This window comes from Trachurus trachurus (genome assembly GCF_905171665.1).
Source record: "Trachurus trachurus genome assembly, chromosome: 12".
NCBI lineage: Eukaryota > Metazoa > Chordata > Actinopteri > Carangiformes > Carangidae > Trachurus > Trachurus trachurus.
The window spans coordinates 13,511,386-14,037,124 of NC_139908.1; the positions used below are offsets into that span (position 1 = coordinate 13,511,386).

The following is a 525,739-nucleotide window of genomic DNA, read 5'->3' on the forward strand; positions in this document are numbered from 1 at the left end:
CACCCCCCACCCCTCACTGTAACATCCAAATAAAGGCAAAATTGCCCGAAAAACAATTTCTGGTCTGATTGATATGAGGTATCCTTTTAATATCCCACATGGTCCGTGTGTGTGCACTTAAAATGACATCATAATAGCGTCATGTGTCATTGTCATAGCAACCTCACTGCATGGAGGGGGTAATACCTGCAGCTGAAAAAGAAGTACAAGGTACCAAAAACAGGCCTATAGTCATATACTGCAGTCATAACATCTCATAATAAAGCTTTTCTTGTGAATGGGTTATGTCACAGTTCCATGATGTTAAATCCAATATACAGTACCAGTGAAATTATGTGCTATTTATTTACTCATATTCTGTTAATAATCACAAGTGAACCTTTGAAATAGATTGCATGGATAATGATATCAATGTGACTGCACTACACAGATAGACACTGTGTCAAAATACTCACTTCACTGCTATAAATATCTGCAAAATAGTAAGAAGTGATTAATTAACAGGATTGGTCATTCACTGGCCTCGAGTCAAAGGAAAAAATGATTAATTTCATCTCATCTGTGTCATCGATACCTCTTTAGCACTTCTTCTTTTATCACCTCACCTCAGCAGAGAGGAACCACTGTGTTTATTTCTGTACTTTCTGTCCAGAGTTGGTAAATCTAGGTCCTACAGCCAAAACTTGGCAGTACACGCCGATATTACCCGTTGTGGTATTAGGTAACACATCTGTGGGCGAGGGGAGGACATGTGTTCCTGTTGGGTCCAGAATGATTAACTGAATCCGTCTTTCCTTGACATTTTAAATGAGCGAGAAAGGGAGAGGGTGTGTGTTACAGAGCTGCTTTTGTGGAACTGCCATTTACGTAGCTTGCGCTCAGTGTATCAGATGAAATACAACTGCTTTAAAACACAGAGAAACAACAAGATAATTATGTCACAAATGGCCTCGTGAGCTCACATGCACAAATATTAATAGGTAGGCTATATGACGTAAACAAACAAGATAGCAAACATTGCTATCGCTGAAAGCCGTGAAAATGTTCTGACATCCCAGCCTCTTTATGAATTGAAGGAGCCCACGGAAGCATGTGTTTGTACAGGCTACACACAGGTTCATGAGGAGGCATTTCAGCAAACAAGCAAGTACTGTGTCATTTGCAAAAAAGCTTCACTGTGCAGCTACAAGAGAGCTCAACTGAAATAAAGTCTCATTCACACGGGGTCACAGACCTTTAACCTATGTAAAACATGCTCATGTTGACACAGACTTTGGAAGCAAATTATGTATCATTTAGCATATGAACTAATATGTCATTAATGCAAATCAATGTTAATAATTTTCCTCATTTTGTGAGGATGCTTTTGTCAAATATAGCAAAAGAGCAAAATAAATGCTGGCGCTGTTGTTGTGAAGAGGCTGAAAGAAGAAGCTGTAGGAGGCCTGGGGGCTGCTGCGAATCCTTGTGTACCTGCAATTTTTCAAACCACCACTTAAGTATGTGGGACAAACCGTCTGAGACAGGAATAGATCCAAAGGAAGTAAAAGCAGTCGCACAGTGGAAAAAGCTCATTTGTCATCACCACAGTTTTTTTTTACGAGATTTTTGTGGCTACGATTGTAAATTCATTGTGCCATTGTCCAACTACCGACCAAATAAACATTTTTAAGGCCTTTTTTTAACAAGGAAGAGATGCTTTTAAAGACAAGAACCACCTCAAAGCAGCAGAGCTGTTTGGAGACCAAAACTGCATCCTGCATCACTGTATTTTCCTAAATCATCTCACCCGTCCCACATATGTTTGCTCTTGGTGATGTAATGCAGTGACTGTAGATTTCAGCCTGCAGGAACATTAATCAACAAAAGATACACAAGGAAGGAGAAAAATAAACAAATCTGAGGAGCACTACGCCGTAATCAGCTGGAATTTCTGACTTTCGTTGTGAATAAATTCCAGGATTACTATAAAATAGATTAGACATTCCTCCCATATGTGTGATAATGACTACCAAACTGAATGCCACTGGCCACAGGTGGCTGGCAGGCTTCACAGCGCATGATTTTGTTATTTACTGTCAGCTCGAACACAGTGAAACACGTTTGCTCTCCTGGAACCAAGATGTGGGAAAAAAGAATAAAAAAAACTTCTCTCAGAAAAATACCAAGGATACAAAATAGTGGATTGGCAGGTTTTTTCCAGATTAGTGTTGTAAAAGTGTGTCCAAGCTGGAGAAGAGTGCTGCTGCAGCATCACATGTGCACAAGAAACTGGCTTCATCTTTTCTACACTTCTGTTTCTAAGGCTGATAGTGAACTTACTTTCTTAGTTTGGTTCTGACATCTTCATTCATCCAAATCATTGTAACAAGGAACTGCAGGGCCGGGACAAACCCGTCGCTCAGCTGGACATTGATAAACAGTCAGAACGTCTCTGGTCTGATCTCTGTGTGCTCATTTACTCATATCCAAAGTGCTGCATTTTCCATCAGGTGACGATAAAGAAGTCATGGGTCAACAACAGCTTCACCTCCCACAGTGTAGTGTGAAACAGCACCAAAGACGCTGAGGCTTGATATGATCAGAAAGTAGCCTACTCATTTGACTCAGCTTGTTATCATACCGCACAGCCAACCAAATGCTCCATTGTGATAGTCTTTTAGAATTACAAGATATCAGTTTTTAAATTCACATATTTGTTCATGTTTTACAGTGTGATCCAGGCGACCAAGCGGTTTTTTGTTTTTGTTGTTTGTTTTTTGTTTGTTTTACCTGCTATACCCCTGGCAGACATACAGTAGCCTACAACCACAGAGCCTCTACAGCACTAATTATGAAAGTTTACATCAAATTAAACAGCAGAAGCTGGTCTACAACTTGTAAAAACCATGTTTATGACCCAAACACAGCCCAAACACTAGTCAAATAAACAACTAAACATCAAACTTCATGAAGCACCTCTGTGTGGACCCAGTCGCCACATTTCTGTCTCCTATGCAAAACACATCAGCTACCGAGCCGATTGGAACGATACCTAGCACCGGAGGCTAACCTTACACAGAAGCACGGCAGAGAGAGAAGCCAAAAAAAACGAACAAAGTCGAGCAAAGTAGCAAACACAGACACTGCTTGGCCAAAACATGGTTGTAAATTTCCTCTTACCTTTGCTGTTTTGCCGTGAAAAGTTTGTTTTATGGGTAAATCCAGTAGTAGACTGGCTCTGGTAAATCCACTACATCTCCAGTTTGAACTTTGACCGGTGTTACATCTAAATCGGTCCGGACTGGCTTTAGGAGCGGTGGAACCTTTGTGAGCACCGCACACAACAGCCTGCGGGTCACACATTTCAGGATTTGGCTGATTCTGATTGGCTGCCAGTACTGCTAATCACTCGAATCAACCAACTGCAACAGAGGGACACAGGGGGCCTAGAAAGTTGTTATTTAGTCCCGGTTGATTCTTTTTCAGTTAGTTTATGCAAATTGTGTAAAAAATAAAGATTAAACAATGGTTTATAGTGGCAGGTGGTTCCAAGCTGTCCCAAAAATGGACATTTTGGAACGCTCGCCTGAATATTTTGTAGTAAAATCTGTAATCAGTAGTTTTGTACTGCTTCACTTTATCAGAATCAACCACTGCATACATTGTACAATGATTTTATAGAGGTTTTGAGCTTTAGTAGCATCTTTATTTATTTATTTATTTATTTTACCTTTATTTTACCAGGCAAATTGCTTGAGATAAAAAAAATCTCTTTTACAAGCATGGCCTGAAGGACACTCATCTAAAATATGATTGGGGCAGATATTCATTTTATTAATTTTTTTCTGTGTACCATCTTCATTTAGTCTTCACTAGTAACAGAAATTTACACATCTCAGCAATTTCTAATTTTTTTCCCCCTTTACCGTGACACCAAAAGTATTCTTAGACTTTGTGGTTGCAGAGATATACTCATTTTATTATGGATATGCAATTTCAGGCTTGGTTTTTGGGGGGCTTTTCAGGCTTATAAAGGACAGGACAGTAGAGGGACAGAAAATGGGGCGACAGAGAGAAGGGGAATGACATACAGCAAAGAGCCACTGGTGGAATCGAACTGGGGCTGCTGCGGTGGGGATCATAGCCTCTGGGGCACCTGCTCTACCCACTGGCGATCTAGTGTTGTTCATCATTGGTGGACTGTGTTGCCGCGACGTAACACTTTACCATCAGAGTGACTCTCATTGGTGGTTATGTGGTAATAATGTTTGTTCCCTTTCATTACATTAACTCTCATTGTGTTGTGAAGTTTTGGAAGAATACAGTATCATGACAAAATCAAAGCTCTTGTAACACATGCCAAGAGGTCAACGCACCGTGATGACAAATTCAGCCACAGAAATGAGGTTTGACGACACAGTCATTCGCACTGTCCCCTTTTTTGACCTGCTCCATCTCGACCTTGGGTTCTGTTGTTCTGCTTTACAGTTTCTGCCACTCTTCCTCTTTTTTACCCCCAGCCCCTCCTTCTCTGCTTTATTTTTACATCAAGCATACAATCCATTTTTATCTGGCAGCTAATAAACGCACCGTTAAAGGATTAACAGTCTGCAATCACAGGATGTGGCCTAAAGCCAGCCGTGAACAGCTGTTGACGTGTCAGTCTCTGATCGGCGCCACTCCTCAGCCAAAACTCCTACCCATCACCCTGAGTGATTAGACAAAGAGGAAGAGGAAGCAAGTCATTCATATGTCAGACAACTAACCTGCCTCAACAGATCCATAAATGCTCCCACTGGGTGTCACCACCCTTTGTCTGCCAGACTGCAGACATGTAGGTGTCTGGTGGAAATACTTAAGACATCAACCATAAAAAAAAAACCCAAACAGTGATGAAGTATTTTAAGGATTGCTGCTGTGAGATTGTTTTAGCGCCTACTTTCAACACTGAAAAGACATGATGTATCTCTCAGCTGTGGTCAGGCTCCCACTGTATGTTTTTTCCATTTTCTTGTGTCATGCCCACATACGCCAAAAATGGTCTTCCTTCGAGGAATGATTCTTCAATGCCCTAAATTATGGAGGAAGAGCACTCAAAAACTTTTTTTAAGCATGACTGAACTTAACAAACACCCAAATGCATGTTTAAATGTGGTGGGAGTAGAAAATACTGGTAGAGAAAAATGTTTACCAGTCAGAGTGGTTACATTATTCAAGCTCCCTGTCCTCATACATCCACGTGCCTTGCCTAATCCTGTCCCCATCCCACCCCAAGTTGTAACTTTTAACAGATTTTCTTTTGTATCTATTTTATATTTGGTTTGTAATAATCTATGTGTGTTTAATCCATTAATGCCATTGGTTTTAAATGCAGCGCCTGCATCCGCATAAATATTTCATACACTTCTGGGCCCAAGGTTGTTTAACATGGTCATGAACATCATTTTTGACTCTTTCAGCTCATTGTTTTGGTTTTGCATTCGACAACACTGTTTTAGATCACTCTCAGCTTTGGTTTTGATCCAGCAAACTGTATACTGTCTCTGCTCAGCATCAAACAGCAGACAGACAGACATAACAACTAGCTTGTGAACAACAGTTTCCCTGTGATGTCGGTAGAGGACAAAAACAAAGCTAAAAGAAGAGTTCACAATACACAGTATACGGTTAAAATATTTCAAGTATATCAGTTTCAAATATTGGCATTATCATTGTGAAAACCCAAATTGGCAACCACATCTATCATATTTTTAATGATACTTATTTTAATCACATTGCCATATAAATACTCAGTGTACACTTGAGCTGCTGCTCTCTCTTTTCTGCCTTTTGCATTCACTTGCGCAGGCTTGGCTGATACATTAATCCTCGGGGAGATCTAGTTTGCAGATGTATGACTCACCGCCAAGATGGAAACCGCTGAAAACCCCTTCAGCTGATCCAATTCCATCAGTCACCACATTCTTAGTGATGGAAGATAAACTTTCTACAAGCAGTTTTCAGCCTGGTGTTTGCTGCCCAAATATTTCTCTCTCGGCAAGGGAGGGTTTTTGTATAAGTGGATGAGATCTTTGCAAATTGTACCTCAGATGCATCTTATGTAATAGTTGTTTGTATCCCAATTTACTGCATGCAGAAGTAATAATTATTTTTGTTTTCTTCTCCGCATGAATTTCAAAGATGGTGCTATTTTTGAAATCTTTTTTTTTTTTTTGCAAGCTGGAACAAAACTACTTCTTGGGTACAGCTCAGATTTTTGCAGAACATGTGATTGCAAACACACTTTGCCACTCAACCAATTCGTTGTTTTCCACTTGATGCTGTTTTTGCTGTATCCTGTTTTCTAAGCCACGGTGAATACAACTATGCATTTTCTAAAATATGAAATGAACCACATTATGCAAAATTACAATTCAAAGATGTTTTTTCTGGTTGCAAACTGACCCACACAAACACGTGTTTTCTTCTCACACAGTGCTGCACATCATGTAGGCCTACTTACAGCAGACAAAAGGACAGACAAAACGGCGAGTCGAGAAACGGAAAGCAAGGAAAGCTGAAAGACGGTCTGGTGAGTGTTAAATTGTTGCATAACCAAACGACTGTGACAGAGAAACGGAAAATGGATAAATCATTCAGCTGTGGCAAACACCTGCAGATGCAGCTCAGTACAGCTAATCCATGTGTAAACCTTGTATTGATTATTCCATGTAAGCTATGTTTGTACACGGACTGTTGTCAGCACGTGTGTCTGTGTGTGTGTACGCCTCAGGAAATGCAGTTTTGTTGATGTTTGTGTGTTTTTGTGGTTGTGGCCACATTGATTTCTGAAGCACTAATGCCTTCCATCTCCTGCCGCTGCCTCTGAATAATGAATTGCAAAGACAGAAATAGCTGAAATTGCACTTTTTAGAGCATAGAGGGATTTTAGATGCAACCACGCCTTAAGAATACCTCTTTTAAATGCAATTTTGTGTTTTAGTAATATACTGAAAATTATGGAAATTACAGTTTGTAGGGTCGAATTCTTCCTCTCAGTTGCAACATGGAGAGGCAATGAGATGGCTTTGCTTCTTTCACTGTAAAAATAGCACATCGAGTCCTGCTCTTAATGGACTTGAGCGTGTTTTTCCTTTTATTTTCCCTTTTAAGATGATTTTTTGATGTAATGGCTCTGATCAAAGCATTAACTGATCAAAAAGCTTCTTCTAATGGACGGAAACTGGTGGAGGAAATGTGAACGAAGGCGAACACATGGCTGTTCAGTGTTACCTGTGCTGTTGATGATACAGAAGAGGGATTGGAGCTGCTTGAGATTAAATTACTATATGCCTTCATTGAATTATTATCACTCTCTACTAAGAAATTTCCTTCTGTGTTTCAGTGTCTTTCTGACTCATTGTTTTCGTTTTTTAGCAGCATCACTGTCTCTGCTCAGTCGCACCACTGTTATCTGTTTTGTTCACAGCAGCCTGCAGCTGTTGTCAGAGAAATAGCCCCATTACCCTACATGGCCTATCTCCAACAGAGTGGAGCATTTAGCAGCTAAAGAGACATATTTTATTTCTCAGTATCGGTGCAGACCAAAAACAGAGATAAAAGAAGACTGAGAATTCAATTTTGCGTGCATCAGGTAGTTGTGAGCATAGCTTCACACGAATCCTAATGTTGCCATGAGTCTGGATGTGTTAATAGGAAATATGAGCTGACAGTATACAGTATCAGTGTTGTTTCACAGCTTGCTTTGACTTATCATAGCAATAACACACAGCATCTACTACACATGATGTTGTTCATTTTCTGCATAAATAACCAAATGCACATATGCTGTATATAACCTCACATCATTACTCTCTAGTCGCTAATTCTATCAAGTTCTCAGTGAATAAATTTAAAATATTAACATTGATCCGTATAATTGTAATAATAAATGTAATAATAATAATGTTTATAACTCTCCATTGTCTGTCACTGTACATCTTACTACATGTATATATATCTATTTGCCCTCCTGGTTAGACACTAACTTCTGCACAATGACATTGAATGTAATATGAGCACAGATGTTACTAACATTAACAATGGCACTGATATACGTATATACAGTACAGTATGTAACCCACCATCAAGCAGGAAAACTGTGTGCATGTAATGGTAAGCATGCTTAGTCAATAATAAACCAATGTCAGTTCAAATGACTTCCTCCTGAATTCACACTGACCTCCATATAAAGGTAACTATTTTATTTATAGACTTTTATAGGCCACAATTAACACAGACAGATTCCGAATTCCAGTTTCCATCTCAACACTTCCCTCTCCCATTTGACCATAAATTAATTTCAGCAGCTAAATCTACTCCGAGAGTTGAAAAATTACTGAAAACCACCTCCGGTAATTCCCTGTCTTACAGCCTCTGTCCAGATCTACTCAAATCCTTCGGATTCGAGCTTCCCCTGGTTCAGCCTCTGTGTATGTCCCAATGCCAAGGCCTTAAGATAATCCAGAGGCGCATGGCAGCAGAGGAGAGATGAGTAGTTTGACCTTATCTGGCAAGGTTAAGAAGTGTCCCCGCACGGGCTGTGGTTCGCAGTGGTAAACAAAGCTGGGTCAAAGTAGAAAGAGGAAGAGAACAGGATCAGAGGCCACTGATGTTTCTTCACATCACAGCTGGATGATGAACATCACCCAAACAAACATATCTGTCACGTGCCTCGTCTTCCCGGTTTAGCCGTTTGGCACCGCAGTGGAAAGAGAGATAGATGGAGTGTTTTCATTCTGACAGCCACTCCAGGCGTCCATGCATAAAATCTAGTTTCCATATCCTGTGATTACAGATTTGGAGCAGCGAGACGCCAGAGCCACATCAGCTCCACCACACAAGCCATCATCTGTTTTCTGGCACAAGCCTCGACCTTTATTTTACTCTCCACGACACATTTGGGAAATAATTTATAATCCCGCATTGCCAGTAGGGTTTTCTGATATTATCAAAAGCATGTGTTCAAATGGTTTAACCCTTTACAGGGCAAGTGACTGTTTTTGGACACTTCCGCACATGTTATATTTCCGCCCCGTGCTCCCCGTCAGTAAGAGCAAGAAACATGTGGTCTTCACCAAGCCAATCAGCAAAGACCAGGCTACATTACGGTATACGTCATCATAGCCTTTGACCAATCAGCAGAGACCAGGAATGCCGCTAACTTTCTCTTTTTTTCGACCGCGGAAAAAGACGCTCAGTCGGCTCGGCTCGCGGTAGTAATTAAATCGATACATCACAACTAATCAAGCTAAGTTGATGATACTCACACATTTTACAGTTGATTAGTTGTGCTAAGTCATGACATAAGTATTGTTTGTGGAGATGTTAGTGAAATGAGTGAAAATACACCATGAAAAATGCAGTGACCATAATTGATCATACGCCCGTTTATGGTAAACACTGAAGTGTCCGTTTTTGGACATTATGCCCTATTCAGGTAACAAACCATATAAGTGCATTTCTCTCACAAATAAGGCAATACAATTTAGGAAAGTGTGTTTTAATATTGCCTAATGTTTTTATATAACTTAACAGTGATTTAGAGAGAATCTTAGACATTTTGAAGCTGTAAATAGTGAATATGAGTGATTTTTCTCAGTTTATGACTTATAAACAGCTGTGTAAATTCTTTAGATAAATTTGTGTTGTCTAAGGTTTTTATATAACCATTCAGTAATTCAGAGAGAATTTTAACTAATTTCAAGACATTTTGAAGCTATACATAGTGAATATGAGTGACTTTATAATCGTATAAAATACAGTATATATATTATATATACAAATGCCTATATACATATATATTATTATTATTACAATAATATTATAATAATTCCAATTTATAAGCCATACATGTTCTAAAACTTAATAATTTTTGCACTTTATGTGTTTTTCTTATATTTTCTATACATACACTTATTGGAATTTTTCTTTACCACAAACGGGCAAGGAACCAAAAATGGTCACTTCGTTGACCTTCAATTTCTACATGAAAATGAAAAATTTTGAAAAATGTCAAAATTGTAATTAAGTTTTGTTATGTCCTAGAATAACAATCTAAGGTTGGAATTTTGAATTTCAAAGTATTTCAATGAGTGCCCTATAAAGGGTTAAATGTAAAAAAAAAAAAAAAAAAAAAGAGAAGAAAAAGAAAAAAAAACAACTGGCTGACTCAGGTGATGAGGTGCTGACATCGCTGAGGATCTTGTTTCTATTTTAACTAACACATGAAATCGGCTAACCGAGGAGAAAATTACACATTTGTTGTTTTCTGTGCTTCAGCGCTCAGAGATATGCGAGGAAGGCGACAGTCGGCTCCAAACAAGTTCACGGTCACATGAACTGATGTGTGAGCGTCATCTCTTCACAGTCACGGATCATCATTGCTGTGATGACGCCTCTCATTTTTTTTCCAGTTTTCCATCCCCACGGACAATTTTTCCATATAAAAAAGGCCCAACTGTGTCTGTAAAAATGCCTAAGTCAAGTTTATTTTAATTGAAAATTTTCACACATCCCCAGAATAGAATAAGCTTTAGAGTCAAAAACAAACCGAGTCAGCGAAGAATATTTTCTGTGGAACTGTGCTTGAAGCAGAAAGAGGTGTGAGTGAAACAACTGTGAGAAAACTAGTGGTGACCTTCATTCTTTTGTACTGGATACTTCATAATATCTGCAGTGTAACACATGAAGCAGTCTGTGAGTCAAGACGGATTGTGGAACAATGTATTAGGTAGGACATGATGTGGTGACATCATGAGCTTGATTCATTTCCGTTGTTTCACTTCCCCCACTTTGAATGACACAAACGTTCACTAATGCCAGTTCACCATGGAGTCACAGAGCTTATTAATGTGAATCAAGGAACTCATCAACGTTGCAGAGCAGAGGAGGAGGAAACAGCAGGGTAATTGGCGGAGTGTGGGGGCGTCTGTGGTTGCCATCAGCAGTCTGGAAGCTATGCCGGGATGCCTGGATCGCTTCACACAGGGAAAAATAAACTGTTCCAAGAAGAAACTGAAATTGCAGATGTAGGTTTTCAGCGTATTCTCATGCTCTAGTGTTATTTTATCCCTGCAGCGCTCGATGTGAGGAAACTCAACTTGCGAAAACCAAAGCATTCCATCCAAAAGGTGACGAAACTTTGAACAGGCATCGTTAGATTCCCTGCTTATAATTCAACAAGTGACCAAACAACCATCCACCTCTGAAAACTTCAGCTTCTGAACAGTTTAAAGACTGGCTTGCATATGGAATTTCATTCAGTTCAGATGCTGGGGTGGTCTCACTCTTCACTTCTGCTGCTAACAAAGTATCCATCCATGTAAGCTGCAGTTTACATCCAGGGTTGAAAAGTAAATATTTCACCTATAATGAACAACCTCCGCCAAACTCATCAAGTTGAAGCAAATAAGGTCACAACCTCCCCTAAGGTCACAACTTCCTCTCTTGGGTATTTTTATAGAATATTATGATGCCACAATATCATAACATTTCGCAAAAAACACTCCTGTTCATTTGCTGTAACTAAAAAGGGGAAGTTGTGACCTTATTTGCTCACAATAACCTAAAACCATTCACATGTAAAATGTCATCATGTGATCATTTTGTTGTTTAAATTACACATCCGTGTCACATTGTGACACAATAAACTTTGAACAGGCATCATTAGCTTCCCTGCTTATAATTCAACAAGTGACCAAACAACCATCCACCTCTGAAAACTGCACTACCAAGAGCTTCTGAACAGCTTAAAGACTGGCTTGCAGATGTAATTTCATTCAGTTTGAATGCTGGGGTGGTCTCACTCTTCACTTCTGCTGCTAACAAAGTATCCATCCATGTAAGCTGCAGTTTACATCCAGGGTTGAAAAGTAAATATTTCCCCTATAATGAACAACCTCCGCCAAACTCGACAAGTTGCAGCAAATAAGGTCACAACCTCCCCTAAGGTCACAACTTCCTCTCCTGGGTGTTTTTGCAGAATATTATGATGCCACAATATCATAACAATCTGCAAAAAACACTCCTGTTCATTTGCTGTAACTAAAGAGGGGAAGTTGTGACCTTGTGCTCACAATGACCTAAAACAATTCACATGTAAAATGTCATCATGTGATCATTTTGTTCTTTAAATTACACATCTGTGTCATAATTTGTGTCAAAAATGTGTTTTGTGAGGGCACAGAGATGCTGACCTTTGACCTTTGGTGCACCAAAATGTAATGAGTTCATCAAGACCTTCCCTTGAGGCCCTGTTGAGGTTGAGGTGTTACATTAAAAGAGGCCAAAACCATGTGTTGTGAAGACGCTGTGAGTCTGACCTTTGAACTTTGACCACCAATAACTAATCGTTTCTCTTGTGTCATGTGCTTTCTTATTTTTAGGAGTTCATTTGGATTTTAGGGATTTCATAGGAAAAATGAGAAAAGACTAAATTACATTGAAGTAACTTCTATTTTAAGAAGCAGAGTTTGTTACAAACACAACAGATACTCTTTTTTTTAGTGGTTTAGTGGTTTGAAGAGTAATCTTATGAGGTCAGTGGGTTTTGGCTTACAATCCTATTAGTGAAGTGCATTATTTAAGCTTAGTGTTACTGTACTTAAAACATTCATCATTTAAAGTGTGTTTTGTGGAATAGCCCACCTGCCTTTTCTCTTCTCTTCTTTTGCTGTTGTGTGGTTTATTCCCTTGTTTTCGTCCACCATCCCTGTCTGTCTCCACTTTCCACTTTGACAGAATATCCAACAGGTCAATGAGACAATGAACTGAAAATGTTTGAACATGTGGGAAACAATCGCAAAGGTCAGTGTGGGAGAATGATCAGAATATTTTTTTTTGACATGTAAGAGGTCAAAACAATGGCTTAGTGTCACCTAATATAAAAATTTAAAAATCCCTCTCCCAGACAGGATTAAGATGTAAATGGATAACATCATTGCAGAAAAAAAAACATGAACCAAAAAAGGCCAGATCCTCTTTTAGCATTACTATGTCTCATTTCAGAGTTGTCTGACTGAACTATGTCTCAGCCTGAAGTGTCATTGAGCCTTATGAAATGAAATGAAACATGGAAGTGGAAACACCAGTCACACATCAGATGGTTTATAGTGGGCGTTTAGACTCAATAGCAGCTGGGAAAATCACCTTACCTGATCTGGTCGACCTTGCAGAAGGTTACTTTAATTCAGCAGTTCAGCCTCTTCATCTCAAAATGAAGTGTTGCATCCTGTTGATTAAACGCTGTTTCATTATGGAGCCACCATCTGGAGTGGGTTCACCTCTAAAGCTTCTCCTCGGGAAAATAACAGTGTCCTCAACCTTAAGGAATTACAGAAGTCAATATATGGTGCCTTAAAATAACCAGGGAGAAAACAACAAAGCACAAAACTGTATTGGTTTAGAGTGTTATGTAATGTAATGGATGGTTTGATGGTGTTTGCTGAGGAGTCCAACACGACATGCAGTTAAGCAGGGGAACAGTTTCAGTTAAGGAGGGAGCGATCTGCCAGTCTTTGACACCCAAATTGCATTGTGCAGCACTTGAACTGCTCCTGCAGCTCTGCTCTCCCGCAGGCAGGATCACAGCACAACAACAAACTGTGGCATTTAAAAGTTTCAGAGGCCTGAACATGATTATATCTATAGGAGCTCTTGTACTCTACATTAGGTCAGTGGGAGCATATGTGCTTAGAAATTTCTTGTTGTCTTCCGAATGCCATCAGTCTGCAGATGTGTTGTTTTCTTCTGCTGCACTGACTTTGATTGATACATGAACATAACAAGTTAGGAAAGAGGAAAGAGAGATTGGAGGAGTCTTACTTCTGTTTGTGATCAATTCATTTCTGTGTTCTTTGTGAGAAACTTCCAGTGCCACGTCACTCTATTCAACGCTCCTATTGGCTGCAGTGGGAGCTGTCACAGCCAATCAAAGTGTCCGATACAGAGGCATGGCCTGCCTTGGCTGGACTTTCTGTCCAAACTAAATGAGAGCTGAACTGTTTCATTGTGAGCTCACCACAAAAACAGAACCCCTCAGATGACGAGCACAATTCGTGAACAGGGCAAAAAACCTCATAACCTGGAGGGACAATCCAAATATAGCTTTTATTTATGAAATAAATACCAGTCCCAGCCTGGTCAGCTGCGTACATGAACTGATGAAGCCTCTTGGATGAGAGGTGAAACGTCTTCCTAGACAAATAACTAAGTCCAGTTGCTTTCGATTTAACCTCCTTTGAAATACTATGACCTGGACAAATGAGAATATGCACCGGCTTTATGAAATAAGAAAATTCCAAGTCCCGTGTTTTTCTTTATTGATTGACATGTGATTCGCTTGTGCTTATTCTAGATATGTGCTTAGTGAAGTTTACTTACACACAAAATGAAAGTATTATTGTGTGCTTAAAGGGGTTAACAAAGTTTTACAGTTTACAGAGTCAGGATACCTGTTCCCCCTGTTTCCAGGTTCCATGCTAAGCAAATTATCAGGTCTTTCCTCTGACATTTATGGGTTTCTCCCGTTAGGCAAATCAGAGCTCTACGGCAGCAGGCTACATGAATGGTCAGTGTGTCTCTGTCGGCGTGTCTAATGCAGAGGTCCACAGCTGCTTCCTGTTAATCCAGCTGTGCCCGCCCAAATGTCTTGAAGAATTTTTGGTCATGTTTCAAGAATGAGTGGGTTGAATGAGTCTTTTCCTCAGGTGTTCACACAAGGACCACAGAGGAAATAACTTTACAGGCTGCAACTTAAAAAAAAAAAAAAAAGTATTTTAAGACTGCAGTGCAGTGTTGATTTTTGTTTAATCATCAAATTGATTAATTAAATCAAACATTAATTTTTATTCTGATATACAGTGCAGAGATTGACAAACACTATGACTGTGTTTAGTTGCAGTTTATTTTATTATTTTCTTTGGTATAAGGCTCAAAATGTGGGTTTGCAGTGCTTTATGTGGGAGGATGGTCATCTACTGAGACTTCAGTACCAGTCGTGAGGAATGTGACTCATCATGTCTGTCGCTTCATCCCTCCCCCATATTAAAGATTGACCTTCACAAATTCAATATATAATTTGTCAACTTCAGAGTTGGTGTTGGGCCAATTTTACTACCTTTGGACAGAGCCAGACTGGAGGTTTCATGTTATTTTCAGTCTTTGTGCTAAGCTAAGTAGGCTTTAAATAATAGCAAATGTGTAATTCTTAAAGTCAAACTATTCTTCTAAAGCTAAAATATATGTAAAAACACCAGCAATACTTGTATAAAACTAATCTATCTCTATAAAGGCCATCTATATATAAAGCTGACCTGTTCTGAGTAGACCACTGGGATAAGACAGGCTATTAAATTCTGCTTCCTTCCATTCTCCTTCCTTCTGTCTGTTGCTGTTTTTGAAGTCCCTGTCTACCAGCAGCGATGACGACATCCACTCCAGCGACAGTGAAGGTGAGCTCAGCACAGTTTGGGCCCCTTGACACTTTCAACACTCCTTTAACATTCATGCCACACTGAGGGAAAATCTGAAAACAGACACCTGTTAGCTGACAGATGGTTGGCTACAGTTACGAGGGGCTCAAGAAAATAAACAGATCTTGAGCTCGTTATGACATCACCTTGAATAGCAGGTCAGAAAATCAAATGAGAGGAATATATAAGAAGAAGAAAAAAGATCAAAACTGACTGTTCACCTCTTTTATTTGCTGAATTGTATGTGGGTTGTAAATAAAAGACCATTCCATACAGTATGTAGAGCAGACACAAAACAAACACCAAACAGGATTGAGGGGTCCACTGAGTCAGCAAGAGCAGCAGGGGAGACGTGATATTTCTTTTGTAATCCTGCCAAGAGTTGAAAGGATAGGCTGATCTGAGAATTAAGGATTAATCAAGGCTTAAGCCCCTCGACTGCTGCACAAATAAGAGAATAATAATATGAGGGAGAAGAGGGGGAGCCCCACTGAATTCAGCATGACTGCATTTTATGGGTCTTCTGAGTTCATGGTGCTAGAATACGCGGAATACGCAGTTTAACAACTTGCTTTTGACATGGTCATTTACATGGTGTCATCTGATAGAGGCATAAAAAACTGGAATGTTTCATAACTATTAAAAGTATCAGTGTCTCTCGTCCAGGGGTAGGCTTAGGCTAAAGCAGGAATTCTCTAATGGCGCTACTTGTAATATTTGAAAAAAATCACCCATATCTTAAGTAAATGTTAAAATAATTTGCTGTATTAAAAACAGAGCTTGGAATGCTGTTATGCAATGTCCGCAGTAGTTATAAAAAATCTTCCGTGCAGCAACTGTTGACCTGTTTCCAAAACCAAAGGTCCTGATAGTTCAGGATAAAAAGTCTTTTCCTAGACGATTAAAAAAGTTCAATAAAAAATTGAGGCCTTTGTTATGATGGACACACACAGAAACTGTTCAGTATTTTTGGGAAATACACTTCAACTCACTTCAGATCTGCCAAGTTGGCCTGTAGCTACAGCCAATTGAAAGTTAGCTTAGCATTCCAAAAAAGACTTCAAATATGACGAACAACTAAGGCATCTAATGCTCACTAATTAGAAACATTTTGTCTTTACAGAAACACAAAAAGTAAACATAACAAATTATGTTTGAGAATCACTTCTTGGATAAACTGTGTTTGCCCTTTATCCTGTGTTTTGTGCTCCCCTAAGCTCATTGTCTCTCAGCTCTTGCTTCACAACAGACAGATATGTCTCTTCTCCTGCAGGGAAAGCTGTTATTCCTTAGAGTATTCTTCTTTAGAGAGGTTTTTTCTTTCTTTCTGTGTTGAACATGGTTTCTTGTGGGTCATGGTAATTGTTGCTTTTCAAGAGCTTTGGGCATTGTTGTTGACAGGCCAGGGCTAGCTGGTTAACATGCTAACATTATTCCTACTGCTAATGATAGATGAAGCAATGGGAAAACTTAAAAATATGTCCTTTTGGAGTCAGAGACACTGAGTGAAATGATCTTTCAATGCCAGAACTATGAAAACAAGATGGAAACAACCCTCCTGATTATTTTGAATATAATATTTTAAGTATAGTAATTATAGGAGAGCCATTGGATTGGCAAAGCAATAAATCAATAAAGATTATCCCTGTGGTTATTTTCCTATAGTCCAGCAGGCAAGACATGGATGTCTTGGCAGTGTTGACTAAAATTAAAAAAAGCTTTCTGTAAATAAAGATAATAGCACTCAGTCTCACGCTAGCTGTATCCTGGTGACAAATTTGTACTTGACAAGAATGTAAGATAAGAGACTGTCACAATGCAGGAAGCGTTCACAGCCATATTTGGAACGGCAGGAAACGAGGGAGAACGAGGCAGGAAATGCGAGCTGGCGCGTTTTGGGGCTCACGTGACAGCTGATTTTTGAAAACAATGACAGACTCTGTGATATGGTTTACACAGATGACAGAGAGGAAGGAAACTTGAACAAAAGGATTTGGTAAAGGAATCCAGCACAAGAGCGGAACCTCCATTGTGTGTGGTGTATAAGATGAGCATGGAGAAACACAAGCGAGGGCCCTGAGGACAAAAGCCGCAGTCAAACGGGGAGCGAGACGGAGAGGAAACAGGCCAAGAGAGGCGATAGAGTTGGATGACAACTCCTTTTTGTGTGAAGAAACTGTTTCTGTCAAAACAGATGGCAGCTGGTAAAGGAGATTAGGCGCTGTTACTACTGTCTCCAACACCACTTCAGACTGATCAACCCTCCCCCCTCAAACACAGACAAACACACACACACACACACACACACACACTACTCATAAACCTCCAACTGTTTCCTCTCATCCCATCCCAACAACTCGGCCAAAGCTGAACCCTGTCAAACCCACTTGCTCTTCTTTTCAGAAAACCAGACAGGTCAGGTCAGGTACGACTTCACTCTAACCCCAAATATGTCAGACAAGAAAACAGTTCACTCAAACAGTTTTCAGTTTGTTTGGGAGATAATAGTTGTTGTATTTGGATGTTTCTATATTAGGTTCTTTATCTTTACTATGACGAGTCAAAAATCTTTGTTTGGTTTCTTTTCAGTGTTGTCTCCATGTTGTCAAATCTCAGCAATTAACTCGGTGAGGCCAATGTTGTTATTAATAAAGCGAATGATGGTTGACACCATGGGGGGAAGACCTGTATTTCAAATAGGCAGCATTTCCTCAAAGTGGCTGGATTTCAATGATGAACAGTAACAATGGAAATGGTTCAAAATCTTGTTTCAGATTTCTTGCCCTGACACAGAAACTTGAGGAGGTCTTGTCGTCACCTTAAGGTCTAACCTGTGATCCCTCCCCGTAAAACCAAAACATGTTATTTGAGTAACAGACTTTCTCAGTCCCATGTGCTCCCAATGTTGAACCATTCTTTTAAGAGAAATGCTCCCATGCACCATCGTGAATGTTATGAAACACACATCCTAAAAAAAAGTCACAGACAACACTTCTTACTTCTTCAGTTGGTTGGTTTATTTATCATTAGCAATGACACCAAATGTACTCTACTGTTTTCACTTGCTATCATAGGAGATGCATTTTTTTTTTGAATTGTAAACAGTGAAAATGATAAAATGCATTTCAGAAAACTCCTTACAAGCAGTGTATGACCAGGGAAAAGAGCAGATTGTACCTGCTCTTGCTCACCTAATTTTTTTTTTAACAATACATGTCATCTTATAGTTTTGAGTCTCTCATATTTACATAGATACAGCTGGGTCCCACATTCATCACCAGCAGAGACCTATCAGTTTTTTTGTTTTTGTTTGTTTTTAATGTGTTATCACATAGTTTTCTTAAAGAATTATATTTACAACCATAACGTCCCCAGCTGCCTGCTGCCAGGGGTTAACACACAGTTAGAATCACTTGCTTAAAATTAATTAAACTACTTATGCTTCTTGAAAGTTTAAGTTGTAAGTCAACCTTATAGCTCTACGTTTTTTTTTCTTAACAAATAAAGTTAATACAGAGCTCAAGCCGTTCGTCTTCCCCATAAAAATTCAAAACAATCCAAATAAATGAACAAACCAAAAATAATAATAAAATAAAATAAAAAATAAAAATAAAAAAATATTGCACTTAAAGTTCAGGACAGTATTGGACCTGTTTGGTGGTTAAGAGGAAAGTGAGAGCTTTTAGCCGAGTGCTTTGGAGGAGGTGAGGGTGTCTGTAGAAGCATCCAGCGAGTTAATCTAAATAAATAGGCAGAAACCTTTGTACAACATGAAGCAGTTTTTTTCCTCAGACTATGAAAGGAGCAAACCTCTCGTGTATTGCTCAGTAGAACTAGGGAAGGGCAGGTAGGAACCCTAAAGCATAGAAAAACAGCCAGCATGTGTAGAAAAACAGAAACAGCTGAGAGGATAAACCAAGCTGGAACCTGTCAGAGCAATGTCCTGAGAACGCTTCCTCCATTAGTACAGAATGAGCTACAATGGTAAAGGAAATGGAGTTTGGCTGCACCAAACACTTTTTCTTTTGCTTCTCGAGTTTTCGTTCCTTGTTGTAAACAGTCTTTGGAGAGAGGAAGGAAGCAAGTCGTCGTTTTTCTTTTTTTATTCTCCATCTCTGGCTTGTGAATGTGATTTTGAATCTCTTTATGGACGGCGACTTGATCTTCTTTGTCTTTTAATGTGCAAGTGACACATCTGTGTTTCTTCACAGCTCCAGTCCGTCTTCTTCTTTATACATTTGTGTTTTTTTTTTGCCGGTCGCTGTCTCCGCCTTTGTCCCCGTTGAACGCTCACAGTATCTTTCCACAGCCGTGGGATGAACTGAATGAGTTGGAAGCTGTTTAGAGAAGCTTTGAGAGGATGTGGACTTCTAACAGAGATGTGTGTGAAACTCAGCCACAACACTAGCCTTCATTCAGACATCATCTTTGTCTTTTTCTCTTCTCTCCGTCACACAGTTTGGAGCTTGATTAAAGAAAATAAAAACAGAAGGAAAAGGGACGTTGTGTCGTACCAACAGCTTTTGAAGTGGCTTCACAGAGCATGTGGTGGAGGAAAGGAGGGGGGTTTTAAAGAGGGACTTTCAAAAGGAAAATAAAGGAAAAAAGTGACAAAACAGTACCGGACTGTCTTCATGTCTGCAGGGTGTTTTCAGTAACCCCTCCTTTTCTCCAGTACAACTGGACAAAAACTTAAAAACACAAACAAACGTCATTTTTTTCTTACAAGAGACTCACACACACAAAAAAAAGCAACAGTGATCAGACAAGCGTCCAGCTCCTGCTCCAGCCCTCCATGGTGGGCTTCTGTAAGTTTTAGTAACATCCATTCATGCATTCATCAGTCCATCCATTCATCCATCCACCTGGTAACTGTGTAAACTACATTCCTTTGCAGTGCCATAGCTTTGCCGCGTCCTCTCACACCATAAAAACAACAACAACAAAAAATCATAGTGGACAGGATGACAGACACAAAAAAAACAAAAAATTAAAAAAAAAGGCAAACAAAGAACCTCACATCCCACCCACCCACTGTACGTTTTTTCAAGTCATCATCATCATCATCTTTCTCTTCGCCTTCTTTCTATCATTTTCGTTATCGGTCTCTTATGATGAAGATGAAGTCGAGGTGGAGCTGGGCTTTTTTTGGTTGATTAAGTCCAAGTAGAGTTCTGAGCGGAGGAAGCGGGGATATGAGTCCTTCTCCATCAGCCCGTATATCCGCCTCTGCGCTAGGTCAAAGCAGGAGCGTGTCACATTCTGCAGGTTGTCCTTAGTGTGATCTCTGGTGTACGAATCCAGATTTACCTGCAGGGGGAAAGAATGGAGTCAGTGAGATGAGTGCATAGTTGCGTTTTTTTTTTTTTTTTTTTTTTTGAAGAAACACAAAATGGAAAATGCATGTTTTCCTTTTTCTAGCAGGAGGCTGATGATTTGATGTCATTTTTTCCAGTCTCCATGTGAGTTGTTTTCGCTCTCACTTACTCACCTCTTTACAAGACTGGATAGCGATGTATTCTGCAAAGATTTTCTTGGCTTTCGAGGCCATCTTGGACTGTGACTTGATCTTCTTGTATTCCTCACAGGCTAGCCAGAATTCCAGATTCTCCTCGCTGAACTCCGTGCGCAGGAAAGCTCTGAACGCTGCCAGACCATCTGAGACAGAGCAGAGGGGAGGAGGAGGAGGAGGAGGAGGAGGAGGAGGAGGAGAATAAACAAGGAGAGAGTTGACTAGAGTGCCATGGCAACCTCACAGCATAAACGATCCTTGGAGTTTCAGTGCCTAAAATAGCTGTGTGACGGCCTTTTTGAGTCATGTGGTTGGAATAAAGTGAGACATTAAAAACCCCTCTCAACACCGCGGTGTCTTTGTCGTCCTTTGAGTGACATCACACCTCTGACCCAATCCTTTCCTTTCTATTCAGCATGACATATACTATGCGTCTTCCTATACACATGCAGTGACTGAACAAGGGCACGACTGTTTCACTGTGTGTGTGTGTGTGTACGTGTGTTGGGGGGGGACTAATTGTGAAGCTCAGGGCTTTTTTAAGTTTCAGTTTAGTTAATGATTTGAGGAAGAAGGCATCCAGAAGAAAGAAAGGCAGGAAGCCGTGTCCACCCACTGCTCCTGTCTGCACCTTTCCGTTCCCATGATTCACCCACGCTGATAAGCAGCACCAATGCAACAGTCATGCCTTACCTCATTCTGGTAAGCAGCAGTGAGGTAAGACGTACCGTAGAGGAGAGGAAATTAGAAGAGGGAGAATAAAGAGGTCATCGAAGCCAGATGAGAAACAGATGGAGCGCTGGCTTTGTGTCGCCTTTGAAACTAAACTGTGGAAGATGAATTGTGGAAAACCAAAATAGCAACGCTCTCGCAGGTTGCCTGGTTTTTCTCCACCCCCCACCCCCTCCCTCCTTCTCTCTGTTTAACGCATGGGGTCTGTCCGCTGGGATTAGGGAAAACTTGCTGCAAGCTGCCCAGTACTGCGGCAGTGTGTGTATGTGTGTGTGTGAGTGTGTGTGTGTGTGTGTTCCACATAACAATGCATGCATATTTCCTGTGACTACCAGCCTCCCCCACCACCTTAAGCATGCATTGAATGTCTTGTATTCCGCCTCTATGTACTTCCATATTATCCTCAACCACATACCAAACATGCTTAAGACAACAACAGACGGCTGATTTACATATATGCAAAGTAGAGTGGTCTATACTTCAAAACAATGAATAATAAGGAATGTAAAGTAACTTACATTTGTGTCCCAGCAGCTTGTCGAGAGAGTCGCCCCATTTCAGTGCTTCCTCCGGGGTGGGCCTGCAGATGAAAGCAGAGCGATTCTTTAACAAGCCCATCTCAGCCAGGTTTCTCATTGTGTGACCCATCCGCAGAACTTTGTCTAATGCTGGGTGGATGAGTGGAAGCGTGGACGTGGGTAAATCCTCTGCGCTGCCTCCTTCCACTCTGTGTCTAGTCTGTGTCTACTGCTCTCTGCCTCACATTCAGTTCTGCCTCATAGATTGTCTCGGCGATGAGAGCCATGAGTCTTGTCTGCTCCACTCTGGTGGGGGTAGGCTTTTTATATTCCCACTGAAGGCGAGTTGGCAGGCGGGAGGGGAGGAGCTACGGCCGTCCAATGGGGAGGCGGTGTTAGGTTTAGCGACCTCCTCCCCCCACTGGCGTGTGTCTGCCCCCTGCTGCCTCTCATCCTCTCTGCCCCCTGCTATAAAGCATGCCTCTATCCAGGGTTAATCTCACACTCAGTGCTGTCCACATGTGAGCTGTTAATTGACACAGATTCTACTGACACAAACCAGCAAAAACTGCATTTCTCTTGTTGTCTGTCATGTGTTTGAAAAACAAGCAGATATGCACTAATCCTTGGCTTTCACATTTGGTTTTTGGGTTTTTTTTTCTTCATTGTTTTTATTGCAGTTTTTGTTTCCATTCAACAAAACATTGTCTACAGAAGGCTTTCACATTTGTAAATTACTAAAAGCAAAAGCTACCATTAGCTACCATTATGATATTAAACACATGATAACATACAATATTTATATTGGATGTAATTCTACAGATGATATTTATTGTGGTTTAATGATGTAAAATATCTACAAAGTATATATATTTTGCCCATCTTTTACATATTTGCTCCAACTGAAGTCTATTTCAATGACCAATTGTGATAAATTAAATTTATTATCTTCTGAAAATATTTTCTCTAGATAATAAAAAACAATTCAAATTATTTACTTTCCCTCCTTCTGATCTGCCGTCCTTCCTAACGCTTCCTTCCATTCATTGTATTAACACCACGCATGACAAGCACACTCCCATCTCTCCTACTGCCCACATGTCTGCCTTCCAACGCCAGGTCATCACCAGCTGTGGCGAGACCCGGAAAGCAGTCTCACACTCACCCACATGCACATGCTGCCAGGAAGTGGCCACTTACTTCACTGACTTCATAGATTTGTCTAACTTGCTGGCTGGGTTGCTTCCTGGGGATTCATTCCTCCTCCGCAGGAAAGCCAGCCGATTCTTCATGTCTTTGGCCCTGAGTGAGAGAAAGATAGAGGGGGAGACAGGAGGGGAGAGAGAAAGAGAGAGTCGGAAAGGGGAGAGGGATGGAGTGAAAGAAAGATTTATGGGTCCAGGAGAGGGAAAGTTGAGGCAGGAGATGGAGAAAAATGGAATCAGGGATGACAGGGATGATAAAGTAGATAGAGGAGGGAGACAAAAAAGAAGAGATGGGAAGAAAGTGTTGAGTGTCCAAGTCCAAAGTCCACAACAGAAACAATCCAAGGCAATGGCAATCACCAATACGCTCGTCAGCACTGTAAATCCAATCCATATGATAAGAAAACCCAGAAAATGCCAGAAAAGATGAAAACAGAAGTCGTGATGTGTACATTTTAGTCTTCAGCCAGGTGTGTTGGTGTGGTGGAAGAGAATTGCTCCAAAAGGCGGATATCAGGCTCCTTTCCCCTCGCTTTCGTGTCAGAGTCTCTTCCTGTCAATCTAATATCTCTAACAGTCTTTCCTGTAGATGTGTCCCTGGCAGGTTCCTCGGCAGGGACTGAGCGAATGTGGCAGAGAAGGAGGAGAGAGACTCAATGCTCACTCCTCTGTTTCATCACGCCATTCTCCATGTGCCTAGAGGGGTTGCTGAGAGGGAGCTGACCCAGGGCCGAGGCAACAGGGCACAGTGACCTCCTCTCCCCTCTGCTGCACCGCACCGGCAGCACTGTCCAACACCCTCCTAACCACCCACCTCACCCGTATCACACACACACACACTCACGGACCCTCTGCTGGCCACCTTAACTCGAAAACCAACTAACACACCAACCCCCCCCCCCCCCCTTCCCTGTGGGCTCTACCAGTATTCTGCGCTTTTCCGTATAATCCCATGGTACCTGTCCTGGCTCTTCCCGACCTGGAGCACGTGCTGCCTCATTGGGATGTGACCTCACTCAACACCCATTTCCTGAGTCCCTGCTTTTGATTTCCACTGTGGATTGGCTGGCCTGCTAATAATGCAGCGCGGTGGTGTGCGCTCGTTGGCCCTAATCACTGCAAGCTGTCCCACTGCCAGCCCGCGGCCCCCCAGGAGAGCATGTACACCCCAAATTAAGAAACGGAGCTCCCTGTAATAGACATGTATCATTCAAATGTGAACAACCGAGGAGGATTGGGAGGGAGAGGGGGGGGGGGGGGCAGGGGGAGGGTGGGCACTGTACATGAATACGCTCGGATGCGGATGAAAGAACGCCCAGGCAAACGTTCAAAAAAGCCCCCCCCCCCCTCTTGTATATGTGCCAGCTCATGCCCACTTCACTGGTGCTTTCATGCCAGTCGCAGGTGTTGGGAAACTCCCAGTCTGCACCAGTGTGTGTAATGTGTGTGTGTGTGTGTGTGTGTGTGTGTGTGTGTGTGAAAGGAAGAGGGAGAGAGGTAGTTACACGAAGCTTTCACCCCTTTCTGTTTATTTGTCAGTAAAATTTTGCAATAAGCACTGAGCCGATTTACATCAAACTTGGTGAACTGAAGTTTGAAATATGTAGTTCGACACTGGCCTTCTAGTTTATGCATGTACACACACAAACACACACAAACTCAGAGAGTGGCTTGCCGGACTGAACAGAGAGCACAGTCAGCTGTGGATGTGTGTTTTTCCAACGCCTGCAGCAGAGGAAAGGCCGAAACATGCCCATATGCATGAAATAACACGACTACATGAGCTCTTGGAAGCAGCGGCTGAATAGCTCCTTTAAAATCAGGATGAGTGTGACTCTGTAGAAAGATTGATTTGGGCGTGTCTGGGTTTGGGAAGCTGAGCTGAAGCAGATTACTTTAGTCAACTCAGAGAACCACACAAGACCTCTTGGGAAAGCATTTGCCACATTCAGGAGAGAGGAATTTTGAAATTGGCTCATCAAAAATGTGCATGATGATTAATGAAAAGATGATGGGATTTGATGTGACATCTAGGAAAAGCTATGTGAAAGCTTTTATCCTTCTATTAGGTAACAAAAGAAACTGAAGTTTTATGTAGAGACAAAAAAATTGAACTGAAGACAACTGAGAGCCAGAAAAAAAACAGACAATTTTCATAACCATCTACATAACATCACTGGTGGAGAGAAACAACTTCAGTTCCCTGTGTGAAACAGGCAGAAACCAGATGCTAAACAACTGCACAGAACTCAGGCCTCTCTTTCATGGAAACAACGGGGGGCTCTAACGCTGTATCCCCGTAAATAGCTCACACTTCTAAGCCTGAAGGACATTATTACCCAAATAAAAAACTCTCTTGCTGTTAAATAAACTCATAACACCCGAGCTGGATTTATTAGATTGGTCTATTTTTAGGTTGCACTCGAGGCAATTAGGTCCAGGGCTGTGCACGTGTTTGCTTAAAGAAAACCTCTGTCTTGCCAGCACATGTGAGGAGGAAAATAACTTATTTTAAAAAAAAAACTGTAGGAAAATATATAGCCGGCCTGACAAAGGACACTTTATTATTTGTGTCTGGTTTTAAACAAGCTGAACCCGCGTGGGAATGATGTGACAATGATGTCATAACAACAGGCACTGAAAGTACATGTATGTTTCTATCCTGCCACCATGTGGGTGTCGATGGATACTGCAAACACAAACAGCAGCACATCATTCTTGTAAGGGATTGTCTCACTATTTCACCCAGTTTCTCTCCACACTGGAAACTTGAGCTTCCATTATCACATGATTTATTTTTCCACTTCTTTTCAGAAATTTAAAACAAACCTCAGACAATATTCTGTTCTCTTAAGTCTGCATGTTAGGGTTGTATGTAACAGAGTGGGGAGTTTTTTTTCCTGTGTGGCAACTCAACCGATGCAGCCAAGACTGAAACAGCCTTTGTGATTTATTAGCTCAATGGGAGACAGCAGCAACTCCAATTTTGAAGGAGGGCCACACAATACTCCTCCCTCCATGTGGGCCAAGACACAGTGTCATGCGGAGGACTTCAGCCACGTCTGTCGCCTCCAGATGCAGACACTTTGCAAAATCAGCTACTTAACTACAACTAATCACCTAAACACAGGGAAAACACTATTAGAAACCCTAAACCCTTAACTCAGACTGAAAGCAGGAAGGAAACGGGACCATTACTTGCAAACACTCTTTATAACAACACAGCAACAAAAACTGTGTGTATTTCTGTACGTTTTCTTCAGTATCACTCTATTTTTTTTAAGAAACACCACTCTATAATGATTTCGCACTTGCACTTGAATTGGTATCTAACCAGTGTTCTTTGCACCTCTGCTCTGTCTGTGTTAATGGCTTTTCTCACATTGAGTTGCTCTCTATTTAAAGTTGCTACTTTTTTTTTTTACACAGTCTATGCTTTTCCCTAGTCACTGTATGTCTCTCTCTGTCTCAGCTGCTAACAGCTCCACCGGCGCTAATGCCATTAGCCATGTATCACACCCCGTTTGATTTACTACATACACTGACCCCGACTCTTGACTTAATCTGATAAGAGACTGACACATGCTCTTCAAAAGATTAGCAAATTAATGTGTATGCTCAGCTGTCACAAGAGCAAACTATATACAGCACATCCATGTTGGCGGCCGGCACATGGCATCCTGTGTGTGCACAGCTAAGTGTCTGTACAAGAGAAAGAGAGAGAGAGAGCTCTCTGTGCTTGAGTGAAGGTGGTCTTTAGCGCCGCAATTATCTGCAGGTTTCAGTACTCTTTATTCCCTCTTTGCTTGGCTCACATTAGACGCACTAATAGCACCCTGCTGGCTATTCCTGGTGTTCTGAAAAGTAGGCCGCACTCCCAGGGAAAGGCTCTGGGAGCACATGGGGGAGAGCAGCAGACAGACATACTGCAGATCACAATGTACCACCACAAGCACCAGCCAAATCCACTGCCCCATTTCATCCCACTTTGCGACTAGTGTTTACTACACGAGGCTTTTTCCTCTCCCACAATGGAGGAGGAAGAGGTGGAGGAGGAGGAGGAGGAGGAGGACGGGGGAGAGTTCTTACTCTGTTGAAGCCTGACCTGTGAAATCTGGGGTCCAGCGTTCAGGAATTGAAAAACAGACGGTGAGAGCAGCGGCGTTAAAGCATGTTTTCATTCGCTCTGCCACTTTCTATTTACAGAAGGCTGTGTGTGCCTCTGCAGTGAGTACAGGGCACTAAATACAAATAGCAGTGTGTGGAGCCTGTTTGTGAATCTGTGTGTGTGTGTGTGAGTATAATGGGTCAAGGGTTGTGTCAGTGTACCTCCAGCGCTTTAAATAACATTAACACTGTTTGGGCACACACAGTTGTGTTGACCGTGCTGTGCTTTCTCCTCAGACAAAACATTAAAGATATGCGACGTGTCTGTAAAACATGAGATGTCCTGTAACACAACAAGGAAGCGAGGATGGTGCCTTCTCTGCCAATCAGAGTCACTGTGCAATATTCCTAGAAGAACAGTGAAAAAGGGAATTGTCCTAAATTTTGTCCATAAATATAACACTATCACATTCATCGTCTCCCTCAATCAAGACCAAAAAAAGAGCTCTATTTCTGAGCCAACTCACCTTCCTAGCCACAAAAACCACATGAGCAATCCTATTCCTGAAATCCAGGCTGCGTATAATAAGAACAAGGGGCAGCCTCAAGTTAGAAGTTAAAGCTCCTTCTTCCAAAATAGTTTGAGCGCTTCACCCTCACGGGGGGATTCTTCTCTTCTCCCTCACTGCGACTGTCAAATGAGATCCACGTAGAGGTCAGAGAGCTTCCTGCCAGCTCCAAAGCAACTATTCCTGAGGGGACGCCAAGCACCCCCCCCCCCCCCCCCCACCACCCACGCTCTGGCACCCTCCCTTTTGATGTTTCCAAATCTTCATAATGAAAATTGAAGCACAGATCAAGCCACACACACATCCACACACATCCACTGCCTTGGCTCTTACCTTTCAAGGTACTTCTCTGAGAAATCAACCATAGTATGAAACATGGGTGCCGGCCTGTTCGCAGGTTCACTTGGTGTGTGTGGAGATTTGACAGCATGTAAGCGTGTGTCAGGACTGCCGGTGCTCGGGGCCCAAGGGTTTGTTTGACAATCACATTCCTCTAACCCCTGAGAGGCTGTGGTGAAGCTTTATATAGTCCTGAGGGGTCTGGGGAGGGCGGACCTTGGGCTCACCCAATCATCACGCAGTGTTACAGGAGGATAGATTCTTTCCACTGAGACATGGACAGTTTTTCTTTTCTTTTTTTTTTAAGTTTTATGGGGTAGTGAGTTGAGATGACATTTATCTTTTTAGTGACTTGACTACTGTAATGACCTGCGTATCTGTCGCTGTGTAACTGATGAGTGGTTGTAGAGCTCTGCTGAATCCGAAACCTAACACTTGTGTAGTTTCTCTGCACAATAAGCTAGATTTTATAGACGTTATTAAATTTGAGACACAAGTTCAGTTTGGAGTTGTTTCAATTTGTGAGAATGCACAAGGTAATTAATAAACCTTGAAAACTTTTTTTTTCTTTCTCCGAGTATATTTTGGGGCTTCTTTGCCTGTATTTGATAGTATAGTTGAGAGAGACCGAAAATAAGGAGGCAGAGAGAGGGGAATGACATGCAGTAAAGGTCTGCCTGATGCGGGACTCAAACCAGGGTTGACTCCAGCGAGAACTGGAGCCTCTGCATGTGGGGCGTCTGCTCAACCCACTGCGCCACACAGCACCCCGGAAACTTTTCAATATCATTAAAATATCAATTTCAGGGCTTCACTGAAACATTGTATGATTCATTTGACTGGGAGTGACAATGAGGCTACCAGTGGCTATTATCCAACGCCAACATGTGAGAACTGCAAAAACATTTTCTCCATCAAGTTCCCAATGCTGCTTGAGGTGGTTGTGCAACAAATAACATTATGGACACTGAGCAGACTAAAGTAGTCCCCTCCATTACATCAAACAAAGCCAAATCCACTGCAAACTGTGACCTATTAAGTAATGAGACCAGATAGAGTAACATGATGGTTCCCTGATGTTAGACTAGCTCTATAAATACTATACAGTATATATGCAGCCTACAATTGCTCTATATAACAAAGTAAATGGAAGAATGTAAACACAGTTAGTGAGGGGAACTCTGTTTACAGACTATTACTGCAGACTATAAAGCTTTTTGTGGCTCTAGAGGAAGCTTTGCAAGGTCTGATAAACTGCCTCAAGTAGTAGTTACTTAATTGAGTGGACTGGAAACGACATGCTTTGGTGGGTAGTCAGGTCAACAGACCTGTTTCCGTCAGGTTACTTAACCAGTGCAATGCAGGTGCTGAGTTTTGCCTAGAAGAACAAATGTGTGTTCAGTGTTAGAGGAACACAATGCTATATCAGTGAAAAAAGGTTTTACAGCACTTTATTGCCTGATCATGTACAATAATTGCATTTAGCACTGTGGTGGTGCTAACAACAGCTGAAATCAGTTGGTCGACTGCAAATCAAAACCAACACCACAGGTATCCACAGCAGGAAGTCTCAGTAGGAGATGGCAATATTCCAGTGTCAGTCCAGTTAATTTTAATTTAGCATTTCTAGATTACTGTGCCTCTTCATAGATAGAACAGCCTGAAGTGGTTCACATAATCTCAACACTGATTCCACAACAAGGCCAGTGCACATCATGTCTAACCAGACAAATGACATTCACCTTGGCCGGCTTTCACAGCACTAAACAGGGCACTAGATGCACCTTGGCAGCAGAGTGATATCCATTATTTGCCTGGGAACAGCTACCAGAGATGGCACACAATCAGTATTATGTTAAAAAATAAAGAAGAAAAAATATAAATACTTTCCATCAAATATTGACAAGAATATGCACATACAGGATGTTAAACACAAACATGCAGATAGGAGGTCAAGCAGAGGAACATCAGATGGTAATGTCTGATGTATTTGTAATAAACACTTTGCATTTAACACTTTACTCTGCTCTTGTCTGCCCCCTCCATCTGCCTTTGTTTCCTGTAGTTCAGTTCTAATCTCTGTGGTGTTAAATTAAAGTTTGCTTCTGAGTGTCATCATCTTCATAAACTCTCCTTAATCTGTCAAAGAGCTCACATTTGTGCACATTTAACTCGGATTAGTTTGGAAAACCACAAAATACGTTTATTGCTTTATTGCTGCCTGTTGTAAACTTCTGGATGGTGGGGGAGGTGGGGGGAGTCATAGAACACCTGGACTGAGTAAAAACAAAAGGTGATAATGGGAGGGAGGGAGAGAGGCAGAGATAATGTGAACAATCCCAGGAAAAACAGCTGTGCTGGACCCAGACAGAAGGGACACAGGCAGCTAAATGTCCAAAATGGAGATGAGGAAAAAGAGAGAGGGACGTCCTGGCAGTGAGAAAATGTATAAAAAAAAAAAAAAAGGTACAGAGTGTGCAGAAAAAGAGGTAAAGGAAGAGAGAAAGAATGCTTAAGAAGCCAAGACTGCCTGTTGTTGTAAATGATGCATGGAGTGAAGGCGATACAATGAATTTACTGTGCTGTGGCCAAGTGCTTTGTAGCAGTGGAGAGAGGAGGCTTCAAAGAGGACAGATGTAATGTTCTTTTTCATGCCAGTGCCACTTCACCTCTTTGTGCAAAAATGCTATTTATTTTCTCCAACCACAATGGCTGTTGATGCTGCGTATAGAGATTTGTTTAACTCAATGGTGATTATGTTGATTAAGGCAAAGAAGACGAGTGTTTATACTGATACTAATTGCCAGACTGAGACCACTCCAAGAGAAAAAGTGTGAGACAAAAACACAGAGCAATCGATCAGATTCACAAACAAGAGCAAATGAATGTGTCTACCACAAGAAACAACCTCCCTCCATCAAATGATTTCACATTCACTTCTCTCTAAAGGCCACAAACCTAAAGAAAACACACACACACACAGGACAGTACAGAAAATCTAATCTAAAATCACATGACCAAAGGTCGGGGTTCTGTCTTTAACTATAAATGGCTCCATCTGCCATGTTTCTGCCATACAGATGTTCATCTACTTGCTCCATTTGCTCTCTCTCCCTCTATACAGTAGGTTATAGATCAGTCTACCAACATCTGGGGGAAATAATTTAATTTCCTTCATACTTAGAGATATAGGAAAGGCTGAGATTTCAATCTATAGCAGCAAGCAACATATTGCATTTGTATTCCCTTGAGTTAGGCAGATATTGTGTTGAGAGTGTGTTCATTGTGTGATTTAATATGATGGAGTAGATTATTGACCTTGGTATAGTTTTGCAGAGAGACATAGTAGGAAAGAAATGACAGAAAAATATTGGACAATAAGTGACAACAGGCTCATAATGTTGAAAACTGAATGGAAAGAAAGATTAAAAGTACAGAAGCCGAGTGTGTAAACATGTAGAGTTTCCACCACGCTCAGAGAGGTTAGAGGGTGAGCTCTTTTATATTGACTAATGATGACAGAGGAGGGCTGCATCAACAACAGGAAGTCATTTTATCTACAGAAGACAAACTGTTCTCTTCCATGCAGCCTTCATCAGTGTCACAACCACTCAGTGCAGATGTCTCTTATACAGCAAAAAAAAACAAAAAAAAAAACACACATGAACCTTTTTAAGGTAATTGGCAATGCACCTGGCAAGGCTATTACATGTTTACTTAGCTATACCAATCACCAACCAGCACGGGAACAAAGTAGACACAGTTCTACCATAACAAAATGTCTACACGTTCTACCAGACTCACCAAGTCATGAAATAAGACCTGGCAATGATTCAAGCATCCACACTGAGATATAAAGAAGAGAAGAACTTGAACCTCATCCAAAAACCAATACATTTTTAGATCTAGCTTCTGTGTCTTATCTCACATCTCCTTGACAGAAAAGTGTCTGAGAAGTAGAAGCAAGTCTGTGAGTGCATGTTTGTCTACCTATTACTAGGAAACAAACTGCTATTTGCTGACCATGACCTCTGTCAACAAATACTGTGGAGCTGTCAAACACACATTACACAGTCAATCATCAAATTTGAATCTGTGTTTTAAGTGTTTGTTTGAATAGAGTGTAATATAAGGATTCCTTCTTCATGAGAATTAACGAATTGACTCCTGTTTGATGTTGTTGTAATTAAGTGTTCACAACATAATTTATTGCAATTCCTTGTTCAAAAAGTGATCATAAATTAATTACTGATTTGGAAATATGTCTTTCATTTCTGCTAATTGACAAAAAAAAGCACACATACTAGAGTTAAAAGCTAAAAGTTAAAGACAGAAAACATGTCTTATCCCTTAAAAATCCTGTAGGCTAGTCCTTGATGTGTCTGTTTCATCAAAGCAAATAAAAACAAGAATAGAGCTGAAGCTGTTTGTAAAAAGGCAACATACTCAAGACCGGTAAAAAAAAAAAAAAAAACTGTGGAATCTTAATCACTTAATCTGCTGGTTAACTAAACAACCTTAAACACAGCTTGTAGAAGAATGGGCAGCCATCAGGCCAGAGGACGGTCACTGTGAGCGGTTTTATTGTCCTGAAGGTGTGAAATGTGCTTTCATCCTGATGAACAGGAGCGTGAATAAAGGTCACTCGACAGCTGATGAATTACTCAGGCGTAGACACACACATCTGACACAAACAAACACAACCAAACAAACGCTTCCAACAGCACACCTTGCTTCTCACACCACTGAATGAGAATGTGAGAGAGAGACCCATATGGTACCACACTCCTGGGCTTTGCACAAATCATTTACCACTTCATTATGTAGATTATGATCAGCGTTAAATGATTAGCCCACTTTTAGCATAAAACAGACTTCTGCGTTTGCCGGTCTGTGAATGTGAAGCTGTTGCACGGACCATTACAAATGACCAAAATAGTTGCATGTCAAAATGTTTGCAAAGGAGTAACAAGCCTATTTTTGAAACCAATTTTCAATCCTTCTAAATTAGTCTAAATAAAACAAAAGGAGAGGTTATATATTTAGCCATACTACTGTGGACATGTCTTAACATCTTCCATCTGCTAATCCATTCACACCCAGCTCACACATTGTCAGAGTAGGTCCTAATATCTCAGTTAACCCCCCAGTGGGCTGCTATAAAACACGTATTTATCATTCACTACTAGATTAAACACAAGTATCGTCATCCTCTAAAAGCAATGGATGTTAAAGCAAAGGGTGTGTAAACTGTACAAATAAAATAACATTGAATTAGATGAAAACAGAAGGCTGACGACTGAACAGTGAACACATAGGTGATAGATGCTATTGTAGGTCAATCAGTGTATTGGTTCTCATTCATTGTTATTTCCATGCCTTATTTTTCTCACATATTCACTATGAACTCTCTTTTTATTTCAAATCTGCAAGTCAAAGTCAAAGCTTCAACATGCCAGTCTTTGTTTACAACTTTAAAAACAAGCAGATGGTGAAAAGTGAGAATGACTAGAGGAAACAAAACAATGAAGGCGGGGAAAAAAATAGAAATTGAGATTTGAGTACTTACAGGTTCTTGGATTTCTTCTTCTTTGTCCCTTCAGGGCCGACCTCGCAGCTACAGGGGGATCCGGAGCTCAGCTGGGGGGAGAGGAAGGAGAGCACACACTGCATCATCCAGCCTCCACACAGAAAGAGGGCCCTCTAGCCTCATGCAGCCTGCTGGTTAGCTTCAACTAGCCCCAAAACAGGCAATGACACCCAGAGTGGCTAGAAAGCTAGTAAGTCCTTGGTGCGTCCCGTTTCTTTAGATTGAGACCAGTCCACTCTGTAACACACACGGCCTGTCACCAAAATGGTTAATCCATGGCAGCAGTCCACAGTGTAAGTCCCACATGGCAAAGCCCTCAGAGGTGTGTGTCTGAATCTTGCAGAATAAACCGAGTGTGTATGAAGCAGACTGTGTTTGTAAACAGTGTCCGTGTAGGTAGAACAAAGTAAGGAAAAATCTGTGAGAGTGTGAAAGACAACGGCTGTTGTTTCTGTTGGCCTCCAACTGTGCCCTAGGTTTGAAGTGTTGAGCCTAGACCCCGGTTTCACATTACACTCTCTGCCAACCCACAGTTTTGATTGGTTCAGAGGGGGGGGAGAAAAAAGGGAAGTAGCTTCAGGGTGGGGAAGGGGTCAATCTTCACTAATCTGATGGCCCGAAGCTGCCCCATTGTGTGTGTGAGTGTGTGTGTGTGAGGGTCTAAATAATGACCCATTGTATTACAGGAACAGACATTTGAATCGGAGCTAGATACTGGCCACAGCTGGTAGCACATGGTGGGGTGGGCTTTATGTCTCTGTGGAATCCAGTTTGACTTTCAGACCACAGACTGAGCATATTTTTGGCAAATTAAGGGGATTTTCGGCCTACCTTTCACTTACTCACACAGTTGTTGTGAGGTTTAACCTCCCAGAAAATGCTCACCCTAGTTTCTAAAGTTGGCTTTGGAGTAGTTGTAGTTTCCTAACCGAGGGAGAACAACAGCTTGAGCTCACTGCATCTGGTTGTATCTGGTTGTTCTCAGTCAGTATTCTCCAGTCATTTTTCCTCTGTTGCTCCTGTCTTGCCAAATTGGTGAAGATGTTTCTCCAATTTGTTTGTGTGTTTGTGTATTCGCAATGCTTTGAGCTCTCTGGGCCGTCTCAGTTAAGGGCTAAAAATGCATTGCATGAATGCCTATTAATGTGTTTGTGTGTAAATGCCTTTGTGTATCCAACTGTGCCTGCATACAGTAAGAATGTGTGTGCGTGCACATTGTGGGTGTGGGAGTCTTATTGTATTTAAACAGAAACACAGAGCTTTGTGAGCAAACATTTCCTGCATTATGCATCCATCTGTGTTGAACCACCCTGTATGTACCAGCTGCCCAGAGTATTATCCCATTGTTCTTATATATTGTTGCAGGAACCGGATGATAAATCAAATGTATTAAGCTATTTAAGTAATTGACAACTGCAAAGAACCCAGAGGAGATTAAAACCATTAGATGAAATTGCTTCATGAGACATTAACAATTTTGTGGTTTTATTTCTGTCTTTGTGGGGAATTGTTTCATCCTTCATTCATTATAATTCAGAAGAGGAAAAAATGTACCTCCATTATGGAACAAAATCCTGGGAAGGTTTTTAAAATCTTAGCTACTTATAATAGTATGCATTAAGATATTTTATTACATTATAAAGCTGGACATTTTCAGTTGTTGTGATGTGTATTCAGCCTTCACTTAAATCTTCCTAGTGACTGTAAGCTTATTTTGAAGTCAGATATCATTTATCATGTTTTTGACAAGGTCATTCTCCTGTCAGCAGCACTGAAGCACATACCAGACATCTGAAGTATTTGTTCAATGCTGATATGGGTCAGCAAAGTGTGTTGATATGATTTATTAGTGCTAGTGATAATAAACTGTGATAAAACAGTTCCTTGTGTGTGTGAAGTCCCCCCCCCCCCCCCCCCCACTGCCACTCACAACTGCAGTGGGACATCTCTGTGATACATCCTTTCATAACTCTGCCCCCCTGCTGAGATGAAGATTGTCACTGTGGGCAGCACACATGCAGCGCTTTTTTGACCGCAGTCGCAGTTGAGTGTGAAAGGTGAGTGAGTGAGTGTATGTTATGTAGGAGCTGTCTAAAAATAGGCACAAGCTAAGAGCAGGACCAAAATATATTTAGAGCTGCTGTTTGATAGCTATAAAGACCTGTCACACTGTACAGTATGTGGGAGTGTGTGTGTGTGTGTGTGTGTGTGTGTGTGTGTGTGTGTGTGTGTGTGTGTGTGTGTGTGTGTGTGTGTGTGTGTGTGTGTGTGTGTGGAGGGAGGTTTGTTTTCCCCGTCTATTCACATTACTTTGAAAAGACTGCATCTTTATAAGGTTATTCTTCCGATCAAATTGACGTGTATTATATAGAAGAAGACGTGTCGTTTTACATTATTATCTTATATTATATTACAAGAGGACATATTGTATTGATTATATTGATATTATTTCATTAAAGAGAGTGGACATGTGATAATATGTGACACCTGGCATTATCACACATTTGCAGAATAGATATGTATTTATGCACAATATGATATTGGCTATATGTAAGTATATTCTCCAGCTCTAGGAACACATGTAACTAAACCCTCTTTTCAAAAACAAGCTACAAACACAGGCCACATTTGGTGACACGAGCAGGGATTAAGTCACTGAGGATCATAGGAGACATCAAAAACTTCTAAATCTATTCACTAATCTCAGAGGAAACAGCACAACAGACGAGCCCCCGGTCCCCGCGGAGCTGTCAGCCAGGCTTTCCTCTGAAAACACAGAAACCACTTGGAAAACGACACAGACTTCACCCTCTCCAAGGACGTTTGTCCTCATGCAGCCCACAGGACAGGATTATTCAGGGGTATCAGGAGAACAAATTATATTGTGTGTAGCCACTGGAGATAAGAGGGGGGAATAGCTTGTTTGTGGGATCAGCTTTTGTTCAACTAGCCGTCTGCATCTAAGGACTGGATGCTCATTCACACCAGACTGCTATGTTCCAGCTGGATGAGATCAGCACGGACCCACACACATACACACACACACACAGACACACACACAGAGGGAAATGTGTCTGCTTTCTGCTTACATCTGGGAGTTTTCATAGAAATGTATGCATGCTGTTCAAATGAATCAGCACACATCCACTGCTGAGCACATCTGCAGAGGTGGTGGAGGAGTAATGTAGATGGTATCCCAACTTTTCACCTCCTGCCTCGCAGATATTCATGCACACACACACACACACACACACACGGTGCCAAATCTCCTGTCTACGCCCCGCAGCAGAGCCATAAATCAAGATACATGTTCTGCATTTTGTCAGTGGGAAGTCAGTTAAAAGGGAGGAGGAGTTTTCTTTGAATTACAACACCATGACATCATGTATTAATCCAAAAAATAGCGATCAAGTTTCCTTTTAATTCTGCTTGATGATGCAATTTACAGGAAAACATGGATGAAATTCTACCTGAGAAGAGTGAGTAAGGATTTGGTCAAATTAATGAAAATGAGTCATAATAGATTTTTATTTTGAGTCATATTCAGCCTTTCCTCAGTAATCAGATGCACTGTGTTTATTTCATCATGCTCCACACTACACGGCATTCCCAGACTGGCGCCAAATTGTACAGGAAAGTCGCTGCATGAGTAAACTTGATTATTATTGTGTTAAAATGAAATAAAAATCTGATAACGCTGCAGGTTTATTCTCAGGTTTCTCTCTCTCTCTCTCCTCCCTCCTCTCTTTTCAGCTGCCAGACCCCAATGGGGCCCCGAAATACAAAAGAGACTTAGACACACCATGCACACGCACCCAGACTGCCTGGCAATGGCCAGTGGAGCAGAAAAAGTCTGAGTCTTTTCTAAAAATAACCCTGGTGTGTGTATTTGCGTGCGTGAGTGTGCGTGCTTATGTGTATAGACGGCTCACATGCCTCACTGACGACAGTAAGAAAACACAGAATTTGCCAAAGACCACACGGCGATACGGCCCCCTGAGGCACGGGATGCACACTGGTAAAGCAATTGCAGGATGGCTGCTCAGATACACAGATAAAGGTTTAACCTTGCTCACGTGTTGTTCTTGCTGCAAAACATGTATACATTTATGCACGTGTGAGGCTAATCGTATGGGCAAACATGTTTCCAACGACGCAAAATAAGTTCAAGACATTATGGACGTGCACACGACCTGGGAACATGTCTGTTGAGCTAAAGTCAACGGAGAATAGCGTGTGTGTGTGTGTTTGGAAATGAGGGTTAGATTACCAACGGGCTGCTATTTCCTAATAGGACGAGGCTAAATGTCAGTGTCTTTGTCTCAACAAACTTACATTCTTCAGTTGTACTTTGCACTAACAAACACGTTGTAGAGACTATATTCTAAACACGGCTCAGAAACATTCTTGACCCAGTCAACTCAGAGTCTAAATCCTCCGACAGCCTAAAACCCCAGAGGTGAAGAAATGAATCTTGGTCTTTGTGTATTTAAACTTCTCACCAGTTCAACCCCTGCTGCTTTTCTCCCTAAGGCTCATTCCTCTGCTTCTTCTATTATTTGAAAAACAAATGGATGGCATCTGAATGATGGGACGTAAACCCACAAAATTTCTCACTCCATTCAGGGACAGCAGATGGAAATTAGCTTACAGCTAAATCTGGCACAATATACTGTATGTTTCGAGCATTGTCCCTGTTAAATAAACAAATAAAATACAAAATTCAGCCTTAGATTTGTACTACCTGTTCGACCTGACATCCTGATGTCATCCAACCTGGCTTCCAGCCTCTGCTCCTCACCTGGGCTGTGGTACTGATCAGCTTTGATGTGAACATATATGTTTTAACAGTAGGTAACCCTGACTATAGAGTGACAGGATATGTTAGAGTATTAACAGCTTGATGTCGTGCTCTATTTAACCTGCTGAATATGAACGCTTGGATTTACTTCTCCTAAGACGTACTGCTGAAACGACACTCACACGAGGTCAGGCAGGATTCTTTGGCAGTGACTTGTATGGAGTTGGCGAGTCTGGGACTCTCACTGAGCAAACGATGGGGGATTAATGTGGTTAAATTGGGTTAAATGTGATTTTAACCCCTTAAACTTTTTGGGAGGGTAATATCTGTGTGAAGCCTGATTGTTGGTTCAGGCTCTATTATTTGTATCCACTGTGACTTTCTCCTAAGGAATGAAAGGAAAAAGGGTGCACTTCAGTCTTAATCAAAGTCATATGTCTATCAGGATGTGGAAGCTACAAAGTGTGTAAACAGAGGAGGAAATGATTCCCCAAATTGTCTCCATGTGACTTACCAACCCAGACTGCACGACTTTCAATTTGGTTCAATTTCAGTTTGCTTTACAGAAAATATGGATGATAATATTATATTACTAAATTGTTGAATGGTACACGCATTTGGAGGAGTTCAAAAGTCTGAGACCATTTTCCCATGGGAAAGATGTGTCAGACTTTGGATCCATGTAGTCACAAGACACTGAAATCATTACAGAAAAAAATAAAAACCCTCTATTTTTTAATGTTAACAATTAAATCAAGCCTGAAATCGATTTTTCCGACCTGCTTTTTCCATTCCTCCTCAGAGCAGTGTCTTCCTGTTCATCTCCTTTCACAGCATGATGATGAACAGGCAACAGGTTAGCTTGGCACACAATGAGATATGAGTCATAGTCTATTATAATACACTGTTTTACAGGGCTTATTAAGCTGTAGCAGATTTTTTTTATGTTACAACAACAACGAAAAAACCCCACAATTTTCCATTTTGTAGAAGTTTGTAGCAAGCATTTGCATTTCAGCAACTTTCATTTAAATTACTCTTATCTGCTCAACTATTCAGGAAGTTGCAGAGCTGAACTAAGATGTTCAGAGCTCCTAGAAGATGGATAAAAACTGGTAAAAAGAAGTTTTTGCAATGTAAATTCCATTTATCCTCCGACATCCATACAGCAGCAAGAGAGAAGCGCTTCAATGATCCGGGATGTAACAACTGTGACTGCATTTACTGCCCCTCAAAAGATTAACACCTCCCATCACTACAAAAATAAACGCTTCAACACATTGATTATGCATGAATAATCCTTTATGTTGCGGCGTAATTGACTATGTTTCACAGACGGATCGAAACCATGGAAATAGACCAACTGCAGAGCCGAAGCATCTCAAACATTAGGTAATCAATAGGCGTCCTGGCTGAGAGAGTGTGCATTGAAAACCTGTGGTGTGTAAATATAATTTGTCTAATTGCATTTAGATTGGCCTGTCAGTCTTCTGACTGCGTTAAGTGCGCACTGTTATTTTTGAGAGTATTTTTAGTTCTGGTTTGACTTCCCAGGAGTGACTGTTAGATCCTTGATGAATAGCAGCCCTGAGGGAATGTGATCCCAAAGTCAGAAAACACATGCTTCGAAAAAATGAGTGACTTTATCATGAAATCATCCTCTGGGCAACGGCATGCCTAATTTTAATGTAGTTGCAATAATATGATTCTTTCTCGATGTCAAAGCTTAATAATAGTATTGGTTGCATGGCACATATTAGTAAACCAAGCAAATAAGTGGACACAGCTTGGTTTGTTTGATGATAATCGTTGCCATTTTTTGATAAGTGTCTGCACTTCCTCGTAGATCTTGGCCAGAGAGTTGAAAGAAAATAAGTAAACTGAGACAAAAAACAGAGTACTGGGCTCTGTCTCTGAGGGGTATTGAAGGAACAATGGGGCCTTTGTGAGAGCCAGAAAATACAAGAAAATATAAAGAAAAAAGATTTAATTAAGGCACAAACTGACGTTTAAACAAAGAACCACGGGAGACAGATCACAAAAGCAAATGCTGGACTCTGTGGGGGATCTGTTATGATTATCACGCAATCAAATCCATATATGAAGCTGATGTCTGGTGTTTTCATGAGACTATGACTCGGCTTCACAAAATTTATTCATAATGATACTCTGAGTATTTTTATCTTGCAGCTCTTCCTTTGTTTTATGAAAGCCTTGAGAAAACATCCCTGATATGTTTTGCCCCTATAATTTTCTTTGATGTGTAATTACATAACTGCCTAATGTTTTTTTTTTTTTTTTTTTCATTGTTTGAATTCATGCCACAGGAAATATTTTTCCAAGTTGCTTTTGCAAATAAAAGGAAATTTGGGGATAAAATAAACTTGTGGTTGAAGTCGAGGGAGTGTGATCTTGCATGATTCTGTGAGAACGTGAGAGCTTGTGTAATGGGATGGCAGATGTTAATACACACTCTCTCTCACACACACACACACACACACACACACACACACATATTTATAATGTACAATGGCAAAACCACAATTTTCAGTAATATTTGAAAATAAACTCAGTGACCTTCACACAGGATACTGACTCACTCCTACTTAAGCTACATAATATACCAGATACAAAAGGTGCATTGTCTGCACATTTGTTTGTGTGTGCGCTTGTGTGTGTGATTTTAATTCAGAGGGAGAGTACAGTGTGTGTGTGTGTGTGTGTGTGTGTGTGTGTGTGTGTGTGTGTGTGCACATTGTACTTGATCTGACTCTCCTCTGCCTCCTGTTATTCAGCACAACTCAGGAGATGGCTGCTTCCTGTATAAGTACTTCCCATGTCACAGGATGTTAATGAACAATGCCGATACAACGTCACCTCTGTGAGCTGCTCTGAAAAGCTGTCATGTTACCCAGGCCAGAAACTGGTGCTATCCATTAAAATGTTATTGACATTTTATGACCAGCCAATGACCTTTCTGGGTGGAATTTTAATGGATGCCGTCTCACAATCTTTTCCAAGGCTGGCAGTTATGCACAGACCGGCCATCAGGAGCACCAGTGGGCCAATTATTCCCAATTGGCTGCGACCACCATGGGGCGAGGCATGAATATATATTTTCTTACCATGCTACATTGCCAAGATAAATTACATAACTGTTTTTCAGTAACTTAATGACAGTTGGCTATTGAGGGATGGAATTTTTAATTATATCTCGCAAACTATTAGAGTCAGCAGAGATGATAGATTTGTCGCTTAAAATTACTGACACGTGCTTCCTAGGTCATGTTGTGCGCTCATGTTGTACAGTACACTCACATCAATTCAAGAGCTCCAGATGCATGAAAACATCAAAGAAGAAATCTAATAATATCTCTATCAATCACGCTAATGGGCTGAATGGGTAAAAGAAATTCTAAGGAAAGATGATAAGCCATCCAGCCGACCCTGTATGGTCTGTTCTAGGTTTACTTTGTTTAGTTTGTTGGTTTAGTTGGTTGGTGGTTTGTATCCAAGTGTCTTAAGTTATTGCAGCTGCAGAGCCAATCTTGATACAGTCATTACTTTACCCATTATAATAAATAACATAACAGTGGTCAAGTTGGATTGAATATGCTTATACAGTGTTTACTGTAATGCTGTTCTCATAGAGACATGACGTACTTCACTATTGTCTTGACGCAATGGTCAAATGAGTGTTAACCTTTATGTAGGTTGATCTTATTAACAGCATTGCTGTTCAACTGGTCATTCTTTTCATTCATATATTATTATGGTGAAGTCATGTTAATGTATATAAGGGTCACTACAAAAGTATTTTACGATGTTTTGACAGTGATGTGAGTGACGTCCATCGCATTGTCACACTGTCGTGATGCTGCAACACTGGGCTGGTGGCCAACCCCTCAGAAACTAATTCTACTCTGCTTCAATCCCCACCTACAGATCCGTAGTGCTGAGCTCCATACTGTACGTGGTAACAGCTTGAGAAAGAGGTCAGGTGCTGTGAGGTGCAGGTGGTTCTTTGGGCCAAAGTGACAGGAGCTGAGAGAGGCGGGTTTCCATAAGAAGCAGAACTATTTCTAGGAAAGCAGAGTGTCGGGTTGAGATAAATGGCATTCAGGAGGGAAGGGAGGAATGCTGCGAATGAGATTCTGAGAGCGGCAGCCCGAGAATGATCCGGGTCACACACCCGCTCATCAAAAGGTCGCGCTTCACTTCCAAGTGGAAGTAAACAACACATAGTAGTCATGGAATAACTGACTTTACCGCTGGCCGCCATTTGCAAACTGACAGACTAGATTAAAGCATCTGCTCCCTACGATTTTTATTTCAAGCTCAAGTCCAACTTACACGCCTCATTGAATTTGTTATATAATGCAAATCCATTAGCCTCAGCATCTTTAAAAGGCAGCGCAACTAGCGTCATTCATTTTTATGTAAGATGAATTCCACTGAGAGTATGCTGATGCATAAGTGAAAAGAAAACTTAAAAGGAATGATACACATCAGTGGTTATAAATTCTGAACTGCTGCGGTGCGTGCCAAGGCCTTCTGAAGAAAAATCAACTGAAGATGTTATGAAAGTGTTTTCAAAATTAAATAAAATGAAAATAAAAGTCAACCTCCTGGTGGACTTTTGTGTTTTGTAGAATATCATTACAGCTTTGTGTCACAATTAAAGCTTGTGTGAGTTGTTTACCGAGCCAAAAGTCCCAAACAAAATACCATGCTTAAGATGAAATTGCAAAAATAATGATTTTTTTTTTTTTTAAATCCACCGAGACTGGAGCCAGAAGATATCCTTTGACTTATTTTTTTACACAGCACAGAGAACAGCTCTATCCTGTTAATCATTTTTTCAGGGCGAGAAATGAATGGATGCCAGGGTGAAATGAATACTGGCTTGCTGCCAGGCTGAATGGGACCAGTATGATTAAATGTGGGACATAGTACAGTAAAGTGTAATCACAGCAGGAAGAAGCCAACAACCTTTAGGTGAGGACAACACATTTCAGTGTCCGGGAGGAAAACGTTATTCAACCCAGTGAGATGTCTTTTCTTCTCTTTTTTTTAATAGCTCATGCCTTATTGTAACAATTCTGAACTTTGGCTTCCCTTTCTCTACCTCCTGGGCCGATTGTTCCCTTGACCCTGTTCTCATCCTGTGAGGACAGCGTGTCATCATCCCACCAGCATTGTTCACCCTGACTCCGGCCTTCTGGGGAGTGTGAGTGTGATTGTGTGTATATGGGCTGTTTCTGTATATGCGCTGCTGCACAGTTGGCGCGTGTCGAAAAAATTTCAAACCTAGCCAGGGTTTTCGTGCTGATGTGGGCCACACAGCTGGCATGAAGATAAAGTACACCGCGTTCTTGTTATCTCACTGTATGTACAATTTTTTACTGCAGACAGGAGACAAAAGGACCCGTACTGTACAAAAAGATTAAGTCTGTCAAAGTGTATCCTATTCTGAAACATGTGCAAATGGCTTCCTAATGGTAGTAAGAGAGCATTTAAAAGCATTTCAGAAATGTTAACACAAATTTCATCTGAGTATATAGAATATTTCCTCCTTGTTACTTTGCTGCAGAATCCCTCTTATGATTATTGTAGAGAACATTATCTTGACTATTCTTGCTATCTAATCTATGCTCTCTATAATACACACTTTATCCTAACACTTGAATTACTGAGTGACATAATTTAGTGGTGTGGGAGACAACACAAGAGGGAACACTCATTAATCTTTGCTATTTTAGGGCAAAGCATTGAGAGAGATGGTGAGAGTGTTCGCATGGTCAAATCTCAGCGCTCAAAATATCTGTGTGTGTGTGCACGGTTCTGACAGGCATGTAACTTCATAAAGGGTGAAACGAAAATTTAGTTTGTTTAAGGTTAATGAGAGACTTTAGTCATGGTTAAATTGGATAATTATCTGATCAAAATTCAGGCTAGAGCAGTTCTTGTTGGGAATTAAACGTGGATCTTTACTTATGAAGCTGTGCCCACTCTCCATGGTGACCACTGTGTTCAAGAACATTATTATGCTTGGAAACACTTTGCACTATATCTATTGCTTCAGTTTGACTGTGTTTCTTTAACTAAATCCGTTTGTGGTGGAAGAACTAATTAATTACCATTGTCCAGATTTGGAGGATACAAGTAGCAAAGAACAGGTCACGTCATCTAGTGCCGTAGTCTACTATGATCAGTATAGACTACTAAGTGTGACTCTGCGTGAGTGTGCGCATGTTTGTGTCTTCAAACAACTATCTATCTACATTTATGTAACCAATTCCCATTTCAGACAAAGCACTGCTATGGCAACAAGCACTGTAAACACCTCCATTCAAACATACACAAGACACAACTATCAAACAAGGGGCCTTCTGGATCGTGTCTTGGATTGGGTGAACGTCAGGACGGGGTTTTGTTGTACTGGTGACAGCATCCAAAGTTCTGTCACTAATGACATGAATGTATACACTGCGGGGCACTGAGGTGGGCAGAGAGCATGAGTCTGCTGAAAAAAGTCCAGCCACTAAGTGCCGTGGCATTAGGCCATCAGAGTCTTACGCGAGTAACACATCATCAAATGTATCTGCTGACAGTAACTGTATTTCCCCTTCTTGTTTCCAACGCTGCATGTGATTTTCCCTCTGCGTTAATGTATTAGTCGTGTTTATGGTCATCGTCTTTATTTACTCTGTCAAACCTGCTGATCGTAAATGAAACAATTCCTTGTCTCATGATTTCCCGGCTTTGGTGGAATGATTTGACTTGCAACGTGTCATGTTATATTACCCTCAGTGGACACTCCTGCTGTTGCCTTGTTGCCCTAATTTTGTCAAATGTTCCTACTGTTAGCAAATGTGATGCATGGAAGCAATATGCAACAGTGTGGATGGAGTTATAAGAAATGAACCAGAGATATTTGTGTGCTAACATTGTTTAACCTCTTCTGTTTTGTTCCTCTGTTCCAATGGGAAACAACCAGGAGCAAATTATTTTTAGAGTCAGTTTCAAAGGAAGCCGATATGGCCCTGGTTCACATTGTATTGCAGCAGCAATATCAGAGTTAATGGATGGAAACAGCATGTTCCCACACTCCTTCACACAACGGTTCACAGTAGCAGCTAACTATCCAGGTAGCTCATTAAACCCGTCCGCCAGTAATCGCAAACACCAGACAATTCCTAGCACATAAACAAAAAAGAATGCTAGCTTCATTAGCTTGGGATTAGCCTTTGTGGTCTGGATTTGTGAAAGTGTTTAAATCCATGTGGAGCCTTGTGAGTGTTTTAGTGGCAGAAAAAGAGTATAAGAGAACGGATATACAGGGTGAGTTTTTTGGCCATGTGGGAGCTTCCCTGGAAAAAGAAGGATTAGTGTGGGAAGCTTTGAACCCTCATGAGGTCGCAAGGAGTGAGCAAGTTCACTAAGATAAATAGGTCTCATTTCAGGGAAGAAATAGTAAAAATGTATTACTTTATTTTTGGAAATGATCTTAAATAATCCGGCAGGTGTTGTGTAAAAACCTCTGACTCTTTATACCCACAGGGGTTTGAATTCCTCTGGTTAAACTAAGGTCAAATGTTTCAAACAGATATTAAATGTATTGTTTATTTCTATTTAATGCTTCCTTGTCTCTGTTTCTTTCTGTTTTCAACAAATCTAAGTATAAAGCATAAAACTACAGAAATAAAGAAATCAAAAGATTCCATGATAGTTACCATCTCTCCAATCAATAGGAGCTGTCTACACAGATATATTTTGAAAACCGGAGATTTATAGTGAAAACACATGTTCCCACATTTAAATTTGATGCTGACTTTAGGCAGGGAAAAAAGTAAATGTAATAAGCAGATGTGAAGAATTTTTGTAATAAGAAGACATTTCATTTGTCAGTTACAATAAAGTGTCTGCAAGGACTAAGTGAATGTGATAACTCTTCCCAGAAGACTCTTATTTGTTATCACAGTTACTCAACAGGGAATGATGCTTCCCCTTCCTGTCAGTGTGACTGGTTATCTGTGGAGCCAGGATATCTTCTGTTCATGTCTTAGTCGGTCAGAGGACACCCTCCAAGAAAAATGTGAATATTTAGTAAACACGATGTAAACAAAACAGGATGATTGACTATTGCCAAACCCCGCCCACACTCAGTGACGGCTTAACAATCTCAACTAAGCCTGTGAGGCCTGTCAAGATTTGTATTTATCCACATGTTGACGTGGCGTGCATGGAGCTCTAGTAAGATTTGAGCCTATATTGACAAAAGGTGGTGTGTTTTCACCCAAAATATAATCAGAAAATTCATAAGTGTGTGCGAGTCATAACTTCTTACTTACTCTTACTATTGAAGCCAAGGTTGCAAATAGCAGGGATAGACAGAGTTGGGTGGAATAATGGAAACAGAATGTGTGGTTGTGTTTGGTTGTATAGTAGAAAAGTGAATATTTTAGTTTTATCCGAGGCAGGGCCGTTGTATAGGGGAGAAAGGTGATGATAATTCTAGGGGCCCAGCGACCATAGGGCCCACAAAAAAACCCAGTAGTCTAATCTTTGTATGACTGAATTATTCTGCATATGACCCTGACTAATACTCATAGTAATGCTGCATTAGCATCGAAACAAAGTAGGCTAAATAAAAAATGATAATACATACGTAGTCTAAGAAAAAAAACTGGAAAAGTTAGGGGGTAGGGGCCCACTTTAGTATTCTTTCAGGGGGCCCAGAATCCCTAGCAACGGCCCTGTCCGAGGGCAGGACTTGCAGAAGGAACCACTGATATGTGTGTTGTATGCATATTGAATAAAGATTAGAGTTCCTTTGCTTTTTATTCGACTGCACATACATGAAATTAAAAGAAAGATTTGTCTGGAAATTTCTAGACAACACTTAAAGGTGTACAGAAATGGCCGTTTGTCCTGTTAGTCGCGCCGAGTTGTCACGAGCTGCAACACGAGTTTACCCGAGTGAGGAAAACAAATTTGATTGGTCGTTATCGAGCGGGCGGGATATTCAAAGCTTGGGGCGAGCCCGAGCTCCGTGTGTGTGTGCGTGTCTCAGACGTTTGAATGACGGATGACGGATCCAATATCAGTGGCTGGTGAATCGTGTACAGGCTGACGTATAATCCGTGCGCCTGCATTATCCAATGCGAAAAAAAAAATACACACTTTCATCCTGGATTTACTCAAAAATAGAATTTTGCACAAAGTTTGGCCTACAACGTCTGAAAGATGAGTTATTACATTAATTTTATGACCCAAAGTGGGCTCAAATTCAATTTTCTTTTCTGTACACCTTTAAGCTCTTAATCCTCACACTGAGGGAGAAGTCCCTGATTTCACAACAAGGGGCAAGAATTCCTTCCTGAATGAAAAAAAAGTACTATCTGCTTACTCTGCTATGTCTTATGTAACTATTTTTTCCTTTCCGAGTAATCTCCTATATAATTTACTGGCTTCCACACTTCTGATGGACTCCTGCAAGTGAGGTTATTGAAATTTTTATTGTGAGCTGTGAAGTGAATCTCCATTAACTGGGAAACAACGGCTTCAGTTCACTCACGTTTCTGTCAATAAGTACTTTAGTGCCCGGACACTGAGCTGACTGTTCTGAAAGCTTGTTCAGTCCACTCAGTAAATATTTACATGTTACTCATTTAGCATTTCAGAGGACTATCCAGAATGGCTGCATCCCACATGGATTTGAACCCCGGAGACCTTTTGTCCCTTCCAGGCCAAATAGCAGTACAGTCAAACAGGAGAAAACGCTCGTGTTTACCTACAAAACCACCCATTCAGTGTGTCGCCGTGCTGTCACAGACGAAAGGCTGATTTTTCTGCACACATTGGCAGCTGGCAAATGATCTGCAGCGTCTCTTTTGTCTCATATTGGGACAAAAACACTTGAGGGGACGACAGCGGCACTCATCGATACCTCATTTTTCTAAATTGTTTCCAAGAACCTCTTATGCAGTTCATTCAGTAAAAAACAAACTATAATTAGCTCTGATCATGCGCGCTGACCCATGTGAGGTACGCATCACAGTCTTGATATCAACAAGTGCTGTTCCCCTCTCATATTATAACCTTGGAGCTAAGATTAGGTAAACTACATGAAATAGGCACATTAGGGCCTGGGGAATGATGAGAGGTCAGCACTAATAGGTTTTGGTAGAGATGTAACTGAGATACTTGAAGATGGTACACAAAGTTTACTAATATTTTTGTACATGGGACAGAAATAGCATGTTTAGGTTCCGGTAAGTGTTTGTCCTCCTTATCACAGTGCAGTGGACATTTAATGGTTTTCCAGTAAATTGAAGAAGACACTATGTTGTGAAGGTACAAAACCTCAGACTTGTTTCCTTTCACTCAAGCTAAAACACTGCTGTTGTTGTTGTATTTCCAGCTGGAGTCTGATGTCACACATCAGACCTACAGGTCAATGCACACAATATTGTGCACGTATACACACAACGTACAGTTTGTATAGGTTCTTCCATGTTTGTGCATCTGTTTGATATTTTGGATTAAGCCCCTAGGACAAAGGTGAGTCAGTCTGAAGAGGCTGTGTGTACTGTTTGCCTAGCATTAGATTATCCTGTAGTGCTCTGCCTGGTTACATTAGCCTAACAAATTGAAGCATAACATGTTGTTTCTGTAGTTCTGACCGTAGCCTCAGTAAATTTCAATGTTCTCCTTTTATGACTAAAGCAGGGATGTTTAATTCACTTCAGAAGCATTAATTTAGCTGTGCGGTGGTGCAAAGGTTTGTTTCAGACAGAAATAACAGATTGGCTGAATATGTGCACATGTGCACCACCATTAAATAGATATTGCCTGTTCAAGTGTTGAATTTTGCTCAAGCTAAACATGAGATTTCATCTCCTTATTATTGCCACTTTTAAATACAAAAAGGTTATTAATGAATTGTTTTCATGCCGTATACGTAGATCGTATCACAAAAAGCAGAGAGGACTGATGATGTAAAGATGATAAAGGATAGAAACAGTCGCGCCTCCATCTGAGTCTGCTATATTGTGCTTACTCACAGTCTGTGTCAGTTTCCCTCATTTCCCTTCACAATCTCTTTATCACGAGAGAAAATCATAAGATCACAAGATATTTTTATAATGACGCTGGTCACCTCACTGGAAGCACAGTTACGCCAGTTTTACAACCATTATGATTCATCTTGTTAGTGCCCATTCCAGCAAACCAACTGTATTTATCTTTCTGAGTGTGTGTGTGCGTTCGTGACCACGTAACACCGATCATTAGCGCACCTGTTTCCGAGTCTGGATGCATGTTAACCTATTTTCATTTTATACCGTGCACCTCTCTGTGTATCCTTGACACAACGCAGGAATGTAAGCCACAGCACGACCACCAGTAAACACATTAAAATTGTTTCCTCCCAGCATCTGGAAAGACAGCCGATATTTATCCAGATTTCAAACAAACATTCAGAGCCCATAAACAAAATGTTTGGCCTGCTTAACCCAAAAGCGCTGCGTTAGATCCCCATGTGTCTGTGTGGATGCAACACATTCACAAGCTGACAAGAGATGACAGATAGTGTGATTTCTGGAAGAACAAGTAGGATTTGAGGGTTTTGGACAGCAGAATTATAGTTTAATTCGATGGCCGGCTCGGAAAGAACATGAGGTCGTTTACTCTTATATGGCCATTTACAGCATGCCTCTCACCTTGGGATGGAAATGAGCATTTTTCTGTCTCTGAAGACCCACTGTGGCTAAAAGCTGTCAGTGGAAACAGATCAGTCAGTGGATTTTTTTATTACCTCTGGGCTTCTCATTCTTTTAAATTTCCATTTTAGCTGTTAAACCAGCTGAGCAGTTTACTGGTGCTATTACGGTGAATGCAAAAGACTCTCTTTATCAACCAGCCACATGGTAGTCACTCTTGTTGCTCATATTTTCTTTGGCCTCAGTGTTTGGCGACTAATCCATTTGGAAAAAGTTTCACAAAGACCATGAACAGCAGATTTAAAGCTGTCCTTTACAGGTTAACAAATGATGGCAAATGATATCAGTGCAGGTGAGGTTTTTATGTTGCTAATTATGTAACATTACGACACAATACTCATGTAGTTTTGGTTGCACATTTGCCTTAAAAACAACTCCGTCTTGTAAGGTTCCATTATTATTTCATAGTGTGGCGAATGTGCAGGTCACAACTTGTCCACGAGAGTGTTTTGGAGTTTGATGAGGGAAATACCGTGCAGCTTGCGTCTCTGCTCCACCGATCTCAAAACAGCTTGCACCAATAATTAAAGGTAATAAACCTACTCCTAGGACAATAGGGATTATGGCAATAGGCGGATTTGCCAAAATGTTGAAATATCCCTTTAAGGTAGTTGTTAGTTTAACACTAATCAAATTTGACTTAAGAAAGACTCACACATAAATGGATAAGTTCTCTAGTCAAACAAGAATCAGTATGGGCCAACAGTCTCTCTTAGTTATTTCATCCTAGCAATGACAACCAGCAGTGATATCTTTGCAAGTCAATTTTTGCGATGAACCGTGAAAACAGATCGGATCTAAATTCTGATTCTGATCACAGACAAAACACCTCAAACAAATTTTTGTCATACTAGAGTGTGTTTTGCGTTTAAGATCAATGTCAGTTATCTTCTGGTTTACTCATCACCTTTCAAATTGTTTCGGAAAAGCGATATGAAAAGCAGACTTGATTTACAATGTTTGACTACTATTTTTCACCCATGAGTAGCAGGAATAACACTTTCTTTTAAGTGATTGTCAAGAAACATTTTTTTACTCAAACAAACTGACATTACTCCTCTAGACTTGCTCTCTGTCTGTTTCGCACTGATGATATGCCACAGAGGAGATCAAGTGAGAGGAAAAGGTGCAGAGTGGAAAGAAACACAGGACCAGAGTTGCTACTTGTTAAAGGGCAAGTAAACACTGCCTGGCAAGAGACATGACAGACTGAGAAAGACTGAGAAGGGAGGGGGGTGTTCACATTATAAAAGGACACACAGCACAGACACACATACTAACCATATATACAGCCTATAGCTTTAAGTGTACAGAAGTGCATGGGCCCTTTCTTTCCATATGAAGTCACAGTAAAGAGTCTTGGATTGATGGATTTGAAAAAGCTTCAGTAACATCTGGAAACTCCATTTGGTCACTCTATACATCTGAATGAAATCCATACAAACTACGACAAAGTAGAGTTTCTTTACTCCTGCATGCATTGAATATGAATTGCATGGAAACTAAGGTTTGATTCATATTTTTGATATTAAAACTAGTTTCAACTACTGTTAGTAGGAACATCTGTGAAGTCTGCTGCCTTATGCCCTCATGAAGGCCACAGAGCACGGCCAAATATCTTGGTTTTTTAAAGCTCATTTCACTTCTGTGAAATAGAGACTTTTTAACCTTTATACCAAAGAAGAGTTGCCTTGGTTTCTGTTTTTTCAAATATGTTTTAACTACGACTGAATAAAATGTTCTGCAAAATACGATACATCAAAGATTGTTTGAAATTGTTTCATGGTTAAACTAACTGTGATTTCGCCTTCACTTTCCAATGTTTAAAGAAAATTGTTCCTTTTCATGTTTTCACCCCATCACTTCACAGAGACAGCTTGTACACCCCTGATGTGTAAGAACTAATTATAACCAGATTTCTGCCCATTCCATCACCGTAGTGCTGCAAAGCAGGGCCGACAAGTTTGGGAAACTCTGAAGTTGTCGTGAAATGAAGGCAGTGTGTTCATGCAGACTCAGGAATCTGTGTTGTCTGGTCTTCGCTGATCTCTTGGTCAAAGGTTGGACACGCACGCATACATGGACAAAAAGACACGCACCCACGTTCTGCACCTAGAGATGTCACAAGATTTATGAATGAGGAGGGAGATGACAGATCATTTTAAATAATGGAAACACAAGCCTCAAAGGAACAGTGTCCATGACGCCAATAGGTAGTAAAATTACCCTCGAATCTGCCAAGACCAATATGCTCCAGCCCTCTCTGCTGCATTCCTCCTCTGCACGGCTCACACACACTGCCATTTAAGGCTGCCAAGTGTGCTGACAGACTCTGGGAAGGCAGATGTAGATAAAAAGGAGCAGTGCCTCTGATATTCTATAGTGATAACGTGAGCACTTAATCACTTCTGTCATTTGCCTATCACAAAGTCAGTGGGGTGTCTGTGGAGCCCCCATATCACTACTCTTTTTTTCTTCCCTTTTCTTTTCTTTTGCTTGTGTTGCTTCTTTGAGAGGCAGCCATGACCAAACAGATACTGATGATTGTAGGTGTCCAGGTGTGGAGCTCAAACGAAACTACCATAAATAGAGTTGTTGGGAGAAATCATTGCAGAGACAATGACCTGTCTGAGTGTTATCTTAGGAAATTATAAACTTTATTACTTCATAGTTAATAAGAAAACAAGTCCCACTGAGATTTCTCAATTATCGTCATGACTCCACCTTGGCATGACGCACATGGCTCTGAGGCCGCTGGGATAACATGATTTGACACATGCTTCCCTCTGTTGGACAACTCACGCAACTGTCCAGCTGCACATTCACTGCATAAGTCTGTTTCAAATAAAGAAATAAAGTCTAATTATTGTGATCCAAAGCAGAAATGACATTCCTTATTTCACTACTCTGCTTTTTTTTACTTGTAACTTTTAATGGCGTATTTACTAGTATGTCAAAACTGCTGACAATACTGTGTTTCTCCATAAGAGTAAACCCCCCAAAACTTTTAACTACAATTGTAGTATGAAAAATCCTCTTAAACATTTTGTAAATACTGATTATACAATGGATAGTAAAGTTAAAAATCTACCGTAATTGTAACCATGTGGGGAACACATGCGTAAAAATGTCATAATTCCATAACATAATTTTTCTCTCTGCTGCAGATGCTAACATTTTCTATATAAGGGATATTAGAGCTCAATGAAAAAAATCTACAATGTGTATTAATATGCATTATATAGGTATTTTAATTTTGTAAATGAATGAGACTTGTATAAGTGCTGTGCAAAAAGGCCAAATATGCAAATATATGGTGATATAAGGTGTTTGCTTTAGGAGTAAAATGTATTTGTTGTCATTTTGTCTTAAACTTTTGATGTTGTATTGTTTATTGTGTTGATGTGGAGGGGAACTCGTAAGACTATATGGCAAGGTTAGGTGGAATTTGCATTTACTTTGTATTGTAGTTGATTGTATCAGTGTTGTGGAAGCATATTTAGATTCAGAGAAGTGTTTCACCTCTGCAGAGGTCTTATATAAATGTAAATGAGGCTGGGTGCTGTTCAGTTAATATTTTAACATTATTAACCTGCATACAGTGACTTGAATGTATATAGTGAAACTGCAGCTGGCAGAAAAGACCATTGCATCATTAGTCAATAGTGTGAGACCTATTAGACTTACTTTTAGGCTATAAAAGGATGTGTAGCATATTCCTGCATAATATTATACTGGTTTACAACTTCAGTTACAATAAAATGTGAGTGTTCACAGTATAAATGTCTACAGTATGTCACAATGGCCTTTTGTTTTAGATATGCTTGACACCAAAGCCAGAACATTTGTGTATGATTTATGTTGCAGCATACTCTGATGACAGGATTCTTGTGCACTTGCTCTGTTTTACCACTTGATGTCACCGTTTTTACAGAAACCAGTGACCTGTAACTGTGGGCTGAGCTGATCATTCATACGTTACTGATGCAATAGATACGAGAGACATACTGTACTGTAGGAAAGGAGCAGTATGAAACATTTTACCCGAGGTTGAGAAGAAAACCTGAAATACTCTGAATGAAAAGGGCCACATATCATTGATGTGTGTGTATGTCTTCCACTGTTCTTGTTTTATAAATGAACCCTGTCGTTGATACGGAAAATATGTTCTTACAATGGCAGTGTTGAATGTAACCACAGAGCTGCATTTCAGTAACTTGACTACTTCTTCTTTACTTCATATACTGCAACATTATATATAATATTATATATAAATGTGAGGCTGCCTACCTTCCTGCCAGAGAACAGCATACACAGCTGATGCATGGAGCCTCCATTCTTGGTCAGCTCTTTCTTCAGGGTTTTGGGTGATGGGAGTGTCCAGCCGCCCTTGTGGTGCGCTCCCCCCGCCTCCAGGCAGTTGATGGCGTTGTCGGAGGTGAAGCATGGCGTGCGGGGGTCCTGCAGGAGGCTTCCCTCGCTGTGGGTGCGTCTGCGGAGGGAGTTCTGCACGCTGAGCCCCCCTCCGCCGTGTTTCTCGCAGGTGGCGCCCTCCACCATGCTGCGGCGCTTGCTGTCGCTGCGCTGCAGGTAGGCGTCGTCGCTGTCGTCTTCTTCGTCGTCGTCGTCGTCGTCGGTCTCCTCGTCGTCGTCTTCGTCGTAGTCTTCGTCGTCGGTGTTGGGCGAGGAGAGGGCGTCGGCGCTGAAGGAGCGGTCGAGGCGCAGCTCGGGGATGACGAACGAAGATGAGGAGGACGACGGAGGGGCGTTGGTGTCGGGCGGCTCTGAGGCGTTGTCCTCATCTGTGTTTGACACCATCAGGTTTAGGTTGACCTCCTCCTCGTTCATCTCCCCCTCCTCCTCTCCTCCTTCTTTCTCTTCCTCTTCACTTAAAATACTCTTCTTGCTGGCCCCATCTTCCTCCTCCTCTTCCTCCTCTCTTCTGCTCTCCAGATACCTCATCTCTCTCCAGATCTCCATCTCATTTCCCTCCATACTCTTGCAATCCTCGCCCTCAGTGGAAGGAGGCGGTGTGGGAGGCACCTTGTGTCGCTCCTCGGACCCCATCATGCCACCAAGGGGCATGTAGACCTCATCCAGGGGGGTGAGGGGCTCTGAGGGGTGAGGACTGCCCAGGGTGGGAGGCTCCGAGGGGCTCGAAGGATAGAGGCTGCTCTCCTCGCCTTCTGAGCTGCGGGGGGGCAGGTGGAGGCAAACGCCTCCTCGATCTCCTCCCACTCCGCCCAGCTCACATGAAGGGGCATCCACCTTAGGCTCCGACATCTGCAAAAGAGGAACAGAGACAGAAAAAGAAATGTAAGTCACTTTTGTTTGGATCCTTTGTGCACTGTGAAGGTTTAACTCAGCATGATGGAGGTTTATTTTGCTGCCATGAGTAAAAAATCCACTTATCACAACAGCGCCATTCCCACTCGCTGAATGGGGCTTTAAATGTCTCACATCATGATACATCCTGCCGTGACCGAGAGTTACTTTCAGGGTGAAACTATAAACTGAACCATCAATGATTATAACATGTGGTCAGTTAGAGCTGGCAACCTCAGACAGGAAGGTCCAGACATAAACACGGCATCACAGAGTGCATTGTGAGCATTGTAAAACCAGGGGAGTCGCGACATACACTTGTTTTTCCATATGGAGTAGGTTGTCTGCTCGATACTCATTTTAATTCTATTTATTTATTTATTTATTTACCTTTACTTAACCAGGAAGTCTCATTGAGATCAGTAATCTCTTTTGAAAGGGAGACCTGGCCAAGGCAGCAGCCATAAAAATCAGCACATACAAGATACACAGCAAACAACAAAACAAAATGTCAGCTACTCAAACACAGTGGCCACAGCAGAAGAACAATGACATTCCTCCCTCCCTTTTGATGACACTCTAAAATCATTAATGGATATAAATGTTAAGAACATTTTGTAAATTATTCTAAGACCATGATGAATGGCAGGAAAATTATGTTTTGCCAAGGTCTGTCCTGGCCCAGGGAACATTCAAGAACAACCAATTGGATGTACGCAGATGGTAACTACTAGAACTGATGGAGAGAGGGGTACTGAGGTATTTTGGGTTTTGAGTTTACCCAACATAGCTTTGTAGATACTAAATACTAGATACTAAATCATAGAGACTGCAGTGATGAGTGAGAGATTTTGCATTAGAAATGAAACATAGAGAAGCGTGATACACTGAATCGAAGCTCCTTAGAGTGGATGAGGATGCATTCATGTACAGTAGTGTATCACCATAATCAATTACAGACATAAAGGTGGCTTCTTCTTTCATAAGACTGACCACAAAACAATATCAGTGCCTCTGAGTTCATATTGTGATATACTGCTGTTCCTCTCAGTCGTGCTGCTTTGCTGCTCCACTACACAGGAGCTCGCTGCACTGATTCAGTCAGACTAAGTTTGGCCCTCAGGGACTATGGAACAAAAATACAAACCAAAACCTCAAAATATCAACGCCTGTCACATGTCTTCTCACCCCCTCTGATGTGTTTGTATCATATTAACACGCAATAAATTAATTTTTGACCCCAATTACCACACACAGGCTACACTCACTTTTCAGGATGACACTAAATATCCCTGCCAAACACTAATGTGAATTCTTGTGTATAGCGCATCCACGCACACATACACACCATCAACTTTTGGAAACCTATCTCTCTTACCTCCATCTTTAAAATCTCCTGGCTTCATGTATTGCTTTAATCAGCTGTGTATACACTCACATAGTTACTGGGGTTGATGTCTGCCCTGGCATATTTTCACAAAGAGGCTGAGAAACTTATTAACTTACTATGTGCTCATCAACACACTGTAGCCATTCGGTGTTATTCTGCAGTAAACACGGCTCACAGGAGAACATCCAGGAACATGAAGGAATGCATACAAACTTTACTGAGATGATGCACTGGTTTAAACATTTCAATGAAATCTGAAGTGGGAAGTTGTGACATAAGTGGGTTAATACAGTTTGAAAACGTAAGCTATCAACCCCAGCTACAATTTTACCACAGGAAGTTACTCGTGGGCCAATGCCAAAAAAAAAAAAGGGAGCACCAAAAAAAGAAACCGGTAATAAAATAAAAGGTCAGAAATACCCTGTGCAAGAAACTGTTGTGAGCCACTGCACTACTGACTATGAATGTAACAAAGCACCCCTCTGAGTGTCATTCATTAAGACCACACAGTTACACAATAAAGGCTTTGTTGCCAGAATTTGGAAGAAAACTTTTAATATGTGAGGACGTCCATGCTGAGAGTCGGTCTAAATGAAGAAGACAAGTAGAAGAAGCGGCTGTAATGCTGTTTGCTTAAGAAGACAAAGACCATGTTCAGATGCTGAAGCTGTCATCTCAGCTCGCTTCAGTTGGTTGAGTCAGTGTAGGATTAAAAACATCTCAGAGATAACCAGAGACATCGGGTGAAGTGCAGGGGATTAAACAACAGAATTAGGAAAGATAAAAGGTAGAATATCTAATCTTCTTTCGACTTCAGTTCACAATTCCTCATGAAGTATTTAAGTAGCTAAAAGTACAATATTTTAGAGTACTACAATATTTAATTACGCTGAGTTATTTGAACGCAGCAGACGGCTTACAAAGTGCACATGGACTTTAATATATAGAGTCCATGAAAATGAACTGTGGTATTACAAATGTCTGTTACACAAAGAGCTGATGAGTGGACTTGTGAAATCACAAGCCTTCAGCTCAGTCGACAAAATTAATTCTACCTCCTTCAATTCTGCAGAAAGTCTGGTGAAGGGCCTCATTGTGCTGGTCAAGTTAACCCATGATGACGAGCTGCAGTCACAAGACGCTCTGCTCTAATTGGAGATAATGCTGCCTCCTCGCAGACAGCTCTCATGATATTTCACAAGCTGTTTGTGTACTTGCGGCTCAAATTAGTTCCCCCCCAACCCCCCACCATACTGTGGTTCTGGTTGTCCTCGCTTCCCAACTTTTGACCTGCATTCATGAACTCAACTAGCTTTTAGGACTTTCATTCAGATTCCGCTCCAAAATAAACAATCCTTAAAATGTCTGAATTTGTAGCTTGTGCACGTGCACACAAAAACACACAAATCTGTCAATTTGTTTTTTAGTGTAGAGGGGATTTAGTAGATAAAGGGGTTATTTCCAAACTGAGTGTTGTGCATCAACTGTATAAACACATGATAGAATACACAGTGAGTGAATACAGTATGTCTTGAAATTGAAATTGGGGTCACTGTGACTCCTGTAACAATGTGACCTTATGTATTTTAAATGGGAACAAACTGGAAGAAGACGGTGTTGTGCCTGAGAATTTTTGTGTATGCATAGTATCACAAATCTGGCATTTAAAACCTACCACAATGCCTACCACTATGTTGACCCATCAGACCAAACAATGTCTTGCACTAGACACACAAATTGGCCGCACACCAAAGGTCTGATGTGCTTGTTACAGTATGTGCGCTCTGCTTATTGGATTGATATTAGTTTATTTAATGTTCTTTTGTACAGCATGCTGTATGATTTAGGGGGTAGAAACATAGCTGCATCAACTCTAAACACACAAGATAAAATGCATATGCTGACTCTATGACTCTAATCAAACTTCTGACAGTTAGTACTGGATTTCAGTGAGGGTGGAACAAAAAAATACTGTGCTTTTTTGTAGAGGCAATTGAATATCCATATTACGGAAAACTAAATGGATAACAGGTGAAAAATCTACTTCAAACACAAATTCAATTTAATGACAAAGATTATATTATTTTCTGACATCAAGACTTTTGTTGCATAGACGAAACATCTGTCTGCATTGAACAACAACAGTCAGATCAGTGGCCTGTTTTTTTTTTTTACTTTCCACTGTTCTTTTCAATAGTTATGATCTAATCCTGATATCTTTAATTGAGCTGCTGGCTTTGACTACAGCCTAGACTAATGACAAACCTAATTAATCTGTCAAGCACAAAATATCTAATCTCTCCGTATGAGTTATAACATAATGAACTTTATTATACTGGCAAAAGATCAAAGATTGCTAGTGCTTGCAGAAAAGCATTACATCAGTTGCTGTCTGGTTTGAACAACTGACCTCCAGCACAACATGGGAGCCGGTTTGCAGAGTATTAAGCAGTCAGTCTTGTTCAGGAGCGAGGGTAAAATGAGTGTGACATCAACAGGGGGACTGGTGAGGCCTCAGCAGAGATGCAGGTGTTGTACCAGACAATTGTGATGGTCGAGCCTCGGGTAAACAACAGAAAAAGGGGATGGATGGATGGATGATATGACACTAGCATCTAGCTTCTTTCCAACTGGTCGAATTTAATCACTGACAACGTATTATTCTGGTAGATCTATCTCTGAGGATCAAAACTCATGCCTTGTTAAAGCATGTTTGTTTGGTTAATGTCTGTTTTATTTACTATTTCTCGAGCGAGCCACTGTGAAGCTCATTGAGACAGGAACAATGACTCAGGGCTATAAATACAAACCGGACTGTTCTTGATGTCCATGGATATATACAACTACCCCAAGGTGATGCAGACCTTGTATTTTTTCCTTCTAACTCCCTCTTAACCTCCCTGTGATCCTATCTAAATGGTTCACAGTAGTGTTACAACCAAGACATCAAGGCTTCTTGCTGATTCACGGGGTATTTTTAGAATGAAATGCACTTTCATAAAAGCACCCGTGGAGGAAAAGTGGAGTAAAGCCTTTACCTTTCTGCCTTTCTGTCCATCCTCATCCTGCATCTTTGTGTCTGACTTTGGGGCGTTTTATGAGGCTTGTCATAGTATGTACAGTCTGAAACCTCATAGGATAAACATTAATTCTTCCATCAATCACACCTTTAGACCTGACATTTACACAGGCTGTTTCTCTTTCCCTTTCTCCACCTTGCTGACCCCCATCTCTCTTTCCTTGTCTTACATACATAAACCTCTGACTGTTGAAGATATGGCTCGAGACACAATGGAGCCACCTGTCCTGTCAGATACATTTGTTCCTTCTTACACACTCTACTGTGGACACACACACACAGGCAATCAGACAAAAATAAAGCAGCTTACATTAACGCTGTGTATCTTTTAAGGCTGTCTTTATACCTTAGCTGGTAATATGAAAGGAACAAACATATTCGTATTCAAGGCTTTGTCCAATTCTGTTATTTTCCTTTTTCCCTGCATTTTCTGTTCAATGAGCCCTGAATGAAAGGTGAGGAAAATACAAAAGCTAATGGGAAATGAGACCTGTGCACTTTTTCTCTGCACTTGCCTTTATGTGCGTATAAATGTGTACGCAGAATACACATGTACTCAAAAGTCATCAATGATTCAACAGAATACAATCTCTGGCATTGCCTCAATTAAGCAACAAAACCAGCAGTAAAAGGCAGGGAGAGTGGGATGTTGGGTAAGAGAGAGAATAGATGATGGAGACAAAGCGAAGAAGGCAAGCAGAGGAGAGGAGTCAGTGATAGGTGGTGACACAAAGAAAGAAAGAAAGTAGGAGGAGAGAGGGGACGGATGGAGACTAAATCCTAGAAGATGTGCATTTTGGGTTTTTTTCACGTTAATGGACCATTACTGGTCTAACAATGACCCAGACAGCTTAATGATGATCATTTCTAAACAGGACGAATATGAATTTAGAAACATAATGCTGGTAGTGGAAGTAGTGGTCATAGATATAACCGCAAAAGTCTGGATCTCCTTGGTGGCAGGTCTAACTCCACAGCCCCTCCTCGAGCTATCATTGAGTAGCTTCATCATGTTGGACAGGGCTATTGTGCTCAAGGCCAGGAGGCAGCTACACGGCCAGATATTTTTCTACCACAAGTTAGTCTCACTCTTGGTCATTTAACACATTATATATTTTTCCTTATGTGTGTGGTGCAGAAATAGCAGGATCTTTGTTGTATGTACTTTCTCCCATGTCCAAATGAAAGAAAACAAAGCACTGCTACTCCTGTGATACTTAGGTGAACTGGGAAACCTGAGAGTCACATTAGCAGCATGACCCTCAGGTCGGTTCACCACTTTGGCCCAGACAGAAATACTTTTTTTAATAGGTCGCATTGAAATTTGGCGCAGATGTTGATTGTCCCCAGAGGTTGAAACCTGCTGACTCTGGTGATACCCCTGACCTTCCCACAAGAACGACCAGCTGTTCAGCTTCCACGGATGGTGGATGGACTACCATACGATTTAATGCAGACATTCATCCTTAAAAATTACGACATTCCCCATCAACCTTTACTGTACTGTACCCTGGGGTTTTTTGTGACTCTGCATTGATGAAAATACTGAATATCTTTAAACTGTGATAATCAGCAAATGACAACCATTTTTTGACATTTTACTCACATATTACCCCCCCCTTCTCTACATGTGTTATGAAAAGTGACGAACTTGCCACAGTGGATCACACTGTTTCCACACCAGATCTTTTCTCTGTGTAGCGTATGCACGTTCTCCCTATGTCAGTATGGGTTTTCATCCTCCCACAGACCAATACATGCAGTTTAACATACAATTTCTTACTCTAAATCACTCATGGATAAGCAGCATGAATAGCTGTTTGTCTCTATGTGTCAGAGCTGCTGACCTATCCAAGATGTACCCCACCACTCACCCATTGTCATGTCCGTTTGGCTTCAGCCCAACGCAACCCTAAAAAAAATAAGTGGTATAGCTAATGGATAGACTTGTTGACCAATCTGCTTACACCACCCTAACACCAACAAGGCCTGTTGTTATGTGTAAAGGCACAGAAAAACAAAATTTTGATTCATTTGGGCCCTAAAAAGGAAATTTTGTGAAAAAAAAGCCTAATGGCTCTGAAACTTCAAGAAAAAAAAAACATTTACATACTTGGCAGCCTTGTAGGCCTGAAATAGGGGGATGCTTAAAGCCAAATTGGGGCATTTCCTTGACCTTGTTTCCTGTATGCTGTGAACTGCTAATGTGGAAAATGTGCACTCAGAAATTAATAATGTCACATGCTGAATTATTTCACTGTGTTATCACAATTTAAATTTGACTGTAAAATTCAACTCTGATACACATACCAGCAGCCACCACTGATATAACAACATAGAGGGATAGTAATCATGCTGCTCGTGCTATGGGCATAGTGCAATTCAGTTCAATCTTGCACTTTATGCACTCGTCACTTTAGCACATGGCACTTTTAATTAGCACTCCAGCATTTTATAACTCTTCTGTAATCTTTTGGTCCCCTTACTTTTGGCCAGTTAGCTATTGGTATATGTAGTATGTGTTTATCTTACAGTATAGTAGCTATATGTTTCGTGTATGTTGTCAAGGGTTTCATGGTGCATTGTTGTATTGCCTTTTGTAATTTTTACCGTCATTGTTTTTATGTTAAACACCAACCTGTCAATTGGACTGGGGATGGAAATTAGCCATTTGGTTATAATCCCACATATTTACATGAAAATGTTCATTAATATGTACTGTTCCCCTTTTTTTTTTTTTTTTATAAATCTGAAAATCTGAAATTATGCTTGGTGTTACTGTATCAACTGAGTGGAGAAGAAACACTGAAGAAACCACGTGACAGCAGTGAATACCTCCAAAGTCTTACTGACAAAAATAATACTACTCCGGAGGGGCTACGTCTCAGGTTCAAAGGTTCACATCTCATAATAAAGATAGGAGTACATGAAAACACGCACGCACACACGCACACACACACACACACACACACACACACACACATACACACAGTCACTTAAAGACAATCCTGTGAACTCTGTCCCACAGTCACTATGGCAACGGGAGACCTGTCCTAGGGGAACAGCTGTGCAATGCCTTTGCCAAAAACTAAAGATGCACCTATGAACTCTGTCATCATAGTTCCCCTGAACCCGTTCTCACTTTCACTGTGCCATCATCTTTATCTCTTTCCATGCCCTCCTTCCTTCTCTTTTCTCTATTTAATTTCCTAAGTCCTGGTTGTTTTTAAGTAAGACATCACATTAAAGAGTATTAAAGTCTTCCCCTGCTTCAGTCTACTTAGTCAAATATTAATGGTTTAATGTATCCACCATTACACTTGCCAAATCCACTTCCAACCTCAATAAATCCTGCTCAAGTCGATTAGCGATGCTGTTAGAACCACCACCAGAGAAAAGGGAAAGTTTTTTTTGCTTCTCTTCCCCTGCACTCTCATCCACCCACTGACTCAGTGGTGGACCCATATGACAGCGAGTCAGATGGTAGGATGCCCAACTGATGTAGCCAAGCTGTCTGTTTTCAGCCTGTTATTTAGTCTCTTTTGCTCACTTACTTATCTCATTGATTTCCTAAAAGGGCCTGTGAGGTCAGATACATCTAGAAAAGCTGTGTGTTATCATGGAGCAAGGGTTCATTTTATGGCTCCTATGCACAGTAGACTCTTATATCTATGAAACAGATGCAGCGGAGTACAATTATTTAAAAATATTTACCTCTAAAATGTGCTGGAGTGTTAGTATTAAGCAACAAAAAAGGAAAATAAGTACCTCAAAACACATACAACACTTCAGTGAATGTATTTTTTATGCTCTCTCATTATATCCTTCAGATTAATCTCAATCTCAATAGGTGAAATTTAAGAATTATTACAAAGAAAGAATGCAAACAATTAATAAAATTAAAAAAATAATAATAATACACAAAATTTAATTCAGTCTTTAAAAAAGAGAGAGGAAGAAGGGTAAAGACATAATAAATACAGTTTGTGGAAAGTTTTCTTCCTGTGTCGTCAAAGACTGAACGCCACAATACAAGGTATTCAAACTCAGTGAGTAACCAGTTTTACTTGGAGGCTTGTTCCTGTGTAAAATCTGGAGACTATAAATATCCTTGGGGAAGTGATGCTGTGTGTTATCTCCCTCAATAGTGCTTGCAAACTTGTTTTCTAGAATAGTCCTGAACCACATTATTGCGCACTAACTTTGTTTATACACACATAGCATTGGTTGTTTGTTTGCCTTAAGTGAAATAATTTGCTCCAACTCACGTCACAGTCTGTTGCATAAACTCACACACACGGTTTATTTCCTACGCTCAGGCAACCACAGGTTATATATTAGGAAGTACTCACATGTCCAGTCTAATTTGGAGGATGTGTGTATGTTGATCAGCGCGTCATGCAGCATCCGATACGATAAATCAGCCTGATGTTTGTTGGACTGACAGTGTCTATGTGTGCATGTCTGAGCCAACTAAACATATATTAGGTGTGTTTTGACATGTGCTGCCTGGAACAATTGGTGGGTCCGACCGTTGAAGAGCCATTATTGCTTTGTATAATTTCCAATAACTTGTTAAAGGGCCAGACCATATACAGTAGATGATCAATCTCTGAATGGCCTCATTACATGCAGCGCAATGCTCCGACCTCTGTTGCCCTCGATTTAACAGAGAGAGGAGCGATGAGATGGTGATGGTCGTTTATCTGTCAGATCCCTCCGTTGTGATCAGGCCGGAAGGGACAGAGGGGACAGAAAATGGAAAAGGGAGCAGTGGTACAAGTGAAAAGGTGTCTGCAGATCAAAGGAAATCAAGAAGACAAAATGCCAGGTGGACACTGCGAGCATAAAAAAAGCACGTCTTTTAGATGAATCATGGGGAGAAAAAAACTTAATGCAAGACTACCGGCTCAGGAGAGAAATGTTTGATGCTCTAGTCTAGTAGATGTGCAATATATTGGTCTACATTTTAGTTTGTTATTGATGCTCCTGGTGATGTCAAAGCGGGTAAAATTAGAAGGATAATGGCAACATTATCAACATATAATTAAGTTAATTGACTCTGATGTACACAACAATACTGCTACTCATCACAGGGACCAGTGTTGCATGGATATTCTGCATGTCAGCAACACTAATTAAAGAAGCAGTACGGCGGTTCAGTATCTCATAGGAATACTTAGTGTGTTCAACCATAAAGATGTCAGCTGCAATTTATTACCATGAGTCTGCTCTCATTAATATTTCAGCTTAAACTGGGGTAGCCGTCCTGGATGTGTCCATTGTTTGTGTTTTACGTGTTAGTCAGCAAATCGCAGTCAAACTCATTCTAGGAGTAATGTTGCAAACTGTGACTCCTGCGAAAGCCTCGGAAGAATCCAGATGAATCTGTCACAGAAACCAGGCCGTCAGGGGGGGTGGGCGGGTGGGTGGGGTGGGGCACAAGGAGAAAGGGAGGGGGGGGGTGACGTGGGGTAAGAATGTCACATCCAAAGATGCAAAGGCATTATTGATAGAAGCTGAGGGTTCAGAGAGAAAATGTCATTGACGTAACTCCCCCGTGACGCCAGGCAGCTGAAGACAATGTGACCACTGAGAAGGAGCGGACAGAGATGTTTGTGTGTTCGTGTTTGTGTGTGTGTGTGTGTGTGTGTGGTAATAGAGGGGTTATGTATGTGTGTGTGCGTACGTGTATGTGTGTCATGACAAACAAGGGATTGGGACGTGTGTGATATTGTTTTTCTTTGGTTATGAAATAATAACAAAGATCTCATTTGTCCAAGCTCGGTCTAACTGTGTAAGACTGGCTCACAAATCACATTCAGTCACAGTGTGTGTGTGTGTGTGTGTGTGTGTGTGTGTGTGTGTGTGTGTGTGTGTGTGTGTGTGCAGAGGGTTGGGCCATTGACACTGTCTACTATTGACCAAGGACAAGTGAAAGATTGAGGAGAGGAGAGGAGAGGAGAGGAGAGGAGAGGAGAGGAGAGGAGATATTTTCTTTTTACCTATTCTTCTTTTCTTACTTAAAGAAAACTTCTAAAACTACCAATCTTTACACCATTAACGTAAATAAAATTGATCGACACCAGCTCCCTTTACCTGAGATGGTGTATTGTCTCTCTCTGTTTCTCCTAAGAAGAGAATAACCCCACAATTCCCTTAATGAGGAAAAGAGAAAAGCAATTTTCCCCTGTGAGCTTCCTGTTGTTTTTTTCCCCTCTGGTCCCTCTGGTTTGCTCTCTCCTCTTGTCTCTATCACTTTCAACTTGGCACTAACATGATTTAGAGTACGTCTTCTTAATGGCTATCTCCCTATCGTTCTTCTCTCTCTCTCTCTCTCTCTCTGTCTGTCTGTTACTCACTCACCCTACGACTGCCCGGCCATGTGGAGGGCTAAGTCATGTCACTGGCACACAGCCAGAGCAGAAAGGACTGTGTTACGGTAAAAGCCCTAAAGAGGAGGTGTAAACAATCCGCTGTTCAGAAAACAACAACCCCTGTTTATTAAGAGGGCAATAATATCAGGCCATTACAGCCAAGAGAGGGAAAGAGAGATGGATGGATGGATGGATGAGTTAATAAACAAAGACAAAAAGCAGGAAAGAAAATGGTAAACAAAACAAAATCAAACAAACAGGAATAAGTGAAGTTAAATGAATCACCGTGGAGCATGACACCGACACCCGACTCCTCATATGAGCCTGTCATAAAGATGCCCCGTGATAAATGAGCATTTATTGCTTTTTTCCTATCATTCCTCTAATCTTGATTCAATCCTCCCTCCGTATGACCACACCACTCCCTGCCTCCCAGCAGCACAGCAATATCAACATCTCAAACTAATTGCACAAGTACTCTTCCAAAAGAAATAAATCTCTCCCAAAGCCAAAGAAAAACACCATAAAATCATTTGCGTGAAAGCTCTCTGCTGATTCCTCACACATCAAGACGAAGTTATGGTATAAAAAAAACCCCTACCTGGCAGGAGAAGCAGTTCCAGGTTACAGTCCACTAAAGGCAGATAAAGGCACTCCACACATCCCCATTAAAGTGGCCTACTTCCTCTGACAAACTGGGGTGTGAGTGTTTGTGCCTGGCTTGCTGAAGCTGGTGTTTGAGACTCAGTCAGTGTGTGGACTATAGGCCAACTGAACTGTGCACAGACAGAGACGCAGAAAAGAGAGAAAGAGAAGGGAAGAGAGCTAATGCCCAAGAGGCTAAGAAGGTAGACTCCCAAGCTGCACAAACAAGAGAGAGAGAAAGAGGGAGAGAGACGGAGGGAGAGAGAGAGAGAGAGAGAGAGAGAGAGAGAGGGAGGAGATACAGATAATGAGAAGAGACAAATGAGCAGTGCGAGCTCAGAGAGAAGCATATGCATCCAGCGTGTGGTGTGTATGTCCACCAAACACACTAACTGCTCCATAATGTCCTCCATGATTGCAGATGTGTGTCTGTAAATATCGTCTGACATATGTTTGCGTTTGTTCCACCCCCATCCTCCGCCCTTTTATTTCTTTGTGAAGACATTAAGGCACTACTACAGTACAGCCAGGTCCCACAGGACACACAAAGCACACAATGGACACATATCCATTGTAAACACACATCAACGTGTGCAGTTAAAACGCACCACGCACACACAGTGCAGCTGTATAGGTTAACAGTATATATGAGACCGGAACTGTGCCGTATTGTAAAAACTGTCAATGCCAATCTTTTCTTTAAATATCATATGGTGTGGCTTTGAAGCGAACATTATTATCACATCAATATTTGTAATAATCTGAAATATAAATGCTCACATTAGACCAAACCTTTACGATCGGTAGGTCTGTGCCAAGAAAATGCCTTTCTCCACATGCGCTATACACAAGAGGATGTAACAATCTAACTTAATGCACATTGATAAACCTTAATAAATATCATAGCGCTCAGCTGTGACTGGCAGCGACAGTTTCATCATTTTTTTTATTGTTATTGTCTAGGTCACTGTAGATATGTATTGTATGGCTATATATAGATATGTTTGCACTCTATAATTGCTCTGAGTCATAGCCTGCCACAATATCCTTGACTTGGATGACATCAATGTACCATTTCTATTCAAACAATGCCGGGTCCAGGGAGGACTTCATGAACCCTACCAGGCTGCTGGTACTTTCTGCCTTCAGTTTCATGGGATTTGAATGTTATTCTTGACAAGCAATAACAATTGCAGAGGTTATTAAGTTGTGAACAACCAATCAGGAAACGTCCTATAAGACATTAAGACAGGCAGAATTAGCGCTGGAGCTGCTAATTTCTTAGCTCTGTCACTTAAGCAAACATAATAAACAAACATAGAGCTGTGTATGTTTCTCTTTTTTTCCTAATACAAGTCAATGCAACGCCTTGATTTTGGTGGTTGGAGATTTCTTTTTTTTATCAGGTACCTGACAAAAGCAATGCTCTAAAAGAAAATACCAAATACCACAAATTCAATTCAGTGTCAGTGTTGAACACCTCCAGGTTTTAGACAGTTAATTCTAGACACAGAGTTCCTAGTTGATAATGTAACAATATCAAAACAACCATGATTTTAAACAATAAAAGGGATAGATACATGTGACATACAGTAAGCGTCAAGAAAACAGAAAATCTAAGAAAAGGTCTATAATCAGTGTCTTTCTAGATAAACAAAAGTACCTGCTGTACCTGAGTGTCTAATTAAACCACTTCGTACTCTCTGTCTGCCTCTCTCACTCATTCACACACACTTTCTACCTTCCCCCTTGTTCTCTCACTGTTATCTCAAGAGGTTTTTGTGTCTCAGCGTGACAAGCAACATTTGACATTGAAAGGAAGAAGACAAACACACCTGCTGTCTCTCTGCACAGTTGTTCAGGTCAACAACTCTCCATCAGTGACAATATCTTTCAAGACGCAAACGTCTGACATGGTTTCGTACACAGCAGATAACAGATTATGCGCGAGTAAAAGCAAACATGAACTCAAAATGGTTGCTTCAGTTGCAAAAGTGCTGGAGAGACGACTAATTGTTGGACAACCAGGAAGTTAAGAGTCATTCGGGTTCCCTTGAGGAAAGCCAATGGGATTTTTAAATTGGCTTTTAGATTATCAAAGCAGACAACAGGCCTAAATACTGCACTATGGTCTCTGACAGATTTTATGTAATAAAATAAAACATGGAAACGTCTTGAGTCGCGTGTACCAGCTCTTTTCAAACATTTGACCAAAAAAAAAACTGTTAAAAAACCTGTTCACTTTGAGTTGAGGGATTAACCAGAAATGCAAAATCGCTAACTCATCGCCAGGTTTTAGGACTCACTGCTGCAGCACTCTATACTGCCTGAACATTAACTGTGTAACAGCTTCTAAAAGGCATTAGTCCTAATGCACAAATAAAAGACAAGGTGCTAAAAGACATTTAAGTGCTTCAGTTCCCTGCCACTGAAACCACATGAGTCCCAACTAACTGAATCACACCAGAGCTGAGATTTTCCCAGTGCTGCTGTCTGAGTGTCTGCTTGTAGTCTCAAAGTAGTATCAATTCAGAAAAACAAACAAAATAAACATTTTAAAAAAGTCCTGCATAAACATTTTAAATTTTGAATATGTAAATCAGAAAGCTGAACAAAAAACTGAAACCAAAACCTCTACCATCAATCTCAAACAATGCAGTAAAAGCAGAATGTGATTTTGTTTGAAATCTCTTGTTATGTAGATGTGAGTAACACGGAAATAGTTGTGCCTTCACCTGGAGCAACATTTACAGCATAGCTGTGACTGCAGCACGCAAATAGTGCAACTTACACAAACAGAGCCTGAACAAAAGCAAATCCCCACAACACTTACACATTTAGATATGAATATAGAAAGCAAACAAACAAGCGCAATGATAGTAATCTCCACTATAAACTCTGCAGGAAGAGCTCTCAGTTTGACCTTCATTACAACAATAGAGACAGATTACATACATTACCTTAGACACAGGCATCTGGACGCGTAGTGTGCTCGCTCGCTTGCTTGTACGAGTGCAGAAAGTGTGTTATTTTTGGTGTGTGTCCCGGAGTAAGGCAAAGAATGGCACAGTTCATCCACACATACACACACTGACAGAGCACATGTGCAGCGCCAATAGGTACAAGCTGCTAATCTAATAGGGATTTTTTTCCCCCCTCTCCGTTTCTCTGGATGTGTCAGTGCTTCTTTTCTCCTCCTTGTTCTGTTTCTTGTCTGTGTTGTTGCTGCAGTCCCAGCTTTCTCCCCCCCAGCTCCGTAATATCGTGCGTGCCAACGTGTGTGCGAAAAAAGAGTGTGAGGGGAGAGATAGCGAGAGGGGGCTAAAACGGGATTTGATGAAGGAGAGGGAAATGAAAAAAAAAAGACAGATGGAATCAGGGTGAGACAAAGGTGTGAGAGTGGAGGGAGGAACTGGATAAATATGAGGTATTAAATAAGTAGAGGGAGGGATGGATATGAAAAGATCAAATGCAACCAACTCTCAGGAGACCAAAGCAGTCAGTGTCCTTCATTTTCCCCCTCTCTCCCTCTCTCTTTCTCCCCCTCTCTTCCTCCACATGCTATTTTTAGAAGTTGCTCTGTCGCAAATCAAAGCAGTGAATCAAAACCTATCAAAGAGCAGGATGTTAAGGGCCATGTCTTTCACACCTAATAAGACACACACACACATGCAGACACACACACACACACACACACACACACACACACACACACGCACATGCACACAAACAACCCTGTCTGTTACAATGACCATGTGTCTGCATCAGACCTGAAGGGAGCCATGTAAGCTATTCATCAGGCCTTATCTAATCATATCATGTGCTAATATATAATGGGCTTTTCAAATAGCTATTTTAAACATTGTCAACTACACTGCACAGACCGCTGCCTCTGCCTCTCTAACTAACTCTGGCTGAAGCTATTCTTCAGGAGACATGATCTATAAAGTAATGATTGACATTTCAAAAGTAGAATATCAACTTCAGGTGAACCAGATTTCACTGTTTTCCATCTTTCTTTCCTTGCAGTGCTCTTTTTCTTCACCTTCCTGTTAATTGGTAGCTTAATGTTTTCCAGTCCTCAGTCTCGCTACTGTCATCAAACACTTGTAGTAATCACAAATGTCCTCGTGTCAAAGGAGCTCTGTTATTTGCAAATTAAACTATTATCCCAGCTCCAGTGCATGCTCAGTGGAGCAAGCATCTTTTTTCCGTGTAAAGAATGTGTATAATTAAAACTGGATGTGAATGGATTTCATGCTCTGCTGTACCTTCTTAGGACTGAGTCCACGAGGCTCTTATCTACACCAGGTCCTGTGCGGATGCATAATTGCCATTATATAACACAGTTATGAATAGTTAAAGATGAACTAAAATAAAGCCAAACACCACTCCATCAAAGGGAAATCATTAATGTTTAAAGAGAGACAGGGGAATTAATCCTGTGCTACAGACCACAATGAATAACATCACTGAGCTCTGTGCGTGTGCGTGTGTGTGTGTGTGTGTGTGTGTGTGTGTGTGTGTGTGTGTGTGTGTGTGTGTGTGTGTGTGTGTGTCTGTGTGTGTCTGTGTGTGTGTGTGTGTGTGGAGAGATGGAGAGACAGGGAGAGGGTGGGACAGGAAAGAAAGGGGACAGATGACCAGAGTGAAGAGGAGGTCTCTGGTGGAGAGAAAGGGAACAGTGATGATGTGGTTTTCTCTTGTTGGGATGCTCAAACTACAGCACAGCCTCCACATCATAGGAGGAATATCACATCTGTATCCACACAGGTCACTGTATCACTCAGCGGAGATCCAGCTGTTCAGGACACCCCACTTAATGACAACATTCAAGAAAAGAGAAAGAAGAAGCTGAAGCAAAATGGCACCACCCACTTAGTGACTGACAGCTCAGCTGGGTGTAAACGCTGGTCTGCATTTAAGCCCCTGGGCAGATGATCTCTGATCAGCACACTACTCTGCTGTCACTTAGAAACATAAAACACCATTCGTCATAACTCGGCTGTGTATGACTGTACATCAAGTATCTTAGCACGGTTCCTCATATCTGCTCCGCTTCAACCACTTCTAAATCTGAATGTCACACTTGGAGCGATAACACACCAAAAATAGCATGCAGTGTGTTGCTTGTGTGTGTGTGTGTGTGTGTGGTGTGTGTGGTGTGTGTGTGTAGCATGTGTGTGAGGTGAAAAGACAAGACACATGGAATTCATCCATGTCTAATTAGAGACAATGAAGGGGAAAGCGTGTGTGTTGCAGAGAAATAATGAGAGCGAGAGAAATGTCAATCACGTGAACATGTGCTAGTACAGATGTTGCCCGCATTACACTTGAGTTCAGATTTACTACCATAAAACAGTACTCTTCTTTTTAACTGACGGCAGTAGTGGTGCTCTCACTAACTTCCCAGTATCTGGTTTTTACGATTTAAATATTTGTATTCCTAGCAGACTCTCTCCCACTACTGGACTCTTTCTTTCTGCTACTTGTTAGTTTCCCTCTCACATCCGCATTGTGTCACTCAGCATCTCTTGTTGCAACCCAGTGAAGCAGTCTCCTATCAACTCTTAGGCGTGAATACCTGCTGCCATGCCTGTCACTGCCTCAACACACTGCCCGTCATCAGACTATCACTTCTTATGTGTTCCCTCTACTGTCATCTGAGAATCTCCTCTCTCTGCCAAAGGGACAAAGCCTGGGCCCATGTGATACTAACACTCCCCTAGTCCCCATCAGACATCTCGTCATGCTTTGTCTTCTCACTGTGAACTTGTAGCTTGTGCTATGTTACAAATTACATGCACAACATCAGACAGAACTACGTATATATATATATATATAAAAACAAGTCAGACAATGGCAACGTGAAAATGATGTGATAATGTGAGAGGGGTCCCAAATCTGGTGATAATTATCACCTGTATCTGCAGCTCTCCTCAGCTTTGTGGGGCTTTTTATAGAGTGTTGGCGGTATCCGCCCCACAGCTTTAATGTTTCAGTTTACTCTCACAGCTTTAATAGTGTCATTTCACAGGCAAAAAAAAAGAACAAAAAACACATTGTACACTACCTGCTAAGTACCCAAACACTAGACAGACACGGTAAGTGACGAGCAGGGGAACATACCAGCAAGATGTTGGTACCAAGGATTGGTGGAGAAGAAGACGACTGCTAACAACTTTATAAATGTTAGGTTTTGTGAGTGTTTTATGAGGAAGGAAATGCATTTAACAGATTTCTTAGATCTAAAGTATAAACATAATGCGTTTTTGCAAGTAAATTATAATTGGCAACCTTGACTTGAAGAAGAGTGAGCGATTGTTCCCCCCAAGCTGTCTCTTTATGCACTGTAAGTATACTTACAGGTATACACGCCCCTTTTTTCTGCATAGAAGAGATGTCTTTTTTCTTTTTTTCTTTTTTCACAACATGATTTAATGGGAATTAACTTGGCTTAACATAACATAGAAAGAAAAAACCCTAAAAGTATAACTTAATTTAACTCCTTGCTGGGGAAAAAAACCCTCTCAAGGAACTTTTGACCTGAGTAAAGATTAGTGCTGCTAGACATTAGAGCCTGAAGTGTAACACACCCCAGCAGGGTGTTAGGGCCGACACCTGTAGCACACGTAGCATGTGTCATACAGACTGTAGAAACAGACAAGATGCATCAGACAGGATGTTGCTCTTTTCTCCAATACAGTAGGATAGTGACACTTTCTAACAAGCTGGCACTGTCAAGGTGGTGTCAGTGTGTGTTGCCATTAAAAATATTCTACAGCCAAAATTGAGAGAATTATTCTGATGTCTGATGCATTTCACACTGAAGTAAAGCAATCAGCCTCTTTTCTCCTTTTGTTATTTTGTGTCACTGCTTAAAATGCAGCGAGTCCTACTGTAGCAGTGCGATGTGAGTGAGGATGAATGGAGGATGTGAGCTTCATGTATCATTGATCAAGTGTTTACTTGTTTGGCTGAAGTGGAATGACATGGTATGGTACAGTAGACAAATACTAGATAAGAGACAGGCCGCAGAATTATTAAATTTCATCATGAATAAACAGTTTGACAGAGAGAGGAATGAGAGAAGGTCTTTGTCACGCTGCGTCACTACTTCCTCCGACATGAATGCTGCATTATAACCAGTTCAGCAGCTAAAACAGATTCTCATAAATTTGAAATGAGACAGCCAGAGAAAGAGAACAGAACAAGCCGAGTCCAAACCTCAACAGACACACATTGTTCATTAGCGGCCATCTTTTTCTTTTTTTCCCCCCCTACTGTTCATGTGAGCTCAAGCTCTCGTGGAGAAAATGTATGCCACTTTTACTGCAGACAGTTTGCTTTCCTCTTCTGACTCAGAGGAGAGCCAACATTGCTCATCAAACACAGTGTGTGATGAAGTGCTGCTGTCATTTTCAAAATGGCCCGTCCTGCTTAAATTCCCATTTGAGGGCATGTGTGTGTTGCAGCTGAACAAATTTATTTTTCCAGCAGCTTAGTGGCTAATGCTGCCTTGACAAGAATGTAGCGGAAGCTTTCCAAGGAGGGAGCTTGGAGACTTTTAATGGCTCTTTGATACCAGCCCACGAGTGTTTGTTTGTGTACACGAATAAAAAACAAATCAAACTATGAATTATATAAGTGATTAGTTTTTATCCTCTTCACTGAGAGGCTGCGAGTTGGTCTTTAGTGTCTTTGTCTTCTTGTCAAACTCTTTGTGTTGTTACTTCTGTCACGGTGCGGCACTGACAAAGACGCAGTCCTCGGTTGTTCGAGTTGAAGTTAGCCATCGTACACATTTGCCCCAAATCCTCTGTTTACCATCTGCTGACTTTCAATGACACTCCAGACAGAAACTGGCAAACTGTAATCATGCTGCACTCTCACAGAGACTGGAGGATTAGAGAATCTCCGAGTGAAAAAGGGCTCATGTCCAGATTTTTCCAAAGGGAAGCAATCAAAGCGTTGAGGGATCGGAGGAACTAGGGCAGCCGCTGACATCAACACTGCGGCGGAGGTAGCCCCGTTGGCTTTAGAAACATGAATGAACAAGGTAACATGAGCAAGATAGAATAGATGTGATTTCTACAGTATGGGTGTTTAGCCTTTGGAGCGTATTCTGCTCTCTCTGCACACTTGAACGTAACTCTTGAGGAAAGTGCATGCTTCAGCTAAGTGTGGATTTACTCGGCTTTGTGCATGAGAGGACAAACGCAGTTTTCTGACACAAGGGAAATGCGTGATTCAAGGGGTAACTTTACAAAGCTCCTTTGCTGCAATTCTTACTCGCTGGCAGGAATACACACCGTGCATCAAAGACGCACTCGGTTCAGTTTAGAAAGCAAGTTCTAGTGTCGACTCAGCAGCAACAATGAGGCAGCACTCGGAGGAGTTAAAGCTTTATCAAAGAAACATTCTTCCACGCTGAATCACTGGAAAATTCTCTGAGATGTTTTGAACTGTAGATCATACAAACTAATGACTCTGCCACAGGTGGATAGTGCCGCCTTAAATCCAGATACACGTGTTTATAGTTTGATCCATCTATGGGACATTGCAGCAGACTTTCATCACTTTTAAACTTTTTTATGTTGTCTCATGGAGCAAAGTGGAAGGATCTGACCCACATGTGTCGGTATGTGTCTATCTATAGAAGTGTCCTCCTTTCATCTGCCAATATGAAATTACCCAAAGGATACCTCCCATGGTGTCAAGTAAAATACATTACATTAACCCCCCATGCAATAGAAAGGATACTGCAAAGGCATTCCCCTTCCCCGTATCACTTGTACTGATTTGCATTTACAGTAATTAAGCACATTTGGAGTTGACTGAATACAAACTATTTGCCTCTAAGGTACTCTGGAGAAATGCAATCAAAAGTGAACTAATTTGTCTAGATGTAAAATGTTATGATTAAGCATGTATTTCCCTGCCTTCAGGACACCACTCAGATTTCCATTTAATAAGAGTAATGCAGTAAAAGGTCCTAATAACCACTCAAACAAGGTACACAGGGTTCATGCCAAAGTACGGGACTTGCATGCATCCTTACTATATAATCTCACTGTGAGCATACAGTATCATCAGCTTTCACAGGAGTAATGATACATCACCCTAGTAGACCATGTGCAATGTGTGAATTTCTGTGGCTGCAGTCATGTTCATCTGACTGCCTGCCAAATCTAAAACACTGTTTAGTTGTGAAAGTGATACGTGTCCTCGTTAGTATTTTGTATTTGTTCACTCCACATTATAATGTCAAATCAACTGTAGGAAAATGGCTAAATTGGTCAATAAACAAGAAAACATCTAGGATTGAAATCAATAGAATCATTATTTTATGATTATACCTCTGTATGACAAAAAATAGAATAATATTAGCATGACACTGTATGTTTTATATAGGATGTGTTGTATGACCTCAGGGACATCTCTACAACGCAACCCAACCCGGGATAAACGGAGGATGCGTGACCTCTACTGATATTTAAATACATTTTGTTTGTTTTTAGTGTGTTAAATATTCATTCCTCTCTTCAAAATAAAATGCGATGACTCATCTTCAACTCGCAGTGCAAACTTAAATATCACATACAAAACCTCACTACGCTATCGGTAGCTAGCGGGGAGATATATTAGAAAGTGTCTGTTTGGAAAAACTTTAGTTTACATTCCAAACCTCTGCTGTTGTGCTCTAATCTATTCACTTCCTCCTAATCCTCTGCCACTTGATCTAACAACGCAGGTGAGGGACGATGCCAAAAGTCCTCTACAGCTCAGTTTCCCCCTGTATTAATTAAGCCACACCCACTTTGGAGCAATCCAATCAACTCAGACAGACTCGTTACAAATCCCTGTCTTAACTAAACCCCAGTGCATATTCCCTTTTAGTAGGGAATATGTCGCATTATATAAGGCCCTCTTATGTTCGTTTCTGAGTGTGTCAGGAAAGGTTGATCTCTACTTGAACTTTCGCACAAGCATCAGGTACTTCATGAGGATTTATTTTGGCTTTGAACGTTTCCGTATGTGGGCCAAGAAAACATCAGACCAGTTTCTTTACCATGTCTATACCGATCAATACGTTGGTTTGGTTAATGGAGTCTGAGTAAATGGTATTGACATAATGTGACCTACCATGACTAGGCATGCTTGACAAGCTGTTTTTGTTATTGAGCATATTGAACACTTCAGTATGTTTGTAAATGTTCTCATCCATTCAGTTGGGTGCGATTAATTGACGTTGATCATGAGAGGGAGCACGGAGGAAAAGCAGTATGTGCGATTCCCACCAAGATTCAGTGGCATGCTGGAGTGTGTACACATCGAGTTTGTGTATTAAAAAAAAACCACAGTAGTAAAAACATTTATCTTAGATGTTCTAAACAGAGGTGACATTTATCTGTTGTACAGCATGTTGAGCAAAATCAACCTAGGCTAAGGTAATTCAAATATTGGAGATTATTCAAAGACAGGCCAAGTTCTGGGTCATTTCCACTCAGGCGTCATCCTGGTAAAAAACAGGCACACACATATATGGACACAGATAAATACACACCCATGCAGGGAGAGAAAGGCATCAAAGACTGTCGGCTTGTCCCTCTCTGTTTCCTTCTTTCATGTGCTGATGAAATGAAGCTCTAATGTACAACAGGTGTGCCAGCTACACACAGGGCTATTTATCCCTTTTAATCACCTTTCAGCATAACATAAACCAACTGGGCTGGACACCTTTAAATTGATGGAGAGAATGAGCTGGGGGGGGGGGGGGGGGGGGGGGGGGTCATTAGGTAGGAATTAAACAAGACATAGACACTGTGTTCAAGGCTAAAAAATAAATATAAATCTGCTAAAGGCACATTACAGCATTATATTAACCCTTTCTTCAAAGCGTATGTGTCTATTTATTTTGTCCAAAGTTTTGCCTGATTGCTCACAAAACTTTGCGCATCAAAGGAACTAGAAAACCTGACAAGAGAACAGATTTTGAGAAGAATTCCTTAGGTAATGGCTGAAATGACTGAACCCCCCCCCCCCCCCCCCAGCAGCCACCATCTTAATCAGGGCGGTTGAAGCCCAGTGAGCTCTTAAAGATCAGTGGCTCCTTAACAGCACCCTGCTCCAACACTGTGTTACATTGAGAGCAGAGGTGTAATGACTTAATCCAACAGTGATCCAATTTGATTTTCATTCTCTCAGAAACAATTCAGTGCATCATAAAATGTGACATTCTGGGCATGACTGGTTTTGATTGAAATATGTTTGATTTGATCCACTTGAGTACTTCCTAAATGTATAACAAGTCTACAAAGGTGAATTGTAAGAAAGGACTTACAGAGGCTCTAATTGATATTTTTATATTGGATGGGTGAAAAGAGATTGTGTATTCAGCCATTCACAGTGACAGACAGAGGACATTTTTACCCAGTTTTGGAACTCCCCTCAGATTTGTGGTGCATTTTAGTGTCTTTCAGCTCACTGTTCTGACTTTCGGAGCCATGACTTCATCGTTCTACCTCACTCTAAAAAGTTACCTGTTCGGTACCAAACAGTGAACACACTCAGTTTGTAATTACAGTCACAGACAGATATTTCCCGTATTCATCATATATATACCCAAAGGATCAGTTTACTGAACAAGACTATAGCAACAGACAACACCTGCTCAGTACTCTAGCAAGACATTAATTCAAGTACGTCAATGATGGCTTTCAAACCTCATATCCTACAGATGGTAAACACTACTTAGGTGTCACCTCTGCCAACACCTCATTGATCAGCATTCAATCCAGTTTAGTTTTGCTTGTTTAAAATGATTAACCCCTAATAAATACTATTTCCCAGAGCTGTCAGCATGTGTGCTGCTCTGGATGGGATGTGAGGTGCAGTATTTGCTATAGCAAACACTCTACTCTTTCTCAGTAACTGAACAGAGGCAAGCAGGACTTACACTGAGTTGACACTCCACTAAGCCAGAGAAACTATTCAAATGCAAGCAGACAAAAGGCAGGATTAAAGTTCCCCTAAAGAAATGTAAAACCTAAGTGACAAATTATAATGGTGGCAGTGCGAGCTGCAGGAAAGTGTCATGCGTTACCGACTGAGTGTGTATGCTTGAGAGTGAGCGGTGTTAACGGGGCATCTGTGTTGGGGGTATACGCACAAATATATGCACCGCCATGTGTTCATGTGTTTAGGAATGAATCGAAATTGGAAAATGCTCTTGGATGTGTGTGTCCATGTGCCATACCTGGTCAAAATGTGGACCGGGAGGCTCCCTCCTGTGAAGCTGGAGCTGCTTGTCAATATTGTCCTTCAGGCACTGACACACGCGGCGCTTCTGGTCTGCTGAATAGGCTTCCAGGCTGAGCAGGCAGTCACACTTCTACAGACACAGAAAGGCAGAGAGGTATAGAGATATAGAGAGGGGGAGAGAGATACAGAGAGAGGGAGAGAGAGAGAGAGAGAGAGAGAAGGGGGTGAGGAAGAAGAGGGGAGGAGGAAAAGAAATAAGGCAATTAGGCATATTCTGTCAGAGAAATAAAGTGTCTCCTCATCCTTCGATAGTGAAAAGTGGTCAAGATGGGTAGAGAGAATAAAATTAGAGGACTACAGTAGAAAGTATGAATGTGAAAAATTAATAACAGGCAAAATAAGAGTTTTTCCTTGTCCTGTTGGCCCTCTGGGATGAGACGGCAACACAACAGCTACCAGTGTCTGTCGCATGTGTGTCCGTGTGATGAGAGAGCGGCGAGTACCTTCAAAGGGGATAATGACTAACAAAAGAGCTTGATCCGTCCAGTAGGCGTTGCACCTTTATGTTGTTTCTGAGCACGTTTATGTGTCTGTGTGTGAGTCCAGCAGAATAGAATTAACAGTGGCCCCACTAATACAGTACATAGTGGTGCTTTCTTGAATCTTTGTGTACATCCAGTTACCACTTTAACTCTGTTTTCATGACACCGCACACTGTAAAGTGGCACGACTCTGTGGGCAGCAAAACGCTAGCATTAGTGAAATTAGATAATAGCCAGTGTCCACTTCAGGCAGAATTTGATATGCTGACAAAATAATTACGTGACTAGTGGCAAGATGGTACTCCCAAAAGGGCGCAAATCAATACACCCCTGCTGGGAAATACAGGAGAATAAATATTTGACAACTAGTGGTTAAGTTAGAGTTGGCAGGGTTTGATCAAATAGATTTTCACTGGAAAGGACACAAACACCCCTGGGCTAACTCTCCAGGACGTCCTGAATCTGTGTTTGATCCCACTTGATGTCCAGATCAAATCTTTTAATGGATTAATGGGCTCATTTGTTTTTGGTCACGATTCCAGCAATGCATGTTTGATAAAAGACAGATCTTGCAAGAAAAAAAACCTTTCATATATTAGATGAAAGTCATGCCGCGTTTTGCTCCAAATCCTAATTTGGAAACAGCTTCCGAGCAGACCTCTTAAAAAAAAAGTTTAAGGCAGAGTGTTAATGGGAGTATATCTAGGATAAGAACACTTTGTGCCACTTAGTGTCATTTCCAGTCTGGGTTGTTTCTGTGCAGCAGAGTTATAAAGGCCAAGTGGAAAAACAGGAAATACGTTCTGACTATTTTACACATAGCTGGAAACTTCATATCTCTTTCCAGTGATATTGATGGGTAATAACTGACCTCATTGACATTGCTGAGACTACTTTACCATCTTTTATACTTTCAACAAAACACTGGTGGTATATGAATGAAAGGTAAAATGTGTTCTCATTTCATCTCCTCATACAGCCACCCTCACATAAACCATTGCATACATTTTTAATATGCAAATGTATTCAAACACCCATACACACTGACATCTGCTGCTCTCCTCCACCTATGCTGCTACATAAATGAGATTGAAGAATCGTCTCTTTTATTATTTATTCTGATTAATCTACAACATTATAGGAATCTATTATTCTTTTTTTATTTCTTTTTCTTATCGCTACAATTTGATGATTTCCATCTACCTCGATGGCTCTGCTTCCGGCGGTGTCAGGCAAAACATTTGTGACCTGACATTTTTGGGCACAAGTCAGGCTATAAATAGATTTTTTCCATTTTGTGCAAGTCTTCCGAGATTGACTGAAGTCCTCAGGGCTTTTCTTGACGCTCACTGCCCTGGTCATTGGTGAATCATGATGCTACTTTATTTGTTTCCTGGCTGCATGGGCTTTTGCATGCCCTGGTGTGGAGCTATGTCTTGGACTATCTGTCTCTTTCAATGTCACTCAATATCCTGTGGAAGATGGGAGTGCTGCTGTTGTGGGGTCTAATGGCACAAAGGGTTTGGTGGCCAAAGCGTTGTGACTGTTAGTGACGCTAATGCAGGGTAAAGACGCATTTAAAGCCTCTGTAAGTGGTGGCAATGTTAAGACTGTTTAGATTCGATGTAGCATGAATTGTACTGCACACAAGGCAGAGTGTATTCTGTAATAATGTGAAGTTTTATAAAAACAAAAAAGTAACATTTTATAATAAGTACACACTATTAAGCATTAGTTAAGCATTAATAAATACTGAATTCTTCATTTATAACGCATGAATACTCATTAGTATGCAGTTTATAAATACAGTTAGTGCTTATCAATGATAAGTAATGCATTTTTAACTGTGTTTATAAACTACATAAATGATGAATTCAGTATTTAATGCTTAACTAATGCTTAATAGTGTGTACTTGTTATAAAGTGTTACCAACAAAATAAAAACGAATGTGTCGGCACATCTAGAAAACAACATACACGGAGTAGACACAAAATAACAAAAGAAAAACACAAGGCAGAAAAAACAAAAACACATTTTAAATTCAGAAAGAGGGAATAAAGACATGAAAACATGAAAGGGAAGCAGGTTAGATAGCAAAAAGGATTTATGAAACGGGGCCTGACTGTTTTCAATTGCACAGAGGGATGATGAAACAGGGTTTTTTTCAGAACGGACAGAAATCAATGTTGATGTTCTTAGATATCCATCATTTGTACTGAAACTGAGTCTGTAAGGGTTCAGCAGGGGCCATAATACTAAGAATGTGCACACGCGCACACACACACACACACACACACACACACCAACTTAAAATGTAAACAACTATCTGCTGCACAAACTTTATTGCTGTCAGTGAAAATCTCATAAGTCTATCGAAGGTTATTTTTGAGTCCTCACGTCAGGATTCTGCAGATCAGGAAAAATCAGCAAAAAAACAGTGGGTAAAGTGGAAAATGCAAAGTCATTAAGGTGGCAATAACTGGATGCTGAGGAGTAGACTTTTGGAGGAAAAACTATTGCTCACCGACACCTAATATTTAAGACTGTGGTCACAAAAGTAAGTGTTCATTGCATGCATGCGTACCTACTGTAGCCTTTCATCATGGCAAATTATCATCATAGCAGCAAAATCACTTATAACTTATTATCAGCCATTGTCTACAGAAAAGTCAATGAAGAAAGGCGGAGCTGACTTTTCCTCGAGCACTGTGGAGGTCAAAGTTTTTAATTATTCTGTGAAATATTGACAACTCAATATTAACGACTTTGGCAAAGAACTTTTGTCCAAGCTGAGTCACGAGGTAATCTTTCTAATTTGTAGTACAACCAAATACCTGCAACAATTCTGACCTTCCTATCAGCCTTATAGCTACACTCAACATCTCAACATCTGATAAACAAGGACAATGGAGGAAAAGTTTGTGTTTTGCCTGCATGTGTCTACAACAGTGGATATAAATAAACAGCATGTCCTGGTTTGGAGTGACAGCAGTGTTTTGTCTGTATTAGCCGACGGCATTATGTAGCTGACTAATTGACATCAGTTGATTTCATGGTTGCCTAGAGACAGGGGAGTGACACTCAAAATTAGGATGTGTGCAATCTGAATTTCAACCCCATACCTCGCAACAGACAGACAGATCATGATGCATGTTGAATTTCCACATGACTGATAATGGATACTTGTTAAACTGTAAAAAATAATGCCAAGTCTCAGGCTCCCCAGAAAACATTGCCTCATATGGGCAGGATTTTCCAGACAACTTCCCACTGTCCCGTATTAAGAGGAAACACATCTGCAATAAAGCAGTTCAGGGTCCCAGGGGGATGCATGCACCTGCATCCCCACACACAAGTACAGACACGCACAAACCCAATCACCCAGCTTCACAGTTTGTCGCACCTACCTCTGAACACTTTATTATCTGTACAGTCTTACTGTACCTACATGTTTACAAGATTTTAGAGATACAAACAAACAGAACAACCAGCTGGGAGTGTTTGCTTTGTGAGTCATGGCGAGCCACAGGTCAGAGCTGCAGGATGGTGTACATCTCTAATCTGTCAAAGAGAGGAAATGTGCGTGTTTACACAGTCTTGGTATGTAAATATGAGTCACACGGTGCATACTTAAACTGCTTGCTGACATCATGTACAATGTTGTATTGGGTAGAGAGAAAAGGAGGAAGTAGCCGATGATGACAGATGTACAACAACACAGAGGTCATTCTTGTTAGGAGTGATACAGCACACACAGTGGTGCATTTCCTTTTATATTGTATCTCAAAAACCCTGATCCTCTAAGGGGAATACTAAAGATCCATTTGTGTCTATCAATTTCCATTCCTTGTTTATTTTCTGTTTGCCACTGCTGCAGAATTATGCGCTGTGACGCTCATTGCTTCGTCTCTCTGGGACAGCTCTCCTGACAGTGACTTGCGGATCATTGCATTACATCTGTTGAAATAATCATGTCAGCAAATGAGAAAACTGTTGACAGCTAGTTACAGACTGTATGTTTTAGGAAGGAATCATCCGGAGCAGGATGGAGATTTCTATAATATTTGAACTGCAATCTATTTTGCAGGACACCAGATGTAAGAGGTGGTTCAGTTTTCTAATGCATACAGGATGTTTGTCTGAATTTAACCGAGCACAATAACATTATATTTCATGTTGGGGCCAAATCGCCTCCAGCATTTGAACTGTTTTGGGTTTGAAGGGAATTCACTGGAAACTCCATGCCTCTGTGGAAGCAAATCTTTAGAGATTTCCATCTTAAGGTCATGTTGCTTCTTGGCATTAAACAGCATCTGGGCAGTGACCCAGGCTGCAGTCCCAGAAACAATCAGTTACCCTTTTCGAAGACATATTTAATTTGTCAGTCGCAGCACCAGAATGAGGTCATGAATGAAGCTCTTATTACATGAATAATAGAGTGACTATTTATTTTTTCGGAAAATGATTACCTTTAAGAACTGTCTTAGCTAAAACAGCTAATGGCTCCTTTACTCGAACTATCCCCGTTTATAAATCCACCCATCTAAGAGATAAACATAAGAGCTAATGAAACAAAATTCAATGAATTGCCACTGGCCTGCCATGGAGTGGCTAAAAATACAGGCAGCATTTCCCCTTAATCAGATTGATTAAAGTGCTCCTTGGTTGAAGCCCTCCCCCTGAGCCATCTGGCAGATGAGTTTTCAGTGTGTTACTGGACCGCTGTCAACACACCTCATCTAAGCTGCTTCCACACAGGTTAGCATGGTTTCAGTGACAGCTAATGTATGTAATACTACTGAATGGGCACACTGGCTAGTACCTTAATTTCCCCCACACTGCCTGATCTTATCAACCTGTAATATTTTGATCAATCACATATACTGCAGCCTATATTATGAAGGCTTATTGGAGCACCCCTCACCACCTCATTAATAATGAATAAAGTAAGCACATTTCCTAAAAAAATATATATTATATATCTGATATATTAAATATCTATTTTTGGACCTGATTAGACCTTGATTGAAATCTGACAATGCAAGTATTTTTAGGTCATCATAATTTTGCTTTGCTTGATGATGATGATGATGGTGTAGGGCTGTTCGATTTTGCCCAGAAATAAAATATCGATTTTCTTCTCTGAAAAATTGATTTCCGATTACGATTTTTTTGTTAAATGACAAACTATTTTGTGTGCTGTTTGTGTCTTTTTAAATGGACCTAGGGTCTAATTTAAAAAAAATACTAATCTGGTGCTAGCAGAGCACCACCATGAGCTATAAATCCTTCCCGCTGTCCAGACTGACCGTCCAGGCCTCGTCCCAGCTCCCTATAAGCTCGGCTCTTGGGATAGACTAGACTGAAGTTTGTTCATGTACAGACATGAGCGTTTTGAGTGTACAAGTTAGAAGCAGACACGGCAAAAGACAGAGCGAGCCGATGAGTGATGCACAGAAGGAAGTGGAATTTTTCTCAATTTAATGTGCGTATCACAGAAGATCAGTGTACTAAAACAAGTGCACATCATGTCCTTGTTGTGCCAATTGTAATCTCCAGAAGGCAATAAAGAAAACCTCAAAGAACACATAATGCCATCAACTGCACTTGCCATTACAGGATAATGATGATGACACAAGAATGCTGTGGTGTGTGTTTTTGTTTGTGTGATATTGTAAATCTCTAAAATAGCTTTTCAGATACTTGCCGGAGACAACACAGTCGCAGGAATAGGGACATAGAAAAAGTGTTTGTTACAAGTGTCATCGTATCCAAGCATGCTCCCCAGAGATCATCGAATCTCTCTATACTATCATCACACCAAGCTTTGTCATACCCCATTAGTCCCATACATTGGTGCTGGACACGGTTACTCCATCACAGTTGAGTTAGTTACAGATAAAACCGCCAGCTCATTACTGTCCCATTATCTCATGGTCCTACAAAATCAAGAGCACGCAAGTATAGCCGTTGTTCGCATGTCATGGATAACAGCAAACGGTGGACTGGGGTATGACTAACTGTCAATATGCATCACACACACACACACATAAAGGCATGTTTCATAAAATAAAAAATAAAATAAAAACTTTAAGCGTGGAATGCGATTTCCTCTCATATCAGTGGCTTTCCCACACTCTTTCATCTATTTCTAGTTTGTTTGTCTGGTTTCCAGCTCAGAGCTCTACTGTGGTTTGCCTCGACAAAGTTGCCATGAAGAGCATGTAAACTGGAGTCTTTGGCCCAAAGCCCTTCCTATAGCCGCCAGGGAGGATGATAAGCACATGACAGGGCCAAGCAGAAGCTCTCTGAAATCAAATACTGTTTGCAAAAAGTTATTTCTGTCAGGGTTTTTTTTGGCATCAGCAGTGTTGCGTGTTTACTTTCGTCATGACCATTTACCCAGTAAGTGAGTTCAGTGATCATACAGCTTTTTCTTTTGCCCTTTCACATAATCATATCAGTTGTGCCTTTTATTGCGTAAGTATGAATGAACTATTTTGAGCCTTAGAGCATCCAGGTCAGCGCATATACAGTAGGTCTTTGTTTACATAAAGTCAGTTATTTTGTGGCTGGGGACATGTATGTGCATACCAATGAAACAGAAGATGTAAAGATGTATTATTAATTTAGAAAACATCTGCAAACTTCGTATAAAAGTCTGAATAATTCAGTTGCTGATTGCCATTTGTCCTGCACTTAATGGAACGGGGAATTTAATGCAGCTCAGGAGAATACGCTCATCACCAGTGCTTCAGGGTAAGTTGTTGGTGGTCGTAGATCTAAATGCAATCATATTGCTAAGATGGAGATCTTTAAGTGATTATATTTAGATGTATAGCCTCCATCTCTGCAGTGCTGCCAATCTGTGCCACCATATTAAATCAGAGTAAAAGCAAAATACACTTTAAGTTGTGGCTCAACTGGAGGAAGAGGGTACATCTCAGTTCAATGAGACCCCAGAGAGACTGGTCCAGCTCAGGCCATGTTATGGATAGCTACCATAAAGTAGCTATTTTGCTGACATGAGCCCCTGGGTGCCTATCATTCACACTCTGCCTTCAGACTGCAAGTGGCAGCCTGTATGTCATGAAGTGCCTAAAAGCACAGAGAAACTTCAAATGCATAGAAAGGCATACTTTCTATAAATGCAAAGACACTTTGCAAAGGGGATGCTTACAGAATCACCTGTTTATAGACACGTTACAGATGTCATCTTAGTCCCAGAAGAAGCATCAACAGTGCATCTTCGTTTTAAGTAATCAAATCAAAATTGCACCATTATTTACTGCGTCGACAACCGTCACATGGAAGTCATTTTGTACATAATAAACAAACAACACTGACCTTTTACCGTACGGAACTGTACAGAAGCAAAAAAAAAAAAAAACGCAGTATCTGTATGCACAGCATCCGCCTGCTCACAGAGCTCCCTTGCTGTTCGACGGCCTACACACAAACCGTCACACTGTGATTTCACCTACTTTAGCAGCATCTCCACATCGGCGCCTCTTATCTCATCTCCCCTCAATCGTCATATTCTCTGCTTGAAGTGCACAAACTGGGATAATCAATTAATTATTATTACCCAACACAAACGGCCGTAAACTCGACACAAAATACGACTTCTATACATAGATAGATCAACCATGATAACGTTTGCAATAGCTGTCCAATTAAGAAGTATAGAACTGATATGTAATACACACAGAATATGCTGAGATATAGTTAAGTTATGTAGTTTTAGTCATTGTTATTGCTGTGATTTGAGAGGTGGAGATTTTTCATGATTTTGCGGTCATTAGTGTCGTCCACATTCTGCCAATTAAATACTAATGGTACTTTCTGGGAAATAGTGATATATGAGTAACTATGCACTTACTGGAATTCTCAGCTTTCGTTTGTGGGCCACTGCCATTACCACATTTATGTTGTTGAAAAAAATTTGTCATCATCACCCCTCTGAAAAATTACACTGTCAAAGTCCTCTAGATGTTCTACTTCAGCTTACACACATTTAACAACATTAATCGGAATTTATTAAGTCTGAATCATAATAAGCAAATTGTTATCCGGCTTAATGCGAGTGATTACGGGTCAAACTCAAACAAATTACATCAGTTAAAGTTACATTTAATTCAGCAGAGCAATAAAACAACAACTTATCCAGTCAAATTACACTTTCCTATGCTTGAAAAGAAATATTTTCCACCACTAACAGCTCTGACAAGATTTCTGTTCTGTTCTATTCCATGCAGCTGAGCCACAAAAATGCAAATCTCTTGGACTAAACCTTTAAATGTACCCTGAGCAGCATTCTCAATCTATCACTTACATCCCCACTGTCAGATAGCAGGTGCTGCTGAAGGGAGCTCGCCTCCCTGATGAACCGTTTCTTAGGCCCGATCCGGTCAGCCAAGTTGCCCATGATGCCTCTGTGATGATGACCCTGATGCACTCCACTGGTGGTCAATAATCTCATACAGTGCCTCTCCTCTCTCTCAGAGTTTTTCGTTTATCTACACAACGAGCTCTCGCCGTCTTTCTCTCTGCGTCACTGACACACTTACACACACATGCGACTTTCCAGAGACATAATTGTACCCCCGCCGCCGCCACCACGCCACCACCACCTCCAACACACACTTTCCTTTCACGTGTAAATCTGGGTTACATCAGTTCTGTTTTGAGCAAGCGCTAAAATAGGATGACCTCCAGCTATGGAGGGGAAGGACAGGAGCAGACAAAAAAGAGGCGAGCGGACTGTGACAGAGTCAGAGATGGATGAAGACTGAAAGCTTCAAACTGCTCACAACTTCAGAAATGAAAGTGCTACTTTGCCTCAGTCTTTCCCCATATCTTTTAACCTTTGTCTTGTCTTAGCTTTCTACTGCCATCTATGGTGTTCGGGTCAGTTTTGATCTGTGTTTTAAATCAGCTGTAAAAATACACTAGGAACATTTTTTTCATCCAATTTGTTTTTCTTCTCTTAGTTACATTGTTAGGCTTCCTATCCACGAAAATATTGGTTTTAATATTTTTTGGTGTGGACCCCTGGGCCTTTTTTTGTCAGTATACCCCTTGGCTTCAATTGAACCTTCCTCTTGTCAGCTTTCCACTACCATCTATGGTGTTAGGGTCAGTTTTGACCTGAGTCTTAAATCAGCTGTAAAACACACTAAAACAATTATTTATCATCCCATTTGTTTCTCATCTCTTGGTTACATAGACTTCTTTATCCATGAAAAGGTTGGTTTTGCACTTATGATTTCAGTTTGAACTCTCATTATTGTTCTTATCGTTATAACCGGGTCAAAATTGACCCTAACACCACAAATGTCATAATTTTAACCAGAGCATTTTTTTGTTTGTTTTATTTTGTTTAAATTGAGGTTCCTGACAAAGTCAAAAAGCCTTGATGCTATAAACAAATTTATGTGGTACTTGTATGCATTTAAAACCTGAAAACGGGTCACTGGTGACCTGAACACCAGACAAGGGTTAAATAAAGAAAGGAAAAAAATCCCAGTATTAAGAGAGGAATTTAAAGGTGAAACCGCCTTAAAAGGTAAACAGAAACAGAAAATCCTGAGTAAACAGGCATGGATGAGGCTAACTTATCTGCAGGAGATACAAAGCTTCGCTGTCTCTTACATGACAAGTGAGTTGTATGTGGTGAATGTATACTGTATGAGGCGAGCCACATAGTTTCTTGGTGGTCCCTTGGGAATCAGTGTAAATGTCCAGTTTTGGTGTTGCAGTGCATGAATGTACAGTATGTACCTCCAAGTCTTTTCTTTTTTTTTGCATTTAGTAAACCACCACATGTTGAGTTATTTATAGCAGCACTGTACAAATACAGTGTTTTGTTTACTTTTCAGCCTGTGCCACATTTTCTCCCTTTATTGGACAGGCTATGGTGGAGAGAGACTGAATGCACTTGAGGATATTTTGCACAGTACACACAGTGACAATGAATGTACACACAAAAAATTAAATGATATTATAAATACATCACATTATGAGCTGTATGTTTTTAATTCTGGATTTAGTTGTAACCAGGTCAAGAGCTGCACATCCATTAACACAAAGGGAAGAATAGATGTCCACAGGGTATATGCAGTGTGTGTGTGTGTATTTTTGTGTTTCACCATTGCAAAGACAGGCCAGAAAGAGCAATTCAATTATAGTCTATCACATTACACACATATCCCATTTGAGTAAACACAAACATGCACACACACTGCAGCAGCAGCAGAGGTCAGGCCCAGTCAAACACATCTTAGAGTAGATCTTTTCTGGTTTCTTTTGATATATTCTCCTCTCTCCTTGTCTTTCATCCCTCTCTCCATTCACCCGACATGTTTCTCCACTTCACACGTGTGCACATCTAAGACAAGAGCAACTACTGGAGGAGAGAGGAGGAGAGAAGAGAAGAGGAGAGAAGAGAAGAGAAGAGAAGAGAAGAGAAGAGAAGAGAAGAGAAGAGAAGAGAAGAGAAGAGAAGAGAAGAGAAGAGAAGAGAAGAGAAGACCTAAGTCCTATCACAGACCTAAAAGCACCTTTCTCAGAGTACTTGTTACAGCACCGTACATGTGAGAGATGTGGGTGAGAGCAAACAGCATGTGCTGTTTTATTGTGGCTACTGTTTGCTCCTTGAGGTATGAAATGAACTGCTGACAGGTGTATGAACTATAATAGATGACTGCACCTTTTGTGTGAGCATGTGTGTGTGTATGGGGGTATCTGACAGGTCGGATGGAGGCATGAGGCCGACATGGAATGAGGAGAGGCTGAGCCAAGTAATTCCTACCTGGAAACTAGCTTGAGCGCACGCACACACACACACACACACACACACACACACACACACACACACACACACACACACACACACACACACACACACACACACACAATCTCATTGCTGTTTCTCTGTCTTCTGTCATGTATGCTGCACAAGCTTGGTATTGTAGGAGCATCGTTACAAGGCTGCCTGAGCTGATTGTGGGTAAGTATCAAGGTAACAAGCTGTCAGTGGTCTCTATGCTATGACTGTGATGTGATGTGTAATTTATTGTTCATATATGGTAGGACAGCAGCCTCACCTAGAACACATATAAGAATTTCTATATTACAAACAATGCAGTAAGAAATAGCATTCACTCTGAGCAGTGCTTTACTGCTCCAACCATTCCTGCAAACCCTTTTTAATGTGTCGCATAAAATCCAAAATTTACCTTTAACTAGCCAGAACTATCTCTTTCTCTCCCATGCTGTCTTACGTAAGACTTTCTATTTATATATGTTGCCTAATTGGATAGACTGAATAATATTGGAGCCCTTTCCTTCCTCTTCTGCAGCCTGTGGGACAGATATCGGGCCCCTCTCATTCTGTCTGGAATTTCTGAAAAAAGGGCCTTTTAAAAGATTCATAAGCTTCTAATGAGGTTATGCAGCACATTTCAAAGTAAAAAACACTGTGACAATGTGTGTGTGTACGTATGTGTGCGTGTGTGTCTTTGCAGCAGGAGAGGTATGGGCTGAAAAGATTAACTATATGAGCAGACACTTGCAGCCGAGTCACAGTGCCTGGGTGGATTAAACCAAAAAAAAAAAGATTGCCCCATCACCTATCCAGTCTGTTCAGATTATATTCCGAAAACCACTTCACAGACATCCTCGGTTCAAGTGGGCCAAGGTGTAATTGTTTCCATTAGAGCAAAAAAGACAGACTGATTTGTTCAGATGATATATAAAGGTCTTGTGAATCTAATCCGACAGTCCTTTGCACAGACGCTCCAGCCAACCACGAGGAGTCGCTGGTGCAGCGATAAGAACAGGAAGGAACAGCGAGTACTACCACTCATGACTGATGCAGCTGCAGTGTTAGAGTGTCTCTTTGTGGTACCTGAGCATAAAGAGACTAATTCTATAGAAACACAGGTTTGAAATGATGCAAAAGTGTTTGGATTTATAAGATGTAAATTAGGAAAAGGTCTCAAAATCAATAGACAGGTCCTCCACAGCCCGTGTATATATATATGTGTATATAAATACTTCTCAAGTGTAGTCAAAGCACACTCAGTAGCCCCAGATAGACAAATAGTGTCAAGTTTCTTCCAAAGTTGCAATCATTTCAGTTCAAAATCCCCTACTTGTTTTTCACCAGACAGTGTTTGCTTGTTAAGAAGCAGAAACAAAAAGAGAGAATTTCATAAGAAAAAGACTGCAAATTCAGAAGAGAAGAGAAGCCTCAACTCTGGGTGAACTGTGGGATTGTGGATTCTGTCCACCATCCCAGCTAAAAGGAATTTGGAGGGGAAGAATCATTGCAGAAAACAACACTGCCTCAGACATGAGTACTGATTTAAGACATTTACATATAAGTGAACCTATCCCTTAAAGGTATAGTATGTAAGAAATCTAAAGCAACTGGCTGTAAAATCGTCCTAATATGTAACAGAGACTCAGGAATAATGTTCATATAACATACTGAACTCACCAACAACAATCCTACAGCCAAGATATTTGCATTAAAAAAAAAATTTTGCGGACCGCAAATCATGTTTATGTTTTGAATTTCTATGGTTGGCTTGTGTCGCCACCCAGCGCTCTCTCCCTGTCACAGCGTCTGTGGCATTTCAGCCTCCAGGTTGCCAGTTAGCTTCCACTGAGCTGCAAATACGGCTGGGAGATAAAACGATATCATGAAAAAAAAGATTGTGTTCTATTATCGGTTATTGGTCATATTTGCTTGATATCACACGGTAGAAGCGGCTTGTCGCTCTGTCGTTTAATAGGCTACACAGCTTGCTGTTGTGAGCATGTAGCCTAGTTAGTTTGAGCTGCTGCTAACGCTAAAGCTAAAGGGAAGAATTACAAAGTGAAAGTTAGAAAAGAGGGAGGAAATGTGGCGAAATGGAGCCGATGGTAAATGAAGTGATTGTGAACGTGTGGAGCCAGCGGTTCATGAGAGGAGTCTGTCCCGGTCAGGTCGCCTGTCTCCGGTCCTCATGTTTTATGATCCAACGTCAGAAAGTGGAGGAGAACCGGAGCGGCTCGCGTCGTTTATTCTGCGGTAAGACGTCTCATATGTTGGCTCATCTACGGCGTGATTAACACGCACTACGGCTCCGGTAGATGCGGGGTTACAGTGTGTGTGTCTGTGTGTGTGTGTGTGTGTGTGTGTGTGTGTGTGTGTGTGTGTGTGTGTGTGCGTGCGTGCGTGTGTCAGCGCTGCAGACACAGCGTAGGAGCGGTGAATGTAACAATAACTTGCAGATCACCTGAGTGACGTGAACTCCGCTCGTAGTTACTGTGAGTCAGAGCAATAAAACAGTGAGGTTGTTGATGAATATTTAGCTTTTTACTCTGCTTTGAGACTGACTGAGTGAGCAGAGCGGAGGTTAGCGCGTCGCTGTCTGGCAACCTGGAGTCTGGTGGGGAGGGGAGGGGGGACAACGTGCTGCTGTGTTTTGAATTTGACTGCAGCAACAATTTTGGCCACATTCTTACATATCGTACCTTTAAAGAACCTTTTCTTTCATTATTTTTTATTGTTTAAAGAACTACCCCTTGATCTTGGGTTTGATTCCATCCTAGTATAATGTTGAAAACATAAAGGTGGCAGGCTTTTCATTACTATCAAGCCATCCTCCACAGAAAAATTACAGTTACTTGTAAATACTACGATATTATTAGGGATTGAGATTGGATACCATGGTGCCACCCAGCTACGTATCCTTGTTAGTACAAGAATCATGGGACTATGTATGCTAATATTGCAGCATGCTAATGCTAATGCAGCATGAGCAGTTTGCAGCTCACTTTTATGCTGTGCCAGATTACATAATTCACATCAGGAGAATCTTCCAGACACCATAACATAGTGGAATCTGTGAAGTGGCTCCAGAGAGTGTGTGGCGGCTGTTAGAGTTGGACACAAACAGCAGCTTGAGAGATGTGTGCAAGATGAAGCAGGAGAGGGCGCAAAAAAGCCACGAGCAGAAGTGATGAAAACATAACGTATGGCAACATTAAAAAGATGATGAAAGCTGCAGTGTCATTCCCTTATGGTGCACTTTACCTAGGTTTTTTTTTTAATGCAATAAACAGAAATGAGGAACAGTAGAGGCAAAGGGAGGGGCTGCTGAGGAGAAAGCAGAGGACTGGCTACTACAGTACCACCTGCAAACACCGTCATTAAAAAGACTATAAAATTAAAAAAAATTCACGGCTGAAAAACAGACTCCAAAGCTCCAATCCCACCAGAGCATCACACCCTCTTGTTTCTGCCTTTTTTCCAGCAGCTTGCTGTTAAGCTGCCTCTAACTCCATCTGAGTACAGCTGATTTGAATTTTTCATGTGAAGACTACTGTCTAAACATTTCAGTGACTACCAGGAGGACAGGTCGTGCTGTAGAATCCCATTGATATCTTGAGTGATTCTGAAACTGATCATGTGAAATAAATATTTCAGCTGGTTGTGAAGGACAGGAGTGTTTTGCACATGCAGGTATTCATGGAGGTGATGTGTATTACACATCTCAAACAACATCTTGATATATACTATGTTGTGATGGTTTTAAACATTTTCCCTCTTTGCTGCACAATGTATGAATTTGCCTTTAAACTTTTACTGAGACCATTTCTCACCTCTGTTGTGGCCATGCATTTTTCATACTGCTGAGACAATGGAAAAATGTTAGGCTTTAAAGTGCCATTTCAGTGTTAAATAATTGGTGAACACAGCAATGTAATATTAATAATTCTGCTTTTCCCTTTCATCTCAAATGATAGCCTGAAAGGTGTTGGAGGGGATGGAAGAATGGATGATTATTTATCATAAATGTCATAACTATGATTGTGTAAACAAAGCAAACCACTGTGAAAAATAGCTGCACTGCATTCGAACACATTTATAATGTAGTGAATACTTAAATCCCCAGGCCACAGAGTTGTGTAAGTATATATCAACTGGCTGTATAGTCCTCAGCTTGATGCAAAATGATGATTCTGTTAAATCTGAAGTTATAAAATACTTCTCCACCTGAACAATGATGATAAATAGATAACCAAAAGCCTGACGGTGCAATCAGTAAACCTTTCCACGCTGTGTTTCTATAATATATCAAAAAACAAATGGATGTGGCATGTGTGATAGAGACTAGAGAGTCTGAGATGGAGTCTGATCTGACAAAGACGTGCAGAGAAAAGACATTTTCATTAGAGCTTTCTGCTAATCCTTGTGTCTCCTCTGTAATGTGATTTCCATCAGAGTCAATTGCCCCTCCGGCTTGCAGACGAAATAGGCTGTTCACATTAGACCTCCCCTTTCCCCACTCTTTTTCTTGCAAAACAAACACAAACACACACAATATTTTTCTCTTACCTCTGTCATGTGAATAAGGTAGAATCTCAGTTCTTCAGCATAATCTGTAAAACAAAGTGACGCCAGGGATTAATTCAAATTCTTTCTTCATGTCATCTTTTTTTTCCTTCCTGCCAACTACCCAACCTTCTTTCCTCTGTTTCATTTTCATGCTCACCCTTCCTTCCTTCCTTCTTCTGCATAAAACAGCTTTTTTTTCCTTTCTTTTTTTGAAGCGCATTGATTTCCGATTACGATTTTACCAAAATGCCTATATTGATGGAAAGCTTTTACAGTATGTCAGCCTTATAGACATCCACCCATAATTCACTGAGGGAGTGCTCTGAGAGACAGGCCTGTGGGTCTGGAGTCAAGATAAATGGATTTAATCAAATAATCCTTCCCCTCCAACACAGATACACACTCAAACATGCACCCACATAATCTATACTGTATGTGGTGGTGATGTTTGCTATTTTATTACAAGTAAGCACACAAACAAGCCAGCAGTCTAACCATGACTAGCAATCTTGTCTTGATCAGGCTGAGGAGCAGCTCGGCCCCGAGGTGAGTTTTAAAATGATTAAATGTGTTTGAGACAGACAGGAGTCATCTATTCCACTCTACATGACTCTCTCACCTAAATCTGTCTATTGCAATGGGTACAAAGGAGCATCTATCTATCCATCTATCCATCTTTTATCTAATCATACCTTTAAAAAAAAACATATTTTAAGGTTGACCTTATAATAATCATTCTTTATAATTGAAGAAACTCAGAAAAAAACTCAGCTGCTTTGCTTCATCAGTAATCAGTCATCAAATTCTTGCCACACCCTGATTATGGACCAGAAGTGACAGTGCCACTTTCAAAATGGACCCAGTCCACTTCAAACCAGCGAGATGATCTCAGACCGAAACAGAAATCTTTCCTGTGAAATTACCAAAACACTTCTAGCTTTGGCAGAAAATGATGTGGTTCTGTAAGACCCCACGACAGAGAGAGGTTTTCCAGGCCTTTAGTAACACTCATGCACTGAATGCATGATCTGTAAATGATGCTGCCACTCTGTGTGGGTGATTCAAATTTACATAGAAAGGCAGGAAATGCATTTTGGGTGCTATCAACAGTAACTACGTGCACCATGATGTTTTGTCGCTGAGCTGCAGAGGAGTGATAGTAACACAAAGGGGGAAATTTTGTGATAAAAATGCTGTTAAGACTCCATTAAGACGGGATCAAGTTACATCGAGTGTGGAGAGGAGGAATGATTTCAGCACGATTTCAGATTTTGCCATGTGAGCATCAAGAGACTCAGAAAAATGTGAACTAAGCCTGTGAATCTGAATCTGAAAGGCGTGTCAGTTTCTACTTCAGTTTCTAGTTTTGAAGCGAGGAAGAGGAATGTTTTTTAAAATTATTTTTACCAATAATTTTAGTCAAAGTAAATTTACTTATTTTATATCAGACATAAGTTATTATCTAAAACAGAACACATTATGTCTTAAAATACGTCTAGAGGGGATCTATAACTCATCAAACTACTGCACACTCTCTATGCTCAGTCTCACAACAGAGCGTGCTGTCCTGCTCCCGGCAGAGAAAAGAACACATCAGCTTTTTTTATTTCCTGTAGTACATAATCTACGTGTTTATTATTCTCCTAGGACGGTATATGAATCCAGCTTCTGCATTTTCACCCTGAACTATGACAGCAGACAACAGCATCTGATAGGATGGCAATGAAAGCTCAGGGGCAGCACTTTAATTTTCTCTTCGTTCCTGTTGGCTATAATTTACATAGTCTCACAACAACAAAAATACCTCTGGAGCGTAACACCCCCCTCTTGCAGGAGTGATCATGATCAGTGTGTGATTCAGAGACAGCAGAGCTCATGTGTAGTGTTGTGTTGTACAAATCTGAAAACTTGTGTTTCCGTTCCAAACCAGCAGCAGAGGTCACTGTTGGATATCTTTCTGATTTTCCTTCGACCAACAGAGCACTGATGATCTCAGGTAGATATTTTATTCTGTACATGTTTTCAGTTTTAACGAAATGACGGTACTGTTAGAAGTTTTGATTATTGTTATATATTTATATATCAACTTCTCAATGTCCTAAAAGTTATCATCTCATACGTATTCACTTCAAAGGTGTGGGCATCACAGTTTCTCATGAGTCAATTGAAAACAGAAACCCCAAAAGTGAGAGAACCATCCTGCTCCTCGTAGGGCATATCTGCCCTCTGGCTAATTTTACACTTCTTGGTTGTCAAAAGTTTTTACATCATAGCGATAGAACTGTAAGGTGGAGGTGGTCTTGTTAGATTGTTTAGTCGATAATGATCCATCCCTGTCTTTTAACATCACTCTATTTAATATCGCTATCACTTCCCACGCTCCTCAGCCCAGTAACGAGGTGACAGGAACACAGGAAAGCCCCTGTATTGAACTCACACTGTGTCATTACACGCACGCACACACACACAGACACACACACATGTCAAACACACCCTTGTTGAAACAAACACAATCCCCCGGCGCCTCTTTCCTGAGTGACGCTGCCGAAGCCAAATAACAATGACAGGCAGCAGGGTGGAGATGTGTGTCTGTGTGTGTGTGTCCTACCATGAAACACATACAGACACGCAAACCCTACTCAATCCCCACCCTGGTGATCTCTCCGATTGTTTGGGTGAGGGGTGGAGGTCAGAAGTGATCCAGAGGAGACACAGCGATCTCCGTGGGGAGGGCAGAGGGGCTCAGACCGAGACCACCCACCTTCAGGCTGCTATCTGTGTTTTGAATTCATAAACTGGAGTGTTCACTCTTAACGTTATTCCTCAGTGTGTCAACCTCAGCTGCACAATGACTGTAGTTTACATATTGCTGCTTTGTATCTGCAATCAATAATGCTATCCTGTGTTTGGCATTTCTGTTGATTCTGACAAAAGATCACAAAGTAGCTGCATTGTCATGAGCCTGACTCAGCAGAAATGCTCATTTGTCTGTGTTTATATGGAGTACCCATCAAAAGTTTGGACACTCTTTCCCAAATGTGAAAAATTGATTTTGCCTCAGCACAGTACATGGTGAGAACAGCGAGTTATCTGCTCTTAAGACCTACCCTTGGACACTATGATTGATTTTTGTCAAAGTCAACGTTTGTTCACCTTCTACAGTATAAAGGAGAAAGACAGTGGGTTCAACCACAAGTACAGTAAGGGGATTTATTCACTGAAGGTCAGGCCAGGCCTTTGAATGAAACATTCAAACCTATGAATCATAAACAGACTTGGTTTGTAGTGAGTGAAGGACTGAGATCTCCCCCCTCCCACTCTACACTCACACATGACTCTGATCACTAAACTGCCTTTAAAGTCATTACTCTGCAGCGAGGAACACAGCATCATCCCAACACCTGTTATCCCTCTAAATCAATCCCATAATCCTGACACTACCACCCTGCTGTTTAGTCTGCTTTACTGTCAAACAGCATTTGGCACTTTCACGCAGTATACACTGCTACGTTTGCAGCAGCACGGGTCTAAGTGCATCCCCTCTCCCCTCGCTGTGCCCTAAGCATGACTCCAAACTTCACCCATGTCTCCGCCCACCACTCTAAACACAGATATTTACAGTGAGCCCTATTTATTTGACTTGCCTACGCTGTGCGCAGCCCCGATGGCCGGCCTATTCTCTCCACATTGCCAGAGGAGATGGTTGTTTACACCAAGGTGAAATAAAAAGACAAAGCAACAGGAACTTGGGCAGTGTTTCCCTAAATATCCTCTGGTTAGGCTGAGCTGAAACCATCGCTGTAATCATGGTTGCTGTATGTTTATTTCCAATCGTGCTATTTGTGTGTTTAAGTATTACAATTATTCTGTGTTTAACTATAAAAGACCAAACATAGTCTAATATGGTAAAATACAGATAAGAGTGTTTGGAGATATAGTTACAGATTAAGTTTTGGCTAATGTTTTATTGTTTTTTGGTCCTTTAACAAATTTGTTGACGTAGTAATGCAGATTTAATCTTATAGTTTCATCTCTCCCTTTTACGTCTTATGTCTCAGTCAATTTACAGTGGCTGTGAATTTTATATTTAGGAATTCAGAGGAAGAAAATATGATTCTGTGCAACACTTTGACATACTTATATAGACTAACAAAATCCAGGATTTCCCCTTTGCTTACGTACCGTCCTGGAGTCGGAGCTGTCTGAGGAACAGTGGACTCTGAAGAACGTTACATCTGCCTGGCTCATCTTCCCTTGTAACCAACATCAGGTCGTTGTAGACAAACACTGTGACCTAAAAAGAAGAAATTGGAGAGGCAGATTTGGAGGAGGAAGATGAAAAAAAGGGGAAGAAGGAAGTTTTTAAAAAGGAAGATGAAAAGAAGGGGAGGAGTAGGTGAGGTTGAAAAGGAGACAAGGAGGGAGGGGGGGGAATATACACTGTTTAATTTCATACAGAAGTCTGTAGTCTCACATCATCTGACTATGACTTTACACCTTTAGGTAATAACTTCTCACACTAACACCTCTGCATTCTCGTGTGATGTGCACAACACCATCACACTGAAGAAGCCTCAGCCTCATAGGGGGCTTAGCACAGGAAATGCAGTTCACACATACATAGGTATGGCCGAATACATTTACCCTTGTGTTAGCCTTGTGCATGCATGTCTGCAACATGGCCCACGGTCATGAATCTAATTACAGTGAAACAAAGAAGCATGAAGAATAAAGAAAAAGAAGGAGATAATAAAAAGTCTAGATGTGTGCATTGTGGTCGCTTATGTGAGACTGCTTCCAAAGTAACACAGCATGCATATCGATGGGCACTGAAGGCAATGCTTTTGCTTTGGTGGCTTCCTCGGAAGGGTGAGATAGCAGAGGGGGTATTTCAGATGTTGCCAGTGTGTGTGTGTAGGTTTGAGTGGGTGGAAGAGGATGTAAACAAGTAAAAGTAAAGAACAAGGACAAAGCCTCTGAGAGAGAGGCAGTGAGCAGTTTTCACACAGAGAAAACTGTTGAATACAATACATGAAAATACATTGTTAAAATGTTCTTAAAATGTAGCACTTGCTCCTTTTATTCTCTCGCTCTTAGTGATACTCTCATTGTAGTTCAGTGACAATCCTAAACCCATACTAAAACAAACAGTGAGTTTGTTAAGAATCCATCCACCATTCGGTCATTAGGTCAAGTATACACATAAATCAATTTGGTCTATGTCATTACTGATAACATTAAAAACATGTTATTAGATTAAAACTACAGTACTGCATGCATCCTGTACTCAATATGCTGCAATCTTCTATTGATTTTTAAATGTGAATTGAATTGTGACTGACCACTTTTATTCATCACGGTCCAACACAAACTGTATGGCTTTGTCTGTATAGTGTAATTAGCAGGTTTAAACTGATTTTACCATTTACATGATAACTTGATTAGTAGAAATAAAATGGTAAGCTATTTAAATCTGTTTCGGTGTGTTCCGTCCATATGTAACTTTGAAGCATTACTAATATTTAATCCACTAAAAGTCTATTTTGGGAATTTTGGTCACTTTGGACTAAATCCAATTAGTACAATGTTCTGCTTATAAATTATGTTCAGACATTAAACTTAATGTGGTGCAAACAATACAGTGTCTGCATCTGACTCCGGGGCAGACTTACACAACTCTGGTGAGTAAAGAGTAAAAGCTGGAACAACATGGACAGATCATTAAAAACAGCCTGTATAAATTGGCACAGTGGAGAGAAACTCCTTCCTGACAAACACTGGCTGTTAAATATTTGTTTTATGACTGACCCCAGAGAGAGGCCAGAATTACCTTCCATGCCAGCAGTCAATGCACTTCACTGCACCGCAGAGCAAAACTTATCTGACAGGGCAAATTAGAGAACTGGAAAGGGCTTCATTCAATACAACAACCCTCTTTCCACATATAGTGTGAGCCATGCAAACACAAATTCACATGATTCACATGTAAAATCCTCCAGGCATATAAACAATGCCATTTCTTAGCTATTTCTTTCTTGTTTACTTTTGTTAAAGAAGTTTTCATTATTACATGACATTATTTTCCACTCTGATATTCATGACATGTCAAATACATCATAAAGCAGAATATCATTGTATGGCGACCTCCTTGTGAAAGGATTATTAATATGCACTTCTAGTCAAAAGGTTTCGAACAAAGGTTTAGCTCCATTTCTCCTTGTAATTGTTTGAATTTCCATAATTGATTGTCTCAGTGTTTCAGAAAGTTTAAAAACAAGGAATCATTGAATATTCTTGGTGAATTAAATTTAATCTAAATGTTTGACTCATTCAGCAGCTGAACAGACTGGCACTCCTGTCCATTCAGTAATATACAGTACTACTTCCTGCTGCACAGTATTGTCCTAATAATGCATTAGAGGATGTAGTAACACAATCAGTTCCACTGCCTTTGTACAGACAGGGCGTTTGTAAGTCATCAACAAAACCTGTGGGAATTGTTTACATTAACTTTCAAGGCTTCATTTACTTCCATTGTTACAGGAAAGCTGTAAATGAACCAATTTCTTAATCCCCCCCTGAAAATAATTGATGTAGTTTTTCAGTTTGGGTCATTTTAATCGATTTTTCTTTTTACCCCAGGCAGTTGACTGCTCACCTTTGTACTATTTAATATTATTCACTGAACTTGAATTATTTAGATTTCAATAAAACATGTAAAAATCTGTCTGCTCTAAAACGTTTGACCAGCCGTGTCTCTCTATGAATCTGCAGTTTCTTTGGATAGATTAAACAGAATTTCTTTGATAGCCAGATCATAGACAAACTCCTCCTTCATCAATGATTCATTTTTCTCAACTCATGTGGGCCTGATAGTTCAGGATAGTTGCAAAGTCATCAGAGATGTTCAGATGTTCAGACAGCTCCTCTCAGGACGTTGCTCTGTACTTGTTCTCCCTTTTTATATAAAACACATACACAATTTGACTTGAGATGTGCATCGTAGCAATGGACCGTCACTTCCAGTTTGACTAAATAAACAAAGCACATAACCACTTGTGACACACCAACAAAATGTTTGCCACTACTCTGTTTGGCTCCTGCAATCTGGAGAGGAAAGGAGAGGAAAGGAGGCGAGGTCTCGCTCTTCCTGTATCAATCAAATCATAAAAGTCTCGGAAAAAGCACAAAAAAATCTCATATCACCAAGATCCAATCCTGCACTGCCTTTGGTTTTGATTTTACTTCAGATTAGTTTTAGATAACTTTTCGAGCGTAAAGTTTTGGACATTGCTTGGCCAACAACAACTAAAGAAAGGGCTTCAAAACCAAATTATTTCCAGAAAGTGGAGCAAACGTACCCACAGAAATGTTTTAATAATAACACACGCTCACGTCTCATGCGTAGACAAAGACAAACCACATGGCTTAGCATCATAGCTGCGCTGATGGCACTTACCTTGAGAGAGTGGTGCTTGCTCTCATGAAGTATCATCTCCTCAGATATGATGAGTGTCCGGCTGCACAGGTCAAGAGGCTGGACAACAACAGATCACACAGACAGATTAGGATGTACAGTTTTTGGAAGTAGTTTTGAGGCTCATTTGCTGAGAAGTGATATCAATAATCAGATATCAATGACCTCAAGCATATCTAGCTGGTAATATTACCGTTAGCAGTTGTGTGTGATCAGAATCAAGAACATATGTTGAGCATTTTGTCAAGATAAAATACAAGAGGATAATATTGCACTTGTTACTGATGAGAGAAGAAGTTTCAGTACCAAATCCATTTCAGCTCCCAAATCCAAATGATCTGTCACACTGATAACACTGAGTCTTTCTGTGCTGTGGGAAACACAACTGTAACAGTTTCTACGAAGACAGACAGCGAGTTGCGCGGCTGTACGTGTGGTCTGAGTATGACAAGACACGACACTTAAAATGAACAGTGCAACAACGTGGGAGGAGGGGACTTCCTCTCAAGTCCAAGGTTTGAGAAAAAAAAAAAAAAAGGCCTAATTCAATGTGTCTATATGAAGCAGGGTCAGGGCTGCACATGTCTGCGTGAATGAGCAGGAAGTACCACCGCAGCCCCCGAACTGTGAGAGTGTGAATGGCTAAATGTATCTGAAGTGTTTTATATCACACCTATCTGGTCTCATGGGCTTTGGTTATTTTATTGTACTCATGTTGCAGTGACACATGACTTAACATAACTTGCCTTTGCTTCCCTTTTCATTATCAAACTAAACTAAATATATTTAGTGTTAGTTAACTATTTTCTGCACACAGCTGAACTTTAGAAAATACAGCTTGTCCACCAAACCAAAAATAATCCCTTTCGTATAGTCATACAGTTAATTCTCTTCTTGTACTGTATATAAAAGATAAGATCATAACAGTCCTTGTAACTCTGTTTTTCAACACTGACCTTCTTGGTTTCACTCTCCACTTTCCTCTCTCTCCTCACAGACTGATAAGTGCTGTAGCCCAAGGCAGAGACTCCCCAAAAAAAAAAAATCTGCATATCCAAAATGTGTTATGTATAAAAATAGAGCCCTCTTGGCTTCTAAAATGTGAGACGCTCAGAGAGAAGGGTCAACATATTTCATATTTCATAAATGCAAAACCACAAAAGTCTTCTCTCCACTTCCTTTTGACTGAAATGTGGAAGAAGAAAAAAATGATCATCCTCTCTGTAGGATACCACCGTCTGTTGCATTGTTGCATCTGGATTCCACTGTTGTCGTTCCCCTCTTGCCCCTGTCTGCCTTTTTACGGCATATGGTTACTGTATAATGATAATTTAGCATTTTGGGAAATATATTGGCTATTTCTGCCAAGGGCTAGAGGCCAAGATTAATATCACTCTTATATCTGTCCATTAAATATGGAGCTCTAGTCAGAAGCCTGTTAGCTTAGCTTAGCATAAAAATGGAAATGGAAGGAAATGGCTACCCTAGCTGGGTCTGAAGCTAACTAAATCTAACTAAAGCTTATTTGTTTAATCTGCAGAAAAATAGAAGTGTAAATTACACCTGAACCTATTTCAGTACAAAGGTTAGGATCTCAATTGTAAAGTATGTGAAAAAATATTGTTATATGATTGTTTCCCCTAAAATATATACAATGAATAACTAAAACTGCAAAATACGATGTGCAAAACTGACTGTAAAGCAACCAAACTTCACCGCTGTGAAAACACACACACGTTTTCACAAATTGGCCTACCTGAACAAAGATGGGGAAGATAAGGATCTTGGGGGCCACTTTGACATATCCATAATTGCCATGTGGAGTGTGTGAGCGCACGATGGTACAGTTCTGGTAATTGGCAAAGTTGGCATTCTGCTGCGGGTAGTTGGACATGCCGGTACCGGTGGAGGTGGACGATGTTTTTGTTGTCTTGGAGTTGTTAGACCGTCGTAGGAAGCCTGTGCGGCTGGAGAGACCCCCACCACCACCACCACCACCTCCTCCTCCACCTCCTCCTCCTCCTCCTCCTCCAAAACCAGCAGTCGTGCCTCCAGAGAAGGCACCCCCACCTCCACCCTGGGGCTGTGGAACAGAGGCCTGCCGTGGATATAACCTGGCAGCTGCGGAGCAAAAAGAGGAAACATCAAGAGTCAGAATGGAAGATCAAAGGCCAACTCATGTCTGCACACTACAGTATATACAGTAAGGATGAAACCAGGAGAGGGTGAACTCAGTATTAAGACTGCAAATGTTGGGAAACAAATAACACTTTTGTTTAATCTTAATAACTACTAGCACAGTGAAAACAGAGTGCAGTGAATAACAAGCTTAGCAGTTCAGTCATCAGACTGGTTACCCACAAGTGCAAGAGGCTGTTAATCAACTGATCATAACCGCTAATTAATATGGGTGCAGATAAAGTTAAAATTAAAATGAAGTGAGCAGAATTTCATGTCCCAAATTTCCACGGGTCCTGCTGGGAAGAATTAATTTCTCATTACTGGATTAACTTTACCAGCTATGTAGCTATGTTAGCTCCAGGCTCCAGCTGCTTTTCAGGGTCACTATCTCACATACAAGTCTTGTGTTTGTCTTATAAGACTCCAAAGTTGGTGTACAAGACAGAGGACACATGTTTGGTATTTTATGAGTTGTTACACTGGCCAGCTTCCAGCAATAACATCATATCAGAGGACTAAAAAAGTGATAATTACTGCTGTAACTCATTTAGAACACGATTCAGGCAGTGGGACCCAAAAGTATTTTGCATTCATTGTGATCCTGACATTAGTTCAACTTGAGGTTAGTTTTAGGTGCCAAATGTTAAGTGAATATAATCATATTCTTTAAACTAAAAATAACCTGAAATGTGAAGTCAAATTTTTAATTACTTCTGGGTGCCATCCAAAATAATAAAAGGCATGACAGCCAACTTATACATAGGCTTTCAGCCAAAATACCCGGCAGAGTTCACTGTAGCCATTAACAAAGCATCGCAGGGGAATGAATGTCTCACCTAATGTTCCCTGGTTGTCTTGGTAAACAGGCCTCAAGATCTGAAAGAAGAGTAATATGAAATTACATTGATATAAACAATAGTCATATCTGACATCTAATCTACATCAAGAATGGAATAGACAAATGAAAGGTATGACATGAGACACAGTATGTCATTGTCTTATAACTAAATTGTTTATATTGAATATAGTTTAGTATCATAGATCATATGATCTGTAAATTAGCTTTCATTTCATCGTATATGCTTCATTTTTTCTCTAAATTTAGAATGTATGAGGTTCTCTAAAATATTTTTATTCATAGTGTTTGTGGTGCTAACGCGTTCATTTTCGGTGCTGCTATGCCATGGGCTTGTGTTTCAGGACCAAGCTGGATATTATCATCTATGCTTTCTTGCTTGACATTGAATTTAGTCTCCAGGAGTCAAATGAACCCATTTCAATTGCTCTGGACTCGGTGAGGCAGTGATGGTTTCTATCTGTCACATCATATAACAATCAACTGAGGGGGTAAAGAGAGAAAGCTGCCACCACGTCATATGGGCTTTTCAGATTAATACAGGAGGTTAACTAGGGGTTGGAAAGTCACGGGATGTTTATAACATATCATTAGCTCTCTTTTCTCCCCATCATATTAGGATAAATGTTATCTGTGGTGGGGGCATTCAAGGCCATCACTTAGTGAGCTAGACTAGAGTATTATTCTGGTGTGATAAGTCACCATGACCCATTTCCATGGGCGTTTTGGTATATTTAGCCTGTGATGGCCAAAACAAATCTCACCAAATCCTTGCCTCGTCATTTACCTGTCAAGAACTTATCAGTGGAGATGGACAAGGCATGAGGAACACACAGACACATAGCACACACACAAACAACCTTCAAGTCACATCCAAACTCAGTAGAAATGAAACAAAGAGGAAGGGAAATTAGAAGGATTTAGTGAGTTAGAAGTGTTTTGGAAGTCTTGAGCAACTGGTTGAAACTGTAGATTGCAATCAACAGAAGACAGGGGGCGCTGCAGGGTGACTGACTCACACATCCTGGATCTTTCAGTGCAATAAGTTTGTTAAACGGGTTAGTATTGTTTGGTACAGAGGGGTTAGCTGAGGAATTGAGTTCAGCCTTTTTGATTTTATGAGTTTGCTTTATTTTGTATTTATGATGAAAGCTTTTAGCTCATATACATGATGTCACTAGATGTAACCATGAGTACATGCTATATAAAAACCCCATGTACATGTCATACTGTTCATGTACAAACATGTTATGCTCAATGTAAAACTGCAACGGACCAGTCTTGGAGTAGTGTATGTGAATTATGCATAAAAGCTGTTATTTTGTTGTGTTTATCCCTCTTCCTAAAATACCAAAACTATTTGTTTTTAAAATACCGATGTAAAATCCATGGCACACAGATCATTTATCTATAGGATACTTGTAAGATAAGTGTTGTCAGATAATGTACATACAGACATACAATTATTATCAACAACTGCATTTTATATATTATAGTCTATGATTCCTCCTGGTCTAAGGCCAATATCTACATGACTAAAATATATGTAGTATGTCAAAACATGTAGTAAAGCACAAATCGGTGAGACAGCAGTGACCCACATGGCCACGTGGACACATACTGTAAATACAGTCCGTCTATCTATCAGCACCAGGGATGAAAGGTAAGGAGACATATCTAGGATGAGCCACCATATGACCATGGTGAGGATGAGAAGGACGAAGGAGATGATGAAGGTGCAGCCCACCACCAGTCTGCGGTACCTGGCTTCCAGGGTTGATGGGCGCCAGGATGATGTAGTTGTCCCCGTTGGACGCCTTCACCCTGGTACCTTTCAGTGTGGCGGTGTGAGGGTGGTGGAGGAGTCTAGGTTTCCCGTCCAGCTCCTCGGCCGACCCTCCCTGCGCCCCCCACGCCAGGGTTCCCATGCCCATGCCGCCGCTGCTGTTTCCGGCTTCGGAGCCGTTGACCAGCAGCCTGCGGGCGGCGGTGGCACGGTGGTGGGCTGGGAGAGGCGGCACGGCTGGGGGGGTTTTGCTGGTGCCGACATCTGGTACACGCCTGCGGGTGGGGGGCGACGGAGCATCGTAGTTTGAGGTGGAGGACTTATAGGAGGGCCGGTGTATGAGGCCCTCAAAATTAGGCTTCGCCGAGGGACCAGTGCGCCACACCACCACCGTGATTTCATTGGCGCTATTTCTGCAAAGAGAAATAAAGAAAGATGAATATCAACAAAATCTAAAGGAGTGACTATAATGTTTTATATTTATTTTTATGAATTTATTTACCCTTAGTTACATCAAAAGTGTTTCAAATACCATATTACACTATATATTTAAAAAAAAAACATAAACTTGCAGTCTTGTAAAAGGATACAATAAGTTGAAATTTAACTGCATCAATAACTGCAATAGATACCTGTTTTTAGGGCAAGATCTACTTGCTGTTTCAGTTTTTATGTGAGCGTCATGTGAATTTTATAGCTTTTATGTGAGATTTTTTAATGTGAGTTTTTATGTTGGTGTTTGTATGTCTGACTGTTTTGGAGCCCAAACTAATGACAATTTTCTGTCCTTGTGATAGACAATAAAGTTTTTTGAATTGAATTGAATTGAATCATTAAAGTAGATATATGCCAACGTTTAGAAATCACTAGTCCCACTGTGAGTGAGATGCTCAAACTATTTGGTGTTAATTGTCCCATAAACCTCTGGTGTGCTGGGGTCATTATTACCTGATAGCGTGGGCTAAATCCACGCATTTCCACTGCTCCACCGGCTGACCATTTAGCTGCAGGAGAGTGTCCAAGTGCTGCAGACCTGCCTGATCTGCCGGACCCCCTGCCAGAGTGAAGCCACAGCAAAAAAAGATTCAGATCATTGAACACTTTCAAACTCCATTCATGTTTGGGTATAAAATATTGTCCCTTCAGTCTTGGAGGTACAGAATGTCAAATCACAGCAGAGATGAAACAATAAGTTATAATCCAACAGCGATAAGTCACTCTGTTGTTTTGTGAGGTGAACTTCTGTTTTGAATCTCTTCACCTCTCCACAAGGACAGTAACGATGCCATCGCCTTAAGACTCAGGATCTTGTTCAAAGACATGGCTGCAGGGTGAACACCTGCCAACATGGGGGCTTGACTCCAACTTGCCCGTTTGACATACTGGCTCCCAATTATCTGTAACACCCCGCTGACTGAGCCAGTCCTTATGGTAATTCTCAAAGCTACAGCCAGTGGAGTTAAAAAATAAATAAATCACCCACAGGTACATGAAACTTTCATGATGTACGGGGTGCATGCGTGACATTTCAAATTCAGGTCAGTCAGAGTGAAACGAAAACAACATTCGCTGTCAAATGATCCATTACCGTATTGTTTACATAGTCTAGTGCCTTTAAATTGGAATACAGGGAAAGAATCAATAAATATTTCACATTAGGAATATTATTATTAAAACTAGAAATCAATTGTTTCATTTCCTGGGAGTAAAAAAGAAATGTTTCACTGATAGCCAGAAAGTATTTCACTCATATCTATTTTGGCATGGTAAGTTTGTTTATGGCTGCTTTTAAAGTCAGAAATGTTTGATTTTGGGGTGGTAAACAATCTATGTCCAAACTCCAAAGACAGTGAAGAGCAGTGAAGACCTCAAAATTTAAACCTCTTCCAAACGTTGAGTTTCATGTAAACTGACGTGTGCATGCAAACTTGCCTGGATCAACAGCCTGTACTCTCACAGGGGAGTCTGAGCAGATGGTGAAGCCATATCCATCCTTTCCTCGAAGGATGGTCACCTGCAAAACACACAAACACACACAGTTACTTTCTGAAAGGGACATAGGAGGTCATATTCTCTCCCCCACCCCACTACCCAAGAAACCAAAAGCTTAGTACCCTGCTGGCAAAATAATCAACTTCCTTCCTACAGGATGATTAAGTAGATTTAGATTTCTGCTCCTACTTCCTATTAAAACTGTCCTCACAGCAGTTTCCAGTAGTTAGGGGGAGTTCCATACGCTGAATCTACCAAAAGCTGATTACTTATGTTTCTTTTCTTTTTTTTCTCTCTCAGGCACAAAAACACACACATTTTAAACAATATATAACGTTTTTTGTCATGTACAAAATGTTATTTCTGTAGACCAGTTGCAAAACCAGTATATGGCCGCCTAATTACAGTACTTGCATACACCAACTGTAAAGAGTTAACCTTCTCCTTTATAAGGCCAAAATAGCACTATGGCGTACAGCAGGTAACTGTTTATAATAAAATATAAATTAAAGATTAAGTAATATGTCATCTGTCAGGGGCTGCTTGCTTAAAAATGTACTTTGTTTTAATGAGTGTATAATCCACTGTCAGAATATGTTTTTCATATAAAAGTAAGGAGCTCCCCGCGGAGGATTAAGGATTGTTTCGTACAGTACCTCTGCCCAAATAATATCAAACTATTGTGCCCTATATTTCTAGTATTTTAATCCAATTCTGTTCAAAAAGATTGTGGACAGATTTCAGTGTAATCTGCCGATCAAATCCTATCAGCAATGTCTGCAACAAAGTGTGCCAAATCCCAACATTATGACACATTACTCTAAAATACAACAAACTGTCTGCTCAAATGTACCAGAGAGTACCAGAGTACACAGACAATGCCGATGCCCCTTTCCCATTGTCTCTCTTTCTCTTTGACCTAACATCGTCATTCGGTACCTGTGCCCGAAAGTCTGAGCCAGAGTCAACAAAGTTCCATCCAAAACATCTCACTTTCCAATCTTATCTGCTGACAACCAGGGGCCCAAAACACACAGCTCTTTCTCTTTCTATTTTTTATCTACAGCAGAGGAAAACTACAAATATATGCTGCTATATTTCAAAGCCTACCCATGAGCAAGATGCAGCGACTTGGAGAAATACAGTGATTATTCAGGGGCCTGAAGCTTGGGATGACCCTAAAATGTCGGGTACGATCGTGGTTTCTTATAGTCCACTGCCTTTATGTGCCCTGTGTCACATTGTTTGGGGCCACAGTTCTTTTACCATATTTTTCTACCCTTGTCTCTACTTCCAAACTGACATTGCTGAAAAATAACTGTCAGGCTACACATAATGAAAACTGACTGTGTTTACCTGCAAAACAAAACAAATTAGGATTGTCCTCTATGAACCCTCTTTGAATTTTGGTGAAATTTTGGAGAAAAATCCTCATATGAAGTCAATGTGATGACGTCTTAATATTTCTTGCTGAGATGATTATATATATAGTAGACACATTTACATAGGGACCAATTCCACAAGTACTGTAGAAAGAATATACAGCACGTCTGGGCAACGTTTATAATAAGGGTTTAACCTTCCTTCCCTCAGGCTCATGAAACACTGACAGTCACACACATATGGGTGCACATACTGTATGATCTGGGCTCTGCATGCTCTGCGTGTATATTTTTGTATGGACACAGACGCGTAAAAAACTAATCATCTCGGAGTTTGGCTGTGTGACAAGAATAGAGATAAACCGCCAAAAACAGTGAAAGAAAATGAGGAGATATACAAAAACTGCAAAAGTGACTGTAGGAGAAGGGATGAAAAATGATGATAAAGAGGGATAAAACAAATGAATAATAGATTAAATTGTGGTAAAAGGGTGAACTTTGAAAAGTGATGGTGAAAGAGCACACGACAAAGACAAATAGTACGACAGATGGTACACAAGGAAAAAAACATTTCACTGGAATTACAGAAGGGAAACAACAGACGGAGTCATCGACCTCTATCTAATTGATCTATCTATCTATCTATCTATCTATCTATCTATCTATCTATCTATCTACAGTATCTATCCATCTATCTATCTATCTATCTATCTATCTATCTATCTAGTTCTATCGTTCTATCATGTCTTTTTACGAAAAGCTGGTTTCAGACAATGTGGATTTCTTAAGAAAACCTTCAGTGCTGCATATTTTGGACCGATTCATCCAAACTCCAGAGGCCTTACAGCACTAATTCAATTTGTAAGCATAATGGGGTCCAACCACTTGGATTCCCTTTGGTCTGCCAAAGAGAAGCAGCCCCACGCCCCCTTTTCCACATCTAAATAAAAGCAGATTATTCTCAAACTAGAACAGAAAAGAGGACGCTAAAATAATACAATAAATTAGTATGAATGATTTTTAAGTGATTCCTTTCTCACTGCATCAATCCCAAGACACAATTCTGAAAATGAATGAGCATGAATGAATGGGAAAAGTTCTCCACGTGCATTAAATATTCATATTGTGTGAGCAGGGCCTTATTGATGAATTAATAATTGAATCGAAGGGACTGTGGAGAAACTGACTAGGCTGAGACACAAGATTTTAACTTTCTTGTAATGAATTTAGGACATACCCAATGGGAGCACCCACCCTGTGTGTGTGTGTGTGTGTGTGTGTGTACAGTACAGTACGAGTTCATGCATGTGAGGCAGAGCTTTTCCCTTTTTACATTCATGCCTCAGTGCTCCACCGTCCTCTCAGACACGACCGCGTGAAGCCAGGAGCAAAATATCCTGCCAATCTCCTCCTGATGATTACGGTGCATGTCCTGTCTGCGTTCCAGCCGTGCAGCAGAGGTAAAATTAACTGTCAACAGGTGTGCACGTACCAAATCAAATCTGCCACTCGCACACAATGTAATGTATGTGGTTAAACCGAGCTTTCTGGGTCAGTATGTCCAGTGACGAGGACAAAGACATCAAACACACACACACTCGAGTGGACTAATGTGCCATGAAGCATTTTTGTCATGTAAGCCCACTATTACCAATATTCTCTGTGATTTGTTTTTTTGTATTCTAGTCCGTCACCAGGAAATTAACTTATATTGAATATCGTTACATTTGATTTCCTGGTCTTTAAATGTGCAATTCAGGTGGGCACAAAGTGGAATAAGTAAAAAGGCATCCTCATATCATCCTCATATCATAGCAAATATTTGCTATCTGCTTTCATTCTGTGAGCTCCCTCCATCAGATCCTTCTCTCACTGTGTATTCTCTCCGTGAGGCACTTTGTGACATCTCTGCTCTTGAAAGGTGCTATATAAATAAAGAACTTACTTATGTGAGAAGATAAATAATGTAAAGGACAGAGAGCTGCTTTCCCCCACTCAAGAAACACACATGCTTTAGATCTCCTGCGGTCGCTTGCAGGCAATTATTCTTTGCAGGATGTGTTGGACGTGCAGTGGAAAGTGCATTTTCCTCTGCATAGTGATGGCAGAATACTTTACAGTACGCAAACAAAGATATAACCCTCTCAATTTTTATACTATTCTGTTCTGCAGTTTGATAAACTACAGATGAATTCCACAAATGAATGACAAAAGCAGTAATCAGAGATACATAAACTCTCTTGCACAATCACTGTTGACATTGTGAAGTGGATGCCATTTTTTTCTCTCTTCCTCCTTTCCCACGCCTTTCCCTCCGTCACACACACACATACACACACACCTGTGGCAGCCTACATCTGATGCACAGGTGACACAGCCCGTGGATAGTGTGCATCACTCCTCCACCACCACCTCTTCCTCCCCCTTCTCCGGCGTTCAAGTCCGCGGCCAGCACGCACACACTGCGACGCTGGTTCTCCACCTGGCCGGCGGCTCCCCTGCAGCCCGAGTATCTCCACAGCTTCCTTTGTGCGGCCGAGTGTGTGCTCCTGGGGCTGTGCTCCGGCGGCTGAGTGGACTTCAGGGTGTTATGGATCATCTCCACAGTGGCAGCAGTAGGAGGAGTGTTTGGAGTGGCTTCGGTCTTGCTGCGTCTAGTGCGGTCCAGCTGAGATGGCTGTAGATAACAATATTGTTTCCCAAGCTGCTGGAAAACAGGAATCTGTTGAGTGTGACAATAATGGTCCTTGGAGACCCTGCCTCAGCCAAACTGGTCGGCACTCTGCATCAGCTCTCCCCAAATGAGTCTAGATTCGATTTTCCTGGTAGCAAAACTCTGTGACAACCCTTCAGCCACGCTTTTTTCTATTCAAGGTTTGTTTGCAACAACTGCCGTCATCAATCCATATTCCTGTGTGCAAGTTTTTATGAATCTGTACCCATTATTACATCCACAGATGAATATCCTCCTCTTGATACTTTAGTCTTCTCTTGCTTTCTTCTGTCCTTTATGCTTCCATTCCTCTCCTCTCTTCTTGCACTTGCTCTGTCCCGTAAAGACAATGTCCAGTTTCTTGCTCTGTGGCCTGAACAGCAACAGTTGCAGTAGCGCCTGAGATCAGCTGTGTGAGAGTGTGTGTCGGCGTCATGCAGGCGAGACTGGCGCTGGCTCGGCCTGCTCAGGCCACACTGTAGCTCCTGGCTGGGGCACTCATGGGAACTCTTCAACAGCAGAAGAATAGGAGGAAGTGCCTCCCACCGCCACCCCCCGACACACACATACACACACATGCGCATGCACACATGCACTTATGCATACCTCGCCACCCCACAGCCAGGACAGCTTTGTGTGCCTGCCCCCGATAAGGCCAGTTTGCTTCCTGAGTCCACACTATGAGGCTGTGAGAGGTGCTATAGCTCTCGGTCAGTCGCAAATATGCACCGTAGTGACTAATGTAGGTGGCACAAGTGTGACGTGTCTGAATTAGAGTGAGAAAGGCAGGATTTTAATTAGGAATGACTGGGCAGGCAGGAAAATGAAAACCATTAACAGCGCACTTCAACTTCAGACCATTTTTACATTGTGAATGGAAAAGTTTCTAATTGCTTACAACTGAAGATTAACGGTTTATAATGATCACATTTCTCAACAAAAGAGAAAGTCAACAGTGCTGTAACGTGTAAAGACACACACACACACACACATTTATATATCAATCACAATTCACACCTCATCAAGCTCTTTCCACCTTAGCTCCCACACTCCCCAGTCTCCGTCCAGACATTATGCTTGTTTGTTATGTTTTCAACTTCCATATTTCCCCTGCTTTTCCTTTTCGACAGCTCCCCCTCAGCCCTCTGACCACACGGTACGGAAATTCGCAGGTCTGCAAACTCTGACAATCCCCCCCTCCTCTTCCACTTATCCAAACATCACTGTTATTTTTGTTTTCAATATCCATATGCCTGGGAAAGAGGTGGTAATGTGCAGAAAGAAAACAACAACACCTCAGCAGGAAAAAAAATGCCTGTTAATTTACGGCTAAACCTGTGGCTAGGCTAAACCTTGGCAACACTATAAATTCCCAGCTCGCCTCTTTTTCTTTTTATCATTTCTCGCTCATGGAAACATGGACAGAGAAGTGACAGAGAAAGCGAGGGGTGAACGAGGAGCGCTAGTCTCTACAATGCTAATAAAGTGGCAGAAAAGGCTGTTGTCTTAAGATGCCTTCATGCCAGTGGTAATGGCAGCTTTTCTCTGTTTGCCTTTTCAAAAGGGCGAGGGTTACCCGTCAAGCACACAAAAAACACTTTCTCTCTCTTTCACGCTGCGCTGTTCACCTCTAAATAGGCAGAAGGACGGATTAGAGGGAGAGAAGAAAGGGAGAGAAGAAAGCATGTCTTAGGGAGAGGAGTGAAAGAAGAGTTTGAAAAGCTTGTCTAGGAGCCAGACGAGGCCAATCTGGTGGTTAGTAGTGTGGGATCTCTCTCTCTCTCTTTTGGTCTCCCCCTCTCTTTCTGACCTGAATAAACAGCTATCAAAGGAGGAGGCGTCTTCCACGCCACTGAACACAGAAGATGGGTCTAAGGCCAAGTTCAGGGTCACAGCTCAAGTTGCACTAAATATCCAAACAGTGAAAGCTCGGCATATGGATTCATAACTACACTATAAAACCTCCTGGACGAGAGCACAGAAAAGAGCAGCCCCGTGGCCTCAGCAACAGACTGACACTAGGCTTCAGCAAAGTCAAATTAATCTGCAGCCATGATAGCAGCTCTGTAAGGAGCACTCAGTCATGTCAGCATGCTAACATGCTCAAAAAAACATTGCTAATATCCACTAGACATTGGCAGATAGATTTATAATGCTCATCACTTAGGATGTTAGCATGCTAACATTGGCTTACAGTTGTGCAGATAGTAACACCAGTATGATATTTGGTAATTTGGTCATTTTATACTTTAACCTCTGTCTTTGTTGTATATTGTATTTTTGAAATATACTTTAGTATTTTATTGCTTTTTATTTCTGAAAAGCACTTTGGTCAACCTATAGGTTGTTTTAAAGGTGCTATATTATTACAGGTGACAGTGACCTTTGAAATGTTGAACTAATTGTGACACAGTATGCTCCCTCTGGATGAATTGGATGAAGTTCAAGGGGGGCAGAAAAGAGATCATCAAGTTCACTGTGATTCGTCATGTAAGGACCATGAATCTGCCTCACAGTTGTTGAGGTGTGTTAGCCATTCAGTTGATCATCAGACCAATGCTCAACCTGAGCAGGACAAAGGCCTTTACAAAGCCTTTCATTCACTTCATTCAGACCCAAACACACTAATAGCAGCAGAGTTTACATGCAAGGCTCTGGTTTGTCCATTGGGAGTGATCCGAGGGTTTTGCTCAAGGACAAAACATATGGACAAGAACTGGCAGGGATCAATCCACTCAAGATTAATGGACGACTCACCTCCAAACCTGAGCTAAAGCAGTGTGTACAGTGTGGTGAACACTATAGTAACTTGCATTGTATGTGGTTTAAACTTTAAACTGTAAGTTGTCTCCAATTACAACGGTAAGGATAAGACTGCACACATCCTGCATCTAGCAGAGAACAGATGAGGGTTTGGAACAGCCTGGGCCCTGGGCCTAAAATACTCACAAAGGGATATGTCCTGGCAATAAAACTAACCATTCTTCATTTATTCTGAGACGCTGGCCAGAAAATCTAACCTCACTGTCCTCTTTTGAGATCACCTCACCCTTCCTTCCCATCTTTCCCGTCAGACAGAAGTGTCAGACCCATTTTCACAGATATGGTTTAGGATCTAATGCTAGCTGACAGGCAAAGTGATGTGGGGGGGACATGTTGTCCGGGGCGCAACTATTGTCAATATTCATGAACTCTTTGCTCCCTGCCAATGACATGAGCCTTTTGCTGGTAAACATAGCTGATAAATGCTGACAAGGAAACTGAGAAAATGAACACTTGGTTGTGCTGCGTGTCAAATTCATCATCCTTGGTTCAGATGGTCACTGGCACGATCCGAGAAAACACTCATTTTCTCATACCCACATTTTGGAAACACTTGGACAGTTCTGATTTGTTCTTACAGGCTGTCATATCTGTAACTCAGTCAACCTACTGTACACCATGCATACCGAAAACTCAAGACAAACAATGGCAGAGTGTTTGAACAAAAAAGGGATTTAGCTCTTGCTCTTCTTTAAAAAGAGAAAGTCTGAGATTCTCTAAATATCACAGCTGAAGTTTCATAGCACAAGTATTTTTCCAAAATGCCCACAATTCCTGCCTAAATTATGTTTTAAGCAAATCATTAGCACACCACCCTCTTTTGTGTAAATTGAAAAAAACATTCAGCACACAGTGAGTCAGACAAAGCAGAATAACAGAGCTCGACCAGTGTGACATTTTTAAAGCGTAATTTATCCCAGAAATGTGCTAATTACCTAAATACATATGAGCAATGATTTTAAGCAAAAATGCAGAGGAAAGTTGTAAAAGTGTAGACTATGTAGAGGAAAATGTTCTTGAAATAGCCTTGTGGTTTTCTGAGGGACATTCCTTTGTGGATATCAAGTATTATCTTCACCAACATCTGAAGTATCCAAAACCTGAAATGAGCCCTGTGTAAATCTCTGAAATGATTCACGTGTAAGGCCATCATCAAACAGTGAAAAATGTTTGAGTAGGTAAAGAGTGGGCAGTTAATGATACCACAGAGCTCTTTGTGTTGTATGGGTGACGGCCATGGGGTGACAGAGGGAGAAAAGAGAGGGAAAAGAGGGGAGGGGGGTAGAGGGAGGCCACAACAGCGAAGGAGGAAATACGCAGCGGTCTGGAAGGGAGCAAGGACAAGGCTACAGAAAATGAGTACAGAAAAGAGGAGAAGGTCTAAAAGGTTTTCCATTCTCCCCTAATTCTGTCTGTGAATGTGCTTTTCCCCCCTCCCTTAACTCTCCCCTGAGACTATCCCACACAAGCCACACAATCATCTGTTACTCTGATTCACCCAGAGATAAAGAGGAAGAGAGAGAACAAGTATTAAAGGCGAGGGAGGGAAGAGGAAAGAGAGAGGAAAGGAGCATTTACAAATACGGATGTAAAACCTTTCCATCTCAATGCTGCACCCCATCGTTGCTGCCCTTTTCACCTTCCATATGACTTCAAAAGCCTCTCCAGCTCTTGACGTACTGTACTGGATGCAGCATCGTTATTCTTCTAGCAATGGAAGACATGCACTGAATCTGCAGCAGCTCTACAGAACCTAAACCTTTAGCTTGGAATATACTGTGCCAAGAGCAGTGTATCACATACACAATGCAATGTAGCGTTGAAGCCTCTCCAAACATAAAAGAGTGGGAAAAAAGGGACAAGGTCAAATAGTAGTAGTAGTACAACTTTATGAGACAAGTAATTCTTAACTTTGTGTGTGTGTGTGATGTGCATTGCGTGGAGAGAGAGTAAGAGTGTGTGAAAGGTGAAAGTAAAGTGAGCTCCTCTGTCTAATCCTGTCCAGTCAAGCTTATTACAGTAACTCCATATGAGTTCGCATCCTGGAGTGTTTCACAAGGAACACGGATACGTTTACGATCTGGTGAATGGGCCCAACTGTCACCTACCGGGGAGGCCAACTCATAATGATGTGTATGTACTTTTTTCATTCCACCCCAATTTACTATATTTAACTAATCCCATCTAAACTTCACAAACAGTCACACAGTTTTGATGTTATAACGGTACAACTTTTGTCTTGAGAGACGATTCTAGTTTGATTTTGGTCATTTATCAGTTTACAAGTTGAAATTCATTTTATTGTTGGACTTTAGTGTCCACACTTCTTTATTCAGTCTTTTGTGAGATTGTGGTGTGACTCTGCAGGAACATAATCATAATTCACAGTAGCTCTGCTGGAAAACAATGACAAATTGGACACCGCAGAAAAAGAGCTGTCAATAAATGAATCACACACAGGCTACCTAAATAATAGATTTCAAAACTTGTTTTGCACTTGAATGCCTGCTGGTCAATGAACCCAGTGACACCGCCAAGAATTTGTTTTTTGAAAAATAATGTTTCACTCCAAAGGCATAACAAACATTTGTCCATTACACCACTGACATGACACTAAGGTTAAGTTCTATTTCTTATTTTGTCTTTGCTTATACAAATAATCCCATGCTTGGAGCTACTGTATTGCCCATTCTGCTGGTTTTACATCCTCTAAGCAGTTTGTGTGATTGGAAACTGAATGTTTAAGGCTTCACTTTACTTCTGAGTGTGAATGTGAATTCTTTCTTGTTTGTGGCCGGCATATTTGGAGCATACTAGGCCGTTTCTCCTATAAGCAGGCTCGGTTATGTGTGGTTGTGGTTTTCACTGTGTCTTTACTTAGGGTCTGTCAGTTTGTTTTATTAGGCTACTGCTTACGCTGAAGTGCTGCCTGTTTTCTGACAATACGTTGTAGAAAAATCTAAATGTGCAGTTGGATTGAAAAGTGTTTGTAAAAAGGAAACTGTGGACAAGTACTTAAAAGCGAAGGGAAACAACTTTTAGATTCATGCTCCACTTCACCATCTTTAACCTTTAACCTAGTGTTACAGATATGTGCTGCACCACAGAAAAACCCATGACAGAAAGATGCTACACTGTATGCCTTATATGTGCCAGCTGACTTTCCCACCCTGATTTACAATAAATACAGACCACATCTAAATATAGCCACTGTCACACATGCACCCACATGCACCCTAACCTGTAAAACCTGATTTTGCTGAAGTTATACCCATTTTGGCATCGTGTGGGAAGAGAAGCCACAGCAGATTTTTTAATGCTGCTGTTTTTCTGTGTAGCTTGTTATTATCATAATAGTGTTTCTAACTACTGTATGGTATTAACAAAGTGTTTGCGGTCCAAATTTATATTTAAGACCTACACAACCACCAATACCAGTACATAATTGTACAATTTACACATTGCACTCCACTCCACATGTGTGACAACAGGTTTGAGATGCTAAAGAAACCGCTCATTAACACAGTGAAGAGAGGGTGCATCATCGTTGTTTAAAGTTCCCTCATTCCAGGCAAGAGGAAAAACACATGCCTATTTTTGGTCAGAACAAAGAAGATAGAGTGTAAAGTAAAAGTGATTTTCAAATATTATATGGATTTTATCATGTTGTTATTGAGACAGAAAAAAAGGCTTTAGGTTCTTTTAGCCTGCAGGCCTGTCAGAGGGCTGGCTCTTGTGCTGCTGTGCATTGTCTTTGATTGGCAATGTAAGAAACGTTTGATACTGTAGCTTGAAAAAAAAACAAGAGACAGACAGTGTCAAGTCAGATGGATGCATCTGCTTCTAAAAAAAAATATGAAGCTGTCCGAGTGGCTACAAATCCTAAGCTAGCTGTCCAGGCCAGCACATGCTAATGATGTTAGCAAGTGCACATGTCCCTTAGCAACCTTTTCTATGATTTTTTTTCCTACAGGCCAAGATGCTTCTTTTTTTTTTTGATGGGATTTATCAAGAATTAGTATGAAACATTAGCATGAAACGTTTGCAGGTCACATAAGAAGTGACAAGACTGAGCATGAAAAATTAAATATTTAGCCTACTTTTGTTTAGTGTGTACATCAAATGTCCTAAACCATAACTGTATCCTGTGGACAAGGTAAATATTGGTAATAGGTATTTACACGTGAATATGCTTGTGCTCCTGTTGTTATCATTACTGCTGCTTTCAAGAAAACAGACTTAAATAATTACTTTCCAATTCCCCAGCTGTAGAGTATCATCAGTCATCCTCTTGTGTCTGTGTAAAGAGTTTAAGTGGTTTTCCCTCATTAATGTTTAATTAATGCATGGCCACCATATCGAGCCAGAGAGTAAAACACTGAAAATGGACTTCAAAGAATTGCACAACTTCAGATATTAACATAAAACTAAGAAGCCACAAGATGTAAAGGGCGAGTGGGCAGAGCACAGGAAGGATTTGTGATTTCACCCAACAGATAAGGACATGTGGCTCACATCTGACTGCACATTTAGCTTTTCGCCTTTCTCATGACAAATCATCATTCTGCTCCACATGTGACTCACATGCAAGTGAACTTTTTGACGTGCATTGTCTCTCAAGAAATGACATCTTGCTCCATTCAATGCTCCGAGCCTAAATGCATGATTCAATTAGTTGCTATGGTTGCTGAGAATGTGTAACATGGAATCCATGCAGTAAATATCTTACTGACGGCATGTTTATGCATGATGAGTTTGTTGGACATGGTGCGATGTCACGGGTCAACTACTTTGTCTATAGTATACAGGCCTATTCATTCACTGTGCACGCACATACAAACACAATTAAAACAAATACACAAATAATTAATAATCAATAGAAAAGATAAGATAAATACTCCCCAAAACCCTTAACAACTATTGCAATAGTATTATTACACATTTATGTCAACAAAAAACATTTAACTTCCACAATATGTCAATTACTCAGGTTCACATGCATCCAAAAACACAGCTGAGAAAGGCAAGGAATAAGCTTTACATGGCCCACGCACACAGACAGTTAAAAAGGTTTGATCTTACTTACTGTTAAGCATTGCATATTCTCAGGGCGATTGGTCTCGGCGGCAGCACCATGGTTTGACAGCACAGCCTCTGAAATGTAGACAAAGGAATCACGGGCTGAGACAGTGCCTTTGGAGCACATTTCTCCCTGTGCCAACACAAAACAGCTTTCTGGATGCACAAAAATAAAGTCCTCAAATAGTTCTGAGAGTCCATAAAAGTGACTCAGAGAGATAACAACAAGCAATTATGGCAACAGTTGTCTGGAGCAGCCTTTGCTGGGCTGGGATTCAAACTTCAGAGCGCACATAAAAGGCAAAAAAAAAACAGGCAAGCCGAGTCAAGGAAAATCCCGTAAGATGCGTGGATCCAACAAACTGCCCAAGAGAGGAGTGGAAGTGAGAACAAGTGAGAAGGAGGGAAGGAGGGAGGGGTGAAGAGGAGAAAAGGAACTCCTCTCTCACTCTATTATCTGTCCGTCACAGGGCTCCTGGGAAGTTGCTATGGTTACAGGGACTCACGCCTCAGTGTCCTTTTAACTATTGCTCATAAAGGCAGCATTCAGCTTTGGGCCACAATGCAGATCCCTCTCTCTCCCCCGTTTTTCTTTCTCTCTCTTTCTCTCTCTCTCTCTCCTTTTCTCTCTTTCTGCATTTCCTCCTGTTTACATCTCCCTACATCTCTCGCTCTGCTGTACATCTTTTCTTTTTAGTTCTGGTCTGCATTTCCTCTGTCAATATAACTTCACACAGAGCCACCCAACCATCCCCTTTTCAAACACTACCATCATCCCCGTGGTGTTTTTATCCTTCCCCTTACCCCTCTATCTGTCTATACACTTCCATCACCACCCCTACCTCCATCATCAAAGAGGAGAAATTATCCTGCCCCAAACTGTGAAATGCTATTTTCGAAACTCTGCCAACCCTGTCCAAACAGCCCCGGCACAAAAAAGAGTGTAAGTGGATAAGTAACCTTTTATTAACCCTGCAAAAAGTTGGAATAATCACATTATATACACGAAAATACCTTGAAATATCAGATTTAAGTAGCTTTAGAGTTGGAAAAACACATTTTAACCCTGCATTAAGGGTCACATATACAATATATTGAAAATGCAGCACTTCCATGAAATGATTTGACTCGTAACCTCAACAGAGTATTCCAATCCAAAACACCATCAATTGTTGTTTTTCTGCTGCCTGAAATGGAGGCTTCGATGTTGTGGAAATCAACTTATTCTTTTGACTTGGAGTTACAATGAAAGGACGGCACAGAGCTTGACAGTAAGACATGTATTTGTCAGAGACTGTGCCACAAAGACAAGCAACATCATCAATCATTTCACAAATGAACAGAAAATGACACATGTTTAAGTTGAAGTGACAAAGTGTTCAAGCTGCCGCAGTAATTATGACTCCTGACAGGAACAAAGAAGGAAGTAGAGCGACAACAAAACGTGGGACTTTGCAATGGGAGACCGGTGTTTGTTTCCTGTTTCCAACAGTTAGTCAAAATGTCTTTCAACCACAACCATGAATGCTCCTCCTAAACAATGTGCTTATTCTAAAGTGATGTCTATGCTTCAGTCTTACTTAATGTTAACCACAGAATTATCAGAGCGTAAAACTGATTGCTTTTTCAACAAAGTGATGTGCCGATGGGTGAAACAAATACGTTTCTTTCTAAAGGACACAGATAAAGATTGTATTTTGTTAGCCTAATTAATTTGGGACACCACGAACCAATTGCTTTGAAGATCATCCAAAAAATGTCACAACCCCACAGAGTACACAATAGACAACAATGTCGAGGGCAGTCCCTGAACTATTAGGTAGAACAGAGCACAGTTTTTCAAAACTTAATGCTTCCCCCCAGACATTTTTTTAATTATTTGCAAATCCTCTGATATTTTTACAACATTTTATGTGTGATCATGTCCCACAAAATGTTATAATTTAGTTATATATATATAAGTTAAAAGTCTTTAAATTGCAACTCGTTTACCAAATATACAGGAGATGTACAATACAGCCATCCGTCACACAACACCATCAAAGAGGTGATGAGGCCCACATTCATCCCGCAGCAGCATGTGCATACAGCCAGAGTCATAAAGAACTAGTCTCAGCTTCAAGAAGAACAAGGACTCATGCAACAGATGGTATGGCCCCCCCAGAGCCCTGATCTCAACATCATCAAAAAGAGATCATGAAGAGAGACCGAGGCAGCCTAAATCTATAGAAGAACTGTGGCAAGTTCCCTGAGATACAACCTGCCTGCCTAGTACATTGAAAAGCTATGTACTGTATGTGTATCAAGGAGAACTGGTACTGGTTTAAAAGCAAAGGTGCTCAAAGTAAATATGGTTTTGATTGATTTTTTTTTTTTTTTTTTTTTTATATGCACACTTGCGCAGTGTATGAAGTTAACTCATGAATAAAATTATTCATAGCAAAATGAAAGCATCCTGACTTTACTGTAATTGCCTAAAACCTTTGCTATGTGAGCTTTCAAGTGTCCACATTATACTTGTGTAATTTGCATCTTTCATATCATTCTGTGTTAGTGAAGGTCAAAAATATTAAAGTAAAGTAACAATAAACTGATCATACTTGGGATTCAAATTTCTCTACAGCCCACACGCTGAATAGATTAAGAACCTCGTATTATTTTGTTTCCACTTTCCTCTGTAACCCTAAAGTTTAACCCAAGAGTAAGTGGTCCAATCCCATAGTTGTGGTTGCCATCGTAACCTTGGGTCTTTTTTTTTTTTTAAAGAGATTTTGTCACTTTTGAATCTAAAACCTCCAGGGGTCCCGCAAAAGAGAAGGGCTAACCTGGCTGGCGTCAAGCCCAGGACAGGAGGCTTTTGTCTGGGTAAGACATCAGTAACATGGGGCATATGAGGGGAAAGAAGTGGAGCAGCTGGCAACGAGAAACATCCAGAATGACTGACATAAAGATAGGAGGGAATAAAGAGGGACAAAAAGAGATGGATATTGTGGACAGTGGGAAAAGTATACAAAGAGAAATCCAGAGAATGACGAGTGGGGGGGAAGGAATGTAGTCTGAAGAAGAGTATTAAACACTGAGAGGATTAAAGGAAGACAGACGATGACATCAGGTGGGAAAAAAAGAGGCAGAAAATGAAGACGTGCAAAGACGAGAGTAAGGGAGAGAAATCAAAAGGTGCAGACAGTCGTCAGTAGTTGAATCAGCCCGTCTCAGATGTGCCAGAACATGAAAAGTCCTTGACTCTGCCCAAATCCTTCATTGCGCCACTCACTCACTTGACACCCGGTCCTTCTATTCAACTCCTGTCACCCACAAACAAATAAACACTTGATGGAGAGAGTGGAAAAGCCAAGAAGGGAGAACATTGCCTCCACTTCACTTCACTGAAGTGAAGAAGTAAGAACACCTCAAGGACCAGGGAATTATTGTTTATGCTGTGAACATAGTATATATTAACACAGCCTATAGGCCTAAAGAAATTGAGTGATGTTTATGGACTGGCAAGTGAATGCATTACACTGTGCCATAGTTAGAGGGAATTTTAAAAAAGAAAAAAGAGAAAAATTAGCTTGTAGCAAGTTGAAGTTGTTTTTGTTTTTGTTTCTTTTTTCAGTCATAAAAGGAATAGAGCTGAATTAAATATCTTTGGTCTCAGGACAAGGGAATTTAATAAAAAACATACTGCAATAAAAAATTAACTTTTAATTCAAGTAAGAAATGAAAAGCCTGGACATTCCTTCTAATCACATGGGAATTAAATTGGCATTCTCCAGCACATCTAAACAAACTGGGATGCTTCACGGTTTAGTTCAGAAAGTGATACAGTCAGTTGAAGCCTTCTGGCACTGGCTAGACAAAGACTTTGATTTATTGACCAACTAGAGTAGAGCCTTTTAAAACAGGCCAGCGTGAATGTGCAGACCTCGTTCTGCACATCATTTTCTACACACTGATGGACCCACAAGATGAGTTGATTGAGCGATCACAGTAATATGAGCACAAAACTATACTATTCACTCACAAAAGTCTGAGTGACACAACAGAGCTGACATTTAGAAAGTTAATAAATCCAGGAGACTCCATGGTGTAGCTCACGTTCCAGTAAATCGATTACATTTTTTGGAGATTACTATCATTATCATTTGGTTTAAAAAAAAAAAATTAAAATTAAAAAAGAGTATGACAGACCATATCCAGAAAGAAAACAACTCAATAATCGCACAGTTCAGATAAAAGTCCACATTGCAAAAATAGCCTAATCATTAACTAAGAAAGAAAATAAAGAGGCCTCCTTTGACTAATCTGGCCAAGTGGTTAATTTGCTTTTCTGTGCAATACAAACTGTGATATTAGCAAAAGTAAACACATAGTTTTCTCTGTCTCGAATTAAAATAGAAACTCTTATCACTGAGGTTAGCTGAAGTTCATGAGAACAGCTCTGGCATATAATTCAGTTAATCTGTTACATCGCAGCATTTTTCCAAGTGACAAAAAAAGACAAACAACACAGGAGATCAAAGACAATGTGAAGATCCAAGACAAATTGAACCCACAAAGAAGAATATACAGGAATATACAACACAGAATTCAACCTTCAAAACTATTAATTATGAGATCAAGATGTTACCGCTACGTGTCACTATGGTCTCTGAAAGATGTCTCCTAGGTGTATCTGTAGAAAGATGATGTGAAATGACACATCTATACCAAAGTCTAGTGATAATTGATTAAAACTGCGTTGGGTTCACAAGGTTATCAATATTATTGTTTTATTTACTCTGATATATGGTAATTTTACATGTTTAATATTAGTTTCCAGTGCTAATGCAGTCTTCTGGGCTCCTAGTTTATGTTTGAATGTGTTATTCTAATGCATCAATATGCACATTCACACTTCAGTGATTCACTCCTTCATACATGAGTAGTGTTGCAGTTTGCAAAATCATTTGCCTTGCAGCTCTTACTGGTAAATACAAGTAAATGTGTAGCTCGTCAGCTGAAGATCAGTATGCATGTTGTGCTTGAAAGTGTTTTTGTTGGTCAATGGACAGATTGATCCCCAAGAAGAGAAAAAATATTGAGAATAGATACTGCAGCCTGAAATACTGGATCCAGCTGAGTTCTTTGATGTGTCCTCTTTGATCAGGTTGGCCATTATTGTGCGCTGGGTTGTAATTTGTGCCCTAACCCCCCTATGTAAACTGAGGAAAACTATGCTGTGTGTACACTAACTGTGTGCTGTGTTTCTGTTCTGTCCGTGGGCAGTTCTTTGAATGCAGCAAACATTAAAAAAAAAAAAAAAATCTTATCTCAAGTCGATGGGGATCATCTCCATCCATCAAACAGGATAAGTGTGCAGATCAAAGTGCTTTTCTTCTTCCGTCAATTTTCAGAGGTCAGATACTCCTCATCTTATGTCTACTTTATGAGAATACTGCAGGATGAAGACAATCCCTGTAGGGCCTTAGTATAATCCACTAAATCCACTAGGCCAACCATTCATCCATACACAATAAAACTATCAGTCATAGTCAGGATTTGTTGACATGTTTATTAAACCATGGTGGTAACACCGTGCTAAGTCTGGGACAAAAGTCGTGTCCTAAACAAATGAACTGACTGAAAGTCACCAGCATGCTGTTGAGAACTGAGCTACTATAATTTAGGGATTTTATCCCCCATTAGGAACGTCAGCTACTCTACTACAAGCATGTGTGCGAGTGGGATGACATTAATACAAGTGATTTCATTTAACAGCGAACAGAGAGTTACAGCTTCCTTTGTCAGAATCGTCTGTACAACAATTATGGGATGCTATGAATGTACGTATTCTGGATTAATCCTGATTATGTGGATGAGTAAATACAAGTGGCCCACTGTAAAATGTCAACCTGTCATACTGCATACTTGCAGTAAATAACAGGGACATATTACAATCTGATGCTATTATAAATACTGTATATTCCAATAGATGATTTTACCATAAACTAAATTCAATTTTATAGTTTTTATTAAACAATCTTTAAATATATCATGAGGTGTTCCTGTTATGTCGCCCTTTGCCCTTTTTATGTCATGCAAAGCAGAACACAAAAGTAGGACATACGTGAATATTATAATGCAAACATGTAATGCTCATAAATGGATGCACAGGTTATGTACAGGTTATGTTCACCACACACAGCTTGAGCCCTGACAGGAATGGATTTTGAAACGCTTGAGTTAGCTGCACAGTAACAGCCCAGAGCCGAATACATTTCAAACATGACACAAGAGTAACATTCAACATGAGAGATATCCGTGCCCCCCTTCTGCCTGACCGAAGCAGCCGCTGCGGGACTGACTCATTTACGCCATGATACTACGTGGAACTAGATAATAATGTGATGACTTTTGGGCATTCTCATTAGCCAGACGGATGTGGCCGATGCATTTCAGCTCCTGTCTCTGTCCCTGTGCAAGGCAGAATAGCCAAAAAGGATTATGGCTCCTGTCCGTTGAGTCATTGTGTTGTACGATTGTCCCTGATAGGGATTTGTACAAAAGGATTTGACGAGAACAAGCATAGAAATAGAAAAAGGATGGGGACGGAATTTCATATCCTAGCTGAGTGGTAGCCAAAATCATCAAACACCCAACTTAAACCATTATCAATTCATGGTAGAGAAAGTCGTAATATTGTATAAATGAATAACTTACAAAAGAGGCATAGCTGAGGGAGCGTTGTAGATAGTGGCGGCTGTGAGGCTGTTATATTCATTGCAAAACTTCTACTCAAAAAGCTTCACCATTTAAAAAAAATACTTTGTTGTGTTGTCTCACTTGAACTATTGGCTAAACTGCCATCATGACTAGAGTACTGAGAAAACTCCACATCTATATCCATGTATATATTAAACAACTGAGCATAAATTAGCTTTCAGGGAGTAAGGAATCAACAACAGGATCATCATTATCACTGCACATGAATTCACACATGAATTCTGTCTACATGTATGACCTACATAGTATGTTTTTCAGGATATTGACAACTTGTTATACAGTACTATATGATATATGATAGAGGGTATCTTATACACTCCTACATGGATGACATGGTGTGAAAATGACGTGTCATTCACAGAGAACTGTCGGTACGTGCTGTGACACATGATAAGAATATCTGCAGCGCAGGAGAGGAATATGCTTATTTTCCACATGAGCGCACCTCTTATTGGCAGTCACACTCTGCCCCCCAGACGCGCCGACTTAGTTCCGCCTACCCACTGCAGGCTCAACATGTCTGCCCATCAGGAAACTGATTCTAATTTACTTTGTGTCCATGACGACTTTCAGCCGTCTAGGTTCATTGCCTCTGACCCCAACACATGGATGTGTCCACCCACTGGAGATTAAAGACTATGCTATTTGGCGGTTTGCAGTCTGCAGAGATTTGTGCTTGTGAGGCGCAGAGTTTGGATAGTCGAACGTGCCAGCATCCTTTGTGGTTGTCTGAGCTGACTGGTGGATGACCCACACCCCCCTCCCCTCGCCATCACCCCTAATTTTTCCAGAAGACACAATGTTCCTGTGGTCAATCACCAACAGATGTATTTAGAGTTTCCTAACAATGCATCAAATTCTCAGAGATTGTTTTGTTTCAGTCACAAAATGAGGCCGGTCCACCAGCGCTTATTTAAACTCTCCAGACCCGTTCCTGTCTATTCTTTGTTGTTACATCTTTTCTCTTTGAAAGCGCAGCTCATGCAACACTTACAGTATATTTCTTTACAAAATGTCTGATAGAAAAAGGTCAGCACCAGCCAAAGTTTTTCATTTCAAAGACAAAACAAAACTTCTCTCGTCTCAGTTCTATTGTCAGTCATATGGTGTAGCTTTTCACTTGGGATATGTCTTTAAAAATTTAGAATATGTTGTGTCCTAATTAAGCCTGCACCATGCAGTTAAGTTGGAGAACATTATTTTTTTTATAGGCTCCTGCAGATATTTAGAATTTAAGCAAGTCATAGTAGATAAAACATTAATAATTGCGCTGCTATGTTCAATTCAACCATCCCAATAAGCTCTGACAATGTGACAGTGAGGCAGCATAAATAAAACCAGGAGCCTGGAACTGAGTAAATGGAATTCAGCTATCATTAATTTTATTAATTACACTTCTGCCTTTCCTAGTGTGAAATATCTTTTGTGAAAAAAACACCGATAATTATGGGTCTGTAAGGTTTGCTGATGCACAAATACTTCAAAAACCCAACTTCAGCCTCTGCGGAGGTCTGAGTGAAAACACATGTGGATATGCAAAGGGCCTTTAAATACGTTCACTATACTACATTGTATCAGTATGCAAGATTCAAATACACATACCATTTTTGGGAGACAGGAAAGTATGTTAACAATAAACTAAAGTTGTTGAAAATGGGAAAATGAGAAGCAGACGTTAGATTTGAATGCTAACACAAAAACAGTCAGACGTGCTTGAGATTTTTTCCATTTACAGACCAGTAATTTTAGTTTTTCATAACAGATTCGGTTTCACAGGATCAGAAATCCATACCGGTCAGTTTCATCATGACTCTAATAGTACTTTCTACCACTGAGAGGTAACATTATAATGACAATGTCAAAGGCACGCAAAGTGCAACACAGTAGTAGAGAGATCAGAGCCACGGGGTCAAATGCTTCACTTCAGATCAAGTGGATATCAGCCCGGGGTCGATGTTACCCTTCACAGAAACCATCAGACGCATGCCATGTCAGACAGTTCCTCATCAACACATTGTCCAACATGATCACACATTATCAATAACAATTTAAAAACATCTGAACCCCCCACCCCATCCCACCCCATCCCGTGTGTCCTTGTCCACCACTTCCATATGAGTTAATCACAGGCAACATTTTAATCTGCTGATTTAAAGGCACAGTTTGCCATCTGGAAAGGCCTGGCAGTGTTTATGTGTGTGTACAGTATGTCTGGGTCCCCATTCACCCATTATGAGTAGTGAAACAAAGTGTGTGTACGAAGCAGATGACACACTTTATGAGCACGAGCCCAATGGCTGTTCTGCTATTTTCTGCTTTCGCCCATATGGGGACCACCTGACCCACATCGTCAGCTTATTGGAGGGAAATGTATTATCCATGGTCAAAAACACACACACGTACATGTCACTGTGGGTCAGTTGTCTCCACTGACACACTCCGCAAGCCAAAGGAGCAGAGCGAAGGGGGTTTCTCAAACACTCGCTTTTGTCGTTCATCAGTCATAAATCCGCAGACGGCAAAGATTTGCTCATGTGCAACATGCACACATTGGCTGATTATTACCTAATCCCCAAAAAATGTCCCACCAACCCAGTGACTGTTTCCTCTAATGAAGAGAAACTCATTAGATTTTTTAATCTCCTCTGATGTGTAATCAGTTAATAACTAGAATACACAACGTTTATACAGATTTTTTCTGCTGTTTTAAAGGTTTTTTTCTGGAAATTTGTAAACAAAATGAATCAAAGCAAGTGATTCCTGTTTCGATAATCTATATTTGGACCGCATGTGTACACCAGCACCGGGGCTCAAACAGCTGCATCTGTACAGTGGTTTCTGTAGCTACTACTGCATTATACAGAAATGTGTTCTGAAAATCAACTCTAATTGCCCTGTCACTCCTTATAACAATAATGTTGTTTGGCTGTCACTCATGCACAGTCTCTTTTCTCCACGCACATTTAGTAAAGTTAAGGCAGCAGCCTTTTTACTGTAGCCCTACAGTGTAATTAGCTGTCAGCCTCGGCGGATAGGTTTTGTTGTAGCGGCAAAGAGGAAAGTCTGCCTGAGCCACAATGGTTCCGGAGAGTAAAGAGAAGAATGACTTCTTACAATGTGATATTTAGAGATATCGCCTCTTTTTCTGTCTACATGTTTTGTGATAGCTCTCTTCTGTGAAAAAGCACATTTTCTTTCAAATGTTCCTGTTATAATGGTGTCAAAGATCAACAATAGTCCATCTTTCAATGGGTTCTGACCTCTCCAGCTTGTCTGCTGCACTCAGCCACAAGACCATTTATTTTTGCTCCAAATGGGTGAGAAATATATATATTCAATAATAAAAAAAAGTTTTCCTAAAAAGGCTGGGTACTATAATTTTTATCAAATGTTACTTGATTTGTTTGGTGCTTCATTCGATGTTCTAGTGAGTATGTACAGCAGCAGGATGCCTGTGGGATTGACTCAAAATAAACCCATGTACCCATGTTGATCACAATGAAGCAACACGACACCCGGTACAACAGTGTGACTCACTGATGTGATTTTGACAATAAAGGTCAATGACACAGAGGAATGACCTGTGTCACACTTTTGCAACTAGAAATGTATTTATAGAATCACCTCACTGCTGATTTTGACTTGTTGACCAGAGGAGATTTCTGCATCTGTGCAACAGTCCAACTGTGTCTCCTCCCCATTAGGTCAGGATGATGCCACATCATGTGTAGATGGGCTGCTTGTCCAACATAATTCTGCCCTCGGGGATTGCAGCCTGGCACTGCCCTGACTCTGAGCTGGCACAGGTCTCTGAGTGGGGGATTAGTCAGACACACTGATCCAAATGTTGCAACTCTGGAGAGAGTTTGTGGACATTAACATGGATCAATCTAGCAAACCAGTGGAAGATCTCAACAGATGATATTTGTCTACAAAGACTTTCTTTCAAAGTCGATGTGGAGTTATAGCATTATGAAAGTGAAGCTGTCACATAAGTTATATAAACAGCTGACTTCAGTTTAGTTTGACAACATACAGAGATAATCCATCTTAAAATACAAATATTAAAAGGTAAAACATATTCATTTATGTACATGATATTATTGAAAAACAATTATTAAAAAGACTGCCAGTTTGATACTGTTGGAAAGTGAAAATTGAATGTGAAGTTGATGTTTTGTTTCACCTCAACTTATTGGCAAGCTGATTGTTGCTTCTGGGTGACACTTTGCATTTTACCTGAAGTTTTTTTTTTTCTTCATTAAAATATGGACAAATTTTCGGCTAACCAAGCCCAAACAATTTCCCTCTGATGGTACATCTGTCTACCTAATCTACTCCCGACCTTATTCCACAACATTCATTATCTACTCTTAGCTCTACGCTAATGTTTTCTAATCACGAAATCGAAGAACAGTGACTATAACGTAATTATCTCTCTGCATGCATCTGGAACAACTGAAATCCTCGCATCATTTGCATCCACAACGTGTTTCCATTTTTGGATTTACAGTCACCTGTTTCACCCTTGTGTGACTGGAGTGGAAGTCTACAGAATTTACTTCCTTCACCCACTGCTCTTAAATAGTACCTATACACAAACAGTGCATATCTCAATTCCCTTAAGCACTGCACAAAAACAAACCAACACATCAACAAACACACACAACCCACTACAGCTCCTAATGAGCAGCCCCTCCTGAGCACTCCACGAGAGCACAAATATTACCGCGAGTCTGACATTAAAAATCACGAAAAGAAAAAAAAAGTTCATGATATGGTATCAACCCCCTGATATTCACCTAGTGTTGTCTTGCAGACTGGCAGCATTTACTGTGTGTCGGATAAATTTCGGTATTTTTTCCAACTCAGCTAACACTTTCAACTAAGTTAAAAAGACTTTTTCCTTTGAGAATAAATATTTTCTAAATAAACTCTTCAGCAACTTGCTCATTTATGCAGAAACTCTCGAGGAGAAACTCTTGTGGCATAGCTTCATTATTCTTAAATACTGACAAGATGTTAAATATCGCTGCTATGGCACCATTGCTTTCGAGTAGAGACAGTCAGAGAAGAGGCTTGATGGTAAGAGGAAAAAATATATAAACTGGCCTTGAATCCAAAGCATTTCATGATCAGTGTGAGGCTGCCAAGCTCCCAGAATGCTCCTACTAATTCCTGTCATTTACTGTAAGGTTTCCTGTGATGATATGTTGTAAATATAAGTAAGGAATTCAATAGAGTGGTAGTTAGTGTTACATTCAATTGTTTGTTTAGAAATGCGCTTTTGCATTCTGCCACAGTTCCTGAGCACATAAAATGGACTGAGGATTAAATGACAAATGACAAGGATGCCAGAGAAGCAGAGACGTCTGAGAAAACAGAGAGAGGAGGGTGAATGAGAGTACAGGTGAAATGGGGGGAGATGAGATGGAAAAGACAGAGAAAAGGCTCAGGGGTATTCTTAACCACATGGACAATAGTGTGAAAGAGACAAACTAAACAATACAAACAAATATACAGGCAAACAAGCAGGGAGGGGGAGAGTGAGTGAGACACTGGTGACACACTGAGTGATAGTGCAATGAATGAGATTTTGGTCATTTCCATGTTAGCGCATGTCATGGTGCTGCGCTGCCTCCATGGCCTACATTCTGCCAGCTGGCAACACAGAAGTGCATGCATGTGTATGCACCCCCACTCCCACACACAAACATACACACACACATACACATGAATCAGATGAGACAGTAATGGGGCAGTACTGCCACTGGGAAAGATGAAAACATTCTACATCCATTAATAGAGCTAAACATGCTGTTTCTTTTTCCTTTTGTGGCCATGACATCCTATATGAAATCAATGAACTTAAATGTTCCTTTATTCCGCTTTCCAAGCAGCTTTGGCTACTATTAGTAATTGCATATTATAGTTCAACACGTCCCAGCCTATCATCCCACAGCTGAAAGAGCTACTTGCATATGTAACCCTTGAGCACAAGTCAGGATCTCCTCATGCAAGCCTTATAATGGTTTCCCACTGGCTGACTCTTGTCCAATCTGATACCTCTGTCCCAGTTCCATCCACAGAAGCATAGAACTAATTTTAAAGTTGTATGAGGTAGATTAGCCTAGTTCAGCCAAGCAGTGTAAATTGGGATGGGTAAGCTAACGTCTTATGATATCACCATCATTCTCAAAACCCAGAATGAGACGACGTGAATGAGCAAAGGGAAACTCGGCGGTGCTGAAAGCATTGGGGTCGCGGAGGGGGAGGGAAAAAAAGTGTTATGTGGGAATATGTGTACGTCAGTGTGCGGTGATGTGATGCGTTTGTACATGTGTGTGCAAAAACGTGGGGTCGTACTGTAAGTAATCCACTGAGTGGGTAAGATAAGCTCCTTAAAGGGGTCTTCCATGGAAAGCAATTGTGACCAATTTAGCATAGCAATCGAAAATTAGATGAGAAGTGACAGATTAGCAGCGTGTGCACAGTGTAACAAAGGCTGATTTAAAATAATGACAGCAACAATAAAAGCACACAGAAGAGGAATGCATAGATAGAAGATAAAAGAGAGGAAACAAGCAACAAGATAAAAGAGGAGACAAGAAGAAGACAGAGTGCAACAGACGGAGAGAATACATTGCTATTGCATCCTCAAAAAAAAAAAAAAAAAACACTTCGGTCCACGTTGCAAAATCTGCTGCGCTCTGAGTAGTCTATAAGTATGACAACACAAAAACACAAACATAGTACTCACCTAGTCTAGGCTGCTCTTATGGCTGGCACAGAGCATAACTCCAACACACACACACCACCACCAACAACGTGAAACTACAAGTGAGTGCAAACATAAGTAGGAAAAGAAAGAGCACTCCAAGGAGGAGAGAGGAAAAAGAGATTTCCAAACAGACGTGTCTGTGGGTGTGCGCGCGTGTGTGGGTGTGTGTGTATGTGTGTGTGTGTGTATGTGTCAGTGTGTGAGTTGGATGGGTGGGTGTGTGTGTCAATGTGTGCGGGGAGATCCACTCCAGCAGCGAATGGTATAGAAGAGCTCCGTCTCTCTCTCCTTCTCTCTCTCTCTCTCTCTCTCCCTCTCAGGCAACTGTGACGCGTCAGAGTTTGGTCCAGACCCCTCCCTCCCTCCTACTCTCTCTGTCTTTCCCTTATTCGTTCTCCCAATCCCTCTCTCTTTCCCTCTCTTAATCCCTCGCTTCCCCCAGTCGCCCCACCTCCCAGCCCAAAGACTGATAAAGACTTAGAGCCGCGAGACTGCCACACTTCAGGCACACACATACACACATGAAAAAAAAAATAGATAGAGCTTTTGCTTTTGCTTACTTCACTGTACTTAACTCCAGTCGTGTTTGCCAGTGTTGCCATTTTTATTCAAGATTTGTATGACCCACACATTAACCTTTTTATGTGATTATGATTTTATCCTTCAATATGATGTTAAACAGAGTGACAAGAACTGGTATCATTGCAAAAGTTTGTGTCGTCGTCACCACCAGTTTCATTACAGGTGACAGAATATGATTCTAAAACAAAGTCACAGAGATTTTTCTCATAAAAAAATATTCACTTTTATAACATATAATGGAAATATCAGTATTCTGACCTGACACATTCATGAATGTTTAATGATTAAGTTAACTTACCAGGAGTGTGGTAGTTGTGTTGTGTGGGCACTTTGAGATGCTTCGTCCTCCCCACCTCTTCACCCAGTAGGTAGTACCATCCATGAACCTCCTACAGCAAAGACACAAAGACTGACTATATGTGTGTGTGTGTGTCTGTGTGTGCGTGAGTGCTGACTTTAAGCTTGGGGATTTAACCAAATGAGCACTAAATTTAAAATGAAAACTCTGTGAGCATATAAACAACATACATACAACAGCAAAGATGAGAACACATACACACACACACAGACTCAATTTGCTTGCTCCTCCAGGGCTGCAAACGCTGAACCAACACATACACACACAGACATACATACACTTACTCACACACACACACACACACACACATATGACCACACTCTCCACTCACAATGCTTTAGTTTATTCCAGCTGATGCCCCCACTTCTGCACTTCTGCCCTGTGAGCCAGATGGTGTGTGTGTGTGTGTGTTTGTGTGTGTGTGTGTGTGCGTGTGTGTACATGTGTGTTAGTTGTTTGCCACTACTGTACGTGTGTTACATAAAGCTGTGCAGGCTGTGGCGAGGGGGGTCTGATTTGTAATCCCAATGATGTGGACACAGTCTTGCAAACAAGGACATGAAAACACTGTCATAAGCTTTACCATCATTTTACTGTGTCACACATTCATTACAGCACACACACACACACACACACACACACACACAAACACACACACCGCCATTCTCCTCTTTTGTACTAAATAATGTGACGCCATGGACAGTGACAATAATCTCCATTCTAAAAGCATCTTATCTGAGTGGACAGATTTCTGCAGGCTGTGGGACAAGGGGGGAGGACAGGCAGGGAACTTGTATAGGGGAAGGGGGAGGGGAGGGCATATGTCCTGAGAGTCAGTGAGGGATTTACTCCATCGTTCAATATTACCATGCACGGGTGACAAAAGGGGGAAAAGAGTGGAGCAAAAAGAGCCGTTAGTCGGTTGGGGGATAGACGAGAGAGATGAAAAGAAAAAGTGGGAGACGGGAAAGAAACAAAGGGCACGAAGCGACAAAAAGGGCGCAAACAGACAACAAGATGTGACAGGCCAGAGAGAAACAACAGCTAACACTCAAAAGCTCTGAATGCCTCTGAAATAAAATAAGAGTACAGTGGACGGGCACAGAATTGGATGAGTTTCTAGGAAGAGATGAATGAGAAATAAAAATAAAAAAAACAGTAGAGAATAACGGATGTGATGGAGGGGATGAAATGACAAAACTCCCTATGACTCAAAGTCAAATGTCCCTCATTAGCATATTAAGCCAATTAAAAATTCATTGGGATAAATGTTAGCGGAAGGAAGCACCAGCCAGACTAAAATATCATTTATTCCCCTTGTTTGTTTTCCTCACTTCATGTGGATGCTAATTGAAACTCCAGAAAAGTCTTACTGTGGTGACTCTGAGATGAAACAGGAGGTTTTGTAAATGTGCAGCTGTGTTCATGATTGTTTTCCTAATTTAACTTTTGAAAAAACAAATTAAGTTCCAATAGTTTATGTCGACTTCTCAGCCCGAGAGAAAAACAACAATCATTCATTGTAATCACCATCATCTGAAAATGTTATTCAAACTGAAATATTCAGCTTCTTTATAGTCTTGGCGAGAGAAATAAAAAATTGCATCAATTCATCATTTTACTTTTCAGCCTAAAAAAGTCTCTTGGGGCAGAAGTGAGAGGTTTTTGTGTCCATTGAAGTATGTGGCTAGTTCAAACATCAGGAGGATACTTCTATTTTCTACTTCACAAAGAGCTCAGATTTTAGGGTTCATTAGTGCCGATTACTCCACTGGTACAGAGCCACGTATCACAACGAATGGTTTCTGGGCAGAAGTTGTTGCTCTTTCTTATGTGGGGTTTTCTTGTAAACGCTGGAACCACTACACTATGATCATACGGGTTCCAACTTTCTCTACGACTGTGCTTTAAAGATATTCTCTGTAAAAGGAATGCATCTGCTTTGCTGTCTTTATATTGTCTTGAAAGAACATACTTATGCATGCTAAATAATGTAATAACAAACAGGCACTGGGGCATCACATACCATTTGCAGTAGTTACTGCATTAAACACAGAAATATGTACTTTGTTTTAAATGGGAATATGGGATACACTGCAGGGGAAGATGTGCACATTTGCAAAGGCAGAGGAAAGATATATTAGAGCTGAATAATTAAAGAGTGAAGAGAAAGAGCTAAGAAAAGCAGGTATGTGCATTTACTGTACAGCTGAGGAGCAGAACCTATTATTTCTAACTCAGCTAAAGAGCAACACTGAACTCTTGGACCTCACATTTATCTGCTATCACCTGGGACAGTTTGGGAAGAAAAACTGAGTGTTCTTCTGTATTATGATGTGTGAGTGCAGGAAGAAGTGGTGTGGACCTTTGTGTGTCTGTCATTGTGTGTTTGAGTAGTTGCCCTCTCCACGTTGCCTAGCAAGTCGTCAGTAATAAGTGTCTGGAAATAAAAATGTTTCACCCCAACAAACATTTACTGCAGTTTTCGACCAATTTCAGAGTGTGTTAATGTGTATATGTGTGTGTGTGTCCTTGTGTGTATTCTGGCGGTGGTGGTGATGGCACAGTCGGTTGCTTAGTCAATAAATTGATTGTCATCTGATTTTGTACACGCACTGACAGTCCCGCAGTTGCAAAAGCCTCTTATCGAGCACAAAGGCCAAAGCAACAGCTAAGAAACAAAATGTGCGATGAGAACAGGATGTGCTGTGTTTTCAACAGCTCGAACAAAGACTGACAAAAGGAAGTGACTTTGAGCCTTGTTGTTTTGTGACAGAAAACAAGTCTCTGTGCGCGGTACGACATCATCATCTTCTCATCTTCGCATTTCATTAACTCTGATTTTTAAAGAGTCAAACTTATGTTTTATTTCATCAAATGGAAGAAAATGAGACTCAGTGAGGCTTAAGTTTAAAGAAAGGCCATGTGTCTGTGTGTGACCCATAACATTTCAGTAGAGAGAGTGACTCAAAGTGTGTCTCGCTCCAATATCTGGCGGCAACACTGCTGTGCTGTAACACTGGTAACCCCAAAGTGTTTCCTCTCGACTATTGAGGTCACTGGAATTCATTCACACTGAACTAAACTCTTAGATTCATGGTCTAATGGATGGACACACACACACACACATAGATAACCATGCACACACAGAATGAGCTAGAGTTGAAAAGGGAGCTAAGGACACTGTTTACAGAATATCTTTCTACCTGTGATCTCTGTATTCAAACTCACCTGGTCTGAGTCCATAAGAGAGCGGAGACCAAAGCTCATGCAGCCCAGCAGAGCACCCATCCTGTTGATACACAGAGACAAACAGAGAGAATAAATAAGTGGGATGAAAATCAATGAATACCCGTAAGCAAAGCTGATGTGTCATCCAACTCAGGTCTGACAGATGAAATGAGTTTTATGACCCAGGAGCATTAAATCAAACAGATCGAGCAACAAATCCAAACTAACCAAAGGGATATTTTTAAATTTTAATGGTGTTTTCATCTTGATGTCAGATTTTGCCACATATAATCTTATCCCAGTATACCCCACAAACCCCTTTTTAATGAAACAGAGAGAGCAACATTGATCCCTTGTGTGAAAGTTGTGTTGTTAAAAGCATAATAAACCATAATGAAGGCAATAAAACAATAATAAAAAGTTTAAAGTAATAAAGATGTGACGCTTGGGAAATATTTTTCATGTGTATGTCAACATAACTAACAGTGAAAAAGACAGATGTGTGTTTGCATGTGGTGTGCGGTGCAGTGGTGGTGGTAGCGTTGGCAGCGGAGTGGGTAGGGATGTTTAATTATGCATACATGAGAAAAACAGTTCTCGACAACCTCCCAGCTGGACCGGACTAATGCAGCTGCTGATGCTGTTTTCAGGGCAAACTGGCCGTCAGCATAAATCAGCACCTGAAATATTTCTTGGCTCCACTCACTAAAAAAGAACCAGTGACCGAAAAAGCGGCGCTGCATTAACATAAAGACACAATTGAGTTTACAATATCCTGTTCTACCACAAAAATCCTGATTTAGCTTCGTCGCACGTTTTCACAAGAATAGTCTGCGCACTACGTAAGCCCGCTATTTTCAGCCATGGATACAGGAAAAGACAATTGCCTCTCTGAAAGGATAAGTGTGGTGATGCTTTTTAAGACTACTTGTTGCCAAATCCTAGTATACTTTATTCCTTTGATTACCAAAAACGTAGTTATAGTGTGCAGTGCTGTACACTGTTATGCCTAAATAGATAATAATGCATAAGGTTAACGGCTTATCTAATGGATTGTTGTTGATTCATAAATACTTTTAGTTTACTGTAGGTTACATGGTCAATCACCATCCAAACCTAAGAAGTCCACAGAAGACACAATAAGAATGAGAAATTATTTAAAGGTAATGGTAGTGGCCAAAGTCTGATCTCTGTGAGAGTTTTAGGTCTTCTTTTTGTGTTGTCTTTGCAGCACTCTGCCTCACTGTGTCCATCACTTACAGGAATCTCACACTCAAGAGGTGACCAGCTGTGTTTGGCCCCAGCAGCTCTCTGGCCAGTGTCCTGTCAAGTTTAAGACGATTTGCTGAAGAGGCACTGCCTTCCACTATTTCCTCACAACAGTTGAATAAGCACGTTTTAATGACATTTCAGGCTGGACTTTACGGGAAAAAACGGCATCTGGGGAGGATGTGCGTGGTGCAGGGTTAAAGTTCACCCTTGCAGCGATCCTGAGTTGGTCATATGTTCCATCTTCCACAAATGGCCAGTTGTGAGAGGCAAAAAATAATCTTGTTCACATTGTTCCATTCAGGTCTTTTTCCCTATTTTTGAGACTTTTTTTGTTCTTGAGCTGTTGCTTATACATACCGTATAGGTCACTTTACATAGCCTGTTAACATTAAAAGCCTAATTGATGGAGCAAAATCCAAAAGTATCTGGATCTCCACCAAACATAACATTAGTGACCTGGCGGTTTTATCTCATAACTGAATTTCAGAGTCTCTGCATCTATTTACATTGCATTAGAGGTCCTGCGACCTCAAACGCACACACACAGCAACACCTTTTAGCTGACCAAAAATAAAAACACATCACAGAAATGCACTACTGTATGTCCATAATCATAGAGCAATGCTGCTGAATCAAATGTATTTTGGATATGTTTTTCCGACTGGCTTTTCCTAATTAATACCAGTGGCCATTTGGTGTGAATGAGGCTTAATTGCTTCCCAAACTGATGAGTAAATCGCTCTTAATCTGTGTCCCAGAAACTGTCCCGAAAGGTCTTTATCTTTATAATCTTTCTATGATCTAAACTCAACTCATCGTTTAAGCCTGTCACTCTATACTGCAAATCTGTATATAACCTTCCAAATGTATCCTGAACATGGTATTTTGTTCTACTGCAACTGAAAACAGTGAGACTTGTTAAAGAGAATGAATTGACTAAATTAAATAAATGGCGATTCATCTTTAACCGCATAAAACATGTTAAGAAAATAGTGTTCTTCAAGCACATAGTCATACTTTTCTTCTTTCCTACCAACACAACACAGCACAGCAACTGTATGACTCATTCGACCATATGTCCTGCATCCCCAGCAATGACCCTGTTTCTGCATAAGTCTGCCGAGGCAGGGAGGCGAGAGTAACACATTCACTCTGCCAGATTCAGACATGGGTGTACAAATAAACACAAAACACACAGAACAACACACCGAAGTACTGTATGCAGCAGCATTAATTATAAAGTGATACGCTGTTGACCTAGTAGGAAGTGTTGTGTCTATTGTGCTCTGCTCTCGCTCATGTGTTACAGACTCTTCATTTTCCTCTCTCGTGTCAATATGATCATGAGCCACACTGTCTCCATGCTAAACTTTCCCAGCAGCTACCTTGTTGTGGAGTCGAAGTTCCACATGGTGAAGAGCAGTCTCTTATGAAGGTCCCCCTCACTGACAACACTGAAAACAAAGGAGAGAGAATAAGTCAGTTTCAAATTTAACTGTGTCCTGCAGCGGTGTGAGGCATATTCTTATTCACCGTGCAGATGTGTCTGCATTAGTTTGTGCCACCCAACCAGAAAGACACTTGAGGGTAAATACAGAAAAATACTGCAGTTCTTAGACATTGGTCCGGGCCTCTTATTTACATAAAAACACACAAATGGTGCAAAGCGAGAATTCACCGTGTATTCTATCTGAACAAACCTTCAGGTGAATTGCTGACTAACTATATTACCTTCTCCCACTGAAGCTTTGCACACACATCAAGTAGAATGGAAAGATGAGTATGGTATTATTTACATAATCCTCACATCCTGGCTGACTGGAGAAGATACATAAAAGCTGAGTACCATCTAAACCCAAGGTGACAAAACCATAATACTTTTTTATTACATAAAAATCTTAAAATGGTATGCATCAATATAATTTACTTTTCTTCTTCCTCATACTCTATTACAAATACTGCTTCTTTTTTTTTACTGCTATTGCTATTAGCTATTTCTTATCTGTGCTATACATTTCTTTGCTGTTGTCTGCTGCTGCAACCCTGTAAATTTCCCTACCGTGGGACCAATAAAGGATTATCTTATCTTATATTATCTTAACAAATTCATGACAATGTTTGTGGAAACTGATTGAATACTCACAAGTAAAAGGTTTGTAGGAAGATGGGGTTCCTACAGTGAGGAACCATCTGAGTCTTCTGTCTGTCTGTTGGTTCACTGTCTGGGAACATGCCAACCTGAAGAGCACAGCAAAAGAAAGTGACAGGTAATCGAGTTTCCACTATTGTCGATGTAAGCTCTTTTTTTTTTTGTATTCAATTTGGTGCAGTGGTACATACCTTAACATAAGAGTCACATGGGCCCTGGCACTCTTCCAGCATGCCTCTTGCTTCCAAAACTGTGAGCATATATAAATACAGCTGGATAAATGATCAAACAGCCCATTACAGGGGATCATGTTACAGATTTCATATTATAGGCTCTAACTATTTATTGGTACCAATAGAGCACTAACACTTACTGGACCCACAAAACAATGCTCCACCATAAAGTTACTGTGGCTGAGATCCTGCATGATGCGTAATGTTGGAATGAGCTCACTGGTGCTACAAAAGCAAGATAAGGTTTGTTTGTGTAGATCACATGTGCATATATTAGCGACTCAGAGAGTACAGACACATTTTTGGCATATCCAAGATGATTTGGTCAAAGAAAAGGGCTGCCATGCTTAATATGGCTAGCCTGACTCCCATTAGCTCATTGTTTCTTGTTAAATCACAGTATGTGGAGGAGGAATAAGAGGATGTTTGACTGTTTGAACTAACAAGCTGTGAAAATGATTTCAAAGAATTCCAGTGGCTGCGAACTGAAAAGGGAAATTTGCTAACTTGACAGAAACAGCTGCTCTAGTCTGATGCCATTTTTTTCTGCCATTATTGCTGCCAGCAAATCCATTTTATTGTGGGTATTTTATCCTGGGCCACAGAACAGCATTGAATGAGATTCCATCCTACTGGTGTTTCCTAAGGGAAAATAAAAATACATGACAGGGCCTCTGAAGCTATCTGCCCCCACATGGGTCTGAAAAACACATGCATACTGAGACAGATGGGTTATGGTAAGTGGTTAAGGTTAAGTTGGGTCAGTGAGGTTATGTAATATGTATGGAAATCTATATGACATCCAACCTGTCAACTGAATAACAATATAAAATCATTCAGATTATTATTAGATGTCTAAAACTCAACTGCTGACTATTAGCTGTCATATTTTGTAACTGGTACACACATTACACATTAAATGTAGAAAAAAAAATTACATTCTGTGAAGTAGATTAAGTACTAATTATATAACATAGTGCTGAACCAAGCAGTAACCTCCTCCAGGGCTGAAAAGCTGCTCTTCCTCGAATGGCCACCACACGTGTTTACAGACTGATATGAAAAACAGTGTTATTGAGGCTTAAAGTTATGCATAATTGAGTTTGTGCCACTTTGAGTGACAGATGTGTGAGCATATACTTACCACAAACCGGCACATACGTACCGAAGGCTCGGCTCCACACTTGCCACAGTAATGCCTTAGGGCTCTACGTAAGAGCTGTACACTCAGGTTAAGGTTGCTACCTTGTGCAATTGTTTTTCCCTGTGGGTGACTGCCATTTCTGATTACCTCTGACTTTTCAGTAACACTTGACGACGAATGTAAAAACTCAGAAAGTACCCAACCAAGGTTTTTAAATTCACTTTGTGCACCATTTTCTATGGAGAAAATAGATAAAGCACGTATTATTACTGATTTACTGTTGAAAACACTATTTATGGTGCATTTACAAAAAGAGAGAGACTGGTCAGAGACTATGATCATTTATGAGGATACAGGATTTAGTAGTAGTGTTGTAGTTAATGTTCTGTCCCACCGTCTATATGTGAATTTTAAAAAAAAATAGCAATTTAGGGTAGGTGTTTAGCTCAGTTGGTAGAGCAGCCACCCCATGTGTGGGGACTGAGGCTACAGTCCCCACTGCAGGCGGCCCCGGTTCAAATCCCACATCGAGCGGCCCTGCATGTCGCCCCCCTCTCTGCCTCCCCATCCCTGTCTCTCTCTCGACTGTACTTTCCATTAAAGGCGAAAAAGCCCAAAAAATAGCAATTCATATATTTAATTGATTGTGTTATGAAACAGAAATGGGTGGACAAAGACTAATACTGTGAAAAACATCTACTTTAACACTGGATCAATGAATGGCCATTCAGACACAAGGGGCACAAGAGGTGCTGAGTGGGGAGATGGAGACTCAACAACAAGGAGGATGGGATGCATGGCTTTGGTTGCTGAGAGACCAAAATAAACAGCCACTTTTGTTACATAATGCTCCCAGCTGCTTTCCTGCCTACCTAAGCCTTTCTCAGTCACGGTCGCTCGTCGTGGTTTGACAGGAGATCTGTACTGGGCAATTAAATATTTGACTGAAAATGTTGCACATGATTAATGTTATATTGAAGTAGATGCTAAAGGATATGCTCTGTTATTATTTCAACAAATTTTCTACCAGCTCCAAGCAGAGCATACACTATGTATTAGGCTACAGAAAATGAACAGGGCACAAAATGTCTGCACAACAGTGTCTCTTTGTATGAGCAGCCTTTAAAATTACTCACCACTAACAACTAGTACTTCTTGCTCTTGGACGATTGACAGCTTCAGTTGACCTATTGGAAACAAGAGAGGGATGGTTATGGCCAGGAACCGCTCTTACATAATGGTTCATATTAATGATCAGTTTGACATTTGGCAAAAGACACTTCTTTGGTTTCTTTCAGACATCAAATCTATTGGTTTAATATGAAGCCACAGCCAGAGATGTTGCCTTAGTTCAGCACAAGGCGGTTGTGTACTCTACTATGTCTTTGCCACACTGACTTTCTGGACTCTCCATTGGTTGCCTGGAAACCTCACAAATCTAAAACAATCAAATACCACGTGAGTCTTTACAAGATGTTAATTTGACAACGTCAGAACTGGCAACAGTTTTGAAAATACTACCCACATGCAAACAAAAACACATCAAATGGCCTCTAGAGGACAGTAGCCTTTGTGTGTGTTTGTGAGTGCGCGTGTGTGTGTTAGTGTGATTGTGTTCTGCACATTGTGGCTGTTCATACTGTTACATTATGTCATCTCCCATCTGAGGACCAACATAATTATTTTGGGTTTTACTTACTTTTCTAGTTTTGTGTGTGTGTTTGTGCGCCCGTGTGTGTGTCCGCTGTCTATCATCTGTCACTTTTTCTCTCCCCCCCTCTCTCTCCTTCCTGTAAGTCTCCTAGTGCTGCTAACAGTTCTAGGAGACTTGTTAGCAATGTTGACATGGCCACCGCTAACATTGGCTTTGTGCTATTTTTAATTAATCCTGCTCATAAGAGCACAGTCTGAAGCTAAAATGTGGGAGCCTCGTTGTGTGATAACACTACTGGCATTTCAGAGCTTGGGTACAAGGGATGTTTGTCGTTCCCACACTGAACTTGGCATGGTTTTTGTGCTGCTGGCTGCAGTGGAAGAACAAAGTGAAAACACTATTTGAAATATCTTCCTGGTACGTCTGAGCCTTCCTAATACAAAGGTTGGTTCAAGAGTACCAAAATCAGTCTTTATCGCATTGTGAGTAGAAGCCAAACCAAATGGGTTGTTGTAATCACAGACGGGCAAAGTGGTTTCAGGGAAGCTGCAGTAAAAAGGGAAACAACACAGGTGAAATGGACTTGAAATTACTACTCTAAGTCAAATGCTGGTGGAAAAGAACATTCAACTGGACATTGTGGTGCAGTTAAATCCAGGAGAGAGATCAGTACCACAGGTCTGATAATGTGTAATCCATGTAAGCTAGGGCAGTGTGACAGTGACATAAAGGTTAAAGTTAATTAGTTGGCTGGTTTTGAATTTTATACACAGTTCTCCACAATCTCCACAAACACCAAAGTCAGCTCCAGAGAACCAACCAAAAAACTGTAAGATGATGTGCCTTTCAAATGAAAAACTTCCCTGAGTCTATATGACACTTTTTTTGACTCCATTTTACATTGGTTTAAAGTGTGCTCATGTTTGCAGTAAAGGGAGCACGAGTGGGAGTTGTATTGATTCTATAATGGGATTTTTCTTCATTCTTGAAACACTACAAGTGATACCATGGTACACAGTCAATACTGTGCTCAGGCATATGGAATACATTAGCCTTATTTGTAACATCAGCTCATACAAGGACAGAAAATCATTATTGAGATGCGGTAAAAAGAAGTCATTTGGGATTAAAGTGATGGAAAACAATACATGCGGACGTTTTCAAAAAAAAAAAAGGAAAAGAAATAGGAGGCATGGAAGAAAAAAGAGCTGTTTTTTTTTAAAAAGCAAATGCGAGAGCGGAAACGCTGACATTTTGGAAGCAGAGGTCACAGTACGCTCGAGTAGGAGTGAGTAAATAGGGCATGGCAGACGAGACAGCACTGTGGGTCGATACATGCACAAATGAAAACACACCCACAACGCATAAACACACATGCAAATGCTTCTGTTCACACTTACAGATGCATGGTTAATGGTTCAGAACAGATCATGGTCTTGTTCTTAATTATTGAGCAAGGCTAAGAGGTTTCACAGCCATGCCAGCAGCTCCATATGACAATATTTGTCACAGCACAGTGCTTCGACCTAATGCTATGATGCTAACACGCTGATGTTGAACATGTATCATGTTTACTAGATTCAATATCCTATCTTTAGCGTGTTATATTGTATATAAGGCTGTAGATATGTTTATTTCTGCTGTAAAGTTGGCCATTTTACGTGGGAGTCGATCTTATAGTAAACCCCATTTGAAGAACTACAGTTTTTGGTATTTCTGTGTTGGCTGGAATTTGCCACTTGCTCAAAGCCAGCAATATTAAGGGTGGCACTAGAAGGAAAAGTCAGGGGACATCAAAGACAGTAGGCCTCATCTTTTGGGGAGATAAATATCCAGTCATGACAATCCATCCAAAAGTTTTGAAACATTAGACTAAAAAACTAAAGTGTACAGTTCTGTGTGGCCCATGAAAAGTCAAGGGAAGATAGTCTGTGTCGTACTCTGGGGACCTTAAATGGCCCTCCAACAAGGTGGATCCACCACTGAAAGACAGACTGACTCCACAACAGACCAACACTAGCCCATCTGAACATGTCTTATGCTTCAAAACTGTCGTACAGACAGGATGAAAAACCCTGTCTGCCTTGTAGCTGTCATGCGCTTTGTGGGTCACACTATCCACCACAGCTTTGATCCAATAGTTCCTGCTGTGTTATTTCGGCATTTCACCACCTCCCACACGAGAGGAAAACAATTCTCCAGAAGACAACAACTATCTTTCTAAAAGAAAATATGTGGAACACAATGTTTGAACAAACTGTTGGACTGTGTTTACAGGAAAGTACATGTTATACTCTCCATCTGAGATTCAAAAACAAATGTTAAACCAACTTTTAAAACACAGGACATTGAATATTCACTTGGCTTACTAAACTGAGCAGAATGTCTTTTCATTCATCTTAGTACTTGTTTAACTCACACCACGATATTTCTATCGATTTTTGTGCACAGCTGCAACTTTTTCACACATACAGATGGATCAATGAAGTTGCGATGACATAAAGTGTTCACACCGAACGTAAGCTGGTCGGTTAAATCAATTCATTCAGTCCAATTACAACAACTCACACACAACTCAAAATAAAGACCCTCAGAGACCTTTCCTGATGAAGCTATTACTCTAAAATGCTTTAACTCTAAATAAATTACAAGGATTTATGTGTGACTGCACAATCTACTCTAATCACAGACATTTCCATCAAGGAATAAAGTTCAACTGTCACAAGAAAAATCTGACTGTTGCCACATCCTGTAGAATCTTAAATAAATATGCATTCTCCATCCGCTGCTTTGGCCTTTTAGAAATGCAATGAACGCACCCTCAGGTGGCAGAGATGCCATCCTCAGCCATGGAGCTGATGTGCATGGCAAAATGTAGAGCAGGTGACACTTAAAAATGCCATGCTTGCCCAGGTGAAGGAAGGTGGAGTGAGAACAAGCCTTCAGTGTTAGAGAGACGCCAACCTTTCAACCTTTACACAGAGAAGGAGAGAGAGAGAGAGAGAGAGAGAGAGAGAGAGAGAGAGAGAGAGAGAGAGAGAGAGAGAGAGAGAGAGAGAGAGAATCTATAATTAAAGCAACGCAGAATAATAAAAGGTCTAGAATTATATTTTTATAGCAGCAGTAAAAAATAATGAGTCCCCTCAACAATAAAACTATTCAGCACTTTGGAGAGGAAGAAGGGGTTATATGGAAAGACAGAGAAGTAGACAGGAAAGAATAAAAAGGATAAACTCAACTATAGTGCTAAAGAAAATATTTATTACTCTCACTACAAAGAACAGAGACTCAATTTTCTAGTGTTTGCATTTAACATCGAGTCGCAGCGCTGTAAAGACAGAGGCTATTCACAAACCTGCAAACACCTTTCATTTACATGGAAATTAAAACTATAAGTCCTTGGGTCTTTGTGTATTTTGTATTATGTGCTCCACTTCCACTTATTCTATAAAAGCACAGTCACTGACCGCCACCGCCACTATCAATTTTCAAACATAATTGGTCTACCATTTTGGGCCCAAACTAACTGTGAATGTTTTTTTTTGTTGTTGTTTATTTGTTTTTTTGCAGACTTGCACTTCGCTGAAAATGCAAAAAATAAAATTCACCTTCAGCATGTTATTACTCAACCTTCAAATCAACACCAAGCACTGCTTTTTTCGTTGCCTACCCTCAGCATTGCTTGCACTCAGCCATTTCTTAGAGTGATCTTTGTTGCGGGTGAGTCATATTTTTGTTTCATTCCTTCTTTATATGCAAGACCTATTTTCCTTTTCTATTCAATTTTTTATCTTGTTCCTCCCAGCAGTCTGTTTACTTCATACCTAATTTCACTGACACTGACACCAACTGCCACTAAAGCCGTGCCTTACATACTTCCTACTAACACTGTAGCAGAATACTGTAAGCCATAATTAATTAGTAAGATATGGAAAGGAGAGATTTAAGGAATGAGACAAGAGATGAATAAAAATCTCAGAGTCAGACCCAATATTGACAGTAGGTTGCTGTCCACCACTCAGCCTGTCCTTGTTCATGTGCCAGCTCAATTAGGCCACAAAGTGCTGTTGCCTGTCCAGTAACAGGGAATGAGCACAGCCAAGTCAGCACTAATCTACCATGAACTTTGTGTAGGTTCACATAACAACATCCGGTGACCAAGATGCAGACTAATACACCAAAGTAAACAGATCAAAACAAAGAAACAGCACACGTACTGTACATAGATATATCCAGTCAAGTGTCATATATCAAAGACTGCCTTTTGTCGTTGGTTTTTCCACGTCAACATGTACAAAGTGAGCTGCAACATCCATTTTGCCACATTTTATCAGATAAGCAAGCATTTGAAATGTTGCCCTACTTTGTCATTACAACAGCATCAACAGCAGGTCTGACATCGGTGCTGTCACTCAACATGATGCTATGCTGCCGTGTATCTCTCAGGCTTTACTTGCAATTTAATGCTGATAACAACCTAAGGCTACGTAGACAAATATAAAGCCAGTTCAGGAATGGAATGAATAGTCTAAAAATAATTTCTCCAAACTACAGAGTGTAACCCAAAAACATATCTCCCATCAAATTACCAAAGAGCGAAGAAAAGTCCATGTATACGTGTGTCTCCTTGTTATCCTCCGACTCCCTCCTCTACTTCCCGCTCTGATTTAATAGGCTTGGCTGCTTATTTGTCACATTTACATGTGAAAACCTGTGCCCCACCAGCGTCCAATGAGGCCAGGCCAGAGTACACTGTTGGTCTTTATGTGACAGCTAAAGTAGCCATTATCAGCCGAAAGGAGCAAGAAAAGAGAACAGAGTTAATCCATGTTCTGTAACATTTTCTGTGAGAACGGGAGCCATTTTGAAAAGTTGGGAAACTGCTGTCTATAGGATTTAAAGTTTCCATGTGGGTAGCCCTGCCAATTCATCCTATTTGATCCAAAGAGGGAACAAAAAGCAGATTTGATGAAAGACACACAAGGTGTCCTCTCGTTTCCTCGCCGAATTTCTTTTAACGGGCTCGTTATGTAACTTCCTAAAGCTCATCCTCTTCTGTGTCGGCTGCCAACAGCGGTGTGATGGAGCTTTTGCTGAATTACCTAATCAGGGGAGTAGATCAAATTCATTGTATACATAAAATCTATAGAGGGAGACACCTCCATGTCAGATGCCGATATGCCCTGGCCGACAGGATTGAAGAGTATTATTTAATGGCTTTGAAGAGGAAGGTCTGGGGGAATTCAGTAACTGGAAGAGTGCACATTTCATATTCCTAAGAGGTCTTGGCCTGTGTTTAATATTTAATAATCTGATATGCTCTGTGCACTTTAATCATGATGACAAGAAACTTCCATCAATCACACATAGTTATCGGCAGGTTTGCAGGGGGAGGAGACTTTAATGTCATGTTTATATAAAAATGGGATGAAAACAGAAATAATGGGGTCAAAAAAGCCACTTAACACTGATATCTGTTTATATCTATTCTTGAGATAATGATTTTTTATTTTGGGCTGTTTTGGGGTGATTATTATTTCTCAAACTGACTAGAAAGAAGCTAAATAATGTCAGTTTGGTCTCTGATTAATATCCCTTTGGAAGTACAATTAACTTTCTTTCTTACTGTACTTTTATACTCTTTCTTCTTGAAATATGAAAATCTTTTCCCTTGTTCTTCTTCCCTTTACACCCACCCTACATCCATAAAGTTTCTCTGCCTCTTTCTTTCTGTCCCCCTGACTCAGCCATCGCCTGAAACCCCAGTCACTGGTGCAGTAATTAACTCTAGAGCGCGAGAGTGACTGTCAAACATAGGTAGCACAAAAAAACCCACAAAAGCTGAACAAAGAAGAAACTTAGCTCAAACCACTCCACTCAGTAGTTACAGTACACATCTAAACTTGTCAAGTCACTTTAAATGTTCCAGCAGGAAACTGGGCCATTTTATTGTTACTATTAGAAAGCAAAAAAATACATTTGTGCTCTAGTTTTTACAGGCTTTAGCTTCAGTTTACTTGAGACATTTACAGTAAACCACTGAAGTCTTCTGATGCATAATGTGAAAATTATTTAAAAAGGAGGTTCGGTTTGTGGAAGGGACTATATTTCAGACAAGGTACGAAGGCCTAGGATGTGAAAGCATTAGGTCCTGACCAGGTGGGCTGCTGTAACTCATTCTCTGGCAGTGAAAAGTCGTTCCCTCGGGTCACCACGGACACACGCTACCAAACAACGGAAGCTTTCTGGAAGAAGTCAAGCTCGTGGCTAAGTTTGACCCAGTTCTCAAAGGGCACACTGTCAAGAGTAAACTCATCCAGCACTGAAGTGGAAGAATCATGCACAATAACACCGCAGATCTGAACTCCAATCATCTAACTATTAACTTTATAGTTTTAGCTATAAAAGCTCGTGTCAGCATTCCTGAGTAAGACAAGTTAAAATGGATCACACACAGATGCCACAAATCATTCAGAGTGGTCCGCAGAGGAAACCCTGTGATCTCTCATTTTGACTAGGCTCCAAGATCTAAATATCATGTTTAAGGACAACAGAGGTCAGACATGTCATGTGACTGTGGTACCAATGTCAGAGGGAAAGAAGGGGGTCCAAGCAAATGTTGGACATGTACCCAGGAGGTTTATATGGGATATATGGGTCAGATCTGAATGAAGCAAATGCAGCAGAAAGCTCTGGAGACGTCTGGGCAGCTCAGGGCACCTCCTTAAATGTTCTATTTCTACACAGTAAGGGCAAGTATGATGTAAGTATGACACGGCAAATATCTACAGAAACAACAAGATGGGACACCGGATAAGAGATTTATGGAGAAGAGAAATAAAAAATTTAAGGACAGTGCTTGGCTGATACAGAGGTTGCTCTCAGGAAATGGAAATTAATCCTCTAAGCCATCCCAACAACTGTAACCGCACCCCTGTAATATCTTATCCATATTCATTTGTGCGGAGAGGTAAATACTGGATAATGGATGAGGCTTTAGTGTTACAGTAAACAGTGCAGGTGCACCCTCCTCCAGTCGGGCTAATATCCTCCATAAATGATTCAGGGTGTCACCAGATAAGGAGGAGCAGCCTCATTACCAGACCAAAAGACTTGTTGCAACATCTGAGCCCACTTGTTGCTGCAAGTAAAGGCCTTCTCATGTTAGGAAGGCCACAGGATCCAGCCTCTGTGCTGCCTGACCTTTATGACACAGTCTTTTATATAACACATTCCTTAATGTCGGCAGCATAAATAAGACATATAAACACGCATGGCGACACTCTTCTGGTTATTGCAATTATGGATGCGTCAAAAACGTCTAAACAATCTCATGCTACAGTAAAACTAGAGTCTAATTTCTAGCATCAATTAAAAAAAAAGGATTTAGCTCACCATGGGTCCTGAGGAGGAAGGATGATGTGTGAGGGGAGTTGGCAGGGGGCTTCCGCAGGTAAACTCGTTGACAGGTCATGTTGGAGGAAGCATGCTGGCAGTGGCTGCTGCTGCAGGTGTGATGGTCTCAGCGGCTAATATAGAAGACAAGAGGTGAAACTTGATGCCTGGTTTTCGTGCATGTGTGTGTGTGTGCCTGCGAGCATGCATTTGCATTCTGAAAACTAAGCCAGGCAATACAAGGCAGAGATAAAAATGCTTGGAGGTTTATATCTTTGTGTTTTGTTTTTTTCAGTTTCACCTATGATTTAAACAGTGTTAGCATCTGACTTGCTACCACAGCTGGCATTTACAAGGCACAACTATTTTGTTTTCCAAGAATCCTGTCAGCTCTAGCCATCATCATTTTTTATTTTTAAACAATAAGGCTGCATATTGCAATTCATTTGGCAGATGTGATTGTGGTATGGTATGTAGCTCTAACAATTTGGATATTGCACTTGCACATCTCTTTTGCAGTTTTGATAATATATTAAAACAATTGTACAACCCTGAACAGGTTCATTTTGTTAACCATATTTTCTTGAAATGTGCATTCCATGTGCACATCTGTCACAAACATGCTATATTCTGTATTACTGACATTCTCACAACACATTTCACATTTCGAGTGGTGTTGCCTCTGGCCAGGATTTTATAATTATCTGCCCTAAATGTGGGCCAAATGTAGCTTGTAAAGGACATGCAGCAACAGCAACATACTAAGCTTAGTTATGGTGTTCAGATCATTTATCCAGGAAAAACTAAACAAAACAGTATTGCATACATATAAAACCCCTTTTCACAGGATTCATCACAATAATTTTATTAATAAATAATTATTTGATAAATAAAATGAATCATCTTCTTGTTGTTCATGAGTGACCTTCTGGTATCAAATGGCTTTGCATTTGAGGGAAATATTGTTGGTACCCAAAGACATATGGGCTACATTCAGTGAATCTGTTTTCAACTGCACCTGGCACCTGTCAGATGGATTTCCAGTCATTTGACAAATAACTGACAAATGGGTATTTATAACATGTAAAAGCCCAAGGTTAACTTAACAATGGCTCCACAGTTTCCATGGATTGATCTGGTTCCCAGGAGGAAACAAAGTCTTTTTACATTTAATAACAAACATTTTTCATTCATAGCATTCTTTTCCCATTAAATAACATCTGATCAGCCTCTCTCCAACATCGTTGTATCATTTAGTTCAAAATGTGGCAAGTTTAAAAATGTAGATTGTCAGAACAAAAAACAGAAACAAAAGAAATCTAACCACCGAAACAGCAAACAACAATGATAAGCACAAAAAAACATGTTTTTAATACCCAGATTAAATCATTAGTGTAGAATAGATTGAACTAAGCCAGTGTTGTGGTTGTGTGGCAGTAATCCAGATTACTTTACAGCATGATTTAACACACCTCCGGGTGAAATGTGACACAACAGCGAAGGCTACGGCACATTGTTTTGACATCTTGCCCAGTGGCAGTGTACCAGTAACCCAGAGATGAACTTTCCATTTTAATCCCGATTATCAAGCTGCCCACCCACCAAGAAGGCTCCCAAATCAAGCTCTATTTAGGAGAAAATGAAAAAAGCTGGTCACTGAATTACTTTCCACCTACCACACACAGCATCTGCACAGTGTCTAGCTTCAAAAAAAAATCAGCAAGTATTGTACACACAGCGTCCTCACAATAGTACAAAACTATTTTAGGCTAACAAAAAATATATCTCCAATTATCTCTTTCTCCTGCCTCTCTTGTCCCTTCCTCAGGATTTTGAAAAGTCATAATCATGTTCCCTTTTCCTCTCATTCTGTCGCCACAAAAAGCCCCTGATTCATTTGGTCCTTATCAGTTACAGCAAGTGGAAAACAAAGGAATTCTCTGAAACTCATACTCTGCTTCCCTGAAGAGGAAACTGGGCAGATAATGCTTAAGTGGTATAACTTGGTGAAAACAGAGCTTCCATACGGCAGGCTCCCACACAGGGACACTAAAATACACCTTCTTTTCATGACGTTCATGTTCAAACATTTTAAAAGTAATCAGAGGACATATGAATATATCCTATATCTGTGTATAAGCTGGATTTTGTTTCTATCATTCCACATATTTTTGATGCATCACTATCTCCTGGTGTGCCTTTAACCTTACAATCCATTTTCAATGTAAAGTAATCTTGAAGCTTTAAATCAACTAATTGCTGCAGCTTTACTTTCATATAATGCATAGATCTCTAATATAAAGTGATGAGCCAGTGAACGGTCAATATCACAAGGAACAAAAGCCAGAAGAAAAGTCCCCTGAAGACAGACCCTAGTTTCAAGCAGAAGGAATTGCAGGATATAGACGTACAGCTAATGCAAGGCAGAGTATGCAGGGGAAAAAAGAAGGAAAAAAAGTGAAATGTCAGGTGCAACTGGAAAGGAAAAATGTAGACGAAGGAGACTTAATTAAGATGGAGGTGATATGTAGGAGAGAGAGGAATAGAGAAGAACAGATGAGTTTTCAATTTGCTGGAAGATTGGGGATGACTGTGCAGTTTTGGTTTGGGGGTGAATTCCATCATTGTGGAAAAAGAAGAGAGAGAGCGGGTTGTGAGGAGAGATCTGCAGATTGCTGTAGGTGACAGCTGAGCACCTGGTAGGAAACAGACTGGAGAGCCTGGCTGCTGAATCAATAAAGCGGTTGACACTTTGTATAAAACTGTGAGACACGCTTAGTAACAATTACACAGGATCGGGATGTGAGGTACTGACACACGAGACACAGAACAAATGCTAACTTTTCCAAAAAAGGAGGGAAAAAACGCAAACAAGTTGCAGATGAAACAGATGAGGATTTGCTGCTTTTTTTTTACCTAAATAATTGTCAGTTGCAGCGCTGCCCAGTTTTACAAAGACGACGATTTACTTTTTGATTCTTCTCTGGCCTCACACTGTTTCCCACATAAAGCTGCACAAAAATGTACAAACTGCAGCCTGATTCATGCAAAAGCACAATAGGTCATTGGTCATTTCCACTCTAATTTGATGATTACCCGGTTTTACTTGACTCATTCACTTCTACAGAACAGTAGCACTTGTAATAGTAATACAGGGCAGTTTTTGTCTTAAGCTGATGCAGCCTTTCATCAGATAATGTTATGATAGTGCGAGTATTGTGCTATTTAGGTTTTCTTATTTTCCAGTCAGCTTCCTAACACCTCAATCTACAAATCTATCTAGAGTGGCACCAAGAGGTGATAATGCTCATTAATGAAGAACACATGTTTCTCGACACCAACGTATCTTTAAGTTGTGGCCATGTTCCTGTCTTGCACGTTGTCCTGAATGTTCAGTTGCTTCATCAAAGCAGCCCCATAAATTTGTTATTCATATCAGGATGACATATTGGCACCGTGAGCTCTTAGAGGGGTCAGGCCGTCAGACAGCTCCCGTGATGCTGTAAATCTCCCAGGTCTACAAGACAAAGACTCAATTTTCTTTTAGATTCATGGCTTGTTGTATTCCCAGTGCTCTTGTCCTGTTCTTTTGAAGTGTTAATATGAGCTAGTGATTCTTTAGCATAGTGGCACAACATACTTTTCTGCACCCAATTTCTTTCAAGTATAGATTTAATGTACCAGCAATCAATACGAAAGGTGGATAAGAATAATTATTTTTTTAAATATTAGTTTTGCTATTTTTACGTCCCGCTGATTTAGAAAATAACTCAAATGTTTATGCTTTCTTTCTTTTCTTCATTTATTTCTTAACTCCTTCAAACACTCTACAGTTTACTGCTCCACTTTGCCATTATGAAGTAAAGCAGTCTCTACAGAGGACTTAGCTGATGCAGAATTTATTCACTCAGCTCCCTCTGTATCTGCAACATTGCTGACTGTGACAGTTTGCATTTATTGTCCAAATGTGACTTTGCTAATGTATATCCCTACTTGAGATCACATCTTTATCATTCCATGTCCCTCTTTGTTTCTCTGATTTTTTACATCACCATCTAACTCTTTGTATCAGTCTATTCTTGAGAGCCTGTAGTTTATGGCTCGTTAATGCAGTAATTTAAATAGTCCTCAATCACAACAAATGAAATTTGTTTTTAGAGACAGGCCAGGGAACATTTAGTGCATAGTGTTGTAATTTGATGTCTTAATAAAAAATACAATGGTACAGCCTACTGGCCATACTATGAAATGCAACCTTGTCACAGTGAGCCATACAAAGTATGTAAGTAAGTAAGTGCAGTGCAAATTAACATGATATCATCATTATCACCTACAACATACAACCTTTCAGCAGGGCAAAAAGGCATTTAATGTAGTTTATAAATTGAATTTAAATACATGCCGTGTACTTATTTCAGATTGGACGAAACACATAAAAACTCATTATAGATTTACATAAAAGCTGCATATTAAAGCTGTATAATATTTCCAATCTTAAAAGTATTATAAACTGCTTAAAATGTCTGTCAGTTTACTTGTTACTGCATAGTGTTAAAGGTAGCTTACAGTTCCTGCAACATCTATTTATAACCACAAGATGTCGCAACTGCACACACAGTACCACACCACTGCAAATCAGATGCAGTTGTGTCTGTTTGGTTGATTATAAATATACTTCAAAAGGGTATAGTAGTAATAGTGAGTAATAGCCTAGTTGTCTTACTAATATTCTTATACTCACTCTCTGCGTAAGCATGATAGACAACCTCAGACAACATAAAAAACGATGAAATTGGAATTTATCAAAGGGTAAAAAAGCTGGTTTGTAATTTTAACTTATTGTTTTCAGCTTGTGACTAATTGGGCCCTCTGGTGATTTCAGAGGACAGGGTGGTTTTCTTACAATTGATATTGTCCGTTTGAGGGAACACAAGTACGCTGTAAAATAAAATAAAACATTTTAACCAGCTGAGGATTAAAATTCATTCCCACCTCTCTAAACACCAGCGTGATATTCCTCTAAATCTGTTCTCCAGGTTTTACATCGTGATTTGATGCGATACTGAAGATGGCAACCATTTTAGTCTGGTTTATGTATCCTTTACTTTTTGGAGGGAAAAAGACGAAATAATAAAAAGGCTTTTACTTTTATCGACGGACATGTGTAATCTTTTGTCAGTGTTTTTCTTTAGCTGGACTTATGAGCATGCTCCAAGCACCTATTCTTTTTAACTATCCAGTGCAGCTTTTAAAACTTTGGCATTTAAAATTAGCTAGCTCTGGGCCTCGAGTTATCAATGGAAAAGTGTGTCGCTTCTATCAAACAGACCCTACCTTTTTATTTGAAGTGGGAGACACGTTTTTAGGGCCAAACGGGAACTGAAGACACTGCCTGAGCGTCTCAACTGGCGAAGACATCTTTTCTAAAACTGCGAGGGATTCACATCAGCAGCAACTTTGCAGCAGCAGGTCCTGCCGGTCCCTGCTCAACGCCGGGTGAGCGAGATGCACACAGTGCGCACGCGCAACTGGCAACTATGGTAACTACGTTTGGAACGTGGTCTGTCAAACCAACGGACGCAGTCAACGTAACAATTTGTACGTCCTACGCCGTGTTGTTGCCAGAGTGGCTGAGAGACAACTTTACAGTTTTATTTATTTTTATTTACTACAACCATTGCCGTTGGACGAGAGTAAAAAAATAAGCAGTCGAATACCGACTTTAAATGAACGTCGTGGATAGTTAGGTTACCCTTTCATTCAACCGGAAAAAAGGTTAGTGAGGAGGAAGCGCTCCGCATGCTGAAATCAGTTAGCAAGTAGCCAGCTTGATGGCGCTTATTGTGATCCCTGTTCTGATGTTTTCGGTACATTAAGCTATATTTAACCATACAGAAATTACAATTTACAACCCTTCCTTAACTGAGATTGAAGCGTTCTCAAGAGGAACTATAAAATAGCTGAATATCTGGCTTGTCTCGACTGTGGCTACATTTGACGTAAGGACTTCTGTGGATACCATCTTCTTTTCAGAGTATTTTACGATCATAAATTAATCCGTTTAAACGAAGGTTAGTGATAGTAGTAGTTTTACAGCCGATGACAATAGAAAATGTCATGGATTGATCATTGACAAGACGCAACACAATAACAGCAGATTAATTCAACTATCTTTGACAGCTATGGAGTTTCTCCCAGTACTTGACCCATTATTCAATCCCAAACAAGGACTGTGGTAAGTGTATGAAGATGAAGCAGTGTTGGAAAAGTTAAGATTTTGCCTTTCTTTTGCAAACAGTTTGTTGTCTTCCTCAGGTATTCCTTGACACCCACGGGAAGTGATCCATGTGAAAGTGTGGGCCACACATGCACCTTTATTCCATCTGAAGAAGGTGGAAAAGGAAGAATCCTTATTGTCGGTGGAGCCAACCCCAATGGAAGTTTCTCAAATTCTCAGGTCATAAATCTAGGTAAAAGTCAGCAAAGAGTATAAGCTGCTCTTCACCATATATATGTACAAGATAACTTAAATTTTATAATTCATGTGTCATAAAATCATAATCACCACTGACAAAAATGCATCAGTAGCTGTAACTTTATAATTGTGTTGTTTCTGACACCAGATAATCATGAATGGGACATTCCAGACTGGGAGGGTTTGGAGGCACGTTATGAACACTGCAGCTTTGTGCCAGAGAGCTGCCCACAGAGCCTGTGGGTGTTTGGGGGGGCACAGCAGAGCGGCAATCACAGTTCTATCCAAAATATACAGCTAAAAGGTAAATCCCAATTTACTTTTACAAATATGTATTTAGTCAGGCAGTGCAGGCGATTTCACAGGTAAACAAGGCTGAACTCAATGGAGATGGATCCATCTGCTGTAGTCTGTTGTTGCGGTGAAAACCTGCAGACTGATAGTGATTGTCGGTGTCAGATTTAAATTAATAATCTTTTCCAGTAACAATTCCACTTGGTTTCTAACCGCTATTTGTATACTTAACTTGACTTTGTGTACTTGTCCAGATAGTGGGTCTCGCTGGAAGGATGCATCAGTAAAAGGGACGCCCCCTTGTCCCAGGACATACCACACCAACTCAGCTTGCCTCGGGGACAGATTGTTTGTCTTTTCTGGTGGTGAAGCAGGAGCTACACCTGTGTCAGACCAAAAACTTAATGTGTTTGATGCAGGTTTGTAATTAAAAGACGTAAAATTTGCTTTAATTTCACTTCCAATCATCATATTGCAGTAATGTTCAACACCTTGTCCCACTGCTTAGTACTGAAAATTACCTTTTGACTGAATTAGCTTTGAAGGCCATTACAGTCTTTATTACCTAGGTGTGTTAAATATAATAGTTGTTAACCATTAGATGATTTTGTTGATCTTTTTATAGATACAAAAATAAAAAGACAAACTTATTATTCATGGCATTTTGTTTTTGCACTAAAATACGTAGAAACTATTTCAAATATCCAATAAAAAATTATTTTATTTAAAAAAAATCTTTGTGTGTTCCAGTGACTTCCACCTGGTCCCAACCAGAAACACAAGGCAAACACCCACCAGCCAGACACGGCCACATTATCGTAGCTGTGGGTTCAAAGATCTACATCCATGGAGGCATGGCTGGAGAAAAAATTCACAATGACATGTACTCTCTTGACACAGGTAAGCACAACCACTCAATCATTGGCAGACGATTGGAATTTTCCTAGCTTCTTTGCACTTATCTCACTGGGATGCCTTAAAATATATTCGTAAATAAGACTAAAAATAAAACTGTCAACTGCTAAAGGGAGTATGAAGTGGGAGACAGTGCGGGCCAAAGGAGACATCCCACCTGGAGTAGCAGCCCACTCAGCTGTGGCGCTGGGCAAGAACATCTACATTTTTGGAGGGATGACTGCAGATGGCGCCAGCAACTCCATGTACAGATTCAACACTGGTATACTGCCTTTAACCTATAAGACTGAATGATTATTTGTGTAATTATTTTCTTCATTATATGATACACCAATATCATTTTCTTTCTTTGCAGACAAAAGCAGATGGATCCTAATCAGATTTGAAGGAGATTTGCCATCCAACCGCCTCGATCACTCCATGTGTTTATTGCCATGGACGGTGTGTGATGTGGGGAAGGGAGATGAGGGGCAAGCCAACAGCTCAGCAGCCACAGAGACAACACATCTAGCTTTTGTATTTGGAGGGATGGACACTGAGGGTGTTATACATAATGACTGTATTGTGACTGTGCTGACATGATGTGCCTTGATATTGTAATAAACTTTATTTAGAAACCCAAAAGTGGTCCAGGTTTATTTTTGAAGCCTTCTACTTTGCATCTTGAGATGAATGTTGTCTAGCAAATATCACAGAGTTCAGTCTAGAATAAATGAGTGAATAAAGGACATCAATCAATCAATATTTTTTAGTGGATACAGTATTGAGTTATGAAGAACACATGGTGGTCTATGCCACCAAAATGCAACTAGAAGAATGCAAAAGAGACAAGAAGTATGATTTTATATCAAACATTTATTTCAATGTCTTTCCAGACGTACGATGACCAGATTCAATAAATAACTTTTAGCTTTGCCTGTGAACATGAGCCCTTGATACCACAGACATCTATACTCAATGGCCCCCACAAACACCTGCCCACCCACCCCACCCCACCCCACCCCACTACAGAGCCCCATTGGAACTGCCTGAGAACAGCAGCAGCAAGCCTCATACTGGGCTGACGAATATCTCCGCCTTCCAGCGAAGAGAACACCTCTCACACACTGAAACTTGTTTTTAAAAAGTCTTTCTGAAGATTCAGCATGGTTGCTTGTTATCGCCACCCCTTCCCAACCATTCCTCTCACTATTTGAGTCCCATCAGTCCAATATGTACATCTAGATGCCACTACCAGAGAGGCAAGGGGTGACCGAAGAGTTGAACCTGCCTACAACTCATCCTTCTCTTCTTGCTCACTTTCGGCGCCCTCAGGAGGAGGAGCGCCCGCACTGCCGTAAAGCTTGCTGATAATGGGCTGAACCACCTCCTCCAGCTCCTTCTTCTTGGCCTGGAAGTCTTCCAGATCGGCATCTTGGTGCGACTCCATCCACTCGATCTTCTCCTCAACTGCCTTCTCGATGATTTCCTTATCTTCATCCGACAGCTTGCCGCCAAGCTTCTCCTTGTCGCCGATCTGGTTCTTCAGAGAGTAGGCGTAGCTCTCCAGCTCGTTGCGGGAATCGATCCTCTCCTTCAGCTTCTTGTCCTCGTCGGCGAAGCGCTCGGCGTCGTTCACCATGCGCTCGATGTCCTCGGGTGTCAGACGGTTCTGGTCGTTTGTGATGGTGATCTTGTTCTTGTTGCCTGTGCCCTTGTCTTCAGCAGTAACACGCAGAATACCGTTGACATCGATCTCAAAGGTGACCTCGATCTGTGGTACACCGCGAGGGGCAGGGGGGATGCCAGTCAGGTCGAAGGTGCCCAGAAGATGGTTGTCTTTCGTCAGGGGACGCTCACCTGAAAAGAGAATCAATAATTAAGCGTGTGCTTCATTTCGTTTCTCTCTGGATGAGGAAAATGTTAACTTTTCAAAAGCATTGTCAACTGCATTGTCCAATTCTTACCTTCATAGACCTTAATGGTGACAGTTGGCTGGTTGTCAGAGGCTGTGGAAAAGATCTGAGATTTCTTGGTGGGCACCACGGTGTTCCTGGGGATCAGCTTGGTCATGACTCCTCCAACGGTCTCGATACCAAGAGTCAGGGGGCACACATCCAGAAGAACCACATCACCTTTTAAAGAGAAGAAAACATTAGTAAAACAGGATCAAAAACTGAAAGCCTGGTTCAGTGGAGCAGATACCAGTACATGAGGGTCATGACTTACCAGTGTCCTCCTCTCCGGAGAGCACTCCAGCCTGCACAGCAGCTCCATAAGCCACAGCCTCATCGGGGTTGATGCCCCTGGAGGGCTCTTTGCCATTGAAGAACTCCTTCACCAACTGCTGGATTTTGGGGATACGGGTGGAGCCTCCGACCAGGACGATCTCATCGATGTCAGGCTTCTTCAGGTCAGAATCTTCCAGCACCTTCTGCACAGGCTTCATGGTGGAACGGAACAGGTCCTGAAAATATAAAAGATATGGTTAATAAGTTTGTAAAACATAGCGTTTATTTTAAAATAGTCTTTGCTGTCAGTTTTACTATAGTGATGGTTTTATACACAACTCATCTGACTGACTTACCATGTTCAACTCCTCAAACTTGGCACGGGTCAGGGTCTCGGAGAAGTCTTCTCCCTCAAAGAAGGACTCGATCTCAATGCGGGCCTGGTGCTGGGCGGACAGAGCTCTCTTTGCCTTCTCAACCTCACGACGCAGCTTCTGCACGGCACGGTTGTCTTTGCGCACATCTTTGCCGGTCTTCTTCTTGTACAGCTTGATGAAGTGCTCCATGACACGCTGGTCAAAGTCTTCACCTCCCAGGTGAGTGTCTCCATTGGTGGCCACCACTTCAAACACACCGTTGTCAATGGTCAGGAGGGAGACGTCGAAGGTGCCGCCGCCCAGATCGAACACAAGGATGTTCTTCTCTCCATCCCTCTTGTCCAGACCATAAGCAATGGCAGCAGCAGTTCTGAAAGATACAGTTGTGGTTGTCTATTATTATAACGTACAGGAGGAAATATTTTTCAATTTCAGAAGGACAACAGATAGGCAAGCAATTTTCAGTGGACACTTACGGCTCATTGATAATTCTCATGACATTCAGACCAGCGATGGTACCAGCGTCCTTTGTGGCCTGGCGCTGAGCATCATTGAAGTAGGCAGGGACAGTGACCACAGCATGAGTGACCTGAGGGGGGAAAAAAGGGATAAAATGAGTAAATTATACCTTAATTTTGTACTGGGATATCATATCAAATAATTTTGTTGTATAGACTTGCACGTTTTGTTATACCTTCTTGCCCAGGTAAGCCTCAGCAGTCTCCTTCATCTTAGTCAGCACCATAGCAGAGATCTCCTCAGGAGCGAATGTCTTCATCGTGCCGCCACCAATGTCAACCTGGATATGAGGCTTGGTCTTCTTCTCAGTGACCTAAAGAGGAACATCCATCAGCATTAATATTCCCAATAAGACCACTCAGGCATTATTCAATGACCTTTAGACCCTACAACCTTATCTTTTATTTGAAATAATCCAATAGAAACTGACCTTGAATGGCAGGTACTTGATGTCCTGCTGCACAGAGGAGTCACCCCAAGTGCGACCAATCAATCTCTTGGCATCAAAGACGGTGTTCTCGGGGTTAGAGGTCAGCTGGTTCTTGGCGGCATCACCAATCAGACGTTCACCCTCACTGGTGAAGGCCACATATGATGGGGTGATACGGTTTCCCTGGTCATTGGCAATGATCTCCACACGACCATTCTTGAACACTCCCACGCTGCAAGACAATAGAGATAATCATGTCAATTTTGAGTGGCTTGTGCTTTAAAAAGTTGAATAATTACTACTTAACATTAAAATTTAAAGTCACTTTTTTTTTTCTTACCATGAATAGGTGGTCCCCAGGTCGATTCCCACCACAGTTCCCACATTCTCCTTCCTGTCGTCGTCATCGGCAAACACAGTGCCGGTCACCAGCAATACAACCCACAGCAGCTTCATCTTTTCAGGTTTTTTTTGTGCTCGGATCTACTGAGGAATCTGCGGAGAAGAAGTGGGCCGTTAAAAAACGTGGCCTTGCCTTCATGACGTGACGTCGTAAGGCTTGGTGTCACTTCTGGGTTTCAGCCCTACAATGGACCGGGGCATGAACGTGGCCTCATAGCAAATAAAAATCCTCCAAAAAAGCTCAAATATACAAGCATTTAAAGAATATAAGTAGACTGGGTGGAGCACGAGCCCGATACTTTTTTTTAACCCCATCCGCCGGTAGCTAGCTAACCACATTAGCGTGTCTAGCAGACATGCGAGGGAAAATACAAATGCACTGTATTATCAAAAGTTTCTTGTAGCCATGCCAAATGCTAAGTAGATTTAAAAATGAAATTAAAAACGTGTATTACTTGTTTTACAAACGTTAGCTTAGCTGCCTTCATCGTTATAAAAACTGCCTTAAAATGACGTGCAACGTTGCAGAGGATGTAAAATACTACGTTGCTGCATTATCATACTCAAAACAATGTTTCAACGTACCTTAAACGCAGTGTTGGCAGTGAATTAACGGCCTTGACGTTGCCTCAATGGGTGCTCTCTCTCGTTGCGAAGCGTGTCTCTCTTTTTTCATATATTCTGTATTCTTGCTTCTGTGAAATGATGTTGAATGAACGGTGCCCTGTCCATATATAAGCCGTCACATCTTCCCAGTCGTGGAGCACGGCGATTGGCTGAGCGGCTGCTCGTTGGAACGCGCTGATTGGTCCGCACCGGCATGCTGGCCGCCGCTGATTTGCACACATCGGGTCACGGTGTCGTCACGGCTTTTGCCCACTGCGCCGACTCGGATTGGCTGCCTGTCAAGCGAATCCATGAACACAGTTGGTGTAACAGCACGCCAATCTAACAACCCGGGGGTTAGGGTTGAATTTTTTCACGTTTCATACATCTGAAGTTAGCTTCAGCCTTTTAAAAATATCAAGATCCCCCTATATGAAATGGTCTGGCATTCATTCTCATGTTGCTCTTGTTTTCAAAGCGTGTAAGTGTGTGAATACTTTGCTGGTATCAATGACTGGCTATGATGACTCACTGCAATGAGTATGGTATGCAAACTCTGTGTATCATTCAACTGACTAAACAGCCTAAAAACAAGAGCTGTTACATCAGATTACGGTAACTGGATTGTGTGTATATTTCATCAGTCAATTTACACACCTGCAATTAAGTTCAAATGGAGGCAGTCTGTAAACTGACTGTTAACTTTTACATGAGCACTCTCTGTTTCTGAAATTACAAATTGATCACAGATACAGTGAACTATTTTTTACAATAATGGCTACTTATAAGCATGTGGTTACATCACACATCAAAATCACCAACAGTACACTGACATACAGTCTCCTATCTCAAAAGTCTAAATAGGTCAAGGTTAGGTAACCGGCTGCCAAAGCCATACATTATGACCCTTTTAATGTGTGGAGTAACAACCAGCCAATGAATGACAATCAACAGGATATTTAAAGTATATAGAAGATTCTACCACTGTGTGTCTTGGTTATTCTGTTAATCCGATTTCCTTGCAGGCCTGTTTGTCGTTGTGACTTGTATGAGGTATTCTAAATATGTGAAATCCAGTGATAAGTCACTGCATATAGCAAATAGTGTTTACTTACAGTTCTAGTCAAAGGTTTTGACACACCTGAATGAGTAGGCTATGTCAAAAAATTTGACTGCTACTGTAGCCTATAAGACTTTTTCTAGAATCATGACTTTTACTGAGATCACAGTAGCTAATCAGCTTTGTTTTGGAAGAAAATCTTTTTAGTTGACCGATTGGGATTTTGTGTAAAAGAGTATAGGCTACTGACAGACATTTTTAGAAAATTCCTGCAAATGTTGATTTTTTTTGCAGCGTAAACAGCATTGTAGGCAGACCACTCTGAATTGAAAGCAGGTGAACTAATATTAGTCCAAAGCACAGGCTACAGTTATTCTTTATTCATATTTTATTCATTTGTTCAAGTGCTCTTATGTCCTCTCTTCATTGAGGCCACTAAGCCATTTGTCCCTGGGAGATTTTACTTGTTAAAATATTTTATATGACTTACTTGTTCTACAGGACTAACGTGAAGTGGTCTCCATATTATTGATCTTCATTCATGATTAAGCCATATTTCAGAGAGAACTAAACAACTTCAGTTCTTGATGTTTTTAACTTTTTTTTTTATGGTCGATCACTCGTAATCACCAAAAAGATTTTATTTCATATTATTGAAAGTTTTACTACAGTGATTTTTTTTGCACTTGCAATCCCCTCTGTTTTTGTTTACTATAGGCTACTCTTGGATAAGCTCAAAGAGAGCAGTGAATCATAAGAGAGCTACAAATTTGATACAAAGTCTTTTTCTGTAAATGTATTGTTGTTCTGCATCTGACATTTTGCACATGCAGGTTCTTGGCTTTTCACTGGAAGAATTGGTGAGCTACTAATGAAGCAGTTTTGCTTTCATTTTTTCCTCATCCAGTGTAGGTGGTGCTTAGAAACTGCTGGCCAAAAGCTGGAGGAACTGAGACAGAAGAAATAGAGAACCTCAGCAAGAATGACACTTGAAACAAATAAATCACACTGGCCTTGTTTTTATAGTTAAAATCTGAATAAATAGCTAGTCCTTATTACTAGAATATCACTTTTCTTTCTTTCTTTTTTTTATCAATTTTCTTTCTTCCATGTACAAATTAAAAGTTATGACACGTGTGTTTTTATGATATTCTTTTTTAAAAAATCAATATATGATTTTCACCAGTTTTTTTGTTTTGATTTAGCTTTTTTTCTTCTAGAAAACAATGCTGTGGTCATGACAGTCAATGGCAACTAATGTCTGTGGAAGTCAAAACACTGAATTGATTGTGACCATTGATGCATGCTGCATTTCCTTTTTCATCATACCCTAATTTACAGTTGCAAACTGTTGTACATGACAACACCACAGGGGATACTTTGCTTATTTAATTGTACAAATAATAAATATATAGGCTAATTGTTTTGTTACTGTCATTTTTAGTGTAATGTCATGGTAAAAAATTAGAATCTTAGGCGTGGTCTATCTAACATTTTGCAAGTTCTCACATGGTTTACACCACCCAAGTGCTTTTCTCCAGTTGCATAAGGACTGGCTGAAATCCACACATGCATACCATGATGAGGTCGGCCATCTATGCTTCCCCTGCATTAGTATTAGATTATCAAGATATGCATGGTCATAAGCGACTTCCCTTTTCTCATTTCTGTATTAGCCCTTTAACTGATTATCAAGATATGCATTGTCATAAGAGACTTCCCTTTTCTCATGTCTTGTATGTTTATTTTAGCTTAATTGATTAACAAGGACATGAGTACACAAGATGAGCAGCAAAGAAGGAAATAAGACAGTCAAGTCACAATGGGTTCTTGTTTACAGTATGACAATGTGCCTTTTACATGGCTTTGTAAAGTAGATCATGACATAGAAAAAATAACTAGTCCTGGCTTGTGTGATAGCTACACCTACCTACCTGGAGGAGGTGTGTTTTCTGAGGTGAGGACAGGGTTAGAGGATCATCACGGTGAAGCAGCGCGCCCTCCACTGGCGGACACGCGACCAGGCACCGAACTGATGACGTGGTTCGGTCGGTTGAACGGCAGAGCAGCAGGATGGCCGACCAGAGCAGGCAAATCAAACTCGCTGCAGCTAAGAAAAAGGTAAAGTAATTTACAACTGACCCGTCTCAATATCACGGGAACCCCCCTGGTGCTGCTTCTCGCCTGTGGGCTCAGTGCTGTTGGTCTTTTGTTTTTGTTTTTTGACTCTGCGTTCACAAATGTCTGTACGGAGAAGGGGTGTTGTCATTACGTTACACGTCGCCCGACCTCTGCGCTGGCGCTTGTCCCCTCCGTATGCGCTCCACTCCCGGCTTCATCGCGCAGGAGAGGCCGGGGGCTTACGCTGGGCCTCTAGTGATAGCATTAACTTTTACCAGGTTATGCAGACTATTTTTTTTATTTATTTATTTTACTTCGTTGAGACATTAACACCATCCCATGTAGTTTAGTTAGCCATTGCTTAATTGAACTTACGAGCTTTGCCTGTTGGTTTCATGAGTCTTTTCTGGCTAACGTTTAATGTAGTTATTAGCAAACCGGAGCTAAGTTAGCGTTAGCAATCTGGCTATAACACCTATGGGTAGTTGGTGATGTGTGAAGTGTTAAGACTGCTACACAGCAGCTAGCGACCAGCTTTGTATCTTATCTTGCAGAGCAGCTCCCTTGCCCTAGCAATGTCCAATAAAAACATCCCTAAAGTCAAACAAATAGTGGACTTAGCAGTGTTAGCACAGTTAGCCGGGCAGAATGACGGGGACTGTTTTGACAGGTGACACCCCTCCTCACTGGCTGTCCTCCTGCTGCTGTGTGTGTGTGCTTTGGCTAGGTAGGTGTAGCTGTTAGGCTAGTCAGGAAGAAGATGGCCTTATCAGCTGTGAAATGTTAGCTTTGGGGGGGGGGGAATGAATCGTCAGCATTTTTCTTGCTGCTCCACAATCTCCGTGGATGAGTGGTTGTGGTGGTGATGATAACGCTTGGCATAACCCCGGTGTTTTTAGAAATGCCAGCTCCAGTAGTTCCCCTTTGATCCCCCCCACCACCACCATCGACAGCTGTCACAGCAGGCCTCATGCCCAAACACACTCAGGCGAAGTGAAGGTATGCTTTAATTGTCACATGGGGTAAACCACTCATAACTGTAGATGTGCCGCAAGTTATCAGCTTCGTCTTGTTTGGTTTGGAACAATAAGCCATTGAACAAGCAAGACAGAGTAATACAGAGTCAATAACCTGTTTGCAGTGGATATGTGGTCCAGTGTAGGATTGAAACCGGATCTTTTTGAGAAGCTGGTGTGTTGTCAGAATGGCAGCAGTGCATCCTTGGCTTTATGCCAGACCATATTCACATTTACTAACTCATTTAGCCTGTCAAGACCACACGGGAAGTTGATATGAAGATGTAAGAGGTGGAAGTTGTTTGATCTGAATAAAGTAATGATAGGAAATATTGTGGCTCTTATAAAATAGTAGCAGATGGATTTTCTTTGTGCCAGTCAAGAAATACTTGCCGCATTCCTCTTCACGCATCTATTGTTTCCTCCTTTCATGTGCTGCTCAGCTGAAGGAATTTCAGCAGAAGAGCTCCCCTACCAGTGTAGGAGGAGAAAAGGGTGGTGGAGGAGGTGGAGGAGCAGGGGCCAAGAAGAAGAGGAAGGTGAAAGGACCGGGCCAACACGATGCATCTTCAACAGATAGAAACTCTCCAATCAATGTAAGTCGGTGCCGTTTACTTGCGTGCTTGACAATCTGCCTTTCTTGGTCAAATAACAACCTCTCTTTGTGCTTGACAGTCTGTCTTTGTCCTTGACATTTCTGGTTTGTCAAACCTAGTGAAGTTTTTTTTTCATTTGTAAATTTAACCACTGATGCAGATCGAGTGTTCACAGCAGAATAATCGTGCTTGTAGAAAAGGTGCTTTATTCTTTGTTTTCTTTAACTTAGTGATTTATAATGGCGTGCTTAGCCACTGATCACAAAATAGATCCGTGTTTGAACTGATGCGGCTGAATTACTGTCAAGTTGGCAAATGTGTTCCTCCAGGCTATCAGACACACACAGTGCAAACAACACAGCTGCAGCCTTAACAACCTTAACTTAACACCTACAATATCTGCAGGGTGGAAGTAGGCCTAATGTTTATTCAAAAAGGACACCAGAGTAGAGACAGAGATGGTTAAACTCCCAACCACAACAGTGGCTACTCTCAGGTTATTAGACAAATGTAAACGGTGAGGCATTTTCTTCAGACTGCAGTGAATTGCTAGTTCACATAGCGAGAACTTCACTTATGACAAGTATGTTATCTGTAATTATCAACAGACCATCAGTCTGCATATTGCGTTATGCTATATGAACCAACTTATCTGATATGGATGTTTTAGTCATGATAACATTAACACAATCATATGCATCTGACAGACTTGTTGTTGTCGGTTTGCATTGATAGCTTTTGGTTTTGTCCTGTATTTCGCTCTGATTGAAGGAACTGAGTGGCTGCATGTATTTAATGCAGTTAAATGCCTATAATAATGCAGGCAGTGACTAATTACGTAATGGTTTTTAATATGTCAAATTTTTTTAACTAATAATTTATTGGACCTCACTGAAGTGGAAAGTGTTGTTACAAGGTCAGTGTTTGGTTATTTGCGCTAGTGACTGAGATGTCAAAAAAAGGTCAGCCAATTACACAGTCACATGTCTGCCAGTGACACTTTCAGCATCAGGTAATTTACCTATTTGGTTATCATCACAGCTCATACCAAGCCTGTCTCCTCCTGTAGTATGTTTTTAATCTCATATAAGCAAATTGAGAGTCCCAGTAAGGACACACACAGTCAGGCATGTGACTCAAGCGCACAGCTTTCACGTACACTGACTGACCCCCCCAGGTCAGTTTACCACAGACTATGTTGGTCAGTAATTTTCTAAGCCTAATGGGAATCTGGGCTCGTCGCAGCTCCACAGCTCGCTGCTCGGTCTCACTATTTGTTCTGATGCAATATTCTGCCGGGAACATGTTTGATTTTGTAGTGGGCAAAGACTGGCTACACACATGCAAAACTGTGAGTGCTGGCAGCAGTGCACCCACCAGGAGTTTGTTTGTCGGGGTCAAAACAGAGACAGACCTGAGACATAATGAAGATTTATCACGTTATTTTTTACCTGATTAAATTTTAACTAAAGTGTTTAAGTCCTTTAGCCTTAAGTGAGGGAATACTATCTAAGTTTTCGTTATACTGTATAATGATGAATAACAGTAGGCAGTTAATTATTGCATATCATCATAGTAAAGGGAGATAGTTTAAGTTAAATGTGTCAGTTTGTATAGCTCATAGAGGAGGTTTTCAGTCGGGGATCATGCACAAAAGCAACATTTAGACAATGTTGATGATGATATTCTGATTTAGGTGTTTACTTTACTTGAGTAATGTTAGGGTTATAGGGATAATCGATAGCGTTAAGGTTCCACAAATGCAGCTTATTATTTATTAACCCGAGAGGTCAGTCGTACGTGCCTCAGTTTCTCCTCATTACACACCCTCCTCTCTTTTCTACCCCCTCCCTCTAAGATTTCTTGTAGCAGCTGCTTCTCTGTGTCTGTTTGACTATAGCACTGTCACTTTTGAACCGTTCCCTCCTCTTTCACATCTCTTTCACTCTCTGCCCTTGTTTCTTCCTTCCTGTAGTTTGACAGTATTCTCAAAGCACTTAGTCAAAGCAATGGAGTAGTCCTTCCTCCTTATGGCAACAGTCAGGTGAGCTTCTGTCTATCTCTCTCTGTTTCCTTTCTTTGTTTCTTCCCCTGCTTGTCTTTTTTCTGTCTCTGCACCCCGCCTCCCCCTGCTGTAAATAGATGCTCCTCATGTGGTATTTAATGTTGTACCTCATTTCCCCATTTTTACCTCTTATCTCTAATGTCTAATTCACTTACTCTCTGTTGCATAGGCCATTAAGCATGAGATGAGTTTGAGTGAACACTCAACTATAGAGGGTTATCAGATGTTTCTCAGAGTTCATCCATTTATTATTGGAGTAGTTGAAGTTCACTTTGAATAGGGCAAGGTTTCCACAGTAGGTGGCATGAGTCTTAGTTGTTGCATGGCTGTTATCTGCTCTCGTGTGCGTCATGCAAGCAAAGCATCTGGGAAAACAAGAAATATATGTGTCTGTTTTAACTTTTTAACTGTGTTCTCATCGCTGCTCTTTTGTTTTTTGTTTTTATTTGCTTGCATACTTGCGCTCTTAAAGGGGTTGTATCATTGCAAATTTTTTGATCACATCAAACTCAGTAAGCAGAACTCAGAGAAAAGTTGATTATCAGTCGGTCAAATTAGCATCGGCACTTACACTGCCTCAGTTCCTCCAGTGCTTTCACTCTCACTTTTAGAAAGAGGTTCGGTTGGTAGGTAGGAAGGCAAAACTGCAGCATCATCAGTGAAACAGCTACAAGTATAACGAAACTTACATTAAAGTGCAGTAGATTGCTAACCAAAAAATAAATACAAACAAGTTTTTACTGTTTATTCCTATTCTCATGTCCTCCTAGGTTGTGGACTCTCATACGTTCATCTTAATATGTAAATTACATTAATTGACATAGTTGTCTCAATTGAACTCTCACCTTAGGTCAAGTTATTTTTGTGCATTACACACATTTGCATTGTCCTTGTGGCCTGGCTGTTGCTTTTGTTTTCCTTTTTTCTTTTTTTTAATCAACTGCTCTTTTTTGGTGCCATTAAACCAGTGTGTGCATTTATTTTGTGTGTGTGTGTCACCTCAGAACTTTGCTGATGTGGAGCCCATGGGGTCTTCAGTTCCTCAGCTGCTGGAGGACTCACGGGGGGAGTCAGGCCGTGGCTCACCTGTGTCTAACCCTGCTAGTGCTAACACTACTAATAACCCTGAGTCTGTCGGTCACAACACTGACCTGCAGGTGTGTCTCTCACTCTCACTCTATTTTCTCTTTTTCTCTTTCTGACTCTGCTGCTCAGATTCTGTTTCATTTCTGTTATTCTTACTCCTGTCTGTCTGTCTGTCTGTCTGTCTGTCACACCCACGATTACAAGTCTTAGCATTATGACTCTCATAGGTTTGTAGCTAATTGCTCCACAGGTACTACTAGTGTAAGAGTTGCTGAAAACAACTGATTTGCGACATCTCTACTTGTTTGCACTTGTTTGTTACGTTGTGCTGTATCATCAAAGAAATCCCCTCTTCTTAAATGTTATTGCCTGACTGTCTCACCCTTTCCTCTGCTTTTCATCTGTCTCTCTCTTTAGGACTACCCTGATACCAATGGCAATGAGAATTTAACAGAGGAAAATAGGTGGGTTACCTGACTCCGAGTCCTCACTGCCACTGCCCACACTCATATTATAATACAGAGATATATCCATGCATGTGGACTGGATTATATTTTATTTATAAAGTTTTCCTCTAAAACTGGCATTTGCCACCAAGAGCATCGTATTTAGAATTTGTTGATTTATTGCACATTATGTGAAAAAAATGTCAATTCTGTGTGTATTTTAAATGTGCATGTACCTGTCTTTGTCCTGCAGACCCCTGTCTTCCACAGAGAGCCTGCGACAACTCTCCCAGCAACTAAACGGCCTGGTCTCTGGGGTATGATTTTAGAGGCACCAATATCATCTCACGTCTCTCACGCACACACACATTCAACAATAACAATAACACAGTGCCACTGATGTGCACCCTCACTGAGGGTGTGTTGCATCTATTCTTGGCAGGAATGCCTTGGAAGCATTTTTAAATATGCCAGTTGTTCCCAATGGCCTCAAGCATATTGACAGCATCAACTGGTGCACCATCCAGCTTGATAAATTCCTTTTGAACTCAGTGCAGATTTGCAGTGTCAGCAGTAAAACGGCAACAAGATTGTGCTTTTTGTCCATTTTCTGAGACATAGTCAACACTGACCTTTCACTATCTTGAATGATTAATATATATCTGGCTGTTGTAATAGCAGGTGATACATTACTCTGTTATTCTGAAGAAAATACGTTCAAGTAGTGTTGATGCACATGGTGGTGAAATGCAGGTCTTACCACCGCTGACTAAACAATGTGCATCTGCAATGCATTCACGCTGTTTCAGCTTCAGACATGTGGTAGTAGATTATTGTTAGCGTGATGAAAACATTATGAATTTTCTGATTGATGTGCATTTGTGATGTGTCATTTCAGTCATCTGCTGCTTATGTGAATGGAGATGCACCTTCTGTCGGAGAGAGAGAACTGGAGGTAAGATGGAAATCCAGTATTTTCTGCCACCTAAAGATTTGTGTTGAAACCCAGACTAGATGATGGTCAAGTAAGTCATACAATAGTCTCTCCATGTTGTGGTATTTACAGCAGCAGCTGCAACATTTTTGTTGAACTTGGGATCAGTTTTATCTCGGTGTGACTCGGTATAAAGGGGAAACTGAAATCAGTCCCTAGATTGGATTTACTCTGGCAGCCCCTGAATGTTAATTATTGGATAGTACGCTAGCTTGCTGTCTGAATTAGTATGCATCATGCTTTCAGCATTAGCAATGTAATCTGACCAAAATTCACTGTGACTCTTTGTGCGAGTGTGACCTTTTCCTTTTTTTCTAGTTTCATTAGCCACACAGAGTACATCATATGTACTCCCAAGTGACTCTAGAGCTTCAATTAAGGAGTCTTAAAGGAGTGAATGTCTGAATTGATATTTGACTTCATAGATGATTTAACTTCTGTAAAAAATTTAAATACCATGAAACTCTTGCAAATTAAATGGAATTTCAAAGAATCCTGAGAGTATATACATAGGCTGTGTCCTTGTTCAGAAGCGGTGTAGTGTAGTGGTAGATATTTAAAGTTGCCCTGAAAGCTCTGTTTTGCCCCTTAACACCATGTAATGTTATTTCAGTGACCACAGTGTGGTGTGATTCATGGAGTTGCTCATTAAGTGTAACGTGGTATCTGTTTCCACTGGGCATATGACAAACTGAGCTCACGTGGATCCTGTTCACATCATACAAATGATACATAAATAGGTGGTTATAAAAGGCTTCACTAATTTCCAACTGGTTTAACAGCCCTCATGTATTTTAATTATTTGCTTCACGTCTCATTATTAACTCATTGAGTGCCAGCCCTTTTATAAAATGGTCAGTGCCATGTGCCAGCGTTTCGGGGCATTTTGAGTAATATTTTAAGACCAAGAGAATATTTTGTATTATGACTCTGAAAACACAAAATAGCTCAAAGGAAAGAGGAGACTCTCTATTTAACTAGGGAAAAACCATTTGTTTGTACCTTGTTCCATTCTTAATTTATCTTAAGTTGAATAGAGCCTGGTTGCACCAAAAAGACCACTTTTTTTCTAGAAAGCTGAGAAAAATGCATTTTTGTGAAAGAGAGTCTCTCAAGACAAACAGTGATTTATCCGTTTTAATTTTGGCTTCAGAAACATGTAAGACATCTGAAAATTTCATTTCACATGTTTTTTCATTGTAGCTACAAAAAAAAAAAAAACTAAAATACAACAAGTAGGAGTCCTACTATGCAGAGTGATGCCTGCTCTCCTACTCCTCCTGCATTTGCTGCCCCCTCACCCTCTCCTAACCCCCTCCTCCCCCCTCCCCTCACCCCCTCTCTGCCCCTCCCCTCTCCTACTTCTCCTCCTGCTGCTTCCCCTCGTCTCTGAAGGAGGGAGGGAGACGTCATGGCGTCTTCAGCCTCTGTGCTGGACGCGGCCGCGGCAGCGACGCACCGCGCTGATCTCTCGGTTCGTCGTCACGACGTCGGTTTACAGCAACTGGTGAAACTGACTCCGCGATCCGCTTTCGCTTCGGCATTTCAGTGCTGATCATCTAGATCAGTTTACCTTTCCTGCCTCCTCCGATCACTTCATGCTGGAGCTATGCTAATAGCATCCGTGGCTAAGCTTTCCTCCAGCTCCACGTTACACTTGTTCCAGGCTCTGCCCGTCGTTTTCCTCTAGAAATAGAAACTCTTCCCAACTTTTTTATCTCTGTACCGATCGCACTCGTCTTCTCCTTCCTCTTCACTTCTTGCTCTGATCTACAGTCTTCTTCGTTCTACACATCCCAGAAGCCCCAAAATTACTCACAGTGTGCGCGAGAGCGTCCCCATTTACCAGCCGCAGAAAACTGCATTTGACGTATATATACGTCAATGGCACTCAAGCGTTGGATTTTGATTGACGTATAAATACGTCAATGGCACTCAATGAGTTAAAACCACATTTTTCATGTAATGGTGCTATTGTTTGCCTTCATGTTAATGATTCACATTTGAATTTTTCTCCTCCTATGTGTTCTTTGTTTGACTTTTGCCACTGCACTTTATCCCTGTCTTGTTTTTTTTGTTTATTTTTTCTTTCCTTTCCCGGATGCATGTGTGCACGTGATAGAGTCGGAACCAGGAGCTGGCAGCCGCCCTGGAGTCCAGCAACCTAACAAACTCTCAGCTCAATACCCAGCTAGACCAGCTGGTAAGAAGCTGTGTGTGTGTGTATTTGTGTGCATCTTTTTCCAGTCCTCCCACTATTAATTACCACATCAGTGCATGTGCTGTATGCATTCTGTACCTCATCTTGAGTAACCACACAGTGGGAGAAGTCATGCATGTTTTTCATGTTATTTATTTGTCTTTCACTTGGGTTGATTTAAATACATTTCTACCAAGATTAACCAAGAACTGTAGTAACTAGTGACAGTAGATGCCAAAATGTACGGCTTTCTTAAACTAGTTTAACACACTAACAACATTAAACTCAAAAGGTTTATATAACATAAATAACCAACAGCACAAGTTCATTATTTCAATATTTTTCTGCTATCCCTGTCCTGTCTGGCATGCACTTGAGGTCCTTTGTGCCAGAGCTGTAGTTATGGTTTATAGAATTGGGTTGCACTGCAGGGGTCATGAAATACATGTTGATCTTTCCCAAACCTTTTAAATTTCTTCATAAAAAATTAATTACATCCTGTTGATTTGGCAGGCACAGCAATCTCAGGGGCTCACGGATCAACTACAAAAGGTAAACAATATTTTTTCCCCTCTGTCTGCTTGAGTGTCTTTTCATTCCTGTCTCCAATTTTCTTCTGGTCTACTGAATTTTCACTTCCTGCCTGGTCATTCATGAACTGTTTTGTATTTCCTACAGGAGCGAAAAGAATTTGAGCAGAGATGTTCAAAAGAGCAGGGAGCCATGCGGGAACAATTACAGGTAAAATCTTGTGCCCAAACTAAATTGAATTTGTGTAGTGTTTTTTTTCTTTTCTGAAACTGTATCTTCCCACAGGAGAAGTGCCAAAAATGTTTCATAAAATTTCAGTGTAATGTATCATGTCATGAATATATAATGTCAAAGTTCCTGAAATAGATAAAAATTGGATTAGAGAACACATCCTCCTCTTTCCAACCCTTCCTCCCCTGATTGCTATCCCTGACAAACATTTATTCATCCATCCGTCCATTAGCTCTACCACTGATCCTTATAGGGTTGCAGGGGGACTGGAGCCAACGTCAGCTGACATTGGGTGACAGCAGGGTACACCCTGCACCCTGGACAGGGTGCCAGTCAGGGCTGACACGTCGAGTCATGCTCACACTCACACCTTTGGGCAGCCACTGCACCACCGTGCAACCTCCTCCCTCTGTACTCTATATAGAGAAAATGTGGTTTCTGTTGTAATGCAATCATACTTTATATAGACTAATACAGAACTTTACTCCCTGTTTGCCCTTCACCTTCTAGGTTCACATTCAGACCATTGGTATTCTGGTATCAGAGAAATCAGAGCTCCAAACTGCACTACAATACACACAACAGGCTGCACGACAGAAATCAGGTGCGTTTTATAATCAGCAATGATAATTGATTGATTGATAATTTTTCATCTTGGCAAGATTTTAACCCTGCAGCAGTTAGTTCACAGTTTGTGTGTGTCTGTGTGTGTGTGTACAGCTGAGGCAGAGGAGCTGAACAACCGTCTGCAGGCGTCAAAGCAGAGAGTCTCAGAGCTGGAGAGAACTCTTTCTTCTGTCTCAACACAGCAGAAACAGTTTGAAAAGGTTTGCAGTCATTACTCTCTGTAATGCAAATGCAATTCACAAGACAAACCCACTTCTCATGCAAAATACATGTAAAGGCAATACCTACATACTTTGTGTCAGCTGTTAAAATGGCATTCAGAGCTTTAACATGCTGCTGGCCAAGTGTCTGTTATTTCTGATAAATGTTTTTCTTTTTGTCTAAAGCACAACAAAGAGCTTGAAAGGGAGAGAGACAGCCTGAGGCTAGAGGTGTTCAGAGTAAAGTAAGTATCTGAGCTCACGAAAGGAGATGAATTTGATAAGATGTCCATAACAGATGATTTGATAAGAACTGCTTTGACATTAAAGAGGGTAGATTGCACGTAAAGCAACAGATGGGCAATGAGCAAGTCTCGCGAGTCTTATCAGATCTGTTTGGTTTGATACAGTGAACAATGTTTGTTTTTGCAGCAATTTGAGTGAAGAGTCGAAGCAGCAGAACTCAGAGCTGTCTGAGCAGTTGAAGCTGAGAACGCAGGAGAACGGAGCGATGAGGCTGGAGCTGGAAGATCAACGCAAGAGACTGGAGATGGCTGACCTCATGTTGCAACAGGTGTGTTAAAACACAAGCACAACATTTACACACTTTAAAACTCACCCTTGTAGTCACTGTACGTTATCTACCAACATTTCACTCCTGTGTTGTTGTTTTTTTCCCTCCAGTGCTCCAGTCAGTCAGATCCCACCAGTGCCAACCAGCAGGTCCAGTTACTGCTGGAGGAGAAGCAGCAGCTGGAGGCACATAACCACCAGGTCTGAGCACAAGGACCTTCCTATTACAGTTTTCTCCATAACATTGTTTTTTTTGATTACTTGATAAGTAAAGATTGAAAACTGACATTTTTTTCTCACTTGACAGTAAACCACCCAAAACTACTTTAAACTGAGCGTGTAAACACCTGCCTTTTTATCTCTCATGAGATAAAAAAGCTCTTTGTTTGTTTATTCACTCTTTCCTTCATGTGTGTGATGTCGTAGCTGTTGGAGTCGATCACCCAGCTGAAGACAGAGAGGGACTGTTACGCAGAGCAGATCCAGGAGGAGGGACGCATATGGAAGGACAAAACAGAGCAGCTGCTAACACAGGTTAACAATGCAAAACATCAGCGTATTCATGACGATTGACTGTAGCTTTAACAATAACAAGAATTATGTGTTTGTTTTTTATTATCATTAATATTCTGGTGTGCAAACTAATGACTAATCGGTGTGTGTCGATGTCCGCGTAGGTGTCATTGGTTGCAGAGGAGAGGGACAGAAACATCAGCCGAGTCCAGGAACTAGAAGCCAGCATCGCAGAGCTGAGAAACGCTGCAGGTATTTGATGCACACTACCTTCATCTAGTGCTTCTTCCTTTCCTACACTATTCTCCATGGCCTCCTTAATGTGAAAAACACAAGTGAATTGTTTGTTTACCTTTATGATTTCTTTAATGTCATAAATGAGTCAGGGTGCTGTGGTTTGTTTGCCTGCATAGTAGCGTTAATACCAGTGCTACATTATACCTTATGTGAGGCATTATCACAAGCACTTTTGTACATAAAGTGTAGTTCGGCCTGATATTGAAAGCTGTAGCATTCAAAAGGCTGGGCACATGCCTACCATCCATCATGTGGTGTATTTCAATATAGCAAACCTATTAAACTCATAACTGTTGTCTTTTTCTCTACCTCAGCATTATTATCCCAGGAGAGAGAGGTTGATAATGCAGAGCTTCAGTCTCAGTCCTCGGGGCCATCGGAGAGCGAGGTGGCCCTGCAAGAGAGCCTTAACAGACTAGAACAGGAGAAAGAAGCTCTTACTTCACAGTACCAGGCACAGGTATGTGCTACATCGTTTTCTCCAATCATACACAACTTGATCCACACAAGAAAAAGTTAATTTGCCCATGACTTTTTTAAAGAAACGCAGATTGGTGTGTGCTTTGCTGAACGTTTCAAAGATCATTAGAACCACTGTTGTACTTAAGCTCTGTGATATTTCCCCCCCAGCTGCGAGATAACGAGCAGCTGAGCCGCCTGTGTGCGGAGCAGGAGACGCGTCTGGGTGAGATGGAGCGGCAGGTGGAGAGCCAGACCCAGGAGGAGGAGGACCGCCGGCGCATGTTGGAGGACGTGCAGTCGGACAAGGCCACTATTAGCCGCGCTCTCACCCAGAACCGCACGCTGAAGGACCAACTGGCTGAGCTGCAGAACGGTTTTGTTAAACTGGTGAGGCTGAAAATCTATTCCCTTTTTAATGATGCGTGTGCTGTTTTTCATATTACATTTTTTTTTTCTTACTTAATTTGAAAGTGCTGTCATTATGCCCTGGTAGCATTTTTATTTACCCTCACAATGTTTTTTTTTTTTGTCTTGTTGTTAGCTGGTTATTGTTGTAAAGTTTGGTCAGTGCCTCTGTAATAAAGAGCAACTAGAGGTTCATGAATTCAGAAAGCACATTCATAACAAGTATTAATCTCAGAGGGAGGGAGAATATCGCCTTTAAGCCAAAATTCCTGTTACTCCTTCATTTGTTCAGACTAATGAGAACATGGAGCTGACCACTGCCATCCAGTCAGAGCAACACGTGAAAAAGGAGCTGGCCCGCAGGATGGGTGAGCTGCAAGAGGAACTGCACAACTTCAAGGAACAGGTGTGGTCTCGCACACACACTGAATCTTTATCTATCATATCTAGACATCTTTAACAACACAGCTGTTTTCTGCATCCTCTTGGTTTAACTTCCATCTTCATTCCTCTGCCTTCAGCTGCAACTGAAGAGTCAGGAGACGCAGGGTGTGCTGGAGCAGCGGGACCAGGTCGTGGCCCACCTGCAGCAGTACTGTGCCGGCTACCAGACCCTGGCCTCGGAGAGAGAACAGCTGCACCATCAGTATCTGCAGCAGAGCCAGATCATGGACCGGCTGCAGCACGACGAAAGCCACAGCCGCGTGCAGCTGGAGATGAGCCACAGTCAGCTCAAACAGGCACAGGTGTGTATTTAAGGAAGATGACTATTGTACAGTGTGTTGTGTATGTGAGTGTGTAGCAAACAAGCCACTTAACACATTGACGAATGTAAACTAACTGCTTCAGGCTCAGAATCAGGCGACGACACAGTGATAGTATAGAAATCAATCGGTATGGATTAGAAGTTACATAATGCTTTAAGATTCAATTTAATTCAATTCAACTTTATTTATAAAGCGCATTTCATGCACAAGGCAGACTCAATGTGTTTCACAACAAGTATACATAGTTACAGTAAGAACAGTTATATAAAAATCAATTAGAAATCATTTGAAGAGTGCAAGTGCAAGTAAACTCACATATGTATGCCATCTTCACCACATACACACTTAAACTCATACATGCGCACCCACTCACACAACCACACATGCACACACGCACACACAGTTCAACAGAATGCTGTTGAAAAAATATTTTTAATCTGTTTTTAAAGATGGCTACTGATGTGGCATGTCTAACTGTGTCAGGCAAGGTGTTCCATTTTTGTGGGGCATGTACACTAAAAGCTGCCTCCCTTTCTTTGGATCTGGTGCGAGGGATGAGTAAATTGCCACTGCCTGTTGACCGAAGTGTTCTTGCTGGGGTGTAAGTGATGAGCATATCTGTGATGTACTGAGGTGCAAGGCCATGTAGTGCTTTATAAACCAGGAGCAGTATTTTGAACTCGATTCTTGTTCTAACGGGTAACCAGTGCAAAAATTTAAGATATGCTGTAGCTGGACTTTCTTCAACTGTCTATTCTCGCTGTTTTCAATGACTCTGTGTCTCCTCCCACAGGACCATTTGGAGCAGTTAGTCAGAGACAATGATCAGTTGAAGGCTGAGGTGAAGGAGCTACTCAGCAGCTCAGCTCTAGCAATATCATCAAGAGATCAAGGTAAGATTTCTGTTTTTACTGTCAGAACATTTTTCCTGTTATACCTGTTTGCTCCTTTGAAATTCAGCATCAAACAATGAAGTTACTTTAGTAGCATTCATGTTTTTGTGACCCACATTTTTAACAGCACAAAAGCATTCTTGTCTCATATTGTTAAATTTGAAAGAACCAAACACAAACCTTGAAACTGGAAACTGGAGTCTTTCACAAGACACAATGGAATAATGTGATTGATAGTAAGCACCTGACATCAAGCAGTCAAGCAGCAGCATCACATCTTTAGATCTCACAGCTCTAGTTTCAACATGCGCCACCTACAGGCAGAGAGAAGCCATAGCAGTTTAAGTCTGCAAATGTGGACGTGGTGTGTGCAGGTTGCATGTAAGGACGGTGATAACTTCTGCAGTCATGCGCCGTACATGTCATCAGTTAGCATTACAGGTTGGGATCACACCTGTAAGAATTTGGAAACAACATTTATGACTCCAACAAGTTTAATTTGTCAATTTGCAATTTAGGAGATGGTGTGGAAAGCCAGTCCCTGCAAGAGAGTCCAAAGAAGTCCGCCTCCATAGTCATCCCAGAAGACTTTGAAAGCCAGAAAGAGATGGTGAGGAGAGTGATCAGTGTTTACCCTCAAACTGTTGTCTGTGTCTTTTGCTTTGACTTTTATTACACATTTGGAAGGCAACGTTTTAGTTGGTTTTAGTATGGTCCAGTCACAGACATTACTTTGTGTACAAGACAAAAAAGTTTGATATTACACTTTTTCCACCTTGTTCATCTGTTTCACATCCTCATCGACGCTTCCTGTCCTCCAACAGGAGGAGTTTATCCGTGGAGCCTTGGCTCAGTTGGAGGCAGAGAGGGACGAGGCCAGAAGGCAATTTGAGGAGGAGCACAGGCTGCACTTGGCAGCCAGACACCAGGTCGCTGTGGCCCTCAGCCTCGAACAGCAACAACACAGCCACAAGTCTGATCACGACCATCATCACGAGCACGAGCACGACCACGAGCACGAGCACGACCACGACCACGACCACGATCACGACCACCAACACAGTCACTGTGAACACAGTCACGAGCATTCAGGTGAGGAAAACATCATAGTCGGTTGCTACAATATAGACATAGTATGCTGTATGTAATCCTGATATAAAATACAACGTCTCATCCTTAGAAGGAGGAGTGCCAGTGGAAGTTCATCAGGCCCTGCAAGTTGCCATGGAGAAGCTTCAGCGGCGCTTCACCTCGCTTATGCAAGAGAAAGCCGACTTGAAGGAGAGGGTGGAGGAGCTGGAGCACCGCTGCATCCAGCTGTCTGGAGAGACCGACACTATAGGTGAGACAATGCCGACGCCATGTTTTTTATTACTGCTCTGATGATTATTGTGTTTTCTTTTGTTTGTTTTTTTAATGTCAAAATAATTGAAATTGACAAAAAAGTCTTCATCACACACACATACACGTTTCTTTTATAACTATGTGCTCTGTTTGTCTTCCCAGGGGAGTATATAGCCCTGTACCAGAATCAGCGGGCCATCATGAAGCAGAAACACCAGGAGAAGGAGCAGTACATCAGCATGCTGGCCCAGGACAAGGAGGAGATGAAGGTACTGTGAATAAATGTTTCTGTCAGTTTTCCTTCAGTCAGAAAACTCTTCCAACTCCTAGAATAATATTCCTTTCATGATAAAAATGACCTCATATTGTCATCAGTAACCATGTTTGATAGAAGCTACAAGGGGTCAGTGTTCTCCCGGCTGACAGCGTCGTCTGTGTCCTTTCTGTCATGTCTGTTCTCTCAGGCGAAGCTGGCGGAGCTGCAGGATCTGGTGATGAGGCTGGTGGCCGAGAGGAACGACTGGTACAGCCGCTACGCCGGAGCTGTAGCCGGCACGAGCACAGTGAACCCCGACCTGCTTCCTGTCGGGGAGGATCACGTTCACCACGAGCACCACCACGCACACACACACATGGAGCTTAATGCAGCCAGCGGAGCAGGTAGGCACAACCGGGACAATGTGCTGTCTCATATTATTAATGCACACAAAGTTGAGTCGTATGTGTGACTGATAGAGGTCCATTGTTGATTTTAGTTGTGAATTTTACAGGTTCTTAACACAGAAACAAAAGGAGAGAAGCAACAATAATTCAGAAAGACAGGGTTTGAGGAAAAATTGACTTAAAGGGATACTTCATCATACTGCAGGAGAACTTTCGGAGTCATCAAAACGCTTTTGGAGTTCCGGGGGGGGGGGGGGGGAGTCCGGCTGGCATCGGATTTTCATATAATGGCAGAGGATAGAGCTCACTTTTGAATCGTCCAAAACACACAATATGAAACATCCAATTGCAAACATATTTGCTGCGAAATGTTCTTCTGTGTTTACATCAGACATCCAATGGTTTACAATGACAAACCAACATCTCGCAACAGAGCCACTGGGAGCTACTACTACAACAAGGCTAAAAACAGAGATCAAATTAATTTTTGCCGAACAACTTTTTCATGTCAGGGCTTCAGGAAACTTGGGTCAGTACGGACGAGCAGTATGGAGGTATTTGGATGTTTCATAGTGTGTGTTTCGGACAATTCAAAAGTGAGCACAATCCACCGCCATTATATGAAAATCCATTGGTGAATTATCGATTTTGGGTCAAGTATCCCTTTAATTCATTGATTAGGTTACTTAGTCTGTCTCAGTGTCAGAAAATTGAAGTCTGTGTTGAAGCTATGTCTCCCTGTTCTTTCTATCAGGAATAAAAACACCTCTCTGCTCCTCTCCCTCTCTCTTTCTGCTGCAGAAGCCATGGAGGTCATTCCTCTGTCAGACCCCCCTACGGGCCAGGAAGCCCCCTCGCCTCAGACGCTCGCAACCGGGTCGGCGCAGACCGACTCCAAGCCCATGGTGCCCACAGAGGACGGCACGGCCCAGCAGATCATGCAGCTGCTCCAGGAGATCCAGAACCCCCTGGGAGGGCAACGGTCACCCCCCTTCCTCGGGGAGAACCCCTGCATCCCCTTCTTCTACCGGCCCGACGAACAGGATGAAGTCAAGATCCTGGTGGTGTGAGGTGTGACGAAGGCCAGTGTGTCTTTGTGTGTGTGTGTGTGTGTATGTGTGAGTGAGTGAGATATTGAACATGTCTTGAAGCTTGGGAATATTTCGCACCACAGTTTACCATGTTTATAGTTCATAGATCATTCTCAAAAACATTTGACATCCTACCAAACCAGTCACAGAATGAAAAGAATGTCTTTGACCCAGTTACATTAAAAAGCCCCCACTTCATTATGTGTGTTGATGCTACCGTGTGCATGGTTAAAACGAGAGTGTTTTCTATTTGCCGTTGTTTTTATGTTTCAGTTTTTGCCAGTAATGCTCTTCCCAGAGAGGAGGAAACCAGTATTCCCTGAACACAATCTGATGATTCTCCTGATTGCAATTTTCCCATCCTCTCTCTCTCATCCCCCATCTCACACAAAAGTGCAATAAAGGGGGCGACGTATTCTGTCCCCCTCGCTGATACAGTACTTAAAGAGCTGTGGAAGATTAGCAGCCTGTTGTCGTGCAACTTTACTTTATTGCAAATCTCGCTTTTACACAATTCACTGTACACATGCCAAAAAAAAAAAAAAAAAAGAAAAAAAAAAAGAGCATCACGTTTGAATGTAACGACCCGAAAATTGACCTGTGTGTTAGTGTGACGTGAGGAGAAAGGAGCAGCAGGACGATATCAGGAGAGGCAGGCAGAACGAGACGGAAGTGAAAGTTAAGTCAGGAAAGGAACTTCGTGCACATACAGTAAGAGCTTTGAAAGTGTAGACGCTCACTAGTTACACGATCAATCGATCGGGGTCAGGAAGGAGGAGGCAGGTGTTGCAGATTGGTACTGTCCCTAAAAACTACCTTTTCTCTACAATGTCTCCCCCACGTTTCCCTGCAAACACTGAAAATAAGTCTCGTATGTACAGTGCGATGTGTTAATATATGTTAAATGTTTGTGTTGTAAAAATGACCGAAACATCTTGTTAGTCCGAGCGACGTCACCGGAGAGATGCAATTTAAAGACCCCATGAAAAGGAAAAGCAAGAAGTTATTACAGACACTTTCCACGCTGTTGTTTCTACTTCAGCTTCTTAGATGTTAAGTTACTTGAAGATAAAAAAAAAAAACACAACTCATATATTCATTTATTTTTCCTTTCTTCCTGAGCTCTAAACGTCTGTTTCATGGGGTCCTTTGAGTTTTAACTAATTTACACTATAAATGAGAGCCTGTTCTTTTCTGTTACGTTTTGCTTGTAGTTTCACATATCAGAGATGAATTCATGCACATCCTCTACAACTGGACTGTGTGAGTGTGTGTGTAGTCTGTATGAGTGTGTGTGTGTTTCCTCTTCATCTGTTGTCCTTTTGTGTAGAGTTCTATCAGATATTATAAGTATGATTGCACTAAAACTGTACAAAGCTTCTCATTCAGCTCTGTTTCTACCATTGAGCCTCTTTGGAGTACAGAAAAAAGAAAAAGGAGGGGGATCCTATGATGCCTTGCTCATGAGCTGAGGGTTCCAGTTGAAGCGAGTGAATCTAGCCGAAAGTGTGTATGAGAGTGTGTGTGTGTGTGCAGTGTTGCACTCAGAGGACGACCAAGGTGTGTAAATATGAGCAGAAGATGAAATGAATGAGAGCGCTCAATTCAAGAAGTCATGATCTTATTCCCAAGAACGGGGGACCAATCAGAATTTAAAAAAAAAAAAAAAACAACTTTTCTTCTTTTTTCTTCTTTTCTCAAAAGTAGAAAACTAAAATAATACCAAGTTAATGTAAATCACCTTCTGGATTGACTGATTTTTTTTCTCTCTTCACTTGAAGAAGACAGTGTTCAGCATTTAAGAGACTCTTATCTTTACAAATGTAGATTGGAGGATTCATTTGCATCATATCTTGTGAGCGGCCTCTGTTTTGTGAGCGTCTCTCCATGATGTTAAAAAGCAACATCATACAGATATCCCACTGAATTTTTGACTTTTGTGATGCCTGAGTTTATTTTGAGGAAGACAGCATTATTTGTTAAATTATTAAAATGACACACTTGATATTTATCGCTGAAAATAACAGGGCAGAAGGTGCGCGAGGGAAGTTTGGTATTTTAAGGCTATTATATAAAGCAAAGTGTAATAAAAAGTGTAAGTTATATGGAGGCCATATGTAACTTGGTGCTGTTTACAGCACTGCGTCTACCCTGAACCACAGCACTTTGGCAGTAACTGATGGTTTATGAATAAATGAGCTCCGTCATTCTTGGTTTTTTAAATTCCTCACTTCTAAGCATTCTGTCACTTTTTGGTTTCCTTTGAAACATGCCACAAATTATTTTTTTTTCTTTTATTTTGTTTGTTTTTTTTCTTTTTTGGGAGTGGTCAGACTGAGGTAAATATCCATTAAAATAATTTTAGTAGTGTTATGGGGCTTGTAAAATAACAAAAAAATAAGAGGATGAAAAGATTTCCCACACTTTATAATTCACTGTTAAATATGTTCTGCGTGATTGAAGCAAATAGCAATGAGAAGCATTTATTGTCTTTACTGTAAAAGAGGCAGTGTACATACTGTAACTGTGTAACATATTGTATATTCATTATGCCTGGTGTGTATGTGGGAGGCGGTGCTGCTGCAGGGTTTGCTGGCAGCGGCAGCAGCGGACTGTGTGAGTACAGAGTCGGGTGTTGGTGGTTACTGACTGGCTGTGATTTAATACAAAGATTGACTAAAAAAAAAAAAGAAAATATATTTATTTGAAGTAAGTTAGTATCTCAGACTAATCAGTTTTAATGTAAATTAGAAGTGAGTGTTGGATGGAAATGAAGGATTGTTCAGAGAACTGATTTGTTCGAGGGCTGCTTCTGACAGAAGCTTTCTGATTTTTTTGTTTCCTTGAGTAATATTTTCTCCCCTTCTCCTGAATAAAACTGATTGAGCAACTTGATCACACCGCGTCTGCATTTATTTGTCATTTTACAGATACTCCAAAACTGTTGTGTGTTGTGACGCACACGAATCAAATGGTAAGGAAAGGAAACGGGGGACATGTTGATTTGTTAAAGGTGTTACAATTACATCAATAATGGCTCCACTATCAGGACCCTGAAACTGACGCAGCTACATTACTTACTACTATTTACACCTGGATAATTCATAAAATAGCATTACTGCTGCATCCAGTTGCCTTCACAGATAGTGAAAACAAAATTATCCAGAGAGCCTGGGAACAAATCAGTCCTAAAGTGTGCCCAAGCAAATTTGCCAGTTTGTATAAATTAAATTCAACCATTATTTCCACACAGTCCCACCCATGACTCCATGCATAAGTTTAGTGATGGGGTTGTTCAATAATTACACCAGTTTTCAATGAAATATAATGTATTCTTCTATGAAATATAATGTAGTCTTCTATGTTAAATACGTATATCATTGAAATTCTACCAACGGAAATTTGCTTGGACACAACATTTGAATCTTCTGGATTTCAAACTCATAATTCTGCCAGAAAACAAACCAAGTCCATTAGATTATTTTTTAAATCAAATTACTGATATAATTTTAATCCTACAAACCCCTAAACCCCTAAAAATAGTTCATTGAGTTTCAAAAAAGAAGTGTCTTAGTAGCTGAGAATGTGAATTTTTGGTGAAAAAAAACACCTAAGCAATCAATGCTGTATAAAATGTTATGTTAATTAGTTTTCTATTGATAAATTATTGTTTTTCAGCTCCATGCATATTCCAAATGTTGGAGATTCTCTGTTTTTTGTTTTGATTTCACCAAACGTAAAAACAATTTATTATTATTATGAAGGTCATCTTTTCAAACCAAAAGCATGGGATTTTCAATAAAGAGTATTGAACAGACAAGACGCTGACGTTTTCCCACCATAAAGGAGAAAAAAAGACGACGAAGAGGCAGCATCTTCCAGTACACTGAGGTTTTAATGTGTTGACAGAGCACAGCAGTCCTGCAGAGTAAAACTCATCCTTTCATCTACATCATCAGTCTGAACAAGATGCAGGGCCTGGTTTCTGCAGGAGTTCACACATTCACACTGATCCTCCCTGCTCCTCTACACAGAGAGAGAGAAAGACAGAGAGACAAGAAAAAAAAGAAACCCTCTCTGCAACAACCTAAAGTATCAAACAACCTGCAGACGTCCATATACATCACGGCGTTAATAATTTTTTTTTGTACATTTTTTTTCAAATATTATTTCCTTATACAGATACTCATTTATTCATAATCATTTAAATATTCAGCAACTTCATACATTGCAGACTAAATTCTCTAGACAGTGGAAGTACAAGTCCCATAAGATGCACCACACATATACAGAATAACGCATTAAGATATGTCCATAAAAACTATTCAATGTTAAATAATAAGTTGTGTTGTGTCCTCGTGGAGTCCTAAGATACACATGGGGTGACTGAAGTGTTTCAGGTAGTTTGTAAATGACATCAATTTGAGGTACAGAAGTGGGGGGTTGGGGTTTTGTTGTGGCTGGTGGGTTGTTATTAGTTTTTTTTTTTTTTTTTGTTAGCTTTCATTTGGGGTTAAAATACAACACAACACACACTGACGGCAGAGTCGAGCGGACGGAAAGAAAAAGGTTGAGGAGATGGGTTCGACTCACGGGCTCTCACACAGCAAAGTGAGGGTGAAACAGAAGGAGCGTTTTGATAGTTTTATGCATAGACTGGCTGCTTTCATGTTCTCACTCACCCCCGTGACCACTGAGAGAGGGAAGAAGAAAAGGAAACAAAAAAGGAGGAAAAAACAGAAAAGAAATTATCAACCAGAAAAGATTTGATGCATGATGTCATCAATGCTGACTCCTAAAAACCTTTGTTTTCCCCTCTCTGAGTAAAAAGGACGGGAAAAGGAGCTGAGGGGTTCGACCCAGGCCACAGATTCACCTCCTCTCGGTTCAAAAAAATTGTTTCTGTCTGCAGAAGATCGTCCTACATATTGCACTTTCTACTTAGATCCCGCCTCTGTTAAGTTAACGTAGTGACAAAGTGTTTTTTGTGGGGAGGAAAAGTGGGAAACCGTTTTTCTCTGTTGCATAGGTTTCTGAGGGGAAGCAACGTTTGGCGTCACAGTTTGTGTGAGATTTACAATCACGTGAACAATGATTCAAATTACAGGAGAAAAAACACAGGTGGATTTAGTGGCAGTGAGGATTTTCTGGAGGCTACAACAAGCAAGACATGAGTCCCTCACGCTCCTACGGCAAAGGGAGGAAGAGCGGAAGCGAGGATGAAGAGCAGCAGCAGCAGCAGCAGCAGCAGCAGCCCCCTCCTCTCCTACAGTATCAGTCCAGACATGTGAGGGGTGAGGAGTCCTGTCCTCCCCCTCCTCGCTTTGTTTTTCATGATTTTTCATGCTCAGCCCTCCTTCCCCATTTGTGTGTGGGTGAGTGAGTGATGGATGGTGCAAGTCAGTGGAGGCTTTAGAGGAGAGGAGGTGAGAGAGAGGAGGCAGATGGGTAGGTAGGTGGGTGGGTGGGTGGGGTTTCTTCTAAGAGTCGAATGGTGGCAACGGGCTCTCAGGGCGAGAGGGCGGCCCACCCTTGTTTGGCCGGCTGGTTCGGTGAAAAAAAAAAACAGAAGACGATGAACAAGATGAAAAGAGAAAAACCCGCCCCCCCCACCCCACAACACCCCCAAAATCAGAGGTGAGGACACACCAGGGAGGTCGCTGAGAGTAACGATGAACGATGAAAACTTCTAATATAAATACTGAGTGTAGAAATGGCACAGTTCTTCTCTTTGGATGCTCAGTGCTCAAGTACAAGTGCGGACCTGATTCAACGTGGTTAACGTGTGTCCTCGCCTGTGATTTTGGGGGGTGGGGGTTGGAGGGGTTGGAGGGGTGGGGTGGGGGGGGGCTACAATTTACAGATCAAAACCTGAATACAACAGTTAAAAACCAGAACAACAAGAGTTTTCAAAAGGATGCAACATCCGGTCGAGTCCAGTTCAGCTTTGCATCGCTTCTATTCCCTTTAAAGGAATCCTCCACCAAAATATTGTGTCTGTTACAGGACTGTCGCTGTCAGCACCCGACATGCTGCAAGGAAAAAAAATAGGCTATATACTGTGATATAAAAAGAAAGGAATTTCAAAACATGCATCATGCAGAATAATAAAAGTCTTAATTATCTATTTGCTCAGTGCAGTTTGCTTAAAAAAACATATTGTCACTAACATGAGTAAACGTTAGAACTTATTACATTCTACTGTAATAGCTTTTTTTTTTTTTTTTGCCTTTTCAATTTTTCCACTTTTCAAAACTCTTAAAGTGTTTTTCTTCCAGCATGTCGGGCAACACATGGTCAGTCTGTGCTACAAAACTTTAACATTTTTGGTGAAGAATTCTTCAAGGAGAATCAAAAATGCATCAGAAAAACAACATCAATAAAAGAAAAAGATTAAACAAGTGTTAATAAGAGAATAATTAGTCAGTCAGCAGCCAGAATACCCACTAGAAATGCTGGAGTAATACTCAGGCAAAGTGTCATGCTAAGTCTCCTCACTTAGGATTAAAAGGAGGAAGAAAATATCATGTGTGTGTATTTTATTGTGTTTATATCTATATATATCGTGTGTATGTGTGTGTGTTTATGTAAGCATGTGTGCATGCATATGTGCACATACACTCACCAGTTTGTTTCTTATTGATAATTTCATATTGTTTACATAGTTTATTTAGATTCAGAGGGTGCAGCATGTTTGTATGTAAGTCATGCAGGTGTTTTTCAAGTATTCGGTATCTGGGGGGAGGGGTTGAGAGGGGTTGAGGGGAGGTGGGGGGGAGTAGGAGGAGAGACTTGGCCTGTTGGAGGGAGAGAAGAAGGAGCAGGAGGAGAAGGAGCCAGCTCAGGTCAGGTGAGGCAGAAAATGACAGGAAGGTGGCGCTGTTTGTCCATGGTCTCTTATCCAGGTGGGACGACAAGAGGACGGAGGGAGGAGCTCGGAGGTCTAGTGGGTTGGAGAGGGTGGGGGTCTCCGACTGCCACGCACACACACACACACACACACACACACACAAAGAAGAGAGGACAGGAACGGGTTGGATTAGTGTTTTCGAGGCTCATTTATGGAGCCCTGTGTGTAAGTCCATGCACAAACACAGACACACAGACGACCACTTATATAATGAGACACAGGAACACGAGGATGAAACCTGAGGATGGGACCAACACCACAGAGGCAACCGGCCCAGTTAACACGGCCACAATGTATGGTAATGTATGTTGGCAGTCAAGGCCAATAGCAGGCAGTATTCCTCTGTATTAGAGTGCTGTCTTATCACAGTGACATGCAGCTATAAAGATTATTCATTGATATATACGTTTATTTTTTTTCCTGTGGAGGAGAACATTTTTAGAAATTTATTAGAAAATTATTAGAAACGGCAAAAAGGAAACCAATCGAAAACTCTAGAAAGGCTTGAAAGAGTGAAAACAATATATAGTCGAAAATCATACGTTTCATTTGATTTTATCTCATTTAATACACTCCAGAAAAATGGTTTTATAACAAAAAAGTCACAAATTTAATGACAATTTTAGTCATGTGGAAACATTAAATTGTTTGTCTGTAGCAGTGATTTGATTGGTCAATTCATAGCCTTGTTTTAATTACCGGTACTGATTGGTCGATTTGTAGTCCCTATATGACTATGTGGCTTTATAGCATCGTACCGATTGGTCGATTTGTAGTCTCCATCTGATTGGACTCAATTCTGGTACATTGCCTGGTTATGTTTTGTACATTTTTGTAGGTAAATTTTTGGTGGTGTATGTGTGTTGGTGCTTGTCTTTAACAAACTGTGTAAATGAATTTCCCCTTGGGGACAATAAATTATACAACTGAATCTGATTGGTTGGTTTCTAGTCTTATTTACAATCATTTTTGACTGTGTGAATAAATTGATTTTAGAGGTTTAAAATAAAATTTGAAAGAAAAAGGATCACCTCTACATTAAACAGCGATGTTGACTGAAAACACTTTGAAAGACAACATCAGACACTCGGGGACAAAACTAAGGGTGGGTGGGAAGTCGTGGCAGAGACACACGTCACGTCACATCAAAGACACAAAACAAGAATAATCTTTACGTTTTGGACATTCTGTTTAACCTGTTGCTGCTGTAAAGGGAGTAAAGACCCCTCTCCTTCCCGTCCTGACACACTCACACATCCCTTTAACACACAACTTGGTATCAACACTAAAAGGCTGTGACAAAAAATCAGTTCACACACTGATGCAAAAACACACACACACAGCAGCGGTGTGTTTGTCCATGCAGCGCTCTAGGAGGAGAAAGGAAAAGTAAGAAAAAGGAGTTGACATGCAGTGAAAGGATGCACTGTGAGAGGAAGTGAAGAAGGAAAGTAATGAAGATGATGATGATGATGGTGATGATGGTCAGTACCCAACATACCAGAAACGTTTAATCCTCACTGGTCAGTGATAGTGATTCTGCAGAAGGAACCATAGTCATGTGTGGGACAGAGGTGTGGTGAGGGAGAGAGGGATGAAGAAAAAGAGAGAAAGGAGTGCAAAACAGTTACAGAGCGGGGAAATGACCGTCGTCACGTGTGCTCAGCTCTCACACCAGAACACAGGAAGTGATCCAGATGGAAAAATCAACGCTCAACGCAAATTAGAAAGAATTAGAGATTTAGAGTCTGAGTGAGAGCTGTGCTCAGCGACGTCAGTGTCCCCCAGAAGAGGCAAGCTGCTACTCGGCGCTATCATGAAATTAGTTCCAGGTTTAAAAATAAAAAAATTAGCTATCTCACGAACACAGGCAAGCACAAGGCAAAGTTTACAGGTGCAGCGGCGACGGATACATGTACAGTTAATGGAGAACAGAAAAGGAAAAACTCTCACGCTAAAGTCACAGAGGGAACCAACGTGAAGTTAAAGTGTCCTAATGGTCCAGATGAGGACAGTGATGGGTGATGTGTGTGTTAGCGATGAACAGTGGAGTGTTAGCTGTGGGCGGGCGGTGGTGAGCGGCAGCGTGGTGACAGTTTATAAGTGGAGGCAGAAAGAAGGCAACAAGTGGAGGTGACACCAAAAGACACCAAGAGAAGAACTCAACTGATCATTAGATTATTAGATCACCGTCTATCCATCTATGTAGTAAGGAAGAGTATTAGGGCCACTCATGGAAAAAAAAATGAGAAGAGGGAGATTTTTTTTTTTTCATAATGCACTTTGAGGATAAAGTCGAAATGTCGAAAAAATGTTGAAATGTTGAGAATGAAGTCAAAATTTCCTCTCTGGAGTGTAATGTAAGAGTAGGTTTCTGAAGTTACGCAGCTGTATACCTACTTCATATGATACCATGTTTTTAAATTCAACTTTTTTCTCAACATTTCAACTTTCTTGTTTGTTTTTTGATTTTGTGTTTGTGTTTGTGTCTTTATGCCCTTTACCTTAATCCTAAACCTATTTTTATGTCTCAATGTAAAGCACTTTGGCTTCCCCTGTGGTTTTTTAAATGAGCTATATAAATAAAGTTGATTGATTTATTTATTCTCGACATTTCAACATTTTTTCGACAGTTCGACTTTATTCTCCAAGTGCATAATGCAAAAAAAAAGATTCCTTCTCTCATGTTTTTCATGAGTAGCCCTAATACTCTTCCGTAACGAAGGGACCTCTATTCATCTATTTGTCTATCTTCTATCACAACCAGTGCTCTCCACTTTCATTTACCTCCTTCATCCCCTCATCCTGGTGTCTTCACATCCCCCTTAGCAACAGAGAGTATCCACACTTCAGCTTGGAGAGCTTGTCATAGTTATCATCAGCTATGGTTTAATGTCCTTGGAATCGTTCATGGGGTCGGCGTCAAAAAAGCGTCACTGGGTTTTCGAAAACGTTTTTAACAAGTTTGCACTCACCTGGGCACGCTGGGGGGGCCACGGTTGGGCCGGGAGGGCACGGTGGGCGGAGGCCCGCTGTAAGGGTCGGGAGAGGCTCCGGGGCGGGATGGGACAGGGGGTCCGCCGGCAGGAGGGGGTCCGGGTGGAGGTCCACGAGAGCCGGGGCGGGCGGGAGGTCCCGGTGGAGCTCTGCGGTTTGGAGTTGGACTGGTGGCTGGAGACCTGGAGGAGAGGGGGGGAGGGGGAGGGGGGGAGAGGGGGGGTTTAGTGACACCTGAAGGACATAAAACACAATTTCCTGTCTCCCCACAGCTGTCCTATCAATTAAAGGCATAAAAGCCTGTAGTATATTATACTCCTTAACGTTCTTAGCTTTAATATCTTGTTATCATCATCATGTATTCTTCTTTGTATGTGTGCCTTGTTTGGAACTGGAGGAATGTGTGAATCGATGCTCTGCTAATGGACCTGTGTTTGGTTTAAGGTGATTGTTGATTTTGCTGTCTCCCCTGACGGTCAAGGGCCCTGAGATACAGGCCATTGGGTTCGTTCTTGCCTAAAAGTTAAAAGGTTAGGTTAGCGGTCATTGACCACCTGAATGGGAGGTCCCTCTCTGTCTGGAGAAGGTGGAGTGTTGGAGATAAGCCAACATATAAAAAGGAAGGTTTTTGAGTTGAGAGGAGAGATCTCATTTTGGCACCAGAGATGCTCCAGGATTCGACATTTTTGTACACTGTTCTTCTTCTTGTTAATAAACCTGCTTTTTGAATACAAGCGAAGACGTGTCAGCGGTGATCCCTTCTTTTCATCAACACATCAATACACCACAAGCCCAAAAATATACTTTCAAAAAACAAACAAACACCACACATCGTGTCTGACCTTCCTCCGGAGCCGCCACGTTGCACCTCTAGCCAGGAGTTGTCCACAGGCGGAGGCATGGCAGTGGTTACCGTGGAAGTGCTGATGTCGCCGATGATGCTGAGGGCCTCTCGCAGGGCGTGGTACATCCGCAGCATCTCGTCACGGTGCTGGGCCTGCTCCTGGGACTCCTCCATCAGCGAGTTCTGGTCGCCGCACGAGTACAGCTGAGCCAGCAGGTCAGCGTTGATGAATTCCTTCGTCTGGGATCCGAGAGAGAGAAACGTGTCAGTGTCGGTTTAATTCATTAAATGGTACAGCAGTCTTCTGGTGTCACATTCACATTTTGAAGGCTCTTTAAAGGGTGAATATGGAGAATGCTTATTAAAAGCTATATTTTTTCAAAAATAATACATCCACGGGGCATTTAGAGGGGTGCGGAATACAAGTATTGCTTTTCCATAAAACCTTATATTCAGTCTGAATTAATCAATTAAGAAATGTTGACGAGTTCGACAATGACTTCCTGTTTACATCGTACAAGCCAGTAGCCGTCACTTCTCCGCTGTTTTGCTAAGCCTCCTCCTGGTCGTGTGCATTTGTTTTCAACAAAGCCTTTTATAATCAATCGGTGGATCGATGGATTATCATACACATGTTACAATGTGTGTATTTGTGTAGTTTTATCTGTCATAAACAAGAGATTACAGTTTACGGGGGAACGTTCGTGTCGCAGACTCGCGGTGCCACCGAGACGAGGCCTCCACTCTCCCTCTTACAAGTTACAAGTCATTTATCTAACATCACAATTAGTCCGAAGCCTTTAAATGAAGGTAAAAATTAAACATAAGGCAAATATCCTGCATAGTTCTTCTCCTCTGCATCCCTAATCAGAGCAGCATCCCTAGCAATGGTGTGTTATAGTTAGCAATGACTGCTGGAATTCTTTTTCTGTTGTTGCAATCCCTATTTTGATCAATAGATGGTGGTATTCTACTCATTCTCCATATTCAACCTTTCACATATAATATAATATGATATATTTGGGTGTTTGACTTGCCTCCTGGCACCCAAATGTGACAAATGACAAAATAAATCTGTAATTTTCAGGCTCCCTAGGTAGAAATCCATGTGGTTTTATGAGCTGTCCCCTCATTTGTCATTCAATGATGTCATCAGTTTTCGAGTTTGCATAATACCAGAACCAGTAGAAGGGGTGGGGCGGGGTGAGCAGTGGCTCATTTCTATTTAAAAGGAAACTGAACCCAGTGCAGATGATAAAAGTGTTGTGATGTCTTGGGGTATTTTGACCAAAGCGTGTCACAGACATCTCTTTAAAGCACCTGGGAACTGTTTTAATTTGTGGAAAAGAGGCATAATATGTCCCTTTAACAATAACGCTGCTCCCCAACCGACGACTCACATTGTTGATCATGAGGTGCATGATGGTCTTGGGCATCAAGTCACGGACGGTCTTGTTGACGATGGCCATGTAGGAGTCTACCAGGTTACGGATCGTCTCCACCTGCCGCTCCAGCTGAGGGTCCATGCTGTGCATGAAGCTGTCGGAGCTGCTGTCCTCTCCTCCTTCACTCTGCAGAGGAAACAACATGGAGAACTTTGACTGAGATAAACATCAACACAATGATAAACATCAACTGATGATATAATTATTGAGATGTGAGTAAGAATTTTCCATGTTTCCACAAAAAGACACAATGACAAAGAAACAGAACAACGTAGACCAAAGTAAACGTACCTTTCCTTCTTTATCCTACAAGGTCAAAGGTCAAACAGCGATGGAAGATAAAAGACGTCACAATGAGAGACATGACAACATTCAAAAAGACTCCAGTTTCACACCAATAACAACAATAATCTCAACAACTCAAACAAAAACAAACAAACCAATAATTTACTCTCAAAGTGGCGGTTAAGAATGTGTCTTACTGTACATGTGGTTTTGTGAACACACATTTTTAGCAACATATGATTATTGTTAAGATAATCAAGCAAAAAAAAAAAAAAAAGCCATACACTGTTGGGTGTGCGTCTGAATAAATAAATCTTACCGTGACACGTTCAGGATAAACTCCAGCTCTGAGGAACGACGCCTTCCAAGCATCAATATCTTCCTGACTCTCACAGGCCAGCTCCAGCTGACGGTAGTCCTTGTAAACGTTCCTGTGGACAACAAACAGAACGAGAACTCAGACACCCACCTCCTGTTACATCCCAAATTAATGACCTGAGTCCCGTCACCCTCATGTTGCACTGTTCGGGAACTTCTCATGTATTTTCACTTTATATTTAAAAAGGCAAATATTGCACTTTTTCTTACTATTACTTTTATTTCACATATTAAAAGTGTATAAAACTGTGCTTGCCAGAGGCAACTCTCACAGTTTTGAGAGCATTTTGTCATGAATGCTTTTACAGCTTTAACTTGTGCTTGTATGTTTTCATAGTGTGGAATTTCTGGAAAATATTTAAGTAAATTGTCAAGACACTTCCTCTCTTTTATACTTTCAGCTTTAGCAAAACATCTTACATAAAAGCTGCATAAGAGCAGGATATAAATGAGAGTCTTTTCAGTTGTTGTTAAGTTGATTTCAGCATTTTTATTTGTTTCTGGATAATTCACGAGTTTGTCTGAATAAAAAAACGCAGATGTGTCGAACCCTATGGTAACGTGTGATCAGTAAGGGGAGGCACCTTTCTTGACACCCAAGTTCACCTTACAGAGTATAAAATCATAAATATCATTAAAAACAAGACATTGTGAAAAAAGTCAGATAGATAGATAGATAGATAGATAGATAGATAGATAGATAGATAGATAGATAGATAGATAGATAGATAGATAGATAGATAGATAGATAGATAGATAGATAGATAGATTCAACTTTATTGATCCCGAGGAAAATTTACAACACCTCTGCTCGGTGTTGAAGAGGGCAAAGATCTGCTTGCTGGACATGAAGCCTTTCTCAATGTCGCGCAGCTTCAGGTTGTCCACCTGCAGCATGTACTTCTTCTCTTTCTCCTGCAGGGGGCGACACAGAGACGCAGCGGTTACACAGTGCATATGAGGAAAAGAGGAGGAGGAGGAGGAGGAGGAGGAGAGAGGCTAAGTTGCTCCATCGGAGAGGAATTTGGCCCTTAAGTAAAACTGGTCATGGAGATTTACAGTAGTTGCACTGAAATTGTGTATCCTAACAAAAATAAAAGCCAGAGACACACTTAAAGCTGATGAGTTTACTACTTGATATAAGGTTCTGCAGCAGCAGCTTAAATCTAATCAACGACAGAAACTAGATATATAGAGACAGAGAGAAAACAGATGAAAGACGATCAGGAATGAACACTCAGATATTAGATTTAACAGCAGACGGGAGAAAAGAGAAGAAAAAGGCAAGAGAGAGAGAGAGAGAGGGATGGGAAAGTCATACACAGTGCTCCAGTCTGTGGTTTTGATTACAGTTGTGAAAAAAAAAAGGCTGAGCAACAAATGAGAAACACACACACGCAGAGGGAGAGAGGGAGGGAGGGAGAGAGAGAAACTGCCTTCCAGTGCAGAGATCTCTTGTCCTTGTAAATCTGCAAACAACATATGATATCCAGACATCCAACTATTTATGAATAAGGGAACCTCAAAGTTAGTCATCTCATTCTGACACATGCCAGCTCCCTTTGCTCTCCTCCCCTGAGTCAGAGTCTCGCTCTCTCTCTCACACACACACACACACACACACACACTCGTATGCACACGTTGCAGTTAAACTCCTCAAAGTCTATTGTTACGAAATTAAGTTTCTTTACTGGAGATGAATGTGCGTCCGTTTGTGTGTGTGTGTGTGAATGTTTTACTAGCGACTGTAAAATTAGAATTCACAAAATGAGAGGCCAAGAATAGCACAGGGTGAGTGAGTTTCTCTAAACATAGCTTAAACACACACACACACACACACACACACACGCTGGTTGCAAACTGCACCTTTGAGCGTACTCTCTAACTAACCTTAGAACCATCTGGATCGCTAACCATGGGCCTGCCCTGCCCAACCCAGTGTCGTGTGTGTGTGTGTGTGTGTGTAAGAAAAAGAGTGTGTCAAAGAAAGAGAGAGACGGGGGAGGGGAGGGGTGTGTGTGTATGTGTGTGTATGTGTGTGTTTATGTGTATCTGTGTGTGTGTGTTAGTGTGTGTGACCAAACTCCTTCATCAAAGGATTTACGACCTGTGCAGCCAAATGGTCATATCCCCTAAATGCATGTAAAAACCCTCTCACACACACACATAAATATACACACACACACACACACACACACACACACACACACATTTGGCAGCGCCGCTACACCCAGGTGTCCCCTATACAAAAAAAAAAAAGAAAAAAAAAAAAGCAGTGGCCCAGACTGCTGAATGCTGACATCAACATTTATAGCGGGGGCGAGGGCAGCGAGGTCCCCGCACTCCGTCTCTGCCCCGTTCAATATTTCTCAATATTTGCCCCCCTCCCCTCCCCATCTTTTCTTTTTTCCTCCTCCACTTCTCCCTTGTTCCCCCTCCTCACTCTCTGGCTTTCCCCTCTCCCTGGGAGTGAGTGAGCAACCTTGGACTGATTCATACATTTTCCTCTCCTCTGGCCAGTAAATCCAGTCAGGAGAGTTGGAAGCAGGAGGAGGGGGGAGGAGGTGGAGAGGGGAGGGGAGGGGGGGGGGGGGGGGGGCACTAGTGTGTTAGAGTGTGCCTGATGTGGGGAAAATACAGAGAGAATGAACTCCTACGGCGGCTGCAGAAAGTATAAATATACGACAAAGGAGTCCTGATGTAATCAGTTACATTGTAATTATGAATGGAGACGCTACGAGCTGCTGCTTGTGTGTGAGGATCATTCACCCACTGAGTTTGACACGTGTATAAACAAAGAAAAAGATAAACAGATAAGAGCACGTCCGTATGTGAATGTTGCTTCAACATCATAGCCAGACCTCTGACACACACTTCAGACAGACTATCAAAGTCTTTCCTGTGAGCCAATCAGCTCATCTTTGCATGTGTGTGTGTGTGTGTGTGTGTGTGTGTGTGTGTGTGTGTGTGTGTGTGTGTGTGTGTGTGTGTGTGTGTGTGTGTGTGTGTGTGTGTGTTTTTATGTGTTAGGGGAAGTTGAGGATTGAGCACTTTCCCATATGCTCCCATAAAATCCCAGTCAGCATGAGCAGGCAGAAGCTTTTCAGATCTCAGACACTGAGCACTCAAGAGAAATTAAAGTCATACGTGCACACACATGCAGATATGAGAAGCGCACACACACACACATGCATGCACACACACACACACACACACACACACACACACACTCTTGACTTTTGTCTGCAGAGTTTTACTTGACTGAGAGCGAATCGGAAAGACGCACACACACACACACACAACCAAACATACCGAGTGATGTAGGTACTTATTGGACTTGTCAGGAGACCCTCAGTGCAGTTTTTACATTGATCACCATGGAAACAGCTTAAATGTAACTCACAAAATGTGTATTGGGTGTGCATGTGCATGTGTGTGTGTGTGATGGAGCAAACTGAGAGTGAAATGGAGGTTTTTAAAAACTAAAAAGCCGTGACGGGTGAAGATAGAAAAACAGCTTCAGTGTTTCTATAGTTTCCCTTCAGGCCGAAACACGGGTGATTTGATTACAAAGACGTATCGAAGAATATAAAGGCTACACCATAATGAAGTTATTAGGATATAGTAGGCTATATATTGCAAACACCTTTTCTTCTGTAACCCTCCTTTTTGTCTTCACCTAAATGTGAGACATGTTATTATGAATTGATGAACGAACAGCAGTAAAACCACAGTGTTTTGCTGTGAGTCACTTCATGTGTCCCTGCAGTGAGACTCTGTCCTTTTCTGGGAAAGCCTCTTTTCCACTGCTTTAGGAAGCCACTGTGGGTGGAAAAAAAACACACAAAAAAAACCTGTTTTGGACAGTGTCACCTCGGTGGCGCCTCGTGTCCACTGCAGCATCCATCCACACACATTTTTTTCTCACAGCAATAAGGAAGTGTTTGGTGACGTTTTCCTGCCACCTGTGAGAGTTTGTGCGGCTCTAAGAAATGAAGCGTGGTGCGTTCACGCCGTGTTCAGCACAGCATGTCGACGGTGAAACGGTGCTAGCTTTGGCGAGATTTACTGTACCTGCTGCTGGATGGAGGTGTTGGAGCATCAGGAGTGTGTGCAGCCCTCAGAGCGAGAGCACACATCTAAACCCAGCGCGGCCAGAGTAGCACAGGTTCTGTACTTTTTCCACGACAGCTGCACAGATTTTACAAAGTGACAGTACTGTATCTGTGACAAAAAAACCTCCTCTACTCTACTGACTGTGTAAACTACAGTATAATATACACTTCATTAGATAAATATGTACAGTCCGCTGCAATTTAACACCACTACTCTGCCATTAATTCTTACATTTTTGTTGATATTGTTAGAAATGTTTCTTATTGTATGTATATTATTGAAATATACACTGTTGCCCATAAAGTTGGAATAATTTTTTTTAACCTCTTCTCATGAAATGATTGTGACAATTTGATTTATTCTTGATTGATTAAGTGTAAATCTTCTCAAAACCTTATTGATCAATCTCTTCTAAACATCAATGTAAAAATTAAACCACAATTAATCTTTATAATAGGAATAAAAAGAGGAATATGTCTAAAAATAAAATTATTCCAACTTTATGGGCAACTGTGTAGATGATAGTTAGACAGGTTTCTATTATTTGGTCAATAGAAATAGAATAATAATCTATAATGTAGTCCAACACACCTACTGTACAATCTCCATCCTAAAACATGTTATTGAATTAACACCTCTGTGATATGTGTGTTTGGCTTCTTCTTTTCATTTAAATTCCTAAATACACTGAGAAGCATAACATAAAATTACAATCACCTTCACTGGTGTGGAGAAGCAGAAATCATAGAGATAATTTGGGTGAACTGACTCTTTAACCTGAGTTTAATACTGGGTTTGAATCCTATAACTATAACCTATATAATCCTATATAGTTAGTTCACATGCTCAGTTTTAACATGTAACATTATAACATCATAATATTCTCACTCATCCAGCTACTGACCTAAAGTACTGATTTCCAAATTCATTAATAAATTCTGTTAATTTACACCTCAGCTGTGATGTGATGTGTGATCTGTTCTTTTTTCATCTGAACACATGCAGCATTTTTTCCTCTCTTTCTCTCTCTCTCTCTCTCACACACACACACACACACACACACAAACACATGCAGGAGGAGAGGAGGCAACTTGGTAGTTGACCTGTGGTGTTTGGAGCAGTGTGTGAGCAAAGTACTTTCCATGGTTTTGTTTTGCTTGTGAGTAATAGCGGGCTAATTATGAAAAGCCAGAGGAAGTTCACTTCTGGATTCATAAAGGCACTTCACCGCTGCACACACACACACATACACACACACATACACACCTTCCAAAAAAACATGTCTCCAACACTCAAACATGAATTTCAAAATGCGGCTGAAATATGCCCTCCCACACACACAGAAATGCTGAACACCAAACACACACACACACACACACACACACATGCATGGTAACATTACATAATCCGTCTCCAATTAACACCTTGATACAAATCTGAGCAGTTTGGTTGGTGAAACCAAGGAGGAGATAGTCGTTAACGGCATCCATGTTGTTTTAAGAGGCTGTATGTTGGTCCCGGTGTATGCGTGTATGTATGTGTGTGTGTGTACATGTGTGTGTGGTAGTGCGTATGTTGACGGGAGTCTGGTGACTTGGGCCGTGCATCAAAGGGCTGCGGAGAACCCGCACGGCATCTGGGAGCAATAACGCTGCCTCTAACCCTTCATTACCACAAAGACTGGGCCCTGGGTGGCAGCCAACGGCAATTTTCACAACCCTCCTCCTCACCTCCCTCCGTTTTTCTTTCCCTCCATTCTTCTGCAATTCCCCCTATTGAGTTCTTACTTCTTCTTTTTTTTTAAAGGAGAAAAAAAAGAAACACAGAGAGCAGTTCTGTAAGTCTTACACGATGGGGATGTGGAAAGACGTAAAAAGAATGAGACCGGTTTGGTTTCACCCGCCTCTTGTGGAAAACCTTGTTTAGTGTCGATCCTCAACACCAAACTAGAATTGTTCAGTCCAATTAAATAAATTCATAAAAAGCTTTCATCATAGAAAAAAAAAAAAAAAATTCTTAAGTTATTCTAAAAAAACTTTACAGATATTATTGTGTCTACATATAAAAAAAAACCCACTAACAAGTGCTCAATCAGTGTTTGGCCTCTGAGTAATATGTCACCATCTTAAGAAACTTCATTTGACTTAATCCCATTTGGAGCTCATTTAAAATAAATGGCGAACGTTGCCAGCATTTAAATCAGCGACAGCAAATAATTTAGGGGGTAAATTACGATACGGGAAACAGCTCGAGTGGAGCTATTCTGGGACAATGTGTAAAAAACACACAGCTGTTGGTGACTCACTGAGCTACAGCGTTGTGCAATAATGTTCAAAACAAATCACCTTGGGCAGCGAGCCAATGTCCACACTGTTTAATACTACATACATCATGCACAGTGCTACTAGATAACTTATCTAATCTGAAGTGTCCAGTTTCACAGGGTAAAGAAAAAAAAACATTAATTCTCTCTATTTCTTCTTATCTCATATTGAGTTGAGTGTGTTTTGTGTTGGATTTGGCCGGTGGGACACAAGGACAACGCTGCATCCTCATTTCTCCTTTAAAAAAAAAACAAACAAAAAAAGTGAAAGCCTCTGCACCACCCTCAGCTCAGCTCTCCCTGTGGGAACGAGAGCAAACAAAAATAAGGTTTTGGTGGCGAGAGGAAACGTGACAATGACACATTCAGCAGCGGCCCGGTCGGACGCGGGTTGCCAGGTCAGTGGCACCTTCCTGTTTAGCAGCTAATTGCTAAACAGTTAATTATCGGCTCTGCGTTTACTTCTGCAGAGGGTCAGTGTAACGACCTTTGGGCCGGCCAGGACATGTGATCAATCATCAGTGACCACCAAAGAGTAAGAGTACGGAGGAGGGAGGGGAGACCCCGGTCCACTAACCACATAAACACATGTGAAAATCCCCACACGTCTACAGACTCTTGTCTGATTGAGGACAAATGCTCTGTTCAACCTGTGTGTGTGTGTGTGTGTGTGTGTGTGTGTGTGTGTGTGTGTGTGTGTGTGTGTGTGTGTGTGTGTGTGTATTTGATGTGTGTGTGGACTTGGCTCTCAGTAAAAGTGAAACCTGAGGAATATTTCAAAGCTCACTCACAAAAAACTCGTGTGAACTCACATGTCCAACTGTACATACGCTCGTACTCATGTGTGAGCATGTGAAACGACTTGATAATCCACATCAAGATGACAGACGAGGCCTGTGCATCGTCTCCACGTCTCCGCGTACACGAAACAAATATTATCAGATGTGACGGCGGCTTCGGACCGACACGCTCACCTCTGACTAGAGGTAAACACATGATGTGATGTCAGAACACACTGAGGCAAAGCGTTCACATATGAGTCCAAAAGGGAAACACGCTTTGAACTCACACACGAGGGCTTCATGTGTGACTTTTCTTTGGTTAAGATTTTACCACAGTAAATTAACATGTATTTGTGGCTTTAAAATTGCCAAAAATATTTATTCCATTTATAACTTTATCTTAACCAAATCCTGTTTTCCTAATGAATAACAGTCTATTTGATTAACAACACTGCAAAACCCAGAGTGCTAAATTAACTGTACAATAGTTTTTTATAGTAAAAAGAAAAGCCAGGATATAAAATCTACACTTGTACACATGCTACACACAGGGTAAAACACACACAGGGTGTGTTTGAACTGGGTAATTTTTATGACATAACTGTGCCAACAGTGGTCAGTTCCAAGGGTGGAGAGGGGGTTTTCTTTCTTTTCTTTCTTTTTTCTTTTTTAACATAACACATATACGGTAAATTTAGTCTTGTAAAACTTGATATTCATGAACATCAAAATCAAGGTTCAGAGTCCTGTTGCATCCCATTCATGAAATCATGGAAAAGTCACTAACAATGACAACATACTGTATATAAAGAATAACACTATATAGCAAAAAAAAAGATTAAAAGGTACCATAAATACAGATATATGTAACATGGGAATAAAATCTTGTAACGCTATAAAACAACCACAGGATACTGGGATATGTATCAGGTCAGTCCTCTTTTAAAGCCTGCAGTCTACACACACACACTCACACACTCACACAGAGTAAACAACATGCCAGACTACATTAAGTCCACACCACTGTGGTTTCTTTTTATCTGTCCCGTGTCTGTTCGGGTCAAAATCCTGGATTTTGTTTCTCTAATGATTTTTGCACTGACATGATGTTGCGGATTTGTTGGATATTCGGAGGACAATGGAGAGAAAACGATCATTTGCAGAAAGAAAAACAAACATTATCTTCAGTTATCTCACCAGTCAGACAAGATCAACTCTGAATTATCCAGAGAGCAGCCTGAGCCCCTCCAGGACTCACCCAGCATCCCCCCCGTCCCGACATGCTGCGGTCATCACTCAGCTCTTGCTTCACTTTCACAGTCGCTTACTCACTTTTTCTATTGTTTTCTTTCACAATGACATTGTGAAAGTCTGTTATTTATTCATCACTATAGTTTTGTGTAATTGTTACCACTCTTCCTTCATATTCTCCATTAAGTGATTTAGTTTTCTTTGCTCCATCCAAGCTTTTCTTTTCCACCATTAATACATTCAGTCAGTTTCTTTTATGCACCTTTATGTCTTACATCTCTCAACCTTGTACTCTTTATATTTAAAAGGAAGTTGAGACAAGCAAAGAGGGTCAAGGTGGTTCCTTATGGTAGATGGTCCAGACTGAGCTTCTATTCAAATATATACTGAATGTATATAAAAAGGAAACCTCAGGCACTCAAGCAGGTTCAGGAGCAATGGAGATAATACAATTTAACGTAATAAGATTAGGCCAATTTTCTGTGTCGGCTTGTGTAGCTTAAAGCAAAAAAAAAAAATTTAAATGGCATTTTGGGAAATGCATGTATTTGCTTACTGGGGGAGATTGATGACCAGACGCCAACAACACACAAATACAGCTATAGAACGATGAATTTTTGGTGGTTTTTGCACCGATGAAACAAACAAAAAACAAAAAGACGAGACAACGTGTTCACTGGTGAGCTCCACACATGCTGCCAGGTGGATTTTGATACTGTCGGACGGAGCCAGACAGAAGAGATGTTTCCAGTCTCTCTGCCAAGCTAAGCTAACCGGCTGTAGCCTTATATCTAAGGAACAAAAAATGAAAACGACACAAATGTTGTCATCCGACCCTCTGCCAGAGAGCAAAGCCTTTTATTTCCCAGTATCTTTCTGCTGGACAATAGCTGAAATATGCTGGACAGTTTCATGGTGTCTCATTTCCGCAGAGAAAATGATAATGACACGATATCAGACCGAGCTATTATATGGTTCACATTCATCTTATCCAGCAAGAATAATAGCAATTGGACATGCTATCTTATGAGCTATTTAGAAAAGTAGTTTCACCAAAACACAGCTGACTGATGACACTTGCATGAAATACTATAGGGATCACATTTTAGGGGCAGCCTCTGTGGGGGGGTTTTTGGCCAGTGTGTTAATATACACACACTCGCAAATAAATCTACAGTATCCACAAGCCTAGCCTCGCAAACACACAAAAAGATACAATTACACCCACATAAACTAACAAGAGCCATTGCTTAATGCAATATCAAAATACAAAGACGGGGGGAAAAACAAAAGTCAAGACACTTGAGGTTTTTGGTGACGGGATTAACCGGCAGCATTTTCATGGGACACACTCAACACGGGATAACGTGGAATTGCAGATTACACTTGATGTGTGTGTGTGTGTGCATACTTTCTCTCAGTATTTCTGGCTTTAATGAGTAAGAGTTTGAGAAGGAAGCTGCCTGCGTGGTCATCCAAACAGTGGAAACAATGTTGGTGCAACCGCAGCGCTTCCCCCCACCCACCCATTAAAATTCACTCCTTCCAATCCCTGAACCCGAGAGCTGAGCTGCAACAGTCGGACGGATTCACGTCATTATCTCTGCTCTGGCCCCTTGTTTCTCACACACATTCAACATTTCTCTTGAACCTTGTGCATTGTTTATTCCTCCATTTTTCCCTCCTCCTGCCTTGTTTTTAAACTCTTCCTCTCCTGCTCTTTTTTTCCTCTGTCACTTTCACCCTCCACATCGCTCCGGTCTCCTCCAGTATACTGCTGACTCGTCTCTCCTGAGATCAGACCTGCTTTGATTTGGAGCTCAGGTCGGAGCTCAGAAACCATAGCTAAAACAAACACACGGCCTTGGCCACCTCCACACACACACACACACACACACATTCCGAGACTCAGGCACACACACCTGGAAACACTAGCATTAATTACTCCCGCCAGAAGAATGAAACCTAAACACACAAGTGTATGTGTGTGTCTGTGTCTGTGTGTGTGTGTGTGGGTGTGTGAAACGAAGGTGAAGGAGGTAAATTGTGACTACAGTATGTCTCAACTGTGAATCATACAAACTTTTCCTTCTTGTCCAAACACACACACACACACACACACATACACACACACAGAACCTCGCTTGCTCTGCTTCTGATTTACCAGTATTATGTCACCCCTCCAACCAGCCCACCCCCCTCCCCTCCCCTCCTGCTTCTCTGCCTCTGTAAGTGTGTGCATGTGTGTGTGTGTGTGTGTGTGCGTTGGGAAGGCTGCAGAGCTGCATAAAGGGCTCTTTATTCGAGTCGGACAGGGAGAGGAAATCAGCTTTAGAAGTAAAAACAGAGGGAGCAAGAGAGAGATGGAGACCACAGGGCTGCACATCTGGAGTTATTACAAGGCTTCCTCCCGCTTGCCAAGAAAACGCCGACATTCCTGCCCCGGCTACAAAGACCGTGGAGCCTCAGCTCTCATCCAGCGCTGACTCCTACACACATATCCATCACTCAGAAACCACATATGCACTCACATGTACCATAAGTAGAGAGTGGACGGAGGGGAAGAACATGCAGACGTCTTTTATATGCCTCCACGTGAGCGCAGCAGCAACAGACGCTAGACGTCCTCCCATCTGCCCACATACGCTTCCACTAAAAAAAAAAAAAGTTTCCTCCGTCAGCAGCCAATCCCTCACTCCCTCTCTAAACTTTACAACACACATGCCAAATGAATGTGTCTCACTTCCTGTTCACCTTTGACCTTCCACTTTCCCCCCCCCCCCCCAGAAAAAGTCAGTGAAAAAAGAAGGAGAGAGGGAGGGAGGGAGAAAGGGAGCGGGAGCAGGAGAGGGGGGGAAGCCAGACAGAGGGAGGGAGCGAGGGAGGGGAGAGATGAAGAAGGAGAAGGAGAAGAAGAAGAAGAAGAAGAGGAGAGAGGAAAGGAAAAATGGGGGGCCGGCGAGCTCCTCCTCCTTCTCCCTCCATATCTCCTCTCTCTCTCGTTCCTTTTTCTCCTTCTGTCTCTCGAAGGGGAAACTTGGTGGCCAGTCCTTTGCCACGTTGAACCTCCGGCCGGTTCCACCTTCATCGCTACCGGAGCAGCTTCCTTCGCCTTCCTTCCTTCGCTCTGGGGAAACTTCAAGAAAGACGAATCCAGAAGACGCAGAGGTGACATTTTTTTAACAGAGCCTGGCAGGGTTTTTTTTTTTTTTTTGACTCAAGAGTACAGCGGCGGCGTTGAACGAAAAAGGTACGTCAGGAGGACGTGAACTGGCGGCAACTGGCCCCCGAGAGAGAGAAAGAGACGAAACAAGTGCCAAGCAAAGAAGACGAAGAATAAGAAGAGAGGTCGGTGAAGAAGAGGAAGGACGATGGTCCGGTCACAGGTATTCCCTCCACAGAGGAGACATTTTTTTCTTCTCGTATCATGTGTCATGGAGATTAAACGTTACGGCGTTTTAGTGGGAGGTGTTGGGTCAGACTTGGCATGAGTTCAGCTGACCACAACTATTCCCTCATCAGCTACTGACCAGGAACCAGGAGCACTGACAGCCAGCTCCGTCTTATCACGGCTTTAGACTCTTCATAAAACATCCTGACTTCTTATTTATTTACTTTAGCCTAAGGGTCAGCGGAGGTGGACACAGTTAAGGTTGTGTATACACAGCACTGCTTATCTTACTGTGTTCATTTACTTTTTCTGTTAAAGCACTTGGAAAAGGTTGGGCGAAAAAACTTTTTTTTTTTTAATACATATTTTACATTTTTGACCAATTACACAAACCTGACGGATTTCTTTTACTGGATCCGATTTATTAAATGATTTTAATGCTCCCACATGTTTTGTTTCTTATGTGTTTGGTATAATCAGCGTTTAGTTTCTTGTGTTTTCCCTCCAGAGCTCGGTGAGGAATGCTGCTTCTCACAGGAGGGAACGTCGTTGGCTCTACCAATCAGTGGCCATCACCTCTGTCTAACCTCTCCACCTCCCCGCCGGCCCCGGCCCCCCCACCCCCCCCTTTGTCCATCCTTCACACGCCGTTTCTCCTCCTGCTCGCTCAATCAGCCCCATCAGCAGCTTTGCAGGAGTCTGACTGAGAGAGCAAGAGGAGCTGGACTCTGGGTTCACAGTGAGTACACTTTACTGAGTGTGTGTGTGTGTGTGTTTAAGTGTGTTTAAGTGTGTTAAGTGTGTGTGAGCATGGGCTTCTCCGAAAAGCTTCTCCACAGCATCCTCCAGCCGCCCAGCCCGCCTGCCCAGTGTTCAGACTACCTGTTCAGGAAGTAGTGGTTGTACAGTAGTCTGCACATTGGTTAGGCTGGCCGGGGAAGCACGGGACGACTCAACGACTCAGAGAGAGAGAGAGAGGGAGAGAGGGAGAGAGGAGGAGAGAGGCAGAAGGGCATCCAGCAGGCATCAGCACATCAGGCTGTGGGAACACGCAGCACCACCCTCCGTCCATCTGGACAAACACCAGCACAAGCCTAAATAAAGCAGCCAGAGGCCCCACCGCCACCGCAGAGGCCTGGCCCCCACCTGGCATGGATTTATGAAAAGACGGATACATGTCAAGTCTTTTTTTTGTTAAAGCTGTTAGCTATAAAGAGAAATGAGATTATAGTTTATCTTTATTTGAATAGTTTTTATGTGTGTGTTGTTTGTTGTCATTGACCTCACAGTGGAATCTGATGATAAAAAAAATACTAAAAATAAAGATTCTTGGATATCTATCTGACTACGTTTCTTTTTTTTTCTATTTTAAAAGAGTTTAAACAGTCACGGAAATGACACAAACACCATATTGAACTATAGTTATATAAATATAAAGTACACTAAGACATAAGTGGCATTCTCGAAATGTCGTTTCTTTTTCTACAAAACCAAAAAGGTCTAAAAACTGAGAGCCGCAACCAGAAAAAGTTCAAACCGCACGCAGAAAAAAAAAGAACACTTACCCCAAAAAGATAACTAAAAACACACAGTTACACCCCCAACATCACACTGCACCCTTGACCAAAATGTACAATTACGTCTCAGCCTTCCCTGCATCGACTTGTGGCTGCTTTACCTCAAATGACCATGTAATGTGCAGAGAGGCAGGAAGCTGCCATAAAAAAAATGCTGAAGGAGCAAGCCACTCTGTCATTGTCTGTTCGCCAGGCTTTGTATATAGCTCTCCCCAAAAAAACAGACCCAAAACTGTTTGCGGCTTTTAGTGTTTGTAGGTGACGTCATGTGAACCGTTACAAGTTTAGCCTGGACCCCCCCCCCGTCTCCTTCTCTATTATGTTTTCTTTTCTACCTCTGTCGCAGTTTGACATCCAGCCGGCGTGTCTCCGATAAAGTGAAACCCGCTGCGTCTGACGTTTTGAACCTCTTATCTGTCTAAAGTACACACAAAAAAAGCAAAGTAGAGGGCAGAGACGTTCACACGGTGTCCCATCACACAGCGTCGTCTGCAGGAATGAAAACCGCAAACCAACCTGTTTCCATTTAGAGCCCTGCCACCACGCACACAGGCCTTTTTTTAAAGTGTAGCTAGTCGCTGCCCCACGAACATCCACACAAGCACACGCCCACATATAAGTGCACGCACACACACGCACACACACACACACACACACACACACACACACACACACACACACACACACACACCATATAGCGGGCGTTTAAAGCAGCAGTCTGCTGTTTCCCCCCAGGATGTTTACAGCTGGGATCACCAGGCGAGTCTGGCTTTCTGGCAGCTTTACAGCAGGACCAGGGAAACCCGGGCAGACACACACACACACACACATTCACACACTCACACACGCACTTAAACACACTGAAAGCCAAAAGGGCACCCAAAGAAAATAATCCTATAACCACTACAGGGCTGCAAAGCCATTTATTCTGAGTGTGGGTTGTCCCAACTGGAAAATATCTATGTATAAATGCATATACACACACACATATATATTCCTAAGTGTACATGAACATCACATGTGCTGTGAATCTATAACATCACAGTGGTGTTTCTTCTTTTTTTCTTTTTTTTTTTTAACTTCATCAGTTTCTTTTCCTCCATTTACTGTACATCTCAGTCCCTCTCTCCTTCTCTCTGCCTTGGGGAGGCTTTTAGCCTGATTCAAAGAATCGGCATGTCCTGTGGTAATACAGACCAGAAGGTTTCTAGAAACACACACATATACGCACGCACACACACACACACACACGCACGCACGCACGCACGCACACACACACACACACACACACACACACACACACACACACACACACACACACACACACACACACACACACACACACACACACACACACACACACACACACACACACACACACACACTAACCAAATGCACACTAACCAAAACATCCTGGCACCACTTGTTGGGTTGAAAGTTATTATTAGTGTCTGGGGGGTGTGTGTGTGTCTATGTGTGTATGTGTGTGTGTGTGTGTGTGTGTGCGTGTGTGTCCGTGTCCATGTGTGTGTGTGTGTGTGTGTGTGTGTGTGCACATGTGTCCGTGTCCATGTGTGTGTGTGTGTGTGTGTGTGTGTGTGTGTTGCCAGACTACAGCAAGGGTTTTCCCCATGACGAGAGGCAGCCAATAAAACAGTGCTGCGCTGTTTTGTGTATTAGTATAAAGAAACATGTCAGTGTGTTTGCATGAAACTGCACAAAAAGACGCTGAAATCTGGTTTTCTCTGCAGGCAACGATGCATTTTTTCAAATAAAATTGTGCTATTAATCTAAACATAAAACTGTTTCCAGTTTTTTATCAACTGTGTGTATTTTGGCGAGTATCCGCCCAGGTGCACATGTAAGTATAAGCCCTCATGGGTACTCTAACCTCTAGTGTGTGTGTGTGTGTGTGACTGGACTATATAAAAATGTTCAGCTTGGATTAAAAACATAATGGAAAGTCTTTTTTTTTTCCCTTTCTCTTTTCTTTTCTGCAGTGCTGTGGTAGCCTTCTGCCCCGGCTAGGAGCTTTAACACCAGCACTGTGTGTTAGTTTTGGGTCTCCCCATGCCTTCATTTTTTCCATGTTCAAATAAATATACAGCACAAGCAGGGAGGGAGAGACGGAGGGAGGGGACGGAGGAGAACAAGAGGGTGACAGGGAAAGACTGAGACACAGAGAGAATGGACAGATGGAGGCGGGAAGATGAGGATGAATAGGAGATTCTTCTGGTTTTGAATGTGACTGTGTGAAGGAGCGATGGGAAAAAGGGAAGCAGGGAGGATATAAAAGTCCACACCACCTCTTTTTCCTCCTCCTCCTCCTCCTCCTTCTTACCCCCATTCCCCCCTTTTCTCCCCACTTTCTCTCTCCCTTCACATGGTCCTTGTTACTCCTGCTGCTAACCAGCTAACAAGAGACACTCCTGTCTCCTCCCCTCTTCTCCCCTACAACTCAGGCCCTCTCTCGCTCTGTGCCCCTTCTTTGAAATGAAGTGAGTTTATTAGAAGCAGCTTGTGTGTATATGTGTGTGTGTGTATATGTGTGTGTGTGTGTGTGTGTGTGTGTGTGTGTGTGTGTGTGTGTGTGTGTGTGTGTGTGTGTGTGTGTGTGTGTGTGTGTGTGTGTGTGTGTGTGTGTGTGTGTGTGTGTATGTGTGTGTGTGTGTGTGTGTGTGTGTGTAATTGGGAACAGGGCAGGGCAGGGGGCTCTGGTATGCACATGTGTATGCCAGCTTTGGTGTCTGACATGCTGGGGGGTCCTGACTCTTTGGAAAGGACCTTCTCAACGTTACACACTCTCACACACACACATACTGAGCGGCTGTGGCTAAGGCCTGGAGACAGTGAGACTGTGGCTACCTCCTAATAGTTCTGCAAAGCATCATGGGAGACCGCTTTGACCAGTCAGCCCAGTAACAAAGCATGTTGGGTCAGATCATGTCAGCATGCGGAGGACAACCAGACAACCACTGATCTTGACCAACAGTCATATTTACCAGTGGGAGAAGAAGCTGGAATGACTTTTGGAAACAGAGAGCGGAAAAGAAACCGGTGGAGAAAAAAAAAAAAACACTCGGATCCAACTGAAATAATTCTGCTGGTTTAGTAATTTGCTGGAAAATATGATAGCTACAAGTGCTGTTGTTACAGTAGACACATAGTTTTTGGGTGATGATGTCTCAGGTTGTGCAGCAAAGACGCAGAAACATCAAATGTCACGTTCCAGTGCACCACAAAGTGTTAGTCAGATTACAAGATTACACAACAGTAAATGACTGGGCTGGAGGGATGACTGAAGTTTCCTCCCAAACACGCCACAAAGTTTTTATATTGATGAGCGTGTTTTTGGTTTGTTTGATAAATGCAGCATCCTCAGTGATTTGTTTTTTAAGTAAATAAATCAGGGCTGTCTATTGATGCAAAAATCTAATTGCAATTAATCACATGACAGTCTATAGTTAACACATTTTTCATTTGTTCAAATGAACCTTAAAGAAAAATGAGCCTAAAGGTGTTAAATACTGGACAAATACAGTCTGCTTGCTTTTTGCAAATGTTACTTTATTCTAAATGAACTTTTTTTTTAAAGTAAGGCTAGATGAAATTTGCATTTACACATTACTTTGGCAGCCCTAACAGACATAAATAAATATTGTTGCACAATGAATAAATATGCAGGCTGGCCCTACTGATGTTAGCTCATTTAAGACAGATGGTCTGCATCAGTGTCTGCAAATAACTCTAAAAAAAAATCGGCAAGACACACATGTAAGACACTGTATATTTATGGTAATACTGTATAGGGACATTGTTGCTATTTAAAATAAAAAGCAAAAAGGCAATAGATTGCTAAAAATCAGCCTCAGAAATCCAGTATCAGTCCCAATGTGCTTCAGTATGCCAATAGTATGTGACCCTGTCAATGTTTTGCTTGTAATTTGTTGCAGTCAATTCTTCCAAGTTTCTTCTTTTCTGTTTTTACAGCAGAGGCTGTTTTATTTCCTTCTGCACTAAGCTGTTTGTTGCGCTGTCACATCATTTTACTGATCGTTTGTGCTGCACTGTTCTTAGGATACACAACAAAGCGAGAGAAACAAAGGCCGCTTGTCAGTTTGAATGAAGTGTTGAAGATCTGACAAGCAGGCCTCAGCCAGATGAATCATACACACAAAACCGGCACCAAAGAAAACGTCTATAAATGCAGTATACTGTAATGAATACACCGGAGGTACGTGGATATAGAAATCTTAACTGCAGTGTTGCGGTGGGATCTCACCTCATCATCCTTGTACCAGGACAGAGACTCGGCGGTGAGGACAAACCAGTACTCCTTGGCTCCTCCCTTCATGATGCCGATGTTGTTGATGGTCAGCCAGCCCTTCCTGATCACCTGAGAGATAAACGGACGCACAGAAAAGGAAAAAAATAAAAGATTATGAATAACATCCAGCAGGCAAGAAGTCACCCTGAATATGACATCTGTCAGCTCCAGTATGTATCACACATGCGTAGTACCACAGTAAAATGTAATGACACTGCTTCTAGTTAGAGGCAGGGTGGCGCTCACCTACACGGATAAACACACTCCTCCCACTCTTTTTTTTTTGTTTCTCTCTTGTACTTCATTCTCTACACCAAAACAGAAACTATGGACACAAACAGTACGTGGTGCGTTGAGTTATTTACCTTGAACCGATCGTTAACTCCTCTCTCAGGCTGAATGAAAACGTGGAGAGAAGGTTACAAAGCTACGCCAACGCAGGGCGTTTTTAGTAAAGGCCAAGTACACAGGGTTGGTCAAGTATACCAGCACATTACAGCTGGCTGCTGGGACGGCAGCAAGGGGTCAGCAAGCAGGGTGGGGGGCGAGGCTACGTAAGGGGGGCTACAGCAAGAACGTCTGATGTCAAACCCTTTTTTTTTTTTTTTTTTTGAAACCATGCAGTGAAATACATCAGCCTGATTGTTTTATATGTGCTTTTTAAACTGAAGTGGAGTAATTATAGATAAGCAAGGAGTCTTCATTGATTCAATTTAACTTCTAGATGCTGATTTGGGGATTAGAGAACTTATTTCTAATCAATAAAACCCATGAACTCTGACATTAAACTTCCTATTAAGTAAGAAAAGCATTTATTCAACACTTGTATGATAAAGTCACAGCTCCTCTGTCGCCTCAGCGTATTGGATTATACTGAAAACTTTAAAATGCAGAGCATGTTGTTCATATCAGTTGCAGAGATAAATCGTATTTCCAAGTGAGCACTAACGCCAGTAGCAATGAATACGAGATGGAGTTAAAATAAACCACTGTTAGTGTGACCTCATGATCATAAAGGGAGCGTGTTGCCCAGAGCAACAGCGTGGCTCATCTCTGTACTTTAACAGCTCCTGGACAATGATCGAGCTCGGAGGCACAGAGGGAAAAGCTACATCAGACACTGGCTACACAGACAATACTTGCTACTACGATACACTCATATGAACAACACACAGCATCACCAGATCTTCACTAGTTTACACTGAGGGAAATATCCAGATCATATACACAATAATTATAAAGTCTTTATGTAGCTTCAAAGCCAAGCTGATTTTACTTATCAAGGCCCAAAATTGCAAAGAGTTTAACAGTTTGAATATATGACAATTTCGAATTTTAGACCCTAATTTTGGTATACTGGGAAAAACAATAAAGACAAACACAAACTCAAATCAAATTGAAAAACTCTTTGTGTGTGTGCCTGGAAAGTCTGAGATCTGAACTCAAATTAAAGATAAAGTTTTTTTGCGAGTTCAAACAAAACTTGTTGGCTGTGTGTGCATCGTGCAGACCCACCAGCGGCTCCGGCGTGGTTTAAAGGATTGATTGAGAAGCAGCGGAGATTTCCATCAGCAAATTTAATGACAAGTTTTTAAAGTTCTCAGCAGCACGGAGGTCAGACGAGCGCTAATTCAGCTCGGTGCAGAACAGAAGCTGTGGGGGCTTAAAGGGTCAACTACAGCCATCTATAAACAGGAAGTGAACATCCCCCCCTTATGTTTACAATGTGCCCCTGACCTCTGACCCCAATCTGGGTGGTTGTTATGACAATCGATAACTATGGAGGTCACATGTGTCTTTCTGCCGCACTGCTGGTCCTCACCTTCCCTGGTCTTCTGCTACTACTTCAAATAAACTGGAAAGAGGTAAAGTCTGGTGAAGTGTGTATGAAAATGTTAAAGGGATACGCCAACATTTTTTTTTCATGTCTTGCCTCACTCCCGAGTCCAATGACAAGCAAATAGACACCATCCTTTCGACTGTGCGTGCAGTAACAAGGGAGATAGAGCCTGTATCGCCTGTAATTAGCTTAGCTCAAATGCTGGAAGTGTATAGGTAGTGTTAGCCTGCCTCCCCGAGCCGAAATCAGCAGTCAGAAGCTGATTTCATTTTAGCTCTAAACTCTGTAAATATATCACTTTATCGACATTTCAAACATTTTTAGGCGAGAAAGTAGCCGTTTAGATCAGCAGTGTGTCGTTAATTTGTCTAAATACCAGCTGTTCCCGTCTCGTCCCGTTACCGGCATTTGACTGCTCAAGATGCCTTACCGGAGAGTTTTGTCAGCTCTGAGACGAAGATCAGCCCACCGGTTTCCGTTTAGAGTTGCTGAAGAGTGTCTCTGATGACTTTAGGTGGAGGCAGGCTAACACTTCCTATACACTTCCAGCGTTTGAGCTAAGCTAATTACGGGCGATACGGGCTCTATCTCCCTCGTTACTGCACGCACAGTCGAAAGGATGTCGTCTATCTGCTTGTCATGGACTCAGGAGTGAGGCAAGACACGTAAAAAAAAAATGTTGGCGTATCCCTTTAAGTTATTATCTTCAGTAAAAGAAGAAACAAATCTCCCTTTCCTTCTTTTTCATCTTTGCCTTTACCTTTTCTCACTGTTTATCTTTATGTAGCTCAAACATCAAAAAAGATGCCCATGACATAAGCTCGTGAATATTATACAAAAGTAAAGTGAATGCTGATGTGTCGGAGAGCATTTACAGTGCAGTTGTCATCCAATGTGTGTGTGTGTGTGTGTCAGCTGAAAAAGAGATCGAGAGGGAAGCAGCCAAGCATCCCCACCACAGCCACCTGCCCATCTACTGACAGTCAAAGCTCATTTAATACACTCACAAACACACATAAAACCACACACTCACACTCATGACTCCACTTTCAACCCATACGCATTCAAATACAGCTAAAACATACACACATATAATCCAGACGTATGCAGAGCGTAACAGGATGAGCACATACAGTACGCATGACAGCCTATAACTGCAGACATGCACACGATCGCACACTCGCACTTCAAACACACACACAGTCCCACACTCACACATACACTACTCACCATGATTTCATCCTGAAGAAACAAAGCCACAGAGAGAAGAAGGAAAAAGGGAAGAGAAACAGGAAAAAGAGAAACCACTTAGAAGACACAAGAGGCAACAGGATGATAAGAAAATTAAAAAAGCTGAACAGTGAAATTAAAATGTGTAAAAACGTAGAAGAGGAATCGCAGTAGAAGCTTCAAAATGCAGAAAATACATAGTACAAAAGAAATAAAAGCTGTTAAGATGTATCTATTGTATACATTTTTTTTTTTCTTATTGGACAATTATCGTCTTATTGAGAAGGTTTTGTTTTATATTCTGTTTGTGAAAATTTATTTGGAGAGTTGTGATTAGTGAAGTATTTTGGTTCAGATCCAGGAAACTTGTCAAGAACCTTTTTTTCCCATGACACATTTGCACTCAGTTCAATGAAAACAGCCACGCTTTGCATGATTGCATGATAGAGGATTAAATTTCAAACAATTTCCTATTTTCAAAATGGGGATTGTGCAAACTTGGCAGAGGTGTCTGCTCCATAAAAAAATGTTTTTTCCTTCCCATTAATATTAATATTACGATTATTGTCATTAAGGCTTTAAATCGTGCATAATATTTCACAACAGACCTCGGTTTGTGCCGACAGGACCAAGAGGACAAGTTGTTTGAAGATTCGACAACTGTTGCCCATTACAGTTTGTGATATGTAAGAGCTGTATTGTGTAGGATGTGGACTGTTGCCCAGGGAAACAAGATACTGTATAGCTGTGCTACATTTAGCACGGAAAAACAGGGAGCTAAGTGCTACCAGAGCAAAGCCTCGGGGGGAAATGAAAACGGGCTGCATGGAGCTCGGATGTCACATTTCTGGTGGATGGATTCAGTGTGTGTTCCTGCAGATTTAAGTAAAGTCGCAGCTCTGTGCTGTGCTGTAACCAGGGAAATAACAGAAACAGTTTAACCGTGAACATGTCTGTGTGTCTGTGATCAAAGTACCTGGTTGCCAGCTGCCTTCTTCTTGTTCATTTGGTTGATCCTCTGCTGAGCGCTACACACAAAACACATCAGCACAGCAGTGTGGTTTGACCTCAAACGGCACATGAACTGATGAATATGGAAAGTAGCTCTGCGTTTTTATTCTGTATAGCGAGAGGAAAGCTGTAACTCACTTGGCAAATCCAATGAAGTCCTCATGGTTGGTGTTCATGTAGGACAGTTCAATGTCTATCAACAGCAACACCTGAACAGACAGAGACAGAGAAAGAGACAAAGAGAGCTCATATGTATGTTATTAATTCATGGCATGATGGTGAATTTATGGTTTCCAAAGAAATGTCTTTTTTTATTTTTTATTCAGTGTGTGCTTTCATCTGTCATTTCCATCTTTCACCTCAGATGAAGTCATTTTGTTTCATTCTCCTCATGAGAAGTATTTTCACGTATTAGATCATGTTTATTCAATCAAACCTGCACCATCACACAAAGCCTCCCATTGTTCTTACTTTGTGTTGGTAGCTTTTTGTTTTGCGTGTTACCTGGTTTTTAGTGCGGTTTTCTCGGTCCCTGATGTGCTGGGTGACGATTCTCTCCATCTCCTCTCTCAGCTGCGGGTACTGAGCCAGCTGTGACCACAGAGAACAGTAGGTAGGTGGCAAAAACACACAAACACACAAACATGCCAACACACACACACACGCTCAGACTCTGTCACAAACCTACACAGCAGTAAACCACAGAATCACTCTCATCTCCCCGAAACCACAATTCACAGTTCCATCAAATACAACAAAATACATTACGGAAACACAATTAGACATGTGATGTTGTGAGTAGTTTATCTCAGACTCGGCTCTAGTCTCTGCACATCCCGACCAGCAGGTGGATTTTATGCAAAATGACTTTTTTTTTTTTTTTTTTTGCATTGACCAAATGCAAAAAGACTAGTGCAAAGTCTGTGATATTGCCACACCAAAAAAAAAAAAAGAGACTAAACAATGTTCCTGGCAGAAAAGTTTCCCTTTCCCAGCACACTATGGGTCTTTTTCCATGAGCTCATTGCAAACCCACAAACGCAGACATTGGTGGGCCTCCAATGTGACACAAACACATTTGGAGAAGTGTGAGGGAAGAAGAAAAATCAAAAACCATAATCACAGCGCAACACAGAAAAATATACACTTTTTTTGTTGTTGTTTTGCAAGTTACAATGCATCTTTCATGTCTATCAGATGGTTTTGGGGGGAGTGAGTGGACATCTACAGGCCTCTCTCTGGTTCCCAAGTTGATTTATGGCCTCCTGGTTTGGTTCAACTACAGAGCAAAAAAAATAAATAAAAAACAGCCATAATAGAATAGAATGCTTTGTAATAATGGGTCACACGGCTGAGTTGAATGTCAGTACAGCTCCTGGCATTAAAAACTTACATTGTCAACACCTAAGTGTTAAAACAGATTCTGATAATTGACCGTGCTGAAATGCAGTTCTGTCGAGCTGCTCAGTTCTCCACATGTTGAACCGTTGTCAACTCACGTACATGGACTTTGGACGGTGGAGTCTATTTTAATTGCAAAAACACAAGAGCAACAGCACGAGGAATGGAGGAATGTTTGTTGGGTCTAAAGCTGCAAACATTAGCATGTCAGCGTAAGCAGCTAACTAGCTTCAGTTGTAGCAAATTACTTCCAAAACAAAGTAGCACAGTGAACCTCATTAATTTGTGAGATTTTAGAGTCAAGAGTTTGCACTAAATTGACATTTATAAAATGTAAAACTTTACAGTGAAAAATCCATGGATGCTACTAGCTAAATTAAAGGCTGACATTGCACTGATGAGTTATTCTGTTGTAATCTTGTTTGATAGCCTAAGTCTTACTGTGCAATGTAAGAATAATGCTGTTTCTTTATTTACAGTATGTATTCTATATAGACTATTGCATTATATGTATTATATTATATTTGATATAGCTGATTAGAAGTTAATTTGAAACTATCTATAAAACATTATGAGATACTTAATATGTGTATGGTCAATTTTTATATAACTGTTAGGGACACAGACAAAATTTGAAAAAGTTAAAAGTTTTTAGTTTTTAGTATTTGGATTATGTCAAGAAAGCTCAAGCACACAGTAAAAAAAAAACTCATATCACTCCTTTGTGTTTTAGGAAAATGTTTCAACTTGGTAAGCAGTGAGGACAGAGTCATAGATGGCAGCTAACAATGTCACCATTGTAGCAATGTCAATAGAAACACTGTTAACTGGTTTGATGAGGAGCAGTTCATGGTTTTCGCACTTTCTAGATTCCACATCAACAATGGAAAACTGTGAAATCCATGAAAATGAAACATTTACAAACCAGAATTGAAAAGAAAATGAATGTATTTTTTTTAATAAGCAATGTAATTTATGCTACTGGAAAGGTGCATTGAAACTTGAAGTCAGAAAAGGCTGTCACATGTTGAGTGTCCTCAAAAGTGACACAGAAACACAACACTGACTGCAGAGAGAGAAAAAAAGGCAGCAGGCAGAGACACTCACATTGATTCAGACTGACATGCAATGCAAAGGAGCAGGGAAATAGGGAGGGATGGGAGAGGGGGAGGGCGGAGGAAGACTTCAAACTGACCCCTTTGTGGATTTTCCCAAACACTGTATATTATCATACAGTATCTTTAAATACAGTATGTCTCTGAAAGTAAAATCAAGATAAAAGTGTGACAGAGAAGAGAAATCCAAAGGAGGTCACGCTCTCTTTAGGTCATTTTGCTTTGGGAGGAAGCAGCCGGAACAAAGGTGTTAGAGGACGACAGGATGGAGAGGAGGACCAGAGAAAAATAAAAAAGGAAGAAATAAAGAAATGCTCGAAGTATACGTCAATTAGTCTGTGAGTGGAACTACACAATCAGTCACTCCACTATATTAACCCATACTGACAAAGACAGAAATAAAATAGGAGTTTAATCAAATTAAATCAAATGCTTTTTAGACATCATGAGGTCAAATATGAGAAAAACATGCAGTTTGTTAAAATTGTAAATATAAGGCCAATAACTGAAAAACAAACGACAAATAAAGTTTAATTAAAATGAAGGTTATATGATCACACGAGTTAGATCTGTAGTAAGGACAGACCGATACTGCTGGCTCACACACAGTATTTTAAAGTAAGTATAATGTAAAATTTGGACTCTTTTTTTTTTATATATTTGTTCTGGGTCATTTTACATAAATTAATTAATTTCAATTCATTGAATTGAAATTAATTCATTGTTTTTTGACCACTGTCTGTGTTTATCTGTGATGTCGGCTGATTGGTCCAGCCCTTCGGTTCATACTGAAATATCAAATCTGCAGATGCTCGAGGTTCCCAGAGGAAGAAGTTTACAGATTTTAATGATGATGTGATTTCTACTTTGGCGCCACCATATGATGTTGACATCTTGTTTGTTTGACCTAGCTTAATTACATTATGTGTTAAAGTCAACATCTAGTCTTCAGTTTACAGTTTTTAGGAGCAATCTTTACCAGATGTTAGCGCTATTTTATTATCTGATCACAAAAAGCAAACTTCAGCAAAAATGGTTGTTAAATTAAATGTGGCTCTGTCAGCAAAAATAATTTGTTTTTACTACTTCTTTGATGGTTAATTGCTCACATTTGGTTGTGAATCATAGAGCCAAATTTAGTGCAAATGAACACCATGCAGTTTCACATTAACTAAGAAGATAATCAAAGTCACAATTGTGAACAATTTATTATTTTAAAATGAAATATAACACTATCTAAATCTAAAGTCTCTTTAATACTACAATGAAGTAGTTCAGGTTTGGTTTTATTTTTAATCTCATACATCTGATTTCAGGCCAGCCATCGGTCTACCCCTACCTGTGATTAACAGAGATAGTGAAAGAGGTTTTGTTCTCTTTAGCATTTTACCTTTTGACTACACTTTTGAATGGTGAAGGTGAGTTCGCTCACTACCATATCTATACACTTCAGTGTGGGCTCCTTCAGCTTTTGGATCTGCTTTTTCACTATGGCCTCAAAGGCCAGGTCAGGGGTGAACAGCCCCGTCCTGTAGGGATAGGCAGGCGGCACGGGAGAGAGGAGTAAAATAAAAATAAAGAAGAGAAAAAAGGTGGAGAAAGAGGAGTCGTAAGAGGAGATAGAGGAATAGACAGATGGAGGAAAATGACAGGCTGAGACAAATAAAAGAAGAGTGAAAACAGATGGTGAAGGAAAGGGACAATACAGGGGTGAGGCAGGTGAAAGAATGGGAGATGGAGAACAGAAGAAACAACAGAGTGAAGTTAAAAAGACAAGGAGAGGTGCGGGTGTTTGGGGGGAGGATAAACAGCACAGAAGGAAGAAAATGCAAGTGAGACAATTGGTTTCCCCCAGAAGCCATTCTAAAACAGGACAGCGCTGGAGTCTCTCTCTATCAATTAAGAGGCAAACGGAGGAAAGGTGAGAGAAAGAGAAAGACATAGAGAGAGTTCCCAGCCTGCACAACTCCACCAGCCAAAAAACTCCAAGCAACGCACTGCAAGACCGCAGCTGTGCACCCACGCCTCGCAGCCAGGACGCCCTGATCCCTCCTGGTGTTGTTGACCCTGTTGTTCTCCACCCAAAGGCTACCTCCTTCTCTGAATCTCAACCAGACACTAATCATAACATTTACTATCCCGGTCCAACCGCTGTTGAAATTGTTTGGTCACAGTGGATCAATCTGGATAAAGACTACTGCTCTTTCTCTTGGCCGCGCTCACAGGCCTGCGTTGCTGAGAGCGCGGACCCCTGAGGCCGGTTGTTGTAGAGCAGTTAAAACAATCATCATGGCTCCTGTCTGCTGCAGGTGCACAGCTGCGGTCTCGCAACACAATAAAGTCTGAACGCTGAGATCATCCAACATGGCTGCCAGGTGCTCCAAGTGATTGACGCATGACTTCCTAAATGTCGTTGTTGTGTACAAGCAAAGGTGGAGAGAGTTCAGTGCAGCAAGACTACCCAAGTACAAAACAGCTCGAAGTAATTCCTCTCCAGCTCAGCTCTTTAAAATTATGATCCTATTTTCTTTACAACTAAATCTGCAGAGAAACAGACTAGGGAAAACAAGTTCAAAAACTTTAAATGATTTGTGGATGATGGTAAGAGAGCTCCAGGAACATCTTAGGAAACACAACATCAGTATTAAATCTCTGGAACAACATTTTTCTTTGTCTGTGGTGACATGGCAGTAACACTGTAGTCATCTGTGTCCCAGTCCCACACCACATACTAATTCTAAGCAGGTTTTAGGTCTGTAGTTGCTCCAAAAAAGGCAAAATGCTGACTTTTTTTAGTGTCCTGTTGATGTGCACTATTGTCCCAGAATGCAATAGAAAAAACAAAAAACAAAAAAACAAAACTACTAAGTCTTTGAAATGTTTTTTGTGCCAGTGGCTTTCACCAACTGTTTGATGTCTGAGGGCACAGACACAGCATAATTGGCTCTTAGAATAAAGAGTATGCATTGATTTCTTGTATAGGCCTACTAACTGTGAAAAAAATTATCCATAGCTAAGCAGAGCTGAGGCTACTCAAACTCCTTTTAAAAGGACAAAGAGGATGGGGGAAAAACTGGCAAATTAACTATTTTCTTATCTGAGTTTTTGGATGAAACATGAGACATGAGAAGTTATTTCACTTAAATCTTAAATCAGATTCATAAGCTGTGTGTGTCTTCGCATCACTGATTCTTATTTGGCAACCGTGTTGTGATGACAGCTCAGCCTCCACACTGGTTTTTCTTCAGCACAGCTTTCTACCACGGCCAGCCTGTCCAGCCAAATCTGTCCGCAGCGGTACAGTGGGCAGGCAGGCAGGCAGGCAGGCATACCGCAGCCCACCCCGCCACTCCAGGCGGAGAGAGCCAGGTGGTTACAGTAAAAGGGAAGTGAACAGCAGAGGGGGCCTTGCAGATGAGGGTTGAAAATAAAAAATAAAATAAAATAAAAGTGCTATCCACTGATTACTTTTCATTTTTACCTTCTTGGTACACTGCCTAACGGTATTGACTAGCTCAGAAATGACCATGTCCACACATTTGGTGCAAGGCTCTTTAATCTTCCCAATCTGCCTTTTCACAATGGTCTCAAAGGCCATGTCCGGGGTGAAGAGGCCAGTTCTGCCCAGCAGAGAGAAAACCAGCCACAGGGCCAAAAAAGAAAAGAAAAAAAGAGGAAGATGGTAGAGAGAAAGAAAAAAAAAGAGGAGGGAGAAGAGTTGGGTAAAGAAAAGAGTGTTAATTGTAAAGAATTACCCTCCATTTTGGAGCTTTTTCCCCCAAACATAAATGGTTACAAATTAGACAGAGAGCAGGAAAGGGAATGGGACTATGGAGCCATGAAACAGTTAGAAAGCAACAGATATATAGTAATATTATGTTATTTCTACTTCTCCAATTTACACAACAAATATCAGTCATTTCCCCTCAAGTGTTGAAGGTTAGTATGTTACTAGACCATGTGGTAAATTATCCAATAGGAGGATAATCATACTTCTATAGGCTACTCAAGTAAGCAAAATAGCATTACTACGGTAAATGTATATCAGTAAAATAAGGTTTTGTTGCTTCACTTTAAACTTTTAAGTCATGCAAAAAACAAACCCAAACATGAATCAACAAAAACGTTGGCAAATGAGTAGCCTATGTATTCAAACAGAGATCATTCATCTCCAATATCTTTTGGGTTATATTGTGAGTTTTGCTGATGCTACAGTACATAGCTCTCATTAACCTTAAAAGCTGTGTACATACCAGTATTAACTATAACTTCTTATTTTTCATAAGACTGTCTATATAATGCTTGTGCTTGCTCTGTGCCACACGACACACTCTTCAGTGCAGACTGGTTGCTACATCTGCATTGTCTAGCTGGTTTGTATGCTAACTTCAGTATGGAAGAAATAGCAAAGTAGCAAGGTAGGCTAATTGCTTTCAACTGCCAGAGACTGCTCTTAGTGGGTAATGGACTCAAGTTTATGCTGCACTCACAGTTTTTCTAGACTGGTAAAGCTATTAATGTTAACATTAGCTATGTAGCAAAACTTCGACATAGCCCAGGCAACTGTACTGCCACTGTAAAAACTCCCAGCTACAAGAAAACTGAGTAACTTTAGAAATGTGTGCTTCAGTCTGAATATATGTATATTAGCAGTACTTGATATAGTTCAATTATTTTTGAATCCAATGTTAACTGTCATATTAAAAAGGGAGGAAAAAAGTAAAGCCCAGACATCCTCTGTCCAAGTGCACCGATGGTGTTAGCATTGAACAGAGCACTCGAGCTAAGTGTAGCGGCCTCTGTGATTAGGCAATGTCACTTAGACACAGCGGAGGTGACTGAGATGGAGAGACAGAGGAAAGTGAAGTAAGGAGGGAGGATAGGAAAGGACGAAGGAGAGATAGAGGGCAGACGTGCCTGATGCCGTGGATGTTCTTGATGGCGTAGCTGATCTCCTTGCGAAGCTCCTTCTCATCAAACTCCATCTAAAAAAAAAAAAAAAAAAAAAACCAGGCAACAGGGAGGATTAGTTTTCAGTTCCACACTTTTTCTCTAATAGATTCATAGATCAGATAAATCTAGTGACACATTTTGCACACATAATACTGATTATTACACCAGTGCTTCAGTGAATAAACCATTTCTATCCAGCTGTTTCTAGTCTTTACGCTAAGCTACGCTGACATTCCTGCTGCAGCTTCGTACTGAATGGGTCGAGCCAAGAGTGGTTACAATCCTCCCATATGACTTTGACCAACAAATTAAATATGCATTTACCAAAATATAAATAATATGAAAGCAGAATAAACATTTAGGATATGAAAAATTACAATTCAATTTCACTTTTTATAGTGAATTGCTGGATCAATTTACTTCTTCAACATCTAAAAATGATTTGAATAAAAACAGATGTGGAAAAATGTGTCTTTGGCTGACCTGGTCATAATCATAATCCTACAGACATGTGTATCCAGCGATATGGGTCACAAGGCGACTTTTATTTTGAGTTGAAAATGTTGGGAACCACTGGGTTTTTGTGAATATCTCTGCTGCTTTTATTTTGAAAACATTAATCATACTTTTCCCCCTCAATATGACTCCTATTCAGCCTAACACTTTGAAACATTAGAAGTAGGTTATAGGCCAATCTACTATATTCTTACACAATCTGTTTTTAATTCAAAGTATATGACTTTTATTTATGACAACGCACCATTCTTTTTCATATTTTCTTTGAAGCATGTATTATAAACACATAAAACATAATGATGAACTGACTGCTAATGCATCTGGCAGACACTGGGGTTTTCTCTGTTGTGAGCCAAGCTTCTGGTTATAGGAAGCAACCTGCACTGTCTTCTCAGTGGGAAACCGACTGGGCATTTTTCTGCTGCCTCAGTCATAGACCTAAAGTTTTATATCCTCACAGGGAGGGTGAGAGAGGACAAAGAAGAGGGATGGATGAAAGGAGGAGGAGGAGGGAGGAAGGAAGGGTAACGGCTGACTGAGAGAGAGAATGAAAAAAGGGATCAAATATGTAAAACGGGGAGGAGGTGGGGTGAGGCAAAATGCTCCGAGAAACAAGGGGCTGGAGAAGGTGGATGAAGGGAGGACAGGCTCTGGGTTAAGATAATGTGAACGAACGGAGAGGATGTGATGGAGTGAGAGAGGCGGTGAGAAAGATGAGGTGAGGCGAGAGAGAAAGAAGAGACAGCAGAGGGAGAGGAACATCTGAGTCAGAAAACCCAGAGCCAGACTCCTGAGGGAAGACTCCTCTGCTTCTGAGACTATAACGACGGGAGCAACTAAGCGATAACTAAGAAATTTGTCATAAGGCAAACAAGCTTCATGTAGGAGATTTTTTTTCATTCTTAACTTTTGAAGAAAGAAAAATTTCACACTTTCTCACACACAAATTTCCTTCTTTCTTCTTTCTTTAGTCCAATCATTACTGCATTTTTGTGAAACTAAATGTCCTTTAGGACTCAAAATGTCTAAAACTTGACTGAACTGATCTGATAGAGAGAAAGTAAACAAGACTTAGAGTCTAAGGCCCCACAAGCAGCTCTGAGACACGGCATTGCTTTGAGCTACTATGCTGCTAACTCAAGCACCACTGAAGTCTAGTCTGTTAGCATGCTAACATTTTCTGATAACCACTAAACACAGTGTACAGCCGAGGCTGACTGAATGTCAGTTTGAATATTGTGTGTAGGCTACTGAACAACACTACTCTTTATCCATTAACATGTATATAGACTCTAAAGTTGGACACAATTTTTATGTGAAATCCACACTTAAATTTGTTTGAGATCATAAAATAATACCAGGATTTCCAACAAGGGCTTTGTGTCTTATGGTTCTGGTATGAGGTTGAGCAAGAACTTTGCATCTTTCCCCCTTTCTGGTTTTCTGTTTGAAACAAATCTAATTTCATAAAGCTGTTTATTTATTCTCAGCATTGGCACCAGCAAGCCAAAAAGGCCGATTGCATGTCTGCACTGTTTATTTCCCATCTCTTGGTCCCAATCTTGTTAAGCAGTCCCACACACTGTTATCTTTTTCTTTTTAACTTTTGAGGTTGCTCAGCCAAATACAACAAACAAAGGAGTGTTTCTCCTTGCTGTGAGGAGGTCACCATCATGGTGTGTGGAACATGTGCGGGTATGCGGACCCTCAATTATAATGTGAAAAGAAACATGTTTATGACGCCTTATGAAACTGAGTATTGCTGAATGATTTTGTGATCAAGATACATCAAAATCTAATCTGCGGTTTTCCCTGATTATAGTAATTTCAGTGGAGGATAATAAAAACAATATCACATGCATAAACACAAAATCTGGCATACACACCTTGACCAGTTCAAAGGGGAAGCGTTCGTGGAAGATGCGATTGATCCTGGCACCACCTGACAGCTCTGCGGTGTCGATCTGGTCCCCAGAGCCCTCTATACACTTCTCAAAATCCACAGAGAACTGCTGCACCATCCTGCAGGAGGGCAGATACGCAGACATCAGTACATGTATGAATCTGCAGCCATCTAACCATCTTGTGTATCTACTCACTGGAGCAGAGCCTTGGTCTTACGAGATGGATCGTCAGGTCTGAAGTTTTTGTACTCCTCCACCTCCTTCTCTATGGAGAGAAGCTGACTCTGCAGCTTGGCCCGCAGAGCCGGAAGGGTGTCCCGGATGTGGTTGGTCAGTTGCTGCAGAGATCAGAGGTCAGAGTTGGACAGAATTAGTCAGACTTTGACTCAGGGTGGCACAGACATTATAACATGCTGTTATTGCTCTTTTACACACCTGATTGAGGATTTTCTGGAGGTAGGGGGTGCCCATACGATCTGCCAGGTGTCTGTACGAAGGGTGGGAGAGGAAGAACTTCCTCTCCGCACCCATAGCAGCGTTAATGTCCTTCTTTCCATCTATGTCCTTCTGGCTCCTGTTCACCACACCGATGTAACCTGGATACAGCAGATGAGAGTCCCACGGACTTCAAAACACAGTCTGGACCAGAGTGAGATTTGCAGAAAACCAGATCCAACTCTTTTTTTTTTTGTAATCACTTCCTGGAATTTAAGAGAGTAGATTTCAACAGACTCGATGCTTATGGCAGAAATTTGACCGGGAGATAGCATGGAGATATCTTAGAGGAATCTGGGATTGTGCTAGACTCTTATTTTCTACGTAATGAAGTGAGTTTGAACAGCCAAACCCAGAATGAAAAGCCCCTCCGGTAGTCGAACCACTTAAAAACAATGTTTGGTAATGTTTAGCTGCATAAAACCACAGTTTAGGAGACATGGGACTTAAGAAAGGGATAGAGATGAGGGATGAATGGAGAGGAGGAATTCAGGAAAGAGGAAGGTATCACATGGATAGATGTGTGTACGTGTGTGTCCAAGTTTTTCAGACAGACAGAGAAAGAAAAAAAAAAAAAAAAGGACGAATAACCTCGCAGAGTTCAGGTCACATGGATCCCATTTCACCTCCAGTTAAGTTTTCTCATGCATCACTCAGTTAAAGGCAGTTTCATGCTCTATAACTAATGCAACTGTGAGCCAGCAGCCTTGTAAACGTGAACACATCCACAGCATTAGACAGAGGGAGAGAGACAGCGAGAAAGGAGGTGGGGAGGGGGGGCACATAGAAAAAACAAAGGACATGGAAAATATTCAGAAGCACATGCCTGGGTCCTAACCAAGTGCAAATGGAAAAGAAAAGCACCACATCAGCACATTGCAATAAAGGGCAGGCCGCAAGATACATGCAAACTCTTTTCCAAGACAGTGTTTTTCTATTTGCCCCCTAAACTCCTTTTCCTTTCCAACTCTTCCTCTCCTCTACCTTTCTGTGTCTCTTCAGATTTCTCACTCTGTGGTGTTTTATTATACCCTCCCTCCCCTCCCCTTCTTCTGTTTCTTTTTGGGGGTTTTTTCAACGGTTGGAGACTTTAAAAGCTTTTGAGTACAACTCCCTTATTACCACAAGAGGGAAACAGTGTGTCATTGCAGACAGAAAAGAGGCTCTGTGTGTGTGTGTGTGTGTGTGTGTGTGTGTGTGTGTGTGTGTGTGTGTGTGTGTGTGTGTGTGTGTGTGTGTGTGTGTGTGTGTGTGTGTGTGTGTGTGTGTGTGTGTGTGTGTGTGTGTGTGTGTGTGTGTGTGTGTGTGTGTGCTCACCTCTCCTAAGTGGAAGAAGCTTATTCTCCAGGATGTCTTTCGCATCCGTCCCCTCGTCCATCAGGTCCAGCTTGGTGATCACACCAATGGTCCTCATACCTACATGACAGAAACACACACATACACAGAGGTGAAAAAGTAAACTAATACAATAAGAGCACATGATTCTTTATATAGTTTGTAAGCAGCCTTTTAATGTTATTGATTGATTGACCTTATTTATACATTTTATGATAATTTAATTATGTAAAGAGAGTGATCTTATCTTTTGGTTGCATCTTCAGATGTAATGGGTAACCACCAAATAGTGACAGAGGGGTAATAAAACAGCACAACACGTCCTTCTGCAACATGGAGGGGTAGAAGTATAGCGTAACTTACCCTGAGGGTCGACCTCTTTGGCAATCTTTAAAGCATCGGAGTTGGCCAGATCAGAGTTGGCCGGGGAGACGGCCAGCATCAGACAGTTCTCCTTGGTGACGAACTGCATCAGCATTTCTTTGATCTGCATCTCGATGTCGACAGGTTGGTCGCCCACCGCGATCTTGGTCATCCCCGGCAAGTCCACCAGGGTCAGGTTCAGCACTGTGAGCAGAAGAAGAAATACCAGAACTAAGAAAAAGGTAAACAAACTAGGAGATGAGCAAATGAGGGACTATACTCTGCACATTTAGTCTGATGCCACTATGAAAACAAAACTCACCATGAGGGGAATAGACACGCAGGTTGATGGGAACTGGGGAGATGCCCTTGTTGGCCCCAGTGATGCGATCGGTCTCAGCCTCGATCTCCTGCCGGACCTCATCAAAGTCTATGAACTTTTTGCCCTTACAGTGGAGAAACTCAGCGTACTCTGAAAGAGGCAGCGAGAGGAAACACAGTCATGAATTGGAAGAAAAAAATGAAGGAGCTGAGAAGATGCTTAACACGGGAGCGGGAAAACAAGAGCAAACAAGATTTAATGCAAACACACACTACAGCTGTGTTGCAGCCACAAAACATTCAAAACCAATGAAAAATTGAGAGGGGAAAGCGGAGGAGGAATATTTAAACTGTTTGTCTGAGGTTTTTATATAATTCACATTTCTGTAAGATGGAGAAGGACAGATTAAAGGATGGATGTAGCTCTGAAGATATGAACTAATAGCAGTAAACAAAAGCTGGACTGCAGTTCATTTAATGGCCACCAGAGGCTGGATTCAGGCTTCAACCAAATTCCCACACAATGTAAAGGAGCAGAGGAAAATTTCTCCTGATATCAGGGCTTTCAAAGTGTGAAACTAAAAACACAAGCCTGAAAGTATCTGTTCAACAACCTCTGAGTGACCTCGCAGACACACTTATGTACATTCTCCACAGTCAGTTGTCAGCTCACAGTCAATAAATCTGTAGCTGCCGAGCTGCAAATCACGCACAGATATTAAATGTCAAGAAGCAGACAAGTGCTAAAAACCTCTCGTGCAAATGGTGAAACATCTTTAAGACCCCACAGATCAGTTTCCACTTAACACTGCTACATATCATGGGGAGGACAATGTGTTTTTGTTTTTGTTTTTTCTACCTGTGGGACAGTTCATCAGCTGCAGAACCAGAGGACGACGGGTCACAATCCCAGACCCACGAGGAAGGAAATCCCTGTAACACAACACAAAGACGACACAAGTCAGACAAAAACAAATATGCATGGACCTAAAGAATGAAAATCAAAGATCAGTTTCTAAAATGATATCAAAAGTGCAGTTACAAAATAAAAACACAAAAAACACAATGTGAATTATAGAGGACAGAATTATTTTGTGTTAATCCCCATGTGCCAGGAGCGACTGTGAATGTGTGTGTTTGAGCGAGTGTGTCTGAATAACAACAGATCCTCACATGCCAGCTGTGGTCTCACCAGGCTGAATATTTATTTAATTTACTGCAGTGATGTTTCTCCTGGAATCATGTATGCAGCAGCAGCCAGCACAATAGGAAATAAATGTTTTTTTCATTTCCTGTCTGTTGGCTTAACAGATAATCTAACTATCGACTATATTATATTCATATAACATTCATACGGATCTTCATGAATAACATTAACACTATTTTGCACCATATAGGAATCTTAAGATAAGATAAAAGTAATAAACAAAGCTAAATTAGATTTTAAAATGTTTTAATCCATGAACTATTCATCAGTTTCGTTACATCTGTAAAACTGTGTTTTAATGGTTTCGTTAAAAAGGGAGTTGGCTCAGCAGCAAGATGGAAAAAAGAAACTAAACATTACAGCAGAACAATTTCACAGCTCAGCAACACTAATGGTTCCCAGGCAAATAAAAACACAAGTAAAAAGCTACTTCTGGCAAGGTGACATGTCAAGTCTAATTTCTGGTGGTTGTGTTACAGGAAAGAGGAATAAAAACGACACAAGTTCCCTGAAGCACTTTGTGTCTTGTACTTTTGGATATTCTCTCTCTCCTTTTTTTTGTTTAGTTTTGGGATTTATGTGTTATGTGTCCAGATTAATGTGCTCCACATCTGTTTTCAAATAAATTAACATCCTGGTGTGCGACTGAGTTATGTATTTGCACAGTTGACTCCCTCTCCAACCTGTCTGTTATGCTCTCTCGTGCACAAGATGCTGATTTCTTTGGGGTGTGTTCAGCTGCTTATGCAACATCACCATCGGATCGCCACCGGCAGCACGTGCTCCTCGACCAGCTGACGCGACAACTTCTCACTCCTCCACAGTCCGAGCATGTTTGCGTTCCTCACAGCTCGGTGACAGAATTTTAATTAAAGCAGTTAATTCTGTTTTCAGTTATAAATCACAATGTAACCACTGGGAAGATGCAAAATATTTTTTAAATTAAACAACCTAGGGATAAATTATCTATCCAGCATCCGATGGGAGGAGTGAACAGTAATCAGCTGAACGACATGAATAAGAAATAGTGGAGGACTCTGCTTGAACCAGGAGCAAAGCCGGAGGCAGTTTGGAAACATGAGTCATGAGCTGAGAGTTAATCAGGGCCGAGCTGCTTCTGCTGAAAATCATGACCCGACATGGAAAAGCAATATCAGCAATTAGCCATTAAACAGGGGGGATCATGTTCAACGCCCACTGCTCTCCTCCACTATCTACTAATAACACTCATTTAGTCTTTCTGAGAGCTGGAGCAATGAACATAAACATTGTGTTCTGGCTTTAAAAGACCCACTCAACTTTATTCTAGTTTGATCCAAAGACTTAATGTTATTGTGGATCAGCTATTGTTGTATTGTGGTTTTTCCGTTTCCTGAAAACAGTTGTGTCGTGCGAAGAGGCAGCTGTATTGAATGACACGCCAGATCAGTGTGGGCTAATCTAATTCTGACCTTATTACTGTAAGTGATTCAATATCAGCCATGATGTGACCAATCTGCATTAAATGCAGTTTTCTTTAGTATGAAATCAAGTATTTTATACATTTATCCTATTAGTTACACCCAATAAGATATAAAGAGAAAAGCTCAGATTGTTGCATCGCCACCTGTCTTTCATTTTAAGGCCATTCCATCAATCAAAAACAACAAATTCATCAATATGACACAAGATTATGAATTTCCATTAAAGTAAGCCTCTCTCAAAAATTGAAGTGAGTGTTATAATCTCATAAAACTGCAGGTTGCTGACTTCAGTGTTTCCTAATCCTTTTCCCAACCTGCAGTGCGTCACTTTAGTGCAAAGGAGGGAATATGACAAACAGATTGTGCGAGTACTGCCTGAGAATACATGAACATCAAACAGCAGCTAATACTATTTACTCATCACCAACAGCTGCTCCTCTGGACACAGCTGCAACAGGAAGTGAGAAGAACTGTTTCAGTGTTTGTTGTCGCACTCCAGCCAGCTACAACAAAGGAAACCCTGCTCTCTGCTGGCCTTTATGCAACTCTGTCTGTCCATCTGCTGTCTACCTGCCTGCCAGTGTGTGACTGTGCAGTAAGTGTGTAAGTGTGTTTGTGTGTGTGGATGGGGAGGGGGAGGTGGGCTGTCCCTTTCTCCCACTTGGACAGGTTTTTGGAAGTGACAGATGGCCTTGACTGCAGGTTGTCCTCTCACTCCTCCTCCTCCGTTAAAACTACCACAACGAGAAGCCACAGACAGAATCACACACACCTCCTTGTTTTACTATATTTTCCGGGACCATTACTAACATACTGTACCTTACCTAACCTCAGTATAATGTTTACCTAATTGTAACTTAATTTAAAGTACACTCATACACACACCTCCTTATGTGTATCTGGGACCTTTATTAACATAATGCGTTATCATAATGCATTGCATAGCACTTATAAGTGGCTGTAAAGTGTATTTTGACTTAACCGTTCACTTTCTAAATCTAAATCTCCATCTCTCTGTGCCATCCTCCCTGCCTCCTTTTCATTTGTGTCTAATTACAGCTCTATCGTCTGATTCCCCACTGTCTGGAGACTGTGTTGGTGCTCTTGGCAGTCACATGAGTGCAAAGTGTTTTCATCCCCCCCGACCTCAGTGTGTGTGTGTGTGTGTGTGTGTGTGTGTGTGTGTGTGTGTAGGGGGGATTGAGCTGTCACCCTCTCAGCAGGATGAGGTAAAGGATGGAAGGTGAAGAGGAAGAGAGAGTCACACCATTGTCACATCCTCCTACCACTCTTGGCTTGTAGACAGCAGGGCTAGTGTGGGTGGATCGGGGGTGGTTACAGATACAGTGAGCATCAATGTTGCAGAGTCACAAAGCTGATTAATCAGATTCATTTAATTGATTAATTTGGAGCATCTCGTCTCCAAACAAATCACTTTCGAACTGAATGATTTAAAAAAAAACAACCTGTTTATACTCAAGGAACCACAGAGGGCCGGTGCTCGTGCACTGGAGCTACAGTGACGTCCAGTAACAGTTCAACTGACTTATGAAATGTAAAAACAGAATAGGCACTCAGCTATGATTCATTCATTCATTCAGTCTCCGTCATTTGCTTGCAGACACACACGCACACGTACACACACACTAACTAGTCCAGTGGGCGCCAGCTGCTGTCGAGTAGTGACTCATTGTTTCTTTGTTTAAAAACTGGACAGATTCAGTGGTGTAGAAACACAAACACACACAACACAACACAAGCACATATGACATATTCACTTAGGCGAACTTCTAAAACATTTACATTCAAGCGTATTTTCAAGCCTTTTAGTGTATACTTTATATTATTTACTCATGTTGTGCATAAATGCTGCAGTGATACCAGAATAATTAAAAAGTATATATTTGTTATTTTAGAAAATCAAATGGATGTTTTTGTATCAGTTTTTTTTTCCATATAGCAGGGTTTTTGTTATGTGTATGTACTGTATCTTTTAAAAGAAAAAGAAGGAACAGCCAAAGTAAGAGATGTAAACTTTTTAAATTTAATCCACTGACAATATAATTCTTCCAGAACACTGTACAAATCTCTTCTCTCAGTGAAACGATTTGTGAAATTTAAAGCGTGTCTATAAATGTTCATGCACAGTAGCTCCCTATCAAACATTGCACTTTTTGCAAATAACCTAAACTCAAAGTGCTGCTTCATGTGCGTCACATCACTTCCGATTCCCAGACACAGTCAGATGCTGAGCCGTGTTTAATCCCGCTCTAATGCGTGCAGCAGTAATAACAACCCTGACGGCAGTGAACCAGCACAGGCAGGCAATTTCCCTTCCCAAGCATCGTTTGGGTCTTAGAAGGATGAGACTGCTTTTTGGTGATGAATCAGGCACATACACAGATACACACACACACACACACATTATTGTTAACCACAGAGGTCGACGGAGCCAATGAAATAGCTGGATGCTGGATGGGGGTGGATTCCAGATTAGAGCAGAGCCAATGGGAGAATGTATAGTTGGTGAGCTGTGCTCCAAACACAGATTAGTTGTAATCCTCTGTAGCTGTATCAGAACAAATGATGTCCTCTGTTTCTCACTCGCTGCCCTCTCACTCTTCCTGTGCCATTCAGTTGCAACTAAGATAATAATGGGTTGCAAGCAGCAGTTCAGAAACTACCCTGGTTAGCGTGTCCATTTATTTACCAAGACACGTCTTTATTTATTTTTCAGACAGAACCAGGAAATGTAGTGTTAGTTACACATTTCAGAGGCATTTGATAAAGTTAAGATGGATCGTTGGGATCAAAAGAGGAAAAGAATAATTTGATAGAAAATAAATGAGAAATGAGATAAATGATCATCTATGTCCAGTTGAGTTGCTGCTCTGGATTGTGCAGTGAATTGGATTTAATCTGAAATGCAGGTTGACTGAACATTACTCTCTGATAAGTAATTATACAGCTTTCCAGGGAATTAACAAATAAATAGGGCATAGAGGAAACTCTAAGAGCTGTAAAATACAGTGTTAACATATGAGTTCAATATTTATTTGAGAAAAAAAACAACTCACAAATCTAATTATGTCTTACAAGAGAAACATCAACTATATATTAAATGTAATTTCAAAATATAATCTCTCCTTCTTAAAATGTCATTCCCCTATGTAACTGATTAAAGCACTGGCCACCTCTGTGTTTCTATTAATGTCTCTTCCTGAGGGTTGTAGTTGAAAAGGAGAATAAAGGCTTTAATGGAGCTACAGTTAACTGTCCTTGTCTCTCACATGACTGGAGCTGCTGCTACTCATCCGAACGCTTCTGGCCTTTAATGCGTTATGTAATACATGAAACCAGCTATATATCATAAAGTTAATCTCAGTGTGGGGGTTGGAAAAGCAGAGGGGGAGAGAAACGTCTGCGTTGTGTGGTTTTTGTTGCTGTTGTTTTTTCATGTTCCCGGGTTGTGCTAGTGCCAGCAGCCTTCACTTGATAACAAAGTGCTTCAGCCTGGCTGAGCTGCGCACCATGCAGCAACTACACCCTCCTGGGTTTGACAGCAATCCAGGAAAAGCAGCCCTCTGCTCTGCTCATGTCTCATTTTATGCTATCAGCTAGAAAACTGAACTCATAACAATTTACAATGCATATAATACAGTATATAGTCTGACTATATGTGCCGTGTTTTATCTAATCCACAACACTGACAGGAAACTGAGGTGCCATTTTACCCTCTGTTATGATATGACAGGATATGAATATTTAAAAGTCATTGTCAGTGCTCGCTGTGTTGTGGGAGAAGCAGCTGCTGCGGTGCTGGTTAGGTTGTTTTCAAAAGAGCTGTCCGTGGTGCTGAAACCAGCATCAGCACTGTTTCTGTAAACAGTATCTGTGCTAACTGTGCTGTGTGTACAGTGCTAAGCATCACACTGAATCATTAATATGTAGCCTGGTAAATTCAACGTGCTGATTTCTGACTTTTTCTGAATCTCCTCTGTATCTTTTGCTTTTGACTTTTGACTTTGTTGTCATTTTACTGTGACAGTCTTTCAGACAGCGTCACAGCTTTGTGCCCGACCTTTGTTTTTCTTGTCTACTTATTCAAATCCATTCAATAAAACATTTTCTGCACAATTTTAGTATAAATATTTTAAAATAATTCTCAAACTAAAATGCTTCTGACCCACATTCAGAGTCAGGATGGTACAGCACACTATATGGTTTGAATATAGTGACTATTGTGAAAGACGGTATGCACATCATATTTTCTTTAGAATAGCAAATTCTTCAAAAAAGAAAACTTTACTTTTTATTGAAAATAAGCTCTGAAGACTATAACTGCACATGTATTGTCTGAAAATATCCAAAAGGTGTATGACAAAGAAAAAGCAGCACAGTATCAATTCTATGTTTTTCATTTGAGGTTTTCTGCTTAAACCATCAAAATAGTTGCCAAGTGATTTTGTATATTGATTAATTGATTAACTAATCAATCACCTCAGTCCTAATGAAGACAGAACCTGCCATACACTGCTCATGCACCCCCCATACTTTGACCTTTTGAACAAATGACTCATTTTGGGCTGCAACTTTTAATTTCATGCATCTTTTCCTCTTCTTTGTGACATCCTGTCAACTTCTCTGCATCCATTTAAAATAAATGCCACACTGTGAATGCAGTGATGTTAGACTTAGTCAGACATGTGACCAAACATCCCCACCTCTATGTGAACTGCTTCATCCACCTGGAACTGAATGTGTTGGGCACCGGGACCAGTGAAGCTGCCGGCTTTGTCAGTGCTAATGAGACTCATGGGACAGGAAATACAAACTGGTGGGAAGATGTGTCGGACGCAGATGGGACCCAGGTAGGGCTTGGATTCAGATTTGTGAAATGTCAACTCACAAGCTGGTCAGCAGTGGGACACGGGCCGAAGATACAGGACTAAAACAAAGTGATGCTTGTATGTACAGGTAAACAGAAGCTGAATCTATTAGTCAAATTAATTGATGTGTCAGTCAATGCGAAATTAATCTGCAGTCAGTTTTCAAACAAAAAGACCAAATGATCACTGATCTCAGCTTTTAGATAGATAGATAGATAGATAGATAGATAGATAGATAGATAGATAGATAGATAGATAGATAGATAGATAGATAGATAGATAGATAGATAGATAGATAGATAGATAGATAGATAGATAGAGTTTTCATTTTTAACTTGAAATCTAACAGTCAGTCAATGCCCAAATACAAAACACAGCATCATAAGCTTAGACCAGAAGGTGCCAAAGAAAACAACTAAATGTATTGATTATTAAAGGTATTGGTGACATATCAAGATTGAAAATGATGTGTAGTGGATCCATGTAAATGTATTTAACCTTTGCTGCTTTTACTCTGTAGCTGGACCCTTTTTAAATGTGATGGTAAAAAAAAAAAGTGCTGCCTGAGTTAAAGTTAAATTTAGAGACAGAAAAAGGCTGAGACAAAAATGTTGAACTGCAGCCATGTGAACAGTGAAAACCTGTAAGAGAGCAGCAGACTCTCTGCAAGAAGGAGACGTTATAAAAGCCTGATAAAAAAGAAACACCCACTGAAGGACAGATGGTGAAGTGGAATAGATCAATTTGATTAGTCTCCTCAAACGTTCTCTTATGCCATTACCACGACATATCTCTACATCACTTAGAGGTGAGCCGTCCTTGGCCCTGAGTCGCACCAAACGGGCATGGTACAGCATCACAATACAAATCTAATCCACCCGAGAGTAAAGGTGTCATTGTTAGGCATCAAGACAAACTAGATGTGCATTAAAGTGCTTCTGCAAAGGTTTGTATCGATCCTGTATCTGCTACCTTATGTAGAAAGAGTGGTTTGATAATTATCCTAAAAGGCTTAAAAGAAACAAAGAACTTCTTTGTATCCATTTCCCACTCATGCTCCATAGACAGGTAAATCCAGACATGCTTTAAACAGCTTGTGAAATAATTAATGTAAATGTATGTCTGACATTTTGAAGTCTATACTTCGGTATTGATTTTCCGTGCTGCTGACTGTATAAGCTGCTAAACTAGACAGAGGGAGAACAAAGCAGGACCAGAGCTGTGAGAGTGAAATTATCAGTCATTGTCTGTTACTGCCAAAAATCAACCAAGTAACAGCTTAATAACAGAAAAAGAAAAAGAAAAAGATTACCACTCACAGAAAATGATGTTAAGTGAGTCTCTGAGAAGCTGCTATGTTAATGTCTGAGTAAAAGAAGAAAAAAAGTGTTGTAATAAGTAAACACATGGTGTATTGTACGTCTATGCTGGTTTAGAGCAATGACATAAACACAATAGGCCACTTGGGGTTGGAGTGGGGGTTGAAGGCTGGTAGAGGGGGAGGAGGAGGAGTAGGATAAGAGGACCTGAGCTATACGTCACTGCAGCTGGACCAGTGCATACATTAACACATGACAGTGTCTGCAATTTGTTCTCTGCTGCAAGATGGCAAAGACCGCAGGCCGCACCGACACCAGCAACAACAACAAGACAAGATGCAGCCAGTGTGCTGCACATCTGACGGCAGAAACTCCTCGTAATGTAACGTTACAGTGAAAGAAGACTTTCAGCTTTCAACCGCTGGTCCCTCGGGTGAGGCGGTGTAATTAGACACAAGCTGTTGCTATGACAACAGCTGGGTTAGTGCAGCATAACGCAGCCTGGTTTGATGAGCGTGAAGAGATAGTTGTAATAGTGTAAGAAGAGAAAAAAACTCACACAACAGGGCCAATCTATCCAAACGCTGCTCAGAGAAACGTCCATCAATTCCTCAATTTGAGAAACAGCAGTTTACAGTTTACAGATTTTCATTTCTTATTTATTTTCATTCAAGCACTAAGTTAAAGGGTAACACCACCAATTTAATGCATCAAAGCTTGTTTACAGTTCTTCAGGACAACTACTGCATATGTTAAAAAGTGCTTTCATGGATTAGCATATTCTCAATGTATGCTAATGCATTCAATATTAATACATGAGAGGTAAAAGTTGGGCTATAACTATATAAAGCATTTTGTGGCTGTTTGAGTTGCATTCTTGGTGATGCAGGCACCAGGATTAACAACACAACAAAACATACAACAGACAAGAACACAATGCCAAATCAGATTCTTTTAAATCTCCTAAAATACACTTGTAGGCAACATCAACAAAAACTGATATCTGCAAGTAGCACCATGTGCAGATTAGCCTGAGATGTAAACAATCGGCCTCTCTCACCTACTACCTGTTAAGATGGGGATTAGCACTGTGGCCATGTGGTGAAGTTTCTGTATCGGCTGCTTTTACAAAATGTAAAAGAAAGATAATAAAAGGTGTCAAGCGAGGGAGAAAAAAAAACGCCCTATGTGTTCACGCCTCATTACACCTGCAGGAAAGTGATGAATCAATTAAAAAATCTCACTGATGGATCTATCCGTCCAGTGGGATGATATAGCGCTTGTTCAGGGTGGTGGGGGGTGGGTGGGCTGGCCTACACACTCTGACCTTGTCTACTCAGGAAATACTGCTGAATCACATCCTGCATGGTATATCCAGGGGAATTAAAGTCTACAAAACCACACACACACACACACACACACACACAAAACAAATTGTCTGATCAACTGAAACATAGAGAAGCAGGACTAACAAACTGTTAGCAAAGTGACACCCATGCTGTTGCCTACACGAGGTAAGCTTCATTTACAGCATAAGCACTGGCAGACAGATGGAGCTGAGCTGGAAAGGCTCAGAGCTCAGGTGGACTGTCTCTCTCTCTTTCTCTGTGTGTGTGTGTGTGTGTGTGTGTGTGTGTGTGTGTGTGTGTGTGTGTGTGTGTGTGTGTGTGTGTGTGTGTGTGTGTGTGTGTGTGTGTGTGTGTGTGTGTCTCTCTCTCTGCAAGGTCATACTGCAGCATAACAGATCAGATTTGTTCCCCTGGCTTCATTTTATATCATCATCATCATGAACAGCAGCTCTGACAGACACAAAGCTGTGCATGTTTGTGAGATTGAACCCTCTTCACACTCATTTAGACAGCATCCCTTTGCACCCTTGCCTGGTTGGTGGTGGGGGATTAAAAGGCCTATATGGACAACAAAATATGTGGCCCTGTCATAGAGACAACAACACATCCAGCAAGCTCACTGTACCTGCACCTGCTTCCCAGGAAGTCTGCATCCACACTGAGCCCGCCTCTGAGACTGTTGTCATACAGGATTTATAATGATAAACATGTGCATCCTGGTCTAATTTTGACACTAAAAACCAGGAAGTTTTGGAAATAACTTATCCTTCTTTGAAGCCATCAAAATTAGAAGTGATATTTAACAGGAATCTAAGGTTCCCTGAATGCATCATGTAGTTGTTAACAGATAAACTTAACCAGGGATTTATGCAGGCCTAGCAAAAATAATCTTCTTGCCTTGGTGCTGCATGGAAGCAACCACCCAAACGGTGAAAAATGTGCGATATTTATAGGGTTTGTAGGGTTGAGTGACTCTGACAGGATCTCAGTGAAGCCTTATTGCATGTTAGATTTAAAAACCTGCATAAGAAGAAGGGGGATGGGGATGACTGAGCTGTGTAAAGCTACTGCGGAGCCGCTTGCTTGCTTGGTGCACCGGGAGGCGCATCAACAACGCATCGCAGCCTGGAAAAAAGCTCCTATAGATAGGAGGACTTACTTCCCGACGAAGTTCTCCAGCACCGAGCTCTTCCCCGCGCTCTGGCCGCCCACCACGGCGATCTGCGGCAGGTCAAGGTTGGCGTTTTGGCCGATGGCGGAGAAGGCATCTTGCATACGGTTCACCAGAGGAATTAAATCCTCCATTCCCCGGTTGCCCATCTTTGCGGTGCAATCGGAAGCCTATCCTTTTTCCCACCAGTCAGAGCAGCAGATTTATTGAAATTTCTCTTCTTCTTCTTCTTCTTCTTCTTCTTATTCTTATTCTTGTTCTTCTCGTCGTTCCCTCTCCTCGCCACCCTCGAGTTCAGAGGGCGTCTTGTGGTGTGTGGACTCGCACCGGTTTCACTTTTCGGTTCGCTTCCTCATTGACTGCGCCTCCTCGGTGTGTCAGTCAGATCACCTCAGCTTTGGACGCTCTCCCTCCACCACTGAACATGTACACTCCTCTCTCAAGCCGAGCACCGCAGCAGCAGGGGGGGAGGAGGAGGAGGAGGAGGAGGATGAGGATGATCTCTTGTATTTTTTACTCAGGAGAGATTCCTGCAGTTCTCCACCTCGACCGCTAGGTGGTGACATTGCTGCACTTTCGCTGTGTCACCTGTCAAATAGGCCTAGTTGATAAAACGGGAAGTTCTGGGTTTTAAAAGACTTTAAAGTTTAATCTTGTTAGAGTGGATTGGATAGTATGTAAATAGAGGATCTGGAATATAGTTTTTCTTTTTGTTATTGATCAAACAGACTATTTTGTGTGAATGTGAACTACACATCTTCAATGGACCGTGTTAGCACCATGGACAGAGGCCAGGGGGCACTCCACATACACCTTCATGTTTTGGTTTGTTTTTTATAATCCAGAATATCTCTGACTTTAACCATTGAGTGTGCTTTAGTAAAAGAAAATATTTGTGGTCAAACAAGAGTAAGTCCAGTGTTTGATGATGACTTTTCTTTTTCTTTTAAATCTGGGTCAGCATCCAGTTGTTCAATGTTTGTTTTGATAGCAACCATTAGTTGATTAATCCATTAGTTGATCAACTCAGAAGGGAAAAATAAATGGTAGCTATTTTGATCAGTTAATCATTTAGACAAATTTGGCAATCACTAACTGCTTCCTTCCAGCTTCTCCTTTTGGAAGATTTGCTGCTTTTCTCTGTTTTCTGTTAGCCTATAAAAGAAAACCCTGAATATATCTTTAGGGTTGATTGCTTGTCATACAATCTGAAGACATCTTAAAATATTGTAACTTGTAATGGACATTACCATTATCTTGAGGACCAAATAATTGATTTATCTGGCCAAATCAAAAAATAAATAATGTCATTAAGAAAATAACCGAATAACTGAAGCTCCACTGACAATCTACCAACACAAATGAAGGTAGGTTATAGAACTACTATATAGACTTAAAAACAAAAACAAAAACAAAAAACATATTTGTATATCCATCCATTTATCGATTAAAGTGCTTTATCCAACGGGTCATGGGGGTCTGGAGGTGCTAACCACTGCACCACCACACCACACCACCATATTTGTGTTATATTTTTATTTAACTCCAAACTCTAAATATCAAATAATGATAATTTAAACAAAAACAAAAACAAAAACAAATTTCTATTTAAAATGAAACACTGTCATTTTAAGACAAATATACAAAATATAAAAACCCATGTGCAGAGCTGAAGCACTACCTCCAGACAACCACCAGGGGGCGACAGGTTACACTCATTTCCCCCACACAGTCTCTCCACTCACAGTAGCTTGTTACTTAGCGTCTCTGCTGCTTCATGCAAGTTACACCGGGGACTGAGAGCAACTAATTCAGCCTGTGCCATGATGTCCTTAGCCGGATAATAAAGCGCCACCACCGCTCTACTTTTTTGAGAAGTAAGTAAAGCTGCTGTAGAAAGCCTAAGTTAAAAAGAAAAAGAAAGAAAGTAGCAGAGGCGCGGCGCAGCTGGTTTATCTATCTACGGCGTTAGCCTGTTAGCTCAATGCTATGCTAAGCTAAGACAGGTTCATTTTAATGGCAGGTGTATCTCTGTATTTATTCATTTATCATTTATACGTTGTGTCTGTTTTGTGGGGATAACATGCAGCTTTTTTTTCTTCAAAACGAATAGTTAATGTGCAGTTTGTTTGTTTGTTTTTCAGAAAGTTTGCTAACAGAGCACAGAAGTAAGTATTTAGCTTCACCAAAAAAAGAATTGTTGTTAGCCAAGTTGCTAACGCTAGCTAGGCTAGTTGTCATCCCCGAAATTTGAGAGCGACCTGTTGTGTGTGTCGGGGCACTGGTGTTGGATGTGTCTTTACAACAAAGAGTTGTTCTGACAGTGGGGGTTGCACGTACTACATCACGCTTCCTTTTCTTCCTCTTCCGACCCAGGGATCTTTATATTTCGACAGGTGTAACGTTACGTTCATCCATCCATCCAACCAACCGCAGCAGCAGCAGCCTCCGGAGGGTAAACACCACCACCACCACCGCTGCTGTTGGGGTATTTTAAGACCCCGCAATGTTCAATCCGCACATCCAGCAGCAGCAGCAGCAACAACAGCAGCAGCAGCAGCAGCAGTTTCACCAGCACCTGCGGCAGCTACAGCAACTTTTCCAGCAGCAGCCTCCGCCGCCGCCTCCACCGCAGCCGCCTCCGGGGCACCATGTCCCGCATCACCACCACCACCACCACCACCAGACGCCGCGGTAAGCACGGCTACTCGAGACCGGGGATGAGGGGCAGGGCCTCCTGGGTGATAATGTGTTGGTGGCTGCTGAGCTGGAAGCCCCTGTCAAAACACATACCAGACTGGGACTGGACCTTTTATGAGTGGCAGCATTTCAAGTTTAGTTAGAAATTACATTTGTACACTTAGATTTGTTTCCGTTTTTTTATGTGTGCAGTGAAGTTGGACTATTGTAATGCTTTGTTATCTTGTTTGTAGAAGCAGTATTGATAAATTGGAGATTTTATGAAGCCCTTTTGTAAGATAAAGTGGCCTTAGGGCTATAAATTATGATTATATTACATCTGTTATGGCCTGTTGGCACCATCATCACATCCTGATTTGTGATACAAAGTCGTACCATGTCGTGTGGGCTTGTGTCATGCTATGTACATGTCAGATTTTGGTTCTGTGTCTGTAATCGTCACATGAATCCAGGATGCAGGCCTTGTGTTTATTTTAAAGGATGGGCAGTTGATCCCACAAGCACCCCAAACTTAATCTGTTTTCTTAGATGTAATTCCTGTGCTGTCATTCATTGCTACCACCCCAATGTTTACTCCATATGACTAATCATGAGCTTTTATACAAAGCTAATAATATTCTGTAGTTTGTTTCATGATCTTTTTCTATAGGGCTCTACATGTGAAGTCTGCCCAGCACTTGTTTGTGAACATTTGAGTGTTATGCAATGCAGTTTGTGCTATAAAAAAAAAAAAGAAACGTTAAAACTGATTCCATGCCAAAGCTGATATGCAAGGACTATGACTTCTCATAAGAGCGAGTCCATATCGCAGCCACATCGTGCTTGACTGGGTCAGAACATGGCTTGCAGGGAAAATAAAGACTGCATAAATGATCTACCTGATTGTGAAATAATCAAACTGACATCCTGCTTTTGGATTTTTGTGCAGGTGTTCATGTCAATAAACTGTAATTTCCACATCAGGATATTGGCTAATTGACAAATATTAAGGGTGTGTGTGTTAAATATTTCTAGATTAGTCAGCTTTAGTTGTGAACAGGAGTAGATGTTTCGGCCGATACTCTGTCTGCACCTCTTCTGTTCGTGTCAGTTTAAATAACGCAGCATGTTTTTTTTCTCTTATGCGTTTGCCATACAGAGCCATTCCCGGGCCTCCCCAGACAGCACCTACTCCTAGGATGGTCAACCTGTGCCAGGCGACCCAGACCACCATCATCGCCCCCAATCCCATGCTGCAGGGGGCCATACTGATGCAGCAGATGCAGGGTACGTTTGGCATTAGACTTTAAAGGACAATTCCAGGTAAATTCAACCTGGGGTTATAGTTTCCTTGTATTTTAGGTCTAAAAGAATGAATCTGAAGATTTTCTTTTCAATTGCTCCTGTTATGCAGTAGTTCTGTCTGTCCGCATCGCATCACCACAAAAACGTTGTCCCTCCAAGTTGATATTTCTTTGTTGATAAAACAAACAGGGGAGCTTCAGACGACATGTAAACATACTGAGCCATCAACTTGACTCTCGCGCAAGACTTTGTATTACAGCTCCGTTTACAAACATGTCAGCTTTCTTGTAGTAAACAAACCCCGTGGTGTATGTTTGAATAGCCATCTGACGCTGTCTGTGAAATAAATTTGTGGTTTTGTGGGATGTAAACAGCCTAAACAGCGTAAGATCGGTCCGCTCCCATTATACGCTGCCGTGGCGATGCAGGGACAGACAGAACTACACCATAACAGGAGCAATTAAAAAGAAAATCTTCAGATTCATTCTTTTAGACCTAAAATATTAGGAAACTATAGCCTCAGGTTGAATTAGCCCGGATTTGTCCTTTAAAGACGGCGTATCAGGGAAAAAAACATCCCTGCATTATAGTAGCTAACACATGTAAGGGAATAAAACGGCTTTCTTGCATTTCTGTTGTCTAGGTAACATGCGTGGCTTTGGGATGGGCGGTCAGCAGTTCCGTCAGTTCTTCACAGCGGGGGCCAGGTCGTCTCTGCTCGGGCCGGTTCCCATGGGCATGGCCATCAAGTCCCCCATCATGGGGTTCCCGGCCGCACGACCCTTCCACCCACATGCTCGCTACTACAATAACAACAACAACAACACTAGCGCCACGGTTACCACCACAGCCCCCTCCACCGCCGCCGCCTCTTCGTCTTCATCCACCACCACGGTAATTATAACAGCACCATTATAATGATTATAATCACTGTGTAGCATTTCAGCCCAGCTAATACACTCCATTGGGATTGTGTGAATGTCAAATGCGTCAACATTTAACCTCTCAGTGCTTGACTCAATGAGTTGATTAACAAAGAATTAAGAAAAACCATCCTAAAAATGGATTGATTGATGTTGTAAATGAAATTTCAAATGGAAGGTAATATGGTATTTTAACTAAATGTCAGTTGTGTGGACAAAACAAGTACTTTAAATGTTAAATGAGGTGAGAGTCTTTTTGTTTTCAGACTTTCTAATGATTTATTGGTTAACCAAAAGAGAAAATAGTAGATTAATGAAAAATAACTGGAGTAGACTTCAGCCTTAAATAGGCAGATCATGTTATCAAATGATTTTAAGCTGCTCTGATTAAATTAAGCATTTACTTAGGCTGAACATGCATAATATGTTTAATATACAAACAATACATTTTCATATGTACAGCAAAAACAGTTGGATCCAGATCTATTAAAATCTTATTTTAATCTCTCAGGTGCGTCTCTGTCTGGGCATAGCCATATCAGTTGGTGCCAGTGTTGACGCCAACTTAAATAAACAAGCCGAGCGTCTTTTTCTGCAGTATATCGAAAAAGCTGTTTTCTGTGACTGTTGTGTAGGACGCCACAGCTCGCCAGCCAGACAGGAAGCGAGACAGCGAGCAGATGGCAGCAGGGAGCACGGAGAACCAGCCAGCAGCTAGCAGCACCAATGAACCCAGTGGTAAGTCTGAAACAGATACAGCTGCAGTCCAGTCAGCACTGAAAGATATTAAGGTGTATAGCACGAGTTGAGTACGATATGTGACTTCAATACAACTACAATAGTACTGGAGAATACAGATGGTGAACATTAGTTTGATAGTGTTGTTATACTGTGTTTCTAACTTTGGATTTGCATTTACCAGCCACAGATGGTGGAGTGGGAGGAGTGGAAGCAGTGGAAGGACCCACACAGATCTTGGAAGAGCAACTTGAGGAACCTGCTGTGAAAAAGCATAGGACAGAAGAGTAGGGAAACTTTTTTATTTCCTGTGGTTCGAGAAAATCTTATCTCATCAGAGTTTAAGGTGGCTCCGGGTTTTGCTGTGTTTTCTTTCTTTTCTTTTTTTCCAGTTTTTGAAGAAAACATTTATCATCAGCTATGAAGAAAAAATACAGACTGATAATGTCCTCTGTTTGATTGTTAACTTAAACATTTTTCTTCTTTCTCAGGTCAGAAATTATCACTATTCCAGACACACAGGAGGAGGTTCTTTCTTCAGAGTGCAGCAACAGCAACACGGAGAAGAATCTGCCTGAAGGTAAAAAAAAAAAAAACACACTTCAACCTCAGGTTTGCAGAGCAGAAACACAATATTTATCTAAATGTAGTAAAGTTTAGGTCAGGTGAGATGAACGCTTACTCTTGAATCTTTTCCCAGATGACTCCCTTCTGGAAGGAGGCTCTACGGGGGAGTCTGATGTCATGGAGGTGCTGGAGGAGAGCAGAGCTGATCAGGTGAGATTGTTTTTTATTTGCCATGGTCAGGTCATTGATAAAATGATTTCCATGTGGTTAAATCACCAGTGCAAATACTGCTACACTGTATTTATCATAGTCTTCTAGAAGTCAGTTAAATAAATGCAAGACACTGACAGAGGGTTTAACATCTGGTTTGTGAAACCTCTCTGTAGGTGCACACCGACAGCTGTTTGTCTGCCCAGTCACCTTCTGGCGGGCTGAGCGAGGATGACCAGCAGGTTAGTTTACCCCCAGAGGAGACGCCACAGGGGCAAGACGTCTCCTCAGGTTCATCAGGCAACCAGGACGAAGGGGAGGAAGGTGCAGGGGATGGCGCCACCAAGTTCTACTGCTACCTCTGCAGCATCACCTGCCACAACCAGCAAGTAGGTCCAACATCAGCTTTTACACTTGACAAGGCGTTACTTTTCTCTTCTGTTTTTAAAATTATTGCTTTTGTGTTTTTGTCTGCAGAACTTCAGGAGTCACATGAACAGCATTTCCCACCAGCAAAGGATGATGGAGATCCAGCACATGAGCAACGCCTGCCTGGTCACGCTGCTGCCACGGGTGCAGGAGTCTCTACAGGGAGCAAACAAAGACGGGTCCGTTTTTCCGATTGCACTTCGGCAGGATGATTTCACTGCTTTTTTTTATTTTAACCATCAACAGATTAACTTCAGCTGTCTCCGGTGAACTATTCTGAGTTGGGAAGGTGAGAAAACACTCATATAATCCTTGTCTGTGCTCTTTGCAGAGAGAAAATAGCAGACGTGAAGCGTTGGTGTGCCACCTGTCACACCCACTTCACCAGCAGCATCATGGATCACAGGCGCACAGAGGAGCACAAAGTAATCAGCTGCTCACTTTATAGATAAGCACATATATAAAGAGAGAGAATGTGATTGCTGTGTAATGAAGTAATATTATGTTAATAAATATTTATCTTGTCCTCAGCTTGCCAGCAGAACAGCCATCTCCTCCTGTACAGTCTGCAAGAAACACTTCAGGACCTCCCAGATTTTTGTGGAGCACTTGCAGTCTCAGGAGCACAGACAGAAGATGGAGAAGGTATCTGGGTTTAAAATCCCAAACACACAAGCATGTATTTACCAAGAGATGAAGATAAAACTAATCCTTCACTTAGCGATGCTGTTGCTCCTCGCTAATGTACGTTACTTTGTCTTAGCTTCAGGAAAAGGAGGGCTGTGAGGCCTTGGCTAAGCTGACTGCCATGGACACTGATGGCTTTTCGTTGGATGAGGAGGAGGGCAGCGAGGTGGAGGAGGTAGAGGAAACACAGAGGAGTGAAGAAGACCAAGACTGCACCGACAAACAGGTGATTTTGTTTGTTATTTGTTGCGATTAAAACGAAAGCTCTGCACATCAGAGTCGGTGCATTATCATAACATATTTACTGTGTCTGCTGTGGTGCAGGATGGCTGGTCCTCCCTTAAAGAAGTGACTCTGAAGAACATGGCCAGTGATGAACAGTACGACTCTGACACAGTCTACGGTGAGTGATGACTAACTCCTGCTCCTTCCCAGCAGACGTCATTGTTCCTCTGCCTTTTCCTGCACTTTTATCAGATTTGAGTGAAATTCAATCTCCTGTTTCTTTTACCACAGGCTCCAGTTTCTTTGTGCCAGTGGCAGGTTTTATCTGCAGACTCTGCAACAAGTTTTACCACTTTGAATCTTCAGCCCTACATACCCACTGCAAATCACTGACACACTTTGAGAACCTCAAGGTTGGTTTTTCATCACTTCATCAACCTTGATTGCACTATTTAATAGGTGATATCTGATTATCTGTAGCCCAAATTAAAATAACTGTTGTTCCATTACTTATACATTTTAAAGGAACTCTTCATGAAGTTCAGTGCATTATTAATATATTTGGTAATTTGGGTCCAACATTTAAGAAATTTGCATTTTTGTTTTATTGATTATCTAATCCAAATATGTAACCAAATATATATGTGTGTGTGTGTATATATATATATATATATATATATATATATATATATATATATATATATATATATATATATATATATATATATATATATATATATATATATATTGTATATATATATATATATATATATATATATATATATATATATATACCGGTAATATAAATATATGAAAGCTCTTCAGGTGGTTGTGTGCAGCGATCTATAGGCAGACTGATGAGTATCAAAGTGCACTGAGGGATTTCCTCTGACTAATTGCAGTATCTGTCTGTTTTCCTTTCTCAGAGGTACAGAACGTTGCCCAGTCAAAAGGGTGAAGCTGTTGAATCTTCTAGAGAGACTCTCCAAGACTCGGACAGCCTCAGGCCTGTAACAGAAACCACCACGGACTTGACGGATGAAAACGCCCTCTCCAATGACATTGATTCACTGACGGACCCGAACTCCTTACAGCCCACAGTTTCACTCACCAGACTGCAAATGCAGACAGAAAACCAGCAACAAGAGAACGAGTCAGAACCCGACGCCCCGACCTCACAGGACCTCACCTCAGCGACCTGCACTGACGGCACAGAGCAGGACCTCATCCTCAGCAGCAGAGAGGAAGAGACCACATCCCCCACACCTGTAGCTCAGGAGAGTCCTGCCGAGCTGCCAGACTCGGAGCCTACGGCTGCCGTTGAGGAGGCTAATGAAGAAGAAGAGGAGGAGGAGAGGGAGGCTCCTGCTGTCCCAGGGAAAAAGGGGAAGACAAAAACCACGGCCAAACGCAGGTCAGCGAGGGCCACGAACAGACGCTGAGCCAAACACGCGATGTGGTAAGACAGGACAGGACGTCTGGTACAACCTGAGCACAGGACATATCGGTATGTGAAGAGGTGCTTTCATCAAATAGTGACCAAGAAGTGACGAGACCAGCCTCTCTCCCTGCTGGAAAGTCTGGAGTAAACACACACTGGTTAAAGCGGAACATGACTTGTCATGTGAATTTCTCTCCCAGGGTGGGAAATTAACATGTGACAGCCACCAAATGCATCCACAGTGGGTAAATGTCTCTTAATAAACTGGCTCCCAGTTGGAAAATGTTCATAAGTAGGTCACAGGAGGTCCCCAGACACTGACATTATTATGAAGTATGGACTTAAAGTCCAAAACAAACCTCTTTCGTTCAGTATTCACACAAAAAAAAACATAATTATGTAACTAAGGAGAAACTCCTTATTTTGGAAAACCACTAAAAAAAACCCTGTTGTATCTATATTAGTGTGTGACAAAGTGTACAGCTGAATTTATTGCGTACCTTTGATGGGCACTATTTCACCAGAGCTGCAAAACATAACAACAGACTTTGGATAAATACAAAGTTGCAGGTGAGATAGCTTTTTGAACGCCCCGGATAGCAGAAAAAAATTATGTTGAAATATTTGGAAAACATTTTATTATTATTATATTTCATCGGTAATGACATTCGAAAACCGCAGACTGACTTAGATTGGCATATGGATAGTTTTAGTCTGTGCTAGTGGTGTTGCTGTATTTCAGCCAGGACCACAACGACTGTTAGATGGATAGCCATGAAGTTTTGCACAGACATTTATGGTCCTCAGGGGATGAATCCAACTAACTCTGATTATCCTCTGACTTGTCCTTTACCACCAGCATCCTCACTCATCCATTAAAATATCAGGAGTCCAACGTGGATTTGTGCAGCCATTCACGCTCCCCAGAGGATAATTCCTCCACAGCCTTTGGCATGGCCGTGAGGTTGACAGTCTGGGGCTTAGCGTGACATGTCTTAATACCTTTTAGATGGATTTTCTTGAGATTTAATACACACACTAATGATCCCCTCAGGATGAAATATAAAATGCCTTATTTTTCATCAATTATGATTAGTTTTTTTTAGCTTTAATGCTCTCCATCAGTCTCAACTGTACATCCCAGATGACGTTACAGGATAATTATAATCTGTCTATGTAAAATATGTAGTATGGGATTGACTAATTTAATTTAAGCAGACACTTCTCAAGTTGCTCCACAGCAACACTTTCTATCCATCAGTCTCTGGCTGGCTCACTGAAATGTTAATTTCCCACCCTGCTGTTTTCGAGAGATGACTTTTAGTTTTCTGGAAATTCTCTAGCTAGCTAGATGAATGATTAACTATGATAACCTACAAGTGTAGAAGACCATACTGATGGTAAAGTGGAGACATTTTCCACATTGCTAACCGCATAGCACACGCTTTTAGCAAGCTGAAACGTAGAATGTAACAAAATTAAGTGTTTGAGCAGTTGACAGCTTTTGATTAAAAACAAGTGTTTAATTGGTACTTTTGACTTGAGTGTGTCAAAACGCTGAAGCTTGAAACAGATTATAGTAGTGTTCAGGGCATTTTATCATCCTTCTTTTTTTAATTTGAGGTTGAGATTGTTGAGTATGGGCAGAAAAAAAACATGAAACAGTACTGCACAGATTTTTTATCAGCAATAGGAAGAGTTTTAAGAAATCCAGACACGATCTGAAGAAGCTGAATGTCAATGTGAACATCTTTTTGTATCTGCACACATTCATATGGAGACGAAACCCCTGTATCCTTGAAAGGTTGAAGCAGCTCTCTTGAAGCAGCGGACGGCTTGAAAAGCTTCTGCTAACAACCAGGCACCGAATTCGTTCAGATTAATGAGCTGTCCCCGGCTCCTGGAGGACTCCACATTCACTGAAGGTTGTCTACACGTTGCTTTTATTGAAATTTGAATGTTTGTCAGTCGAGACAGAAGCTGTGTGAAGCTTAAAATGCTGCAAGGTTGTTTTGTTTTGTTTTTATTTTATTTTGGTTCTGGCTGGATTTTGCGGATTTCATCTTCAGAAGAGTCTTTTTTTTAATCTCAGAATTTATCAAGAGAAAAGACATTTGCAAATAATTGGTCACATCTGGTGTCACATTCCCATGGATGTTTGTCATGTGTGCCTACATTTACAACGAAACAGCTGCTCCTTTCATATTGCCATGGACAGGAAAATGCTTCTACAAGCATCCACAGCACAAATATATAGGAAGTGATTGTTGAGGCTCATTTGCCTCCAGGTTGCCCTTGTTTTTGATTTTGACTTCCATCACGGAGGTTATGTTTTCACCTGTGTGTGTTTTATTTATTTAAGTACTGAACGGATTTGCACCAAACTTGATGGAAGACAGGGGCCAAGGAGGAAGCTATTTAATTCTAACAGCAGACTTTTGCTTTAAATTTGACCTTTTTTTTCCCCCTCTTAAGTCTGGTGTATGTTGTTTGACATAGACCACAGACCCAGAGTGCCCTTGTGGTTTGTTTGCACTGGACAGTTGGAATCAATCTTCCTTTACAAGTCCCAATATTAATCTGCAAGGAAAAAACCATTAAGTGTCTGTGGGTATTTAATGTAGCAAACTATCCTTGCGAACCTTGGTGTAAAGCTCCAGTAACATACAGTAGACTACCCGTTGTAGATGATACAAGTGTTTAACTTTGGCTCCAGCATTTCAACAGTCACACCATGCCACCATAAGGCGTATACATACACATATATGTATGTAAGGATGTTTTATTCCCTTCGTTATGAGTAGTGTGTTCTGGAAACATTTCAACCTCCATATTAGAGAGGGATATTCTTGACCACAAAAGGCGACTGACTGTAGCAACTCTTGTAGTCATGGTGGTGACTGTCACATGATGAGTATTGTGTCACGTTCTGTCTGAAGGAACAAGACGTGACGCTCAGCTCTGGAAGAGAATGAAGGCAGAGAGACAAAAGGACAAGGACGATTTCAAACAGAGCTGTATGTTTCTTACTGTATTTTTATTCAGCTACTGACAAACTGAGATGAACAAACAGGTGTTGTTTTCTAATTGCTGGAAGTTTATTGTATTTTTGGATGTTTGTTTTCTGTTTGGGGGTCATTTTAATTTATATTAAAACAATTCCCACACTTTGTCGACTTCATTGTTTCCCCCCCCCTTTTTTTTCTTTTTTTTGCCAGTACTTACTTACACATAATACAAACACTTATCAGACTGCAACACTCATTTCAAACAGATAAATGAAAACAAACAGGACAACACAGTGTAGATTTACAGTCATGCTGAAGATCAAACATAAATATTGGTAAATCTCTGGAATGTTGCATATTTCTTTTGTGTGATAAAACATTTATCAGTAATCACAGAGATAGTACAGCTATAAGACGAGGCTGATATTGATGCTTGCTCTGAAGGAAACACACTACCGCTTTGTCATGAGGAGCGACCCAAAAGCTTGTGAGTACAACAACGCAGTGTTGATACACAAAATCTCTTGCCTCTTAGAAGATGAGCCAGACAACAATATCCTGCACTTCTTTTTATTAGCTTAGAAAAAATCTGGTTTGTTTCTGGCTTTAATAATCGTCTTAACATTTCACATGGACCTGAACAACACATTTAACCTATGAGTGGAAGTCTGACTGCAACAGATGTCCAACTTGTATAAGAAGAAGCTGCTGGGAGCCAATGAACACTCTGTTGACTGAGGGACAAAACATCAGCACACACCACAGCGTTGACAACAAAGGAGAAAGTTCAGTGACAGAGGAGATGCAAAAAACATCACAGTCACACACACTCGTCTGATGATGATGAGGGTGTAAATTCACAGAGGAATCAGACAGGCATGGACTCTATGCTGATCAGAGGTCACTTAGTCCCAACACCAGAGGTCAGAAGTTGAGTTTACACTTTGCTGAACTCAGTCCCCATTTGTCTACTCGCTCTTGTCATTCATATGTGAGCCCCCGCTGCCCTCAGTGAGGTCCTCCTTGCTGGATGAAGAGGAGTCCCCATCTGCAGGTTGTTGCTGCTCCTCCTGCTCCTGCTCCTGCTGCTCCTCCTCTTGGGTTTGGGAGCCGAGCAGCTGGGCTCTGAACTCGATCCGGGCTTGCCGATTGGACTCCATCAGTTCATGCAGTTTGCCATTGAGTGAATCGTTGCGGTCCTCCAGGTCATCAAGATAAGAGTTGATCTGATCCAGCATGGAGTTGATGGCTACAAACTCTGTGGATAAGCAGAGTAGAGGTTAGGTCTTTTCTGTCATGGAAAACAAGAGGTTCTCTCTGTAAATGATTATATGATAGAAAAGTAACTTTGGCATGTAAAAAGCAGTTTCTCTTTACATCCCAGATATCTCCATTTATGCAAACAGTCCTAAATAACCCAAATACCCATTCATCACATCAGTAATATATAATTTATATCATGCTGGACGATCTGAATTTCCCTCCTAGGGGTTAATAAAGTATTTTCTATTCTATTCTATTCTCTAATCTGAAAGGCTTGCATAGACAAACAATTACATATAATTTGTTGAAATTATGAGCCATCTCAAGCCATTTACAATACACTGAGTCTGACTGATACTGCTCCTCAAAGCTGTTTTCATCATACACTATCAATCCACTTTAATATTGATTGATAAATTAATTTAATATGTGGATTAACAAATATCTAGAGCTGAGAAGTGAACAACCCAACAAAAGTCAGTGTGACAGATAGAGGCAGTCTAAATCAGTAGTAGTAGTAGTAGGTATTCAGTAAGTTAGGCCTACATTAACATAAACTGCTTGTAAAAAAGTTTTCCATTTTGACTTTATTGACCAAAAGTCACGTGAATAACATCCTCAATGTGGTTTTAGGGTGGACGGTCCAGTCCAGTTTACTGCAACAACACTACCAGCATCACCATTACAATAATTGAACACAGCAGCTCGTTACCTTCATCGCCGAAATCGTCCTCGTCATCTATAATCCCGTCGTCGATGGAGATATTTGGGTCTCCGTTTGGTCCAGACATTGTTTTCAATATTCGTATTTTATTTTCTTTACTTTGTAACAGAAACTGTTACTTTCCCACTGTCGTGCTAGCTAGGCTACAAGCTAACTACTACTATTAATAAAACGTCTCTGCGCGAGCAACAGTTCAAATTCAGCAACAACAACACCAAATTCAATAACAATTGTTCACTTTGAAGTTATTTTTAGACGCTTTCGTGTAATCCACAGATGTCAGGAGGAAGGTGCAGGTTAGAGAGCGTCTTTGACCCGTCGTCATCTCCAGACGTCAGGGATTTGTTGACGGAACCAATGAATTATGGGAAAAAATATGGGCGGGGCTTTACGGCTTCAGCAAAGATGCTTGTATTCGAAGAAGATGGCTCACTCTGTACTGATAACCTGATAGTAAATTAAATAGAATTTCTTCAAATATCTAAAGCACAGGTAATATGTAAATCATTTTTGCGTTGCTGTCAGTGGTGCCCATTTTCAGACAAATTTAGTGTGCCCCCCGTTTGCCCCCTCAGCTTGAGCGTGGACTACATGCACGGTTTCTGAATATTACCGCAGAGTGGACCCTCTTTAATATTTTAGACCTCTCTGTCTTTGACCTGTCAGATGCTGGTCAGTCAGCTGACTTTACAAGCTGTTAAATGTGACTCATCTCAAAGAACAATAAACAAATTAAATTAAATGAAAAAATATATATATAAAGCTGCTGTAAATTTAACACAAAATATACTGCTACGCAAATAAACTGGTACAAAAAAAAGAAAAAAAAAGATATATATTCTATTTCTTTTGTATTAATTATTTTTATTTAATGAATGCAACTACTGTGTCCGTTAATTTAATCAAGGTTCATTATTGATAATGCCGTGATAATGTTTGATAAAGAAGCTTTTCTTTTCGACTAAGCTGACCTTCCTCACTTTGATCAGTGGAGGGCGTCAGGATATCATGCAACAGAGTCTGTGCAGCCTAACCCACGTGTGGACATTTCCTGTAGTGGGGGTGGCCTGATCAGCACTAGTCTGAAGAGCTCTGTTTTCAACTGTTTTTAAACAATGGATGAATTACCCTCGGACCTCAAAGCATTTCTTCTTAACCACCCGTTTCTCCAGCTGACAGACGGCAAAAAGGTTGGCGAGCAAACTACCCTCCATCGCACCACACGCTCTACACTTTTCAATGTGATGCTAGCCGTGTTGCTAATTTAGCTCATGAGCCATGCACAGTGAAGTGTTGTTATGGTGTTGACCGAGAATGTGAATGTGCATTAGTTGTGAATGATTAATCACTGCACCATCATTAGCGACTAATGCACCACATCTGTTGTTGCAGATCAAATGCACACTGAATGGCCACGAGTTTCCATGCAACCTGACGGAGCTGCAGAAGTTCACTCAAGGGAAGAAATATGAGAAACTGAGCGCGACAGCAGAGTTTAACTACAGCCAGTATGAACCACACATCGTATCGAGCTCCAAACAGCCGTAAGGACGAGCTTCTTCTGTATTTCCCCATGAATATTCCCGTCTGTCAGTCAGTCAGTCTGCTGTCATTTTGCAAAAGAAAGTAGGCTACTTGACTGTCAACACCAGCTTGTCCCTGCTGTGGTGTGATTCCCATTGAAATGTAACAGTATGTTCCTGAATGTGTGAAACTGATCTCTCCACTTTATGTTTTGATGTTTTCTTGTGTGTGTTTTTCCCCCCAGTAATCAGCTCTTCTGTAGGCTGACCCTCAGACATCTCAACCGGCAGCCACACCACGTCTTAAGGCATGTCAACGGGAAACGCTTCAAGAAGGCCCTCTCCAAATGTAAGGGCATACATGGCACATGCATTGCACCTTTAAAAAAAAAAACCGCAGGGTTTTGCTGATGCTATGCATTTTGAACAATGGAGATCTTATCCATTGTTGTGTGTCATGACACCTGTCAATCAAAGCTACTTCTCTGATGAACATAAATCATTCTATATATAGCTACATACCTAAGGGCCTTATAGAGTCATCAGTTAACATAGTTTACATGTCCTTAGGCTGTGGGAGTAAACCGGAGGACATGCATTAAACTCCCCAGGCCAGGAAATCAAACCCAGAACCTACTTGGTGTGAGAGTCAGAGCAGCCGCTCCTCTCTCTGGCTTTGAGCAACATTTTCATAATTTTGAATACAGCTCCGAGATCAAATCAAGTCATGTGTATTTATGAAGCACATTTAAAGCAACCAGGGTTGACCAAATTGCTGTATAGTAATACGCAACAGCCAATGCCATGTGTTAACTATCCAATGGATGATGCATTCAAGATGCAAAAAGTAGAAACACCACACAACATAACATTATGTTCCATTTTTGTTAAACAAAGAAGCCAGTGATATCACTACCTTTGACATCTTATCCAGGCTGATAAGTAGTCACAGTGCTCACATGATGGTTTGATTTTGCACAGTTGGACTGGAACATCTATCTCAGGTTACTCTACTATTGTCTTAGTTCATTTCTTAGATGTTTTGCTAATGTACCTTAATATTCTTTAACTTCACAGGAACTCTTAACTTGTACTGCCATCACTAGCAATACTCAGATCATCAGTGTACTCAAGTATGAGCTGCTGGACAATTCACACCGTCACGTCACCACTAAACGTGACTCTTTCTCCTTGCAGATGAAGAGTGTGTGCAGCAGGGGACTGAATTCGTTCCAGCCAGACTCAAACAGAAAAGGCCCAAAGACATCGGAGAGGAGGTCAGTCGGGGGAGGGCCGCAAAACACGGGAACAGCGTGTGGGAGCCGTCAGACAGTGACGAGGAGAACAGCGACTCTGAAGACAGCATGAGCGACCTCTATCCTTGTCAGTATCCACAGTGCACACACACACACTAAAGATATATTTGTCCACCTTGTCTGCAGTTAAAATCTCTTTAATTTTATTGATAAACAAATGTGGTCTATCAGAAGAATAAATAATAAACAGCTGTATAATTTGGCCGTAGGTTGGACTATCAAAGTTACAGGATCTGGCTCTTTGCTCTAACATTGTGTCATATTTTCCCACAGCATCTGTTTTCACCTTGAAAGACCAGGCAGAAGAAAATATGGAGGGTGGCAAGGATGAGGAGAAAGATGACTTCCAAACAGATGAAGACGAGGAAATGGATATGGAAGTGGACAAGCAGGCTGTGCAGAAACGCAAAAAGGTCTGTATGAACATGTGTGTGTGGGTGTGAGATCTACTTTATTAAGGTTATTATGATGTCTTTTTTTCTGGACAGATGCTAATGATGTCATATTAATGTCTTTCAGGTCCAGGGTGGTGGTTTTCAGAAGAAATTTAGGAATAATCAGTGGAAATCAGGGCGTAAGAAACAAGGAAATGTGAAAAATGGGAAGTAAAATGCAAAAACAGATCTGTAGAGTATTTTCATACCTGATATTTTGTTATAGAGCAGTGCTCACAACCAGTTTGGTGTTGTATTCCCACACCTGAGCCAGCCTGACCTTTGTGTTAGCAAAGTATCGCGTTACCATATTACAACAAATCCGTTTTCTGATTTAGTTGCACTGTTTCAAAAAAGGAAGGTTTACATGGCATTGAGAGTGTATTTGAACTGGATTAATTAATTGTGTTTTCTGGTTCATAAGCAAGAAATCTGGTATAAAATACAACAGTTTGATCTTGCAAAACATTGTCTATGTCTGTTATTTCCAATTATAGCCTATAAATCAACACTAGGTGAAGACAGAGGGACCAAATGCTGCAGACCATATATCAATAATCATTTCAGAGAGGAATGCTATCCAAAAACAAGCACCTATTGCAGAGTATTTTACACATAATTTAGACTTTAATGTTTCATCATAATAGATGGGATGTCAGCATTTCTCACTACAAGAAAATCACTCCCTCACTTAAAGGGATAGTTCAACATTTTGGCAAATTGGCCCATTGCCATAATCCCTATAGTCATAGCAGTAGGTTTGTTACCTTTAATTGTTGGTGCAAGCTATTTTTACAACGGCGGAGCAGAGTCGCGAGCTACTCAGAGGAACGTTACAAGACGGCGTTGTCTTCCAGGTAAATTCATGCAAAAACGCTGATGCACGTTCCCTTCAGGGGCAGTTTTTCGGCAAGCAGTCTCTGAAATTACCTCTAAAACAACTCCGTCTCGTAACGTTCCGTTATTATCTCATAGCGTGGTGTATGTGCAGGTCACAAGCTCTGATCTGCCGTTCTAAAAAAATAGCTTGCACCGACAATTAAAGGTAACGAACCTACTCCTAAAACTATAGGGATAATGGCAATGGGCCAATTTGCCAAAACTCGAACTATCCCTTTAACAGTAGCAGGTAATTAAGCAGTTTCTTATGTGACCATCAGGGAGTGTTCATGCTGTAGATGTAACAGGGACAGTGTTGTGCTATCACATCATCTATTTCCTTTTCCGTTCATCTCTATGTAGATGTTGAGATCACACCATGGCTTCGGCTTGAGTGCAGACTAGCATTTAATATTCACAGCTGGGTCACAGTCCCTGCTGTGCATTTAAATAGCAGCAGGTCGGGTGGTGTGTGCTGTGTTCCTGCTTGGTGAAATACTTTTTTCCTGTTTAGCAAACAGGGAGAGAACATGCTCTTCAGTTTAAAGACTTTGTACAGGGCTTTGGTCTTAGCAGTTAACAAGCCATCTGTAAGCTATGGCCCCCTTAAAACGCCTCTATCCTGCTTCCCTTCACGTAGCTCTGCCCTCTCATGGCAGCTATCTTCATCATCCTCCCACCAACTGCATCTTGGCCCTCAGCAGCTAAATGCCTTCATTCTTTCTTTCTTTCTGTCCCCATTGGCTGTTCGTCCCTCTGCAAACACCAAGCCACTCCGGAGTAGCTCCTCGAAACAGTAACTTATAGCGTCCCTCCGGGCTGCAGATGGAGTCATGCTGGGAGACTGGCTGGAGAATTGTTGATGAGGGGCTGAAGGTGGAGCTGGCAGGAGTTGCTCAACAGAAATAAGACGAGGCCTTGCAACAGCCTGATTAAGTGTGTTGTGCCATATTCAGTGTTGGATTAGTACATCATGCCATCAAAATGTGACCTTAAATGTTTATTATCACTTCAGTCATACAGAATCTGTTGGGTATTACTACCTGTGAGTGGACCTCAGTGACTTTTCTCTGGATGGGCCTACTTTTATGGCAGTATTACATTTAGACCAAGAGCTTTACAGTTTTAATTAGCACTCACACACCCCATATATTTAGGAGTTTCTCCTCCTAACTCTGTCTGTTAGGAGCTACTTTGATCTGTAACCTCCTACCTGTCCCCTCAGGTTGTCTCTGTGATCTACCTTTACCCCAGTACAGTCTGAGCACCAGCAAAGTCCACTGAGAGCTCCTGGTAGACAATGGGCTGTCTTTGCATTGATTTTGAACTGACAAGAAAGATCTTGTCTGCCTCTTTGGCAACACCTGTGGTCGGCCAAAGTCAAATGTAATGTCTTCGAAAGGAGGTGTGGCTGGTCTGGACACCACATTATACTGCAGAAGTGTGTCTAAATAAGAGACAGTATTAATAGATAGGGTTAGGTTAAAGGTTAATAAAGATTCAGGCCTGGATAAAGAGGGGCTGCTGCACATTTAAGAATATATAAAATAAGTAAATGAGTAAATGTACATACTGTTGTTACGGTGTTGGTGTCACTTTCTGCCATTACGGGTCGGGTGACAAAGTAAACCAGTGAGTAGGGTGGTCTCTCCCAGAGTGACAATGCAACTATTCACAGGGAGCAAAGAGCCACTTAATGATTTGATGAAACTCATGTGAATTGTAGGCTACGTCGTGGACTTTGCAGTCACCAGATTTCAGCTCAGCTCCGTCTGTCAGACAGCTGTCTCCATCACATCATCAGAACCGTGATCTGTTAACCTCCAACTGAGTTTTATTGACCTAAATAATGTGTTCCTATGAGATCTGATGCCGTTCTCAAGCCTTGTGGTGCCCCAGCGTTTCACCAACACACACTCTGTTGACATTATGTCAGCTGTTCCTTTAATCTATCACTCTTCTGTATACTGTAGGTATACTGTAGTTACAGTGTTGTTGTCATTAAGGCAGTTCACTAGGTGCTTGTTTTCACCATGACTATAATGTATAAATTATGCAAAGGTGTGATGATTAAAAATGGCCCTATCATAATGTTGCTGACTTGCTGGCTTTATACCTCCGGACAGTTAGGTGATTTTGAAACCTTTGTTTGTTTGTTTGTTTGTTTGTTTGACCTGTTGTGTGTTTCTCCTACCACTTAAATATATTTAATTTTAATGAAGTAAATATGTCATAATTTGCTTTCCTACATTATTGGAAATTCAGTGAAAAGTTGTACTACACTACATTTGTTCAATGGCTCTAGTTACTAGTCATTTTTTAAATAAAAATGTTATTTAACATTTTTATTACACATGTGATACGTTCAACTATAATGCATTGTTATAAATTAAATCAGCTCAATAAGTTTATTAACTACAGATCTATAATCAAAGATTTTACATGTTCACATTAATTTTCATTATTTTTTTAATTTTCATTTTAAGATCCAGGATTTGGGGCAAATTTTCAAAACGTGTGTGATTTTTTTTTTTTTTAATCAATGAAATTTATATTTAAGACTGTATCATCATATCCACACACCACTAACCCTGCAATATAGAAGAGTAGTAGACCTACACATCTGTCCAAACATGTGAAACCATCTTTAAAAGCTGCCTGCCTGGGACATGATTGTACTCTACTTTACATTTTATGATTTAAATACATATTCAGTAGGTGGAGTAGTGGAGTGGTATAATAAATCTGTGTTTGTTTATTACACGTGTGGCGGCCGTAAACAACAGGGCCGAGTAGCGGCGGCGTCAGGCTCCCTCCCGGGCGGGCGGACGGTTCAGTATACGTGGCAGGCAGCGGTTGCAGTACCATGTAGGGGGGCCCCGTCTCTCTCTCTCCCTCTCGCTCGTCAAATCGCGGGGCATTGTGGGGCGGAGGCGGCCTTTCTCTAGCTACGTCCTGGCTGCTGGCGATCGGGGGAAATCTTCAAGTAAATAACGTTATCAGAGGGGAGGAGGAACAGTCCTAGCGGAAAAAAGAAATCCAGCACATCTTTTTTTTTTAAATCGTGCTGCTGCTGAGCGTTTATACTGTTATTATTATTATTAAAACTCGTAATATTTACATGAAAACCATGGGGCAGGAGGATCTCATGAACACAGCCGAAGACGTGGCGGACCAGGTAACTTCAACCTTATTAACAAGCTAGCTGCTGTTAGCCTGCTAGCCGCTAACTAGTTTGTCTGAGAATGAAGTAACAGCAGGCACCAAAGTGGTTTCTCTTAACATTTTTGACGCATTTAATCGTTGTTTATTTACACAAGTATATCGTAACTTGTTGGCAGCGTTAGCGCCACCTTTGCATCAACGCAACAGCTCATTTTACTCGTGTTTTTTTCTTCTTCAAATCTGCCCTATATGTGTATTTTTGATAACGTTGATACGCCAGAAAGGCAAAGTGAGGGGGTGGAAAATAAAAGGCTTTAACGTTAGTTGACTCGTTTAACTGAAGCTTGGTTAACAGGTGTAACATTGTGGTAGCAAATTAGCTTGTCGTCTGTAGCCACCCGGTGTATCTCAGTCCAGTGCCAACCAAATTGTGAAACCACTTAGCTTAGCTACCAAGTTTCTGACTTGACACTCTTGAGTCACATTTGTGTTTTTGTTTTTTTTGACCTAGTTGCTTTGCATAGCTGATGGCTGATGAAGCTTTTACTGCCCCTAAGTTGTTTTTCCCCATGGACTTAGCATCTGCATGTTGGGCCATGTTACCCTAAAACTGGTTGTAGATCTTGCTTTTACTGTATTACACATGCCAGTGCTGCTTTTCTGCAGCTGGGTTTGTCTGTGTGTAACAACAGGCGTCTACTATTAAAAAAAAAAAGTGAGCTGAGACGTCTATATCAGATTTCAGGTCAACTTGTGTGACCCATCTTAGTGTGTAGACCCCCCAGAGATTTGTTTTTTTCTTTCTTGTGTATGTGTGTGTGTGTGTGTGTTGTACCTTCTGTTCGTTGAAAAGTTCAGTATGTGCTGTACTGTTTTGTTCTAGATTCAAGGCCTTGTGTTTTTACAGGACAGACCAGATTAATGTTGACCATCTCCTTGGTGGAGTCCTCCCAGTTCAAATATCAGGTCTTGGAGACAGTTTTGGATATGGCAATGCCAGCTGTGATGAATGAATTCAAAGCCCATATACCAGAAATGGATCTTTTAACCAGATACAATTATGCCTCATGGGTGTATACAGTCCTACAATGAGTGCTGTGTGTGCTGTGCATTGTAAAAATGACAGGAAAGAGGAAACTGTAGTGTATTTTACAGCATTTGGTTTGTTTGCTTTGCAACTAATCCCGCTGAGCCCATTTTAAGGCCACATCTCTCACTAATGGGTCCTGAGCTAACACGTTAGATAGATGGTCTATTTCTAGGTTGTAGCAGCAACCTCTGACTTGTTCGGATTGGTCCCCAGTTCGTCCATTCATGTCCCCCTCAGCAGTCGTAGTGGGAGTTGGTGAACACCGATAGGCCATCGAGGTCTGACAGTGCTGATGTGGACTGCCGAGTGGGCGGGGAAGGGGGCAGGTCACTGCTTCTTCATTGTAACACTGGAGTGGTTATGAATCCTATCTGAGAGAGGAACACAGAGTATTTTTGTTGTTTAAGCATTTTACATACTCCAATTCATGCAAAGAGGCCTTTTGGAGTTATAATATGGAGGCATGGCCATGCTAGACTACAACAGACGTTTCATACCTTTTAGGAATCACTTACATCCGGATATTATGTTACGTTCTAGTTAGAATTAAGTGCAAAAAAGAAAGTACAACTGATCTACATTATACACTTCCTGTATTGCAGTTACAGTAAGAACTTGTCCCACAGATTGCATGCATAACTATCAGAATAACTTAAGATAGTATCATGCACATTAACCTACTTTACAAGTGGTTTGACACATTCTTTTTTCCCCCTGGAGCAGAGCCTGTCCAAGGCAGCAATTAAAAGAGTACCGCTTCAGCATTTGCACAGCCTGACAGTTGCAGTCACTAGCGGGCTAATTCCTACCCTCATAATTGACTGTGTAAATAATAATTAAAAGTACTCTGCACCAAGCTGGACTGTTATTGTGAGGAAATCTGCAAGCTCTTGGTGGCCCAGAATGGTGTTGTTTCACAGTTTGGGTGTCGTAAGCAATCTCATGAGCTCCTCAGCAACAACCACATCCTTTTCATTTTTTTTCTTCTTCTTCTTCTTCTTCTTATCTAACCTTACTCTTTTGGTTTTTCTTCTGTTGTACAGTTCTTGCGGGTCACCAAGCAGTACCTGCCCCACCTGGCACGTCTGTGTCTCATCAGCACCTTCCTGGAGGACGGCATCCGCATGTGGTTCCAGTGGAACGAGCAGAGAGACTACATCGAGGCGACCTGGAGTTGTGGCTACTTCCTGGCTACCTGCTTTGTGCTGCTTAACCTCATAGGACAGCTGGGTGAGTGAATGGCAGCCGGGTTGAAGTGAGGAGAAGAAATGAGTCAACACTGAGTTTTCTGCTACAGGAAGTTAAGTTTTCTGTTTTTAGCGTCACTGGATGTTGTGTGACGCAAATTCTGAAAACAAAAAGAAAAGTGAGTCAAATTTCATAGAAGATGAGATAATGTTTTTTAATGCTAGCAGTATGAGCTATATGCCATTCAAGTTTGATGTTTTATGATCTAAGACAGGAAGTTAAATTCAGTAACAAAATTATATACTTAAATATATAACTGGAAATGAATATGCATAGGTCTTAAACTTTCTTTAAAAGATATAAATAATCTCTCTGATCAGACAGGTCAGAGGCCAACACGTCCACATGTCCACAAACTAAAAACTGAATTAATCTTAAACTTTTACCTCAGTGATTTGGTCGTTGTTGACCATCATGGCTTTTATTGTCTGCAAGAATAGACGATTCTTGTGATGTAAGAAGCACAATATGATTGCTGTTGAAACAAACTGAGTTTGGCCAGTATACACTAATGCTCCTATGCTGCCAACATATTGCCTATTAAGTGAAAGGGTGTTAAATCTAAGATCTTGTGGCAGATAAGGCAGCACCCACAAAGCAGTGTGAATATCACTTTTATTAGCCTGAAACTATAAACTGTTGTTCTTTGCAATTGCACTCGCAAGAAGAATTTGTTGTTTGACCTTTATTATGTTTTTCTAAGTGGCTTCAACACAGCATATTAAATAATAATTCAGATGACACTGCAAATTATATTTTGGCAGGGGCCATAACTTAACATATCTTTGCTTTGTTGTGTGTCTCAACAGGTGGTTGTGTCCTCATCCTCAGTAGAAATTTTGTACAGTATGCCTGCTTTGGATTATTTGGCATCATAGCGCTACAGGTGAGAATAATGACATAATAATGACATTTTAAATACCATTGTGTAACATGTCATTGTGTCTAATTTTGCCTTTTTCCCACCAGACTGTCGCATACAGCATTTTATGGGACCTCAAATTTTTGATGAGGTAGGTGACACTCAGTGGGGTTTTAGAGAACTAAACAAAGTTAACCTCCCTAAGTAAACAAATTAAGAGCATTAATTACCAAAATAACCATTCCCTGTGTCCGCTCCCAGAAACCTTGCCCTCGGAGGTGGTCTGCTGCTGCTGCTGGCTGAGTCTCGTTCGGAAGGAAAGAGCATGTTTGCTGGAGTCCCCTCCATGGGAGAGAGTTCGCCAAAGCAGTACATGCAGCTGGGCGGCCGAGTACTGCTCGTGCTTATGTTCATGACTCTGCTACACTTTGACTCCAACTTCTTTTCTGTAAGTACTGAGAGCACCAAGCTCTCCCATATTCTGCTGAAATGGATTTCTCATCACTTGAGCAGGGCCAGTGCTACGCCACCACATTTGTCTGGATGCTGAGATAGCAAGGCTGTGCTGAGAGCAATTACTAGGACTGGGACTGTCTGTATTCAAGGACAGTTGGGTGAATAGTCATTACATTAGCATTACTTTTAAACACTATCAAGGACCATGCAATGTGATACGGACGTTTAACCAAAGCATACATAATATAAAAATGACTGACCAGTATTTTTCAAAGCCTATTATACATTTCCAGCTGGAAGTCCCCATTCATTTCAATACAATATGAAAATGAATATGCAGAGATCTGCTTTAATTTTGTCACTGTGTCACTCTGAAGTGTCCATTGTAGCGCCCATACAGCAACTATGTAAATTTACATGGTAGTACAGCTGCCATGTAAATTCCCCCAGCGTGGGATGAATAAGGGAATATCTTATATCTTATCTTATGCCATTGTTTGTCGTCTCCACATTATACTGCCCGTCACTCATGATGATCATGTGTTGTTGGTTTATCTTGATGAATTTGAAGCCCATAATAATTATATCATTTTGAACTTAACTTTCTTCCACAGATCCTGCAGAACATGGTGGGCACTGCCCTCATCATCCTGGTGGCCATCGGCTTCAAAACCAAACTCGCAGCACTGACTCTCGTCCTGTGGCTCCTGGCTATCAATGTCTACTTCAATGCTTTCTGGACCATCCCCGCCTACAAGCCCATGCACGACTTCCTCAAGTACGACTTCTTCCAGACCACCTCTGTCATCGGCGGCCTGCTGCTGGTGGTGGCACTTGGACCTGGCGGAGTGTCCATGGATGAGAAGAAGAAAGAGTGGTAGGCAAATGGGGGTTAGATGAGAGGATTGCCGAGCACCACTAACTTCCCCCACAATCGGGACACAAAGACCCTCCCTCTCCTCCAGCTTCCCCCCACCAGGGTACATAGGTTCTTTTTCTATCTTATTTTTTATTTGGTCAAATCCATAGTCACCATCTCATGTTTTTTTTTCTATCGTTCGCACAACTGCAATTTTTATTTTTTAGTTGAACATTATACAAGCCAGATTTTTTTCTAAGCCCTAAAAAAAAGCCCTTACATTTCAAAGTGCAACAAAAACAAGTAATGGACGATAAATGGAAGCAAGAAGTTATTTGTTCTGTATTCAGAAGATGAATGAAAATAATTTATTGTATTATATGGGTGTTTTACCATACGTTATTTTGGGTTCATTTTCACATTTTCTGAATAAAACCGGCAAAGAGAGAGTGCAGCAGAGTGGTGTGCCCCCCCATTGATGCTAATCTTTCCCTGTTGTTGATTCATGGAGTGTCTGTGACTTACTCACCATCATATTGATCCCAAAAACATGGGCACTGATTTGACAGCAACTCGCCTTGACTCTCCGGGTCTCATCTCCCTTCTTTTTTTCCCCCTCTGCATCCCACCTTTTCAGTACATCTGTGCACTTTCAGTCTCAACTGTTCATGGGGAGCTGAATCTGGGGAGGGAGGGGGGGGCGTATACATTGAATAGTGGTGGATTGCATTCATGCTCGATTGAAAATGTCAACACGGTTATTAGCTCCAGGACATGTTATTGGGCACTTTGTACTGTTTGTCTTTGGCAAATGCCTAACTAGTGAACTGTATATGATCGGGGATAATAGGGGGGAGGCTCAACGTTTGTGAAACACCATATTCTGCGATCTAGACAAGCAAAGAGGACTAAGCAGAGTCACTAGCCTGAACTTTGTCTTTGCTCAGTGTTTTTTGCCATGTGTAAGAAAATTAAAAAAAAAAAAAAAAAAAATTCAGTGTATTGATTTACAGAAGTTTATATTGTATTTTTGATCATTTGTTTTTTTGATTTTTGGAAGTCGATGGCGAAGAAATAAAAAAAATTAAAAAAAAACATATATAAAGCCACTGTCTCAGTCAAGGTTTTTAGCTCTTTACCAGATAATCAAATCAGTGTACATGTTTAGCACACAATGGAATACCAACCATAGGTACCAACATGCAGTATAGAGTACATGTATAGGTTTTGTGAGTATTGATAAAATCACAGCCCTACGTACATAACGTAGATGTAGTACTGGAAATGAGCCTCCACTGACAGCAGTCTGACTCAAGACCAGAGACTTTACTGACCTCTTATGGACTATTGCAGTAAAAGCAGACCGCAATGGAGCATTTCATCATTTTCAGCCACACTGATAAAATCCAGTACAAATGTACAAAGCTGATAAGATATTTGTTTGTGTCTATTGATTGCTGCCATTATATATTTTAAAAAAAACATTGTTTTGTGTGTTGTTTACAGTTGAACTGATGAAAATAACAGTTATTTTCTTGTCTGACAGACATAACCCTAACAATACAAAAGATGCGATGGACTATGGATATGGATTAAAACAAATAAAAAATAAACAGCTTTCACTGCACTGACCTAATCAGGTTCCTGACTGGAAATTATTTAGTACCTCTTTTGGCAAATATATTGGATCAAGAATAAAAGACAGAGTGGACTAGTATGGACGAAGCAAAAGAGAAAGTCCTTGATGAACCCACTCCATCAGTCCATGTAGTTAAAGGGATAGTTCAACATTTTTGGCAAATTCGCCCTATTGCCATAATGAATGTGCAGGTCACAATTTGTCCACATGAGCATTTTGGAGTTTTTGGATTGTGTATCTGATATCTTGAGTTTCAAAGGGACAGGGGGCCAGTACCATTCACCTTTATTGTGTTCGCTGAGCAGCTCGCACCTCTGCCCCATGGATCTCAAAACAACATGCACTGAAAATTTAAGGTAATGAACCTACCTCAATGCCATTATGGCAATAGATGAATACGCCAAAATGTTGAACTATCCCTTTAAGGGTCAAAGTGATAGAGTATTTTGGGATTGCAGTTCTCCTGAATGACTTCTAGATGGAATAACAGTTACATGCAATTATTAATACTTTTAACATGTTACTGCTGAAATACTGGATTGTGATTCACTGTGGTAAACATTTACTACATCAGCCAGCCCATAAAACTCAGATGTGCATGGCTCTAGTCTGCCCACAAGCCAAACTGGCATCCATCCACTGCCAAACGTTGTGAACAAGTTGTCACCTTTAATGTCAGAGCAAGTGTTACTGGGATATGTAATAGAGAAAATCACTGAATTTAACTGTAACTCGTTAGAAGCATTCTGCTAAGGCCTACAAATTACTGTGCACTGTCTGGCACTGACTGGATGTTTTAAAATGGGGCCCACTCAGGCCTCCTTTTGCCGGGGGTGGGGGTCCACGTTTTTCTGCTAAGCCACAGTGCACCTCCATTTATTTAGTTTGAGGACTCACAGAAGACACATTTATATTTGCACCCTTTATTTATCATTAAACACGTTCCTCCTGTTTGTGAAGTGGATGTATGAACATACCGTAATGTGATGGTATTTGGATGAACTTGTTCTGTTTCTGGCAGCTGCCTGCACGACGTTGGCGATGATGACGCAACACAAACTGGACCAGTGAGAACGCGGCTCCCGCGAGGCAAATTATGCATGCATGTGAGCCGCGCGAGCTTTCCGTTGCTCTCCTCTCCTTACCAACCGACCGAACGACCGACCAGCAGCGACAGCGACAACAACAACACCGTCACGTTTATTCATCTCCCACGTTAAAAAGAAACCCACTCGTTGGTAAGTAAAAACTATTTTCGTCGTGCAACTGAAAGAAGTAACGTTTTTATTGTCGAAATCCACCGCTGCGTGTGTGTTTTGTTGTGGTGGCAGACAGTGCATGCAATGTGTTGAGCTAAGAAACACACATCTCCTCGCAGCTGCTGCTAGTCAGACAAACTGATAACTGAGAAGATAGAAACCATAGAAAAAAAGAGAAGATTTTTTTGTGTGTGTTAGGATATAATGCAGTTCCTCGCTCACCTGAGCTTCTGGTGAGTCAGAATGTGATGAAACCACATGCGGGAATTCATCATACTTACACAATTATGCTAATTAACAGTGATTTAGGCTATACCTGAAATACCAGGTGTGGCTCATTTCAGTATGGTTTGACAGCAAAATTATTGAAGGAAATGTAATGTTGGTCATTTGGGGAAAAGAAAAGTTGTTCAATTTTAACTTTATCTCCCCAGTGGCCCTGTAGCTGATAAAGTTATGACATTTTGTGCCAGGAAAAAATATATTCTTCAGCACTGAATTTCAGATAAAGCCCCCTCAGTAGTGGGATGGCACAGGACAATAATGGCATTATGTACCTCTGGACTTTCTGACCTTTCTCTTGCACTACAAAAACTAATGCCTTTAAAAGAATATGGAAACCACTTCTTGATTATATTGATGTAAATATTTCTGCTATAATGACAGTTGTAATTAATGTTGTTACTCCCAGCTTGTTTCTGTTTGGTCCTGTCCTGTGTATGTGTGTTTATTGATCAAAAATAAATAAATAAATAAAAAATAAACACATTTAAAAAGAAAGTTAACTTACACTGAAACACTGCCTTTTCTAATTTCACTGGTTAAAGTGTGGCCCAGTCTTCCAGTCAATTACTGTGCAAAAAATGATAGAAAATACATACCTGTTGCATCAGATGTTTTTTTTGTCTGCTCTGTGGTCAGTATAAAAGTATTAATGCTTAGTATGAATATTGATCAGCAACTGTTCCTTGATATAGGCTATTGCTAGATTATGTACATTGTCAAATAATTATTTTTATCTGCTGCTTTAGGCTCTGTTATGAAAATGTTGTGCTTTTAAGCTATAGCCAGATATTAACCATGGACTTTTTAAACTTTGCCACTTGTTACTGTTAATTTTTGCTGGAGTTTTTTTTTTTTTTTTTTTAACCCAAGGTACACTTGTGTTAAACATTGACATTATTTTAATGCATTTTTTTTTCCTGCTGACACAGTCTCTCTGCCTGTTGGACTGAGCCCTCATCATGTCTAAAGGTACCGTGGTTCTGGCCTACAGCGGTGGACTGGACACGTCCTGTATTCTGGTTTGGCTGAAGGAACAGGGCTACGATGTCATTGCATACTTGGTAATGTTTCCGTAGGAGTGTGTGTGTGTGTGTTTGCATGTGAGAGAGTGTGTGTGTGCAACAGGTGTCTTTTTCTGCAACAGCTGCTTTCACCTGTTATGTTTAGCTGAAGCTTTACAATTCACTGTTTTCAAACAGCTGATGCAGTTTGTCATAAAGGCATGCGAGAGTTGGTGTCCCTAAAAAAAAAAAAAAAAAACTATTGGAGCTACACCACTAGTTGACTCCCAACCACAGGATTTAGCTTCATAATGCCACTGCAAATCTAGCTGGATTTACTTTTTGCCCTGGGGCAGCTCAGAAGTGCATAGCAGGCAGATTTTCTTGTTGTCTAACTTTTCATTCAGTGGTTTTGTGTAGGGTGAGTGATTGTCTATAGGTCCCGCAATGGCTTGTTAGGTCCCACCCTTTAAACCTTTTTGGCTGTGGCTCAACAAGTGAATAGAGGAACAGGGATAGCAGGCATTGAGCCATGGTGTAATTTACTGTTGCGAAACTGTTATATATACACTTTCATAAGCTACTCTGAATGTATGTTCAGAAATACATTAAGATTAAATGGATAAAGAACTGTATTAAAGGAGTGTATATGCACTGTGGGTTTTGTCAAATGTGTTTACAAGGTGAATATACAAGGTGTTTTTTGTGGTAATATTTCCATAATATGTGACCGGCTCAGGAGCAAAGAGAGCTCGCCTCTTACATCCTTTAAGTGGTGCTCATGATTGGTTTCAGCTGTGAGGAGGTTGTCAAATCTCCTCTACAGACGTGATCTGAATTACAATATAGAGGATTGTCAGAGACGCCACTTCAGAGGAATTTTAAGCATGTGCTTATGTGTCGATATGAGTAGGGGATATCTTCTATTCCACAGGAACTGTGCATCAAAGTAACTGCACAGCCCCTGGGTTTTCAAAGTATTTGTATAGTCTGTATGGCATATAAAAATTGTACTACTTTTGAATTTCAAATAAATGTGTCTCCTTCAAGGCCAACATTGGGCAAGAAGAAGATTTTGAAGCTGCCCGGAAAAAGGCAGAAACCCTTGGTGCAAAGAAGGTGAGAGGCAGAATGAAATATGATGAAACATTTTGCATTAAAGCGCTGGCTGGTAACACTTCCATTCAAGACACAAGAGCTAAATATGAATCTCGCGAAGTACTGAATTTACTCCATCCTTTTTTTTATTGTTTGTTTCTGGGTTTGTTTTTTTTATCATAGCTCATCAACGTTTGGCACACCCTTTAGAAAGTGTTTATGAAAGGTTCTCTATGGCATTGTCATGCAATGGTAATGAAACTCCACAGTAAGAACAAGAACATGTCTTTAAGCAATGTTATATGATACCTCAATCAAGTAATCAAGGTAATTAATAGTTGCTTTATTCTCACTGTTGTGTGTGAAAAGCTGTTCTGTATCAAATAATCATAACTTATTTACTGTACTAGATGTGATATTGAGATATTGTGAATAATTCTTAAAATATTTCTAGGTACAGTAATTCAGAAACAACCCAAAGTGCTCTTCTGTGTCCTGAATTCTGCTCCTGTGTAGGTTTTCATTGAGGACCTGCGCACACAGTTTGTGGAGGACTTCATCTGGCCCGCGGTCCAGGCCAATGCCGTGTATGAGGACCGGTACCTGATGGGCACTGCGGTAGCACGCCCCTGCATCGGCCGCCGCCAGGTTGAAATTGCACGCAGGGAAGGTGCCCAGTTTGTTTCCCATGGTGCCACAGGAAAGGTAAACCAGGACACAGGACAATAGGGCTTCACTTTGAGGGAGAATGAGCACAAATTGCCTAATGTGACCAAATTCTAGGGACCAGCTGAAATGAGAGCCTGAACCTCCATAACTTTGTCACACTGAATATGTTTTAAAGAGAATTTAATATTGGCTTCATTGTAGAGATAGAACAGAAAAGGGAGATGGAGGGTTGCACACAGTGCACCTGTTTGCTACAATGGAATAGCAAGTTGTAAGACCTCTGAGGATTTAGGACATGTGTTTTTAGGGTTGAACATTAACCCTTTTTGGCCAAGCAGCAACAGTTAGTCAGAAATCTGCTCTCCCCTGGAGCTATTCCCTCATTCAAAACTCTGTATTGTCATTTGCTCATTAAAAAAACAGAAAATAGCGGTGCCCGGTGAATCTGAAGCAGATGACATCATTTTGTGGATGGCACTTATTCACACGGTGCAAATTGTCAGCTAAATAAAGCGAGTCACTGCAGTTCAAAGGAAAGTGCAAACATGTTTTGTTTGCACGTGCTTGCGCCAGATGTCTGTCTGTACCATGTGCCACCAAAAGTGAAAGATTAGCTCATATTACATGATGCTATTATCTGTTTTCCCTCTTGACTTGTTGGCTGCATTTCCCCTTTTCCTGCCAGATGTTCTGTGCTGTTTCCAGGTGTTACTATAACAAATTGTCACATTTTCCTGCCCAATGAGCCTAAACGGCACTATACCCTCTAGTACAACATTTGTCCTAGAATTAAACATAATTTTACAATTATTATCTGTTTTGGTACAGCTGTACCTGGAAAAAATATAAAGTTAAATATTCAGTGAGTGTGCTAAGTAGTTTTTTTTAATGAAATAATATTGCATATTTGAAGTGTAAATATTATAATCCGAACAAATCCTATACAGTTGTAAGTTATATAATAGTTATTATAACCAAGTTATAGCCAAACGTATCACTTGTGCCGATAAACTTATAATAGAAATTGACATTTGTGTAATTTTCTTTTATATAATCATAAAGTACTCAATCATAGATTTTCACTATTTTGCTGATTTAAGGATGAAATAAATAAACTAAACTGTGCTCTGGCCCTCTCCTGCTCCAAATTTAGTCTCAGGGGTCATGGTGAAATTATTCCACCCCATTCATTCATTTAGCATCACTGTGGCTGTGGGAGAGCATCCCAAAATGTGACCAGAGCAGGAATGGATCACAAAATAACCCACTCATACAGTGGTCAAGTTATCACATGGCACATGACTGCACACAGCAAGCATACATCCATGCATACTCTGGCGCCGTGAACTTACTCTATGTTGGGAGAACCGACAGGGACAGTTGGCACTTAATATTCCAAAAACCTCATACATTTAAGTCAGGAGTTTGATCCACTGTAGTTTTTTTTAATATGCACTTTGTCTATTTAGATCTTAAAGCAGAAGTAAGTGCTCCGGTCGTTTTCGCTAATGCTGCGTTCCAGGCAGGCTTTTGAAATCGTAAATTACAGCTTCAAGTCACAACTTACGACTTTGTAGCGTTCCAGGCAACCCACTCGTGTTTTTCCGACCTGTTTTACCGGTGAAAGTCACTATAACGGCCACTCGTAACTTCCGACCGGTGAACTCGTACCAGATCGAACTGGTACGACTTCACGGCCGGAAAAATACGAGTTTCCTTGAACGCACCATAACAGTCCTCGTCCCTACGTCACCACATTCACGGCGTCCCTTGGCTGCACACACAGCCCTGCATGCCGTTCTCTCTCCTCATTGGATAAAAACTGTAGGATACGATAAATGTTTTCTCCTCGGCTCAGAGCAGAGCAGAGTGACTGACAGACCCATGTTTCAGACCAAACACTCTGTGTAAGTGATTGCTGTCGGAAGATATAACTATTTAAGACTTATATTAACACAAATATATCACTTACTTCTGCTTTAACATTTTCTATGTTGTTTTGGATTTAGGGAACTAGGTCTATGTGGCTGCTAAATTGAAATGCGGTTTCCATATTTTACCTGTAGATGGAGACAAACACCACATCATAAGTTACAATACAAACCCCAGTAATAGTTTGTAACCAACCTCAGCTGCATCTGAATCGTCCAAACCTGACCAGTAATGAAAACTTGGACAAAACACTGTACATGTAAATGATCATATTTTAAAAGCCAAAGAGGCTATGATCCTGGCATCTGTGAAATGACATTCAAACATGGGAAGCATGGCCACTCTGCTACCGTACTGTTATTATTGATTTTAAACCATCAACACTGACATACCTCATGCTTGGTACACAGTCCTCAACTATGTGACCTCCTCTGTGTTTTTTAGGGCAACGACCAGATACGTTTTGAGCTCACATGCTACGCCCTCTACCCCGAGGTTCAGGTGAGGTTGCCTTCTTACACTGTTGATGTAACTACCCGTGCTGTTCAACACAGTATCTGTTGATGCTGCTGCAAAAAGCACAACACACTCACTCACTGTTCTTGTGGATTCAGATCATTGCACCGTGGAGGATCCCTGAGTTTTACAACCGCTTCCGGGGGAGAAGCGACCTGATGGAGTATGCACAGGTGATACCACATACAAAGAAAAGAGCCATAACGTTGACATAAAATTTAGGTTGTTCGTGAATTCCTCACTTTTATTTTTAATTTGTTCTATCAAACATGGAGTGATCCTGACTCACATTTTTTATTAGTAAAATATTCAAAGGCGTACAAGAGTATTTGAGGAAAAAGAAATCAATCACTTCAATGTAGTTGTATGTAGACAAGAATACAATGTAATCCATAACTGTAATTGAATTTCACACACATGATCACATTTACTTTGATTTATCATTGACAGATTTACTTTATTTAGACCACACACATTCTCCAACTGTTTTGTGTTCACTTGGTTCCCTCAGATCTCAGTGGTCTCGGCGGATTTTGCCCACCAGAGGGTGATCATGATGTTTTAGTCAACATCTATCTCCAGCTGTCTGTTGAGAACTTGTGAAATCAGGCAATCGTGAAACACTGAATTGCTGACCTTTTCTCTGAAGAAACCAAAAGTGTATTTCTTTTTGATGGTTGTAATATCTTTTCAATGTGAAATCTTACAGAGGAAAGTACTGTGGAGAGGCAAATGTATTGCTGTTACATAGCGTGTCGTAAACCAGCTGCTTGAAATAGTTTGCTTGGTTCCTCCATGTTCACGGCTATGTTGTCAGACAAGTTTGGCTTTGATTTTTAAGCCTCTCTTGCAACCTTCAGGTGCAAAACATTATGCAATATAACAGCTGCTGTCTCTGTCAAACTATAGAAACATGGCATCCCTGTGCCTGTCACTCCTCGGGCACCTTGGAGCATGGACGCCAACCTCATGCATATAAGGTGGGTAGGACTGGTTTGACACACCTTTAGTGTTCCCACATCTCATTTTTCCAGTCAGAATTCAAAAGTTTCCTAATTCTCTGAACTATGTTTCTAAACAGCTACGAGTCTGGCATCCTGGAGGATCCCAAGGTAAGACCAGCTCCTGACGGCCTGTTATCTTTGAAGATGAGAGCTCTTGCTTATTTACATATAATATATAATATACAAAGAGAGTCATGTCAGTGTAGCTTATTTATAATTTTAATGACTGACACCATAAGTCAAGAACCTATAAAACCTGAAATTAAACTGGAGTCATACAACGTTTCTACAGGTGAGAATTAATTTACACATAAGAGTTTAGATTAAATGTCTCGTGATTTGACACAGACACAAACTCAATCTAACAAGAGTAGTAAAGAATCTCCTTCGCATTACGATGTTTGTGTCATTTCCACAACAGCAGACCTTTAACATATTAGTAAGGTGCATCATCCGCTTTGAGTGACTGTAAAAATAACATGGCACTAAGCCTACTGTCCCCTCTGTTGACCCATGCCAGCTCCACCAGAGATGACTCACTCTCCCACAGTGCCATGGGTGAGACACAGTTTAATCTCTGCTGAGGTCAGAGGTCAGAGCAGTACATACAGGTTGCCCCCCATGACCCTGAAAGCTCCCATCCCTTGGTCGCTGTATCTGTGTCTCTGTCTCTCCTTACCCCGGGTCTTTGCCGGGCCCTGGGAATAGCCTGGGACACACAGACACTGACTTGTCGTCAGCAACGCTTCGACTAATTCCCAATTTCATGGGAGCCGGGGAGGGGGAAGGGTTAGGGCGTTGCGCCCAGCTGGGGCCTCCTGGGTTCCAGCCCCAACTCCTCGGGACCTTATTGTTCCAATGGTTGCGCCGCCGCGGGCTGCGACGTGGGAGGGGAGCCATTTCATCGTGACACCGTGACACCAAAATGTCACCAGTAACAGTAAAGTACAAAGACAGCGCGCCAGACAGATGAGTCTCCAATGGACGGGGTATCACAGGGAGGCGAGGGGTCCCGCGCTGCTAGAGTGGAGATGCAGGGGCAGGGCCACTGTAACGCACAGACCTCTATCTCTCTCTCTCTCCCTCTCTCTCTCTGTCCCTTTCCCACCCCTCCGCTGCCTCTTTAGTGGCCGGCCTGTGGAGAAATGTTTTGAAAAGAATGAGACGAACCGGCTCAATAGCATAGCAATGTATGATGACTGTATTGTGTAACAGATTCCATTGAGGGGTTTTGTGTTGGACCATTTACTACAATATTGAATCAATTAATGGCATTAAATACAATGAAATATTTATGGTTGCAGGGGTCCAGAGTGGTTAAAGGATTTGAATACATTATCTCGGGCCCAAAATGATATTTTGAACTTTGAATGAGATGGAATAATTGAGTAATTTTCAGTAGCCACAACCTCTGGCCCCTCTGGTAATTTGGCTTTTTCCAAGTAATAATTATGGACATCCCAAAAACACACTGACAAAATCCAAGCATATTTTTTATATTAAATCACAACTTCAAGCTGGAAAATAACCAGTAAAGAAACAACAATGTGAATTTCTCACCCATGTCCTCCATTATGTCAGATTCTGATCCACACAGAAGGTCATCTGAAAGAGGTCATCTTGTTCTAAGTATCTCCTCTCTGTATCAGCCTCTTTCTCTCCTCCAGTTACAGCCCTTAAGGCTCAGGGCGGACCTCGACTATTCAAACTCCCCAACTCACCCACCTGTGGTACAATGGGCCCTCTCTGCTCAACACAGTCAGATTAGGGAAATGTCCAAATGGTCGCTCATATGTTCTCCTATAGATAAGAGTCAGCAGAGTTCAGGTTACTCTATGATTAACACTGTATCCTTCCTGATAACCCCGAAACCGTGTAGCCTGTAGCACAATGGCCAGGTGACTTTTTTTTTATTTACTCACCTCCATATGGTGGCGTTAATCTATGTGAAGACATGCACCCAAGGCAACCTCTGCTCAGTCACATTTTAATAGTATTGGCATGTGCCAGATTATTATTATTTTTGTTGGATATAACAAAACCAGAATGCATAGTATGTTATGAATGTTTCTCTGTCATTCATTTAAAGATAATAGAGATTTGGCAAAATTGGACTTGACTTTACGATTTTTGTCATTTCCCTTCTAATTATTTTATTTGTAAATGTTGCTCAAGTGAATTACAGAATTCCCTCCCCCCCCCACATTGGGTTAGCAATATGCCGATTGTTATATGTCTCTGTACCCTCCAGTTCTCTCACTGTCTCCTCTCTCTTCGTCCCTCCACACATGAGCAGTCAGGACCCACCCTGGGGCAGCCTGACACTCGTCCTGTGTCATTAAAACATCACCTCTGTCTTAATTATAGCCTCTGTCAGTGAGCTTCCCCTGGCCCACTCCGTTCTTTGATCAGGGAGCTGATGGCCCACCGCTCGTGTTGACCACGTAATGCCAAGCCCCCGTTCACCTAGAGGAAATGAAAACTTGTTTTCTGCTGGTCGCATGGCTGACTGGACAGATGGATGGACGGACTGCCTGTAGGGGAAGGAAGTGGTCTTGTAGGTGTTTGTATGCATGAGAATGTGTGCTTTGAAGCAAAGAGGTCAGCGTTTGTCATGTGCCTTCGCTGCCCTCGGGTCTGATTGGTATGACCTGTAATACTTAGCAGGTGCTCCCTATGTCCACCTTGGCATCACTCTAGCTTTGCCTCCATGTAGGAAATACCCCCTCATTCAATTTAGCTCAGGGTTTAACATTAACCAAAACATCCAGGGGGTTAAGAATATAAATATCTCTCCAGCACACCACGTGGATATTGTTTTATTCTTGTCTCAATTTGCCATGTTTGCATTTTAAAGAGAAGGACAGACTTGAAACGTGGTGATTTAAGCGTCATTTCCAACCCATTGCGCCAAAGATGTTTTTACCATCCTTTTCTCTTCTACCTCCCTCACAACTCAACCTTCCCCTCCTCCCCCTCTCCCTCCTGCCACCTCTGCCTCTTTTGGCCCCGTTGGCTTCGATTGAAAACCAATGAGGCAACTAATATGTGGAAAGATAGAAATTTACTTGCTTTAAGTTCATGCGTCAGCCTTCTTCTTAGCTATATGGGCCATGTTTAGCACAACAATATGGAAGAAGCAAAGACTGCCAAAGGAGCTGCTCTGTGCTACATGATGGTGTGCTTCACGCCCCATTTCCCATCAATACTCCCCTGCCCCCCCCTCGCCTTCTCTATCTCTACCTTTTCCTCTCTTTCAGGGCCACGGCTTTGGGACAGGTCCACCTGCAGGGGGTTTGAATTGAAATGCATTGATCTCTTGCTCACTGGAAAACAGGCCTATTCCCTTACTTTCCTTTTTTTCTCTGTATCCAACAGCCTGTAAGTTTGAGCTCTCTCTCATCTTTGGAGCATGCATGGGTTTTTGCCCAGTCAGAGGCATGAATTTGCATTAATTACAAAGAATGTTTTTAATTGATCAGGTGGAAGTTTTGTTAGAAAGTTAGAAAAAAAGACTTCTTTAATTTTTTTTTTGAAGAAAAAATGACTTGTGATTGCTTTAATGAAATGTATAAACAGTCCATAAAGTTTTCCTGTAAGTTCGTAACCCGCCACCTAAAATGCTCTTACAGCCAATGTGCTGTACTGTGTTTTATTAGAAGGTTGAAAAAGACAACCATTTTCTTGGCATATAACACCACAGGAAGCATACTCTCTCTCATTCTCCGGTATTTAAAATTCAGTCCATCTTTCCCCCCTCAAAGAGTATGCATCAAAAGGCTTTTTAGGGTAGTCATTTCACCCCACTCCTGTTCACTCTCATTTGGCATCTTTCAGGGCTGTGAGGCAGAAAATAAAGGAGAGGGAGCCGGGCGCCTTCTCAGTCAATTTCGGTGTTTAGTTAAAAGGAAGGAAAGTGATTGCGCTGCTCGTTTTCTCCTCTCTGACAGGCGGCGAGCGGATGCCGATTAGTTATTGTATGATGATTTAGTGTCTGGTAAAGCTTTCCATTTAAATGCACCCAGTAGTTATTTTGCATAGTCCCCCTGCAATTTGCCTCAGCTCAGGAGACATTGGCCATCGTCTTGTCCTAATGCTATGTAATTGTTGGAGGGGCACATCGCTGGGCGGACACGTCAGGCGGCCACGCTCTTTTAGGTCCCAGCCATGACTTACTGAAATCGCTCCCGGCTCCCGCCAACTGGAAAAAAACGACAAATGTCTGTCACCCAGGACAACTTTAGTGGATTTCAGGTGTGGACTTTGAGGCTTTGTAGTGTGATGTTCATTTATCAAAATTATAATTTGAAAATAAATTATAACAACTGTAAAACCAGAAGACATGAGCAGGTAAACAGAGGTAGAGAGAAACTCTACACACTTGATAGAATTGGCAGGTTGGAGATTTTTACAGACAGGCAGAATATTATAGAGCACTTAATGTTGCTCAAATAGGTTTCTTTCATAGTATCAGGTGTGTTTTGACCTGTTCACTATTCTTGAGGATGTGAGTCATCTTTCTTTTGCCCTTCCCCACTCTCCTTCTCGCTACATCCCACTTTTCCCCACCTTCCCCTGTGGTGAAGGGCCACGCGAGGGAAAATGAAACCAAATAGAGGAGAAAAATGGAACATTGATTTTTCTTTCTTCTCTTTTTTCTGTTTTTTTTTTTTTTGTCTTCACACAACTCGTGATGGCATTTTCAAGTTTTTCGTTTTTCATGCATCATCTTCTCTTTTATTCTCTCCGCCGTGTCTCCAGTTGTCCGTTATCACTTCACACACAATAGTCTCTCCATTTGCGGTGCTGCTCTTTGATGAGGTCTCAGAAGGTCCCGGTTATTCATCAAGGGGAATAAAGTGTTCGAAATAGAGAGAGTGAGTGTCTGTGTTTTTCTTTCAGACCCATGCTCCAGATGACCTGTACCTGATGACCAAGAACCCGGAAGATTCTCCCAACACCCCTGATGTGCTGGAGCTGGAGTTCAAAAACGGTTTGTGTACCTGCCACACACGTCACCTGTTGATTCCTCTCTCACCTTCATATATTTTTTAACCTCACAACTTCTTTATGATGTAGATGGACATGTAACTTGCCAAAAAAATGTTGTTCAGAATTTATGATATTCATTTGGATTTATGATTTAAACTAATTATAAGTATTTATTTTATTTAATGGAAATCAAGTCAAAATTATTAAGGACAATTAAAATTAAAGGTAAAAACCACTTAGATGGAATTATGAAATTTAATTGAAAATGAAAATATCTGGTTTATTGCTAATTTATTTTACAGATGACAATTTTTATAGTCATCATCTCTCAAATTGTGCAGTGGCCTCTTAAAATCAGTAAACTTGAGAGTTTACATTTTCATTTGATAAAACCCCTGTTTCCTGAAATCAATTTTATATTTAAATAATGTTGAATTTGCATATTTTTCATTGAATAATATCAGTTGTGAGCCTCTGTAATCTATCTGTAAGAGTCACTGTCCAGTCTAGTTCACACCTCTTAATGTTACTTAACATTGATGGTTGTAGCCACGGGGCTACAGCTCTAATGTTGACCCGGCTGCACTTTATCACCATTCCTGACCACCCAGACTTATCCTTAACCCCTCGCAGCATTACTTGGTCCAAAGCTGCCGTGTTTGGCCCGGGGGCGCACACACGGGCCGGAAGCATTAAGTCCAGCTAATACACCAAGCCCTGAGGGGCCAGAGAAACACTCATTAGATATATTGCCACGGGGGCCACAGGCTGAATAGTTGAAAGCGTCACGTGTTTGTGCAAAGTGAAAATGGCAAGAAACATCCAAGCCTGGGGCAAATGGCACAAATGTCCCTTCATCCCTGGTCACCAGCGGTGGCTGAAGATCACAAACATCAATGGTCTGAAAGACACTAGATCCTCTGATCACACGGGCTTGACAGCTTTATTAGCTGGGTTTGCAATTTGAGGGAAGTTTGCAATTTGTTTGCAATTTGAGGGAAGACACAGTCAAAGATTTACTGGAGATATTTGACGTTATTAAAGCTCAAGCTGCTGAAATCTTTTTAAAGTGCAAACTGGAATGTCATTTCGTAGCTAACATGCATCTGCATTGAAGTGGTGCCCGGATCACTTTACCAGTTTCCCAAAGAAAATGTTTAACACCAGAGCAAGTAGGTTGCTGTCAGTTCAGTTAGGGATGAGATTTGCTTTTGTAAAACAGTGATGCAGTAGTAAAGCCTAGTCTGGTTTCGCGGGTTCTTTCCAGCCCTGTGCTCCATTTTCACACATATTCTCTGTGCCTTTATTGAGCACCCTATGACAAAAGCTGTTTTAGTTGTCCACACAAAGGCCCGAGCCTACTCCTCCCTCTGAGCACAAGATCAGCACAAGAATGTTTCATTTCATTCCCCCTCCCACCTTTTCATCCCTGCCTTTCTCACCAAAGTTTTCTCACTGATTAAAAAAGAATATTTAACGACAGGAACCTTTTCCCCCGTCAAACACTCCATTCCCCATTCCTCTCCCTTTAAAAAAAAAAAAAATCATCCCTCCCTCCTTTCATGCCAAAGAAGTGCAGAGGAAAAAGAGACAGAGAGGAAAAATGTAAAGCAGTAATTTTTCCTACAACTGTGTCTGCGCTCCCATTGTCTGCACTGTTAGGCTGCGAAAAACTGAAGAAAAGGATCACGGGGAGAAAAAGACCCCTCCGTGAATGATAGAACCCGCATGATGGAGAGAGCGAGGAAAAAGAGAGAGCGCAGGGACGAAAGGCCAGCCCCTCCACTCCCACGTTCAGACACTCACGTAATTTATTTGAACTTTTAATCTAATTATTAGGTATCTGGGAGGGGGCGCGGCCTTGATAATGCACCATCCGTACTGCCCTCTCCTGCTCTGGGAGGTACTTTCTCCTCTGCCATGGGAGCCACCGTGATTCCCGTGATATGAGAATGGGGCCGTCAACAAAGCCCTTGTCTAAAAAAATTTGTCAAGTCCTTCACGTGTCATTCCTACCAGGGCTTTGTAAACGCTGGCTGAAAGGCGACCAGAAGTGCTGCTCTTCTCTTCAGGCCTGCTTGACTGACAACTGCAGGCGTGCATGGGACTGAATGCTGGATGGTTGGATGGATGGATGGATGGATGGATGGATGGGGGATATCAGCATGTTCTTTTCTTATTACCTTTCTTCCTTGCAAAGTCCACAAATGGTTAAATTCCCCCTATCAACACACACATGGACTCGCACGCTCCTTTTCACCCATGTCTCTTGTTTGTGTCCTTGTCTCCACCTTTGGCCCGTGTTGCTCATTGAAGGCCATGAATAAGCAGGTCCATGACAGTGATTGATGTGCACTTGGTTTAAGTGGCTTGGACAGGAAGTGTGTGGCGTGAACGTGGGTGTCTTTTCAAGAAAAACTGTGTGAGTGTGTGTGTGTGTGTGTTTGTGTGTTAGAAAAATAGGAAGATGGATGGTGGATCTGCAAGTGTTTTGTCTCCTGCACATGCGCATGAACACACAAACACTCAGAGGCAAAAAAAAAAAAAAAAGAAACTCTAAGAGCTAAAGAGAGTATGGGTAACAAAGCTGCGTGTGTAATTGAATTAGGTAAAGGCCTGCCCACGATTTCACAGCTTTCAAATAAGCAGAGCCTTTGAATTTATTAGCCCTTCTCACCACCTCCTTTTGTAATGGTTTTCACTTTTAGCTGACGACTATTGATTTCAGTGACTGAGATAATGAGCACTTGTCAACAGATTTGATCAACTCTTTACTGTTATTTTTGGACAGTTTACTCAGTTGAAGTGATTTTTTCCATTAGTTTTTCGAAAGCTATTGCCCTGTTGATTAACTAGGCTGTAGAAAGGTAAAGTTTTTTACTCTGTGTTATTTGTTGGCTCTGTTTTGATAGCTTCACTAGTCTCGGTACTTGTTTTTTCACCATACCTGTCGGAAAGAGCAAATAATAGTGTGGCAGGCTTTATTTAAATTATGTGTCAATAGCAAATTTCTACTGGAAGATATATATTTTTTTCCTTACATCATGTACAAATAAAGTAAAATATATCATACATCAAAAACCTTTTGATTAAGTATTTCATGACCGTGGCAGCAATGCTATTTTTATTGTATTACATTTGAGTAATTGTGAAGCATAGGAAGGATAACATTTAACATTTTGGTATTTTTTAATTGAAAGCATAGATAATTGATTGATTGATTTATTCAGATCCCCATTAGCTATGGCAATGCCAAAGCTATTCTTCCTGCATTATAGATTATGATATTACTTTAATTTCACTGTGGCACTATTTTGCAGTACTAGATGACGTCATGTAAATTAAAGATAAAAAATATATATATATACATTTTCCCTTCAGGAGTTCCTGTGAAGGTGACCAACGTGAAGGAGAGCCAATCCAAGGATTCAGCACTTGACATCTTCTCATACCTTAATGAGATTGGGTAAGCATTTAGCAAGCAAGGAAGCCTCTCCGTCAGAAAAGTGTGTAAATCTCCCCAGAGGTGCAACAGTGGTTAAGTTCACTACCTCTAAGCGATGTGTGTCAGTCGCAGCTGGCCTGGGATAAAATCCCACCAGAATTTCCCCCCTGTGTCTCCTCCACTCTGTCTATCTTTCTGCTTCCCAACTGTCCGAATAAATGAAGAGCAATACTAGTGAGTTGACTGATGCTAAGGAAACAGTTTCCTCTCTTGCCTTTGCGGTTTAAGCAGGATGGGGGTTTGTTTGTTTTAACGTTACTGCTGCGTCTTCATTTCATGCATCATAGACTTGTTTGTAACTAATGCCATGGAATTAATACCCATCACCAGTGGAAACAACAATAGTTTTTCAGCTTTGCCACTCAAAATATCATATTTGTGGAGAGGAGATAAAGAGGGAAACAGGCTGCTTGACATCTAATGTTGAATTTACCGGTGATGCTGAGTGTTGTGGAAATAAAGGAGGAGACAGTGTAACCGGGATGTGAATTCCCTTCTGGCACTGTGTTATATTGAATTTTTTGCACTTTTTAACTCTGTATTCCTTTTTTTTCTAGATTTTATGCTTGATACTGGCAGGCAAATTAAGACTATTTAATCTAGTTATGTGGCCTAAACTAATACAAGGAGAAGTGATTGTGGTGTCCAATGAGAATGTCCTTGTCTTTCTTGCAGAGGAAAGCATGGTGTGGGCAGGATTGACATCGTAGAGAACCGTTTCATTGGGATGAAGTCCAGAGGTAAGGAATTAAAAATTATACTTGATTATTATCTGTCTGACTTAGTGACATTTTCTTCTATCTGTGCCAACTCAGTCCGACAGGTTGCTTTACTCACACAAACAGTGATATGGACTGTAAATGCAGCGAGATGGACATATTTTCAGTATTTAAATTTTACATCTATTCAAAACCTTTTCTTCCTGTTCCTTTCCGATGCTTTCATGCAATTTGCAGTTATTTTACTTGAGTGCTTTGAGTGTCACACTTGCTTTCTCTGCTTTCATAAAAGTGGGCTGGATGGCAAACACACTCTCCTCAAAGAAAAATTTTTTTCCTCTGGTTCACCTGGAATCATAGAGACTGAAGTTACTCCCATTCACTTATGCATGCACACACATGTACAGAAAACACACACTGTGATAGATAACGAACGCACACGCTTGACTGGATCAACACAAATAGACAGTCGATCACATATGTGCACATGAAGTTGCACCGGGGATGTTTTTCTCTCTTCATGATTGGTATCAACATGTAACTTGAAAAGCTCTTTTATGTTACCAGAGGAAATCTACAAGTCCAGTGAGCTGTCGCTGCTTTGAACAATACACACACGCAGGCTCACATGGACACACACATATACTCCTCTTCCCCCACGACACAATGTGCCATGATTGGCAAATTGACTGGCCAACAGTCTGTGGCTGTGGCGCAACTTGGCAGGTAGAAATTGGAAAATGGGAAGCCCACTTTTCTCTCCCCTCGGCTGAACAAAAGATCAAAGCTTTTTCCTCCACTGAAGCAATAGGAAGAGGTGGAGCACAAGGTGTCCAAGTGGTTGAATAACTACCATTGAGTGTACATGTTGGTCTCCTCTGGAATGGCAGTCGTGTTAGCAGAATAGATGATGGGAGGGATTGAATGGGGACATGTCATACTTATTTGTGTTGGGTCATATTTATTTGTGTGGGGTCAGCGAGGTGTGGGGGGGATTAAAATGGTTTGTCAAGAATGTTGTCACTGCTACAAAACATTCAACAGCCTGCGTGTCAGACTAACATTTCCCACCTGTCACAGCGCTGTCAGACCTCTGACCTGTGCGTGGGTGATGGGCTTTGGTGCACCGATCAAAAGCGGCTGGAAATGGCTGTATCTTTTGATGATGAACAGCCTCATGTCCACTTCCTGGTGTTGTCAAATCACAGCGCTGTCGTGCTAACTTATTCATTTATTTAATGTAGTTATTTGTTTATTCACAAAAAAAATATTCCTATTGATTTCTGTCCGTCTTAAGATATTGATCAGCTTTTATTCACTTGTTTTGACCTAACAGTTTGCCCAAAGGGCAGGCGGAGATCAGCTCGGGATGAATTAATTCCCGACCCGAACCCCTGCAGGCCTGCAGCATGGTTAGCATACCTGCAGTAACAGTATAAAAGATTAAAACCTCAAAACCACAGGGGGTGTTGTCTCCTTCAGCTTAACCAAACTGCCACTGTTGGAGCTTACCCAGATAGCATTTCATTGTTTGCTCCTCTCTGTTAAGCTAGCTCTCTTTTGGAGCACTTAAGCCAAGTTGAGTTGGAGGGCAGTTTTAACTTATTTATCTGATAGAGCCAGCGGAAATGTCCCTACGTGCCCTCTGTGGCCCTGGATCACCAAAGAGCCACAAGCCATACTGGCTCAGGTGGCAGTCTTTTGAGGCTTTGGACAATTAGCAGCACTGCTAAGCTCTGTTTTTGGCCACCAGCACATAGTAAGTGCTTCTCCATTTTCAGATCAGGACCGGTACTGGAGTATTTAGGGTCATGCAGATTTGAGCTTCTCTGCTCACCAGATTGGGAGAGATTAAATTGTGCTCATCTGTTAAATCTCAGAAATGGGTTTTTGAGTCAGGAGAACACTGTACGTTGGCTGTGGTAGAGAATCTGTTTGGCAGCTTGGCAGCCCAGCTTAAATCAAAAATGTGTGACTATCTTTCAAATTGACAGGTGATGTGAAGAACCATGTGTTTGAAGTAACACAGTTTTTCAAAAAGTCAGCTCTCGCAAAAATGGATGTCATTGATTGATAAAGCTCCTTTCTGTTGTCAGATCTGCCTTCTATCATTTCCTCTGCCCTTCTTTTGTTTTAGCTGACATTTGAGTGACAGCTTCATTTCTCCTGTCATCTACCTCATCTTTTCTCCCCTCACCCCTCCCTCCATGTCCAGAGGGGGTAAATTGCAGGGTAGGCAGAGCCCTGGTCCAGGCTCCAGGCTGGCAGGGGCCTCCTACCCTGTCATTTACCTAGGACAGGCATCATCCACATTTTGTGAGCACTGCAAAGGCCTGTCTGTCAAACGGCTGATGGCTAATAGAGCTGTTCCCTCGTAGTTAGTTCAGATAAAAAGGTTTTGCGGTTTATGTCCCTATGAATGGCCACTGATGATGGTGAAGACAGCACCACTGGTTGTGGTAAATTAAGGTGTAGACACACAATCTAAATGTCTATTAGTGTTTTCTTTGCAGATTCAAGTTTATATCATTCAGATCTCAGAAAATTGGTAGACTATATAGAATAGTGAAAATGAGGACAGACGTTGTGTTGAGTATTTGATAACGGCAGTATTATAGAGGCTGGTAAAGCCACATGCACATCTTCCTGATCTTTTTACTTGTGTTCAAAAAGCTACTGATGTGTTTTGTTGATTCTTTTTTTTGTTGAATTTTTTTTTTTTTTAGGGATTTATGAAACCCCAGGAGGCACCATCCTGTTACAGGCCCATTTAGACATCGAGACTTTCACCATGGACAAAGAGGTACGGCGGATCAAACAGGGACTGGGTATCAAGTTCTCTGAACTCGTCTACAACGGTAAGTCCCTAAAATACACAATCTTGATTGATGTTATTGTGTTACATAACAATTGTCTTTCACTCCCTTTTTTTTCCTTCTGGCTTATTGCTTAAGTCATGACTTTGTTCAGCCAGGTATGACATAATGTTATTTAAGGATACATCAGATTATGCATTATGCTCCTTTGCACTGTTACGATTGGAGTTTTTCCAAAATTGCACGGACGGTCACCGGTGCTTGTTTGTGACGGAAAACTTCACAGTGCCCCTTATATAAGAGCGACGCGGATGTGCGTACGTATGTTCCTGTGTGTTAAGTATGTTTGCCTGTGTGTGCATGAGCTTTTCTTGGCTCAGGTGTCTTAATCCTCCCTTCTGCTCGGTGTCCAGTCTCCTGCACCTTCATCCACATAATAGGATCAGTGCCATTAGAGACCGACTACTAGGCCACTTCAGTTATATCCTCCAGAGACAGGAAGCAAACACACAGACGCACGCACACACACACACACACACACACACACCTACCTTCAGAAGCAGGGCAGAGATTAAACCTATTAGAAACCTAGGTTTCAACCATTAATAATTCTGCAGATGCATAATAGACGGCTGGTGGTGTGGCTTATGTTAACAATCCACCTGTCCTGCATCTGCTTTGCATTAATACTGCACTATTTATCTGCACAATCTTTCATCACAGAAGGTGCAGGCATAGTGCAGTAAGCTTTTTTTTTATAAGTATATTTTTGGGGGCATTTTTTTGCCTTTATTTTATAGCATAGTTGAGAGGGATAGGAAATAGGCAGAGAGAGGGAGAATGACGTAGGGAAGGACTATAGCCTCTGCATATGGGGCGCCTGCTCATCCCATTGCCCTACATGGCGTCCCATAGTGCAGTAAGCATTTGATGAGTGGAAAGTAAACAACAGCCCTCCTGTGTTGATTGTCATCTTATTGCTTTGGTGATTTAAAGACAATTTATTAATGTAAATTGTAAGAACTGATTAATGAGGTATATCATGTATCAAGCGTAGGTTCCAAATATTTGCTCGATAAATCAAATTTACATAATTTGCTTGTTTGTTTCCCAGTTTGATATCAGAATATTTTTCAAGTCAAATGATTTAAATTAAAATTCCAAAGCATCACAATAAAAGGTATTTTTCAGATGATCAATCAAAAACAATAATATAACAATAAAACCCAATTCTTACAGCGACGTATAGAGAAATAGCTAACATGAGGATTAACACAAAATGTAATTGACTCTGAACTAAAATGGGTCTTGTGTGTGACTGCCTAATCAGAGGTAATAAAAGCAGGGAAGGATTGTGTCTTTGAACATGGCCAGATGATGAGGTGGAGGTCAGCCGCTGATGAGAGGAGGACCCCTGCTGAGTGGGGCGTGCCTGACCTCTGAACATATACAGACGTATCCTTTGCCCATCTGTCTGAGAGACTGACGGGCCAGATCTGCAAAATGGAGAGAAAAGAAAGAGGTTGATGAACTTCACCTGGAACAGAAATGAGACGGAAAGCGCAGAAAGAGTCACATCTCCTGAGGGGGAACGGTGATCATCACACAGCCCCCTGTAGACACCGCTGCTAGGGGAGGATTTGCCTCTTTCTTCATTTGCTCAGTCCCATATTCTGTTTTAACATTGTCAATTAACATTATACTGATACATACAGTATATAAATACGAATAGAAAAATGATCACTCTGTCATTGGCTATTAACATTTTACAGCATTCAGGGTTTTGACTCTTCCTTGTGTTAAAATAAACTGTGAACAGTGGTTCCTGAAACTTTGTTTTTTAGACAGACCTTTACAGTTCTGTTTCTTTGTGTCATGTGATGTTCCTGTTTCGTTGTTGACCTCAGGTTTCTGGTACAGCCCCGAGTGTGATTTTGTGCGTCACTGCGTAGCCAAGTCCCAGGAGAATGTGGAGGGCAGAGTACAGCTGTCTGTCTTCAAGGGTCATGTCTACATCCTGGGACGAGAGTCACCCAAGTCCCTTTACAACGAGGAGTTGGTCAGGTAAGGGGTGTGTGTGTGTGTGTGTGTGGGTGGGTGGCTGCTTGTAAAACAGAAGTAGCCATGTGTCTATGAATCAAAGTGTGTGCTTGTTCTTACTTGACAGTTGTGTTTGGCTGCTCTGGGCTGGGCACAGTGCAGCCGTCCCACATGTTCACCAGTCAGCCTGTCGTCAGGTCAGCTCGCCCAAGTTCCCTTATGACCTCCACATCAACATATTAAACCGACCCTGCCTCACAAAGACATCAGAGAAGTGTCAAGCTCAGTTCCTGGAGGGCAGCCTCCGACCCTCACCCCTCCCGCTGCACCCCAGTGCCCTCTTAGCAGTGGTAACAGTGGGTTTGTTCAGGAGGCTGACCCCTCATGGCCTCTGGGCAGGCTCAGCACTGACCAAAGTAAAAACCCCTCCATATGCCTCTCTATTTCCACTTCAGTCACACACACACTCCAGTTCTACCCTAGAGTCAAGGAGCTAATGGCATTTTCAGCCAGAGGAGAGAGAGGATTTCACTGGGCTTGTGAGAGGAAAGTGCCAGGGTGTCATGCTATTTAAGCAGGTCAGAGAGGCAGGGATAAGGAAACACGGCTCACACAGTCGGCCATTCAGAAGACAGAGATAAATAGACCTCATACTGTACTCACACTGAACATTCATTCAGCCCCTTTAACCTTTTATTGTATTAGTATGGTACTTTTTCTCTGTCATTTTTGATATTCTGTTTTCAGTAAACCATCTGCTGAGTCACTCAAGATAAACTATGACTCATCAATCTTCAAAATAGTCAGTTGCTTAGAAACTCTCACTGACGAAGGCTCATGTTCTCATTTCAACACCTCACCTTTCTGAGTCACGCTTCTCGGCTCGAACAACAGTGTGACAGAGCCAGAGGTGTAGTGTTGCAGCATCACAGAGTCCTCGGGGCTACAGACAGATGGGCACAGTGGTTCACAATAAAGGAGCTCATTACATATGGTCCAAACAAAAAAAAAACATCAGTCTCAAATGCAGGCACATTCGGAGACAAAAACTAAACTTTCCATCATGCTAGTGGAGGAGACTCAGTTGTAATTACCCAGGCTGAGTACTTTAATTAAAGTTTGGAAAAGATATATCTTTAAAGCTTGACTAATACAGAGGCCCATACCACTGTCAATATTTAATAATTTAAAAAAAGATTCAATAATATAATACATTTATAGCATTTGGTGTTGAGCTAAGCTGTAATGAATTTCATGTGGCACAAATAAGTTAAAATTGAAAATAACAGTAACTGTAAATTTACTAAACTAAAAAAATAATAATACTAAAATAAAATAAATAAACCAAGTTGATATCTGTACGGTACCTATCTTAAGCATTTACTACTGAGAGTCTCTGAGAGTTTCATGTTTTAGTTGTTTTGCATTGTCCATGGAAAATAAATCCTTGGTCCACAACTTTATTACCATGAAATGTGTTCACACTTTAGCTCATAATGTGCAATTTACACACTTAACGTGCTTGAGGGAAACAACTGAAGAATGTCGAAGAAGCTTTATTCAACACTGTCACTACTATCTGATATAACTGAATCATCAAGAATCATATTGAATGTGAATCAAATCACGAGATGAGAGCTGATAAAGCTGAACAGGGTGTGACTGGTAGTGGCAAAGGGTGAAGTTGAAGTCATTGCTCTCCCCTCATTTCCTGACAGCTCTGTCCTCTATTAACTGAGAAAAGAAAAAGATGATGAGATGATAGCACATACAAAAGACACAAAATATGTACAAATACAATCAAATGTTTTTTCAATGTATGTTTAGTGCTCATTGGATTAGCAGGAAAGCCCACTGTTATATATTATTATTTTATATTAGGGTAATTGTGGATTATCATAACGCCATAGACATTTACATGTACCTGACAGTGATACACCTGGAGGCAGCCGCAGTCTCTCTCACATACACACACACACACACACGTATTTGCCACTACTTGAAAACCTGCCACAATCACACACACATACACACAGACCAGACTAGGCATCAGACCCCCACTGGCATCCTGTTGTCTCTCCACATGCCACAGTAAACGGCGTCATTAACACAGTGGTAATACAGCCCGTCACCGCACCCATCTGAGACAGAAATGTCACCCTTCTCGCTGTCCGCTGCCTCCACTCTCAATTAGACTGCAGGGTTTCTTCAAGGAATACACAAAATATCACATGCTTACACACACACACACACACACACACACAAAGAGAGAGAGAGAGAGCTGTATTCTTTAAAGCCACTCACTCATAATCATGTTCAGGTGCCGGGTAGGGAGCCTTGTATTGAGAGTTGATGATTTAGTTGTCGGTCTTTCTTTTTATAGTGTTTATCCTATCATTTGTTGGCAATTTCCTCTTTTGCTAAGTGCTTTTGAAGAATGAGTGCAAGCTGTACATTGGGTGTTGGGGGTGTCGTAGGGAGGAGAGGACTCAGTGAGGGAGTGTATTAAGCACTGCAGGTAGAAACTGCTGTAATTACACAGCACACAGACTCTTTGTGAGACTCGCACACACTAAGACGAGACGACTACAACAAGCAGCCTAAACAACATAGAACAAGCACCGGCACAAGTTATAGATTTACTTCTTTTTGCAGGAGAAGTGGATAAAGTGGAAGGCAGAAACACCAGATTACGAAATCAGCTCGACACTTAGGTCACAATTGATATGATGGGATTGTCTTAAAGTGGGTTATGTGCATCTTTTGTGTGCTTTTGTACATAAGCGTGTTTTCATTCTCCAGTATTGATTCCTCGTTATTCAGGACAAACAATGCTAAAGACGAGCATTCAGAGGGAAATCGATGGGAACATTATTTCAACGGAGCAGATTATCAACGATCCAGTTATTTCAGTAGCCGATCGGACTCCATGTCTCTCACTTTTACTGTTTACTCCAAACATGTCTAATGTTTTCGTTACCAGAGCATCCTGTCGTGTTTTCCTTCCTGACCTATGTTTTCCTTCACCCTGAAATTTGACAGTTGGTCTCTATTGACCTGTTGCCTCTTTTTTGACTCATCTTTTCGCTCCAGCATGGACGTGCAAGGAGACTATGACCCATGTGATGCCTCAGGATTCATTAGGATCAACGCTGTCAGGTTAGCACCCTTTGCACATTGATATTATTCCCAAACAGCAACAAGACATGTGACTGTGAGTTAAGATTGTGTTATTTACTCTTTTTTTCCCTTCTCCCTCAGGTTAAGGGAACACCATCGTCTGCAGGGTTTCTCCAGCAACAAGAAGTAACTGTTGCAATCCTGTGATCCATCCCGCTCCACTGTGTCTTAAGCAGTAGCAGGTTAGGCCTTGTGCCTCCATTGTCTACCTTTCGCCTTACTGTCTACTGTTAGTTATTAGCATTAGCACACCACACTGTTGCTGTAAACGCTTTAGGTTAGGCTTGAAAGTTAGGATTTCTTAGGTGATGAAAGAATATAGGAATACAATAAAAATCTATCAACTGTATCATCATGACTCTAAACTGATATTTAAATCATGTGTACTGATAATCATGGAAGAATATTTTCAGAAAACTTACCTCCTAGTATTTTATCTCCTTTATTTTTCTGGTAATTGATATCAGTAGATCAATAGTTGAATAATAGTTGCTTATTTAGGAAACATTTGTGTTAGAAATAAAATGTGAATGAATTTTGATTTTTCTTCCTTGGCTCTTTTCTTAATTCATTACAGAACATAAAGATAATGTGTCATCACTTTCTAATGCAGACATTGCAGTAGCACACATCAGGCCATGTCAGAATGAATTTGTTGGTGATTAATAGTTCATGTCTTCAGCTGACAGCCTCTTTATTAATGCCTGCCTGTTTAACTCTCTGGGCCGTACATTCACTGCCCCGTGAAGATCTCGGGGCAGCGAGGACACTATCATATTTACAATATGCAGATGAAGCAGGAGCCGCGGATGTAGTTTTGGTACAGGCGAAAGTGAACATGGTAGCTCGTCTGATAGCCACTGGAGCAGAAGTGATGAGGCCATTTCTAAGCTCAAATGGCACAAGTCAGATGGAAGGAAAACCAATTGGCCACATATGTATGTTTCACTGCTCAGTATGGGGTCCCCGGGCCTCGAGAACAGAGGAAAGAGACAGGAGCATTTTGAAGACAAAGACAAAGAAGTATTGTGTGATTAAATATTGCCTTTTGGAAAAATAGATAAACCTAGTATGGACAAGAAGGATGTTCTGTCTCCTCAAAACAAGTCAATGTGGACAAAGATTTGACCATGAGGATGTTAATAAGGCTTCACTGTTTTGAGGTTAGATTTAAAATTAATACTAGAAAACACACTTTAATGGCAGGAACACATATTAGTGATGAATGATGTAAACCGATTAGAAAAACAACTAATGAAGTTCTAAAGAGCTCATATATTAGGAGCACAAAATCCACTTTTATTGGTCACAAACAACTAAATCAAACAAATAAATTTAAGAGGTTGGCCAAACTGAGGTAAACTGCAAACTGCACAAATAACAGCCGTCATCTCTGACAGCACACTGACAGCAATGGACAAACATTTAACCAAATAATTAGACCAGAAGATGCACAAACTTTTCCAGTGAACTGAACAGAGCCACCTACCCGCCCCTCCAAAGCTCACTAATAAACATTGTTAGATTTCATTTGTTTAATTCATACAAAAACCAAAGAGTTTTCTTTTCTTTTTTTTAAATGCTTGTTAGATGTTTGTGCCTCCTGTTTCCAATCTTTATGCTATGCTAAGCTAACAGACCCCAGCTTCATATTTAACATAAGAATGCAGCACCACGCTTGCCTTCTCATGTCTGCAAAGAAAGGGAACAAGGCAATTTCGCAAAATATTGAACCACGGTTTAAATTACCATGTTGTGAGAGCCTGTTCCTTCTGCTACAGGAAATACAAACCAATATGAGTCTATTTTTCTCTCCACGCTGCAAACTGTGTTCCGTATATTGAACGATCGTTGTTACAATAATTACATCTTTACTGAGATATATTTGATCTAGTGTTTAGGTTCTGGAGAGGTTGAGGATGTTTTTGGGATTTGCATGTCTTCAGGTGTTTGTATGTTTTAGATTTAGGTCCATATCATATCACCCTTCACAATCTATAGGACACAGCAGCTGTCTCAGTGTAAATCTCTCCCCCGGTCCCCGCCACTGAAAGGTGTCAGTCCTCGCATTGAAGCGCTGAGCACGGTGTGGGCCTCACGGTGGAGTCCACAGGCACAGGAGACCCCCCGCCAGGTCTAATGGGCAATGAGGAATCCTCGGACCCTTTCAGTCCTGCGAGAGCCCCTCAGCCCCCGCTCAATTACACGGCAGGCGTCTCAGTCTTTGCCTGGTCAATTACCAGCCAGCCCCTGCATTTACTGTCGTGCACACACAGGTTGCAAGATAATCAGGGTCCAAAATTGCCCGGTTAGAATGAAGGGATGGATGGAGAGGTATTCAGATTAGCCAGTCAAGCTGAAGGGGAGGTAGGAGGGATGGGGACAGCTATCAATCTCAATCTGGCTTTAGTGATGGGAGGGGGAGGGCCGTAGTGACCTTTCAACTTTGTTTCTGGAAAGATATGATCCTGGGAAATTTTTCCTGATGTGACAGAGTATGCACATATAGTATGTCGACGTTTGTTTGCTTCAGGAATAGATAAATTATTTTTTTGGATGTTGGCTCCACTCTGGGTTCAGATGATCTTGATACTTAAGACGCGACAGAACTGTGTGTGTGTATGTGCACATCCAATGTGTCTCATATTCCATCCACCTTATCCTCCCTCCTACGCGTCTACCCAGCAAGCCAGGTATGAAAACTGGCTGACACCTGACCAAGGGAATTAATCATCCTTAACCCTGGGCCAATTACCCCTCATTACCCACTCTGTGTCTGCCTCTCAGGGGAGAGACCTGTAACAATAGCACAACATGAAAGTCAGCGGCGTCACAGGGCCGAGCCCTAATGGACACTCCTGTGCGGCCGTGTCTCCTCAGGAGCCCAGGTCGACTAACCTTCAAGTCCTTGTCACTCTTCCAACAGCACGCGTACAAAGGAGTCTATTGTTCATGATCAAGGTCCGTGACCTCTTGAGATGAAGTGCACACTGCACAGGGGCCGCTGGCGATGGGAGGGCAGCCATGCTGGAAATGGACTACTCAGTGTTTTGGAGGAAAAGAAAAGGTGACACTTGATTTTAAAGTGCACATTCTTCTCCCTGTTCAATTTGCTTTAAGGTGACATTTTCTAGCTTTATTAATAGTTAATAGATAAATCAGCAACAGGTAATTGATAGAAAACAACGTTTTGACCAGAATAGGGAAAAAATCTCTTTACTTGATGAGTTATGGTAAGTTTTGGGAGTCTATTAATATATGCTATATACAGTAGGTATCACACACAAGACATGATGTCTGCAGTTATGGTTAATAATTCCTTAAAAGTAAATACTATATATATATATATATATATGTAAAACAATTCATGAAGTCTGTATTCTGCCTTTAAAAAACACTCTCCTACAGGGAACATTTATAATTTATCATTAGTTGTAGTACAATGGCCAATAATGAAATGATGAATGCCAGATTTTCACCCAGTAGATATGATATTCCTTTTTACGGGGGGTGTAGCATAATTAACTGAACAAGGCACACGCTAATATTTGCTGTCTTTTAGCCATCAGAATATTTTGCAGTCATTCAATCTCTCCATCTACCTGTCAGCGTTGAGTTGGCTCCCATGTTCACCCCCCTCCCCTTCTCCTTTGACAACACATTGAAGCAGGAACAATGGCCACGGAGGGTTAATTACCACCAATTAGAGGCCGAAGTGGTTCTCCTTCACTGCGGCTTGTGTGTAATTTAAGCCCAAGGAGTCATGTGGGGGCTCTGTTGTCATTCTGTCTCTGGTCCTCTGGAGTCTTTCTTTTACCTGTCTCCAGGTGACTGCATTGAATTTAACTTTCACTCAATCACCTCTTTTTTTTTCCTTTTTTTTTTAACCTCAGGAGGTTATGATTTTAAAGTCCCTCTATTTGTCAGCAACATTATGCAAAACATACTGAAGTAATTTGCACCACACTTTATAGAGGGATGGGAAATGGGCAAGAGGGAAACCTGTTACATTTCAGGGCAGATCCAGATCATTTATGATGAATTTGAATGTTTTTCTCTAATGTCTGGTGTCTGCACTCTCTCTGCCCCTCTGCTTCTGTTTGTGTTATCCTGCTTTTATTTTTTTTTGTCATTTTTCTTTTACCATTACATCGTATTTTATTGCAACTCGTACTAAGAACCCTATTCAGTTAAATCTGAATAAACTGTCAATTGATTGTTGTTTCTCAACATTCACTAAATGCTACTTTACTTGGCAGGTAAAGGGTTAATGGACTGTTCCCCTGAGGTTTTTGCAGAAAGCTAATGGGCCTGGCAGAGATGATGAGGTCACTCTCTTACTGCTAAGAAACAATGAGCAATTTACAGGCCAGGGTATCATGCCAATACTGTTGGCTTACTATTCATATATTATTTATATTTGTACCTTTTATATATTAAGTAGGATAGTGATAAGAAGATAGTTGACTGTTTTAACAAAACTCTCCTTAACGAGTTTGACTAAATTAAGTGAAAGTGATGTTGAGCAGACAGGCGACTGAGGACAGAATCCTCTTCTTAATTAATACTCATGTTTCTTATTGGATGTAAATGTCACAGATGTACTCAGACAGCACTGATTTGTCCTAATAGCTGAGATGTCCACTTCACTCACAGCCTGCTCTTGAAATTTGATCTCTTGCTACAACATCAAAAGCCCATCTGTGAGGAACCATCAAAATAAAGAAGGATACACTTTGCCTTCCAGGCTAGCTAACATCCATGGATCCTGTGTGTGTGTTTCCTTGATGTCGAAGCCTATTTTCTGGTGTCAAAGGACATCCATATGGTGATGTCCTGAAGATCTATAGACAGATGGGACCATTACGGTCAAAGCCCCTGGCTTTGTTTGGCCTGAGCCGGTGATGAAATATTGATGGAAAAATAGAAATATTTTGCCTGCTACTCAATGTTGCTCATCTAAAAGGGTTAATGAGTGTGAGGACTTCCTTGTCTCCTGTTACAACAAAATGTAGCTCAGCTACCCACTAACACTGGAGTCTGCAGGCTCCATGGGGCTAACAGGATCAATAACCTTTTTCTATGCCGGATTAAGTTACTCTGTTGTGATTGATCTGGTAGATGAATTTACAGCTTCATAGAGTTATAGATTGCTAACATTTTACATTGTCCATAGGACTTTTGGGGGAAATGGTTCGTTTGATCTGAAGTTGCAACAAGCAACTTAGTATCTCATACAGACTGGGAACAGTTTTAGAGACAACAAGGTGTTGAGGCTGTTGTTTCCCTGGGTTTCTAGTCTCCATGCTAAACTTTCCTTACTGACCCCCAGCTCTAGCTTTACATTTAAAAGTCCCTAATTGTATAAAATGAGATTTGCATGTTTTTTGAGAGTGTCAAAATGCCCAATTCATTGAGAAATGCTAATGGCTAATATTGAGAAACTGTGCCTTAAAACAAACGGTCTAGATTTCTGGAACTTTGTGATGTCATTGTGAAATACACACAGACCGACTCCTCAGAAAAAAGTGTCAAGGAGAGGCTGCACAGTTGTTGGCTATCAAGAAACCAGTATGCCATTGCACAGCCTTCCTAATAATGGTGCCTCGTATTTGAGACTGGTGGCTAAAGAGTGGCACTTTAACCCATTGACTCATTTCAAAGCTGACTGACCATCACTGTTTGTGTTTACTGGGGATTTTTCCAAAGCTACAGTAGTCAGCTACAATCTGTCACCTCTGGTCGACCTGACTGTCTGTCATAAAACTTGAGACTAACACAAAATGCTCAGTCCCAGGACTCAAAACTAAATTTCACATTCAACATTCACATATTTCGTTTTTTAGGTGACATATTCATCCATAACACCACACAGTACGCACTGATAATGAACGTGCTTTTTATTTTTTGGTGTAAATCAACTGTGACTCTGTGGGTGTCAGTATATGACTGGCTTTGATTCAGATCCATGCAGACTGCTGCTTGTCTGCTTTCCCAGCTGTTCAGACCTGTTGAGTCTGGCACTGAACCACCTGTTCCTTTTTCATACAGAGACCACCACCAACCTGCAGTACATGAAGATTTCAGTTTGCATGGTGTCCTTTGTCAAAAAAGAAATATTGAAAGCCCTTAAAGTTTGTATCCATCCTTGAATAATCTTGATTCAAAATATACGGTAATCAATAATATGCTCGAATATATAATAGAATTTCTGTTATTTTTTTAGCTGCAGCTATTAAAAACCCTCCTTCACTATTACGCCACTATTACTCTACTTCCCATTTCCCCCGTTGCAGCAGCAGTAATGCAGCAGGTTGATCTCAAATCAATAGATTTATCTCCCTCATTTGCTTGCAAGGGGCTCTGGCTCGTGCCTCTCTCCTTCCCTTCCTCTCCTGGGGGTCTGCCGGTGGGGTTTGTTTGCTGGCACACACTCTTTATGTTCTTCGATCTGTTGCTCTGCGAGTTGTTGAATGGGTGGGGGGGCTATCAGGTTCAAGGTAGGTCTGCTGGTAGGTTGGTTCGCCCCACTCACAGTGAATCCCTTGGACGATCTAAATGTTTAATGGCGCTGGTTATTTGGCTGTTATGGCGTGTGTTATGATGGATGGTAATGCAATGTTTTCTGATGGTGCCTAAATTACACCACAGGGTATGCAGGCTGTTTGAGGTGGGTGTTTAACCGGCTTACATTTTTGAGTCGAGCAAATACGTTATGAAATCACAATTAAAGCCAAATGAATTCTGTATATTTTAAAATTAAACTGAATTTACTGCATCTTTTAAACGTACACTGCGCATGTGTAACCATTTACATCCATAATAACATTTGTGTGTCCCCACACTTTATAGTCTGAACCTGACCACTGACACTTAACTACACCTTCGCTTCCACTAAATTACGGTAAAAATGTCAAAATATACAATAAGTAAAAAGATAAATTAATAAGTAAAAGAAGCCTCTCAATCAAAAATTCAGAAAAATAGAGGAAGAAGATTTCACATTGTGAACTATAGTTCACACATTAATAGCAAACCCATGCATGATTCCCAACACTGCAATTCCTAACATTTGTATCAAGAAAAATTTTGATTGAATATATATATAATAAAGAAAAAGAAGAAGGTCAACCTGGCAATAATAATCATTTTGGACAAGACATCTCTATATTTAGTACATGAGGTCCAAAACTCTGCAACAAGATATTACAGTATTTGCTATTTTTTGTCAATTCATAAATTAAAGTTAGTTTCATAAATAAATAAAAATTGCTAGATATAAAGTGTTTCTAAGTTTAAATTATATGTTTATTGTAAAGATCTTTAACTTGATCCACATGGTTTACAAGTTGATGTCTAATGTTGGTACCGACATACATATCTGGTGTATAAGTTTATTTCATAAAAGAAAGAGAAAGAAAATAGAAAGAAACCAGCTCTCTCACGTGGTTCAGAAAGAAGTGTGGTACACCATAAGTTTGTAAAGTCTGTCTTAGACAAAGATAAAATGGGATTCCATTTCTTTTGAATCCTAGAAGTCACATTGTATCAGTACATAAAACTTTTGCAGACCCTCTGTTGAATATACAGTATGTGCAACTTGGTATGCATGAAATGAGGAAAACATGTTTTGCTTCATGGGACATGTGAATGTATTGCCACCTTAATGCTCAACTTTGGTTGAGCATTACTTGCCGCTTTGCACCTCAGTGAGTATGAGCGACACAGCAGTAGGTGAGGGTTTTACCCTGAAAGTAGATTCAGCACCAACAGAGTACATCAAAGATAGGTTCCACTTTTAAAATGCCTCAGACCCCCATAAGCTGTGGGTTTAAAGTGCTGAAAAGATTCACAGCTTTCCTTTGGATGAATAAAAAAACATTCTGTCCATCTTGGAGACTCTGCCTGCTGATGTGCTTTTATTTCTGTCATGCCTGGTGTTTGGATTCGCACAGCGCCTTGTGTCATCCATAAGAAACTCTTTTCGGTGGTCTTGTTGTGTATAGTGACAGCAGAAAAATTACCTGCAAAACACTCTTTGTCTGCTCGCTGTACAGAGAGCTCACAAACAAGACCATTTAGCTATTATTTCCTCTCAGTCGCAGATCCACACAGCAACAGCCCAACGTTTATCAAGAAAAATGGGCGACTGTGGGAGAGGAGGCAAATAGGACAGGTGGAGAGAGAGGCCAGGAGAGAGGGATGGAGAAAAGATGAGGAGGAGAAGGAGGAGGGGGGTTATTGGAGCCAGGGAGGGGTCATGGTGTCCCAGTGGAGAGAAATAGTGGAAAACATCCGTAATTTTCACCGCGGGATCCCATGTAATTGAGTCATTTAAAATACAGATACAGAGCTGAATCAAAGCAAAGTGGCTTGTGAAGGAGGAGGAGGCCGGCAAAGTAAAATGGAAGCAAGGTAAAAAAAAAAAAAAAAAAACAAGGAGGTAGACGTGTGTGTGTCTCCTATTATTGGACAAAGCCGGTCTGTTTATCCCTTTCATCTGTCAATCTTCTTTTTCAAGACAGGATGTTACCTGTCAGAGATTTCTGTTTGTTATGCTGCTCTTACACCATCCATGATACTCCTTTCTATTCTCTTTATTCACCACCTCAAAACTGGTCTAACTTATATTTGCAGTCAATAATGTGCTTTGTTATCTCAGTCAGTGTATTTTTTTTCTATGGTGATGATATTGTAATGTCCAGACAATAGACCTCTTCCATGCTGGTTTCTCAGTTTTATTCACTTACAAATACAAGTAGCCTGTATTTGTAATTGAACACAAACACAAAAGAACAACAAATAAACTCATGACAACATGTCAGTCTGTTACAATATATTGCTTATAATTTGCAGGCTAACTGTCAGCTACACATGTTTTTAACAACTGCTAATGTGCAGCTAGAACAATGTATCGGAAAATAGGATAAGCTAATTATAACACACAGTAGAAGATGAATTAAAGGAGTGAAAGAGAACGGGAGACATCAGACAATTCATTCAACACATGTTTGTGTGTGTGTTTGTTCATTCAGTTTTAAGCAGTGTATGTGATTTTGTGTTTGCGCTTTTGTGCGCTTTGGGGGCCACAAACAAAATCTTGTTAAGGGCCACTGAAATACTGGGGCCGGCCCTGTAGACCTACTAGCAAGCAACTAGCTACTGTTTGTGGACATGATTTTGCTAACGCTATAAATCTAATTCAGGCAGCTTTTGTTCAAAGAAAAACACAAATAATCAGTGACGTTCCTGTAGCTCACTCCTCACCCCTGTTTGAAGCTAAGGTTCAAAGCTACATTAGCTGCTAACCCTCTAATTAACTTTCACTAAGCGTTGTTGTTGCTAATGCACTAAGCTTTGACAAGGATAAAGAAAACAAAACATCCTTGTTTGTTCTGTTGTTGTGATGTTGATACATACCCAAGTCCAACAATGTATTTTTAACCATAAAAAACTGTGATAATAGCCCATGTAACCTAGTTTGAATATAAGAACAAAAAAACTTGGAGGGAAAAAAAGCGCCTCATATTTCATATTCACTGTGTTTTTTCCCAGTGTGAAAATATGTTTGAACCACCAGCTTTTATTCACTGCTTCCCTCTTTATGAACAGCATGTTCCTGAATGAAAGCTGGGATACCTCAGAGGTCTCCAGATTGAAACACTATCCGTTTCTTGTATCCTGCCTTTAGAAATTTGTGCCCACAGCAGAACTGTGGCAATTATGAAGCAATTACAGTTTCATATGGCCTGTTCTTTTCAGATTGAGGAGGAGGAAGGAGGAGGAGGTAAAAAAAAGAAAAAAGAGAGAGAAAGTAGGCTAAGTGTGCCAGTATTGATGTTCCTTTTTTTCCCTAAATGCTCTGTTTTGCAGTTGGACATGAATTCCACTTACCTGTCCTCAAAAACATCAAATTATCACAGCACTAAAATGAAAATGGAAACGTGAAATGGATTGGTTAATCAGCACGTTGATGATTTCTTGAACTTTTTATCCTTGTTGAACTCAGTTGACGAGTGGCTCTACAGCTTCACCACAGTGAACCCTGGGAACGAGAGTCTATTCTCTGCCAGACAATGACAAGGAGGAAGTTATGTGTGTGTATGTGTGTGTGTGACACTTGATCAGCCTGCTTCGGTAACCACAGCTACACACACATCCCATTGCTTGATTGGCAGGACTCCAGAGACCCACACCTGCTTTAACTATACTTTTACTTCCTAGGCTGTTTGACCAGATGGCTGAATTCATAATAACTGTCTATATGTATGTTTATGTATGCATCATCTGGCTGTGTATGACGGCCACCACCTGACTTACCCTTTGATACCAGAGCTCTAAAATCCTTTCCCAGCCACCTCCAGGTTTGAATACATTGGACAGCACATGGCAGCAATATGTTCACAGGGGCCGGGATCATACGTTAGTCATGCTAAACTGGAGGTCTTCATTTAGAGGGGCTGGTCTGGGAACAGCCCCTCAGCTCTCACTTAATTTCCCTACTTCTTTTTTGGAGGTGATAACATGCCCAGGGGCTGACGAGGAGGGGGAAATTGATATCTGCACGGCTGTCTGTAAGACGCAGCATGCCAGTCTGCTTGTCTCAAACTCAAGGTCAATCATCCCTGTTCAAGCAGCTGCATGTACATAATACATATGAGAGACCGCAGAGGGCAACAGTGATTTAAGTATTTAGAAACAGCACATATCTTAGGAGAATTGTTATTAGCTTCAGGCTAGTGTGTTTCCGCTTATGTCCTAAAATTACATTTTTTGACCTAAAAATATCTGACAGATTTGGGCTTTTAATACCACAAGGCACTAGACACTGATGCATTGTTAAGAAAATTATTCTAATGCATTTGTCCTGAAGAAAAACTTAATTATGAACAAAAAACTATAACCACCCTGAACTGTGTCTAACTCTACAGGACCACACATTCATTTTTACCCTTTTCTGGTCCACTTTATTCAATGAGGTTTGGATACAATTTATGGAGCAGGAACTATTTTGCATAAACAGTTTGGAAATTTGCAGCAATTTTACTTTCTTCTGTCTGGCTGCTGGCATTTTCCAGATGTGCAACAATAGATGTTTCCACATGTGCAGCAGGGGAGAAAACCAATATTCCTCAATTTTCATTTTATTGTGTCAGATGGGATTTTTTTTTTCTGACAGATTTAACCATATAGCAAATACTAGTTTAAAACTTCTGGCATGACTAGCTGGCTCTTGTGGATGTAGCCTACAGTGTGTTGGTGCTCTCTGTCTTTCCTGTTTAACAAACACATGTTGTACAGTAGATCCAGAGGTCAGGCAAATGTTCACATGTGAACACACATAAATCTTGTGTCAAAAGTATTTCAATATTTCAAAGCAGTTGCACAACTTTGGCATATGAGGATCTGGACCTGAATCAACTTAATCTAAGTGTGTTTACACATACAAGTGACTCTAGGTCTTGATATATTTCAATGTACTCACTTACAGCTCATATATTATACACATCTTATGAAACTTTAATGATGGATGAAATGTTTGTTCAAACAGGTTTAGAGGGAGAATAATTTAGCCTGCAACTGAATTATATTTCATCATGGCAAGAGGTGTTTTGATGTTTATGTTCTTAACCATCACTCAGAACAGTGATAAATGTGTGTGTCCAGTCACAATAATCCATTCTACATGGAGCCCAAACATACAAAGTCACAAACAACGAACTACGAGTCCTGCAGCAGATCATGTGATATCATTATCTGGAGTCCTATGAAGAGTCTGAGACAGTACAAAACTTCTCTAAACTCAAAACCTACCTGTTTTCCTATTATTCATGGCAGGACTGTTGACCGGAGACTGTATTATTGTATGCATTACTGCATTCGTTATAGAATTGCTATATCTATCACATGGATTTCAATCAGACATGATAACAAAACATCTACATTTATATTAAAACTGTTATGTTTTTTATTGCCTCATTTTGTCTTGGCCAGGCTTCCCTTGAAAAGAGGTCATTGTGTCTCAACCTACAGTCTATGGTCTCAACCGACCTGGTTAAATAAAGGCAAATAAATAAATACAAATTTAATGTAGGCTACTTTTAAAGCTTTCGGTTCTTTTGTGTGCATTTAAACACTTACATATGTTTATTTTTTCATTCATTTATTTATTTATTTTTTACACCGTATTAAAATAAAGTGTTTTGTGTGTGAAATGTGATCTATAGGCGGACATACTTCATCCTTGTATGCACATAGCTGTGTGGCTGTTATGTATGTGGTCTGACTGCGATCACCTCCTCGCGAGATCACGCGGCTCGCGGGAGCTTTGGCTTTAGCACGTGTGCTGTTTTTTTTTCTTTTTTCTTTTTTTTTTTTTAGTGTGGCTCTCAGCTGCCGAGGCGGATGATGATGATGGCGGAGCTGGTTCAGGGACAGGCCTCGGTGGCTCAGCCCGGAACGAAAGATGACTTCGCAGACACGATACGCCGGGTCCGACAGGTAAAAAAAAAAAAAAAAAAAAAAAAAGAGGCTATCCGGTGAAACACGACGGCGGGTGCGGTGCTTTCGGAACCGCGGGGTCGGCGTCGGTGTCGGAGGCACAGGGCAGGACTTTTCCTTTTGGTCGGGGCACCCCGGACCCCCCTACTACTACTACAGACACTCCTCATGCAGCCAAAGCCAACGAGCCGAGCCGAGCCGAGCCGAGCTGAGCTAGCAGCAGCAGGCTAACGTTAAGTAGCTGCGAGCGGACAGATTAGAGTTGAGTGTGTGAAGCGAGGAGGAGACGCGTTGATATTACAGAGTCAAAACTGGTTAAAAAAAACGACCACACAAGTCACATTTTAACGGAAGACACGAGGGCCACGTGTAATGTCGAAGTTTTGCGCAACTTAAAGTAAGTTAAGTCGACACACAACAACACAGCAACCTGTTGTCAAGTCAAGAAGTTGAAGCACTTAGCTTAGCGTGCTAACACTGATGCTAACTCGACTAACAAGTTTCAGTTGGAGACCCCGGATCTTCTTAAACCTACACGACGTTGACTACATTGAGTATTTTAAACACAAAACCTGACGTGACACGCTGCTGCTTTTTCAAGTTAGCTTTTTATTAAACTGGGGTTGTTTTTTTAGCCTCAGTTTTAGAGACACAAACTAGGGGAAGCTCGGTCAGTAACAACCACATGCTGCACTGACGTTTAAACCCCCCACCACCACCACCAACAACCTCTCTCCTCCTCTCCTTCATTTCCCTTCTTCAACCTCATGTGAAAGCTTGTCTGAAGCAGATGTTGGAAACCACAATAACACAACCGAGCAGGCTAAAAAGAAGTGTAGCTGCTTGTTAGCCTGCTAGCATGTGTGTGAGTGTGTGTGTGTCCTAACAGATAGGCCATGTAATGTAACGTCATCTGTTCAAATAAGCCTCCCTCTTCCACTCCTGCTCTCCACGCCACACTAGGATTTTTCCATTTGCTGCCTGGAAAATACCTGGAGAAAAATACATGAGAAAACAAAACCAGCATGGTCACTGTGGCCACCTCATTTTAACAGATAGGCTATATAGTTCAATATCACTCAGTATGACCACTGTAGACAGGCTTGTCATTGAAGTAGAGCTGTCTGTCCGCACTTATTAGTGTGCAAATTGGACTTTAGTCTTACAGCTGCTAGTTTAGCTTCCCCCCTAGTGTAGATTATATATACACACAGTGTGTATCTTTATCTGTAAACTTGTAATCTAGATTGACCTGAGATGTGCATACACATCCTGGTAGGTTAGTTTAAAAGTTGAATTCTCATTATTATTATTATTAACATTAAGATTATAGCCCTATGTATATGTGTAGAGTTATATTTTCTAATTTTGAGCACATTCAGTGACACACATGGCATGACTGCTGCATGTCACCGCCCCACCCCCACCACCGCGCCATCTACTTTCTTATCTTTTGAGATCCTGTGAACACACCACGTTCACACGATCTCAGATTGGCCGAAACAAACGGCCTCCAGCTGAGGGGACATTTCATTTCATGTGATCCGCTCGACAACGGTGACAACAGATCTGGATCTGTTGCTACTGTTTTCTACAGAAAAGAGAAGTCACTCTGATGTCTTATAATAACACGCAAAATGACAAAGTGGTGTATGAGAACGAGGAAAGTGGTGAGAGAGAGGAGTTGAGGCCTAAGGTGTTTCACTAATGCAGCAATACCGGTCTCTTTCTGACATTTAAATCCTGAACCTACAGATGCATCATAATTACAGTTTTGTTTTTGTATTTTTAAATTAAACAATTATCAGACCAGTGGGTGTGAAGGTCCATTAACTCAGCAGATGTTGACCTCTAGATTTGGCCTCCCATTGGCTAATTATCAGATCCGTCCTCGCTCCGCTCGCCTTCTGTTTGCAAAATGCCAGAGTCTCACTGTCACCAAATGTACCCATTTTGACCCTAAATATAACCATTAACATGAATCCCTTGTTAACCCAGTGAAACATAATCACACCATGTCTTGTCAAAACATAAAAACCTCATTGAATCGAGGTCAGAGTCATGAATAGTGTCGATTACTGATGAAACAGTCATTCCACAGTGGCCAATGGACAAGGTGTCTCAGTTCCCGAATGTGAACTGAATACTTAGTTCCCATGTGACAACAACATGTGATTTAATTTCTTACTTTCTGACAAACCAGACATTTAAGTTTATATTGTAAGACTTTAAATCTGAAGCTTGACTGAGTTACTACCATGAAAACCATTTAACATATTCACTTTAGTGAAGATTGCCTTCAAAAAGTGAGTCACAGCGGTGTTTTCCCACGAGGCCTCGGTGGACGTCCAAAACCACAAAAACCACCATCAGACCAACTGTGTTTGTAGTAAACTCCTCCATATTTACCTCACTGTTCAAGCCAGATTTTGATCCATGTGTCCACTCGTTGATTTGCAATAAATAAAACAACATAAACTATTTCCTACACTAATGTAGGATACTAAACTTAACTAAACCTAATCTGCAGTTGATAAAACAGGCAAGCACCTCTCAGATTTGAGTTCAGTTCTAGCGAAGAAAAACTTTGTGAAACTCTTTCACAAAGTGCAGCCATTTCCTCCGTGTTGACTTCGACTGCAATGCTTTCCATGTTGCATGACACACACGTTGTAGCTACAGTAATGTCATGTGAAACAGCCACCCCACACCTGCTTCCTCTCCTGCCTCCTTATTTCCATCGCACCCCTCTCGCTTCCACCGGCGCGCTCTGAAGTAGATAATCATCCCTGAAGGTGATGGAAGACTCTAATTGCCGTCAATATATTTTTATATTGTGGAAAAAAAAGGAAGAAGAAATTCCAGTCAGGCACAGATGTCAATTTAGTGTAATTTTCTGAAATGCTATACTTTTGTATGGAAGGAGAGGTGGCAGATTAACGGGGGAGTGGAAAATGCTGTTGGCGCTCTCGTGCAGCGAAACTGAAGATTTAAGTGTCCATCACCGCAGAAGACCAGCATCTGCTTTAGGTCGGCAAGTGGATGATATTGAAAATAGACATAGATTGATTTTTAGCTAAGCTGTAATGCAAATAAGTGCCCTGTGTAAGCAGTTGTACACTTTCCACCAGAGGAACATAAAGTAATGTATGTGTGGTGCAGCGCAGAAATGTAGAGATCATTCCTCGAGTCAGTCACTGATTTTGATGTGGGTGTAAAAGTGAAGCATATGATTAACTTTTAATATCACTGTCTTCTCACATGACACGACTAGTGAGGGGGGGCGTTAAGCCTCATACATTTGGTAAGTGAAAGTAGTGGCATCAAATGTATGTTTTTATTTCATCAAATATTTGCAGATTTGTCTGACTATTTAAGAATGTTTTTATTGTAGCTAAGCTCTTATACAGCTGTTTGTGGAAAACATGTTGGTCATAATAATCCGAAAACATAACAATGTTGGTGTTAGCTTGTGAGAATTACTCAGTTTTTATCCAAATTTACAGAAACAGCAGTCGAATATGGAACTAGCACAAACTACGGCTCGTAAAACGTAACCCCCCGTGGCACTAGTGTGAATAAAATCATTATCGTAGTAGCTTCCTACCGCTCGTACAAACAGCCTGCACTTGAGGCTTGAAGTGAGGACCTGGAAATGTATTTTTTGTGTCATTGTGTGTAGACGGCTATCGTAACTTTCAGGCAACTCGTCTACTGGAAAATCCAGTCAGTTGAAGATAGCGGCGTGCGTCGCAAAGGTTTGTGTCATTTGTCAGCCAAGGCATGAAAAAGCCAGTTTAGTCGGTGAGTGCTGGCACATGACAGATGTTTGAAGGAAAACACCGGTGTCGGTAGTCTCAACAAGAAGTGTAGCGGGCGGCTTTCCAGCTTCTCTAATATTGTACAAAGTGCAGTTTTCAGCCGCTGTCAAACAGATAACACTCCACACAGCAGGCCTCACAACAAACTTGATGCCTGATGAAAGCAGGAGGGGAAAAGGGAACATGTCACACTTATCTTGAAGGCTTGTCCTTGATGATGTCTTGGAAAGGAAATGTATCAAAGAATATCGTCACTTATCCGTTTTTTTTTTTTCTCTCTCTCCCAACCTTTTATTCCATTGCACACCCAGATGGCAGCCAAGATGGGAGGAGACCAGATGCCCAACATGAACAATTCCTCTCCAGTCATAGACCCCTCCCTCTATGGCTTTGGAGGCCAAAAACGTTCACTAGACAATGGAGGTAAGCCTTTCTTACACACACACAGACACACACACAGAAAACACTGATCCTGCGATAGCATGTATGCAAACACCTTTACAAAACACTGTCCTTTCGATGAATTATAGTCGTCTTGTGCATGTTTAAACTGTTTGTGTATCTTCAGCGATTTTGCACCACCACCGTTAAATGTTTACCCTAAAACTTACAAGTTATTTTATATTATGTATAGGTTGTTTGACAATTTCTGTTGCAATGCATCTTTCGAAACCATTATCTTTGCCTTAACTTGTGGTGCGACGGAGCCTGTCCTGTAAATCCTGTTCTCTAGACCTCAAGGGACACACGTTTGTTGGAAAAACCAACAACACTCGAGTTACCTTTTCATTTATTAAGTCAAACTTAAATCTGCATGTAATATTACAGTAAGTACGTTTGCCCTAACAACACACCGACCCAGTACCAGTTTGAGGTTCTGCAGAGACCCAGTGTGTTTTTATTATTCTTGTAACATTGACTCGGTTTGAACAGAACTTATCGTTGACTTATTGAAGTAAAAAAAACTAGAAAATGATCCTGTGAGACCTTTAATCCTCGTCACTTCTCTTCATCAACACTGGTGATAACAGATCAGTTTCTCCAGTTTGTGCCACTTAAGCAGTTTTATGAATGGATAAGAAATTTTATTTATGATTTTGTGAAAAAGGCTGCAGTGCACCACAGGTGGTGATATGTAGGAGAAACGGTCATCTATGAAGTGAGCAGTAGTTTTTTATTTTCATTACTGTGTAGAGTATTAAGTATCTGACAGTGTGGTGTAGTGAGAAAATGTCATCCAATCTCATTGTGTCTTGCACACAAAAACAAAGATTTGATCCATTTCATATCCATGAAGTGGGAACACTAGTCATTTATTGCGTCCTCCTCTTATCTTGTCATAACTGTTTGTATGATGTTTCAGCCCTGAATGCATGGATAGATAAATCGTATAAAATTCTGGTTCAGGTTTGTTTGACGTGCTGCTGCTGTTGTTGTTTGCAACAGCTTGTCCTCGGGTTTTTCTCAGTCAAGGTTGTCCCACAGTGTAGTGGAAATTACAGAAAAGGTGTCTGTGTAGCACTGCAGGTAGTTCTCAGCATCTAATTATCAAATGTACAAGAACACAAATTCACTCACAGCCACTCACACACTTTATCTCGCAGCCTTGTCCTTGTATGAATTCAGTCCACCTCCCTTTTTTGTATTCATAGCTGTTCCGTCCTCGAGCGTTAACCCCAGTGCATTTCCAGAAGAAGTGAAATCAGTGCAAACGACCATAAAATTGATTGAACCTGCTAGATATCAACTCAGGTGTTCACGTCCGTGGCGGCACATCCTCCAGTGACCCTGCAGGACCCTTGCTCGGTGCTACCTGTCAAAATTCAATTCGGCAGCAGCAGCCACTGACCCAGCTGCCGCTTTTCTCTCTTTCTGAGCGGCTCTGATTGAAACACTCACTCATACACTCGCAGGCCTGATTTCCATGCCGGTGAAAGCCCCCCGCTGTGGGGGTCAGACACGAACACGGTGGATTGGCAGGACCATATCCATCTGCTCCCCCCCAACCCCCCAGCACCGATCGTTCATTCTCCTTTTGCTGCTTAGTTGGCCATCACTTCAGCAGATATTTAAAATATTATTTTTAGCCATGATTTCACTCTTTTCACCCTTTTTCCCTCCTGGTAATTGGTTTGCTTTCTTCTCCTCTCTCTCAGTGGGGAACCACCTCGGTCCAATGGTACATCAAAGGTGAGCAGAGGAAAACTCACTCCATTTATTTCAATGCACTTCTGCAATCTGCTTCAAGTCAAATTGCCTTTTTAATCACATTCTTAATTTTCCCTTATCACCAATCATACGTTGCTGCGTCTTACTGTCAAAGACACGTCCCAAACTCAGAGATAATCATTTTATTCTGTGCTGGGAAAAAAAGTAGTTTCCAGATGAATGTCTTTTAAACGATCATTCATTCATAGATAGAAAACAAACCTGTAACCATTTTGATGATTATTTGATACATTTCCTTGAAGAATAAAGACGCTAAAACTTAGCTGGTTCCAGTCTCTCAGATGTGAACATTTTGTAGTAAATATCTGACATATCACAGACTAGATGATTTAGAAATGAATCTAGAGATTGACAGATGATGAAATAAATCATAGTTTGCAGCCTTTTTAAAAAAAAACATTAGTTGCTACAAAGTCTAGTGTTAGATGGGTGTTTTTGTTTTTTGCACAATAATATAAACAAGCAAGCAAAAATAACTAAAATACAATAAGTAGATGTGTGCAGGTGAGATTTAATAAAACCTGGAAAGGCTTATAGAAGGAATCTCACCTCAGTAAAAAATCACATAGAACACAAATAAACCTGTGAGTGACAGCATAATAGTGTTGTCACGATACCAACATTTTGGTACCGGTATCGGTACCAACATGTTTTTCGATACTTTTCGATACTTTTCGGTACTTTTCCACATAAAAAGAGAACACAAAAAATGTCATTATTGGCTTTATTTTAATAGAAAAATTTTGGACCATAAAACAGGAAATCAGTAAACAGTTACTGCTGCTGCAGGATTAACATTCCATCTATATTAATCTGAACTCTTCCTAAATTAAAAAATGTCTGTTTAAAAATGAACATCAACTTGTTTTCTTTGCATTATTTGAGGTCTGAAAACACTGCATCTTTTTTTGTTATTTTGACCAGTTGTAATTTTTGGGAGAAATTGTTATCAGTAGTTTATAGAATGAAACACAAATGTTCATGTTACTCAAACATACACCTATTGTTTCCCATATAGACCAAATTGATTCTGTTCCCCCCACCCCCATCAACGCAATATCGTTTCGTTAATTCATCTCTGCGTAGCGCTGCTTCGCCGTGCTCACTCACTCACAGAGAGAGAGGGAGAGACAGAGAGAGAGAGAGAGAGAGAGAGAGACAGAGAGAGCATGCAGCCAGTGGTGATCCGCGGTAAAAACAAAACTTATTAACGAGGCTGTGGCGGCCGTCTCTCTCTCGCGCGCGGCGCACACACACAGACACACACACAAACACAGGCACATGGACAGGTGGCGCTGTAACGGTAATGATAAAAAGCACCTTGCTTCGTTTGTGGCTCGCTCTCTCGCTCCTCGCGGCTCAAATTACAATGCGGCGACTTCACGCGGCGACGTCACCGCTGCCGGCGGCGCAGAATGAAAGTACCGGTCCCATCTAAGCGCAGTATGGTACCGTTTTAAATGCGTTAGTACCCCGGTACCAATCTAGTACCGGTATACCGTGCAACCCTACAGCATAAGTGTGCGTTTACATATGTTCGAGCGAGCGTGGGAGTCCTTAGTCCTTACAGTAGAAAGAGGAGGGTCAATTATAGTCGAGTATGATCAGTTTGAGGAGTTTTGTTCATCAGATAGGACCGAAGTCTATGTTTGAAATTCTTAAGTGAGGTGGACGGAGATGCAATTTGAATGTGAGTGTTCATATCTAATAGAGAACTGACAGAGCCTGGTACGAAACACAGGAAGGTGTAAACATTTAGCACGTGACGTCTAGTTTTATACTTATGATCATCACTGTTGGGCTTAAAAAAATAAAATACTTTACAAGGCATGGAAAGTTAAGCAGGCAAATGCACAATTTTATGAATTAAAATCCAAGTTTTATATATAATAATGTTAAAAATTGATCAAATGTTGAGCTGATTAAAGAGTGCTGATTTTATTACTATATTGTGTCCCCGTTATTAATCATGTCCTAATCTCTCACAGGGCTTTCGCAACAGAAGACTTCAAAGTGCCTGATAAGATGGTGGGCTTCAGTAAGTAGCCTTTGAGTTCATTTATAGCCAGTGCTAATGTTTGACATGTAATCACCAGTATTGACGTTCTACTCAGTTTTTGGGTCACTGCTCTGGGCCTCGGTCTAAATTCAAAAAGGCTAAACACTGGTCTTTACTCTCCCCCTCCTCTCAGTCATTGGAAAAGGAGGAGAACAGATCTCAAGAATTCAACTGGAATCAGGATGTAAGATCCAAATTGCTTCAGGTAAGTTCTGAATAAACACCTTATCAAAGCCAACAGCCATAAAAGATAAACACAGTTACACGGTGAAGCTTCGTTCCTTCATATAATACCCCTTTCCCACTGGCCAAAAAACCCGTTTAAACCCGCTAACAATCGGCTTTTGGTGGCAGTGGGAAAGGCGCACCGAGCCGCGTTGACCCGCGTCGACGCGGGTCAAACGACTCGGCAAGCGACGCGGGTTAAAATCGCCTTTAATCGGCTCGGCTCTGCTCGGCTTGCAGTGGGAACGCCAGACCCGCGTCAACCCGCTAATTTACGTGATGACACTGAACGTTACGTGACGCTACGTCATCGCGCCGGTCGCGTCCATATCACGTACCAAAACAAAGCTCTGCTCCGCTCTGCTCTCATCCGAGACTGGGATCAAAACATCAGAGAACACTGACCAAAAACGATAGAAAAAAAGAAAAGAAGCGACAGTCTGTTTAACTGACGTGTTGTGCCGCGGACGTCCGTCATCCGGCCGCAGCAGACTCTCTGTCCTCCGCGGTCCTGGTGCTCCAGGTCAGCCAGCCAGAGAGTCTGCCTCGGCGGACGGACACTCCGCGGCGGGCGGCTGTGGCATGACTGTGTGTGTCTCTTGCACCGCGGATGAGAGCGGGGCGACTGGTTTATGCTCTGTCTGATCCCTCAGCGGGGGGTCAGACTCGGCTCATTTTGGTCAATGGGAAAGGGGCCAAATGCCGATTGTTAGCGGGTCGACCCGCGTTTAAAAAACCCGCGTCGACCCGCTAATTTTAGTGGGAAAACGGCTTAAGATACACACAGTGGCTTCAGAAAGTATTCAGACCCCCTCACTTTTAACATGCTGGAATATGTTGTAGATTTATTGTAAATTTCCATTGTCAGTCTGCACTCAGTGTAGTGTGGAAACAACATTTTGTGAATTTATTGAAAATCAAAACTTGAAAGTCGTCATTTCATCCTGACGATTTTATTCTGAAGTTAAAGATATGGTGTTTAAGAGAAGAACAAGTGTCTGTATATTGGTATATGAGACTTGAACACACAGGAGAGTATAATCAAATACACTGTAATTTAGGATTCCTTCAACTTTAACTTGCTAAATTAGTCTTTTTTTTTTGTTTTTTTTCATGGTATTTCTTAAACCATATGGGAAAGTATTAGGTGTTAAAATGAGCAACAACTAAGATAAATACTTATGAATGTAAAGTTTAGTGACTGAGTGAAAGTAGTTTGTATATTAAACGACTGGACGCAGCTTGGCGCTCCTCAAGAGCCACATTCTTCATATGTTTGCAATATGTTTCTATTTTGGTATATTCAGTACACATGACATGTATATCACATGTCACGGTTCCTGGAAGAGAGACATCGCCTCTGTTGCTCTTATTTGAGGTTTCTCCTTTGAGAAGTTTTTCCTTATACAAACGTGGGGTGTAAGAACAGAGAGTGTCATGTGTTGTGCAGATTGAGTGGAGTCCTTTTTTGGGGGGGCTAATTTGTAATTTTTGGACTGTGAATAAAATTGCCTTTACTGCATAGTTGACTACTCATTCTTTTGTATGTGAGATTTTGCAGTTTCTCTCATTTTTCTTATTTTGTCACAGAGAGTGGAGGCATGTTGGACAGACCCTGCACACTCACTGGCAGCCCAGAGAACATCGAGTAAGTCTCGACTTTTTAAACGTATTTAATTTTTAACCTACAAACACAACAAATTCCCTCCCTGTAAATAATCAATAGTAATGACATATTTTGCATCAGATCTGAAACTAGTGTTTGCAGGGCATCCATATAGTCCAACTAAGGCAATTCTTCATAACTTTGTTGTATGTACATTTCCACATAATGCTATTTTATATAAATCTTTTGTGGCTAAAAAGCCTCTAAATACAAGAAAGTTCTGAATCTAATGCAAAGGTAAATCCTGTAAGCTCTTCTCTACACCACATGTAAAACACAGCTGTGATGCCTCAAGATTTATGTAGTCGCTCTGGTGTGAAGACGATTGTCTCGGACCGGTCTGTGTCAAGCATTAACAGTGGCAGTCAGACTTGTCTTTCAGTTCTCAACTTTGACAGATTTACTGAAACTGCACAGAAAGTGTGCCCTATTGTTGTGACGGAGAGGGCGCGAACTCGCATCTCTTTTCACATCTCCTCTTAATCACCTGGACTCTTCTTTCAATGTTCGACAAAGAGAAATGTGACGCAGAACAGGTTTTTGTGCAGAATCTGTAGCTGTGGTGACAAATGTGCTTTGCTCCACCCCCGACAGACAGGCCAAGAGGCTGCTGAGTGAGATCGTGGAGCAGTGTCGTTATGGTCCAGGCTTCCACAACGACATGGACGGCAACAGCTCCATCCAACAGATCCTCATCCCTGCCAACAAAGTCGGCCTGGTCATCGGCAAAGGAGGAGAAACCATCAAACAGCTGCAGGTGCGATAGTCGGCCACACTGAACATTTTGCGCTCAGAGTTAGATTAACTGTTCAGTCATTGTGGAGACTCTGTGAACCAGTGACTAATAGGTTTAATCAGGTCCAGTTCAACCCTCTTACTTTAACCACATATTAGGGGGGGGGGGGGGGGGTCGTAGCGGAAATAATGAAAGTAATGGCAAACAAACACTGCATATCTCCAAAATCAGGCAGGTTTCCAGGATGCCAAGTAGCCTACTCATTTTAATGTAACAATTGCCTATGAGAACCGGTGTCAAAAAGGAAGAAAAAAAAAAACAATCGATCACGGACTTCATGATCGATTGCCATGGCAACGAACGAAGCTTCGATTTTTTTTGGGTCAGCCCTAACTGCAAGGATGTAAAAGTGAATTTTACTGGATAACTTACTTGATCCATCACAAACATTAGACATGAAACAAACAGTTTGAATGTATTTGAGAACATAAAGTCAAAGTGGGACCAGGAATAAAGTTTACAGCACCGTGGACACTTCTTAGTTAGGGTTAGTTTAGTTTGGTTTAGTTAGTTTCTACATCAGATGGTTGACTTTAGAGCTAAAAACAGGAAACACTGAGAGAGCAAGGAAGACAACTTGTAACCATGGTCCCTGTTGGTACCTTCAGTTGGATTTACTGTCCACTGCTAAGTTTTCTGGACCGACTCATATTTTGTTTCATAATTGATTGGTCCACACTAGTCACACTAAGTACACACATTAAGTATAAGTACTTTGGTAACACCCAGGCGTGTGTAGCTAAAGCCTGATGGTCCTCTGTACCTTGGAGCTCCATTGTTGTTATTATCACAGCTATTAAAAACCCACACAGCAGCAGCGCCCTGGGTGACATGATCTTCCCTGCAACGAACATGGGTACTGTGGTTTATTTTTAGTCGACCCCACATATACACCAACCTGTTCTATAAATACATCGATCCCACATATACATCAACCTGTGCTGTAAATACCGACTAGCACTCCACACCTATGGCTGGAAACAGTTTCCTTTAATGGAGTTTCTTAACGACAGCAGACACCCTGAGAATCTGGCGCCTTAAATCAATTACATTTCTTTGTAGATACACACATAGACATTTTATGCACTCATACCACGTATGAAGTCATATTGATGATTGTGAAGTGTATTTTTATTTTATTTTTTTGCAAAATGAATGGGTAGAAAATACATTTTCCTTTGCAAAGATGTGTTATAGTGTAGATTTTTTTATTATTATATATGGTCTTAAACTGCACAAATTGCATTTCAGTTTTTTTTGTTGTACAAGATTTTTATTTGATATATGTTCCATGTGGATTGACTGACCAGTGTCCATCAAAAATAATACCTGCTCTTAGAGACCTGACAGCATTTCCAGTCTTTACAGTGAGTGGTCTTTTGGGCCCCAGGTAACTCTTGTTTCTGTTTCTGACTGATTGTACCCCTGCAGGAGAGAACAGGAGTGCAGATGATAATGATTCAGGATGACCCCATGCCCACTGGAGCAGACAAGCCCCTGAGAATCACTGGGGATCCCCACAAAGTGCAGGTCGGTCTCAGAGGAACTCAGTGTGTGTCGCTATCTTTCCAGTTTACACTCAATTTTACACATTTTATGCCTTCAGTCTTCAGCTCAAACATTTGAAAACATCTTTGTGTTTATTGAGAGCCTGGACTTTTGTACAAAAATGCTATTTATTAACATTTTGGTGTCCTTTAATCTGCTCTGTAGCAAGCCCGTGAACTTGTGGTGAAGCTGATCCGGGACAAGGACCAAGGAGACTTCAGGGCTGGCAGACCAGACTTTGGATCCAAAATGGGGGGAAGCAGTCTGGATGTAAGAGCCCACCACTCTGTCTTTCAAATACTGGACATTTATTCATCCTTTTATCCAGAAAGAGGAATGTTTTTCTTATCTGATCCCTTTTTATTTTCTATCCTTGACATCCAGGTGGTTGTGCCCAGATTTGCTGTCGGCATCATCATCGGCAGGAACGGAGAGATGATCAAGAAGATTCAGAACGATGCTGGGGTCAGGATCCAGTTCAAACAGGGTAAGGAGATAGTGTGGTAGTGATGGTGAAAAACATGCCTTTCAAGAATATAACTGTACATTGACTCGTATGGAGATTCAACATGGGCCCAGCGAAAAGTGTGATGTCATGGGTTGGGGCTGCCGGTTGAAATTGTTCATAGACAAGCTGAGTAAAAGTAAGTGCCGTAGTGTGTCTTTGTCCCCAACGTTGTAAAATCAGGTGGTTGCGCAAATTACATATTCATACATGTCATTCATGCCACATTTGTGCCTGGAAATGCTAAGTAAAAGGGCAGCGAGAAACACTTGACCTCACCATGCACCATGACCTCCCTTTTTTTTAATATATAGAAAAGATCCCGCTTCCGCCAATCATTTTTATCCTATGATTGAGCAACTACGGGACACATGTGATTTTGTTTACAATGTTGGTCCGTTTGTCAAAAAATGCAATGTGAATACAAACTGAACCAGGTAAAAAAAACAAAAAACAAAAAAGGGTCCGGATCAAAACAAGTGAACTATCGGACTTTCCTGGTGTGAATACGCCCTAAATCTCAGTGGTCTTCTCCTTTTTGGTACCACAGACTTGTAGCCTCTTGTACAGTCAGTGAGTGAATGCAAACATGCAGACTACATGGGGATCGGTAATAAAGGATAGAGGGTGAAATAAAAGTTTCCTTGTTGCGAATCCATTTTATTAATTATGTGAATAACTGTCTGTCATATCCAGAGCGGATGAAAATATCCCAACAGTTTCTGCAGGGAATATAATTAATAAATCCATCCAGTGGTGGAAATATCCATGGACAGAATCAAATACGAATCAGAATCTACACTGAGGGTATCCACAGCAGGTGCCCCCTTTCTCACATAAATTAACAGTTAGTCATTTGGCAAGCTGTTATAGCTGAAGGACAACACTAGAGCTTCGCTGCAGTAGGAAACCCTGACCTGGTTTTTCCTGGTGGGAGGTGCAGTGTCTGACAGCTGGTAGGAAATGCAGAGCAACTGAGATCTACAATCATCAGAATTCATAGACAGTGATGTTTAGCCCAGTTTGATCATCCACAGTCAGCGGTTTTCCCCTAAGTAGACACTACTCACTTCAGCTGTGAAATTCAAACCTGCACAATGTTTAGATTAGAATAAATATGTGCATACTTGTGGTCGCCTGTAGCATTGAAAAACAGCAAATATGAACACAATCCCAGAGCAGATTGAGACCGTTTTTTTCCCTCTTGCTCTTGTGCAGATGATGGAGTCAGCCCTGACCGAGTTGCTCAGGTGATGGGCCAGCCCGACCACTGCCACCATGCAGTCCACCTCATCAATGAACTGGTCCAAACAGCTCAGGTGTGTGGTCAAAATCTGTGATTAAAAGCACTGAACGCTTCTTTTTACACAAAGTTTGACACTGGTTATAATGCATTAAAACATGTTGAGGTTTTTATGTTGTGAGAGTTTATTATGTCTACTTTTTTTCTTAGTTTTTTTTTTTGGTTTGTTTTTTAAACAGGAAGTTATTGTTTCCTTGTTAACCGAAACTGTTAACAAGGTAACGATAACTTCCTATTCTCTAAAAAAACAAACGAAAAAAAATGTTGAGTTCTTTGACAAAAAACATTAGTTGGATTTTAAGGATCAAATGTTGCTGTACTTTTTGTTTTTTCAAGCTAATGTTAGTTGAGTTAATTCATCCTTTCTTTATTATTGACTCTATTTTTCCCTCTAACCCCCTCCTTCTAGGAGCGAGATGGATTCGGGGGAGTAATGGGACGTCGAGGGCGAGGCGAGAGCAACATGGGAGGACCCAGCGGACTGCAGGAGGTGACATACGCAGTACCTGCTGACAAGTGTGGCCTGGTGATCGGCAAAGGTAAGGATTGTGTTACTTATTAAGTTGCTTTTCAAGTACCTGTTGATATTGTTAGCTCCTCTGTAAACTCTCTTCATCTGTGGCTTGTATTTAAAAGTAGATAATGAGTTTACTTTGCTCAATCTGTGTCTCACTCCTTGTTCTTCTCTTCTCTCACACTTTTTTGCCGTCATAAAAAAAAAAGCGCAACTCACCAGTGCAGACGGCCTCAATAAGAGAATATCAAATTCACCAGATTACCATTTTCCTTTTTAATAACTGAACGCCGTTTGGTGTTCTGGCACTGCGTGAAACTGATGAAATGAGGGGGGGGCCGAGTGACCACCCTCCTATTCTCCCCTCCAGGGCTCATGTATACAGCACAAGTGGCATTCATTGGCTTCACTAAGGGCTTAATGACGGGGATAATGCGTGTAATGTGACATTAATTGTTAAAGGTGCATAATAACAGCCCTCAATCATGTGGAAGGCTGCCTGGCATCTAATGAGGGTCTTTCAGCCCAATAGAGTGCAGCGAGGGAATGAATAGGAGGAATTAGCTTATTGGCTATTCATGCCCACTCTATTGCCAGCTATTTAAAAGTCATTGACCATTGCATTGGAAGGAGCTGTGTGTGTGTGAGAGAGAGTGTGTGTGTGCATGCATGTCGCCTCGGTATGTGTGTGTGTGCAGTTGTGGGTGGGGTCAGGGGGGGGGCCTCTTTACCTAAGATAAAAACATGGCAATAGAAATGTCAAGTGGCTTTTGTGCATGTAGTGGGCCGAGGGAAACAAATAAACCTGGGCGTAGCGTCCCCCTCTCTGAACATTAGCATATGAAGTGGGCCAATATGGTGGAGATGGCGGTGGGTCTGGGTGCTGTCAGCCGTCCCTTAAAGGGTGCGGTGATTAATATCTTTACGATGCCATATGTAGCCCATTGCCCCTCTGTTTTGACCTCCTACACACACTGCGTGTGATGAATCACACCACCCACCAACCTGCTCAGACTTTATCACCGGCTCAGACTCTCTGCAACGGCCCCTAACAAGACCCCTCAACTGGGATTTAGGGATTTAATCTAAAAATAATCTAAACTCAAGAGTTTTCCAGAGTTTTCTATGTCTTCCTCAGTTTTCTCAGTATTAAAATTTAAAGTTGTTTGGATGAAATCTCCACTGTAGTTCAATATTCCTCCACAAATGGCAGATGTTTTGTCACCACTGACATAAATGAGAAGTGGACTTCAATGTTAAACGTAAACTTGCTAAAGACATAAGTTGATGTCTTTTTATCAGTTCTAAATTGAATAATGTCACGATATTATGATCGTAAAATGGATTTGATTTAGATTATTTTTCCAAATATTTAAAACTACCAATATTAGTGAATGATGAGGAGGTCAGGATGAGGACTGAGCAGTTTGAATATTTCATGATTTTTGTTCAGATTTTCATGCCAGATATTTCAACACGTGTTTCTATTGTAACTCTGTAAGTGTTCAGTTTTGAACTTTACTGTCAGCTTCATGTTTACATGTCAAAGGGAAGAACAAATACACAAGAGAAAACTATCAGTTACTGTCATTTTCATTATTTGTCTGCCGATTAAACACAACTTCCCAGAGCCTGTGGTGTTTTCTGAGAATGACTCATTTTATTAGGCAAAATTCATTTTTCTCAGTTTGAATTAAAAAAGAAAAAAAGGCAATTTGAAAAGATGTAGGCGGCCACTTTTTGGCAGTTTTTATTTAAAAAAAATCTTTAGAAATTGAACTGATTCATTTTCATTACTAACAAAATGAAAAAGCTTCTTCTAGAGGAGCAGCCTGATGGAGAGAGTTGACTCTGCAAACATTTTCCATACAGTAATGCAAATGGATACTAAATACCTAATATCACACATGTTCCACTCAAACCACCCAGACCTAGTTTCATGTAAACGCTGCTGTTGCATTTGGTAATTTCCATGTCACACATTCTGCTGGTGTTATTTTTTCCCTTGAGGCCTCAGCAGTTTTTTCTCCGCCACCAGCAGCAGCACCAGCAGCTAACCAGTCCCCTGGCTTCGCTCTGAATGCCGTCACCAGTTGCACTTTTGTATCCCCTCCTTTTCTCCAGCTCACTAAACCAGTCTCATTAATAAGGCCCGTATTATCTGTCCTCACTACAGCCCAGTCCATGAAATGAATAGTCAGGGTCTTCATTGCTCTCTGCTGTCTGACTAGAAGAGCTCATAATGGCTTCATTAAGGCAGAAGTTTCATTTGGTTGACAATGGGTTAATGGCCCATGTGCAGTCTGTTGGCAGCAAGGAATAGGCTACGGGAGGAGGAGAGGTTTTTGATGAGCGTTTTCATTCGGAGGTCAGCCAGGGTCATCCGAGTGTCAGCCACAAGTGAACAAATGTGTAATTGATGTTGGGACAGCCCCGGTGTCCCCCCGGGAAGCACCCTCAGCCTTTTTCGTTTTTTAGATGGGCATTGTGGAGGAAGGTGGGGGTGTTGGGGGTGGGGGGGTGCGGCTGTATGTATGCCCCCCGTTCACTCCCTCCTCTCATCACGGAGGACAACACAGAGTCAAGAATGAAAAGGGTAAAAGAGACAAATGATATCCCAGAAGGAGGATACGCTTCAATTTTGGCCCTTTTCTCCTGCCAGCTCTGTTTCATTTCTCCCTGCTGGTGTAATTGCTCTCCCCACACGTCGGGAAGCTGGCATCTGATGCAGAGGAGGGGGTGGCGTGCAGGAGATGTCTCCTTTTGTTTACCGATTTGCATGGATGTTACCACAGAATGGTAGATAAGTGGTGGGACACATGCCAGGGTCTCTTCATAAGGTAGAAGTATCACATCGGTTTAGTCAAGTGAGCTGGTGTAGAGACGGCCGCTCTTAACGCTGCCTTAAGGTCATAGAGGACAGATACTAGAGATGAGAAAGACTGATTCATGTCATCCATACAGTTGTATACAGACTAATACATGTGAGGGTTAAAATCCCCTCTGCTCTGGCAGTATGGTGCCATATCCACATCTGGTCTGATGCATCAGAGCTCTCCAGACCAGTCATAGTGAGAGAAAGTCCTGAATATGATAAATCTGATACTACATGAACGCACCATAAAGGTGTAAGTATTTTGTATGATATGTTGCCCCCTGCCCTAGCCCCAGAACACACACACGTCATACATCACAAAGGGGTTTCAGATGTGAACACTGCACAAAGTTGAGCTCTATATTCAGCCTCTTTAAGCTGGTGTCGGTCTCCATCAAGTCCTGAGGAAAATATCAGACTCTTCAGCTGTTAAGTGCTCCGCTACGTTCACCAGCTCCTTGTTAACTGTGTCTATCTGCTGTTTGGTGCAGAGCTAGCGATGTACACTGGTTTATTTTTTAGCTTTTGCAAAGCAGCAGCTATTCTTCCTGGGGTCTTTCATTTTCATAAGTGACAATACAAACCAACTACGTATAAACGACACATACTTGATACATAAAAAACAAAAACGCACACAGAAGGTATTTAATACATACAAATACACACAAAACAGCAGAGACGACACCAAACATAAAAGTTACAAACAGTCGTCTGCTGTAGCTGAGCATGAACTGAGTATGAACCAAAACATTGAAGTTGTGGCTAAACGACGAGCTGAAACTTGCTCTAGTATACGAGAAACCGTTTTCACATTGTTCTTACGTTGTCATTTGATGTATTGATATGAGGAAATGTCGCTTACAGCCGTTTCACGTATTTAATTGCAATTAGATGTCATGTCGGCATCTTCATGACTCGCTGCTTTTTTCTTTTAGGTGGAGAAACCATCAAGAACATCAAAGAGCAGTCTCGTGCCCACGTGGAGCTGCAGAGGAACCCGCCGCCCAACACCGACCCCAACGTGCGCATCTTCTCCATCCGAGGCACCCCTCAGCAGTTGGAAAAGGCCCGCCAGCTGATCGATGAGAGAATTGGGGTAGGTGGTCTGGCTCCAGCCCCCTTCCCTTGGTCCCCCCCCCCCCCCCCCCCCCACCCCCACCCCCCACCCCTACTTTAAAAAACACTATTGTCTGGCCTGATATTCATGAGCACACATGTCAATGCGGGGAGCTGCTGGGGTGAGCCGGGCCGCTGTGGTCCTGGTGGCCGGCAGGATGTCACCAGAGGTTAAACATGAAGAATCCATCAAATGGACTTAATGGAGTGCATCAGCGGCCGGCCCTGCCCTTTGACCTTGCCTGTTGGCTCGCTTTTTAAACACAAAGTGTGGTCTCTCTAAACTCGCCTCCTCTTCCCCTTCTCCTCTGCTCCAGGGCCCAGGAATGGGGAGCAACAGCAGCTTCGGTATGAATCCCTACAACCAAGGACCAACCACTCCTCCTCAACAGTAAGCATCACTTTCCTCCCCCCTTTTTTTTGTTTTTTTGATAGAGTCGTTTGTGTTTTTTACTGGTCAAACATGAGCCGACGGTGTGACAAGTCTCTTCAGTGGGAAATTGGTTGTGAAATTGTCTCTTTCTCACTTTGAATTATCCGTTTATTTTTGCCTCAAGTGGGCAGCAGACGTTCATGACTGGAGGATGGGGTACAACCTTTCAAATATGGCAGCCTCAAGGCCAACAGGAACACAGTAAGTCAGTGCAATAACAAGTAAACTAGGATTTGTTGTGCAAAAACACAACAAATCAAGGAATCTGATCTTTCTGCAGCTGAGTAGTTTACTCGATGTCTGACTCAATGAAGGAACAGACGGTACATAAACAGTTTTTTATCTCTTAAGTTGTTTCATTATCCAGAAATATCTGTCGAGAGCAGCTCAGGAGTTTTCCTGTGCAGGCTGGGATGAGGCACGTTGCGTTCCTCACGGCTGAGCTCGTCTTAAAAATATTTTGCCGTCGATGGAAATCATTAGGAAACATAATTGCAGACAGGAGCAGAAGGTGAAAAAGGGGGGAAAAAGCTAAGCTCACTCTCAGTCAACTCTGGTGTTATCTGTGTCTGGTTTCAGGTCACAATGGATCCCAGACGGGCCAGATGGACTGGGAGCAGTATTATAAAAAGCTAGGCAAGTGTCACTCGGAGAGAAAAGAATGTCTTTGTTAGCAGCTCAAGGCGCAACTGCGTTTTTTTTTTTTGCTCTCCTGTTTAGTTTCAGATGAATTCTCCTTTGTTTATGTGGACTTCAACTTAAACTTTGTGTCTTTTTGATAAGACGCTGCACTGTTGGATATAATCAAACGTTCTTATGCTCCTTCACAGGTCAGCAAAACCAAGCCCAGAGCACTGCTCCTGAATACAACAAAGCTTGGGGTGAGTGCTTGTTTTTATTTCATGAACACTAGATAGAGGCAAAGCGACAAATCACGTCACATTCTCAGTCAGTTCTCGTGCTCCTGTAGTTTTTTCTCACTGGCATTTTTCTCTCTCTCTCTCTCTTCTTCCTGTTCAGGCCAGACAGCCGGTCCTGGATCTCAGCAGACCTCTAATCCTGACTACAGCGCCTGGGTTGACTTCTACAGGCAGCCGGTGGCCTACTTCAACCAGGGCGCACAGCAGACACAAGCCCCGGGCCTTCAGGTGAGCGCTGACTCCCAGCACCGCCCCCACACGCCTCCCACAGCTTCACAGTACAGATGCTGAGGGATAAACAAACACAAACAAGCGTGTTAATCCACCCGCCCTGCAATAAATCCTCCTGAAAGGGTTTTTTAAAGAGGTGTAGATTAAAACTCTACTGTCATAGGGGCGTAGTTTGTGGTGCTGGTTATTAGTCAACGTTCAGACGACAAAATCCAACTCTCTGTAGAAGAATTTTAATAAAAAAGAACTCATTGTAGCCTTAAAGAAGGCAGGATTTAGCGCAGGGTATTAATTTTAGCTAGGTGAACCTAATAAAGTAATAAGTGAGCATAAATATATATAAATAGATCATTTTAAGGCTCAATCGTTTCCTAAAAAAAGAAGTCAATGAATAACTTCACACACAGAAAATTAATCTAAAACAATTTTGATAATCATGAAATGACAATTTTGAAGAAAAAATAACAAACATCTGTTGGTTTTCCGTTGTCTTAACTGGTGGTAAACTGAACGTATGTGGGTTGTGTACTGAAAGATAAGCATTCAACAACAAAAAAACTGTTATTTTTGCAGCCAGTGAGAGGCAACTGTCTGCACATTAATGTCAGGTCACACCGACACACACCTCTCTGCTCTTTATGACTACGAATCATTTCACTGAGTGTACATTTTGGATATCTATTGGAAAACAATGGCTGTCTATGACAACGACAAAAAAAAAAAAAAACTTGAATACAACACTTTTCATTTAACCTCCAATTAATTATCAGTGTTCGTCACCACAGGAGTCGTTGCAGTGTGGTTCAATATTGTGAGCAATGATCAAAAAACTGATTTTATTCTCCAGGATCATTAGAGACGACGCCCAGGTTAAAGACTTGAATCACTGAGAGGATGGAAACGACCCTTTTTTAACAGAGGGGGGTTCAAGATTTGCAACGCCTTGAAGACTTTTTTTCTTAGTGAGAAACACTAGCTGTAGAATGACTTATATGATAAAGTAATATTTCTAAAATCAGGAACATTTATTTGTTACTAAATGCTTATGTACACTGTTATTTTGGATAGACAGTATCTGGGATCCCTTTTTGGACTTGAGAGAGCTGTTTCGTTTTTCTATATTTTCCTGTCTTTGATTGTACCGCCAAAATGAACCCAAGAGTTGTAACATTTCAAAAGGCAATATGATCTATTTTTTCTAGTTATGTTGAAATGAAACCATGATTATGTGCTTAGCAGTCTTGAATACCGTTTTTGTCGTATGTCATAAGATGTTTAAAAAGTGTGTTAAAAATGTTTTCCTTTTACATAATTGAGTGAAATGAAACTGTGATGTTTTGTTACAGCAAATGTATTTTTGTTACAAGGTTTAAAAAAAAAAGGATTAATGTCAGCCAGTGGCAATAGTTCTAATTTAATTCCTGTTGTGCATTGTATGCTGTTTTTCATTGTCATTTTATTGTACTCTGGTTTAAAAAAAAAAGGTGCAATATCTTATTTCACTTTTGAAACAAAGATGGGTTCTCTTATATTTTGACAGACTTTTAACTTGTAGTTTTAAGGTGTTTTTTTTTCTCTTTTTCAAATGGAAATGTCATGGATAATTTATTACATTGATCTGATAGGACTTAGGGGGATGTTGCAAATAGCTTTTTTGCCTTTGCTACCTTGTAAAACTATGTATATATGCTCATATATTTGACTGTTAATTTAAAATATATATGTTTCATATATATATATACTTATATAAATTTGTTTTCCTGTGATTAGTTTTGCAGGAAAATTGTCCCTCTTTTTCTGTTCTGTTTTCATACTGAAAATGTTCAAAGATTGTGAATGTGTGATTTGAAATTTGATGTTGCATCTTATTATGAAGAAAAAATACGAAGTGGTAGAATTTTTTTTTTGTGTATGTTGTGTACCTGAACTATTCAAGACTGCTAAGCCCCTGTACTTCTACCTGTGTAATAATTAATGTAGTATTTTTATGTTTAAGTATTATGATCAAAACAAAAAAAAACTCTTATTTGGTACCTCCCAGTTCACTAACGCCCCACTGAGCCCTCGCTGTGGACTCAGTGGGGCGTTGGACTCAGTCCAATGCTAATAACTTTTTAATTAATTTTTTATTTCTTTGTGTGATCTAATATAAATGATGCATCACTATGGAAAAATGATTCTGGTATTAACGTAATTTCTTAATGAAAAGGGATATAATTTCAAAATGTCTAATTATGGTGTTTGTTTTTTTTTCCTTTATGTGTACAGTTAACCATGTATTAAAAACATCGAGACTACCTTTATTGTGTACTGTTAAGCTGATTTTCTGTTGGATAAATACTCAAGGCATTTGAATGTTTTCTGTTGTATTCTGATACTAAGTGTTAAATCTTTCTGAGAGCTCTGTTGTGTGTACTAACAAATGATACATAGATGATATCTATATAGGCAAACTGTATGTTTTCATGTTTTATAAAGCAGAAAATATATATTTTCTATAGTCTATTGCCAGTTCTCGAATTCAAATAAATTTTCCGCAAGCCTCTCTTGTGGTTGTTATAGTATCGTTTACTTAACGTTAGCTGTAGCACGTCTCCACAGCAACACGTCACGGCTAATGAAATGTAGTTTTAACTGATGTAAGCTGCTGCATCCCATCACCACACAGCTGCCAGGCTGACGGCAAATAGAAAATTGTGTCTGTGTCTCTTTAGAGATCGCTCACTGCATGTGCTCATAGTTGTGTGTTTCTGAATTTGGGAGAGAAGTTTTTGCTCTGAGCTTCTTGTGGGGAAAAGTTTCAGTCGGTAGATCTGAGTCCTGTGACATCAGCATGAACAGTCGGGGCCATTCAAGCAAAAGAATGAAAAATTTAAATTGTTGTTTTTTTTTTTTTACTCCCAACATCATGAGCACCAGCATTGAAATTTGATTTGATCAGTTTGCTATCAACATCCACGTGTGTTAAAATGCATGCTCCTTCATTTCCGTTTGTCGTTCCTCCCTGTATCAGTCCGTGTCCCTCCCTCTCCTCCTCCTCTGTGAACTGTGGCAGCATCTCATCTCTCAGACTCCTGTCCAGTGAGATGTTCCTCTCCACCCCCTCCAGACTCCTTCCAGCTTTTGTCGCTGCACATCTTTGCGCTCAGCAGGGGGGCTCCTGCCACAGTGGACCCTGCATGGCCTCACACTGCTCCCCACATTGATGCTGTGCAGCTGTTTCCAAATCCAGCCCTTGATTTTGATCCTCTTCCTTTTTTTTTTTTAAACGAGCCGTCCCCGGTGGACACTTGTGACCCCGGTGGTAAGACGTCGTCTCATAATGTAGTTGTTTCAGGATGGTTCGTAGATGGAGGTGGAGAGAGAAGTCTGATTACTATTAATAACATTCATGGGTACCTTCTCCTCCTGCAGGGGATGTTTGATGCTGCAGGATTTAGATCCTGGCAGTCGGAGGAGGAGAGAGAGGAGTGGGCTTCAAAGTTTGAGACAGTGCTGCTCTCAGTGATTATTGAATATTCAGGGGTGGGTGACAAAATATTCAATAACGCAATGTATGATGCAAAAATCATCAAATGACCATTTTCAAGGAAACAAACATACAGTTTAAAATGTTGGGGGTTCATATTTTCTTATTTTTCATGGCTATAACCTCCAGTCTTGACTCTCAGGTGTGTACTTATTGTGCTTTTCAGTGCAGTGAAGTACTTTGTATTTGCATTTTGACTTTGTTGAATACCTGAGGAAAATGCACCATATGTGCTGGATGTGTCAGCAGTTGTTACTGGTTACTGATCTGATGGAAATTTAATTCAAAAACTATATGATGCATTGTTATAGATGGATCAAATCCATAGGAACAGACTGCTACAACATGAATGACTGTATGTAGGCCTACTTGAGACAACAATGATGAATATGAAAACATGTTTTTACACCTATGACACTTTTCACTATAAGTTGTGTAGGTTACTTTAACTGAAGACATTTTTATAGGCCTATTGGACATTTAATTGTAATGGAGATTTTTATTTATTTGTTTATTTTTACAGTGTGCCAAGTACTTTCACAAACTGAGGCTCATCCATGTAGTATTACTCTTTGTAGCAATGGATGATTTTCAGATTGACTTTTATTGTTCCATTTGATGGTACATGCACACAATAATAGAAACAGAAAAATACTGAATTGAAAATTATTTTTAAACTATATTTAACCTACTTTTACTCAAGTACCAAAATTCCTGTCATTTTGCAGGATGATCCATTTCATCATTGTAGATGTAATGATATTAAATTATAACAAATACATTAGGAGCTTCATTTACTACTTGTTATTCTGCAGGGAAGTTTAACCTATAACATACATCACATTTTATTATTTGATAAAACTTTTTTTTTATTTCATGTAAATGTAGTGAGGTGAAAAGTTCAATAATAACCTCAAAATGTAGTAAAGTCAAGTATAAAGTGGAAAATATATTACAAATTTGAAATGAAGAACAGTAGCCTACTTGAGTAAAATGTTACTTCCCACAACTAATACAGATTTTTTTTTATCAATTAAGTCATAACACACTAGTGTAAGCAAAAATAATTTTAAAACGGTTTCCTTACTGTGTAAATTAAGTACACACAAATATACACAAAAAAACACACACACCTCCACCTCATCCAAATCAAGCAGGTGTCCCGTCTCCCCCCGTGTCCTGTCCAACAAGAGAGGAGAGGGCTGAGGTGGGGTGGGGTTGGTGTTGGGTTGGGGAGGGGGGGCTCTTTTAGGTGGGGGTGTCTGGGTGGGTGTGTTGAGGTGAGGTGAGGTGGGGTGGGGGGTGGGGGGGCTGCAGCCCTCTCACCTTTGCGACAGATAAGCCGATCTCCAGTCTCCTCCGCACTGTGGCAGCTACCTTAATCTGTTTTTAATGACCCTGCGGAGCATCCCGAGAGACCCCGCGCCCTCCGCTCCCAGCTGCTTGGAAAAGTGTGTGTCTGTGTGTGTGTGTGTATGGGCGTGCGCGCGTGTGTCTGTGTGTGCTTCTTTGACTGGGAATATTTAAGCAATTTCAATGCAAATTGTATTTTCTTTTAAGCAGGAATCACACACAAAAAACAAACAAAAAAACACTTTCGCAGACAAAATTTTTTACTTTTACGCAGCAAAAATCCAAAAAAAAGAAAACGATCCCCCCAAAAATCTAAACCCCTTTAAATCCCTATTTTACTTGCAGTTATTTGATCATTAAAGTCGAAACGTCCTCGTCTATTATTTAAACATATTCTGCAGCCTGTTGTTCCCTCTGCTGATGTGCGTAAAACTCTCCTATTTATCCGCACCAACAGACGCGCCTCTTTGATAGCTTTCCCAGCTCTGCCCTTTGAAATGAAAAACAATTACCTCATTCTTTTGCGCAATAATTGTCAATCATCCCCATTAAATTGATAAGCTTTAAATGGACAGAATGGTGGCTTTAATAGTTTTACAATGGAACAGCTAAAGCAGGATGATGGTGCTATTGCTTGACATTGCCCGCGGCTTTACCAGCTCCACATAAAGCCATAGGTTAATGCATAAATAAGCAAATCAAATCCATGCGTTACCCCAATTCAATTCATTTAATTCCTCTTTAATAAAGAAGCGGCCCCACCCCTCCGTGCCCCCCCTTCCTCCCTCCCCCTCTTCCCTCCCTCCTCCTTCTCTCCACTCTTTTTTTTTTTTAGCCATTTACCTCGGATTTGTGCGATGAATGCTATAAATGTAAATCAATCTAGATGAGAAAGAATCCCCATTGAAAAGAGCGGAGAAATTTCATCTGGGAAAAAGGAGACAAATGTAGGAGGGGCCCGCTCATAAAAAGCAGCTGTTTCACAGTAATCTTTTTTCGTGCCCTGTCACTCACCTTGCCTTTTCACTATCTGTGTTGCACACACAAAAAAACTCTATTGTATTTAGTTGCCATATCTTCTTTTTCCCCCCCATTACACTGCCATAGTCCATATTCGTCCAGGAGAAAGAGAGCGCACAACTTGGCCGGGTTTTCTTCTCCTTCTCCTTCTTCTCCCTTCTTCTTCTTATTCTCCTTCTTCTCCTTCTTCTCCTTCGGACAATCCCTCTTGTAGTTGTTGGAGTGAAAAGAGTGAGTGCATGGATGTCAAATTGCCCTCAAAACACCATGAAAGATTGATTTGCAGCACTTTTCAGGGCCCTGACATTACTTGGAGGGGAGCTGAATAGGAAACCTGTGAGCCCGGGATGGAATAAAGATGTCCTCTCTGCTGGAAGAGAAGGAAAACTGCCCATTTAGCCCCCCAGTCCATCAAGCCCCGAAAAAATGGGCAAGAAGAGGAAAAAACACAGGAGGGACTGTGGCTATAGAGAAGAAAGAAGAAGAGGAGGAGGAGGGGGGGTGGGGGGGGGGGTCGTATATACTCATCTAAACGTTGTCACAATACCGAGGGGGCTCCGAACATCCATGAATATTAAACCGCTTACCTCAACAAGGGCTTGAAAAAGTGAACCACGTCAAAGCAGCTTTGCATTTTTTGCATGCGAACAATGATGCTGCAAGAAGAAGAAAAAAGAAACACACCGAGCTTGTTTCCATTCTTGTTATTCCCGCGCTAACTCCTCATACACACACACATACACACTAAAAAAAAAAAAAAAAAAAAAAAATTAATATTACCACCGCATGAATACGAAATGCCTGAGAAAAAAATGGGCGAGCAGCTCCCAGACTCACTGACCCACTTCTGCGGACACAACTCATCACTGAGACTGAACCTGCGCTGTTTCTGAGCTTCATTCCGCCTGTTGCGTTATCAAACTATTTATAGTTGTGCAGCCACAACTGTGCAGCACGTGCATGTGTAAACAGAGAGCAATCTAACTCACATTCACACTGTTTGAGAACTTCATTATTTGCGCATTAATCGATTTATTCTTTTCTTTTTCTATACATCTATTGTGCTAAATTTAGATTTTTTTTTCTTTATTTTTGATTTTTCTTTTCTTAAGAATTAGGTTGTTGTTATTGTTACTGGACTACCCGGCATGCATTTGCAACCTTGCGTAAAAATGTTGCATTAAAACAAATTAGAAATCCGGCTTTAAGTTACTAAAAGTTTCTCTCTCTCTATCTCGCTCTCTCTCTCTGTGTGTGTGTGTGTGTGTGTGTGTGTGTGTGTGTGTGTGTGTGTGTGTGTGTGTGTGTGTGTGTGTGTGTGTGTGTGTGTGTGTGTGTGTGTGTGTGTGTGTGTGTTAATGTCTCTCTGCAGCAGGCAGGTCCACACGGTGAGGGGTGTGTCATTAATAAGTAATTAGACAGGGGTCACACCAGCCACTTATATAAAGAGACCCTCTCCGCCGGGGACGGCAGCAGCTTTTACGCACAGACAGTTTGGAGCAGGACGCACAGAGGAGCAGCTCCGTGGCTCCACTCCTCCTCTTTCGACTTTTCCCCGTCTTCTTCTTTTTTCGATCGCTTGTCTTGCAGCAGCTCCAGACTTTTCTCTTTCTTCACTTTTTGTATTTTTTGGTTTTGTTTTCTGCAACATGGGCTCCGTGCTCCCCGCAGACGCGTTGGCTCTCAAATCTGGATTTAAGTGTCCGAGCCGGTCGCTGTCGGACGTGATCACCTCGGACATCCTGCACAGCTTCCTGTACGGCAGGTGGAGGAACGTGCTGGGCGAACACCTGGCGGAGGAGCGGCAGTGCGGCGGCGGCAGCAGCAACAGCCCCAAGACCGCCTTCACCGCCGAGGTGCTGGCGCAGTCCTTCGCTGGAGGTAGGCTCACCTGGACCGGCACATGTGGATCCAGTCTTTACCATTTATTTTATGTTTTTCTGTGTTTATGTGGATAAATGCGTTAATTAGTAGATTTTAAAGTAAAAACAAAAAGTCCAACTAGATAGAAACAAACCTGTTAATGGAAATAAAACATTTTTATCAGGGTTATCCATACAAACTTTTACCACATTTTTTTTCCAGTGACAGCAGAATTTTAAGCAGTTTCTCCACTGATATCATCATATATCATTTCCAGCTCCTGTTAAAGAAATCAAACGCTCTTCTCACCAAGTTTCGTGTGCATTTTTCCCCTCATTTTTTTTCTTTTCTTTTTTTCTTTTTCTCTGTTTTTATTTCGAGCCATTTAACACATTAACCCTCGCGGAGCCTCTGGACCCCGCGTTTGGAGCCTCGTTGTGCGTGTAACTGCCGCTGATTGAAAGACGCGGGGGCATTAAATTCATTTGGTTAACTTTGTGCTTGACCTGGGAAAGTTTCCACTTAAACCTCGGGGAGAGAAAGGTTTCCTTTCTTCGAGATGTCCCGGGTTTTTATCCCGCATTCATCAATCTCCGGACAGTCTCTTTTCCTCTCTTGGCAGCTATGGGGCTCCGGAGCTTTTCTCTTTCTCTCTCCTTAAAAGATTTGCTGTTCCTCGCATAATGCACCGTGAAGGCTAAATCTAATGCTATTCATTGCATGTCAACCATTTAATCGCCTTTCCATTTTTTTGTTGCAGAAATTCCTCAGTCTTTTAAACAAGTCCTCGTCTCATTCAGCGCAAATTTATTGCTACAAAGTTCTTAAAAGGATAATGAATTTGGAATTAGCCGTTTCTTTTCCAGTAAACTTTAATGAATATCACATCTGAAGCATGACAAATTGCTGGACCCTGGGCAATAGAGGACCATTTAACCCCTATTCAGTCGGGCTTTTTTCGCAGCCTCAAATAAAAAAAAATCTTTGATTTTGACATTAAAGAATCGCACGATCTTTTTTTTTTCTTTTTTCTTTTTCCCCTCTTTTCTGATGCGGATAAAAATGCTTTCCAAAGGGGGTTTCTCTGCACAACAAAAACTTTCAATTCATCCAGATAATCGAATTAAACGGAGGATAAGGTGTAGCTTAATATTTCGTGACTAAAATAAGATCCAGTCCATTTGCTGCATTCAGGGACCCCTCCAGCCACCGCTGCGCCGTGAGAGGCTTTGGCGTCCGCTCCACTGGTGTCTACATTTATGTGCAGTTTTTTTGTTAGTCATGCACATTTAAAAACACACAGTTTTTAAGATCTCGCGTGTGCTGTTTTTCAAAATGCAGTTTTCTCACATGTCCTTCTTTTTGTTCGCAGAGGTGCAGAAGCTGTCCAGTCTGGTGCTGCCCAGCGAGGTGATCATCGCCCAGAGCTCCATCCCTGGAGAAGGTCTGGGCATCTTCTCCAAGACCTGGATCAAAGCCGGAACCGAGATGGGCCCCTTCACAGGGAGAGTCCTGTCCCCCGAGCACGTGGACCTGCTCAAGAACAACAACCTGATGTGGGAGGTGAGTTGGCACCTGAGCGCGTGTGGTGCTGAATCTAATGTGGCTTCATTTACGCAGCCTGTGAAGCTGTGTCTTCTTTGATACTCATTGACTTTAGTGTTTTTAAAGCTTTTTTTCTTTTCTTTTTAAACTCAATTTTTTTAAATATAAAATGTTAAACCGGTTTTCCTTGTGCGCTCAGGTGTTCAACGAGGATGGCACGGTGCGTTATTTCATCGACGCCAGTCAGGAGGATCAACGCAGCTGGATGACCTACATCAAGTGCGCCCGGAATGAACAGGAGCAAAACCTGGAGGTGGTTCAGATCGGCAGCAGCATCTTCTACAAGGCGGTGGAGGTGAGAACAGATCTGAGGCCTGAGCGTAAAGCCGGCCTGCTGCTTGGGCCTCTGGCGCCTCTGTGTAGATGTGAAGCCTGAGAGAGAGAGAGTGTAGCAGTAACTAAATGTCTTTTAGAGTAGCGCCACCTGCTGGTCAGAAGGAAGAACTGAATAGGCTCTGTAGTGAAAGTGCACAGGTAGCAGTTGTGAAGTTGATTAACTGACCTTTGACCTCTTCGCTTCCTCCCTCAGACCATCCCACCGGACCAGGAGCTGCTTGTCTGGTACGGAAACACCCTCAACACATTCCTGGGAATCCCTGGAGTTCCCGGAATAGATGAGGAGCACCTGAAGAAAAGCAGGAATGGTGAGTCGTTTTTTATTATTATTATTATAAGGGAGCATTCTTTAAAATTATATTTGGTTTCTTTTGAAATAATGATAATGATAATAATAATACTATTAATAAAAACACATACTATATACCTACTCTAGGGCATCAACACCATCTCAAGTCTCGAGTCACACTCGCACAGACAAGGTTTTAAATCATCTTCCTCCTCCTTTTCTTCCTCCCAGATGACTCCCACTCGTGTGACGGCACCTCCTCGTGCTCCCCCTCCTCTTCCTCCGCCTCCATCGCCGTCACCACCGCCGGCCGCATGCGCTGCGTCATCTGCCACCGCGGCTTCAACTCCCGCAGCAACCTGCGCTCCCACATGCGCATCCACACCCTGGACAAACCGTTCGTGTGCCGCTTCTGCAACCGCCGCTTCAGCCAGTCGTCCACGCTGCGCAACCACGTGCGCCTGCACACCGGCGAGCGGCCCTACAAGTGCCACGTGTGCCAGAGCGCGTACTCCCAGCTGGCCGGCCTCAGGGCGCACCAGAAGAGCGCGCGCCACAAGCCCGCGTTGACCGCCGGCGGCGGCGACAACTTGGCCTCACAGGTGTCCCCCCCTCCCCCACCACAGATCACGGCCATGCCCCACCACCAGCACCAGATGCCCCTGGTGCACCACATCCCCACCATGGTGCTATGATGACGACATAAAGACTGTCACCACCAGTCACGCAGAACAACGATGCACTTTAGGTTAGAGCTGTAGGTGGAGAAGTACAGGGAGCTCCTGATGAGACAAGGGAACAATTACAAATGAGTTGATGTGACAGTAAAGCATCTCACAAAACATCTCCACTGCCTTTTTTGTTTTGTATTTGTATAACTTGTCTGGTTACCACGTGACAAGACTCCAGCAAAGAGATGGTTTAATGTTTGTATTTGGGAAGCTAAAATATACAGAAAAAACCCCCCATCTCTGTCCAGATTGAACAAATAATTTGTTATCAGTGTTTCTCTGTGTTATTCAGCCTACAAATCAGAGACCAGACATTTTTTAATACATTTTTACACAATGTTTGTTTTGCATCACATCCTCACCAGCTCAGGTGAAAAGTACCTTCAGTCAGAGATTTGCAGAGTCAGAGGAAACTATGGGACGTGGCCACCGGTGTGCATCGTTTCAGCTGCATTGTTCCACACTGTAAAATGAGAAATGTCACTTTAACCCTGTACAGACTGTAAACTTTGGAGAACTGTGTAATTTTAAAATTGTATTGTATGCTACTGTACATGTGAATGTAAATACATTTGTGCTTTCTTCTATTCTAATTAAATGATATGATATGATATTACATTCGGGATGAGTTCAATTTGTGAGTTAATCACTGCAATGTTGCTAATGTGCAGCATGCACCTGTTATTTGTAGAGAGTACAATCCTAAACAAGCACCAGATTATAATTAAAAACCTAATTCCCTCACTTCAAATCCTACTTTACTCAGAAGTACAAACTTTGTTAATAATAACTAATAATTCAATGGTTTGTTTTCTTTGGTTAGGAGGTCAAGTCCAGAAAGAGATTATGCTTTATCACACTTCTAAATGAAAATGAATGAGTCTGAGCCGTTGAGGGTTTATGAGGTCAGGAGTGATAAATCTATTCATAAAACTTCCTTTTGTTTTTTAATCCTGTGAAGCGTCTGCGTGGCTTGAGACTGAGTGCAACAGTTATGACATTAATAAGTGGCAGGGTGAAACACTGTGTTGTAAACAGCACATGACTCAGTATCCGGTGTCCCACAGGAGAGCCTGTGTTCGAACCTGCCAGCCTGGGTGGAGTCCAGAGAGTCCGTGTGGAGTTGGGTTGTTCCACTGACTCTCTGGTTGCTCTGGTTTCCAGTCCAAAGATAGATTGTGTTAAAGGGAAGCTGCATTAATGCATCGGTGAGCCTGAAGTGTTGCAAGTGAGAATGTGTTTCATGGACAAATTACTGAATGAGACCAATGGACCCAGACCTAGGGGCGAGCAGAGACAAAACAACCAAAAATACATCTAATGAAAGAATTAAATAACTTGTAATTCTACATTTCCTAATGTCTAAGCATATCTTTATATCTCTATATCTTTGGTCAGGTACTAAATGGCTCCTGCAGTTTTTCTTCCACATGATGGCGCCAGACACTCAGAGAGAATCCCACAAGACAAAATAAAGACAAGAGTGTAGATACATTTATGCCACAAACAGTTAGATGATCCCAATTTAAATTTATTCAATTAATCAGAGTAGTATTTTGGGTCACTTCTGTGCCACTGCTGCACTTGTCAACTGTCAGACATTATCCAGCTTCCCAACAAGAAGTTTTCAGACAAGTCTTCATTATAACAGCTGCAGAGCGACACAGACCGACCGACATGCTGCAGGTGCAGGGATGAGGGCATGTCCTCTCTCCACTCTACTGGGATGGATTATAGGGGTCCTTCTTAGTGGGTGAGGGTTGATTACAAGAAATCGACCACACATTCAGCCCTGAAGAGAGAAGAAAAGAAGACACTTTTAAACATCAAAACTATGTAGATCATTATTTCAATCATAAAAATGTTATCACTTGACACAGTGAGGAGCACCTCCACACCGGCGCTGACATCCTTCTGCTGTCGTCATGTCCTTCTTAGGGCAGCCACAGCAGGAAACTATCCAGTCAGCGGTACGGCGACACGCTGCAGGGAAACAGACAGGAATTATTACTTTACTTCTTTGTCTTATCAGCCAAAGGTGCTGCCAGGTCTGCTCTGCTGAGATAATGATGGGACAGGTAACCTGATCCCACCCCTATCAGGTTTAACCTATCCGTTTAAAATGTTCTGTTTTACACACTGCCCAACAGTGTATTTTCATGTTTTAAGACTTCAATTCATTAAAATTTGTTTCTTCACAAGGTGAAAAGAATAAAGCCCTCAATGGGAAGATAGTTATTGTTACTTTGTTTATAAAACCAGCTTGCTACTACACTGTCAGTTAAAAAAATGCAAAAATGCCATTGTATTATCTTTTCTCAAAAAAACAAAATAACATAATGAAAGAAAAGGTTTTAATAGCTCACTTACCTGAGATTATTAGTCACAGCATCTCTTCACTTTAATTATTTGTGTTGCAGTCCAACTCTGTTGCTCCCACGCATTCAGGTGATGGTGTATGATGTGTGTGCACTTACAGTAGCCTGCCTACTATGACACAGCGTTTTTCAGTGACAATTAGAACAAGCTCCTCCCTAACAACCTGTTACTGTTACATCAGTGATTTAAATAAATACATAAATGTATTACTAATTAAAATTCAGTCATAAACATGGTGCATTATTCTGCATATTGAGTCCTTTATTTTGTATGCTTTATATTGACGGAAATACTTAGCCTAGGTACTTTTACTCAAGTTGTATTGTGAACTACTTGTACTATACCTGTAACAGAGTAGGTTATTTATTTCTCCACCGGCATAGGCATGCTGCTTTTTTTTAATTATTTGATTAAAAACGTTGTTTTACATAGGCTACATGGGAATTAAACATCTCAGAAACATGATGAATAGTTTAAAAAAGGTTAACAAGCTTAAATGTTACATAAATATATTTTTAAAATGTGTTTTTAACGGAAAAAAGCCTGTACCACCTGTGCTGTGAACGCCGGTGATGGATTGAGTTGGTCTGGCTGCGCCGACGCTTCCGGTATCGATTAGTAGCGTCTGTCCGGCTCACGGCTGTTTTAGAGGATTGTTGTTATTTCTCAGTGGCTAGCCGTCAGTGCTAGCTAGCCACTTGCGTTTTCTCCTCCAACACACTTTGATCCAGCAGGTGGGTCTCACTTTATGTCAACAGCTTTGTACTGAGCCAAGCAGGTTAACTCATTCACAAAAGTAAAAGTAGCCGCTTGTCGTCGTCGACATTTAAACCTCAAAGTTCAAAACAAACAAGCTGCGGCTAACGGCTAGCGGCTAGCTCAACGTTAGCTTGTCAGTCATCTCTAGCTAGCCTAGCTGTAAACTAACTGAATGAGATCAGCACACACACGCAAACACACACAGATGTCTGCTTGTTGTCTGCCTTTTTACCATGTGTGTGCTGTTTTCTATGTAAACACGAAGGCTGTGCAGCTTTCTATCAATGTAAACACAGTAACTTGTGACTAGTTTTTTTTTTTTTCGGCGACAAAAATGTCCATGTAAGGTCATCATCTCCACACGACGGCTCGGTTCAGTAAAGAAGAGCCGAGTGAATATATATTTAGCGCTAGATAATAATACTGCAGGTTGGTGTTTTAACTGAAATGTAAGTTAATTCGCATGCAATGTTGTGCAGTTTCATTGTTTCAGGTTGTGTTGGAGGAAATGCCACGCTAACATGGCTCTGTTCCAGCAACGACTTATTATTATTTATGTCACTGAGACACAGTATAAAGCTTTAGGTTCAGTGTCAATGCAACTGGCATAATGAAGGTGTTATAATGAGGTGCACAGCTTTGTGGTGTTGTCGAGCACACACACACATTTTCAGATTGTAACGTTAGAGGTGGGGTCACAGGTTATTTATAGAAACACACAGAGAAACAACATTTACTGACTCATTATATGATATCTTATAATAATATCCTTATGTTCATTCATACAGATTGAATCACCTGCAAAAAAGACTGTACTCAAGTATTTTCTTCATGTGAAAGTAATGTCTAACTTTTTTCCCCCGTCTGTGCCTTAAACATGTTAACTTTTCGTTACAGATCTCTCTAAAATTACATTTTACTCTGCAATGAAAAGTTAATGGCTTGATTACTTAATGAGTAAGTATTATAAAAAACAAAAAAAACAATTCATGGTTGTATTACAAACTAAATTGTCTCAAAAAATCCCTGGGCCCCAGTTTTGCAATTGTTTTGCTGACTTACTGATTTGCTCAGTGTGGAAAAATGTTTTAATGTCTTTGAGTTTCAGAGGGTTAGTTGAACATATTAAAATAAATGAATAAACATAAGACACATCTGAAGATCTTGGGCCTAAGGAAACATTTAATGTGATTTCTGATATTTTATAGTGTAAATCTTAAGTATGAGGCAATAATCAGCTGATTAATAATTACTGAAACTAATCATAACTCGGAGCCGTATATGAAACAATCTGTGTCTCTGTTTGTGGTGAAAATATTTCGATCCCTCACTAAACGGTGGCACACGGCTGGTCGGCAAAGTTACCACAGATGTGCTTCGATTAAACCACAAGAACTTTGTTCTGTGTTCTTGTGGAAATCCCAGTGGTTCAAAATGTACTGTACATGGGAATTTCAGGGAAATATGTTTTAAAATACAAGAAAAATTCCACTTGAGTAAATTATACCAGTCAGGAAAATCCTATTTAGATAAATAGGCTACTTTATTTACCCCCTTATCCCCTTCTCAATAGTTAAAACTGTTGTATAAAGTTATACAACTTGAAGGAAAACAGTATGTTTAAGGGTTTATTTTGCTTTCACATACATCATGTGTGTATATGTGTCTGTGTGTGTGTTGTACAGGATGTTATTATGGAGTGTAGCCTACTTCTGCCAGACAGCCTGGTGTTGGAAATCTTCCTGCGTCTGCCCCATGAAGCTGTGCTGAGAGCCGGTCTGACCTGCAGACAGTGGCTGGCTGTCTCCAGAGATGAGTTCCTGTGGAGGGAGCTGTTCTACCACTACTACCGCATCCCCCGCTCGGTACCACGACACCCTGGTAAAGGCTCACACCCGTCTGAGATGTATCACAAAGCACACTTGAGTGAAGTTTAATAACTAAATGTGTTATCTACCTTTTATGCAGCGGCTGTGTCATGGTACAGGGAGTTCAAGCGTCTGTTTGACTGTATCCCCTGTGAGGAGGTCCAGACGCTGAGGGAGCACAGCGACCAAGTCCTCCACCTGGCCTTTTCTCACAAGGGTCACCGGTTCTCTTCCTGCTCCAAAGACTGCACTGTTAAGGTAGAAATTAAAGTTTTCACCCTGGATCTTATGTACTTACTTCCTACCAGCGTGACAAGTGATTGTGTTCAGTATCTAGTGTGTTTCCTTTCATTGATTCCTTGGTAGTCCCACTCTAAAGTACACAATTCAGAGCAAAACAAGCTACGAGTGAATATAAAAACAGTGCCACCTACAGTGCAGCTAATATTATATACAGTTAATAACTATGATACAATAACTTTCAATGTTTCAGTTGGAATAAGATTAAGATAAGATATGCCTTTATTTATCCCACAATGGGGAAATTCTAGAGTTGCCAGCAGCAGCACAAGTATAAAAAATGTATAAAAATGTACATACAAGAACAAACAGTGCTATCATAATAGTCTGTTTTAGCACTATGTGTGTTGCTCACATACTTAATTTACTTCACTGATTCAGTTCTTTTTTTTCTTTTTTTAAACTTTTTATTTATCTACATGTACAAAGAACATGAGATCATCATGGGTGGTACAGTTAAAATCAGAATATTCTATTACACATACATCATAGCCAAATAGGTGCATATTCGATCCATTTTTCCCAGCGATCCATACATTTCTCCAACTGAAGTCTTAATACAAAAGTAAGTCTCTCCATATAGTAAATTTCGTGAATGATCCCGTGCCACTGGATCAATGTTGGAGGATCTAGTTGCAACCACCTTCTGGTTATGGCTTTCCTACCACTTGCCAGGAGAATCTTCAACAAGTACCTGTCCTTCCTTATGCAAGACTGTTTTCGGAATTTTACCGAGATATAAAATAACAAAAGAAAAATCTAAATCCACCCCTATTATTTTATTTATCTTGGTTGACACCTCCTTCCAAAATAACTGGATTTTCGGACATTTAAAGCAAACATGAAAGTGGTTAGCCATAGGGGTTCCACATTGTCTCCAACAAAAGCCTAGGCTCTGTGTGCCTGTTCGTAGTGCTGTTAATTTAGGAGTTATGAAAAATCTCACTACATTCTTCCAGCCGAACTCTCTTAAAGATCTTGAATTTGCAGTGGTCGCTTGTGTCTCACATATTTCTATCCAGGTCTCTTCTGATGTTTGTGTTTCTGACTCCTTCTCCCATTTTTGTTTAATGGATAACGTAGAGTGATTCACTGATTCAGTTCTAGTGCGAGGGATGAGATAACGTCGCTGTATGTTTAGTTTTCAGATTGTTTCCTCGTCTGATCTGATAAGCGTGTGAACCACCAGCAGCATCATTAACTCACTTCTTTCCAAAACCTGTCTCCTGCCTTTGTGTGAGCAGCTATGGGACATGGAGCGGCCGGATGGTAACATCTCATTGGTGCACAGCTCCAGCATGCGGCAGTTCAACTGGGGCTACACCCAGTTCTCCCAGTTCAATGCCGACGACAGCCTGCTGCTGGTCTCCGGTGTTTACCTGGGCCCACACCACTCCTCCTCCGGGGAAATCGCAGTCATCAGTCTGGGTAGGAACAACAAACAAATTGCTGAATGGTCATCATCATTTCCTGTTTATCCCTCTCTTGAATATTAGTTTGTTTTTTTTTCCTTACAAAAACAAAGCTGTGGTCATTTGAGACAGTTATGCAGGGACAAGGCTTAATGTTGGTTAATGAAAATATGTAAGTATGGGAGAAATAAAATGATGAAGTTATAATATCGCTGTGATACAGTGATAATAGTCTCATGATGGCTGGGAGTCTGCAGTGAAATGCAGTGTGCACCGACCAGACACATTTAATCAATGTTTGCTTAAACCACGAAGAGCTCTTTTGTGCTGATTCACAGCATTATGTGATGCTTTTATAGCCTCATTAAATTATATTTATATATAAAATGAAAATGCCGTTGTTAGAATGATAAAGTCTAAGCTTGTTTATTATATTTAAATGCAGCTCTCTTTTATTCAACTGTGGGTATCCTTCTCCACTGTCACAGAAAATTACACACTGTTGTCACGTGTGAGGAACAAGCCGTACGATGTGTTTGGCTGCTGGCTGAACGAGACCCACCTGATCTCTGGGAACCTGCACTGGATCGGCAACATGACGTCCTGCTCCGTGCTCTGGCTCAACAAAGCCTTCCAGGTGAGACGGGCTGCTGCTGCTGCTGCTGCTGCTGCTGCTGCTGCTTATTAACTCTGTTTACAGACAGAGCATCTACAGGAAGAGGTTTACACAGGAAGACAGCGCGACAGTTATGAATGTGACACATCAATCCCGCCCTCCTCAACATCTCCCCTCCTCGTCACTCTTTCCTTTTTCCGCCGCAGGATATTGAATCAGAGAACGTCAACGTGGTCAAGCGCCTTTTCAAGATTCAGAACATCAACGCCAGCACCATCCGCACAGTGATGGTGGCCCATTGTCGTCGTCACGACAACCCGGACTTGGTGCTGGACTACGAGGCTCAGTCCCAGGCTCAAAAGCAGAAGGGGCCGAAGCGGCAGCACCAGCCCCTCCTCTTTGACCTGGGGACGTCAGGCAGCGAAGAGGAAGACGAGGAAGAAGAGGAGTATCAGAGGCAAGCGAGTTGTCAAGGCGCCACGACCTCCTGCCTCCCCCAGTCCACCGCCTCGCCCCTGGAGCACGTCATACAGGTCAGAACCAGAACTAGACTACGCTTTATTGTCCCATATGGGAAATCTGATTTGGACTCAGCTGCTGCACATCACAGCCTCCATGATACAAAGACCAGAGTAAAAACCTCCTCTTTTTCTTTCTCTTATTTCTTCTTTTCTTTCTTTTAATCTTTTTGGATCTGTTTATTGTTTTAATTTATAATTTGAACTTTCTAAGAGGACACCAGGAAGACTAGCTTGTTGTTTGTGCATCGGCTAAAGGGGTTTTTCAATAAACAATAAACAACTAAAACTTGCACATAATCACACAAACCGAGAAGGAACCCTGATAATATTGCACAACGCTGTGACCTCAAGTAACCTCATTTAAAATCTGTTCTGATGTGCCATTGAAAAAGAAAAATCACAGAATAATAACTAACAATAAGTATTACATTTTGTTTGAATACAAGGGAAACGTGTTTGTCAGTTTGATTAGATACATAAACCAACAGGTACATGTATTATTATACCCTATATACAGGTAATACTCAGAAAATTAGAATATCGTGAAAAAGTTCATTCACTTCCCCATGATTGCGAACTGTACTGAACCAGACAGAGAGCTTTTAAAGGCTCAGGAACCCTTTGCAGGTGTTTTGGATTAATTGGCTGACAATTTGAGCTACAACATTGAACTTTTTCACGATATTCAAATTTTTTGAGATTCTGATTTTGGGGTTTTCATAAGCTGTAAGCCATAATAATCAAAATTCTAACAAATAAAAGCTTGAAATATCTTGCAATGCCTGTTATGAGTCTAAATAATATATTCATTTCACCTTTTAAGTTGAATTACTTAAATGAATGAACGTTTTCACGATATTCTAATTTTCTGAGTATTACCTGTATACCCTGAATCACCCTTTAAACATTTGATATTGCACTTCCTCTCTACTGGCTTAAATCATTATTTTATCCTGCATATTATTGCTTATACTGCATGTTATATAATCATAATGTAGAAGCAGTAAAAATAAATATAAATCTGAGAACATAATTAATAACAGCATTTAATGACAGTTTAACAACTACACCATTTTGATGTAGGTAAAAATACATTTTCAAATCTGTTAAATACTGTTCTTCATCCTGCCGTGTTCTCTCTCTCCTCCATCATTGTTGTCAGAGCCGTAAAAATGTGGATCCCAGGGAGCTGGCGATCGAGAACCAGGTGGCGAAGATAATGGGCAGGGCCCACACCAAACCGCCCGACCCCAGCGCCACTCAGCCTTCTGAGCCCGGGGACGGAGAGGACAAAACCTACTTACTCTTCACCACCGGCAGCCTTACGTACTCCCCTCACCAGATAGGTACGACCGTCTCCAAGCTGCGGGACTAAAGTAGATGTTGCAGATATGATGCAACACTGAAACTGTGTACTAGAAAAATCAGACGGGCTGCTTTAACACCTCTCTCATGTGGTGGTTGCTCTTCCTTTCCAGGTATTAAGCGGATCAAACCCGACCAGATGACGACCTCCGGGCCCGTCCTTGGCGAAGAGCGGAGTTCAGATGAGTTTTTTGACTCGCTGGACCACGTCATTGATATCCATGGACACATCATTGGGATGGGCCTCTCCCCAGATCACAGGTAAGTAAAATGAGGCCACATAAATGCAGAAAATAGACTTTTGTTGATGTTTTTACAAATTCTTGACATTTTAATTCCATTCGTCCCACCATGCAAAGATATTTTAGACAGTTATGTTCAAACTGGGTGTTAACCGTTTGGGGAAATCCCTCTAAAACATGTTGTCACCATGTCACCAAGCCAGATCCGTAAAGAAATGGTTTTCCGCGTTTGGTCTGAAAAAACTTTTTCCTCAACCTCAACAACACCAGCTGTGAACCAGGTTTACTCGTAAAACATCAGAGCTCACCCTCACTAATGAGTGGCAATGGGAAATCCCTGCAGCTAATCCTTACCAGTAGAGAGATTAGATTAGATTATAGATTATTAAAGCAGCACAAAAACACAAACAATCTAGAACAGGATGTGTGGTCACATATTTTGGCCATGTAATGCAGAAAAATGTCTTCACATCTTGTGTGCTTAACAGTAGTGCAAACAAAACCCAACATTTTTTCCACAGCAGAAATACTCAGACTGACTTCTCTCCTCTCATTGATCAGGTACCTTTATGTGAACAGCCGGGCTTGGCCAGCTGGGTGTGTGATCTCCGACCCCATGTCTCCGCCCCCCATCGCCGAGGAGATCGACCTGCATGTCATCGATCTGAAGAGTCTGAGGGAGGAGAGGAGGAGTCTGCGCGCCCACCGAGCCTTCACGCCGAACGACGAGTGCTTCTTTATCTTCCTCGATGTCAGCAGAGACTTTGTTGCCAGGTGCGTGACGGACTATTTACATATGCAGAACAAAACGCAAACATATTGTAAGATATTTTATCTCTCAGGTGCAGCTTTCACACATCCACATCCAGCACGCACACATGAGGTGGCCGTGAACAGAGAAGTGATACTGATGCAGGAAAGCTTGTTGCCACAATTTGACTATTCACGTCAGCGTAAAATTTATTTTTAGCAACAGACGACTTTAGCAGTGTGTATGTGAATAATCACACATTTTAAAAATGATCTTAAACTGTAGATTGTGTGAACCACAGCGACTGCCGCTATAACTGGATCCATTTGGTAAGTTAATTTGCATGATATTTAGATGCAGAGTATATCAGTGATGGACACACATGTAGAGGATGTGAGTGAGGAGATGGAACATCAAGATTAATTGAATTCACGTAGGGGATTTCCAAAGCCGTACGTTCCCAGAAGAACTGATGGACCAAAATAAAAACCCGTTTGAAAAAGATCATTTTTCCATTGAAAAAGAAAAATCCCTAATAAATATGATTTTCTCACAGAATAATAACTAACAATAAGTATTAAATTTTGTTTGAATACAAGGGAAACGTGTTTGCCAGTTTGATTAGATACATAAACCAAAAGTTACATGTATATTAAACACTTTTATTTTGAAGAAACAGTAATCACCATTTAAACATTTGGTACTGCACTTCCTCTCTACTGGGTTAAATCATTATTTTATCCTGCATATTATTGCTTATACTGCACGTTATATAATCATAATGTAGAAGCAATGAATATAAATAAATATAAATCTGAGAATAAAACTATTAATTAAATAAAACTATTTAATAACAGTTTAACAACTACACCGTTAAGCTTCACAAAAATAAATACGAAAATAATTAAGAAAAGGAAAAAACTTTGGTGTTCTTCAAGCCTGAAACTGATGTGTGGAAAACACACGCAGACTCAGAAAACTATTAAAAAGTGTATTATTTGTTGAATTGTGGAGACTGAATGAACAAACCTAAAGTAGCTACCAAGGCCGTAGCATCCCACGCGCAGGACGTCCGGTTTTAAAAGGTCAATCGATATTGAAAGTAATTCTGCTGAAGCCCTGGTAATGACACTGAAGCACATACATACGTTGAGTTCAGTGTTGGAATGACTTCAGTGCGAACACTTTGCTGACTTGCCCCTCCTCTCTACTACCTGCAGTGGCGCCGAAGACAAGCACGGCTACATCTGGGACCGTCACTACAACATCTGTCTGGCGCGCCTGGCGCACGACGACGTGGTGAACTCGGTGGCGTTCAGTCCCGCCGACCAGGAGCTGCTGCTGTCCGCCAGCGATGACTCTACCATTAAGGTGTGGCGTTCGCCGCGCATGGTCCGACTAGCGCAGGCCCCCGCCCGTCCGCCGAGGCCCCGCGGCCTCCTCTCCTCCTGGCTGGGCCGCAACAAGAACTCCACGCCTGCCAGCAGTGTCAATGGAAAACCATGAGTCAGGTTGTAAAAACACTGAAAGCGGGAGGGTCGGGGAGAGGAAAGTTTGATGGTTTTTCCTCAGTGGTGTGAACATATATGCACTCCATGTATATGTACAGTGTGGTGACAGTCGGTGGTCTTGCTGGAGCTCACGGTGTCGTGATCTGCAGCAGCGCTCGGTGTGTTCAGCTGACAGACGGTGAGCTGTGATGTGACTCAGGGTTAGACACAAGGGAGCGCCATTGCGCCAACAGACTCTGTGTTGCTGTTGTGATGACACGTTACCACAGATAGAGATAGTATGGTGCTGCTGACACTTTTATGCACAAGACAGGTGATGGATCCTGTCCTCCAGAGATGGCTTTTGTCTGCTTTTATCTGTTTTTATCTGTAATGTTGAGTCTGAACGGGCCGGACTCAGGACTCCTGGACCTGAGGTGTAAATGTTCTGCAGAGACGGCGCCGTATCATCATGGTCGTCAAGTCCTGCTTATCAGAGACAAAGTGCTGCACCTGAAAACGATTTCATTTTTCTCCCTTATTAATATCCATTTGATGTCTTGAGTATAAACAACCCTATGAACCCCAGTTTTCAGCGGATTATAAAAACCATTCAAAACCAAAAGGGAAAAAGAAGATTGCCTTGGTTTTTAACGATGTCCCCATCCTGTTGTTTTTATGCCCCAGAGATGATCGATCAGTGTTCTGGTAAATGTAGAATTACTGAGTCATTTAACCTAGAAGATTTGTTAAGGAACAGTTAGCGTGAAGCATGACTGTGAACAAAAGTTGTTGTGTGTGTGTGTGTGTGTGTGTAGCGAAATTGTTATAGGGCCTATATTATGTAGAAATGTATTTAAACACTGTCATTCATTAGCAGCACAAATCAGCACCCTTTTAACATGTGAAGCGATTGTCAGACACATGAGTATGAAATCTCAGAAACTGATCCCTCTTTTCTTAAAAAAAAAAAAAAAATCTTTCCCCCTAATTAAAAATGACAGGCAGTTTGTTTTGTTTTGTTTTGCAAGAAGTAGCTTCCTGCTTCATGCCCCAAATGTCGAAATCGAGCAGGAGGTGCATTGATGTGTGGGTATGTGCGGTACCGATTCTTTGTCTGTTTGTGGTCACATGTGGTCACTTTAATCATCAATCCATTAACCACATCACCTACCCCATCATCATCCAAAATTTGTCATGAGACCTATTATATTCTATTAAATAGTGTGCACATTAGAACAAACAACGTTACATAATTTATTTATATATATACTGTATATATCCTCTTTAGGATACTTACTTAAGGCGATAATCGTTACATTAACATGCCACTAATTTAATTGTTAAATTTCCTAACATCTAAAAAAAAAAAAAAATTTAATAAATATTAATTGACAGTTTTGTTAAAGCTTATGTAAATCTGTTAAAAGAACAGATTCCACATCACAGTCTTGTAAAGTAGTGCAACAAAATTAAAGAAACATCAAACGGACAACGACATTTCAAGGCACACAATGTCACCCAATACCTAAACATAGACATATTGTATGTGTCTAAAGATTCATTTCATAAAAAAAACAACAGTGTTCAGTAAATGACAATGCCAGTGTCATCAACAACAGCAATGACAGTGACATATTGAAAATGTTGAGTAAGCGTGCTTTCCTGAAATGTTTGCGTGTACGTGGGTTACCCCTTGACTTCCCATCATGCTAGTCACAGTTGTTTTTACTGTTATTGGTCCAATAAAAAGCAAAATTAAAATACTAACGTGACAAGTGCACCTTGTGACTTTTGTTTTTCAAGTGCCGCTAAACCAGCACAAGGTTCATGTACTCGTACCTCGTACACATTTATGTTTCCATGGAGATTCCCTGCTGTTTTCCTGTAACTGTTTCAAATAAACCGACTAAAACTAGGAGATATTTGCATGTTTGGTTATCAAAGAAAATCTCTTTGAATTTACAATTGTTTTCATCTTCACAGACAGCTGATTGAACTCTTGCAAACAGAATTGTCCCTGTTTTGAAATGTGTGTGATAAGCCATGCTCTCTCTCCTTGGTTCCCTTTGAATGTTATTTTTCCTCTGTCGCTCCATCTTTTAGATCATGGTAACTGCCCACTCCCCCTAAAAATAAAAAGCATGTCCCGTTAAGGCCACAAGTCTCAATACATGTCAGATTAAAATCATTTTTTTCCAAAAAGAAACTTTGTTTTTTTTTGTGCAGTTTCTTGATGAAAGCTTTGGGACAGTTTTGTTACTTGCAACAAAGATATTTTGATCTTGCTGATTCTCATATAAGAAAGAAACAAAAAGCACCTTCAAGTCCACACAGAGCCAATCAACAATGAAGTCTACTATCTACTATGACGCAGGAGTCCTGTTCTGTGTCAAGGCCTTTTGTACAGTAAACAAAGTCCATACAGTATCATTATCAAGATGACGGTGGTGGTAACAATTTAAGTCTTTCATTCGTCTTTTTGCTGATGTAATGAAGGGACAATAGTCCAAGTAGAAAGTCCCTGGTCTAAACTAAGCTATCTGACTAAAGAGGCTTTATTTAGATGTACATTCTTGGAGCTACTTTTAGCACGACAACATGTTCACACGCATGTAGAACTTCAACCATGTTTTACTACCTTAATTTAGCTTGTTAGCATACTAATATTTGCTAATTAGCACAATAGAGTTGATGATGATAATGGTAATGTTCTTCTTGTAGATTAGCAGGTATCGGTTTTAAACCAAAGAAGGGCAACTAGGGATCATTTTCATTATCAATTGATTGACAGATTTTTCTTTATTGATAAGCTATTCAGTCAGAAAATGGTGCAAAGTGTCCACTGTAGTGTCCAAAGCCCAGAGAGACGAATGTCACCAACACCACAGCAAGAACAAATGTCAAAATATATTCAGTTCACTATCCCATCGAACATAAGCTACTGTATAGCCCTGGCATTTTTGCTGAAAATTAGTCTATGGATTAATTATGTTTTCTGGACTAACCGAGTTATCATCAAAGAGTGTTGAACTAAAGTCTGAGGGATTGTCAAAATGCCACGGGTGTCTCTACTAAATCTGACACTAATCCATCTAGTAGTTAGTCCAGATTCAGTTGTCAAGGTATTTCTCTAAAACTCATGTGTCAGCCTGGTGGTGGTGCTGAAAAAAAAAGTCAATGGGTGACCGTGACGGTTGATCCTATGGTGACCATGAAACACAGTTTCACAGCTATGTATGATATCTGTTGAAGGTGGGGGAGTGACTGTTAAACAGTCATGCTGCTATGCATCTGTACAACAGCCTTTTCCAGAGCTTTCATCTGCATTTCATGGTTCTCCTCAGCCAAAGACTATCCATCACTCTCCATGTGCTGAGGGGAAGCAGCAGGAGATGCAGCAGAAAGCTGTAAAAAGCCTTGAGCTGTGGATTTTTTGGGTCATAATCTTGACTTTTATTTATTGCACACTTATTTAGTTGTGTGACCAAAATGACCACCGGTCACATGAGATGAGCTTGAGCATGTACGGACAGGAATGACCTGGGGTTGGACAGAACCCCAGAACAGCTGCAGAAAGTTTCCACTGGTGTGGTTTGGTTAAGTTTAACCATGCTTTGACAGGTTTTAGCCGTTAACGAAGGATGTTTGTGGTTAACGCGCTTTAAAAACGCCCGCTCATCACTTAGTTTCAACAGTTCCAAGTTGACTCATCGAGGTTTTAATCAGGAATATTCTGGGTTATTTTTTCTTTGAAAATTTGGTTACCGTTGGGGAAGTCACACTTTATTATAATGTAATGCATAAAGATAACAGTTAATGATTTTAGATTTTTTTTTGTATGATTAATTCTGAGTTGGTTTTTTTTGTTGCATATAAAATTGTAAATTCTGTTAAAGCAGTTTCTACAGCCATGCTAGCAGACCTGTGAGGCTGTAAATGCTAACAAAGGTTAACCATCTTAGCATATCAATTAGCTCAATACATAAATTGATCTGATTTAACATTTGAATCTTAAATTTTGAAAATGACAATAGATGAAAAGTTGGAAGAACTGAAGTTGCCTTATTATACAAACAAAATCCCAAATATCAACATTCAGGTCGAAGTGTAGCGTCACTGTGCTGCTGGTGTTTGTCATGTGATGCTTATACATGATGTCATGTGAACTGATCCTTTAGTGACATATAAACATATTTACGTCATACATGAGTGACAGTTCCCAAGCTCAGTGTGAACTTGCGACCATGTCTTTGCACTCGTATAGCTGATGGATCAACATAACATTTATTTAATTTAACGTATATTCATATTCAAATGAAGCTTGTGTGAACTTGAAGCTTGCAATGAAGCCTGCATTGTACTTTGTATGAGCCATCATGAAGTTCCTCTAGCTTGTGAAAGTTTATTGGTGTTGCAATTCCAAGGATTTAATCCCCCCCCCCCACACACACACCCAGTCTGGTACTGTATTTATGTTTTTCAATTTAAAACCTTAGATTACAAGGCCGACCTTTCAAGTCTGTGGTTACTGAAGACAAGAAATTATTTTCTCAGACGTAACAAAACTCCCTTAAAAGCCTCAGACATTACTCAATTGTAAAGTGAGTCTTCACAGACTATTTACTGACCTTTCTTTGTTAAAAGTCCCTTGTTTTGGGGGAAATGACTTCAGCCAGTACAAGAAATGAGAACTAGCACATCATCACTACCATGTTAATGTCAACAGAGTAACAGCAACAACAAAATATGTTTTCAGTGTGTGGGTAAACAAGCTGTCACCTTTTTCTTTTTTTGTAGGTGACATGGTTAGTTTGTGGTTGTTATTTCCATCTGCACAACGCTGCAGAGGAGGTGACAGCTGCTGCAAGAAATCACCTCAGAGTATATCTTGTCATAAAATTTCAGAATCGCCTACAGTGGCCCACAAGGGGAAAATCATCAGTATGGTGAACTGCGTTAAAGGAGACTCCGTGGGATGTTTTTTTGTACCTAAACGGGAGTTGGTGAAACTTGGCAGGTGGGGGAACACTAAGTTTTGTGTGCTCTGTCTTGCCTGAGCAGCAGCCTGGCTGTTCACAACACGCAAGAGCATGAAACCACAGTTTGACAACATATGCAGTAGTGTATATATTTCTTCATAATGGACATATTCTGTTTTTACTAAATAGCAATGACCATGTCACAACAGGCTAGATGAAAAAAAAGGATAAACACAAGAAGTACTCAATATGTTGACGTTTATTAGGGATTAAAATGGGACATTTATTAATAATTGCTACACATTCTTCGGGTAAATTTAAAAGGATGGGAAGCTTAAGTAAAGATATTTTTCAAGGTGCCCAGCACTGGATCTATAGGAAAGAAAGGAATTGCTACAGTAAGGTTATTGATACATTTAGATTGCTTCATAATCCTGATCAGATAATACAATAAAGCGGATTAGCACAAAGGATATAATTTATATAGTGGATTTATCAATTTTAGGTTACCAGTGCAGTGGAAATTTGGGCTATGTTTTTTTTTTTTTTTTTAACTTTTTTTTTCAATTGTTATTCATTGTTATTTTGTTTGCATCAAGTTAAACTAAACTTGACATGTTAAATTCTTATTACTCATACTACATCTGAGGTATAAAACCGTTTACTTTAGGCTTGAAGTTTGCTATAAGGTATATGTATGTTAAGTGTTGCACTAGAAGATGAATGACTGTTACATCATAGACACACAGGAAACTGTGAACTACTGTGTTACATCATAGACACAGGAAACCGTGAATACATCTCATTGCCACGTGAGCCACACGATGCAAAGCGTAGTCTGAATTATTGCAACATACACTTGGATATATATATATATGTATACATATACTTAATATAGAGTTAGATATAAGTTATAAGATCTCATACACATGCCAAGTGACATTAGGATCACAGTGGACAGATGACTGGAGACTTGACTCATCTCTTAATGTCATTAGCTCTTCTCCTTAAAGCCTGCTAAATACTAACAGATGTATGTATGAATTTATAGTGTTAACACATATATATCTTAGAATATGATGTCAACATATATATAATATTTAATAGTTTATATAATACACGTTCTTCTATTATTTAATAATATTTTGTATATATATATATATATATTTATATTGTATATAATTTATCATCCACTATAATTTATTATTTGAATTGATTTTTGGTTGTCACTTCCACAGTGCACTCTATAAGCCGGTGAGGTCTACAATGGCTTTAATGAAGATTGTGTCATCTCTCAAATAGGGGCTTTTGCCGGCCAGTTTGGCCAGTGGACAGAACAGCGGGCAGCCACTGGCGATGTTCATCTCACTGATCGGCCGTTGGAAGGAGGTGGAGGTGACGTCAGGGCGGAAAGCGTCGATAATGTGCTCCCTGTTGTTCTGGTCCAAGAGCATCAGAGTCACCTGGGAGAAGAGGAGAGGGAGAGGGATGTCACATCAGTCTGTGCCTTTCAGAGTGGGTTCAAATGGGCAGACAGATCAGTTACACTGTGTCCTACCTTCTGACTGAATGGCCATTTGAGCAGCGCATCGCACTTGCCCCTCATGACGACAAAGAACAACGAAAGGTGCGTTCCTCGGCCAGTTCCATCACCGTTCAAATACAGCCTCAGGCACATTTTGTAGCCATATTTGCTGGAGTAAAATGCTGAGAAGAGAAAGAGAAAGAAGAATCCAGACTATAATCAGAGCTTTAATGATGCTATAAGAGAAGGGAGTGACATGAAAACTCCCCGACACTCCCTGAAGGACAAAATGGGGTGTAACACACTGGAAATCTCCCTTACCCACAAGCCAAGCGTTAAGGTCATGCAAACAAAACATGAAAATAACCTCAAAGCTCTGAGATAAGATATGCTTCATGTAAAGTAGACGCTGGGTGACGTCCGTCTTCTTACCAGGTGAGAACATTGCAGGCGCTCGACCGGCCACTGCGTCCTGTCTGCGGCGAGAGAACTCTGAGATTTTCCAGACAAATATGCCGTCGTAGGTGCAGAACTGGAGTTCTCGCAGCTGCTGGTCCGTCTCCGACAGCTGCAGGTCTCTCATGGACAGTGTTCTCTCCAGCTGTCGGACTTTGTTGGATAGATTCTCAATCTTTTCCTGGTCTAAACGATGTTGATGTGAGAAAGCTTCCAGCGTAACAGAACTGCGCTCCACTTCCCGGTTGAGGACACACACAATGTTTTCTAAGGCGATGACCTGTTGAGAGACACAAATTCATTTAGATGCTCTTTTCTTTTTATCATCAACAATTAAAGGTCCAGTGTGTAAAATGAGAGGAAAGGAAAAAGAAGAACGCCGCACACTCAGCTCCAGTTGCAGAGATTTATTTTGCCAACGTTTCGGCCAAGGCCTTGTCAAGTCAATCCATCGCCAGCACCTCTACGCTTCCTCATCTTAAAATGAGGGGAAAACCATGACATCTAGTGTTCAGATTCTAGATTGCAGCGCTCACTCGCTCGCGCTCGCTCACCCCTCCCGTCGGCAAAGTGACGGTGAAAAAAAAAATTCTCCTTCTTTCCTTCCACCTTCTTCTTCGTTGGTTTATTTATGCACACGAAACTCGCGAAACGCGCTCTCTGGTTGGCTGGATTTCTGTTCGGGCTGCTGTATAAACATGGCAGCGCAAGATGGCGACACTCTCTAAAGCTATATATAAGCTACAGTATATGTATAAAAGAATAATTATAAGGCTACGAAAACCAAACACATTTTATTTTATAGCGATTATACACTTCATGGGTAGTACTGTATATTCAGATTTGGCCAATAAACCTTGCCAAATATTACACACTGGTCCTTTAATATTAAATCCATTCAGACTTACCTTTTTTTCTAAGTCTACAGACTGTGCTGAGGCTGCGGCTCCAGCGCCCAGAGCGTCTCCCTCCTCAGGAGCCCTGTACAGGCTCAGACCAGAGTCCTCCTGCCACTCCCCAGGAGCCTCGGAGCGAGTCCGGGCCATCGACAGCACCATGGTCAGCAGCAGACGCAGGTGCTCCATGGTGCTGCTGTTCTCATGGTCACTGAGCTTCCCATTCTCGATCTGAGAAACACAACAGATCCTATTTAGCTGCTATAAGGTCTCAACATGGGGAAATTGGTTTTACTGATGGGGTATTTTTTCATCCAGTGAAATTATGGATTTGATTTGATTCCCACACATACCACAGATTTGCAGCCCACTTCGCTGAATGGACAGGCGCTCTTTGACTTGACACAGGATTTGCTGTGGTCGTTGAACTGAAGGCAGAATGGACAGACAAGATAACGTAAGTGGACCAGCTCCAAACAAAACATCAACTCAGAATGAAAGTGAAGCACTGAATTCTCAGCCTGATGAAACTAAGTGGACATGAGGGGATTTTTAGGTATCGTTTCCCCAAACTATTACTGGTAATTAGAAAGGAGTTCTCAGGTCGACTTTTCTTGGCTCACTTATTGTAGTGTTGATCTTTCTGTTGCTTGTGTTTCATATAATTCCATGTATTTATTTCTAGCATTGTACCAGTACAGATGGGGGAATAGTTGTAATAACTATACCAAGTGCTTCACATGCAAGTTTATATGGAAAGTTGCTCAGACCTTCTCTCTTGGGATCTTCTTCTTGCCACAGTCCTTGCATTGTAAGGGAAACTTCTGACAGATTTCATCATGGGCCTAAAATGCACAGTGAAGGACAATATTACATTGTGTCCATTCATGACGACACAACGGGCAGCTGCTCTACTCCAGATAATCTTTATCTCTCACCTTGATGTCTTTAAAGTTGAAGGTCACTTTGCAGTATTTGCAGTTGAGCGTTCTCGCCTCACATTCTCTCTCGTTGTGTCGGTCCTTCTCAGTGCGAAGGATCGAGGCTTGGCAGGCCTCGCACTTTATCCGCTCAAATTCACAGCGGTCTTCATGCTGAGCCTACACACGGAAAACAGAGCTGCCGTTATCACCGCGTCCCTGAACGTGTTTTCACATGCAAACCCGGTTTTGTTTATTCACTGTCTTTCAATAATGTCCAAGCCTGACAGTTGAACTTTATGATGTTGGTAAAAACCTGTTATCGTTTTGTCAGTTTGACACACACACACACACACACCTAAACAGGTGTGTTTGTTGGCAGCAGTATTGTTGAAAACAAGATGTTATGCTATGACTCAGTTCAAAAATATTCAGACACATAATATTTATATAATTGTACTGTGTGAAAAACACAAACACAAGTTAAATACAAAAGAAATGAGAGAAAAATGAAACAGGAACCAAAACAAACCAAAACAAAAAAACTAGGAAGTCGTTAGGAAAAGAGGAAATAAAAGTTTAAAAAAAAGAACAAAGAAGCACAGAAATAAAAACTAGAAGCACAGCAATTTATTTAGGGTGTAATAAGTTTAATAATATATTTTTCTTAATTCTGTAAAATATTTTTTTCTTTGGAAAAATACCGGGAAACAAAAAGGGGAGGAGCTCGATGAGGTGAGGGGGGGCGAGAGGGGGGCGGGGTGGAGTCAATCGGCGAGGAGGAAGTCACTTTCATAATGACTACCAACAACGAGCTGAAGCCACAGAGCAGGGAAAAGAGGTAGGCTAGCCTGTTTTTCGATTTCACAGCTCTTTCATTCGACACTACGCTGACAATCTTCGATCCAAATCACCACATTAATTATGATTCATATCGAACATAATTTCCGTTTGATCCCTATCCTCACTAGGCCACTCACAAACCACATTTAGTTGACTTTTCCAGCTTCGCAAGACCTCGTTTTTTGGGCGTGTGCGGCTAGCTAACGGAATCGCGGACCTTTCCATAACCCAGTGACTAAGCCAGCAACCCACAGATATTTATCCAAAAACATGGGTGTATCCATGGAAACTATCATTCCGAGGTAGTGAATGGAAAGCACGTGTTTCACACAAGAAGACAATACAATAAACAAGAGGAAGGGTTATCGCCGAGCTAACCGCACCGAGCCACATTTGCACAGCATGCAAAATAACCTCCGACTTGTCATCTCGACTCATACATTTCCTGCCATCGCCTCGTTCTAACATTTCCTATCTAGCACCTCACATCAAGAAGCACAAAGGGTACGGTGCTAAAAAAACACCCACAGACAACAACTATTTACATGCTGTAAACTGAATTAACACAAGGAAGCCGCTTCTTTAATAAACACAGCGTCGCCCAACGCTGAGATGTCTGCAGCAGAGACAAAATTGTAGACAGATGACACACACAAACAGCAGAATACAAACAGCACATGTGGTTAAGAGAGGGCTGTCCTATATTTGCACAACACACTGTCTGTCTTAAGGAGGATATGGTTCACTGGCTGGACCTGTTCCTCTTCGCGATTTGCAGCTGATATAAAACCAGCAGTTTCATTATCAACGCTGCAAAGTAACCCGCCATGAGCAATCAAACAGGGTCAGGCGGGTCCATGGTAACATCCTGGTACTTTCCCACTGAGCTGTTTTGATAATGTGAGCCGCAAAGTGGGGACTTTCCAGGCTCTTTCACTTCCTGTTTCTCTGCAGTGCAGTAACACGAACACACTGTTCTGTCATGTTCTGAACTAAAAGTCTTGGGGGAAAGAAAACACACATGACATGGGAGTGGGTAAAATGTGACTAAAAAGTACTGACAAGACCGGTTTGGGTGTGGTAAAAGAGTAAAGTGACACATGCAAGTGTATTTTAGGGCAGACAGAGACTCTCTATAGAAATAGGTTCACAGCAAACAATACATTTAAAGCATTTATTTTTATTTTTTTATTTTTATTTTTTTACCTCATACTCTTTCAGTGAACCTGTCCAATCACAGCCCTGGTTCAAACACCTGGCTGGCAGACTTGCAATTTCTCTGCCTGCTGCATTGTCTGGGAATGCCTAGGAAAAAAGAAAAAAGAGCAGGTTTGGTAACCATGTAAAACAAAGAACACTGTGGGTGGTATTTGTGAAATGTGGTGAAGAAATCCCAGCAGTTTTGTTTCCCTTTAAATCAGTGAGGTAAAGTGAGAAGGGAAAGCCAAATTACAGGGAAGATATCTCATACAAGAACAATGTTGCCTTGAAACTGAATAGGTCATAACTTACCTCATTACAGTTCAGAATGGACATTGGTTCCTCATACATTTCTTCTTGGCGGCAGGCTTCACATGGCTTTGGGCCAGAACTAACAAACAAAACAGGTTTGTGACTTTATGGTGAAAAACAGCCGATTGGAGCTAACAGTTTCTTGCCGATCCATGACTGGAACGAGTGCCGACCAATATGGATCGCAGCTCATGTGGACAAAAATGATCAATCAATGCAAGAGCGGGGAAAGAAGCCTGTAGCGCTACACAAATGCAGCAATATGCACCTTTGATAAGGTGTGAGAAATCATGAGAAAATGTAGCTATTGAAGGGTTGAGGACAAAAAAATGACTATTACTAACACACACAAACGAAACCCAAACAAAAGCACGTGTGAAATGATCATAACAACCAGATGAGTTCACATAGCAGGTCATGTGAAATAACCTTCCCAAACAGCAAATTACAACTAGCAATACACACCCAAAACAAAAATCCCAACAGCAAATCATATGAATTACTCGCAGCTTGTTTTTGGACTTGTTGTATAACATTTCACAAATGCTTTTTGCTTTCATGTGAATGTTGGAAGATTAGCAAAATGAGACAATGGTACATTTTGTGTTTTCAAAGATTAGTTTAATATATTAAGTTATATTCAGTGTTATGTATAGCTATTATGATTCATTTCACCAAGTTTAGCATTTTCTGCCACCTTATGTCTAATGATGACATCAAAGTATCATTAGATATAAGGTGTTTCACCACTGTGTTCTGGAAAAATTCAAAGTGCATGAATCAATCACTGAACAAACAGCAAAAGAGTGAGTCAGCAGCCCACGCCAAATTCCAACCATCAGTGTCAGGGACAGGAAAAAACAACGAAGGCCTTTAGCATGAGCCAGCATCCTAAGTCAGATCCATGTGATCAGTGAAATCTGTGTTAAGAGTCCAGTCATGTGAGGGATGAGGTTGCAAAAAGTAACTGATCTTGGGTGCAAACAAATCCCCAGAGGAGAGCAGAGGTAAAAACACACAGGTTGTGCTGAAGCATGTCCAGTAAGAAGGTAAAGCATTAGGGTGTGGAAGGGGTTTGCGATTCGCACGGTTGTAGGTGGTCTGACGACCTCCGGTGTACCTGGTCAGCTGTTTGAAGCAGTGTACACAGAAGCGATGTCCGCACTGGGCCTGGACAGGCCGCCTCAGCACCTGGAGACACTGCTGACATTTGTATTTATTCTCCATGGGCACCGACAGCACGCTGAGGGGAAACCCTGGTAAAGAGCTGGGGCAGTCCAACGAGATTCGGGCCATTCTTCTCCATCAATCTGGTGCTATAACCTGTGAATGAACACCACACATTGACAAGCTGTCAACAACCAAACAATGTGCGTGCAAACGAAGGCAGTGTTTTGTGCCAACATGCCAGGAACTACATAATGAGCATTTACAACTGAAAATGATATTCTCATGGATGATGCGTGCGGTATGCAATTATTGGTTGGCCTGTGTTGTTTGTTCCTGGTTCATGCATCAGCACACAGGAAATTCATCATGCATTTAAGAACTTATTATTTATTTATTTTATTTATTGCGTCTCTGGCTGAAAAACAACTTTGTAAGATCCCTCATTTCTGCTCAACGCGACACAAACGCAACCCATTACCCATAATCTCTTGTTTATGTAATATCGTAACATTGTTTATGATATATAACGTTATCGACTACCGTCCAATTGATTTATTTCTCGCCGGCTTTGTTGTAAACAAATGCACATGGCCAGGAGGAGGGTTCGAAAATCAGTGGAAAAGCGACTGGACTTCCATAGTTCCTCTTTAAAATCGTGGCACAAAAAAAAAAAAAACAGCAAAATTTGAAGTGAAGGCAGTGGTGTGGATTCTCTTCCCCACCTACTTCACACGCCAAGGTTATTCAATTTAATTAACAAATAGTTTTGAATGAAATTCGAATGGGTGTAGCCATTGAGGCTACAGAGAAGCATGTGTGTGAAAAAGAATTTGCTAAAACATGTGTGGAAAACATGTTTGTTCTCTTGAGTGAGTACTGTGAAGACAATCTCTAATCAGAGATTATGTTGTAATCTTTTCATCTGTTTGCTGGGAAATGCTCGCTGACCTTATCTACTGTGGTGATGTGGTGAAATGCTATCTATGTGGAGAATGCTATCTTGCAGGTCTCGTACCGGTATCTTTGGGATGACTAGTCAGTGAGCATTGCGTGAGAACGGCCATACAGACTGTACGGTTACTGAGTATCCGTGTTTATTCACAGAGGTAGTAATACTGTGGCATTACTTAAAACTATTTCAACATCTTTCTTAAATACTTTTTGTTCCACCAACTGTTGCACACTCTCAAAATTTCACCATAAAGAAAGGCTGAACTGTTAACTGTGTTGGTCACATAACAAACTTCGCTGACAGCCAAAGGCCCAGTGCCAAAAAACTAACTCTCAAACTAAACTATGCAGAGTACGAACACAACAACACTCCAATTAAACAACACTTATGTAGCTTTTCGCGGGGTTGTGCCAGCTGCAACTGCACTCAGGATCACAGCGCCACCGCGGCCCTGATACACCCTTTACGCCGAGCTCCAGAGACCGAGCTCACCGACCAGTCTCCCTGCTCCTCTCACCCCGCACACGAGCGCTAGCCTCCAGTCCAGAGCTCAGTGACACACAAAACCCTGTTTGCTCGGCACCGGCACCGGCACCAGCTCTGGCTCCGTCAACAAATTCATGTAGACTACTTTGCTTCTTGGTGGATAGAGCATGTAGGCTAGTCCTATTTACGACACAGGCATCAGACAGTTGCCCTTCTAAAGTGCTACATTTTACATTGTGTTGTCTTAAAGAGATCTAGGTCAAAAGTTGCGGTCTACACCACCACATTTTTCGTCCGTCTGTGAATGTTTTTCTTTGGTATTGACCAATTTTAAAAACCCCATCAGTCTTCTAAATGTAGGTTATAGGACAGGGCTACCCAACTATGCTACACCAAAGCCCAATGGACTAAATCTACATTTGCCCAAACTAAATGAACTGAAACTAAAATATGGAATTTGGCACTCAAAAGATGGGGTTTATTAATGAGTACCCATTCGTGCTTGTGCTACCATCTAGTGGTTACCCACTGCCCACTCACATGAAATAATGCACAGTAGATCAGAGTAGAGTGTGGTCACAATGTTTACGTGTCATTTGTATCATAAAATTGCTGCACCATGTATAAAATGCAACAATATATAGGTACTATGTTTATAATTATAATGTTTCTCCATTTTGTGCCATCTAGTAAAGGTTTCAGACATCCCTTTCCCCAGCAGAAGGGTGTTTGAAACCCCCTTCTTAATCTGCTGCCACAATGGCCATACCCTTGGGGGTAATGGTTGGCTGGCCAGCTGGATATACCAGATATACCTGTTATTCTGTGGTTCTCAACCTTTTTTGGCTCATGACCCCATTTTGACAACACAAATTCCTGGTGAACCCGCGATCACGTGCAGTCACGTGAACGCGGCCGTCAATCGAGGTGCACCAGCTCAGATATTTTTATATGCTGCATTTTATTTGAACTGGATTTATATTCGAGAAAGTGAAAGTATAGAATACAGTTGTTTAAGATTGTGTGTGGTGTTTTTAATTATAATTTTAAAAAGAATAATAATTACTTAAAAAATATATTTTCTTCGGTAATTTCTTTTTTCAATTAGGCTACTAGATATTTCAGGCAACCCCATTTGAATTCCAGGCAACCCCACGTGGGGTCCCGACCCCAAGGTTGAAACACACTGCATTAGTGACTACATGTCATGGTGTTATTCACAATTCTCAACTAGATGGCAGTAAATGGGAAAAATATAAGAACAGTGGCTTCATATTGTTTAAATTTACCTGGTGTAGGACCAGGTTATCGGTGTGTAGTTCAAGTGAGTTTGCATGATGACCCTTAGTGCCTTTATTCCATTTTTACGAAAGTGATGCCATAGTAGTTTTAAACTGACCTTTATTGGTGAGAAAGTGACCTGCAGTTTCATAACTTGCATAACGTGCACAGATACAGTCCAAATAGGCCAGCATTTAGGCTAAGTCAGCAAAATAAAAAAAGTGGTAGCAACAGCAATTTCCACCAGTTTACTTCAGCGATTAAATCTTGCTTGGCTGGTGATGCATTTTGACAACTCATTAACTTCAGCTTTATCTTGTTTATCAATAGCTTTAACCAAAACAACTGGATTTAAAAGAGTGTGTCATCTAATTAGCTGTTGATCCGTTCTCACAAACTAATTGCGATGCATTTGACTGATAATCATTATTTTTCTTCAGGACATGTTAAGACTGAAAACAAAAGCAGGAATGAAGCGGATGAGGTTAGCTTAATAGGAACTGAAATTAAATCCGTGGGGTAATGTCAGTAAACGGCAGTATCATAGTTGTCCAAAGAACAATTTATGAGCAAGAAATTCCTTTGTGGGCAAAGGGGTTGGGGAGTTTTTTCCCCACAAACCACCAGATGTCATCATTTACCAACATATTCCAACCAAACTGCGACTGCAGAAGATCGCAAACTACACTTCTGCGACAAGGAGTCTATGACTAAAAAATTGCAGGCTGCAGCTTTACATGTGAGGACGTGTGAACGTAGCCTTGAAATATTTCTGGCGGGAGTTTAAAGGTAGCATCATAAGTTGGAATTTATGATTCAAACTTTGTGCTGTACTAAGGGCACGTTGAGCAGCTGCACCTACTCATTTGTTTAATTCAAATCATGTAAAAAAAAAAAAAAAAAAGAACATGCTGATAAATTCAAATTGACTATCAGTCAAAATGCCACTGACCTTTGCAGGGCGATAAGATCGACTTACACTTATAGAGTTCAACACCATACTTTCAGCCCACATTTCAACCCACTGTTTGGATACAAATACACTTTATTTTGCCCACTTCATCTGGGGAGAATGGAAATGTTGAGAGTTTGACCTTTTTTCTGTTGATGCAGCTTATAAAGCAGAAACTATCCAAATCCTCTTTTTTGTACAAAAAGGGAAATCTCCTGAAACCTCTGTGTTTTGAAGTTAGGTAAACATACTGAGATTATTCTGCCTACAGACTGCTTTCACTAGTAGATTGAGCCCACAGCCTTTACATCACACATGGCTCTTCAAGGAAAAGGTCATAATGAAAATCTCATGTTAATGAAACTAATAGCAAAATCACTTGACAAATGACTATCATGAGACCTGCTCACCATGGGTCAAACATATGACCACTAATGCATCATCAGTCACTATTAATAACTGAAACCATTAAAGCTACAACACTATGATGTTTCATGTAAGACTATTATTCAATTAACTAATTAACTTACCACCTAGCTGATAACAACAATAACAATACTAAATGAAATTGATACAAGTTGAAACTGTTTTCTAAGGAATTCTACTTATATCAAGTATATTAATATGACTTTTAATTAAAATTTTCCTCATTTAAAACTTCTATCCCATTACATGAGAAATTGAGACGGTGAATTTCTCAAGTAATGATAAGAAATTATTCAGTTGTCTTGATCCACTCTATATTTGAATTTCAAGAGGAGCTCCAGCAAAGGTAGGACACATTTTACATCTAAGAAAAGCCCAAATATATTTACTATATAATTCTCCAATTATTACTCAGATCTGTACACATTATAGACTAATTGTTGACTTGTGTGATTCAGCTTCACCTGTTAAAACAAGTCCAACCAGTACAGGTAATATAAAACAGTCACATGAGAATGAAATGAGCTTAGCCTTTAGCACAGTACACCTAAGCTGTTGTTAAGGTAAGGTAAGCAAACATTAAATCATGCAATGTCATGTAGAAACCATGGTACCATATGCCACACTATATTATCCTGGAAAGACTAATAAACAGACCAGAACATTTAAAACAAAAAGGGAAGTGACATAAGTCATACAGCTATAAATAAATAAATAAAATAAATAAAGCCACAACTTTGAAAAGTTAACTGTGACAAAACAAAAGAAAACAAAGACTTGCAGAAGAATCTTGCAGTATTCACTGTAAATTATTAACAAAGCCATCTGGACATTCACTTTTAACACCCATATGAAGTTTACACTCACATTTTGCAAAATATACACTACCAATAACTGCTCCTTAAAAACAATGCACTGGAAAACAGACTGCAACCAAGCTATCCCTCTCAGTCTGCAAATGCATTTGTCTTTGTTTCTCCCACTAATGCCCCCATGACTAGCAGTGGGACCACTGGGAGAAAACACCCTGTCACTCCGCCATGTTCTTGCTCAAATAGTATTCCTGTTTACTCCAACCAAGGGGTCCTCAGCACAAACACTGCCACACCAGACCTGAATCTTTACTCACCGAGGAGCTTCCAAGTAACAGCCTGTTGGTCTTATAATGTCACATCAAGTCAACATAGTATTTCACAGAGTTAGTTTCTGAGTCCACCTCCACCCTCACACACAACACGTCAGCAGAGGATAAGTATAAAAGTCTGAGTCAGTCAGTGCTCAGTCAGTCATATAACATCTCCTGAGTCGTTAACATCTGTCTATAACGTTATGGGACTGAATAACTTCCACAGTTGTCATTTTTTTCATGTTTTACCTCTGTGTTATTGGAATAATTACGTAACATATTTACGTATTTTAATTCAGATCTTCACTGGTGGCGTGGACAAGTACCTACGCAACTTTTGTGCAGCTAGGTTCATGCTAAGTTAGGCAGTGTGCTTGACTTGTACTTACAGTCAAGTTATGTGTTTAGCGAGTTAACAACGCAGTTAGCTAACCTGGTTAAAATATTTATTTCAGAGGAGGAAGAAACGTCGTTTGTGCTAACTAACCTTTGCCGTCTGGATTGCGCCTCTGTCGACAAAAAGGGAAAACGAAACTGTTTGTCCGTTACAGCATGAGAAGGGCAAGTTAACCTTTAGTACGCTGTTTACAGTTTTAGCTGCGTGCGTTTACTTTGTAGTAGCCAGGCAGCTGAAGCGAACGGCGCCAGTCTCTCTTCAAGCCATATACAGCTATCAGATAAAGGGAACTAACCCCGCCCCTACACCAGCGCGGCGCCGGAGTAGAAACCTAGGGCTACGTTCCGCAGCGCATGCGCAATAGTGAGTTCAAAATGTGGCCGTTGATTTGTAAACCTTTGCAACGGCTAAATCAGCGACACTGCGTTTTGATCAACAAAGGTACGAGTTTCCAAACGTTTGGTCTGCGTTATTTGACAGAACGTAAATATAGATGTATATATTTTTATAAACCCAGATTTATTATTAGCTGTTAAAAGTTGCTGCATGTCAACCATTAGCTGCTAGCACGAGCTGTCAGAGAAGTCTGAAACTGGTTGCTCAGGATTCTTCACCATAGCAACCAGTCAGCTCAGAACAGCACGTAACTTGAAATCACCATTATTTTTTGCACGAAGGAACCATGAAGACGCGTTGTTGTCTCGGTCCAGTAGAAAATCTCTCTTTATAATGTTGCTCCACCTTTTCCCTCAGCAGTGCGTGTCCTGCAGTTGCACAGTAGCAGCAGTGAGTTTGCAGACACCCACTACAATGGACTGTATCCTGGACACATCCCCACCAGCCCCGTCCAGAAAGCCCTGCTGGCTGTTGGCTCTGGTGTGGCTGCGCTACGAGACCCCTACAGACATGGTGAGCCATCCTCATCACCAGCATGGAGTCTGGGCAGCCTCCTTCTTTTGCCACTCCACCCCCCATCCTTTCCAAAAATCCAGAAATCAGAAAAAAAACCTTCCTATGGGTCAACTGCGGAAGACCCCCTCCCTACACACACACCCACTTCCTGCATTTATTGTCTGTGTAGCTACCACATCAAGGAAAAAATAAACTCTGACAGGAAAAAGCTTCCCTAAGAATTACGGTAGAACTATGGTAGTAAAATAACATCCTGTACGTAAAACAAACTTAAATGTTAACACATTCTATATGATTTGTTTACATTAAAAAAAAGTCATATATTAAGATCATCATATATTTTTATCTGTCAAGCTAAAAGTAGGCTACTAAAGGTAACTTAGGCTACTTGAATTGCGTTAACTCATTTGAGGAGACTCTTACAAACCGTAGCAGCCTGTAGTGAAACGTATAAAGTTCATCATAACTTTAATTAAAAGCTGTAAAACAAACTTAAATGTTCACACATTTTATATAATTTGTTTACATTAAAAAAGTAATATATTAAAGGTTCAGTGTGTAATAATTGACAAGGTTTATTCTTGGCAAAATCTGAATATACCACCCTTGAATATATTTGTATAATCGATATAAGGTAAAATTAGTTTGGTTTTCGTAGCCTTATAATTCTTCTTTTATGTAGCAAGGGTCTTGCTTTAGAAAGTGTTGCTATCTTGCACCGCCCTTTTTGTACGACAGCCCGAACGGAAAATCCAGCCAGCCAGAGAGCTCGTTTTGCGAGTTTCGCTTGAATAAATAAACCAACGAAGAAGAAGGAGTAGGGAACAGCAGACATATCGTAAAATGGTTTAGATCTTCACCTCATCACTACATGCTCCTGAAATACTCCCAGTCGTTCCAGTCATGGTAAACAAGTTTTTTTTGTCCTCGGAGGCCACCGTCACTTTGCCGACGGGAGGGGTGAGTGCGAGCGAGTGCGAGCGAGTGAGTGAGTGCTGCTATCTAGAATCTGAACGCTAGATATCACGGGTGTACCCCCATTTTACACACTGGACCTTTAAGATCATCATATATTTTTATCTGCCTCGCAAAAAGTAGGCTACTAAACTACTTGAATTGTGGAAACTCATTTGACAAACTGTAGCAGCCTGTAGTGAAACGTATAAAGTTCATCATAACATTAATTAAAAGCTGTAAAACAAACTTAAATGTTCACATATTTTATATAATTTGTTTACATAAAAAAGTCATATATTAAGATCATCATATATTTTTATCTGTCTAGTAATTTACACCAAACTTGGTGGAGGGATGGTGCATTGACAAGACAAGAACACATTACATCTTGATGTTGATTCATGATTTTCTTCCTGAACATTGCAAGACAGGGCATGAATGTGTGGTGAAAAAAAAGCTGACTCTGCAAGTGCACACCGGTTGTAGTGTCCTCTTTCATAGAAAGCAACAGTGCCAGGAAGCAATATTGAGAAATGCTTACATTGGTGTTTCTATTCTGCATAAAATTACACAATATCAAAGTAGTGGTGACAACATGGCAATGAGTGTCTCAGACACTACCTCCCTGATCCCTTTAGTCCTCAATTACAAGAGCTTGACAGATGTGTTTGATGTCATTGTTTTTTGATGTATGATGTCTAGTCAGCAACAGACCAGCTGTTTTTTTCTCTCTATCTTCTTTGAACTCGTGCTAATGTTCAGCCAGGTTGCTATTGCCAAGTTCAAGAATGAACCCTTCAAACTTTAACAAAAAAAAAAGTGAAAGTTTTCACCAGATCCGGTGTTTGCAGATGTTCTCAAAGTTATCATCACCATCACAAATGATGTCTAGGAATCAAAACAATGCCTGTTTCTTCATGCCAAAAGTCAGTTGGCCCGACTAGAACTGCAACTTGGAGACTTGTAGTTAGTAGTTTTCTGTGGTATCCCTCCAGCATTTTACTGGAATTTTGAAGAATGATTCATCATCTCGCTTGGTATTAAAGGGATGCAGTGAAGTTTCTTTGTATGCCTTTAACCTCAAAACCAATGTTACTCCAGAAAACAGAAATTAAAATCAATACAAAGTGATGCCATATTTCAATTTCCTCGAAACTTTCATGTAGGAAGAGAGCACAAGTATACCTGTCATCTGACAATTAGTTTGGAGAACAGAGGAGTTTTCAGAGGTCTGCCCCTGACTCAGAGCGCATAATATCAGTCAATAGCCAAATCTAAGACACAACTCTCGACATTACCACGCTGGACAGTTTCAGACTGTTTCTCACACTTGAATCTTCCAGACGGACAGATAATGACCAGCTGTTTCCACAGACATTGTGGTACTCTCCACAATGAGTAAACTGATGTGACTAATGTGAAAAACAGTCAAGGGCAGGCAGAGAGATCAAGTACAGAGATTTAACTTAAACTTACAGCCACAAAAGGTTAGGAAAGGTTATTGGAAAATGCTGTTACTTATAGGTCAGTGACAAATTAGGGTTGACCAGATGAGCAATTCAGAAATATCTTTTTTAGAATTGTATAAGTATATTTTACAGAAGTAAATTTTATGTTTGAGTAATATTTTTTTAAAGAAATTACTTTTCGGAATTTCAAAGCTACCGTACAGGTTCAAAAGGGTGTTTTAAAAAAAATAATACATCTATAATTAGCATAATAAACTACTGGTATCTAATAAAATTACCATCATAAACTACTGATTCGACCACACTGGCATCTATCAGAAAGGCTTTTTAATAGTGTCAAATAGTGTAACTGGTTACACCATTTGACATTTCGTTTTAAAATTTGACAAGCGTTACCATGCACACCCATGTAAGCACATGGCCTTGGTCTCAATATTTCAAACATAATTTTTAAAGTCAATATTAATTTTTATGATTCTTATAAATTATTGGTGTTTTTCTAGGGTCATACCATTTGACATGTGACGATTTAAATTTCATATTTTAAAACAATTGTACTCCATTACCTTTATATAATATGAAAAAGTACAAATATAAGATCATGTCAAACTAGTTGATATGGTGTGTAATTTTTTTTATAATTTAAAATTTAGTTTTAGTCTTTTTAACCAAGTCGAAGTTTTTGGTTCAAGTTTTTATGGTTTCACCAATATATTCTCTTAAAATGTGTATGTATTTTCAAATTTTAACCCTTTTAAAATTGACTAAACCATATGGACACACAAAAATGAAACATTTAACTCCCTGGGACTGTCTGTGCTCTTCACAGATATGGTTGCAGTGCTGGGAGAGACGACAGGACACCTAGCGTTGATAAATCTCAGGGACAGGATGAAAAATGACCCTGAAGGCTACACTATCCTAACGTGAGCCATTGTGCCCTTATTTGGTAACATCCTGATGAAAACACTTGAAAAGAAGATTTTTTTTTTTAACTTTGATTTTGATTTTTCTCTTGCTTCAATATTGACTGGTTATTAACAGAGAGAGGCCCAGGATCCGGTTGTCCACTCTCGACCTTGCTCAGATGGCCTCGCTGCCTGACGGCTCTTTTGGGAGAGAGTACGTCCGTTTTCTGGAGGACAATGTGAGTGTCTGCTGACGTGACACGAAACTCCCTAAAATAAATATTTGATACTTGTGTCACAGTTCACGAGACGGATTTTATCTGGGTTAAACACCTAGATTTTTCACTGTTGACATTTTTCTTTCATATTCATTTTCATATTTACTCTACCTTTTGTCTCAGCACGTGACGCCTGACTCCAGGGCGGATGTGAAGTTTGTGGACAATGAGGAGCTGGCTTACGTCATGCAGAGATACAGAGAGGTCCACGATTTGTTACACACTCTACTCGGCATGCCCACCAACATGTTGGGTGAGTCAGGCTTGAACATGTAACCCAGATGTTATTTCAGCCCACCGCTGTCCTGCAGCCATCAACAGTCCAAGTATTTTGACTCACTATGGAGCTTCATTGTTAATATGGCTAAGGCTCAGCAGGAGTTATTGCACACATGGCAAACTTAACCTCGCCCACAGCCAGTTTCTACAACTGCCTTCAACTTAAAAGCTCTCTCTTTTGCAATGTACAGTGTATCAACAGTTTTGCTGATGAAATACAAGTGAGCTGAGTCACTGTTACACAGAATTTAAGCAGTAATGTTTCATCACAACAGAAGTTGGTTTTGACACATTAACCCCTTTCTTGCTCTTTGTTCTCCTTTCATTTGTAGTAATAATAATAATGGTTTCTCTCTATCTGCGTCTGATGCCTTCAGGTGAAGTGGCAGTGAAATGGTTCGAAGCTGCTCAGACGGGGCTTCCCATGTGCGCTCTCGGTGCCGTGTTGGGCCCGCTTCGGCTCAATACGAGGTACAGTATGCGTGTGCTTCTCCATAATGTGTAGACCGTCTGTAGCGGTATGATAAGAGGTAGAGTTGGCTACAGTTTCCAGGCAGTAACAGTGTTGCGTTCTGTTCTTCATGTGAAAAGAGACAGAAATAGTTGAATTTAAAAAAGGAAAATGAGAGTTAGAGGGAGAAACTGAATCCCTGGTCCTGGTTCCACCTACGCACAGCTGGCCAGGTGTGAATGAAAGGGGGTTTCCAACGCTATTGAACCATTACCTTCAAACAGTATTTTTGTTTAAAGGATGCTGGCAGCATTACCGGCCACTTGTCATGACTTTCATTGTATTAACACAATGGTAACCCTACACACGACAAACAGCACGGCTCTACAGCAACGAACCAGTCATTCATCTTGGTGAAAACAGGAATATCAAACTGTTATTGTTCAGACTATTTACTAGGAAATTTCCGTTTCTCATGAGTTCAGTTGTGCTAAATGAAATTCAGTGGTCATAATTTGGGCAGACAATATAACACTACCAAACTCTAAAGTTTGGAAACACCTTCTTATTCGATGGTTTTTCTTTATTTTTATCATACTGAAGAGATCAAAACTATGAAGGAACACATATGGAATTATAAAGTAAAAGCAAAAGTGTTCAATGAAGCAGAATATGTTTAATATAGTAGCCACCTTTTGCAACACTCATGACATTCTGTCATCAGCTTCATAAGGTCTTCGCCTGAAACGGTCTTGAAGGAGTTCCCAGAGGTGCTGAGAACTTTGTTGGCTGTTTTGCCTTCACTCTGCAGTCCAGCTGTTCCCAAACCATCTCAATTGGGTTTAGGTCAGGTGACACTTAAAACTTTTGTTTTAATTAACACTTTTTTGTTGACAGCATAATTCCATGTGTGTTCCTTCACAGTTTTGATGTCTCCAGTATGAATCTACAATGTAGAAAGTAATAAAAAATAAAGAAAGATAATTGAATGAGAAGGTGTGTCCTTGCTTGTGACTGGTAGTGTGTATATAGCCATATAAGGTCTCTGAGCTGACAATGTATATCAGAGTGAAACCAGACTACAAAGAGGAAGAAACTGCCTGCAGACATCAGACATTATGTTGAGCCTCAGCTGCGGATGAAGCTATAGAAAATGTTCTGCTGCACTGAAGGCTGAGTGACCTTCACAGCGGAAGAAGTTCAGAACAATGTGAACGAAACCTTGGTGTGTACGGTGACCCAAGAAGCTGATGGTCACTCCAGAGATCCTCTGTGGACAGGGAGGAACACGCAGAAGAAGAGTCATTTCTGGTTTCCTCCCACCTAAAAACCGAGACCAAAGAGTTCTGTTGAGTTGAGTTTCATCACATCAGAGTATCCTGCTTCTCACAGCCCGAAAGTCCCTTTTTCGGTCACAAGGCCTGATCAATCAAGTGCGGCAGTGGTTTTCCCTGCATGGCAGTTGTTGCTTTTACAGGAAGACAGTCAATCAGTTTGTCTCTGTGAAACTGTACCTCTGCTGTCAACAGGCTGAAGAACAATGCCCTATAAACCCTTTTTCCTGCAAATCATTCATCCTTCCTCATGCCAAAACGGTCAACTTCCCTGTGTTTTAGGGAAGTGGGCTGTGTAGTCTACTATATGTTGGAGATTAAATTGGTGAATTGTAGCAGGTTTCTTCCTCACTTTTGTATTATTTTTTTTTTTTAATTTCCTCTCCTCCATCATCTTCTTCCAGCCGTTTACAGTCACTGTTCACATCCTTGGGGCCCTGGGCTCTGCAGAACGGGCGGCGGGCCCGCTGTGTCCTCAGCATCTTCTACGAGAGACGATGGGAGCAGAGCATCGAAGACCTCCGACAAGAGCTCAACATCGAACCGCCTCCTGTCATCATCAGGAACACCTGAGGAAGATGAGTGGTTCAAGGAAGCATGGGATATTTGTGGAGAAACCAAACATTTCAATGTGACACAGTGGAATTTTTTCATATTAACTATTGAGGAAATAGGAAAAATTCACAATTGGCAAACTTGAGCTTGTTCTGACTTGCATCATAAATCAGTCTCCTTGGTGTTAAGTCAGGTTTTACCAGGACAGAGGTCTGGTTCTACAGGCTGTTTTAAGTCGCCTTCTGTTGTTGAGAATGTGAAAACAATGTTTAATGTTTAATACATTTGTAAATGATAGAATTTTGTGTAATGTGTGCCTGTAGTTGTACAAACACTTAAGTGTGGGAAAGGAACAGATGCATCCGCTTCTGTTATCTATTGATTCACTTCATTACCACAGCCTGTAAAATGGTGAGTAACTGAGTAAACCTCGCCTCTCCCTTTTACAGTAATGCCGCTTACTAATTGTGTGCAATTAATCAGCAGTGAACAAATTGTGTCTCAAATTTTCTCAGGGTGAAAACACTTTCAAGGTTTATTTTTTTTTCTTTTATGTTTAGTCAACAATTTCACATTTCTGGGAAATATGAACAATATATGTGTGTTGAGCTGTTCCATTAAATGCTTGGGACACAATGCACAATGGTTCTTTGTCCTTTTTAATGACTTTATGGTTATGACAGTTCCATATGAAGTACTATCCCCAATGAGGATGTGTTCTATGCCAAAAAAGAAGTAAAATCCAGCTGGAATACATTTTAAATGTATCATTTACAGCAGCCTTGAATTGGACTGTGTAACCATTAGATGGCTGAAACCAGGTCCTCCCACATAGAAAGCATTTAGCACTGGAACCTCTTAAGCTCCAAAACACACCCTCATTAAACAATGGAGCTTTATTGAAACAATGAAGTGTATTACCCGCTGATCGGTTGAGTTACCAAAGTTTACTGTTGAGACATGTGCTGCCAAGACTAATCCATAGTAGATTAAAATCTGCACCACTCCTATTGTCGGTTTCTTCAGAGGCAGCCTTAGTCAGAATAAATGGACAGTTAATGGTGTTACATCATATCCGATTGCTACTTGCACTGTATATTGTTACACTAGAAGTCTTGATTAAACATCCACCCTTAAAGGCAAAGTCAATATTCAAACAAAATGCTTTACAAAAATACTACACTGCCCATCCAAAAAAAAGTCACCACTTGGATTGAACTAAGATAATTACTGCATGGATGATTATGTTTCAGCTGGCAACAATTTATTTAACCCTAACTGATGCAGTCTCATTTCTTAAACAACCATGTTGGAGGACACATCATGTGGTCGTGGAAAAGATGTTAATCTGTTTCAGAAGAGTCAAATTATTGTCATGCATCAAGCAAATAAAACATCTAAGGAGACGAGATTCCTAAAATTGGGTTAAGAATTGCCCAACGCATTATTAAAAACTGGAAGGATAGTGGGGAACCATCATCTTCAAGGAAGAAATGTGGTCTAATGTGACCACAGAGTCCAGACCTTAATGAGAATCTTTTAAAAAAAATAATGCAACTCTGGACAGAAATAAATGTTGCGACATTGCAGAAACTTATCGAAACGATGCCACAGCAAATGCATATGGTAATCATAGCTAAAGGCGGTTAAACAAAGTATTGGATTGTGACTTTTTTTTGGGACGGGCAGTGTATAATAACTCTGATCATGAACCGGTTAAGCTACTCATATGAATCATATTTATTCATTTCCCCTCTGGTAACCTCGCTGCCTACTAACCTCTTTTCATATGTTTAATCTGGCATCAGAAGAACACACTGTTCCAGGTCACTTGAACCTGTGCGTTAATGATACATAATACATAAGTATAACCCGCTTCTGTCTCCTATATAAATATAAATGTCAGGTTGGTATTTACAATCACACCCATTCATTCAGCAGGTGACATGCACAGTATATGTACTCTTTAAGGGTTGGAGGATGGTTGGATGTCTTTTGTTGAAGTCAGCACTGTAACTATCCGTGGTCCTGGAGTCATATTTTCACCTATTTAGCCGACTTCACTGATCTGTCATGATGCTCTTCGAAAGCAGCACTGTTGAAAGCTTCATGTACATTGCTGCCCTCTAGTGGTAGTATGAATAAAATACTGATAAGTAGCAGAGGTTCGGTCTGCTTTTCCATCAAAATACACATTGTTGTTGTTTTTTTTTTTTGTTTTTTAGGAACGTTTTGTGCACATTCACTAATGTCTGAAAGTATGCTAGTTAACCTAACCCTTGCCTTTTGGAGCAGTTGGGGTAAAAGCTGAAAAATTAAAGCACAGTTTTGTCAAATGGAAATAAGAAAGTTCAAGACAAATTCAAGTCTAATCAGTGTTTTTGAATTAGTCATTTTGATAAAATGTCTAAAAGTTAATCCTGCTGTGGAATCAAAGGACAAACTCAGTAACCAAACCATATAACCAAATAATAACTGTGTAATTTCTACTACTACTAATAATAAATAATAATAAAAACCATCATGGAAATGTCTGTTACAGAGTCAGAGAAAAAAAGAGTCAAAGTATAACAAGTTTACTAAGTATTTTCCACATAACATTGACAATTGTCCTGGATCAACCAGAGTAATTAATATTTTCTACAAGTCTTGCAGAAGCTTCATCACACTAATTATACAAACAATAATATTAAAAAAACACAAACTTCTTAAAAAACAATCATTCGCAGTCTCAATAATACAACTACTGTATAATATGATCCATTGTTTGAGAATTTCAAACCTATTAAATCATTAAAAACAGTAAGAAAAAAGAAAAGAAAGAATCAGCAGCTACAGTAAATAGAATAAATAGAAACTGATGCTGTGTCTGGAGGTTTTGTTATTGTAGAGATGGATACTCCTTAACTGCTGAGGACATTTACATTAGATTGAAGGCTCTCTCTTGCATTTATTCACATGTTTATGGTCATTTATTTTGACTGTCTGTCAGTGCAGAATGGTGATGCTGCGGTCCGTCACAGCAAAGGCCGGCAGCAGCGGGGCAGTAAATTGTTGGGTGACACAGTGTAGCACAGCACCAGAGTCCGGCTCGTAAAACAGCAACGTCTGACTCGGCCAGTCCAGCAGGAGGCCGATCCTCTGGGGTGTCCTCACCACCTGCAGGGGCACCTTCTTCCCCGCATGGACGAAGGAGTAGTCCCCATCGTAGCGAGACAACACCCAGGACTCGGCGTTATAGCCCAGCCGCGCCTCATTCCCGGAGCCTTTGCGTTCCAGAGAAGCGTAGCAGACGCCGACCTTAAACGCACCGCTCTGGCCTACGTCCACCACCCAGCTGTGGGTGCCAGAGGACATGGACAGGGAACCCAGCGCGTTGGGCCAAGAGTCGAATCGTGCTGGGTCATAAGGCGGGGACTTGCGTACTTTTTTGGGGAGGAAGGTCAATGTGCAAAAGTCATCAGAAAGGGACAGCAAAGGACTCAAAGTGCGCTCATCAAACTTTAGGTAGGGTGATCCATAGGCTGTGGAAAGAATGAAAAAGAGGGAGAGGACGTCACAAACGGCTGCAGTAGTATGACCACACTTCATGTTTTCATACATTTTGAAAATTCTTCATTTGTAATGAAATGTGACTGAATGTATTTCCAGAGATACTACAAAATATCACAAGACAAGAAGGTTCAGGATAGTACAAAATGCAGAAAAACAGTGTCTCTAAAGCAAGCAAATTAAGGGAGTTTACTAAGTACACACAACTCAATATTGTTGCTGTGTCTTGTTGTGTTGTGGAGTAGTGGAAAGGTTTCAGATACTTTCTACTCCACTATAACAATGCGACAGCTTCAGTCAGTTGTTTACATACAATATTTTACAGAGATTTGCCTTTTTTTTGTTTTATTTAGACAGTACAAAACTGTGGGCCACATCAGCTAATATTAAATAGGATAGGTTGTTACTGATGTAACTAGCCTATCTATTAAGTTTACCTGCACCACCTCTTATATGAAGTACTATTACCAGTATTACTTTTCACTTTCATTTCTGTAACTTTTACTATTAGCTATATTGTGCTTGCAACCCATCTGTACTAGTGTATTTTAAGTTTGTTTTATAGCTACCTTCACTTAAAAAAACAAACAAACTGATATTTCTTCACTTCTTGGTGGATGTTTGGAGCTTAGAATCCAATTTTTAAAGCAGCCTTTTGTATAGCGTCTGGCTCTGAATATGGCTTCTTGCCAGGAGCAGGTGGTTGTGACTGTTGCTTGACAAGAGCTTCAGGAATAGTTTTGTTTACGAAATGAGAGGCTTTAACTTGGCCTCGGAGCTGCTACGCCTTCAGGGCAGACCGAAGGCTAAGGAAAGGAAAAGTGACGAGACAGGTTGGGATGCATGCTAATGGTCGGTTGCCAAAATAAATTTTGTTGTGTTGTTTCACCAGTACGATGATAATAAAGGCATCTTAAATCTTGAAAAGATGTGATAGAGACTAGAGCTTTGTTTTCCATCACTGGAGACAGGTTTTGCTTTCAACGCTTCTTCTAGACTGGTAAATATACTATATAGGCTAGCAGCATCACGTTTTACAATAGACGCTTTAATATTGTTATGATGAGCACAAGAAGGGACCGGAGTGTACAAAAGAGAAACTATCCCTCATTTTCATCATTTGCAAGTCTGCTAATGAACATCACCAGTGCATGTGATGACCTTATATGCCCCCTGCTGGACATGTTGTGTCTGCACAACGCTCCAGGATGATAGATTTACTGTTGAAACTCAAACAAAAACTCTACTAACCGTTCGGCCCCAGCAGCAGTGCAGTGGCCCACAGACCTCTCAGCAGCTTGCTGTCACTGCATGCTGGGTTCATGTTGAGCTTCTCTGTATCACAGGGCTCCCCGACCCCCTCTGCCTCCTCCACCCTGACACACACACACACACACACAAACAGAGGAGAGATATAAACCTCCCTGGTATTTCCTGATCAGAGATAAATATATATAATACTCCCTAGCAGGCTTACCTTTCAGCAATGTCCTGGACACTGGTCTGAAAGATGAGACAAGAAACAACTGATTATGCCCCTGAGGACTAAGATAGTGCAGTAATTTATGACCATAATGACGATACTGAAATTTGAGCACAACTTCCTCTTTTCTTCAAAGATCTTCCCACAATGATTCCCAGTCATCCCTTAAAGGGATAGTTCAGCATTTTGGCATTGGCAGTAGGTTCATTACCTTTAATTATCGGTGTGTGTTGTTTTGAGATCTGCAGGGCAACGCAATTTTATTTGTATAGCCCATTTTTTACAAACAGTTTGTCTCAAAGGGCTTCACATGGCATCATAACAACATCCTTTGCCCTTAGACCTTCACATCGACTGAGGAAAAACTCCTGGAAACCCTTTTAACAGGGAAAAATTGGAGAAACATCAGGGTGAGCCACAGAGGAGGGATCCCTCACCCAGGATGCATGGCAGAGGGTTAGGTGAACGGTACCGGTCCCCTGTGCCTCAACAAACTCATCCAATACACAATCCAACAACTCAAAAATGCTCTCGTGGAGAAGTTGTGACCTGCACATTCACCATGCTATGAAATAATAATGTAACATTATGAGACAGAGTTGTTTTTGAGGCAAATGCATTGCCGGAACTACATTCTTTCCATTCCAGCTATGCATTTGCCTTGAAAACAACTCCGTCTTATGCACCGATAATTAAAAGTAATGAACCTACCCCTGTGACTATAGGGATTATGGCAATAGGCGAATGCCAAAATGTTGAACTACCCCTTTAATCCAGTCCTTCCTGATACAACTGTCCCAGTCTCTCACCACAAGCTGTGCATCTGGAGTGTGCGTGAGCGTGTGCACCAAGCGCGAGCGTGTCTGGGACAGAGTGGCCAGAGCCTTGTTCCAGTGGGCTTTCTGTGTGAGGAGGCACTGCTCCACCCGCTCCTCCTCTCTGTGCACCTCCTCCAGGAGGCGCTGCTCCTCCTCCTCCAGGGCTTCACGTGCCGCACTGACCTGAGCCAGCACCTGCTCCCTCGCCCCGCTCGCCGCCGCCTAACGCAAGAGAAGAAGAAATAGTGAAGAAGAGACATTAGAGTCAGTTACAATGGAAAAGCAGCATTTACTGATGCTGTACCCTGTACTTAGCTTAGCGTTAGCATTTCAAGCAAGAGTGATTTTAACTTGTTTAATTTGTTTCATGATTCACCTTGCTGTACCTTGTGTGGATTTTAAATTTAATTTTATAATCAAGCAATAAAACACAATTATACTAACTATAGTCACTTAAATCACTAAAATACTCTGACTTTATGACCATCCATGTGAGTCTAATTTGAGTAGGCTATAGCACAGTCATTATCAATGTTATCAGTCAACGTGCTTTTCCTGCCATGAAATCACAGAACCTGTTGTGAGAAAAGGTCCAACAAAAAGAAATCAAAAACTTACTGAAGGATTTGACTACATCTCCAGAGGTTAATCGTCAACCCTGCTCAACCTGCTTCATTTCCACTAAGTGATGTTGTGTTCAGTTATGAATGAAAACAAGTGAGTTACTTTCTCACTTCTTGGAAATGGCTCTTTAAGTCAGATCCTATAAGAGGGAATGGTGTTTTCTGAAGTTTCATATTCCTAATAGTTCCCTATAAAAGTTATGTTGGACCTAAGGATTCAGGTGTCTTTAAAATCAGTTCTTCTGTACTGGTAGGTCAAACAATGTCGCTGCCTGAGGTTCTGTTGCTCATAAGCAGCCAAAACCTGATGATCACAGGTCATTACTGACATTTCACAGACATCTATATTATAGAGATCCACCAACCACTCAAATAGTTCCCACGATGTCAAGCAAGTGGTTCTGAAGGTAGAAAATGTTTCCTTCTACTTTTCTTTTCTTTCTTTTTTTAACCGCGGTCTGGTTTTCTCCACATAAAGAATCTGTATCTGTGTCTGTGACCAGTAACCACTCATTATGTTAAGGTGGTTAATAAGTGCAGTGAAAGAGGAGCTTTTCTGCAATCTCTGCAAATGCAATGTTTACTTCAAGGTAGGCTAAGTGAACAACTTCTATTTTTATCATACTTAACAATGTACAACCACAAAGTAAAAGAAATGTGCTCCACGAAGATCTAAGCTCAGGTATTTGCATGTAAAATAATTTAAAGAAAATATGAATGTATCACATAAAGTCTTGCTATAGCAAGATGATTTCCTCTGGTGCTATAGTAATATTCAAATATTTAGTCTGATACCCTATTAACGGATAAGTTATTTATCCTGAAGAAATGCCAAGTATTGTTTGGTTCCAGCTATTTAAGTGTGACAATTTCCTTCTTTTGTCTTATCTGTATCATTGTAAACTAAATACCCTTGTTATTTTTGGAGCAGTTGGCCACACAAATAAGGATATTTGAAGATGCTATCTCTATTTTCAGTTGTTTTAAACACTAAACAATGAAGTGAATAATCAAAACAAACAGTCAGCAGATTAACTGATAATAACAATTATGCTTAGTTGCACCTGTAATGCCAAGAGACTTGTTACAGCGGAAAGTAATTACATGAGCAAACCGCACACACGTCTGCAAAGCACATGTGACTTTTACACAAAGATGAGCCGGTGACTTGTATCTTCTATTGTGATTATTAAGTGGGTGTTTCTCACCTGAAGCTTTTGCTCCTTGGCTGTCAGTGTCTGCTCAATAAACTTTTCAATCCTCAGAGCCTGGAGTTGCATTTTCTCACACACATCCACCAGGTGATTCTAGAAAAAAACCACACACACACACACACTGCAGTTTTTGAACAAGCACATTACAACGGATGAACCATCATCAGCTGGAGACACAACAAGAAAATCCTGTCTTTTCAAATTCCATGCGAAGGAATCAGAGAGAAAAAAAATACAGTATATGCAAGATGTGACACACCCCAAAAAGAATGATTGGTGCACACATATTACAATCTGTCAAATAATGTGAACACTATGTCTGCATGTTATCACTCTGTCAGCGTGGCTTCATACCAGCTGCTGCCCTTGACACATGACTGAGTGGGGGGTACTTTCTCAGGTTTAGCATGAAACATTTCATTTTAAGGTAATTATTCTGTTTTCAAGGAGGCCTGATAAGAAAAATGGTGAAATGCATGTGAAATCAATATCAAGTGAACAAGGGTATGAGGTTTGTAAGTTGGAAGCCAGGCCCACTCACATGAAGTGAAAGTAACCCTCCCGGGCTACTTTTAAACCTCTTAGTAATGAAAATATATTAACCTTGGACAAAGTTGAAAACAACAGTAAAAAGTAGACATAAAAATATAAAAATTAAAGATTTACGATAACACAAACAGTGCTATGCTCCTTCCTTTTGCACTTACCCTGACTGTGGTCACCCTGGTGGCCAGAGGGGTCACCGTGTGTCCGGAGCAGGAGCCCACGACGGCGCAGAGGGAGCAGATGGTTTTCTGCTCGGTGGCACAGAACCAGTCCAGTTCGGACTCGTGCTCCACGCACAGCTCACATTCACCGGAGAAGATCCCGGACTCGGTGTCTGAAGTGGTCGCAGTCGGGGAGGCCACTACTACTTCACCACCACCTCCTCCTCCTCCTCCACAGTCGACGCCGCCGTCGTCGCAGGAGTTGTTCGCCCCCACCTCCACCTTCATACCGCCGTTCAAGACCGAGAAAATCGGCTGGTCATAATCCATCCCTCCGGTTTTCAGCGCCTCTGGTTCACTCGGAGAGGGAGAGCATATTAACTCGCACGTTACCAGCTGCTCCGGCTCTGACATAATGATAATAAGGCAACAGGTGCACCGGTTGAGCAGGAGTCGCACCTACACAGCCTGTAGCGCAGCGCTGTAACGCAGGTGTAACAGGTGAGCGGAACACGGAAGTGACACCAACACTAGAGGTCAGAGAGCTGAAGACACACACACACTACACACACACAGACACTGGGTTGGCTTTTCTGGAGTTTGTTTGATTTGGGCGTCAGTTTATAACCGTCGTTTTATATGGTAATCTCACACATTTAGGTAAAATACTAAGTAGCTATTATATTTAAAGCTTCTCTCCTTGTTTTTGTTTCTTACTCAAAGTTTCTGTAACTTAAGACTATAGCCTATGTTGGTTATAGTTGTTTGTTTTGAACACCACTTGGATCAGTTAGCCTATTATATTTACATGCAGCATATATTGGCCTATAGATTAATCACTCATAAGTCCCACTTTGGTCACTTTGCTCAATATAAGACTTAGGCTACTTACTGTAATGTACTAGAAATACAGTATAGGCTATTACTAGAAATAGTCAAGCAATTCTTTATTGTATCCTTGTAGGTGTACAACACAATACTAGTGATACTGTAGCCTATGTGTAGGCTGTGAATCTATGATCCTATCTCCAATAGTTTAAGTGGATGTATAAGGTTTGTTTTTGTGAATTATATTTGTCAAAAACAATAAAACATGTCTAGTTGAACTGCAATCAGTTTAGTACAATATCTCCAAATTCTCAGTTATAAATCTACTGTTCACTGACATTGTGTCACTGATTAGACAACAAAAGTTTCTAATAGGCTATAGTATACATTATGTTTCATCAATAATATTTTATTAAAATCCAATGGGATATCGAAATGTCACCTACATTATGAAAGAAACTGTATACAAAAGACATAGAAACTATCAAAGAGTATGATTCAATTTTTCCAGGGTGGATAGGTGTGATAGATACTCTGTTTCATCATGAGTATGCCCAGGGATCAGAGGAGCAGCCACACCTCTGATGTTGTTTAGCAATGGTAAATAACACCCAGTGTCTGGAAAAGCCCTTGATTCAAGAGAGAAGACTTTAAAAACCTTGGTCTGCTGTTTTAAAAAGGCGTCTTGCTGTTCACTGAAGATGTAGGCTACATGTTGGTGTGTCAGGTGCAGCATTGCAATTATATTTTTATGGGGAAATCAAAACAATCTGTTGGTAGAGCCAGATTAGTAGAATTGTTTTACAGTGTAGGCTATGTAAATGTCAAATGAAACCAGAAGTAGAATAATCCAATTGAAAATAATTAACTTTGTATTGTCTTTAAATCATTTTCTCTCTCTGAGCAAACTGAGTTAAAATGAAAGACTTACTGCTGTTGGGTTTGGTAGGAAACAGGGACAACACATTAATCTCCCACTCCTCCCAACTCCACGTCTAGGTAACTGGAGAGGGGTGATTGACAGAACAGTGGCATGCCTTAGGTGGGTTACCACACATTTCACTTTGAAATGGGAACAGCAGAGGCACAGAGACACCATTGTTATACAAGCAAGAATAGCTGTTTTGTGAAGACAAACACATGACATTTAGTATAGGCTACAGGTGTTCAGATAATGTATTGAACAAGATTCCCAGTGTTTGGAAGAAAAAGCTGTACCTACATTTGAATCCCTCTCCTTGACAACAAAACAAAGAAAAAATTACACTTGTCATAACAATTTCATTTATTTTCTAATTGCATCATTACAAGGTGAAAATATCCCCTGAGTTTTATTGTCTGCATTGTCTCTGCAGCACAAGTATGAAAACCATTAAAAATGACATCCTAAATAAACAGTGGATGTATCAAGTAACATGCAGAGATTATAAAAGAGGGGTGTTTTTGATTCCTGAATATGAACTGTATGCTGTAGTGTAATCTTAATAAGATTTATTTATTTATTTGTTTGTTTGTTTATTTCGGGCATGTCAATTAAATCATCATCATCACACTTCATCTCAGTTCAAATAATACAATACACAACACACAAGATTTGTTAGGATGTTGGTAATAATCAGAGGATAACAAATGAATAAAAATATTACTATGAGTGTATAACTGAAGATTACACAAGTCTGCCTTGTTTTTCCCGTTCAATTCAAAATCATCTTTTTAGACAATCACATTTTTCAATTTTCTCAAGTCAGCCCCTGACTTACCATCTGTAATATGGCTCCTGGCCGCCAGGTGGTGCTCTGCACTTTAATAACTGAACCATGAAGTCATCTTCATCTACAGTCTATGCATGGGACAGATGTGCTGGGATTTAAACTGAAGATGCAGGTGACCACATGATGAATGCACTTGGATAATTATACTGTTCCAAGTACCACTGGGTTTTGAATGCATCCTTCATTGGTCTATAGGAAAAACTGTTTGTGTAAATGCTGATTTCAAAGAAAATACATTGATTCAAAATTACCAGAGGCTAATATTTAAAAAAGAAAAAAGAAAGTAATATTCAGACACAAAAATATAAAACAAAATAAAAATATAAACATTAAAAAACTCCCCCATAATCACTAGTAGCTTGTTTCATTTTAAACTGTAATAAGGTTGCTTTACACAGAAGTCACAACAAATGGTCAACTAACTAACATCATTATATTACATCACATAGCCCACATAAAAAAATGTAAGGAAAAGTCATATCTAAATAATGTTTATAAATAACTACACTCAAGATGAATGATGAACAATCTTATAAATGTTACATTTTTCAGCTTCGATTCAGGTCAATAATATTGATGTACAGACGCTGCATACGCCATGACCTGCATCAGTTCTAATTTCGCAGTAAACGTCATAAACCATGACGTAAAACACATCTGTAATAAATCGGTTAGAGAGGTTTGACTAAAGGCAGATAATCCCACCCAGCTATCAAACATTTCGCGGGAAAATGGCTGGAAGTGGTCACGAGAGTATGTTGACGTAGCAACGGAAACAGGCGGTTCTAAGAGACGCCAGTTCCCATTGGACAGCGTGGTCGAACGTCTGGCGCTGAAAAACGGAACGTCGAATTTGATTGGACGCTGTGTGGTTAGCGGCTCATCTGGCCCCGCCCCCCCAACAGCTCGCTCGCTCGGCTTTCCTGCGCCAGCGGCGGTGTGTCACCGAGGCTGGGCTGCTGCCGGAGAGACCCGGAGTCAGCGAACACCCGACCGGTTAACCCCAAACTGGCAGCGACGTAGCGGGGCTGAGGGGCTGCCCCGGCGAGTTTTAAACCCTGAGTACCGTCTCGGTTGGATCCCACGCCTCTGTCTGTCTGTCACCACCGCCCGTCCTCCTGATGTCGGACTTCAAGCTGGGGATCGTACGGCTCGGCCGTGTGGCTGGGAAGGTGAGCTGGATCCCAGGACTGCCATGTGCGGCCGGGGGAGGGCCCGCGGGGACCACAAAAGGCACTGGAAAATACACATTTAGCAACGATGAGTCGCTTTTAGCGCACAGCGTATATTGTTACCGACCCTCCACCGATGCGAGAGTGGTTCAGCTTTAACGATTTTAGCCGCATTTGAGCGGATTATGGAAGCCGGCCGTGCCGAGCCGAGCCATACTGGTTTTCTGTTTCTCCGCCGCCGCCGCACAGTCTCTGCTAGGAAGCTAACGCTAACTAGCATGTAGCATGTAACGTTAGCTGTTGTCGGTTAACGTTTAACGGTAAAATAACGTCACAAAGGTAAAGTCGTGGGTTGCTTCCCCTTCACTACCAGCGGCGGGTTGTGTGGGAATCGAACACCCTGTTGTTTTGTTGTCGGCGGTGACGGCGGAGATGTTGGTGGTGGTGGGTTCATGTCACGGTAACGTAAACGGTCGGCGACTCGGCTAGCAGTTGCCACGCTAGCTCGGCTCTGTTATTTGGATTACACGGTGAAGTGTCTTGCTAATGAGGAAGCCATCGCCATGCTCCATCAACTGATTTCTTTTGTGCAACGTGACATGACACAAAGCACCGGGAAGACCAACAAACACACAAACACGTCTCTTGACAGATGTGGCCCCGCAAAACTTAAAAAAAAAAAAAAAATGTGTTTATGTTTTCGTTAAAGTTACATGTTTATCGCGACGTTGCACCATGGTCAAGAAATACTCTGCTGGGTGTCACAAGACCGTCATACCTAAAGGGGAGGAGGAGGGGGGTACACGGACCGTTTTGTTTGGCCACCTGCTGAGTGACAGACACGGCTACTTAACATGATGTCACTCCGGTGGGTCCAGATCAACACAATAGTCTGGCAGCAAGAGACAAAGTGTCACATTGCATGTTTCGACCTTTTTGGTATGTGAGTGAGCAACCACACCACCCATGAGCTGTGGCATCATGCTCAGTGAAGCGTGGCTAGCTACTGTGTTGGTATCTTGTCACGTGTGTTTGTGAATCCCACCTACCTACATGTACAACAGGGAGAGGACAGGTAGCTCTCCTCAAAACAGCTACATCAAGTGTCTCTTCTCATAAAAGTGTTGCATGAAGTGTAAAAGAGATGCTCCCTCCTTCTATTTTTCCTTTTTTTTTTGCAGCTGTCACGTGCAGGGCAAATAAACCTGTAGCTGCTGCTTTCTGTCAACATACCACTTTTTTTATTATAAGTTTTTAAGCCTTAAACCAGCAAACGTGTATATACAAACACGTGCTTAAGTCGCATATCAGTGTGATTTTGCAGGGGGAGGTGGTTGGTAAAATAAATGGCTGCCTTGGTTGTTGATAACTGAACTCATTGTTGTGGGTAGCCATTGCTAAAGAAGAGATGGTGGTGGTTCTGCAGTATAAGAGCATCTTCCCCTGGAGGAATTCACATTTTCCTACTGCTGGGTTTATGAAATTATTCAATTAACAAATTTCCTTTGTAGATCATATTTATGTTATTTTATTTATTAACTTTAACAACCTCATTAGAGAGTGTCAAACTATTTGCATAGGTACTTGTCAATGCCTTTGGGTGACAGTAGTAAATGCTTGTAATTAATTATGAGATGGCAGACTAGCACTTAGCTGACAATAGGTTATCTGACAAGTTTATAGGGACTTCCTCTTGCACTTGCTTTCCCCCCACCTTCAGCACCTTGTAAATGTTTCCCAATTGTTCGATTAACAAGCAGACTCTTTGCTAAAGAAGACCATGATTGCTGCTCCTGAGAATGATGTGGGTGTTTCAGATGTAAGTCTTACCAAAAATAAACCAACAACCATGTTTTCTCTCTATTTTCTCATTTTCAGACAAAATACACACTGATTGATGAGCAGGACATACCGCTGGTGGAAAACTATGCCTTTGAGGTAAACAATGAGGATTCACTGAATGTTGTTTGCTACAAAGATTTGTCTTCACCACTTTTCTGACGGTGCCAATATTAAACCATTACATCATTTCATTTGTAGGCACGCATGGAGGTAGATGCGGATGGCAACGGAGCCAAGATCTTTGCCTACGCTTTCGACATCGGAAAAGGCCGCTGGGCAGGAAGGCCGCTGCATGAACTGCTCTGGTAAGTAATTTGTTCATTAAATCAGGTGCAGTATAAACAGTTTTTTTTCTCCTGTTTGAGCATCTGGAATCAAACTCTGTGTGTTGGCAAGTATCCTTATTGTGGAATTGTCCTTGATGGGACCAACTGATTATAATAAACCCAGAAGTAAATGGTCTGTATCCAGATGTCTCATTATTGTCTCCACTTTTTGTCAAAACTGCAAGATGGGGGCTGTGGAAGCAATTAGTAAAACAAAATAGAAAAATTTGAACCCTTACAGGCAGGTGCGCTGTCGCTGACCCTACCTCGACAATCTAAGATTACTCTTGTGCAAGTACCAGTAAAAGTTAAAGGAACAATTTGGTACCTTACAAGTGATACATGATGTCTCAATTTGTCATTTTTCAATAGCTGATGTGTGAATGTTATCATTGATCATCATGCAGTGCATCATTTTTTTCTCTGGTCCACACTGTGTTGTTTTTAAAAACAATCGTTGAGTGTAATGCTGACAGTGTTTTCGACAAGAATGTTTACGCCCTCAGAAGCCATGCAGTGGTATTGTCTTAATGAGCTGTGGTAGTTTTGTAATTTAATGTGGTAAAGGCTGACTTACGATCGGGATGCATGTTGTTGACCCCAGGGAGAAGCACAGAGGAGGCATCGCGCCCAGCTTTCAAGTAATCCACATCAACTCTGTGACGGTGGACAACCGGCTAGACAACCTGCGACTGGTGCCAGTAGGCTGGAGCCCCAAGCCGGAGGAGATTTCCAGCAAGCAAAGGTCAGACCACAGCTATACTTGTTCTTCTGCACTAAAGGCTGAAATCTGTAGGAATGTAGAGCATTACACAAGCAGCAGCAGCAGTAGCAGCACAGTTTCATCTATAAAAGAAGCCACTCTGATTTATGGAGGTCCCAGTCTGGGATGTTCCTGTGCAAAATAGATATATTTGCCAAAAAAACAAACAAGATTTCTTTGTTCCTGTATGTTTCCTTGTTCATCAGCAAGTAAATTAGCCTTGTGGTGTAATGAGTTGATCACCATCAGATTTAGTAAGCCAGGTTATCTGGTACTTAAAAAAGAGTAATAGAAGTTAAGAGCTGACTTTTTGCCTCTTAAAGAAGCAGTAGAAGTAATGTAGCACTTGCACAATAGAGAGGAACAGACTGGTGTGAGTGGTCTTGGTTAAGAGAAGTGGAAGTCTGGATCAGTATCATCATGTGACTTATGAAAGAGCTCAGTATAACATTTTGTAAGGCACATACCAACATTTTTTTGTTCTATAACACGTGGCTAACGTTTGTTGTCGTACTCTCTTCCTCGTCCAGAGAGCAGTCTCTGTACTGGCTGGCCATCCAGCAGGTGCCAGCCGACCCTGTGGAGGAGCAGTACCTGGAGCTGAGCCGCACACGCTACTACAACGCTAACGGGGAGCTGGTGGAGGAAGAGGAGTGCTCCTGCACCTATTACGAGTGTCACTATCCTCCATGTTCACTCATTGAGAGGAGGGTACGTACTGTATTGATTGATTGATTTGTTTTTTTAAGTTTCATGCACATTTTTTGTGCCCAGCCCACATGGGTTTATTATAAGACACTTAGTATTAAGTATATACATTCAAGAATGGCAAGCATGTCATCTTAAAAGAAAATAAAGGAGACAAGACAAAAAACAGACAAGATTCCATGATATACAAAACAATCAACAGTAATTTATGGTTTTATGTGGGATATATTGTGTTCTGTATGAATCTAGCCAGGACATAGATCTCCTCCTTAAAAAAACCTCACAACATATGTTCAGACATCCAAAATAAGTCTGGATTCTTCATCTGGGCTTTCTCAAATAGGACTGTTTCAGTTTATCATATAAAGGGCAATGAAAAAGAAAATATAATTCATCTTCAACAGTATTAAGGTCACACAAAACACAAACGCTGCTCTTCTGTTACCCTTATACACCAGAAGAGTAGTAGTAGTAGTAGTAGCAGGAGTAGACCTCTAGATCCCATCCACGTGTTTTATCCAGTAATATTCTTATCTTAGGATCACGGCAACAAAGCATTTGACAGTCCGCTCCTCACACCCCATACTGACCTTGTTGGTCGTCTGTCCACAGCTGCGGGAGTTCAACATCTGCGGCCGCTGCCAGGTGGCGCGCTACTGCGGCTCCCAGTGCCAGCAGAGGGACTGGCCCGCCCACAAGAAGCAGTGTCGCGAGCGCAAGCGGGTGCTGGCCCTGGAGTCGGAGCCCGAGCGGTGATCTGCCTTCATCCTCGCCTGGGAGAGGATGAGGGGAGGATGGGGAGGGGAGGGGGCAGGGTTTGACTTGTGGGAGGGGAGCGGGGGACTAAGTGCAAAAACGGGGCGGGGGAAATCGCTGACAAGAGACTAACGACAGAGGACAATGTTGGTTGCTTGATTGTTTGGATTCAGGGGGAAAAGAAGATGGAGGAGGGAAGAGGAGTAAAGCAAAAAGACATCTGCCACTTCCCAGAACTGGTAGTTCTCCATAGCTTGCTTTTCATGTGGATGACGGGGAAAGGTATTTGTTGTGTTTTTTTTTTTTTTTTTCTTTATTTGTTTTTTGTTTGTTTGTTTTTTTGTCTTTATTTTCCTCGAGGAGGGAGACCCTCGAGCTCTACCTGCTGCTATGGTTTTGTATGTGAGGGGAAAAAGACGTCTTGTTGATGAACTGGACAAGCTTCTTTGGACCACAGTCGAACATGGACAGTTGTCGTCATCCACTTTTGTTCCTCCACCCATCCGCTGGGTGTGATGACGTCTGTGCAAACGGGGGACCCAGGGGCTACAGTACCCGTCGTTCAGCTGGTACAATGGGACATGGACCTTTTCACTGTATCGCTCCCCTTTTTTCTGACCTCTCTGGTGCGCACGGCTGCCGTCTTCATGGTCATCGACACCTTAGCCGCCTCCCTGTCTGTCGTACTCACCATGCAGCCAACCACGACACACATCAGATAGATTTCACTGATTGAATCACACTACCAGTATTGAGTGTGGGAGTGTTTGTGTGCGTGTGTGTGATAGAGAATGTGTGTGTATGCTTGTGTGTGTGTGTGTGTGTATGTATGTATGTGCTGCCAATATGTACTGAAGGACATTGAATTGGTCAAGTAGGATACAGGCTGGACTAAAGTTTGTCTGTTCTCTTCTTAAAGGGGCCATATTACACAGTTTTAAAGTTCATATTTAATCATAGACTGGTGGGTAAAAAACATTTTCACTGTTCTATATTAAAGTAGCTGCCAAATAAAGGCTTTCATTTTTTTTCTAGAAGTTTTCTTGACCCATGATTATTATCATTACTGTTCTTTTTTCAAATCAGTTGGATTGGACTTGTTCTGTTGTTGAAGATGTGGTACAAAGTTTTTAATTACCTAAAAACTAGATTTATTACAGTTTTCCAAAAAAAGAAAAAATCTACATTTTGAAAGTTCTCCAGTTGTATTCGAAAAGCTGGTTCCTGGTGTTATTTGGTACTTTGATAGACCATTTTTCCATGATCACAGAATATATTAAAAAAAAGTTCCTTTGTGATCACAAAATTGTTCTCATGTTCTCGAGACAACACATCCCTGTCGAAGTTCTCCAATTAATCAAATGGAAACGAAAATTTATTTACCAAAGTCTGCTCTTCTCCTGTGGTTTGGCACCTCTTTATCACCTGGTATGAATCCCTCCAGTCAGTCTTACTTTGCTGGTTTTTAAAACACACACCTGTCTTTTCAACGGTATTTTTTACATCTGCAGGGTTTACGGTATGTGTGTCGGGGTCGGGGTGGGAGGGTGGGTGGGGTTTAGTGCTCAGTTTCTCGTGTGAGAGTTTGCTCTAAGGGTTATTTTTTTGAAGAAATTCTATCAATGGAGCTATATTTATTTAAAACATTTGATTGTGAAACATGTTTTTGTCCTGGTGATATTTGAAGGCAAACGTAGTGACAAAGTGGACAATGTGGGACCTTTATGTGTCACATGTATGGGCGGGGAGGGGGACTGAACATTTCATCCCCAGTACTTGATTTTTCTTTCTTTTTTTTTTCTCCTTTTTATCCTGAATGAGTCCTACTCATTGTTGCCCTTCCAGATTTTCCATGAAAATGCTGCACACCATCATTGTCACTAAAAATCTTCCACGTGAGAAACGTCTTGGAGTGTAAAACTTGAATTCCTCCCGCTACATCTTATTTTGAAAGGTTGGTTTTTTCAGAACGGAACCATTTCCTGTCTTTTCCTTTCAAAGACACGGCAGTCCAAGTGAAATGATCCTGTGTCAGATTTATCCTCAATCGCCTGCTTTCCTTGTATTACCTACAATGCACACCTGCTTAAACGTGTCCTCTTGTGTCTTAGGTGACGAGTCCAGACACTTAACACGCATGTGACTCACAGATGCACATGCGACTTGTTGATTGTTTCTTTTTTGTATGTGTGTGTGAACAGGTTTTCAACACTGCACTAAAAATTTGGCTCCCATGTTAGCGTAATTGTCCTAGATGGGTTTGAAGGGAGGGCGTGTGATTTGGACAGCGTGTACAGATTGTGTCTGAGATCTTTTTGTTTTGTAAGAATATAAGCATTAATCACCTAGAAATAAAGAGCTACAATATGTGAATGGAAGTACAGTTGGGGATAACTGACAGTTGCTTTTCCAATGTAAAATGATAATAAATAAAAATGAACCTCATTTGTCGGAGTTAAGTGAGTGCTGAAAAGTGCAAGAGTGGGGGAAAAAACGTGTTTATTATTCGTGTTCATATGTTCATACTGCACCTTGGATGGCAGCTGTCGCCACATGAGTGGGTGAACAAGTGAATGAACATTTATTGTGAAGAGCTTTGACCTGCGGAGGCAGACAAGACTAATATCAGAGCAGTTGCTATAAACTTGTATAGACAAATAGAAGGACTGCACAAACCAGCATCCAGGCTCAGAGTAGGAAAGGGGTTTCTCTGTTGACTTGAAGGCTGCGTGGAAGATGTAAAATTTTAACCAAAGTCAGTTGAAAAAGAAAGAAATTAACCAGCATGTCCCGACAAAGACAGTGAGCTGAATCCTTTTCCTGTACCAGTGTCCATGCTTTCACACACTCAGTCCAATCCAATCCGATCCACTTTATTTATATAGCACATTTTCAAAACATAAAAGGTTTACCAAAGTGCTGCACGGTGAATAACATACAGGAAATAGAGCACAAAATGGTTAAGAAAACCCATAAGACTAGATAAATAAGAGCCATAAATGGACACATTAAAAAACAAAAACAAAGTCCAGATTGAAAGTATTTGTACAGAAAACATCCTCTTTTGTGAACACAGTTTAAAAGTAAGTAGTGAATATTGCATTAAAGTACCAACTCAGCCTTAAGTTTTGAGATTTATCTCCAGTCTATAAAGAGCTTTGTGTGAGACAGAGCTTCTTTAACTCACTGTGCCCAAACTGTACGGTATCAAAACTAATTGGACACCGGAGTACTAAATGTGTCTTAGGTTATTTCAAGTTCATGCACACGAGAGTTGAGCTTTCAGAGCCGAGAGCTGCTGTTTAGAAAGAGGTGGAGTCTGTCGGGGTGAGGAGTGAAGAGGTAAAGAAGAAAATAAAATATATATATATATATAAAAAGAAAAAAGAAAGCTGGTATTTTACTGCATAAGCATTCAAAGCATTTAATAATACACTTTTAGGCAGTATATTAGGCAAGTTTATATTACAGTAAGTCATTACATATTGTGTAGTATCAGAGCCAGAGGTGACATTTTTGTGAAGTTGAGCTGAAATGACTTGGCTGCTGGCGTGGCCATCATCATCATCATCATCATCATCATCATCATCATCATCATCATCATGGTGACACTGCTGTAGGAAACTTGATATTTGATCTCCCACTTAACAGGCCGTTCAGTCTGATCATTTCCTCCAGTGCTGCCTCCCTCTGATTCACGGTGACTTGCATGTTGTTGTCCACAGAGACGTTGATGCCGCCTGCCATAGCTGCCATTAAAAACTGCAGCACCGCCACCCAGTCGGCTGCTGGACTGGTGTTGATATCGATGACCAGCTCCCCTCATCACCGTGGTGCCAGATGTTGCTGTTTTACATGGGACCTCCCTGCTCACTTTGCAGTGCTACGACAACGTTAACCACTAATTAACACTTGTAGCTCATTTGCTTTTCTACTACTTTCCTTTTCTTTTTTAAATTCCTTTTGATCTCTATTTCACTCACTTTTTATCTCTAAAGTCTGTCCATCACTTCTCTTTTATCTTGTTTGTGACAAGTAACAGATGTTCAGCTGCTCTGCTCCAGCTGTTTGGTAACTCGAGTCTCTCTGTTGTTACTTGTGTCTCAGCGGGAAGTCGGAGTCTCTCCAGTTCTTCTTGCACGTCTTCAGCTGAGCCATCTGCCTCTTTAAAGGCCACAGTGGGGTCAAAGGTCAATAGAGGGGGGGGCAGAGGTCAGCGGGGTGTGCTGCTGTAGCAGGTCTGAGGTCTCAGACAGGACAAGTAATGATGTCTTTATTTAAGCTCCGGTTTCCCCTCTGTGTTGATCTGTGGCCCTGCACTCTGAGCTGCTAAATGTGAAAGTTGTGCCTTAACATTCATTTACAAGTATGGTAATAAAAAGCAAATGTCCTTGCTCCACCCTGGCTGCCTTGTAATAAACAGATACAGATAATACCCGCCCAAATATACAAGTTTCAAACATGTCATTCTTTATCTTCATCTGAATTGAATTCCTGGTTTAGTTTAATGTCCACCTGAACCTCTGGAAATAAAAAGAAGACAAGAAAGGACAACAATGTTGAAGGTAAAACTGATAAGCAGGATTAAGCTGAGATAACGAAACAGAAATACATATTCATGATGCACATTTTTGTGTTTTTACATCTTAGGCCAGCAATTTTTTTTCAGACTTTACTATATGTACACTCAAGTGGGTATAGCTTCATTTTAGAAGTCACAAGGCACTCATTAATTACAGAAACGGTATCCTCAATATAAAGAAGAAGATAACTTACTATCATGGCCAGGTTACACAAGAAAATCATAGTTTCTCCACCTTTAATTTTGGTGTTAGCCACTGGATTGCTGTATCCTTTTCAATGGTATTGTATTTTATTGTGCTGTTGTGTGTTTCTGATTTTTCACAAACTTTATATTGAGGCTTAAGGCAGATTTGAGCAAATTATTCACTAAAGTTTGTGCATAGGGCTATAGGCTATAGGTGTTTTTTTCTGGTGTCTTTTTAAACCATATAGAGGTTAAGAGAATGTGTTTAATGTTGTATGTCATGGAGATCATTATCTGTGCACGTACAATGTGGTGTGTCTGTAGGAGGTAGTATAGGTTATATGTTGTATTTGTCCTCGTGAATGGGCCTTTGCTATTTTTTGATTATATGTCCTATATGTTATGTTCATTGTCTAAGTGGTCGTTTCCCCCCCAGCGGTGAGTTGCACTTTCTCCTCCTCACCGTCAGAGGGCGGTAGTATTTTTTATTGAAGCAGCTGTTCTGCTCTCTTTCTTTAAGTTTTTGGTTTTTGAGAGGAAGTTTTATAACAACACTGGTTACGCTCATGGATGTATTATAAGACCGCTTGACACTCAATGGTCACCCTCTTCTCTCCTCAGCAGCATGATTCACGGTTGATGCTTGATTGATTGAACCTCCAGCAGCGGGACGACAACATGGTGAACCTCGGTCTGACCCGAGTGGACGATTCACTGGCAGCGAAACACCCGGTGCGTTTCTGATGATCCCTGGAGGACACTGACAGTCAGACCAGCTGATACACACACACACTGACACTGACAGTGTGACAATGTGCAGTATCTGAGGATCAGAGACTGTGATGTAGTAAAACCTCTTTTTAAATGTGTGTTTCAGGGTTTACAGAGTTATGCAGCCTGTCAGTCTCACGCCTTCATGAAGGGAACTGGGACTTTTATACTTGGTGAGTGATCATGCTCAGTTATTGTCCCAAATGATTATTGTCGACCTCACTATGAACTGCAGTCTGTTGTCATTTATTATTCTATCGATATCAGAAATATCAGCCTTGTAAGAATAACACATTGTATTGGATTATTTATGTGGGCTATCATACCATACCCATGATTGTCATCTGGCTGGGGACTACAGCAGAATATTAGCCATGCTGACATTTGATGCAGTTGATTAATTGGGACTGTCCACGCACAATAAACTAAACTCAACTCAACTAAACTAAACTAAACTAAACTATTTCTCTCATTGTTTCTAATCAAATCAGCCTCTGATCTGACTGTGTGATGTGTGAATGTGATCAGACAAAGTACATTTTTCTGAAATGAAAAAAGAAAAAGAAGAAAAGAAAGAAAAATTATTCTGACAAACGTTAACCACAGGAGGGAGCTGTGCTCTTCTGGTATTCACTGTGTTTTCATAATACATTATGATGAACACTGAACTCAGCACAGCGATGATGATGATCACAATATATTTTCAGGGCTGTAGTCATTAAAAAACCTGATATGCATTATTTTAGTCTGTGTATAATAATACATGATTACTTTTTGTTCATCTGATTTATGATTTTAGCTATTGTTTAATCTGTAGCCAAACAGATGTTGATAAAGGAAATGGAGATGTTAGTTTTTGGATCCACATGATGAATATGTAAAAATCTGGAGCTCTTGTAAGATATTAAAGGAATGCACACTGATGTCGTTAAATGTCATGTCAAAGTTTTACTTTCAGCCTGCAGCCTGACTCCAAAGTGCAGTGGGTAATATATTAATCTGGGTCTTGTTGGGTGAAAAAATTGGATGAAATGAAATGATAAATGTGTTGTTTGTAGGTGCTGCCGGCCTGTATGCCCTTCAGATGGCTTTGCAGAAGAGGCGTCCTTATCCTCCTCAGTGGAACCTGCTCATTTCAATAGGTGAGGGGTGAAGCTCCGGCTTTGGATGGATGCTAACAAGATAGAAATGAGACATGGGTGCTTTCTGTGCAGACTCTGTAAGCTCCCCTCTCCTCTCCTCTCCTCTCTCTCCTCTCTGCTCTCCCAGTGGCGTCATCAGTGGGCAGTTATTCAGTGACTCGCTGGGAAACTCAGAAGTGCACAGAGCTCTGGATGCTGCTGGAAAATAGACAAGTCCCTGACAGATCACCACCAGAGTGTGAGTACAGCAGACTTGCTCACTTCCCTTCATGGCTCACACTGGAAACATTATGAAATCTGGATTTTTTTTTTTTTCTTTCAGTTTTTTTTTTCTCTGTTTGGATCACAATAAACGAAATAGTTTTATCCTGGATCTTTTATTCGAAACAGATGTTTTACAACCACTGTTTCTTATGAACCTAATGAAGACAGATGCAGGCGTTTTTGCTTAATATCCATCTTTCTCTCTTTTTGTTTCAGTGCCTAAACCAGAAGATTCAAAGGGACCTGAGAAGACAAAATATGGGGATGTAATGGAATGAACACGATTATACATTATACATGCAAATCTACTGTATGTACATATTTTCAGAAACCATCCTCTGCTGAAGATTTCCAGATAGGCTGTTTTTTTTAAACATCTCTATTTATATCTTCAACACTATACATGAATAAAAGCATCATTTTTTTCAGTTTAAGAGTCTCTGGAGCTTTTGGAGTTTCATAACGGCATTAACACAGATGAGTTTCCTGAATCAGAGGTCAGGAATTAGTTTAGGTTATTATGAGGAATCAGATGTTAAGCTTATGATCTGGCACTATCATGTGGACATGTTGGTTTGACAGGAGAAATAACGCTGCACTGCCAAAACCAGACATCAGTTCTGTGCCTCGGACCATCGTTGGTCAATCAGTCCAGTAACGACCAATTACTGTCCTCAGGCTGATGGTCTAAATTACACATTGTCGATCATGTTTGCCTTTGGCTACTGAAAGCAAATCCTGTTGGGACAGATTCGTCCTTTAAAATAAATAAATAGATAAAATATTATCAGCTGTTAAATAAAAGTCTCAGGGCAGCAGTGTAATCCACGTGAAATCATTCACTGTTGCTGATTTCAGCCGCTGCATGTTTATTCACCCGTCCTCAGTGCAGCCAGGCTTTAATGAACCGTGTATTATCTTAACGTGAGTAAAGATTAATCTGACATGGATGTCGTCCAATGTTTGCATCCGGGGAAAATGAAAACATTGAAAAATGCACATGAGAGTAAGTGGTTGATTTAGTAGTAACTGCTGCATGAGCAAGAGACCAGAAGAGAAATTTAGAAGTTGTTGCAAACTCAATATTAGCATTTTTTTTATGATGATATTGTCAGTCATGAAATTGTCAGCTTCAGAAAATTAAAGATATCTGAAGTAAAACTGACACTTTTATCATTTCAACTGCATTTTACTTAGTGAAAACAAACAAACATAATGTTATTATTTCCTTTGAAAGTATAATTATTTAAAAATGTGCAATACTTTAAAAAACTATTGTCATAGGCTTATATTTAAACATATAGCTTGAGTATAAATCCACCACTGTGGACAAATGGCATGTGTCAGATCTCAGATGAATGTTATTTAATATCTTGTCTTAGTAATGTTGCCAATAGAGACAGTACAAAGACATGACACAATGATTCACCATCCTCCTCATCCACAGACAAAGATGCCCACATGTTCATGTTTATGACTCAACTAAGGCAAAATAAGACAAGATGTCATGAAAGAGAGTGAGTACGGAGCAGCTGTCAGGGTGGACCAGGAGCTGCAGTTTAAAGACTTACTACCAGCTTCAAACTTCAAGTCAAACATTTGTCAGACAATTATCATATTTCCAGGACAAGAAACAGTCATTATCTCGTACTTCCTGTATCAGAACTAGACATTACTTTAAAAACACAAGTATTTCATTTGTATCCAAGTCCAAGTGGTTCTCCATGCTTGTGCAGAGGGCTTACACCAGCACGCTGGATGCCTGCGCTGCCTGAATTGGTTTTGATTGAATGAATATAAGCCTGCAATTTTGCACACTGCTCTATAGACACATACTGTAGTGTATACAGTATGTGACACAGAGGGGAACATTGCTGATCCTGCCTTGGCAAGCACCCAGACTCAGAGGTATTACCGTTTTTTACCATCTGCTATCCTTGTAAAAAAAACACATAGATGCACAAAATTGAAGAGGCCATCCAGGAGCAGCATGTCCCCTCCATAAAGACAGATTCTACTCAAGTGCTGAAAACAGAAGCTCTCAAAGTTTCGACTCGCGTGTGAAAATGTCTCTCTCTCTAAAAAAAAGAAAGAAGAAAAGACCTAGATTTAGTTTGTGGTGGTAAGAAGAAAAAGAAACAGATTATGGTTACTTTCTGTGATTTGCATAGTTGAACTAGTTTGCACATGAAGGTGTTAGTGACATAAATTCTGCACCATGCAGTGCAGGTCTCCGAGACAATAGAGTCTTTCAAGCGTACTTGAACACCTCGAGTGAATGAAGCGACCAAAGTCCAGGGTGTTTGATTCATGGAGAACGAACCGAAGAAATCCTGAGAGCTGGAAACGTTGAGCTCACACCGGCGGAGTGTGTTTGAGACAGAGAAAGAGAAAAAGGCACGGATGGGAGATACTCATAGTTAAGGCAGTCTGAATAAGGGAGGATTTTTGGCTTTGGTTTAATATTCCTTTTTTTCTCTCCATCTCTGTGCAGACTGATTCCACCCCCACTCTTGCTTCTTCTCGCTCCCGTCCTCCCACTGACTGTAATTCAAATCTGATTTAACACCTCCAAGATTTGAAGGTTTTGAAGTCTGTGTCTATACCCTGTCCCAAAAAAAAAGAGAGAGAAAAAAAAGGGCTTCATGAATTGAATAAGCTCTCAAATCCTTTGTCACATGCACACTGATACGGCTGAAGGGAAAGACTTGGAGAAACAGAGGGCAAACAGGAGATAATGAGGGAAAAGACAGCGCAGGGCTACGTGTTACATGACAGGACTGACTGACCAGTGGAGCTGAAGATCTGCCTATTAACTAAAACTAAAAGCGGTATGAACTATTGGCACCCACTTAATAAATCCTACCATGTGTGTGTATGTGTGCATTTGGCTGTTCCGTGCAGCAGCAGTAATACATGCATGCATGTGCGTGACAGCATGAGAAAGAGAGACGAGGAGAGCAGGAGTGAGCTCGGTTGTCCTACTCTGTGAATCGAGTGATCACACTGATCTTAGCTGCAACTGGACAGTGTGTGTGTGTGTGTGTGTGTGTGTTTCTCCTCCTCTTTCTTCCTCTGTCTATTTTCTTTGGTTACATAACAATCAGGCTGAATAAGTCTCCCCCCAAAAAAGCCCTATAATAAACATAATTTCCACCATTTCTGCAGCCCCCAAATGGAAAAACCCAGAGCTTCTCCTGGGTCAAATCTATTGAGTATGTGAACATCTGATCTATTGGTTCTGCTCTTCAGCCCAGAGTCATAATCAATTCCCACAAATTAATGTGTTAACGAGAGCAACTGGTGTGTAACTGATTGTCAGAGGGAGTGGGAGTACATGTGTTTGCCCAGAGGGGATTTATTGGTTGTGTATCCTGTCTTGCAGGGTCTGTACAGTAGGTTTGTAGTAATATAATAGGGAAAATGTGTGATTCATTATCTGGTTTGACAGGAACAGTACACATTAGGCAGGAAAATTACAGTGAGGCCTTTGTAACTGGGTGACAGTGTCTTCAGCGTTCATCAAGTCAAGTCAAGCCACTTTTATTTGTACGGCAGACTGCTTTTCAATCAATTGCACAAGTATGCCGTGTATAAACAAAGGAATAAGTAGCGTGAGCACGAGATAAAAATCAGTGCAAAAGAATAGAGAGATCTAAGAGAAACTGGGTAAAACAAACAACAGATTAAACTGCTTAAGTTTTTTTTGTAGATGGTGACGGGATGAGAGTGCAAGTCTGGGCAGATCAGGGATAAACACTGGTCTGTGCAGAGACAGAGAGTTTCTCTGTGTGACTCATCGCTGAAGACAGAGCAACAGAAAAAGTGTCACTGATGTGCCAGAAATGGTTGCGATGTGTTTTGACTGTGTGAGAGCTGGATTTACGTGTGTGTGTGTGTGTGTGTGTGTGTGTGTGTGCGGGGAGAGAGTGCAGAGTTTAAGCCCGACTGAGAGAAGATCTTGATATAAACCATATTACGCAATACTAAAACTGATGCATGATGAAAGGACCTTTTGGGCTGTAAAGAAACACAGTGCTTTATTTTGATAGGACTAGTTGTTATCTTTTATAGAAAGGTAGGAACTCAGGGAAAGGTATAATTCATTCAATAATTAATGGTTATTTATTGAAATACAATGCAATAAAAATAAATTACATATCTATATATAGTTTATTGTAGTCTAAGAGTTGTTGTTTCACCAAGAGCGCAAAAATACATTAACAACTAAACATAAATGAAGACAAAATAAGGAAGAGCCTATGGCAGGGGTGGCAAACTTGTGGTCCGTGGGCCAAAACCAACCTGGGAGAGGGTCCAATCCGGCCCTCAGGAAAACTAGAAGACAGAAGAGCGATAATATTGTTAAATTGCACATATTTTTATCAAGACATTTTAGGTTGTTTATAATATGTTTTGTAAAAGGATAGCTCATTATCTGTAAACATCTGAATAATGTAGCCTACTATATATTTTCTTTCTTTCTTTCTTTCTTTTTATTTATAGGCTAGGTATTATGGTCCGGCCCACTTGTACAAGTATGTGGCCCCTGAACTAAAATGAGTTTGACACCCCTGGCCTATGGTAAAATAAATGTAGGCTACACTAGCCTAGAGATAGAGCTGTGCAGATCTGTATCATCAAAGCACCCATAACCTTCAAAATCAGAGATCTCAGAGTTGCGCAACACATATTTATCCTACTATTTTTTCAAATAGCCGAGACAAGGGACGTGTAGATAAAGGCATCACAACAGGCTAATTACAGTAATAACCTACAGTTTTGTTTTGTTTTTTACAACAGAGATTAGCTATTAGGCCTATGTGTTATGGACGGCAGTGTCTTTTATTATGTCCAGCTCCTGAACATGATAGTGGTGCAAGAAATGTTCAAATCAGTAGGCTAACTGAAGGAAAACTGGCAAATAGCCTATCACACAATACAAATACTCCACAACAAAACTTTGATTAATTGAACTGCTATCAAAATCTAGTTTAAGTGGCAAAAGAGAGAGTAAACTTGACAAAGATTAGTTCAATTTGTAGGCTATTTGAGATTAGTCAGATTGTGAACTCGGGGTGTGAAGCAACTGCATCCATGGAAATCCAGAGTTGGATTGGGAGGAGGGGAGTGTGTGTGTACGTGTGAATTAACACAAACACAAATTTAACACAGTCTCAAGTGTAGCCTACCTTGGAAATGTTAAGGTTTCCTTTAATCAAAGAGTTAAAAAGTTTCAGGTGAAACAAAGGGGTTTTGATAGTGTGTGTGTGTGTGTGTGTGGTGGGGGGCTGTAAAGTGATAGTTTACCCAGCTCTTTCTGATTAAGAGGAGGGGGAGGGGGGGGGGGGGTGTAGTATAATAATATCCAGGCTTTTATGAATAACGTCTCAGCAGCGTTAGTAATAACAAAAGCACAACTCAAACTGGAGCTTACCTCAGGTCTGGACCAATGAGCGGCGAGCTCGTGCACACCGCGGCCAATGGCTGCAGCCCGGCCGCTCGCGCACAGCCGTTTGAAGGGCGGTCCTCGGCAGAAAAAGGAAAGTATTGATCAGAGAGCAGCAGCGGCGGAGTATCGATGTCAGCCAGGTCCGGTCCCGAGTCCTGACACGGTGAAACTGGGAATTCAGGTTAAAAATCTGTTTAAAGACGCGTAGTTTGTTTTTATTTTAAGTGACAGATATTTCCGTGTATTACTCCGCATGTTGAGCTCGAGCGTGTTTACGCAAAGTTATCCAACTTGGTGTTGGCGTGTTTTTGAGTAATTAGTCACTAAGAGATTATCAACACCCCAATGGCTTTAATAGCGACCGACCGAGGCTGCAAACTGAACGGGACCTCGGTGATTTACGGCCGAGTTGGGCCGAGGAAAGACGTGTTTCAGGGCAGGACGGAGAGCTTTAAAGCCGCCAAAATGCTGCAGCAGCCGAAGGAGACTGAGTATTCAACAGATGGTCTGCCCAAAGCCTTCCTGCACAGCCTCAGGACCCTCTTTGACATTTTGGATGACGGTGGCCGGGGCTACGTGCACATCTCGGAGATCGAGAGCCGCTGGCAGGGCGCAGACACCCAGGCTCTGCCCGGCGGGGTGCTGAGCTGCCTGCGGAGGGTCACCCCGCCGCATGGCTGCCTCACCTTCGAGCGGTTCGTCGCGGGGCTCCGGTACTCGATGCTCAACCCGGAGAACAGCTCCCACTTCAAGGCCCAGGCCGCCGTGCACCCGCAGCAGCAGCAGCAGCCCCAGAAACCTGCGCCGCTGTCCGCATGCAGCGTCGCCGGACCCCCACGGGTGGAAAACAAGGTCCGCCCGCTGGGGTCGAGCAACGTGACCAACATCCAGCAGCAGCAGCCGCAGCCGCCGCACCGCGCGTCCTCCCTGCAGAGCCGGACCAGGCAGCAGCAGCAGCAGCAGCAGCAGCAGCAGCAGCAGCAGGAGGAGGGGGCTGGATACCCTGCGTGTGGACCGGCCACAGCGAGGTACGGCGGCGGCGGGGGGTTCGAGAGGTCCGGCCGCAGTCTGGAGCGGATCCCCGTGGCTCCGGAGGGAGGAGGAGGAGGAGGAGGAGGAGGCTGCTACAGGAGCGAGCCGAGCCACGCCACCAAACCCGCACAGCCGCAGCAGAGCCGGGTCAGGTCCATTGAGTCACTCGCCCTGGAGTCACCGCAGCTCCAAGGACCAGGTGAGTTCACCACAGGCCTCTGCATGAGTGTATGAGGGATTATTTCATGTTAACCCATGAAATAATAATAATGATAAACTTTATTTGTGTAGTAACACAGTTACAAAGTGCTTTACAGAACAAGTTAGAAAACACAGTCAATAAAAAACATGAAAAAAGACCTGATTTGCTTTACAGAGTGAGATAAAACAGTCAGGAGAAAAGCATAAAACCATAAACAACAAGGGACAATAGTTCTGATGATGATAATAATAATAATAATAATAATAGAACAAATAGAATAAGTGAAATGAAATCAAATAAAAGACAATAAAAATAGCAAATAACAGAGTTACAGTAAAAAAAATAAAGCCTCCCTGTCTGGGAATGTCAAATATCAGGGAATAGTGGAAAAAACACCCATCACAGTTTCCCAAAATCCAAGAAAAGTCGTTCAATAGTTTGTTTTGTCTGACAGAACAGCACATCTACAAAGCTTTCAGCAAATGTTACAACATTTGGGATGTAAATGGTTAAAAAAAAAAGGTTGGTAAGTCGTTTTTTATTGATTATCACAGTTGTCAACTCTCTGTTAAAGGTTCGTGTTGATGCCTCCATTATTTGCATGGGAACTACAGCACTCCCATCCCTATTTAAAGATTTTAAATCCAGCTGCTCCTTTTGTTTGTGCCACAGTCTGCAATTCGCTCCTCTTGTTGCTGCAGGCTTGAAACAACAACAAAAATCTGATTTGGACACCGACAGAAATGTGTTTGGGGATGTGAGTCAGAAGAAACTGAATACCTACCAGAATGCACTAGAGACTAAATTCCCATGAGCAAGCCATTTGACTTGCATGCATAACTGAGCTGATATGTCCACTCACTGCAGTCTTGGCAGCTTCGATCTCATATTATGATTTAATTGGATGCGGTGATCCATGTCGTACACACACAAGTGCACAATGTCTGCGTATAGCGCTCGCATGTCAGCATTTATCCTTCAGTAGAAGTCCTTCAAAAGTTGAGAGTGGAGCGACTTTCCCTTACTCCTCAAAGAGAAGGAGGTCAACAACAGTCTTAGTTGGGATTTTGACAGTAAACCTCTCAGGTTTCACTATTATGTCACCGCTTAAACAGGATGGTTTTAAGGGTTTTCTGCTCCAAACATGGGTGTCCCCCCTTGAATAATTGCCGTTGTTAACCCCAGGTCAGGCCAGAGGTCATGTAAGAAATTCCTGCAGAGATTTATCCACCATGAGAGTCTGGCTCCAGCCATGGTGCTGTGATTGGGGGGAACGGGTGATGGTCAGTTCTGTGTTTGTGTGTTCAGTTTTTTCCCTGTGGTGTGTTGCAGGATGTAGGTTAGAGAAGCCGCTGCAGAGAAACTCACTCATTATCTTGTTCATACATACAGGCTCTCATACAGACTCCCTGTTGTTCCTCTTCCTTTCGCAATCATACCAGAGTCTTTTTACATGCTGGCTTGCTTTCTCTCCATCTCTCTCTCTTTCTCCCTCTAACACACACGCACACTCAACTAGTCCGTCCAAATTTGCATGATCTTCTATACAGCCAGGCCTGTCTAGAGCTATAAGAGTGACACTCTCACACTCTCTGTGTCGAGCCCTCTGGGCTTTCACTGCTTATCCCACAAAGAGCAGAGTTGTATTTCCAGAGAGATAGATAGATAGATAGATAGATAGATAGATAGATAGATAGATAGATAGATAGATAGATAGATAGATAGATAGATAGATAGATAGATAGACACGCAGAAAGAAAAGTTCAGATTCTTGTGCTTTCTGTCTGCAGCTGTTTGTGGTTTGGTCTCCGAAATTCAATTAAGGGAAATCTTAATGCTGCAGCCCACTGTGATGTATTTTAGGCATTTTATTTTTCAACTTTTGGTTAAAGGCACCTTTTTTTATTTGTGCACAAACTGAGGTCAGATGTATTTTTGAGTCTTGTGGGGATAAACTTGAGTGGCTTGTATGGCTCTGACCTCGACCCCCATCTAACACCTTTTGGGATGAATTGCAGCGGCTGCGAGCCCAGGCCTTATCACGCAACATCAGTGACCGACCTCACTAATGCTCTCACGGCTAAATGGAAGCAAATCCCTGCGGTGAGATTCAAAAGAATCTTGCGCAGAGCTTTAACAGAATATTGCATGGACGTTACTGTTGCGTAACAATACCCATAGTTTTGCTATGAAACCGTCAATTGATTAAGTATTGGTGTGATGTTTAGCCATCCAGATGCTTTGGTCCAATTAACGCAGCGAGACAGACAGACCAGTTTCCATGATGTAATCTCTCATGTGCGGCCAAACACAGCTGGATTAGGCCAGATTACAGCAGAAAGGCCAGAGCTCACTGAATTGCTGCATCTGTGAAAACCTCCACAACACCCTGGACATCAGCACAAATTTCTGACACTCTCACCACTCCCTCCCTCGCTCACTCGCTTGCTCGCTCGCTCCACTCGTGTGTTTTTGGGAAAGGTCAGCGGGCATGGTACGCACTTACACCTAGGAATCTGACAACGATAACATACCACAGTAGGTATCAGGGGAGGGGATATGATAGACAAAAAAAAAAAGAAAAACAACCCTTGGTATGCTTTCCCAAGTTTTCACTCATGTGAACTGAATGGAAACAAACTCAGACCTGCGTGTTTTAACTCTGACAGGAAACAGTGCACACACCCCACAGACTCAGGATCAGGGCAGAGGTTTAAGGAGAGAGGAGGGAGAAGCAAGAAGAGAAAGCTTTTATGTGTCCTCTTTGAGTTTCACCATTTATTCTAAGACAAAAGCAGTCGAAACAATCTCTCACAAGAACCATTTAGTAGTTGTGTTAGTAGTTGAGCTTTTGAACATATCACATGGTCCTCATCAGCAGATGGGCTATGCCCGATTGTCATGGAATTGGAGATTAAAACTTAACTTAAAATATGAAAGTTAGTGAGAAGTTCCGTGTTTTGACTAAATAAATATATAAAAAACAAACATCAATAATCAATTAATAAAGGTGAAGAAAAACACATATTTCTTTGTCTTTCTCCAATTTACATAAAAGCAAACGTATATATTAAAACCTTTTGACAGAAAAATCTTGTTTTACCATCCACCTCCTTTTCTTGGCGCCACATTTTTGCTTATGACACCGTTAACCACTGTTCTTCCAGCTCACCTGTCCAGGTTCAGGTTCTCCTGTGTTATGATTTATGGCCCCAAGCTCAGATTCTTCACATATTTCCTTCTCCACCACTGACGTTATCCCCAGTTGAAAAACAAACAAACTGTTTCACACTTAAAAGAAGAAAGTTTAATGAAGCCTTTTCATTGTTGCTGTCTTTGCTCCCTCGGCGGCTGTGGCTCAGGAGGTAGCGCAGGTCATTCACTAACCGGAGGGTCGGCTCCTCCAGTCCGCATGTCGAAGTGTCCTTGGGCAAGACACTGAACCTATAGTTGCCCTCCGGTGTATCATCGGGCATGTGTATATATGTGTGTGAATGATTAGACCCCCTCTCTGTCTGCGAACAGAGCTGTGTGAATGTGTGAGTGAAAGGGTGAATGTGATATACTGTACGGTGCAAAGCACTTTGAGTGGTCTGAGTGACTAGAAAAGTGCTATATAAGTGCAAGTCCATTTACCATTACCATTTTTTCACCTCACTCCATTCAGTATCATTCAATAAAAGTCATCCTGCCTGGTTAGTACCAGAAAGATTTGCAGAGCACAGCTCCCTCCTGTGGTGCACATACACCACACACTGGCAACCCAAACACAACACCTTCATCAATGTCGAAAGAAATGTAGATTTTTTTGCCCAATAAAATGTCATGTCTCATATTAATTACATCAGGGATAAATTTAGACACATGTGACTGTAACTGGGTGTATAAAAGAACAAGAATCCAATGCAAATGATTATCATGTCTTAATGTTTTTTCTTTTGGTTGAGACGTAGTTATTAATTATTTATGCTGACATGAACATAGAGTCAGTTATAATGTTGCTTGGTGAGATTTTCCAGACTCACCTGAATTTCAAAGTCGACCTGTACCTACCTGACTGTTTTGAGTTGTTGGCCATAATTCAACATCGAGTATGTGATTCCAGTTACTGTGTTGGACATGTGTCATTGTGTGCCAGCTGCAGAAACACAGTCACGGTGCAGTCAACAAAACTGCAGTAATTATTACAGATTGCCGAGGAGACAAACAGTGTTGTGTTGAAGTTGATGTAATGTCTGTTTCACTTGTCTAGGTGTTGCGAAATCTGGTTTACCAAGATCCCAGAGCGAATCAGCAACAGGATTTACTGGCGGCTCCAGGCGACACGGGCGGAGTCGGGACGAGCAGAGACGACATACCATATCCAACGGAGTGGACTATGGAATGGTTGGTACACCTTTTTTTTTTTTTCTTAATTAATCAACCTCCAGTGCATGTTGCTGTTTGTTACCAGACAGCTGCATCTACCATTTCACTCCTTGACAGGTCAAACCACAGTCCCTACAAACCTAATTAGAGCAGAAACCACCCAAAATGCCAAACATGTCCTGTAGGAGTCTGGATTCTCAGATGTGACTATTTGTGGCTTTGGACTGTTGGTTGGATAAAACACGCTATTTTAAATGTGACACTGGGTTGTGGTGGTAAAATAAATAGGCATTTTTGACAACTTTTAGACATATTCTAATCTAGACAAAACATTTACCAGATAAATCAACAAAATCACTGACAGATGTGTTGCTGAGTTTGATATTTACGACACAGCTGTTGCTGGGAAATATGTTTCGCAATTGGTCTTCATTTGCACAAACTCACAACACAGCACGTTCAGTATACGTTAAACAAAACTGCAGTAGCAATCATTAAGTATTGATCCTATTACTGTGCCTGCAAAGATAAAACTTTTCCTCCCACTGTAATAGAATTATTAGATGTGCTGTATTGCTCCGCCTATCAGCTGTTTGGATCAGCAGTGTGTGGAAGAGGCGGAGTGATACAGCACGTCGCGGAGCCTGCCCGTGTAGAGGAGCACCGAGTAAGTTGGTTAGTTCCAAATAAACTAACTTTTTTCCGACCAGCTGATGCATTGTAAACTTTTAGTTTATATCGTACTCTTGAACCGGTGTATTATTTTGAGATGGGACTTTTTTTTTAAAGTATATATTTTGGCCCTTTTCGCCTTTAATTGAAAGCACAGTTGAGAGAGTGACAGGAAATGGGGGGGCAGAGAGGGGGGGAATGACATGCAGGAAAGGGCCGCTCGATGCAGGATTCGAACCGGGGGCGCCTGCAGTGAGGACTGTAGCCTCAACACATGGGGCGGGTGCTCTACCAACTGAGCTAAACACCGCCCCGGGACTTCTTGTAGGTTGCGAAAATAAACTGATTAATTGTCCCTGTCTCCTTTAACAACAGTGTACTGCCTGTGTCTCGGTGCAGCGCGATGCGTCAGTGTTTCTCAGTAATATGAGACTCTTTTATAACCAAAAGCAAACTCCTCTGGGTCTCTTTAACTTTTCTTTTTTAAGTTCACATTCACATTTGTTATAAAAAATATATGACACATTTGATTAGCTGCAACAAACAAATATAGATTTTTCCCTTGATAGATGACATATGTAATTCTAATAATCCTCAGCAAGTATTCATATTGTTGATGATTCATTTTAAGTCGATGTACTAATTGATTAGTTGATTTTCTAGCCTCTCAAAAGTCAGGACTGTTGCTTTTCCTTATCTGATATAAGTGTAATTTAAAGGGATAGTTCCTGTCCCTTTAAATTACTTTTGATAAACTCTAATGTTTCTTCTACTGGCAGGTCAGTCATGAACGTAAACAGTCTTTCGTCGCTGTTGTTCTGAAACTGACACGGTGTGAAGCTGATGGGATCAGCTGCTGTTAGATCTGTGTGTTTTCGTTGAGTTGGGTGAAAGCAGAGGATCATGGGTAAAGACTTTGAAGCAGATGGAGTGAAGTACGATGGGATGTAATGTTGATGTTCTCAAAGAGGCTTTTAAAGATAAAATGGTTCATTTCTTCGGTGCAGAGAACAGTTGAAAGACGAGGTCTTCATCAGTCAAGGCTCGTCTCCGTTTCACTTTCTATTGGCCCCCACATTCCCCTCCCTGTGCCCCCTGCCCCCCCCCCCCCTCCCCTCACTCTGCCCCTCCCACCTCCAGTGGGGAGCTCATGCCTCCTCTCACTCTCTGTCTCTCCCCCTGCCTCACCATTTCTCACTCTCTCCAGCTCTCGCCTCCTCTCCCTCCTTCTCTCCCTGTTTGTGTCGCCGTCTCCGTCTCTTTTTTTTTTCCTCCCCCCCTCTCGGCCTCTGTGTCTGGAGAGGCTGTGGACTGACCGGCTCCCCTCCTTCCTTCACCCTCCCTCCCTGCCCCTCTCCTCCTCTTCCTCCTCCCCCTTCCCTCTGTCCCTCCCACCCAGGCCGACTCGGGCCGCTGCTGCCCTGATGGTAGTGAGCCGGGTTGGGCCCCGGGGCCTGGTAGAAGTAGAGGACTCGCTGGGGCGGCCCGGCCCGGCCTGGACGGCTGTGTGGGCCGCCTACACCACCGTCTTCATCCCCCTCAGCAGTAGCCTCTACAGCAGCAAAGCCCTGCACTTTTTCCTCTGGGTGAGTAGGACGAGAGGGAGAGAGAGGCACGGGGAGGGAGGGAGGGATGGAGGGTGGGAGGGAGAGATGTTTGTCGAGGACAGAGGGAAGTACGGTCGGTCTATGGGATGGTTCTGCACTGATGTCAGGATCTGAAGGTGTGTATGAGGTTGTTTTGACATTTGACTGTGACGGTGACGCTTTAGGCAAATAGAGGAGATTAAAAAAAGTTATGATAAGGTTCAGAGGCTGGGAGTTCAGTGTGTGTGTTCAGGATACTAAAAAGTATTGATCTGTGCTTGTTTAAGGGACTTTGGGATGTTTTTGTTGGTTTATTGTGGAGCCTCAGAGTTTGGACTGGTGTTATGATGAGAAGCTGATAGAACTGAATTGACAACAGTGTTAATCTCTCTATGTCTCCTTATCTAACAAGCCTGACAATTATTTTAATATTTTATGCTGCAGTCTTTCAAATGTGAGAGTTTTGCTACATTTTATTTGTTTGGATTATGAACTATTTGCTAGACGAAGCAAGAGAGAGATAAAGAATTTGATGGGTGTTTTCTAACATTTGATAACTGCTAACTAACTTGCTGAAAAGTTGCAAAGCATGTGGGTGTGGGCAGCAGCAGTCAATTTGCCAATTGATCCACATTAAGTTAAAATGCCAAACATTCCCTAGTTTTATTTTTTTCAGATGTGTCAGTTTGCTGCTTTGCTTTTTTTGTATATGAAGCTCAGTTTGTCTCTTTTTTTTTTTTTACTCATAGTTGGACAAAACAAGCAGCTTCAAGTCATGACTTACATTTCATGGATGAAACTAATATGTAATTACTGATCAAAAACAACAGGCAGATGTAAATAATTGTTATTTGCAGTTAAACTGTCCTTGCTTTACAAAATTAGAGACTTGTTGCTTGAAGGTTTCCAACCACTCTGTCTCCTGGCGCTTTGTCGGTGACCTTTGAAAGGCTGTTATGTTGTTCTTTGTGTTTTTACCGAAACAGCTCGCGCAGTGGGCGTCGTGTTATTGTACGTGCGTTTTCATTCAGAGAACACAAACATACATGTGCATGGACTTTTCCACAACCTTTCAGCCATTTGCTGCTCTGTTCCCTTTCTCTGTGTGTTTTCTCTCATCTGCTCCCTTTCTTTCTTTCTTTCTTTCTTTCTTTCTTTCTTTCTTTCTTTCTTTCTTTCTTTCTTTCTTTCTTTCTTTCTTTCTTTCTTTCTTTCTTTCTTTCTTTCTTTCTCTTTCTCTGTCTGTCTTTTAAACAGTGGGTTTTCCTGCCTGTGGCCCACCACATTCATGCAGCCTGACACTGGGTCATGCTTCATTCTAGACACGGACCCCGGACCCCCTCCTCCTCCTCCTCCTCCTCCTCCTCCTCCTCCTCCTCCTCCTCCTCCTCCTCCTCCTCCTCCTCCTCCTCCTCCTCCTCCTCCTCCTCCTCTCCCTGTCTTCCCCTCTCTGTGATCAGACTTTATGTAGTGAAGACAGAGCAGACATATGTTAAACAGGGCTTTTCCTCTGGTCTCTTAAATCTGTCGTCCACTGTTCAGTTCACTGTCGCAACATGTACTCTGGCGTATGAGCGACGATGAGTGGAATGCACTGAGCCACACGGGGGACGGAGGGACGGAGGGATGGAGCGACGGGGTGGATAGAAAGATGACACACCAGGTGGCTGAATGCCAGCAATGAGGCCTGCACTGTGGCAGTGTGCCGCATGGACAGCCTGGTCAGCACAACTTCAATGCAGCCTTGCTGGGGTGCGCACACACACACACACACACACACACACACACACACACACACACACACACACACACACACACACACACACACACACACACACACACACACACACACACACACACACACACACACACACACACATACATACATCACTCCCTCTTTTCTCTTTCACACACACACACACACACACTCATACACACTGGGGTGGCCGTAGCTGAAGTGAGTCCGCGCTGTTTGCCCCATTCTTAGGTTGCTGCGCGCCGCGGTTGCCATGGCGCCGGGCTGATTGCTCCTCTAAAACATTGTTCAGGATGGGAGAGAGAGTCCGGCACAATTGGTATGGCGCCATTGTTTCCACCGGCACAAAAGAGTTTGCTGCAGATGCCCCCCAGTGAAAACATGGGAGCTTGTCCACCGTGCAGACTGCAGACTGCTGCTGGCCGCCCCAACGCCAATGATTAGATTTAATCTTGGCAGCCGTCGGAGAGCTCTCTTAGCGATGCCATGGGAAATACGGGAATTAAATGTTTTCTCTCCATTGGGTCTCTGTGAAGTCTGGTTTGTTGTTGTCTGTTTTAATTGAATTTTTCTCCTTCCTCCTCCACCATTTCACTCTTTTCCTGCCCCCTCTTCTCCCCCGTCTTCTTTTTTTTTTATCTTACTTTCCATTCACACAGTTGAAGCAAATGAAAGAGCTGGAGCAGGAGAAGGACTCTCTGCTGGCGGGCCTGGAAGTGGTGGAGCGGGCCCGAGACTGGTACCAGGGCCAAATCCACAATGTCACAGAGAGACAGAGGCATGTCGGCCAGAGCTCCCACTGCACGGTCAGTTCACACGCTGAAGCGAAAAAGGTAGTGGAGATGCAGCCTATTGTCTGTTTTTACTGGTCAGATACAGACAATATTACATCATCAGAGGGTATTCCCCACAAACAATAATGATTTGTGGTTTTTGAACTTATACTTAAAGGGATAGTTCAACATTTTGGCAAATTGGCCCATTGCCATAATCCCTTTGGTCATAGCAGTAGGTTCGTTACCTTTAATTGTCGGTGCAAGCTATTTTTAGAACGGCAGAGCGGAGCCGTGAGCTGCTCAGAGCTACGCTACGGAGACTCATGGGATTTCTACGTTTCCTCATCAAACTCATCAAATACACAATCCAACAACTCCAAAACACTCTCATGGACAAGTTGTAACCTGCACATTCACCACGCTAATTGCCCCACGCAATGGGGCAATTTGCCAAAATGTTGAACTATCCCTTTAATATTCTTAACTCAGTGTGACACAGAATAAATAATAAACATCTAACATGAAATCTACTATGGAATCATGTTTTTATTCCTGTGTGCCCTGCAACATTATGCTCCATAGATGAGGAATAATTTGAGAGTTGTTTATACATTTTTCTCTCATTGTTTAAAAATCAAGTGGGAAAAGTTCATGTGATGTTAACTTTACTGTTCATGTCCTGTTATGGAAACAGGACATGAACAGAGGCTCCACCTCTCCACCCTGACAGACTGAGCTTTTTAAAGTTCAGGTTGTTATTCTCACAAAGAGAATTTCTTGGAAAAAACAGACAGGGGATTGTGAACTGTGCAACTAGATGAAGCGGGTAGCAGGAAGATGGATGTACCTGATGAAGTTAAACACCAGCTGTGTTAATTTATGTTTTTTGAGTGTCATGTTGTTCTTTCTCTAACACCTCCTTAAATGCTTTTTCAAACTGATCTCCCCACAGCTGCACTTGTCCTTCTTCACACATTAAACTATCCTCTGGAGTTCATTTTGTCTCTGTGATGTCTCCTCTTTCAGGATTTCTTCACTGAAGCTAATCAGAGTCGCATGAATGTTCTCATTCCCAAACTGCAAGAGGTCAACCACTGCCTTAATGAGCTCATTTCCTGCACTGGGATGGTGAGTGTTACTGTTTGGTGATGGTCTGTCCTGGTAACACTGTGATTTAAGTCAAGCATCCCTCCCTGTATCCGGATATGGAGATGAAAACAAAATATGAACTGTTAAAGTATTTTTCCATAAGTAAAACTCACTCATAAGATTTGAGGTGTTCAGAATAAGAAGCTGTAAGCCAAAAAATGCTAAATTACATAATTAAAGTAAGATGTCCTCTTTATTTGAAAGATTCTGCCAGCTATTTCGAAAGGGAAATAACATAATAACATGAAATATGTACATTATATGTCATAAAAAACCAGTGTAACATGTAAGAATATATCTGTTATTTCTTATCCATTTAAAACGGGTTCTCTTTATTTCCCAGCAGTCGTTTCCTTCAAGTGGTGCTCAGACTGCAGCTCTGTCCACAAACCCCCAGCCTCCACCTCCAGCTCCTCCACAAGCCATCCAGAGACTGAAGGACCAGAACCGACTCCTCACACAGGTCCAACACAGTCCGCAAACTGCCAGTAGATAGATAGATAGAAGTCACCGTAGCCTTTAGGAATAAAATGTCTGACACTCACTTCATTTCCCCCCTTTTCACATCAAGGAGGTGACTGACAAGAGCGAGCGCATCGCACAGCTGGAACAGGAGAAATCGGCCTTGATAAAGCAGCTTTTCGAGGCTCGGGCCCGCAGCGCACAAGACACCAGCACCATGGACTCCACCTTCATCTGAAAACAATTACACCCAACACGGTGACATCACCACCACCGTGTTTTTCTAGGAAACAACATGACGTAATGTTGTTGACATATCTGCGCTGGTCTGGATCCAACTTTTTTTTTGGAAGACTGAAGTTGACTCTTTGTTTACCCAACTGACCACTCGTGTCAGTGTCGCACCTTTTAGCCATGACACGCCGAAAAACCCTCGACTGACTGCAGCATGTCACCACTCCACTCCAACCCCGAACCAAACCACACACTACCTAGACCCAAGAGCTGAAACCGCTCTTGTACTTGTTGCCTTTTACGCTCCCCGCACAAGCACTCCCACCGAGCTGAAAAGACTGGATCACTATCAAGAAACAAGTCGGGTCCCACGAGATCCCATCCACCCCTTTTTCTTTTTTTTTCTTGCAGCATCTGCAAGATCTCCACTCCCACCCCTGAAAAGACTGTTTCTTTTCCTCCGCTGCTTGACTGAACAAGCAGCTTTAAAAACATAAACTTTAACGTAGGGGTCCGAAAAGGAATTGGACAACAGTGGGAACGGTATCTGTTGGAATGAAATGCCATATTCTTACAGTTTAATATGAAAACAAACCAGCTGCACCTGCTTGCTGTGACCTATCAGTTACACTTTTGTTTAAACCTTTTTAAGTTTGATACTTTAATCTCAGTCATCACAAGACACACTTCACCCTCGTCTTCAGTATTTCCTTCCTTTTAATGTAAATTGATAATAATAATGTTTACCTGATATTCGCCGATTGGCTTTTGGTTCTTAATTTCAACCACTGAGAAAGAGAAATGGCTGAGAGGAACAGTTTTTACTGTATTTTATAGTAGCATGTTAAACGTTAAGATCTTTCATGAGTTTTGGGATGTTTTTACTTTCTTTTTAAGACTGAAACAAGAGAGAAGGGGGGCAGTTTACAAGCCGACGCGATGTCGCGGCAGAGACAGATGAGAGGAGTTTGCACGTAGAAGAGAGCTGAGGAGGACAAACATGGTAGACGGTGAATGTGTTGGAGTTGGGAAATGTTCTGATGTCAAGTCAGAAAAAAAAAAAAAAACTAACTAAAAAAAAAATCTCTTTGGTTATCTAGTGCCACATCCCCTGTGTGTCTGTAGTGGATTCTTTGCATGGGTCATATTTACAGCTATTAAATATTTATCTTCTGAAGAGATTTCCGTTTGAAACTTGGAGATTAAGCGTTAGCACAGATGTAAAAACCCATTTTGTCCCCGTGTTCATCCACTTTTATCAGGATCGGCCTGGAAAACAGTGATTTTAGATTAAACTAAGAAAAAAAAAACACTAAGCCATCCACAAGTTTACAAAAGACATATTTAGTGAGTGGGTGGTGGTAGTTTTATAATGGACTTGTATGGTACTGCTGGGATGTCTGCACATAACATAGTTATTGTCTGTCTGTCTGTTTCCCACTTGTTTGATTGTACGTTTCTTGCTGCTCAAACTACATTATGTGTGAGTGAAACTCTTCCTTCTGCTTTCTACTGGGAGTACTGACGAAATGTCAAAAATAAATACGACCAAACGGTGCTGACTGTGTCCTTTTTTTCCTTTACCATCGGTACGTCGCTGCTGCTCTCACACTAAACTAAATCAGCCCATCAGAACCAATCAAATGGATATTGCATATTACTTCCTATATTTTTTACTTGGTGCATATATATGTTCATGTTTCTCTTCTTTACAGATTTAAAATCTAAGATGATTTATTTCATCCATGTGTGCTTTTAAAGATAATAACAAATGTTATATGATAAGTTTTTAACTAAAAGATCTACAGTACATGAATGCGTAAGATGAGCAACACACAACTGTTTTTGTTTCCTCTTTTCTGCTCCCACATTTTGATTCAGTTGACTGTGTGTGTTTTGGTTTTACATATTTAACCTTCAAAGTGCAGAGTCGTGGTGTTTTCAAGTATCAGTAAAAACTTTTTTTTATCCTCCTATTCAGCTTTTATGATCTAATCAGTTGAATAAGTTACATGGTTTATAACATAGTTGTAACCTAAGCTTAGATTTTTTTAACGTAGGCTATTTGTTAACTGTAACTTGCATCTGTACACCGATAAAAGGAGGCTGTTGTATAAACACATGATGAGTGACAGATTGTAAACCTTAGTTGTTGTAACAATAACGGAGACTATTGTGGTCTAATGTCAGTCCAACAGTTAATATTTGCATAGTCGTTTTTTTTCTTTTCATACATTCATACAGTAAGGAAATGAAAAATTCAGTTTTAAATGATGAGACATATTCCTGGAAGGGGAAGATAAGAACAGGAATTCAAATATGTGCTCTCTGTGGTCTCTAACTTTTGACGGCTGCTCTGTCACATCATAATCAGGTGTTTGTTTTGTGTTTTGAATGTTTGAGCTCATTTATGCTCAGTAAACAAAGTTTTATGTGCCATGTGATGGTTAACCTTCCTTCCATTATGCTGTGGCTGTGTCAGTGACCAATATGTACTATCTATAGTATAACGGATTTAAATCAAATCTCACAAAATAGCTGCTTAAAAAGATTTTGTGCAGACTGGTGTTTTCTGTCAGATTATAAACTAACAAGATTCTCCATGATGAAAAAATGTAGTGTGATAGGAAAATAAATGCATAATATTTATGTGTAAAAATCATCTTCATCACAACTTGAAGATGCTCCACTGATCTCTGAAACGGGCCTGTTGGTTAGGACAGAAGCAGCTGTGTGCCTCTGCTGCTGCAGTGTGTGTTTCCACTCTGATGCAGAATTTAACAAACCTGCGAGACTCTTCAACCTTATAAGGGGGAAACACAAGCGCTGTGAACCTGACACCAATACAAACAGGTCCAACACTGAGTCGGGTTTCAACAGACGGAAAGTCAAGCTGTTCAAACGCACGACAGCACTGTAGCACTGTAGCACCACGAACACAACATAACATGTAATGAAGTGATAATAAAATAATCAACAGGCCTTAACTGCAACATGTATTGATGTTTTAGTCACAGTTTGCTGTAGGATGACTGATTACACAGCAGACTTTACACTGTCCATATAGAATAAGACCAAGAGGTCAAAAGGTCACCTCAGAGGTCATTTTGAACTGCAGATGTGTAAACCACATAAACACTCAAAACGCTGTGATGCAGACAGAGGCTGTGATGGGGAAGTATGATGAAGCGATGTGTCGTTTTCTGTGCCTCCTCTTCACATTGGGTGAAGTGCAGACATCACACCCTCAAAAACATGTCCGCCTCACGTAACATATTACACATCGTTACACTGAACTGAATCAGAAGTGATTTTCTGGACTGTTGCATCAGTTGTTTACTGCCGATTTTCCGTCAGGCACCATCGGTTTGTTGCATCACTGCCAATCGGTGGAGAATGGATGATGGCTTGCCACAACACGTCCTCTACATGAAAACTGCTTTAAATTTCAACTGCATTTTCTTTCCCCAAATCACATCTACATTCATGTGCAATTGAACTGATTATCATTTCCTTTGTTTTACGATTATTTAATTTCTTTATTTTAAAGGTGTACATGGGGATGTACAGGGGCCAGACAAGGAACTGTGGCATCCAGGGGGAGATGTTCAGCTTCCACACCCTCGTCTCGACGCTGTGATTGGACGATCGGATGGAGCAGGATCCCTGAAGTGTTGGGTCATTTTTCCAAAAGATGTTTTCCATTCATTTTAAGGAGGGGGCTTGGCATTTGTTCACACTGGACCAGAAACACACAGGAGTCACAGGGATTAGGTGGAGAGTGGGGACGCCAGTCACTTTAGGAAGGCGCTACAGTATCCTGTTGAACAGGTGAGTGTCATTTTATATATTTACTCATAATGTCTTAATTTAAATACATTAACAACAGTTTTCTATAAATCTCTCCTGTCCTGTATGGTATAAGATCTGTAAAATCCAGCCAGGTCTGTTTTACTGTGTCAATAATCTGACTTTATTAGTTCACATATGCTGTGAGGGACACAGCTCTATTTATAGTCTGGCTGCACATTTACATGCCATGCACAGAGATAATGGCATGTCTTGTATATTGACCTCTGGGGAAACATAAACACAAGGCCATATGCAAACATTCACAGACCTCTTGAAAAAAACGCATTTAATATACAGCCATGTCAGTGTGTGGCCTGCCCTACACGGCTCTGCGACACTGTGTGTGAGGGAGATGGGCTAAGGCGTCAGCGTCAGGGGTAATGAGTTACTGTAAGTCGAAGGCTAAATATCACATTAAGGTAAGAGGCTTTATCGACCATACAAAACTACATTGAAAAAATATCAATTTTGTACTGCACCTAAACTGTGAAGATAGTTTTTAAATGCAACAGCTTTTGTTCCAATGGTGAAATAACACTATCGTAAATAGTTTAATGTTTTTCTTGATTTCTTATACTTTATACTTGTTTCTTACTTCTACTGTACTGCAGTGGCCATTTAAGGGAGATGCATTTTACAAATTAAAGGTGTGATGGCTGTTCTGATGCGTTTACACAGTGTTTCATCTGGACTGTGGATGGGTGATAAACCCGCTGACGATAAATACACTGGAACATATTCAAATTCGAAAAAAAAAACAATATTGTAGTATCACAGTAATCAAATGATATTCCAGCAAATATAACGATATGTTTTATCATTATACTGGTGGATAAAGAATATGTGAGAGACTAAAGTTTAAGGGGCCATAAATCACAAATCATATGAAACAGTGTTGTTTCTTTAAATCAATTATAACAATTGATTAGTTGTCAAATGTCAATTTTCTTTATATTTCTGAAATTAAAAACTGAAAAGTATCAGTTAACTTTATGCCAATTGATCAATGAATCATTTAGGCCTAAAAGTTTCAGCTCCATTATCCCAGTTTACATTTCTTGTTTCTATGTTTTTTTATGTGTATGCTGTGGAGTGCTTTGATTTGTCTTATACTAGTTGTCTTGGAGAGGCCGAAGACAAATTAACAATAAAGTCTTTCTATTCTATTCTATCATGTAGGCTAAAGAGGAAGTTCTCGTCTCTAACAGCAGAACCTCATGTGTTTCCCTGACAGATCTCCGGCTGGTGTCTTCTGACCACTTTGTGGCCTTCATGGAGATCTTATACATCAACTCTTCTGTGGTCTTCGTCTCTCACAGACCCACCAACAACTCCTTTGGCGAGAAGACGGTGTACGAGCGTTGCAAAGACATGCCCGCCGTCCTCATTTGGTACCTGACCCTGCAGTTCATCAACATGTTCCTGGGCATCCCGGCCAACATGATGGTGCTGTGGCTCATCCACAAGAACAAGGGCGACTCCTCCACCTCAGACATCTTCATCCTCCATCTGGCCATTTTAGACGTGCTCTTCTGCCTCATCCCTCCTCTGGAGCTGGCCAACATCGTCTTCCTCACCACCAGCAGCACCTGGTACGTCCTTCGCTTCTTCTACGGCATGAAAGACTCTTCGCCGCTCTTCCTCTCCTGCATCTGCCTGGACCGGTACATGGCCGTGGTCCACCCCATCACCTTCACCGAGCTCAAGGACCGTCAGCACCGAGCCGTCCTGGCCATGGTGGTGTGGCTGATCACTCTGGCCTACGCCGCTGCCAAATGTGTAGGCAACATCGTCAACTTTGAGAAGGTCTTCACGGCGATGATCCTCGCGGCGTTCGCCTTCATGGTCTTCTGCAACATTGTAATCCTCTGGGCGCTGAGGCAGTCCGGGCCCGGCAGAGACGAGATGCACCCTGTGAAGAAGAGAGCCTTCAAGATGGTCCTCATCATCCTGGCCATCATAGTCTTCAACTACTTCCCCCCTGTGGCCCTGTTCCCCTTCCAGGAGTACTTCTCTCCCGACGTGTTTCGCTGCTACATTCACTACGTGGCCTTCGGCTTGATGGACTTCAGCAGCACCATCCAGCCCATGCTCTACCTGTCCAAGGAGAAGCTGCCATGGAGCATCAGCTGCTGTCAAACCAGCGAGACTCATACCCAACAGTGACGTTTCCTATTGGCTGTTCTTTTTTTTATTTAATTTAACACAAAAGTTGGGTGACCCTTTAATTTACAGGCTGCTAATTACGTGATAATGTCAAGAAATAGCCAAGAATTTGCATCATAATGTCTAGAAATAGCCTAGAAATAACGGTCAATTTCATAATAGTGTCGAGAAATGTAGCCAAGAAATAACAGTTGATTGCAAGGACTTGGTGTAGAAAAATTCTGGCCTTTCCCAGAAAATTCAAAGCATGAAAATCATGTGTAAACTTTTGCCTTTATGAAACACATATTACTATTAAATTGACTGTTATTTCTAGGCTATTTCTTGACATTACTATGCGATTAATTGATATTTCTTGGCTATTTCTTGAGATTATTATCACGCCTGTAAATTAAAGGGTTACCAAAAGTTGCTTTATAAATGCACTGATGTAGTGAAATACAAGAGAATAGGTTATGTTCTGGCTGGAGTAGATATTGACAAATATAATATGCGCTGTGCAGTGGTCCTACAGGTTTGGGTCACCCAGAGGGAGACATTGAAGTTCTTCTCTGTTATGTAAACGCACAAACTTCATCAACCTTCACATATTTCCTCAGTTAACTCTGGTGATATGAAACCACGTGCTTGATCAATATAAAACTCATCTTCTGCTGCTGATTTTTCAAGCATAAAGGTCCAAATATTAGCTGGTTCCAACTTCTCAGATGAGAGAATATCCTTCTTTCATGACAATAAACTTAATATTGTTTTTGGGGGGGAAATGAAAGAGGAAAATGAAGATCAAACAGTGGGCTATGAGAATCTTAATGGGCATTTCCTCCAAAATTATTTTCAATTTGAAGACAAGAAATGTATTTATCAGTAACTGATCATGAAAATATGACCTGAGAGATAGAAATTCACTTGTTTTTCCAGAGTCGTGTCCTGGTTACTCTGGACAATCCACAGACCTTGGGTTGAGCGTCTTTATAATGAAGAAATAGTTTCCTGTGAAATCAGCTGACTGTGTGTTTTTGAACACATAATGAATCCCATTCATCTCTGTTGCAGGGAAATGTCAGTCAAAAATATCTACATTCCAGCTCGAGGTAGGAGGAAAAATAGGTCTTCTGTCATTTGGGTGAACTAATCCTGTAAAATGTCTTACAGTAATAATATGTTACATACTCAAAACTGAAGGACCTGTGATCCAATCATGTTTCATACTGAGACTGAGACAACTGAACCTTCAACATGAAGCTTCCTTGTCTGTCACAGCATCATTTCTTCACCTGCGAAAACTATTTTCCATCACTGTGGATTTATGTAGACAAGACACATTTTGGATTCCTAATTAAACCACAATTCTCACATGTAGGGATGTCACGATAATAGATTTTTTTGGTACGATTACTGTCAGAGAAATAATCACGGTATTACGATTATCACGATTATATGCATTAATTAATTTCAAAACACTATTAATGTGTAAAATAAAATATAGTTAAAATATACATTACTTATTATAAAATATTTTAAATATCTATTAAAATATGACCAATTATTAATCCGCCAGGGGAAGTGTCATCGATACCAAAAGTTAATTTTAATCTTTTTTTTTAATTACAAATGACACTCGCATTTAAATTCATATCAATTTAATGCTACGTTAGGTAAATGGACCAGTATCTGTGCATTTACCTTTACTTTGGCGCACATCTGCCGACACAGGTTCATACATAATCTTTTTTTGGAAAGTGACGGTATTTAGGAATCTTTGCGATCAATTGATTGTGGCGTTTAATACCGCGATTAACAAGTAATTGTGAGGTTTTTTTTTTGTATAGCTTGAGGGAATAAAGGCAGGAACCACTGCATTACACACAAGCACTTACAGGTACGTACTATATATGTGTATCTGCTTTCACAGTCTCACCAAATGAATGAATGTATTTGTACTTTTAGTGAACATAATTTTCCTGCACATTTTCTATAATTTGAAATAAAAGCGTATCTTAAGTAAAGAAAAAAAAAGACAGAAAAATGTTTCTGGTTAATGTTTCTCTTTAATTTAGACACAAATCACACAGAAGTAAATCACGATAAATTCCTAGCAGCAAACACTCAGTTTAATATACATTGCTATGCAGGTATATCAACCAGTTGCCACCACAACTAACAGTAGGCCGATTATCACGAACATGAGACTTTACTCCTGCGTGTGTCACTTGCACATTATTCATGGTGAGACCGATGTGGTGTCACAGGGGTAAACCTAGAACGAATCCACGAGAAGCTCCACATTATCTGAGATCAGCCAGGCTTACCAACGATTATTCATTCACTACTGAGAGCTGGTCCGTCCATACTGAACATTTGCGTTAACATCATTTTCAGTAACATCATTACACAAATACATTCTCGTCAGTTCAATAGATCGGACAGCTGACTGTGTAATTAAAGCTATATACAGCATTATATCAATGATCTTCACCTTACGTTACTGAGCGGTACACGTTTCTAACTCTCTGGCTACAAGTTGTATAAATATGTGTAGAAGCACTTTATTTCTAAAACAGTTAGATTTGGATATTTTTACTCAACAGCCCTCAAACTTATCTTTTTTTCCCTCCTCACAGGAAGGTCAAAGGGCAAGACAACAGAACCTAGACTTTACCTGGGTTGCAAATAAAAAATTTAAATATTCTCCTTTCCTAAAAACTTTTCCTTTGTCCTTTGCAACTTTTCGACTGCAGCCCTGGACCTGGGATGTGATGTCTTACTTAAAGACACGAGTCACGACAGCAGTGTAAATAATAATCACACCCTGGCAGTCTTTTTTTTTTTTTTTTTTCCTTATGAATCATTTCATAAATATAGAACCAACATTTTGGTAACATACATCATGTATGTTAAAGTCATTTTAGTAATTTTTTCTGTCAGAGAGTTGACTACAGGTAGAATATCACTTAGTTAATTGATCAAAATTAAATAATGAATCACTACTAAATATTTGGCCCTGTGTTAAAGCAGCACAGGGGGCTACATTATTGGCTGTGTGTTTTCACAGGTACTGGGGAGACAGTGAAATACGATGCAGATGAAGTCCAGCAGGTGAATCAGTTTAAAGTTTTATCAGACACCAAACCACTTCACAGGAGCTTTTAATAATTCAACCACTCCACCACAGTGGTAACTATTTTATATTCTGTCACGAGCATCTCATAATAAAGAGTGAAAGTACTACATTCAAGCTTCAGGCTGTGCTCGGACTGAAGACAAGGCTTTCATTCATCTCAATGAGCCCATGCCCCTCCAGCAGAATAAATATCTTTGTATCAAAAACTGCAGGGAAGTGGTTTAGTATCTGATGATCTCTCTCATTTATGAAACTGTTACAAGTCACACACCTGATTTCTGGTGCACGTGCATCCTCTTGTCCAGTGTCCTTGCTGTTTCAACAATACATTTCTCCCCATCATCATGACAAATGATGCTGATTATAGGCCGGGAGATGTGCTTCAAAGTAGTCAGTGGATTTTGAATCTCAGCTTTTGCATCATTCAAGCAAATTTGGTCGGAATTTCTATCAGTGTCTTTAAAGTGTCTCCGAGGCCGAGGCCGGGCCCGGGTTCGAGTCGGCCTCGCTGGCGCCGCCCTCGCACTCAGCCATCAGCAGCTCCTTGGCGGCGGCGTGCTTCTTCAAGTGTTTCTTCAGAGAGGAGTGGTCCGTGTAGGTCTTTCCGCAGTCGCTGCACAGGTAGACCTTCTCTTTGGTGTGGACCAGCTCGTGTCTCTTCAGGTGGCCCGCCCGGCTGAAGCTCTTGCTGCAGTACGAGCAGTTGTACTCCTTCTCCCCCGTGTGAGTCCTCTGGTGCAGTTTGAGGCTGCTGGCCACCGTGAACTTCTTGCCGCACTCGTCGCAGCTGTACGGCCTCTCTCCCGTGTGCATCCGCATGTGTATGGTGAGGTGGCCCGCCTGGCTGAAGGTCTTCTTGCACAGCTTGCAGCTGTAGGGCCTCTCTCCGGTGTGGATCCTGTTATGCGTCTTGAGGTCGCCCAGGCCGTTGAACCTTTTCCCGCACTGGGTGCAGCCGTACGGCTTCTCGCCGGTGTGGATCCTCTCGTGTATGCGCAGGTTGCCCGCGTTGCTGAAGGTTTTGCCGCACTCCTGGCAGCTGTAAGGCCTCTCCCCGGTGTGAGTCCGCAGGTGGACTTTGAGCTGGTTGTGCTCGTTGAAGCGCTTCCCGCAGTGCGAGCAGGAATACGGTTTCTCTCCGGTGTGTATGCGTTTGTGTATCCTGAGCTGACTGGGGTGGGCGTACGTTTTGCTGCAGATGTTGCAGCTGTAGGGTCTTTCCCCCGTGTGGGTGCGTTTGTGGGATTTGAGGAGATCGGCTCGGCTGAAGTGTTTACCGCAGTAGCTGCAGTTGTGGACCTTTTCTTTGTGAGTTTTGAGGTGGGTGTTGAGCGAGGTTGCTCGGCTGAATGTTTTAGGACAGGAGGGACAGTGCAGTATGTTGTCGTTGTTCTCCAAACCCTCGTCTCCAGGAGCAGCGGGTGAATCGTTTTCCTTATGCGTCTCTATTTCTGACTCTGAAATTGGCTCTGCCTCTCTGCTCGGCCCCTCAGGATCTTGCTGTGACGCAGGGTAATACCTCAACTCATGGTTCAACTCCTGCTTACAGAAGCTGTCATCAGCACCGTACCCCAACACCCCGTTCTGCTCCTCCTCCTCCTCCTCCTCCTCCTCCTCCTGCTCCGTCTTAATAACTGGTCCATCGTCCTGCACGTAGCTGTCAGAAACAATGGTGACTTTGACTTCGCTGCCTCTGGACTCTTGGTCCGAGCCTGAAGGTGGCAGCAGAGGCGCGTATGCGTCGTGGCTGTCACAACCCACCTCTGTGTTCTCACTTTTCACCGACTTCACTAACAGATTGAAAAGAGACGAGGGCTGGGAGAGGGAGAGGTCCATGGCGCCGTTTTCATCCAAGCCGGGCTCCGTCTTCACTGATACCAAGGTCTGTGTGGACAGAGTTACCTCTGAGGGCTTCACACACGGCGGTTCCACACCGTGATTAGTCTGTTTGAAGAAAGAGGCAGAGGATGTGCTGTCCCTCAGCTTGTCTTTGTGCTTCCTTCTGCGGCTCTTCTTGTCACTGCTGCATATGGACATCTTGGTGGAGCTGATGGGGCCGCCGCTCCACTCTGAGGTCGAATACTTTTCTGGGTCATCTTGTTCACGAGCATCTGTGAAAATTCAAGGCCAAAATAAATGAGCTTGCAACTATGTGCTATGCATATCTATACTGTAAACAAAACAAGAGTTATGACAGCAGTAATATATTAAAGCTGCCTTTTGTGTTGACACTGGGGGGAGTAGAGGAAGCTCGCTGAAACCACTGGTATAGGCCTAACTGTAGTTGTGTGTGTTCGCATGTTGTTTTAAATCTGAGCTTTTATTAGGGGTTGTGTTTCTAAAAATCTAGCAAATATAACCACAATACTCACTAGCTGCTTGGCTCTTTCACTACAAAACGCTCCCCTTTGTTCACCAGCTAGTCCTTAACTTTACCAGTTTATCAGCTTGGTGCTAGACAAACAGTGTTGTTTAGCAGAGTTGTGTTATACTTCTCTGCAGCTTCATCACTATAGGTGACACATTTAACACCAAAACATATTGAATGCACTTCTTACTAGCAGGTATCATGCAAAATGTATAGAAATAGCGAGGAGCTTAATATTATATGCTGCTGTGTTTCCTTACATGCACAGATGTGATCTCCACAAGGGCTGTTTTTTTTCCTACATAATAAAATAAACTTTAAAAAGTGTGATTGATTGATGTTTAAAAATGGATACTGCCATTTTAAGGCCAGGGCCACAAATACTGTGATATGTGCACTGTGTGTGGACCATGCACATACGCTGTAGCCTACTAGAATCATCAGACTGTTATTATAATGTTATACTATAAGTCTGGCATGCCTAAACCATACCAGATAAACCAGCTGTTTTCATTATATAGTGAATTATTAGTCAGTAAAATGTCAGAGTTGATGGTTTAGCCTAATTTCTCTTCTCACAGGCCTCGATGATTAACCAGTGTTGACGCAGTGTTAATGTTTAGTTGACTGATTAATCCACTCTGAACGAAGTAAGTGCAGCATTGTTTACGTCTGTTTGCAGTGTTGTTTACGTTACTGTGGCGCTGCAACCTTTATTTCTATCCACCGGCGCACAGTTTGCTGACTCTGCGGGACATGCTTGAACAAAGGGTCGGTGCCTGCATGACGAGGCTACACACACAGTCTGATGTTGATATTTACCGACTCTGGCCGCAGCAGACTCCCTGCTCTCGTGTGCAAGCAGTCGCCTCTTCAGGCCCTCGTTCTCGGACTCGATCCTGTGTATCGTGCCCTGGTACTCACGCAGGGTCCGGTCCACCGAGTCCAGGATGTCGCTCACCGTGGCTTTGAAGATCTCGTTCAGAGACGACTCCAGGAAGGTTTTCAGGTCGTTCGTCTTCTTGGCCATGTTGTTTGACCGAGCGGCTGCGGGTGTTGCAGGCAACTCGGCGCGGCGATACACTTACACTACAGTTCAAAGTATCTGGGACAAAACACACAAATAAGGTGAGTGGGTGTGTGCAGAGACGCTCTGTTGCTGCCGTGTGCGGAACAAACAAAGCGGAGGACGGGCGCAGGAGAATGACGGTGAGGAGAGGAGAGGAGAGGCTGCCGGTGCACAGGCCTGCAGCGCCCCTAGCGGTGTGGCGCGGTAACTTACCGTCGGACCAACAGCCCTGAGCCCCCCCACGATAGATGCTCTTGTGCCTCACTCAAACAAACACGGTGATGATGATGATGGTGGTGTGTAAACAACAAAAGAAAACCAGCCAAACCACAGCAGCATTACTAGGTTACTACAGATAATACTATCCTACTAGTACCACCACTAGTACTACAACAACAATATCACCAACTCCTCCAGCCACTTAACTGCTGCTAGGTAACGCTAACGTTCTAAATACCAACGGTTATTTGGATGCTAATCGTGCTAATGACACTGTTTACACTTGGTTACGCCAATAAGTATAATCAACATTATGAAGAATAACGACCTTACATAACTTCACTCATGTGAGCTAAATGGTTTTTACAACTAGTTAATGTGGTAGTTAGTAATTATAGCTAACTGCATCAATGCTTGTAACTAGTGCTAGTAGTAATATTTTGTGTGAAAAATGCTAAACCAGGCTAGCAAGGAGTGATGCTAAATGCTGCTGCTAATGAAGCTAATAAAACTGTAGCTGATGCTAAACAAGTGAATACCGGTAGTTTTATTTGTGCTAATCTGTCAGTAAAGATAGAACTGTTTTTATTGTCTTTAAAGTGGTTTGTTACCAAAATTAAACAAAGGCCACATAATAAAAATAATTAAATTAAGTTATGATGATACTAAAAATAGCAGTGAAAATAGCACAGTCAGACAGTCTGTGTGCACCAGAGTTTCTACCCACAGACAGGCAGAAGGAAATAAAGCAGCAGTACTACTGTACAGTAGTATAGTTAAAATGTGCATACTGCATTTGGACAACTTCTGGTTTTACCACATTGCTCCTGCTGTCATTTGCTGTAATGAAACTGAGCCACTCCTCTCACCTGAATCACATGTATGTGTGCTGCTTACATGCCTTCAGGACAGTGGGCGTGGGCTGAGGCCTCTCAGGTGTCTCTGAGCCCTTGAGCTATCTGCCAATCACCGTGTACCTTTTTTTCCCTTCCTCCTTGTTGCCATTCAGCTGCTTTCTCTCACTCTTACCCTTCTCTAAATTATCCCTGTTTTTCCCCACCCAGCTGTAGCGAGACGAACGGGACGAAGGCTGACGGAAAACTGTGATCGTGATCTCTTCAAAATGGACAGGAAGCACAGAGGAGGAGGAGGAGAAGGAGGGGGACTTGGTCCAGACTGGGACGTGTGACCTGCATGCATCTTTATGCCACACCACAGACTTGAGAGGCTGCCTGCCTTTAAGAGAACGGATGTGTAGCTGGTTTGTTGCGCGCAGCAGGTTCAGGCACAATCAACTGAGGGGTGTTTGTATACTCGTGTGTGGGTGAATGTGTCTGCGAAGGCACGGCTCTTTGACAGCAGTATCAAGCCAGTGCAACACAGTGGTGTGTCTTTCCCTCCCACAAGACTTGACTTAAAACCTCACAAGCTGGCTGATCATATGATGTCGCTTTAAAGAGCCTGGAAGGGGTAAGTCATGCTCCACAGTTGAAACGATTTCTCTTAATGAGATTTTATTTTAGCTCTTTGAAGTTTAAAAGTATTCAAGTCTACGTCTGTGCAGTGTTTACTGAATGTAATGAATGAAGTACTAGGTAGGGTTGATCCACCATAGACAAGTTCTATTATTGCACATCATGTATACATTTATAACTCATTTCACACTTTCACTTTTCCCCCAGAGTGGCTGTGTTCCTCTTTTTATTTTGTTCTCTGTTGGATGTTTTGTTGAATGTAAATATATTTCTACTTCCCCTTTAATGTGTCAAGCATCCTCTCCAGGGTGACACGCTGTGAAAGCTTCCCATTCATTGTTAGCAACTTCTCATGGTAAACGTCACATAGGGCAAAGTGAATTTTGGTTGATTTATTTTATATTTGCCTGAAAGTATCTTTAATTTTGACTTATTTTCTCTTTGTGCGAGGTTGAAAAAAATGTTTATTTCTGGGGATCTCCAGAGTCATCCAAGCATTCAGCTACAGTGTTTAGTATCAACAGTGCTGCCAAAGATACTATCACACACAGAAGATTAACCGTGTTATCATGTGAAATGCTCAATATTTTCTACAAGGGCTTTAGGAGATTATAATCGGTACTGTATTCATTTGAAATTCAGTCTTTTAAACTGGAAATACCCCAAGAGGCAACTTTGCAGTTTGTAAAGTTTAAGCAAATACATTCTTTCTGTTTCCAACACAGTGTTTACAGATGATCCTGTGTTGCTAGTCGTCGTTAACTCTCAAACATGTACTGTAACACCCTGACAGGAACTGCGAAGTGAGCACCCACACAGGAAATGTGGTCAAAGTCTGTCCCGGATGTTGGTTACATGACGTGAATAGAATAATGAAGACAGACAGGTATTGAAAAAAAAAAATGGTGTCATAGATAGAGGGATGAATCTGAGATCAAACTTAAGATTGAATCAGGCAGAAAAAGGATGAGATGTGATGATGTTTTAACTTCTGACTTTTCTGACTTTCTCGGACAAGATGTCCTTGGTTTTTGTGTTGGCAACACACAGTGACGACAGGTTTAGAGTTCAACGCGGCTTGGTCCATCAGCCTGAGTCCGAGTGCAGCACCATGATAAAATGATAAACACAGGGTGTAGATAGATAGTTAAACTGCTCAGCAGAGACAACCCCTCAACCCCACCCTCTGCCCCCCTTCTAAACCTCCACACATGCACCTCTGTCTCTCTGCCTCTCTCTCTCTCTCTCTCTCTGCCTCTCTTGCTCAGTTGCTGTGCTGATTTGATACACGTCTGTGGTCAGGAAGTGCAAACGAGCTTTTGTGTCATTTCACTGAAGTCTGTTGCACTACACAGCTGCAATGCCAAGAGATTAAGACATTTGAGAAATAATCAAGATGGGCTAAAAAAAAAAAGAAGGAATAAATCTTCTCCAAACTGGATTGTGCAGTGAGTGAGTGTGTGTGTGTGTGGAGTGTTTTGTTTGGTTGTGTTTTGGCAGCGTGATATTTTGTAATTTGAAATACTGCCTTTTGTAGTGGGGGCTTTTAAAATCGACTCCTTCTCACAGATGAATAGAAAAATAGAGATCTCGTTGCTATTACTCTACAACCAAATATAGTAGAGGGTCATGAATGGCTTCTTTTGTTCATCAGCTATCAGATGTCCCTGCTGGAGGTTCCCCAAAAAGTTTTTTTTTTTTTTTTAGTGTGGCATTCAAATAGTTCATGAAGACTCATTTTAACAGAGCGGTTTTGTTTTTGTTGGGCGACATCAGGCCGAATGTGTCTGACCTAAAATATATGCCAGTTTTTCTTGTGCTGCTGAAGATGAGGATGTGGTTAGATATTTTTAAACTGTAATGAGTTCTGTCTTTTGTTACAGATCTGTGAATGGCGCCGCTGGAAGTTATAACATGACTTGGGATCTCTGATTTACGCAACTTAACAAAAATGAACATCCGCCAGGACTGCATTTAGCAAAGGGAGGGGTATTGTGTGGCATTTACAGCTACAGCGTCTCTCACCGAAATCCACGAAAACCTCAACATAACAAACTAAACTGAGGCAGACTCTAATGGAGGAGGAAACCTTGTGCTCCTCTCTGCCAGATCACACAGATTCATTCTTGCAGGAGCCTCAACAAGACTCATGGATGTCTATAGAGCACCAGCGCATCAATGGAGAACAGGAGGCCATTGTTTTGGGCGCGACGGGCGTGCTGATAAACCAGGCACATGGGGCAGATCAACTCAGTCTCACCCTGAGGGCAGGACAAGAGAGTCCTGAGGCGGCAGAGCAGTGGGAGCAAATAATATGGCCAGCGCACCCCATGAGCTGCACCAGTCCTCGGCTTTCTATCGCCACAGTGCAGTGGGACATGCCCGGCCCCTTCACAGAGACGCCTTCACCTATGACTGACAGGAGCCTAGCGAATGAGCTGAACTACGGTGGCGTGACGACGAGCCCAGGCACCACTTCCCTGTCACTTCACCAGTCTGACGATGATAACGCTGAACCTCTCGCACCGGAGGAGAGGGAGGAACAAGATGAGTTTGACTCACAGCCTCTGAATTCAGGCGTAGAGTGGACAGGAAACGGCTCAGAGGTGAGTAATGTGTGATTGGAGATGTAATGCCGTTATACCGCCGTTATTTAGATACTTGTCTATTTCTGTGTCTGTGTAGCTACACCTTTTATACGGCACTTCCTGTGTCATTACCTCTTCCCTCGCTGACTACACCAGTCTTTATGTCCTTAGAGACACATGTTTATTTTGTTGTAGTGGGTTGAGAAGTGAGAGCAGACATCATGTTAGTCAGATGAGTCTCAGGACCGTAGCTACCTACTCACCAACCCCACCGGCCGTCACAAGTTTTCTCTCACACATGTCATGCTCATGATCGATCGGCCTGTGTTGCAATTTCCAGCCATGTGATGCTGCAGATGCAGAAGAGCCGGCGACACAGGAAAAGGAAGGTTCAGCACACGAGTCAGTAGACAGTGACAATGGTACGTATTAACACCTTTAAAGAAACATGTTTCCGTTAGTTTTCTTGTTTATTGTTGTATTTCTTGAGTGTTTTGACTGAAATTCAAAGGCTGTAAGGAGGCTGGAGTTTAAGAGAAGGTACAAAGAGAAAATTATGAGTTCATATGGAATGTGTAGGTAGTTGTTCTTGTAATAATTTCTTTATTTTTTATTAGGAAGTCATTGGTCATGATAGATTTGCTCGTGTTTTCTTTTCTGTCGGTATTAATTACAAGTAATTTGGCAGACCATCTAGTTTAAAAGGAAATGAGTAAGGGGCAGGAAAAATAAGTTATCTTCATCCTGCTCATATCCAGGCATGGAATGTGTAAAGGGCAATCTCATTTTGTCAGTAATGTTACAATTTAAAAATGTCCATGCATGCAACAAATTATAAAAAAATGAAATAAGTGTAGTTTTTTACTGCAAAACTCTGATGTTCTCATGTGTCTGAAAAAAATCCCAGAAATCCCACTGAGGGCAGACACAGACGAAGAAGAAGAAGAAGAAGAAGAGGAGGAGGAGGAGGAGGAAGGACGCTCATCACCATCGGATACAGTTGAAACTGTGGACTTAATCGATATTGTTAATGTGATTGAAGACTCGGAGGATGAGGCGGACAGCGTTGAGGATTTAAAACCAGAAGAGGAACAGGAGGAGCCCAGCGTTTTGCTGACTGGACAGGGAGACTCAGAGGAAGAGCAAACTTCAGCAAATAGTGTGGTAGAGAGCGAAGAGGAGAACGAGGAGGGAGGCGAGGAAGAAGACGAGGACGACGAGGACGAAGAAGAAGATGCAGAGCAGAGTGTGATAAACGTATCTTGCCCTGAGGAAAGTGAAGAGGCAAAAACTGTCAGTTGTCTCAGTTATGTGTGAGTATCAAAAAAAGGGGAACAGGAAGTGTGCACTAAAAGTAAATGCTTTCATTATGTTAATCGTGTCACAGTAAGTGCAAATATAACACTGACTGCATTGCATGTTCCATCCACACTTTGTAGGGAGGTTTCTGCAGAGCCGCCACAGCCTGACGACACTGGGCTGACACAAAACCCCGATAAGCTTATTGATCCGCAACAGGAAGAGCCTTCGGAGGAGAGCTGCTGTTCGGGAACTGAAGAGGACACAGAGATACCGGAACGGTTACATGAAGATCCCACAGGTCAGACCGAAGAGCCAGAAATGCGTGAAGATGTAGATCGTGACATGGACCCTGAACAGTCAGAGGCAGCGGACAACGAAGAGAGAGAAGAAGCATCAGTGCAGGGGTTAGAAAATGCAGAGAAGATAGAAAACTCACAAGACGTATTGGACCTGAGTGAAAACCTGGAGGAGATAAGTTGTTCAGAGTGCGACCACACGAGTTCACAGGAGAGAGGAGCGGCGTCACCGCAACCTGAACAACCCGAGGCCGAGCGGCCGGAAGAGCCAGAGCAAATCCAGGAATCACAGCAGTCACAACATCTGGAACAGTCGGCACAGATGGAGCTGACGGAGGAGGAGCCAGCCCAGCCCGAAACCACAGAGCAGATGGAGCAGACGGAGGAGTCGGTTCAGTCAGAGCAGACGGAGGAGGAGCAGACGGAGGAGTCGGTTCAGTCAGAGCAGACGGAGGAGTCGGTTCAGTCAGAGCAGACGGCCGAGCAGCTCGCGCAACCAGAGAATTCAGATGAGTCAGAGACAACGGAGCAGCTGTCTCCCGAGACTGAAGCCGCCGCACAGCCCACAGCAGAGGCTGAGGTAAATCAGGTGGGCACGCAGGCAGAGGAGGAGACGTCACGTCAGGGCGGAGAGGAAGGAGCTCCCGAGGATGGGGATGTACAGACAGTGGTGGCCAACGGGGAGCAACCCGACCCTCCTGAGTCAGCTGTGCCTCGGGAGAATCACATGAACGGAGGCGAGGTGGAGAGAGAGATGGCCCGCCGCCTCGCCGAGCGGCTCTATAAGTTGGACGGCATCCAACGGGTGGATGTGGTGAAACATTTGGATAAAGAGTAAGAACATGTTTTTAGATCATTTCAATCTGTCTGTTCGTGGAATGACTGTGTTGAGGGCACCGCTGCTAAAACCCACAAGTAGAGGGTTGCAGAGGGTTTTACTGCTGCGGTGGGGAATTCCCAGCTGGAGTAAATGTCAACCACAGCATCGATGAATAACTTTAGAGCTAGAATATAATACATTGATATAACATCAGTGAATGAATAACAACTACGCCCAGGCAAAGACGGACACGACCACAGCGCTGCGTAAACATTAGCAAACAATGAAAAAGTCCCAAAATAGCCAGCTCTTAACAATCCAACCTTTTGAACATCCATTACAACAACATTCACTTTACATCACTGACAAAACATGAACAACAATGTATGGTGCTGGAGAAACCTGGTGGAAATCTTTATCAGGCTTTTCAGAAGTTAACAACAACTTTTTTGATCAGAATATTTCGGCTATATGGAAATTATTAAAAGAAGAAAATGAGAATTAGAGTACTTGATATGTTTTGAATCTGCCAACCTCAGTCTATAATCTAGACTTTTTTTTTTAATCCAAACTTTCTTTATTGATATTTGCATAGAGCCAACAAGATTACAGGCAACAATGTTCAACAACCACAACAGATAATAGTTCCATGACAGATTATAGTCTAAACCTTTCTCTTAGTCTTAGTCCCTAGCACATAAACAAGATGTGTTTATGTAAAGTGTGTCCAAGCAAATTTCCATCGGTAGAATTTCATGATATATTTAACATGGAAGAATACACAATATTTCATTGGAAACCGGTGAAATTATGACAACTAAATGTATGTATCATGTCATGGGCAGGCTGTACAGTGTGGGGATAAAGGTTGAATTTAATTCATACAAACTGTCACAACATTACTATTTATCATACTAATGGAAATTTGCTTGGACACACCTTATGTGTATATGATTCATGGCCACAATTCTGTTAAATATACACATGTTGTTATATGTCCAGAGATTTTTATTTTTCTTTACAGGTCAGTAACACGATTTAATAATATTTTAAAAGTCAATATATCTGCGCCCCCCCACACCCTTTTGCCCTTGGAGAACTAACTTTATTCCACAAGAAACACTCTTTCATTTATTCCATCCTCTTACTACAGTCTGATAAAATCCCCTTGGTGATGCCACCAGGCTGAACTGACCTAATGCTGAACTAATAACAGAAACTATGTGGCGGCGTTAAGGTTAAAACAACCCACGCATTACCCAGACATGGAGAGTTTATTTTAAGACGCTATTGAACTGCATGGTGGGAATCGTAGCATCTACGGTATCTACTTCCTGAAACTGGAACTGTAACACTGGAGTACTCGTCGATGATGATGAACTGGTTGAACATTTGACACCTGTTTCACCTCTGAGCTCAGTGATGTCATCGCTGCAGGAGGGTGAGGCTGAGAAGCTGAACCAGTGGGTTTTCAGTTCTTGTTTAATCTGTGAAAAAGAACCAACTTCCTCTGTATGTGCGCGGGAATCATAGTCTGGAGGTCACATGGTTTCTTTTGCCAGCGCAGCATCATCTTCCTTTGTTTACAGTTTCAAGCTGATAAAAAAAAAAAGATTGATTGATTGTTTTCTAAACCCTCTAAGTCACGATAACAATCATACTGAATTTTTTTGTTTTCTCTGTTCAGTAACGCCTTCAGTCAAGCTGTCGGAGAGGAATATCTCAAATTTTTCGACTTCACCGGGCAGACCCTGGATCATGCCCTGAGGTGAGAATCACAGAGGCAGAGTGTGAACGGCCTGCAATGACAGACTCGTCGTCGCTTACGGTTTCAGTTTCTTTCTCTCTGTCTCAGGTCGTTCCTGAAGGTGGTGGTGCTGATCGGGGAGAGCCAGGAGAGGGAACGCGTGCTTCAGCATTTTGCGTGTCGCTACCAAGAGTGCAACCCCGACTCCTTCTCCTCCTCAGGTGAGTCTCTGTCACTGGTTGTGTGATGTTTTTGTGATTCATGCTCATAGACACAGCTGTGAGAGCTTTTATGTGACAGATACATGTGTCATTAACACTTTTTTTTTTTTTTAAATACCCCCAGGGGCCGTGTTGGCTCTGACTTGCGCTTTGATGCTTCTCAACACTGACTTGCATGGACAGGTGAGACATTTATGCGTGAAAGAAGTGATTGAGGATATTGTAGATTCTGTTGTGACTTGACGCTGTTATCTAAAGATCTGTGTGAGACGTGTAATCAGTTTTTTGTGTGTGATGACAGCATGTGGGAAAATCCATGTCCTCCTCGAAGTTTGTGACCAACCTGGACGGGATGAATGAAGATGAAAACTTCAACAAGGATCTCCTGAAAGTGAGGCCGTCACCGAAGCTTTCAGAGAACACATTTTATTAAATCAAGATGTTGATGAAATTGTTATTTTACATCTTTCCTCTCTCCATCTGCATTATAGAGTCTTTACAATTCCATTAAGAACGAGCAGCTGGAGTGGGCAATGTAAGTGGACAGATGTTTTTTTATCTGCTCTCTTTCAATGACTACACCTTTGTCATGTCCCTAACTAAATAATCTCCCGTTGTGTGTTTCAGTAATGAGGAGGAGTTGAAAAACTCTGTGTTGCCGGATGAAGACACAGGAGACTGTGCCACGCTGCATACAAAATCCAACCCCTTCCAGGATGTTCCTCTTGACAAAAAGGCCGCAGTGGTCAAAGAGGGATTCCTCCAGAGAAAGCTCCATGCCGACACTGACGGCAAACGCAGTAAGTCGGCCTTAATTTGACTATTAGGATAGTTTTTAGTTTTTTTATTCAATAACTTTACAAAACATTGTCAACATTAAGTCCTGAAATTTGTTGTAACTGCATTTTAAAGGGATAGTTGAACATTTTGGCAAATTGGCCCATTGCCATAATCCCTATAGTCATAGTAGGGTTGTTACCTTTAATTGTCAGTGCAAGCTATTTTTAGAACGACGGAGCAGAGCTGCGAGCTGCTCAGAGCTACGCTACGGAGGCTAATGGGATCTCTTGGTTTCCCTCATCAAAAAACATCAGAAAACAACTCTGTCTCGTAACGTTCCATTATTATCTCATAGCGTGGTGAATGTACAGGTCACAGTTTGTCCACGAAAGTGTTTTGGAGTTGTTGGATTGTGTATTAGATGAGTTTGATGAGGGAAACCAAGAAATCCCATGAGCCTCCGTAGCGTAGCTCTGAGCAGCTCACGGCTCTGCTCCGCTGTTCTAAAAATAGCTTGCACCGACAAATAAATGTAACGAACCTACTCCTAAAACTATAGGGATTATGGCAAAGGAGCAGCGGCTAGGATTTAGGAATGGCGGCCCGCCACTCCTAAATGAATGTAGAGGAAACACTGTGTGTTATCATGTAATTATAATGTGAATGCTGTTAGTGTCTATTCCTCACATACACACACCTGTTTCTACCTTGTTGCAGCTCCGTGGGGGAAAAGAGGCTGGAAGACTTTCTACGGCGTCCTGAGGGGAATGGTCCTTTACTTACAGAAGGTCAGAAACTCAGCTCCAGCTTTTACTGTGTTGTGAAAATAATTCAGTGTTGTCTGTCATTATAAATACATTTCTGTAATATCCCCTCATTGTGTTTGTGTGTTTGCGTGTCAGGATGATTACAGGAGGGAGCAGCAGACTACCGAGGAGGTGGTGAGCGTGCACCACTCTCTGGCCGAGCAGGCGGCTGATTACACCAAGAAACCGCACGTCTTCCGTTTGCAGACGGCTGATTGGAGGGTTTTCCTCTTCCAGGCCTCGTAAGTCACGGCACAGCTGGAATCTGTATGTGCATGTTTGTATGTGTGTGTACGTGCCACACTCAGAGATCTTGTTTGTTTTGTTGCTCAGATCCAAAGTGGAGATGAACTCGTGGATCAGCCGCATCAACCTGGTCTCGGCTCTCCACTCGTCGCCTCCGTTCCCCGCGGCCGTCGGCTCCCAGAGGAAGTTCTTCAGGCCGATCCTCCCCGCCACGCAGTCTGCTCACACTCTGGTACACAACCATACTTCTCTTTCTTAGTGGCTTTGATTTCCTTATAATTACAAGTTATTTTGCATGTTTTTCTTCTGAACTGTGAACTCCTATTTCTATACCAAATGTGTGTGTGTGTGTGTTGTATATTTGTTGTTTCCGTTTTATAGGCGGCTTGAGAAATGTTATTGTTCATGGTATAAAAACTATTTCTGAACCTGTTCGTAATTTAAGCTCAAGTTTTGGCCAATAAATCAAGAGATACTGCAAAATTACGACCAAAGAATGCTATTTTATATACTATATCTTCTTTTTCTCAATAATATCATGGAACATCACTTCAAAACCATCACATATGTCATTTTGAACAATATTTTTGTCCCATTGAACTGAGACTAGGAGAAGCAGGAGAGAAGAGAAAATCGTCCAATCCAACATCTTTTATAGCAATATTATATATATAATATATTATATTATATTTTACTAACATTAGCCTCTTAAGCTATTACAGGAACAAATGTAATCTTAAGTGAACAACAGCTATTTTATTTGTTAGTGAATTAAACTTCTCATTCCTGACAGTGTCAATGTAGTTCTTTTTTACTTTAAAATCAAACAGTCAATTTCTTTTTAAATGTTTTAAATTAATGTAACAGACATGACACATGCCATGTGACACTTGCCATGATTCACATCTTTCCCAGGACAGTATGACAAGGTTATTTTCTTTGTTTCAACAGGCACAGGACAGATAGATATCCATACATACAGTGCACAGACTCTGTTCCTGATCATACCTGATGGCCTTTTGTTCTGTTCTGTTTGCTGTTCAGCAGGATTTGCATTGAGCTTATTTGCATGAAAGCTTTAATTTGTTCCTCTCTGCTATTTCCTGTGCAGGAGCGTCAGCTGCAGTCTCATGCAGGAATGTTAGAGTCCTTTAAGGCGGACCTGTCCTATCTGCAGGAAAACCCACCGGAGGGCAAAAAAGCCAAAGCCAAGGAGCTGGAGGAGCATCGAGTCAGAGCAGATTACCTGCAGCACGAGGTAGAGGAGCTGCTCTGGGAAAATGTGCAAATACAGGTGTGAGAAAAAAAACAAAAAGTGACCCAGTTTCTTTTTGCTCCCACCCTGCAGATGTGTCGCTATGAGACCTACAACCAGGTGCTGGAGGCCTGGCAGAGCATGCAGAAGACAGGCAACGGCGTGTTGAGCACCGCAGACCTGAGCCAGTTTGATAAGGCCATGTGTGCAGACGCTCCGGGGGAGGAAGAGGACGAGGAAGGCGGGCTGAAGAAGTCCCACTCCAGCCCCTCACTGGAGCTGGAGCTGGCTCCTCCGCCGGTGGTCAAAGTCAGACGCAACATCTCTGAAAGACGGACTTATCGCAGGATTGTGATCCCGCGACGGAACAAAGAGGTCTGACAGGTGGCGTTTCCCTCAGAGATAATAACGGCCCTTTGAAAATGCAGATTCGTGTTTGTTCCTGTGAGCTGACAGGACTTCAGATTTCTAAGTTTGGTTAAGAACTGAAGCAGGGAAACACCAAAGTTATAAACAGTGTGAAATATGTCTCTGCAACTTGTTGTGTTTTTGAGTTTTTCTGCATTTTTCTCTTGTGCACTTTTTTCAAAAACCTCAGGGAATCCCAAGCACCCAGACTCTCAGGACGGAGGGGAGAACCTGATTCTTTCGTTGAGTGACTCAAAGTGTCTGGCCCTAATTTATTTAGTGTTTTTTTTTTCCCTTCTTTTTGAATAGTTTTGGTTTGTTTTAATTCTCAAAATGGTACACAACTGCGACAGTGTGCTCCGGGCAAAACATGTGCCTTTAAAACCACAAGAGGGCGCTGTAGCACAGGACAAGTGTGAGTGATGGTACAGGGAGAAAATGAGTTGTCAGTAAGTTAGAAACTTGTTTTAAGGAATCCTATTTGCACTTTTGTTGTTTTTGATATTGTGCATAAACTGTTGATTTGTTGACAGTGCTTCTTTCACTGTTACATATCTTGTTCATATGAAGGATTTATTACCAAAATGTTGTTGTTTTTCTCTTTTGGGGAAAAATAAACTGTTACTTGTGTAAATCTTTCAGAGTTGTTGTTTTTATCAGTGTTATTCAAATTCTTGCTGCATAAGTTTTATGAGCGTGTATTGTGTTGTTTAATTGTGTCACTTTTTATTATTATTTCTAAGATAGGAAATGAAAGATTTCACAAAAAATTTAAATCAACTTAAATGTTCAATATCTGCTTTATTTGGTTACTGAGAATGTGTCTTTGTTTCCACCCCGGCTCAAATTACATAACTACCTCTATTGATTATAATATGCAGTAATTAACAACCTTTTATCTTTTCATTATATGAGAACACTTTTGTTGTAAAAAGCGACATACATGGGCTACAGTATATAAAATCATTATATTGTTATGTCATATTGACATTGATATATAAAATAAGTCATGATGGGACAAGATAATCAAGAGAAATTATATTAACTTGAAGGAACCTCAAACAAGAATTAAGTCCCAAAATTTAATCAAGAAATAACTTAATGACTTTTAAATTGAATATTGAAACCACGAGGTGGCCAAATGCGATGTCCACATCATATAAATATACAGTTTACACATTTTACAATGAAGCAATGTGGTGCAACAGAAATCCCGCACTTAACAAATAATATCTTTCTAAACATTAGGGAACAATCTTGTCAAGTTCAGATCTCACAAAACTTACAGACAATATTACGTACATAAAAAATTATATTATGTCAGTAAAATTAAATGCAGAAATTACCACTTAAACCTAAATCTCAATCTGGCAATTACAATATATTGATTAATTTTTGCATCACGGTGTTGGAGGCCGATCAGACTGAAGATGCAGGAGTTTGTAAAAGACATTCAAAGTTATTGTTCCAAAAAAACAGTGATGAAACACTGAATGTCTGTTTTTGGAAAAAAAAAATTCCCACCAAATTTAACCTTAATTTCTTATCACAACACTGTGGTGATCCTAAACTGATATGTAGAGGAAAGTGTGTGTGTGTGTGTGTGTGTGTGTGTGTGTGTGTGTGTGTGTGTGTGTGTGTGTGTGTGTGTGTGTGTGTGTGTGTGTGTGTGTCTATGTGTGTGATCACTCACAGTGGCATGGGCCCCATTTTGTTCTCTTTCAGCCTGACATGTTGAGCAGCAGTCGACCTGGGGCGGTTGACAATAAGAGCAGGATGTCTGGAATTAAACCCCGCCCCCCCTTCCCCTCCCACAAACACACACACACACACACACACACACACACACACTCACAACACACACACTCCTCATACAGGAATGCGATGTGACAATATGAAGTGCAGAAGAGCACAGACAACACAGACAGTGACACTCACACACGTCCTGTCTGGATCACGGTGGCGCTGGACAAACGTGTCAGCTCCACGTTGGTCTTGTAGATTTCTGTGTAAGATTTCACTCACCTGGACGGACGGACACGAGGAGGAAGTGAGGACCTGATCGATCAGATCTGATCAGGTGTGGTGCTCAGTTAATGTGATAATGCTCAACTTGTCCTCTGAATGGAAGCAGCCTCCATTCATTCACAGGAATAACAAAGGCTCATTAAGATAAAGTCAGATTCTGCAGATGAGGGTGACTGATGGGCCACATGAGTGACAGGGCCCCCCGGGGGCCTTCGCTGCACCTTCAGCAGGGCCGGGGATAGAGGGGGACGGGGACGGGGAGGCTTGGCGCGCTGAAAGGTGACGCCATCTTGGCTAACCTACATGCTCTCGGGCCTGTGACGAAACGCTACAGCGAGAAGAATCAGCCATTTAGCAGCGCTTGTTTATTTCCAGATTAAATTGAAGCGTTTTTTTTTTTTTTTTTAATAATAACGTGCTGCGTTCAGGCCCCCCCCCCCACAATCTGTTAAAGGTGCTCGTCTGGCGCTGCTGCATGGCGTCACGGTGGAGCTGTGGGCTGAAACTCTCTTCTCACATGGCCTGTGGACCATGACTTTCAGTGGCGGTGGTGGCCTTGTTTTTGGAGTGCCATCTCTCCGCTCCTCTCCAGCCACGATAATGACGGGGCTGGAGCAGCAGGGGCTGCATTAGCTGCCGGGTTCAGAGGGCATCCTTCCCCAGGAATTGGCCTGTTTTTGTTCCATTTGTGCCACCCCATTCTCCAGCTTTGTGCGACTCAGTCAGGCCTGGGTGGGTAATTAAAAAGGCAAGAGCTCAAGTTGTGATCATTAGGGACTTGTCCAGCAAAGACCCCGACACGTAAGGTCACTTCTGCCCCCCCTTCTCTCTTTTTTATTTTCCTCTTTTCTCCTCCCCCTCACATGCAGTGTTGCTTTGAACACTGCTCAACATGCACACAATAGCTCTCAGTAAATATAATCCACAAACACCTGCAAGCAAACATAAACTGGACTGTGGATGCGCACGTTCATCGCTGAGATTCGTTTTTTTTTTTTTTAATCTGCCCTCAATGCTCCTCCTGACGCTCATTCTCCATCTGCTGCTGACGCCTTGCACGCTCTACTTGTTACTTTTTATCTCTTACCCGCACTAACACTTGATTTCTCCCACTCTGGCTATTGAAAACCTCCTTTCCTCTGCTACCCCCCTCCCTCTCTCTGTTTCTCTGTCTCCATCTTTTCCTCTTGACTCCTGCTGTCTCTCCATCCAGGGCCCTTGAAATCTCTCTGTGGTCCTTCCAGAGTGTTTTTTTCTTCCCCCACTCAGACTCCACTCGCCTCTTATACCTTCTCCCTGCTCTTATCCACTTGTTCCACTCCTGTACTCTCTGTTTCTGTATCAGCGTCATTTTCTTTTTCAGCATAAATGATTTTCTTTTATTGCTGTAGCTTGTTTTTCGACAAGATGGCAGGCACTGGAAAGAAAAACATCATCCCTTCCTCTTTTTTTCTCCCCTCCCTCCCAGACTGGACTCATTAGTGTAGCTTTTCTCGTGGCCAGACTCAAACCCAGACATTTTCATTTTATTTGCCAATCAGACCCAGTCCAAACACGGCGCGCTCTTTAGATTTCCTCCCTTTTTTACAAATGCTGGCTTTTGTAGCCAAGCAAGCCTCTCATTGACAGAGTTAAGGCAAGTGCCTTGCTTAAGGGTATTTCAACGCATGACCTCTCTTCGCCCTCTCCACTTCCACATACTCTCCCGCCTCTGACAACACTCCTCGGGCACAGACTCGGCGGCTTTCAAGATGCAGGACAAACATACCGGATGGGATCTCAAAGTCAGCGCTGCGTGGGTTAATGCGGACGTATAGAGCAGGGCAAGATTGTTTGTGAAGTAAACCCCCCTCTCTCTCTTATCTGGATTCATCTCTCAACTCATTTAACTCCAGTATCGAACCTAAATCTCAGATTGTTTACATCGATTCTCTGCTAACTTTGTAATATTTAATCGTCTGTGTTCAGCTCAGCGATGGATCAGTGTTATCGTGATGTTGAATGAGCTATTTGTCAGCTGCGTTTGACTCCTCTGGCCTCCGCAGGTCAACCCCCACCCTCAGGGCAGTACCTGATACCTGGCTGATTTTATCCACCTCTGTGTGTGTGTGTGTGTGTGTGTGTAGTGTTGAATGTGTGTGTGCTTTGAAAGGTGTGTTTTTCTTGATGTCTCCCAGTCAATAGCAGCTTCCTGCCTTCAGGGCCTGTGTGTTGTTTAATAGGCCGCTCTGACACAGGGCACCTGTGTTTCCTTCCCTCTGTTCCTACACAGTAACACCCTCTGTTGCACCACTTTGCTCCGTTTGACTGGCACATTTGTTCCATTATGGTTAACGGTGGGTTAGGAGATGAGATGGCTTCTTGAAATTTGAGGACGGTGTTGTCTTTTGAAGTCCGCTCAGGTATGCTGAGACCTTTTTTTCCCTGACCCATGATAACAAAGTGTCTCTGATACCAGTAGTTTTCAGCCATGCCAGTAGATAACTGCAGGGATGGAGACGTAGTTGGACCATGCAGCCCACGTCCATTATGTGATTTAACTTTTTTTTTTAGTTAGCTGACCTTAAAACTAAAACTGAATTAAAAGCACAACTCTATCACTTTGATTTGCAAATGTACAGACACCATCAGCCTTTAGCATTTAGCTCTAAATATAAGAGATCATAAAGCCACTAGCATAGCTTTTATTAACATCAAACTACTTTTATAATTTCTTAAAGATAGTGACCATTGAAACATAGTAACAAATGATAGATGTCAACATAAAAATGTATCTCAAAGCACTTTTGTGTCAATTAGCACAGCCTGATAGCTACACCTGCTTGCATGCTGATGCTAACACAGGGTTTATCTAAAACAAGTTTGAACCTGTTGTTTGACCTTATTCTAAAAGGCCACATCTAAACCATCATAGTGCGTGGTGACATGTAATTGTTACATTGGGTTAATGGTTCACTTTTTTTGGGGGGCAGACTCACCTCAAAAACTGATGAGTGTGGGACTTTTACAAATGTCAAATGAGTTCATGCCAGTTCAGCTCAACCATGCTGAGTTTGGCAGGAGGGAACAAGGACATAGCACAATGCAAGTTGCACATAGACATATGATACTCGTAGTAATGATAATAACAGGACTAAACTTAACTGTGGCTGTTGAGCAAGATCATGGGGGCACTCGGTAGATTGCAGATCCAGACTCCACAGCTCCAGAGGTAGAAACACCTGCAGGAAGCAACAGGAGGAGAAAGACAGAACAAGAGGAAAGAGAAGAAGAAGCGAGTTAGTAACTTGTAATGATGGGATATGAATCTGTACAGATGGAGAGAGGAGCTGAAACGCATTGTAGGAAGCCCCCCAGCAGTCTATAGGCCCAGAGCAGTGAGCCTGAGCCCACATTTCAGCTTTATCAAAATGGATAGTGAACATGGAGAAGTTTATCTGCCTCATGGACCCAAACTAGAAGATGTTTCCACAGCAGATGAGTCTGACAGCTGAAGCCTCTGCCCCACAATCTGATGGGCGAGTGGGTGAATGTGTTGGATTACTGGTTTTGAAGTTACCAAAAGTGTTGAGCACAGATTCCTCATTTCCAAAATGTTTTGTTGGAGGCAGTATTAGATGCTTGTCGAGCACATTGCGGGCATGTGTTGTCATTCGACATAGCAGAGCGAGGATCTCACAGTGTGAAAGAGCTCCAAAATATTTGCTGAGATTCAAAGAGAAGGACGGTTCAGAAGAAGGGTCAGAATAATCAGCCGTGCTTTGTTCGAAACAATTAATAAACAAGGTGATGGGTTCACTCACAGCACAATCTGGGTTTTCTCGAGGGCCACAAAAAAAAAGCCTGAGCCGGGGCGGGGCCCGACACAGCAGCGCTGCCATTCACAGTTTAAAAAACAACGGCATGTTCTGCAGCTCATTTGGACGGACAAACTCTGTCAGACTACATAATACTTATTTGCCAGGCTGAATTGGTTGGCCAGTGTCTCGGGCCCAGAGATAAGTGGAGAACTTTCCAGATGACTGGTGCAGGACAACCCCAACCCGTCATCCCACTGATTGCCACACACTCCTCTGCTGCCTTTTTGGCAGCAATTTCTCTAGGGGCCCCCCATTCTGTCTTTGAGTTTGTCCCCATAATGGTAATGGGACACATGCCTCCTCTTCCACACACAGACAGACACACACACACACACATACAGATAGACATTCTTGCTCTGTCTCTCCATCATACATACACAGCGTTACTATGGCTCTGTGTTAAATGTAGTAAGTCTCAGTCGCCCCGTCCTGCCAGCTTTGTCTGCCCTCAGCTGTTCCGGCCCGGTGCCTGTATTGTGCTGCCGGGCTCATTACCAGAAGCACTGTGGCCCGAAACCTCCTCGCTAATAGGCCCACAGAGAGACAGAGGGGAGTTATTTCTGCTGTGCCTTGTGCGTTGCAGTATAATGTTTTGTTTTTTACTCCGTTGGCAGCGAGACTGTTAATGTTTAACGTTCGCTGCCGTTATTTCTCTGGCTGGCCGTCAGCTGGCTGAGGAATCTGAGACTGGGTTCAAGCTGAAAGGTTCAGCCTGGTTCCCCCTGTGAGGCACATCCACTTAAAAGCTCCTCTGTATGTATGAATGTATATGGATGTGTGTGTGTTTCTGCATGCCTGAGCAGGGAACTGGAAAGAATGAGTGTCCAGTCAGTTGATGGGCTGTCTGGAGTGGGCCAGGCCACTTGGACAACAATGGGATGAAGTGCAGCTATTGTTTAAAGTTTACGGGGCGGTACGCAGTGTGTACAGTAGTGTGGCTGCAGGAGAGGGATACAAAGAGATGGGTGTAAAGAGGTGAGTCAGGGAAATGTTGAAATGTGAGGAGAGTGAAGGCTTGGAGGGACAGAGTGAAAGAGAAGTGCATACTGTAAACAGAGGGACGTCAGAGCTGGTCTTCATCAGCGGACCAATACGACTCTGACCGAACTGATATTGAGGACTTTAAGTGATTATCTTAGAAGTCAGACAAAAGGCCTCACACAGTCTGATTCAGGGGTTATGTAATTAGGTTTGAGGGTTTCTTTAACGATGAATTAGGCCATGAACCGCGCAGAATTTGTGAACTGAAAATTACTGCAGAAGTTACAGTGGTCTAATGAGACCAAACAGTAGCCGCCATAAAAGAGAATAAAACCCAGAGCTGAATCAAGTTCAAGTGCTTATTTAGTCCTCACCCTATAAATACAACGGTTTATTTAGATTGTAAAAAAAATACATAAAGAAAACATTTAAAACAAAAATGTGTTCTTTTTTAAAATCAGGACCATAATGGTTGCTTTTAAGCAAACAAAAACATAATATAGAAAGCAAACAAACAGTAAATTAAAAAACTTCAATGTATCAATCCCTAAATGGATTATTAAAAATAATTTTTACACATTACATTACATATGTGGTCTATACATCACATTTATTGGCCTGTTCATACTCACTCATAGATTCATTGTAGCCTAAGTCCATGGAAACTTCTTCTGCTAAGGAAGATCATGCACTATGCCCAAAAGCTCCAGAACACCTGCTTAATGGACTCATGCATGGAGAGATTGTTTATGAAGTATTTAAAAATCATAAAAGCCTATATTTTATAGGACTTCATTATGGTTTTCTTTCCTTTTTTTTTTTTTTTTAATACAATTTCATTCATGTCTCTGATAATTTTATGCGACTGATTTTTGACTTCAAAATAAACCAAACTAAAACTTAAATCTCCCTGTGCTGTCGCAGCATATTAATTATAATTCAGCCCAGCCAACATATTGTGTAGCCGCCGGAGCTGAAACACTCTGCTTTCACGTGCTGTGTGGGTCTCGTTCGGGGAGCGCGCGGCCTCTCCCTCTCCTCCATCATCCTCCTCGCGGGCTGCCGTCCCGCGCGGTGGCACCAGGTGGGCCGCGGCACCGGCGAACCGTGGCCTCGTTAACGCGCTGCGATAATGAGACCGCAAAGAGGGGCCAAATAATTGCAAATAAAACTACATGATGCAGAAAATAAAAAAGAAGAAATTAAACAGATGCGCGAGTTTTCAGGATCATTGATTTCGTCCTTTTAAAAATGCTGAGCGTTACCAAAAAAAAAATCCCACATTTCAGGCTAAGAGGTTAAGGTTACTAATGTGTAATAATAATAATAATAATAATAGGCCTAATAATAATATTACTAATGATAATAAAGATATAATAATAACAAACTAATATCGTGGAAAAGAAACATTTGAAAGAAGTTAAAGTGGCCTAATGGAGCATAAATATATTATAAACCTATGTAATAATTATTTAGGAAAATAAATAAATAAATAAAGACAGAAAGAAAAGAAAATTACTGCATATTTATTCCTAGTTTTTAAAATTAGAAAAATACTTCAAAAAAGACAAGAGCAAAAACAGTAATAAATTTGCCATGCTTTAATTAAAATAATTCTTTAGAAATTCATTATTTACATCTGCAATAATATTAATACCAGTATAAGAAAAAATAGTCACAGTTCTTACCAAACATCAGAACATCAGCATGACAACAAACTAAATGTATTTGAAGCAAAACAAATGTATTTCAAGCCTTGTTGGTTTTAGTAGCCAAATCACCCCGTCCCCTCATCAGTCATTCTCTGAGTTTAATTGCATCGCTTCCCCGTAAGTAATTCATCATTTACAATATGTACATATTGCTAAACAGATACATTAGTTGTCTTTGAGGGGCATACGTGGGGCATTTTGTCGTAATCGTGATTCAACGTGTCACCTTTTAGTCTATGTTCACTACAGGAAAGCTCTGAATTTACAGTGAAAACAAATCACAAAATGAACTGGCAAGCAGACACAGATAAGGAAAAGGAATTAATTTGTGATGATGGGACAGGATCCACAAGTAAAAAAAACAAAAAAAACAAACATTGTAAACAAAAGCAGGCATAGTTCAGTATCAAGAAGTTGCATATCCCTACTCACTGAATCAGTGGAGTCAAGTTGCAGATGTGCGAGAGAAAGTCTTTGGCCAAAAAACAGCGTTTAAGAGCTCTATGTACTGAAAATATGCACCTTGATGTGAGACGTCAGGCTGAGTCTCTGGAAAACAGACCCTGCAAGGAGTTCAGTGTTTTGCAATGTGTAAACGTATGAGTCAGAGAGTTAACCCTGGGAGATGGTTTCAGTACTGACAAATAAATAACAAGAAGGAGTTGGTAGACTGTGAGCGGATGTTTCAAAAAAAAAAATGTGTTGCTGGTTTGTCAGCAGCGTCTCAAGTTCACATCCAGTTCTGACTTTCATGCCTTGGTCCGTGTGTCAGGATGTGTCAGCTGATGTTAAAGTCCCCTTTCGCTGTCAGTTGAGTCCGGTCCATTGGCCGGCGAGCGAGCACATCCGCCCGCCCACCCACAGCAGCGGGGACTAGAGGTGGTCGTAGGCGGCTGCAGGCGGTGGAGCTGTGCGCGAGGCCGAGCTGTAGTAGTAGGGGGAGCCTGCGGGGGGAGACACAGATGGAGGAAGGTGTTGATGGTTGGTGTTGTTGGTTGTTGGTGGTGGATCAGACTTTCTTTATCCATCTTATCTGAGGTTTTACAGCAGATGGTTGAGCTGCAAGTCTGGGCAGCTTGGACTGTTTGTCCTGCAAGTGGATTGAGTCTGAATCTCTCTTGAGGAAAGATCAGAGCAAAGAAGCAGGACTTTCCTTCTTTAACTGGGGCATCTAGAGGAGCAGTGGAGGAGATAGCCCCTAAAACCTGAGTCTGAGACACACCAGTGTAATTAGGAGTGTGAACAAATACAGTTTTTGATTATCTATTCTATTCTTGTTTGTATAATTTAAGATCCCATTTGTTAATTTCACCTCCTAATGTGGCAAATGAGACTTTTACTTTGCTGTTTTGCCTTTTGCCTGATTCCTGTCTGAAATATTTTGTGCTGTACAAGTGTTTTCCAACCTAAAATAGGGCTTTTGGACTTGTTTAGTAAAATAGAAGTTAAATAGACATAATAAAACCAATATTAAACTATGAAATATTAAACTGCAGGTAAACCTTAGTTAGTAGGGTCATTAATATGGAGGAGGGTGTGTGTGTGTGTGTATTATATGACATGTGACTGTAGGAATTCATGTGCAACTTCCTGGCAGCCAGACACAGCGACAACCAAATATTTGTGAATCATCAGCGAGTGCGAGTTCGTCTTCCTCCGAGTTCACGCACACACACGCTGTGTCAACATCTTAGATTATTTGTCTTTTTATTGTGAAGGTCACATTCATCACCATATAGTAAAAAAAACAACAACAAAATATATTCATAGATGAAGCACAAGATGCATGAGGTTGTCAGCAGTAAACAAAACAAGTCAAGTGGGTGCTGTTGTGTGTCCTCCTTACTCACCCAGTATACTGGAGTTGGTGAACCTCCAGGCTTCGCTGTAGGAGGTGTAGGGCGAATGGGTGTAGGACTGACCGCTGTAGTCTGCACCTGCTGCAAGACAGAGACACAAACACAAAACTTCATCAAACACTCACAAGGCTGCACAACAACAAAGGAAAACACCCGTTATTAAAAGGAAAAGCTAAGTCATGGCCGACAGCTCTGTGGAGTGGAGTGGAGTGGAGTTGGGTTGTTTGTGTGTGTCTGTGTGTGTGCGCGCCAGCATCTGCTCAGCCTTAGCTCATAATTCACCAACAGTTAGTGCAGCCTGTAAACCATTAATCTGTGGTGCAGGTGGATGGCTGAGGGTAAAATCCCTCGGCCCAGTGGTGCGTGCATGCAGCTAGCCCTCTGCACCCTCTGCTCTCCTCAGCAGCGCTCGGCCCCTTGCATCGCTCCTCCTCCTCCTCCTCTTCCTCCTCTTCCTCCTGCTCCTGCTCCTCTCCGTCCCACTTCCTGCTTTTGAGCACTCCTCTTTCTTTCTTTTCTCTTTTTTTAACATTCCAATATCTAATTGGTAATTATGTTGGCTGGAATGAATCCCTGAGCTCCCCAACTCCACCACCTCCTCCTCCTCCTCCTCCTCCTGTCCTACACCCCCCCCCCCCCCCCCCCCTTTCACTCAGTAATTGTGTATCAACGCTTCCTCACAGCGAGCCCACCAGAAAAATAATAAATCAGACCCTCTCATTTCGCGCTTCGGAGGGCAGACTTCAAATAAAAAAAGGTACATCAAACACACACACACACACACACACACCACACACACACACACACTCTCTCTCTCTCTCTATCTGGTCGTATGCAGGCATCTTGACACACACACACACACACACACAACACACACATCGAAACCCACACAAACATGCACATGCACGTACACACACACAAAACACACCACAAAGCCCGCCTCCTCTTCGTTCATACCCAGACTTTAAGCCCCCCCACTCTTCCTCCCTCCTCCGCCCACCCCTGCATCTCCCTCCTGGGCCCCCTGGTTCCCATGGCAATGTGTGGTCAGAGGTGTCTGGGTGGGTGGGTGGGGGGTGGTGGGTGGGCAGCAGGGCGGAACCCCTAGCCTGTTCGCTGTACCCCCTGGGCCCATGTGCACCCGCGCACACACAGAGTTCACCACCGTGGCACAGCTACTCATTAACTCAGGCTGTCTCCCTGTTAATCTACAAACCTCCCTCCATCACGGCCGTTTCTCTCGCTTTATTCCCTTTATTCCTCCTTTTTTACTCTCTCTTTCTCTCTGTCTGTTTGACTTTATATTTTTGTTTTACGCTTCATTTTCGTTGCGACTCCTCGTATATTTTTCTGGCATATATAGCGGTTGGTTTCTTACCTGCTACCATGCCAGTGATGGCCGAGGAGGCGTATCCTGACTGGGCAGGGGAGGGGATGTGAGGGGGGTAACCTGGCAGGGTGGAGCTCACCATGTCACGCCCTGTGAACACACATAACAAAACACACCTTTAAAGCCAATGTGGGAGTCACTATTTCACATTTGATGCAGTTATAAGACACTGTAGGTTTAGGTTAGTGTTTTATTTTTCTGCTGAGCAAAATAATACAGAGTATTTTTGGAGCCAAAACAATCAGCGATTATGCACATTCATTAAATATTACTACTACTGATTGCAGCAATCAATAAATGCTTTATCATTTAAGTTATTTCTATAAGGAAAGATGCCAGAATTCAGTAGTTTTTAATGTGTAGTTTTGTATTTCCTGTGTGTTCAATTATAGAGAAATTTATATTTTAGATTTGAATGGTTTGTAAACAAAATAAAGTAGTTCAAATAAATAAGATAGAATTTCACTGTATTATTCATTGATCATGTGCCTGACTGAAATGTTCACCCATTAAACAGCAGAGTAATCAACAGGGAAAATAATCATTAGTCTTCCAGACACAAGTGCAAATGCCTTTGTTGTGATCATGAACATGAGTAAGATGGATGCCTGCATTACCTGAGATGACAGACTGACTGCTGAACTGCCCGTACACCGGTGCATGATGGGAGAATGAGTTGAATGCATTAGGGAAATGGTTGGAGCTGCAGCTGCTGCTGCTGACAGACACAGGTTTCTGCAGCGCCTGCAGCTCCATGAACGCCAGGTTGGACGCTGCCATGTTTGGGGAGGAGCTCGTGCTGGTCACTTCTGGGGACATTTCCTGTTTTAGACAGAGCGGCAGCTGTAGGGGCTCTGAGGTGGTGAGCAGTGAGGCGGGCGGGCGGGCGGGTGGGGGGGGGGGGGGAGAAAATGAAAACAAACGGTGAACGTGAGTGGGAGTGTAAACTTAAGAGGAGAAATAAACTGAGTGACATGTCAAAAACAAAGAGTGAGTGGTCTTAGGACTGTGTGAGAGTCCACAAGGTGCTGAGAACGTCATCATCCAACACTAAAGAGTCTCACCGGTCACCATGGCGTAGCCTTGGTGCGCTAGATTCCGTCCAATGGTGGAGCTGGACGTCGAGAGGCTGGACTTGGCCTCGTCCAGGCTGCCATTGATGAGGGACAGCGGGTACAAAGTCTGGGGATGATGGACAGGGATTAGCTATTGAAGGAAAGTGGAGGGAGCACATGTGCATTTGTACAAATGAAAAACCAAAGAAGATCTGATTTAGCAATTTTTCAAATAAGTCTTTTGTGTTAATAAAACAAGAAAAATCATCATAATGTCCATATGAATCCTTTGTGTTTGACTTATTGTAGTGATGCCTACCTGCTCTGTCTTGCTGCTGGAAGCTGAGCCGAATGAGTCCGGTGGGTAGTGGTGACGATCGAACCCGCAGTCCAGATGTTGCGAGGCTGATGAGAAATTATCCACCCTCATCTGTTTCCTCGGGACCCCCCCACTGCCCTGAGAGTCCACGCTGTGTCGACAACTGTCCTGATCACCTGAGAGACACCGAGGAGGACGGAGGAGGACATTCTCAGACAGGACTCAAATTTTATCAGATATCACACGAGTTTCATTAGTGACTGTTCCAACTTGACACTCACACTAAACATAATATAGCTCACTGTTCACTATAGAGGAAGATCTTTTTGTAATGTCTGTATATTGCCTTTAAGGACTGAGTTATTAATTCTGAATTGAATTTAACTGAACTAATACTTAATAGCTGTTGCCTCTTGTCGCTCACGTGTGATGGAGCAACTTGACCTGACTGGAAACTCTAAAGGTCAAATAAGTGATTAAATAGTGACTGACAGGGGGTTTTCAGCTTTCGTCGACATGATATCTTACTGCAAATGACGACATGCAGGATGTCAAAGTCCTAAACTAAACTTAACTAAACATTAACTGGGAAAACAAAGTGTTTCTATGAAGAAGTTACTTCTAGGACATTTGCCTTTCAGCCACGTTTGACTCAGTTTCCTCTGTCGTGGTGGGAACAGTAACAGCCACTTCCGTCTTTCAGGCTGATATATATCTGATAGACTCGGCTCCATCCGCCGCCACAACAAAACAAATTGGCGCTGACGTGCGCTGTCTCATTCATTTGATCTGATTCTTACTGTCATCGTGGCTCCTCTTGCCCTCGGCGCTGGGATGGGGGATACCCAACAAGCCGCTGATGGAGTAGGTGGAGCCCAGGGAGTCGGACTGAGGAGATTCAGGAGGGGTGACAGCTGAACTGGGGACTGAGAGCGAGAGGGAAAAACAAAAACAGACAGATTTGAGACAGAGAGTGGAAATGATGCTCTGCATCTCAGAGATCCTGTTACCACAAGGTCAGAAGCTTAATCCTACTGAACAATGAGCCCACTCTATCTTTAACCCTAATCCTTCAGCATCACACTGTAATGCTTGTAGATATGGATGATGATACACAACCTTCACTGTGCATGGTGTGTGAATGGTGGCGACTTACTTATGGTTTGTCCTGGACTCAGGCCTTTTCCATCCAGAGGCAGATTAAATGGCTGTTGGACTTTTGTCCGGATTATTCTGAAATAAAAGAATTATAATTTGACATTTCCTGTAAATGTTATGTTTGGTGTAAACATTGCATAATGATAGCATGTGAATCCTGAGGGAACGTGCACAAGGGGAAGTTCAGGGCTATCTGAGCTTGATTTAATGATACATCTTTGATGGGTAGAAGCTGATTTCTTAAACCCAAATCCTGCACTTCCTCTGGCTCATCCACCTTTCCTCCTTTTGCTCAGCCACAGCGGCTCTAACCTGATTACATTCATAATTCAGTTTGTCACCTGTTAATGGAGCTCACGCTGGGCACCGTGTCGCTGTCACACACTCCCTCTGCCAGCAGCCGGTCTCTGATTTCCCACGCGAACATGGTGGGGTTCTGCCTCTTGTACTCTGCGATCTTGTCCACAACTTTCGGGGTGGCCACCTTGGGCTTGGAGCCACCGATCACACCGGGCTTGATGCTGCCCGTCTCATAGTAGCTGAAAGAAACAAGGGAGTAAAGGACTTTTACATTGAAGTTAAGGGAAGTAAAGGATTTCAGTCACAACGTGTCCCTGATGACTAAACAGACTTCCAGAGGTCAAAGGACGCAAACAGGTGGATCAACAGAAGTTGAGTAAGAGCCTTGTTGGCGTTCTTACCGTCCCAGGATCTTGCTGACGCAGCCGTGGCTGACTCGGAGCTGCCGCGAAATGTCACAGGGCCGAACCCCTTGGTGGGCCATGTCCACGATGCGTTGCCGGATCACCTCCGGGAGTGGACGTCCATTAACAAACATTCCACCTAGTTGGTTAAGACCCCCATGACCTGGGGGAGGAGGGGGGATGAACACTCATAAATGTCAAGGAACCTGAGACTGGCCAACATCTGCGCATATTGCAACTAGGGAGGTCACACACACCTGGACACAGGTAGATACACCTGAACTGCTCAAACACACAACACACTCAACTGAGATATGAGGACATTCACACAGAACCGGGACTTATAACCCTTAAAACACTTAAAACCAAATAATTCATTGTTGCAGGTGAAAAAGGGGAGCTGTTAAAATAAGAGCAAAAGACATGATTTGTTTTCCTGAGAACCACTGGATCTTTCAGAATCACCTTCAGAGGGTTTGGTTTTTAGTTGAAATAAATAAAAGCAGGAGGACGGCAGTGAAAAGAATCAAGCCACCAGAACAAAACAAATAGAGTGGTGAAAATCTAATGAGAAAATACAAAACAATCACACGGCTTGATTGCTGATGTTAATGAGCTTGTTAAAACCATAAACATCAACAGGTTTATCCTCTCAGTTCGTATTGACAACTCATTTGTTGTGAGATGAAGCTCAGTTATCTTCACTGAAGATGACTGACAGTTATTTTGTGCTCAGAAATGACAGAGAAACACGTCCGCTGTAAGAAAAATAGTGATTTTAAATCCTCCTCATTTGAACACATGGAAACACTTTTAAATTGGTAAAGATGAATTGAATGGCATATATGTAATACATAAAGGTCATTTCTTTTTTGGTGTTATTATTATTATTGTTAATTTTATTAATGTTATTATTGATTGATTATAATTATTATAGGCCTAAATACTGTTAATGTTACTTTTTTTTTTATGTACACAGGCCTTGTGAAAAAAATTTTTTTTTACGAAAATAATCTTATGCAAAAAAAAAAAATTGTCTATATGGCACCAAAACATTTTAGTTATGTCCTCTCACTATCATGAATTACATTTAATTACATGAATCTTATAAGTTATTGTTTACAATGGTGAATTACATTGATATTAGGGAATGTAACTAATTTTAAAGGATAAAAATGAAACGTATGAAAAATATTATGAGAACGGTGTAAAAAAAAAAAAAAGTTGTGCACATGTATGAACGTCATTAATGCAGAATGTGTTCGCTTTGACTCTCGCGGAGAATAACAACCCGGTAAACAGCAGCAGACAAAGCGCGCGCCGCGGCCTCCAACTATCTTCTCTATGGACTGCACGGTGGTGACTCTGCACGAACACCATTGCTTTTAATTTAACCCATTGAGCCACTTCTTCCTCTCAGCCTTTTCCCAGCTTTCATTTCCACATCAAACAGCGGCCGGACGGAGCCGAGGGAGGGAGGGGGAGAGAGAGGGAGGGAGGGGAGGGGGGGAGACAGGAGGGAGGGAGGGAGGAGAGGAGGGGAGGAAAGAAGGGGAGCCTCTATTAACGCTGCCACCGGAGTGTGGAAAAAAATCTCCCCGCCAAGCTTCATCAACCTGCAGGATATTAAAGCGGAGAAGCCGGGGGGGAGGTGGGGGGTCACGGGCACGCGCACAGAAACCGCGTGCACCAACGGAAAAACAAAGCGGATAGATAGATAGATAGATAGATAGATAGATAGATAGATAGATAGATAGATAGATAGATAGATAGATAGATAGATAGAGTGGATTGTTCTTTAAGTGTCATCCAATTAACTTCCTCAATAACCTACAACAACCAGAGGGACGTCTCCTCCGCCAACACTCACAGTGTGAAGATGAGCTCTCCCTCCCTCTGTGTGCCATTGTGTGTTCTTATAAATAGACATCTCCCATGTTTCACAACTAATATGTGAGTGAATGTGAGTGATCTGCCCACACCACTTACAAAAACTTCATTTTCTAATTTCTAGTGGAGGTCAGATTGATGATTTTACAGTGGTGTCACCTATAATTGGCACAGACATGAGTTTGACTGTCTACATGTAAACATGTAGGCTATAGCACAAAGAGCTGGAACAAGCCCAGGCCCAGGATGGTCACACTTTAGGTTCCCATTTAGCACAGCACAAACGTTTAAAACATAATGTCATCTTTAAAGTTTATAAATGTAAACTATTTGTCAAGAATTTTAACTTATGCTGTTTGTTACAACCACATAAGTGTGTCAACACTTAGTTCTAATATTCACCATATTTACATAGGCCTATATCTACAGCTTATTGATGCCAGCTTCAAGCCAAAATGGTAAGTGTGGATGTTATTTGTAAATGTAAAGGCTGAGCACAATTCTCATAACAGAAGATGTGCAGAGGTGTGAAGAACAAGACTTATTTTGATATTCTGTTGATTTGAGGAAATGTCAGACGTGATATACGGAGTCTGAGAACAGAGCTCCGGCTTGTGTTGTGTATTTACCTCTCCCACTGTGGTTGGACATATCCCTGAGTTTTTGGTCCTTGCTCCACCAGCCGAACGTGATGCTCGCCGCCACGCTGTCCCAGTTAAAGTGTTTCTACTGCTCGCCCTGCCCCGTCTGGCATGAGTGTGCTCCTGAGTGCACCGCCGATCACACGCTGCGGGGAGGACACAGGGGTATATGAAACTGGCTGTTTGTCTTATGTGTCTCCTCCTGAGCTCATACCGAGCAAACACTCAGCTGGTGTTCTCCACGGCACACCGGGTGTCTTCATTAATGTCTGCAGAGATGCTGGGCTGTGGACAGCAGAAGGCCCGGCTGGCACTGCATTAAAATACTTTCTAAACTACTCCCCATAACTTTAAGACTGTGTGAAAGTCCCTGAATCTATATTTGTGTTCAATTTAATAATCTGCATTTAAAAAAAACAAAAAAAAAACATTAAGAGACATTTTCCTCCTTTGGCCAACACAGATGGCTGCTCCTTCAAATTTCCCTTCATTAAGCGCTTTGTAATTAGGATGGACTGGCCTCATTAATCACCTTATAACTGTTATAACCAGTAGTGTATATCATTTCAGCTCCTGGATAGTAAAAACAAGGAGTGAAAAACGCATTATGATGTAACCTAATGTTGATCAAAATAGAGAAAGTTAAGTGATCAAAGTTGAGAGAAGAGCTTTTTCTCTACTTGTTACTGAAATTTCAAACAACATTTTCATTTAACAAAACCTCATGTTAACCCTAATTAAAAAAAGAGGAAGAAGTGAATTAATACTAGGCTGTAATCATGAGGTCACTCAGCTGAATATAAATTAAATGACTTTTAAGATCCAGTGGCTCCATGTTGGATTTGTGGAACAAAATAGATATTAAAAAGCAAACGGATGGATTTTTAAGAGATGTGACAAATTCTTTGCGTCTTCACTCTTAACTAAAAGATGCTTAGTCTGTTGTAAATGTGGTGTCTAGTTGTTATTGCCCCATATAAGCCTTGATTACAGGCTCCATCTGCTCAGCTTCTGCTGCTTACACACTTCTCCACCTGAAGAATGAGGGGTGTGTTACAGTTACAGGACTCCCAGCTCCATGAAGCTCACGGTAATAAGAGCAAAATATCATCAAGTGGTCTAAAAGGCGACAGTGACACCGTCGTGTTGAATACACACTCACAGATGATGGAAATGTGCATCAAGGTTAACTGAAGCTAGAGGTATCAGGATCACACTGTTGACTTTCTGAACATTGATTTGAATGTGTGTAACTGCTTAACGCTAAAATTCAAAGTGTCATGGTGGTGTGTGTGTGTGTGTGTGTGTGTGTCAGGTGTTGTCACGTCCTGCTGGGTGGCACTTAAAAATAAACCACATAATCAGCGGACTGTCACACACTGTTAGAGGTGAGGATTGACAACATAAGTTCAGGTGCAGTGTTTGGTTCAATTCCAACTTATTTTGGTTTGTTGCTATGACACGATTAGGTATAAAGCCTACTGTGCTGTTGCCAAGTTCAATTAAGTTTTTGTCTTTTGATGCTTGTGTGAGGATTAATTTATTGGCCACTAATTTATTTGAAACTGTAAAGAAACTTACAATTTTATTTAAACTTTTGATTGAGTAAAACTTGTTTTTTTTGGCCTATGAGAACTTTTATTGTGATTTGTAAAAAAGAAAGAAAGAAAAAAGTAAAAAAAAAAAATCAAAATATTTGAATTTCAAACTTCAGGTAGTTTACTTCTAAATATAATTGTGAAATTTTATATTATAAAATTACACAATTTTTTTTAAAAATGTGACTTAATTTATTTTGCTTCTAATTTGGCTGCAATAAAATGATATAATTATTCCAATAATTGAATGTTACTCTCAGTAATTGATAAATAACAGATCGATGGAGTCATCAATTATTAAACAGAAAATCGGATTGAAGACAAAGAAACTTGTCACATTTCCATTTTTTAAAGACGGGACAGTGTGATTCAGGGTAAAATTGACCTTTTAATGTTAGTTACAGGCCTAATAAATAACTACTGGTTTAACTTATGCTACTTGTCCTTGTCAATAATAACTGATTGGATCGTTAACATGGAGATTTAAACAATGATCTCCTGCAGGGTTTTTTTCCACTTGGCCTCGGTGCTCCAAGACATTTTAAAAGTTGCACATTTTTCATCAGGAATAACATCCGTCATTAAACCTCTTATTGTTACTTTTTTGCATTTTAAAATAAAATCCAAACTAATTTTTGGATAACTCTTTTTCCCCCCAGTTTGCTATGTTTTAGACATTTGTTTTATTCTGAATGGGAATTAGACTCTTCAACTTTTCGCTGTATTTTCTTTAGATCATCTCTCCAGGTCACAATCAGGCCCTCGTGCATTTTAAAACAGAAAACCGACCAACCGTTCACGCATGTTGTTGTGGTTTTCACATTGATGGAATGTGGTAATACGGAGTATCACTGCGTTAATAGGTCCAACAGGCATCACATCAATATTAATGCACGTGTATTATTCATTACCTATATATAAATATTGACTCCTGAAAAATTAACCAGTCATTTTTTTTTTTTTTTTACATTCAGCAGTGTCACTGAACTGTAACCTGAACATGCATTTTTCATTTTGTGCAGCAAACTTTAAGTTTAACATTATTTGGACCTGGTTCGTATCTTTACTCCATAATCACATAAAACTAGTCTGATTAATGGTGCCTGATTGTCACCGGACAGAGCCGTGTGGAGCAGCAGACTGCGCTGTCTGCTGCGTGTTGCACACTGTTGTTGTTTGGATCATGTAAAGTCTCCGTTTCAGCTCGACCCTCTGATCCGCGGATCACGGAGCTACAGAGCTACCATCATCTTCATCACCATCACCATCACTATCAGACATGTAGCACAGCTGCAGCTCTCAGTGAGCATGTCGAGATGATGAGATCTTCTTACCTTTCACCGAGGAGAGCTCGGAATAAAAAAAACCTCCGACCGCAGTTGATGTCGTGTTATTATCCAAATGGTGAGACTCTCGCTGTAGTGTATCACGGCGTGCGTCCGGGCTTGTTGTGTTGTGTTGTGTGTGTGCGCAGCCAACACTCTGCCAGGTTTTATCCAACCGGGGTTGCGCAGAGGATGAAGCCCTGCAGCCATTGGAGGAGGAGGAGGCAGAGAGAAAGGAGAGGAGGAGTGGTTCTACGGAGAGAAGAGAGGAGCGACACCCACCACCACCACCACCACCACCTACCCCCCCATCCGCCCCACAGGATGACTGACCCTGTGTTTTGATGGCACTGAGCGACTGTACGGAAACACTTGTCACGGAGACGGCTTGTTTCCATTCACCTCCAGCGACGGCCGCCCCGCGCTTTGATTAGACCGTGCAACGCGGCATGTGGCACCGCTTCCGACGGTCCGAGCGTCGCTTTCACACGCAATTTAGTGCTTGATTCGCTGCGATCAGTCACAGGTTTCCTCCCTGACAGGTACAGACCAACACCTGACTGAAGAAGGACGCGCCAGCAATCTGCTCTCTTCATTTTAAAGACGTTTCACTTTGTTTCTCTGCTCAGCCATCGTTACGCAAATAGCCTAGAAATAGAAAGAAAGAATAAAAATCATAAATATCAGACAAACTCGCTCAGTGAACTTTTCCAAGATTGTCAAACTGACACAAATTTAAACCCTTTAGTCTCACACAGTCCTTCAAATGTTAATTAATTGTTAAAGCCAAGATTTCATTGATGAAGCTTTTTTGTTGTTGTTGCTATATGTCTAAATTACATTAGTTTGTTGTGTTATGTACACATCTGTCTTTTGCTCAGATAAAACATCTGGAACCCTAAAATAACTATAAACTCCAAGTCATGTGACTGAGTCGGCCAGATGAGCATCTTTACGTAAAGTTTGGGCATATTTTTCTTTTCTAATAATAAGATCATAGCTAGTTGTGTGCCCTTAATATAATAACAATAGTGATATTAACAACAATAAGATCACTTTAGCTGAAGGCTGCAGCTCCTCTCGCTCTTTGTCTTTAATTCATCTTCAGGACGAGATTAACAAAATCAACTGAACGCAGCTTGCACATGCCGCAGTGGAATAAGTCAAATGGTAGGTATAAAAAAAAGTCTGAAGGAAGAGAAAACGCGTTTTTCTTCTTAACTACCAACTAGTTTTTTTCCCCTGTTTGTTTGTGCTGCCTCTGGATACCTCACTTTATCGCTCCACTTAAAAACCACGCGTACACGAGTCTGTGCTGAGGTGTGAGTGCATATTTCTTTTCTGCGCGTTTATTTGTGCGCTATAATTATTATTATTGCATGGGTGAAAACCACGTGCAGCCTGTGTGAAGCGCAGTGAATTGACTCTGAGTTTTGACTTGAGAAACAAACAGGCCCTGCACGCGCGTGATGTCACAGCGGGGCGCCGGGTTCCTCCTGAGTTAAAACGCTGTTAATGTTGTTCTCACAAACCTGTAAAACAAACTCAACACCTCTAATGACGCTCATCCATGGCACCCCGGCCTCTGTCTGCCTTCTCCAGCCATATGGGGCTTTTTTTGTTTTTTAAAGGGAACATGAAGTATTTCACACGGGAGAAAACCAGACAGATTTTGATTACTTTCACCGTGTAACAGCAGATCAGTTATAATTAATAAATGGTTTATAACCTACAAATGCATTCAGTTTCAGCACGTTAAATGGAAGAGAAATGCTGGTGTGGGCAACTTCAGTCCTTATCTGGTCAGTTTGTGATTGAAGTCTTTTATTCCTGGTCTTTTAAAAAGCTCTGACTCGACATCAGTGCCGCTGCGGACAATGGGACGAGTGTTTTTAAATAAATAAGACCGTCCTGAGACTAAAGGGAATCATAACATCAGCTGGAAACAGAGACAGTCCTCTGTAAAGTGACCAGAGCGCAGAGAAAATGACAAAGTGCCTGGAGGGAGAGGTGGCAGAGGAGAGACAGAGAGGTTACAGAGAGTTTAACAAGGGATTAAAACTCATAGATTGGTATCTATAACGATGATACTGTGAATTAAAATGGCTCGTAATTATACAGGTACACTCGCCAAGGGGCAGAGTTCATAACACACGCCCTAAATCCGGACTCTCATAGCGCATAAAGCAGGATAATTATAAGGAAATATCCAAAAGTAATGGTGTGAAGAGGCAACAAGAGCTGGAGCAGCTTCACATTAACCTCGAAATAAGATTTTCTTTGGGTTTGCATATGAACTGTCAAGTGGGAAGTTTTTTCTATAAGCGAGACAACATCTTGAATCTTACCTGCATCAATCCGCTGCTGACACCTACAGAGAGAAGGAGAGAGGATTTTACTGTAGGTGACCTGTTTGCCATTATTAGGCTGTACATAAACCAAAACGGAGAATAGGTTGACAGTTGAAACAACTGACAGTTTAATGACGCAAATTATGAGGCTATTTGTCCTGTGTATTAATATTATTATTTTATGTTTATGGCTATAAAAGCCTACTGTTGAGAAATGTGCAGAAATCTAGTTACAAAGGAGCTGAATAACCAAGAAGTTGCAACTCATTTTTTTAAAATGTGGAAAATAACACACAAAGTAGAAAAACTCTCAGTTCCATATATCATTTGCATGCGGGTATAATACTAAATAAATTGAATTTTGACAAGAGATGCAAAAACTAAAACCCTCAAACTAAAGAGATTGATCAAACACACGTCATAACGCCACACACTGCAGCGTTTATTCCACAAACCAGAAATGGAGGCTGCTGCATAAACACACGGTGAATTCAGTAATGAAGTTATGATTGTAGACAAATACAGCAAAATGTCAGGCTATACTCACCCTTTGGCGTCTTGAACACACTTCTTCAAGCCTTGGCCCACTTTCAGTTTTAATGCCAAAATCTGCAGACTCATTATTTTCCTTCTTCTTTGTGCAGCAGATTTTAATTGTCTATGAACTGTGCAGCTTCATTTACATCGAGCAAAAAAGTGGGGAATTTTTTTAAATTTTAGTTTAGGTGTAGATTTCGAATTTACTTCTGAGCAATCTTATAAATAAAGTATGCATGCTTAAGTGTTTTTTTCCTATCGGGTGTGTCTTGTTGGTGGCTGTTTCTCCGGATTTACTTCCCCCAGCAAAGTTTGTGCCCCCGCAAAAAAAAGAGCAGCCTAACCTGCGGCAACAGAGATGAGGGTAAGAGGTCAGAGCAAACACTTCCGACCGCAGTGATAAGGGGGAAACACGCACAACTACTTCGCTGCTTATCGCCTGTAGTTTTAGGACACACAACACAAACTAATATGGGATCGATTCGGGTTTATTTAAGTCCAGTAAGGCTAATGGGGTTTGTTCATTACAATCGGCACAGACTATTTCTGCATCTCATGGGATATTACATCTAAAAACCTCATTTAACTCTCAAAATAAAACACCAGAGAGAATAAATGTATGGAATATATGGAAATACAGCCTATTGGGGATACTGGAGGAATAGAAAATCAAAACATTGTGACTCCAAACCAAACTCAAAAGGAACTTTACACATTTTTTTTTGCCGTAAAAAAAAGAAAAAAAGAAAGTTCATCAACAGCTGAGTCCGTCCCCCTCCATCTTTCATCCCTCACTTCCAGCAGAGCGGAGGTGTGACTGTCTGTCTGACTCGCAGTGCGCGCGCTCGCTCCCACAACATATATGCATCAGTCATTCACTCTGCGCGCGCGCCGGCTAAAAGATGAATGCATCCCGGGGAAAAAGCGCCTGCACTTAATGACAACTTTTTATAAATGTGGCCAAGCGGGAGCTGCACGCACGCAGGCACGTCTCTTTGTGGTCAGCGAGCGAGTCGAGGTGATGCAGGTAATTAGGTCATAATAGCTGTGGAAACACCTCGGTATTGATGATCCCATTAGACTGATGGTTTTCTGCAGCGCACAAGTTGCTGAAACCTGCAGTTTCTACAGCCATGGTCTTGGTTAAGAGGGTTTATTGCACTGGGGAATAATTACAATTTTTTGCATAAGTGATGAAAGTCAGATTATTTATGTCCATCCCTCAATTATATTCTCCTTTTTTTTGTCTTTAGACTTTATTTGTGAGTTCAATAAACCAGTCTCTCCACCCTGTTAAAGGCGTTTTTAGGACCACAGAGAGTTCTCAGGTGTCCTAGTCGTCACTGGAGGTGTCTTGGACTCAACGTAGTCAAGTTCATAACATCATAAGAGGAGTTTTGTTGAACAGAAAGCTGTATAGGCATCTATACATGTATGGTTAACATCATGACCTGTATGTCGGCATATGGGATCCAGTCATGTTTGGGTTCTGGGCCCCCTCTTCCCCGCTGTACGCTATAGCTGTCATGATGCATGTGTTGCCAATAGCTTTTCAGCTTTCCCTCCCTCATCCCTTTTCTCTCCAACAAGCCTTTACCATCTGTTTTAGCTCCCCTCCATTCTGTCCTCTCATCTTTTTCTCCTCATCTTCCTGTGTTTTGTGCACTGTCCACCCTCCCTTCAGCTTTGTCTGTCTTAGTCCAGCCCCGTCCATTGTTCCCCCTGTGCCTCCCATTTCCGCTTTGGTGTTGCCCTCTGACCCCACACTCTGTCCTCCCCCCTGTCCCTCCTGCTGATGCCCCCACCCCACCCTGCCCGGGACCCCAAATCTTCTTGTTCTTCTCTTGACTGCTCTCCCTTTAAGTTTTTTTTTTTTTGGGAGGGGTGGGGGGGGGGGGGCTAATAACTGTTGCCAGCAAGCTCCACACAAAATCCCAGTGTGATTGCTATTGTGAGGCCTACAATGGCATACAGGCTGTAATGGCCATTAGCAACAGAAGGGCCCGGCCTGTGAGCAGCGTTTAGTTGTGTTTAGCCCGCATGAAATTTGGACTGGTGGTCCGATGTGAACTCTGCTAAGTTCTTCATCTGCTCGGTCTCACTTCCTGTCGGTCTGACACTCACTCACTCACTAACTCACTTCACTTTGGTTTCATCCTCTCTCGTCCGAGTGTAAAAAAAGTGGAGGAACTGACCAAAATGTGCAGCGATCACCTTAATGATTTACATGAACGACTTCAGCGTGGGTGATACAGGCCACAAACACACACACGCACGCACACACATTTGCACGCACCCCCATCGACACACACTAGTAATTGCAGGAGACTTTGAGGATCAGAGTGACTGGTGAACCTTGTCTTCATGCCTGTCAGTCAGAAGGGGTTTCCACGGAGACGGACATCACAAAGTTGGCAATTGGCTGCGATGTTATGAGGGGATGTGGAGCCCTCGAGAGACCTCATGGGAACTCAGGTGCTTCCCCTTGCGAGCAGAGAGAGATGGGCGACAGATTTAATCAAATGAGCAGTCAAAGAGCCTCATTATCCACCGAGCCGTTTGTAGCTGTAACGCAGAAAATGTACAAAAAAAGGAAAAAAAAGCACAACTCAGTTATCAGCTGGAGTGAATGTCAGCGAGCAAACCAAAACACTTAGTGGCATCTTCTGCATCAGTGTCTTGTTTCTAATTAACTTGCTAAAGAGACTCAGAACGGCGGCCAGTTTACACGAGAGCAAGATTTTGTCATGTTAAAGTCTTGGATAAAAGATCGTCGTGTAGGTGTAATTGATTGGATAAAAGGCTCATTTTAACCAAATAACAAAAACAGAACAAACACATTTTCTCACTTACCCCAAAGGACGGACACCTCAGCACAGTTTCAGGGAGCAGTCTTGGTGTGAATTGGACGAACTGGCCCTTAAACATGGAGAACAAAAATAAATGTTTACTTTTGACCTGTGATGTCAGAGACCACGTTTACATTTGTAACACAATGACTGTAATTGTGTTTTGTACCACAGATAGTAAGTTACATGGTTATTTCACAATAAAAAACAAGCTAAACTTATAGAATAAACAATGCTGATCCAGGGAAGAGACAAAATAAGTAGCAACATTGTTATTTTGAATGAGCCACAAACTCCACACAATGAGGCGGGTAAAAGAGCTGTTATAGGCCTTGATTTTTTCATACAGATAATTTTACATTCACTTGATATTTATCAGACAGGTGTAACATGAGTGTGACTGACGTCAGTGTGTTCAGTTGTCTGTGTTGTCAGCGGACGATAAAGTGGAAAGAAATGTTCACATGGTAATGCTAACAGGCGTTAAGAGAGACGGAGAGAGTGCCTGCAGATTTACTGCTGTGATGTCCCACTGATGCGTCGTGTTTGACGATTACAGATAGCCCTGGGTAATAGCAACGTAATTAGGCCTTTACTGTCGTGTAATTCTCCGTCAAGCACATTGTCAATATCTTGGTTGATGAGGTTGAAAGTGAGATTGGAATCCAGTGACCCGGGCCAGCCGCCGTAATAACGACACACACACACGCGCACACACACGCACACACATGCGCAGGCACCGGAGTGCTTGTAATGCAGTGTTGCTGCTGTGATATTTGCTTTTGTCCCAGTGTTGATCTAAGCTGACATTATGCTGTATGGCCCTGATCGCTGTTTGTCTGAGTGTTACATTTGTCATCTGTGGGAGGGCAAACGAGGGATCAGGGGGACTGGAGAGCAAAGTGAGAGAGGGAGGGAGGGAGGGAGGGAGGGATGGCCTGGCAGGTGAAGAAGGGAGGGATAGAGAGTGAATGAGAAAGAGAGAGGGGTGTTGTGGTGGTGGGGGGGGGGGGGGGGGGGGGGGGTATGTGCTCATCTCTTGTGTGTCAGTTGCAGATCTGCTGGTGCGGAAGCAGATCTTTTCCCTCAGTGACTCTATTAATTTACCTCATTTATCTTAACCAACCCCCCCCCTCCTCCCCCCAATAAATACTGGAGACCTCAGTCCATGTGTACGTGTGTGCAACCGTACATCCGTGTGTGTGTGTGTGCGAGAGAGAGAGAGTGCGTGTGTGTGTGTGTATGTATGTGTGTGTGATGGAATAAAAACACAGCAGCTCCCCTTTCTATTCCCAGAGGACAAATCCGTGGCGGAAAAACTCATTTTCCTGCAAATAGTTTGTCAGCCAAGCTAGGAGGAGTGATAAATTATCACAGACGTTAGGTGAAGGAGGGTGACTGGAAGAAGAGGAAAGCCCTCTCTCTCTCTCTCTCTCTCTCTCTCACACACACACACACGCGCACACTCTCTCCCTCCCTCACACACACACACAAACACACACTCCTCTTCCTCTCATCCTCATCCTTTACTAAAAAAAAAACCCTCCTCCCTCTATCATTTCTACTTACCTCTGATTCCTCTCATCCTGCATCTTAGATTCCAGCTCTGATCACAACAGGATGCGTGCTGTGTGCGTTTCACACACATAAGACTGTCACACTCGCACACAGACACACACACACACACGCTCGTGCACGCTCACAGCACCTAGTGCGAGTAGGAATTGGGAAAATGTGGTCGCCCCTACAACTCAAGTGTGACTCCCCCGTTCCAAATGATAAATTGATGGCCAGAAAAATGGATTTGTTTTCAACTAGTAACACATCAAAGAAATAATAATTCTGTGTGGGGAAGAGTGGCGGGATGATGAATGGGGTGGACAGCTGGATCACAATGGAGTGAGTGAGAGAGAGAGAGAGAGAGGAAGAGAGAGAGAGAGAGAGTCGGATGTTGAGAGAACAACTGCAAAATCAACACGAAACAAACAAAACACTGTCAGCTGAAATGCTTTTGTACAGTATATGTTTCTGAACGGTCCAACTTGCAGTGGACATGTCTCTCATCTCGACTTGCCAAATCACCCATATGTGATTGTTGGACATCTTATTCCCAAAGCTTGGACAATACTGAGCTGCTTTAACAGGAGTAAAGTACAAGAACATTAAGAGCTGTTGGATGCAGCTGAGCTCAGTTTCACTGCTCTGTGCAGGTCAGTCAAGTTCCTCCAGACCAAACGGAGACATCTGTCTCTTTATGGACGAGGCTTTGTGCACAAAGACATGTTGTCATGTTGACCATGCCAACAAACACGTCATTATGATGGAACAATGTCCCTTCATAAGGCAAAGCTTTCCACAAACAAATACATTTCTAATCTCAAATGACATGTACTTAAAACCACTGGATCTCTTTTTGTTATTTAAGCGCAACTGTTTTAAGTTGAAAAGATATACAATATATCTTTTCAGTTGTAATTCATCTTATATTAAGAGAATAACTTAAGCTAATTGAAATGTAATCAAAATCATAAAATGGTGCAATATGCAAATCACAGAAGCTGCAGTTATTTTGATGAAGGTACAATATGTCACAACACTGCACCAGAAGCTCCAACCTACAGATGAATATGCTTTTTAACCAACAAAGAAAAACACATAATCATTTTTTTATGTATTATCTCTAAAGACAAAATGTGAAAACAACCAAACAAAAATTGCACATCGTATTTTCTACCAAAAATAATGGCAATGACTTGTTTTGCATATCATGCAGACCCGAGGATAACAAAGTATCAGTAAGAGTCACGTGTTAAACAGTGGATAAGACACAGTCCGTTCTTTGATGCTAAATTCTCACTTGAAATTTTGCCATTTCAGTTTTAATTACAGTCGTCCAAGTTTGTTGAGGGTAACTGAGTAAATTTTTGGCACACTGAGGTCTTTGTGTGTTTTGATAGCACTGTGATGACACTAGGTTGTTACACGTGGTAATGCACCACAGCCCAGTTACACATTTACTTACTGTTATTTGAATGCCAGCGATGGGCAACACAAATTAAGTTCTGCTGCTCTGCTCTTCTACTAAACTAGGGATGCACCATAACTGTTGGAGCAGATAATTATCAGCTCAATATTGGCTGATAATTATTGGCCAATGAATACCGGCCAAAATACACTGATAAGTCTGATAGTGACATTACTAGAGCCAATTATAATTAGCCAACATTGCCTTGATTTTGCTCATTGTCAGGCTCTTTGCCCCCTATGTTGATTTGAAACAATAATAAATGTTGATTTTTGAAAAGTCATAACTGTTCTTGTTTTGGTTGTGATTACAGTAGTGATATATTTGGTCGGTTAAATTACCTTGTCAGTGGCAGAGCTATAATGTTAAATTCATCTTTTACCCACTACATCTCAGCCTTTCTTAACCTCAGGTGTGTATATAAACTATTAAAAATGATCGGTTATGAGAAACAGGAAGTTATTGGTTATCCTGCATCCCTACACTGAACTATCCTATAATTTCTCGCTCCAAGAAAAAAACACTTTCTCCTAATTATAATCCATAATTGTTTTGTGAATTTAAAACAAACAGACCATAAAACTACTTCTACCTTTTGGGGAATCAAAAGCACAGCCTCCGGTGGACAGTGTGTCCAGCAGGTGTCTCTGGAGCTGAAGATACTTTATGCAACAAAACAAATGAACTGCTTCACGTATCCTTATCAATACACTTTAGTGAGTTGGCTATAGTTATCGAGGATATTAAAAAAACAGGTGATTGAAGCAATATTTTGCCAGACAAGTGAAGGAAATGTTGAGGTAGAGTTCAGAATATACAGAAGGTCTTTGCAGCTTCATCAGAATTTAATGCTGTATTTTTTTTTTACTTTGAAACTTGAGCTAAAATGACCAAAATATTGCTTCTCACCAAGGAGTATGTGTGAAAATGATCTAGTTTAACTTGCTGCAACATCATTATCGCATGCATTACAGATTAAATTGATTTTTAAGGACCCCTCTATATGATTTGGAGTACTCTATACACTGAAGGGCCACTAAATTATATTGCGTTTAATTTGTAGAAAGTTTGCAAAATGAGTATAGGCTTGTGAGTGGTTCAGTTACAAACTAAACGCTGTTATCACTGCGAGAGAAAGTATGAGGAGTATTGCATATAATTTAATCCAATGATGCTCCAAAATTGCTTATAGACACTTGCCTACTTTTCTCACAACAAATTATTCAAATGAGGGCATCCTTCGTAATACAATCCTTACAAGGCTAATATACACTGGAGAAATGTGTCGGACATTAAAAAAATAAATGGTGCAACTTGTAAACACAACCACTAAAAACCCTGACAGGTACAGGATTCATTGAGGATTTCAAATCCAACTTCATGACACATTAGGTTGGTAATGTTTGTTAAAAAGAAACGGTCCTGATTCTGAATCAAGAAAAGGTATTTCAAAGCTAGAAATATAAATATTTAATCAACATATAGTATCAGTGGTTTAAACAGTAAACAGACATAGACGCTGTAGCCTATTAATTAGCAGAAGAAAAACAACTGGTGAAATACAAAATCTCTCACTCGCTGAATTAAGAGATGCGTTTCCCTAGTAACCTAAAAAAAAATCATCTTTATCTCTTTGTCTTTCAACACATCCACAGCTGCAATCCTCCCACTCAGCTCTTTCCCCACTCAAGTAGTCTTCTCACTCTGGTAATAACCGTTAAGATAAGCGCTGAAATCACATCATCATAATCATCGTCGTTATCATCATTGTCTCTGGCCCCAACACAGTCGCAATCAGAGCTGGAGCCAGAAATAACACAATTGCATCCATATATTCACACAGTATTCAGGCAGTTATTTGGACTGGCACTGAGCATAGCGGATCATTAAATGTAAGAGGTGTTCTTCCCACTCGTTTGCTCTCTTCCCTCCAGGTTTTCTAAAACTGATCCTGTGCGGTGTCTATACCCCAATGTGTGTGTTTTCAACCCGCTCGTTTTTTCCCCAACCATATCTTACTTTTATTCTTTTTATCGCCACCCGGCCCTCCACCTCCCCGCACTCTCTTCTCTCCCTTCGTAGTGATTGATGGAGTTAGGCAACAGAGCACAGAGCAACGTGTGGCCAACAGTCCAAGACAGCCTGCATCAGAGAAAAAAGAGAGGTTGGTGTGGAGAGGAGGAGGTGGAGAGGGAGAGGGAGAGGGAGGAGGGTGGGGATTAAACGAAGAGAGAGGTAAAAAGAAGGGAAGGAAAGAGGAAGGGAACAGGGAGTTGGGGGAGTGAGGGTGTGTGTGAAAGAGAGAAGGGGAGGGAGGGAGGGAGAGGAGTGTATGAGAGAGAGAGGGGAGCTCAGCTGAAAGCCACAGACTTAATTCTATGCATCATTAAGCAGTCTCACTCAATGCAACATCCCCTATACATCATCCACGCTCAGTAAACACAACGATGACATTACATTAGCAACTGCAAATGAATTTTCTTTTTAGAAGGAAATTGAGAATACTCTCTTTCTCTCCCTCTCTTTTACACTCTCTGGCACTCACAAAGCTCGAGCGCGCGGGGCCATAAAAGGCAGGGAGATATCAACAAAATAAAAACACAAACAATATTTCCCTTTCCCTCGGTGGCGCACACACACACACCCCGCTCAGTTTTGTCTGACAGAGCAGTGCAGAGATTTGTGCACAAATACACACACCACACACCTCTCTTTGATGCAGACTCCTGAAATGCATTTATAATATGAAACCAACATCATAACCATCAACATTTCATTCATAGCTACCGCTGCAGGAAATGTACATTATTATATTTAAAGATAAGATATCTCTAGTAGCTACTTGGAGACATTACTACAGCTGGTTGTGTTTACTGTGATACCACTTAATCTGTTTTCAGTTTGTTTAATTTCACCTAGAGCCGGATACACCAGCTGCTCATAAGTTAGCCTAGTTATAATGTTGATATTTACAAACACATCAATAATTACAAAAGGTTTTATCACACAAACTAGGCCTACTTCTACCAAAACATTACTTGTTGTTATTAATTTACATCCAGTAGCTAGCATGTTTGGCTAAGTGTAGCATATAGCTAATGGAGCCAATTGGAAAGCTAATACATTCACAGTTCAATATTTCAATATTTTGAAAAATAATAATAAAAATATATGTTAAAGTCTTGTTAAAACTGGCATGCTACATTGTATCGTTAGTTAGCATAGGCTACGTTATTCATAATAAAACTAGTTAGCTTTTAGAACAATAGCCTATGTTTCATTCAGTTTTAGCACAACGCGGTCGTTGAGTGGACACCATACCTCCAGGGGGTCGTTAGGTCCGTCTGTGTCCATCCTCTCTTTTTATAGCCCATTGTTTTTGTCCGAAGGGGTCCACAGATTTAAAAAATGGCATGGTATTTTCCTAAAACTAATACTAACGTTAGCTAATTTGTGAATATTGTGATTGCTTGTAGCCCGCCAAGCAACTTCCGCCTCCTCACTTGTTACAACGTGGAAACAATTGTTTATCAACTTCCGGGTTTGGTCAATTGTCTCTAACTAAAAACTTAAAAGGGACAGTATTGGAAACCATGAAATAAAATGGACAAGGTATGAGGAGCAACCTTGACAGTAATGCGTCATCTGTGAGTATTTTACAATAGATATGAAATAAATGTTTCTGTATTTCTGTAGTAGCCTAAATTATCTCTCTGAATTAGACGATAAGGCTATGTAGCCTAATCAGAAATGGAGGAGAAAAGAAATATTAATGATTTTCAAGGACTGTCTACTATTAACATTAGGCCTATGTTTCTGATCTGTTTGTTTTCTTTAGTTATGATAACCTACAGTTTGTAATAAGACACTGTCTGCTTAGACTACATAATGGATTTCTGCAACTAATAAAAACATTAATAATAGTAGGGTGATAATAATTAAAACTTAACCTGCTGAGACACAGCTTAAGTTTGAATAGTCCAACCAGTTTTAGTAAAATACCAGTCTGAAACTAGATAGTTACTAACAATGTAGGGAGGACTAGAGGCACAAACACAGACATGGATTAATGAATTGTGGTTTAATAAAACACCCACAGATAGTCTTCAGTACACACACACACACACACACACACACACACACACACACACACACACACACACACACACACACACACACACACACACACACACACACACACACACACACTTCACGGGAACACGTGAGCAACATAAATTATCAAGCAAGTCAAATGAATAATTATGTTTTTATTGCACAAATTATACCCTTTCCCCTAAACTAGCCAGGCTCTGAGGCCTGGGAAATCTATTAAGGCGATGCTATAGATCATCCCATCCACTGTGGCGTGTGTATAGATCGGGCGGCTCATTTGAGGAATATTGAATCGGTTACAGTAAAGTAAGCCCCTGAATTGAGTCAAATGTAAAAATCCATGCATGTGTGAGGAGCTGTCAGCGTGCGCTGTAATGACGGATGGTGCTGGATCTCTCTTTCAGCGAGAGGTGATAAAAAGTCAAATTATGAGTGCTGGGGAGGGACAAGAGAGTGTGGGGGAGCAGAGACAGAGAAAAGGGAATTGGACCAGATCCGTCAAATGATAAGGGCAATCAGTCAATCTGGGAACGTTTTGCACGGTGGAAAGTGTTATTTCCTCCCAGTGCAGTTTGGAGTCAAGGGTCGGCAGGGGGTCAAGAGTATAACCTCTGACCTCCTGCCAGTGAAGGGTGAGACAACACTCGGTCAGTTATTGATTCATGGTCTTCACAGTTTACCCATGTTATTATCTGCTGGACATGATTGGTTTCCAATTGTAATGATTTTCAGTGAAAGTACTTAAACACAAAAGAGTGACAAGGACTTGATGAGCATAGCAAGCAATGGAGTGGCAGCAGGAGCATGGAAAACAATCATTCAATCACCACAGTGCGGCACATAAACTCAATACAATTACTGTAATAGCACTTACAAAATATTCAATTCTGCCTGATATGTTCCTAATTCAGGTCTGTAAAATAACTAATCCTTCAAAATAAAGGTTGCTTTATGTAGAGATGCCCATGCAAAGTGTTCCAGTTAAAGATCTATGCTGTAATGGCAAATGTAAAAGTAAATTTGTTCCAAAGCTGTAACAACCATGGTGGGCACATTTTACCGGTGTAAAATGCTGAACTCTGATCAGTATCATAGTTTGAAACAGGATGCACAAATACTAATACACCTCCTGAAAAAGTCAGTCAAATTCTCTGGTAGCGTTACACTGTATTACCACAGCACCTCTTAGCTCATCCCGACACCACCTCTCACTCTCTGCTTTCTGTCAACATCAAACAGAGCCTCGGACCCCCTACCGGGCCGACCCCCACGCTGACCCGCCCCCCACCTCCTCCTCCTCTCCCCGCTTTGAGACCGACCCGCTCTGAGGTGCGAACTTCTGTCCTCCAGCTGATAGAGCCTCCTGATCATTTTTATAGTCCCCATCCCTCCCTCTTTATGACTCTGCAGTTTGATTATAGCAAAGGGGGCTTGGAGAGGTAAGAGCCCTGGAGAGGAGCACGCACACACACACACACACACACACACACACACACACACACACACACACACACACACACACACACACACACACACACACACACACACACACACACACACACACACACACACACACACACACACACACACACACGCACACACACACACACACACACGCATCAAAGGAGCTATGAGAGGAATGTGGACATTTGTTGTTTGTTTTATCATCCAGTACCAGCACTTATCTGCTTAATCATAAAGGATTGGCCTGGGAATGAGGCAGGAGGGACGCTGTGCTGGCCAAACAAACTATCCCCAACACTGTAATAGAGGGAAGTGCCAGCCTCAATGTGCTTACAGCAGCTTACAAGGTACATGGGGGTTTTATGTGAAGAGAGAGCTGAAGAACAGAACAGAGAGAGGCCGATGTTGACTTTAACATTAAGTCCTGGCGAGGGATAGACTGTTCCTGTTACTGTGAAGACACACCTGAGTGAGCACTATTTATGCTTCTTAGTTCAGACTGCACTTTCCCTTTTATACTGGGGCGCATGGGGGTCTCACAGATGATCAGTTATCATATTATCCTCGAAGACATTGTTGATAGATGGTTAACAACATTATGATACAAAATCAATACAAAGTACCATTGTTTCCATTTAACACACATTTGAGATTGGGGCAGCAAATACTTTTCCCCCCACTTTTGAGTAATCTGCCAATTATTTTATCAATTAATCCTGTTATTTTCTTACAGCCTGAGGCAATGTCTACAGAGTGCTTGTAAAGTCTGAGAGGATTCAATCAATTTTTAAAGAAACAAATCAGAGAAAAACAGCAGATTATGATAATGGGAGAGCTGCATTGAAGCAGATAGTTTTCCTTGTATTACAGATCATCTCTAAAACCCCAGTTTTATGACAGTAGCCTACAGCCTTTTTTTTGTTTTACTGTTTTACATTTGAATCTTTGTGATGTGTTGGTCATTTTGAAGACCTGATACACTTAATCAGTTTCCCAACTTAAAGCAGTTTGAATGCAGTGGTTCCTATTTCTGGACCATTTCATGTTTGAGACATTTCCTCCTGAGCCATACAGATTTATAGAGGTCTATCTCGCAATACATCACAACCCATAAATGTCTTTTTCTTAAGAAATGGTTGGTGGGCATAATTTCTGCGTATCAGTCACCGCACCTGCATCCAAAACACCGATGCATCCCTCACTGTTGCTGTAGCACTGAAGTGAGTGAAGCGTAGTTACAGTGTGTGAGATACACAACACTTTAATTAAGTCACAGGATCTCTCTCTGCCCTTTTTTTTCTTCCTCCTCTCTCAGCCTCTGTGAGTCAATCAGCCTCTCTGCCCTTCGTTTCCCCTGTGTGGGAGGCCGGTGCTGGCCTGAGTAGCTGGGAAAGTCCCATGATTTATGGCCTTTTGCAGGCCTGACTGCCTTTCACCTCAGTGATGATAGAGCCAGAGGTAACGAGGAGTGGTTGCTCCAACCCTCTCTTCTATTTGGCAAATCCGATTTTATTCATTTGGGATTGAAAGGCACTTCACAGCCTTCTCCATCTGATTCACTTGCTGTTGGTAGATACAATTGGAAAGATTTATCAGACTGCTTCAATGTGTAATTGGTTATATTTTTTACGGGTTGGGTGATTATCACGTGGATTAGATGTTAATGATTAAGCAATCCAGAGGGAGAGAGGAGGCCTTTTATTGTCTGTCTCACATGGTAGACTTTCATTTCTTCATTCATTACTTTTTTTCTCTTTTGATATATGCTCCACGGAGCCTTGTAAAAGCATTTGCATGAGCAAATTGAAAGCAGCTTTAATGGAAAAAAATGTAGGTCTCCTTTTTTTCGTTCGTTTAAGAAGATCTGTTGTGGCCTCGTGACTCTTTGCCCTGGTCAAGTGGCCCATACTGCTGTATCAACAATATTCAAATGTACTGTATAGCGGGAAACACACCCCTGCGATGAGACCAAAGCCCAGGTTGACAGCTGAATCATTATGAGGTCCATTTTGAGGCTTTCTGCACTTGTTTCATGAGGATCAAGCAACTCTGACATATTAAAATCAGCCAACCCTACATACAGAGGGATACACACACCAGCAGTGGCAGCAGGGCAGTAACTCAAGGCCAAAGCAGGAGGTTTATTTTTATCATGGGCAAAGGCTCCAAATCATGTTAGTATGAAGGGGGCTATATAAATGCAAATTGTATTGGAGAGCTATTAGTCCTGGAAAAGGTTTGTATGTAAATGCCCTATAGGAGCACTGCGGAGCATTCGGCCAGTTCAGATTAGTGGGGTTTGTGGCAAATGTGCTGCAAAAGACAAAATAGAAAAACAGGCAGAAAATGCAATTGCCTTGTGGTAAATCATGGTGAACAAGGTGAGAAGTTGAGTAATTGAATGGCCAAGGTGTTCCTGTACGCTTTGTTGTGTATGCACGTGAGGTGTGTTTCCCGTGTGCACGTGTTTGTGTGTTATGGTCATTTTGTGTATGATACAGGTTTTTCTCTGCACCTGTGCAGAACAGGGAGTGGCTATAAGCAGCTGACTTTAATTCTTTGAGTTTTCCCCCCTCATTGTTTGTTTCTTATAGGAAAGGAATCAAAATCAAGAAAACATTAGTTTTCTAGATAAATGAATGAACAAATGTTGAAGCATCATTGAACAAATTACTGTTGATAAATGTTGGCACTGCGGTTTAGATGGTTTAGAATCAATCCGACAGCAAGTCAGAATTGAGAAAATCAATAGTAGTTGATAGTAAATGAAAAAAAAAATCAAATATGGCACTGAATGCCACAACACTGGTGGAAAACAGAGAATTCAATAATTGTCCATTAGGCTGTAGGAGACACTGCTGGTGCAATGTCGCCCTCTAGTGTTCACTAAAGAGACTCACAGGCATCCAACACCCACAAGCCATAAACCCTCCACACAAAACACTGCATGTTTGCTCAGTTATACCAAAGTCACATTATGTAAAAATAATACAACAAACAAAAACAGTAAATTGAATAAAACAGCCTTTATACAGTATTTACAATTCAAGATATTAACATTAACGTCGCTCCATTAACAATTCTATTTGATGTCTTAAAATAGTGAAGACAGAATGGTTGAGCAGATTATCATAAGCACCACCTTATCCATGGACATAAAATGACTGGATCAGTCAAATATAAAGTGCAACTGCAATTTTTCACAGATCTTTTGCTTCCTGAATCATTTCTTCCGAAAGTTTATATTTCTGCAAACCCAGGTCATTCCATCCTGGGAGGAAAACAAAAGAGACAACAGACAACATGAAAAAAGTAGTAAAAATCTGTGAGGTGTAATTGATGTGAATCTAAAAGTAAGTTCATGAATATGAGTGATATTTTGTTGCTGTTTGAATATCCTCTTCTACTGCAGGCTGTTGAGACTTTCACTGCTACTGTGTATGTATTCAGAAGAGGAAGAGAATTTGCAAGCACTCAAATCCTTCAAACAATGATTAATACTTAAAAATAGCAATAAAAATAGGCATCAAATCAAGACAAAATGATGATACATGATATGCTGACTGGCAGTAGAGGTCATGGCTCGTGATACAAGATTAAATACATATGCCTGAGAAACAGCATTAAAGCCTCTTAAGTCTTTAGAAAGATGATAACATGCTGAACTCTTGACCTGTGACAGAAGTTCTCTGCTTAAACATGTTATGATGCTTTGTTATGACAAACTTTAATTTAGTGTACAGACAGTTAGCTGATTACAAAATAAACTAACTTTAATATGGTGTTATATACAATATTTTGGTGAGGTTATCATTTGCTGCTGTTTTTATATTTATGAAATCTGTTGTTTGATACTGCTGCCACTAGTTACCAAATATATAATCATGAGTTTTTAGTGTTAAATGTATTGACATTACAAACTTATACAAGTTAGATGACAAACAGCAAAAACTAGGCCTGACTAATGTACAATAAAAGGGCTGTTGTCACTGTTTGTTATTCTGCCTTGTGTGGGAAGTAGAGAAGTGTCACTATGTAGATAAAGTAGACCATAAAAATATTCTATGATTCCTCAAACTGATTTCAAATGTGTGTTGTGTGTTTACAGACTGTGTGCACCATACCTGAACTCCCTCAGCAGTGACTGCTGAGCAGGCCTGGACCTGCCACATGCGATCCCGGATAGTGTGCAGACTGAGACTTTCTGCCAGCTCAGAGGCCGGGGAGGCTGTCATCAGGTCCTGCTTGTTGGCAAAGATTAGCAGGGGCACGGCAGCGAGCTTCTCCTCCTCCAGCAACTCAGACAGCTCCTGGAAGCGCAGACACACACGTCAGCAACATAATCGTTTGTCTGAGCCAGAAGATGAAATGCACCTAATGACTTTTGGACGTAATTCCATCTTACATCATCAGAAATCATTGTTGAAATTAGCATTAATAGACAGCATATAACAATGAAAATAACCTCCTAACCTTTAAAATGTTGTGGCAATACAATCACACTAAAAAATGTTTGCATTTTGTATATCTCACCAGACTTGTTTCTTCAAACCTTTTCCTGTCTGAGCTGTCAATCACATAGATCTGCAAGCAATACAGTCAATGATATTAACAAATAGGTATTGATTTTACTCGGTCACTTGTAATTCAAATACATTGAACAGAACCTACAAGCACATCTGTGTTCTCAAAATAGTTCCTCCAGTAGGGGCGGATCTTGCGTTGACCTCCAATGTCCCAAACATTCAACTTGAAGCCAGAAGACTGAACACTCTTTATGTTGAAACCCTGTGCAAAGATAAGAGGGATGCTTAGTGCTAAATGTACAGTAATACATGTAGCCACATGGTCTGAACTCTAAAATCATGAAATAAAGACAAATATCTATGTGAGTCAAAGCTACCCGATGTGTAAGAGTGTGTGTATTTTTGTACTTGAGTAGGTGTGATGTGGCTGATATCCTCAGCTGCCATCTGTTTCAGCAGTGTGGTCTTCCCAGCATTGTCCAGACCTAACAACAGTAAGCGCACCTCCTGGTCTGGAGACTGCTTCAGCCTCCGGAGAATGGACAACAGGCCCTGCAAGTGGATCAGAGTCCCAGTTTAGAGGTGATGAGCTTCAACAGCGGGTTTCAGGGGTGACATAACATACAGAGGAGCCTTTTCACAGAGTCATCATCATCTTAGCTGCACCGGGTGAAGGCTAGAATTTAGGCAGCTGGCCGATACCCTGTCTGTCTCAGTCTACGCCAGTCATCAGAGGCCAGCCTGGTGGTAAGTCTTGGCAGAGGAACATATCTGAGTGTGCACAGGTTGTTAAACACTCACTGTAGGCCTACAGCAAGAATCATCTTGAGTGTTAGGATTTAGCTGTTAGCTGCTTGCAGTGACCTACACAGGTAGCGGGCCAAGAGCTGTCATTGTACATTCAAGATTAAGCATGTGCACTGCAGTGAGTGGCTTGTGTCCAGGAGGTGGTAATGAAGGCTTTGGATCAAGCTATTTAGCTTGCAGTGTGTTCTCATAAGATCGCAATGGTGTCACTACAGTCTGTGACCTGTTATAGCTATATATAGGCTATAGAGTGTGCCAAAAATGGAATAAACAGATTGATTGTCAATAGGCAAATTGATAAAGAAAGTGGTATTTTCAATTTATTTCAGTGTGCATATTTAAAAACAGCCCCAAAACACACACATGACTCCCTTTCTTTCTCCTGTAATCCACTTTGAAGCTTTTATTTTGAAAAATGCTATCTGAATGGGCCCAGAATGAAGTGAATTATTATATTAAAACTATCATAAATTGCCAAACCAGACAATCTGACATTTTAAGTGACAACTCATGCTACTATTATTATCCACGCAACCTGTTTGTTGACATGTTTATCCACAGCACAACTTCCTGAAACCTAACGTTATGTTCTCCATTTCTCAACAGTTTCTAGGGGTTGTCACATTTAACACAGAAACAGCAGCTTTCTATAGTTTCACAATGTAATCACAAAGTTGCTATTGCTAACTGTTATGACTCACCATGTTTCTCTCAGGTGTTGTTGGTGGTGTGGCCCTTGGTCAGGCTGAGTGGATTAACATCTCCTGACCATGTTTCTTGGGTGAACAGCTGTCTAGTTCGGTTGCCACGGAAACCGTGACGTCAGAATAAACAACCCGGACACGACACCGGAAGAAACGGATGTCCGCAAATGCATCATGCAAAATCTAAAATTATTTTGTTGGGGCATATGTGATTCCCACACTATGTTCCCATAAAGACTTTCTTGGTTCTGTCTGTTCAATCTAGATTATAAAACGCCACAAAATAGGCTAAAAAAAAAAAATACGTGTTATAATTTTCCACTGACCAAACTATAATGTTCTTTTCAACGGACAAACAAAATCCAAAATGCATAAAATCCTCAATTATGATCAGCTGGAAACAAGACATTTTTCCTTCAAAAAAATCTAAAACGATGATACAATCAGAAAATTAAAATAATAGCCAATAGATTTTCTGTTGATTGACAGGTCAATTGACCCACAAAGAGTTTTTACAGTTTAACTGGGTTATTTTGTGTAACTTTATCATTCAGTGTGATATTGACTCCTAGGTCAAATTGATAGCATCAAGCTACAAGCAACATATTTCTTAGAAGTGCAATTAAACTGATCTTTAATTGTAGTTTGTGATAAAATAGGCTACATTTGACAACACTGTAGCCTATTTCAATGTTGTTATATCATCACTGACCCATATTTACATGTATTATAGAATATTTTGTGTTAAATATGCATAAACGTGGGAAAACTGCTTCTCCAAATAAGAGATGACGTTATCCTATGATTAAATAAGAATAATAAAAAAACAGGGACATTATCAGCCTACTATGGAAATGAGTACTACTTTTTCGCTTTGAACTTGAACATGCATTATGTGAAATCATGTGCCTTTTTTTCTCCCCTCTCAGACGGGGTGAACAACAGCGCCCCCTGTGGTTCAGTAGCGGTCATGGCGGGTCGTATTACTACACAGGGCTGTTTCTGATTCTGAGTCATGGAACGGCAAAAACACGTCTGAGCTGAACCGTTAACCAACCACCAACAGCAGCCAGCCGAGCCACCTGCAGTCACCTCGATAAGTCGTCCGGTCGACCGACTGCTATATGATTCCCGTCGTGTTCACGGCCGTCAACCCAGAAAGATGCCGCATAAAACACTGGGATCCATTGTAGGTCTTCTTTGTACCGGGACTTGTCTGGTGCAGGTAAGCCCCCTCCGTGCTTAGCGCTCCCGGGGTCGGCCGGCCGCTCCAGCCGAGGCCGCGGCTCCTGGGCTGGGTGAAGGCCTTGCGCCGATCCCTTTTGTCTCCTCCACAAAGGAAACTCGGCACGGTTTGCTACTGTATACAGAGGATGACGTCAGTTCGTCGAAGTTTTTATCCATATTTCGACAGCTAACTCGATAAAATATTTAGGTCATATCTCGAAGAGAGACACCAGTTTGTTTTACCACCAGCATATATATTTTATTTTTCACAATTTGAATCAAGTCTTTCCAGATTATCGTTAGCCGTTGCTAACTGGTACCCGGCGAATTGACGTGTTTTTATTCATAACGTTAGTTGTCAGTATTGGCTAACGTTAGCCCGACACACAGAGCCGTTAGCCTCGGCTCGTCCTGTTTGTTTTTCCAGATAAAATCACACATTTTAGCATGTGCGTCAAATAGCGAGAGAGCGATGCTATTACAACTGTTTATCTACGTACATAAACACTGCACGACAGTGTAACTGTTGTGTATTTTTTCATACATTATGACATTTAAATGTACTTTAACCTAACTAAATGTCTTCAAATTGATCCCCTAACTAAGACATGTTGTTGGTTGTCTGATCATTTTAAAAGCCACTGAACTCTGCCTTGTATTGTTTCCTGGCTGCTCCCACTCTACTGTACTGTGTACTGCTATACGTAACGTTATAGTTTAGATGCCTGTACAGTACAGTTGGTAACTTTTCTGTTGCAGCCGTACCCTGTTGATAAACATGGTTGAAATCTGAATTTCAGTTTTTTGTTTGTTTTGTTTGTGTTTGTGTTTTTTAATTTTCTCTCAATGTCTGGTGGGCGAATGTGGGGTAACGTTAATGTTTTGATATGTGTCATATGTGGGAAGGACTGTGAAAGAAAACCTTAGGGGACAATAAAGGCATCTATCTATCTATCTATCTATCTATCTATCTATCTATCTATCTATCTATCTATCTATCTATCTATCTATCTATCTATCATGAAAGTGTTAATGTACAGAAAATTGTCACCACAATGTGCAACCACAGTGACACTGAGGTGAAAGAAGCAAAAAGCTAAATAGGTCATTCTATTAAGAGTTTGCTGTGCATTTCCTTATTTACTTGTGTGATTGAGTGTTGACACAGACAGACAGTCACTTTGTGGACCTCTTGTGTGTGTTTAAGGCGAAGGAGTTCTGTTTTGGGGTAAACAATGAGCAGTATCGCTGTGAGATGGGGTACTGCTGTGGAGAGACAGAGTGCTGCACCTACTACTATGAGCTCTGGTGTAAGTACAATTGATTGTTTTTCCAGCTTTCCATTAAGAGAAATCACAGACTGTTTTTATACCCTCCTCAATGTCCATTTATTTCTCATTTAACCAAATGATATCAAGATTTACTTTTATTTGGTGCTCGTTGCCATCGGTTTCGTTTTTACAGTTAAGTTCAGTTTGTTATTGTGTAGTTGTCAATTTAAGATTGACTTGTTTTGAAGCCCAGTAATGTTTCAGCACAGAAAAATGATTGTTTTATATTATATGTTATTATTTTAGTTATGCTAAATGCTTAAAATTGTATCATATGACAATTTAATTTTACAGAAAAACGTAACTCCTAACTCATCATCACTTCTTCCTTGGATACAGTTAGGCAAATTACTGCTTAGTTAAATTGATTATGATGATGAAATCCTCTCTCCCCCTCCTAGGGTTCTGGTTGGTCTGGACCCTGATCATCATGCTCAGTTGCTGTTGTGCGTACAGACATCGGAGGGTTAAGATGCGCCTGCAGCAGGAGCAACGCCAGCGTGAGATCAGCCTCATGGCCTACCAAGGAGCATCTAGCTCTTTCATATCCCCTCCACCACTCAACCTAAGTGAGTAGTCTTTATGTTTGCTATTGGTTCTTCAAAGATGCCCTCCTGTATTCAACAGCAAATCTACTGTTGGTTTTTGGCTATTTTTCGGCACTCTCAGTTAGATATCGATATTCTGAATACAGATCAGGATCTACGTACTTGTGGTCATGTACGTATAGATACCCAGATAATCTTTTCTCCAGAAAGTTCCTGTACCTCTTCCTATGGGCTCCTTATGTGCTCCTGGACCCAGTGATAGATTCAGGTTCTGCTGAATTTGCTTTGAGCTTTTTCCTGACTCAGTTCAGAGCTGTAGCTTGATTCCAAGGTCATCTTGGATAACTTTAATCCTCTATCTTTCAGACAAATTGAGGCTTAATTTTGGCCGCTCATGTGCACAGCATTATTCTTTTGGACTCTCTTCAAAGCCTCATGTCCACAGGTAAAAGTCAGGACTTGAACTTTTGTCTCTCCACCACCACCAACATCTGCGTTTCTGCAAATATCCTAAAAACATAATCTTCAGACCCACAATATACCCGACCTCTCCATGAAGCAGCTCTTTTACTGAGAGAGTTGTTACTGTAGAGCGGGGGGGGTGCTGATCCTGGTCCCATTCTTGTCATACTCAGCTGTAAATTGCCTGAATATATTGAAGATCGTGGTGATGCTGCCAGAAGAGCACCCCCCCCACCCCCCTCAATCTTAGTGGTCACTCCACTCCAGACCCTTGCTGAAAAGTGATATCGTGTCCACTAATATCACAAACAGGAGTGGGTCAAGGGGCACATGGAGTCTGACGCCCACACTGAACATGCTTGACTTCCTGTCAAGAATGTTAACACAACTCTGACTGGAAACGTACACAGACAGTGAGTCAGAGACCCAACCAACATAGCAGCTCTTCCTACTGGATATCATGGGGGACAAGGGGACAAGGGGACAAGGGGACATAGTAACGTGAGATTTAATTATACTCAATCGGCATTGTTTTTGCTTTTTATAAGGTTATGGCCTACAACATTTCATCTTAAAACCTTTGTCTCATGATGTGTTAACCTCATGTTATCTTTTTAAATTTCTGAAAGATAACATTCATACTGAGAGATTATGTTTTGTAGAATTCTACCAATTTCTGTTAATATATTAGTAAGAAATGTTATTTTGTGAAATTAACAGAGAGAAATACAGTATGTGTTCACAAATTTGTCATCAACACGGTGTAATTTTCTGTGGCCACAACGTTTTACTTTGAATCCCGATGAGAGCTCCCTGGGGTGGATTGTGAGATTGTGAGAAATGTGATCCGTGGTACTAATGGAAAAATTGTAGGCCACGATATATCTGATTGACCATTAATAAAGCCATTGCACAACATCCATTTCTCCATCTACTAGTGTAGTGTTGCTCCCCAGCAAAGGCAGCCATGTCATTTTTTCCAAAAATACATTTGAGTTATTTACCTGAAGCATTTTTCCAGGAGTTTGTTCAAAACTAAAGATCCTGACTGAAGATAAAGTGTTCACTTTTTTCATGGAACAATAACAAATTAACGCAGTCGTAAAATATGTCTATGACTAGTTACTGTTGTTGTTACGGTCTGTTCTATGACGTTGAGGAAAAAATAAAACACTGTGCCTGGGGACTACCGATGATTCACTGACCAAAATTTAGTGTGTTCTGGGGATCATTGGTGAAGTTGGTGGTTGGCATAGACTACTCACACAAAGTTAGGGATATTTGGCTTTCTGGTGAAATGTCAGAATGCACCTAAAATGCACTATAACCTTAGTTTGCACTACAGGTGAACTTAATTTGACTTCTAAACTTTTGAATGCACATGTCCAACTGTTCAGTGTTTCAGTATTATAACATAACAAGTCCTCTAACAAGGTGGTTAACTGCAACAATAACAACAAGTGTCTGATCCATGAATCAACCACTAAATGTTCTGGTTCAATGACAGTTCGTATTGAAACAGTCCTCTTCATCATGCTGTTCACATTCTGACATCATGAGACCAAGGCAACACCTAACGGTCGATCAACAATACCTGGACCATGTTGAGGCTTCAAATGGGATGTTCTCAGAGGGAAGTGTCCACTGAGCTTAGTGTCACAGAGTTTCATCAGCGAGTTGCAACAGAGACACAGAGACGGGAAGAGTCACAGAAAAGGCAGAGAAGTGGACGTCCTCTGGCCACATGACAACTTAATGACACATTGACATGTCTTGTTGTGGTATACCCACTATTGTTGTTAACTAACTTGTTTCAATACGTTGTTTAAGATGAAGAAATTGCCATACCATACTTCTACTTAAATGCCCTTTTCTCGTGATATAATAAAACTGTAGCATGGACTTTTTACATTTTCCATATATTTCACCCGAAAGTCAAATATCCCTATCTTTGTGTGAGTGGTGTATACAACATCATGTTGTAATTAGTGTGAAGCTTGTAACAAGCCAATATTATCATTATTGATTAGTTTGTTTGACTAAAAAATTTTGTGAATTACTTTATTTGTACTAAAAAAGGAAATGGTTTAATTGTTTATCAGAATAGGTTTTTGTTAATTTCTCTGTTGATTATTCAGTTGATTAAATGATAATTGTTGTGGCTTTACATGGAGGTTCAACTGTCTTTATAGGAATAATGTTTGGAAACCTAAAACTTGTGTATTATTTACCAACTTTTAGGGTTCTGGAACGACTGCAAGCTTCCCGACTATGAGGAGGTGGTAGGTCACCCCCCAACGCCACCACCCCCTTACTCTGAAAACCCTCCTGAGACCGCTCCAGCACTCCCTCCACAACTGCGCCAACCAGACGCTGCCTCAGTGCCACCGCCACCGCCACCGCCACCGCCCCCGGCCGAGGCAGACCAGGGGCCGGAGGGTCAGGCCTCAGGCTCGTCATCAGAACAGGAAGCGGCAGCGGCAGCAGCAGCGTCGATGCCGATCCAAGCACAGCGTCAGGAAGCGGAGAACGCGGCGGAGGCTTCGTCGATGGCAGCAGCAGCAGCAGAGGAGGAGGAGGAGGACGAGGAACTCGTCACTCGGCGCCGGCACGTGACCGGCGACTCAGGGATCGAGGTGTGCGTTTGCCAGCTGGACGTGGACGAGGGCTCCGGGCTGGAGGAGGAAAGCGACGAGGAACACAGGATGTGCAAGGTCACCGGCGGGGACTGCTGCTCCGGCCACCAGCAGCAGGCCTTCAGGCAGAAGGAGCATTCCTCTGAGCTGCCCAGCCAGACCCCCAGCACCAGCACTGGAGACCACATGGTGTGATTCACAGCGTAAGATAGGCATGACATTAAAAATGGTGATGAAAAATAATCTCTAATGGCTCCCAATTAGAAAGCTGAACATGGACAAACTCCTGGCCTCATTTTTCTTTTTCTATTTTTTGCTTTGCTTGTCCTTAGTGGGGAAACCAGCAAACACATGTTGATGCTCCATTTGGTATGTTTTTTTTTCCTAGTGGTAAGTGAGAGAATTTCATTGGATAGTGAGAAGGCAGCAGTTGATTGTGACTATAATCAGAAATGACTGTTTCCCTCGCTCCTTCCCTATCCTTCCAGCACTGCCGTCATGTTTCCGTTTCTGTCGCGCCTCCTTGGTCAGAACATTTCCGGGCCATCCTTCCCGTCTGACATTTTACCTCTGGTGGGGACGGTCAGCTCGGAGCATACCAACACGGTCAACAACATTTCTTCCCTGTCCCCACTACGACGAAGCAGAGGAGTCCAAATCAAACCTCTTGAAGACTTAAAAAGATGATACTGGACACGAGCACACGTTACGTCCCCCCTCAACCCCCTCCCCAGAAGGCCGTATGTGTGTGAGAGTTTGTGTGCGTGTGTGTGCTGTGAAATCTAGGGCACAGCTGCATGGTGATGTCAGCTCTGAGGTCATGGTAACCAGCGTCTGTAGTCCTCTGGAGTGTGGGATGTTTTGCATCTAGACTTGGGGGTGGTGGTGGGGGGATGAAACACCCACAGATAGCAGAGGCGGGGGCAGGAAAGAGTTGAGCTGTTTTCATTTTGGTTTTTGGTTTTCAAACGACATACATCCTTCTTGCAGCACTTTTTCCTTTATGATATCCATACCGTGGTCGCCACAGCTCTGTGGTCACCAAAATAGCATGACTGTAAGTAAAGAGTGATCAGCTTTTTTTTTTTCTCCATGATTTATTGATTGTGTGCATGATCTCCCCACTTTGGTTTCTTTCTTCATTTAATTGATAGAAATCGCCAAGAGGGTTTTACCACCAATTTTTTGTAATCAGTGAAAAGCCCTGTGGTGGCTCTATGTAAGGATTATGTCAGAGTGAGTATTGCTCAGTATATAGCTTGAATGCTAATAACGAAGGATGTACCTTTTTTGCTTTTTGTTTCATGTCATTTCATAACCAGCCGTGCTTCAGTAAACGCCACAGGTGTCACCATTAATTGCAACAAAGCTCCCGACAGGAGCCGCTAAAGTGTGTAACTAGTGAGTGGGTGTTTTTTTAGAGCAGTAGGGAAGGTTTGTGTGTGTATATCTTTTAGTGCTGTAGTAGCCGGTTGAAATAATTACTCAGCACAGACGTGGATTAACATTTAAAGCACTGTTTTTTTTGCATGAGGCATGAATTTCTGTGTTTTATATTTGAGTTAGGTAGCATCTTCAAAGGGGGCGGTGTGCTACTTGTTTCGCCCCATCCACAGTGGGGCTACAGTGGTCACACAACTCCATAACCAGATATTAGGATGAAGAAATGGACTGATGTTTAAGTCGAGATGCCCTGAATCTTGTGTCGATGCGACCGTGTGAGCCACGCTGTGCTGTTAACGCTGTGTGCTGGTAGCTAGTTAGTTAGCTGCTCCTGTCTCGGCTCTCCGCGGCCCCTGTAGCTCTTGGCAGCGCGGGGGATTTGCAGCGGTATTTTCCATTGGCAGCAAAGGGTGGGTGCGTTAGAAAGTCGAGGTGAATGCAGGCTTTGCTCCGCTCTGCAGTCTAGTCAGTGAGGGCACAGCTGCAGCCGAGAGTCTATTGTGGTTAACTCCATGCTGCCCTGCCTCATGTGTTTGCTCGCCCAGTAGACTGTAGTAGTAGTTTGAAATCAAAGCATAGCGGTCAGAGCCGGGTGTTGTCGGAGAGGAAAACAGCCGTAAATCATAAAATGTTATTCGTCACGAGATAAAAGGTCTGTGCAAGACGAGCAGTAACTGATAACGTCAGTAAATAATTAATTGTGAATTTAGTTTGGAACAACAAGTTTTTTTTATTTATTTGTGTGGTCTCATACTGTGTGATGAAGTGGGGCACAGTGTAAAACTCAAGTCAGTCATTCTGCTTCAATCAAGCACACACGCTCACAAAGCTCTGCTCCTGATTGGCCTCAATCACTCACATCTCTCAGTTAACAATTTAAACTCCCAGTTGTCATGTTACAGACTCCAAACATGAACTCTGTGGCTTTTGAAAAATATAGCTACAGTATTAAGCATCAATTTCCAGCTGGTAAAGCAGTGGAGTTATTCTCTTGTTGGATAATATTTATTGAGATGTGAAGATGGTCTCTTTTAGTTTCAGCACTGATTGAGGTGTTTAATGACACATTTAGGAAGCTGTTCGGCCTCTAAACAAGACTCGACACCAGGTTCTGTGCATCAATGTGTACAGCTCCTCCCCGAGCTACAGAACCAGCCCAGGACTCTGTGATTGTCTTCTACCATTTGAGCTCGGAGGCACCAAATGTGTACAGCGAGAAGAAATGGGGTTTAAATTGAAAAGATGAGAGATGTCGTCCCATGTACCATTAAGTAGGCCCGGCCGGTCAAACGCGCTGTCGGCCAAGATTTGCAGCACCGGTGTTAGGTTCACGGTCGTTGTGTTGCATTGTTGAGCAGGTGTGTAAATACGAAGCCATACTAACATGACAACGACCTTTTCAGAGGAGCTGTTACACTGTGAGCATGACTGCACACCCATTAGCAGAAGTAATAGAAGACCTTTTTCTTTTTTGTCTCGACCAACACACCTCAAGCTGCCTTGCTGCATCTCTAGAGAGCAAAATGTCTTGATCATGTAATTGCACAATAAAAAATTAAAAAAAAAGCCTCTGTATGCGGGAACAGACGCGCTACTGCCTTATTAGAGTAGATGTAGTTAAGTGGGTTTGCTCTGGATTTCCTTTTGAATGGTAATACTTGTGTTGTTGTTCCAAGCATGATTGCTTCAGAGCACGGTTGTTGCTCTTGTATCAACAAAAGAAGAAGAGGAAAAAAAAAAACATATGAGCTTGTTCCGAGAAAGAAAGTGTGCTCGCATTGTGAGAAAAGGATGTGGTTTAAAACATTTTAAAGCCACAGAAATTGAACCTGTCAGATGTTCCGTAGTTTCGCTTAGATCGATTTTTTTTGTATCTGTGGAGAGGTTGGTTGTGTCGGCGTTTTCTTAAAAAAAAATAGAAATACTGTGTATCTAGTTAGTTGTGGCACTGATGGAGTTTGTGAAGATCAGATTGTTGAGATCAATCACTCTTTGTTTTTGTTCCGTGGATCTGGTTGCAATTAGTTTGTGAAATAAACTGACTCGAAAGCATGAGGAAAATATGTTTATATATAAATATATATAAAAAAGAAAAGAAAAAGAAGTCTTGTTTTAGTTTTCTAAGGTCTGGTTGTGATTCATTCATTTTGTGTTTTTGCGGTAGGAGAACAAAGATGAACTCCCTTCAAGAGATTGCTTTGTAACCTTTTTGCTAAGGTGCAGTGTATTTGTATACATATGTAGACAAAATATTAGTAAAGGGGGGTTTGAGGAATGAGGGGATGATCTGTTTTTTGTTTTTTTTTGCATGAATGAACTGGAGGTCCATAGTTTCCCCATTGCCAAACAACTACTATGCCTCCCTGGGTTTCACATGTTTACTTAGATTAAGGGCTATATCAGTCATCAACTGTGGACAAACATCCATCCATCCACTTACTTCATTGAGTGATTTGTCTGCTCTGTGCCGTTCATTTAAAGCCACAGTTGCCACCATCTGAACATGGTCAGAACTTTGCAATGTGAACATGGTCAGTGTTTGGATTGTGATTGTGGATGTCCTTTTTAAAAAAAAAAATGTTGAGGCAGAACTCCTATTAAACAAGAGCTGATTGTAAATGTTTGTTCTATAGGCTGTAACTTTGCCTTTTTTTTTGTGTGTGGTTATTTTGTTAACCTCAGCTGAGGTGCGTGATGCGACAGCCCTCCCTTCCCTCCCTTCCCATCCCTCCCTTCACTGCCCAGTGAGAACAATTCCTTCTTATGTAACCAGTTGCATGTTTTTTGCGTTTGCTCTGTTGGGTCTTTGTGGACCGTGACTCCACCCTCCACCCAGGCTCTGTCCTTAGTAACAGAAGTGGTAGCCATCGCTGTAGCTGTTAGTTGTTAATTGTCTGTTTCCTTGTTTGTGTGTTTTTTCTCAGTCACACCGCTCTGCATGCGGACCCCCTGGAAACAGGCGGGCACATCCACCCCATGCAGAACTGTTGTCAGAATAACCTACCAAAGTTGTTAATCTCTCCACGCTACACGGATCATCGCCGTTTCCACCGCTCTGTGTGCGCGCGTGTGTATGATGTATATGTGTTTGTTGGCATTACGATGGTCTGTTTGGTTTCCCACTCTCAGGGTCGTCTTTACTAAGCAGTGCTAGAGGTTTAAACTACCACTTTTTTTTTTTTTTTTGACCCGCCAGTCTCATAAAGCCAAAGCAGTCATTTCATAGTTATCGTCTGTCCTCGTTCCTGCATCACGCATCTCTGTAGTGTGTTGTAAACTTTACTCGACTAGGCTATGCAACAACGTTAACCTACTGTTATATGCTGCGACCCATCTCATGTTCATTTATCTGTGGGCACCAGTACAAGCAATATAACTCTCAGTACTTGTGGCACTGCACTGTACTGTAATCTCCATCGGTTGGTCTGTGTACATGTATGTAAAAAAAAAAAAGAAAGAAAAATCATCATATGTATAAAAAAAACAAACAAGTATACTTGTAATGCTACTACAGTGATGTGATGAGTATGTGCTTCAGTGTCAGCTGAGGGGCTTTGAGTTTATAAGCCATTCTAGTTTATATCATATTCTTGATTTTCCCTCTTCCTGTTCTTTTTTGTTTGCCTCCTCAACCACTAACACTTTCTACTCCTCACGTATGAATAAACCACATTATTGAGTTGTTTAAGCCGAAGGAAAAAGTTTAAATACATTGTTTTTGTGTTGGATGAATTCTTATTTGCTATGTAACCTTTTCCATCCCTCATATTTGTCGCAATAATTCAGTGTTGGGGGGTCTCTCGGTAACAGCTTTTCTTCTTTTTTTCCATCTCCATGAATATTCACTGACTGAATATTTAACTGTTGCCTTTTTAATCCACAGTTACTATGACACCTTCAGTTTCCGAATTTTTATATATCATGCATATGAAAGACCTCAACAGTCAGCTCACATTAGACCAGCACGCATTAGGCTGATACAGAAATGACCTGTGGGCCCCTCAACTCTGAACTTGTAAAAAAAGAGAAAAAGAAAAAGTCCTCATAAGAAGTGTGATTGTCTCTGTCAAACAACCTGGAAAGTACTTTCTCCTCAACCATAGATAATACCAAACAGATGGAGGTGCCATGGTTGAGCTATGTGGATTTCTTTTTAATGCCAAAATGAGGAAGGCCATAGTTTGAGAAGGAAGCAGGTTATCTACTAACACACCAGTCTCTTTCTACATTGTTTTCCTAATAATTTAAAACAAGCCAAAATGAGTAAAGTGGAAAAAGAGGAAAAAAAATAAAAGCACTGAATTACATATAAAACGCTTTGGTTTTGGTAAGAAGTCTGCTGTGTACTCTTTGGGTCATCATTTGTATTTTATTTTTTTAATAAAACAAACATTGGCACTCACCTGACTAACTCTTTTTTATTTCTTCACTTCACTACAAGTAGCCCATCTTGCAGGATTGTGGTATTTTGTCTTGAATTATTTTTAGAACTTGCAGGGGAGGTGGGGTGAAAAAACTTCCCTGTGTGTGCTTCAAGAGTGATGATGGACCTTGAACACCTCAGAGTGAAACTGGTGCCTCACCTCACCATGTGGCAAAGCTGGAAAATTGATCTGGAGGACAGTCACACGGCGGAGAGAGAAGGACCTCGGGCAGTTGATCTTAATTATTGACGGTATGTTATGTCATCCAGTAATTAGGATAACACACAACCTCTTGTCCTAACACAAGTGAAAGTTCACTAAGTCTGATCATGAGGTTTGTGTAGTGCAGTTTGAAAAAGGTGATTTATTAAACCTTCCTGTGTGCTCTAGATAGAAGAGTCTCATTCATAAATGTAGAGGGAGGGGAAGTACTATATGTGTGTTAGAGTCACGTGTACGACCCACCTGAGCACCCAGAGGTCATAAACAATGTCTGGTGTAGGTCTTTAATGAGGCAATTCAAATAGGTCTGGAGGAAGAAACACAGTAAAATGGTTATAAAATGTCATTTTTGTGTCATTGAGTGATAAATGAGGCACAGTTTTCATACAAAACAACAAGCAATAGAATAAATAAGGTAGGGTGGCTGTAAAAGTGGCTACAGGAAATGAGGAAACCAGGAAGTCCTCATAAATTGCACAGTCCAAAAACGAAAGCACCACATACAAGAAACATGATGTTGACAAGAGGCAGAACATATAGAAGAAGATGAGGAGGAGTCAACAGCAGCAGCAGCTGGCCGCTGCCAGAAACATAGACTGTGACACAATTAACAGACAAACACAGGAAATGTTACATGAAGCAAGAAAAACACAAACTAAAGTGATAAATGTGTAGTCATTTAAATTCTATTTAACCACCCTCAATCCTCCCTTCAGTGCAAAGGTTAATTTCTAAAATGTAAATGCATCATATTTAAAATATCTTTAGAGGAATTTGCTGTAAACTGATCATCAATTTGATCCACTTCCTCGAATACATTATTATCATTATCATCCTTAAAAGCAGGAGAAATGCACACTGTAAAAGTATAAATAAACATTTTGGTGAAAAACAATACTGATATATATCTATAAAAAAAAGAAAGAAATCTATTTACTTTAAAAATTAAAGTAATCCCTGAAACACCCAAATCATTGCCACCAGCACATGCACCAAAGAGGCAGAGGTCAGTTATTCATACGCTGCACACAAATACATCAAACAGTGAAGCTATAATTTAAAAAAACAAAACAACGGGTAGCTTAGATAATTCATTAAAAAATGACCTCAATGGATGCCATGCATACTACAGCAACTACAGGAGAAGGCTATACAGTACATTACATAGTATACACAGTCAAAATGATTGAGTACCGAGCACTGAGAGGCGTTTCTAATGCAAAGAATAAAGATGCATCTTTGTTCTATAAAGATGGCATCACTGGTTTCTAGTGTTTTTTTTTTTTGGTTCATGAGTCTTAAATAGGAACAATCAGATACTTATATACTTATATTTCTCAAAGCCATAAAATCAGCATCAGTGAACTAAACTTTTTTCTTTTTTTGTTTGTCATATTCATCAAATGTGGAGAGAGAGGTAACAGAAACATAAAATGCAGCTGCTCACAAGAGGTTATGCAATATAATGTACTGCATGGCAGCTGGGTACGGAGCACAGAGGTGGAGATGGTAAGGCCCAGTTGGTGTTTGTGTCAGGCAGGGAGGGCTGAGGAGTGTGAATTGAAGTCCTCCTCCTGCTGCTTCGTGACAAACCAATGGCAAAGTTTGGAGAATGGCTTCGTGTAGCAGGTGAAACATCTACTCCACCTCCTGTCGAGGATATAAAAACAGAAGCTACTGCTGCGCTCTACTGGCCGACAGCAGTGTCTCACTTTTTGTGCATCTGGGGTTCCTCAGACCTCAGTAGTTACCCCCACCACGCTTCTCGTCATCATCATCACCATCTTCTTCCTCAGTAGAAGCGTTTGCGTCGGCTCTCGTTCCAGTGGCTGTACACCACCAGGCCGATGACGATGAGGAAGATGCAGCCCAGCATGGAGAAGAGCACGGTGAAGAAGATGGCGATTCCGCTCATCCCCTCTTCGACCTCGCCCACTGGAGGAAGATCGAAGGAGGTGATAAGGTCATAAATAAAATGGATGGAGCGATCAGAACAAGAGAAAACCAGGGATTCAGTGTGGTGTCTTACGTCTGAGCAGCTCTATGTTGTCTACACTGGGTATGGTTATTTCATCTCCCTCCTCCTCTTCCTCTTCCTTTGGACTCCGCAACACAGTCAGCTGGTAGAGTTTCAGGGAAATGATGTCATGGTTATCTGTAAATTTATAATTAGGAAATAGATTTGCATTTAGAGAACAAGAAAAATGTCACGTGTGATTTCCTTTGTGATTAAATGGTCGCACTCTTTCAGTGCAAACGTACAGTACATAGAGGAAAAATAAAAGCTCTCACTGGTTCAGGCAGAGAGTTTCATCATCAGAGTTATATTCTATATTCTCCTTAAATTCACAAGCTATACTTCAAATAAAGTTAAAACAGATACAACAACACTCACCCTTATCATTCTTGCCCACAATAAGATACATAACACAACTCTTACGACACACAACAACCAACACAAAACTAATAGCTACTGTAGTAGCTCTATAATGTCATTTCTTCATTTAATGTCAACAACACTTACACTTTCCACCAGTCCAATCCAATAAGTCAAAAAGAAATGATAAACTAAAATAAAAGTCAAATGACATTTCTTTTCAGAGAACTTCACATTGTTATTATGAACAGGAAATTCACAATATTCATACATTACTTCGAATCCTTGTGTAAATAAGTAAAATCTTAACGTTTTTTAAAGCTCATTGAGTTCTCTATTTTGTGGAGAGCTGTTTGTCTCTCTTAAATCAGTGATGCAAAGTCAAACAGGCGGTTTGAAATTTAGATAAAACAGACTTTGAAACAGTGTTATGGTGCATATACAGTGGGGGAAATAAGTATTTGATCCCCTGCTGATTTTTGCCCTTATTTCACTTAATCAAATGTAAAATAATTTATAACCTTTATGTGATGATATTATGTTTTTGTTGATATTTTGTCTCTTTCTGTTAAAATAAACTTACCATAAATACTAAAGACCATCCATTTCTTGTGGGGGAGCAAACTTACAAAATCAGCAGGGGATCAAATACTTACTTCCCCCACCGTACATGGTACCATTAGATGCCTGTTTATGTAGAAAATATATGTTTTTTTCCATCTCATCACATCTATGCAACAGCAAATTCAACAAATTCACACATCACACTCAAGTATCCCTGAGAAACAGATGAACAACAAACAATAAATCCCCATTCACAGTACAACAAGCACCAGCGTTGCACGTAAATGCATCAGTATGTGACGCGTTCACTGGGCTAAAAATAGTCAGAGAGTCAGAGTGTTGCTCGAGGTGCGAAAGTCACCATGACATGGCCCCAGGAGCTGTTTGGTGGAAGGTGGCCGCTTTTTTTTTTTTTTTTACCTGAGAGATCTCCAGTGATGGCTGTGGCTCCAAAATAATATCCCTGGGGCAGTCGCACCCCAGGTATGTCCAGGCAGTCCCTCCACTCGTGCTGCCCGTCGATATCTATCATCACCTGAGGAGCAGATGCAATCGGGAAGCTGTGGTGACTTTTAGAAGGTCAATGTCTGTTCACTGAGTTTACATGAGTTTGTTTTGTAAGAAAAACTTTGGACTGGATATGACTAAAAGCTATTTTAATGTGTCTCTTGTGGACTTGCCTCTTGAAACATCTTGACCTGAACAATATGAATGCTGTTTACAGTATAAACATGCTCTTGAGGCCTTAGGTTTTTATTACTCTGATCATAGGTTCACTAAAAGAAGCTACAATACTGTCTTTTATATAGCAAAGTGATAACTTGTGTTATATATTTATGTGCAAAGCTCTTGTTGGAATCACTTTTCTGCAAAGACATAAGAAGGACAGTTTTCATTGTTCATCTATCTTGTTAAATAATATGGGCCATAAATCAAAAACATTTCTATCCCTCTGAGTAACAACACTATTATCAATAAACAGCCACTTTATAAGTTGAAGACATGGAAAAGTATCTTCTCTCACCGTGAGCCTGCGGCGTATGTACCGGATGAAGAGGAAGGTGTCGTGTTTGAGGTTGCGCACCATGGCGTTACAGCCGCCCAGCTCCGTGGGGCGACCGTCGCGCTCGTGGTCGTAGCTGATGCTGCTGTTTCCTACCATGGCCAGAACGAAGGGGAAGATTCTCTTGTGGTGACAGTGGGAAATGGGGGTGAGAAAGGGAAATTAAATTAGTCTATTATGATGTGTTGTTATAACACTGAGAGGTGGTGGTGATTTTCACTGGCAAGTGAACTGTTTATGTTCTGCTGCCAAGCCTGGAGTCACGCAGAGACGTTTTTAACAGGGATTACATTTTCACATTCATGCTGCTATGCAAATTGAGGAGGTTTCTATTAAAACCGTTATGTGGCTTTTGTATGTAAAAATATATAGAGCAGATAAGCCCGCATTTTTTATTTACCTGTGTGCGAGGAGTGTATCTCTTCTTCTGGGCCTGTCTCCAAATGGTTGCACAAAAGAACACAAACACAGACCGTTTACATAAATCTGCAATAGCACTTAGTCCATTAACCCTTTACTGTACTGTAACATAGCAGGTGAGATCTGAGCAGTGCTACCGCAGCATACCTCTAACTGTTTCTCCTCGTTGGGATACGTGTCCACAAACACACCCAAGCCAGTGAAGTTGTCCATGTTTCCAAATACAGGACCTGTAATAGAACACAAGAGAGAGTGATATAATTTTATAGATATAACATTTGTTTTCTTTTAGAAATAAGACATAGGGTTGGGTAAATATGGCTTTCACCTTTCTGCATGCGCTCCTTAGTGTACCATATGGCAAGACCGTCACCATTCAAGTTCTTCTTTCCCTGACCGTGAACCTTAAAGTGCACCTGCATCTCCCAGTCCTTCAGATGACAAGGCTGCACAGAGAGAAAAAGAAAAAAGTCAGTGAAATAGAAAGTGTTTAGTCGAAGTTTCAGGTTTCCTGCTACATTTGGCAATAGGGTTTATTACACAGAGATGACAGAGTGGGGGTTGGCTTGGGGATAATCCTAGAGTGATGAGAAATCGTGCACACAGAGCTAAACCTTTCGAAAAACTCTGAGGCAATATATAGTTGCTAAAACCTCCTCCCATTGAACTCTACCACGCCAAAACCATACTTCAATAAAACAATACCTCTGGTAATGACTGGATATAAGAAGCACATTTCCAAAGAGCACTGTTATCATCTGCTTCTGAGAAGTGCAATCATTAGAGAATCACCAGAACATGTATAGTTTGCTTGGTATCATCTAATCACAGACCACTGATGTTTTTAAATGAAACCTAAGGAGATATTTGTTTAAGAAAGCTTTCTGCTAAATTTTGGTACACTTTTCATTGTCTTTTTATTAACTCTGTTGTGTGTCTCTTTTCAATTAAGTTTACACTGTAGCACCTTGAGATTGCTTAAATGCAAAGTATTTTAGACATTTTAAAACCCTGAAATGTCAAATATTCATCCTCTCAAATTTGAGGATTTGCTGCTGGTCTTTAGGGGTGTAACGGTACATGTAGTTGTATTGAACCGATTCGGTACGGGGCGTTCGGTTCAGTACAGCGCTGAGAACGAGTGCGTTTCGGTACAGAAGTTGTGTGTGTTTACAGTCCGCCTGCAGCTACACGTGCAGCCCGTTTACGTCCTGCTATCGCTAATACTACCGCTAGCGAGAAAACAGAGGCTTGAAGACCCTTCCTGCTTGTAGGAGGAGTGGAGGTGGGGGCTGTGGCTCCTATCTCCTCTCTGTCTGTTGCCTGTCCCTCTGTCCGTCCGTCCCTCCGTCTGTCTGTCTGTCTCTCTCTCTGTGTGTGTTGCGCACGGGCTCCTCCAGCACCTGTGGATCTGCTGCAGTCAGATGCGCCAATAGGCGCACGTCGCTGCTGTGTTGACACTACGCACTGTGCCGTCGTGTCGTGATGATCCGCGTTATTCATTCATTTATTTATTTGCGGCCGAACGGTTGCATCGTCAGGCAGCCGTTGTGGCATTTGCCCACATTGCCCTATGGTCAGTCCGTCACTGGCTTGAACTGTTAGTGCTGCACTTAAAATGTAAAAAAAAAAAAGTTGTGTTGAGAAGTTTTTTTACAATCATATTTTATGTTTTGTTTATTTGTGAATATTTTATTCATTGTAAGGCTTATTTTATATGTTTTGTTAATTTGAGAATAATTTATTGAACTTATTAGGCAGCACTTTATACAGTAGCCTATTATATTTTTTTCATATTTTGTATAATGGTTTAGTTTAGCTGAATAAGTTTATTTGTATCAGGGACAGAATGTACCTATAACATAACATTAGTGGGTGTGTAAAATAATTACATTTGACTAAAACATAAATTCGTAATAAACAACAAGCAAATTTATGTTTTGCATTTGGTTCTTTTACTGTACCGAAAATGAACCGAACCGAGACCTCAAAACCGAGGTACGTACCGAACCGTGATTTTTGTGTATCGTTACACCCCTACTGGTCTTTGTAGCGGAATATCTGTGGGTTTTGATTTCTGGACGGATGTCTATCGGATATGAAGACCACCTTGGGCTCTGAGAAATTATAGCCAATATAAAACATAATTTACAATTTTCTGACATTCAATACATGAACCGATGAATGATGGATCAACATGTTAAAGGATAATGACTAAACATTAGCTGCAGCTCTAAACACACAGGACACTAATGCTGATGATGCAGTGTGGGATACAATAGAGGTAGGCTCCTACTAGTACAGTACAGGTCTATACTCACGATGCGGCTCCACACCGCCCCCTGCCTGCTCTGCATGTCAGGTGTGAGGCGCACCTGTTCGGTGGTTATCATGGCATCCCCCATCAGCTCCCAGTGGGAGGAGCCTGAGGAACCCACACCTGAGAAAACAAAACAATACCACCATCCATCACGACAAAAGCTTACACAGCACAATGCTGGGGGGGGGGGGGGGGGCACAGCGGCTCCGCTTTGTCTTAAACACAAAACATCTATTGGAGTAAAAGAAAACGCAGACACGATAAAATGTCTTTAACGCAGCACATTGTATTGACTTGAATATGGGATATAGGCTGCTGTAGCCTAGGACAGTGTAACCCCCTATAGTTCAGCTGCGGTGGGCTTTATATGAGGCATGCAATGCAAACATGCACATGACTATATGAACCCTTATTAGGATAGACGGAGCTCACACATACACATTATTTAATCGTCAATCTGAAACATCTGTCCCTCGCCCCCCACCCCACCCCCCTCCCAGCCGGTCCCTGTGAGCCAGCAGCCTATTACAGTAACAGCCATAACGGGTGGGATACCTTGGTAGGGCTTGGACAGGGAATACTCCCGCTTCAGAAACTCCTCCATTTCATGGTCATCGTCGCCAAAACAGGAGCTGACAGCGAGGACGAGAAGAGCCAAAGTCCAGCGTGGTTTAAGGAGCATTATGTTCCCTCTGGAAACAGGACTAGATGGTGATCCGGAGCCTCTGTAGTGTCTGCTGCTGCTGCTGCTGCTGCTGGCGGCGGCCATCGTAGAGCAATACTCCCCTCCCTAAAGCGTCATCTTCCTCTTCATGTGTGTCGCTGTGTTGCATGGCTCGTCCTCATTGGTCCTTGTGACTGTCAATGAAAACGCACGCTTCCTATTGGTTGTTTTGGGTAATGACTAGATGGAAATTAAGCAATTAATTTTTGTAGCAGAGCTGTAACCTAATGGTCTGATTTATTTAATTGTTATAATCTTGAAACTAATCTGGAGCATTAGACCAGACCAGGCCTATTTGTAGGGTTAGATCAATGATTCTCAAATTAGGGTCTGAGGATCTGGTTCACTAATAGCCTATCTGGTTTCTTGGGGTCTCACTGAAATTTGGGCCCATATTATAACACTTTGTCATAAAACATCTTAAAGCAAAAGCTGTCAAATCAGGTGGGAAATCCAGACTAAATATTTTGATATGGTCCAATTTGTGTGGGAAAGAGAGATATTACTGTTTTTTGAATACCATACATTCCCAATATAAATGCATTAAAGAGCACTGAGGGCAGCAGTGTAACTGCTGAAGCTGAACTATGTTATAGTCACGAATTTGTATAAAGAAGCAGTTGAATAATACCAAGAAATGTAAAAATGTAAATGTGAGTCAGTTTAGCATGAATAGCCTACACTGTAGGAACATTTCTTTATGCATAACCTGCACTGTAAAAAGTAGGTAGGCTATGGGTATAGTGATAGTCATGCCCATGACTTACAATTTCTTGCTGGTTGAAAGGTAAAATAGTAACTAAAGCCACCTTATCTTTCATTTAGGATCCAACCTGCCTTTTGCCTGATGGTTTTATCTGGTATTGTTAAGCCTACTTTACAGCATATGCAGTCATACAGAACACACAGTAAACTAAATAGGCACATTATATCTGTCTTTTTTTTTTTTTTTGGTAAATAGAGTAAACCACTTAAAACTAAAGGACAAAAATGATGATATTATATGATATAGGAAAGTGAACCACAACAGAAATATATTTTAATTTAAGCATGCTGCCGTTGAGAAAATTAATGATAATAATTTCCTAATTTAATTGTTCTTGAAATGAAATAATATAATACTAGTTTATAACATAGCTACAAATCTTCAATCAAGTGACACATTAAGGTATGGGAGGGAGGGAGGGGGTTACGTTTCTGCAGCTAGTTGGATGCTGTGGCTGAAATCACGCCCCCTTCACTGTCCCTCCGGTGTGTCGGCTTTTTCACACTCCACCAACGAGCCTATGCAATAGTACAGCATCGGGGGATGGAGTAAAGGCAGGATAGCATGGACTCCTCCGAAGAAAAGCAGAGCAAGACGGTCGACATTTATCGCGATACGTGGGTCCGCTTCCTTGGTACGTACCGTTACATTCAGCATTTACTGTAACGCATAGTGGACACAGAGTAACGCGACTTTAGTGATAACATTGAAGCCAACATTACCTTGGAGCGCTACGTTACGTTAGCTATCTGCAGCTAACGCTAGCTAACCACTCTTTTTTTAATCTATTAATAGCAAACTTGGCAGCTGAAGGTCACTTTGTTACCACAGGACGTACATGCTGTCCTAGACTGGACTGTACATTATTATTCCCGGCGTGTTTCCTTGACGTTGTTAGTAAGTTAAAGTTGCCCGTGTAGCTCTGTTAGTCCTATCTCAGTAAAGGTAGTTGTTAAGCAAGTCGAGGCAGTGACTCACAAAACCAGAGAAAACGCCCGTAGGCAGGACCAGATTCAAAACTACTGGCGATACACCAACCGGATACAGCTCAGTATCTGTGCCTAAAAAACTAGCATTGCCTTCCTCTTATCTTGGTCACTGGATTCACCCAATGAGCAGCTGGTTTCACCGCAGCCTGATCTGAAGGGCACTGCCACTGAGTGACTGCAGCGGGTCTTCTCACTGTGCAGCCAGGCTGTTCAACCCCTCCGGACTACTAGGCTACAGTACATGCCCTAATCCACTGCTCTTTCACCCTGCGATGGACATTTAGTGTTATATCCATCACTTTATCCTCTCTTTAAAATCATAATCTGTTTGCTCCCTTCTTTAATCCCGCGTGTACAAGTTAAGTATCTCTGTCTCTAAACTGAGGAGCTTGTAATGAAAAACATGGTCCTACAGTCTTGTCATTCTACTACTTGAATGATTGTATTGTAGGACCATTGTATTTGTGATTGGAGACAACATAAAGAGTTGAAAACAGGCTATTTACTTGTTATTATTAGGTATTTAAGTTATATTATGTAGGCCTATATTTTGGATACAGAATATACATAACTGCAACACAGAAGTGCCAAACATTCAAGTAAATACAAATAAAAAATACGGTAATAATAAGGAAATGAAAAAAATGTGGAGATATTGTGCACAAATACTATTGTACGTGTTGTTTTGCAGTGCACTATTCATTTTAAGCATCAGCGGGGTAACATAGACTGGATATAACATGACACATGTCTGCTGTGCTCTCTGTAAAATGTAGCCATCCATCCTGAAGTGTTTACTTCCTCTGAGGTTAAGGAACAGGTCATATGGACATTTTCAGCACCTGGACCAGATCTAAAAGGGTTTGAGCCCTTACGCTGGTGGCTCCACTGATATAGTAGCCTATGTCAGGGTGATCACAGATGGATAACGTTTGAGGCCTATTATGTCCTTATAGACGATTCTTTCTTTCAAGGTGATGGGCTATGTGTCAGGTAACAACAACACCTGAAATCCCCCTGTTGGTAAATACTACAGCAGCAGTGGTGATCTGTGGATCAGAGACTGGATTTAAGTGTTGAGCACAGTTCATCTCTGTGTTTCTCTGTCTTGCATCACATCACTCTGCTCTTTTTTTGTCCTTCTCACCTCTGCTCTTTCTGATTCTCTTCCCTCGACATCTTGTGAACACACTCACTCTTTACACACCTTCACGGCCTGCTGGGCACAGAGTAAATTGTGAATCAGAAAAAGTAATCTTGAACCCTTTGCTCACTAGCAACGGCGTATTATGCAGCCAGGGCAAAGCACATTTTGTAATGAACTAAATGCCCTACTGGAACATAATCTTATCTAGACTCCTCTTCTTGCTATCATACTTTGTTATACAAATGGAGCTCTTATCACCTTGTACTCACAAGTGCTTCTGCACCTCCTGATCCAATATTTAACTTGACCTCAAAATTTCACAGTTAAAGTATTGAATCCTTTGCCAGCTTTCAGTAGGTTTCATTCAGGGATTTGAACAATAACTTTATTACGATATATTATTTTCAAAACAGTTTTTTACCCTTTCAGGTTTTAATTTAATTCCTTTATTTGTTTAAGAGGGACAGTGTACATCAATGAACATTTTAAAAGGATAAAATGTAAATGCACCCAATTATAGCCAGAAGGCTAATTTCCGTTGGCAGTTCCCCAGTTTCCGTTGGCAGTCCCCAGTAACATGATACTATTACTGATGTATAACATGGGCATTGGGCTCAGACGGAAGAACATATAGCTATATGGTGAATGGATATCTTAACTAACTAACTAACTAACTAACTAACTAACTAACTAACTAACTAACTAACTAACTAACTAACTAACTAACCAACCACTTTCACTGTTTTGTATCATTTGGAAGTGTGGTGTCTGTTATGCTGTTTATTCTCTTATGAATAAAGAACATATTGGTAATCGAGCTACACATATTTTCTTGATCAGGATTTGGGTTTGATGCAAACAAACTCACCTTTAAAGATATGACCACCTCTCGATAGTGCAATGTTTTTTCTGTCTTCCTCCTTTTTTCTTAAATTGAAATTGAAGAGTTCATTTGCAAAAGCAGATAAGTGCCATTTTGAAAAAAATGAGCTGAGGCTTTGTAATTATTCTTTGCATAGTGTTCTTTTCAATAAAACTTTATTTTTTTGAGATATATCTGTTTTGTTACATCTCAAAGTCACTCAACTTTGGTTTGACTGATATAACCTTATGTAAATTAAAAATTAAAAATGAAGATTCTAGAATTTTTTAAAAACGGAGTTATCTGCTTTTGCAAATGAACTCTTCAATTGCTTTCATAATAAATTTCGGGTGTGTTGGCGGACAGCAAGTCCAACGAGCTTGAGCAACTGCTTAGAAACAGTAGGAAGAAAAATGGTAGTGTGAACTGCTCATTTACTGTAGTTGGGGAGGCATCATTCACTCTTTCATTTCAATACACCTTTTAAGGCAGGCAGGAAAAAGCTGGTAAGCAAACTTAAAGGGATAGTTCAACATTTTGGCAAATTGACCCATTGCCATAATCCCTATAGTTTTAGGAATAGGTTCGTTACCTTTAATTGTCGGTGCAAGCTATTTTTAGAATGGTCGAGCCGAGCCGCGAGCTGCTCAGAGCTACGCTACAGAGGCTAATGGGATTTCTTGGTTTCCCTCATCAAACTCATCAAATACACAATCCAGCAACTGCACAACAGGCAAATGCAGAGACTTCCTGCCGAAAAACTGCCCTCGAAGGGAACGCGCATCAGCGGTTTTGCATGACTTTACCTTGAAAACAACTCAGTCTCGTAACGTTCCGTTATTATCTCATAGCGTGGTGAATGTGCAGGTCACAACTTGTCCACAAGAGCGTTTTGGAGTTGTTGGATTGTGTATTTGATGAGTTGGATGAGGGAAACCAAGAAATCCCATTATCCTCTGTAGCGTAGCTCTGAGCAGCTCGCGGCTCTGCTCCGCCGTTCTAAAAATAGCTTGCACCGACAATTAAAGGTATAACCTACTCCAAACTACAGGGATTATGGCAATGGGCCAATTTGCCAAAAATGTTGAACTATCCCTTTAACAATAAGTGGAAATACAACACATATAATACATATTTTTACCAGGGTGAACTACACTGACTTCTAGTAAAAGTGTCTTATTTATTTAGCCAAAGACCATAATTGTTACCAATTTAAGTTTCACTGCCTATAATATTATTGCTTGTATGATAAGTGTTTCCTTCAGCTCAGGTAGCACAGCAAAGTGCAGTGTTTTCACTGTCGCCTCAGTTTTGCCAGCAGTGCCGACAGTGATAGAGACAGACAGCAGCAGCAGCAGCAGCAGAATTTGACTCCACCACGCTCGGATGGTTCTATTGTCATTGAACCAAAGATAATGCTCCCTGTGTGCCTGGAGTTAATTTTACCAGTGATTTACATGCACTGTGGTGTACAGCACAGGTAACTTCTTATTAAGAGCTCAAGGACATTCAAGCCATCCCCCATCCCCATGGAACGGGTATTGAATAATTTTTCAAACTGTTGTTCTGCATTTTCAGCAGGACAGTGTCAGAGATGAAGCTGAGGGTTATTGGCCTCTTGTATGTTTCAGGATATATGAACTGGAAACTGAGGAACATGATGCTAAAAATACAGACAGTAGCATACAATATTTCACTTTAGACTGAAAGAGCATTTGGAGAGAGCATACCTCCGGCAAGGCCAAGGTCAAACAACATACACCAGACTTCAGACTGAATAAAAATGTGGTAATGCTCGGGATTTGCCCACAACTTAATGTGATCTTCCTTGTGTGTGCCCGCAGGCTACGCCAATGAGGTTGGGGAAGCCTTTCGTGCTCTGGTGCCAGTGAGTTTTGTGTGGGGCAGCTATGCGGTGGCGACTGCCTACGTTACTGCTGATGCTGTAGACAAAGGGAAGAAAGCAGCTGTGGTAAGACATGACCTTGAGTGTGCTACCTTCATTAGTAACCATCATTCCTATGTACACAAAGAGGGTTGGAAATAGAGCACCAGTTCCTGTGAGGGGAGTTCAGTTCCAGCACATTTTAAATTAATCGAAATCGAAATCCAAACTCAAAACCCACCTGGTCAAAACTGCCTTTTTCCTATGATTTCATTTGCACTGTCTAATTTGAACCTGCTTTTTTTTCATCATCATCAGCATCATCTTGTTTAGTCCCCATTGTTCTTACTGTTTGTGTTGCACTGTTTTTAACCAATGTACGATGTCCTTGAGTGTCCAGAAAGGCACCTATTGATAAAATGTATTATTATTATTATTATTATGAATCGATTTATAGATTTAATAGGGTGCTATTTTGGTTTTTGATTGATCATTTCAGTTGTTTAATAAAAAACAAACAAAAAAAAAACGCCTCAAATGCCAGGATTGCATGTTTTTTTTTCTTTGTCATATATGAAAGAACACTGTTGATGTTTGGACTGATTGCAACGGCTGTTACTACTCTCATTCCTAATCCTCCATCTGTTCCTAAAGGCCCATGGGGACAACCCAGGGAAGACAACACGGGTAGCGGTAGCAGTGGTGGACACATTCGTGTGGCAGGCCCTCGCCTCTGTGATCATCCCGGGCTTCACCATTAACCGCGTGTGTGCCGGGTCGCTCTACCTGCTGGGCAGAACTACAAAGTTGCCCCTGCCCGTCCGCAAGTGGACCACCACAGCGATCGGCCTCTCCACCATCCCCTTCATCATCAAGCCAATAGACAGGTTGGCATATGTTGTTTGTGTTTGTTTCCATATGTGCATGTGTTTACTGTACATTATTATGTAAGATGTCAATTATGTAAGCTTTGATTTTTACTCCGGCTGCTCGTACATGAGGAACAGTATGAGCTGCACTCACCACTCAGTGGGTGCAAAGTTAGGGCAGACAGCAAAGTTAAACGCTGTTATGCAATTTATTTGCTGCATGTACTTTTTAATCTGTTCCCATCTGTAAAATATATCTTATAAATAACTATCACAGTTTTTAGAACATCACCAGACATTTGATAAAACAGAAAGTAGAAGTAAAGCCTATATGCTCACACTCGCATCACATTCTGAGGAAGCAAAACAGGATGCTGCTGGGCTGAGTCAACAATGACAATGACAGTCACATGATAAAACTAATGTAATGTATTCGTATACATGAAAATTTTAGCTCCTCCTGCTGTTTTCCCCTCAGAGCTGCTCTTGTAAAGTGACTATAAAAAATAAAAGGCTAAGCGGCATACAAGGTTTCATAGACTACCTAAGTGTCATCATTTTTTTCAAAGGAGGTTAAATCGAAAGCAACTGGACTTAGTTATTTGTCTAGGAAGACGTTTCACCTCTCATCCAAGAGGCTTCATCAGTTCATGTACGCAGCTGACCAGGCTGGGACTGGTCCTAGCCTTTGAAATACTATGACCTGGGCAAATGAGAATATGCACCGGCCTAAGTGTCATCACAACATTTCTGCTCTCTGTGCCCTTCAGGTCAGTGGACTTCCTGTTGGACTCCAGCCTGCGGAAAGTCTACAACGCGGGAGACAAGCACGAATAAAGAGGGACCATGCTGGACAGACTGTCCCCTCCTGGGCGGAGAGGAGTCCAGTCTACCAAACCTGTGCCGATCTATCCACCACTGTGAAGCACTACCGAAGAATTTCATGCAGCAAGATTTCACAGTTAGTCAAAGACGCACATAATAAAATAATTTTATCTCTGAATAATAAAAAGTCAAACGGTAGGTTGAGTTGTTAAAAGTGAAATCCTGCTTTGTGAAATGTCCCCCCCGGGGATCCTTAACTTTAGCCTCTAAGGGCAATCTGGGTAACTACACAAAAATTTTTTTTAAATAGGAACCTAACAGTATGAAAGCTGTATCCTGCTTTGTAAAGTGTTCCTCTGCAGGGATGCAGTTTATATATATATATATCACTGTGACAGTGAGTACAGAGAAAGCCTCCAGGGTTGCCCTCGTGAACTAGAGTTGTGAGCTGTTTCTCTGGCCTGTTGAGCCTCACCTCATGTTCAGATGTCTAGAGATTAAATCAGCCATATTCAGTGGTACTGTAATGACAGGCTAAAAAGCCAGTTTGCCATGATGTCCCACTCACTTTTCGATTCCTTTGAGCTTGTCTTGGATTGTTTGTTTTGTTTCTTTTTCAACTCAAAAACATCTGTTACTTTTGGAAAAGATGCTTCAAGAGCGTCTTCTATTGCACCTTTCCATTGCTTTGTTTTACCTTATTGTTGGTTAAGGGAGCCAGGATTTACACTGGGATCATTTTATACACCCTAGTTACAACCTATAAGATTACCTACCTACCTACACTATACTGTATAGTATGGTACATTGTTCCTCACTAAAGAAAGAAAAAAGAAAAGAAAGAACTGTTGGTTACCAAGCTAAGAGTCAAATATTATTAGGATGCAATACTGTAACATCTTGTTGTCTGACTTCTCTGCATAAAGGAGCAAGCTGTACGACCCACCTTGGGTTCAGCACAACAGCACAACTAAACCCTTTGATGCAGGGAAGTACATTAAATGTAGTGTTGTACTTCTCAGATACTTGTGAAGGTCAGTGTAGTATCTTTGCAGGGAACGGTTAAAGGGATTCTTTTAGAAATAGATGCTGTCTGTATGTTATTGCCAAGGCATTTCTTTCAAGAGCCAAATAATATAATTGAATTAAATTTTTGCTCAACTATGCAAGGGGAATTAGGCATTGTGACATTATGTACATGCATAAGATTTGTAAATTACACAGAAAATGTATGTGGTTACATAATGATAAATATTCTACAAAAATAAAAAAGTGAAACATACAAAATGTAGCTCAGAGTTCAGACGAAATGTCACTATAAGACAAAGAGGAACATATTTTATCTATATATACTGTATATTGGGGATGGTTATCATTTCCAGTTTGTTTGTCAGTATACACCAGTGTACCATTTTGGCAATAACCCCTGTTTAATGTGTCACTCCATATTCTCCTTGCTATGAAGGATGTGGTCCACTTTGTCATGGAGAGATGCTGAAAGGGAAGATTGTGAAAACTTGGGATGCACCAATGACTGTGTTTTTGTCCATGCTGAGCACTGATGCAGCACATTGACTAGCTTTTGATCATTTCTTGTGAAATGATTGGGACTCGTGCTCAGGGCTCCAGTGTCTGTGTAGTTTTAATATTACCATCCACCTAAGCACAAACTTTTACCATATAAGTATGATGCTATAAACCTTTTTTTCATGTCAGACCATTTGATTTGTCAGAGCAGAAAAAGCACATTTGCACATACTGAAAGCTCAGACATTGACACCTTAATTGATTTAAAATTAATAATCATACCTTTTGTTTTTTCTGCTATGACAAGTCTGCACTGAAAAAAGTCTATTGGTGCATCCCAAGTGAAAATCTATATTTTATATATATTTATGTTCAATTTTAACATTTCAGATTTGACTCAACTTCACATTGTTTTTATCATTGCATGCTGTAAAAGACAAGGAATGGTTTACATACTTGAACATTTTTTGATGTTTTCTTATGTGGCAGTGTGTTCGGAAGTGGGTTTTATGAGTCACATTTTCAGCCTAGACTGAAAAAAAATAATAACCTCGAGTTCTGTTCTGTCTGCAGTTCATAAGACGGAGACTATTTTTCATGCGAAAGTACAACTGTTCAAAGCTGAAAGCTGAAACTCCATTCATTGTAATGGACACTGAATGTTGAGCAATCCTATTCTGTCAATAACTTCTGAAACACTGGAGAAAGAAAAACATGGAAATATGTTGTGAAATAAATTATATAATGACAGAAATGATATCTGGGTTTCTTTGTGTGCTTCATGAATCAGTGGTAACATAAATGCCTGTCTTGTTTGCTATCATCTTGTACAGTAAAAAAAAAGATATATATATAAAAAATATTCACAACAAAGTCAGAAGCACTTTGAACCATTGAGGAAACCATGACTGACGGCTCCATTTCAAGAGAATCACAGTCTATATACGAAGGGCTTCCCATAAGAACACCTCACCATACAGCGTGATTTCAAATGGCAGGGTAACAACTTGCTCTTTGTGCTGTCACAGTTTCCACTTCCTGAGCAACGTACCGGCACTTTAAGATGAAAGGGGTGTAATTCGAGGGATGGTTTAACCAATGACATAGAGGCACTCAGAAGCAGCATCAGACCAGGTGATTTTAGAGCCCAGTTGTAGCCATTTATCTTGATTGAGTGAGGAGACCACAGCTGATGCCACTTGCACAGACGAGGCAGCCACATAAAAGGCATAAAGGAGAGCCAGGCAGCATGGGCAAACATGGTGCAGACATGTTTGTTCTAAATCTTGTGTTTTTGGCTGCTTTGGCTTCATCCACTGGTCTGAATGGTAAGACAAAGATGTGATTTCTATCATGTGTTGGAGGTTGAAGGTTTGATCGGTGTGGTTGCACAACGCAGCACCAACACACATCATCTTCCTGACATGTTATAACCTTTTACAGGTATTCCTCAGTACGTGCACGGCCAATGGTTTATGGCCGATGAGAGTCTGCAGTATGAGGACACTGATGCTCTGTCTGTAGCAGCGGAGGAGAGCGTGTGGCCTGCCGTCCCACCAGAAATTAACCCGGTGAAGGTGGAGGTGCAGAACTCGCTGACTACTCCAGGGCAATACGTCATAAAGGAACAAGGTGCGCTGTGAATGATAAAGTTATGTCTACATCTACAGTTTCCTGTTACCTATCCACTTTGTGCCTTACTGGCACATAAGGCCTCCACTTCACCCAGTTGGCAGCAGATGTTGTTGCTTCGGCTCATGTTTTCCACCCCACCCCACCTCTTCTCTTTTCTTCTCCAGACTTCTCTCTCCTTTTCCCCTTAGGTGCCCAGGTCATTGTATGTGACCAGTCATCTTCCATCTTCTCCACTTCACTGCACATTCACAGTATGCTGTATTTTTGTTTCAGATGAAAAGAAGGAAGCATCATCGGTGTGGAAAATCGTCCTAGTAGCAGCCGTCCTGCTGGTGTCCGTGGTGGGATCTCTGAGCACGGCCTATTACCTGTGTGTCTGGAGAGGAGGCCGGATTCACTATCAGCCTCAGAAGCAGCTTTATGCGTAAATGTAAAAAATAAAATGAACCTTGTGTGGAAGCCTCCGTCAAACATGTCTCATTTCTCAGTTCTTGTTTTGGAAAAGTTAGAATGGATTGTCTTGCGAGGTTGCCACCAATCGCATGAAAAATGTTTTCATTTGGTGTCAGTTCTGAAGGAGTCCATCAGAGGAAGAGAGGGTGAAGGTAGATGAAAAGCCAGAGGTGAAAATAATGGGACAGTTGTTTTGCTTAAAATGTCAGTTTGCTTCAGTGGGCCTGTGAGTAATTCTGTACTTTCTCATTGTGTTTTCCACTTGTAATCTCATGCCCCAGCCTGCACGAACATGTCCTAAAACTATGACCCTTCTCCAACAACATGTGTATTGTGTACTTCCCGCAAACCTGAACTACAATCTTCTAGTTGTGGTTGCTACTGACAGGTTTGTATAGGATTATTTAGGATATTTCTGGGTATTAATGAGACTGCGTGCACACACTATTCCTGATGAAACACTTTCTTGCCTCTAAGAGCTGCACATGTATTCTGTTTACTCAACTGTTCTCCACATCTGCCTGAAATATTTAGGGATTTGGTGACCAAATAAACATTTTGCAGCAAAACTGAAAGTTCTGTATTTTTAAATGGAGACAAATGGAAGTCATTGTTTTCCTTGTGACCCGCTCCTTACAGCTTCTGTTGTGGTCTGTCAGACTTTGTCAATTAATGACCACTAGAGGTCACTACTAGCATTGTGTTTGTATTTGTACTATGCTTTGCCTGTGCAGCTTAACAGCACAACCACTATGTCCTCCTTTGAGCCCTATTATACTGTAGTAAGTTTATACTTGTATTAATGTGTTATGTTTGGATTGAGCTCTTGAGTTTGTTTAACTCTTGTGGTTGCCAACATCAGGCAGTTATGTTTGTTTCTGTGTTCGAGAGCCTGAAGATGTGAACAGTTACATCAGATAATCATTGGATCTCTGTCCAGCTACCACAACATTAAAGCTGCTACTAGTGTGTGGATTATAGGAACAGCCTCTTTTGTTGGTGATAAACCACCCAGACTTGTTCAACAGACCGCTATACACTGTGACAATATCATGCTACCATGCCTAAAGGTGCTGTACGTCTTCTGTGCCTTGATAGAATTTAAATAAAATTTGAATCCCTTCAGTGATGATTCAGCTTTTTCATTAAAGCTCTTTCTATGAAAGATTTACAGGACCTGTATTTTCCTCTGAAAGCAGCAGTGCCCCCTCTCTCACCACAGCTCTCCTCACTTTGCAAACTCAAGTACGCGTCCCCATTTGCTGCCTTCGGCAAACACTTTCCTTTTCATAAGAATTCATCTTGATCAGAATTATAGCAGAATTGGCCGTCAGGCTGTTGGCAAAACCAGTGTACTGCTAAGAGTAAAGAGTAATGTTTTAATTCAGAGTCAAGCAAGCGGGCTCAGATCAAATCCACAAACATTTATAAGTCCCCCTTGAGCAATATCAGGTGGCATTAGGGGGCCCAAGGAGACAAAAAGCTGATGAATTGAATTAATCTCCCCTCCCGTGATGGATGGGCCTGTTCACAGGGGGTTGGAAAATGGGAGCATTGTTCATCTGTCACTCCGATTGCCATGTCCCTCTATGATTTGTGCCCGGGTTGTGAAGGCCACAAGTGGCCAAAAGACCTCCCTCTCTCCTTCTCACTCCTCTCACTGCTTTTTTTTCAAGAATTCCCAGCCTTTCAATTGCTTCCACCCCCACAGCCCTGACTGATATTCATACAACTTGATGCAGAAAAACAAGCCCTTAGTCAGGAAAAGCAAACATAAATATCTGACACTGTTTCCTTGTTTTATGTACAGTTTTCTCGGCTGCATTGTAACTTTTCAGTGTTTGCATTATAAATAGGATTTAGAGAGAAAATCCTGTGTTATGTCAACATGACTGTGCAGGCTTACAAGCGTCGTCCTAAACTACTGTGTGCACATTTAAACGATTCAAATTTTGCAAAATGTGTGTGATTATGACATTGCAAAACATAATGTAATTTAAAATTGAGTCATATATATTTGCCAAATAATAAAAGATAATTATGTTTTCTTTCCATAAGGCAACACAAAACTGAATTCTATCTATTGCTGATAATACATTTAACATAGGGAGTCCGATACAAAAGTTCAGAAATGCACATACTACATACTGCATATTTTGTTGTCCATATTCATAGTGGTTTTGCTCTGAGCAAGTATTACAAATATTTGAGCTAATATGCAGTACTCGATTACATTAAAATAAATAAATAGTTCAGAATACAGAAAAATTCATGTCATCCCTTAATTTATTTTCATTATGTCTGCTGTAATCCTCTTTTCTTGCTTTAACTGTGAGGCCCATATAAGTACAAAGCAGAGGAGCATGGCTTTCAAATAGACCTCTCACTTGAGTTGCCTTGTTTGGGCTTGATTCTTGCAAATATTATATTTCATTTAACCCCATGTACTCAGTCATAGATTATCATTTAAGGCCTGCTATGCTGCCCAATATTCTATAATAACAAACAAAATGTAATCCAGTAGGCTACTGGCGATGAAGGCCGCTGCACTTTATGGCGACTTCTCTGCGTCCTCTTACAGAACCCAGTGTTTAAGGTTTGTAAACTTGTCGATTGGAGGCGGCATGCTCTTGGCTTTGAGTCTTTGGTCTCCATTGTTTCTCTCAAGCACCTGCTTCTTCAAAGGCATCCGGCCCACCAAAGAAACAGGTGCTAAAAGGCAATTCAATGGAAAAGACATGAACTCTGATTTCTTCACTGCTTTTGTGCTGTGTGTGGATTACAGAGTGAGATCTACTTGGTAACTACATAATAACTGCTGTCTAAGAGCACACGATACAGGAGATGACTTTGTGAAATGTTAAGCAGTTGAACAGCGGCATAAAGCTGCAGCCCTATAGCGAAGGAATAACGGGTGTGGACAGATGTGGATCTTGTTCTGTAGTGCACGCATTATATAATTCATTACATTGAATTTGTATATTTTTGCTTTTTGAAGCAAACTTTCGGCTTTTATGTGTCATTATGAAACCTTTGAGCAGTTTTTGTCTGGGTTTTAGAGTTTTACATGACACAGAAACAGCTCTCTCAGAGGTAACCAGTACTTCCTTTTAGCAGCTTAGAGGATAGAAAATGCAATTTTAATTGACCGTTATGAAAAGCCTGCACTGGCATAAAAGATATACTGTGCTTTAGTTGGTTTTTACTTGGTTTTACTTTTAGAAAGAACTTACTCAGACAGTCACCATAAGTAATTGCTAATTTTCTCTAACTCACATTACTTGTGGTGTACCGCAAGGTTCATTTTTAGGTCCGCATTTGTTTTCCGTTGACATACTCCCACTTGGTCGAGTCACTGAATGCTGCTAGGGCTCTTTTACTTTCTATGAGGATAACACACATTTGCCTTCCTACAAGATCCTGTGACCCTGAAGTTCTAGCTGTTTTGGATTGTCTGAATAACCTACTGTTGTTGGATAGCACAGTAACTAAACTAACTTAAAAAACTTTATAACCCAAAATCATGAATACTATTGTTCAATCTACCATATGCCATATTTTCATTAACTGTGTCACAGTCCCTGCCTCTTTTCATCACCTCCCTATCTGTTTTAGAATTAATTATAAGATTTTAATATGCTTGCTGAAATTGGGTGGTGATGGGAAGGTGACCACGCTTTTGCCATCAGGGCCACTTGACTCTGGGACAACCTGCCAGAGGAGACCAGAAATAGTAGCTTCTTTTAAATCACTCCTCAACACCCTTAACAGCCCTTTCTAAAAAAAATCTTATTATATTGCTTTTTTAATGTGTCAACTCCCTGTATTTGTTTTTATTATTTTCTCTTTAAATTGTCCTCCTCTTTCCTATTATTACCTTTGCTTCGTTGTCAAAGCACTAAACTTTTAAATAAACATATTATTATTGGCCATTATTATAATTGCTCACTACTCACAAATTTTGTGGAAGCACAATGTCACTGACTTCCTGTGAGCAAAAACAGAGCTTGTAACTGTTGCTCTGAGCTCAATTTGCAAATCTGAAGGTTGTGTAACTCACAGATGAAAAAAAAAAAGAGCACTGAACAGGAACTCTACCCTTCAAATGATATAAACTGAAATGATTTGACACAATCATTAGTAATGGGCAATAATCTTATTATACTACAACAGTGGTTACCATGCTGCTCTCTGTGTCACGGCTCTTATTCCCCCCTCTTTAGTGAAGGACTATGTTTGTGGAAAGGCCACTTTAAGGGCACTAACTGAAATGTTTAACGCTCACTGGTCGATTTATTGAGGTCAGCAGAAGGCTACGTTTTGAGAAACAGAAGAGCGGGCTGTGTTTGGATTGATTTTCATGAATGATTTTATGCTGTGAGCAGAAGAGAAACAAAAGACAATCACGGCACATCAAATCACCGCACAAAAGAAATAAGGGGAGGAAACAAAAAAAAAATGAAGGGCAAGGCCAGAACCGTGTCACTGAGCATTAAACTAATAAATATCAGTTTCTGTCTCTGAAACATGAGGACAAAGAGCATGGAGAATTCAGCTGTATTACGCTGTTATGTTGATTTGACGAAGGTCTTTACCCTTGAGTGGGGTAATTGTTATTGTACAGTTAGTTATTTATTCTTAAATTCTGCCTCTAGAAAATAAAAACAAGTGCTCCATTCATCTAATAAATTAAAACTTGTCAGAACAAAACGATAAACAGTTTATTTAGAGTTTTTGATTCTGAATCATGTAGTATAACTCAGAGGATACACACAATTAAGCTTAAGTGACTGATAATTTACTTGGAAATACCAGCCTTTATATTGACATTTTAATGGAGGGATTCTGATTTTTACGGATCAATACATATTGATTTAATATTCCTCTTTAAAGATGAAAAGAAAACAAAAAGCAACACAACAGCGTTTGTCTCAACAAAGAAACTGTCAGAGGAGAAGTGGTGATTCTTGATTTGACAGTGTGCAGCGATACAGGCTGTGTGCTCTGGATGCTGGCAGAGCTCTCTCTCTTTGTGAAATGAATTAGGAGAACATGAAAACTGAGCAGACCTTCAGCAATACATTATGCATGAGGAGCTTGAAGGCTCCTACTGAATTCTGTTCAGGTGGCATCAGAGGGTGCAGCCAAGTGGAAATGCTGGCTGGTCACTTAAAGCACACTATCTGTGGTAATCTTTCTACATGAAAGCGCTGCACACAGCTTGGGCTATATTCTCCTACTTGCAGGTTGAAATATGCAGTACAACCAGGTTTCTATAGTGGCCACAGAGGAGGTTTACTAGGGCAACAGGGGATTAAAGGCCTTGCTCTAACCTTCAGGCTGTGTTCCACCCTGCATAACTTTACGCTACTATTTGCAATTTAAATTAAAATCTATATTTTGTTTACCGTCTCACACTTGATTTACTAGTTGCAGTATATCTGTGGTAATCATCCCTGTCTGCAGCATTAGAGGACGCTTGCAGGACACGTCATCTCTGTATCAGCGAGTTTGACAGCTTGACATAATTCCAAAATCAGATAACACACCACATGAGTCCTCATCCTCTGTTGTTATGAGATAACATCTAATTTCCCATCTCTCAAGCCATCTTACAAAGACATCGTCTGCTCATTGTGAAATCAATATTCTGTGGAAACACCATTACAACAGTCTTCACAGTGCTTGAGTGAATCACTCCAAGTCACAGATGAACCTGTGCACACACGCACGCACGCACGCACAGACTCACTCAAACACACAGGCAGACTTGCGCATGAAGGTACGCAAAAACACACTGTCACCTCCAGTGTGACCTTTGTTATAACAAGACTTATTCAGAAGCTCAAAAAGCGCACGAGTACTCAGTGTAATTAAATTATGCTTCAGTGCCTGGAGACAAATGTCGGCTGCACTGAGAAGTGTGCATAAAATCACGCAAGAGCTAAAACCAGTACGAGGATGAATTATACTGGATGTAGTGGACTCTCAGGGGGGGGAGAGGATCATGGTCAGTGGAGTGCATCCTTGGCCAACAGACAGACAGACAGACAGACAGACAGACAGACAGAGAGTATCATCATCACAGAGGATCCATCTATCTATCTCAGAGATGCCAGGGTGGCACTAGAGGAAAAGTCAAGGGATCATCACCAAGTCAGTAAGATTCATCCTCTGGGGCCATGTCTGAGTGTGCAAAATGCTGTTCCAGTCCATCTAATAGTTCAGATATTTCAGACTGGACCAACTGAAAGACCAACACACTGGCAGGGTCATTTTTATTTTTTAAATATCATCGTTAATTGAATGTCTCTAGGTCAGGGGTGTTAAACATACGGCACATGGGCCAGAACCAGCCCGCCAGAGGGTCCAATCCGGCCCACGGGATATTGTGTGAAAATGACCTAGAAGACATGAGGCATAATATTGTTGATTACATGTATTTTTCCTCAATGGTTGTTCATACTGTTGTTCATAAACTGTAAACATCTTACTTTGCACTAAAACAAAGAGAAAGATTTTCGTTATTTACAGGTTATTATGCTATCATTTTACTGGTCTGGACCCCTTGAAATCAAATTGGGTTGTATGTGGCCCCTGAACTAAAATGAGTTTGACACTCCCACTTGACTACTAAACAAAAGATGCATTACTATCCTGTTTTTTCTCTGAGCTCTCGCCAATGAGTAAATAGCCAGTCTTAGTTTAGTCCTGGTCTGTTTGTTCTTCTCTTCTGACACCAAAGTCTTTCATGGTCTCTTCTGTGCCTCTGCCATCATGAACATACAGAGAATAGTGAGCTAGCTAGTTATTATAGCTAAATGAGAGGTGTTACATGGTGCAATACCAGGACAGCAAGAGGCGCAGTGTCGATAGCGGGACAGGGGTTACATTCTGACATGTCAAGATGATTTTGAAACTGTATTTTTACTGTAAAATAGTTATTTAGTGTTGCTTTATAGATGTCAGCTTGGGCGTAACTAGGATTTTTGTTCACCTTTTGCTATGCTACATGTTCAACAGCTCCTCACCAGCCTTGAAGAAATGTTCTGAGTTTATCAAACTTCATTGTGTTGGAAAGCAACTCTCCTGTTTCTCTTTTATTCATAGCCTATGACTTCTTTTCTTGTAGGCCTACTGTATAGCATGCTAACCAGCTAGCCCTTTTGATCCGTGTCGTCACTATCGGTTGGCATTGGCAACCGTTGCCATTGCATCCCGGCTGTCACGAAGAAATAGCTGCTCAGCGGACGTATTACAACCTCCTGCCTTGTAAAATGCAACAATGGCAGAAGCTCTTGCCAAGACTGGTAAATAAACAGCTGTTAATGCTGTAGCAAAAGAAAAACTTACAAATCCACAAATTACTCAGTCATGTAAATAAGTGTCAGTCACAGCTTCCACCTCAGGAAAAAGAAAAGAGTGCGGTCTGGCTGCTGCAGATAGGCACAATACAACAAGCGTTTAATAGGGAACAGATAGACGCAGATTCAAGGTAGCATAACACTGAGAGAGTTACAGTAGAGATACAATAAAGTGACAGGGAGACAAGCCATCAGACAGTAGGCTAGCGTTCTGACAGTAAAGGCAGAAGTGGACTGGGCAGTTAAAACACAACAATGAGCCGATGACAGTCTACGAAGAGTTAGACCTGTAGACTTTCTGTGATTTAAAGTCTCTCTCTCTCTCTCCCTCTCTCTCTCTTTCTCTGGCACTGATATAATTTTCCTGGGTAGAATGATGGATGAGGCGGTGTCAGCCCATGTTCATTACAATGCACACCATCTATTCTTCTCAGCCAGACTCTCCGCGCTCCAGGAAATGCCAGAGAGGTATTGGAGCTGCGAAGAGAGGAGAAACTCTCATCAGATTTTATGGAGAGAATTTGCTGCTAGGTGTGTGTGTTAACTTAGTGGATGGTGATCCATCAATCACTAATGAAGATACTGTGAGGACACTGCTTGCTCTTAAAAGAGACACATCCCTCTTTGGGTATGAACAATAAACATCCTTCGATGTCTGTGCAAGCATAATCACTTGCAATATGCTCACGCTAAATTAATAATGAGCACTCCAACAGTTAGCTGAATGCAAAACATTTAGAGAAACATGTAGAGCAGTGTTTGTCATCACAGCCTATTTGTAATGTTTTATACTGTAGGCTTTCACATCATAGTCCAACCGTGATCGAGGGATGAGACTGGACAAGAACACAAACATTTTTTGTGGAACAGCATGGGTTATTTTACATTTTATAGTTTTTTCCCCCTATTAATTTCCTTTTGTCTGTTTATTTCTCACAAATGTAAAGTGGGCGTTGTTCAGTCAGAAAAAGGTGCCATCAAATATGCTCCTACACTTCTCAGGGTTTAGCAGCACATGATAGTTGTAAGTTGTTGTTTTTTTTGTTTTGTTTTTTGGCCATGCACAAAATCTAGTTAAACCTGACCCTCTGATATATTTCTTTAAGTTTGCATTTTAAATTATTCTTAAATGCCATAGTAGCTAGCATACTCCCAATTTCACACTAATGATTAAGATGGCTAAACCTGGTTGCACCATCTCCACGGTAAATCAGCATGCTAAAGTTAGCATTGCTAGACATGCAAAACCAGTTTGTCCCGATAAAGCAGAGTTATTGTTTTTAAGTTTTTTTCCCCAAACGTTGAGTTTTGGTTTCTTTAATATTGGCTACTATTCAGAAATATTAAAGTCTAAGTTTTCCAGGTACAACTAACCAGCAGACAAAGCAAAACAACATTTTAAATGGGTCAAAAAATTACAAGACAAGTGTCGTAACTTACAATATCATGTTTTATGTGTTGTAAAAAAGACCTGAATATAGCCTATGAATGTACATATCTGCCTCACCACTGAACACACAAATGCCCATCCACTTCATTGTGAACAAGTCTACATTGTCTAGACAAACATATTATCTCCAATCAGGGCAGTAATGCATCTTTTCTCCTCACACACAGATGAAGCCAGTGGGGGCCTGATGAGGGGAAATGTGTGGCATATTGAGATAGATTTATTCAAATTGATAGCATCTCATCCTATCAGCTCCACACCAAGTGTGCCAAACTGTGTGCGAGAGTCTTTTCAAAGCCGTTAAAGGATGTATTGAACAAAAGGGGGGTTGGGGGTAGGTGGGGGCTTCAAATGAGGCCTGGATCATTCCTGGAGCAAAGGGATCAATAACCGCCAGGCTAAGCCCTCGCTCATCCATCTGATTCATATCCTCCCCTCCCGCTTTTCAGATATAAGAGGAATCGCCGGACTGAAGGCTCGCTCTCTGTGGCAATATGTACCAGCTGCAAGCTGTTTCCTCACATACATAAACCTGTATGAAATGATTAATGTGATAGTTGTGCTTATATCATAATGGACTGGATGTGTCAGCATATGATGATCTTTTCTCAGGATATATGGCCGCAAAAGGAAAATACTGTTGTCTGTAAATAGCTCACTTTTAGATTTACAATTAGAGGTTGTGTATCATGGGCTGTATGTATGATGTTGTATTCAGGCTGAAACAACCCATAAATTATGAAAAAGAAATCAAACCACTGCCACTGTGCATCAGCTTATACACTTCACATGACGGTGGGTTGACGTCCAAATGTCTCCCTTTGAAAATATACAACCATCAGTGCATAAAAATAAAGGTCCTGCATCATCATTTACCTGAGTATCATGCCGTTTATACTCACTCAAATGCCATTTAATCACTTTGAAAAACAAAAAGAAGACATCAGTCAGGTAAACAATGACAGTCAAATACCTCATTATCTGTGTTGTCAGTAATTAGCAACTATTTGCATATTACAAATAGAGTCGTACAGAACAATTTTGACATAATTTCTTTCCTCTCCTGTAAACTGCAGTGTTTAACATTTGAGCTGCATCCTCAGCTTGTGTCAGAGATTTTCATTACATGACACTTCTCCTTATACCTGCTGTTGCTGCTGCTGACAACATCTCACTCCTAGAGAGCAGTGTTATTCTTTGCACGGGCTGTAACTGAACTCCATGCAAAAACCTGGCAGGGAGAGGAAACTTCATTTGTCACTGTCTGTTAGTAATTAAGTTTTAAGCATAGTCTCAGCTGAATCTTCATGCCGATACACTGACATGCGGAATAAATCCTCGGAAAGAGAGCCCGATAATGGGATAAATGGTTGGGTATTTTTCACGCAGTGTTGGGCATTTAAAAATCATTGCAGCTTTATGACTTCAAATGAGAAGAGTTATTAAGTTCAGCGTTGTAAATTTTATTTTTCTGAGAGGGACAATGTGATTGAGGTATAAAAAGCTCATTGACTGATAAACAGAAACCGAAAAAAATTGAACAAACTATTGAATCATTTTAAAGACCTCTGGGAAAGCGTGTTCAAAGGTCTGTAGCTATTGACATCTCATTTTCCTGTTTATTCATGATTAAAAGTACATTGAAGGTGAAGCACTCTGTCGTATCCAACTGATAATAGTCCTCCCTTACTGGTCGAAAGAGAATCAAGTTAATAAATGTAAAGACATAAGATTTAAAGCTGCAGAAATAGATAATGCAGTTACCTTTGTAATACAAACAAAGACAACACAAGCACAAAGAGTATAGTGCATACATATGTATGACACACAATGTCTGATAAATGATTGATCATAACACAAATATTTGATGCACTGACTCCTGTGTGGTCTCTTCAAGTGGAAACGGTGGTTGTATTAATAATCCTTTACTCTTCAGCTTCAAACGGCACCACCTGCGATCCTGGAGAACAGACAGAACAACTTTTATAAAACCTCCAACAGCACCGTCT

General features: G+C 41.3%; 27 protein-coding genes and 1 long non-coding RNA gene across 49 annotated transcripts; 17 read left to right on the forward strand and 11 right to left on the reverse strand.

Annotated features, from left to right (window-relative positions):
- Positions 1-18,713: 18,713 nt before the first annotated feature.
- On the reverse strand, positions 18,714-155,303 carry rgs3a (regulator of G protein signaling 3a). Of its 4 annotated transcripts, XM_083983405.1 has the most exons (24): positions 155,200-155,303; positions 153,524-153,657; positions 145,611-145,661; positions 143,289-143,347; positions 143,092-143,186; positions 142,334-142,402; positions 139,677-139,737; positions 136,386-136,476; positions 121,967-122,034; positions 109,903-109,984; positions 108,919-109,024; positions 107,948-108,383; positions 106,165-106,204; positions 104,904-105,268; positions 103,130-103,207; positions 99,853-99,964; positions 95,671-95,714; positions 79,729-79,863; positions 54,944-55,936; positions 34,046-34,116; positions 23,457-23,558; positions 22,257-22,318; positions 20,986-21,152; positions 18,714-20,804 (listed from the first exon to the last, which is right to left on the reverse strand). In XM_083983405.1, exons 2-24 carry the CDS (start codon positions 153,600-153,602, stop codon positions 20,604-20,606), a joined length of 3,567 nt encoding a protein of 1,188 aa, XP_083839531.1. In that variant the 5' UTR covers positions 153,603-153,657; positions 155,200-155,303; the 3' UTR covers positions 18,714-20,603. The 4 variants fall into 4 exon arrangements, with proteins under 4 accessions (XP_083839531.1, XP_083839532.1, XP_083839533.1 ...); XM_083983406.1 differs by lacking the exons at positions 121,967-122,034; positions 136,386-136,476; positions 139,677-139,737; ... (4 more) ...; positions 153,524-153,657; positions 155,200-155,303 and adding an exon at positions 113,686-114,492; XM_083983407.1 differs by lacking the exons at positions 34,046-34,116; positions 54,944-55,936; positions 79,729-79,863; ... (15 more) ...; positions 153,524-153,657; positions 155,200-155,303 and adding an exon at positions 28,471-28,618.
- Positions 155,304-159,105: 3,802 nt separating this feature from the next.
- On the forward strand, positions 159,106-161,789 carry rabepk (Rab9 effector protein with kelch motifs; the record flags this gene model as incomplete). Of its 3 annotated transcripts, none has more annotated exons than XM_083983016.1 (8): positions 159,106-159,298; positions 159,704-159,758; positions 159,839-159,993; positions 160,147-160,302; positions 160,547-160,711; positions 161,043-161,192; positions 161,320-161,469; positions 161,563-161,789. In XM_083983016.1, the coding sequence occupies exons 2-8, from the start codon at positions 159,706-159,708 to the stop codon at positions 161,787-161,789; spliced, it is 1,056 nt and encodes a 351-aa protein (XP_083839142.1). In that variant the 5' UTR covers positions 159,106-159,298; positions 159,704-159,705. The 3 variants fall into 3 exon arrangements, with proteins under 3 accessions (XP_083839142.1, XP_083839144.1, XP_083839143.1); XM_083983018.1 differs by having other exon boundaries at positions 159,135-159,594; XM_083983017.1 differs by having other exon boundaries at positions 159,135-159,522.
- A 255-nt stretch (positions 161,790-162,044) lies between these two features.
- Positions 162,045-165,908, reverse strand: hspa5 (heat shock protein 5). Its single transcript, XM_083984155.1, has 9 exons — positions 165,731-165,908; positions 165,084-165,238; positions 164,744-164,975; positions 164,489-164,626; positions 164,271-164,383; positions 163,774-164,164; positions 163,416-163,653; positions 163,154-163,321; positions 162,045-163,046 (listed from the first exon to the last, which is right to left on the reverse strand). Exons 2-9 carry the CDS (start codon positions 165,197-165,199, stop codon positions 162,478-162,480), a joined length of 1,965 nt encoding a protein of 654 aa, XP_083840281.1. The 5' UTR covers positions 165,200-165,238; positions 165,731-165,908; the 3' UTR covers positions 162,045-162,477.
- A 2,938-nt stretch (positions 165,909-168,846) lies between these two features.
- On the forward strand, positions 168,847-188,827 carry golga2 (golgin A2; the record flags this gene model as incomplete). Its single annotated transcript, XM_083983590.1, is given in 28 exon segments — positions 168,847-168,876; positions 168,879-168,932; positions 170,392-170,544; positions 172,520-172,588; positions 174,113-174,159; positions 174,395-174,458; positions 175,040-175,096; positions 177,258-177,338; positions 177,849-177,887; positions 178,014-178,076; positions 178,608-178,701; positions 178,818-178,924; positions 179,111-179,169; positions 179,357-179,498; positions 179,609-179,698; positions 179,924-180,031; positions 180,175-180,262; positions 180,622-180,767; positions 180,938-181,156; positions 181,467-181,580; positions 181,696-181,920; positions 182,735-182,834; positions 183,353-183,444; positions 183,659-183,926; positions 184,015-184,176; positions 184,341-184,447; positions 184,643-184,838; positions 185,643-188,827. Coding segments are annotated over 28 exon segments (3,243 nt in total). The 3' UTR covers positions 185,912-188,827.
- A 2,585-nt stretch (positions 188,828-191,412) lies between these two features.
- On the reverse strand, positions 191,413-244,589 carry dnm1a (dynamin 1a; the record flags this gene model as incomplete). 7 transcript variants are annotated; one of them, XM_083984224.1, is made up of 23 exons in its annotated part: positions 192,876-192,906; positions 195,818-196,021; positions 196,682-196,923; positions 198,084-198,254; positions 198,420-198,434; positions 198,733-198,844; positions 199,597-199,706; positions 216,514-216,627; positions 216,924-216,953; positions 219,629-219,640; positions 220,605-220,656; positions 220,778-220,848; positions 221,144-221,230; positions 226,637-226,775; positions 228,073-228,140; positions 230,511-230,646; positions 230,724-230,866; positions 230,964-231,124; positions 232,341-232,439; positions 232,722-232,925; positions 233,044-233,193; positions 233,902-233,975; positions 244,429-244,589. In XM_083984224.1, 23 exons carry the CDS (start codon positions 244,587-244,589, stop codon positions 192,876-192,878), a joined length of 2,586 nt encoding a protein of 861 aa, XP_083840350.1. The 7 variants fall into 7 exon arrangements, with proteins under 7 accessions (XP_083840348.1, XP_083840350.1, XP_083840353.1 ...); XM_083984227.1 differs by lacking the exon at positions 216,924-216,953; XM_083984228.1 differs by lacking the exon at positions 198,420-198,434.
- A 1,623-nt stretch (positions 244,590-246,212) lies between these two features.
- ciz1a (cdkn1a interacting zinc finger protein 1a) lies at positions 246,213-256,811 on the forward strand. 3 transcript variants are annotated; one of them, XM_083984134.1, is made up of 16 exons: positions 246,213-246,317; positions 246,837-247,134; positions 248,279-248,406; positions 249,068-249,318; positions 249,983-250,085; positions 250,270-250,372; positions 250,577-250,665; positions 250,786-250,862; positions 251,039-251,251; positions 251,340-251,470; positions 251,623-251,716; positions 251,823-251,936; positions 252,055-252,204; positions 252,303-252,381; positions 252,495-252,616; positions 253,130-256,811. In XM_083984134.1, exons 2-16 carry the CDS (start codon positions 246,947-246,949, stop codon positions 253,643-253,645), a joined length of 2,358 nt encoding a protein of 785 aa, XP_083840260.1. In that variant the 5' UTR covers positions 246,213-246,317; positions 246,837-246,946; the 3' UTR covers positions 253,646-256,811. The 3 variants fall into 3 exon arrangements, with proteins under 3 accessions (XP_083840260.1, XP_083840259.1, XP_083840261.1); XM_083984133.1 differs by having other exon boundaries at positions 246,220-246,317; positions 246,817-247,134; XM_083984135.1 differs by having other exon boundaries at positions 246,220-246,317; positions 246,817-247,134; positions 250,285-250,372.
- A 10-nt stretch (positions 256,812-256,821) lies between these two features.
- On the reverse strand, positions 256,822-258,965 carry bbln (bublin coiled coil protein). The gene is made up of 2 exons (XM_083984136.1): positions 258,628-258,965; positions 256,822-257,910 (listed from the first exon to the last, which is right to left on the reverse strand). Exons 1-2 carry the CDS (start codon positions 258,704-258,706, stop codon positions 257,621-257,623), a joined length of 369 nt encoding a protein of 122 aa, XP_083840262.1. The 5' UTR covers positions 258,707-258,965; the 3' UTR covers positions 256,822-257,620.
- A 707-nt stretch (positions 258,966-259,672) lies between these two features.
- Positions 259,673-262,414, forward strand: surf2 (surfeit 2). The gene is made up of 6 exons (XM_083983015.1): positions 259,673-259,829; positions 260,032-260,183; positions 260,408-260,511; positions 261,360-261,545; positions 261,752-261,891; positions 261,998-262,414. The coding sequence occupies exons 1-6, from the start codon at positions 259,755-259,757 to the stop codon at positions 262,085-262,087; spliced, it is 747 nt and encodes a 248-aa protein (XP_083839141.1). The 5' UTR covers positions 259,673-259,754; the 3' UTR covers positions 262,088-262,414.
- A 3,268-nt stretch (positions 262,415-265,682) lies between these two features.
- Positions 265,683-272,071, forward strand: surf4 (surfeit 4). Its single transcript, XM_083983455.1, has 6 exons — positions 265,683-265,969; positions 268,090-268,276; positions 269,104-269,180; positions 269,264-269,307; positions 269,418-269,604; positions 270,227-272,071. Exons 1-6 carry the CDS (start codon positions 265,913-265,915, stop codon positions 270,491-270,493), a joined length of 819 nt encoding a protein of 272 aa, XP_083839581.1. The 5' UTR covers positions 265,683-265,912; the 3' UTR covers positions 270,494-272,071.
- Positions 272,072-273,192: 1,121 nt separating this feature from the next.
- On the forward strand, positions 273,193-297,641 carry ass1 (argininosuccinate synthase 1). Its single transcript, XM_083983027.1, has 15 exons — positions 273,193-273,348; positions 274,584-274,715; positions 275,706-275,774; positions 276,270-276,458; positions 278,799-278,855; positions 278,969-279,043; positions 279,780-279,850; positions 279,952-279,982; positions 284,777-284,867; positions 288,248-288,332; positions 289,047-289,111; positions 291,817-291,948; positions 293,814-293,970; positions 297,040-297,105; positions 297,208-297,641. Exons 2-15 carry the CDS (start codon positions 274,614-274,616, stop codon positions 297,254-297,256), a joined length of 1,239 nt encoding a protein of 412 aa, XP_083839153.1. The 5' UTR covers positions 273,193-273,348; positions 274,584-274,613; the 3' UTR covers positions 297,257-297,641.
- Positions 297,642-309,486: 11,845 nt separating this feature from the next.
- fubp3 (far upstream element (FUSE) binding protein 3) lies at positions 309,487-332,171 on the forward strand. 2 transcript variants are annotated; one of them, XM_083983123.1, is made up of 19 exons: positions 309,487-309,627; positions 313,760-313,871; positions 315,605-315,638; positions 317,666-317,715; positions 317,870-317,941; positions 319,552-319,609; positions 320,222-320,384; positions 321,855-321,953; positions 322,137-322,241; positions 322,356-322,458; positions 323,695-323,795; positions 324,189-324,318; positions 328,104-328,264; positions 328,602-328,675; positions 328,842-328,918; positions 329,297-329,353; positions 329,548-329,598; positions 329,738-329,865; positions 330,716-332,171. In XM_083983123.1, the coding sequence occupies exons 1-19, from the start codon at positions 309,532-309,534 to the stop codon at positions 330,722-330,724; spliced, it is 1,680 nt and encodes a 559-aa protein (XP_083839249.1). In that variant the 5' UTR covers positions 309,487-309,531; the 3' UTR covers positions 330,725-332,171. The 2 variants fall into 2 exon arrangements, with proteins under 2 accessions (XP_083839249.1, XP_083839250.1); XM_083983124.1 differs by lacking the exon at positions 329,297-329,353.
- A 5,248-nt stretch (positions 332,172-337,419) lies between these two features.
- On the forward strand, positions 337,420-340,558 carry prdm12a (PR domain containing 12a; the record flags this gene model as incomplete). Its single annotated transcript, XM_083982878.1, has 5 exons — positions 337,420-337,651; positions 339,006-339,196; positions 339,378-339,533; positions 339,768-339,882; positions 340,095-340,558. 5 exons carry the CDS (start codon positions 337,420-337,422, stop codon positions 340,556-340,558), a joined length of 1,158 nt encoding a protein of 385 aa, XP_083839004.1.
- Positions 340,559-342,252: 1,694 nt separating this feature from the next.
- On the reverse strand, positions 342,253-343,083 carry LOC310994631. The gene is made up of 3 exons (XR_014595793.1): positions 342,965-343,083; positions 342,485-342,577; positions 342,253-342,386 (listed from the first exon to the last, which is right to left on the reverse strand). It is a non-coding gene; the product is annotated as an uncharacterized lncRNA (long non-coding RNA).
- A 533-nt stretch (positions 343,084-343,616) lies between these two features.
- Positions 343,617-354,472, forward strand: fbxw5 (F-box and WD repeat domain containing 5). Its single transcript, XM_083984178.1, has 11 exons — positions 343,617-343,707; positions 344,630-344,689; positions 345,418-345,613; positions 345,701-345,858; positions 347,145-347,328; positions 347,801-347,949; positions 348,135-348,461; positions 349,612-349,795; positions 349,928-350,075; positions 350,618-350,830; positions 352,028-354,472. The coding sequence occupies exons 3-11, from the start codon at positions 345,427-345,429 to the stop codon at positions 352,311-352,313; spliced, it is 1,836 nt and encodes a 611-aa protein (XP_083840304.1). The 5' UTR covers positions 343,617-343,707; positions 344,630-344,689; positions 345,418-345,426; the 3' UTR covers positions 352,314-354,472.
- A 3,057-nt stretch (positions 354,473-357,529) lies between these two features.
- traf2b (Tnf receptor-associated factor 2b) lies at positions 357,530-371,016 on the reverse strand. 3 transcript variants are annotated; one of them, XM_083983250.1, is made up of 11 exons: positions 370,880-371,016; positions 364,552-364,754; positions 363,432-363,510; positions 363,126-363,224; positions 361,095-361,256; positions 360,927-361,001; positions 360,510-360,584; positions 360,169-360,387; positions 359,237-359,540; positions 358,838-358,986; positions 357,530-358,742 (listed from the first exon to the last, which is right to left on the reverse strand). In XM_083983250.1, the coding sequence occupies exons 2-11, from the start codon at positions 364,725-364,727 to the stop codon at positions 358,524-358,526; spliced, it is 1,557 nt and encodes a 518-aa protein (XP_083839376.1). In that variant the 5' UTR covers positions 364,728-364,754; positions 370,880-371,016; the 3' UTR covers positions 357,530-358,523. The 3 variants fall into 3 exon arrangements, with proteins under 3 accessions (XP_083839376.1, XP_083839374.1, XP_083839375.1); XM_083983248.1 differs by lacking the exon at positions 370,880-371,016 and adding an exon at positions 370,312-370,462; XM_083983249.1 differs by lacking the exon at positions 370,880-371,016 and adding an exon at positions 369,828-369,915.
- On the forward strand, positions 370,441-378,178 carry coq4 (coenzyme Q4 homolog). 2 transcript variants are annotated; one of them, XM_083983252.1, is made up of 7 exons: positions 370,441-370,662; positions 370,975-371,130; positions 374,389-374,485; positions 374,604-374,706; positions 374,869-374,998; positions 375,402-375,495; positions 377,214-378,178. In XM_083983252.1, the coding sequence occupies exons 1-7, from the start codon at positions 370,575-370,577 to the stop codon at positions 377,380-377,382; spliced, it is 837 nt and encodes a 278-aa protein (XP_083839378.1). In that variant the 5' UTR covers positions 370,441-370,574; the 3' UTR covers positions 377,383-378,178. The 2 variants fall into 2 exon arrangements, with proteins under 2 accessions (XP_083839378.1, XP_083839379.1); XM_083983253.1 differs by having other exon boundaries at positions 370,558-370,662; positions 370,978-371,130.
- A 2,174-nt stretch (positions 378,179-380,352) lies between these two features.
- Positions 380,353-386,417, reverse strand: bspry (B-box and SPRY domain containing; the record flags this gene model as incomplete). The annotated part of the gene is given in 9 exon segments (XM_083984016.1): positions 380,353-380,888; positions 382,168-382,292; positions 382,394-382,419; positions 383,209-383,439; positions 385,049-385,147; positions 385,762-386,111; positions 386,155-386,242; positions 386,245-386,291; positions 386,414-386,417. Coding segments are annotated over 9 exon segments (1,506 nt in total).
- A 2,883-nt stretch (positions 386,418-389,300) lies between these two features.
- Positions 389,301-393,928, forward strand: zmynd19 (zinc finger, MYND-type containing 19; the record flags this gene model as incomplete). The annotated part of the gene is made up of 6 exons (XM_083983021.1): positions 389,301-389,533; positions 391,412-391,471; positions 391,574-391,680; positions 392,306-392,446; positions 392,995-393,175; positions 393,785-393,928. The coding sequence occupies exons 1-6, from the start codon at positions 389,483-389,485 to the stop codon at positions 393,926-393,928; spliced, it is 684 nt and encodes a 227-aa protein (XP_083839147.1). The 5' UTR covers positions 389,301-389,482.
- Positions 393,929-399,238: 5,310 nt separating this feature from the next.
- On the forward strand, positions 399,239-401,905 carry tmem141 (transmembrane protein 141). The gene is made up of 5 exons (XM_083983382.1): positions 399,239-399,428; positions 399,574-399,640; positions 400,526-400,609; positions 400,737-400,847; positions 401,090-401,905. The coding sequence occupies exons 1-5, from the start codon at positions 399,375-399,377 to the stop codon at positions 401,149-401,151; spliced, it is 378 nt and encodes a 125-aa protein (XP_083839508.1). The 5' UTR covers positions 399,239-399,374; the 3' UTR covers positions 401,152-401,905.
- A 4,559-nt stretch (positions 401,906-406,464) lies between these two features.
- On the forward strand, positions 406,465-420,119 carry sapcd2 (suppressor APC domain containing 2). Of its 4 annotated transcripts, none has more exons than XM_083982925.1 (6): positions 406,465-407,556; positions 411,812-411,945; positions 416,601-416,774; positions 417,744-417,845; positions 418,210-418,329; positions 418,438-420,119. In XM_083982925.1, the coding sequence occupies exons 1-6, from the start codon at positions 406,671-406,673 to the stop codon at positions 418,564-418,566; spliced, it is 1,545 nt and encodes a 514-aa protein (XP_083839051.1). In that variant the 5' UTR covers positions 406,465-406,670; the 3' UTR covers positions 418,567-420,119. The 4 variants fall into 4 exon arrangements, with proteins under 4 accessions (XP_083839051.1, XP_083839052.1, XP_083839053.1 ...); XM_083982926.1 differs by having other exon boundaries at positions 418,213-418,329; XM_083982927.1 differs by having other exon boundaries at positions 416,601-416,747.
- A 2,205-nt stretch (positions 420,120-422,324) lies between these two features.
- Positions 422,325-424,580, forward strand: hcar2 (hydroxycarboxylic acid receptor 2; the record flags this gene model as incomplete). The annotated part of the gene is made up of 2 exons (XM_083984017.1): positions 422,325-422,393; positions 423,649-424,580. The coding sequence occupies exon 2, from the start codon at positions 423,687-423,689 to the stop codon at positions 424,578-424,580; it is 894 nt and encodes a 297-aa protein (XP_083840143.1). The 5' UTR covers positions 422,325-422,393; positions 423,649-423,686.
- Positions 424,581-426,627: 2,047 nt separating this feature from the next.
- On the reverse strand, positions 426,628-431,099 carry LOC310994857 (uncharacterized protein; the record flags this gene model as incomplete). The annotated part of the gene is made up of 2 exons (XM_083983732.1): positions 426,628-429,812; positions 430,892-431,099. The coding sequence occupies 2 exons, from the start codon at positions 431,097-431,099 to the stop codon at positions 428,161-428,163; spliced, it is 1,860 nt and encodes a 619-aa protein (XP_083839858.1). The 3' UTR covers positions 426,628-428,160.
- Positions 430,968-443,857, forward strand: LOC310994856 (uncharacterized protein). Of its 2 annotated transcripts, XM_083983730.1 has the most exons (17): positions 430,968-431,197; positions 432,422-432,827; positions 434,716-435,438; positions 435,761-435,842; positions 436,328-436,733; positions 436,860-437,852; positions 439,526-439,606; positions 439,694-439,806; positions 439,931-439,989; positions 440,108-440,197; positions 440,298-440,341; positions 440,434-440,606; positions 441,304-441,374; positions 441,489-441,634; positions 441,726-441,870; positions 442,750-442,896; positions 442,987-443,857. In XM_083983730.1, exons 3-17 carry the CDS (start codon positions 434,908-434,910, stop codon positions 443,272-443,274), a joined length of 3,369 nt encoding a protein of 1,122 aa, XP_083839856.1. In that variant the 5' UTR covers positions 430,968-431,197; positions 432,422-432,827; positions 434,716-434,907; the 3' UTR covers positions 443,275-443,857. The 2 variants fall into 2 exon arrangements, with proteins under 2 accessions (XP_083839856.1, XP_083839857.1); XM_083983731.1 differs by lacking the exons at positions 430,968-431,197; positions 432,422-432,827 and adding an exon at positions 434,141-434,280.
- An 8,898-nt stretch (positions 443,858-452,755) lies between these two features.
- On the reverse strand, positions 452,756-458,501 carry pax8 (paired box 8; the record flags this gene model as incomplete). The annotated part of the gene is made up of 10 exons (XM_083983341.1): positions 452,756-452,826; positions 453,733-453,819; positions 455,120-455,221; positions 455,749-455,985; positions 456,196-456,313; positions 456,506-456,681; positions 457,306-457,431; positions 457,662-457,738; positions 458,005-458,202; positions 458,365-458,501. 10 exons carry the CDS (start codon positions 458,499-458,501, stop codon positions 452,756-452,758), a joined length of 1,329 nt encoding a protein of 442 aa, XP_083839467.1.
- Positions 458,502-481,383: 22,882 nt separating this feature from the next.
- LOC310995248 (ADP-ribosylation factor-like protein 3) lies at positions 481,384-484,233 on the reverse strand (the record flags this gene model as incomplete). The annotated part of the gene is made up of 6 exons (XM_083984242.1): positions 484,195-484,233; positions 483,095-483,238; positions 482,832-482,948; positions 482,694-482,744; positions 482,285-482,470; positions 481,384-481,431 (listed from the first exon to the last, which is right to left on the reverse strand). The coding sequence occupies exons 1-6, from the start codon at positions 484,195-484,197 to the stop codon at positions 481,384-481,386; spliced, it is 549 nt and encodes a 182-aa protein (XP_083840368.1). The 5' UTR covers positions 484,198-484,233.
- A 953-nt stretch (positions 484,234-485,186) lies between these two features.
- Positions 485,187-491,668, forward strand: wbp1 (WW domain binding protein 1). Its single transcript, XM_083983247.1, has 4 exons — positions 485,187-485,422; positions 486,632-486,734; positions 487,157-487,324; positions 490,007-491,668. Exons 1-4 carry the CDS (start codon positions 485,360-485,362, stop codon positions 490,594-490,596), a joined length of 924 nt encoding a protein of 307 aa, XP_083839373.1. The 5' UTR covers positions 485,187-485,359; the 3' UTR covers positions 490,597-491,668.
- Positions 491,669-497,930: 6,262 nt separating this feature from the next.
- Positions 497,931-503,990, reverse strand: lman2la (lectin, mannose-binding 2-like a). Its single transcript, XM_083982845.1, has 9 exons — positions 503,790-503,990; positions 503,236-503,354; positions 501,243-501,360; positions 501,062-501,144; positions 500,895-500,927; positions 500,456-500,617; positions 499,852-499,966; positions 498,520-498,645; positions 497,931-498,425 (listed from the first exon to the last, which is right to left on the reverse strand). Exons 1-9 carry the CDS (start codon positions 503,914-503,916, stop codon positions 498,283-498,285), a joined length of 1,026 nt encoding a protein of 341 aa, XP_083838971.1. The 5' UTR covers positions 503,917-503,990; the 3' UTR covers positions 497,931-498,282.
- Positions 503,991-505,237: 1,247 nt separating this feature from the next.
- mtfp1 (mitochondrial fission process 1) lies at positions 505,238-513,539 on the forward strand. Its single transcript, XM_083983118.1, has 4 exons — positions 505,238-505,358; positions 509,567-509,694; positions 510,262-510,494; positions 511,247-513,539. The coding sequence occupies exons 1-4, from the start codon at positions 505,289-505,291 to the stop codon at positions 511,311-511,313; spliced, it is 498 nt and encodes a 165-aa protein (XP_083839244.1). The 5' UTR covers positions 505,238-505,288; the 3' UTR covers positions 511,314-513,539.
- The last annotated feature ends 12,200 nt before the right edge of the window (positions 513,540-525,739 follow it).

Excerpts from the sequence above, each read along its gene's own strand:
- rgs3a (XM_083983405.1), bottom strand. The coding sequence starts at position 153,602 with ATGACCTGTCAACGAGTTTACCTGCGGAAGCCCCCTGCCAACTCCCCT. Across the intron at positions 142,403-143,091 it reads TTCCTACAAACCTTTTACTT|TGTTGTCAGTGAGGGGGACC; the intron begins GTGAGTATTCAA and ends CTTTGTTTTCAG. Across the intron at positions 95,715-99,852 it reads ACAGCTCCGACTCCAGGACG|ATTATGCTGAAGAACTGAGA; the intron begins GTACGTAAGCAA and ends TTTGTTTTACAG.
- hspa5 (XM_083984155.1), bottom strand. The coding sequence starts at position 165,199 with ATGAAGCTGCTGTGGGTTGTATTGCTGGTGACCGGCACTGTGTTTGCC. Across the intron at positions 164,976-165,083 it reads CTGGGGACCACCTATTCATG|CGTGGGAGTGTTCAAGAATG; the intron begins GTAAGAAAAAAA and ends ATTGTCTTGCAG. Across the intron at positions 163,322-163,415 it reads CTCCGGAGAGGAGGACACTG|GTGATGTGGTTCTTCTGGAT; the intron begins GTAAGTCATGAC and ends TCTCTTTAAAAG.
- ciz1a (XM_083984134.1), top strand. The coding sequence starts at position 246,947 with ATGTTCAATCCGCACATCCAGCAGCAGCAGCAGCAACAACAGCAGCAG. Across the intron at positions 251,937-252,054 it reads ACAGACAGAAGATGGAGAAG|CTTCAGGAAAAGGAGGGCTG; the intron begins GTATCTGGGTTT and ends ACTTTGTCTTAG. Across the intron at positions 252,617-253,129 it reads CACACTTTGAGAACCTCAAG|AGGTACAGAACGTTGCCCAG; the intron begins GTTGGTTTTTCA and ends TTCCTTTCTCAG.
- bbln (XM_083984136.1), bottom strand. The coding sequence starts at position 258,706 with ATGTCTGGACCAAACGGAGACCCAAATATCTCCATCGACGACGGGATT. Across the intron at positions 257,911-258,627 it reads GGACGATTTCGGCGATGAAG|AGTTTGTAGCCATCAACTCC; the intron begins GTAACGAGCTGC and ends GCTTATCCACAG.
- surf2 (XM_083983015.1), top strand. The coding sequence starts at position 259,755 with ATGGATGAATTACCCTCGGACCTCAAAGCATTTCTTCTTAACCACCCG. Across the intron at positions 261,546-261,751 it reads CATGAGCGACCTCTATCCTT|CATCTGTTTTCACCTTGAAA; the intron begins GTCAGTATCCAC and ends ATTTTCCCACAG. Across the intron at positions 261,892-261,997 it reads CTGTGCAGAAACGCAAAAAG|GTCCAGGGTGGTGGTTTTCA; the intron begins GTCTGTATGAAC and ends AATGTCTTTCAG.
- surf4 (XM_083983455.1), top strand. The coding sequence starts at position 265,913 with ATGAAAACCATGGGGCAGGAGGATCTCATGAACACAGCCGAAGACGTG. Across the intron at positions 268,277-269,103 it reads TAACCTCATAGGACAGCTGG|GTGGTTGTGTCCTCATCCTC; the intron begins GTGAGTGAATGG and ends GTGTCTCAACAG. Across the intron at positions 269,181-269,263 it reads TTGGCATCATAGCGCTACAG|ACTGTCGCATACAGCATTTT; the intron begins GTGAGAATAATG and ends TTTTCCCACCAG.
- ass1 (XM_083983027.1), top strand. The coding sequence starts at position 274,614 with ATGTCTAAAGGTACCGTGGTTCTGGCCTACAGCGGTGGACTGGACACG. Across the intron at positions 279,851-279,951 it reads GCCAACCTCATGCATATAAG|CTACGAGTCTGGCATCCTGG; the intron begins GTGGGTAGGACT and ends GTTTCTAAACAG. Across the intron at positions 279,983-284,776 it reads GCATCCTGGAGGATCCCAAG|ACCCATGCTCCAGATGACCT; the intron begins GTAAGACCAGCT and ends TTTTTCTTTCAG.
- fubp3 (XM_083983123.1), top strand. The coding sequence starts at position 309,532 with ATGATGATGATGGCGGAGCTGGTTCAGGGACAGGCCTCGGTGGCTCAG. Across the intron at positions 317,716-317,869 it reads TGATAAGATGGTGGGCTTCA|TCATTGGAAAAGGAGGAGAA; the intron begins GTAAGTAGCCTT and ends CCCTCCTCTCAG. Across the intron at positions 319,610-320,221 it reads GGCAGCCCAGAGAACATCGA|ACAGGCCAAGAGGCTGCTGA; the intron begins GTAAGTCTCGAC and ends CACCCCCGACAG.
- fbxw5 (XM_083984178.1), top strand. The coding sequence starts at position 345,427 with ATGGAGTGTAGCCTACTTCTGCCAGACAGCCTGGTGTTGGAAATCTTC. Across the intron at positions 347,950-348,134 it reads GGCTCAACAAAGCCTTCCAG|GATATTGAATCAGAGAACGT; the intron begins GTGAGACGGGCT and ends TTTCCGCCGCAG. Across the intron at positions 349,796-349,927 it reads GTACTCCCCTCACCAGATAG|GTATTAAGCGGATCAAACCC; the intron begins GTACGACCGTCT and ends CTTCCTTTCCAG.
- traf2b (XM_083983250.1), bottom strand. The coding sequence starts at position 364,727 with ATGGCCCGAATCTCGTTGGACTGCCCCAGCTCTTTACCAGGGTTTCCC. Across the intron at positions 361,002-361,094 it reads TCAACTTTAAAGACATCAAG|GCCCATGATGAAATCTGTCA; the intron begins GTGAGAGATAAA and ends TGTGCATTTTAG. Across the intron at positions 360,388-360,509 it reads AAGTGGGCTGCAAATCTGTG|ATCGAGAATGGGAAGCTCAG; the intron begins GTATGTGTGGGA and ends TGTGTTTCTCAG.
- coq4 (XM_083983252.1), top strand. The coding sequence starts at position 370,575 with ATGCGCAATAGTGAGTTCAAAATGTGGCCGTTGATTTGTAAACCTTTG. Across the intron at positions 370,663-370,974 it reads CTGCGTTTTGATCAACAAAG|CAGTGCGTGTCCTGCAGTTG; the intron begins GTACGAGTTTCC and ends CTTTTCCCTCAG. Across the intron at positions 374,999-375,401 it reads CATGCCCACCAACATGTTGG|GTGAAGTGGCAGTGAAATGG; the intron begins GTGAGTCAGGCT and ends TGATGCCTTCAG.
- tmem141 (XM_083983382.1), top strand. The coding sequence starts at position 399,375 with ATGGTGAACCTCGGTCTGACCCGAGTGGACGATTCACTGGCAGCGAAA. Across the intron at positions 399,429-399,573 it reads CACTGGCAGCGAAACACCCG|GGTTTACAGAGTTATGCAGC; the intron begins GTGCGTTTCTGA and ends TGTGTGTTTCAG. Across the intron at positions 400,848-401,089 it reads TGACAGATCACCACCAGAGT|TGCCTAAACCAGAAGATTCA; the intron begins GTGAGTACAGCA and ends TTTTTGTTTCAG.
- sapcd2 (XM_083982925.1), top strand. The coding sequence starts at position 406,671 with ATGGCTTTAATAGCGACCGACCGAGGCTGCAAACTGAACGGGACCTCG. Across the intron at positions 411,946-416,600 it reads ACGGAGTGGACTATGGAATG|TTGAAGCAAATGAAAGAGCT; the intron begins GTTGGTACACCT and ends CCATTCACACAG. Across the intron at positions 418,330-418,437 it reads AGAACCGACTCCTCACACAG|GAGGTGACTGACAAGAGCGA; the intron begins GTCCAACACAGT and ends TTTCACATCAAG.
- LOC310994856 (XM_083983730.1), top strand. The coding sequence starts at position 434,908 with ATGGAGGAGGAAACCTTGTGCTCCTCTCTGCCAGATCACACAGATTCA. Across the intron at positions 440,342-440,433 it reads GAGCAGCTGGAGTGGGCAAT|TAATGAGGAGGAGTTGAAAA; the intron begins GTAAGTGGACAG and ends TGTGTGTTTCAG. Across the intron at positions 441,871-442,749 it reads CGCAGTCTGCTCACACTCTG|GAGCGTCAGCTGCAGTCTCA; the intron begins GTACACAACCAT and ends TTTCCTGTGCAG.
- wbp1 (XM_083983247.1), top strand. The coding sequence starts at position 485,360 with ATGCCGCATAAAACACTGGGATCCATTGTAGGTCTTCTTTGTACCGGG. Across the intron at positions 485,423-486,631 it reads CCGGGACTTGTCTGGTGCAG|GCGAAGGAGTTCTGTTTTGG; the intron begins GTAAGCCCCCTC and ends TGTGTGTTTAAG. Across the intron at positions 487,325-490,006 it reads CCCTCCACCACTCAACCTAA|GGTTCTGGAACGACTGCAAG; the intron begins GTGAGTAGTCTT and ends ACCAACTTTTAG.
- lman2la (XM_083982845.1), bottom strand. The coding sequence starts at position 503,916 with ATGCTCCTTAAACCACGCTGGACTTTGGCTCTTCTCGTCCTCGCTGTC. Across the intron at positions 498,646-499,851 it reads CATCACTGGAGATCTCTCAG|ATAACCATGACATCATTTCC; the intron begins GTAAAAAAAAAA and ends ATAAATTTACAG. Across the intron at positions 498,426-498,519 it reads CAACATAGAGCTGCTCAGAC|TGGGCGAGGTCGAAGAGGGG; the intron begins GTAAGACACCAC and ends ATCTTCCTCCAG.
- mtfp1 (XM_083983118.1), top strand. The coding sequence starts at position 505,289 with ATGGACTCCTCCGAAGAAAAGCAGAGCAAGACGGTCGACATTTATCGC. Across the intron at positions 505,359-509,566 it reads TACGTGGGTCCGCTTCCTTG|GCTACGCCAATGAGGTTGGG; the intron begins GTACGTACCGTT and ends GTGTGCCCGCAG. Across the intron at positions 509,695-510,261 it reads AAGGGAAGAAAGCAGCTGTG|GCCCATGGGGACAACCCAGG; the intron begins GTAAGACATGAC and ends CTGTTCCTAAAG.